This window comes from Taudactylus pleione, unplaced genomic scaffold (assembly GCF_031769625.1).
Source record: "Taudactylus pleione unplaced genomic scaffold, aTauple2 ptg000202l, whole genome shotgun sequence".
In the NCBI taxonomy this organism is placed as follows: Eukaryota; Metazoa; Chordata; class Amphibia; order Anura; family Myobatrachidae; genus Taudactylus; species Taudactylus pleione.
The window spans coordinates 1,909,616-2,486,331 of NW_028284604.1; the positions used below are offsets into that span (position 1 = coordinate 1,909,616).

Genomic DNA, 576,716 nt, shown 5'->3' on the forward strand with positions numbered 1-576,716 from the left:
GACAGGAGAAGCCGTTTGTGGGTGGTGAAAGGGGCTGGCCACTAGAAACAGGGGAGTGGAGGTGCATACGCAGGCGTGCCTGAGCATCTTAACGCCATTTCAGAGGCATGCATAATTAAGAGGCAGCATCATAGTACACGTCACTTGGTTGTGTTTCACACTGAAGCACTCGCAGTGCTTGCGGTAAGGAATGGTCAGCCACAAGCACTGCATTCGTACTCGATGTACTGATGGTTGCATACACATACACTGGAGATGACGTGCGCAAGTGGGCATCTTAAGACAGGCTGGTGGGCATCTGCATACACAATACAATCGCACGTTAAGACATAGTGGGCATGCTTATGCCTTGCGTGCGATCGCTTGCCTTACTGAAATTTGCATACGCATCTAGCATGCGAACGCATCTCGCGAGCGGTTCTGAATCAGGTCTATTTTTATGATGTCATGAAAATAATCCTCCACCATTCCTTGCATGGTAATCGTATCAGATGGAGTTACGGTAGAGGTGTCACTAATCTTGGGCAATTCTTTTAGACCCAACCAGATGTCAAAATGTTGGGTTGACTTATCTGCATCACCACTGGGTCTTTAGGGAAAGCCAATTTTTTTTCTGGCTGCTGCTGAAGAAATTGAAGGAGAAGATGTCGTAGTGCTTGTGACACTTGCCAACTTGCTCACCAGTAGCTCTTTGCATCTTTTAAGATCTGGGTCAGTTGGAAAGAAAGACACAGCATACGACTTAAACCTAGGATCAAGCACAGTTGCTAAAATGTAGTGATCAGATTTCAATCATGGCCACCTGTGGATGCTGTCAAAGCAAATAAAGGACTTGATCTGCAAGTCCAGCAAACTTTGCAGATTTGCTTGTTTAATTTCCTCCTTCAATTTCTCCAGCTGATTTTCCAAAAGCCTAATTAGGGGAATCACCTTACTCAAGCTAGCAGTGTCAGTACTCACTTCACATGTGGCTACTTCAAATGGTTTGAGCACCTTGCACAAGACAGAAAGTACTCTCCACTGTGTTGGGCTAAGGTACACTCCCCCTCCTCTCCCAATGTCATGGCTTGTTGTATAGCTATGGATTGCTTTTTGCTGTTCCTCCATCTGCTGAAGCATATAAAGGGTTCCACCTTGTTACCACCGCTTGCTTCAGTTGATGGCAGGGCAAATGAAACTGTTCTTGCAGGTGCTGCAATCTCCTGCATGCTGTTGCTGAATGCCGAAAATGTCCCAAAATTGTTTGGACTACAGACAGCATCTCCTGCATGCCCCTGTCATTTTTTTTAAAAACCCTGCAACATTAAGTTGATTGTGTATGCAAAACAGGGGATGTGTTGAAATTCACCCAGCTGTAATGCTTTCACAATATTTGAGGCGTTATCAGAAATCACAAATCCTGAGGCTAGTCCAAGTGGGGTAAGCTATGTTTCTATGACATCTCTTTTTCTAAAAGGTTGTCAGCGGTATGCCTTTTATTGAATCTGGTTATACAGTACACAGAGTAGCCTGCCTCAGAATGAGCTGGTGTTGTTTGTTAGATACTGCTTCTGCAACTGCTAAAGGCGATTCACCCACCCAGTGGGCTGTCACAGTCATGTGATCTTTAGTTTGCCCACTACTGCTTGTTCACATATCTGTGGTTAAGTGGACAGTTGTTAGAATGGCATTTTGTAGGGCAATAATTAGGTTCTTTTTAACATCCTGGTACAGCCGAGGAATGGCTTTTCGGTTAAAATGAAACCGAGATGGAATTTGGTACAGGGGACACAGGACCTCAATTAACTTTGTGAGACCCACTGCATTAATTGCGGATATTGGATGCAGATCTAATACCAGCATAGCTGTCATGGTGTCAGTGATCCGCTGTGCGACTGAGCTGTCATACTTGCTTCTCATTGCAAGAGATTCTTTAACAATAAATTGTTTTGTTAAACTACTACTAGTAGTCTTCTTGGTCCATTTCTGGGATGAAGATCCACCCCAAGCAGCAGCAGCAGGTCTAGAGCTCAAGAATTCTTCTGAGGAATCCTGGAAAGGGGATGAGTTACGTAGCAAATTGGATGCTGGACTACCTCTGATCATTACTGAGGATATTGTGGATGAGGGTGTTGGCGGTGAAGATTGCAGATGCTTGGATCTAATAAAGAGAAGGGAGCTAACTGATGCTGGACTGCTTTTTGTTATTTTTTTAGCACCAGTTTCTGAAGTTATGAAATACTTGTCATGAGCTCACTGCAGATGACTTAATAACGTGGAGATTTCTAGATGCTTAACGTCCCTACCTCTACTTACTGTGGTTCCACAATGGTTACAAATGGCTTGACAAATGTTGTCAGGATTTGGGTAAAAATAATTTCAGACATAAGAGGTGGATTTGTTGGCCCAGGCATGACAATGGACTTCTTCTTATCATGACTTACACAAACAACATCCTCATCCTCAATATACTCATTAGTGCCTGCGTCAGATACAGAAATATCCCCCTCATCCTTTTGCAATTCTGCGTTGGCATCCTCAATTTCTATGTCATCAGCAATACTTATGCTGCTCATCCCCACAAATACAGAGGGAGCAGAAACTGTGGAAGGCAGCTCCTTTGAAAGGTCACGCTCACACATAGCATTCATGCACACACTTAGACTCTACTCAGGGATTTCTGACATTTTTGATTCTGAATGCACAGTTTGATCTACTGCCTTAGTGGTTTTCAGTTTTTACACTTCTTCTAAAAAGTTCTTTTATTGTCATCATGGCAGAAGATGCCTCACTGACAGGTGCAGAACCACCACTAACAAATAAAGACCAAGACCTGAGCCTTTCCTTGCCACTGTGTGTGGTGAATGGTATATTGCCAATTTTCTGGTTTTCTGCACTAACTTTTAGAGGTGTTTTTTTTTGTGTTTATCCATGTGAAATCTTGATTTTTATTTTTCATTTCAGATACCCTACTTTTTTTAAAGCCTCTACACCCTTAAGCATCAGCTTTAGATGATAGTGAGTGACTAGTATCGTCATCATGACTGATTCCAGCAGCTGCACTGCTAGCATTTTCTTGCTGCTTCTGCTCTATACTTGGTTGGTTGTCATGATCCATATTGATGAAAGCTCACAGAGGGCTACTGCCCAAGTAGTCACAGTGCTTTTATTAACAGAGGGCTTATGCCCAAGAAGTCACAGTACTTGTATACAGAGGGATAAGGCCCATGCAGTCATGGAGCTTGTATACTCAGAGGGCTTATGCCCAAGAAGTCACAGTGCTTGTCTACAGAGGGCTAATGCCCAATTAGTCATGGTGCTTTTATACACAGAGGGCTTATGCCCAAGGAGTCACAGTGCTTGTATACAGAGGGCTAAGGACCAATCAGTCACGGAGCTTGTATACACAGAGCGCTTATGCCCAAGAAGTCATGGTGCTTTTTCTTTATTTTAAATTTATACACAGAGGGTTTATGGCCAAGAAGTCACAGTGCTTGTATATAGTGGGCTAAGGCCCAATTAGTCACGGTGCTTCTATACACAAAGGGCTTATACCAAAGAAGTCACTGTGCTTGTAAGCACATTAGAGTACAGCACAAAAAAAAAGGCCACTAAGTCCTCTGGATAGTACAGGGCCTGGCTAATACAGCAGAGTAAGTGCAGCATACATCACTGTGCTGTGTGTGCCTCCGATCAGCCCCGCCAGCCCCAACTCCCTCCCTCCGAAGTCCTAACTATGTAACATGCAGAGCTCAGCTCTGCGCAGCGTGAAGCTTGAAATGGTGCCAAGTCCCGGGCACCGAGCCTTTTATCGAGGCCAAATGTCACTTAAGTCTTGCGAGAATCCGACGTCGGCCGGGTGATGTTTATCCTCCAGGTGGAATCAGAGTCAGACGGGAACACCCGAGCTTGAGCTCAGGTGTACTCAGATTCCACCTGTTTGGAGCGGTTTCGATTCCTCCGAATCCGAACCGCTCATCTCTACTTTAAACATTCAGTCTTGGAAACCAGGTTGCTGTTTTTAGAAATTAATATCTGCTGTTTAGGTTGGTTTTTAACATATATGGGGATAGTGTATGTAACAAAACATGTATAGAAATAAAGTGGAGAGCAATAAAATACCAACCAGTCAGCTCCTAATTGTCATTTTACAGACTGTCTGAAAAATTAAAGTTAGATGCTGATTGGTTTGTACTTTGTCTGTTAACTTTATCTCTCTTCAAGACTTGACACATCTCCCCTATAATGCCTTAGGTTATCCAGTGGAAAAATACCTAAAACGTCAAAAGAATGTATGATCCAGGTACAACTCACTGGACCATTACAGGGCACAAATGTGCTTGTGAGCATGAACCAATCATCATATGCTTCCTTTTATGTGCTACATGCTGATTGTATTAAGGGATTGGTATGAATGACCGCCGGACCTATGCCCGGCGTTTCAAATCCCGACACCAGAAGACCGTCAGGAGTGAAAATGCTGATTGGTAAGTATAGTAACTACACCTAACCTATCCCCCCTAATCCTAACCCTCCCTTAGGGGTGCCTAACCCTAACCTACCCCCCTAGTACCTAACCCTAATCCCCCCTGACATGCTTTCCTGACTAACACATTTTATTGAACCCACTTTAGTCATGCTTTCATTCCCATACCTCCACAGAGACAGTACTGACTAAGGTGGTGAATGATCTGATCCCTGCTATGTCTACAGGCCATTACTCATTTATTATTCTCCTAGATCTCTCTGCTGCTTTTGACACTGTTGTCCACTCTCTTCCTATACAACCACTGCAATTCCTAGCTCTTCAGGGCACAGTCTTATCCTGGTTTTCACCCTACTTCTCAAATCACTCTTTCAGTGTTCATTTCTCTGGATTCATCTCTGCTTCAATTTATCTTCCATTCAGAGTACCGCAAGGCACAGTCCTATTTTCTCTGCTTTTATTCAATCTAAGCCACCTCTCCTGGCAAAATTATCAGCTCTTTTGGATTTAAGTATCATTTGTATGCAGATTATACTTAAATCTACCTATAATCTCTAGATTTCTTACCATATGTGTTGGCCTGCGTTACTTAATGTGTTTCATTTTGGATGTCATCTCACCATCTTAAACTTATATTTTCAAAAACAGAATTAATAATATTTCAATCGGCCAACTATAGTTACCTACATAACATATCCATTTCTGTTGATAACATGACAATCAATTCTACTCCTAAATCTTTCAGTCTGGGTGTAATCCTTAAATCACACAGCTGTGCTTTGTTGCCAACATACAGGCCCTCATTCATAGGCGGTCGTTAGTTGCAAGCGGTCGCACTGAATCAGGGTGGCTGCTTGCATCCTGAATGGCCGCCTCCTTGTCAATCGTTAAGCTATGGGTTACCACCCACAGCTTAATGACCGACCAGGTTGATGGTCTCGATGGTGATCACCATCACGACCATCAGGGGGTTACGACCAGACCATAAGGTTGAGTCTGGGCACTCGTAAGCCCCAGGGAGCTTTCTGCTCTGATGGAGCAGGAAGCTCCCCACTGACATCACTGATGATGTCAGTGCGGCCGCCCACAAAACGGTACACGTTCGTAAAGGAACACCTCCGTTTTGGAAACCACCCCCCCACCAAACGGGGGCAGCTGACAATCAACATTGACAGCCACCCCTTTGGTAGCGAGCTCCGGATTGACAGAGTTTCTTTTTCGCTCCGGGGCTTGCGCAATCGCAGTGCGGCCGCTGTGCGTGCGCAGGCATAACCATCGAGTCGGTTATGAGCGCATCTGCGCTCACGACCGACTCTGAATAAGGTCCACAGTACCATCTGTTCCACATCCTGTTACATACATCTATGAAACCATTCCAGAATATGCCCATATGTCACACAAGACACTGCATAAACTCTAATTCATGCACTCATTATCTCCCATACTGATTATTGCAAAAGTATCCTTAAAGGTCTTCCCCTAAACAGACTTTAACCCCTTCAATATATTTTAAATGATATGCTGATCAGCCATGCAAAACGTTCATGCTGCTCCTCTCTGTCAGTCCCTACATTGGTTACCTGTTTTTTTTTCTAAATTCATTATAGAATACTTCTACTTACACATAAGGCTGTCAAACAAACCACACCAACATACATCTCCTTGCTGATACCAAAATCTCTACCAGCTCGACCCCTCCACACAGTGCAGAGATCTCATCCACAGTCATTACCTTCTACCATTCTTGGTAACAGGACTTTGTTGGACCTTCTAGTTTCATAACCTTCAAGCATCTTCTGAAAATCATATTTTACTTATCAAATTCCAGAACCACCCACATAACCTCCATAAGTTATTCTACTATTTACATTTCCTCTCACAGACCACCCATAACTTTACATATTTTTTTCTCTTTCTACTCTCACACATCCCACTGACCATCGGCCAACATTGCTGTGTGACTAGATCATAGAGCCCACCATGACCTTCTGCAATCTGGCTGGACCATTATGCATTGTGTAGAACTTATCATTGTGTATCGAAAGCCTATTTTCAAAGAGATGTGCGGTTTGGTTCTCCATAAATCCGAATCCACCCAAATTTCGTGAATCCGGACAAATCCAAGTTGCAGTTCTGACCTTTTCCCAGTTTGGTATTCGGATTTTAAATCCGAATTTCCGGTTTTGAATTGCATAAATTATTAATGCATTTTAGCTGTTTTTATAAACTTTTTCTATATTTTTTTTTTTAAGTCCAGATCCAAAAACAACACACTTGAGGGTGGTTTTGCAAATCCAAAACCAAAACATGAAGATGAATCCAGACCCAAAACCAAAACACCGGGGTCAGCACACATTCAATTTCCCTATAGATTGTAAGCTTGCAAGCAGGGCCCTTTTACCTCTTTGTCTGTCAGCTATTATTATTATTAAATTCATGAAAGATGAAGTTTGTTCATGAAAGATGACGTTTTGCCTCTTTCTGATATCCAAAATTTGGTGGGAAAATCTGTACCGATCCGAGCATACACATCTCTAATTATTATTACCCAGTCTTGTTGTATTACTGTCCTATTACTGTTTTGTTCCCAATTGTAAAGTGCAACAGAATATGCTGCACTTTATAAGTAAATGTTAATGATTACAAAAACACTTCTAGCAACAAAAAACAAGATAAATGGGTCCCAACTTAAACACCTTTTTGGGTCCTACTGTGAGCTCCTTACACATTGCTCTATTGAACAAACAGTATGCCAGTTTGCATAGTATTTGCACTGTGAATTTCCACTGTGCATACTCAGAAAGTAAATGCATGAAAATCCAAGTAGTCACACTGACGCAATAACGGCCCATCCAGACCAGCGTGCAAGCATATTATTACAATCGTTCCTATTCAATATTACTTTACTTCACCTTTTTAACATGTAAAGAAACCATTCCCTAATGCAGTCATTCGTATAAAACAATAATCAAATAGTTGGTGACCCATAACATGTTTTTACTATTTTTTAATGTAAATAAAAAATATGTAAATATTTAATGTATATATTTAACATTTGGTGGACTGAACTTAAAACTGTCTGGAAACCGAAGGTACATGTAATAATGAATTAATTAACTTTGCCAAATGTTTAAAGTTCACCATTGATTGAATTCACAATTGATCAATACATAAAGCAAATTGAACCACTAATTTCACATTGAATTAGAATATACAGAATGTTGAAAAATCAGGCTGAATAAGCCTACAGAAAATGCATTCCTACTTTCACTAATTTTAGAGTCTCTAATCTTGTATATTAATACACCTTAAAGTCCACTTAATCTAAGGGGTATATTTACTAATGTTCGATTTTAGTGCGATTTAACTTTCGATTTTCAATTGATTTTGCATACGGAGATTTACTAAAGGCAAAATTGAATGTCAAATCGAACATTAAACTGAATTTCACTCCAATCCCACTCAAAATCGAACATCGGAAAAATATCGGTACTTTTACATAAACCAACACACAAATCCCTTATTTACTAATACAGGTTGAGTCTCCCATAACCAAGTATTCTGAAATACGGAATATTCCGAAATACGGAATATTTTTAGCATGACTGAGAAAGTGACACCTTTGTTTTCTGATGGTTCAATGTACACAAACTTTGTTTAAAGCACAAAATTATTAAAATACAGTATAAAATAACCTTCAGGCTGTAGGGTATAGGGTATATATGAAACATAAATGAATTTCATGTATGTACACAAACTTTTTTGGTGCACAAAAATATAAAAAATATTGTATAAAATGACCTGCAGGCTGTGTGTATAAGGTGTATATAGAACCTAAATGCATTGTATTTAGATTTGGGTCCCATTCCCAAGACATTTCAATATGGTATGCAAATATTCCAAACTACGGAATATTCCGATATCCAAAATACCCCTGGTCCCAAGTATTTTGGATATGGGAGACTCAACCTGTATTCGATTTAAAATCAAACTTCAAATACCCAAATGAATAGACCTGCTTCATGCTTTCGATTTTAGCATGATCAGGTCTGATTGACACAGATGCATGCAACATCAGTGAGATACATGCATGTAGCTTAGTGTAAAATGCCTGTTAAGTGTTAATTTTCTTAAAAAAATTACGTGGGGTCACGCCCTAAAAGCACAACCAGCCCCAGACTTTTCATAGCCAGTCCTTGTTGTGTAAATACATGGGGAAAAATGCATAGAGTTCCCCTGTACTTAGCGCAACCAGCACCAGACTCTGTGCTGGTCCTGGTTCTGGAAATACAGGGGAAAAATGCAATTTCCATCCAGCACTGGACATTTTCTAGCTTGGGGGTAATGCCACAGCCAGGGAAACCCTATTACCGTGTTCCCCGGCCAATGCATTACCCCTGATCACTAGTTATCCCAGGCCGGTGATCCTTGGGGAGTTGGGGACCCCCCAATAAAGGGGTCCCCACTCCAGGGCACCCCAGGCCTAGGCTGATAGCCCAGGGCTATCCCCAGGACGCCTGGGCGTTGGGTGCTAGGTTGATTGTGCAAAATGTGCGTAAAAATATAAGTGAAAACATTGTCTTTACCAGTAGAACTACAGGTACTGGTAGAACTCCCCCGCATGCTCGTACTTGGAGAACCACAAGTACCAGCATGCTGGGCAATAAGGGCCTGCTGGTACCTGTAGTTCACCTGTAAAGAAATGTAAAAAAAAGACAAGATCCACACACAGTGACATTATAAGTTGATTACACACATACACACTCACACATACTGACCTACAATACCTGGACCGATCCTTTTCTCCATGTAGGTATCCTCGGTCTTCAGAAATTTAAAAAATGAAAGGTCTCGACCCACGAACTCCGTCTCAGACCCGCTCGCTAGATGCGTTCCCACACTGCCAAAGTATGCAAATCCGCAATTACACAGCAAGGCATTAGCATGTCCACTATGTTTTGGCATGCGATTGCTGTGTGTATTTAGATGCCCACCAGCCAGGCTTAAGGTGCCCACTTATACACGTCATCTCCAGGATGTGTATGCAACAATCAGTAACATCGAGTACCATCGGTAGCGTACACAACACTTGTGGCTGACCATACCCTACCACAAGCACTGCGAGTGCTTCAGTGTGTAATTCAGCCATGTCATGTGTATTATGATGATGCTGCGTTTTAATTATGCATGCCTCTGAAAAGGCATTAAGATGCTCAGACATGCCTGTGTTCACACCACCACTCCTCCGTTTCCATCGACCAACCCGTCACCACCCACAAATGGTTCGTCCTGTCACTCAAGCTAGCGAGGCATCTATGCACAAGGGGCGATTGCATGGACTAGTTCGCGCACGCACACTGCGATGCGTACGCATGTGCAGAGTGCAAACATCATCAGGCTACGTGCGAACGCAGCCTAGCGAGTGGCTCTGAATCGGGCCATCAATACCATCCTCGAAGGAGGTTACCTCCCGAATGACGGGCTCAGCCGCGGCATTTCCTTTAGAAATGCCGGGGCAGAGCGTTCATTGGCTGAGAGAGTTCAGCCTCCGCCTCCCTCAGCCAATGAACGGCTTCCACCATTGACTTCAATGGTGAGCACCGCAGGCTAACCTTTAGTAACCTTGTGGTTCTCACCATTGAAGTCAATGGTGGGAGCCGTTCATTGGCTGAGAGAGGCGGGATGCCCAGGGGGATGAAAGTCCGGGGCTGGTTGTGCTTTTACGGGAGGACCCGTCATTTTTTTTTTTTAAATTAACACTTAAGCATTTTGCACTAAGCTACATGCATGCATCTCACTGATGTATGCATGCATCTGTGTCAATCAGACCTGCTAACGATAAAAATGAAAGCATCAAGCAGGTCTATTCATTTGGGGATTTGAAGTTCGATTTGGAGTTGGATTTGGTGTTCGATTTGTACATGAACATGCAAAATCGAACATCATATCACTGTTCAAAATTGAACCAAATCGAATTCGATTTATAAAAGGCTTCTAAAATCGAATTTTAGTAAATGTGGGATATGATGAAGGATTTGTACATTCGATTTAATTCGATTTGAAGGGAGCTAAATCAAACATCAAATCGAATGTAAAATCAAACTTTGATAAATCTACCCCTAAAACTCCAGTTACTTTACATAGTTTCATCATTTGCATGTGTCTGAGGGCAAACTATTGATCTACATTGTCAGTCATTCAGTGGGATTGATTTTGCTGAACTGGAAGTCTATTGTGAGCCTTTTCAACACTATGGGGACTATTCATGATGTTAATTATCAGGGTCCGAACGGACGCCGATAATTATTCTAACTCGCCGCAGCTGCCGGACCAATTCATCATTGCTCCCGTGCAGTGACAGCTGATATGAAATCAGTTGTCCCCGTGAGTGGCTTCACTGCTCCTTTCGGAGCAGTGACAGGAGTGCGCATGTGTGACTTACAGGTCACGCATGCGCACAAGAGCCCTGACATCCGGCGGAAGGAGCCAGACAGGGGCGGAGGGATCCGATAGGTTGCGAGCCCGGAGCAGGAGCCATCTGAAGATGGCGAATGCTACCGCACTCAAGCTCCGAAAATATTATATTTTCGGAGCTTGATGAATTCTGTCCCCATACTAGTGTATAAGCACAGTGGGCCATTCCGCAAGAGGAAGGTAAGTAGGAGATATCTGTGATATCTCCTGCTTTAACTTCTTGATGAATGGCCTGATAACTTAAGTTTTACAATTGCAGGTGAAAATATTTTACAGCCACATATAGGTGGCTGTAAAATATGGAGCCCTCTAAAAGCAAATCGAACAAGACTTAAATATAAACTTTTTTTTTTTTTTTTTTTTTACACTTCACACTTAAAAACATATCAGCAGCTTTCCCCTTCCCAATCAAAATCATGCTTATTTTATAAAGACCAATGTCCAATACATTGCAATCCCAAGCTATAGTGAGGGCAATGCAGCCGGTGTCACCACCCATTGTGTAATGCCCAGGGTGCTGCATGACCACTGTCTGCCCCAGCCCAGCCCATGACAGTCTTGTCAATCCAACCTGCAGATGAGCCTTATGAGGAACAGCAGCAGGAGCTGCAAAGAGGAATGCTGTGAGCCAGGGGCAAATCAATGCCCGAGGGGGTCCGTGTGCAGCAGACCCTCTCATCTGAGCAGTGGGCTTTCCCCAAACAGGCATCTTACCTCGCTCCCACAAGCAGGTCCCTCCTCTTTGATCCATATTCCCAGTGATATTTGGAAAGATGGAGAATGCACAAAGTTCCAGTGTCTTTGCTGTGACTGCACAGCACCATCTTCCTGAAGAGAAGGAAGGACCCGCATGCTGGAGCGAAGTAAGTATACTTTGTGTGCAGGGTGTGCGGTTCGGGGCCCTCCTGGACCCAGGGGCCTATGTGCACCCCACATCATGTACCCATTATAAACACATCTATGCTGTGATCCCTGCCCATCTAAACCAGAGATACAAAAAGAAGAAAAAAGAGCATTTAGTAAAAAAATAGTGACTAAATCATATATATAAATATATAGGGGTGGGGAGTGGTTGGGGTTGTACAAGTGACCCAATCATTAAATATATTATATAAGGGATGGGAAGAGGTTGGTGGGGACACAAGTGACCCTATAATTAAATATATAATATAAGGGGTGGCGCATGGTGGGGTGCCACTGGTTGAAAACAAAGTTCATGAGATTATGAGCATGTTCTTTGTTTAAATTAATAAGCAAGAATCAGTAGCAGACAAACAAGAGGGTAAAACGGTCTATGCCCTATTGCCTATTACTGAAAATTGTGATAAATTCTTGTATGGAGGTGCACCATACAATAAATATGGTAGACACAAAAGTAAGGTAATGTATTATCTTAATGGGCACTCAGTATTCTTTGACATTCTGGGGCCTATTCATCAACACTAAAATAACGTTTTTAAGGACATTTTCCTTAATTACCGTTATTTTAGTATAAATGAAGACACTTAACACAGGAGATAATTTCCGCCTGCGTTAATTTCCACATTCCCAATACTTCAGTATGGGGATATGGAAATTATGCTCTTCATCAAATTTCCGAAAATTGTTTATTTTCTGAATTTGATGGTGTTACTATTCGCCACTGGGAGGTGGCGTACAGCGGGTTACACTTACCAGCTGTCAGCTGGGCAGGTCCTCCTTGTCTCGCTCTGTCGCTCCCTGGTCCCTTCTCTGGCTCCGGTGGCTGCTCTGACACTGTGTTCTCTCGGCAGAACACAGCAAAGTTTAGAAATTTTTTTTTTTTCTAAACTTTACTGTGTTCTGCCAGGAGAACACAGTGTTAGAGCAACAGCCAGAACCGGAGGTGGCAGCAGCGGCCAGTTAAGGGGGGGGGGGGGGACAGGGAAGTGAGGGGGGAAATGATGAATAGGCCCTTCTATATCTTCTATAACATAAATGTTACAATAGTAAATGGGATAAATAATAAGTATTCAAAACAACAGCTTCTATGGGGGGGGGGGGGGGGGCTGTGCTCTCTCTCACCCAGGGTGCAAAAAAATATGTCTCTGTGTAATCTTGTTATTACATCACAGCCACAGCAGTTATGCTATATTTGAATAATTGGGTGTGCCTTAGATGTGCTGAGCATATCAGATGTGGCTAACAGCCATCAGCATCATCATTTTGCAACATGCACCGGGCGTCAACCATCTGCAAGTCTTGCCCCTCTAAACAGATGCATTTGTGCTATCTGCATGTTGCTATGCCATGCCTTTACTTTAGCCACGTTTACATGCCTCCTCAAACCCCAGTCATGGCCCTTGAGGTGCAGACAGCTGCCATTGCAAGTCACCGGGCAAAAGATATGCATTGTGAATTACAGGTCATGCATGCGCACAAGAGCCCTGACATCCGGCGGAAGGAGCCAGACAGGGGCGGAGGGATCCGATAGGTTGCGAGCCCGGAGCAGGAGCCATCTGAAGATGGCGAATGCTACCGCACTCAAAAACACTTAAAACAAGAGCAAGTTACAGGGGAAGAAAGTAGCAACTTAGATATAAGTCCAACTCTGAATGAGGTCCAATGTATCTTTGAAATTTACTAAATAGTGTTTAAAACCATATGAAATAATGGTTCTGTGTCATCCAGATCTCCAATGTCACAAATACACAGGGGACACACAAACAGACAGACATGAAACACAGACTGAGAATAAAATTCAGTATGCAGATATCTGGCTCTATAAGTAAAGTACCTGCAAGTGGCATTTTAGAAGTCCAGGTCTGTTCACTGTGCTGTGGAGAATAATGTTTTTTCCCAGAACATCAGTTTCAAATTAACTTCCGCCTTACCATGTGTCTCTCTAATATTGATTGACATATGGTGGCCCTTTTTCTGTAGACCAAAATGCTCTGAGATTTATATACTGTACACTGATCAGCAATTACATTAAAACCACTGACAGGTGAAGTGAATACCATTGATTATATCATTACAGTGGCACCTATCAATGGGTGGGATATATTAGGCAGCAAGTGAACAGTCAGTTCTTGAAGTTGGAAGCAGGTATAATGTGAAAGCATAATGATCTGAGTGACTTTTACAAGGGCCAAATTGTGATGTCTAGATGACTTGGTCAGAGTATTTCTTAGATGGAGGTCTTGTGGGGTCTTCAACCTGCACATTTCAAGCAGGGATCAAATAATAACAAGTAAAATGGCTCTTAACATGTGGATATATGTCTTTGTCCAGATCTACCTCATTCACATTTGAATGAACATGCCCTTACTGTACTTGGCCTATGTTAGCCCACTAGTAGGGACTTGTAAGCGTAAAATAAGACTCAAACTGCATAAGCATGCATGCCGAAGTTTTTGAGCATAAGAAATTGTGTATTTTACACAAAACCATGCATGCCCCCCACTCTGCATAAGCCCCTTCAGATTCAATTTTTAAACAAAGAAAAAACTTTTTGCAATGGGCAAAGCCAAATAAAGCAACGACAAGGGTAAATCACTTTTTTTATTTAAGTTTATTTGTACGGACACGTGTATATACAAATACAGTTTATGATTATTTTTTTTTTTTACATTTTCGCTTAAACTCATATAATGTAAGCATTTCAAAACAGCACTCAATGAATAGTAAGTGCAAAGTAGGGCAGTACAAGCACAGGACCACACTGAGCTGGACTTTCTTACCCAGATGCACAGACAATGAGTGGTTTCAATGAGATGTCAGGAGTAAGTATGAAAAGCAGAATTTGTAGTCTAATGGGGTAACCTTAAACATGCCAGCATCTATTAAACTGTACAGACAATGGCAGTAAGCGTATCATAGAGAGATTTGTCTCTGACAAAGTTGGGGGTAAATGCCTGGAAAAAAAAATCAATGATGCCAAAAAGTAGAACCAATCTGCTCATTAACTGCTGGAAGGGAGAAACACAGATAGAGCAGAAGTGACAGAAAAGGGTAGAAATGAAAACGGGTAGCCACGCAGTCACATGACAAGGTAACGGAACCAAGTACAACTCCTAAAAGATACTGGAAACACATTTAGTATTACAATGATACATGGGCCATGAAGACTGTGGTTTTGTCAGACAAGAATGTATTACATAAAGTTTTAATGGTTCACATATATTGAAGAGTTACTTTATAGATGTGTTTTTTTCTAATGATATCGTTTTCATAAAGTATGTGCCATGTCGTTGCCACATGGATAATAAGCCTGTAGAACAAAGGAGGATATTTTCAATATCAGACCTCTGAAAAATGACCAAAAAACCCCCAAGAAAATAGAATTCCCTATGTTCCCTTAACCCAACATGCCAAAAATACACAGGGCTCTAACATCCGACCTATAAACATTTAGTACAAAACATTGATCATTATGTGTTGCGTTGTTCTGAGTCATGACTGAGTGAGGACTTGTGAGTGATCATGTTTCACCGAAGAACTTTTCTCTGTTGGTTTCAAGCTCCGTCTGGTGACAAGCATGTTTTGTTTTGTTGTGGTCTGAAAGTCTAATGTATTCACTTACAAAAGACATAGGAATTGAATTAATACTTTATTATCAAACACTATATACAACATACTGTAGGTTGCTAATAATAATACAGAATTTAAAGAATGTACTTTTTTTTTCTTTATCTTATATTCTTTGCCATCCAAGAAGGTATAGTACAAAACAATAGTCTAATCTAACATGAAATGTTATCTTGTGTACTAAAGGATACACGGTATCCACCAAACAGACTGATGCTTACTCCTCCCTGCTTCAAGTTGCAAAGCCACTGGCAACCAGGAATATGGGTTAAAAGGGAACCCTACCTGGGCCAAAATTATATACGGGGAGAGGGAGAGGGGTGTAAGAGGAAAACACAGAGTGTGTAAGAAAAAGAGAGTAAAACCAAAAGAGACTTCAAGTGCAATGAGCAGCTTTACATTTTGCCCCAACCTCCTTCAAAAAATTTATATTTTAAACAATACAGAAAAGTCTTCCAGAATATCATTACTTATTGCAGTTTTTTATGTGACTGTAACCAGCCTCTGTCCAACTGGATAAACTTATTTGAATATTTGACAACATATAATAAGTTCATTATCTGTATTTAAAAAAAAAAAAAAAGAGAATAATATGTGATTCATTTTTTGTCAATCATTAAATGCTGTACCTGTTTATAATAGGGAAATACAACTTTTAAAAGGAAAAAAATAACCTGCTACTTCATGATAACAATTATTACAGTGATTATAATAATAATAACAACAAACCCCCCAAAAATGTCTAAAGCAATTTTAAGGCTGTTAAATACATTAACACCCATCAACACAAATGTACATAAGTAGCAGTGTTATTAACATGTTATTAAATCTCATATGTAATGCTGTTTAAAGCAACCTAACATATGTAGTCTCTTATTTTTGAATAGTTGTTACCAATTGTAGATGGCCGTTGCATCTGCATTAATAATTGCTCGTAATAGCAACATAAGACCTGGAACCCTAGTGAAGGTAGTTTTTTGTGCTAACACTGTAAAGTTGTGATACGACAAACTACAGTATATGAATGAATCACATTGCTGTCAAAGTAGCCTATGGCATAATATAATAATAATAATTTCTTAGGTTATTTCTCTGTGCTTTATTGTAGTTTATTGTATATATGATGTAAAAAAAAATTGCATAATACTATTGTTCTAGATTAAAGCAACCCAGGCCAGCACATTGGATTTTTTTAAAGGCTCTTGTTGCACCTCCCATTGCATTCTGATCTCTAGGAAATAGATAACTTAGTTAGAAAATGCTGTTGAATAACTATGACCATTTATATATGTATGTATGTATGTATTTTTTTTACAAATATATTAAAAGTATTATTGTACTTGTTTTTTTTTAAGATTTTATATTAAACATAATCACAGTTTGTTAAAGGCTTTATTACGTAAAGTACTTTTGGTGAATATGAAGTGTCTGAGTCACGTCCTTTGCTATACATCAATAATAATTAAACAAAAAACTCAAGGCACCCTGAAAAGTTATTAAGCGTCCATATTTGAATGTTCTTTCAAGACAATACGTAGCTGACCATTTACATAAATGTGGTTTGTTATACACTGCTGTAATCAAGTTTATCAACATCTAGTTTATGCAAAAAGGCATGTGGCCAACCTCAGCATAAATGTTCATCAGTAATGCATATACCAGTTGTTTGAAATGATTTCCTTTAAATCTTTGGGAGCCAATTTACTGTGGTTTACCCCTTCCATCAAAAGGAATTGCAAGTGCTCTTCCATATATACTGGGGATACACAACACAGCAAAGCAAACCACTGCATTCGCTCCACCGCTCAAAGGCATCAAACGAGGAAACATAATATCACTTCGCTGTTCCTTTCAATGAAAGATTAATTTTTCTTTAGGGCTTTTTATTCACCATGAATGTCCCTCTGCAAAATGGTGTCATGTGTTTGTTTCATAATGGTATAGTAAAGTTAATTCAAATTAAAACTAATGTTCAGTAATATGAAACACTTCCTGTTGTTGCAGATATTATCAGACTGTGGATAAAGGAAGTGCCATATGGCTGCCTCCAAGACAGTTTACCTTTGGGCATGGTCATTTTATATACAAAATGCATGTGAGTTGTAGAACAGCAAAAAAAGAATGTAGCACCTTGGCGATCTAGTTATGGTATTATCAGCCTATGTTTTTTTTAAATAGTAGAATTTTCTGCACTCTAGACGACTTAAAATATATTAAAAACAACAATAATAATCATATTAAAAAAATATCCCCAATCCCTTAGTGCAGGTAAGAGTGCTTAGGAGATTCATTGAGTATTGTCTTCTCAGATAAACATTTCCTCAGAAACCCACTGAAATTTCAGGATGTCTCCTCTTGAGTTCTTACATATTCCACCACACCTGTGACCATTTCTCTTAGGCGATCACCACAGCAGAAATTCCTTCCAGATTTTCTTTCCTTTAATCAAATATCCATTTTTAGTGGTTCTTTCCGCTTTCACCGTTCACACAGAAAAGAATGTGTACCAAAATAGGTGACTTCCTAAAATCGAATGCAAGGAAAACTTTAATTCACTAGTGTTACTATTAAAATTTGGCATTTTCCATTAGGCTTTTTTATTTTTTATTTTCTGGAAACAAAATAAAGTCTAAATTTTAGCATACTGTATGTGAAGTAAATAGTCTCCTGGAGCTCATATTTGCTTGAGAGTGGGAAAAATATATAAAAATAAAACCAAAAATTAAAAAAAAAATCTGGAAAAACAAAAGTAAAAAGTTATTTCTTGGGTGAAGCAGTTAGGTGGATCTATGATGTTCCAAGATCCTATTTTTTTCTGCAGCTGGTCTGTGAAGTTTACTGTGCTATAACGTCAAAAGTATTGTCAGGAGAAACAGTAGGGTTGTCAAGAGCCAGTTTGGTATCCTCGGTGTGGGTGCTGTATTTTCTCCACGGGATGGCTCAGCTGATTCATGAACGGTGTCATCTGTTCAAATACAAAGCATACATTCAATGGCTTAACTGAAAAACCCATGGGCATCAAGTTCTCATGTGATATAACATTTAAAAAATACAATACTTCCTTTTATTCAGATTAAACATGGTTTACGATAACAGTGCCACTAAATCCAACTCTACAGAAAATATCTTTACTACTTCACATGTGTCACTTCTTTTAGAAATGTCATGCAACTTTATACATTATTATTATTATAGTAGCAAATATATTAATAAATTACCACTGAATTATTTATTTTATAAAGCTAGTTTCGGACTAGTACATAAACTTTTATACATAAAAAAGCATAGTGGATTTTAGTATCTGCATGCAAAGTAAACAAATAACATTTTCCAGAAGAGTATCTGACACTTCAGGGAGGCTGGTTTATGCTTAGCAGAAGATCCCTACGCTACACTAAGGAGCCTCAAACAGAGGTTTGATTCTGTCTCATCTATGGTCTGTGCCAAGCTCAGAGAACCCAGAGGGCAAAGCATTTACTTAGAGAATTCCAATGGAAATGGTATTCACTGAAATTACAGCTTTTGTAACAAAGCTTATTTGCATTTGTGGGAAATGAGTATAAGCATTATAATTTCTGTTTAATAACGTGCAAAATGCACATGCAAATTATCAGTCACATAACTAGAATTTATTTACTGTATGTTAATGACAAGTTACAAATGCAAAAATGTATGACAATAACAGTTTTGTTTCCAAATATCAACACCTATATTGTTTTTAAAAAAAATATCTATCTATTTATCTATCTACCTATATTTATATAATCTCACGCCACCACTTTCTCAGAACACTAGTTGCGGTTGTTTAGCATCAAGGTAATGATTTACACTCCATGGGCCTATTTAACAAGATTTTGTTTAAATAAAATTATGTAGAAACTGCAGTTTTTGCATAATTTTATGAATCGAAGAAGCTTTTCGGAGTTTGGCTCTGTTAGTGTACACAGGTCTTCCCTCTTCTGCAGCATCTGGCCAGCTGAGTAAATTGACACTATGCGCATGTGCAGTGTCAGCTTCCCCCGGAGAAGTCTTTCCCAAATGCGAAAGACTTCAATAAATTGGCGAGGATATAACTTGCAGGGACAGTGGTTACCGCAACTGCTGTCCTTGCGAGTTCCCCTTTGTACATAACCGGGATATTATCATTAAAAATTAAAATATCCATCACAATACGGGTCCTTAACAATTGCGGCAGTTCCGTAATTATTAATACACAGACCCTAAAAGATATAACATTGATGAATGGGTCTGATTCATTGGCTAAATTTATACTCATCTAATGTGTGGGGAAAAGGTAGTGGTAAATGTAACAATCATAATATTGTAAATTATTTCCTTATTCGTAAAGCAATAACTCTCAAGAATTGCAGGCAATGATTTATATAACTAAATGTATCTCTGAAATTATCTGTTGTGCTGTAGCTCCTAAGTATAACTGAAAACCATAAAACAACATAAAGTTTGATAAATACAAAATATATATTCTTTAACTACTATCTATTCTTTGTATATGATATTGTATATTATATTATATTGTCCTACTATTTTAATTCATCTCCCACACTACTATGCATTTACTGTAAAAAAGATACACTAACTGTTTAAACAGCAATAATACTGTATAATAGCATAAGATTACTAAATAAACATAATAATTGGGGGCACCTATATAGAAATGCATCTTATACATTACCTGCTCTCTCTTTATACCGTAAGTTTACAACACAGGCATCATGGTGAGTGTGGTGTTATAAAGAGTGATATGAGTTAGTATATGATATGACATGAAAGTAATACATTTGAAGCATAAGAGAAAATTCATGGTGGTAAGCAGGAGTGGTGTTATAAAGGATGTGCGGTATAAAGAGGGAGCACTGTAATTACATTTAAAGCAGACCTGTCATTTTCCATCTAATATAATTATTACATGAGCAATATCACTAAATAAACAATGTCATAATTTATTTTAAATTTTTGTTCTACTTAAACTGCATAATGCTTGTCACAGTTATGTTTAGGTATGTGCCCCCAATTAGTCAGATCATCTGGTAAGCTTATTGTAGAACAATCCTCATTTTACCTTGTATTAAAAACATCATTGTATAAGATAAGTGCAAATAACTTTATATTTATTTATTCAAGAGCAAATTCTTCCACCATGCTTATTATTTGCAATTTCTTACATACAAAACCCTTGGGCAGCTGAAATTTTTGAAAAGCGCAAAGCTTGCACTGGTTGCCAGGACACTGCTGAATGAATGATATGCAGAATGCTGTCTCCAAGGAGTAGTTCATTGAGTCAGCTAAGTCTCACTGATCAGAGCAAGTTTGTATTTTTTCAAAGGTATGGCTGCCTGGAAAGCAGATCAAATGGGGCTTTGGTGGGCTAAGTAACTGCTATTAACTGCAGTTTGGTTATTGGGGAAAGGGAGTTATTAAAAAAAAACATAGTTTGACAAGTTATCCTATGAATCAAAGGTTTACAAAATCCACCATTACTGTCCAGGTTTTAAAGATATCCATGCTTGGGCCAAGATGATTAAATTGACTGAGGTGCCAACTAAGTCACCTGTGCTCAAGCATGGATATCCTTAAAACCTGCACTGTAAGGGCAAAGTTTGGGAACCTCTGCAGGTAATTATAAATGTAATATTGCAGCTGCAGTGACATTGTAGAAACGTTGTCATTATCAATAATGGATTGAACATGTTTGAGTTTATCAGTGGTTTGGCAGGGTGGAAGACAATGTCCATTTTTAATAATTTTTTTTATAATTTCATGGAATTGTATAAAGAAAACATTATATCCATTTCTTTAGTCATTCCTAGTCCCTCCCCATCTCACATTGTTTTAGAAAATTTTAATAAACCATGTTACAGCAAGACAGGCGGAATGGTGGAAGAAGCAGCAAAACACAGAGCTCCATGGTAAACCCAACTTCCTCCCCGATTCTAGCCCCACAAAATGCAAAGATTCATCTCACTGACTGGGTTCAGGGCTGGTCAGATTGGCAGGGTAACTTGGTGCTTCACTGAAATCGAAGCCTGCAGGGAAAAGAGAGGAGTACCACTTGGGAAGGAAGTATGCTGCAGTTGAGTACTATTAGGTGTAGTATACGTGGCAAAAGGATGTTGTATAGTAGAGTTGATGTTGAGTGTGTGGTGGTAGCAGGCACCAGAAGACCTTAAAGTTGTAATATTTCTGAACTATGCATTTTATGGACAATTATGGACCCACCTTTTCATTAGCTTTACAGTGTATTACTGAAAATGTATTGATTTGTGTGGTCCATCTTATGTTATGCTAGTTTGTGACCAGGCATCTTGCAAATTACATAATTGTAATTCAGAAAATAACTATATTCAATACGTTGAACTATATGGTATGAATATGTGCAAACAGTATGTGGGCAGTTAAGCACTGCTCCAATATTTATATTGTTGTGTACATGTGGTCCATGTCTAACATGTAGTTTATAAATGTTTATGCTCATTCAATCAGTAATTTGCCTTTGAGGACTCTTTGTGCGTTTTTGTCGGAATTTTATGACGTTATAAACACAACATAACACTTTGAGTATTGGCGATAAGTGCATCAATGCTCTTTAGGAATAAATGAATTGGCTGAGTGCAGTCAGGGAGGGATGTAATACTGTATATAATCACAATGACAAATGGAGGAATACTGGGTAGCTATTTTGATGATAGAAATTTGGGAGCCTTGATAAAAATGGATGGAAGCGAACATCACAAAATTTTGCTAATAAAAAAATGAATAGACAATGACATTAAAATAACGCATGACAAACTCAATATTCAGGTCATCTGTTATTCTAAAGAGTTTATTATTTTTTTTAAAATGCCTTCTGTAGAGACCAAAATAAGTATGACCAATTGAAGAACAGGGCTAATTAGCTTATGGCTCAGGGCCCAATAATTGAGTTACTATACTCTTCAAAATGGGTCACCAGGATCCTCTTTTTGAAAACTAACAGTGTTACAAAATAGTTATTACTATGTATGTTTTAGTAGATCCTGAAATTCTTACCAATCTCTCCCCTGTTTATTAGCCATGACTTAATGAAGGAATAGGAGGTGTGGCTTCACTGTGTGTACAAAAATGCTCAAAAGCACAGTACACAATTCACATACATTACAGCATATGACAAGAAAGTGTTGATAAGAAATAAGTACCCAAGTCACGTGGTGCCTGTGTAGTGCAAATTGAACTAGATGCACATTTAAAAATTTTGACTTTTTAAAGGCCACACTAAAAATGATATCAGCAGCCTTCCTCTTCCCAAACAAAGAAGGAAACATGCTTTATTTTTTTTTTAAAATGGGATTCTGAATACTATAATCCCACTATTAGATCACAGTCGCAGCAGATTTGCCTACATTTGCTTAAATGGGTGAGACTTAGATATGTTTAGCTTATGATACACTGTCAGCGGCTGTCATCATCATCAACTTGCACCAGGGTCTGAGTACTCGCAAGTCGCCTCCCTTCAAACAGGTGTATTGCCACTTTTTCGGGAGCTATCTTGGCCGTAATTCATGTCAGGGGTTTCCATATTTTTTATATATGTATATATATATATATAGGGAAAATTAAAAAGGTTTGTGCGCTAACCAGTCCTTTTTAAAATGAAATCCAGGAACAACTGTCCCAATAGCAGTTGCTTGTAAGAAAAAGGCGGTCTCATGGTATTCAAGACATTCATGCTGAACTTGCGGTATTTGATCACTGCCTGTGGTACGCAAGCTGTTTTATATAAATATATATATATATATATATATATATGTGTGTGTGTGTGAGAGACACACGCAGCACACACACATACACGCAGCATACATACTGTACTCACACAGCATAACAAAGGATATATGCAGTGCTCGAGAAATATAGTGTATATAAAATGTAATAATATGAATCACATAAGATAAATGTTAAAAATGAGCAATTTGTACAAAATAAATAATATACAGTACATATACTAAAACAGCAATGCATGAGTCCTGAAAAGACATACATGTATTACACCCTGTAGGCACTCTTGTGTAGCATATATTAAACCAAAGCACCAGACATAAATCAGTTCCTTTGGCACTTGTCACTTTATCAACAAGCACCTTGCTATCTTCTGGGACAACACCTGGACTCTGGATACTGTGCAGAATTTCCAGCTACCGGCTACTTACAATTACAAGGATTCGCTGTTTGCATTGGATTAAAGCCTCAGTGTGGGACCATCGCTAATTAAGGATACCCTTGAGACTGCATTACAAGCCAGTAATACCACAATTTTTTGTTTGCTGGACATTTACCATCAAAAGATTTATGTCCGGTGCTTTGGTTTAATCTATGCTACACAACAGTGCCTGCAGGGTGTAATACATAGGTATATGCCTTTTCAGGACTCATGCATTGCTGTTTGATTACATGTATATTATTTATTTTGTTCAAATTGCTCATTTTTAACATTTATCTTATGTGATTTATATTATTACATTTTATATACACTATATTTCTCGAGCGCTGCATATATCCTTTCTTCTACTTTTTAGGAGATTGACTACCTCTATTTAGCAGCTGCTTGGGGCAGTAACTCGTCACAGCGCCCTTCACTATATTTATTTATAGTTCTTTTTCCATACTCACACAGCATACACACATAACATACACACACAACATACTTACAAACACACACTCAGCATTTACATTTATGTTAATTTTTCTCTTACACTAAAGGGGGGTATCCACTAAACGATTAAGTTGAACAATTGAACGATAACGATTGTTCGAACGTTCAATCGTTTGCAAATAGTTTGCAAAAGTATCTAAAACGACCAGCGATGCCCGTGCCCGCTGGTCGTTTAGACATCTATCATCTTTCAAACATGCTGTTCAACCTGACGATATCGTCAGGTTGAGCATGTTTCCAGATGATTGATGACCCTGCACCGAACGTCTGCTCGTTCAGTGCAGGCTCATCACACGACTGAAAACAATGTCGTAATCGTGCAGTCGTTTTCAGATCTTGTAGTGGATACCCCCCTTTAGTGCCAGTGCTGAATGTTAGGCAGACAATAGGTCTCTCATTCAGTGAGAGCCATAACTACTTCTAGGAGTTGGGCTATGATGTCTCAGCTAAGTTCCACTTTCCCAATCTGGGAGTGCTGCCTGCCTGCCTGATAAACTAAGACGGGTGTGTGTGTGTGTGTAATGCCCGATTGTGTATTCCCAGTTGTGCAAAGAGATTACAATTGAAATTTAAGTTTAAAAAGCAAAATAATGTACAGCTTATTTTTTGTGCATTCACATTGGGAATCCCCAAATGTGCAAATTTAATTTCAATGGCATCACAAAAGTCAGACTTTGCATATCTCTGTGGCTGCACTGTCTATCATAGTTGAGATTCATTTATTGTCTTATATATGCCTTCCTGCATCTTTTACTAAATACTAAATATTGCTTAACCTATTTGCAGTCATTCCATGATTTTCAACCATGAAATGTAATCTTTGATTTTTATTATATTTTCATTGAACAAGACAAAGCTGTTTTCTTCATTTGAAACAAATATAGTATATTGTTAAACCATCCTTGTATGGTATGTCTCTTATCCAATGGCAATAAAAAAAAATTGTTTTATATGATTACATGACTATTTGTATATATAGGCCACTCAATTAGAGTAATCTGAAAGTAAAGTTGTCTTCAAACACAAAAAGCCATACAAGCATAAAAATAACTGTCCCCTGATGAAGCAGTAGCAAATTAAAGCTAATATTTTTTTGCACTTTTTAAATTTTAGCTTTTATTTAATTTTCAAAAATAAATGACAGGTAGGCGATGAGTAGTTTATATTTAGATATATAACAGCTGTATATGGTAACATGTGCTTTGCTTGCATGTGTGCTGTTTACAGAAATCTCAGCAATCTACTAATAATCTATACATGCTTGCTTGAAAATTTTTTTATTTCTATATGCCACATTTTTAGTAAGATATGTTTATTATATTCTGAAAATTAAGTATTTAAAAACATTACTTTAATTAGCTGCAGTAAGTTATATTCGCAATGGAAAAATAGTATATAAATATATGTGTGTTGATATGTTAACTAAAACACAAAGGGGACTATATTTATAAAGTGGAACCAATGAAGGGTTTTACACTTAATATTGGTGCCGCTTTAAATATTTATCTCAAATCCGCTGCATCGTAATATAGCCCATAATGTTATTTTGCGCAGTGTAAGACTGAAACATTTTATTAAAAAAAATGCATCTTTGTTTGAGTTGCTTTAGACCTCAATAGTTACATTATAATGTTTCAATAGCTTGATGTACTGAATTATTCTTTATCTATATATACATACTAAAATATTATACAAATATGCCTCTGGACATACAGTTCTACACTTGTGGGACACTGTGAAGTTTATAGGGATCCTTCACCTGCACTACCACTATAGTCAAATCATTATAGTTCTGTGATTAGAAGGAAGAAAAACCTTTTAAGAACCTCCCAAACAATACTTACATCAATCTATAACAATTTGTCTATAGTGAGTTTTGTTATGTTTTAATGGATTGTAATGCCAACAAAATGGCCAGCAATATTGTTTTTACTTATATTTTTACTCTAGTTTATTTTTAGTTATTTTTCTTATTACCATTTTGTATGTAATGTTTTTCTGGGATTTTAAGATAAAAAAAATTCTATGTGCTCTACAGTTGCTTGGCTGTTGGGAATAATGTGAGGCACTAGCTGAGTAACTATGGACCTGATTCAGTACGAATAGCAACTGCGATCGCAATAGTGATTACGCATGCAGTCTCACTGCGAAGATATGCTAATGTCTGCGATTACTATACCATATGCAGCCTAACATAAGGACGCCCACCTTACCATACACACATCTGTAATACTTAGCAAGACTGCAAAACCATCATGGAGTACCATCGCAGCCTCACGCACACTTGCACAAGGTCTGACCTTACTCAGGAATTGCTAAACCCAGTGAGTACACAAGCTGCATATGGCAATGGTGTTCAAACGTACTGGCATGCCAGCATTTCGCCGACCACCCCCCTGTTACCACCCCCAAATGGTACTTCCAGTCAATCACTCTGCGATGGGTCTGCGTAGTCACTGTGAACGCAGTCCTGATCACAGTGGAGTGTTTGCGCATGCGCACTGTGATATATTCACATGCGCAGAATGCAACAATCGGCCAACTGCATGTATAATCGCAGTTGCGCTCGCCGCTGAATCAGGCCCTATATCACTAATTTCATATTAGTCTTCTTTATACGATAGCATTGAAGAGCTGTACAAATTTACAAAGTATTTGGTAAGATAGTCAAATTGATTTTATGTAAAGAGGCTAACATTAATGTACAGCTAACTTTATGCCTCATTCTTTTTTCGCTTTTTTCTGTAACATACATTATTATATTTATATACAGTTCTTTTCTAATCCTATTATTACAGCAAGTTACATATTTTTATGCTTTGTTCAGAAATCAAATATTTGAAAATTTGTGTCTAAAATTCCTGGGTTTACACATGACATAAATAAGAAATATGTAAAAACTGCCAGTATTGGTTTAGTTTGTCATGATTTGTTTAATGACTTTGCAGTGTTACAGAGTAATGGAATTTTAAACAGGTAGTGAACCTTTAAGTGACTAATTTATTGCCATTTTTTTCTGAGTAAATCATTTTCCAGTTTCCTTCTATGTTTGTATCAATGTACTAGCTGTACAGTCTGACTTACCAGTCTTATTTTTATTTTTCTCTGTCTTTATAAAAAACCCTTTCTCCTTCTCCCCTGCTCTCCCTCTTTTTCTCTGTTACCCACCTCAACTTTTCCCTAGCTGAAGATAATTAAGCAGTAATATTTATTTATTTTTCCTGGGGATACAAACCAAAGCTTCTTTGTAGATATAACTGTTGTATCAGAGGGTAATGGAAATAGTGCTCATTGGATTTTTTTTTTTTAACTAGAAGTGTTGGTATTTGATTGCTCTTTGCCATAATTTGTTTCTAATTGACAATATTTACTGGTTACGTTGTTTTAATTCTGTACTTCCACTTGTTTTTTTATCCATTATTCATGTATGTAGATTATTTTAGGGAGTATTGTTTATTGTATACAAAGCTGCTGTGGATATAACTGTTGTAACTCAGGGCGATGCAAATATAGAACTTTCCCTACCTTTTACTCCTGCTGCTTCTATATGGAAGCCACTATCCTGGGACGCTTGTGACCAGCACCGTTTCATAAGCTCATTGAGCATTTTAGGTTTGCTGATTTCAGCTGTAATTGCACTAAACTGCAGTCAAGTGTAACTACCACTTGGACACCCCTACATCACATTGGATACTGTGGACAAGCTTTTCCTATTCATCCTGCACCAAGCTGCAGTTACCACACCTACCACTGTGGAATATTCCCGGATTGGATTATATGAATACGGGTAACTATATCTACAGCCATATTGTGGCAATTTGACTATCATTCACAAAAAAGCAGTTAAAAGGAACATTATGAGACACTAGCAACCATATGAGAAAATAATGGTTTTCCATACCACCAGTATCTTAAACATATATTGGTTCTTACGTCTATTTTTTAAGAATTTATAATGTATTATGCTGTCTTTTATGTTTGACTTGAATAATAAATATCAGAAAATTATTTTTATTTGAAAAAAATAATCACACTGCTCTGAGTATATTCTAATGTGTTATATCCCAAATACTTAATTGTTTTAAATTTGGTTTAACAAAAATTACAACTATAGCGCTGCTTTTTCTTTAGTAGATATAATGGAATTTTAAACAGGTAGTGAACCTTTAAGTGACTAATTTATTTACATTTTTTTCTGATGAAATTATTTTCCAGTTTCATTCTATGTTTGTATCCATGAACAAGCTTTATAGTCTGGCTTACCTGACTTTTATTTATTTTATCTCTCTGTCTCCACAACCCCCTTTTCTCCTTCTCTCCATCCCCTCCCCCTTTTTCTCTGATACCCACCTCAACTTTTCCCTCCCCTACTGTCTCTATCACGCCCTCTCCCCCTCTCCTGTGCATTTCTCATAAACAGATGGGAGTGGTTGAATTTCATATCATATTCTTCTATAGCTGAAGATAATTAAGCAGTAATATTTATTTATTTTGCCTGGGGATACAGGACTCGTTTCAGACCCACTCACTAGATGCGTATGCTCGCTAGATGCGTAAACTCGCTAGATGCGTATGTAAATACAGTAAGGCAGGCGATCGCATGGCAAGGCATTAGCATGCCCACTATGACTTGGCGTGCGATCGCTCTGTGTATGCAGACGCCCATCAGCCTGTCTTAAGATGCCCACTTATAACGTCATCTCCAGGAAAGGTATGCAACCATCGGGTATCATCGTAAGCGATGCAGCGTTTGTGGTTGGCCATACCCTACTGCAAGCACTGCAAGCACTTCACTGTAATATTCAGCCAGGTGACGTGTACAATGATGCTGCGTCTTAATTATGCACGCCTTTGAAACGGCATTGAGGCACTCAAGCATGCTTGCGTTCGCATCTCCACTCCCCCATTTTCAAGGACCAGCCCCTGTCACCACCCACAAATGGCTTCTCCTGTCACTCACTCAGCTGGGCAGTCTATGCGCAACAAGCAAACGCCTCCCGATCGCTCGGACTGGTTCCCGCACGAGCACTGCGAGACGTACGCATGCGCACAATGCAAACATTGGCAGCCTGCCTGCGAACGCTTCCTAGCAAGTGGGTCTGAATCAGGCCCACAAACCAAAGCTTCTTTGTTGATGTAATTGTTGTATCAGAGGTTAATGGAAATAGTGTGCATTGGAATTTTTTTTAAAAACTAGTAGTGTTGGTATTTGATTGCTCTTTGCCATGATTTGTTTCTAATTGACAATATTTACTGGTTACGTTGTTTTAATTCTGTACTTCCACCTGTTTTTTATCCATGCATGTAGATAATTTTAGGGAGTACTGTTTACTGTTTATTTTGCCTTGGGATACAAAGCTGCTGTGGATATAACTGTTGTAACTCAGGGCAATGCAAATATAGAACTTTACCTAATTATATAAATACATGACTTAAAAGAAAGCAGAAGGATATTAAAATTAATTTATTCTGCAAAAGTCACAGGAGGGTGTAATAATCAATTATCGTCATCTAAAGGTAGCTACGCCTGTATTGTGTGATCCAAATTAATTTAGAATTTTATTAGGCCAGAACTGAAAGTGTGTTGATTTTACATGCTAGCTTATACTTACTAACATAATTGCATGTAATTTAAAGTAAAAAAAGAACTGCTCCCTTTATTAAAACAATACTATATTACTTATTTTGAGCCCATACTCTGTACATCAGTGTGTTTAACTGTCATATAATGTATGAAAATGTTGTTACTAACAATCTCATACCCACTAACAATGTTACTTGCTCTGCCTGCTCTATTCAATATGAATAATACAAGTTAAAAATTTTTATGTCAATGGAGTCACCACCAATGACCTTGTGCTACTTGGCTTTAGGAGGTCATTGGAGGTGACTCCATTGACCTACCAAACATACTGTAATTAACACAACCACTTATCAAACACCTTAGTATTTGACAAGCAGTTCCACTGGCATTTAAACTTGCACTTTGAAACATAAACTGAACACCGGTGGGCACCTAGCCTTAAGTAGTACTAGTCATCTTCCTTAAACCTTGATGCATCTGGTTTTAAAAAAAAAGACACATAGAATCTCCACAATATGAAAAACATTGATGGCTATAAATAATTAAACAATGATGACTTCTTATATTAAAATGTTTAATATTGTTTTGCCTAATCAACTCAGGGTGTCTGTCTTGTGTAAAAGCTTGTACAGTGGGCAAGCTGACATACCAAAAAATGGTACATTTAAAGCGGAAAGTGTTATGTTGCTAGATTATTAATATGATGCATTACATACATGAACTACTACAGGTTATGGAGGAACAGAGGAGGGTGTGTTTTGTCATGCGTTAGTGTAACATAGATCAGTAAACATATGTAATCTAGACATGAAACACATAACCGAAAGAAGACATTTATCCAAACATTTGGAGGTCATTCACACAGACACATATTATTGAAAGGACTCTATCATCAAGCAAGACATACGACATCTACAATATTTTACATTGACACATTTAGAATTTATTTGAAAAAGAAAGACATGTACCACCACTAGCACAAACAAGACATGAAAAGCAGCAGAGTGTCTTCCATGCGTTGCATAAACACTCTAAAAGAATGAAGTTTAGCATGACATCATGCAAGACATGCAAGGCTTGAAATAGAAAGCGCCAAAGAGAAGAACACATTGGTTAAAAGAAATTCTCTAAGCATACTAACCTGCTGGTTCTAAAGAATTTTCTACTTTGTCGTTAACATCGAAAACACGGTCATGAACACCTATAGTTTTCATACAGCTGTCTATAATAAAAATAGAGATAACAGCCAAATATGTTAGTGAGATCTCTTAAATGCCACCACTTTGTTTTGTTTTTCTTTCTATTTTTTTTTTTTACTTATGTTGTGTTTTATTACTTTTGTTTTGTTCTATAGGGCATATCTCCTAATTCCAGATTGTAGTTTTTTTTTACATGAACTATACATGTACAACATTTGAGAAACAACAAGTTAGCAAGTCGCACAAATTTAATAGTGCTCAATGATGAATGATTACAAAAGAGAATGCAAAATAAACCACAAATGTTGATAACAAGTACCACACAAGGTTTTACATTAAATACTTGAATGATCTTGTTTGTAGCATAGAATAAAACATGCATCTGAAGGCCACCCTTTCAAGGCAGATGAAAGTCACTTACTTGCTGGCCGTACATAGACTCTGAGCTTTAAGCAGGACCTTCTTCCATTGTCTGGGATTGCTGAAGCTGAAGGAGAAAGAAGACACAATTTATTTTATTTAATGTAATATTTCTAGACCAGCTCTGACTGTGTATATATTAGGCTAACTAACACAACTGCAGGTATGTGAAAGGGATGGCAAGGGCAGCAGGAGGGGAATTACCCACAGGGCCACGGTCAGCACTGAAAGATTAACAAATGTTCCTTCAGTACTGTACTTACAGCATAGCCTTTCATCAGGGCAGTGACCCAGCTACCGACTCGTAATTGCTTGCTGTCTTAAAATATCTTGTTATTGTAAACCCTAGAAGAGTACTACATGATATAGATATATATATATATATATATATATATAAAATGGGATATAGGCAGCGCTCCAAGGTCTTGTAATGTTCAAGAATAGACGACAAGTTGCATCAGAATTCAGCGTTTCGGTCTTGTGACCTTTATCAAGAACTTCAAGTTCTTCATAAAGGTCGCAAGTATTAACCATTTAACTGTGGAGCGAGTGCTTAACTTGCGTGTATGTGTGTGTGTGTGTATATATGTGTATATATATATATATATATATATACACACAATCTTTTAAAGGTGGTTATAATGCATAAAACGGTCTATAAATATGTATATATTAATCTAAATACTTACAAGATAATAGGGATATATTCTCTAAAAATAATATTAATTAAAGCGATGTATTAATTGTACTGCACATTGTATCTAAACCATATTCCATTTTTAGATGTTAGTAGATAATCCAGATGAATTAAACAATTGCCTAGTGATTTTGAGAATATAGAGGAATGGAGTTTGAGATCTGACATATAATACTACAAAATGTAAACTAATACACATAACACACAACAATCTCACAGAAGAATATAGAATGAATATCTAAAGTTGCAGAGGATAGCAACTTTTTAGCTATAATTCTAAATGATATGTAGGTAAGCAAGTAATGGGAAAGCCATTGAACTTTGTGGACTACAGAAAAAGGTACTAGTAGCGGGAAGAGGGAGGTTATAATGCCATTGTATAGGCCACTCACTTCTAATGCAGTATGTAGGTTTTGAGGGTGAACAAAAGAAACTCATCAGAAAAAACTTTAACAACTTAACATATATAGCTTAGAACACTGGTTCCAGGCAAGTGACATCTTTGTAGGCTTTGCCAAGCATCGCCTGTATCCTTAGAGAGGCATATCACACTGGTTTTCATAGGCTGTACTGATTAGTGTGCACCTATGTGTTATATACTGTAGGTCCAATATGACATACCTGAATCATAGTGAATTAATAGGTTTGATGGATGGATGTACAATATGTAAATAGATTGCAATACTTATTTTAAGATCAATATTTACAGGTAACATAACCTAAGGAAACATGTTGATGGTGTTTGTATTTAGTGTTACAACTGTAACTGCTTTGGGTGACATTTGTCACTTAAGGAAAAATATTGGTAGCACCAATATCACCTATATCGGATCTAAGAGAAACTCATAATATATTTATGATATTTAAGATATATTAGAAAAATTCATTTATCATAATAGTAATCTTATAAATACATCTAAACTTGTTCTACATGCATAAAATAAAATACATAATACTGAAAATCATATATCTTATGCTGGGCATACACTACCAGATAAAATGTCTGTCAGACCGACAGACATTTTATCTGGCAGCCTGCCAGCCGCAGAAGTCGCCGGCATACACTGTGAGAGAAATCTCACAGTGTATAGCCCGACATCCGCGCTTCACCCCCGGGGGAGGAGACATTTCCCTGTTCCTTCCGTAGGATGGAACACAGGAAATGTCTGTCTGTCCGCTGCGCTGGGCATACACTGCCCGATGCGGCCGACAGTTTACCCGCTAAATATCGCATCGGACGGGCATGCTGGACAATCCAGCATGCCTGACCGAGCAATATTTAACCCTCGGTCGCCCCCCCACACGCTACAATTATCGCGGCGATCCGCCGATATCGGGCGGATCGTCCAGATAGTTGTAGCGTGTATGGCCAGCATTAGAAACCATCAACTGTATCCTCCAATAATCTGTGGTTTCAAGGTAAAATCAGATTGAACTGTACACTCAAGCCTCTAGAATTCTAGGTCACAGAGTAGCATAAGCACAAATTTTTGTATCACTGCATTAAGTAAGAATGCAATGTCCTGGATAGGACTCCAGTGTCTATCCTAGGGCTTTCTCAAAGTCTGTATAAAACTGCAGCCCCATAAAGATTCCACGTGTAAACTGCATTATGTAAAAAGTTCCAATGTAGCCCCTATGCACTTGAAATCCGTGTTTCCTGGACTACCTCTGAAGAAGTATTACATGGCTCGGTTTTTAAAAAAAATAAAATAAAAATAAAGATACGAATGACTATGTGGTTATTACTGTTAATATTGTTATTAATATTATTATTTTTGTTATATTTAAGTACGGTTATATTTATTTGTATTATGTTCATAATGTTTTGGATTTAGATATGATTCTAAAATAATATGGATATGATTATAGGTAAAAAATATATGTAATGTACTGTATTGTATACACACATTTATAATTGTATTATTTATGCACAAATAGTATCAGTTTTTATAGTGATAGATAAACAGTGGTTCTTATTATGTTTGACTCATTAGGCCTGACAGAGCCTTCTTGAATATATTTAATGTGCATGCTAAAACCAAAATGGGACAAGATAGATTGCAGGTGCTGAATATATTAATGAATGAAGTCGATTAGAGAGAAACTCCTTTAAATAAGACATCTTCCTGCTTACTGACATCTTTCTAAAGAAATTCTCATAGAGAAAGAAACGCATTAAGTGTGTCCCCATAGCAAGAATGCACATCTAATTTCCTGCTACAGACTCATAGAAGACTGGGCCTGATTCAGAGCCGGACGCTATTTGCGGACGCTCATTCAGAAAAAGGGGCTGGCTATTTAAATTGAGCGCTCGCTCTTTGCGGTCTGTTGACGTCTCTATGTCTGAGCGAGCGTCCGAAACATGCGCTCGCTATTTTGTAAAGACGCCCCTTGGCCGCTCGCATCATACGTCATCTCCGCTATTTATTAGATTAATTTAGTACATCGAAAGGCGTATGAACTGCTCGCTATTCTTGTGGTAGCATTTTCCTACCGCAATCATGCGAGCAGTTCAGGGTAAAAGACAACCAACTGACGTGGTCGATGACGCTGCTTTGTTAAGTATGCACACCCTTAAAACGCCTGTTTTGACCGTTTGGCATGCCTGCGTTCAAATCTCCACTCCCCGTTTTCAAGCACCTTCCCCTGTTACCACCCACAAACGCCTCATTCTGTCACTCAAATTAGCAGGCACTCGCTATTTTGCGAGCACACGATTTGCAACCGCACTGACTGGTTGGCGCATGCGCATTACAACCCATATGCATGCGCAGATGTGCGAACATCGCTCGGAGCGAACGAGCGGCCGCTTACGAGCGGCTCTGAATCAGGCCCACCGTGTGGACCAGTTACAAACTTTGATCTTTACCGATGATCACCACCAGTCACTGAGACTGCACATTGCGATCAGCCCCGAGAAAAATTACTTATCTGGGTGTCAGCTCCAAAAACCCGGAAATCAGCTGCTACCGGAGCGTGACATCATTCGCCGGTCACATGCACTAATTGAGCTGCAAATCTGTGCGTGTAGCAGTTCCCGGGCTGTACCACAGCAGCAGGATCCGGCTCGTATCTACCATCACGTGGACCAGGTGAGCTAACGAACCATATACTGCAGTTCCCCGGTCACAGCCAGCTATGGGGGACCAAAGTGGCGACTCACTGGCCGTTTTTCCCCGTCACGGATTTCAGGTGCATAGGGGCTACATTTGAGCTTTTTACATACTGCAGTTTACATGTAGAATCTTTATGGGGCTGCAGTTTTATACAGACTTTGAGAAAGCCCTAGGATAGACACTGGAGTCCTATGCAGGACATTAATAAGAATCAGCACGAGTGGATACATTCTTACATAATGCAGTGATACAAAGATTTGTGCTTATGCTACTCTGTGACCTAGAATTCTAGAGGCTTGAGAGTACAGTTCAATCTGATTTTACCTTGATGATTTCTAAGCAGGGCCGGCGCTACCACAAGGCAAACTTAGGCAGCTGCCCAAGAGCGCCGGCCACTGCAGGGCACCTCTGGAATAATGTGTAGTGCGTAACACACATAAGTGTAGCCCACACTACACTACTAGTAACAAACACACAGCCGCTGGCACCAGCAGCTGTGTGCTTGTTTTAGCAGCTGAAGAGAGTCAGACAGACTCTCATCGGCTGCTGCGCCCACTGCCAAAGCCGGGCTGGAGCTAATTCATGAGCTCCATTTTCTGGCTCCCGCAGTGGGTGATGGGAGAGACGTCATGACGTCTCTCCCATCATGCAGAGCGGGCCAGCTGGGGGACAGAGGAGCGGATGCCAGAGCAGGGATTAAGGTAAATGGAGTGTTTTTTATTACATGTGTGTCTGTCTGGCCCTGGGATCACTGCTGGGGGAGGGACTACTACTGGGGGCACTGCTGGGGGGGCACTACTATTGGGGGCACTGCTGGGGGGGACTACCACTGGAGGGCACTGCTGGGGGGGGACTACTACTGGAGGCACTGCTGGGGGGGACTACCACTGGGGCACTGCTGGGGGGACTACTACAGGAGGCACTGCACTGGTGGGAACACTACTGGAGCACTGCACTGGTGGGACCACTACTGAGGGCACTGCACAGGTGGGGATTACTGCTGGGGGAACTGCATAGGTGGGGACTATTACTGGGGGCATTGCTGGGGGAGGACTACTACTGGGGGCACTGCTGGGGGGGGACTACTCCTGGGGGCCCTGCATCAGGGGGACCACTACTGGGGCCACTGCACCGGGGGTTAGTACTGGGGGCACTATATAAGGGGGACTACTACTGGGGGCATTATATAAGGGGCACTGCATAAGGGGACCACTACCTGGGGCACTATATAAAGGGCACTGCATAGGGGAACCACTACTGGGGGCAGTGTATAAGGGGCACTACTGGGGGCACTGTATTAGAGGCACTACTTGAGGCAATGCATAAGGGCTTGTGTAGCTATCCGAGGGTGGGGGGCCGCAAGGTTGAAGAAATGCCTAGGGTGCCAAGAAACCTTGCACCAGCCCGGTTTCTAAGATATGTGATTTTTAGTATTATGTGTTTTATTTTATGCATGCATAACAAGTTTAGATGTATTTGTAAGATTACTATTATGATTAATTAATTTTTCTAATATATCTTAAATATAATAAATATATTACAAATTTGAGTGTCTCTTGGGTCCGATATAGATGATAATGGCACTACCAATATTTTAGCATAATCACTTTGAGGTTTGAGGTGGTGTTGGACCCCTAGGAGAGCTGCCAGTCATTATCCAGCAACCATAAGGAGGGCGCCCTTGTATTTCTATTTTGTCACTTAAGGCTTTACTTGTTCTTGTGTTCTGATGTTTCAGTTTTCATCTAGAAGTGTCTTTAGAGGTGAGATGACAAAAGGAATTACTTGGCATAATATAGTAATCAACACTTCCTATGTGTCAAGTCATTTTACACAGCGTTTTGTCAGCTTGACATAAGAAACAAAAATACCTTAAAATAACCAACTTACTCTACAGAAAACAAGTGATGGAGACAAATATATTTTTCATGTTGAGTCAACTGCTCCACAAACATTTCTAGTGTAAACTGTTTGTACACAATGTCTGCCGTTTCTGTGAAAGGTACAGTATGTGTACATCGTTCCTCTAAATTGTACTGATCTGCAGTAATGCTGTGCAATGAGCACTGCTGCCTGGGGGACCATCAGACCCTGGTACTAGCCTGTGGTGGCATAGCCATGCCTATTGTGAATTCTGGGGTCCACGGCAGAACCTGCGCACCATGGAAGGAGAGTGCCCAAACCATTTTGGGTCATGGTTATGCCTCTCTGGTAGGCTCGGGCCCCCAGAGAGAACCTGGGTACTTTCTTTATACCCACCACCCTCGGCACACTGACGCTGGATAGAGAGTACTAAGATGCCTGGTTACTTTCTGATCATGCAATCACAACATATTGTATTATGTCACTTAACACCATCCAACCAAAGGTTCTTCCAGGTTCAGGTAAAACCCCGGTGAGAGTAAAATTAGTTCCACATCATAAGACCTAGTTCAGCAGCCGGTTATTTATCTTTAAAAACTAATAACATGTAAGCTTATGCTTTTAACACATGGTCTTATATTAAAATCTATAAATGAAAAAAAAAAAAAAAAACATAGAACATACACACACAATAGGCTAGGTTCTGCAGGATGTGCCTCGGCCAATCAGCAGAGCAAGAGGAGGAGTGTGTGCTTTCTGGCTCTCCTCCCTGCTCCACTGAATACTGCGAGGGCTTGTCAGAAGAAAGTCCTATCAGCTCCCTGGCCTCCTGCAGCATCAGAGAGGAGCCTGGAGTAGGCAAACAGTCGCAGCAATGCAGATGTCTAAGCATCATGACGCCAATCATGGAGAGGAGCCAGGAGCAGGCAGCCTCAGACTCAGTAGGACAGGAGAATAAGAGGAAATGAAGAGGAATGGAGTCCAAAAGTAGGTAAATTACAATGGTTAAAGAAAACTGGGGTGGTGGGAGTTATTTGGTATGTAAAGAACCACTAGTGTGTGTTTCAGGTACAGTAAGGTTCATTTACATTTATTTTTATATCTTTAAAATGTTGTGTCATATATGTGGATGTCACTGTTTAGTGTGTCGCCTCAGAAAAAAGTCTAAGAACCACTGTATTAGAATATCAAAGCAAAAATATAAACAAGCATATTTTACCCTTTCATACTGAATATAAGCTGTTTTCTGTTCTTGGTTTGCATTGGATGTGAGCTAAATAGATTATATTGATTCAGTCTTATAGTATCATAAAACACAATAACAAGAAAGTACTTAAAGACATGTTTCTGTTTTGATTTAGTGTTCCTATGATTTATAGCATCTGGTGGCATTCCAGCAAATGTGTCATAAAACAAATTTGAGCAAATTAAGTATAACTAATATAATAAATACACGAGCCATCAATTCAAGTATGAATCCACAATATTTCTAATGTGAAATAACATAATGTTCTTGCAGATCACTCCTATGTGTCATCACTAATAAGATTTTGACCTTTAAGTTTGATGTCTCTCATTCTTTCCTGTTTGCTATGCAGATCAGAGCAAACATGCCTTGTACAGAACCAGTATGTGCAGAATTAAATATTCTAGCCGTGTTTCAATATAAATCATTGCTAGAACACTAGGTCATGGTAAGAGCTTTATAATTATTGTTTGTTACAAAACAAAAATATAGTTAATATTGATAAAGAACTTTATTGTAGGTTATGTTTTCAGGGCAACCCTGAAAATATACCAGACACTTAAAATTTCCCACGGCACCCTTAAAACATTTATATTTATTATTATTATTATTATTATCAATAATAATAATAATAATAATAATAATAATAATAAAATAAATCTTTAAACTGAAAATCAGAGAAAACATCACATTGAGGGCCTGATTCATAGATGTACGCTATGCCAATGCCACACACAAGATGCCGATGTTTTCAGTCTGCCCTTGCATCACAATGTTACCGCCAAAAGCCAGTGAATGAATTTGGATGCAGAGAGAAGCACTTTCAGTGGGCGATTCTGGGCGTTAACAGAGGGGTGGCAAGCTAGACACGGATCTGTTGCCGTCAAATACTTCATCTTTTGCCATAGTTGCAATGATTTCAGTGGCCATGTTCAGATGGAGATTCTGCGGGGTGTAGTTGCCGACTTCTAAAAGTTCCTCCCCGGGAGAAGCCCAGGGAGGAGAAGCAGGTGGGCGGCATTGGGGATGGGGCCAGATGATCAGCGTCATTAACCCCCGCTCCTCCCAGTAAAAATGCAGAGAATCTTGCATATTTGAATATGGGTGGGGCTAAATGACACGATTATAATAGAACCATGTCATTAGGCCCGCCCCCTACTCACGGACCCGCCGATCGGCATGAACACCCGGCTGAGGGGCTCATAGCACCCCCTCCCCAGCATGCGGCACCGCTATGCAATGCTGCAAAAGTATGTTTCTTTTTCCCAAGGGGGCGTGGACACGCCTCCCGTGACTAGGTCACACCCCCTCTTTAGAGGCGCTCTCTACGCCCCTGCACGTCAGTCAACAGAGGACCCAATTGAGAACAAGTTTAATTCATTCATTATGTAGACTAAACTAGAATGTAACCAAAATGTATACCAAAATACTTGGATAACACTAAAAGGTAATAAGATTTGCTAAAAAAAAAAAAAAGATTCGAAAAATATCCCATTGTGCCTCAATAATCAGGCAGCAGTAATACAAAAGTAGCATTGGATATATAAAATATGACATTTATGTAACACACACCAATCTTATAACACAGATAAATATGTAGCTAACAAACAGAAAATGTATTAGCTATTCTGTAGCTGTTGTATAATGCACCATCTCCATGACATTATATATTTCTCAATGAATCAATCAGTATTGGGTTTGACTGGTGCAAAATGAAATCTGATTATCTCTTTGTAATATATTTTGAAAAACAAAAATAGTTATGATAGAACACTAATAATACATGACAGTACATAGATAATCTGACATAAATATAATAAAACATGATAGAATGTCTACAAAGACAACAAACAATACATCTATATTGTACTTCTCCTAATCATTTTCTTTTACTACCCAAACACAAGACTTTTATTTCATCAAGACTTGTTACGTATGGTCATTGGGCCTGATTCATTATGGATGGCTATTGCGATCACTGCTGCGATTACGCACGCAGGTCTACTGCGAAAATATGCTAATGACTGTAATCACAAGGCTATTATAGAGACGCCCAAAGCCAGCATAGAGATGCCCACTACCACTTTTACATAACCGTAATGCCTTGCAATCTTGCGTATACATTGGGAACATTGGGGGAGATGTACGAAGCCCAGAAACGGTATCAGCGCACGTTATGTGCGCTGATACCGCTTCTCCCCGATGTATGATCGGGGGTCTGGGTCATTATTGGCACTGCTATCTATAAGATAGCAGCGCCGACGGCAGGGCCATGTACGAACGGTCATAACGCATGACCGTTCGGCCGGCTGTAGCTGTCGTTATCGACAGCTACAGCTTGGCGTTAGCCTATCCCCACAGCAGGGACAGCGCTGTCCCTGCTGCAGCAGCTGCCAGCTCCAGGGCTCCACGCGGGGATCTCGCGATACTTGCGAGATCCCGCGCATGCTCAGTGGAGCCGGCCGGGAGAGACACACAGCGCATCAGCACTAGGCTGATGCGCTGATGTCTCTAGCAGGTAGCGCCGGAGGGGGGAGTTAAGATGAGATGTTTATACATCTCATCGGTAGTGCTTCCTGCTTCGCCTCGGTAAAGAGGCGAAGCGGGAAGCATTATAATGGCACTTTAAGTGTCTCTATAATACATCTACCCCATTGAGTTACATCGGCCCCTCACGCACAATTACAACAGCCCTGACCTTACTCAGAAATTGCTAACCTCATCGCACGCAGTGAGCGCTCAACTGTGTATCCCATCGCAGTGGCTAATTTATGCACACCCCTGTAACGGCGTTCTAACGGACTGGCATGCCTGTGTTTCTCCTACCACTCCCCCGTCACCACCCCCAAATGCTGACGTCCTGTCCCTCTGTCTGCGATGGCTTTGTATCTGCATGAGTGATCGCAGAGCAATCGCAATGCTAACTCACGCACGCGCACTGTGAAGCATACGCATGCTCAGTACTCAACAATCGACCGTCTGCGTGCGTAATCGCAATAGCGATCCGTAATGAATCAGGCCCATTGTCCGCTAGAGTATCTGTGAGATGCTGGAGGTAGATTTAACTAAAAAATGTTAACACATAATAATTAGCAGAGCGTAGAGTGACAGCAGATATTAATAGCAGACTATATTGTCACAGATATGCGTAGCGGATTGTGATTGGTGCAGAAGTCCTCCAGATATGAGTTAAACACAGGTACATTTGTATTGGCCATTATGCTGAAGTACTGTGTGTGTCATGCAGCTGTTGGTGCTCGTGGCAGTTACACCACACGTGTTACATCTTAACCAGTTCTTAGAATTATTGTAATCTGGCAGATGAATAAGAAACATAAGACTCAGGGATATCACAGGTGTAACAGTGGTAGGCAATCAGTGTGGAATATAGCAGCCTGCACTTTAGGGTAATGCTGGGCATTGTAGTGCACCGTGTATGAGCTGGGCGAATGCACTGGCGGATGATAGCCCCAAAGTCCCTCTGTGTATTGCTGGTGGTATAGGGTACTTGTGGTTATTGTTACTGGCTGTATTGGTATTTATTCTGGTGGGAGCCTCTGGAGTACATCCTATCCTGATGGACACTGGGGTGTAAAGATGCGCTGAGCTGGTGCACATGCGCAGTAGCATATGTCAGAGGTCGGACTCCTCCTGACTGAGCTGTGCTTGGTCCTAGTGACCATTGGCTCAGTTCCACCTACAGGATGCTGGAGGTAGCTCACTCCTTCCAACAATATTAAGTCAAATAAATGATTCACTTAGGTGTGACACAGTATTTGCAAACAAGACATTTACTGTAGCTAAATGAAATGCACAAACAGTGAAGTAGACTTATTGCCATAAAAAGCCACTGTATCTTTTTTTATAATATACAGTAGGAGTAGAGCAAGTTTGGATTACTACAGCCTCATACTGCACCAAAAGAGGTGATAATGAAAGCAGGTCATGAGGTTTATTAAACTAAAACCCCATACAGCAACACTTTGTAATTGGTACAGTGCCTCAAAATTATGTTGGGAACTAGAGGAGTATGTTGCCCAACAGGGGAAAGAAAGTACGCTCTGTGTTGGGGACACTAGATCCTATATAGTAAAAATGTATTAAAACATAAAGTTTATTAGGAATGCATTAAAAGAAAGATTCTTATAATGGAATTTGAAAAATAAAAAAGCAAGTCTCATAAGGGTAGACTCCACCTTATATAGATGATAATTATCGGTGAATCAGTTAATGATGAAACTTTTTTTGCTATTTGCTGGAATAATAATTCCTGAGAAACTAATAATAATATAATAAAATTATCCTAAATTTGCACAACAATGTCATAAATATCCAATAGGAGTCAAAAGGTACACATTAAACTGCATCATATATGTCCAATAGAAGTCAAAAGGTACACATTACTATAGGTGAAGTTTGAAACAATCGGAAAATATGGCAGGTGATAAACTCCTTACAGAAATTGCACTTACCGTTCGTTTATAGTGATTAAATAAGTTCCTAAAGACCAACTGTAGTGTATGTCAGAAACACATCATTTAGACAGGTGAATACATAAACACAAAATATATATAATAACAGTGTCCAATGATAAATATTCAAGGATAGCTTTTTCACAGATATAATATTACAATAATGGTAAAAATATTGGTCACAATAAATAGATTTAGTAGATGAGACTCCAATACTGGTGTAAAATTGCAAAATCTACACATAATATGTTGACAATATTCTGTTTAGTGTATAAATAACAGTAAAGGATTAAATTAAGTAATTTATGCAAGACTATGCAAAATTCTAGTTAGATTTGAAATATAGGGCCTGATTCACTAGCGATCGCAACTGCGATTACGCACACAATCGGCCGATTGTTGCGTTCTGCGCATGCGTATGCATCGCAATGCACATGTGCGAAGAGCTCACTGTGATTGGAGTGTCTACGCAGACCCATAGCAGAGTGATTGACAGTGAGTGACCATTTGGGGGTGGAGACTGGGGAGGCGATCGGCGAAACGCAGGCGTATCAGTGCATTTGAACGCTGTTGCTTTGGCGTGCAGAAATTAGCCACTACGATGCCATATGCAACTTGGGCTTTCACTGCGTGTGATGAGGTTAGTAATTTCTGAGTACGGCTCCGATTGTACTCGATGTTACCGATGGTTTCGCAGACTTGCTAAGTATTACGGATGTGTGTAAGGTAAAGTGGGCGTCCTTATGTTTGGCTGCGATGGCATTGCAATTATTAGCATATTTTAGCAGTGAGACTGTGATCGCAATAGCGATCCATAATGAATCTTGCCCATAGTCACCCTCATATAGTGTGAGGGCGAGACGACTGCTACATGACATGTAGCTATGTAGTAAATGTAACGTGAGCGGGTCCTCTACTCACACATGGGGATTAGAAAAATAGTAAATTGACATCTGCTTTTTAATTACCAGATGAGCTGGACCTGATACAAGTAGCGCAGATGCATACTGATCAAGCCAAACAATGACAGTGGCAAGAAATCAAGGATATAGGATACAAAGATAGGGGAATGAATCAAGCATTCAATGCTGCTGCCTGTTGTGTATGTAAGTACATAGTGAACAACAAGTGAGCGATCCCCTGTCTGCCTCTCCCCTATAAAGTAAGGTAGTGGGAGTACTTAGATACTGCTTATCGTTGCTAAATCCACTGATGTAAATTAGGCAGTGCAGTGGAGCAGTCAGCAGTCTGCATGTACCATCATTGTCCCATAAAAAGAGAAAAATGTCCCTGACAATTGACACAAGTCAACAGATGACGTTTGTTGTGGAAGAAAGGGTCAGCCATGTTCACTGTACTAACCCTGGTGTGTCCAAGACGTGCACGTTTCGCCGTGCAATAGGTCATTGGACACATTTATTATATATATTTTGTGTTTATGTATTTACCTGTCTAAATTATGTGTTTCTGACATACACTACAGTTGGTCTTTAGGAACTTATTTAATCACTATATAAGTGCAATTTCTGTAAGGAATTTATCATCTGCCATATTTTCGGAATGTTTCAAACCTCACCTATAGTAATGTGCACTTTTTCACTCCTATTGGATATTTATGACGTTGTGCAAATTTAGGATAATTTCCTATTATTTGTTTCTCAGGGATTATTTATCCCACAAATAGCAAAAAAATGTGCCCGGAGTCTACTGCGCATGTGCAGAACACTGGAAAAATGGCCGTGGCAGCCATTTTCCAGTGTTCTGACCAGTGCTGACACCAGAAGCGGGACCACAGACAGGTGAGTTTAAACCAATATGGGTGCAGGGTGTGCGGTGCGGTGCCCCCTGGACTCGGGGGACCGTGTGCTCCGCACACACTGCACCTATTATAGATACGCCACTGGGTGTGGCCAGGGCCAGATTAACAATGGGGCGGATGGAGCTACAGCTCCAGGCCTCCACATAAAAATAGGCCCATTGTCATGACAATATTATGTTGACTGGACATCTGCTCTCCACACGGTCAGCCATAAATCATAAGTAGTAAAATTGTATTTCTTTTTACCTCACAAAATATATATATTTTTTTCCCTTTACGTATTTAGGGAGACATTGGAGCAGAGTATAGGGGGTACACACCCACATGGCACTGGTCACGCCTCCTCTGCTTCTCATAATAGGCCCTTGGTCATTTTCAGCTCCAGGCCCATGTGACCATCAATTCTGCCCTGAGTGTGGCCGGTGCTATGTGGGTTTGTACACCACTACACTATCAGCCCCAATGTCCCCCTAAATACGTAAAAGTAGAAAAATTGCATAATTTTGTAAAAAAAATAAAATACAATGTAATACTTATGATTTATGACTGACCATATGGCCAACTGGGTGGCTGATCAGCATCCTACTGTACTGTCATGATGATGGGCCTATTTTTATATGAAGGCCATCTGACCCTGGACCCAGGATTAGAAGTTCCCAAAATAAGATTTTTAATCAGTTAGATTATACTACAAAGACTGATACTTTCTAACAAATTTTCCATTAGTTAAAGATTAATTATAAGCCTTCTCTACAGCTGTTTGAGACTACCCCCTATTACACAAGTTCTCAAACTCGGTCCTCAGGATCCCAAACAGTGCATGTTTTCCAGGTCTCACAGAATCAAAAGTGAAATAATTAGCTCCACCTGTGGCTCTTTTAAAATGGGTTAGTGAGTAATGCACACACCTGTGCACCTGCTGGATGACCTGGAAAATGTGACGTGTTGGGTCCTGAGGAACGAGTTTGAGAACCGCTGCCCTATTAATAGGCTTTGGGTGATATACGTACAAATAAAATAAAAATACAAAAATATGCTTACCTTTGGCACAGCAGTACTCTGACAGACCAGGACTGGGCATTTGTGTTCTCTACTATGACTTGAGGGGCTCAGACACCCACTAAGCGTGTTTGAAACCTTAAGCTTGGTACACACTGAGCAGATATATCTGCAGATGATGGTCGTTCATACACACTGAGCGACCATGATCTGTCTCTGTCCACGGGTCCCATCCCCCTCCCGGTGGCCACTCCTGCATGTGTATGGTCAGTTGGCAGACTGCCCATACACACTGGCCGATAGACAGATATATCTGCCATCGGCCGTGCAGCGATATCGATGCGATATGTCTGTGAACAATGTCATTCACAGACATATCACTAGTACACACTGGGCGACTGGCACCCAATATAGTAGCCGATCAATTGATCGGCCAATATATCTGTCACTGTGTGCCCAGCATTAGAATGAGTAAAGTCTGCAGTTCTGGACTATTGTAAGCTTCAGTACCAGATTAAAAATGGGGCAGATTTAAGATTTTATTCAACAAGGTGTTTAGGCAATAAACTGCACTTTATATAAACTATTTTGTGACAATATTTTTACTCTTTTAAAGCTGCTAGAATGCCATCTTTCTCCACACTCAATTGCCTAGAATTCCCTTAGGGGCCTATCTTTATTAATCAAGACTGCCTGGGTTGGACTAACCCACAGGAGTACAGAGGGAATCCCTGATGGGCCCTCATTGCCTGAGGTTACACCCCCCCCTCTACACATCATCCAGACTGTAAACTTAAATGACAAATTGTTACTCTATTAGAGGGGTCAGTTACCTGGTGGAGCAGGAATATGGCTGAACATTGGTGCTTGGTTCACTTCTACAGAAACTACAACAAGACTCGCTCTCTTGCCAATCAAAATGTCCTCTCCTCTTGTTGGCTTTAGCATAATGAAAACAGTTCCTGCCAGGTATTGGATTGACATTGTAGCTCTGCATTCATTCACTAACCTACAATTAAGTCATCGCAGTGGAAAGAGCGTAGATAGTTGAATTAATTTTTACAATGGCATTTTGTTTTGCCTTTACTAGACCTAATGCAGTTTTCATTGAGTTATAGACACTGGATGGACAGTATTAGGGTCTCTTAGCACATGTAAAGGGCATTAATGTGGTATCACATTATCAGGCTCACCATCATGTGCTTAATTATTATAACATGTCACATTATACTGCATTCCCGGGCTACGGTGTATTCATTACCGTGCATTGCTGTTATCAACCTGGTGCATTATCATGCATGCATTATTAGTATTTATTATATACTGTATATTTATAAAGGGGCCCAGACCATGCACTCTCTAACGGTCGGACAAGTAACTGTAGTGGCTGGCCACACCCCTTTAGTTACTGTCCACATCCAATAAGCATAACACACTACCACTGCAATCTCCCAGTGGGCCCTTCATGCCCCATTCTGACAATGAATTCTGCCCTTAGGTATGCAGAAACTGCACATTTAATGGCATAATTAAGTGTCCCTGAAATGTATCAAAATAGAAAGCAGGAGATACCGGAGATATCTTACGATTTCCACCAGCATCAGCCATCCCCATTGTTTTTATGGGAATCAGAGATGTAACTAGACTTTTTTTGCCATGTGCCAGAAAGAGCATTGGTGTCCCCCCCTCTATATTTTCAAACAGGGACATAAGACACACACCCGAAAAAGGGCTAGGCATCATGGGGAAGGGAAAAGAAAGGGGAGGCCAGAGGATGCTGGGGATAAAAGAAGAGGAAGCTACAAGTGAGAATTATAATAAACACAAAATTGACAGGCCCGAAGAGCGCCCCCTGCTCTGCGGTGCCCTGTGCCATGGCACAGGTCGCACTACCCTAGTTATGGCCCTGATGGGAATGGTATTTAACAAGATCTGCAAAGCAAAGCATGACGATCCTGCATCTTCAGATGGCGGCAGCCCATTAGTTGCAAAGGGGCGGCCCCGCTGTAGAGGGAGCATTGGGCTGCAGAAGATGCCGATGCTCATTGTGGCTATTTCCACACTGTAAAGCTGAGTAGCCGCCCCGTGTCTGTAGATGGTATTAAAGTGATTGCGTACTTTCTTATCAGGACTGGTTCTTATAGGAGCCTGAAACCCGGCAATTTAAATAGACACTTTTCATCTGAAAAATAATCCTGATTGCCATGATAAGCGGCAATAAGGATTCTTAATACTTTGGGCACACCATACATTATAATAAATATGCCCCTTAGTTTTGCATAGTAAGTATCAGATTGAGGAAGAAATACACAAACCACCAATAACGTATCATTTGAAAGAATAGCAAATAATATTTGGCCTCAGTTAAAAATTGCAAGCAAGATCCAGATTACAAACTGCATAAAATACTGCTTAGTTGTAGCACAATTAAAGAGAGACACAACGGGGATAGCACTGAAACAAAAACCATTAGTTGTGTGCAATTACACATATAATAAGAGCTTATTTAATAGCTCCTTTAACAGTTTATAGAAGAAATTGTTGGAGCCGAGTCCTGTGTGAATGTGCTGTGCTTCATTTTTCAATTTATGGAAGGTACTCGGTCTAAGCATGCATTTTAATTTCCGTTCACCATGTACATATGGAGTAATCATAAAATTGGCATGGGCTATTGAAGCTTTCAGAAATTGCAGATTATAAAGGTAGAGATACGAAACAGAGCAGAATACAGAGAATTGTTTTATCGCCTAATAGTAAAGGGAGATGGGGCAGAAAAAAATAACTTTTGTGGGTTTGCCTTGAAAGCGACATTTAATTACACATCATTTTCCACATTTTAAAAGCTGCAATTCTGCAGCACTATACCAAATGCTGCTACAGAGAAAACAGCACATAAAGGGTTTTCAGCATGTCAAAAAAGTATGTGCTGATGCTGCAGGTGAAATTGGTACTGAAGTGCCCTCAGCACTTACTACTTTCTACATAGTTTAAGTGACCATGCGTGAGTCTTTTTATTGTGTGCTGAAAAGATCATTTCTATTCTACTCTAGGGAAGCCGTCCCTCCTGTAAGCTAGCTCCTTTGTTATGAATATGGAACAGATGGAGATGAATCTATCAGCTCTGCTGGAACAAAAACACTTACAACCAAGCTCTATTAAATACTCTGCTTAGCTCTTTGATACCAGAAGCTCCTTGTGAACCGCTGTGACGCTACAATTCTTGCAAAAAAAAATCTTATTAAAGCAAAATCACCTGCCTATCTCTGTCACGCTAACTATGCATAATTCATTCAATAATATAAGAGTTAAGATTTTGAATATTCTGTGCCTACTTTGATGTTGGTGGAAAATGAATTGTCATTGCATTTCCTAGAAATCAATGTTATATCTGAAGAATGTGTGCGCTAAAGGACCTCGGGCTTATACACAGGAATGGGTTTAGCAAGTCTGCTGCCGAAGCAACAATAGAAAATGTAATTGAGTAGGTTACACTATAAAACAACTATTCTACCAACAATAACATAATAGCATTAACTTAGAATTTGCATCACTGTGTATATGTATAATGATAGTGAGGGCAGGGCCATAGGGAGGGGTTTGTGAGCGGTGCTGCCTCCTAGGTGGGATGCAGTTGAAATACCGGCGCGTGGGATGCTGGCGCTCAGAATGTCGGCGCTGGAATCTCGACACCAGTCAGAATCCCGGCGCCGGCATCCCAATGGTAAGTAGTGGTGTTGGGTTAGGGGGATGGTTAAGCACTAGGGGGAGGGTTAGGTTTAGGTGCTAGGGAAGAGGTTAGGTTAGGGGTAAGGGTAGGATACTCCTAACCCTGTAGGGATGCCGACATCAGGACTCTGATCGGCGGGATGTCGAGCGCTGGCATCCCGTACCCAACTCCTCCTTGGGTGCTAGACTGCACCATTACTGTCACCTGTATTTGCTTGCAGGGTGTCTAGTACACAAAGTCTCCTGGTGCATCTTAAGGACACTCCATGTACTCCGCTTCTTTATAGTCCTGGCAGCCTCCTCTCCTGTTCGTTATGTCATTATGTAATGCTGGCAAAGGGTGGGGGCATCACAGTGCACATTTTTGCCTCATGGTTGGTTGAAAGTAAGTGTTTAAGGGTCTATTTACTAAGCAGTGTTAGGAGACAGAGTGAAAAGTGATAAGGTACCAGCCAATCAGCTCCCAACTGTCATCTCACAGGTTGTGTTTAAAAAATGACATTTGGGAGCTGATTGGCTGGCACCTTATCACTTTCTTATCACTTTTCACTCCGTCTCTTAACACTGCTTAGTACATAGACCCCTTAGTTTTTCTTGCACAAAATAGACACTTCCATATTGTACATGTGCAGTGCAGTTGCATAAGCATATGACCAGATGCAGATTTGGCCACATACTACACTTGCAACTCCTTACACTTAGATAGGCGGAATAAAGGAAGACAGGGGTGGGCACGTATAGGAAAGTACTGTAATGGAATGTTACCATAATTGCGGCACAATTAGAGATATACACATCTGCAGATTGGCTGGTGCACCCAGGCATATCCCTTGTGGGTGCATGACTCTGTTTTGATGATCATCATCACTTCTGTGGACCAATAAAGCTTTGCAGAATAAATAAGTCCCCCTCCCCCTTGGTTGTATAATGTGAATGATAGCTGACTCCACAAATAAAAATGAGAATGGGAACAAGGGTATATGGGTGAGTGCTCTCTCCTTCACTGATAAGAAAAGCAATTTTGTAATGAGCTATACAGAAAATGTGAGGGTCCTGCATAAATATAGTATTGTACTGGTGTATGACTATGATTAATAATAAATATTAAATTGCGTTTAAAAACTTCCCCCTGTTTTTCCCAACACTGCCTCTGGCATTTCCATCTTAATTACATTGTTTAGCAATGCTCCTAACAGTGACTGTAATAAGAAACACAATCTCTCTGTGCATGACATTATTACCAAACCACAGCTGACCTGCACCAGAGTAGACATAATGGAAAGATGAATAATTATTCATTATAATTTATTTTAATATAACCTGTTGTGCACCAATGCTCTTTCTTTCTCTCTGTGGAGTTTATATAAGAGTTAATCAATTGACTGAAATTCTTGGAACCTTCATAATTTAAAACTGTCTGGTTAATACTCTTCTACAGGGAGTTATTATCACTAATGTCATAACTCTTTCTAGAGATAATAATGATAATGATGTTTTTTTTTTTTTTACATGGACTATGTCTATTATACAGTTTGTAGTATTGTCTACTGTATGACTTTTATGACAAATTCTTTGCAACAAAAGTACTAATCTAGTGTGTCTAGTACCAGGTCAGAATTGTGGGGCACAGTACAGATGAAACATGCAGGATCCACACTCATCCTCCCCCACCTGCTTTTGACCCATTGGAGGTTTAACGTGCCCTGGTGCCCAGAACAAGCACATGATGTGATGCCCCTTCCCACACTTGTATTTTTTTAATGATCGGTGTTCTGCTTGGCCGGCATGCAGGGAGATGTCATGAGGACACTCCCCCATGACTTGTGAAACACCCCTAGAGCATACACATGCCCGCTCTTCCGGAAGTCATGGGAGGCTCTCGATTTTTTTGGGCAACCCCCTACACCACCGATAGAGTAGGCATCAGCCCTAGTGAAGTGGGCAGAATGGGGAGAATTTTCAAGAAGATCGGGGGTCCCTGAGTAGGGGGCAGGGCTTAATGGCACAATTCTAAAATAATTGTGTAAATTGGCCCCGCCCCTATTTAAATGTGCGCTATTTGCTGCAATTGACTGAGGGGCAGGGCTTAATGATGCAAAATGCCAGGTCCCACCCCCATTGTCGCCCACCTGCTTCTCCTTCCCGGGCTTCTCCGGGGGATGAAAAATGAAAAGTTAGCCAGTATGCCCTAGAGGCATGGCCACACCCCAGGAAGGTGTGACCATGCCCCTTTTTCGAGCCTATGATGTGTGTGCACAGAGGAATGCCGGTGCTGTTCTACAGCCCCAGTTCATCCCTGTTTGGAGAGATGGGGGAAGACGCACACATAGGAACCATCTGTGTGCCTCTTATTGTGGAAGTAGTGAGTATAGCAGGCACAGCATGGGGAGGAGGAGAATAGGGGAGGACAGTTGGGGGGTGGGGAATGGAAAAGGCGATAGTCAGGAGAGGAGGGAGGTTTCCAAACTGAAGCCTCTGCCTTCGTATGAGAAGGGGGCCGAGGCATGCATTTCCCATGCTCTGCCTCTGTCTGAATTCTGTTCTGCAGCTGGTGGCTTGCTGCTAGTCACAGTAATTGACACTGGCAGGGGGTCCGGCAGAGCGCTGATAATCCTGACTGCAAACTGATCTTAATCACAAACAGACACCTGCCTGTGAATAAGAAGCAGTTCACAGACAGGATCATTGGCGTAGTGCAAAATTAAGGGTAAGGTATGAAAGTACTGAACTCTCTACCCATGGCAGATCATCTAAGTTGCACCAAGCATCTAATGCCACATGGCGCAAGAACACTAGTTGAATGATGACACATCTGTAAAGTGCCAACATCTTCTGCAATATTCTAATATAAGGAAGTTAAATCAAACATATATTGCTAAGAATACATTCTTGCTAAGAATTATCCACCTTTGCAATGTAAAAAAAGGAATAAATCATTTTAAAATGTGATCTCTATAGCACATAGAGATCTCCCTGTCATACTGGGATACAACCATAGCCTGTACAGAATGGGACTGAATGCCCCATGGGAATCATTCCCATAAATAGATCCCCCTTCCCACAGAAAAGAGCTACAGTATTCTGTACTGATAGCACCAGGGCTCTTCCCACTACCCCTAAGCTGGAGTAATACTGTTTAAAAAGTAAAATAATGCCTTTTTCTATAGGTAGTACTTCTGGCCCCATTACGTCCTGTCAGCCATATGCTGCCTGAATGTCAGCACACCCATAGCTGCAATACGATGCTGGAGATTATAGAACTACAAGTGCCAGCTTGCCTACATTGAGACGCAATATGCTCACTAGAGCTTGCAGTATAAAAACGGCATATAATTTACTGTACAGTAGAATGTTATTGAGCATTAAATGACAGGTTAAATATGCTAATCCAATAATGAATTCTAACATACCAATGTCACAGTTCTATAAAATTTCAGTGGTTTCATACAGTAATGTTATCCTATCCCAAATGTATTCTGCCAGTGTTTGGGGTGATTCTTATCAGAAGCCAAGTGATAAAATAAACATGAACCGTTACAGTCCCTGGGAAATTAGGTTGTTTGTACATGTAGATAGAAACTCCAAGATTCTATTAAACTTGTATAAGAAACTTTAGCACACAGTGCACTGGCTGCATAAAGGTTTACAATCGCTGATCTATGTGGCATCTATTCATTGTTGAATCTAAAGTTACGTCATTTAGGTTCTGCGGATAAACTTCAGTAAAAAATATTGATGAAATGTCCATTGTTACAACTTGCTAATTCATTTTAAAGGAACAATTGTTCTCCATGGGCCTGATCCAGCAGCATACACAATAGCAAATACGGACACAGATCGAGCGGTTGTTTGCCATTGCGCATGCATATAAGTTGCGCTGCATGTGCGCAGTGATTGTATTGCTGTCAGCAGTTGAGGGTGCTGATGGGGTGGACGGAAGAACAAAGGCGTTTCTGTCCGTTTGATCGCTGTTTCATGGACGTGCATAAATTAGCCACTGTGATTCCTACGCAGCATGAGAGCTCTCTGCGTGGGAGAAGACTTGCAGTGTTTGCAACTGGTCAGAGTTGTTGTAAATGCTGCATGACTGCCTGATGTGTAACGATGGTACTGATGTTTATGTAGAAGAGCGTCATCGGGCGGATATGAAAAGACAGCAGTGGGCGTCTTTATGCTGGCTGAGCTTTGGCATGCATTAGCGTATTTTGTGCGAAATTACAGCTGCGATTACATTAGCGTCTGCTGCCGAATCAGGCCCTAAGTTAGCAGCACTGTAAAAAAAAAAAAGGGTTTCAAAAATGTATAATGTTAACTCTTTTTATAAGAATTAAAAGGTTTTATACTGTAAATAAAGATCATGATTGGTAAAGCTGGCTATACACTGAGACAATGTCGTTATGATTTGGTCAAATCGTAATGACATACTGTATCGTGCAGTGTGTATGCACGACATGTGCGCTCCCGCGGTCACATGCCATGTCGTCAGCACATTAAACCTGATGAAATCACTTGTTGCTCCATGCATGTTAACGAAGGACGGAACGAGGGATCGTTCATTACATCGCTCTAATGTGTACCCGCGGTACGATAAGTCGGCCCATCAGTCCGACATATCGTCCAGGTACGCATCGTCTAGTGTGTGCCCACCTTAAGGTTTCTACAGACCTTACAGTGTCACTTCTAGTTACTGTACTGTGCTTTGTTTGAAACACCACTCATACATTGTAATATTTATCTAATAACAGATACCGTACATGTCAGAAACGTTATTATGCTGTAGTTTGCTAGAAAGTCATATATACGAGGTATGTCTATTAAATAACGAGACTGATTTAATAACTCATCTTTATTTATTGGTATTACAAATTTAATGTTTGTCCCCATCAATATACTCCCAATTTGCACTAATACATCACTGTAGTCTTGTTTTCCATTGGTGGAAGGCATGGAGCAATTCAATTTCTGTTAGTTGTTTCAACATATCTGCTGTTTTCTTCTTTACAGCATCAACTGATTAAAAATGTGTCCCTTTAAGCACCGATTTAACTTTTGGGAAAAGATAAAAGTCACAAGGTGCTAAATCGGGCGAATATGGAGGATGTGCAAGTCTAGTAATGTGATTGTCCGTCAATAACTGCTTCACAGAAAGTGCTCTGTAAGAAGGTGCATTGTCCTGGTGAAGAATGAAACCATTTTTCCACAGTTATGGCCGTTTCTTTCTGACTCTCAGCTTTTTCAAAACTTCCTTATAATAATGCTGGTTAACTGTTGTGCCTCCTGTATAAAAGCTTGCATACATGTGCAAATGTGGTTAAACTAGCTCAAACAGGGCAAAACCATTTACATTTGGCTCGATTATCTATCAACCTAATTTTGAAATCTTTGTACAGAACCAACTAAACAATCCAGATCGAGAATCATTTTGTTAAGTCAGGTGAGCATCTATAGAATAGTAGGTATCTGCATTGTTTCTGATAACCGGGTAGACTTCTGGCTGGGCTAATCTCACACTCTAGATTGTACTAGAGAAATGAAAGTTAAAATTGAATTGGTTTCTATCAGCATCGCATCCACTTTTCCTTTTTAAAAGTTTTAGTAAATCTACCCTCTTAGCGTTTCTTGTGGTGGGGAAAAGGACTGGAGGAGAGGAGAGAGGAATTTAGTCTTCCTTCTTATACTTAAAACAATTGTGGGAAATAGACAAAATTATATGGGAGTGAGCTGAGAGCAAAAATGACAGCTATACACTGTACATAAACCAAATATAATGTACTTACAGATGTGTCCACATACATCTTATCTCCATGCTCTATAAGTCACGTTAAACATAATGCGCGAGCACCTTTTCCTATCACAAAGCGATGCAAATAGGACGCACAAGCAGCTTCTGCTGATTAAAATGATATGCGGCATGTCTATGTTCTGTGTGCGACTGCGGCTGTATCTGCATGCAAAATGCTTTGTTACTGTATCACAGCCATTAACATTGTAACGTAACATTTTGCATGCAGATATAACTGCAGTCACACACAGAATATAGTCATGCCAGATATCATTTTAATCAGCAGAAGCTGCTTGTTTAGAGGCGCACTCTAAGTCCCCCCTCCCCCCCCTGCATGCGGGGCCTACAATAAATGGGCGTTACCTCGTGGGAGCTCCCAATAGTGTCTCTCCGCAGACGTTCCCAGTATCCCCGGACATGCTGGGCTGTCACCGGAGACCATGCTAGCATTGCCAGCCCCTCCTCTGTGACAGGGAGAATGCCACATTGCAGCACCTTGCTCCTGTCACTGAGGAAGAGCTGGTATTTTTGTGTCACCCCCTCCGAGGGTGACACCCGGTACGGCCCGCACCCTATGCATTCCCATAGTGATGCCACTACTTGTGCTGCTATTCGCATTGCTTTGCAAATAAGATGCATTGGAATGTAAAAAGTCACACAAAAAGGTGCTTGGCACGACTGAACGACTGTTTAAAGTGCGAGGAAGTAAGATGTATGTGGACACATCTGTATGTACAATAAGTACACACAAATATGCAACATTGTTTGTAAACTACAGTAGCAATGGCCTGCTGCTTCCTTAGTATTAAGTTTACCCTATTGGCTAAATGTAGAAGTACTGTAGGCCTTTATCCAATTTCCCTTTTTAGTCCAACTAAACGTGAGAGCATATGTGCTGCCTAAAGCTTGAATGTGATATTTGAAGCAGTGTTATTTTCAAGAACAAGTAGTTGAGGCTAAGCCACATGCTGCAGAGAAGGCATACTATAGCTGTGCCACGTTCTGTGAGGAAGACACATCACAGCTTCTCAGAAGGATAGCTGCCACCTTGCTGGTTTATGAAATACAGTATAGTAATCTGGGCCACCAGTTAAAATTCAGGTTGGCTACTACATTGACAGCAGTTTTAAAAGCTTGGATGCCTGGCGAAGGCCCATTTTGCCCTATCCACTTAGGGGAGTATATGTGTTCCTGCTGCCATAATAATGAAGTGATACCCTCCCAGTCCAACTACTAGTTCTAAGCTTCTCCTAGTCCACTAAGTAGAGGAACTGTGTTTAATATCATGGCCCATAAGAGATTCCCAGGAGTTATTTGTGGGGATAATGCTTCAGCAGCTGTAATAAACAGTGTGTGATCTATAATCTTTTTTTTATTAAAATAAGGACATTAGACACATTCAGCTCCTGGCTGGACCTTAGTAAACGGACTCTAATATTAACTAAACCAATTGTACAGTGCTTCTGTCTGAATCCTGATATCCTGTGCATAACTCACAGCTCTAATATGCCTCAAAAGGGGGTGTATACACCTGAAAATATATGTACAGTAAAGTTATAGATCAGTCAAATGTTTTCTGCCCTAGTATATATCGTTAAAAAAGATTACATAGATATTAAAAATAAGATTTTATTTTATTTTTTTTCTGATAATGTCCTGGGCCAAATTGTGTTTTCCATAAAATAAGTTTTATTTTAAAGTCCCTTTTGAGAGCCTTCTTTTCGAAATACCATATATATGCACACACATATATATATATATATATATATATATATATATATATATGTATATATAATTCTTAACTATAGCTCCACCCACAGGTCCTGAACCTATTTTACAGAAAAATAGCCCTATTACACCCATTATTCAGACACTAGCCTCGCTTGAAAAATATATACTGTATATGTTATAATGAATAAACATTTTACATACGCTCTCTTTATACACAGACAGCCTGCATATGTCAGGAGGAAAGAGACCCAGCAGCTATTGCCATGCACGTCAATTGATATAGGCTTCATATATAATATAGGTGCAACAACCCAGAGTATATTTTCCGGAGGATGAACACATATGTACTGTATATTCAGTGTTAAGTGTCCAATAACATTCAGCTACAGTTACTAGGTACCTGATTAGTCGTCACATAGTACTTATATTAAATACTATGGGGCTGATGCTGCTGCATTGCTCACAATTGCACCCCAAATAACAGGAGTAAAATACATTCACTAAAATCATCACAACTGCATACATGCATAGGTCACAACCATCGTAAAATAAAAGCATTTTGGATATAGGAAACTCAACCTGTAATTATAGATTGTAAGCTTGCAAGCAAGGCCCTCTTACCTCTATGTCTGTCTGTTATTATCCTGTTTTGTACTATAAATGTTTCCAATTGTAAAGCGCAACGGAATGTGCTGCGCTATATAAGAAACTGTTTATAAATAAATAAAATAAAATAATTACCCGGGTCCGGCACCGCTCCCCCTCCCTCATAGGTCACAGCAGCCCAACGCATGCTGCTGTGTGCTGGGCTGCACTGGGAGACTGTACTAAAGCAGCAGCCGGAGAGTCTCCTATGCCAAAGAGGGGGGCGATCATGCTGATTGCAGCTCCCATTGGCTGTGCGCCGGGCTGAGGGGCACACAGCGCCCCCCTCCCCAGCGTGCAGCGCTGCGCGGCAAATGTGTTGTTTTTTTAAAAGGGGCGTGGCCATGAGTTCTGCGATTAGGCTGTGCCCCCTACCCGTCCCCAGGCCGGGCCAACCAGCTGCAGCATGCAGATGATGGTCGTACAGTGTATATAAACGACAATCATCTGCAGATATATCACTATAGTGTGTACCCACCTTTACACAAGTGTTTATAACCCTTTATTTTGCCTGCAAACACTTTAACTATTAGACTGCAATAAAATGTAAAAACCACTATACATCAAATAGAACTCTTCATCTCATGTATAAAAAAAATATGGCTAAACCACTCAAACTATGAACGAGCAATGAAGTAAGTGTCTATAAGCTCAGCGGTGCATTTGCAATCAGCAATCACAAGTTGTACTCTAATCCTGGTCACTGGGATCATCATCAGCAGCAGCTCCTACCTTTTACTGGTGGGGGATGCCCGTTATGGAGCCCGGCCAGCTCTTTCCTCATGTCTCTTCGACACCTGCCAGGTGCATTGTGCATGTGTAATGCCTCTGGCAGGGCCCGCGATCAGCGCATGTGCAGAAGCAGTGGCTTCTAGGGACTGCATCAGCTGCAACCCCTAGAAGCCAGTTAGGGCTCACAGCAAGGCAGGAGAGTGACTTCCCTTTGGAAGCGCTCTCTCTGCTAACTGCGGTCCTGACTGGCAGTCCCAGCCTGTCTGGCTGTGAGTAGCAGGAAGTGATTCTAATAGGAAGCCACTGTCTGCCAGTGCCAGGAGCACTCACTGGGGGTGGCAGATTTTACTGGGGGGAGGGGGGCTGTAGCCCTGCAGCCCCTATATAAAATTTGCCACTGATCATCATCATTGTGTTTGCACCTATACTCAAACACCCAGAAATAATACAGTTTATACTATGGCCGGAATGGCCATCTGGCAATTCTGGCAAATGCCAGAAAGTTGATGGTCTAAAGGGCTGGTCAGACCCTAAAGCCTGGCCAAGTAGCTCTACCTCCCAACACTAGGAAGGCATTCAGTGAGATGGGGATGTGCTACGAGGCCTTGCCCCTCTCACTTGCGGCATGTTCCCGTGAGGAGTGGTCACTGCCCATTATGTAAGGCCTTGCCCCTTCTCCATGAGTGCAAAGAGAGGTATTCCGGGACTATTCTACTGCCCCAGTCTGTCCCTGGTTTAGACCGACATATATGTGTGTCTCTGCCGGTCTGTATGTGTCCACAAGTTTGAGGTGATGATCACACCCTTACTGTACTCGACTACTAGTCTGGCTCTTCAGACCTTCTTTAGAGACTAATTCTTCCAAAATGATACAGGAGAAGCTCTCTCCATTAGATTTTAAATACAGATGTGTCCTCCTACATATGGCCTCAATATTCCATGCTCCGAGAGGTGTTGTGTTTTTTTCACTGGATTGTGTATCACAATTTGAGAAAATAGCTTTACGAGACTGCACTGATTAATTTGATATGCGACATTTGTATATCTGTGTGCGTCTGAGTCTGAATCTGTACAACGTCATTTGGCGTGAGAAAAAGCTGCGACCGCTGCATCGTAGCACTTCCTTTACAGATGCAGATTTAGTCTCACACAGATATACAAACGTCGCATATCAAATTAATCATGAACCAGTTTTGTCACATCGCATTGCGACTAAGATGCACATTCAGGTGAGAAAAACACTCAGCGCAAGGTGGGTCACATGGGCCCTGGCGCACTGAGAAGGGCTCTTTGGTGTGGCTATGGCAATAGTGTTTGGTGTGGCTATGGCAATAGTGTATCAGGACACATGTTTAAAAAGAGGAGTGACCAAGAGATATGCCCCTTAGTGCTTTGTAACTGGACAAGAGCTACAATAATGCACCACTGACATCACCCTTAGGATTTGGATAGAAGTTGTGTTATGATTTCAAGAGAGAAAGAAAGGTTATAAAACTAAAATGGATACAGTCCCTTTGTTTGTGGGACCAGATTTGCTATTCTTATATTTGGGAGAAATAGTTGGTTAAAATATTGGTGTAAATTTTAGGAGTTGCCCAAATTATCTAAACGGAACTTTTGGAAGAACCATGGCAAAGTATATTTTTACTAGTCTAGACAATTCACTTTTTGTGCCTCTCAAGCATAGTCATACAGCTATTCATATGAGCATATTATGTTTCGTCAACGTAAAACATCTTCTTTTTGAAATATACAAGTTCTAAGTAACTCTTCCATTTATGTTCCAGCAATTCCATTTATTGCAGTATATAATTTATCTGTCACGGTGAAAGAATATTATTAGAAAATACACAGCTTGCCACTCGCTTTTCTGTATCTAAAATAATCCTTTCACCAAACAAGAGCATTAAACCCTCTTGACATGTGTAAAATAACTTGACTTTTAGACAAGATACAGAAATGCACAGTACATAATAAGCGACATAGGTGCTTGAATGGCGAATATGCCACTGAAGGGAAAAACAGATTAGGCAGTCACTTTTAACAAGTATATGAAGTTATATTTCAGAAATTTACATATACATTACTTTTAAAAAGTTCCTGCTATCTAGTCTTTCACTGCCTGGAGTTCATAGAAACGATCATATTGCTGACAAAATTCCATCAATAAAAAATAATTTAATTGTTATTATTTTTCATAAATATTCACCTTCAAATTTTGCCTGTCCAGTAGAAGAATTTGGCCTTAAGTGCTCTTATTCCTGTACTCCAGCCATACCATACAACTGAATGAATTGACGGGATGTAGTCATAATGTTATGATGCCGACATTGCTAAAATGTTGACATAGAACATGTCAGCATCTGAAAAATGTTGACATGATCACAACGGGAGGGGTATGTTAGGGTTAGGCACTAGGGGGAGGGCTAAGTTAAGGGAGAGGAGGTTAGGTTTAGGCACCTGGGGAGGGTTGTGGGTCAGGATTAGTAATACTCACCGATAGAACTCGTGCAGGATCCACCGGAAGTCATACTGTACATCACCACTGAACACGGAAGACAATGCTGGAACATATGGATTTTGGAAGTTTTTATGGAACATATGGATTTTGGAAGTTTTTATGGAACATATGGATTTTGGAATCAAGCTCTGAGAGTAAAAAACGAGACTCTGTCATTATTATACTTTTTGTTTGGGAAAAAGAGGTTTTTATGTTTTTCCTTTCCTTGGTTCAAATAGAGGCGCCTATATTACCAATTTTTCTTGGGGCATAAAACCCGCAGAAACAACAGAAGAAGTTTATTTTATTGGAAAGAGATTGCATTTCTGGTGTTTTGTGTGTATCTTAGAATAAGAAGCTGAACTGTATATCAACAGCGCTCCAATTTTGCACATTAATTGTGTTTTAATAATGCTGGAGTTGTCGAACCCGGCTTACCAGGTCCCCCGAGGGACGTTTTATTGACATTTTAATCATGACAACATTTCAACTGTGTCGATACAATGAATGTCGACATGCTGTCAACATTAGGACCATGTTGACATTCTCATGACGACATTATGAATATCAATATGATTAAAATGTTGACAAAATATACCACACCCAAATTGACCATTGCTGCCCCATTTTTATAGTAGGCCTGTATTAAATGAGTGACAATGTGCAGTTGTGATGTGTCGCTGACTGTGTACATCACCGATTTAACTGTGCTAACAATGCATATTTTCCTATACGTCTCCATGGGAATCGAGGAAAAATCTGTGTTGTGGTGATCGCAATATGCCAACAAAATAATCATAATGCCTGTACCACGCAGGCTACGCCATTAAGTTCCCGCCATAGACTATAAATTATTTGTAATGTGTATTTATGTAGAATGACATAAATGAGGACTAAAAGGTTATATTGCATGTACTGCACCTCTGCAGAGCAGTGTTCTGCCATGAAACTCAATTTAGTTTGAAATTTAGGTGCTACTTTGCTCACATCAAAAGGCATCGATTCATGTTACTGACGCATCATACCAACGAAGGCCAGATATCGAGGTAGGCTGGTCCCGGCCATTCTTATTTACACTTAATGCCTTGCACTGAAGATTTGATTGGTCATATAACAACATTGCACTTTCTGCGCAGTAGCTGTATACTAAACCAAAATGGTTTTCAAAAGGGCTTACTGGATACTACTTGCAGATAATAATCATAAAGCAATCACAAAGCAGAGTCCTTTACAACGGTCCAAGAAAATAATCTAGCCATGACTGTCCAGATGAAGGAAATTGTTGTTGGCTTAATGTATCATGGTCACTAGTAAAAGCATGTAGGAAAGTATTGCAGTATAATCAATGTATCTCATTATGGGCTTGTCCTCGGAATTCAAGGTTTCAAGCCTTCCCTGCACCATGGGACACAAAGTTTACCAATAGTTGGAATACATACTTATTAACTTTTAAATATCTGTCTGGGAGAGTTCCTAAAGGAGAGATGCAGCTGATAACTGCAGGGTATGAAGCAGAGTTGCCTACCTTTGAAGATCTCTTCCTGGGAGAAGCCCGGGTAAGAGAAGCAGGAGGGAGGCAATGGGGGCGGAGCTTGACGATTAACGTCATTACGCCCCGCCCCCTCACTGTAAAATTGCCGTGATTGGCTAGAATATACATAGGGGGCGGGGCCAAATGACGTGATTCATGTAGAATCACGTTTTAAGCCCCGCCCCCTGCACGGAGACCCGCGATCACCGCGGGTATTCTCCTCATTCTGCCCACTTCACTAGGAAGTGGGCAGAATGCGGGAGAAATGCCTACCCTTCCGGGGGTGCGGGGGGTTACCCGTAAAATCGGGAGCCTCCCGCGAAAACCAGGAGGGTAGGCATGTATGGTATGAAGCTGTGCATTTCTCATCATTAGGCCCTGCCTATCCTCTAAGAATCGTATCATTGCACCCTGTCCAGCCCATTTCACTAGGAAGTGGAAGCGATGCAGGAGAGTGTCCTAATGTTCAAATATCCGGGAGACCCCAGATTTTCTTGGGGAGGAGGCAAGTAGGTCAGCATGAAATTAACATTAGCATTAAAAAAAACGTGTGTGTGTATATGTATGTATGTATGTACATATATATATATATATATATATATATAAAATGCACAAAACCATTGGTGTGTTTGTCAGATTGAGTCCAGTGAGTGCCGTTCATACTACTGTACTGTGCTTTTACCTGGTAACGAGCACCTTGGCATAAGCTTCAATTTGGGGAGTGCTGGTTATTAAGACTGAGTGTATATATATATATATATATTATAAATAGTATATCTATCTATCTATCTATCTATATATATATATATATATATACACCACACAAAATGATATTGGTAACTCTATATCATATGTATATCTGCATACTGTTGTTTGTTATACATTAATTGTTGTGTATGAATAATAGAACTCCTTGAAAACAATTTCAATAAAAAATGCTTTAATATGTGAATAGCTTCATGACCCAGACTAGATGATGTCTACTTTATGGACAATAGGAGCCATCTCAAATTTCTATAATGTATAATTTAAAATAATGTATAATGTATGGGTTTATACTATTATTTAATTAAGGATTATTTAGTGGCATCTAAGTGCCTTAAAATTTGCAGTATATATGTAAAAACAGTCCCAGTTTAAAATTCAGGACATAATATGCCACTATTCAATCCATACAGATCTCATCACAATAAGTCTAGTCATGACCAGAATTTATATTGGCTATGCCACCACATCCTTAGGGCACTCCCCTTTTGCCTCTGTAAGTTAAGCTACACTGAAAACACTGATTGAGCTGGACATATAGCAAGGAGTTCATTGTGCCAGGTAAAGTCTATACTAAGGGGTAAATTTACTAAAGTGAGAATTTTTAGAAGTGAGTTTTAAAAGTGATGTTGCCCATAGCAACCAATCAGCTTCTAGCTATTATCTTCTAGAAGGTGCTAGTTAAATGTTAAGTAGAATCTGATTGATTGCTATGGGCAACATCACTTTTAAAACTCACTTCTAAAAACTCTCACTTTAGTAAATTTACCTATAAGAGTCAGGGTCATTTTATACAAAAATTTTACTAATCATGTCAAGATTTCAGTGACCATTTGTGACATATAATTATTGCAATGTTACTTAAATTACATTATTTCTCAAGGAAATGTCCACTGCGGTGCACTAATCAAAAAATATGACATAAAACATAGCTTTTATTAGTTTATAAATAATATAAGGACTAAAAAGCGAAATATTTAAAAAGGGGATAATGATGTGTGTAATATGAATGAGTGTATTAATAAAAAAGCGTGCGCTCCTATTACACTATGTATCCTGATGTCAGTATCATTTGACTTGTTAGCATGTGTAATCCAGGATAGGTAATGACCTTATCATCTTGTTACTATGATCCATGCATGGGAGTATTATATAGTCTATATCAGTGTTTCCCAACCTCGGTCCTCAAGGCACACTAACAGTCCTGGTTTTAGTGATATCCATGCTTCAACACAGATGGTCAAATCAAAATAACTGCAGTAGTAATTAAGACACTTGTGCTCAAGTATGGCTATCCTTAAAACCTGAACTGTTGGTGTGCCTTGAGGATCGTGGTTGGGAACTCCTGGTCTATATCATATACAAATAAATTAAGGTTTGCGTGATATGTGGGACCTTGTTCCCATACAGATATATAATAGGTTATCTATATCCCAACGGAGGCTAAATCATTCCCACTACTATAGGTAGAATAATGCTGTCCTCTAATACCATAACCCACGCTACCTAAATTGTATCATAAATTGGAGCCTGTGAGGATTGAAATTTCACTGTTCCAAATGGTGATACTGGAGGATAACTCTCCTATTAGTATTTATTAATAAGTTATCACCCAATTCTTATACAGTGTTCGTGAGTCTTCCACTGTTTATAGTGTTACTCCACATATGTACATAAATGTGGTGTTCTTTTACTTCTAATATTAACGCTTGATTGTCTCTGCACATTAGTGATGTGATTCTTCTCTTTATCCTTCACTCTTACAGTGACAAGCTTCCATGCTTGTATCCTAAATATTCAGCCACATTTAGAGCCATATTCAATTAGAGGCGAAGTTTTCGCCTGTCCGACTGTTCGCTTCATTCGCCTGTTTCAGAGGCGAATTTATTCCGTGCTCGTCCCCGCTTTTCGCCTAATTCAATTGCAAAACAGGCGAACACGGAAATAGGCGAATGCGGAACAGGTGAAAAGTACTGAAAGAATTGGGGAAATCAGTCTGTACCCCAGAAAAAGATGCACTAACATAGGGAATCAATATAGATGTGTACTAATAGCCCTAATAAAACTATTTTGCGTACTTAAGTTGTGTAAATTGGCTGCAATTAGCGTCTTTATAAAAGTGGTGAAGAATGGCATAAAGCTGTATTTTTTGGTGAAAATAAGTAGTCCAGACAAATTTGGGGAGCTTGAAAATGGGTGCTAGCATATTCTTATGTCTCTAAAGTGAAGTTTTAAAAACCGTGAAAAATCCACCTGCTGCATGCACCTGCAATCCCAAAAACACCTTACCCATACTTGTGGACCCCCAAGAAGTATTTTTCGCTACTTTTAATGTTTATCCCCCCACTTTTTAAATTTACACCCCAAAAATGACATGTCTTTTTTGGGGTTCTTAGGTTTTAGTTTCTGTTTTTTTTTGCGTATTTGTCCTTTGGGGGCTGTCCCAAGGGGTCTGAGTTGTTTCCCCATGTTTGCACCCCAAAATAAAGATTTTGCATTTGTTTTCACCAGCTATTGATTGGAGAATCATTTTTGGAGAATTGTTTCCACTTAGGCGAAATTGTCCTGGAATTGAATTTGGCGAATTTATTTTAGGCGAATTTTTCACAAAAAAACAGGCGAATATGGCTTTTCGCCTCTAATTGAATTCCCCTCTTAGTATCTTTTGGCTCTTAATATAGATATATATCTACCACACAATTTCTAGCTTTATTCCGTGGGGGGTCCCTCCGTGACACAGCACCGCACCAAGCCAATGTGTCATCAGTATCAAGGTAAGCTACCTAGCGAAACACCGCGTCGGTTAGCGGCGCTCATTATATCACTATGTCCTATTGAGATACTCTGCTAGCGAACGCTGCAAGACTAGGAATGTGTATTTAACCAAGATATATGTGTACATGCGACAGCACAACCTGCATGAGACTGTTGTTAGCTAAGAGAGTTGTGTACATTACAGAATAGCAAGAGGGTATTGCTGTGGAATTTGTTGAGTCAGAGGCATAAAATAAAAAATGTACCTATATGATAAAATGCTCTGATTACTGATGACACATTGGCTTGGTGCGGTGCTGTGTCACGGAGGGACCCCCCGGACATGCACTCAAGCACAGAGTGATTTATGAACACAGCAGGACAGTGAGAATTAGATACTCACTATCTGCATAAACTATTTCCCAGCAACACTTGCATATAGGTTGATGGAAGTATGAATGATATGAAACATACGGAATAAAGCTAGAAATTGTGTGGGAGATATATATCTATATTAAGAGCCACAAGATACTAAATGTGGCTGAATATTTAGGATACAAGCATAGAAACTTGTCACTGTAAGAGTGAAGGATAAAGAGAAGAATCACATCACTAATGTGCAGAGACAATCAAGCGTTAATATTAGAAGTAAAAGAACACCACATTTATGTATATATGTGGAGTAACACTATAAACAGTAGAAGACTCACGAACACTGTATAAGAATTGGGTGATAACTTATTAATAAATACTAATAGGAGAGTTATCCTCCAGTATCACCTTTTGGAACAGTGAAACGGCAATCCTCACACGCTCCAATTTATGATACAATTTAGGTAGCGTGGGCTATGGTATTAGAGGACAGCATTATTCTACCTATAGTAGTGGGAATGATTTAGCCTCCGTTGGGATATAAATACCCTATTATATATCTGTAGGGGAACAAGGTCCCACATATCACGCAAACCTTAATTTATTTGTATATGATATAGACTATATAATACTCCCATGCATGGATCATAGTAACAAGATGATAAGGTCTTTACCTATCCTGGATTACACATGCTAACCAGTCAAATGATACTGACATCAGGATACATAGTGTAATAGGAGCGCACGCTTTTTTATTAATACACTCATTCATATTACACACATCATTATCCCCTTTTTAAATATTTCGCTTTTTAGTCCTTATATTATTTATAAACTAATAAAAGTTATGTTTTATGTCATATTTTTTGATTAGTGCACCGCAATGGACATTTCCTTCTTCTTTGTATTAGTCTGTGGTACTACATATTGTCCGTGGTAGCACACCCAGTTTTTCCGAACGAGAGATAGTGATCTTATGTGGGGTTAACGATATTGATACATATAGGCATATGTGGTATCTGGTGCAACAGGAAACCCTATTCGAAATTGTACATTATTTCTCACCCTTCATTATTTTACAGCTGAAACAGAATGTATGTTGCCTAATATTGAAGGATTGAATAAGAACCTTTTCTATGGTAAATGAAGAATGGGTCTATGCAGGGCCATATTAATCAAAGGAGGGGGCTTGTGTGCTATATACGTCTGTGCATGTACAATGTCTTCAGGAAAATGGCATCAGTGCCATTCTTCCTGTGATTTCTTCAGAAAAATAAAGGCCCCAAGCAGCCGCAACGTAGGTAAATTCAAACACTTCAGAGTGTGCACCCTGGACCGATTATAAACACGCCTGTATGTCTATGACGAAAAAAAAAACTTGCAGGACCTGATAGTTATTTTTAATTGAAGGAAACTGGCGTAGAAAGACATCACAGAGCAGATGTTTCTGCCAAATCAGAGTTCTGGTATGCCCCAGTTACCCTAAATAATACACTTTCAATAATTTCCCTCCTGTATGAAATATGAGCTTGATAACAAATGACTAGTGTGCTGTGCTGCTCTACAGGCCGATATGTGAAAACTACACATTGCCTGTTCAATATGTCTGTCTTCTAATGTTGCGCAAGCAGGGGAATGTCACTCAGGCAGCTTTATGGGACGGTAAAACAAGATTTGTAAAGATAACTTTGCATTATCCACATATGTGGTAACCAAACTGTTTTCCTTCCATCCAGGCAATTACAAAGTTTTCCCAATTTGTTCATTGATTGATTCCATAAGAGCCCCACCATGGGAACACAATACAATGAATAGATGAGAACTTAAGCCTGCTCGTCTACAGACGTGAGAGAGAAATAACCAACTGTCGTATTTAATTACTACAAACTATGTTGGTTTAATGTTTTGGCTGAAAAGAAGATTAGTGTTTGCAAAGATGGAACAAAAAAGTCTTTATATAGCTAATTGTAAAATAACGGCCTGATCTTAAAATCCATCTGTATTTACTAGCTGTTATTGCTCCTGGGCTCAGTTGTATAAATGACTGCGTGATTGTCAGCTTATTATTTGGATTAATAACAAGAGGAGAATTACAAAAAATAAGAAAAACAAAACCGGAGACGAATGTAAGAAAAACTGAGAGATCTGGAAATGATAAGAGATAAGATATGAGTTAAAAACAAATATTTAGGAAAAAAACATAGTGCACATTTGCATAAACAGCAGATTCTCAAAGAGGACATTCAGGGTGGAGTTCTCTGTAATAAAGTGCTAAGTAATTAGTAATAATTAAGTCCCCTAGTAATATTGGGTGTAACTCAGCATTGTACGCTGATGCAAAAATATGGTAATGCCGCAGGAGGCATCTGAAGTTAAAAGACGGCAACTGCTGGCTTTGCAAATTCCAGTGCTGCGTCTGAAGACACGGCATCAGCAGCCATCGGCCATCTGAGTAACCCTAAGCTTACTCAGAAAGGCTGCAGGAAATGCTCTGCCAGGAACAGGAAATATGCATCGGAAGATGCAGACCCTGGCTTTGGCACACCTACAAAATGAGGGCGACACAGCCCCATTTTGTAAAATGGTCCCTGTCGCCGCCCCCGTCCCCAAGCAGCCGCAGAAATTCAATCATGCTGCGGCTTAGGGGGAACTGCGAGCAATGATGCAGACACTGATCAGCACATGCGCAGTACAGATCATGTTCATGCGCCAATCAATAACCATCGGAGATGTATGCAGACCATAGGGTTAAAAATTAGTACAAAAAACAAACAAACCACTGCATACCCCAACATTTTAGTTTTAATGACAAACCTTCTTCAGGGATACAAACGCATATCATAAAAAGACCCTTCAGTCTGACACTAGGCCCCAGTGATGTGCGGCCAGGTGAGCCAGAGCCTTTCCTGTCATACTTAGGTATACTCCAAAGTTTTGACTATAAAAATTATAAGAAAAAAATGTAATAAAATATTATAAATATCTTCTTTGTATTATTCTAATCATATTTATAGTCAAAACTCTGGAGTAAATAGTGTATGGCAGGTGAGGCACTGCCTCCCCTGTCTTCCTTTTCCACTCATCCCTGATCAAACACACCAAATTTCCTGCACTATATACTGCTGCACCTTTGTATGATGCCCAAATGTACCCTCGGGTACATATATGTATGTGTAAATCTGGCTCTGATACTAGCCAGTGCCTCCCCAGCCATTTACTTCACCGCACGTCACTGCTAGACCCCTATCATTGTAAGCTTAACACAGTTTTGCGGTTTTTGGTCGTTATATTCTTTGATCACACTAGGCAGCATTCTGTAATTTGTGACCCCACTCATAGGTGTTAGAATTACTATTGATGGAATACTTTATCTGACATATATTTGTATCATGTTGTTCTTTATTATGATTTTACTTCTTTCGGGTGTATAGGTGCAGTGGAATCCATATGGTCAGTAATTATTTTTATATGGACATAGCTGGACTCTGGCAGTTGGTTACCATAGCCACCACTTTATAGTGTTAGGTAATGTGATGCACAGCTGAGCACTCTATTAATGTCTTGTCTTTTTTCTGCTGTCATTTATAGCTCCTAACCATTTGGCAAATGCTGACAGGGCACTCCCGCTTGTTTCTTTTTTGCAGCTCTGCCCTTGAGTGTTACTGTTATGGGCATGACGTTACCTCTGTGGTACCATGGGTAGGCTCCAGTGTGCGCTCAGTTGCACAGGAGAGCAGCGTAGTAAGTATGGCTTTTGATGTTAATGAGCACTTGGAGGGATTTAGGGTGAGGGTTTATAAGATAAACACTTTGGGTTATGCATTTGTATCCCTGTAGGTGGTATTTGAAGTCTATTGATACTACTTTGTATATCTAGTCCATGAGTGCCAACTCAACTAGTTGGTGTATCTCATTTGAAGTCCCCATCTTGGCTCAAAAGTACCACTGGAAAGGTTGTCAAGGTAAGATATATATGGCCCATGTTTTTAACTTCTGTCTGGTAGACAGAAGTTGATTAGCAGCCTTGATTGCCAGATCACCTGTGAGAGGATGATAAAGGGTGCGTCAGTCTATATAGTCGGGCTCTCACTGCCAGAGGAACAGGTCAGAGGCCTGTTGAGAGACACTGTGCTTACTGAATGTAAGTACTGTGCTAAAGACTTCTGTTTTGTGAGAGGGATGTGAGGTCCTTCTACTCTGAGAGAGGGAATCATTTTGTTTAGTTAGAGCCAGGCAGGCCAGGAATTACTTTTATTTTTTTCTTTTTAGCTGTGGATACTTATACCAAGACCCTGGACTGATGTACGGATACTTGGCTTCTGCATGACAAGTGCAACCATTTACCCCAGGAGATGGCACCCTTACCCTGATCTTGCCACAATATAATTTTGCTAAGTGCCTTTATAAGTGTACACATATGAGATGTGTAAGAATTTGGAGAACATGGGTTGCTCGTTATCTGTGGATAATAGTTTTCATTTGTGACTTTTTAAAAAAATGTTGATATTGAATAAAAGGAGAAGATAAAGATCTATATTGTATAATGATATCCTCTTTGTTTAAAAAAAAGCCACAAAGATATCATCATCAACTCAATTCTAACAGACATTGTCAATGATGCTTATCTATGCGATGGAGGTAGTTCAGCAGCTCTAACTCTAACCCCATGAAAGTTCATTATACTTTATTTAAAGTACTGTTTCTCAAAATTACATATTTTATTGAAAATGAAAATATCACCTTATGATAGGTTTTGGATTGTGACTTAGCATTTTAATCTTTAATGACTTCAAAAATAGATTATCTTTCCCTGATTCTCACTTTCTCCATTTTGTTGCATATGAAATCTAGCAGGGATTGGTAAGGCTGATGTGTAATTAATGATTCCTGGGGCGAACCTTATTAGACGAGTAGGTTTTGATTTTCGTTTTTATTCTTTTTTTTTTTTCTGAGGTTCATACAGTATATTGTAAGATAAAATGTAAGCCTAAATAAGTACAGAGGTATGGTCTTAAAATTGATTTTGTCTGTGTAACAACTCCAAAGTCACGTTAGCAATGTGCCCCGGTGTGCTCTAAAATCTCGTCTTGCTCACTGTGTCCAGATGATTGCAGTCAGCCTCACACACTCTCTCTGCACCATTATTCATGGTCATTTTATATCTTACTGTATTACTTACAGAATTGCAAATCCTGTCAACAAGCTTTATGCAACGCAGAAATATATTACAAGAGCTACACAGCAAATGTGAACTACCTGAAACACGCTAGTTTTTACACAATAGACTGTATGTTTTGTTTGATCTTAGACACTGACTGCTTTGTTGATTAACCTCTTAGCTTTTCTAGAAATGGATTACATTATCTCATGCCTCTGCTGTATAATTTTATCAGAGAGACAACAAATCTAATCCGCAGTGGTCCTCTGCACTCAATTGGAAAGCACCGTTAAATATGTTTTATTTTTCTCAAATTAATTGTTGAAACCGTTAATCTTTATCTAGGGGTCCATAATAACTGTTTTGTTCTCCATGACAGTTTGAAGGAAAAATGAATTCCAGAAAGTACTTTGGCAGCCACCCTACTTGTTATTAAACATGGAAAAACGGTTATGATTAATATAGATTACTAATTCCACTTTTAATGCAGAGACGTGACAGACACTAATTTATACTGTTTCGCTTCAGCTAGCACAGGCTATTGTAAAATAAGGTTCCGTGTCATATCATATAGCTGCATTCTTCTCAGGAAAGCTACCACAGGTGCAGTTTAACGCCCCAGTAATCCTATATATGAGTGCTTTGAAATATTAACATCTACAATACATTTAGAAGAAGTTGGGGTAATATAAAACTGAAGCTCATTTGTTGTCCTCTACTGGCTAGACATGGTGTGACGCGAACTTCTGAAAATATTTTAATCACTTTTGACTTTCCTAGTCTGAACACAGACATGCAAAACGAAAACAAACAGAAGACTGCACATTTCAACATTACGCATTTCATAAGGGGTTTGTCACAGTGTAATCTATCATATTATAGAGCATGTTCAAAGGTTTCACACAAACAGATCCAATATTCTTAAGGTAAAAATGTAAGCTTGAAGGAAAAAAAATCCCTGTACATCTGTGCTATATACATTTTTTTTTTCACTTTAATAAATAATCATGGCTGGATCCCAATGAATATTTGAAACATATTAGTATTGTGGGACAACAAAAACATTCTATTAAGGATGTATCTAGAGACGCTGAGCCATCTGTCAGACAGTTCTGAATGGGATACAGGTATTGCGAATGCTGGGTACACACTTGATGAGCGATATATCGCGAGTGCATGGGTGGGTGTACAGACATATCAGGTCGGCCCTACAGAACAGCTGATGCCGATGTCGGAGCCACCCGTACACTTGGAGGGAACGCCGACACTGACATCACAGCTGGGTGGCCAAATTTAAATGCCCGCCCAGTTGTGATGTCAGACTAGACACATCGAGCAGCTGATTGGTAAGTGTGTACAGCTTACCAATCGTTCACTCGGGCGGTGGATCAGTCTACTTACCGATACGTTGTGTAGGTGTGCACCCAGCATAAGCCCTTGGTACAAGTGGCCTGAGATCTAAGTCTTATGACCAGAGCTGCAGCTCATTTGAATATTCATTTAATATCTATAAAGGTAGCAATCATTTATATTGTGTCATACAAGAGGAAAACAGACTAAGGGGCCTATTCATCAACACTAAATGGCCCGGTAACCATGCAGAAACGCTAATTTCCACATATTTTAGTTACCGGGCCATTCATCATCAGGGGTCCGAAATGGACCACCTGATATTCCGCAAACTCCGGAGTTTGCTTCCGAGAACAAGCGCCATCTTCAGACGGTGCTTGTTCTCGGATACCCGCTCCTTCCTATGGAAAGGAGTTCCGGGAATGCGAAGGGGATCACTCCGCCGCCTCCTTGCTACCTCCCCGGTGGCTGTGCGCATGCGTGACCTCGGGTCATTTATCCATAGCCGGGACGACGGGGAGGAGGTAAGTAACGCAGCTACTTCTGTAGCAGCTGTCCCCGCACTGGTGCAATGATGAATTGCTCCGATGTAATCTATCCCCAGCTGCGAGTTGGATACTTAAGTATCCCTCGCAGCAAGTTCAATACTTCATCATCAGAGGTCATACGACCTCCAATGATGAATAGGCCACTAAGAGAGTAAACCAATACAAAAGGGTGACACATGCCCTGCTTGTAAGAAATAATTAAAAGTGACTGTAGCAAATCATGTGATACTGTAATGTAACCAAACTATTACATGACAGTATTACCAATACAGCGCTAAAAATCATAAGTTGGTGTCAACTTTATCATGTATGTGCAATTTATGATGGCATGTGACCTTATATTTTTACTTATTGTCATATTTATTGTATAAAACTTTACTCAAAGCAAATCTTTTTTGTACCGGTGCGGCACCTCACGACATCTCGCGCTCACTGAAGGGAGCGTGACCTTGTGCCTGCTGGCCACACCCCCTGATTTGTGCTTTTTACGGGACGTGACCACGTGTCACTCCCCTGTCCTTGTCATGATGAAGGTTTGCCCAGTGCTCTGGGAGCAGCTGGAAGGCCCCAGCCTCCTCACAGCATCAGAGAGTACTGGCGAGATAGACCTGGCCCGCTGAGGCAGCAAATGTGCCTGCAGCACACTGAGCTCAGGAGATGTGCCTATGACCTTAGTAGTACACTGTAGTGTAGTGTGGTGCCGCATAACTGCCGCATCCTCTACATCTACTGTATCTACACACTTGATTGTGCCCCTCACTATCTGGACAATAGGTGTACCTGAGTGTATCTATAATGAGTACATGGTGTGCGGTTGACATGGGCTCCTGGTTAAAACACATTGGAAACAGATTCAGTTTGGCAAATATACTAAGCGATTACTGTATATGGAAGCATGTATATGGAGTTTGTAATGCTGTCTAACCTGTTCTTTTCAGATTTAGAACACATTGTACTCATCAATGTATTTATTTTTTTTGTAAGAAAACGAGAAAGTGAATTTAATGCTATTACAGCTAATCCACAGCAACACATTTTATAGTTGATAAGCTCCAAAACCAATTTCTTTATATATGTATAACATTCTAAAATAATTTACTTTTTATATGGAAACAATTGCAATTGAAACATTTAACAGTTTTCTATGATTTAATGTGACTTTTGTACATGTTTGGATAGGCTGTAAGAGATTATAATTTAGCCAGAACACTTGGTGCAGCAGCTGCCTATATAGCATGCGTTTGTACAGTACGGGGTAGTATATTGTGATATGTTATGCGGTTCTGTTCCACACAGTAGATGTAAAATGTATTTATTTTTTCAGTGTCATGTTCGTATATATAAAGTATTCTTGAAGAGTTAGAGCTGCATAAAAAGAAAGCACATGGATGGCACTGCACCAATGGTCTACATCTAATTTATTCCAAATGCCTGTCGAAACCATTTTTTTTTTAACATTTGTTCAGTGTTCCATGTTGCACTGAATACATTTCGTATTGTAGAGCCAATAGTGAATGCCTCAACCGTACATGGGTTGACTCATCAGCATGAAGAAAATAATAACAAAAGCATGCATATTTCAGCATTTGCCATTATGAATAGCCAAAAATATATTCATGAAATAATTTTAGTTTAGCATTTGTTTTTTTAAGAAGTTTGATTCCAAATGAAAGGAAAATATAATGATGTCATAAATGATTCACACTTGAATAAAAACATATACATATACTGAATTCTGTGTGACTGTGTTACATTTAAACTAAGAGGTACATTTACTAAAGTGAGAGTTTTTAGAAGTGGAGATATTGCCCATAACCACCAATCAGATTCTAGAAGGTGCTAGTTAAATGTTAAGTAGAATCTGATTGGTTGCTATGGACAACATCTCCACTTCTAAAAACTTTTACTTTAGTAAATATACACCTAAGTTTCTTCCACTGACAGTTGTTTCTAATATGAGCTAATGTTGATATTTGAGGGTCTATTCATTATCACTTAAGTACTCCAAAAGCAGGTGAAAATGAACATTTAACCTGCTTTTGTAGAAATTAAGTGTCCATCAAAGAGGTAATTCACGAGATATCACAGATATCTCCTGCTTACCTTTCTCTCCCGATGTGGCGCACAGTCTCCTTACACTTAGGCGCGGCGACAGGGAGGGACTAGGGGTACAGCTGTACCGAGGTTCTAGGGGCCCCTGAGGGGCCGTCAGACAGTCCGAATTGTAATGAGTCAAACTGACTCATACAGTACAGTGGCGCAGTGCCGGGGGCCGTAGCAATGAAGGAGGAGGTGATCTGATCCTCCTCCCCTCTCATCTCCTCCCCAGTTTACCCCTCCCCTTACCTTCTTCTCCTAGACTGCAGATGCCGGGGGCCTAGCGTCACACTGTAGTGTCCGTCCCCTGTGCAGTCAACTTGATGTAGACAGCGTCTCCCGGCACAGGGAAGAGATAGATCCCCTTACGTACAGGCAGAAGAACTGGGTGAAAGGTGAGCGCTCTCTCTCTTGTTCCTTATCACTCTCTCTCTTATCTGTTCCTTATCTCTCTCAGTTCCTTCTCTCTCTCCTCCCACCGTTCCTTATCTCTCACTCATCCTCCTCCCTCCATTTTTCTCTCTCTCCCCCTCTCTCTCTCCCCCCCTTCCTTTCTCTTTCTCTCTCTTCCCCCACTACCAAGGATAGGGGGGGCCCTAAATGAATGTGTGTGTCGGGCCCCATAATTTCTGTTGCCGGCCCTGCATACACTAGAATGGGGACAAAAATTCATCAAGCTACGAAAATACTATATTTTCGGAGCTCGACTGCGGGAGCATTCCCCATCTTCAGATAGAGTTTGCTCCCGCCTGGAGGGCATATCCCGCTCCTTCCCTATGGAAAGGAGTCTGGGGTTGCGAAGAGGGATCCTTTCGGATCCTTCTGCCCCTGTTCGGTTCCTTCCGCTGGACGTCTGGGAGTTTGTGCGCCTGCGTGAACTCTAGGAAACACAGGCGCACTAGCACTGTCGAGTCAAAACCCTGCTAACTAAATACAGTGTCTGTGGGGCAGTATTGGTGCCGCCCTCAGAGCCCTGTGGTCTGTGCAATGACACCGCTCCTACAAACCTAGTTATGGTTCTGGTTCTATGAGTACAGTGCTTTGACATTAGATTTGAGATTTATGAAGTAGTAGTATAGGCTGGGGAAAGTTAATTGACCTGGATTTGCATACACTGGTGCAGCAGATGTGGAGCAGTGAAAGAGGAAGATCAATCTTAGTACAGTAGGTTGCAGCAGACAACTTCCGCCTGCTCATTTCCCACTAGATTGCAAGGTCTCATGCAGGACTCACACTAACCTTTATTTCCAGTTATACACTTGTTTTGTCTACCTTGTATCTCCATGTTTTAGGTTTCTACTGTTTGACCCACTGTCCAGCACTATACAACACTGTGGCACATTACAAATGAACACTATAAATAATAATATTGCTGCAGAATAGATATGGCTGTATGTGAGGACAGAATTAGCCTCTGTCGCCTCAGGCACTGTGTCGTGTTAGAATATGACAGTGCTCAATTGACCCTGACCAATACAAAAGCTATAGTGGCCACATAGGGAAAACATATTAGTAATATAATATATTTTTATTGAGATATATTCCCAATATATTTGCAGCAAGTTCAGAAGATCACAAACTGCGGATCTACAGGCGTTTACCTACCACTGATCACAATTTTAGTCTGATGCCTATTCTGTATGCAGTGACACACACTTGCTGGTACATCTTTCCTGAAGAAGTTAAAATCTGTCAAAGACCAGGGCACACCATTCGGTTGACTGCATGAGTCTGATATGCATAGAACACCTGTCAGTTAGAATATAGCACTTTCATTGTAAGTGGGAATACTCATAGTATATAAATAACAATTTTGCTTCATATACAAATACACACATTCCTGTCTCCGCATAACACTACTGCACTATCCATATACTAAACTGCTCCATTAAAATTATGTTATTTTATCAGGCTAAAACAGAATGTAGATAGAAAACTGCTACATTATTTAGTGCAAATCAGGCAAACAGCTAATAAGTAAAGTATTTATCTATTCACTCATCTTACTGGCCTGGACTAAGCTAATTATATTTTACAAATTGATTTAATTGAATTGGCTTACAAAGCTAGCCAAATTCAGGGATATTTATTTTATGCCAACTGAACACATTGAAACGTGAGGAAAAAATACATTCAATCAAGTTTACCCTGTTAATAATTTTATTCACTGTAAAACCTATTTTCTATGGGAGCTCAATGTGAATAGGTCTGTTTAAATATTGCAATGTTCTAATAACATTTGCTGAAGATTGCTGCGATTTGCAGATTATACACTAATATCGGCACTTATTCCACACAATTTATTTTACATGTGACATTTTGAAATGTTTTTAGACAACAGCTGTTGAGATGTAGCACTGTTGGTTCAATCATAGGGCCTGGTATAGCAGCGATTGCTAATGCGATCGCAGCTACGACTTCACATGGTACGCTGCTGCATAAAGACGCCCACTTCTGCTTACTCATATCCGACCACTGTTGCTCTTCTGCGTAAACTACAGTGCCATCGATAAACATTGGCCACTCACAAAGAGTTTACACTAGGTCTGACCTGCCACATACACTGCAAATCTCTTTGCATGCAGATTGACAGGCTGAGGCATTTAAGGGGTGGTGTGGTGGCAGCCAGCGTTCCCTGAAACAGGGACGTGTCCGCCCCATTTTCCAGGAGTGACAAGGCCAAGGACTGGTCGATGGATGCAGTTTACTGGCCTCACAAGCCAACCAGTCTGTGTAAGCTGAGGCTTACTCAGCTGGCTGGCGGGCGTCGCCCACCATCGCGACCGATGGTCATGATGGCGGTCACAGTGCTGGGATCGCAAATGCAGCAGGGTGTGTCATACACCTCCTGCTACATTTGCATATTTGCAAGGACGGAATTGCAAAGCTGCCTGTGTGCATACATCATATTTATAGCCTGTGTACAGCTCTGCAATTCCGTCCACTGCCGAATCACCCCCATTGTTCACAGTTATAAAGTTATTGGGCCAAATGTAATAGGGTGAGAGTTTAGAAAAGTGAGAGTTTCTGACACTTTTTAAACTTTGCCAATGTAATAGAGTCCAAAAACAAAGTAACAGAGCGAACTTGCATGTTTTTTTAGATTTAGAAAACTCTCATGATTTAAAATCTCATTCAGATGTTTTCCCATTTTGAAGATAAAACTCAACCAATGTGAGAGATTACTGCTAATCTCTCACATTTTCTAAATTCTCACCCTATTACATTTGGCCCATTATGTTTGAAAAAAGTTCAACAAGTAAAAAAAATAACCCGTTTCCTTTAAAAGAGTCAAATTTCTTTCACCCCCTCCCATATTAACAATCGGACAACTCCATGGATGTTCACATTTTTAAGATCTCCTATTCATTCTTAAATCTGTATATATTTTAACCAACTGTTGTTTTCGGGAAAGCACAGTCTACAGTTTCATTGCTCTTACTGCTCGTTTTAGCCATACATTATAGAGTCCCAGCTTCAGGGCCAGATTAAGAGGGGGGCGACAGGGGTGGTCGTCCCTGGGCCCCCACACACGGAGGGGCCTCCACACAGGGTCAGTGTAACCCTGCCGAGAACAGGTGTCCAATGACACTTGTTCCCAGATTGAGGCTCACTGCCGCGCTCTGGTGTTACTGTATAACTATGTAGCAGCACAGTCGGTGCTGCTGCATACAGCGCAGAGCAGCTCTCGTGTTCTCTCATCGTTGTCACGTGACACATTACGTCCGTGATGCTGATGAGAGGACTAGGAAGCAGCTCTGCCGGGAGGTCCCCTCCGCACGCTGTCACAGAGGTAAGTCAGTGGCGCCGGCGGAGCAATAGGCTCTGTGTGGTTTGGGTTGGGAGGCTCAGGGTGGCTAGGGGTAGGGAGAAGGGGGGGCTCCGTGTGGCTTGAAGGGGGCCACCGCAATTTAGATGCCCTGGGGCCCACCACAAGCCTTAATCCGGCCCTGCCCAGCTTCATTACAAATAAGGACTTTAGGTTAGTTATTTCTGGCAAGAATGTTCAGCCCAATTTGTGTGCCCCCATAACAGGTAGACATGTCTCAGGCTGTCAGGAGCAGCCCCAGAAAATCTGTTTGCCACAAGGCTACAATAATGTGCCAAATAAGGATAAAGGTGCAACACACATAAAAATATGACACAATTCATATCTACAACACAACTAATAGTGTGTCAGAAATTAATAAGGACAAAAGTTCATTTACAGCCTAAGTAATTTTGTAAGTAATTTTGCTCTGTGCATAATAATAATTCTGCAAAAGCTGCTATTCACACTACCAGGAAAGATTTATTTCAGGCATGGCTCCGATTTGACTCCTCAACCTTGTTTGGTTGCATATAAGTTAGTTATATAATGATATGGTTTTATCTCTTAACACTATTATACAAGCAAAATTAATTCTTCTCATTCTAGTTCTGTCAGAACACTGTTTGGTTTACAGATAAATCATGATAGGCGAGCAGGGAAGCAAGAACCTAATGAAGCATCAAGCCACAGTTCTCCGGCTTGGTAGCCTCTGCAGGTACTGGTTCCCATTTCAGTTTATTTACTGGCTACTCTCAATATAGAGATGTAACATTAAAAATGCATTAAAATAGCGGTTTCAAAACAGTAATAATATTTAGTTTAATTATCCTAAACCTCTACTACTAAAGGAAATAGATAACATGTGCTTTGTGCAGGTGGCAATAGAAATTCCATCTGGAGGACCACAAGGGGCTTTTATGAACTAAATGAAACCATATGCAAAGTTGCCAAATCTGTTCACACTTTAAGATATTAGTAATCATTTCAAAAAAGGATTTCAGTTAATATTTATTACTGGAAAAATATTTTTTTTCTTATCTTTCTTCTTCGTTTCTTTTCCCACTTGGGTCTAAGGGCCTGCCACGGACGCACGCTATGGGCGATTGTCGCCCGGCTGCGCATGCGTATGTGTCAAAATACGCATACGCATATGCGTCCGCTAAGCCGCGGACGAACGCTATGGGTGATTGTCGCCCGGCTGCACATGCGTCTGCGTCAAAATACGCATGCGCGAACCAGTCACTGCATCTGGGAATCGTGCGCTCGTAGTACACAGACTGGACGCTACTTTGAGTGACAGATAGTGCCGTTTGTGGGTGGTAACAGGGGAAGGTGCTTGTGAACGGGGGAGTGGTGCTGCGAACACAGGCGTGTCTGGGCGTCAAAACGTAGTTTTAAGGGTGTGCATAATTAGTATGGAAGCGTCATTGTACACGTCACTTGGTTGTATTTCAGCCTGCAGTGATTGCAGTGCTTGCAGCGGGGTAGGGTCTGCCTCAAGCGCTGCGCGCTGCTACAATGGCTCTCAATGGTTCTGATTGTTCCTACACTACCTGGAGATGACGTGTGCTAAGAAAGAAAAGTGGGCGTCTTTATTCCGACATGCGCTCAATCTGTCGTCGCTCTTTAAGACAGAGGGCGTCCTTACACTAGACAGTGCGATCGCGGTACTTGCATCCCCGGCCCCTTTTGGCAGCGAGAGAGCGCAGCTTAGCGTCCGGGTCTGAATCGACCCCCAAGCACCTATTGTGTCTGCCTGGTGGAATTGTAATAGCTTGTGAGATGCAGGCATCAGTGTGATTCCCACAAGTCTGCCCGATGTTTTAAAGCAGCAATAATTTAAAAGGGGAAACCAGGTTGGTTTTGCCTTTTATATTATTGCGGCTTGAAATCATTACATTTCCACATAAGTGACTGAAGTAGACAGGGCTAAACTCAACTTGTGGCCAGCCAGGGAAGTAGGAGTATATTTAATACAGTGCAAGTTTTTAGAAGTGGAGTTGTTGCCCATAGCAACCAATCAGATTCTAGCTATTATCTTCTAGAAGGTGCTAGATAAATGACAAGTAGAATCTAATTGGTTGCTATTGGCAACAACTCCACTTCCTGCACTGTAGTAACTATACCCCTTAGAGTGTTTGTACACAGAAATAATCTGTGATAGAAATAGTTACAACATCTTATCAATAGGGATGGCATAAGCAGGATCTACATAGCAAGATGATTGCTTTATGCAAGACATAGGTTATAGGGTCCCACATTCAAAACAGCTGTTATCCTGCTCATAGAATATATAAATTAACTATTTAACTATGTCCCCATTTGACAATGCTCAAAAATGGGCTTGAAAATACTTATGTGCTGACTGGTAAAATAACAGAATTTGTGGATACAAAGATCGATTCGTGACAAGCGGAATGAACTATCCTACATTAATGGTCTCCACAGGGCAGCCAGTCCTGGCCAGCTAAGCATATTAATTCAGCTATTCTATACCTTGACTTGATGTTGAAATGATCTACCCTTCACCACGTCTGACATTCTTCTAACAGGAATGAACTGAACACATGTCCCTCTTCTGTATAGTCCTTTCGGTCACAAGTGTCATGTCAGACAAGGAGATGAAAAGATCTGCAGCTTACTAATGAGAAGTAAGTTATCACTCAGGAAGTACCATATCGTTGCTGATGTCTTAGGTCAATATTAGAGGCCACAGTTTGCAGGGAAACAGGAACCTAGGTACATAAGGATTCTATTCCTCTGGCAGTCAGGAGAACTCTTACAAGCTGCTAATGTTGAATAAAACATAGTTCAGGCTCAAGTTTACAAAAAGTGTGGACAGTTCCTTCTGAGTTCAGAGTTAATTTATTTAATCAAGTAATCATTTAAGTTTAAATTACAGTATGCAAAATGTTCCAAGCAGTCTACATAAGGGAGAACAAAAACGTATGCATTGTTGGAAGTCCAAGCATCCAATCTAAAACATTGTTGTTAAAAAGTGTATTAAACTGATGCGCAAGAGTTTAATGAAGTATTCTATAACCTCAATCACATTAGATTATGTTTTTATAAAACTTGTTCATAACACACAAATTATATATTAAATAACCCAAAGCAACAATTTATGACTACAATTGCTGACATATAAATATATACTGTATAGGACTTAAAAATTAAAATACAATAGAAATATTTTTAGTTGTTTGGTGCAGATAATGGTCACTCTATTGTCTAATGTCAGTCTTTTTATAATGATGGGTTTATAACGGGCTAAGGCTGCGTCCATGAATATCCATATTTGCACATATCTTCACACAGCCATTGTTGACCTCTTAAACTACTTTTTATTTACAGCAGTGAAATCACATTCTCACAACTTGAATCATTTCTAGTTCTAAACTGGATGAGCAGCCAGTTGGTATAACTGTGTCTCCATGGTGAATTTTTTATTCTGCAGCCTTATTAATTGTTTATCTCTATGTGTAGGGAACAAAAAACTGAAAAATATGTTTGTTTGTTTTTTTAAAACATGTTTACCTGAAGTGTTTCATAGCTGAATAAGAAACCAATTCACAGTACTTTTGTGCAATTTTTAAATAGTGAGTGAGCAACGTAGCACTAGCTTACCTTCTAGTAGTACAAATTTCTAATTGTCAAAAAAGGTGCAAGCTGCTAAAAAAGATGCAGCCTCAGAATGTGGGAATTAGTACACAAGACATTGTACAGTAAATAAACACTATGTATGTGTAAAAAGCACAGCGTCCATCTGTCAAATATAGCTAAACTATAGTTTTCTCCTTTCCTTACCATGCCCTATTTGATGCTACACAGATTTCACATCTTTAAAGGACTCTATTTATAAATGTGCAGTGGAGAAGACAAGGCACACACTAATTAATAACTAACCTAACAAAACCTCACAAAACCCAAGTGCAATACTGTTTTTGAGTGTTCTCTGCCAATAATTACATGGATTACATGTACATTAGAAATGAGCGGTTCGGTTTTGGCTCAAATCTTTCCGTCAAGTTTGGATCTCTCAACAATGCAAAATGTCATCTTTAACGGGCATCTCGGTACAGATGTCCATGAAAGATGATGTTTTAACTTGTTTTGAGATCTGAACTTGGTTGGAAGATCCGAGGCAAAACTAAACCATTCATCTCTTATGTACATGTGACCCATGTTGCTCATTTATAATGGCAGAGAGTATGCACATCAGCAGAATGTAATGATATCTAAGATTGGATTTATCAAACACCACATTTCACAATGATATACTGATAAGCCTGCCCACCTCAGTCTATATATATATATATATTTTTTAAATGCATTCTAAAATGTATGCATTGTTCTTTTCCCCCCTTTCCCCGTCCCTCTGCCCCTTCAAATCTGCAGTCCTAAGCATGAGCCTAGGTTTTCCTTCCACAAATTTGGGACCAGGCCAAAAGTAAGGCAGCAATGTATGTTCAAGAACATCTGAATGAAAAGATAAGAACATATACTTACATATGTAGTAATACTCTCTTCCTGGTCTAAATTCAAATCCTAATGAGAAGGGAGTGAAGAGCTGGAATTTTTCTGAAAACTTTAGAGGTCCATTTGAGGAATGGGGTCGATTGCACTCCCATCTTTTGAAGCCTTTGGATGTATGATCACAGGAGCTGTAGCCATCAAAGTTCACCATGAATAAAACGTATCGTTCAGTCTTATCTTCCGGCACGGTGTCTTCATAATGAGGGCAGAATACGTCTAGATAATCATTGATACAGACATCAATGTGATAGTCACCTCTCATGAACCTGCCATTACAAAAGAAAGAAAAAGCCATGGTTAATATGGTTACTAAAGTAATGTTCCTGATGCATGTATACTGTATATAGCTATGAGCATAATACAATCTAAAGTCAATGGAATAAGACAGTTTCTAGCTCATTTATTAATCAGCACTCTATAGGGTATGTGGGAACAGCGAATACAACAGTTTTATTATTATTGTTGTTATTATTATTATTATTAATAATAATAATAATAATAATAATATTAATAAAAGTAGTAGTAGTAGTAGTAGTAGTAGTAGTAGTAGTAGTATAATTGCCAAGCATAGCATTTGGCATATGGAAATAAACACAATGCTAAGAAGGGCTTGTATAGAAAATATATATTCTTTAAAAGTTGTAACTAAACACTGTCAAGCATTATTGTTGTTAATAATTATAGCTATTATAATATTACATTTATTTTAACTTAAAGTATAACATATTGCTGCCTATATATTACATTGGTAGCTACAGTATGAATATCATAATATATTCACTGCAACAAGCCAGGGTTACTATGATTTATGGCATCAGGACAGCCATATTTATTTAGTTACACATTGCTGGCAGTGGTTTGTAATAAGACACATACAAAGCCCTGTACAGCATCTGCAAGAAAGGTAAAAGCAAAGCAGATCAGCTGCCAAATTACACAGGAAAGAATCTTTATGATAAAAGGATTTTAGGATACGAATGAATTGCGCTTGTGCTAACCTCACAGTCCTGGACTAGAGACAGACGATGGATGTAGCCTTAGGTGTCTAGCCCAAATGGGTTATCCCTTTAATTATTATAAAGTATTTTCAGACATGCCAAACTAGAGAATTTGGAAGTGTCCCTTTGTGACATTTGACACCGATGTGCAATGAATGACACAGTAGTATTGAAACTTAATGCCCATCCTTGGCTTCATGAAAAGCCAAATGACATGAAGGCTATTTGAGAGAAGACACATTGGCCAGTTGAAGAGAATGCATTTGGAAGATAAAGGTCACACTGATCATTTGAAATCTATATAATAATCCGCTATGGCCTATCCCTGCACTGCCATGCATAGTAGGAGCGGGTGTGTGGGCTCTGTAGATGCCCCCCATGCTAATGGCTCCCATTGCAGGGTATAGAGTGAAGAGACAAGCTAGGTCAGGAGCCCAGAATTGGCTGAATGAAGGCATGGTCGTGGTACCTGTAGGGGGAAGAGAGAGACCCGTGATCCAGGCAAACGGCAGATCTAATTGCTAACTTGGTTTTCCTTCTACATACTTTGTTACGTTCCTTAAATTCAAGTAATGATTTTTTCTAAGTTCAACATCTTAAATGCTCTCTCCTTTTTCTGTGTCACATATACTGCTGTCTTATACAGCCACATTAGTCCCATCTTTTCCACAACAGTGCTTTTTTTATCGAGAAAGTGGCCTATTTAGCTTCTGTGCATTTATTTTTTCCTTGGCCTTCAAAAGCTGCAAGTCTGATAATAATTTGAAATAAATCAATATATTTGTCATTAAATGGCCACTTATTGAGCTGTGTATTGTATATAGTCATCCTTCGACCATACTAATAAATCTCATTATATATTAGAAGTGATCGGCCAATTTCATCACTCAGGTGTGTAGCATAACTGAATAGTAATACTGTTTCTATATAATAAATAAATATTAAATGGTCAGGTAATAGGATCTTAAGTATTATGTTAGGGTTAGGGCACCAGTGTGGGTGACAAGGCAATGCCCATCCTCACGGCCCCGTTCACCCCCGCAAAATGCTGTGATGAGTGGCATTATAAGGCAGTAGGAGGAGATTAATGATGCAATTTGCTGCAAATTGTGCCATCATGCCCCCATCTGGCCTACTTTACTGGGTAATGGGCGGAATTCACGAGGGTGAGTTACTCTCCGATTGGGAGTCTCCCAGACATTGCGAGGAGAGTAGGTAAGTATGAGGTTAAGCACTATAGGGTTATTAGTTCAGCAACAGATGGGTTGTTAAAGCTTGATTATAGCTTTATTTTTGGTGGAAACAAGCAATCCAGTAATAGCAACTAAATGATATAAAGAGAACCCTTCACAATCAAAACACAATCTGTTATTTAACAGAACTTTTAATTATTACTAAACACTAATTAGCATGTTCTTTTTTTTTTAAATTCTGTATTTTTTTGTAAATAATATAGAAGTTTAACCCTGTTCCGACAAATCCCCAGCAAAAAACTAAGGCGAGCATATCTATTAGGTATGATATTATTGCAGCTCTCACTTTGGAGCTTCCTGACAGCACATTCAGAAGTACAAAATCTAAGGTAAGGTCTATCAAATGACATCATCCATAGCCAGTACTTAATTATGCAAATCATTTGCAGATAATCGTCCAGACTCTATTAAGGGAGCAATTACAAGTAATTTGCACTCATATTTGTGTTGCTGAATTAAAATGTCTTCACAGTAAACATATCATGTCAGGCTGTTTAGATGTTCATCAGTTTTTTCTTTCCTAAAAGGTCCACAATAAAGTTCAGAGTTTATGTTGCAGTGAGGCACACTTTGTGTTTGCCATACTCAAAACAATATAATGCGATCAAAGTTCAGCTTCAGATTAATGAAACATAAAGCTTATTGGAGGAACCTCTGAAACCCAGAATTATATATTATGTGTAATGCACGGTTCACAGCCGCTTCTCAATCTATCACATTATATTGATGATACAATAACCCTTGCTCAGTGACCTCCCTTGCTATCAGCTAATTGATCTTCTTGCTCAATGATGAAGCTGAAGTATAAACAAAGAGTGAAAAGGGGTCATGATATGCTTCAGTTTGAGAGTTGACATCTGGGAAAGTCTGTAATGAGTCTTCAGCGGTCAGTCTTTTTAGAGACATGCAGAGCAGCTATCACAAAGCCTTGATCACTGCTTTATAATAAACATGCTCTATTGGAATGTTAACATAATAGAATACATTTTGCTGATCAAAGAAGTGCCCACATACATAAAAAAATCACACTGGTGATATATTCTAAAACAAGCATTTTTCTCTGACTATTCTTGAACTACAACTCCCAGCATGATCAGCAAACAAATGATAAGAATTATTTTAACATTTGTCCTACTCAATAATTGTAAGAGACTATGGGGCTATCTATGAATATTAGTGTTGCCATACCAATAATTGCTACATAGCCGAACAATTTGGAATGTTCTAGGACTTATTTTGGTTCTAAAAAATTTAATTGTGGTACAAAACTTGCACTATGCCAGAGTAACAAATAGTTTTGTTAACTGATGATTACTAGACAGAAAAAAGATTATTTATTTCTGTGGTTCAGTGGACCTAATGAATACCAAAAAAAATTCTTTATTATATCTCAATAACATAATATAACATACAAACAAAATAGCAATTAGTAATCAAAATCCTGCATTATATAAATCCTGGTAGAGTAGCTCAATAAATAGGCAAAAATAGGCATTGAAGAATGAGAGGGATCTACATCACCCCCTGGTGGCCATACAATTGAATTTTTTTTTTATTGTATACTCAATCAAGAAAAAATCTGAAAGCATTTCATGCACTTATTTACAAAATACATTTTAACATAAAGAATCCAAAATGATTGCTGCAATAAATCCAAGCGGTCATTGCACAGTCTAAAATTTATTTTATCTTTCAACATTAGTTAAACGCTCTGGCTCAGGTCTCCAAATGTCAACCAGGCACTGACAATCATATTTCTGGCATCTAAAATGCTCTTTGTTGTACTAAATTTAGTATAATTTACTTATAATTTTCATTTACCAAACTAAGCATATAAATAGTTTAGCATTCCAAAATATGTTTGTATAATGAAGAACAATGAAACATTAATATTAGTGTTTTAGTTTATGTTGCTTTCGGGGTCATTCCTCAAAATCAATCTAATTGCATTGTTGCTTTCATATACTCCTTTCACAGCTTACTAAGATGATAGACTGGTGACGTTTTCAGCGTTTTGGATCCACAGGTGGAAGTTAGTAATACATAAATTTCCATTGTGTGACCTTTAATCCTACAGCTGCTAGAAGTGCAAGAAATGCAGACTTCCAAAATGTTAGCACATTGGAGGGACAAAACGGATCATTAATCAACTTCTCACTAAAGTATTTGCAACTTTCAGAGTTTTATTTGAGAATCGCATAATTATTTAGTAACAAGCAGAAAATAAATGTAAAAAGGGATTACAGAATGAGTTGTGATACTAAATGCAATAGAAAAAGTTATTATCATCTAATTTTTTAGTAATGTATATGAAAAAAATCCTATTCCCTTAACTCCACACACAAACCATTAGGCCTCACCATTCCATGTACCTCTGGACTATTCCTGCAGTAAGCAATAAACTATTATATATATATACGCTTGGAATAATTTGTCAATTCATATTTTCTAAGTTATGTATTTGGTATATAGGGAGTTAAATAAGCTTTTTTAAATAAAATGTTTTGGAGTCTGTCCTACTAGTTATTTACTGACCTGGAGCTGAATTTGGAGAAGGTGGGAGTGGGCACATGCAGCTATCTCCGATTAAGAAAGTGGAAAGTAAGGCAGGCTCCATGAAGTAATGAGACAATCATGAGGCTAGCACTAATACTCTACCTTTGTAAGCCATCTACTGTACCACACACTGCACACACACCTTATTACACACTATCAGTGGCATCACTAGGGGGGGTGACACCAAAACGACGAAAGCTGAGAGTGACTGCAGTGCGGGGAGAGTCTCTGGGGCAGACCAGCATCTCCAGGAGTGCTGTGCATGCACCCAGAGGGATGAAAATGGGTGAGTGTTGCAAGACCATTTCCCCTTAACCATGAGGCCACGCCCCTTCTCAGACTGGATGATACCAACTCTAGTGACGTAACTGCACACTGTTACATCTCACACATATGCCCAGTTAGGCTCCCGCTTATTTGGCATTACCTTTGCAAAGTTAGTAGGGTTACACTTACATACCAGAGGCTTGCCTCATAACTACACCCAGAGCCGTAACTAGACTTTTTGGTGCCCTGTGCCAGAGAGAGCATTGGCGCCCACTCCCTCCATTTTTTAAATTGGGGCATAAGATAGTGCACCTGAAAAAGGGCCATGGCCTCATGGGGAAGGGCCAGGAAAGAGATAGGGGCGGCCAGGAGATGCTGGGGATAAAAGAAGAGGAAGCTACAAGTGAGAATGATAATAAACAGGAAAACAGGAAAACTGACAGGCCCAAACAGCGCCCCCTGCCCTGTGGTGCCCTGTGCCATGGTACTGGTCGCACTACCCTAGTTATGGCCCTGACTACATCTAATTCTCACTCTCTCACTCATTAATACTTTCACACAGCAAATTTATACAATACTGTAATATTTAGTTGCATGGAATATTGTTTGCTACGTAAATGATCCTAACAGCAACATATAATGGATATTGTAAAAAGAAAAAGTTTTAACTCCCATTAAGTTTATAGATATATGACATAAGATTTATTTACAGTGATTTACCTCTGCACTCAATATTTCACCATAATACATAAAATGTTGGTTGTTTGTTATCTGATGCTTTTGGTGCTAACAGTGTGCTTATGTAATATTCTCATCTCTATATAGATTAGAAATATTGTTCATAAAGGATTCTCTTATATCATGGGCTGCTGTTGTTATGCACTTTATTCTGGTTTTGTTATATGTATCTAATGCTTGTTCCTCATATATTAAATTGTACACTGCTATGTAAAATATTGGAGGTTTTTAAATACTATATAATTAAGACACCATATATCAATCTGTAATAAGACTTGGTAAATATTTTAAAAGTAACTCTACCCTCTCACGGCTGAATCAGGAGACACATATGGGGGACATCAGTCAAAATTGAGCAAATTGAGTCACAATTGGTACATGCCACTTCTCTGTAATGTATTGTGGTATATATGTTACACCAAGCCTGACACAACACTTCCCAGATGATTCATGTTCTTAACCATTGCTCATTAGGCACAAGTGCCAGTTACAGCTGCTAGTGTAAAGATAGACTAATACCCAGTAGGCTAATGTATTGTATTAAATAAATCCTTATCACTGTTCAATTGTTTTTACTACAATGAATAATAATTACTGTTCTTACTGGATATACCAGCAGGGGTTGTTTGCTAACAAAGTGCAAAGACACACAGTAAGCCATAACAAACAATTAGACTGGTGCTTTCATTGTCTGCTGGGTTTCTATGGGTTACACTATTTTCTGTCTTTGTTAGTAAATATCCCCTGTTGATTGTGACTTTTATAGTGAACTATAAAGATTGAAAGCTGAATGCCGTCATTGACTTGGGGTGAGTTAGAATCTGAAGAAGTAGAAGTGTAGAATATGTTAATCATATGAATTGAACTAAAATAAATAATTGCAAACCAATTATGATTAATAAGAAGCTAAAACATTTAAATAGGATGATTAGTAAAATAGGCACATCCTCAAATAACACTTGGAACATCTTATTCTTTGCAAGATGATCTTTGTGCTTTTATCAGCATGATCTCAAGGTCAGAGTAATTCTATTTAACTTTCAGTCTCAGTTACAATACTCGTTATGACTTGGCAAATTAAAATCTGTATTCAGATCCATAGCATCTGTAGCATCTGGCTAGTGGGAAAGAGCATATCAAATTGTAGAACTTTCTGCATATCACTGCATACCTAAATAAAAGGTACTTTGCAAGTAACTGATAAAAGTAGGGTCGGCAAGCAGGGAGAACTCTGATCATAATGGACATGAAATGAAAAATCGCGATGGGCCTATTTTCCTGATTATTAAATATAACTTGTCAAGTGAATACAACATACATGAAATGTAAAATGCAATGACTATGTGTATCTATACCAGCTCCATACCTTAAATACAGTCACTGATGTATATATTTATTTATCACCAAATATTTAGATAGTGTACATATATTTTGCAGCAGGTGTGTCGAGGGAGGGGGGGAGTAGGTACTAATTATCTGTCAGTGGCAGTAACCTGTGTCTCCCCAGCCCAGCACATTCTGCTGTGTGCAGGGCTGTGGTAGGTCCAGGGAGACTGCTGCCGCTGATTAGCAGTCTCCTCTGGCTGTGTGGGGGGGAGCAACCACACTGATTACCCCCAATAGATTAGCCCCTGGCTGAGGGGCACATGGCGTCGACGGTGCAGGTCCATTTCACAAAAGAAAAGAGGAAACATTTTATAAAAAATAAATTTTTTTCAATATTCATTTTCTGAATCCAACAAACAAGGTCATAGATGCAGCAACATTAATCATAAATATAATATTGGTATCTCCATTATTAAGTAGAGAGAAAATTATGTAAAGTTAACATAAAGCTAAAGAAGATAATTTTGATAAGGGATGCAACTTAATGTTTGAATTTCCCACATTGCAAATGGGAGTTCCACAATTTATCACTGGGTGGTGTTACTATTAGTATAGGGTGGTTAACCAAATGTCTTCATGTGCAAGAGCAATCAGTGTCTGAAGCTGAATATTGAAGGTAAACATCAGTATAACTAACTTGTAATGCTAGTTACAAAACATGAATACGTTTCCTTCAGCTTTGTAAGATGTGTAATTTTTAGATACCATAATGTATATGAAGATTCTGGACATCTATCCAACACCTCAATGTTCAATGATGACCATTAAATAAAATAGCTCATCTTATAAATGGTAACTAACATTTTTTCTGTATAACTAATATTACTGTCTTCTGTCACTATTGTTACATGTGTATTTAAGTCAATATCATAGGCTACATAAATGTTATTATCACCTACTTTGTCCTCTTTTATAACCTACGAGGGGTAAAGCACATTGGGTGTGAAACTACAACGGGCTCTAGAAAACTGGAGTTAATTTGTTTTTTTATATTATGAAATTCTGAAATATTGAAATATACAAAAGGTGGAAGCATTGGTAGGATAATGATCAATTGGATCTTTTTTTGTGGTTTAATATTTTTTTGGTTTACACAATAGCAATGCTCACTAGCCAATTGCAGAACATTTCTATTTATTCATATAACAAACAGGCAAGCTTCAGAATTGAGGGCTCAAAAACAAAATATTGAAGAGGGTACAGTAATTTTATTGACTGACTTCTCTGAAAATTATGCTATTCAGTATTATAACTAAGTCATGGCAGTTCATTGGGCTCATCCTGATGATGCAACAGTAAAAATATACACTTGCCAATGCCGGCAGCGACGATGTGACGATGGGGGCCATGCTGTATTTGCTATTAGCCCTCGCTAACAATGTTGCTGATGATGTGCGGGAGCACCCATCATCGGCGACATAGTGGGTACACACTGTCCGATGTGCCCAATAAGTCACTCCGATACGCTGGATCGGGCGACACATCGTGTGTACCCGGCATTACTGTACAATACTTGAAAAGAAAAGGTGATCTGGGTTTACAGGAATATTATGTCTTTCCTGAGAAAAATGACATTGACATCATAAGCACAGATTTAGTGCTGTGTACTTTGGCAAAGCCACGTGAATTGTGTTGCAAACATTACTTCTCTGATTTGCCATGTAGTATTGAGTGTTGTTAAATGTTTATTGTTATACTGCACAGAATATACTAAGTATTAGGCATAAACATACAGATGTGTCCACATACATCTTACTTCCTTGCTCCTTAAACAGCCCTTCTAGTCTAGAAAAATAGATGACTCCATAGTGCAGAGCCTCTTTTCATGCGACTTTTTACCTTTAAATGCATATTATTTTTAAAGTGATGCAAATAGAATGCACAAGCAGCTTCTGCTCATTAAAATGATATGCAGCATGCCTATATTCTGTGTTCGATTGTGGCTGTATATGCATGCAAAATACTACATTACAGTGTCACAGCTACTGTAATCACTCATTACATGTAACGTTAGTTACAACAAGCTGGAGCAGAAGTTTTAATTAAATTTCAACCTACATTTTTCAGCAAAGAAAGTAAATAACACTTATAAAAGAACATTAAATTCCACTTATCTTGTTATACTATATTTTATATATCTTCTATATATTTGAAAGTAATGCAGCATTATTCATGTAATAGCCACTAGATATGTAATGTTAGTTACTTTGAAATGGACCTGCAGCAAATACTAAATTTTTTCACATTTTTTTGTAAGGAGGAGTGACCACGCCTAATTACATTAGGCCACAGCTCCTAAAGTACCATGACCCGACACAGCCTTTACGGCCCTGTTTTGCAGCACTTTACAGATATATTTAGCCATTCACATCAATACCTGCCCCAGTGGAGAAAACAATTAGAGATGAACGGTTTGGTTTTGATGCGGTTCTTTTCGCCAAATTAGCGCAAGTTCGGATTTATCTTATTGGCTATCCAAAATATGTTAGCGTCAGATAGCCAATAAGATGCCATTTTTGAGATCCAAACATAACTGTAAGTAAAGATGAGCAGTTTGGTTTTACTCAATCTATAGTCTGTTTGGAAGATAATATATACAACGATTCAGTAAATTCACTTTCACATTTGTACATATGTAGAATATATTCATTGTTATTTATAGATGTTATCAGTGCAATCTGGCTGGAACAATTTGCAATATGAAGCACTTATCCTCTTGTATTTCCCTATAGAGTGTAAGCCTGCAAGAAAGAACCTCTTACCTCTTTGTCTTTTTGCTATTAGTCTACTTTTCTTACTATTTTGTTCCCAATTGCAAAGCGCAACGGAATATGCTAGCGCTATATAAATAAATGTTAATAAACCAATCAATAAATAATAACTCTTCCTCTTGCATCGGCCTGACCCTGTATAACGCTCATAGGATTTCCTATGTGCTTAATCTGTCAATTCTGTTTAGTGATACCAGTTTTACTTTAAAAAACAAACTGTGCTCTAAATCCAGTTTGGACTGAATTAATTGTCTGTTTTTGAGCAATTAGTAACATGAGAGATAAAGTGGATGGCATGGTCTGATTACATAAAAAAACACCTAAAATTAATTTTAGTAGAGAAGTGCTTAAGCAGACTTTACACCACAGGGGCACATCATAGCAATGAGTTTCTTGAAATATTTCTGGTACCCTTTGATTATAAGACTAGAAGAAATTTGCAATATGCAAGTGGCATATAAAGATTATAAATAATTATCAGTTCACGTAAATAGAACTCGTCTAAATGTAAATTATTATCCAAGCACTTGCCTATTACCACAAAGAGAAGATCCCTATGCAGGTGGTAACTTTTTTAAAATATATTTTTAAATCATTATTTATATATTTTTATCAATATTATTGTTTTTTTTTTCCAATGAGTCATTTCTATCTATAAACATGTTGAATGCATGTAATAAACATGCTGACAATGTACAGTTATTTTAATTTATCGCATTTTTGTGCCCAAGTTATATATTATATAATATAATAATTATAGCAGATAAAGTGCATCCACAAATACAAATCCTTAATCAGATCAGTAAATAAACCTTACACCACAATGTCGTCAGTTATTATATTGACATTGTTAAAATGTCGACAATGTGTTGACATTCTGAGAATGTCAACAGGTGAAATGTCGACATTGTCAAAATGTCAACTCAAAAGCAACTTTGGCTGAAGATGGGCGGGTTAGGGTTAGGCTGCAGGGTGAGGTTGAGCTGCAAGGGGACAGAGGTTACATTAAGGCACTAGAGGGAGGGTTAAAGGTAGGTATTATGAAAGAAATACTCACCCGAACGCTGGAGGATCGGATCACCCGGAGGTGATGGTCTCATGAGCACCGGGTCTCGGTGAACACCACTGGAGCTGCTGCACCTGCCGGGAGCAGGTAAGTCATTGCTGGGCCACCAGAGATATGTCTGCATTCTAACATGTCGACATTTCATCACTGTCTATATGATGAATGCTGACATAATCAATGTCGACATTATGACCAGGTCGACATGATGCATATCTACATTATGACTGTTGAAATATCATAACCAACCCGATAGCAGAGCCGTCTCTTCCATTGGGCTTGTTGGGCAGTTGCCCAAGGGCCCGAAGCTTCAAAGGGCCTGCCAACCTGCCCCCCTGCAGCCGCGGGGCCTTGACCGCTGCGCTGATGCTCCTGGGTTGCCGCTGGATAGAACTCCGGACCCTGTTACCCTCCTCATCTCCACTCTGTGCTTCTCCTCCCCCTCACTTGACTACTGCTGCTCCTGGCTCCCGCGAGGTTGCGGGTTACTGATGGTCGGAACTCCGGCCCCTGCTCCCCATTCTGCTCCTCATCTCCAGACACAGAGTGGCTAGCTGACGGTCTCGCACTGTTACAGTGACACTCCAGCTGCAGTACAAGAGGAGTTGGTTGTGGATAGTAGTAGCTTTCTCCTATCCCACGACAGACAGTACAGGAGCCATCGCAAGTCTCATCATGGCACAGACCCTGGGGAAGATGGCGGAGGAGTTGACTTACTCCATCAGTCTGGGCATCTTCTCCGTCCCAGTCACCATGCTGTGTGGACACAACTTTTGCCACAGCTGCCTGGACCTCACCTGCAAGGAGTCCATTGTGTAAGTTTACAGCTGCCCCCAGTGCAGGTGCAGCATCCTGGCCAAGTCGGCTGAGGAAGAACACGCTGCTCCACAATCTGGTCAGTCAGGTGTTGGCAGCCCGGGATGAGAAGGAGAACTCCCTCTGTGCCTCCCCTCCACTTCTCCTCACTTGACTGTTGCTGTTCCTGGCTCACACAGTGTTGCAGTTTGCCGCTTGATGGAACTCCAGTCCCTGTTCCCCTTCTCATATCCGCTCCCTGTGCCTCCCCTCCCCTGCTCCTTCTGGCTCCTGTGGGGTTGTGGGTTACTGATTATTGGAACTCCGCTCCCTGCTCTCCTTCTATGACTTCCCTACACTGCCTCTGGATCCCTCTCTACTTGGCTACCTAGTCTCTGCAGCTCTGCTGACTGGTTGCAGAAGCACTTGTGAGTAATACCATCCACGGTGCCTGCGTGTGTTTTTCCTGTGGGGGCTTGTGTATGTGTGTTTTTCCTGTGGGGTGCTATGTGTGTGTGTTTATTCCAGTGGGGGGGGGCTATGTGTGTGTGTTTATTCCTGTGGGGTGCTATGTGTGTGTGTTTATTCCAGTGGGGGGTCTATGTATGTGTGTGTTTAATCCCGGGGGGGGAAGTGTGTGTGTGTTTTATTCTAGTGGGGGGAGGGCTATGTGTGTGTGTGTATCCAGTGGGGAGCTGTGTGTGTGTGTGTGTATTCCAGTGGGGGCCTGTTTCTGTGTGTTTTTCCTGTGGGGGCCTATGTGTTTGTTTTTTTCTTATCAGTGATAACATTTGTTTGCTTTTTCATGTGAATCCTGTGGGGGGAATTCAATGTGCATAATGTGTATGAGGCATTACTGTGTGTGGCATAACATGTAAGTAGCATTACTGTGTGGCATAAATTTTAAGGAACACTACTACTGCATGGCATAATGTGTATAAGGGGCACTACTATTGTGTAGCATAATGTGTATAAGGGGTACTACGGTTTGGTACACTACACTGATGAGAAGGAGACATGCCTTAAGGACACACCCTTTTGAGTGACCATGCCCCCTTTTCCAGCGTGCGCATAAATATTCCATACCCCCACTACAAAATTCCCATTTCGACCATAGTATGATATGGCATTTATTATTTTTCCCATGAATGGGTGGGTAGGGGTCCCAGTGCATTGCGTTGCCCTGGGCCCACACTGCTGTTAAGACAGCCCTCCACCCATAGGAGTTAGTAGGCATTATCTATCACAGTGCACATACAGATGCACCATTCATCTGTGATGGGCGCCATTCGCATACATTCAACACACACTGTGAATGCATCTGCAACTGCCCATGTTAATAACACCTATAGGGTCCAACATTTCTGTTGCCCATTCTCTCCCCTGGCATCTTAAATAAATAAAATTAAAATGTGTCCTTACTGGTATTCAAATGATACCTGCAGTTAGCAAATATAGACACATAGGCAGGTCCACTGAGATCATTGCACGCTGGACTACCAGTCCAGACTGCCATTAGCAGAAACACTTCCAATGGGAAGCCATGTCTGCATCTATTACACCAGCAGGTGATGCAGTCCTAACAAGGTGAAAGCAGCCACAGCAGAAGAAAGGAGTACGGAACAATGGAAGAACTGAATTGCACCCTGGGCAGCCCTCCTCTCTCTATAAGGTAGGAGACGCCACTGGTTACCGATCCCCTGCACTTCCAACAAACCCGGGCCCAGGTGATCTGTACCCCCTCCCCTTATTTGGGGGCATCTGTGAAGGTGGTCCATCGCAGAGCTAAAATGGGTTTATAAAATTCAAAAGAAGCATGCTGATTAAAAGGGGTGTTTCTGCACAAATGCAGAGCTGTATACTTCTCAGAATGCACACGCCTCCGTATCAGCAACATATGTGCCTGGTCTGCTGCTAATCATCATTAGTGTCTACTTACACCTGCCCTATACTAGGTGCAATAGATGCGCCTCCTCCCAGGCGTATGGGATGGGCTGTATTTACTTTCTGAGCATGTCCATTACAAATTCACGCCAAATATGTTACACTTACGGACGTATGTTCAACTCTGCATTAGCCCCATTATACCATAACACACAAAGGGGTCTATTTACTAAGCAGTGTTAGGAGACAGAGTGAAAAGTGATAATAAAGTGATAAGGTGCCAGCCAATCAGCTCCCAACTGTCATCTCACAGGCTGGCACCTTATCACTTTCTTATCACTTTTCACTCTGTCTCCTAACACTGCTTAGTAAATAGACCCCTTAGTTTTTCTTGCACAAAATAGGCATTTCCATATTGTACACGGAGACAGAGTGAAAAGTGATAAGAAAGTGATAAGGTGCAAGCCAATCAGCTCTCAACTGTCATTTTTCAAACACAACCTGTGAGATGACAGTTGGGAGCTGATTGGCTGGCACCTTATCACTTTCTTATCACTTTTCACTCTGTCTCCTAACACTGCTTAGTAAATAGAGCCCAAAGATACTTGGTTGCAAGATAAATCACATTTAAAAAGCACACACACATAGGGCCTGATTCAGACACGCTCACTATCTGCGTACGCTTGCTGGATGCGTATGCAAATTTGTCAAAGTGACGCCACGGGAAGCGAACGCTCGCCAAGGCATAAGCACGCCCACCATGTCTTAGCGAGCGGCCACTTTGTCTGAGCGTACACCAAATCGCACAGGCAGAGCCGCCCACCAGCACACGTCATCTCCAGGAAGTGTATTAAAACATTGAGCACCATCGGATGCTAACGCAGTGCTTGCGGTCGCTTTACCCTACCGCAAGCATTGCGAGGAAATCAGTGTAAAAAAAGGCAAGTGACATGTACTATGACGCTGCCTGTTAATTATGCATGTCTCTAAAGCAGCGATGAAACACTCAGGCACGCCTGTGTTCATATCTCCAACCCCCCGTTATTAGTGTCCTGCCCATGTCACCACCCACAAACGGCATCTCCTGTCACTCATTACCCTGAGCTGCCTTTGCTGGGCGAGCGAGAGGGTTGCGATCGAAGTGTGTAGTTCGCAAACACGCAGAACGAAGCGTGCACATGCACGTACGCCGAACATCGGGCCACTTGCAAACGCACAGCGTGAGCGAGCGGCTCTGAATCATGCCCATAGTACATTAACAATACATAAACAGATAGAACAGGGCTGTGATGTGAAGTTTTTAATAATGACATGAATATGAGGATTAGGACTAATAAAAAATGAAGACTCATAAATAAAGTGGACGGGAATATAATCATGAACTTGCATACTGCTTGGTACATTACCCTCATTACATGCAAATTTAAATCTGTTTGTTCTTCCTAGTTTGATTTGCACATATGCAACAACCTGAGCCATGTGAAGAAGCTCCTCTATCACTAGGATTACTCATCAAGGTCAAGCACTGATGATGACATCCTAATAGAATATAAAACAGGAGGAATGATAGGCAATAATCTGTTGTCTGCACAACACCACTGAACTGATGAGAGACTATGATGCAGTGATCCCACCTGAAGCAGACAGGAAAGTTTTTTTTTTTTGTAATTTTTTTCTTGTTGTTAAGTCCTCTGTTCAATTACAATTTATCAGGGTAATTAACCACAGTGAACGGATGCCATGCTAATTGTTAGATTATAATAATTACAAGCCATAGCTCTGCTAAAGCTGAATAAAATAAGATGTGGTTGCATGCACTTAGTTAAAGCTGCCTTGTAATCTTGGGCTGCAGCAATGATGTTAGGCCCATTTAGAACTAGTTCATTACAAATCAGCCAGAGAAGCTTATTATTTGTAACCTTCCTCCGTCACCCAGTCTAGTGGAACAAAATTCCAAAAAGGTTGTGCCCAAACTACTGCTTTGGATTGGCCCACTTCCATGGTAATTACACAGTCGAATAAAATGAGGTTAGTTCAGTAGAAAGAGATCAGACTTGGAATTACTGTGTCAAACAAGAGTTTGCAGCTCCAAGGTGAATCTCAGCCATTCTATTCATCAGGATTGTATGGACTGAAACAGAGGTGAAGTCTTAAACATGATTTCCGTATTAACGCCTTTGTTTACATTAGTTGTGTATCTGTATGTACAGAGTTTATGGCAATGGTATATGGCAGAGAATGATTTTAGGATTCTTTCATTAATTCTTAGCAACGTCGCATTGGTAACTGTCCCAATCTCCGGTCTGTCTGTATAATGTACATAAGCTAAGCAGACTAGTCCAGGACTCCCAGGGAAGCGTTATATATACAGTATATCCTACTGTCTCTTTATAGTTAAACAACCAGCTTAGTGGTGATATATAATTGATACTCATCATCGTGAATGTGTGTTAAAGGCAAACACTGAGAATTCACTGTAATACTTTTATGAAAATAAATAAATAATATATATATATATATTTGTCATTCATTTGTTTATTCGTGTGTTTTATCACAACTGCAGATGCAATGCTTTTGTAAAATGTTTTTTTTTTAAAAAAATACTTATTTTTACCCATATTTGCAGGAGCAGTGAGGAGTGTAAAAACATGGATCGCTAATCTTATATTCTATAGCACTGGCTGGCAACCTGTGGCACTTCATCTGCTGTGGAACTACACATCCCAGCATGCCCTGACACAGTTTTTCCATATCTTACCATCAAAACTGTGGCAGGGCATGCTGGGATGTGCAGTTCCACTGCAGCTGGAGCACCACAGTTTGCCTACCCCTGTTCTATAGGATGGTTTAGGGAGGAAATTTAAAAAAAAAATGTAGAGTTTGGAATAGATGCACTATTAGTGCATACATAAATGTAAAAACTGGCTCAGCCACAAGAGGTGTGGAATAGTCATCAGACCTCTGTCAGCAAAGTGTTAATATATGTTGTGAGAATTGCTATGTTTATTGCGCCCTATAAACTATGTACAGTGTAAATGAGTAAGATAAATCCATCACTGCAGGAGGGAACCACAGGTATCTGTATGTAAGTGTATAACTGAAATAGGGAAAATATTATATAAATTGTGTTTCAGCGTATTATTGATTGCAACATGTTTTCTAAACAGATACATGAGATAGGTATGTTTTGTGTTGAAAGGATAATTTACCAATAGTGAGGTCAATCAAGATGGGGCCCCCTGGTGCTTTCTTATAGATATGATATTTTTATGGTAAATATTAGATACTTGCAACTGTGCCACAACGAAATAAAGATAGTCAGCGGAAAGGCACAACCTATTGCCAGTGGCACCATTATTTATTTATAATCAGTTATTTATATAGTGCCATCATATTACGTAGTTCTATACAGAGCTTTTGGTCTAAATAATCTCACACACAAAGCACAAACACATGGATCCAATAGCAACCAATAAACCTACAAGTACTGTGTGTCTTTGAAGTGTAAGAGGAAACCAATGCAACCAGAGGAAAGCCCACACAATCACAGAGAGAACATATAAACTTCACACAGATAGGGGCATGTTTATATTGCATTTTTCGCATTTTGCAGAAGTACTTTCACCCATGTGTTTAGTTAGACAAGATATTTGTACAGTTATTTCTGCTGTGAAAGGGCAACTACAGCTAATTTATTGTTGAAGGGGCCTGGGTCCGCACCGATTGCCCCCTTACCTGTCGGCCACTGAGCAGCAGCAGTCTCTTCTGCCTGTGTGCTTTGGAGCACTGCAAAAGATTTAAAAAAAAATTCTACGTGGGGAGTGGTCACGCCTCCTGTGAATAGGCCATGCCCCCCAAAAGTACCAGGGCCCAGACCAGCTCTCTATGGGCTCATCATCTCTATCCGCCAATTGCCGTTTTTGAAAGCCGATTGACGTCGGCAGAATGGGAATTGATCCATAGATGTATGATCCTCATTAGAAGCTGATTGGTTAGTACTTTACCTATCTCCACTTTATCTCTCCCCAAGCTTTGATAAATCTCCCCACAGCCTTTGAAATGACAGAAGCCCATTGCTTGGTACTGTGGCCCTGATTCAGAGTGCTCGCTCTGAATCAAGGCGGCCGCTTTCTTTTTAAAACCGGCCTCCTGGCCGCTCGCTAAGCTGTGGGTAACCACCCACAGCTTTTGCGAGCGGCCAAGTGATGGTTGCGACCATCGGGCTTGCGAAGAGACCCTTTTGGTAGGGTCTCATCTGCCGCAAGCCCCAGTGAGCTTCTGGCTCTAATAGAGCGGGAAGCTCACTACTGACATTACTCGTGATGTCAGTAGGGCCACCCTCAAATGGCAGGCGTACCTTCAGGAACGCCTCCGTTTGGCCAGCCACCCTCCCTCCCCTCCTACAAAACGGGGCGAGCTGTCGATCAACATCGGCAGCCGCCGTTTGTAGCGAGCCCCGGAGCGAGTGAATTTCTCACTCGCTCCGAGGCTTGCGCAAGCGCATTGCGCACGCACAGTGCCCCAAGATTGACCCGCTTGCGAGCGCATAGCGCTTGCAAGTGGGTCTGAAACAGGCCCTGTATCTCCCTGCACTCTCTCTCTCTCCAAGGTTTGATAGATCTATCCCTAAATTAGTGCATTTGCTTCTTGTTAAAAACTTTGTAACAAGAAAAGTGGCGCCGCTTGTGGGTAGCATTGGTGCTTATCGTAGGAGGGAGGTGGCCTTTTGCTTACAAAAAAAAAAGTGTCTTAACCATATAATGTATATTTATAACTAGCTATTTTCACATACTGGAATCTTGTTTTCTAATATGATGTCTGTAAATGTAAAAACATAGAAATAGCGTTATTTAAATCTTATGTCACAACAGAAGCAAAGTACGAGTATAAACAACATTTTCATTTCACTTGTTACATTCATTATATTTTATGCTGCCCTCCATCTATTTTCCCAGACATCCTTATTTATGATGCCCCTTCCATAAGATGTTTGTCGGCTGCAGACAGAACAGAGTTTTACACAGCATTCTGCATTTTTTAAAAGAATGTTATTTCAAAGTAAACATGAATGACCCTTATCTTGATCTTTAAGGATCTTTGTTCTGTAACTGTCTCAGAAGTGCAGCACTTGTCTGGTCGGAAATGCTTCTCTAGGCAGAGTTGGGCCAGACGCGTGGATGATAAAGTGAGACAGTGAACTGAGGGGCACCTTCCTGCTGTGAGACATGGCAGTGCATTGATCCTCGGGTGGTTATACTGGTGTTCATCTTCCTCAGCGCCTATGGCTTTAATCCTTCCAATTGCTGTGTCTACCTGTATATTGATTGCATACTGCAGCGGAGATTTAACTAGCTGGGAAAGGATTGGAAAACATTTCTGCCTTTTTTGTAGCATAAACAGACTTACACATTGAAAATACCGTAGGTTATTGATGGGGACGCATTTCAGTGTGCTGTTTGGTGGCATATTTATCAAATAATATTTGTGCAATATCCCCCGATATACCATATTTCCAGAGGGGGGGAACCTACAAAAATGAAGGATCCCTTGGATGTACCATAGACGGATGCAGCAGATATATCCCATATCTGCCGTGGTCTCTCTATTTCCAACATTAGAAGTAACCTCCATAGGTTTTGTATGGGACCTGCTAGGCATTAGATTTACCAAGTTCCAGAATGCAGGTACCAGAGCGTAACTAGACTTTTTGGTGCCCTGTACCAGAAAGAGCATTGGTGCCCCCCCCATTTTTGGAATAGAGACATAACGTACCCAAAAAAGGGAAATGGTCTCATGGGGAAGGGCCAGGGAAGAGACTGGAGGAAGCTACAAGTGAGAATGTTAATAAACAGAAAATTGACAGGCCCGAACAGTGCCCCTCGTCCTGCAGTGCCCTGTGCCATGGCACAGGCCGCACTACCCTAGTTATGGCCCTGGCAGGTACATTCGCAAAATGTATTGGGAGAGGGATTCTTAGGACCCCTCCCCAATGCTGCCCACTCGCACATGCACCAACCAAATTTAGCACATGCGCAGAGCTGGCTGAAATATAAAGCATATAAAGTGATTGCAGTTGCGATCACTTTACTTCTACTGATCACTGGGACAGGTTCCTATTGGAGCCTCTGTCCCGCAACTCAGTAATAATACATTTAGGCGAATGAGAATTCCTTATTGCCACAAATTGCGGGGATAAGGAATCCTTATTATTGGGGACTGGGTGCATATATTAATATCAACCCATGGTGAGAAAAATAGTATTAAAAGAAAATGGGGGTATTCAATTAGCATCAATAACTGTGAGGTGTCGGTGGTATAACTGCCTCCGGCACCTTGCGACCACTAACACAGAGATGCACAGGAAAAGCTACAATGTTGGATTACCGTAATTTGCAGTTATGTGCGAATAATGAAGCAGTTTTCCTATGATAATAACCTATTGCTATAGACATCCTGAGATGACGATAAAAAGATTGCACCAATTCTGCTCTTGTCACTGTGCATGTACCAGAGACACACGGCAAATACATAGGGAGAAGAATGAGTGTTTTCGCCAGAGAAAGGGGGTAGCTTCCTTCTATAAATAGGCCCCTAAATATGGCCTATATTCAGTTTATGTACCCAGTAAATTCAGTAACCCTTGTTTAAGTCTAATGTACAAGGAACAGCAGTCTACAGATTAGATTGGCAGCAAAAGCTCAAATAGATTCAGTGTATTTGATGCTGCGAACTATTGCTGGACAAATGATCATGTGATTGTAAAATGACTGTAATTATGAACAGCAGGCATCTGATTTATCATGTCTTGTGACTGACTGAGCTATAAAGAATGAATTGAGAGACAGTGTAAGAAAAAGTATCTATGAAAGAAATCACACACAAGATACGGACTTGTTCATATCCCAAAATCTTTCATCTTCCAAAAACTTCAAATACAGTATTTACAGCAAATCAGGAGAAAACGGAAGGTCATTCAAGGAACTTTCTTCTTGTAATGTATTTTATTATTTCACAGTAAAATCCATTTCTACTTCTAAATTATGAACACTCTGGATACTATGGGATTTATTAATACTGCAGAATCATTGCCACATTATATTTATTGGATAGATGTGGACAGAATGATGATGGAACAGCTAAGTGCAGGGCTTCATTAAGAGAGACTACTGGAGACTATTTTCCTCTCCCCAGGCCCTTGGTGGCAATATATACTTATGCTCCCCACCATTGTCCTCTAATCCATACTTGCCTACACTCCTGGAATGGCCGGGAGGTTCCCAAAAATCATGTGGCGCTACCAGCTTTCCACAAAAGTACCTCCTTCCATCACTACCACCCGCCTCACTACATCTGCTCACACACCCCCACCCCACGGCCGCCCACTTATAGAGCAGTAAGAAAGGGGGCGGTCCGGTGGGCGGTGCGGGGTAACATGATTCTAAGTGAATTGTGTCATCGTAGCCCCACCCCCTGTACAATGCCCGTTTTCACTCCACTGTCTAGTTGGGGGGTGGGGCCACAATGATGTAATCATGCTGTCACACCTCCTGCACCGCCTACTTTCCTGGCCACCATGCCCCCTCTCTGTGGGCCTGGCTACTCCCTCCCAGAGGAGAGGGCAGCAAAGTAGGTAAGTATAGATAAAGCAGCTGGCACTCTTGTGCACTGTTCCTTCTTAGTGTACTGATCTTTGAGTTATAGAGGGTTATGTAATATGTTCCGTGATAATGTAATTGGCGTGATTTCGTCAAGTTCAATGCTAAATTTTAAAGTAGAAATTAGTAACAACAAGACTGGTTTTGCCATATAGCTGATTCCGCATAAATTTAGAACTCGCCAAAATAACGCTGACTCTGTAATCTTGGAACCCATTATATAACCACCGTAATGTTAATAATTTAAACACACCTCCCAACATTTTGGATTTGAAAATCTAGATCCTGTGTACCTAGAAAAGGGAGCATGACTTAACAGGAAGGGGGGGGGGGCATGGCTTTGCGGCATGTCCCCGTTTTCATCACTCTTTGGGCATATACAGTGCTCCTGGAGATGATGGGCTGCACCCAGGCTCTCCACACACTGTGAACAGATGCCATGTGGCATCTATTCATCCTGTGAGAGTGCTGACCCCCCCTCCCCCCCTGCGCATGACACTTCGACCCTCGAGTGGGGCGGCAGGACAAAGACTTGGGTAATTTATGTGTCCATACCTTTAAACCATCCCAATTTGGATGGGATAGTCCCAATTTGAGGGGACTGTCCTACGATCGGAGCAATAATCCTGATTTGTGGGGGTTGGAAGCTATTCTCCTGTGTTTTATTTGCATGCAACAATAAAATATATATATTTTTGCTAAAAATATGCACAATCTCCAAATTGTTTCCAATTCCGCACTGTTTGCAGGTATGTTGTGTCTAGGTCCTAGTATATTCAATAGTTATATTAATATTTGCTTTGACTCGGGAGTTCAGATACAGCTATCTAGCAATAATTCAAAGGAAGGTGGATAGAATTATGTAGAAATTACTGTCCAGATGTCTGCAGCTGTTTAGGCTAAAATTAAGCCATAAGGTAATATGACAGGAGAAATTAGTAGCCATTGCTTTTTACTTCACACTTGGACTACACGGTGACATGTGCTGACCATGTGTTTATCCTGGCAAACCCTATGTAAGTAATGGATGCTTCTAGGATTGCCTTTTTTACAGCAGGCAGTGGCAGACACTAAAATCCATCAATAGATAATGAGAACAATACCATATCTGTCAGAGATCTTGTTGGCGTAACATGCAGTTCACAGGACTAAGACATATGCTTGTTACATCAAAAGAGCATGATATTCTGCTATTGGTAGAGATTTTTAGGCACTGCAATGAACTTATACTGTATGTTCAATAGTGAAAGACATAATTCAAGGGGAACAACCGAACAGTACGATTTCTATTCTGAAAGTTTATTACAATATGAGGGTGCCATGAAGAGTGAAAGAACACAGCCATCAGGTTCCTAACACCATTCTATGACCAGAGCATAGCTGAAATATTCTCAGCAGGTGCTCAAAGTGTTTTATTCGGGGTAGAGTTTTAGTTCCATAGATCTGAAAATGTATTGAGTCACAGCTACAGCAATCTGTATGAAAGCAGTAGTTCATGTTCATTCACCTCTAAGTGAGTGTACTGCTGCACCAAGTCTCTTGAGAGAAGGCTACGTTCAATTTTTCTTTTCTCAAATCTTTTATTTACAGATAGAATTGGAAAAAAAATGTAATAATAAAAGAGAAACACGTTTATGATCCTTGCAGTGGAAGATTTTCAAAGTGGGAACGTGGAGCGGTCATATTGCAGATGCCCCCTTTGGTTAATGTACTGTTGAAATAACTAGAGAATTGATTTTAAACAAAAGTCCCTGATTTTTTTTTTAATGTCCTATTGGTCACGCAGAGCAGAAAGCTTTTGCAAATAAGACAAAATAAGACAAAACAAAAACAAAAATTAGACAACTTCCTTGCAACAGACTATAGAGTGTGCACAAGGCTGCATTAAAAGGTGAGTGTTAAAATGATGTGAGACATGAATAGACACAGCACGGCTAATTGCTTTCAAATTAGCTTATCTAGCAAAATGACCTATTTGCAAACATAACACTTGAACATTTTGTATATCTTGGCAGTCACTGCTCGGATAATGTTCTAGGAAAATCAACCAATGTCTGTTTGATTTTAGGTTAGCAACAGTTCACAGGCCAGATGTCTTTTTTTTAGGGAAGAAAAATGTAAAATGAAGGAAATAATTTAAATATATTCCTGCAGCATTTTAAAGGCAATGCCATAGCAGTTTTTTGTCCCCTAACATAAATCACTGTGGCAGGCTATAAGAAGATCTTTGGTATTTACCATTATCCTTGGTTTATTTCTTCTGGCTGCTATTAATGATTCATAATTCTGCACAGTGTTATGTGATTACAATGGTAATCACTGTCACATGGCCCAGAAAGCATTGAGCAGAGAGGCTTTGGAATGCCCCCTTTAGCTCTGTCTTCTCCGTGTACTCTAATATCCTCATTGCCTCTCTGTCTTTAAGTGATACTGGGGTAGATGTATGATAGCAGCACTTAACGTGCCGCTATAACGCTTCCTGCTTTGCCTCTTTACCGAGGCAAAGCAGGAAGCACTACCAATGAGATGTAAGAACATCTCATCGGCCGGAGAGAGGGAGCGTTAACTCCCCCCTCCGGCGCTACCCGCAAGAGACTACAGCGCATCAGCCTAGTGCTGATGCGCTGTGTCTCTGTGCCGGCTGGCTCCACTGAGCATGCGCGGGATCTCGCAAGTATTGCGAGATCCCCGCGTGCATCCTGGAGCCGGCAGCCGCCGCAGCAGGGACAGCGCTGTCCCTGCTGTGGAGATAGGGCAGCGCCAGGCTGTAGCTGTTCATAACAACAGCTATAGTGGGCCAAACGGTCAGGCGATCTGACCGTTTGTACATGGCCCAGGCTATCGGCGCTGCTATCTTGTAGATAGCAGCACTGATAATGACAGGGGCACAATCATACATCGGGAAGAAGCGGTATCAGCGCACATAACGTGCACTGATACCGCTTCTGGGCTTCATACATCTCCCCCACTGAGAGCTGTAGTCCCGTGTCTTTGTCACTAGCAGCCATATTTTGCAAACTCCAGAAAGATTTTGAAAGGAAGATAATGATTTTTGCAAGGATAGCTAAAAAATGCAAATGCATACTTAAAGGGTACATAACTTGCTATTTAAAGAAAAAAAACTATGTGGCAATGCTTCTTTTAAAAAAAGTGTGAAACTTAGTAAATTCCCAAATATTTTCCAGTTGAAGTCAATTGAACAAACAGACTATGTAAACTATTATGGGGAAAGTGTTGCACAATTCAGAGAATTGTATGCTTTTGCAGAAGATAGGTTTAAACATGCCTTATGATGGAGAGAGCTCAGACATTCAATATACCATACAGTCAATTCCAGTTTTCAAAGAGTTCATTTTATATCCTCTTTCTTCCCTTTGCTGTGGTTTTTAAAAAGTCCATTCCATGCTTCAAAATAGCTATATTTGACGTTATCTATGGACTTCCAATACCTGTGGTGAAAAGTTAACATTGGAGCAGATATAATCAAATTGTTTTACACCTGTTTGCAACCACAAAGACATTGCGTGCAACATCTGCAGATTCCTTTCTCAAATGATAAATCTTCTTCTATTGTAAATACTTTTTTTTTTTTTTTTTGAAGATAATTATCCTTCTCAAACTCCCAGGAGCAAAGGTAATTTGAAGCCTTGGTCTTTACCACAATTGTAGACAATATGTCGAGCATATGGAGGTCATTTTCTTCAGTTCCTAAGTTTTTGCTCTGTAGATTACAGGGAGAAATGAACAAGTGCTAGTTGTTATGTAAAGTGCAAGTACATAAGACCTGGTACTGAAGTTAAATGATTTGGGAGTCTATTTATCAAGCAGTGAAAAGTGTGGAGAAGTTGACCAGTGAAGAGTTGCCCACAGCAGCCAATCAGCTCCTACCTATTATTGTATAGACTGTACTTGATAAATGCTACTTGAAAGCTGATTGGTTGCTATGGGCAACTTCTCCACTGGTTCAATTCGCCACACTTTTTACTGCTTGATAAATAGACCCCTTAGTTCCAAATGACTCACCTTAAACACTATAGAGAGTAAAATCACAATCTGCATTTTTATCCTAAAGTGATATATCTGCATCAGCCCCGATTTCAGGAGGTGTGCAAGCAGTCAGGCAGCGAGATGATGCCCATATTTGTAAGAGGTAAGCTTTGGCAAAATTGGGGCACCAGTTATGGAATAGGGGATAAGAACCAGATTATATGGACATGTGCATAAATTAAAATTAAAGTGTGTGTGGAACAGAGCACTACAATTAGATAAAGGGAGTAGATATTGTCCATGTTTGTAGGTGTTCCCAAATTAGCAGGACACGTTTCTTTGGACAAAGCCACCAGATAAATACACCACCATGAATGGGACAAACAGATCCCGACAACAATACCATGCAGCTTAAAGTGTATATCTCCTAAGACAGTTCTAAATACAAGCTGTTTCTTCTAAAACAAAATGTATTTAATAAAAATTAGAGATTTTATAAATAATTGATGATAATAATAATAATAATAATAATAATAATAATAATAATAATAATAATAGATGTGCTGGTCCGGATTTCTGAAATTCGAACACACCCAAATTTAGGGGCTCCGAGTAGAACCGGGTCAAGGTTCGGATTTACTTTTGTGTCCTTGTTCGGAACTGTTGCCGGATCAGAATTCGGATTTAATAACCGAGCTCGGGTTTGGATTTGGACATTTTAGCTGTATTCGTCAAATTTTATTGCATTTTAATTGATTTTTATAAGTTTGTATCCAAAATCAAAACACGTGATGGTACGTTTTGCAAAACCAAAACCAAAACACGAAGATGAATCCAGATCCAAAACAAAAACACAGGGGGTCCGCGCACATCTCTAATAAAAAATACACAGCAGATAGCTAACCATGGCTACAACCTGTCAGTAAATTTTACTGCCAGTCAGCGCAAACTTGGATACATTTTTATCTTTGAGAAAGACAGAAACAGACATCAGCTTTCCCGATTACTGCATAATACAGTAAACACTATTAGTATTCATCAATAAAGTTGGATCTGATTAGAGTAGAGAGCTCCTTATATTCAATCCCTGATGCCGTTTGTCTTCTGAGTGATATACGTTTCAATTTCCAATAAATTGTATAATTAATTATATTAAATTATATTTTATTTAAAAATTGCTGATAAGTCAGCGTGTTTTTCTAAAGTCAGCAATAACAAATTAGAGGATTAGTAGCCCTGCAGGTAGTAGGACAACATGGTAAGCGCTCTCAAACTGTTCACTGTATTTCTTTGCTACTGTATATAAAATATGTTTAGTCAATATTTAGGACTTTTTTAATGTATGCTTTCTGCCTTCTTATGTTTTACATAAGTAACACTCAGACAGAGAAGTCTATCATTTGCAGCAATTCTGCAGGTGATCATGCACTCCAGATGGGAAATGTTCAAAGCCAATTTAATGACTGAATAAATTAAAAACTGTTATCTACTTCATGTAAATTATGTAGCTAAAGTTAATAAACACATTGGTGCAAATGAGTCAGACACTCTATAATGACTTTGACGGTTCAGTACAAATTCATTAAAACCAGCTGGAAATAAAAGATGACCACTTTAAGGGATCTGTTTATTAAAGGGCTTCACCTCATCTATCAAAAGGTAATCTCTGGAAATAACAAAGCATGGGGAATCTTATCTAACAAGTATCAGTGTTGTACAAAAACTGTTCTTCCCTGTTATCATCCTCTAAGGATGGCAAAAACAGAAGAAAATGCTTTATTATTTAAATACACCATTTTTAAAAAAAATGGGAATTCTTTAAAAAATATTTTTTAAATTTTTAATATTTTTGTAACTCTTGGGGGGGGGAATCCAATTAGCTGCAGTGTAAAGAGATTTAATCAGCGGGGTTTACCCCCCGCGTTAAACTACAGAGGAGGACTTTTCCTCCCAGCTTCAGGAGCTGCGAGGAAACATCAGCTAGAAAAGGCACCCTCTGGGGTTTAATGTACAGGAAAAATTTACTTTATGCAGAATCAGTGGGTTAGCAGATGTCAACAACTGGTTTATTGCATGAGGAAAATGCTGTTTAATTAAATACCCTTTCCCCGCATAGCACGGGTATTTAGGGGTCTATTTACTAAGCCTTGGATGGAGTTAAAATGAATGGAAATAAAGTCCCAACCAATCAGCTCCTAACTGCCATGTCACAGGCTGTGTTTGAAAAATGACATTTAGGATCTCTGTTCACTTTATCTCCATCCAAGGCTTAGTAAATAGCCCCTTGGTATGTCTTTATTTTTTTTTCAACAAGTGGAAGTGTAACAGATTATATATTGGGAAGGTCAGTGCATTAGTTGGAGCCACAAATACTTTGAAGAATGAGTATATGTCTAAAAAAATGGAATTGACACATACTAAATAAAGACTTGTGACTGATTTATTCTAGCAGCTGAATATTTTTTAAAGATCCAAAAATAATATGTGTATATTCTTAGTGAATTTTTTTTTAATTTTTATTTCAATGGTTTAATATGATCAATGATAAGAAATGTGATAATGCAAAAGGCTATACTTTCAGAGCATAATCACTATGAGTAGCATCAATAATTAGGAGGTTGCAGAGGTGAATTTCAGAGAGCTTGTTGGCATAGATCGTCATTAACTATACAGTAAAGAGTCTTACAGGGTATTCATTATTCTCTTATGAACTGTTATTAAGACACACTGGGAGCCTATCACTAGTAGAGTTGACAGCTACACAATTTTGAATCCCATGTTCTGAGTTCAAAAATAAAAAGCATGTCATTGAATAACATCTGGATAATATGTTAGCATTTTTTCCTTTATCATGATTATGTTTTAAATAAGAAAAAAAATAAAACAAACGGTTTGATTTTCACAGGTTCAATGATATGATTAATTTTCCAACCTAACCCGCTGGATGTGCGCTTATAATTGATTATTTGAAAAGTAAAATTGTGGAAATTTTTTGTAGTTTAAAATGTTAAAATTGAACAATATATTGAAAAGAAAAAGGCCTAAAGAACACATTTTACTCCAATTTACTTTGAAGTCACCCAACTTAATCCTCAATATGTCTCATAAAATTATGTGATTTTAGTTTTAGTTTTTTCAAAATAGGGATGATATATTTGTAAATAAAGCCACTCCGGGTCACATGAGCCTTGCCCCATATGATCAGACCAATTGCCACATTCGCCAAAAATAACTATGTACATATAATAATTTTAGCTTAGATATCAGTGACATTTACGCATCTATACTAAACTGAGAACATGTTCACACATGCTGTAATAGTACTGTAATAGTCTGGAGTTGCTCCTTGGGTATTGTTAGACCCATGGTCTCCAAATCCCCTCCAAGTACCTCAGTGATGACCTTGCTGATGTTACTGGAAGTGGCAGAGGGGAGAGCAATAGTTTCTGTATTGAACACAGTGCAGATGTGACCTAACTGTGGAATCTAATTGCTGAAAGCCTGACCCCTGGTGTGCAAGAGGTTAATTAATAAAAACATTAAATATTGGCTTAAGTGGATAGGAAAACACTGGTTGCACCAAAACATTTAGTGTAATTCAACAAGGGGACTAGATAGCATAAGGATGTGCCTGGTAGAACATCTTCAGCCAGGTATATTCAGCTGCTGAGAAAATACATAGACAGGTTGTTGTCGCATATATACTGTGGAATTATGGATATGTAAAAGATCCTTTAGTTTTGACATAGCTCAGTATCTGTATACTAGAGATAAGCAAAATGATCCACTTCAAGGACTGCATGGGCAGCCTCCAACTTTCAAAGGGCCTTACATTAATCTTAATATTAGTAATAAAATAAAAGCTCCAAAATAACCACATGATCATCTCATCTCTCATCCCAAAATATCCCCACATGCCCTTTAGATTTTCCTCATCGGTCGGGATGAACATCGACAGTGGCATCCTGACAGTCAGATTCCCGATGCCTGAAGGTAAGTAGCCTAACCCTAACCCACCTTTCCCACAGCCTAGCCCTAACCCTCCCTCCACAGCCTAACCCCCCCCCCCTGCAACCTAGTGCCTAACCCCTAACCTAACCCTCCCCCTAACTCTAATTCTTACCGTTGGTATGCCGATTGTCGGGATTCTGGAACCAGGATTTGATTCTAGCGCTGGTATTTTGAGCGCTGGCATTCCGACTGCAGAAATAGTGACTACATTCCCATTTAGACACCCCACTTGCTCCAAAAATTCCCAACATGCCACTCAAACCTCACACTTACAATCAGATCCCCACATGCCACAAAATTCTGCCAAATGTTATTTGCATAGTCACTGAGCATGATGTCTGCAGTGAGAAATGGACTGAACTGTAATCCCTCCTCCCCTTATTAGATGTACTGCTATCTCTCTGTATGTTATGAGGGCATAGCAGTATCATAGTGGGCATGGTCACATCCACCAATGGGTGTGCTTAGCATTTGTGTAGTGCTAGGTGACCTCCACTTTCCATCTCCACCAGCTAAAGCAATCTTGAATTGCCACATAAATCGGAGGCACTATGGACATGCTGACCATGACATGGCGGGACAGTCTTATCAAATCGGAATTGTCATACAAAAGATAACGGTATGGTTAGGTATGGTATGGTTCGTAAATATATGAGTATTTGCTTCTTGGGAGGGATCTTCCTTCCAACAATATCCATAGCATCACAAAGTAAATGTACTGAAACCAATCCAATTTCATTATTTTTCTAATAAAGCTGAAAAAATCTGCCCACCACCCAATGACACAGGTTCCGCTAATGGAAGACAGTTAGCACCGAAGTCTGGGGGACGGGCTGATCCACTGCTGCTGTCCTGTGAGTGTCGCACCAAGCTGGTCCCCGGTGGCTTCCCGCTACTCCCGGCCAGTGATGTTGGGTAGGCTGGGCATCGTTTGGGGGTGTGGTTAGTGTGGCTCCCCTCTTTTAGTTTTGGACTGCGCTGCAGCCACAGCTTCAGAACCGCCACTGATTCTGAGACTAATTACCTGAGAGATAGTGTGTTGCAAACACTTCACAATTGTAACTAAATAGATTTTAGAACATGTGGCCCTTTTTACCGCAGATGGTGGCAGACTACTGGGTTATAGATTCAGACCAAGAAGGGTGTATTGGGTAATTGGCGGAGTGATAAAATATTGTTTGTAGGTATAATATAATTGCTAAATGGGAACTTGGGGATCTGTGTGACCGCAGTCCTAACCTATGTAGTACCATTAAGGAGGATTCAGTTATTGTCCCGACAATGTATTTAATTACTCAACTTTTATTCGCCAGTTATCTTTTTCTCCCATGATTGTTTTTTTTGCAAATTCCCTTCTGCTTTTTAAAGTTTATATTTAATGAATCCTAAACACATTTTGTAATATTCATGGCACGGTTTGCAGGAAAAAAAAATTCCAGCTACACTACATTTAGCTTCCTTCCATTTAAATTAGGTGCACAAATATCTATTGAAGTTCTCCAGCAAACAGCAAATTATAGATTTACACCTCAGTAGAAGTCAAATTGTTTTTCCAGAGCTCATTAAAGAAATATGTCACTGTCTTGACTAACTTCCAAAATGTTAAATGCCGCAGGTGTCCCACGAAAAGTTTTGTGCTTTAGCTGCTGCAATAGGATGACGCTTTGAAATGTGACCTTAGTGAAAATACTACATCCCAAGTGATAAAGACTGTAGCAATTCTTCTGTAACCCAACTCATTATATTGCTAAAACCACATGTACGAAGCTGAATTGCAAATGTCCAGTCAAAATGCTCTTGCCTCAATAGGATAGCAGTAAGCCTTATTTTCATGCTATAGGGTAAAGGTGTCCAATTAGAACATGCTCTTGTTATGCTGTGTACTGAGTGCTTGTGAGAGAAAATATGGCCACAAGTAAATGTAATCTAATCAGGTTTAAAAAAAAAAATAAATAAATAAAAGAATGGAATACAGATAAACTAAATAGTTATACATAAATGTTGTGTAAACTGCTAAAATAAAATAGGCATATAATGTAATGCCTAAATTTATCTATTTGTTACCAATTTGTGGGATGCAGAGCTCACTGTGATAGCTGTCGAATTGAATTCAGGGTATTAATTGGTAGAACACCAGCGCACCCTTTCTTTCCCGTTTCTATATAATGTAACAGAGTAGTAAAGATATCTTTTAACTTGTGTCCATTTCAATACACACAGTGAGGAGCTTATGTAATAGGGAGTGACTTGCAGCCGCTGCAGGAACTCCCGCGAGTCTTCCCATATTTTTAAACCGGCAACCATTTTTAAACCAAGCTGGTTTTGCCATTAAAATGATTGCCGCTTTAAAGATACGGGAAGATACGCAGCGGCTGCAAGTCGCTCCCTATTACATAAGCCCAAGTGACTGATTCATAGGTGGACACTGAAGCGCCCGTAGCTGCATCTATTGGTGGTTGCCCATCTGCAACTTTATGCAAATGTCGCTATAAAGTACTTCCCTTGTGTACATCCGTGCATCAGAATGCGTAAGATGCCCACTGCCAACAGTAATAACGATTGGTGCTTCCTTAGACGCCACCATTAATCGCACCATCAAAACTGGCAACAGCCCTATTGCAGGTGAAGTTTCTCCATCCAAGTATGGCCTCCTATGTGATCAGTTGTGCGTCTGTGTATGCAACCACTTTTACCAACATGCCAGCTACACTCATATCACACCCATAAGACGGACCATCTTCCGCTAAGACACCTCCCTAGGGGTGGGGCCACAATGCAACGCAATTCAGCACCAACTTCGTCATAAAAGAAACACCTGGTCTGCCTATTTTACTCAGAAAGTGGAGACTTGCCTACTCCTCCCAGAGTCTCGATATTTGGGAGACTAGTTAAGTATGACAACAGTGGCTTTTGGACTCTACATGCTCAATTTACTTGTATGCACTGAAGTGAATGCAGTTGTTCTGCAGATCTCCACTTGTGTCTGAAGGGGCAAACCTGAGCTGTAACATGTTCACGCATGTAGGATAAGTTCAATCAGAGAGTATTTGTGATGGAATTGTGGGCTATGCAGAGTTAGCAGGAAGCATAAATGCACCTGTTTTCAGACATACCTTCTGCCCCAAGGTTAGGGCTTGTGAAAATGCGTCCAGATGAGAAGTATCAAACCACATGAATACATAGGGGCTGTCCACTTGTAGGGATGCATACAGTTCCCCATATGGACAGGGGCATATTTATAATGGGTGCAGGGTGTGTAATACTTACCTCTCCGGAGTCCCACGTCGGCGCCGGTGTCTGCGCTGTAAAAAAATGGCTGGAAAATGGCCATCATGGCCATTTTCCCATCGTTTGTGCATACACAGTACAGGGAAAATGGCCGCTGTGGCCATTTTCCCGGTGACCTGCGCATGCACTATAGACTCTGGGCACACTCTAGTGCGCTGCCGGCCGCCGGACGGAGTGGAGGGGGCCCATGATGGAGATAGCACACGGGCCCCCTCCTCTCTAGATACGCCCCTGCATATGGGCAATTATATGCCTCTTACCATTTCCAGTGTGGGAGCAATTATGTGTGACTTGCATTCAAACTCTGGGTATGTGAGAATTGGGAGTATTTTGAGATGCTTATTGTTTCTGTTTGGATTTCTATAACATGCTGCAGGTACACATCTGAAGCCATAAAACAGTCCTAGGAGTAGATTTACTAAAGTGAGAGTTTTTAGAAGTGGAGATGTTGCCCATAGCAACCAATCAGATTCTACTTAACATTTAGCTAACACCTTCTAGAAGACAATAGCTAGAATCTGATGGGCAACATCTCCACTTCTAAAACTCTGCACTTTAGTAAATGTACCCCTAGTCTCAGAAATGTAAGAGAATACAGACTACCTAAGTGCTATAAGAGAATAAAGTTAGCAGAGACAGAAGCCTATGGAATTAATCCTACACAGACAACATACCGTAAAAAAAATGTCATAGAGATGAAAGGAAAGAGTAGATAGATAGTTGCTGCACTCCAGCACTCAGTTCTGCAAATACATTTCAAATCAATTCTTCAGGAGATAAGAAAGCCACTGGGAAATTTCATTTGTAATTAGGATTAAAACAGACAATTAAAGTCCATTTGTACCAGGAGATATTTTTTGAACCCTTTGAAACATGTGCTTTATGCATAGATACTAGCTGTGCAAGTTTAGCCTTTGCCAGTGTGTACATTAAATCATTTAGTTGGTTTCCCTAGTGTACTATAGTTAATAGGGACTTTAATGCTTTACCGCCTTTAATTTTGCAATCACAAGCACTGCCGTGACACTTATTACATATCTCCAGCTATTGTGAGTGAATGAAATTGCTCATTTGTAATACAATCTCCCTTACAGTTAAAACTAGTGGCATTTAAAGTGAATTATGAAGCATATATATTTACAACAAACTCCTGCTTAGGTCGATAACGAAGGCAATAATGCTGATATGTTATTATGAAGTCCAAATATTGTTATTTATATTGGTAGCAAATAGTATTAAACAGGGGTTGGGCTGCTTCCTAACAATAAAATCTGATTGCTATATGGGCAGGACCCTGAGATCAACTGGCTGCTTCTGGACTAATGCCCTTTACCCCCCCCCCCCCCCTCCACTCAAGACTGCACACACAGCAAAAGAGGGTGTACCTGTTGCAGTCACTTACACTCACCCATAGTTCAGCTCATTTGGAGCAATAAATGGGCAAATGTTTGCACCAAGAGGCCGCTTAGCACTATCTCTGCCACCAGGGCACCTTTTGTTTCCATATCTCTATTTTCCACACTAGTGACTTTGGGCCCAATTCAGACCAGCTCGCTAGATGCATTTGCACACAGCCAAAGTATGCAAATCCCACGATCGCACGGCAAGGCATTAGCATGCCCACTATGTCTTATCGTGCGATCGCGGTTTGTATTTAGACGCCCACCAGCCTGTCATAAAACGCCCTCTGTCACACGTCATCTCCAAAAAGTGTATGCAACAATCGGTACCATCGATTACAGTCGGAAGCGAACGCAGCACTTGTGGTTGACCATACCCTACCGCAAGCACTGCGAGTGCTTCAGTGTGTAAAACAACCATGTGACATGTACTATGACACTGCGTCTTAATTATGTACGCCTCTGAAACGGCGTTAAGATGCTCAGACACGCCTGCGTTCGCATCACAACACCCCCGTTTTCAACGACCATCCCCTGTCACCACCCATAAACGGCTTGTCCTGTCACTCATTCTAGCGAGGTGGCTATATGCAGCGAGTGAATGCTTCCCGATCGTATGGAACAGTCTGCGCACGCGCACTGCAATGCATACGCATTGCGAAACATCGGCAGCTACATGTGAATGGAGCCTAGCGAGTGGGTCTGATTCCGGCCGTTTGATCCTATCCATTTGCCCACTTGCAGGTATGGGCTTATTGAGTGCTATTTTGCTTCTTCACAACTCATCTTTATTTACTTCTACAAACCATATTGAGTAACTCTACTTACTATTTCCCCTTACCCTTTTACTCTAATGTGTTTATAGTTATCGTGCTTATCACTGTACAATGCTGCGCAGTGGCGTCACTACGGAGGTGCGGACTGCACCGGGTGACACCACCCGAGGGGATGACACCAAAATAGCAGAACTGCACTGCTTTTTTGGTGTCACCCCCCTCAGGTAGTGTCACTGAGCAGAGCTGCAGCTTGTGCGTGCGTCATCCACACTGTGCTGGGAGAGCCTGGTGGTTTCCCTGCAGCTCCCGGAGTGCTGGGCAAGCCCCCAGTGTGACCAGCAGGGGGTCTGACATGTGGTCATGCCTCCTAAACAACACACATCAGGGGCCGTGGCCTCGCAGGTTAAGTAAGTGCCACACTGGGTGTTACCCCGCAGGTGACTCCTCTGGTTCTACGGATACCTTGTTGCATCCTTTAAATAAAAGCTAGGGCTAATTATAATAAAAAGATATGGCCAAGCCAATCAGTTATCTCATTCATTACTCGCTTCTTGTCCATATAACAAAATACTATTATCAGCTGTAGTCCACCAGCACTAAAAGTACTTTACTGCACCTTCTGACAGCAATTAGGTAGTGACGGGTTTCCTGGTAGAGCACATCTTGGATCAAAGGTTATGGAGAGATAAGGGGTTGTCTAAAAGCGGATAATGCATATTTATAACGACTCCAATGTGATATCTGCATTCCCAAAAAGTTATATCATCTGCTAAAAAGATTGTGTTCTGGTGCCTAAAAAACGTCTTTTCTACGCTACTCATTCCTCCTTTCTAAATAGGCTGCAGGATAAAAGTTTAGATAAGTTTGTCTTGTACATGGAATGAATATTGTATATGTACAGCTTATCTTTTCCAATATTTAAATTATATAAAAGGTCAAAGACTAATTGCATCAGACAGAGTGTCTGCATAGAAATGATCACTCAATCAGTAGCAGCATACAGTAGTGTTGCTTTATTTTGTCTTCTGAACTTGCTGAACATAATGACTTCAACCTACTGTCAGCTATTTTGCCAGCAGCAAATGATTAGTGTAATTTTGAATGAGCAGTAATGTGCAAAAGCAATTATGTTTGTAGGCTAGTTATTTAGAAAAGATGATATTTTTCCATCATCCCAAAGAGAGGGATTAGTTTAGGCAGTCCCTAAAATATAGAATAAAAATGGAAACTACGTGCAGACATGTTCTTAGAATAAGGGCAATCTAATCATTCAATAACATTTCAACAGCAAGGAAATAAACATGGAATGAGAGTGTCTGGTTATATTGCCATTCCTTTCACAAAATACCTTTAAAGTATTAAGCACGGCAATCTATATGCTTCTGCATATAACCCTATAATGCATAAGTAAAGTTAATATGATAAAAATTATACAGGCATAGTTGAGAGTCTTTTTATCATTACGTATAATCAGAAAATTCTGACATCACCATCACTATTGGGTTATGTACTACAGCAGCACTTATCGCTAAGGTTGTATCTTATGCTGTAATGCTATATATGATACAGTATATACTATACTATTAGAGGGGACCACAATGTAAGAATAGTTAAATCAAGATTTTCACATTATGGTGTATATGTATCATGGGGAAAAAAGCTTCTGCTCTCTAACAATATCCTATGGTGAAACCTCCAAAAGTATATTTGATAATGACCATGTTGGTACAAGTACTATCACAATCCTCCTTTTGCTACAGCCATCTCAGAATGGCGGCAGCCAGAGAAAATGATACGAAAAGTGCTTTGCTTCATGATTATAAACTGGGTCACACATGTGCAGATTCTCTCATACTGACCCGGCAAAGTGGCAAATGAACTCTTAGCCAGTATTGCTGGGCAGCTTAGTATCACCCAGCTGCCTTAGTGAGGTTTCATTGATAAATGAAGGCGTTAGGAGGTTTTCTCTTGTGGCGATAAGCAGTGATAGAAATCCTGTACTACTGCATTAGTTTATTATTTATAATTGCTACTACAATTTTATGGACTTTTCAAGTAAATAATTATTATTATTCTAAAGGCATAAAGCTGCAAATAATATAGAGGGCATATAATTTGCCATAAAATAATTATAATTATTATTAATAAATTAAGGTAGAGCAAGAGGAAAAAAATCTATTCTGAAAGAACTTGGAATATAAATAGCTTTAGAAAATGCTTTGATCACTGAGGTACAAAACGTCTTTAATCATTAGTGGATTAAGTTAACTACAAATTTAAATAATTTCATTGGATGTAATTTTATAATGACGTCTTTTGTCTCTACTATTACTGATACTATCATTTTAAGGCCTACAGATGTCACTGTTGCCATTGTATGTCTATAATTAACTTGAGACACACCCCAAAGATCACAACATGAAAAACAATAAATTATTTTAACAAATAGATGAATATATTTCTTACAGAATATAAAGCCAATTATATTCAGTCATAGGTAATATTTAAAAGATTATATATATTTAATAACAGAATTGTTTTAGCAGTAAATAAAATATAACCTATATTAGTTTGCTAATGTTTATTTTTAATTAAAAAAAATTAAACAATATAATTTTAGCAATTTGTCCTAGAAATCCTATGGATATTTGTACTGTTATACCTTGATAAATATATAAAGATATTGCTAGAAAAATGAACATTTTCTAAAGCAGCCACACATTTTCTTGGGCAGTTGAGCAGTCTGATATACCTTGTCCTATGCAGCTGAGGAAGATTAAGTAAAAGGAATATGTCAACCTGTCTATTAGCCAGACAGAGGAAATATCCATTAAACACATCTATATTTTAGCCTTTGACCGAATGTGAGCTGGCAAATTTTTTACATTCTTCTTGCTAGAATAAATGGTGACCAAAAATATCTGCCCAGACACTTTCCTGCTCCTAATGGATTTAATGTTGAGTGAGATTAAAGTGTCTTTGCATTAATACATCTATTTATGTGAAGAGGTGAAATAATAAAGTGAGGACTTTTCCTGTTTTCAAGCCAGAAGAGAAGATATGTTCTACTTATAAATAAAATTTATTGTATATTAAATATGCAGTACAAAGTAAGCATGGAATGAACTATTCTGCTACCAAAGACAAAAAGTTAAATCATTCCATCATCTTCCTGAATTTATGATGCTAAAAAAATTGTATTCTTTATTTATTAGTTCATCAGAGTCCATTAACTAAGACTATGGTAGCATTAAATATACATATTTAATTGTGCAGTTACATTTTTTTGCATTTCAATATACTTCATACTGCTTCATCATAGTCCATTAGAATAGTGATTTGTGTGCCTTTTGTTGGAGTCATGCTAAGAAATTAATAGTACAAATGTAAAGCACATTTATCCAGTCCCGTATCAGTGCACTTCAGCATCTTGGGCAGGCCCCCATAACCGCCCAGCACATGCAACATAATGATATTATGTATAGTGCTAACAGGAAGTCAGGGAGGGAATCTGGGCACCAGGCACACCCCTAGCACAAGAAGTCGGGTACCTGCCAAGATGGACACATGTGCCATCATGAGAGCAATCACTTGGTCCTGCATCCTGAGTGGCTGCACTGATCCCTCCACCCTCACTTTTGGCAGCCATTTTGATTCTTATGTTCTTCCTCTGCACATGTTCCAGAACTAAGCTTATGCAACAACTGATGAGCCGGACGCAATACAGTTGCATCTACACTGGTGACTGAATGTGGATAACTGGCATGTTGCCTGAATAGTTTACTATGTAGATTTGCACTTAAGCATAATAATGGCTGTTTGCAGACTGAACTTTTACACCTACTATAGAGTGATGCAAGTGTGCACCGATGGCGATGATGATGATGGGTATTAAACGAAGCATAAAGATAGGGGCAATCTGGCTGCAGAGATACGTACAACTCATCATACAGTATGTGTGACTATATGCTAATATTCTTTGTGTCTCTTTAAAAAAAATGTATTAATGAGCAATACGAAAAAAATATTTATTTTACAAATAATCCTTGCATATATAATACAAAAGTAAAAATCAGTAAAAAGTATACATTAATATGACCATTGGGGGTTGTACAGTATAATGTTATGAAGGCCACTACAATTACAGATTCTACAGCATAGGTTCTGGCATGAAACCTCTGAGTAGGGAGCTGGAAATGTATGAACACTGCTCACAGAAATAAATCAAAAAGTGTCATTATTTACTTATTGTGAAAGAAACCTGTTTCTATAAACTATGGTAGGACATCAGTGCGCAGAATACAACACTCCATCAACACCGCTGCAGGGACCCAGGTCTTAGCTTTCTTTTAGAAAGGGCCAGAAAAAATAGCCTTGTGTGTCATCATGTGTCTGAAACAGAATTACCTCCAGTGAGCAATTACATGCAGGCCAGGTTCTTTTCTTCCAATCAGACCTTTCTGTACCCTCACTTAACACCGTGCCTATTACAATGTAAAAGGATTGATGTGTAAAGAGTTAGAGTCTATCTGCTTTTGACTTGGCTGCTGCTTTGTACATATTGATAAAGGAGTAGACACCTTAAAAAAGAATCCTTGACCATAGAACAATCAAATCTCTACCCCATCTATTTCTGCTCGAAGTCTTTCATTATTGCCTGCTGACTATGGCTGCTCATGAGGGAGCATGAACTATCCATGAGTGTAAAACAGATACTGCACAAATTGATTCAGTAACACCACACAGACATGTATGAATAATGAGACTCCACAGTCGCTTGTCAGAAAGCAAGTAAATCAGTGTATCTGATTTATCGACATTTTGACTGTAAAATCAAATCTGTAAAAGGGAAGATCTTGACGAAATACAAGTATTTTCTTTTTTTCTTTTCGGTGCTTTATGTTCTAGAAGTATCCCTCCTAAATCATATGCTGAATGTCTGAAAGGAGATGTTTACTAATGTGTAGGGATAATCCCTCTTGCTTACTGAAAGTTTTGAGTCAAGAGCTCATATTGGATGGTTTTAACAAGCTCATATTGTATGGCTGTAACAAGCGTCCAATCAGCTCGTTCAAACATTCCAGCAGCACTGATATTCTTAAACCTTCTATCAGATGTGTCATGCATACAATTCACTTAACATCTGTAAGAGAACGATAAATAAAAACACTGAAACGTGGATTTGGCAGAAAAAACTGTTAGCTATGAATTAAATTCAATTCATATTAATTTTAGGGAAAGTATAGCAGCAAAGAAAGGACCACCAAAATCAGCCCAATCTACAATGCACAAACATAATTATAAAAGTCCCTGTAAACAACAAAGATATCCACTCGACTTCTAAAATGGCCTATACACCTATGCGATCAGCACCTGATCTGATTCACATCGGATTACCCTGCAGTCCCGGCGTCACCATTTCTTTTTTTTCTTTGCACAGGATCTGTCGTATGATCGATTCTGTGCCTCACGCGCTCATTAGGGAATAGGGACAAACAGTCATTGAAATGACTGTATTGAAGCACGATGGATTGCATGAAAAAAAAAATGAACACGATACGATGGAACATATGTGCTGCACATATGATCATAAGATACGAATGAAGGACCCACGGGAGCACACATCGGATGAGAAAATGCATGATTTCAACAAGACTGAACGTATGTCGAGTCGAAAATTGTGTGATCATCTAGAAATCGCGTAGGTGTATGGGGGCCTTAACTTTACTACCCACCTGTTTGGCTAATGATGCTGCCCCTGTTAGGTTGGCACTGCTAACTACCAGTCAACAAAGGGATCACACCTAAATTAAATAATTGCACCTAGATTGGTGACCTTCCCTTCTTTCCTGCCACAAAATAACCAATGATAAACATGCTCAAAAAGGTTTAGAGAGGGTGGGAAGACTGGAACATAGAGACATTAAACCACCTAATTTTAAGTCAATCATTCAGTTTCTCAAACAATTCTATCTCTGGTGGGAGGAGAATGACCTGTCACAAACAAACATCAGGAATGCCCAGATACAGGACCACTGCCATTTTGATGAATACATTAGTGGACATCTTTTTTAACTTCTAGAAAAGTTAAAGCAACATTTCCCATCCAGGGTAGCAGATAATGTCTATGCTACTTTACATCATTTTTAAATTACACATTGTATTGTAAAACAGTTATGGAAAATAGAAGTCAAGAAAATAGTCCTAAAGATCTAATGTTCAACAGTACTGACCTATTCTTGTACTGTCAAGGCCTATATAGATACAGGCAAGTAATTTACCTGTCAACAGAGGAGGTATGACAAATTTCCCACTCAGTAGCATCTAATCAATCTCTCTCTCTCTCTCCATATATATATATATATATATATATATATCTATATATATATATATATATATATGTATAATGCTGCTCCTCACCTCTATGTGAGAAATTCAAGTGTGTTGTGCTCTGGTGGCCACTAGATGGCGCCTGATGGAGCAATTCAATTGATGCTTCGTTTGACCGTTGACAGCCACCGGCGCTGACATTTGTACTCGCGATCCCCTGAGTTGGCAAGCAGAAATGACCAAAAAGTGACCCCTTTCAGTGCTGAAACTGGACTTTTCACATTTTTGCAGGCTGCTACCTAGTCTAATTATAAAAATTTAAATAACTCCTGTACTCTACGCCGTTGGTGACAATGAAAAAAGTATCCTTCGGTATTAATCTTTTCTTTTTTATCAACTATATATACCGATTATGTGTGCCAGGTGAAGACACTTTGTACTTTTAATAAAGATAGGCACAGCTGGTTCAGAAATACTCAATAACCACTTGAGAATAACCTGGGTTCTCTCAGCAGAATCAGCTCAGCTGCTGTGAACCTGCAACTAATTAGCTTCCTTTAATAAGAACTGGATGAAACAAGTAGGAAACACATGGGACACACAGGAGACTCTGGGATTGTGCACAGGGCACTCATTTGTGTAACTGAAATGAAAGGGCAGTTGTGTTGGTCTTACATTCTAGACAATATTAAGTATGTGTTAGCTTGAAATCGTTTACAAATGAATCTAATAACTAATGTAATAACTTGCTATTGAAGAGGACTTGTGCACCATAACTCCTTACATTCCTGATTTGTGTGATAGGAGCCATGTCATTATGGAGGTGTGGCCATGCCCCATGGGAGTGCCTGATGCTTTTCAAATGCTAGGGTGCCCCACACTTCCATCCAAATAACAGTGGCAGGTGCGCAGAGCACTGGTGAATGGAAGATACTTTCCAACTTTCCCATTGTGGGACAAACATGTCCATGGGAGGGATGGTACAACAGAACCCTCCATTATGCTTGGGACCATTGGGAGGTATGTGTCATCTACGCAGACATTTGTGGTTTGAATTAAACTTCAGGACGAGGTAGTGACGTCAATGAAGAAAGAGGCAAAATGACGCATAGGATTGGTGTGTGGGAGAGTGGCCCCTTTTGTATCCTTGACATAGGCTGGGTAGATCAGGGGTGTGGCCAACTATATATCACTCAACATCCCATAATAATAAAATTGGTCAGTTAGAACAAAGTACTGAAATTAAATCAAAAGGTGAACATGGTGTAATAGGAAATAAAAATAAAGGGTGATACATTTGTTTATGTAGGGCAGGGGTGGGGAACCTTTTTTCTGCCATGGGCCATTTTGATATATATAACATTATTCACGGGCCTGGTATAGGCCACTCCCCCTCCATGTGACATCACACGGGGGCAGGGTCACAATCGCCGGTGATTATAGCATAGCCCGGAGCACCCTAAAGATGCTCCGAGGAGCTGTAAGGGCAGCAATGTGACTGTCTGAAGCGTCCTAAGGACTCTCCAGGTCGCACTGCAGCATATATTCTGGCTGCAGGGTGCCATTATTGGCACCCTGCTAGCCAGATGAGCCTAGCAGAAAAAAGCTCAGAGGGCCAGACCAAATGATTCTGCAGGCCTTATACAGCCACCGGGCCCGAGGTTCCCCATCCCTGATGTAGGGCATCACAATATATGACTGATAATCTAACTCACATTACTACCTGATGCTGTTGGAGGACTGTTGTCTCTCTACTATCTGTCAGTTTGTTATGTCTCACTTATTTTCATTGTGACATTGCCTGTCCTAAAGTCACACAAGTGGACAGGTCACTGCCTCCCCCTACATTAGTCCACTCTCAAACTGTACTGCAGTGAGAATTCTGATAATCAATGTGCCTACACGGATTGTCCTGTCCTCACCCACATAACTGGACACTAAGAAAAGCAGGGATTGGAGATTTATTTTGTTTGTAAGTGCTCTGACCATAGTAAAAGGCACCTTAAAAATTCAATACAAACACTTACGCTATACAGACTGTTACATATAAATAATCATGCCTATCACTTTGTTTTACATCACTAACAATGTGTTTAAAGTGGAGTTAATGACATTATTATTGGACAAGGCCACTTAACTCAGCCCCAGCTGTTCAGTAGGTTATAATGTTGCCTGCTAACTCCGGTAACACAGCCACGCTCACAATGCTAGATATGCATTTGTTATAGGTAGGGATGTGCAGGCTCGGATAGGTTCGAGTTTGCACGTGGAGTTCGGATTTTTCCCTCCAAAAAAACGGAACTCAGAACGAGGCAAAACGTCATCTTACATGGACGAACATCATCATTCCTGGACAAAAGTCCAGGAATGATTATGTTCGTCCATGTAAGATGACGTTTTGCCTCGTTCTGAGTTCCGTTTTTTTGGAGGGAAAAATCCGAACTCCACGTGCAAACTCGAACCTATCCGAGCCTGCACATCCCTAGTTATAGGTATACTGTACATCCAGGACAGGCATGTTCTGACATTGCCATTAAGCCCTTGAGATGAGCCATGTGGTCAGGCTTGGCAGCCTTCAGAGGTTAGTATTCAGGGTCACAAAGCAGGACCGCCATACTTATTTTACAAGCTATCAAGGATTATAATTACATTTAAATGCTGTCTTCTTTTACGTTTATAATATAGTTCTGTGCAGTACTAAATCTACATGCACGTGCTGATTGCTTAATGAACAATAAGTATCTGACAAATATTATTTACCCACTATAAGTTGCTGCATAAACAGTTGTATTCAAGAAATATAACAGGAAGAGGTCAGTAAGTCTAACAAACTTTCATACTCAGATAACTACCCATACACTGTTAGACCCTAAACTTACTGACACCAACATGGGTAGTCAATTAGCTGTAGGGTTAACCCCGCAGCCAATTGCAGCGCTGGAGCTAAGCAATTAGCAGGGATTACCCCGTGTGGGAGTCCCCGCAGTATGATTGAACCTCGCAGCTCATGAAGCTGCGAGATTAAATCCATGGAAACGCACCAAATCGGGCTCGCCCACGGGGAAAAAATAACATTGATTCCGCATTCCGTGTGTGAGTCACATTTGTCGGGGCGGGAAAAAGGCTATTAAATTGAATAGCCTTTCCCCACACCACAGGGATTTTGGCCGTCAAACCCTGCGGATATTTGAATACTCCCCCATGTATAAGTACTGTTCTAGGTATATATACATCATCTTTGGATCAAGGAACATTATGGGGGTGATTCAGAGGTGGATGCAGTTGCAGTAGCTGCTGTGACCTTGGTTACATACACTACTGTGTCTTTATGATAATTGCGCAAATGAACACTGTCCGATTGAGCGAATCCACCAATGTGCACACAAAGATGCACTATCGGCGGACCATCGGCCGCACCGTCAGAATGTCAGAGGGGCCATGGTCATCTGTGTCAGTGGAAGTGCGTCTGTATAAGCAGTCGCTGGCACCGACAACCCCGCAACATGCCCCCACCTGTTAGCCACCCCATCGCCAGTTACCACCCAGAAACGCACATACAAATTGCATAATTCTCCATACAATATCGATTATTGATCTGCATGCCCATGTGGTAACCATCGGAACACATGCACCGAGGAAAAGCATTTGGCGCTTGACTCAGAATCACCCCCTATATGTATAAATACAAACATATATGCACACACAGTATGTATATATAACTGATTTTCCCTGTTTCTTTCTCACTACTGCAGATGCTCATGTATAACAAAATAATATCTAAACCTGCAGTAATGTGACTATCTCACATATTACAATAAGAATATCCTATTAAACTTCAATTATACAAATGCCTGCTAGCAAATAATTTCATGATTAATTACCCTAATTTCTCTTTTAATTTAGAGTGGTTTGTTTTATTAACAAGAATTTACACATGGGAACTGCTATTAGGAAGCTCTCTCCAGCACTAAGCTTGTGTACAGTGGAATGTTTGCAAACAAGGTACCAAAAAAATCTAAATTATAAGCACAGTATTGTGCAGATAAGTTACTTTGGATAGTATTTAGTTGTAGTGCTATTTGCTCTGGGCACCATTGTTTTTTGTTTTGCTAGTACTGAAGGGGTCATCAAGGGGAAGCAACTCAATGAGCCATAACATGTTCTTAATAAGTCAATGGTATTCTGAAATGTAGACATTATGTGGTCTATTTACTAAGCTTTGAATGGAGATAAAGTGAACGGAGAGAAGGTACCAACCAATCAGCTCCTAACGGTCATTTTTCAAACACAGCCTGTGACATGGCAGTTAGGAGCTGATTGGCTGGTACCTTATCACTGTTCACTTTATCTCCATCCAAAGCTTAGTAAATAGACCCCTATATTTATTATTATTATTATTATTATTATTATTATTATTATTATTATCATCTCATCTTTTATTTTATTTAAATCCAACCTATTATGCATCACTTCATAGATAAGTTTTAATTATTCACATTAGCTCCTGCACCAGTGAAGCCTAGTCTAAATTCTCTACTCTACACAAAAACACAGACAATGTAATTCCTTCCAAAACTAATTGAACTGCTGTTATAGTTTAAGGACTGTGAAAGGAAATCAAAGCACCCAGATAAAATTCACATGTACAAACAACAATTCTAACCACTATGCCACAGTGCCGCCCATGTTTATATCCTCATGTAAAGTGGCCTGAATCTTGTATATTTAGATTAAAATTGGATCAGGTATTAACCACTTGGCAGACTATGTTTCATCAGTTGTTCAGTGGGAAGACTGAATGACCAGATCACATGGGGCATTGTACAGTATTTCCAAACGGGATGTAGTTATGAGACCAGCGGCCGCGATGCCGCCGATCTCAATACCGACTGTTAGATCCAGATAAGGGACTTAAGATAGGCATCGAAATACCGACACCTATCTCAATTCTGACGCCGGAATGCCGAAGGATGCCATCCCGAACGAGGTAAGTCCGGGGCGCCCTTAGCATTAGTCGCGGGGGGAGGGTTAGGTTTACGGAGTGTAGCAGGGCTAAGGTTAGGTTTTGGAGGGGAAAGTTAGGGTTAGGCACCCCTAGGGGAGGAGGGTTAGGCACCACTGGGGGGGAGGGTTAGGCACTAAGGGGGGAGGGTTAGGTTAGGAGCAAAGGCAGGGTTAAGTTTAGGGTTAGGGTGCGGGGTGGGGAAGGTTAGAGTTAGGCTACAAGAAGGGAGGGTTACGGGGGAAGGGTAAGTATACTTATCCGACCCCTGTCGAGATACCAACCATCAGGATGCCGCTGTCGGTATTCTGACAGGAGGCATCCCGACAGCTGGCATTACATACCTAATCCTTTCCAAACACATATGCCAAAAACTGTCATTGGCCCACAGGTTATTCCATTTGTTAAAGATTGGATTTTGATTGGACCAGACAAGTGTTATAATGCACCATGTTGGGTAATAAAAATGCCATGTATATGGCCATCTTATAATGTTCCCCATCATTGGGTGTTCAATACTTGAATGAACTATCATTAGAATTGTAAATAGTCGCCATTGCATTTAATAAAATATTACACAATGTTATAGAAATACTATTTTCTGGTTTTATAGTTTGTCATACTATACAGAAAGCTTTTTATTTTTACTTTTTCAATACATTTTTACATTTAAATGAACCACATCTCTGCTCACGTAGGAATAATATAATATATCTGTCTAAATGTTTCCAGATATAAGACTCATTATATATAAGCGAGGAAAATATTCAAATGGAAAAGATAAGAATACATTATCAATTGCTAAATTTTAATAACAAATGTAAGTTCTTTATTAACCTCTACTTAAATGTTTGTACGGCATTAGTTTAGTGATGTTATGTACAGTACAAGCCAGCTGATAGGAAAGCCACATACGTGACTATTCATCCTAGTGATGGAATATGACATATTTACTAAATCGTGTTTACTAAGTAAATGATCTTTGAGTTGTTTACAGAAATAGACTTGACATGACTGTATCTTATGGTTTAAGTTTATCTCTATATAATTCACTAGTCATGCATATGTCTGTAGACAGTAAGTTGTCATCACTTCAGTGTACATTATAAAAATGTGACTATTATAAGGAATAATACTTCCCTCCCCCATAAGTGATTATGCATACAGTATTATAAATCTGACAGCCGTAATCTGTATATATTAAAAACATATAAAAGCTCCTTTAAATGGTCACAGATATACTGAGTGACTGCTAATATCAATAGAATTTACAGATGGGTGAAAATTATCCCATGTAACAAATGCAGTTTTAATATTAATCCCTCTTTCTCTCTAGTGTGAGAACAGCAGGGGTTTATTGACCCCTGCCGTTAGGGAGATACTTACTATCCTAGTTATTCTACAGCAGTAGACCAGTTAGTACTCTTGATACATTAATAATGTTAGATGACCCTTATGGAGCGTACACACGGTCAGATTTGTCAGACTTGTCAGATTTGTCAGATGAACGACTATACGATTAAACGATTTGAACGATTTGACCAAAGTTTTGAACGATTTGAACGATTGAACGATATTTGACTGCATTAAAATGAATGGAATCGTCCAAGTCTGACTGCAAACCCATCAGATGTCAGAAATCGTTATCTGACCATCGGGAACGCGCATCGTTGATCGTCCATCGTTCAGGCATGTCAGATATGAACGATTTTCCTTCAGATATGAACGACTGAACGATTTTTAAATCGTTATCGTTCATATCTGAAGGAAAAATCTGATCGTGTGTATGCACCAATAGGCTACGGAGACTTACAATTTTCCACTGCCAAAGAGTTGACAGAAACATATATTAAAGCAAATATTTGGGGAAAAAAACAGTTTTGGGGCACAATTATGTGTTTGCTCCTCTAGACCTCATTCATAAATATTATTAAAGTGCCAGAGCTATACAGAGTGCATCTGGGATGGCAATGATATTAATTATTTATTTTACTATTTATTTAATGTCCTAGAAGGAACAGATCTTCTTTTGGGATCTCTCCAGCCCTTTTTATTTGACATGACCACTTATGGAACGTGTCCTGGCTCAGAAAGTGCAGAAAGAATAAAAACATGTTGTGTCGGATGTACAATTTGCATTATGAATTAACATTCTTAGTACACTATACTGAAGTAATGTTATGCTTTTTTATTCTATTTTACTAGTATATTTTTTTACTGAAATTAAACAATATGTTTTGATTTAAATAAGTTCCTGATTTTTTTATTCTATACATGCATTAACTAAAATTATTATTATTGTTTAAAAAAATAAATAAAAAATTCTGAAATTTATTCATTTGCCCTAGAGGGTATTGTCAGAATCAAAGAAGGTCTGAGCTCCTCTCAAAATACTTTTATACCTTACTGGAAAAAAAGATTTAAGAGTGGTAACTACTTCTTTGCCGCAGGCGATATCGTAACTAAATTCTACTTGTCCCTGAGTGACATAACCCTTTTTATTGATTCTGTTGTATGTTAAAACATTACTACTATTGGAGGCTGATAAAACTATGTGCACTATGAACTCTATAAGATGAAAATATATTTTGAAATTAAATACTTGAATAAATATATTAAAGCAAGGAGGCTGAAATAAATACCCCATGTTGAGTAAAGAAGATGGGAGGTAAATAAATGACTATTCCGCAAAGCTGTAGTAATGACATGTAACACTCGCCCTGCAGACTGCATATTTCAGTCTACTCCATCTGTAGTTCCCTTTTACCAGACATATCCGCCACAGAGCCTTTTCCCGATAGGCACAGGGCAACTAGGGGAATGTGTCTGCTTTTCTTGTTGCATCCCTATAATTGAATGTATATAGTGTTCATCATTACAGCACAATCCAGTGTGCAATACTTAGTTTTATCCCTGAGCATTGAGTCAGAGACAAGAACAGATTATATTACTGTTTACAACAACAGAAGAAATATGTATTTGGTGATGAAAACTATAAAGTTGCTTATCTTTCCTCGCAGGTTTCTTAGTAAATGGAGCATGCATTTTTTCACTTGTCAGGTAGATAGTGTGCTAAATGTTAAGCACATATTTTTCCAATGATAATTCCAATATGCAAGGCGCAGGCAGGAGAAATTATTTCCTCTCTCTCATATTTATTTATTTTTTCGCTCCATCAATACTGTAATCCCCTCGAGTCTAGAGCTAGAACATTAACATTCCCTCATTTATTAGCAGCCAATTTTTACATCCGTAACCTTGAAATTGCTGGTAAACTAATGCTAATTAGTGAACAGAAATGACACAAAGCATTGACTGATTCCAACCCCGAATAGGCAATATTCTTTTAATTTGTTTCAGCTACTTAAAGGAAATCTGATCGCGAAGATCATGTTTAAATATGCTGCTCTACAAGATCCTATAGTGTTAACATCAGACAGCTGCTTTTGTCCAGCAGTTTAGTACGGCTTCCTTTTATTCATTCAGTGAAACATCAGCAGATTTGTACCTCAATCCAGTTTTTCTTAAGAGCAGAATTAAAAATGCCTCTGCTTGCAGGCTGGCATATTTGCATGCATGGATAACCTGTTGAGATGTGCTGGTCATTTCCCAAGCTTCTCCTAAAGAATTGAATTTTCAAGAAGCCTGATAACATTCAAAGGGAGCTACTTAGTAGCATATCTAAGTGGTTAGCTCAGTCAAAGCCCATGTTTCAAATAACTTTGATACAGTGGAAAAACAAAGTAAGTCAGTGAACCCATGTAGTCCATTGTAGATAGCCTGACCTTGCAAAGCCGATATCTCTTTGTGCCTGTGAATGTGCATATCATCACTCAGGACAGTATCTTTCCCAGGTGCAAGTTCTTGCTGTATGGAGAAGTTATACTGCTGCACTGTGCAAGAATCTCAAGTTGCTTAAATCCAGGGGTTGTAAATTGTCCATGGAAATCTATATTGGTTAATAATTAAGGTATGTGAGAAGAAACTGAGCATTTTTAACTTACATGCAACACTCTGTTCTGAAGCATAAAACTGTTGTCTTGATGCTAAATTTAATTCTAAATAAACAAAATCTTGTGCAGCACCACCCATAGCGTAATGACAGGGGATGTGCTGCTACCGACCCTGGAAGTAAAGGGGGGTCCTGCAATATTGGTCCACCCCTCACTCTGCACGTTAGAAATAAAATTGAGGCCACAATCTCCTGTTTTGTGCACTGTTATGGCTGACCTTCGCTGTCAGTTTTGACTGGGGAAACAGTTTTTGCTTTTATATTAATTACATTGACTCAGTTGCACTATAGATTACACTTTGATATAATTTGCAGATAGAGTTACCCTAATTATTATTTTATCATTGGTAACATACACTAAAGCTTCTGCTTAAATATTTTTCACGGTACCTTATAGCCTACAGGAGTCACTGTTGCTTATCCATCCTTCTGAGGCTCCCGCTTGTCAGATCATGCACAGTGCTGATGCAAGCACTGTAAGATTCCAAACAGACTTCACCGAAGTTTTCTGCATGCATTTATTATTGCTGGGGTCCCGGGAAGAGCTTAAAAAAAATCGGTGTCACGGCAAATGCCTAGAAGCAAAGTGATAGTTGCCGCTATCACATTACTTCCAGGATTGGACAAGATGCGCATACTGCACAAGTGCGGCCTTTGGCCTATGCATGCATTGGTGTGGGCTGATGGAGAGGTATCTGAAGTATCCTTCTCCGAAAACAAATGCGTTTGAGTAGCCCATGGGCTATTATGGGCTAATGCCATCTGGAGCTTGGTACATCTGACAGTTTAGTAGCCTCCATAGAAACCTATGGGGATTGCTTTTGTGGTCGGAAATGGAGGGACTGTATGAGAGAAATCTGCTGTGATCCCTCCTGGTAACATCCCAGGGAGTTCTCACAATATAACACAAAACATAAATATGCACCTATAAGCTTAGAATTAAAATGAAGACTTTCTAGTTATTGTGTATAGTGAAATCACTCATACAGTAGGGGTCAATTAAAATACATGGAATGTAAAATCACATGCTGTGGCACGATGTACTGGAAATGTACAGTGCGCACGTTAACCATGCATACAGTAGACTAAAAGCGTACATTTCCCTGGGCACCCCTATGGGTGTACTAGCAAAGTGGAGGTGATTTAGGGTGCTGTTGTTAGGGTTCTCACACCATCCCAAAGGCATTTTGCATACATTGCTCCCAAATCGCAAGTTATGGCCAGGGCCGCCAACAGCCGCGATGGGCTTATTTGACAGGGGGCGTGGCCTAATCACGGGAGGCGTGCCCACTCCCCCTTAGACAAAAAAAATATTTAAAAAAATAATTTTTGCGGCTCTGTTTGCTCCTGAGCCCGGTGCACAGCCAATTGGGGGTGTGATCAGCGTGATCGCTCCCCCCATAGGCATTGTAGACTGCTCCGGCTGCTGCTTTAGCAGCTGCGAGCGGTCTCCTAGTGCAGCCCAGCACACAGCAGTGGGCTGCTGCGAAGTAAGAGGGAGGGGGAGCGGTGCTGGACACGGGCCCCCAATGGGCCCCCACCGAGCCCCTCCAGCAAGCCCAGGCCCGGGTAATTAGTAACCGCTCCCCTCCCCCTCTCAGCGCCCATGGTTATGGCCTCCATACATAGAAATTAATTCTTCTGCTAAAAGATTAGCCAACAATTTGTAGTGGGAGCTGACTCAATGGACCATAAAGATAGTACACTTTGAAAAGCCTTCAGCTGACGGCGTGTATGTCAGTGACTGCTTGTCATGTTGATAAAGAAACGTACGTGAAAAGTACACAATGTTAAATGTTTCAAAATATATGTGTTATGGGGAACATTCTACAAGCTGGAACAAAGAAAAACAAGTAAATGTCATCTCAAATGAGAAATACAGTTCAGATGATGAACATAATCAAAAGATTTTCACTACAAAGCCAGAAGTGGTAGATGCTTGTCAGAATAAACAACAATACAGGAATGTAATGCATTTTTTATTCTGATGCTTGTAAGAAGCAATTGGCTACTTAGCTCAGTAGTGGCTCAATTTCCTTCTGTTTAATATCATGCAAATAAAGGTAATTATGTCATTACAGTTTGAGACAAAGCCAATGATAATTTTCTGGTTGCACTGGCGCATCTTCATAAATAGTTCAGAGGTAAATTACTAGGACTCAGGTTTTAATAACTTGCTTAAGTAAATTGAAGTCTTTAGGCATGAATCAGTCCCGTATAATTTTGTTTTCCAATCTAAATATATCTAATAGTTAAAAGGGAACAGTGTGTTCTGCTAAACTCAGATAGACCATAGGAAAAGAGTATTATAATCATGCTCTCCAGCAGGAGAACAGGCGTTTGGTTTCTATGAGTATGGTGCTAAATCTCTACAAATCCATGAAAAACAAAACTCTGGGCATCCCTGACGTCTGGCCAGAAAACAGACACCGAATCTTTCACAAGCTGTAAATTCTGATGTTTTTTTGCCAGATGTTCACTTTCAATATTAAACAAATTGACTATACTGTACTTTGCTCTCTGCCAAAGGGTTACTGGTACATAGAATAGGTCTGGTGACATGGCATGCACATCAAGGACTGAATGACCTGTCAGCTATAAAGACTGAGGGGTCTATTTACTAAGCAGTGTTAGGAGACAGAGTGAAAAGTGATAAGAAAGTGATAAGGTGCCAGCCAGTCAGCTCCCAACTGTCATCTCACAGGCTGTGTTTGAAAAATGACAGTTGGGAGCTGATTCACTCTCTTATTACTTTTCACTCTGTCTCCTAACACTGCTTAGGAAATAGACCCCTTAGGAGTCTATTTATCAAGCAGTGAAAAGTGTGGAGAAGTGGACCAGTGGAGAAGTTGCCCATAGCAACCAACCAACTCCTACAGTCTATTATTTTAAAGACTGTACTTGATAAATGCTACTTGAAAGCTGATTGGTTGCTATGGGCGACTTCTCCACTGGTTCACTTCTCCACACTTTTCACTGCTTGATAAATAGACCCCTTAAACTGTAGACCTTACAAAGTTAGATTGTTTTTTTTCAATCCAAAAAAACAATCTGAGTTCAACCTCTCATTCTCAATAAACAGCAGCGGATAGAATAAAAAACACAGCCTTATAAATCGTATTGAACAAATCCTCAAATTAAAATAATTTTGCCAGTAAGACCTGTCTGCCAACACCTATGAAATTAAGAGGGGAATTCAATTAGCCCCGATCATTTTTGGGGGGGCGTCTGTTTGTTTGTGCGTGTTTTCAATCATTTTGATTATGTGCTGCATTATTTGTATTTATAGGACTAGACTAGGCAAATGAATGCTCTTTGCTTCTACTACTTTGCCATGAAAGTGGATTAGGTAATTGTCTTTTTGTCCCCTAAATGTAATATAAATAAACAAGCTGAGTTTTGGGCACAACTCCCAGCAATTAATCAGTATAAATTTAGAGGTGTTAACTAAGCAACATGTGGATCTGGAATAAATTTAAATCACTTATCATGCTATGTAAAAATAAAGTTTTAATTATTCTACTTTTCTTAGTTCCCGCATTATAATGGAAAATGATAGAATCAACAAAATAAAGCGAACGAAAAAAAATTAATCGACATCGCATAGGAAATTATTTTGGAAGGAACAATTTGACAATCAAAAATTATTCATATAAGTGTGCAATACGTATATTATGCAGAATACTTGAGGTGTGGATCTTACTCATAAGATATGTAAGAGCTATATTTCCATTATTTGGAGCATGATGAATAACATATGCTAATTTACATATACAAATTATTCTTGTTGTGCCTATGACATCCCCCTCCCATTATCACATTATTTAGCAATGTTCCCAGCTGTGATTACAGGGGGATGCAGAAGGTGACATCATTCTCTCTCTAAGTGCAGCTCATGATTTGTAGAAAAAGCTTTAACAGCAACAGCCTGAAGTAATCTTTTTCTACTGTATGTCAGTTTATCAGTTACTGTACTTACCTCACATATAAGCACTTTTGGTCCACTCTTCCTTACAACAGTTTTTTAGTTCATTGATATTTGAGGTTATTTATTTACGTACAACTCTCTTAAAGGCCCAACATCTCATTGGGGTGGAGACCCCAGACTTTAAATTGGCCATTCCAAAACCTTGATTCCTTTCTTTTTCAGATATAGTTATATTATTGTTCAGTTACAGTACATGATATAATTTTCAATTGTCAGACAGATGGACACACAATTTTCTTTAGAATTCTCTGGTATGAGGATGAGTTCATGGTGTACTCAAGGTTTGTGAGAAGACTGGATCTTGTGGCTGCAAAACAAGCCTAAACGATCAACCCTCCACCATCATGCTTGACGGTTGTATGAAGTTCTTAGAATGAAATGCTGTGTTTGGCATTAAGATCAAGCACTATGGTTTTATCTGTCTGAGGGGGATGCAGTTATTGTACCTACAGCCGGCATGCCGGCTGACGAAATCCCAGCACTGGAATGACACTTCACGGGCAGAAGAACAGCGCTGGAATACCGACATTAGTGAAGATGCCGATGCCAGAATCCCAACAGCCGGGATTCCAATCGTAAGTATAGCAGGGCTGGTTAGGTCTTAGCCACATTGTGGGAGGGTTAGGTTTAGGCGTCATGGGGTAATTAGGGTTTGGCTAGGGAAGGGAAGGTTAGGGTTAGGTACCGCCAGGGATGGGTTAGGGTTAGGCACCACTCAGGGGGTTACACAATAAGGGGGAGGGTTATGTTTAGGCACCAAGGGGTAAGGGTTAGGTTTAGGCACTAATGGGGTGGGTTAGGGTGGTGGGGTGGGTTAGTGTTAGAATGCAGGAACAGAGGGTTAGAGTTAGGTGGAAAAGGGGGATGGTTACCATACTTACCAGACCCTTGTTGGGATCTGAGCATCGGGATACCACTGTCGGTTTATTGACAGCAGGCATCTCGACTGCCGGGATTTCATACCGATTCCATCAGAGGCATGTTGTAATTTTCTGCGGGATTTCTCCTGGCCACCCTTCCATGAAAGCCATTGCCTGTTCAGTCTTTATTTTGTAGACATTAATTCTCCACCTTCTCCCAGCAACAAATGTAAATTCAGCTTCCCATTGGCCAAAAGCATTATGTCCAGTATATTCATGCAAAAGTAGGTGCTCGATGTTCCAAAAAAGTTTGCGTTCTTTAATTTTGCATTTGTAAATGAGCCCTATGGTGTTGTTGACATGCAAAGATGTGATAAGCAGCATAAAGCCAGGTACAAAGAAACAAACAATACAAACAATACAGTAGTATCACCCACTCTTAGGTAAAGCAACATTGCTTCTTACAGCAATACTGAGATTGCACACATTTAAAAGGAGCAAGGTTTGAGTAAGCAGGAACGAATATAAGCACCCTCAGTGTAGGCTTCTGAAGTTTTAGCACTTGTCAAGTTGGATTGAAAGGAGTTATTTGTTAATGTTCGGATTAGTCCATTCAGGGTATTTAAGGGGTGGGATTTATGTTAGTTTATATTCCTTGCACACAGGAAGTCAGCCTCTTTTCCATTCTGATTCCCTACCTTCCCTCCCATTTTCTTATTTGTGTGATCCTGTCTTGTGTTCGTGTTGTTAGAATTGGCGATGAAACTTCTCAACCGGCACCAGGAAGTCTGCATCGGAAGATACAGACTGTGGCCTCGGCACTCCAGCTCTCTGTTTTGGGGAACAGTCCCCATTGCCATTGGGTTTGCATAAAACTATGAATCAGGCCCGTAGTGAACTTATCTCTTCTCTACAAAATTAAAAGCGTATAACTAGCAGAAATGTTGTATATATTGTAATATTAGTAATGAATGTCCACATGCCTATATTTGAATTGTACACGTTAAAAAACATTCATCACCATTTCTTGAAAATACCTCCAACCAACCCAGTGATTTTGTGTTACCTATTTTCACGAGCCAAATGTTGAAGGGTCTGCCATCAAATAAAGGAAAGAATACACAAAGGATTCTCATAGCTATCTGAGATTATCATAAAATCCTAGTAATTGCTCGCTAGCACTAATTAACCCCTCCTCTACTGGAAAAAAAAGTCTCCCATTGATCTGCTCAGCTAATGCTGCATAATGAGCAGTAACAAAGTCTAATAAGGATTTCATTCCAGGGGTCAGCCAGTGGGATTAGCCATAAAAGGTTTTGTAAATTTCAGAAGATATCTACACAGATGTCCGGGAAAGGTATACGACATCCTAGAATAACACATACAGCCAGGACTGCTAACAAGCATCACATATGTGAGGCTCTACAATACATGTACAATAATAAAAAAGAAATACAATTGAGATTAAAATAAATATAGCACAAAAGGTTGTGAAGTTCCATGTAACTTGTAAAAATGTTAATGTATAAGTAGATTGTAAATACATTAACAAGAGCTGGTTTTTTATGAATTACATGGGTTTCCTTATAATATCTATAAAGGTCCCTCAGCAGCTAATTATTTTTTTCTGAAAGGAAAGAAGTTGCATTTCTCCATTCCTTTGCTTTTGTCAGTAGATTGCCTCATACTTCATTAGTATGCTTTTTCTGTAATGAAATATAATGGCATATAAAGTTTGAGGTTTTATTGACATGATTTGTGAAAGCTTTATCATATATCACACGGCATTGCTGAGATTGCCATCAGATATGCCCCAATATAATGTGCCTAATTCTTAAGTTAAACTACACTACAGTAGGTGCGAGCTCGTCATTTTTATTATTTTTTTTACCATTATGTTATTATTTTTTATTACATTTTTTGCAGTGCTCCAATAGGCAGACATAAAACGTATAATACCGTCGTTCTAAATCACAGGCAAAAAAAAAATAAAAAAAATGTTGAAACGGAGTTGCAGTAAATTCTAAACCAATATGATGAAAAGAAGGTACAATGGCCAAGTATTTTACAGCGCAGCTTCAGAAATTTTCAAATAAAGGGGACAGGTGAAAATTTATACCAAAATCAATCCAATAAAATCCAGTATATACTAAAAGACAACAACTACACACAATACATAAAATAAGAACAATCAGCAGTTTCATGAATAACATTAAACTATGAAACATGGCAATTCCCAATTTATATTAGAGGACTCATGCTGAATGTGATATTTATGTAACAACATTTTAAATGTTTATATTTTCCAGTGTTTCCCCCATCTAGGTATAATAACCAAGCTCATTACAACACAAACCGAAATACCAAGTAATGCGTTTGCCTTTTGTATTGGGTTCATGAACTATATATTAGCTGTTGAAAGTGAAGTTTGTCGCTACAACTGCTAAATTATTTGAAACAAAACACCAAAAGCACAGTATAATCATCCACCATGAAGATTAAAAGCCATAGTTTTCAGTGTGTACTGTAAGCAGAATTAGCATAAATGGTTCCCTTTCAGGTTTACAATATGTTTGTTATAGTTTGTTGTTTACCATCAGAGGCTTATGGCAATATAGCTGTAGTAATATACACCACACCCCATAAATTACTATGACTTATGGTATGCTTAATATTTCTACATGGTTTATGACATTGTATGTCTTACTGCAGCTATATATTAAAAGGACTGCTCATTGTATATTTCATACATAATAATAACTTTCTTTATTGCGTTATACAGTTGCAAGCAGCAAAATATAGATGACCTGTGGAAGTTACATTACAGAATAGGATTGTATTCTTCTGTACATGTGTCATTATTAGGGGTCAGTATTTTAAGCATATTGTAGATTATCTATGCTTTTAATTGTTTTATATCGCTATAAAGAAGATGTGCCTTTCTGATCGCTGATTTCATTGGGTAGATAACAGATCGCATGACCACCACACATATAGGCAGGGGTTAAAGTGGTCCATAACGGGGCAGAATTGCGTTCCGTCACTTCTATTTGGAGACGGAAACAGTACCACCTCCGACGACCCACCTTAGCTCGGCGCTTGAGCTCCGGCTTCCAGCTCCGCTCCCCCCATGGGCTCTATGGGAGAGACGTCATAGTAACTTCAGAGGACTCGGAGCAGCCAGGTGGACCAGAGGCACGCAGGAACGGGGCTTAAGTAATATACACCATATTACGTATATAAATATTTTTTTGTGTTTCTGTAAGCGGCACTATAGGGGGCATAACTACTGGGGGCATTACACAGGGGGCATTACTACTGGGGACATTACACTAGGTGCACTACTACTGGGGGCATTACTATTGGGAGCATTACTATAAGGGGCATTACTACAAGGGGCACTATCACTACTAGTGGCACTGCATAAGGGGCATCACTCCTGGGGGCACTGCATAAGGGGCATCACTCCTGGGGGCACTGCATAAGGGGCACTACCACTACTGTGGGCACTGCATAAAGGGCACCAATACTGAGGACACTGCATAAGGGGCACCACTATTGGGGGCACTGAATAAGGGGAACTATCACTGTGGGCACTGCATAAGGAGCACAACCACTGTGGGCATTGCATAAGGGACACTACCACTGTGGGCACTGCATAAGGGGCACTACCACTACTGAGGGAACCACATAAGGGGCACCACTACTGAGGGCACTACATAAGGGGCACCACTACTGAGGGCACTACATAAGGGGCACTACCACTACTGGGGGCACTGCATAAGGGGCACTACCACTACTGGGGGTACTGCATAAGGAGCACTACCATTACTGGGGGCACTGCATAAGGAGTACTACCATTACTGGGGGCACTGCATAAGGGGCACCACTACTGAGGGCACTGTATAAGGGGCACTACCACTACTGGGGCCACTGCATAAGGGGCACTACCACTACTGGGGCCACTGCATAAGGGGCACTACCACTACTGGGGCGATTGCATAAGGGGCACTACCACTATGGGAGGCACTCCATAAGGGGCACCACTACTGGGGGATCTGCATAAGGGGCACCACTACTGGGGGCACTGCATCAGCGGCACCACAACAATGGGCATTGCATTTGCATAAGGGGCACTACTGCTTTGGGCATTATATGTAAGGGGCACTACTGCTGTGGGCATTGTATAAGGGGCACTACTACTGTGGGCTTTGTCTATAAGGGACACAAATGTGGGGATTGTGTAAAAGGGGCACTGCTGTGTGTCATACATGAATAAGGGACACTACTATGTGGTGTAATGTGAATCAGGGGTGAATCAAGATTGTGCTACTGTGTAGTGTAATTTGAATTGTGTGACCATGCCCTTTCTTTTAAGACCACGCCCTTTTTCCCGGTATGCACTGTTTCTTTTTTTCACAAAGTGCCGAGGGGGAGGGTGGGTGAGTTCCACCACTTCTCTAGGACCACTTTAAGCACTGCATATAGAGATCAATTATATTAGCCACAAGCTGCAACAGGCAGCTTGCCCTGCTTGCATATGTATCAGCCCATTACAGGAGCAGATATCTTTTTGCACCTCCATATGCAGAAATCAGACTATGAAGAAATATCCCAGGAAGCAGACAGAAGTCATTTTGGTGGTTCTCACGGCTAATTGATTCAGCCCCACAGCAGCTGCCATGCAGCTTCAGATTCTCTATGGCAGTAAATGTACATGCATTGTATTAAACACAGATGCTGAACACAGAGTTATATTCTGTAAAGCGATCAGGGACACCTGTATTCCTAATGATCATGGATATCTGTAGTCTTAATTAACATTGTAGAGCATCCAGAACAGTAGATACATACATTAGGTTCACTAGATTCTTAGTAACATTGCTGGGTGGAGACCACCCAGGGAAATTATGTGGTCCCTCACCTTGAACACCTGCCATTAACTGAATTCAACAAGACGACTTTTCTTGCATTTGTTTGGTTGCAATCTCAACTGACTGGCCCATGTAATAATCATTAGCCAAGCAAAGATCTGAAGCACACATAGAAGTGATACTGTAGCTGGCTTCTTATAGACTGGCTGCGGGTCTCTTCCAATAAGGAAACAACTGTCAATTCTAGTTATGTAACAAATGTCTTATTCCTCCATTTGTCAGACCTCTTTAGGATGAGAAAGGATAGAAAGTTTAAAAATATGGTGGGAAGGTCAAACATAACTGCTTTTGCTTAGGACTTCTGGGAAGGTCCAAGTGGGGCATCATGGCCCCTACCTCACAATGTAATGATGAGGTTTGTAGCATTTCATCACAGGGGACGGAACCAAGAGGATGCCATTCACAACAAATGGCATCACATTCCAGCCACTTCAGTGGATATGTGCACGGGATGCCGGAGGAATTCTCCAGGAAATTCCAGTAGCGTAGGTAAGTATGTATGAAGAAGGTTGAAAATCTCTTGGATACATTTTGACAGAAAAGATCTGTTTATCACCGGATAAAGTGGCAAAACCAGAAAAAAACTACTGAATGTTATGATTCATGTCTAAATAACCAACACCCTCCTAATGAGTCTACAAACCCCAGCATATAAATGTAAAACCAAAACATACTATAATGTGGTGAGAGGCTGGAAGGAAAAAATACATTGACTTAATTATTTGAATATAATATCATAGATGTTGTGTTGCTTGCCAAACAATTATAAACAAGTGTGTAAGAAATTCTTAGTGGCAAACAATCAGATATACTGCCCACTTGAGATAGCCACACTAAAAGGTACCTGTCAATGCACAGACGTGGAAAGGCGGAGTCTGATATGGAAGCTGACACTGAACCTCCAGCGGATTTGGAATTCTTTATGAAATGCTAGTTAGGTACATAGACCAAATGCAATCTTGAAGGCAGACACACTAATTAGATGTATATGTATACACTTGTGGCTCCGCCGGCTGCCAGCAGCCATCATTATTCAAGCATCATCAGCGTTATCTTTGAGTGAGCCAGAAATTGACTTACACAATGTACAGCTGAATAATGTAAAGCTATAGTCCATTCAGAGGTATCAGGAGAAGATTTGTATTAGGCTGGAGATGACAATGTGTCGTACCCAGCGAGGACGCAGAATTTTGGCCTCCTTCTTTAACGTCTTTTCATTTTGACTACTCTCTTTCATGTGCAGGCGACAGTAACACAAAAATAAATTGAAAAGAGCAGTGAGGCAGAGTGTATTTCACGCACTAATGCCAATATTTCATATCTCATGATCCTCGGGAAAACAATTCATTGGACTAATTAGTTTACAGTGTTTAAGCAGCTTGTTTCCCGTCTTTAATCTCCTTTATGCAATACTGTGAACAAAGCCATATTATCTACTGATTTTTTTCTCTACAGTTTGACAAATATAATCTTTCCTTTCCTTGTGGAGATTACTTCATATAGACATCAGACTTGGTTGGTATTTTCTTTTCAGCCATTCTTCTTTAGTGGGGTGTGGGGGTTATAAACAGCTTAGTGTCCTTTCACTTGTTTTTCAATAGTTGCAAATATTAAACCATAATCTGCTTTGGCTGCCAAAGAGTCCACCTGCTGCAATTATTATTCAAGCATTCTGGAACCCAACACTTGCTTCTACTTCTATGGTTATAATCAAAAAAATAAGTGTTAATGTTGTCAAGCTAATTGAATTGTCATCATTATAAATGCTTGCTGAATGCTACTTTGGACTACATTTTATAATATTTCACTAGGGATCCATCTTCTACGTTATATTATAGCAAGGTCTCTAGGTTAATTGAAATACACCATTTCCCAGGGTATAGCCATTTCAATCTTGAATGGATCTGATCAGCCCGTCTAATTGATCCACCACATGTTATAACAATTTAACCCAGGCTACGACATCCGTATGTACTTATAGTGGTGCTTCTAGATGCAAGCAGCTGTGTAAATTCCTGGAAGGGGGTGTTTAGTTTTATATAATTTATATATGCGTTAAGCAAGTGTTAGGAACAGTATCTTTGTAGATAGCTGGTTTCTTCTTGAGATAATGTGGCTCTCTTTTCATCATGCATTTTGTTCTTGTCAGTCAATAGTCCTGACCTGATCAAGGCTTGTAAACTGCCCCGAGGGGTGTAATTTTGCTAATCAGTGTCAGTATTAAATGAAAGGCAATATACCTGGGACATATTAGTAGTTGTGACATTACGACATATAATATAATAAAATATATAATATAATATATATAATAACTGCAAGTATCTTCCCCAATTTTATCAAGGAAAATGTTGTGCTACAGTACCACTGTAGTAAGTTGTTTGGTTCCTATCAGCCAGTTAGAATTATGGAGAGGCTTCTCCTAAAGTAGTGGTAGATTGGAATTTAAATGAGCCGTGGGTCTACAAACCAGTAAAAGAAGGTGCTCTCTCCTTTTATAGGTGTTTTCAAAGACTGGTGTGTACCATGAAATGTGCTGGACAACGGATTACGCAAACTCTCAAAATGTCTGGATTTTTCTGCTCTTTATAGTTAACACTTACAGTTTGATTTAAGCCACCTCTTCGGTGACATTGAAATATTATTGAAGCTTTAAATTTCTATTTCAAACCTCCCGGGAAGCCTTTGATTGCAAAAAACGCTGCTTGGGAAATAAAGCCCCTACCGTGTTTAGGCGGCAGGTGTTTATTAACCTGTGAATATCTCTGTAATTAAATTGCCCTGTATAATTTCTCACAAGTAAAGGATTTATTGATCATTTTAAGTGTAAAAATAATTATTTCATTATGGGATCAAATCGCTTTTCTTAATGTGACATGGGTATGATGACTTTTCAACTTTTTGAATTGAAATGTAGTAGCTCAATGTATGGGTCACAGCTAGATTATAGATAATATACATTCTCTATAATCACAGATTGATTTCCCTCATAGGATCGGGTAAAGTTATTAATTTTCTTTACAGCACATATAAAAAAGTGGGGAAAAAAAATCACAATCTCAGCAGTATTCCTCCCGTCTTGCTTCAGACATGCTCATTTTCCCAAGATGTTAATCTGCATCTGAAGTTCATTCTTTTTAATTGTCAGATAGATTCATCATAAACGTAATTACCACCAAGACAATATACAGTAACAGCTGTATGTGTCTGTCCTCACGAGCACCTTTAGGATTCAGAGACAGAAGCATTTAGGTTAATAGAATCATGCTGAGTTGTTTCTTTTTTTAATCATCTACTTAAAAGTCCCACCAATAAATAAATGGTAAATACACGTTCCAATGAAAACAATTAAGCATGAACAATTTTTTATATGTTCAATAATGTGTATATTTATGTGCTGTATATAAATTGTCTGTTCTGGTTGCTTTATTGAGAAAAACAGAAGAAAAGTATCAGGCCTGGCTCTGTTAGATACGCTTGTAATTTTATTCCAATAATTTAAAGTTTGAGGTTAAATGGTAATATAGGATGTGGTGTAGTTTACAAGAGATTGACTAACAATAAGGACTGTTTTGTGCTAAATATAAAACAATGTAAACATAAAATGTGACAGCACATGCTATGTTATATTAACAATAATAAAGTGGCTTTTTCTGGTTCAGTTTGTGAGTCTTTATTGTTTTAGTAGTCCAAACTCATAACTTCTCAGCATGGTTCCATTCCATCTTCTATATATGAGCTATATCAATATGTTGTTTAATCTTGTTTTTATTACTACATATAAATATCTATGTTCCAACAGCCACATTCAAACAGCTGATGGTTTTGAAATCTATATCTATTCCAAATCCTAAATATGTGAGGTCGCCAAGCACTTATTCCTAACAGCATACTGTACCACCCAACACACTTGTCTCTTTACCTGTGGCTAGTTGTACTTTATTTATCTTATCTACTGTATTTAATGTATAATAATTTATGTGTATAGATATATACAGTATATACATATAATTTATTTTTATTTTTTTCCAAGTATTAGGGACCTATGAATCAAGCTGTTTTTTACATAAAATTTTGCAGAAACTGTAGTTTCCACATAATTTTATGTAGTGTACCTATGTACTAAAAGCATAATGCAGTAGATTTCACAGAAAACTCCAGCAAAGTGGTAATTAGCGCTGCAGATCGAAATCCCCCTTATTATCAATGGGGGCTCCGATCTGACCCCTATATATTAAACCTAAAAAAGCAGAGCTTTTTGGAGTTTAACCACGGTAGCTTACACCATCTTCAGATAATGTAAACTACTGTAAGCCTATGGGGGCTCCAGGGGCAGGAGAGAGATTTTTTTAACTCTCTTTCGCAGCCCCTGGCCAGTTCCAAAAGCCGACACTGTGCGCTTTCGCAGTGTCAGCTTCCCGCGGGGAAGTCTTTCACTTCTGTGAAAGACCTCCACAATTTGCCAGGGATATAACTTGCCGGGACAGCAGTTACAGCAACCGATGTCCCTGCAGCTTCCCCTTGGTACATAGCGGGGATATTTTCATGTAAAATTAAAATATCCCCTGCGAGTTGGACCGATAATCGCAGTAGTACCGTCATTATTAGTACATAGACGCCTAAGTGATTTACACAAAATTCCAGTATTTTATTTGTTACATTTTAGCAGTCCATACATACTATAGATATACATATATAACACTAATTTACAGCATGTGGTAAACATTCTAATTACAGTACCACACATGTAAATTGAGTTGCCCTGCCTTGTTATATGCACATGCTTTCTTAAATCATCCACCTGTTACGTGCCAGGGTAGTTACAGCAGCCATCAAGTAAAGGTTAAGCTGGAGCTTTCTTCCTAATACTATACGCATTCTGAATAATGATGAGACATAAGCTATCAACTCTAGATGGAGCACTACCATTCCTCTATCAATTCTGAATTTTCAAGTCAGCTCTGAAGCTTTTCACCTGTTTTATTAATGTCTGTAGCTCCAAATACTTTAAGATGGGCAGAAAGCATCAGTTGCATGTACCTTTGTGGTTGATGGTTGATTGATTTTTTTTTTGTACATAAAATGAATGCATTGAGAATTTGACCTGGATTGGAAATAACACTGCTTATGATTTTTGGAGAATTCCTGAGCAAGGTCCCATTACCGTTCAGTTTTACACTTGATTGAAACAGGATATGAGAATCACACTACTAAATTAAATTTACTCAAGGTTTCCCATGCAAAAAAAAAAAAAAGATTACAGACTGCATTGACCTGTGCAGCAGCCAAAATGAAAATTGGATCATCTGAGGGAAATGAATACGAGGGGGAAAATTAGATAAATCCTAAATGTAGCCTCAGAAAGTATGAAAATATGTGCACTAAGTTGATGGATATTTATCTAATTCAATCTTATATTACTTTTTTCTTTAAAGCTGCACATCCACCTTAGGTAAAACATTTCATTAGGGTGCCCCTCCACCTAGTCGGAGCCCCAGGAACTATAGCCAGCCATTTTCCCAGAGTTTTGCTGGTTCTGTAATACACTCTAGCAAATCAATTTTGTTCACAAAGTTTAAATGGCAGCGGAGGGCGGGTATGAGTAGCAGGACCAATCCAGGGTTCCGGCTGAGGGAAAAATATTTTGCTAGGTTGTAGTGCATCATTAACCCATTGTGTCTCTGAAAGCTATTTAATAACATTGATTAGAGCTTCAAATTTGCTCTAAAACTAAACAATCACCAATTAGCTTTTATATGTCTAATGCAAATTCTGCAATCAAAACAAATATCTGATTGGTTTATATTTACACAGTACAACATCCTAAAATTAGAGCAGTTATCTGCCCTGGGATGTATAAAGTTTTGCCCCAATTTGATCTTTGTTTGCACTTAGTTATTACATGTTATATGGAATATAACAATTTTCTACACATAACATATTTCAAAAACAGCTTTCCTGCCCTGTCAAGCCTCATAATTAAAAATGATTCCCTAAGGAAATATTCTATACATTTTCTAAAGCTATTTCCATCAATTTGATACTTTTTGTAATTTTCTGCTATAAATGTATTTACTAATGAGGTGCAGATGACATCACTCATGAAGATATGGCTTCACCTTTCATTTGCCCAGAGAGTTTAACATTCATACAAAAGACAGTATAAATAAAGGTTTCCTTATGGACTGGCTCACTCACTTTCTCTCCTCAGACCTTCCCTCTATTATCCTCGGTGACTTCAATAATCCTATTGATATCCCCACAGAATCTGCTGCCTCCAAACTACTCACCATCACTTCCTCATTTGGACTCTTCCAATGGACCTCTTCACCCTCCCATGCGAGTGGGCATTTGCTTGATCTGGTATTCACTCACTGTTGTGATATTTCTGCCTACTCCAATTCCCCATTTCCCCTTTCTGACCATCACCTCCTCTCTTTTAACCTATCCCTCTCTCCTTCCCCTCCACTACCTCCGAAAGCCACCATCACTAAGCATACCATTGAAGCTATCGACACTGCTTTCTTTTCTTCCCTACTTGACTCACTTCTCTCCCCTATCCTCTCTTTCTCCTGCGCTGAACAAGCTGCTTCCCTATACAATGCCTCCCTTACTTCTGCTCTTGACTCTGTTGCTCCGGCGATCACTACTCACCCTCGCAAATCCACACCTTAACCATGGCATTCCAAATGCACCAGATACCTGCAAAAATGTTCATGAACTGCCTAGCGACAGTGGAGAAGATCACGCTCTCAGGCAGATTTTCTCCATTTCAAATTCATGCTGTCATCCTACAGTGCTGCCCTTTCCCTCTCTAAACAGTCATATTTCAAGAATCTCATCTCCTCCCTGTCCTCAAATCCCCAGCGTCTCTTTTCCACCTTCAACTCCCTCCTCTGCCCACCCCCTCCTCATCTCCCCTCCTTGCTCTCTGCCACTGACTTTGCTACCTATTTCACATCTAAAATTTATTCCATACGTCAGGACATCATATCCAACCAGCCCCCAGCTCTCCACCTCCTCCTTTCCCAGATCACCCCTCCCCATCCATTTTACCGACTCTGACATCCTTCTCCCCTGTGACTGGAGAGGAAGTTAAGGCCCTTATCCAGTCCTCCCCCCCTTCCACCTCTCCCCTCGACCCTATCCCCTCCCACCTTCTCTGCTACCTCTCTCCTTCTGCCTGCTCCCATCTTGCCCACCTCCTTAATCTCTCCCTGTCTTCTGGCACTGTTCCTTCTGCATTCAAGCATGCCCGTGTCTCCCCCATTCTTAAAAAACCTAACCCAGATCCTAACATTCTCTCTAACTACCGACCAATCTCTCTCCTCCCTTTTGCCTCCAAACTCCTTGAGCGTATTATTTACAACCGCCTCACCACATTTCTTTCCTCCCACTCCCTCCTTGACCCTTTTCAGTCTGGCTTTCATTCTCTCCACTCCACTGAAACTGCCCTCACAAAAGTCAGCAACGACCTCCTTGATGCCAAATCCAAGGGCCACTACTCCCTGCTCATTCTCCTTGACCTCTCTGCTGCTTTTGACACTGTGGCCCACCCTCTACTGCTGCATATCCTTCACTCCCTTGGTCTACGTGACACTGCTCTCTTCTGGCTGTCCTCCTACCTCTCTGACCGTTCCTTCTCTGTTTCCTCTCATGGCGACTCCTCCCCCCCACAGCCTCTTACAGTAGGTGTTTCCCAAGGTTCTGTTCTTGGACCTCTCCTATTCTCTCTCTATACGTCTTCTCTAGGTAAACTCATCGGCTCTTTTGACCTCCATTATCATCTCTATGCTGATGATACTCAGATCTACCTTTCCTCACCTGATCTTTCCCCCTCTCTACTGACTCATATCTCTGTCTCTCTGCTATCTCTTCCTGGATGTCCCAGCGATTTCTCAAACTTAATATGTCTAAGACTGAACTGATAGTCTTCCCACCCTCCCACATAACATCATGTCCCACTATTTCTTTATTAATAGATGGCATTACTATCTCATCTAGTCCCAAAGTGCATTGACTTGGAGTCATCCTGGACTCTTCCCTCTCCTTCAAACCACACATTCATAACCTCTCGCAGTCCTGTCGTTTTCATCTCAAGAATATTTCCAAGATCAGACCCTTTCTCACCCAGGATGCAACCAAAACCCTTGTACATTCACTGGTCATGTCCAGATTGGACTACTGTAACCTTCTCCTAGCTGGCCTCCCCAAATCCCAACTCTCTCCTCTCCAGTCTGTGCTCAATGCTGCTGCCTGGCTCATCTTCCTCTCCAAATGCTCTGCATCTGCCTCCCCTCTTTTGCAAGCCCTCCACTTGCTCCCATTCCCTTTCAGAACCCAGTTCAAGGCTCTCACACTCACTTACAAAGCCCTCACCCATTCCTCTCCCATTTACATCTCTGATCTCATCTCTCTTCACTCTTCTGTCCGCCCTCTTCGTTCACTTAATACACGCCGCCTTTCATGCCAATTGATTACTTCCTCCCACTCCCGCCTCCAAGACTTTGCCCGTGCTGCTCCTCACCTTTGGAATTCCCTCCCTCTCCCTATCAGACTCTGCACCTCTCTACCATCTTTCAAACGAGCTCTTAAGACCCACTACTTCATTAAAGCCTTCCAGCTCTCATCCTAACTTGCTGCTACATCTTCCTTTCTCCCTGCCCACCCCATTCTGTATCACTCCTGTTTGTCTTCCCCTCCCTTAAAGAATGTAAGCTCTTTTGAGCAGGGCCCTCTACCCTCTTCTCCCTACTGTAATTTAATTTATCTCTTACTCCCCACTAGGGCAACTAACACTTGGCTGCCTATGCGGGCGTTAAGGTCGCTAATATAGCAATGTTTATCCATGTCCTGTATTGTATTGTAGTGTATTGTACTGTAAGTCAATGGTTACTTTTTTGTCTATGTACTTTGTAAGGCGCTGCAGAACACTTGTGGCGCCATATAAATAAATGATAATAATAATAATAATTGTATCTGCTCCCTCCATGCATTTGTGATAGCCATTTTGAGGGCTCTATCAACATTCATTAGAATCCAACTCATAAGGAGACAGTGACATCACTCTTTGATGTCACTAGTTACTCAACATACAGTATGGCATGGATGCATATCACTTTATGGGGGAGCTGTACTAAGCCTTGGAGAGAGACGAAGTGGAGAGTGATAAAGTACCAACCAATCAGCTAGTAACTGTCACTTTACAAGCTGTGTTTAAAAAAATGACAGTTAGGAGCTGATTGGTTTGTACTTTATCTCTCTCCACACCATAGTACATACTGTGGATACCTTTATCTCATTCCACTTTATCTATCTCCAAGGCTTCGTATATCTATCCCTATGACTTGTATGCTCAGATCTCCTGAGACCTTCTGTAGCTAGGATCTGGTCCAAAGTAAAATACTTTCACAGTCTTTTTGTAAGATACAATTCTTAACATCATTGCTTTACTTTGTTATGGTTTAAGATTTATGTAAATCATGCAATAACGTATAAGTTGTTTCAAGAATGAATACCTTTCCCAGTCTTATTTGCATTGTTATCTATTGTATTTGTTAAATGCACTAGGTTACTACGCACTAATTATTGGAAGCAATTTGTGTACTTACATTATGACTAACTATGCTATGATGATTTGATTAAAATTCAATAAAATCTTAAACGTGAGGACAATTATAAATATGAAGAACACAATTCGGTATAAATGGTTTGTGATGTGTAACAATCAACATCATTTCTATTATACTTTATGTAAAGTGTGAATAGTGTCATATCTTCCTATAATGGAACAATCTGACTCCTTGCAAAATTCCATTGTGAAAGAGAGCATAAAGACTTACATTGTTTATTGAAACAATACAAACATTACTCATGCTTGAGTTAATGCCATATACGATGGAAATGCTTGGCTTTATGCAAGAAAAACACAATTATCTATTAGAAGTATAATGTGTAGGTGTGTCTGTTTAAGGTGTAACAACACATTTTAACATAAAAGAAACAGTAGAAAAACAAATACATCAATCGAAAAGTTCTTTAAAGCATGGAAAAAACATATCAGCAAGTTATTTTTATGATTTCTTATTTAGATTCTTGTTACAGCACATACTGTAACCTCCACCGCGTTGTGGTATCTTTCTGTATTTTTGATCATCCATACATAATGTGTAGAGAATTAAATTATGTACATATTTTTAAAACTATAATTTGCTTCATTTTACTGGAAGCATAGCAGTTAGTTTGTAGATACACTTTAGTAATCATTTGTAGTTATGTTGGGATAGATTTAAGGGATTACTGCACTATGCATTATATGTTCTAAATGTCATTTAACTTTGTAAGTCAATAGAAACTTTACATCATACTTAATATTTTAGTTACCTTTAGTCAAATCCCATATGCTCAATAATACCTCTATTTCATTGCCCAAACAACTGGGTTCTTGCCGTGTCCTTCTAAAAAAATAACCTGGGTTTAGTGACCCATGAATCCGACCCTGATCGCTACCAGCATCAAACCCGGGAAGGACGAAGTTAATGATGCAGTATAAACAGCATGACCCGAACCATGATGACCTGAGTCATGCCTCAAACGAGCGGATTGGCTGGCCTCAGTAGCGCTGGAGAATGACATCATCTCCACTGTCCAATGTAACGCTGGAAACCCAGGTCCGGTGTGATCGGCTGGACCCTGGAATAACCCAGGTCCAGCCGCCGATGTGAAGGGGTAAAACCTGTCTCCGACACATGCTCAGCCCCTGCTCAGAGTCCTGGGTTGGAGATGGGTTTTTGGTGGAAAAGGGCTATAAGCCAGGCAAACATGTGTGCCTCCATTGCTGTCTTAAATGATAAATACAGATATCAATTAAGGACAAATATATATTATACTGTATCTGTAGCTAATTTGATCTAAGTGAGATTCTGTACAGCCTTAGTCTAATCTACTTTAGAACATGTATTATTTGCATGTGTCAGAATTTAGCAGGATAGTTTGAACACTGTGGCCAAGGGTTTATGAGTAGGGAACCACTTATAGTGAGGTGTGGTCTTCTAGTGCACCACTCATGGAAAGAACATATATATTTTATATCTTGTGCAGTGGCATCACTGGGGTTGGTGTCATAACACAGTGTGTCAAATAGACATAAAAAGGGCCATGGTATCACAACACACCCCCATTTCCATCACTCTGGGGGTGTGCCCAGCACTACCAGAGACTTTGAGCTGCCCCCAGAGTCTCTCCTAACACTGCCAGTACCTCCTCAGTGACAATAATGTCAAAGTGCAGCACCCAGCTCCCATACACTTAGGAGCAGTGCCATTTTGGTGTCACCCCCTCAGTTGGAGACACCCGGTGGAGACAGCATGCTGCTAGTGATGCCACTGATCTCGTGCACACTATACAAGATATGCAATTTGGGGTCATCACTAGAGATATGCATGCTTTGTTAATTTTAGTTATTCCTCACTGATGGGGAGCAGGGGAGGTTATAACACTTTATTGATGTCATTGTATCATTCTGTGATGATGTTACTCTACCACTACCAATAACAAATCTTAAGTGCAGGGGATGGGGGAAGCTAAAAGTTCATTCTCTCCCTCATTCTGACATATACAGACTTGGGGGTACCCTTGTTTGAAAGAGGGTAGTCCGCCTTCAAAAACTGTTAGTGCCCTGATAATTTAGTCTGGTGATCAGTGCGATTACCAGATAATAACTCCTATACTGCAGAAGAATAGAAGTCTAGAGATGGGTGAAGAACTTCTGGATTCCACTACTTCAGTGGCACACTCATTTGAAAGAGAGGAGTCCCTTCTATAAAACAAATTGTTCCCTTAGTACAAAAGAAAACTTTCTCCCATCCTGGTTGCCATTAATTAAGGAGAACACTTATTTGAAAATGGTGAGTCCTCTCAATAAAATTATGTACCCCATTAGTAGCTATTATCTGGTGGTCACTAGACAATGACAAACTATCAGGGCCGGATTAAGTCTTGTGGGGACCCTGGGGCAACCTTGTTGTGGGGTGCCCCACAAGCCACACGGACCCTCAGCAGGGTCACACTGACCCTATGTGGGCAGGGGCAAATACAGAATTTTCTGAGGGATACTAATATATATATATACAGTCAGGTCCATAAATATTGGGACATTGACAGAATTTTCAGATTTTGGCCTCTATTCACCACCACAATGGTTTTGAAATGAAACAAACAAGATGTGCTTTAACTGCAGACTTTCAGATTTAATTTGAGGGTAATTACATCCAAATCGGGTGAACGGTATAGGAATTACAACAGTTTCAATATGTGCCTCCCACTTTTTAAGGGGCCAAAAGTAATGGGACTATCAACTCAAAAACTATTTCATGGACAGGTGTGGGCTACTCCCTTGTCATTTCATTATCAATTAAGCAGGTAAAATGTTTGGAGTTGATTCTAGGTGTGACATTTGCATTTGGAATCAATTGCTGTCAACTCTCAATATGAGATCCAAAGAGCTGTCACCATCAGTGAAGCAAGCCATCATTAGGCTGAAAAATCAAAACAAACCCATCAGAGAGTTAGCAAAAACATTAGGTGTGGCCAAATCAACTGTTTGGAACATTCTTAAAAAGAAAGAACGCACCAGAGAGCTCAGCAACACCAAAAGACCTGGAAGACCAAGGAAAACAACTGTGGTGGATGACAAAAGAATTATTTCCCTGGTGAAGAAAAACCCCTTCACAACAGTTGGCCAAATCAAGAACACTCTCCAGGAGGTAGATGTATATGTGTCAAAGTGAACAATCAAGAGCAGACTTCACAAGAGAGAATATAGAGGGTTCACCACAAGATGCAAACCATTGGTGAGCCACAAAAACAGGAAGACCAGATTACAGTTTGCCAAACAACATCTAAAAAAGCCATTGCAGTTCTGGAACAACATCCTATGGACAGATGAGACAAAGATCAACTTGTACCAGAGTGATGGGAAGAGAAGAGAAGGAAAGGAACTGCTCATGATCCAAAACATACCACCTCATCAGTGAAGCATGGTGGTGGTAGTGTCATGGCGTGGGCATGTATGGCTGCCAATGGAACTGGTTCCCTTGTATTTATTGATGATGTGACTGCTGACAAAAGCAGCAGAATGAATTCTGAAGTGTTTCGGGCAATATTATATGCTCATATTCAGTCAAATGCTTCAGAACTCATTGGACGGCGCTTCACAGTGCAGATGGACAATGACCCGAAGCATACTGCAAAAGCAACCAAACAGTTTTTTAAGGCTTAAAAGTGGAATGTTATGCAATGGCCAAGTCAATCCCCTGACCATTAATCCGATTGAGCATGCATTTCACTTGATGAAGACAAAACTGAAGGGAAAATGCCCCAAGAACAAGCAGGAACTGAAAACATTTGCAGTAGAGGCCTGGCAGAGCATCACCAGGGATGAAACCCAGCGTCTGGTGATGTCTATGCGTTCCAGACTTCAGGCTGTAATTGCCTGCAAAGGATTTGCAACAAAGTATTAAAAAGTGAAAGTTAGATTTAGGATTGTTTAGTTTGTCCCATTACTTTTGGCCCCTTAAAAAGTGGGAGGCACATATAGAAACCGTTGTAATTCCTACACCGTTCACCTGATTTGGATGTAATTACCCTCAAATTAAATCTGAAAGTCTGCAGTTAAATCACATCTTGTTTGTTTCATTTAAAAGCCATTGTGGTGGTGAATAGAGGCCAAAATATGAAAATTCTGTCAATGTCCCAATATTTATGGACCTGACTGTATATATATTAGGGGTGAGCGGGTTCGGATTTCTGAAATCCGAACCCCCCCGAGCCCCCCCGATCAGAGTCCGATCCGAGTCAGGCTCGACTTTTCCCGCCTGACTCGGATCTGACATCGAGGCAAAACGTCATCATCCCGCCTTCCGAGTCTCGCGGGTTTTGGATCCTATATAAGGTACCCGCGTCGGCGCCATTTTCTCACTCGGCTGTGGACAGTGAAGAGGGAGGGTGGGAGTTAGTGCTGTGTAGTGTAGTGTAGTGTAGTGCTGCTGTTGTCCACTACTTCAAAGTCCATAGGGGCTGGCTGTGTTGTGCTGTGCTGCTGTTGTTAATAGGGGCTGTGTCCACTACTTCAAAGTCCATAGGGGCTGGCTGGACTGTGTTGTGCAGTCAGTTCCAAAGTCCTGTGCAGTGTCCCAGTCCTAAAGGGGTGCTGTAGTGTTGTCCAGGGGGTGCTCTGTCCATCAGGGGTGCTCCCCCCAAGTGCTAAAAAAATAATATATTTTCTGTGTTTGTGAATTGTGTGCGCAGTAGCCGCACGTGCATCAACAAAGTAGTGCCAAGCGTGCGCCTGTGTCATAAGTAAAGGGCCGGCTGGCTTGACCGTTAAGGGTGCTGTAACCCCCGAAAGTACACTCCAGTCCAAACCAAAAAAAAAATTATTTTCTGTGTTTGTGAATTGTGTGCGCAGTAGCCGCACGTGCATCAACAAAGTAGTGCCAAGCGTGCGCCTGTGTCATAAGTAAAGGGCCGGCTGGCTTGACCGTTAAGGGTGCTGTAACCCCCGAAAGTACACTCCAGTCCAAACCTAAAAAAAAATTATTTTCTGTGTTTGTGAATTGTGTGCGCAGTAGCCGCACGTGCATCAACAAAGTAGTGCCAAGCGTGCGCCTGTGTCATAAGTAAAGGGCCGGCTGGCTTGACCGTTAAAGGGTGCTGTAACCCCCGAAAGTACACTCCAGTCCAAACCAAAAAAAAATTATTTTCTGTGTTTGTTAATTGTGTGCGCAGTAGCCGCACGTGCATCAACAAAGTAGTGCCAAGCGTGCGCCTGTGTCATAAGTAAAGGGCCGGCTGGCTTGACCGTTAAGGGTGCTGTAACCCCCGAAAGTACACTCCAGTCCAAACCTAAAAAAAAATTATTTTCTGTGTTTGTGAATTGTGTGCGCAGTAGCCGCACGTGCATCAACAAAGTAGTGCCAAGAGTGCCCCTGTGTCATAAGTAAAGGGCCGGCTGGCTTGACCGTTAAGGGTGCTGTAACCCCCGAAAGTACACTCCAGTCCAAACCTAAAAAAAAATTATTTTCTGTGTTTGTGAATTGTGTGCGCAGTAGCCGCACGTGCATCAACAAAGTAGTGCCAAGCGTGCGCCTGTGTCATAAGTAAAGGGCCGGCTGGCTTGACCGTTAAGGGTGCTGTAACCCCCGAAAGTACACTCCAGTCCAAACCAAAAAAAAAATTATTTTCTGTGTTTGTGAATTGTGTGCGCAGTAGCCGCACGTGCATCAACAAAGTAGTGCCAAGCGTGCGCCTGTGTCATAAGTAAAGGGCCGGCTGGCTTGACCGTTAAAGGGTGCTGTAACCCCCGAAAGTACACTCCAGTCCAAACCAAAAAAAAATTATTTTCTGTGGTTGTGAATTGTGTGCGCAGTAGCCGCACGTGCATCAACAAAGTAGTGCCAAGCGTGCGCCTGTGTCATAAGTAAAGGGCCGGCTGGCTTGACCGTTAAGGGTGCTGTAACCCCCGAAAGTACACTCCAGTCCAAACCAAAAAAAAAATTATTTTCTGTGTTTGTGAATTGTGTGCGCAGTAGCCGCACGTGCATCAACAAAGTAGTGCCAAGAGTGCGCCTGTGTCATAAGTAAAGGGCCGGCTGGCTTGACCGTTAAAGGGTGCTGTAACCCCCGAAAGTACACTCCAGTCCAAACCAAAAAAAAATTATTTTCTGTGTTTGTGAATTGTGTGCGCAGTAGCCGCACGTGCATCAACAAAGTAGTGCCAAGCGTGCGCCTGTGTCATAAGTAAAGGGCCGGCTGGCTTGACCGTTAAAGGGTGCTGTAACCCCTGAAAGTACACTCCAGTCCAAACCAAAAAAAAATTATTTTCTGTGTTTGTGAATTGTGTGCGCAGTAGCCGCACGTGCATCAACAAAGTAGTGCCAAGCGTGCGCCTGTGTCATAAGTAAAGGGCCGGCTGGCTTGACCGTTAAGGGTGCTGTAACTCCCGAAAGTACACTCCAGTCCAAACCAAAAAAAAAATTATTTTCTGTGTTTGTGAATTGTGTGCGCAGTAGCCGCACGTGCATCAACAAAGTAGTGCCAAGCGTGCGCCTGTGTCATAAGTAAAGGGCCGGCTGGCTTGACCGTTAAGGGTGCTGTAACCCCCGAAAGTACACTCCAGTCCAAACCAAAAAAAAAATTATTTTCTGTGTTTGTGAATTGTGTGCGCAGTAGCCGCACGTGCATCAACAAAGTAGTGCCAAGCGTGCGCCTGTGTCATAAGTAAAGGGCCGGCTGGCTTGACCGTTAAGGGTGCTGTAACCCCCGAAAGTACACTCCAGTCCAAACCTAAAAAAAAATTATTTTCTGTGTTTGTGAATTGTGTGCGCAGTAGCCGCACGTGCATCAACAAAGTAGTGCCAAGCGTGCGCCTGTGTCATAAGTAAAGGGCCGGCTGGCTTGACCGTTAAAGGGTGCTGTAACCCCCGAAAGTACACTCCAGTCCAAACCAAAAAAAAATTATTTTCTGTGTTTGTGAATTGTGTGCGCAGTAGCCGCACGTGCATCAACAAAGTAGTGCCAAGCGTGCGCCTGTGTCATAAGTAAAGGGCCGGCTGGCTTGACCGTTAAAGGGTGCTGTAACCCCCAAAGTACACTCCAGTCCAAACCAAAAAAAAATTATTTTCTGTGTTTGTGAATTGTGTGCGCAGTAGCCGCACGTGCATCAATAAAAGTAGTGCCAAGAGTGCGCCTGTGTCATAAGTAAAGGGCCGGCTGGCTTGACCGTTAAAGGGTGCTGTAACCCACAAAGTACACTCCAGTCCGAACCAAAAAAAAATTTATTTTCTGTGTTTAGCCGCACGTATATATCAAATCGATATAACATAAATGGAGGACCAAACTTTCTCCGATAAAAATAAAATAGAGAAAGATCAAGAACCACTTCCTCCTAGTGCTGAAGCTGCTGCCACTAGTCATGACATAGACGATAACATGCCATCAACGTCGTCTGCCAAGGCCGATGCCCAATGTCATAGTAGAGGGCACATACAATCCCAAATGGCAAAGTTCAGGAAAATGACCTTGAAAAAGACATTTAAATCAGCTGAAGAGAAACGTAAACTTGCCAATATGCCATTTACGACACGGAGTGGCAAGGAACGGCTAAGGTCGATCCCTAGTATGTTCATGACTAGTGGTTCAGCTTCACATGACGATGGAAGCACTCCTCCCACTAAAAAAATCAAAAGAGTTAAGCTGGCAAAAGCACAGCGAAGAACTGTGCTTTCTAAGAAGATATCACAAATCCCCAAAGAGAGTCCAAGTGTGGTGGTGGTTGCGATGCCTGACCTTCCCAGCACTGGACGGGAAGAGGTGGCTCTTTCCACCATTTGCACGCCCCCTGCAAGTGCTGAAAGGAGCACCCACAGTCCACTTGCTGATATGCAAATTGAAGATGTCACTGTTGAAGTACAACAGGATGAGGATACTGGTGTAGCTGGCGCTGAGGAGGAAGTTGGCGAGGAGGATTCTGATGGTGATGTGGTTTGTTTAAATCAGGCTCCGGGGGAGACAGTTGTTGTCCGTGGGATGAAAAAGCCCATCACGGTCATGCCTGGGCAGAAGACCAAACATTCCACCTCTTTGGTCTGGCAATATTTCTATCCAAATCCGGACAACAACTGTCTTGCCATATGTACCATATGTAAAGGTGAAATAAGTAGGGGTAGGGACGTCAACCACCTAGGAACATCCTCCCTTATACGGCACCTGCAGCGCGTTCATAAAAAGTTACTGTCAAGTTCAGAAACTTTGGCTCAGACCGTAAGCAGTCCAGGGACACCTAAATCCCGTTGTCCTGTTGTATCCAAGCGCCTGCAAACCACACCGTCAACTCCCTCCTCGTCAATTTCCTCCTTAGTCAGGATCGGAAGTAGTCCTGCAGGCCATATCACTGGCATGACTGACTCTCCTATCCGGGATTCCTCCGGAGGATCCTGCATTGCTACGCCTACTGCTGCCGCTGCTGCTGTTGCTGCTGCTGCTGGGAGTCGTTCATCATCCCAGAGAGGAAGTAGGAACACCACTACTTTTACTAAACAATTGACCCTCCAACAGTCCTTAGCGAGGAGGATGAAGTACGACAGCAGTCATCCTGAAGCAAAACGTATAACTGAGGCCTTGACTGCTATGTTGGTGTTAGACGTGCGTCCGGTATCCGCCATTAGTGCAGTGGGATTTAGACAATTGATGGAGGTAGTGTGTCCCCGGTTCCAAATCCCGTCTAGATTCCACTTCACTAGGCAGGCGATACCGAGACTGTACAGAAACGTCAGAAAAAGTGTCCTCAGTGTCCTGAAAAATGCCGTTGTACACAATGTCCACTTAACCACGGACATGTGGACAAGTGGAACAGGGCAGACTAAGGACTATATGACTGTGACAGCCCACTGGGTAGATGTATCACCTTACGCAGCAACAGCAGCAGCGTCACCAGTAGCAGCATCTCAGAAACGCCAGCTCGTTACAAGGCAGGCTACGCTGTGTATCACCGGTTTCAGTAAGAGGCACACCGCCGACAACCTCTTAGAGAAACTGAGGGAAATCATCGCCCAGTGGCTTACCCCACTTAGACTCTCCTGGGGATTTGTGATATCTGACAACGCCACCAATATTGTGCGGGCATTACATCTGGGCAAATTCCAGCACGTCCCATGTTTTGCTCACACAATAAACTTGGTGGTGCAGAATTTTCTGAAAAGCGACAGGGGCGTGCAGGAGACGCTTTGGGTGGCCCGAAAAATTTCTGGCCACTTTCGCCATTCAGCGACTGCGTGCCGAAGACTGGAGCGCCAGCAAACACTCTTGAACCTGCCCCGCCATCACCTGAAGCAAGAGGTTGTGACGCGGTGGAACTCAACCCTCTATATGCTTCAGAGGATGGAGGAGCAGCAAAAGGCCATACAAGCCTATACATCCACCTATGACATAGGCAAAGGAGGGGGTATGCACCTGACTCAAGCGCAGTGGAGAATGATTTCCGTGTTGTGCAAGGTTCTTCAGCCCTTCGAACTTGCCACACGTGAAGTCAGTTCAGACACTGCCAGCTTGAGTCAGGTCATTCCCCTCATCAGGCTTTTGCAGAAGCAGCTGGAGAAAGTGAAGGAGGAGCTAAGACGGAGCGATTCCGCTCGGCATGTGGGACTTGTGGATGAAGCCCTTCATTCGCTTTGCCAGGATTCCAGGGTGGTCAATCTGTTGAAATCAGACCACTACATTTTGGCCACCGTGCTCGATCCTAGGTTTAAAGCCTATGTGGTGTCTCTCTTTCCGGCCGACACAAGCCTGCAGAGGTGCAAAGACCTGCTGGTGAACACACTGTCAGCTGAAGCGGAACGTGACACGTCAACGGCTCCTTCTTCATTTTCTCCCGCAACTGGGGCTGCCAGGAAAAAACTTAGGTATCCTAAGCAACCCGCTGGCGGTGATGCAGGGCAGGCAGGACCAAGTTTGGACATCTGGTCCGGACTGAAGGACCTGGCAACAATTTCTGACATGTCTACTGTCACTGCATATGATACTGTCACCATTGACAGAATGGTGGAGGATTACATCGGTGACAGCATCCAAGTAGGCATGTCAGACAGTCCATACCTGTACTGGCAGGAAAAAGAGGCAATTTGGAGGCCCCTGTACAAACTGGCTCTATTTTACCTGAGTTGCCCCCCCTCCAGTGTGTACTCCGAAAGAGTGTTTAGTGCAGCCGGGAACCTTGTCAGCGAAAGGCGTAGGAGGTTGCTTCCACAGAATGTGGAGAAGATGATGTTCATCAAAATGAATTATCAGCTCTTCCAGGGAGACCAGCCTCCAGAAGGTACAGAGGGACCTGTGGTGGTGGATTCAAGTGGGGACGAGTTAATACTTTGTGAGGATGAGGATGTACACACTGAAGAGGGTGAGGAATCGGTGGATGAGGAGGATGAGGATGACATCTTGCCTCCGTAGAGCCAGTTTGTGCAGGGACACATTAATTGCCAGCTTGTTTTGTGGGGGCCCAAACGAACCAATCATTTCAGCCACAGTTGTGTGGCAGACCCTGGCGCTGAAATGATTGATTTGTTAAAGTGTGCATGTCCTGTTTATACAACATAAGGGTGGGTGGGAGGGCCCAAGGACAATTCCATCTTGCACCTCTTTTTTTCTTTGCATTATGTACAGTTTGGGGCCTAGTTTTTCTAACTGCCATCCTGCCTGCCACTGCAGTGTCACTCCTAGATGGGTCACGTGTTTGTGCCGCCCACTCGTGTCGCTTAGCATAGTCATCCAGCTACCTCGGTGCAACCTTTTGGACATAAAAACACTATTGTGAGGTGTGAGGTGTTCAGAATAGACTGGAAATGAGTGGAAATTAAGGTTATTGAGGTTAATAATAGCATAGGAGCAGAAAAACCTACAAATTCTGTGATTTTAGCTGTTTTTATGCTTTTTTTCAAAAAAATACAGATCCAAAACACAAAACCCAGAACCCAAAACACGGAAGGGTGGTTTTGGCAAAACCAATCCAGATCCAAAACACGAAGAAAGATCCAGATCCAAAACCAAAACACAAAACACGAAAAGTGGCCGGTGCACACCCCTAATATATATTAAACATGCACTAGTTGTGGGGGCCCCTCTATGTGTGGGGGTCCCAGGTCAACCTCCCCTGTTGCCCCCCCTTAATCCAGCCCTGCACACTATAGTCTGTAAAGTTCTGCAGAATAGTGGGGGGTTCTAATACCCAGATCTCACCAAGTTTTGCTCAAATAAAAACAGGGAACCCCTCATTTGATTTGATAGGTTTTTGAACTTGTACAAATGGTATAGAATGGTGTGCATTTTAATCAAGACAGAAAACGCTTAGGAAAAAATGCAATATAATGTGCAAGCGCACATATTATTATAAAAATCACCTGGCGGTGGTTAGGAAACAAACAAAACACATTTGCTTTTTGTTGACTTTCTTTGAATTACAAAAATATTCTTTTGGGCCATTTTTAGCAGATTTTATTTGCCTTCTCAAAAGGAATATACTTTTCTTAGCAGTATTAACCATGATTCTAAAGTGAATTACTGATACAAAAAATTATGTAGCCTGTTTGCTGAAAGTATAAACTTGCAGGGGGAATGTTCCAATGGAATATTAATGGTGATCTAGAAATGGTAGTAATATTTTTATCTTTGAATGAATGTATAGATATGTTCTTAAAATTAATGTACTAAAAAATGTTGCTTTGATGAAAGATAAAAAAAAAAGAGGAAGCCCGGGGATTTTGTCATTCTGCTCAGTGAATAGACTCCGTTAATATTTATATTATTACATATTTAACAAATCAATGGATTATATCGTAGTTTCTGTATCCTGTAAACAGTAGTAAACAGAGCTAGCAACAGTGAGTAGTGTACGTGTACCCCCTTTACAAGTAAAAAAGTGCAAGAATAATATTATTTCAACCATACAGTCCTTCTAACATATAGAGACGTTTTATCCCACATGTCCATATTATGGCAAATTATGAACACACACCCCTAAATCATTAAGCCACACTCCTTTCAATTGCAGTGATAGGTAACCTAATCCGCTTTGGTGACAGCATTGGATGGCCCTCTAACCTTTAAAAGGGCCACACAATTCCACTTCAAATCACAGTAAGTTATATAAAAACATGTTATCAATAAAAGAGACCCTTCCAGTAATAACATATCAGCAGGCCTTTTAAACAAACGTTACAAGGTATAACAAACAAATATGACAAAGCAGGAGAGGCTCCATGTAAAGACTTAGAGGGCTGCATACCACCCCAGAACCACTTGTTGTCAATCAGTGCTTTAAGGGGTAGATCTACTGTATATACACCACTAATTGGGTCCGATTCTGAGTGGCAAACAAGGCCGATGTTCATAGAGTTAAACAATTTTTGATACTGTGCATGCGCGAAGATCCCTAACAATTCATATCATATAGAATGTGCATCCCTTGGTGTGTATGCACAGAGGTGTAGTTGAGATGGAGGTGCAATGTATAAAAAATGTATTGGAAGTGTGCTGGGTTGTGGCTATTCAGACACAAGAAAATGTCTCTGTCGCGGGATTGTCGTTGTATTGTTGCGGGATTGTCGTTGTACTGTTGCGGGATTGTCGTTGTTCTGGTTGCGAGCTCAGGAGCATAATCTAAAATATTGGAGGCCATAATCTGACAAAGAATTTGCACCTAGCATGGGGCTGGTGCAAGATTCGATGGTGCGACTGATGGTTGCGTCACACCAGGTGGTATTTCAGCTGACCACCCCCAGTCACCACCCACAAATGGTACTTCCTGTCAATCACTCTGCGATGGGTCTGTGTAGTCTCTGCGATTGCAGTCCTGATCGCCATGTCTAGCTCGCACACGCGCACTTCGATGCATACGCATGCGCAGAATGCAACAATCAGCTGATTCCGTGCGTAATCGCAGTTACGATGCGTAATTAATCAGGCCCTCAGTCCTTGCAAAGTCAGACGCATGGCTGTATATCAGGGAAAGAGCTGATACTAGCGTTAGCATAAAGTCACACACAGTGGGCATCTCAGTCCTTGCACAGTCAGATGCATAGTTGTACACCAGGGAAAGAGCTGATCAGGGCCGGATTATTGGAGGGGCAACAGAGGCGGTCGTCCCGGGGGCCCCACACATAGAGGGCCTCCACAACCAGCGCAAAAAAACAGCACAGAGTTTAGATGTCTGCGCTCTCCAGTCCCTTTCTCCTCGGTGGCTGCTGATCTGTTCCCTAACAGCAGCCACCGAGGATCTTCAGTGTTGTACAGTCTCGCGAGACTTTGACTGCAGAAGCACCAGAGCAGCAGCCGGCGGCCGCGGTTTGAGAGAGAGGCGCTGTCAGCTGAGCAGACTCTGACGTCTCACTCAGCTCTAAGGCACCATTTTTACTCTGCTCCTCGGCTTCCCGTGGTGTGGTTGTGAGCTGACAAGATCTCCTTAATCAAGGTAAAGTTTGTTGTGTGTATGCATTATACATATATATATATATATACTGTATGTATATATGTACTTCACCAAACTGATAACTTTATTCCAAAAGGCCACAAATTCATGGCAATGTTACATTACCCCACCGATACTGTCAGCAGGTAATATGCATACTGTATATAAATTATGTATATGTGTAGATAGATATATTTGAATTTTAAATTCCAGTTTGTTACAACAATTGGTTTAAATTTTAATAAACTGGAGTTTCAAGTTCAAATATATCTATCTACACACATATATATATATATATATATAAAGAGAGAGCGAGAGCTATTCATATACTGTGTGCGTGGTGTGTGTATATATATATATATATATATATATATATACACACAGTTTAGAACATTGGTACAGTCAGCATGTGCTGAGTAGTTAATTTCTTGCCGCCCATGTCTGATATATATATATATATATATATATATACACACACACCTTGTAAGCGATGGGACCAGATGGGATGTCGGCATCGGCAAGTGCATACACACTTGCTGATGTCGCCAGCGACGAAGCGACGGCAGGGGCCATGCTGCAGAATTCAGCATGGCCTTCGCTAACAATGTCACCCATTGGACAAGCATGCATCGGAGCGCTCATCGTCAGCGGGTAAACACTGGCCGGTGTGCCTGATATGTTGCTCCAATACGCCTGATCGGACAACATATCACTTAGTATGTACCTGGCATAACTCTTTTATAACATTGTCAATATATCACTTTAATAATGTTATTGATAAGTTTGTTGCCCAGGGGCCCCCACAGACCTTAATCCGGCCCTGGAGCTGATACTAGCATAAAGTCACCCAAAGTGGGCATCTCAGTCCTTGCACAGTCAGACGCATGGCTGTACACCAGGGAAAGAGCTGATACTAGCATAAAGTCACCCAAAGTGGGCATCTCAGTCCTTGCACAGTCAGACGCATGGCTGTACACCAGGGAAAGAGCTGATACTAGCATAAAGTCACCCAAAGTGGGCATCTTATTCCTTGCACAGTCAGACGCAGAGTTGTACACCAGTAAAGAGCTGATACTAGCATAAAGTCACCCAAAGTGGGCATCTCAGTCCTTGCACAGTCAGACGCATAGATGTACACCAGTAAAGAGCTGATACTAGCATAAAGTCACCCAAAGTGGGCATCTCAGTCCTTGAACAGTCAGACGCATGGCTGTACACCAGGAGAAGGGCTTATAATAGCATTAGCATAAAGTCACAGATAGGACTATGGCAAAAGATGCTGAAGTGATCACAGCAGCATGCATCTCTAAATCAGGCCCATTGTGAGCTATAGTCCTACATGATATCAGATAATATCACTATTGTATGAAATGGTTTGAATATATATTGAAGGTCTTAACAAACAAAGTGCTTCACTTTTATTTTAGAAACTGCAGTAGAAAAATGACAGAGAATGCATCTGGTTGCTTTTGGTTACAGGTCCATTTCATTAAACTTAGCCCAAGTACTGTGTAAGTACTTCAGTAAGATGTTGTTACAGACATAGACGAAATTGGAAAACATATTACAATGTGAGCACAGCCTAGCAGACAATTTACTGTACAACAATAGCATTCCACATTTATTGTATAATTATATTTTGTATAGAAGAACCTTGCCTACTCTCCCAGAATGTCTATGGGAATCCTGAATATCGCTGAGTCTATTCTGACTCCAATGAGAGAGGATCACCCTCCCACAGTCCACCTCTCTTTTATGTATAGTGGGTGTGTGTCGTGATGACGTAAGTCATTCATCATGCAGTGTGTGTCTGTGTGTGTGCGCGCGTGGGTGTTGGCGTTGGCTATTGATGCAAATGGCATCATCATGGTCTGACCTCCTAGAACGTGTCACTGCTATTTTGTATAGCAGAGCAACAGTGAGTGTGCAGCAGTACAAGGGTGTTTAATGAGGGATGGAACTGGTTTAGGGGTGGCCTAGATGGACATGCATCCATCGTTTTGTCACCATTTCCCCTCATGATGCAGCCACATCTCACTGTGATTGGCCACGTCCCATCCCCATTACAAACACTCTGGAATGCTTTGTATGATACTGTTGTATTCACATAACAAAGCTGCATACACACGCAGTGATCAGACAACGATAACGATGTCCTGCGCCCTCCCTGTTGTGCTGGATGATCGATATCGATATCGATCATCCAGCACACCACCAACAAGCCAACGACTATAACGACCCGCGATCAATGATCGCGTGTCCCTATAGTAAACCGGTCGATATCGACCAAGTTGACCTGCATGCACGGGCGATGGACTATATCGCTATCATTGGTGGGTTGGAAGGGGATATCGTTATCATTCAAATCGTCCAGTTTTATCGTACTGTGTGTATGCACCATTAGAAATCAGAACAGACCCCAAACTACACCCCCTTGCTTGTACACTACTTTCCAGCCCAGTGTATATAGAGACTTTTTATTGAAGAATACAAAATTCTTTATCTGTGTTTGATGTGGCAAATTCCTTCATTTAGTATAAAACCTTCAGTTTTCCATTTGTGAGGCAATACCATTTTTATAGCAGGTAATATGTAACGATCTTCCATATTATTTTACAATAGTCTATCTAGAGTGCAGGGATTATACTTATACATTTAGCCTACCTCATCCTAACATCACTGGTTGCTAAAATGAGTACAATCTTCTCTACAAGCCGTGCTCTATAGCCAGGAGCGCCAAGGTGGCACCCTAGGAGTTTAACCGAGAAGTAATCGTGACTCTTGATGTCCACATCGCCACCATAGAAATCTACACCATGACAGGGTGTAGCCCCACCACTTCCTGTGGCCATGCCCATCAGTGTCTTGGTGGCCCCGACTGTACCATCCATGTTTCCATATCTTGCACTAATGACATCTAATACAACAGAAACAGTTGTTTCCAAGATGGACTTATGGCACTTCATATCTGTGAATATTTGTGTTCTTAAATCGTGATCTGTGTGCATATAGCAGTTATCCAATGGGACATAAAAAGAGATATTTGTGTTTTGGGTTCTTTGTAAGACAACTCACATTTATTTTATTACATTGAGCACATGAATCCCTTCTGCTCCAAAATCCAATTTTATTTTATTTATAAAAGTGAGGTTTCTCTTTTTAACTCTCTTCACCCTAACCTTATTGCTTTCTCCATTTAAGTAAGTAAAAAAAATGTTTATTGCTATCTATGAAAATGATGAAATTATCCCATTACTATGTGCTAACCTCATACATGTCAGCATAATATAGAAAATAGTTCAAAAGGTCTAATTTCCACAGACTTATGGCACATAGTGCATTATATAAATGCAGAAAGCAGCATTCATTGTAATCTACAAAAGGAACACATATCCAGTGCACAAGCTTTGTAAATGCTATCAGATGCATAGTATTATTTGCTCAGGGAAATAAATGTGTGAAACCTTACAAAGCCTTGACCACTTGAATGAAGCCAGGTGTTTGATAATTGTTTAAAATGGATTATAATATATTTTTTAAAGTTTTCTATGAATAAGAAACATGAAGGCCTTCTAAACACGTCTTCCACAACTGAATGCCTTTCACCATGTAAAATATTTACAATGAGAATAGGTACCAGGTAAAGAGAGAGAATTATCCTTTGCCAAGTTGAAACGTTATCCTTCACTCTATTGTATGAGCGGTTAATTGAGCTCTCACTACACGATTCTTTTCCACACCACTTAATTTTTTCTGATTGATTACTTCTAAAAGTGGGCGTACATGAAAGGAATAATGATTTTCTACTTGGTGAGACATGTCTAAAATGGCATTTTTTCATTGCATAAGTATACTGTAATTTGCTCCAGTGCCAATATATATATATATATATATATATATATATATTTATTTATTTTTGTTATTTTTTTTATTATTATTATTTTTTTAATTGACAAATACTTTTTGTATCAACTTGTTTTTAGATGTTTGACAAACGTCCTTTTGAGGATACAGTATATGTTGTAGATATATTTGCTATATTCCCTTTCTACTGCAGTAAAGTGTCCGGATTGTTACAAGTTAAACATATATCCAGATTTACCATGCAGGGAAAATATACCAAAAATGAATAATGGTTCCCAATGGCCCTACTAGGAGGAGGTTTTGATGCAGTGGCATAATAATCAATCATCTTTATGGTTACCTGTATTTGCAATACTTTTAACAGTAGTTTACTGTAAATGGTAAATCTACAAAGTAAATCAATATATGTCACTCCCTAGTAATGAAGCCTACATTCCAAATGAGAATTTGGCCACTAGGTGGCATAGTTCAGTTGTAGTAATTTTTTCTATTGACCTTAATGTCTCTTATTAATAAATTTGCATTATGTATGTAGACAATTGAAATACTCTGCACAGGAGAGTGACCACAAGCACACAAACACTCACACACATCATAGACAATCTGGGAGGGAGATGTGGGGGGCACAATGGTTCATGTAACTGCAGCTTCGATTCACAGTGAATGGCATCACCGCACCCATAGCACCCTGGTTGAAATGAAAACCATGGTCTAGCACTGCAAGACATCATTATCAGCACAGCATCTAATTTCACAAAGTGTTCCGCAATGACCCTATCATAATAATAAATAATAATAATAATATATTAAATGTTTATTGTGAAGACAACGGTTTATTTTATTGGAGTAATTTTAAAATGCACAAGACACGTTTACTTTTAAACAAAGCTTCTGTTTTACATAACGTCTGGCACAGGAATACATTTCCCAACAATGAGCAATATTAAAGTGTGCATGAAAAATCTTTGTTCGTGTTTATATGTTTGGTTAGACTTTCCTGTACAAGTACTTTGTCCAGGGACTGCAAATCAGATCGATAGCTAAAAGTAAGCTGTAACTTGGCACTGTACAAAGCTATTGACTGCGGCCTCATTTTTTTTATACGAATGCTCCTCTAGTGTGGCCTAACCCATCTTGTAAAATTTCCTAGCAGATGCTGCAATTAACTTCTTCAATTTCCTGTAGCTCATCACACGAGCATCCTGATTGTCAGAGTCTTTGTGATTTTCTCTTTCACTGGTGGAGGTTTCACGATAGGTAAGCAGAGAAGAACAAATCAAGGCATTACATTAACATTAATCTTGCTGTGCACTCACTGCCTGATTTGTAGATTTCTTTACTGGTTTACAGAGCCAATGAATCATTTTTGAGTACTGTACATACTAAGATGAATTTCCTTATGTTTATTAATAACTAGAGAAAAATGATTCGGTTCCAAACTCAAAGAGATTCACTTGAGAATTCTTCAAAGATTTTTTTCTTTTTCTTATTTGCTACTTGTGAAATGTATTGGAATTGATTCTACTTTTTGGAAAGACTGCATAGGCCTGTGTATTGTGTGGCAGAAGAGGAGTAACATAGGTACTTTCCACTGTTAGTTTGTAATACAGTGGGGTAAGTGTAATGAGCTGCAGATTTGCAAAATCTCAGATCTCTGCAATTTTGCTGTCTGATTTTAAAGGCTCTAGTATGTTATGTCGACTTACATAAGGCTGACATGCTTAGCATGTCGATAGTAATAATGTCGATGTCGACATTCATGTCTACACATATGACATGTCGACATAATAGACATAACAGATGGTCGACAAACTGTCTCTGCTGGTCTAGTGGCAATGGCACCGCCAGCAACGTCTTCTGGGTCCTGGCGGTCACATCAGGAGCAGTTCCGGCAGATACGTCTGATTAGTGGCATTCCATGAGTATTCTTCCCACTATCCCTAACCCTAAACTGTGCCTCTATCCCTCCCCTAAGTGCCTACATCTAACCTTCCTTCCCACATCCTATCCTAAACCTCCCCCCGCAGCCTGACCTCAACCTCCCAAGCAGCCTAACCCTTACCTCCCCCTACAACCTAACCCTAACCTCCCCCTGCAACCTTACCCCCACGGTGGCACCTAACCCTAACCACTGGCATTCTGAGAATGTCGATATTTCACATGGCAACATTTCAGATATCAACATAGTGAAACATGTCAACATTACAAGGATGCCGACATGGTACCTGTCGACATGTTGTACCATGTCAACATGTTAACTGTTGACCATGTGACCGGATCCCATTTTTAATGGAAATATTATTACAGACAAAAAAACAATATATAGGTTTTGCCTTTAATAATATTACATTTAGCAAAATATCTTATTTTAGATGTATCTTTTGGAAGAGAGAAACTTTTAATCATGGTATTTCTAACATTTTGGTAACTTGAGGCCTGATTCACTACAGAACGCAACTGCAAATGCAATAGCAAATACGCACACAGTTCAACTGCGATAGTATGCTAATCCATTGCGATCGCAATGCTATAGGCAGCACTACATAAGGACGCCCACCTTACCTTACACATCCGTAATGTTTAGCAAGACTGTGAAACCATTGGTAACATCGAGTACCATCGCAGCCTCATGCACACTTGCACAAGCCCTGACCTTACTCAGAAATTGCTAACTTCTACTCACGCTATCGGCCTCAGGCTGCATAAGCCATCGCAGTGGGTCTACGTAGTCATTTCGATCGCAATCCCGATGTGCACATGTGCACTGCATACGCAGTACGCAACAATTGTGTGCATAATCGCAGTTGTGTACGGTAATGAATCAGGCCCTTGATCATTGGTTATGAAGCACCCTTTAGTAATAATAGAGACAGAAAAAGATGTATTAGTGAAGAGAAGACTGAAAACCATGCTTGCCGACATTGAGCTCCCTCCTTCCGGGAGGGAGCTGTCGGGCTTACAGGGCTGGAGGCGTGACGCGGCCAAAGGGGGCGAGGCCGGCACATGATGCGGCATTGGGGGCGGAGCATGGGACGTGACAGCGCGATCGTGTCATCGTGGCTCCTCCCCCTCTTCACAATGCCGTGATTAATGGCATTGTGCAGCTGGGGGTGGAGCCACGATGACGCGATTCAGCGCGAATCGCATCACCGACCCCCTGCTGCTGGGGTTTTTACTTAAAAGCGCGCGGGGGGGGGGTGCGGACACATCGACAGGGCCGGGAGGATTGCTTGCCTTCCCTGGAGGTCGGGAGCGGCACCCGATTTTCAAGTATGAGGTAAAATGGTCCAGACATTCACAACGGTGACAATTCTGATCCTATGAGTATTACATGAGGTTTTGGTGGCGAGTAGAACAAACTCACGACACCTTTCATTTTTATACATACAGCTGCTATATTTGTATCAAATCTTTTGGTTTGGTGCAGGCGGTTTGTCATGAAATATGACATACATATCCCCCTTAAAAGTACTATATATGCCTGACTTATTTCAGGTAGCACAATAATTGCTTACAGGCCTGTCAGCTACATCTTTGATATATCTAGTGTACTCTGTGCAAATTGCACAATCATGGTTGGAATATTAAACTATGGGAACATAACAGTATGTGCATCTAAACTATAATGGGACAAGGTTATTTCTCTACTAATCAGAAAATGTGTTTATTATGCCGTTGAATTACAACAAGTGGCGTATCTATTATGGGTGCAGTGTGTACAGTGAACACGGGCCCCTGGGTCCAGAGGAGCCCATACCACAAACAAATTTAGTATAGCTACCTCTCCGGGGTCCCGCATCTTCCTCATTTTCCCAGAGATTTGCGCAGAGCAGAAATCACTAGGAACCTTGTGCAAATGTCATATTCCCGGAGACTCGCACACAGTTCTGGAGTTTACTGACAACTGCCCCCTGGAGAGATGATCGGGGCTGCACACAGGCTCTCTCCTCTTCTCCTGCCCCTAGATAATATTACTGGTTGGATCCTTTGATTAGGCCTGTGAGTTGTGTGTTCAGCCACTCAGTGAGTCACTTACTTATGAAGATTAGCACACAATTATCTGATTTTAATGAAATATTTTTAGGTCAGTAATCAACATGTATAAATTTGAATAATAATATGTGCAATATTTTACAATAATAAATGCTGAGTGCTCAATTATCACTGATTAATGTTTATTTTTTGGCCGTAGAGAATCACATTGAATAATGGTTAGCTAATTATTATTAGGTAAAATTTGCATACATCATAGTGGTCACAATTTCATATTATTGTTTAATATACAACAGTTATTGGTACGAATTATTATTTAGTATACACTATTAAAGCATAGTCATTCTGTGCATAGTGAATAATCGAATCTAAATAATTTCTTAGAGATAAGTAACAGATTTCCTCTACATTGAAAGCGACTACAAGTGTAAAGGACATTCAAAATGAATATTGTTAAGAGACTAGAGAAATAAATAACAACTAGTACTCTTAAAATAAAAGTACATAAACATACTGTACATACACCATTGCATGCCATACATATTTTGTAAACATTTGTATTAAAATGTCAGTTTTTTTCTGGATAACTATAATATTAATTATTTTCCGAGGATTGTAATGCCCGTCTTTACCACCATGTACTAAAGTTATTTTGATGTATAATCAATTATTTATATAGCCCACACATATTAAGCAGCGCTTTACAGAGAATATTTCATTCACATCAGTCCTTACCCCATTGGAGTATACAATCTATGGGCCTGATTCACTAGGGATCGCTATTGCGATTGCAGCTGCAATTATGCATGCAGGTCTGCTGCGAAAATATGCTAATGAATGCAATCCCATAGCCATTGCACAGCCATAGAGATGCCCACTATCGCTATATCACATCCGTAATACCTTGCAGTCGTGGGTATACATCGGTAACATCGAATAACATCGGCCCCTCATGCACAATTACAGCAGGTCTGACCTTACTCAGAGATTGCCAACCTCATCGCACGCTGTGAGTACTCAACTGCATATGCCATCGCAGTGGCTAAGTTATGCACGCCCAAGTAACCGCGTTCAATAGGACAGGCATGTCCCCCGTCACCATCCCATCACTCACACTGCGATGGCTTTGTATCTGCGTAAGTGATCGCAGTGCTACTGAAATGTTAACTCATGCACGAGCACTGAGATGCATATGCATGCGCAGAATGCACCATCGGTCGAACTGCGTACGCCGTTGCAATCTGTGATGAATCAGGCCTTATGTTCCTACACACTAGGGTTAATTTTTTTTTGTCATAAGCCAACTAAATGATCAGTATGTTATTGGAGTAATGGAGAAAACCGCATAACATGGAGGAAACCCACTTGTACACAAGGAGAACATACAAACTTCACACAGATGGTGCCTTGATCAATATTTTAATGGTGACATGGAACTTGTCAACATCTGCAGAATGTTGACATGTTCAAATTTCCAACATCTCAAATGCCAACATAATGCTGCCAGGGTTTGGCTGTGGGAGTGATGGTTAGGGATAAGCATCAGGGGGAGGGTAAGGGTTAGGGGTTAGTGATACTGCTGAAAACGCTGCAGGAACAGCCGGAAGTAACTGTCAGTTGACCGCTGGACCCGGAAGACTCCACTGGAGCCACCTAACCTGCCTAAGCAGGAAAGTCACCAATGTACCGCCAGGCACTTTTTGTTGACATTCTAATCATGTCAGCTTTTCATCAGTGTCAACGAGACGAATGTCAATGTGGTCAGTATCGACATGCCAAGCATTATTACATTATTACAATCATGTCAACATTCTCGTTTTGACATTATGAATGTCGGCAAAATATAAAGAACCCAAGGTGACATGACATGCTGTAGAAGAATCAGAATTAGATAAGAATTAACGTATTTAATTGTGACCACTATAAAATGATCCTTCTGTTTTAATTACTTCTTCTCATCAAATTCTAAAATGTCCCCACCCTATTCCTAAGCTAAAGTTACAATATATCCATCCTGGAGATGTGGAAGGAAGGGCTTTCTAAAATGGTTTACTGATGATTGCAGCACAGATGATTAGAAAGTTGTCCTATATAATTTAACCTGACTTGACGATGGTGTGAGAAAGGTGAAAATAGAGGCTGTGCCTAGATATAATGTTATACACACTCATTTTATATGAAAGCAATATTCACACAGATGGCATATTAGGCTGCTGCGTTATAAAGACAGAGATGTGAAAGCAGGAAACAAGAAGGACGTTTACACAGAGCATTTTGCTAATGCCATGGAAACGCTGAAAGCAAGGATAAGAACGTCCGAAAAATACTATATGAGCTACATAATTGTGCAGAAATATGAAATTGTGCTGTTTGAAGTATTTACTTTGTAAAAAGATGGGTAGATATTTAATGCTCTGATTTTGGAATGTCCATTGTATTTAATAAATAAGTATTGTAGTCAAAATTTTAAGTTGAATAATGCTTGTGTAAAGAATGGGGTCAAAGCAACTCAACATATAATTCATTGTCATCTGCTAATAGGTCAAGAACACATTGAAAGTTTGAATGGTTCTTAATTACATATCAGACTAGTTCAAAGGAAATTGTGCCCATTGTATTTTTCATTAAAGGAACACAAAACCTACAGTACAAGTCATATAAAAGAGCTACTAATAACATACTCATAATGTACATAATAACATACTATATACTGTAAACAATAAAGATATGAATGTATAAAAGCACAAGGCTGAGCACTTTATAAAGGTTACTGAACTCCTCAGAAACATTTACTATTCATGTTATAATAAGTAGGAAGTACCTTGATCCATTATTACAAATCTTAATTAAAAAAAAAATCATTTTTAATGCACAGTAATGCACAGTTTAATAGACTGACGCAAGCTTACATTTTCACAGACTCACAACAGACTCACGACTGACATGCATTGACTCACCCCGGTCAGAGCATCAGAGAGAGGGTGAAGTGGGACACCATAGAACATTGCAACAGACCTATGGTGGCGCAGACCTTTGGAGGGTCAACATGACCGCCAAAATCAGTGCCACTGCAGCAAAAGACACAGTTGCTGACCGTGACACGCCCGTGTCTGGCTAGCTACCCCACCTGTTACCACCCAAAAATGCCCATTGAAATTGCCTCTCTCTGCATCCAAATTTGTGCCTTTCGGCAGTAAGCATCCCGCATGCGCATTGCGGCTTGGACACATGCACAGACTTAAAGCATCGACTAAGTGTGCACCTTTGAATCAGACTCTTAGGGGTATATTCACAAAAGGTCGATTTTAATCGATTTAAAATTGATCAAAATCGATTAACATCGATGTTGTGGTTCTGTTGCTAAATCACACATTTTCTAACAGACAAATTTTGATTTAGTTTTCTAACTATTAATAAATGTGTGATTTAGACCCAGAAACAAAACATCAATGTTGATCGACCTTTAGTAAATATACCCCTTATTGTTAATTTTGCACAACCTGAACTTAGGTGAACTGTGTTTGTCTGTGTATCACATTTGGGGGGAGATGAACTAAGCTCTGGAAAGTGATAACTTAGAGGGTGATAAACTACCAACTAACTGTCATGTTACAGACTGTGTTGGAAAAATGACAGTTAGGAGCTGATTGGTTGGTAGTTTATCATTCTCTAGTTAATCACTTTCCAGAGATTAGTACATATGCCCCTTGTTCTGATACAGTGATTGTTGTTCAGTAGAGGGCGCTGCAGGAGAATCAGACTGAAGGTTGCTTTCAGTCTTGTGGGTGCTCAGTCTCATTAATATTATTACAGGTAAGTGAAACACATAAATAAGCTATAAAAACATGACATGCTGCCTTCAAATATTAAGCTTTATTTAAGCAAGGAAAACAAATAGTTTTACTGTATGTGCAAACTTAGTAAAAAAATATATAATTGTGTTATTGCTAAAATACTGAGATACTGTATTGTTGATTGAGTTTTTTTTGTGTAGTTATCATTATCCTGCAAGGTATCATGGGAACAGGGATAATACTTTGCAAGTTGGGAAATTCCACAATTCCACCCCCTCCCCGCCCCCCCCCCCCCAAAAAAAATAATTCAAAATATCTCTAGCCAAGCCTCTCTGACAGCTGTAGATCTGTAGATATGCAAAGTAATCTCTAATGAGCAGGGTCCTCTTCCCTCATGTGCTTCTCCTTCCCTTACTCATATGATCATCTACTCCAAACTTATCACACGGGCACCTAGCACTTGGTAGCTGACGACCTGCTGCTTATTTTTGTGTGTTATGATCGCTATTGCAGCAATGTATATAAACTATATTCTTGTCCTGCATTGTTTTGTACTGTAAAGCTGCATACACACGGTCAGATAAAGTGGACGATTTCAACAATAACGATCCTATCATTATCGTTCAAATCGTCCAGTTTCTGGCCCCTGCAAATGACCAAACAATGGTCGATGCGCAGGCACGAATGATCGTTATCGACCATCTTCCGTCACCCGGGCAAGCCGTCATACATAGTCGGTATCGACCATGTTAGCCTGTTTACTATAGGGACCCGTGATCGTTAATCGGTTAATGCATGTGTTGGATGTTCGATAATGATCATCCAACACATGCAGAATGATCAGATAATGATCGTTATCGTTATCTGGTCATCGTGCAGTCGTCCCGTGTGTATGCACCTTAAGTCACTGTTTTTGTGTTTCCTCATTTGTTAATGTACTTTGTGAGGTGTTGCCGGACTCTTGTGGCGCCATATACTGTAAATAATAATAATAATAATAATAATAAAATATTTCAGCTTCTGTTAAGGATTGGCAGTTGACTTATATCAAGTAAGCTTGAAAAGTTTGGGCTTAGACATCTTTGAGTCTTTCTCTGTACTTAATTAACTACTATTGACCACAGATTTCTAACAACAGAGCTGTATAATACAGTTTGATACATTTTAGAAGCAATCTTTAGTAATGCAGAGAAGCTTCCATTTAATTGCTATTTTATAACATAGGTCCCTGTACATATGAGTGGCACTTAATTATCTTTAAACACCACATTCAAGCATATGTTAATAAAGTACAACAGTGTATGGCTGAAACTACAAAACACTTTTAAATTGTTGTCTCCGGGAGTTCCAGATGGGCAGGGGAGAGGTGCCAGGCCCACAGAATCAAATCATTGCAGTCTCACCGCCACCCTTCCCATTGTGGAATGCCGCAATATACAATGGGGTACAGGTCAATTACATACTTGCCTACTTCTAGTCTCCTGAATCTCTCCCGGATGCCCGGAAAAGTAGGCAAGTGTCCTGGAGCCCCCACGCAGTCCCCCGCTGCCATCATCAGGCTGTCTGGTCAACTTGATAATGGCTTTATGCTGAAACTCGTCCCAAATGGGGAAGCCAGAAACTCAGCATTTATTGGCCATTACAATGTTCATCAATTCTTCAAGCCACTGGACCACCCACTTCACCTAGGAGATGTGGCACCCAGGAGGATGGTCTACTGTTCTTGGAGTCCAGGAGAGCTCCCTAAAATTGATGACATTTTGGAAGGGTAGGCAAGTTTGTACTACAGCAATTGCAAAAGCCTACAGTAGGGGGTTGACAACTAATATGATGGACGTAGCTCTGTTCTTCTGTATATATGTTTTTACACGACAGATTAATGGAGTAAAGCTGCCCATCCACTAGGCGATTAAACCTAGCGATGGAGTGATAACAACGGTCGTTATCGCTCCATCGCTTGGTAATCGCCCGCAAATCGTGCTGCAAAAGGTTAAAAACGACCAGTGATGCGCGCGCCCGCTAGCCGTTTTTAACATCAATCATCGTCCGAACATGACGGTCAACCTGACGACCGACGTCAGGTTGCCATGTTCGGGGATGATTGATCTGCATACACTGAACATCTGAACGTTCAGTGTATGCAGTTAACCCCGCGGGAGACGACGGCGTCGTAATTGTGCCGTCGTCTCCCGCATCGTTAAGTGGATGGGCAGCTTAAGATACACAACTTTTGATCCTTCGTACACTTTCTTAAAACAATGCGCTGTTCATTCAATACAGACATCAGCAATTCTTATGTTGGAATAAATAGATCATTTACAAGCCTACTAAATTGTCTTTCAGTGCCCATGGCCCATGGCAGCACAGAACTGCTAACTAGTTCTAAATAATGGTATGATCCATTTTGGGATATCAGTTAAAATGAATGGGTGGAGTTCCCGTTTAAATCATCTTAGCTAGTGGATTACCACTCATTCATTTGTTTCTTTACATGTACAGAATATTGAAGACAAGCTCATTATTTTGGCCATATGCAAACCTATTCCCTAAGGGATGCATTTATATTTCTCATTGCAGCTGGGATGAAAAACAAAAAGTATGTGAAAAAATGAGTTAAAAGAGAAAGAAATCCCTTTTTTGTGTTGTGAGGTTAGGATGCATAACCATATACAGCTGTAAGCTGTGTTCCAAATCAAGTCACATGACACTGAAAATACATGACTAAGACTCATGTGCTTCATACAAACATTCATACATAACAGGGCAATGCGAGGCATTCTAGCAACTGCATGAAACAGCGCATCACAGATTCCACGCCATCAGCTGACATAAGAAATATTTGATTAATGGGTCCTGGGAGAGCACTTTATACTGCCTTAGGATGGAATGGCTCGCAGGCATATGACACTCCATCAGTATGGAGAGATGGCAGATTGAAAGGAGGCTCACTGATATCATGCATCTGCCTACTAATAGCACTCATGCTCCAATCCCTTTCCCACTCATTGCCTACAGTAACTGCTCTGCTGAGAGTCTGCACCATCAACAGATGGCCCATGCAAAAGGTGTAATCAGGAGCAGCTTGCAAAATTTACCCAAAACAAATAGAATTACAGACTCTTTTCCTGATTCCGGCTTAGCAATAGAAAGCCAGCAGGTCATAAACGTAGTATGGAGACGCTTAATACAATATATAATATATGTGTGTGCGTGTCTGTTTGCATGTTTGGGCATTTGTTTTTAGTGCAATAAATATGGTCAATCATTATCTTGAAACAAAATTGCTCATGTATTTTAGGACACCTCCCATTTGCATCCCTAACGCTCCCAGCACCTCTGCAGCTGTCCCTAAATTCTTAAATGGCAACGTTCTCTTTAGCAACACATTCTAAAATTGCATTAAGGAAAAATGACACAGAAACACTATGAAAGATTTTTTTTTCTGTGCAATTTATTTAAATTATGTACCATCATTGCAAAACCTTATGCTTTAATTACAGCAGCAAGTCACACTATAATAGCAAGTTCCCTTTACAGTAGTATTTCACTTGTATGCTAGCTTAGGGACATCATTTAGCCAATGGAATTTAATTCTCTTGCTCTTTACAAATTCCATTTAAAATGAATATTGTTAAAGTTGTTTGCAGAATTTTAGTGGAACTGTGCAACTATGAAGGTCAGGTAAGGTCATTCCTGTTCACATACGCATAGTAGTCAACTTTAGAATTCAATTGGCAGAATAATTAACTAACATTTAAGTGCATCAGTATATAGTGGTACATCTTAAGGGGAAACTGGCTTCGGAATGATTGTGCTAATTTTAAAATGAGGTACATACACTATTCTGCCTAATCATCTATATTTACTTTGTAAGCCCAAAAACCAGATTGCTTCACACATATAATAAACATACTGTAATATTCACACTTTAATCAGTTTGAATCCAAATTGGTTTATAAGGAAATTTTCCCACCAATAATCATTGGATTATAACTGGATTTCACCATCTTCATTTCTGTATATTGGACCTGATACCGAGTAGAACAACAAAATTCCATACGCCAGCTGTGACCGGAAGTCTAATATGTGTTTCCACCCGGAATTCTGATCTCAGTACATCCCAGAGCCTTCCATCTGCTAGTGCAGCTGTCATCACTATTATCGGCGCCTACACCTACCCATAGTTGCCGACATTCTTGCTGCCCCCTCCAGAAGAGTGCAGCCAAGTTGGCATAGCGGGAGGGGTGGCATAGGAAGGGGCCTGGCTAGGACATGACGCAGCATTTGGGTGGAGTGGTGGGCATGACCGCACGATCGCATCATCATGGCCCCGCCCCATGCTCCACAATGCTGTGATTACCGGCATTGTGAAGCATGGGGTAGAGGCTATGATGATGCGATTCAGAGCAACTTGCATCATTGGCCCCCTGGATCACCCTTAAGTGTGAGGGGTGGTGACCCAGCCGTATGACTTGCCCACTCTTCCGGGTGGCCGGGAGTGCCACCCAATTTTTAGGAGACTCACGGCTATTCCAGAAGAGTTGGCATGTATGGACCTACCCCATGCTAAATGCAAGAGATATGACTGAAATAGGCATCCCCTTGGCATACACACAACTCAGAAAATTATGCAACTCCTGCTACATGCCCATGAGATGGTTCTATTATGTGCATATGTGTAGTTGCTGCCCAGTTGATCCCCAGTTTTTCCCATTACATGAATAGAGAGAGATGGTCAAGATGCGTGTGACTCAGAATCTCTATCATACAGTATATAAGCATAAGTGAGTATGTTCACTACAGGGTAACCAATCACATGGTCCACATTTACATAGTCGACACAATAATGTTCACATGGTTCAAAATGTCAACATGCACCAGGTCGACATATTCATAATGTCGATATCTGAAAATGTCGCCATGTGAAATGTCGACATTCTGAAAATGCTGACAGTTAGGTGCAGCTGGGATGGTTAAGGTTAAGTTGTGGGGGGAGGTTAGGGTTAGACTGCGGGGGTGAGGAGGAGGTTTGGGTTACACTGCAAGGGTGGGGGTGGAGGTTAGTGTTAGGCATTAATGGAAGGGTTAGGGATTAGGGATAAGGTAGGTATACTTTTGGGAACACCAGTGCATCACATCACTCTGTAAGAATTGACAGTCACATGACTGCCATTACCCAGAAGAAGACGCTGGAGACGCAGCTACCACAGGGACAAGTAGAGTAACCTCTGGGCCACCAGGGACATTAGATCAACATTCTATCATGTCCACATGTAATTCGTGTAGACATGATGAATGGCGGCATGGTCACTCTTGACTTGATAAGGCTCATGTTGACCTAATGCAAGTCTACATTAGAACTGTCAACCTAATGTACCACACTCCACTGCAGCGCATACGCTTTCTGCAAAAACAACTAGATGAGGCTGCATTCGGTCTTGCGTGCAACTCAGAATCAGGCCCATTCTCTAGAGCAAAGGGGGAGGGGACTTGGACTGCACACCCTAATTTTAAATATAAGAGGTGCTACCATGCTGAGACTTGTAGTACAATGCAGGGGACAGAGAATGCAGGTGCACACTCTCAGTATATCAAAATACTCCTAATAAACTCTACAATTAACATGGATTATAAGTGAGGTTCTTAGTACATATTTGTATCCAAAAATGTTTGCCCATCCACCGTGTCAAGGTGAACCCCATAATATGGGTTCCTAACATCTCTAATACTAACATATTGACATGTATTATGCCAGATGTTCTCAAACCTAGGCCCTCATTCAGAGCCGTACGCTCTGAGCAGAGCGCACGCTCTGAATGAGGGCCGGGCTCCATGAAAATGGAGCGTCCTCCTGGACGCTCGTATAGCTGTGGGTCACCACCCACAGGCTATACGAGCGTGCATTGTGATGGCCGCGATGGTCGTGACCATCGCGACCATCGAAATTGCGAGCCGGAGCCTGCGGTTGAGGTTTTCAACCGCAAGCTCCGGAGTGATTTTGGCTCTATCAGAGCCAAAATCACTCCCACTGACATCACTAGTGATGTCAGTGGGCCGGCTTTTGACGGGAGGCGTTCCCGTGGGAACGCCCCCGTCAGGGAGGCACGCCCCGGCACGCCCACCAAAGGGGGCGTGCTGTCAATCAACATTGACAGCACGCCCCCTTTGATCGGACACAACGAGCGAAGGACTTTCCTTCGCTCGTCGCGTCTGGCGCATGCGCACGACGGAGCTCCCTCCGTCGTGCGCATGCTCAGTCCATAACATCGACCCACTTGCGAGCGGACAGCCGCTCGCGAGTGGGTCTGAATCAGGCCCCTAGTCCTCAGTACCCCAAACGAGTCACATTTTCCAGGTGACCCAGCAGATGCACAGGTGTAGTCATTACTCACTGACACATTTTAAAAGATCCACAGGTGGAAATAATTATTTCACTTGTGATTCTGTAAGGAGACCTGGAAAACATGCACTGTTTGGGGTCCTGAGGACCGAGTTTGAGAACCTGTGTATTATACAGATGATTATGCACAAACACATGAGAATCGCATTCAGTACACACAAAAGAGAAGTTGTGCTGATCAATACTAACAAGATTTGTCAGGGGTGGGTGGTTCCAAATATACAAGACACAGAGTTGAAAGATCTAAGGGTCTATATACTAAGCCTTGGATAGAGATAAAGTGGACGGAGTTAAAGTACCAACCAATAAGCTCCAAAACTGTCATTCACATACAGCCTGTAAAGTGACCAATAGGAGCTGATTGGTTGGTACTTTATCTCCGTTCACTTTCTCTCTCCCCCTAGGCTTAGTACATAGACCCCATAGAATGAAAATAATAAATCTGCTTATTATGTAGGGTAGATAATGATTCCCAAAAGGAGAAAAAACAGCACACAACACTAAGTATACCACACACCGGATACAGTTACATTTTTAAAGGACTAAAAGAGTTCTTGATAAATAATTCAGACATATATTACAGGAGATTTTGCCACTCTCATATGTCTGTTTGATATAAAAGAATGGGAAATGTAAGCATGCCCGGTAGCATACAAATTGTACTGAAAAGCTGGAGATATGTGTCTGGCTGCAGGGGAAAGAACACACACTGCCGGGGAGAGGCCTGTGTGTGTGGGCCTTATATTGAATGCATTTATACTGCATCTTTAAGTGATTAATTTGTACACTCTGTTCCCAATACAATCATGAAGAATCCAGCTGCAAGATAAAAATCTTACTCTAAAGTGCTTTCTTTTAGGTTTTTTTTCACTCAATAAGCAATTTTTTCCTCTACACAATAACATGTCAACATAAAAAATGACACCCTACATCAGTGCCTAATATTCAGGATCAGAATACAAGGAACAAACAAATGTTGCCAATTACTGTCATAGAAGTACTAGCTGGTACGCAAGGGTGGCTGGTGACAGAGGCGGCAGCACTTCCCGTATTTCACACTTCTTTTGTTTATGTTTGATTTACAATTCTCACAGAGGGGTGAACTGAGTTCATTACTCCCAGAGACAGAAAGGTGAGCACATGAAACTGCACCGTCCTTCATGCCATGTAGTAACACTGTTTTGTCACATCAGGGTGAGCTGACCACCTCTACACCCAAACACATTTACACTTATATACAGAGCTTAAGGCTGTTATTAAAGACATATAAACAGCAAACATAATACAAATGTAACTCAAATATAAATTTTGATTCAAGTGAGTCTGTATTAAATTAGGACAGCAGGATCAATAGGTCACTCTCTCTGCACATATAATTGGGGGGAAAAAAATTGTCATGTATATGTGTATGTATGTAGTGTAGTGTGTTTGTGTTTAAGGTCATTATGGCTTGTTGTGACAGAGGCTGGGGAAGTAGGAGATCTGTGTACAACCAATTGCTTTTCCATTACATTAATGGGCCCATACATCAGCAATCAGAAAAATAATGTTCAACGATATGATTTCACAATTCCCCAATCCACCAATATGCACCCTTACATTACAGATAGTATTCAGCGATTTGCAGTTCATTTGTAGCAATAACAGATCTGCTAATCGTGAAAGACTCACCATTTTACTAGTAACCATTGGCAAATTGGCTGATCGTTACCATAGACTAGCAATTTACAGACTTGATTGGTTGGCGAAATCTAACATGTTTGGCAACCTGATTTACCGATACCGAACGCAAACGGTCACAATCTGCAATCGGTGAACCCCATACATTGCAGATATTTTTGCACAATCATCTGTAAAATGGGGAATTGTCCCAATTGATGGCAGATAAATGGGCCCCATTATGCAACCAATTGCAGAACTGCTTCCAAAAGAGCCCATGTGGTTGCTAATGGGCCCGACCATAATTGCCTACGCTCCATGAATGTCTGGAAGATTACGCAAGTCTCCTGCAAGCCGCTCGCTACCACCCATGGTAAACCATGTTATCGTGGCCCCGCCCTTTGCTTTACAATGCTGGGAATCATGGCTTAGGCCACAATGATGTGATCGCAGCACCTCCCACCTGGCTAAACCATACCCCCAGCACCTCTCATCTGGCTGTAAATATGGGCATGACTGTAGTACCCAGCATTGCTCTACTATGGAGACTTTCCATTATGGAAACCCGCACTCAGCCATTCTGATCATGCTCAGAAGTCAAAGTAACAGCCCAATTGCGTTTTCCAGACATTAAAGCCCAAGTAATGCTACACTGCATATACGCAGGACTCCCGCACGTGTTCAAAAGTACTGAGAGGGAAATTTTGCAATGGGGCACAATTGCACCAAACTGCAGCAAATTTGCTATGGGGCACAATTATTGAGTTACACTCCTTTATGGCTTTCTACTGAAGTAAGTCTCTGTATAGCTCCATAGACTTAGGCTGGGTACACATTAGGTGATATATTGGATATATGTAATTTTAAGGTAAATTGGAAAGACATATAGTTTACATGGCATAGTGTGTATGCTCAACCACATCTGAGATGCTGTATGTGAAATGGGAAGATATCGTGATCAATGTGGTGCACACCGAGCAGTGTGTATGCTCAACTAGAAGACCACAATATACATATATATGTATATGTATTGGTCCAATCTTTCCACTGAAACATCACCTGAGCTGATAGTGATCTACACAATGATTGCATAGTGTGTACAGGAGAAAGGATTCATTGGATACAATATTCTGACATGATATATTGTGCCGTCGTTCTGAAGATTGCATAGTGTGTACGCTTTATATCGGTTGTTCTGGGATGAAGGAAATTTGGAATGACTATCGAGTATTCTGTACGTCATTCTCCCCACTATCACTGGCTGCCTGAGGACTATGATATGTAAGATAAAATTCTCTGCTGATCAGCTGCAACATCCTCTAATAAAGTAATTGTCAAACTGTGAAAGAATAGTGCACAGTAAAATTGTCTGCAACCTGGACATTCATTTCTTTAAAAAATCTTTTTTTTTTTGTCAGTTCCAAGTGCAACAATTTAAGACTTCCTCTAACAGAGATCTCCCGGGCTCAGTTACAGAAACCGTAGGTCGGTCCGAAACATAGATGGTTTCAAATTCAAGTAGATTGAATATACAGCAGAGAAGATGGCTTTACTGCTAATGATCTCTATCCTTCTTCCTCTTATCTGTTCTGCATGGGAACATGCTTAACCTCAGTAAGCGAATGGAATACAGAGTACAAAAGTAACATAAAAAGCATAATTGAAATGATGTCGTCATGTAGTTAGAAACCAAAGAATTCTAATTCTAGTTCTTTACATATTAATAAAATAATAAAAAGTTGAGGTCTGGGAAATTACGTTACATTCAGAACCCTGAATCACTATAAATGCAAACACTGATGCCCAAGACAGAAATTGCATTTTGTGACATCTGTATGTATTATTAGCAAATGAACCCATTTATGTGTGCAATCTCAAACATTAGCAGGACAACAACACTTTCCGAGCTGAATACAGGATAGGAACCATAGTCATCCTGTATTGCTCACACAAGATTTTAGTGTGCAGTATAAGTAAATGAAATGAATAAAGACACTGAATATAAGGGAAGATTACCTGGATAAGAGTGGGTCACAAAACTTTCCTATCCACACAAAAGGACAACATTGCCTACATTCCCGATTCGGCTGGGAGACTCCTGAAAATCGTGTGCCGACCCTGGACCCCCGGAAAGGCAGGCAAGCCTTTCGGCTGCTGCCGGCCCCTCCAACCCCTTCCCCGCGGTTACAAAAAACACCCTCAATCCCCCATGTCATTTTGGCCCCGCCCTCTGCTTCATAATCTTGGGAATTGAGTAGCAGGGGCGGGGCCAAAATGATGTGATGGCGTGGTCACGCCCCCTGCTCTTCCCACAGATGCCGGGTAATATGTCCGACCGCGCCCCCCTATGTCAGCCATGCCCCCCTGCTATGCCGATCTGGCTGCTCCCTCCCAGAAGGGGCAGTCAGAATGTCGGCAAGCATGGCTTAGAGGTGGTGTAGATCAGGCCTATCACACCTTCTAGGAAACTTTATGCAGCAAGGCACATTTATAGACGCCAATCAATATAATAATAATAACTAAAATATAATATGGTGACACCTGAAACATCTCAATGACTCCTCACTCTTATTAAGACATAAATTAAGCCTGACTGAGCAGTATTTTAGAAGAAATATATAGAAATGGTGGGGTTTCTCAAAGATAAAGCAAACCAGATATTGAGTGGACTTTTTATTCCTTACAGCAGTGGTTCCCAAACTTTATTGCGTTTCTTGAACCCTAGATTATGAGCATTTTCTTCACAGCACTCCTAGGCCAAAGTATCTTATTGAAAAATTCAGAAAAAAACTTTGAAATTAAGTGAATTGTGCTTACTTGACATCCTGCAGGTATGTGGTGGTGGACAGCATTTTACTTCTTTTTGTACACATATCTTATGATTGACAGCCACTATCGCTGGTTTTGCCTATCAGATTGACCGTAAATAATTTGATTTGGTCCTGGACAGCCAAACCTGCAAATGACCTGCGGCACCCAATTTGTTGAACTGGGGTGTTGGCCCTCGGGCAATGCGGCCCACCGGGGGTTTTCCCTGTACACCTGTGGGCCAGTCTGCCCCTGCTTACAGCATACACAAAGTGAGTCTGCAATTCTGCATAAATAAAAAAAAGCAGATGCACACATTGTATTGGTGCACAATGAAATGCAATGAGGGTCCCAGTTTTTCTGGGATATAAATTACCCCACTATAGTGTTACAATGCAAACATACTGTACAGTATGTGTCCAGATACTGATGAAAGGAAACCAAAGCTATAGTGATGTAAACAATCTGAAAAATGTTTAGACTTATGTAGCTAATGGGCACGGGATTGACACTTACTTTTTTTCAGCTACAGTCTGTAAATGTTCCTATTCTTATAATATGGCCAGAAATACACATCTGCATTTCTCAAAGAAACACCATTCCTATCAATAATTACTTACAGAAATTGAGCCCACACACCTCATTCTCTCCACCTCATTCTACCTGCAACACTGGGGGTAAGTTCTTGCCACACCCAAATGCTCCACCTGCAAACACTCCTTCCTTTGTGAGCCATACACTGTAGTGAGTTTACTGTACAGTTATTTAACAGATTGAGGGAGATGCACTAAGCCTTAGAGAGTGCTAAAGTACCAACCAATCAGCTCCTAACAGGAGCTGATTGGTTGATATATTATCAGTCTCCACTTTATCACTCTCCAAGGCTTAGTGCATCTCCCCCATTATTGTCTGAAAGCCAGGGGGCGTTTCTAGAGAGGAGGGGGCCTGTGTGCAGTCTCCGTCATGGGCCCCCTCCTCTCTGTGGCCGGCAGCGCTCTGAACGCAGCACGGCCAGCGCCACACTGATAGACTCTGGGCATTACAGTGTACCCAGAGTCTATAGCGCATGCACAGGTCACCGGGAAAATGGCCACGGTGGTCATTTTCCCTGTACTGCGCATGCGCAAAACAATGGGAAAATGGCCGTGGTGGCCATTTTCCAGACGTTTTTACAGCACTGATACCGGCGCCATCGTGGGACTCTGGAGATGTAAGTATAATATGGGCACAAGGTGTGCAGTGCAGGCCCCCCCCTGGACCCAGGGGCCCGTGTGCACAGCACACCCCGCATCCATTATAAATACGGCCCTGATGAAAGCGTAATCCTTACTGTACTGACAAACATTACAGAGAATTCAGCCACAGTAGACAGGGTTCAATAATTTAACATCCCCATTAGAGAAGATGGATTCTCCTTTAAGAGCATGGTCAAACAAAACTGCACGGAAAGACATTGCTCCAATCAATGAAGATTTTTGTTCTACTCCTTTAACCTAAATACAGCTGGTAATATTCACCTGGGAACTTCTCTTTGGATTCATCTTCAGGAAATGTCTACACAGATGAACATTATATGTGAGTTGGTGTTTTCTTTGCCCACGGATATGTCTCCATAAGGAGGGGGAAAAAAAAGAATCTTTGTTTTGTCTGGAATAAAATGTATTTTTCTATTCTTCTCATCGTGTTGAGCTGAGAAACTACCAATTCTTCCTCTGCTGTGTTTCTTCCCCCCTCACTGTGTCATGTTGCTGCAAGCATTAATAATGGTGTTCTGAAAAATCAGTTGTCAGGAGATGTTAAAGTTTGAACAATTTGCCATAGTCTGTGAACATCACAGCTTACTCGGTGTGGTTATAGTGTAATATGTATCTTTTCCATTACTTTTTATCTTTTTAAATTGGATCTTTCCGAATGTCCTGATGCCTCAACGATGCACTACGGTGCTACTGAAAGCTTACACTGCACTTTAGTCTGGACGACGTGAGTAGCTTGCAAACAATGTGTGACAATGCCAGATGTATTAATATTGTAAAAGCTAGCATTCTGATCATGTAAGGCAAAATGGGATAATACATAAAAGACCTACAGTAACTGTTTGCAATGCTTCATGCATTTGAATGTGCAGGAGGACACTGTCCTGTTATTAATGTTGCTGATATAATATAAAGTTAAAATTTTTCTTTCTGTCACACTGATTTATAACCACAGCGTGCATGACTATGGTGTTTCTACAAGAGACGTGGGGGGAGGTGTTTCAAATATATAGAAGACAAGTGGATAAGTTATTCGTAGCAAGTTCTAGCAATCATTTATCAAGGACATTCTAAAAAATAATAGCTAGAAGCTTATTGGTTGCTGTGGGAAAGTTCTCCACCTGACCTCTTTAGAAGGTTTGATACATCTCACCCGTGAACTGCAGCCAGGTCTCACTTTAGGATACCTTTGGCTCTAGTCAGTCATGTACAGTAGCCTGGCTATAGACCAGTGAGACCCAACATGGGTGCAGGGTGTGCGGTGCACATGGGCCCCTGCACGCTTAGTATATTTACCTCTCTGGAGTCCCGCGTTGGCGCCGGTGTCTGCACTGTAAAAACGGCAGGAAAATGGCCCCCGCTCCATTTTGCCATCATTTGCGTATGTGGAGTACAGGGAAAATTGCCGCCGCGCCCATATTCCTGGTGACCTGCGCGTGTTACTTATGATGAGCTCATATCATTAGTATGTTTTGTTCATATAGCAGTAAAATAGGTTGCTATATAAACATATAAGATATCAGAGAAGAGAAATGAAGAAGAAAATGTCGACATTTTCAAAATGTCAACGCTATGTCAGTGTAGACATTGTGGATGTCGACATGTTTTCTGTAGACATTCTAAACATGTCGACATCCAGAATGTCAAAATTCAGAACATCGCCATTATGGTGTTGACATAATGAATGTTGACATTCTGACTGGAACTTGTATGCTGCATAATGCAACTTTGTAGTATGTTAGTAAATAACTCCTACTGAGTAATAATTCTCATTCTCATGCAGATATCTTGCATTATTTAAATGAGGTCCCATGGCACTGACAGTATCAGCACCATAAGAATAATGGTGAAAGTTAGTTGAAGCATTACCATGTTACAATATAAGGAAATACAGTATGATCAATGTATTTATTAGTTGAAGTTACTCAGCAAAGCTTTATATCCTCTTGCCACTGCCAGACATGTTCATTTCGATTCTTTGAAACAAACAGGTAGTTTATACCTAGTCAATTTCAGAGTATAAAATCTGTTTATATTTTTTTTAAACATTTGATGCAGTAGAAGTTGCTTTATAATAATGAGGAAACTAGGCTTGGGGGAAAACATGGCACATTGATTAAATGTTAAGGAAAGAAAGGAAAAAACATTTTCAAAATGAAGTTTCTGTGCTTAATTTACTATGACTTTATTATATTTTACAGATTTGGTCATATATAAAGTATGTATGTGTGCGTGTGTCATATTTGCTTACTCTCCCAGACAATTTGGGGGACTACCAACTTTTTGGGAGGTCCCATGAACTCCCGGAAGTGTAGGTCACCCTCCCGCATCCCGCCCACTTCTGAGGGAGGAATAATATGAATAACTGAATACAAAATACAGTAGAAGCATTTAATTTTAATGGTGCTTTAAAGGCACACGGCAAGATATTGCTACTGATCCGACACATCGGAATGAGAAATCAGCAATATCGTTCTGTGTATGCACTATATCGTGAATTGCGCACTCCCATGGAGTCGTCAGCCGCATCGCCTGATCTTTTGAACATGCAGAAAGATCAGGCGATGTGGCTGACAATCCCATGCAGCGCTATGCGATGGGGGCCGGCATATCGGGCGATCGGATCACCCTGTGTGGAGGGACCACCCGATACAAGATATGCCCAGCTATATTGTTGCCAATGGCATGGCGAATTGCGCCACGCATAGCGCAAGACACTTGTACGCGTGCAGATATATGCACATGCATACGCATCTTCATAGGAATGCATGGTGCGATCGCAGTGCATGCCAAAGCGTAGCGTCGTGTATTCAGTCGCGGGGATTCGTATGACGCGATGTGCGCGTACGTTTGTGACGCGATCAGCCACAATGTAACTGGGCCCATCTGTATGTCGGCCCTGGGATCGTGGGTTGCATCGGCAGGTACACATCGTACCTGCCGATGCAACCCACGATAACACTGAAATCTATTACCGGATAGACACTATGGAATATGTTGTTCGTACAGCTGATAAACGCATAGTACATCAGTGGGTGTGTACTCCCGATATGTCTCTGAACGATGTCATTCACAAACATATCAGGCCAGCCCTGGAGCACAGCTGATGCCGATATATCATGCAGATCTATCGGCACAATGCCTGTGTGTAAGGGCAACCCGCCGACCACCCGTACACTGGCCGCAGAAACCTCCAACACTGACGACACAACTGGGTGGGCAAATTTAAATGCCCTCCCTGTTGTGATGTCTGGCAAGACATATCGAGCAGTAATTGATGTGTATAGCTTACCAAATCGGACGCTCGGTGTGCAGGACAGCCAGTCACAGCTGGGTCGCTTAAGTGTGTACCCAGCTTTAGTTTGCTCAAGTGTTGTATTTTTTTATTACTTTGTATAAATATATTTGGAAACAAACACCAGCCGGAAGTGAATTATAGGAATATTATACTTTGTGGTTGGGAGCTTTCAGAAGAAACTTACTGTGTGGAAGATTTTTTGTATTGTCATCATAATCATGAGATTGGGTGACTGCCATGAGGAATGTATATTAGAAACTTTGATTAACATATGTTTTAAACAATTTAGTATATAAGGCTGATGAATTGTATGACAATTAGAGTGCATGTCTGATTTGCTTGCTCTGCATGGACAAGCACAAAAAACCTTAGGAAGTCTCCATTGTGTTCCATTATTCTTACATATGAAATGTGGGGAGGGGGGACATGATGGAGCGACCCTCAGAAAATAACGTTACATCCTGGCGATGGCCGCTTTTAACAGAGCAGCGATTCAGGGACATCCACTTTGGTTAAAAATGGCAAATATTGCAATGCAAGACTGTCACCCCCTTTCATTTATGAAAATAATATTTCTATAACAACATGTTAAAAGAAAAGCCTATGAAATGGAATATTCAATAAAGTGAAGCATAACTTAGTATACTATCTTATAGCTCTTTCATTTCCCTTTTGCTTTGTTGTGCTTTTAACAGTTTCTTAATTTTAATCATTCATAATAATATATTTGATGTGCTTAGATACTCATTATTCAAGCAACTTAATTATCTAAACAAGAAAACAATTCATGATTAACTGATTGTAATGCTGTAGCTAGGCACAACTATTGTGACAATATAAATTTAGGATGAATTCAACTCAGTCTGTTAACCCTCCATACTTTAACCAGTGACCTATCAGCCTGGATTCTTAGGGTTTTGTTGTTTGATGAGAGAAGCTTAGCTTCTTTGTAAGGCTGAATATAGCACACATCTATGCAGACAGAAAAGAATTTAGCCATAATAGCAGAGGCCCCACTTAATTCTCCTTATATTCTTTCAGTGTTTGCATACTCTTGTGAATAATTAGAGAATTCCTGTACTAAAACACATTAAAAAGGGCCCTTTTTTAGACTTGATTCTCTTGTTTGCTTGGTTTGTTAAGGGCTATGGCAGGTCATGCTGATTGACAAGGAGGTGTGTGTGTTTGTGTGTCTGTGTGTGTGTGTGTGTGTGTGTGTGTGCGTGCGTGCGTGTGTACTGCATATACATCCTTTGAGAGATTTTGGAGAACTAACTTTTAATTGTTAGCTACCTTTGAATTCTATGAGATCACTGCTGTCCGCATCAGAACTAGAGTTAATGACAGTGCATGTAGCTTTCACATCAACTCAGAAGGAGAAAGAAGTGGATTGCAATTTATACTCCGTTAATTAGTGCCAGTAGGAAAATTGGACGACTATCGCCACACATAAAGAGCACAGTACAATAACGTTCTATTCACCTTATTCCCGCTTTTATACTTAATAGTACATTGCTTATACCAACAAAATGCATTACATCCACAGAGGGCTTCCTTTCAACTAAACTTTGGGGGTAAATAATTATATCTGTCGAGAAATCTCATATTTCAAGAGTAAAGTCTTACTGGAAACGTATAAAATATATTAGGAATTAAATGTAATGAGATACCCAAAGACTTGGAGTCATTCCAGAGGGAAGAGAAGGCATAATTACAATGATGTTACCGGTTTAAAAATAATATATATTCATTTGGTTGTATTATAATGACTATATATTCATTTAGTCTCAAACCCTTAGATTTAATCAGAGCCGGATATTTGTTTAATCCAAGGAGATTAGAGAGTGAATTTAAATGTGTCAATTCTCTATCTGGAAAGAAATAAAACTTTGCCCTTACAGCTAATTGGAACTAACAGTTTTCATTGATATGCTAATATATTTAATGTGACACAATGTAATAAATCTGTCTCTTATTTATGGACATTGAGCTGCTCATGTTCTTAGACTTCCTGCAAGCACTGGCATATGTTGCCATGTACTAAGGTCACACAATGCACAGAGACTGAGAAAACTTATATCTCAACAGATCTCTTGTAAAGCAGTTAGGTAGCCTTCATTAAAAGACAGACAGGAAGCAACAGGTCAGTGAACATAAAAAAGTAATTTACTATTTAATCATGAACCACACAACCTGGTACAAAACTAACTAAAGCAGACCTGAAAGATAACACCCATACTCAGGTGACGAATTACAAATACTCTTCATCCTTCTTTCTGTATCTGTATAATTACTGAGTGGTCACTTGTTCCCGCAAGTGTTATTATTATGCTTAATTCATAAGCTGGGTACACACTGACAGATATATTGGCCAATCAATTGATCGGCCAATATACCTGCTGCCTGTCGATCAGTGTGTACCCGCGATATGTCGGTGAACGTTGTCGTTCGCAGACATATCGCATTAGCTCTGCCGCACAGCTGATGGACAGATATGTCTGCACACTGCCCGTACACACACAGCGGCAGCCGTGGTTAGGGGGGACGGGACACGCCCCCCGGCCGCCGGAACCCGTGGGCAGAAGCAGATGATGGCCGTTCAGTGTGAATGAACGATCATCATCTGCAGATATAACTGTAGATCACTCGATCTGCAGATATAGCTATATAGTGTGTACCCACCAATAGGGCTAGAAATGCAATACCACGCTGGTACATATAAAAATATATAATCAATTTATTCTAATTAGCAGTGAAGTATATAAACAATAAAATATAAAAATGAAAAGTAACAGAATATTAGTCAATGATAATAATAACACAATGAGACAATATAATAAATAAATATAAAATAAATGATTAATATTCACAGACAATTAATGAAATAAATTAGATATCATTAATAAACTAAATGTTATTAATAAGTTTGAGAAAACGATACATCCCGAATTCATGTAGATTAGTATTTTGCTTGAGGCAATAAAGTGCAATTTTCTTTCGATAAGTCAATAATACCTATAGAGCAAGAAACATTGACCCTGATTCTCGCTGCTACTGGCAACTCGCTGGGTTTGTGGGCGAGACCACCCACAGCTTGTGCGAGCGGCAAGGAGACCATCGCGATAATCGCGACCATTGGCCTTGCGATGAGACCCGGCGCATGAGCAGTGCCCAAATATCGGGCTGCTTGCGAGCGCTGTGCGCTCGCAACCGCCTCTGAATCAGGGCCCTTATGTCCACCACTTGCTCGAAAAATTGGATAAATCCGTGTTGTTATCTGGAACAGCGGACAGCAGGGAAAGTCTAGTATTCAGCATATACACACTGCTGGTAGAAGATATAGCAGGCATGAGCCGACGAGCCGCCAGATGAAAGGCTTGTCGGCTCATGCCCTCCACGTGATCACCCCACTGAGTGAGGTATTACAGCTGACTAAGTTATCCGTACAGCCTGGCGGGGCATCACACTGCCGTATCTTCTATCAGCAGTGTGTATATGCAGAATACTAGACTTTCCCGGCTCTCCGCTGTTCCAGATAACAACACGGATTTATCCAATTTTTCTAGCAAGTGGTGGACACAATGGGCCTGATTCAGACCCACTCGCAAGCGCACAGCGCTCGCAAGAGGGTCGATGTTCCCCGGCTGAGCATGCGCCACCACCGGCGTGCGCATGCATGAGACCCGTACTGCGACAGCAGTTCCGTCGCAACGGGTCTCGCTACAAGACGAGGAGGCTGTCGATGTTGATTGACAGCTCGCCCCGTTTTGTAGGCGGGGAGGGGGGGAGGCTGCACAAATGCAGGCGTTCCCTTAGGAACTCGTGATGTCAGTAGTGGACTTCCTACTCTATTAGTGCAGGAAGTCCACCCGGGCTTGCGAGAGCTGAGACCCTACCACAGGGTCTCTTCGCAAGCCCGATGGTCGTGATAATCGCGACCATCTCCAGGCCGCTCGCAAAAGGTGTGGGTGGTCACCCACAGCTTAACGAGTGGCCCGGAGGCCGAAAAAAAATAAAAATCCCCGCCCTGATTCAGAGTTTCTTGCTCTATAGATATTATTGACTTATCAAAAGACAATTGCACTTTATTGCCTCAAACAAAATACTATTCTACATGAATTAGGGATATAGCATTTTCTCAAACTTATTAAGAACATTTAGTTTAGTTATGATATCTAATTGAATTAATTGTCTGTGCATATATTCATTTGTTTTATTTTTATTTATTATATTGTCTCATTGTGTTATTATCATTGACTATTATTCTGTTACTTGTCATTTTTATATTTTTTTGTTTATATACTTAATTGATAAATAGAATAAATTGATTATATATTTTTATATGTACCAGTGCGGTATTGCATATCTATTTCTTTTATGTGCTTTGTGGGGTTGCAGTTTTTTCCCCTTTTACTCTCTACCGCTTCAAGTCAACTATAAAGTACAAGTGTGATTATTTGAGCGCTGAGGTTTTTTTCTATTCTAGAAGGGAGTGGTTACCGCGCTCAACCCCTGGATGGTGTATTTGATGCTTGTGTGTCTATAGATCAAACTGGTATGTGGATTATAATGTAATTTATTAATACAATACGATATGGACTTTTATGTGTAAAAGAATAAAGTCACAGTGTTACACACAAATATACAAACATACAAGTGAATACATTCTGAATGGTACAGTTGCAGTAGGTCAGAATAAAGTATTAACACAAGAATATAAATGCCTGACCGGCAGTAGACGGCAGAGTGCGGCGTCCTGCAGTGCTGTTATAGTTAGTTGGCATGCGTATAGAATAATGAAGTCAGTGGTTAGTGGTGAAAAACAAGGGATATGCACGATCCAGTAAGGTGCACAGATCGGATATAGAAAAAAATTGTTAAAAGGTTGAAGAAACGTGGCCAGGAATAGTTACTGTAGATGATTGTAGTGGCTGTTAATGCACAATAATTTGGATAGCTTGGAGAGTGAGGTAGAAACAGAACAGGGGGGAGGACAGAGTGTGAATCAGTCTCGGCAGAAGTGGATCAAGTACCTTTGCAGATAGCCTCAGTTCCGGTACGCCTTATTCGGATGGGGCGCTGGATGGTTGTCAGCTGGGGTGGTATGCCGGCTTCCCTGCAGTGTGGGCTGCAAACGACGTGCCTGATGCGGCCGGATCGTTGGGCACACTGGGCTGCCTGGATGTTGGCTGGTTCAGTCTGGCCACGGCTTTCCTTCTGTGGGTTAGTCGCGGGGGGGGGACCATTCCTTCCTCCTAGCTGGTGGTGCTGGGGACCGCTGGCCTGCGTTCCTCCTTCGCTTCCGGTTAGGCGTCCAGAAATCCCGGTCATGTGACGCCGGGAGCTGGGGCTGCTAGATGGTACTAGTCGTATCCTGCTCGTATGATCGGAGATTGTGGGTGTGTCCCAATGCGTTTCGGCCGGGTTGGCTTTCCTCTGGGGGTGTGTCCAGTGTGCCCAACGATCCGGCCACATCAGGCACGTCGTTTGCAGCCCACACTGCAGGGAAGCCGGCATACCACCCCAGCTGACAACCATCCAGCGCCCCATCCGAATAAGGAGTACCGGAGCTGAGGCTATCTGCAAAGGTACTTGATCCACTTCTGCCGAGACTGATTCACACTCTGTCCTCCCCCCTGTTCTGTTTCTACCTCACTCTCCAAGCTATCCAAATTATTGTGCATTAACAGCCACTACCATCACCTACAGTAAATATTCCTGGCCACGTTTCTTCAACCTTTTAACAATTTTTTTCTATATCCGATCTGTGCACCTTATTGGATCGTGCATATCCCGTGTTTTTCACCACTAACCACTGACTTCATTATTCTATACGCATGCCAACTAACTATAACAGCACTGCGGGACGCCGCACTCTGCCGTCTGCTGCCGGTCAGGCATTTATATTCTTGTGCTAATACTTTATTCTGACCTACTGCAACTGTACCATTCAGAACGTATTCACTTGTATGTTTGTATATTTGTGTGTAACACTGTGGCTTTATTCTTTGACACATAAAAGTCCATATCGTATTGTATTAATAAATTACATTATAACCCACATACCAGTTTGATCTATAGACACACAAGCATCAAATACACCATCCAGGGGTTGAGCGCGGTAACCACTCTCTTCTATTTGCAAACCTAAGAGGACGAGGCACCTCTGCTCTACTCGCAGCACACCCCGCAACAACTAGTGTCAGTTATCCAGTGCGCAAGGGACCCATTACTCGTTTCTACTTTTTTCTATTCTACCCACCAATAGGGTGCCACAAGGAGACCACAGTGCAATAAAGAGTATTTACAAAAGTACAGTGCAAACATAACAGGATATAAAGTCGCTATAAAAGTACAATTTCTTCTTCCTTTAATACATGCACAAATATGACCTTTGTTACGTGTGAACGTCATATGGGATGTAGTCAGCAACCCCTCGTGCGGGATGCTGACAGTCAAATACCGGGACTGGAATCCCGACAGTGTCGGGATCCTGGCTCCAGAATCCAGACCGCCGGCATCCCAAAGGTAAGTATCAGGGGTTAGGGGGAGGGTTAAGTTTAGGGGTTAGGCACTAGGGGGAGGCTTAGGTTTTGGGTGCAGGGAGTGGAAGGTTAGGTTTAGGCATTAGGGGGGAGGTTAGGTTCAGGCACAGGGGAGGGAGGGATGGGGTAGGGGTAATAGTTAGTGGTAGGATACTTACCTAATGGTGTCAGGATTCTGACTGTCGGGATGCCACTGTCTGTATTTTGACCGGCGGCACCCAACTGCCGGGATCCCATACCCAACTCGGTCATATGGCATTCAAAAGCTTAAACTTAAACTATTAGTTTTCATAGATATAAAATGCTAACAGTTTGTGAGAGTCATAGAAGTTTTGTCTCTGAAAAATGCAACTTAACATCCGTTACTACAGTCATTACAGAAAATAAAATTCCATTCTGGCCCATCTATAAAATTTACTTTTCCATTTACATTATAAGTGAATATGCCCTAATTTAGTAAATGTTAATATACTCTGTTCAATGATACTTCATGTATAGTTGTTATTGGGTAATAAGCAACTAGTGAAGATTAATTAACTTAAAATATTTACTTCTTCAGCCCCCCACGCACAGTCATAGTTTATCTATATGGTCATCTCTACAACTAACCGACATACTTCAGCAACAGATTGACACAATGGGCCTGATTCAGAGTGGTTTGAGTTTGCAAACTACTGCTCATGCACAGGATCTGTACTGCGCATGTGGTAGGTCTCCCCCTGCGAGATCGCTCGCAGTTCCCCCATCAGCAGTATGATTGACATGATGCTGCATTTGGGGGACGATGATTGGGACTGTTCTACAAAATGGCTGTGTGTTGTCCCCCTTTTGTACGCATGGTTAGTCCAGGGTTTGCGTCTTCCGACACATACTTCCTGGCCTCGGCATCGGAGCTGCTAGGGGCAATCTGAGTAACCTCAGGGTTGTCTGGCAGAAGATCTGATGCTGCGTCTTAGGATGCAGCACTAGGATGTGCACTTCAGTCATGATGCTGTTGTTTACACCAGACGCCTCCTACTGCATTAGCATATTAGTTGTATTGTACAGCAGCTTCCCTACGGCTGTGCAATACTGTATAATTCCGAATCAGGCCCAATATTAGGTAAGTAAGTGTAAGGTTTGCTAGTATAAAATCCATGCAAAAAAACACGCCTAATTGAGGAACATCTATCATATTATTTTTAGTATTTACTATACTCTACTATGTTGTTATTTTTTTAGCTGTAGAATGTATTGGTGTGGTTTGGCAAGACTTTTTGATGCATATTATTTGCCTTGTGCATTAGTTTTTCTAAGGTTTCCTAGGTAGAACATTTCCTTTCTGGCTAATTAGAACTGTTTTCATTGATATGCTAATATATCTAACATGACACCATGTAATAAATCTGTCTTTTCTGTATTGACACAGGAGCGCTCGTGTTCTAAGGCTTCCTGCAACTAATAGTGTTCATTTCAGTGTAGTTTGTAAGGTCATACAATGTACCTAGGAAAACATATATCTCAACAACTGTCTTGTGTAGAATAAGCATGTCTCCTTCTATTTAGAAGCAGAGAGGAAACAAGATGTCATTGAGCTAAAATGTGTAACTCAATTTTTTATGATAAACTGCATCATTGAAGCAATATTACCCAAGGAGTAGGATGGTTTTAATCCACATGGTATCTTACATCTGCTCAAAGAAAATAAAATAATAAATAAGCTCAATTCTAAAACCAGGTCGAATTCTAGGATAGATATTAAATAACAATTGTTTAATCTAGTTTGCAGAGTCAAGATCATCAATATGCACAGATCTGTGACAGTGGCATGTTTGTTTCTGTTGTTTGTTATTATTGTTATAATTTTTTGTTTTTACATCTTTATATCTTATATTCATTTATAATATACTTTATAGTAGAATAATGTACTTTTGGAAGGAATACATAAAGTTTTGGAAAGATATTTACTCATTAATATTTCATAAAATGGTATGTGTACGTAATTTACAGTCTGTAACAGTGAATATTGTGTTTAGAACACAGGGTTTCTATTTAATTTTTTTACTTTTCATGTAGAAAAACTCCTCCATTTCCCTCATTTACCGATAACTACAGGAAGTGAGTGTATCCATACACATCTACTATTCAAACCTAATTTCCCCCATTAGTTAACTAATTTCTGTGTTAGAACATTACTCAGTTTTATTATAGCTTTACAGACATACTTACCAACTTCCTGGCTGCCCCATTCGGGAGGGGGCAGCCACAGTGGTGCAAGTGGGTGGTATGGGTGTGTTGCACCACGATTACATCATCGCGGCCCCGGCCAATATTACTGGCATTGTAAAGCAGGAGTTGGGCTACAATGATGCAATCAAGGCGAATCGCACGATAAGTGAGTGCGAGCGCGAGGGGCAGCTTTAAATTGCAACCAATCCCACCCCCAAGTATTGTGCTCATACTGCTGGATGCCCACGTGGAACAATGGCGCCCTAGACTTTCATCTATATGGCCTATATGCCCAGGTCCGGCTCTGTGACTCTGTATATTGAATTCTGATAGTAATAAAAAACAAAAACAAACTGGCATATAACTTCTGACAAAGTATGTATTTGTATTCTCCTTAAAACGCACAAAGGAACACCTAAAGATATTCAGATTATAAAACAAATGAACTTAAGACATTCTGCACAGAAAATCTACTTGTACTTCACTAAAATCATTGTGAACTGCTGTTTTCTTTGCTTGGATACAATTAAGTACAGTATCTTCAATATCCAACAATAGAATACCACCCTTAGTGGTCAAAACATTCCAGAAATGGTTGAACACATGTTTGTCATTAAAAAGCACTTACTTGTGAGCACAGCATCATGTAGGCATGTGAGTATTATTAGTTTACCCAACAGAAACATCTGCAAAGCATACATTATTTGCAAATGCAAATATGCTTTTTCTACATATTGTTCCTACAACCCCCAGGGAGTAAGTTTTTGAGAAAAGAAAAAAAAGATTGGTCTTGTATTAGCATAACGTTCATGAGCAAAATTGTTACACATATGATAATTGTTACACATATGATCGTTGAACTGTTTTGGGTAAAGTTGTAATCATTAAAATTCTGCTAAAAAATAATAACCATAATTATTTCATAGTACTACAGTATACTACAGTATTTATAATACAGATGCAAAGCTAGTTTATATATATTTGAATAAACAGAGAATTCTGATATCAGTTCTGATTGGTGAATTCTAATGTCAGTGTTCATTAGGAAAACTCATGCATTACAAAGCAATAATACAACCACTACTATAAATTATTATGGATAGTTAAAGTCACCTTGTATTTCTGTGACCAGTATAAAATAACTCAGCTAACAGCTTTGTGCTTTTATAAGGTCACATTACTTCTTGGTGGCTTCCAATATCACTATCATTTTCAGTAGGGAGTTAATGATGCCATATGTAATGGATTAGCTTAGTTTATATTTTAAATGAGCATGAGCCTTAGCATGAGGAGATACCGGGCCGATTTTTAACACAAGTATCACTTTTGTGTACGTGAAGATTTTTTATATTTTTTTTATAGGATCCCAATTGTAATGCTACGGAGTATGCTCTCACTATTATTTTTATTAGTATCCTTTACTTACAAGGCACTATGAGGGATCCGCAGCACCTTACATAGGACATACAAAAATACAATACATACTGTACTGTGATAGAAATACTGGGGAAGATGGACGCTATACTGTACAGTATATGTTCCAGGCGTCTGACCTATGTGTTCTAACAATCCAGGGAAATTGTTTTTGGTTTGGAAAAGACAGAGTACCTGATTCAGACCCACTCGCTAGATGAGTACGCTCGCACCCAGCGTATGGAAATCCGGCCAACCTACAGTAGGGCAGGCGATCGCACGGCAAGGCATTAGCACGCCCACTATGTCTTGGCATGCGATCACGTTGTGTATGTAGACGCCCACCAGCCTGTCTAAAAACGCCCACTTGCGCACGTCATCTCCAGGAAGTGTATGCAACCATCGGTACATCAAGGACCATCGGAAGCGAATGCAGCGCTTGTGGTTGACTATACCCTATCGCAAGCCCTGCGATCACTTCAGTGTGAAATACAACCAAGTGACGTGTACTATGACGCTGCCTGTTAATTATGCACGCCTCTCTGAAATGGCGTTAAGATGCTCAGGCACGCCTGCGTTCGCACTTCTACTCCCCCGTTGTTAATGGCCAGCCCCTGTCACCACCCACAAACGGCTTCTCCTGTCACTCACTCTGCTGCGCTGTCTGTGCGCAGCGAGTGAACACTTCCCGATCTCTCGCACTGGTTCATGCACGCGCACTGCAATGCTAACGCACACGCAGAATGTGAAAATCGGCCAGCTACGAGCAAACGCATCCTAGTGAGCGGGTCTGAATCAGGTCCAGATTTCCAACAAGCTCAAGTTCAAATAAGAACTGGATTAAGCATTCCATTCATTAGGTTAATTTTAGGTCTTCTGACTTATCAGTCAGACTGCAGCCTGTTTAGCAGTGCAGCTGTGAGGTGTGTCTGTATCAAACCTTTTAAAGAGGATAGGTGGAGAAGTTTCCCATAGCAATCAGCTTCTAGATATTTTATAGAATGTTCTTGATAAATGATAGCTAGAAGCTGATAATTGTACAATGGGCAGCTTCTCCACTTGTCCACATTTTAAGGTTTCATACATCTTCCTATTCGTCCTTCAGCATTCAGAGAGGGATGATTTATGTTGGTGCCGGACAGGCTAAGATTTAGTTTGATGTGTTATTATACTGAGTAATAAAACTAGCTGAGGCTAGTTGTGTTAAAGCACTAGAGTGTTGTATATTGACTGCCTGCTGTACTGTCTACCCCAGGGGATGGTATTTGTAGCCTGATCTCACAACAAGACAGAATATTACAAAAACAACAATATATACATGGTACTTTCTAGAAAACCATCTCTAAATGAATCAGTACCTTAGCTGATGGGCACAGCAGACAGGTTAGCAAAAGAATACCATGATGGAAGAGCAGATGGAGTTGGTAAGGATAGGAAGACTACACAAGGGAAGAGGGCCCTACTAGTGAGAGCTTGCAATCTATATGAGATGGGTAGTCAAGCATGGGTGACACAGATGGATTGAGTCAACGTATGGGGACAAAAGGGGTGGGTTAGGAGAAGAGCTGTAATGGTGTGTACACATGGTACGATTAAACTGGACGATTTGATCGATAATGATATCGTTCATATCGTTATCATTCAAATCGTCCAGTTTTTGGCCCCTTCCAACCCACCAACGATCAATGATGCGCGGGCATGTATGTACGATATCGATATCATCCATCACTCGTGCATGCAGGTCAACTTGGTCGATATCGATCAAGTTACTGTAGGGACCCACAATCATTGATCGTGGGTCATTATAGTCATTAGTGAGTTAGTGGTGTGCTGGATGATCAATATCGATCATCCAGAACATCGGGAGGTTGCTGATCGTCGGGAGGATGATCAGACAATGATATCATTATCGTTGTCTGATCGCTCCATGTGTACGGAGCTGTAGGCTTTGATAAAGAGATGGGTTTTGAGAGGATGTTTGAATCTTTGGAGAGAGGTGAAGTCTAGCTTGCACCAGATCTAAGCAGACAGAAAAGTTAGGCTGTTTTGGGAAGAATAAATGCTGTGTTTACATGCTTGTAACTCTTAAAATCCTCATTTTTCACCCATCCCACAAAATAGAATTTTGATTTTCCATTGTAAAACGAAGCACATACATGTGCTTCAACTCATACTTGGTACAACATGCCCCAGTCTGCCCAACTCCTCTTTTTTGGCAACTGCAAACTTTTTTTCTGCAGGATATTTTTACCATTGCGCACAGCGGCGGATCTTACCCGGGGCCTGCAGATCCCCCACTAAAATTCACCACTCCCCTGAAAGCCCCCAGTCCCGGCCAGTACGTGAATTAGCAGTGGTTTTCTTTGGAAGCGCTTTCTGCTAATTACATGTCAGACAGGCAGTCCCGGGGAAGGAGTTCTCCCTTCCTTGGACTATCAGTCCAGACTGCCATTAGCAGAGAAAGCGCTGCCAATGTGAAGCCTCTTCTGCATTTATTATGGCAGCGTTATACGGCTTCTAGTGGCTGCAGCTGATGCAGCCCATAGCCGGGGCGGTTTTATCTGCTCATGTGCAAGATTTGTGTGGTTTTTTTTTTCCACATTCTTTTTTCGCACATGCTCAATGGATAGGAGCTGGACCGCGGGCAAAGTGAGTGGCTGCTACATCCGGTCAGGCCCTCCACAGAAGCAAGGTAGGAATCGCCGCTGGTTGCACAACATTGACCAGACTTTGGCAGTATCATTTTAATTTTAGAAACCATTTGTGCTTACTGCTCCACAAAAAGTTGTGTGTAATAAAATAGGATTGGGAGTTAAATATTATTATAGAGGAAATGAATTTAAAATGAACAAATAATGCAGTAAATTAGATTCGACAGACAAATGTATTATAGAATTATTTAACCCGAAACTGTATATAATAATGTGAGCACTTGAACTACCTATATAAGATAATGGTATCATTTCCTATGTCTACATTATTCTCCAGCTGTTCAGACTGTAACTGTAACTCTATAGATTTAGATTTTCTTGACTTCAGTGAAAACGACAAAACTTGTAACAATGAACGGGTTTCTCTTGCTCTCCAGAGGATAGTCTACGTATGTATCTACTACATAAATGATGAGGTATTTTTTACAACAGTTATTGAGAGAGGTACTACATGAATAAAAGTATTAGTTTACATATTATTCAGTCCTTATTTTCAGTTGTATAAACTCTCTCCATAAATTCTAGAATATTTAAGGATGTATCCGGAAGGTTCAATTACAGGCAGGGAGTCCTACTCTCCTACCGAATATGAGGTTTTGCACAGAATCCCACAGTTCTCCAACAGCCAACTCGCAAATAATTTATGTTCAGTGCTCCAAGAGCATTCCTGTTTTCCTTTCACATTGGACAGAGAGTCATATATTAAAATATAATCCAAGGAAATAAAAGAAATGTGTTACTTATTTTCATATAGTGGTACAGTCTCATTTTAGGACGTGGCAATACAGATGGAGAATCAGTTACAGATGGAACATAATTTCTTAAATACATTAAATCTAATACTTTTAAGTCTGGGTATTACAGACATCTGGACATTACCAAAAATGTCTTCCCCTGCTAAGTATTACTGAATTAATAAAGACAAATACAAATAGCACGATCATGGCTGCAGAAATGATTGTTTAATTTGCTGAATCTATACTAACGGAAAATTTGAAACCAGGGCAGACCTATATAAATCACATCAGCTGGTGCACTAATGAAGTTAATTTGATTTACTCTACAAATTGAAGAACTAATAGAGTTTATTATTTATACAATACTGTTAAGACATATATCTTTTTTTTTTAGTTTTTTTATAGGCAGTTCACAAAACTAATAATGCAGAGCAAATACCAATATAATTTCTCCTCGTTGTATGGTACGTAAAAGAGGGGAACCCAAAACTACTTTTGTCTTCCCATTTGTTGTCTCTTTCTTGACTGATTTACTTTGAAACAGCTGTAGGGCACTAGCAACATCACAGTACTAAAATTAAAACTATTATCCATAATTTAGTTGATTTGAATGACATTCATAATACGGTTGATAAACAATAATGTTCTATGGGAGATGTAATCATCCCAGCATCATCAAAATGTCAACATTCTCAGAATGTCAACATGGAGAGCATGTGAACGTCAACAAAAGGGTTAGGCTGCGGGTGAGAAAGTTGGGGTTAGGCACCAGGGGAAGGTTAGGGTTAGGCTGCAGGGATGGGGAAGTTTAAGGTTAGGCACTAGAGGGATGGTTGAGGGGTAGAGATTAGAGTTATGGAATACTTACTAGAGTGCTGGAGGATCAGAGGTCTGACCGCCAGGACCCAGAAGCCACTGCAGCCACCAGGAGCAGGCATGTGACCGCTAAGCCACCAAGGACAATATGTCGACAGTCTAACATGACGACATTTCATCAGTGTCTACATGATGAATGTCGACATGGTCAATGGTAAAATTATGACCATGTCGACATTTTCATCTCGACATATCATACCACACCTGTCCTATGCAAGTGTTTGTGCTACAGTGACTTGCAGCAATGTTTATAAATCATGTCCTTGCCTGCATTGTTTTGTACTACTATTACTGTTTTTTCTTGTGTGCTCATTTATGTACTGTGTAAGGCGCTGCGGAACCTTCGTGGCGCCATATAAAAAAAGGATAATTATAATAATAATAATAATTATTAGTAACATTATTTATTTATTCATTATTTCTATTTCGCGACAAATATACAACAGTTCTGGTAAATATAGATGTATCTAATAAAGGATGAAAGGAATGGCTCCCTCTAGTGTAGTAATTAAAGTAGAAAATGATAATAATGAGACAACACAATACCTTGTGCTTACTAGGAATAAAAACAATATTCACTTATCTGTGTTTATTCTTTCCAATCAATGGGAACAGGCATGTGATTCTACACTTCCTCCCAGTGTTTAATGTGAAAATAGAATGGCAGCTCATTGTGTAGGATGTTATCACATTTAAAGTGCATAAAACTGCATGTGCTCTTTTAACACAATAGGGATGGTATGGTTCTTTGCTGTTACGTAACACCCCCTTTGTTTTTGGGATTAATAATTACAAAAAGTGCATGCCATTCAAAGTGTAGTGTTTTAATATTTAATCAAATGTACAATATAAAACAATATAAATGTATTATTATTATTATATTATTATTATTATTACCAGTTATTTATGTAGTTCACACATTCCGCAGCACTTTACAGAGAATGTTTGGCCATTCATATCAGTCTCTACCCCAGTGGAGAGTATAATCTATGTTCTCTACCACATGCACACACACATACACACTAGGGTTATTTGTTGGGAGCCAATTAACCTACCAGTAAATTTTTTAATTGTGGGAGAAAACCGGAAGAAATCCATGCAAGCACAGGGAGAATATACAAACTCCACACAGTTAGGGCCATAGTGTAAATAGAACCCACGACCTTAGTGCTGTGAGGCAGGAACACTAATCATTACACTGGCTGTGCTTCCACACAGCCCTATAAAGCTTATCTGAGTTTGTACCTTTCTGCCTGGAAATACTGGATAAAGTTTAGCCAGTTCAGTAAGTAAGTCTTAAAGCCCTTTAGAAAACAGCAAGAGTCCCAACCCATTTTGCTGGGATGCGGTGAGCATCTCAACAAGCAGGATGCCGTCTGCCGTAACCCCGGCACCGGCGCCAAAATCCTGACATGACTCGGGATGTCGACGTTGGGATCCCAGCAGACGGCATCCCAATCGTAAGGACACAGAGGAATGGTGAGCAGCAGCAGCGGGGACAACGACTTAGGTTTAGGCTCCCCGAGGGGTGTTAGCGTTAGGCTGCGGGAGGGGGAAGGTTAGGGTTAGGCTCCAGGCAGGGAGGGTTAGGTTCAGGCACCACCTGGGGGGTTTAGGGTTAGGCATTAAGGGGGGAGGGTTAGGTTTAGGCACTTACGGGGGGGTTAGGGTGCAGGGTAGGGAGGATTAGTATTAGGGTACAGGAAAGGAGGGTTAGGGGGTATATAGGACAGGGGAACAGTACTCACTGTTCCCCTGTCAGGATTTGAACCTTCAGGATGCCTCTGTCAGTGTACTGACAGCCGGTATTTCATACCAATTCCATCTTGCTTTATATCAAGCCTTCATCAGGGAATATGGACATCTATAATTATATAGTACCTATGAAGGGTAAATGTTAATAAATACATAATAATTTAAAAAAAGAATGATTAACACTGATTGTAGTGAATGGCTCTCATTCCATCTAATTATTATTAACTTTTATTGATAAGGTGCCACAAAGTGTATGCAGCACCATACAGGGTACATATAGTGTACAGTAACAGGGTTACAGAGCATAAATAACATACACAATGGGAGACCAAAGCATAAAAACATAGTATAAGTACCAAACATTAATGTCACACCACAGACTAAGTAGGATAAATACCGCTGGTAAGGGTAGGTCAGCCACTGCAGCTAGCAGGATCATCCAGTGATAAGTTATGGCAGGGAATCGATTCAGTACTCTGTGATGTTATACCCAACATATGGGCGAGCAAACACAGTCAGAGTCACTGAAAGAGAAAAGGAGACAAGGGAGCAGAGGATGGAGGGCCCTGCCTGATGGAACTTACATATTAAGGGGAAGGGGTAAACTGTTGGTTGAACTGGGAAGGATATATACAATTTTATGAAATTACTTACAAGGAGTTCATTCAGGTTGGATATGATCAAGCAAGATAAAAAAAAATCAGATTGGCCCATGCCAACTATCAGTGAGACCTTCAACCAACACATTTGTTGTTATAAACGCTTGAGGGAGAAATTTTCTTATCAGGTACCATGTACAGTATATTTCATAGAAATCTATTAATTACAATCAAATGGGGTATATCAGGGTGCATACCACACATTCAATAATACATAACATTGATTTCAATAGCAAATATTTTCAACATTTATTGGGAATAACATGAAGACAGCTTGGCTGTCAAATCAATAAATGTGTGTGTTTGAATGTATCTTATTATTTTTATAATACCACTTAAGGGCCAAATTCAATTAGCTGCGAAAAGTGCCGATTGGAGAAAAGTTTTCGCCGTTTTGCAGTTTTCACCTGTTATCTCCATATTCAATTCCCTAGAGTTTTCACCTAGGCAAAACTGCATAGGCAAAAACAGGCAAAAAATTTTCTCCAGCAAAAGGCAGGAGAAAAGAAGTCCATATTTTGAGGTACAAATGTGGGGACTTGGTTCAGAACCCTTTGGACAGCCCCTAATGACTAATTAGGCAAAAAAAATTAACTTACTTCACCCCAAAGAAGATATGTTATTGTTGGGGTAAAAATTAAAAAAGTTGGGGGCCTGGTACTTTAGGGGGCTATATGGTTGGGACAGGTGTTTTTGGGATTGCAGGAGGTTGCAGCTTGTGTATTTTTGCGATTTTTTTAAATCTTCATTTTAAAGACATCAAAATATATTAGTACCCATTTTCAGGTACCCCAAATTTGACCTTGGTACTTATGTGTCCGAAAAAACATTGCTTTCTATCATTTTTTCCCACATATGCAAATATGCATATAACAGCCCTTTGCAACAAAATAAGTTCACTAAATACTTTTATTAGGGCTACTAGTACTATTATATATTGATTCCCAGAGTCACTGAAGCTTTTTATGGGGTACAGACTGATTTCCCCCAAAAAATATGTCCTTTTCGCTAGTTTCGCTTTGTAAAACATTCGTCTCTCTGCGTTTTTGCCTGTTTTACAATTGAAGAGGGCGAAAAGCGGGGACGCGCATGGAGAAAACATTGCGTCAAAACAAGCGAATAAGGTGAATTCAATCCGCTTGTCGCCAGACGGAACGTTTTGCGGCTAACTGAATTCGGCCCTTAATCTTAATCTTATGTTATGCCTTTTTGTGCTCTCTTTATGATCAATGCACCCTTCTAGCCCGGTTTTTGTCAGCACAATTATAATTCATGTCACAGGCATTTGTTTGTATCACTTCTTGCCATGAGATTTTACAATGAGGTAAAGATACCCAAGACAAAGTGAATCTATAATTTTTTTCCCATAACTACAACTGCCATGCAGATCAGTTAACTTTTGAAAATATGAATTGAAAACAAAAACTATAAAAACTTACTTAACACTGTTTTTAAAGTACATCAGATCCTAAAATAGTTTGTAATAGATTTCCATTAATAACTCATATGTGTACTTTTGTCATTAGCCTACTGTGGTCCCAAGCCCCAAAGTTAAAGAAGCGTATTACAAGACACAAACAAGATACCATAGAATATTTAAAGTGCATGTTAATTAACGGAAATTTGCAAGTGAGTGAGAGAGAAGGGAGAGTATGACTGACAGCTGAATGCTTTCCTTACCACCAGACTCCTGGATGCGTGTAAATCTTTAATGAATTCTACCACTAATCTCCCTTAACAGTCAGATGCTAGTGATATCATCGCGAGTTAACATAATAAATGGGCATGCTTTAAGAGTAGGAAAGGGGGTGTGCATAATTGATCTTGTGATTGCTGGCAGAGACTGTATGTATAAACACAAACTACCCATCCATGAACTATGTTTATATTGAATCCTGCATAGCGTGCTTAAGTGAAATGTTTTAAATCCGCACTGTACCAAGGCTATGGGGGATTTTTCCACTTTATTAATGACTTGGTCTTTTTGTCTCGAGTCCAATTTTTCATATATCAAGGTGTGTTATTCCTGATAGATCTGACGGAATGTATATCCATATCAATGCCTTATGTTCCATGGTGTTGAATCGCAGCAAGGTCCAGTTTTCTCACAATGGTCTCTGGCCGAAACAGCCATCCAGTGTACAGATAATGTAAGCCATAACTTTCTCTTTGAGGCAACAGTGTGTTTAAATTACATGAAAGATGATGCCAAATAGAAAATCTACAGTCTGTTTTTCAGAGGAGGAAATGTAGTCGGGCTTAGTCGAAGTTTATTGTTGGCAGATTCGAGGCATTCTTTTTAAAGCATGTAAGGCATGGAGACATATAGTATCAGTGTCTCCTAACAGAGGAAATAGGCACTGAAAAGTCACTATACTTATTTAACAGACCTCTAATAACCAAGCCGAGCCAAAAGAAACCCCAAATACTACTTAAACAACTTAATTTAAATAGGCTCTTTAAAATAAAGTCACGTCGGGAAGCATTTTTCTATTGACAGTCTAAAACCTAGGGCTAAATGATACCAGGAAAAAGACTGTTTTTTCCCTTTGAACTGCAAGTACTGTTAAGCCGGTGTCAGGTGTGATGAAGTGAGTGTAACGGTGACAAAGCCCAGCGTTTTACTCTCCCATTCCCCCCTGATTTCTCATTCATAGGCTTTGTCATAAGTCTTCATAGAAAGGGGGAAAAATATTAAGGAGGGGGAAGGAGGTAACAAGTACTTTCATCAGGACCACAAAACTATTCCAAGGGCCTTTGGGGACATTATGTCGCCAAGACAACAGAAAAAAAAAATCACAAAAGACAGATGTAAAGACAGAACCTTTTCAAAGCCAAGCCATTTTGGCGGTTCATAAATCACTAGTGTCACTTAGCTATAACAATAACTGTTCTCATGTACTGTACTCTGGCTATCCTCCTTTGTATGGCCTAGATGATATGGCACACAGACTACAGCTGGTCTATCACTTAGAACACTATAAATGGAACAACAGTACATATGCTTTAACAAGAGGTCTCTGTATTCGAGATAGGCTGCTGCAGGAACAAAGCAATCAGTACGACTATATATAGCATTCAAGTGCAAACCGCAAATACATAGGTTGTCTGTGTAAGATAAATCTATTCAGACATCATAGAAATATCAGCCAACGTGAAAACTTGCTTGGCTGTAATTCTCAAATCAATAAATGTTTGTGTGAATTTATCTTATTATTTTTGCAATACCATTTAAATCTGCCTAATCCTTTTCGGATTAACTGTGATGATGGATTGGAATGAATCCTTGTTTGCCTCTTATTATAATTTAACGTTACAGCATGAAGGAGAGTGATTGCAATTTCTAATGGTAATATATCATGTTGTCACTTTGTACCATTGTTTAACAGAGTCCGCAAAGTAAACACATGCATTACAATTCAAGATCCTTTATTTTCTAAAGGACATAATGACATTAGTGTCACTAGCGCAGTGGATGTTTTCATTTTTACTAAAATATTTGTAGTCATATCCTTGACAGAGGTCTCTGGATTTCACCTTTAATACCTATTATATATGTACTGTATATTCATTATCTAGGTTTTAAGGCAGTGTTGAGAACAACTTGTCCAGTGGAATTAACAGAAGGTTTATATGGAGATGAGCGGTTCGGTTCTAGTTAGTTTTTTCCCATCAGGTTTGGATTCAAGCACGTGGCCGGATCTCATCTTCCTGGGTCAAAATCATCATTGTGGGACCCCCGGCTCTGCAGTAAAGACGTTTTGGCCGATAAAGATAACATTCGGCCACGTGTTTGAATCAAACCCTGGCGGAAAAAACTATAAATAGAACCACACCGGTCATCTCTAGTTTATACATTTGTGGGGTTTTTTCGATTTCCAGGAAAAGGAGTCCTTTTCTGAAACAGGTAGGATGGTGGATATAGGAGTGATGTTTGTAGATGCTACCTTGATGAGAGGGCAGTAGTCACTTAGAACAGGATGTAGTCAGCATCCCGGCAGATGGGATGGCGATGGTCTCAATACTGGCGCCAGAATCCCGACAGTGTCAGCATCCTGAAGGTAAGTATTGGGGGTTAGGGGAGGGTTAGGTTTAGGGTTAGGGGTCAGGGTTAGGCACTAGGGGAGGGTTAGGGTCAGGCACTAAGGGGGAGGGTTAGGTTTAGGGTGCGGGGAGGGGAAGGCTAGGGTCAGGCACTGGAGAGGGATGGTTAGGTGTAGGGATAAGGAATAGGTGTAGGGAACTTACCTTTCAGTGTTGGGATTGTGACTGTCGAGATGCCTCATCTGTATTCTGACAGACGGCATCCTGACAGCCGCTATCCCATACCCAACTTCTTAGAACAGAATTATAACAGACTAGGATAAACTTAGGTCTATACAACATGGAAACAAGTTTTAAAATGTTAATCACTAGATAGATAACCTATATGGTATTTTAGTCTACTATTCAATATATATTTCTATTATGTCCTCATGATGCAAATGAAAACTACAGTAAACTCAACTGACTTTTACCTGATAAACAGTTTATTTTCAAATTTTGTAGGATTCTAATGAGTGTAAAATGTTACATGCTTAATACCAGCCTTTGTTTTCCCATGGAAAAAGTGGTACCAGTAATCACCTATAGTTACAAGTTAATACAATATTTAGGGGCATATTTATTGATTATCATGGTCCTAGACCCGATAATTATACATTTTTACAAACATATTTTCTGGCAATAGGAAATTATGATTCAAAAGAGTGTATTAAAATACACCTACAGGAACAGGGGCTCTAAAAGGAGCTCAACCCTGCGACGTGTTAGAAGTGAAGTGATTGAATTAGCGATTACTTCATGTCTGTATTTGCCGACAACCGTGAATGTTTCCTAGGCTGTCTATAAAACTGACAGCCTAGCAGCCCCCATAGATAGAAATCTATTGGGGATTGTTCTGCTGTCAGACCATGACAGATATCAGATATCCGCTGCGGTCCCTTTTTCTTACATCCTGGAAATCCTTAATATTTGCGAGTACATTTTATTAGTAATGTTTGCTTCCTCCTTCATACCTTTTAAATAAGATTATGTTTTGAGGTTAAAAATATCTCACAAAATATCTCCAAGTCAGACCCTTTCTCACTCTGGAGGAAACGTAGACTCTTATCCACTCATTGGTCATCTCCAGATTGGACTTCTGAAAGCTACAGTACTCTTATCTGACCTTTCTGTCTCCTCTCTCTCTCCACTCCACACTGTCCCCAATGCTGCTGACCAGCTCATCTTCCTTTACAACATACTACATCTCCCTCCCCTCTCCTACAAGCCCTACACTGGCTCCCCTTCCTATTCAGACCCTAATTCAAAGTCCTCATGCTTGCTTCCAAAGCCCTCACCCAGTACCTTCCTATTTACCTCTCTAACCTAATCTCTCTTCACACTGCCAACCAATTTTCTCCACAAACGCCACCTTTCATCCCACTCCTGTCTCCAAAACTTTGCCTGTGCTGCTCCTTACCACTGGAACTCTCTCCCTATCAAACTTTCCACCTCTCTATAGGCTCTCAAGACCAGATTCTTTATAAAAGCCTTCCATTTCTCATCCCAGCTCACTACTCTATGCTCCTTGCTCACTGTGTCTCCTCTCTTTGTCACCCCTGATTGTCTGGACCTCCATGTTAGACTATAAGCTCTCATGAGCAAGGCCCTCATCTCTAACTTATACCAACTTTCCTCTCCACTGTCTATAATAGCACTGCTTATTTTGGTATTATGACTGCTGATGCAGTAACCTTGTCCATGTTCTTCAATGTTCTGTACTGTAAGTAACTTTTCCTTGTTTTGTTCATACTGTTTATGTACTTTGTAATGCACTGTAGACCCTTTGTGGCACCATATAAATAAAGGATTATAAAATAGTAAATAATAACAATAATAATTATTATTATCATTTATTTATATGGCGACATAAGTGTTCCGCAGCGCCTTAAAAAGTACATAACAAAAAAAGTTACTAACAGTATAATACAATGCAGGACAAGAACATGTATAATATACATTGCTACATTGGTGACCATGACACTCAAATAAGCAACAGAGCATAAGCAATCAAGTGTTAGGTGCCCTAGTGGAGAGTAAGAAGTAGATGAATATAAAGAAAGGAGAAGCACAAGAGGGTCCTGCTCGCAAGAGCTTACATTCTAAAGGGGAGGGCCAGACAAACAGGCATTACAGATGGAGTAGACAGGGAGGATGGAGCATGTATCAGAAAGTAAGGATGAGAGCTGGAAGGCTGTGATGAAGTAATGGGTCTTAAGAGCCCATTTGAAGGATTATAGAGCGGTGGAGAGTCTGATGGGGAGAGGGAGAGAGTTCCAAAGGGAGCAGCATGGGCAAAATCTTGGAAACGGGAGTCGGAGGAAGTAATTAGTTGGCATGAGAGGCGGTGTGCATTTGTTGAATGAAGGAGTGAAGGGAGATGAGGTCAGACATGTAAATGGGAGAGGAAAGTGTGAGGGCTTTGAAAGTGAGTGTGAGAACTTTGAATTGGGTTCTGAAGGGAATCCAGTGGAGGGCTTGTAGGAGAGGGGAGGCAGATGTAGAGTGTTTGGAGAGAAAGATGAGTCAAGCGGCAGCATTGAGGACAGACTGGAGAGGAGAGAGATGGGAGTTGGGGAGTCCAGAAAGGAGGAGGTTACAGTAGTTCAGTGAGTGTATTAGGGGCTTCATAGCATCCTGGGTGAGAAAGGGTCTGATCCTAGAAATATTTTTGAGATGGAAATGACAGGACTGTGAGAAGTTCTGGATATGTGGTTTGAAGGAGAGGGAGGGGTTCAGAATAACTCCAAAACAATGCGCTTTGGGGCTAGAGGAGATAGTTGTGCCATCAACTGATAAAGAAATAGTGGGAAGTGAGGTTATGTGGGATGGTGGGAAGATGATTATCTCAGTGTTCGACATATTAAGTTTAAGAAATCGCTGGGACATCCAGGAAGATAAAGCAGAGAGACACTTGGAGATATGAATGAGGAGATACGGGGAGAGGTCAGGGGAGAAAAGGTAGATCTGAGTATCATCAGCATAGAGATGATAATGGAGGTCAAAAGAGCTGATGAATTCACCTAGAGAGGATGTATAGAGGGAGAATAGGAGTGGTCCAAGAACAGAAACTTGAGGTACACCTACTGTAAGAGGATGTGTTGGAGAAGAGGAGTCATGAGAGAAGACAGAGAAGGATCGGTCAGAGAGGTTGGAGGACAGTCAGGAGAGGGCATGTAGACCAAGGGAGTGAGGAATTGCAGCAGGAGAGGGTGGTTAACAGTGTTTGCAGCAGCAGAGAGGTCAAAGAGAATGAGCAGAGAGTAGTGGCCTTTGGATTTGGCAGTAAGGAGGTTGTTGCTGACTTTTTTGAGGGCCGTTTCAGTGGAGTGGAGAGAACGGAAGCCAGATTGAAAAGGGAGGGAGTGGGAGGAAAGAAAGGTGGTTATAAACAATACACTCAAGGAGTTTGGAGGCAAAAGGGAGGAGGAAGATGGGTCAGTAGTTGGAGACAGTGTTAGGATCAAGGGTAGTTTTTTTAAGAAAAGGGGAGAGAATGCATGTTTGAATGCAGAAGGGACAGTGCCAGATGAGAGGGAGACATTGAGGAGGTGGGCAAGGTGGGAATAGACACATGGAGAGAGGTAGCGGAGGAGATGTGAAGGGATAGGGTCAAGAGGGAAGGACCGCTGGATGAGGGCCATGACCTCCTCTCCAGATACAGGGGAGAAGGATGTCAGAGTAGGTGAAATGTAAGGGGAGGGATGATCCAGGAAAGGAGGAGGTGTAATGCTGGGGGACTAGTGGGATATGATGTCCTGACATATGTAGGCAATTTTAGATGTAAAGTAGCTAGCAAAGTCAAGAGAGCAAGGAGGGAAGGCAAGGAGTGGGTGGGCAGAGGAGGGAGTTCAAGGTGGTGAAGAGACACTGGGGATTTGAGGACTGGAAGGAGATGAGTTGCTTGAAATATGACTGCTTAGAGATGGAAAGGGCAGCACTGTGGGACGAGAGCATAAATTTGAAATTGAGAAAATCTGCCTTAGAGCGTGACCTTCTCCACTATTGCTCGGCGGTTTGAGAACACTTTTGCAGGTGTCTGGTGCATCTAGAATGCCAGGGTTGAGGTGTGGATCTGCGAGGGTGAGTAGTGATTGCCGGAGCAACAGAGTCAAGAGCAGAAGTAAGGGAGGCATTGTTAAGGAAGCAGCTTGTTCAGGGCAGGAGAGAGAAGTGAGTCAAGCAGGGAAAAAAAGAAACTGTGTTGATAGCCTAGATTGATAGATTTATTATTATTAATAATAATAATATTAAACATTTTCTAGTTGTACTTTACCCCTTGCATATTTTGACATCAATTTGTTTTCCTGTAGAACGCTATGCACTGCTATAAATTCTTTGTTAACAGAGTGTAGAAAGTTGTTAGCAGCTCTGTCAGGAACTGGGTCTTACAAACTTAGAGTGGAAATTTATTAGTGAGAAAAATATATTACTACGGAAAAGATTATCTAGTGTTTCCAGAACTGTAGCAACCAAGAGAAGAGTAATATACTGAAGTCAACTGCTTGACAGACATCTTATTTACAGTATTTTTATGCTCTCCATTTCAGATTCTAGAGCTGAGCTAAACAGGGTTATTAGCACTAGAAGCAAATAATCTATTAAACGAAGCCCACACAGAATTCACTGTTTGTAACCAATTCTAATTTTAGCATACAGCATTACCTTTTTTAAAAAAAAAAAAAAATTTACATTCAGTTAAATAACAAATGACGTGTAAAAAAATAACTATCTCTATTTTCACACCAGCATTGTAACATCTAATACTAGAGAGAAGCCATTCCATCTTATATGCCATTCCCTATACATAGATGTGACAGCAAGTTTAACCTCACATTGACCCTGTACTTCCCCAGGCTGAGGAAGCATCTCCTGTCAGTATTATAAAACTTCCATCTTGACTACTCTGTAGCTTCTCCACCCACCAAGTCAAAGACAGGCAATTTTACTAGTGAAGAATCACAATAGAAGAATACATATCGTACAGTACACTATAACAAACATATCAAAAGTCATCCATTTACTGTACAATAAGTACACATGTGGCCTCTCTTTATGTATTTGTATATTTAACAATAATATCCAAGCAATTAAATAAGATTTTTGCTTCTATGATAATTTGCTGCTTTTTATAACTTTAATAACACTTGTATCATAGTGTATTAAATTTTATCACATTTAAACATATGTAAACATTCACATGTCACAGTGGTGAGGGCTCCTTGTGCATTTACATAAAGAATATAGTACAAATGTGAAATGAGACTCCAATTAGGAAGAGAATGTAGAACTTATCATATCCACTATTTGCATTTTACAAGACTGTTGAGCTGAGAAGTTTTAAGGGTGCTTATCTGCCATCCGTCTGCTTTATTTCTCTATTAAAATTAATCCCTTGTAATAACAAATGAGGTTTAAATGCTTATTATGTATGTAAATTGAACAGAAATAAAAGTTTCTCATGTTGTAGCGAGTGCAAAGAAATGTGTTTATAGCCCAGAGTGGTAACAGCAGCAGATTAAAACTTACAGTCAAATATAAAACAAAAAATGGTGTTCTCTATGTAATGGTTAACTTTGCGCATTTACGGACACTGTATAATATTCTGTTTTTACTTTTCAATCTAGACATATTTGCTGTGAATAATTATATTTGTTTGGAGACAACAATGCTTTTCTTACAAGAATTTGCATCTTCATTATTATTGTTTATTTGTTATATAGACTTTGTTGTTAAAAATACAGCAATTTGAAAGACAAATATTCAGTCTTACCACAGTAAAATACAGATATCCTAAAAAATTGAAACATATTGTGAAATGTTTTTCCAATTTGTATTATTATTATTATTATTATTATTAATAATAATAATAATAAAGTTCACATTTTACATCACAAAATATGTTCATAGTATTCAAAATTTGATTTTACAGGCATCCCAAATATAATAAAAAAAAAATATTTATATATTTGGGATGCCTGTAAAGTGAAATTATGAATACTATTTTAGTTTTTCAAAACATGTTGTAGATGAGAACTGCAATAATTACATAAACAAATGTTAATAAAGTAATATTAAATTTAAGTTTATACAGCATAAGGGTTTTCCTGCTCAAATTGCAGATTTGACAGTTACCCTAGCAACTAATATATTATGTGATGATGAGGTTTGCCAACCTGTTAGCAAAGAAAGACTTGTACAAAAATCCATGAAAGTGGTGAAAAAGCCTTTTAAGAGATTAGTATAAGCTGTAGAAATAGCCTGAGGTTAACGTTTCTAACCTAACAAAGAGCAATGACTTAGTGGTGTTTCTAACTTATAGGGTATGTGAAAACAAATGTAGGTTCATTTAAACTTGACATAATAACCAATTAATACCTTCATAATGACATATGTATGAGAAAATATTCTGATAGGTTATATAAAAAATAAAGTATACTGAAAACCTCAGTTATGTACAGACATTTATAATGAGTTTGGTTTTGGGATTACAAAATATGCATTTTTTTCAGGAATTGAGTTGAGGGTAACTTCAATAATGTTCAATGAACATTTCAGGCCATCTGGGCAAAGATTATTTTTTGGTAAGATTTGAGATCAAATTTAGGATTAAAGAAAGGACACACAAAATTTGGATTCAACTAGGAAAATTTGAATGGCTGCAACATTTTTGAGGAGCAGCTCTTTTGAGTTTGATAGTACTTCTAAGGCCCAAATATAACAACATATGATTTGTGAGCATTGTTGCGATTTCAGCGAGATCACCGCTATATTAAGTGCCAATATGTTTTAAGGCAAAACCAACCTGGTAAATAATATATACAATGTATGCATTTAACAGTAATACAAAAACAATATTTCTGTTTTGAAAAATATAAATTCTCACAGTAATGTAGTGCTCTAGTGCAACAGGGACCACTAAGGAATCTATTTATCAATATTGTAATTAATACCCTCAAACATTTTGTTCTTTATTCCTCATCTTTTATACACTCTTTCGCCAAGCCAGACATTTTTAAAAAACTTCTTTACTAAAGCCTCACTCCCTTCTCCTACCCACCTTTTCTCCTTCCCAGTTCTCCCTGCATACCCCATTCCCTGTAGGATGTAAGTTCTCAGACATGGCCCTCTTTTTCTTCTATTTCCCTTGCACTATATTTACCACCAGTGCTCCTTGTCTTTTTCATCTACACCTTCCTTTCAGTGACTCTGGCACTGTCTGCACACCCATGTGATGGGTATAGGAGAGTTGTGCCTTCCCCTGTGACTCCTTACTGCCTGCTGAGCTGACTGTACTTACAAGAAGTTGTCCTACCCTTTCCCTGTACCTGTCACTCCCTGTCAGTGGTTTTACTGCAAAGTTTGTAAGTGCGCTTAATATTCTCGCGAAGGTTCACAGTTGTGTATTGTATTTTTGTTATTTATTGAATTGTTTATATGTAAACCTCTTGTACAGAGCTGCTTACACCTTGTTTGTCCTAAAAAATAAAATAAAATAATAATAATTTTTTGAAGCAATTTATTGCCCCAGTTCCTGGAAAGCTACTCCAATAAGCAGCTTTCCTGCTGAAACCTAATAGCTACTCTTTAGCTGCTAATAGTAGCAGTGAAAATGTACACTGCTGGGTTCCATCTTATACAGTAACTAGGGGTGTGCGAGTGGTGTCGCTTAGTGCACAGGGACTTTGGGTTTCACTATCACTGCCCAATGGCACTTGCATTTGGCTTGCAGGATGCCTGAAATGGGGTTGGGTCTGGTAAGTATCCTAACCCTACCCCTAAACCTCCCCACACCCTAAACCTAATCTCCCCCCTAGTGTTTAACCCTCCCCCTAGTGCCTAGCCCTCCCACTAGTGTCTAACCCTGCCCCCTAGTGCCTAACACTAATCATCCCACTAGTGTCTATCCCTCCCCCCCTAGTGCCTAACACTATCCCTCCCACTAGTGTCTAACCCTGGCCCCTAGTTCCTAACACTAACCCTCCCACTAGTGTCTAACCCTGCCCCCTAGTGCCTAACACTAACCCTCCCACTAGTGTCTAACCCTGCCCCCTAGTGCCTAACACTAACCCCCCTACTAGTGTCTAACCCTCCCCCCTAGTGACTAACCCTAACCCTCCCCCCTAGTGCCTAATCCTCCCACTTGTGTCTAACCCTCCCCCCTAGTGCCTAACCCTAACCCTCCCACTAGTGTCTAACCCTGCCCTCTAGTGCCTAACACTAACCCTCCCGCTAGTGTCTAACCCTCACCCCTAGTGCCTAACACTAACGTCCCACTAGTGTCTAACCCTCCCCTCTAGTGCCTAATCATCCCGCTAGTGTCTAACCCTCCCCCCTAGTGCCTAACACTAACTGTCCCACTAGTGTCTAACCCTCCCCCCTAGTGCCTAACACTAACCGTCCCACTAGTGTCTAACCCTCCCCTCTAGTGCCTAATCCTCCCGCTAGTGTCTAACCCTCCCCCCTAGTGCCTAACACTAACTGTCCCACTAGTGTCTAACCCTGCCCCCTAGTGCCTGACACTAACCCTCCCCACTAACCCCAATACTTACAGTCAGGATGCTGGTGTCGGTATTCTGTCTGGTGTCGAGATTCCGAAGCAAGCATTCTGAGCGCCGGCATCCTGACATTCGGGATTTCAACTACCTCCCCTGAAATGGTACTCTGCAGCCAGTAGCACTGCTGCAGAGCTGCCCAAAGCATGCAAGAGGCTTTGGCAGGCACCCTTCAGCCAGTAGAGCTGCAAGGATGCCTGGGCAGTCACGGGTTTGGGGATGGGGCCAGCACAAGACATCATAGAGCCCTGCTCCGGCCCCTGATCATGTCCATGCTCATGCACACTATGAGGGCCACAGGAGGCGGAGAAATGCATAAGGACCCCTCTTTACACTCCAGACTATATTACAATAGGTACTGTACAGTAGTCTTCAGAGCTTGATAAATAGCACAAGCACAACATACCTATACATTGCATTGGGAACTGCAGTGTGCCCTGGAACTCTTAGTAACACAATAAATGTATAAAACTTTATAAAAGTCTGATTTAATTAAACACGGAAGCTGCCAGAATGATGATTCTGCTCGCAGCATGTGGAGGTGTGAGTAGAATCAGCCTACCGTAACTAGCTAATAAAAGCGCTACGCGAGCTGTCATTAGCCAGTTATGGAATGGCTTCCAGCGGCTTCAATGACTGCTGGAGTGATAACAGGCTTCAGGTAGACAGCAATATCTTTAGAATCTACAGTAGGTTTATGTATTGTTTGTAATATGCAGATGCCTTATGGACTACACACCCTTTGAATAAACGTCTATCACAAGTTAACTTTACTCTTTTAAATAAAATAAAATTACTATTAAAAATCAAGACATATTTGCAATAGTTAATTTGTAGATGATGACGTATATTATCTCAGTAACCAATAGTCTCTAATAGTCTCTGGAGTATCATAAAATGATCATTAGACATGGTCAAAATCTTAGACTACTGCATTCTTAGACTTTTGTATTCCTGTAGTGGCTGCTATAGGAATATACGATATTAATGTATGACCACATTTTGGCAGAGGTGCAATGTGTTGTCCATGGTTCCTGACTGTGAAACTACATTTTGTTTTTGTGGTTATGAAGACAGGAGCTATCCATTACTTATGTCATTAATCACGCCCTCTTCTATACGTTCAATGTATAGGCACAGGCTTCATTTGCTTACTCAGTTTTATTGAAATCTTTTTCACATGGTTATAAGATCCTCTGTTGGACTGGATGAAGTATAAATGTTTTCTTTCCTTTTGTTGAATATTAATATACTGTATATCAGAGTAACATCTTGAAATAATGTCTGTAAAATTTGGTTAATCCAATGATTCTTTAAGAAAAGAAAAAAGTGAATACTAGATTATTAGCATACCGTAATTGAACTTGCTACCACTAGCTAATTAGATTAATAGCCTGGCTGGCAGGGAAGATTAGTGAATTGTGATGCAAGTGCTTGGTGTACTAAAAAGGGAAATTACTAAACTGGCCTTGAAAAAAAATAAATAGGATAAATGGTTTTATTTTGGAAAAATTTAGAAAAGCATGTACACCAGCATTTCAGATTGCAAAGATATGAAGCATTGTATGCTTGCCTCATAGACATACTGTACGTACATACCTGACAGTGACCAAGCTACAATGAAAAGAACATAAAACCTCTGCTTACTATATAATCACAAACTCAACTAAACTCATAATAAATCGCTGAGAACAAATAGTTCAGTTTGACAACCAGACAGTAAAGTGTACAACTGTACAAACTAGAAATGAGCCATTTGGATTCAGGTTAATCCGACAAAAGATGAGTTTTACATATCCGAGTTTAGCCTTGGATTCATGAGAATCCCCAGAGATCGGTTGCGAGATTTAGAGTTCTGAATACAATATCGAGACAAGACCTTTTGTACTTGTACATCTAAAGTGCAGGCACCACAAGTGGAGAGAGGTCTAAATATTATGTGTTTTTAACATTTTTATCATTTTTTTTTTTTTTTACTAAATCTAAAGAGCAAATCCAAGACCAAGACACAGGGAAGCTTTTGGAAACAAAATAAAAACAAGTAATATTTTGCTTATTTCTACAGAAAACAGAAAAAGAAATAGGCACAGGGAAATGTATGTTTTATAAAGGGGCTGTTCCACCAAAAAGAGGACAGCTGTGGAAACATGAGTACATGTTGGTTAGGACATTTCCTAAATGCTCTACAACATGTCATTAAATACCTTGTTCTTAGAAGGTAGAAGAGTAAAGGTAACCTTTTAAAGGTAATTAACTATATCCTTCAGCTGGATACTAATTAGCAAGCTGATACATCCGTCAAACAAAGAGCTTGTCCACATATACAAGCACAGCAATATGGAAAGCTGTGACATCACTTCACAAAACTCACTGTTACAAAGAAAAGGATATAAAGTGTTCTGTGGCTGTACAATAACTATGTACAGCAATAATGAGTCCATCTTCTTCTGTGCAGCTATCTAATTTAACTGTAATCAACAACATGTACACTTCAGAGTGGCCCTCTAGCCTTTAACAGGGTCACACATTAGACTGAGATTAATACATTTAATTAATGAAGACACACCTATGTGTAATACCATATTAGCAGGCATATTAAACAAACTATACAAGTTGTATAATATAAATATGACAACAAAGCAGGAGGGAGTGTGAGTCCTCAATTGAAGGTTTAGATGGTCTCATGCAGCCCTAGGGCAGTCTGTTACCCATCACTGTGCTATAATTTGCAATGCTGTGTAAGTTATACCCCTTTCAGAAATATATTCAAATTACCGGGTTAAACATTTCAACCCGAAAGTTTGGTGATTTACACGGGACCTTTTTCTGTCTGAAAGGGTCATCCCAGGTCTAAATTCCCGGGACTTCGACCCAGGAATTTACCAGGGTCGGAGACACAGGAATGTAGTCCCGGGTTGACCCTTTCAGACAGAAGAAATACCTGTGTAAATCAGCAAATTACCAGGTTGAAATTTTTGACCCGGTACTTTGCTCTTCTATCTGAAGGGGGGTACAGACAGAAAATGGCAAAATAACCCGGTACGCAAAAGTCGGGAAAAATCCATTTTTTTTGCCATTTTCTGTCTGAAAGTGGTTTTAGTGTGCAGTAACGCTTCTCACTGTATATTGATGCCATGCTATGTTAAAAGTACAGGTCTTAGTGTTCATTCTAGCACCCTGCACGTGTCACAACCTGTGCAGTTCCTCTTTCCTGCCTGGGATGTCTCTGCTCTGGTGCTTCTTGCACACTTAGCTGATGCAACAAACTGCTGAGATAAACACCATAGTGTGCTAGAAGCATCAGAGTAGAGAGCGGCACCCCAGGCAGGAAAAAGGAACTGCACTGGTTGTGACATGAGCAGAGTGCTAGAATGAACAGTTAAGGTCTGCTGTACACTCAAACCACATCATATGACTAATTTATTTCCCATATATAGTTGAATTTCAAAGTCCTTATTAGATAACTATTGGTGGTGTGGCTACAAGTGCATATATGATGCAGTAGAAGGCTGGGAAAATAATGAGATATACTTAGCACTGAGCCTATTGGGTCCTCATTTGCAGATCCTGAGTACGGTATAATTAAGTGTCTGACATCACATAAGACGTGGATCCCATAAGTGACATAACCGTGCAAGTAAGTGAACCTGGCGTTTTCAAAAGCACATTTTCACTTTTGCAAGTATATTTCTTAATCTAATGCTTCGAAATGACCTTTTCATGGTACGTTTTAAAAAAAATGCACATCTACTTTAGTTGTATGTAAGCTAAATCTATGAATGGATAAAATAGCCTATAAATATTATGATATTGGAAGGGTTTGTTAGGGGCTGTCAATAAATCAATTAACTGATGAAGTTCATCAGAGCTGACAAGTATAAATCTTGAATTGGGATGTGCAATTTAAATGTTTGTGTCATCTGGTCTGAATGAATTACAGTCTAAGGTATGCTATTGCTTTCATCAGAGAAGTAACACAGGAAAAATCATATTTATAGTCACAGCTGTAAACATCTCCAGTATAGCCAAATCAATGTACTCATGACATCCAGTGATCGAATATTTATCTGGATCATGTGAAAAATATGTATCTCAGGTGTCACCTACTCCAGCTTATTTTGGGAACACATTTCAATCAATGATGCCAACCAACGTGACACAGGTAAGCAATAAGCTAACCATCCAAAAGCAGAGATACTGTAGCTATAATCAATATTTACTTTTCTAAGTCTGCTTATTGCATTTTAAGCTATTTCCTTCAAACATACGATGTCACTCATTCTTTAAATAGTAATTAGAATATCCTGACGATTCAGCAGAGATAAAAAGGTGTATTGATCAACTCTTTATTGTGATATGGGTCACAATAAGGATATGAATGATGAGCATTACCATCCATTATTTAACACATTTACTAAGATCATTTGGATACCTATACCCAGAATTCCTAGAGTGAGGCTTAATGCTTTGCTATTTGGTCTGTGGGATAATGCTGATTGTTACAAATGAGCTCTGAGAACGTGAATACTTTTTGTTATAAGAAGGCTCTTACTGCATTATTTATAGGGGAGGGTTTTTAGGCTCCTTAAAATTCCCCTCTTTATAAACCTAATGGGTGTACTGTTACAATGACTGTACTAGTGTTATGAAGCAAGCTTAATATGTAGCACAAAGTATTATAGTATAATACCAGACTGTATCCATAGGCCAGCAGCCAGCCACAAATGTTCTATATTTATAGAATACTAATTTGCAAATCCAATTTTGGCGGTAGAATCGCAATTCGTAGACCAATTTCAAAACTGGGCATTTCTGGGTGGATCAGGGCACAGTTTGACCAGACCAGGGTGGGGTTTGGGTAAATAAGTGGCAGAGCTTATTTTCTCAGGTCTAAATGTTGGGAGGTATGCAGATATAATTGCTACATGCAGACGAAAATGCCGGAAATGTGGCACCAGCGTGGATCACAGCAAAACAATATTAGTGACTAGTTATTTTAAATTTATTTAAAACTTAAAAGAGAAAAGAGGCACAGTGACTGCTGTGGTACCCGTGTCAGCCTCGTGCTATCATTGGGTAGTGGGAGGGGCTATCTGGCAATGAGGCTAAAAAGAATATCCCTGGAAATCCTGGTGCTCCAGTCTGACACTGCTATAGTCATAGAAGTCAAAGTACAGATGTGTCTTCATATAACTTTCCTTTTTTGCTTCATTTGGCTCGAGATTCCAGCACGGCTACGATGCACTATGACGAGTAACAATTAGATAGATCCCTTTTTTTTCCCTGCAAAAGTATTTGTAATAAGTATCCGATTAAAGTAGCAAATTTTAAGAAAAATCACAAGGTGTGGCTAATTTGCAGATTTAAAGGCACAGCACATTTGGCCATATGGCTAGATTTTAGGAAAGGTCTATGTGGACACATCTGTAGTGTCATTTTATGAAAATCACAGTCACATTTTTGTATACAACCTTCCTAGCATCAATGGCTAAGAAAACCACCTTTGTTCTAATGTCTTCGAGTAAATATAAGTAAATGAACTCATCTATATTTTATTCCCAGAATGGATTAACCAGTTATTTAGCAATAATAGGTCACATTACAAGAACTTCCTCCTCGCAGGATGATCTGTGGTTTTAATCGATTTCAGTCTTGACAGGTTAACTCCAAACACCACAACACATGCCACAAAGATTTCAATTTATAGCCATTTTGTTTATCTATTACATAGCTACCAGATCACTGTGAGCACTGACACACAAGGTCCACATTGTGTTAATATTGCTCATTAATGTACTGTCTCACTGCTAATGTCTTCTATAATCATGAAATAAGAGGAAAAAAGCATTCATAAAGCTTGCACACATAAAGATTGTATAATTGCTAATTGTGTCGATCCAAAGGAGCAGCAATCCAATGATAAATTAACTTATTTGTAATATGTTATTAAATATTCTTATTTGCTTATTGAGTGCTTTAATTACCAGTCAATGATTTCTGGCGGTTTTGCTGCAGTATTTGTTTTTGTTTTAAAGGCAATACAAAGTAATACCCCGCTAAAGCGGCAATTGGTAAGTAAACCCCTGCATCTCATAAAGATTACTATATTAATGTGGCAGCCAACAATAGTTTAAAATGTGTAGACATAAGGATTAAATTCAATAGGAGGACATAGAAAACAAACCTTGGTTGCCCCTGGTCATATAAATATTGTATTTATTCGTACTCCTTTTTGCTTATGTTAAGTTTCAACCTCTTGAAGTCAAACTAACTCAGAAGATCAGGTCAGTAACAAAATACATTGGCCTTTCTACCTACAAAAGGTCCCTAGGCTATTTAGCCCGTGGGCCAAAATCACATTTGAAATGAGATAGCTTTCCTAGTGTAATGTAAATATATGTCATTAAGAGTTGTGGCCTCATGCTGTGATATGCTTGCATGATAAGGCCTGGGAAGAGGAGCACATTTATAAACAGATATTATTAGACCCTGGGGAAAGAAAAGGTATGGAAATGCATTCTCGTTCACAATGTCTAATATTTGGATGCAGAGCCACTGCTCCCACTGAATAAAGGAAGCACATACAAAACCAAAAAAATACAAATAATATGGAAATGTAATTTGTTGTATATAAATGTTCTATTTTAATTTTAGAATAAAAACTTAAAAATTACAAAGCTGAAAGAAAAGCATTTCCCTTCCATAATGTAACCTGATTGCTTTGAGCAGTTCAATATGTGAAATATTCAAATGCACAAATACCAATCACGGGTGTATAGTAATGTTACATGTAGGGGTTGATTTCTGCCTTATAGACGCATAGGGACCCATCACTTTAGAATACTTTAACAGCTGATATGACAAAGATGTCCATTACCTAAATGGACAGCACTCTCTATTGATCAGTGCTCCACTTAGCAATCCCATTTGTCTTCATACAGTCTGTTCCGTCATCTTTGCTGGTTAGCAGAATAAAGGGACGGAGTTAGGTGTCATGAGATGGTCAAAGCATACACTAGGTACAAGTGATAGACATGTAATGAGCTGAGCTTGCTAAACCACAGAAAGTCACGTCCTTGTAGATTTCATGTGCTTTATAAGTGTCAAAACTCATGATGCAGACATATTAAAGTCTCCAGGGGTATGTTTACTAAAGTGCAGGTTTTTAGAAGTGGAGTTGTTGCCCATAGCAACCAATCAGATTCTACTTCTTCTAGAAGATAAAAGCTAGAATCTGATTGGTTGCTATGGGCAACAACTTCACTTTTAAAAACCTGAACTTTAGTAACTATGCCTCTTCTACGGAGGTCACAAAAAGGTTTTGAATCTGTCTGGGTCCAACCAGCCAGTAACCTATTCTAAGCAAATGTTTTATTCACAGTTTAAAGATACCAGTTTTATATGACAGCGGCATACCTATAAAACAATGGGAAGAGTAATGAAAAAAATGTGGCAATAGCTAAGAGTTCCAGGGACACAACTTCATAAGTTGTCTAGTACACAATTGGTAACGTCAATCGCTATACACTATTTCTGGGTCAAAATGGGGTCATATCGGTATAATTGAATATAATATTAGGCTATTGTCAAAATATTTAAGTGGTACTTTTAGAACCTCTTGTCAGAAGGAGTTAAGTGTTTTCCTTTGCTATTTTTTGCCTGGATGACATATTCATTATACAACGAGCATTGATTCTGACCATAACAGAGTGCATTTTATTTCTAGGCATTTCCAATCGGAAAAAAAACATCCATACCCAGATTTCCTCTGAGACTCATTTTATGAAGCTATAAAGACTGTCAACCAGAGACGGGAACTCTTCGGCACCTGAGCTGCAGACTCAACTATCAAATAACATTTAATTGCTGGATGACATTATGTGGCTGGACTTGAATTCCAATCTCAAAATATTATCCATATTACTGTCTGTACAGAATAGATTGTTATGGCATTGGCAGATAAAACCAATTAAATGGGGAAATGGACATTCTAAGATCTTAATTATCAATAGCATTTCATTATATCTTATATCAAAGACTATATCAAGAATGAAATGAGTGACTTGGAAGGTAGTACAAGATAGTTAATTGCCCTTGAAGCGTACTTCTATCCCTTGCTGGATTTTTTGGGTGGTATCAGGGTTTTTTTTTGCATTTAACTTTGCATAACTTTGGCTAGAATATTGCATGAGCTAGTCATCTTTGAAGGTTGTGGAGGATGTTGTTCTAATAATGCTGTATTTCAATGTGAGTAAAAATAAACAAATACAACTTCAGTAACACAGGCTATTTGAATACGTCCCAACTTTTCTATTTCAGACAAAAACTTTTCTGCCCTTTTCTTTTTATGTCTTCACTGTTCTGTGTCTGTGAAAGACATCTGTGTGTTTGTGGCCATTCACTGCAAGGGCTGTAAAATTTTACACTGTGTTAAAAAAACAACAACAATGTGAAGTGTTTATTTTTGTCTAAAAGCCTATAGAGGTGGGTGTGTGTAACTGTATCTATGTATAAGAATATAAGCTTTAATGGTGTATGGTAAAGTGCAGCCCAAACAATTCTACCTACAGTACTCAGTACTACACAGTGGCGTATCTATAATGGGTGCAGTGTGTGCGGGACACATGGGCCCCCAGGTCCAGGGGGCCCCGCACTGCACACCCTGCACCCTTATTATTTTAAACTTACCTGTCTGTAGTCCTGCGGCGTGTGTCAGCGCTGCTAAGAACACCGGAAAATGGCCACCACGGCCATTTTTCCGGTGTTCTGCGCATGCGCAGTAGACTCCGGGCACACTATAGTGCCCGGAGTTTACTAATGCTCCGGTGGCTGGCCAGCCGCATAAGTCGGCTGCCGGCCACTGGGAAAAGAGGAGGGGGCCCCGCACGGTGAGTGCACACAGCCCCTTCCTCTCTTAGGAAGCCCCTGGTACTACAGAAGAGTATTCCACCACCAAGGGATGTAATATACAGGCTTATGCTGGGTACACACCACACAATATATATCATTCCGACGCAGATCAGAGTGATATATTGAATGGATTGTGCAGTGTGTACGCCCGATAGTGTATTCATTAGGGTCGTTCATCACATCATCCCATCTGTTGTGCTGCACATCGCGCCATTCTGTCGCTGGGTATACATATCGTATAGAGAGTACCCAGCTTTAAAGGGCTTTTTACACCTTTGGGAAGTTTAAAACCACTTCTGATTCTACAGGCAAGTACATGGGAGCTAACCCCTACCATGGAATTTTAGCAATATGCATGTACAGCTGTCCCCCTTACTCATTTGCACTGGTGACCTGTGAGGAGGGCGGCATGAGTGCTGGTAAGTGAAACTATCTTACAGTCAGCAACCAGCTATTATTTCTTCCAGGGTGAGGCTTGGACAATGATATATTAGGTACAGTTCTATTATGCACATTGTAGTGCTCTTAAAGAGATGTATTCACTGATGTAAGATTCTTTAGGATGGTGGGATTGTGTAGCCCGAACCTGGAAGGCCCCCATTTAATATACATACACAAGTGTACAATACAATGCATGTTATAGACTTAATCTGTGCTGTAACTTGATTACTTATCCAGAACTTTAAACAACCTGAATTGGATTTATTCCAAAAATATAAAAGACGTGTCTTTAAAATCATTTCTGCTACGGCTTGTCTCCAATACCCACTCCTGTGATATCAGGTGCCTACAGTACATGAATTAGCAAAATGTGACAATTCTCATATCACACAGTGGAGCAAAGCTCGTGGTCGTCACAAACCAATATTTTGCTCAGGCAGGCACCAGAGGGCTAATTGAAAACCAAAGAACTGTCAGAATTGCTATGGATGTTACTACCAGACTTTAACTAATTATTGATACCCTGAAGCATGATGAAATGGGATTGTCTCCTTAGTAGGGATGTCCATTTAATTAAAAATTATTATGGAGATAATTTAGCATATATCATCCATAAGCATTTTTTTCTCATAGATAGTCATTCCTTTTGTATGAAATGAAAATATATTTATCACTGATTTACGGGTATTACCTGGTGCTTTTCTTGTTATAGGTCACCTACCTACAGGGCTGCTTGTTTTAAGCTTACACTCATCTTTATAGCATGAACACGAGAATGGTTCACATATCAAAGACATTAAGGATTATAACCATTACCAATAAGATTACATTTTTTAATTCTTCTCAACCCAGGCTGGATTTTTGTCATTCTCTCACTATCTAATTAAAAATGTACTATCCCAAGGGGCATTGACATAAAGAAAACTAATATAATTTCATGGTGGTCAAATCATATTCAACGTCTGTAATCTGCTTCAATAAAAGAACTTTAGATGTGTTAAAACTTTAGTAGTTATTAAAATTTTACCGCATGAAAAAATGATCATCTTCATCTATTGGACATAATGAGCTACACACTGTTAGTACCGCAATAGATCCCAGCATTTACTTGTTTTCGCATTGCTTGCGGCACTTCAAACAACTTATATTATTACACGTACATTGATTAATAAACCCCCACTCCAGGCAAAATCATACCTTCACTTGGTATTTGCATATGTTTTACAACACCTACAGTGTAACTAAATTATTTTTCTCCTTATCGTTCTTTCATTGTGTGTCTTTGACATGATACCAACATTTGTATTTGTTGCTATCTCCACTAACCCCAAAGTGATCATCAAAATACTCTGGACCATCCAATTTTGAGGAAAATCCTTCAGAAAATTCTTGCCAAGAATGGCAGCTCAGCACAATACGATATTAATAACTATAAAGTTGCTGAAAACTCTCCTGAGACTTGTCTGATTTATTATATTTAATTTTAATGTAATATATTGCTTTTGACATATAACATTTTAGTGCAGTTTTTAAATTAATGAACAACATGATCTTTCAGTTCATAAAATAGTAATATAATCACCAATATTTCTAGCAATATATATTATTTTGTATGGTTGTTTGATATTATATTTGATAGCATTCCCCTTTTCTATCGCTTCATTCAATCATATTATTGTAATTTGTGTTATTATTTTATTATTTTTGTTTCTATGTCAATAATGGGTCTTTTTTTTTTTTACATTTACACTTTATTTTTACAATTAATTTGTTCAAATTGCAAATCACTGCATAGAACAATACGGGATGGTACAATGGCTGCAGTTCCAAAGACATCTGTAGCTGAGAAAGTGAGACAAGAACACAGTGGGGCATTAATGAAAAAAAAAGAGTTTAAACCTCATTAATGCCACAAGGGTCACACTACATTGAGATATCCTTGGGAGACTTTTAGGAAGAGAGATAGTATAGTTCAGTGGTTTCATGAACATTTTGGGCAGCAGAAAAATTCACTAGAGACTATTGTGTCACGTTGGGAAATTAAATATTTATATGAATTCAGTATGGTAAATTAAATGCAGATATTCTACTTACATGTTCCATATCTGTCTTTAAATACTATTCTCTATATAGGGCTTGCTGACATCTATCTACCTGTTTGTGATTTACATGTTTTGTACATGTTGATAAATGCATGTTGAAAAAACAATAAAATTTAGAACAACTATTTCCAATGTGTTAGCCCGGGCTAGTTTTTATTGGTACTGAAAATGGTATACTTATATATTGGTCTAAAGCATACATCATTTTTATATTTTTAAACAAATTTGTAAAGAGCATAAGTGTGAGTGAGCCCCACAAATACTGTGCATTACCCTAGTGCAGGGGTGGGGAACCTTTTTTCTGCTGAGGGCCATTTTGATTTATAAAATATTATTTGCGGGGCCGGTGTAGGCCACGACCCCTCTGTGTGATGTCACATGGGGACGGGGCCACAATCACCGGTGATTACAGCAATGTCCGGAGCATCCTGAGGATGCTCCGTGGAGCTGTAAGGTCAGTGGTGTGACCACCTGAAGCTTCCTAAGGATGCTCCAAGGGGCATTGCTGCATAGATTCTGGCTGCAGGGTGCCATTCTAGGCACCCTGCTAGCCAGATGAGGCTAGCAGAATTAAGTTCTGAGGGCCTGACCAAATGAGTTTGGGGGCCGTATAAGGCCCCTGGGCCTGAGGTTTCCCATCCCTGCCCTAGTGGGTCAAAAGAGGATGTCTGTGTTGTTTAGATGCACAATGTAATGGATAAGTAGCATAATGCATAAAAACATTTGGTTGCTTGATATACAGCCTACAGTATCTATACTGAAATAACACCCACACTAAAAATGGTTAGATTACAAACAGAAATACAGTTTATTTTTTTATTTTATAAAATAGCAGCCATTAACTATTATTGAGTTTATTTACAAAAAAAAGAACAAAGTCTCACAGTTCATCCCTTGAATAATTTGATATATGTATAAATATATTCATAAAATGGTATTCCAATGTTAATAGACTATAATAATGAAATCCACAGGTGAAACCCGTACAGAAATCTTCAGTAAGTGTAAGGAGGATTTAGAATATATAAATGTCACAGCTGACACCAGCTCGCTGCAATTTAACCTAATTGTAAATCACTGCAACAGCTGTCAGCAAACTTCCAGACCTACAGTTGTAATGGCGCCCGTTACTGACCCAAGTGATAACTACAGGAAGTCCTGGTCAAAGGTTCTTCCCAACACATTCCAACACAGTTCCACCTTCTCTATTATATGACACGAAGTATGTCGGGTGTTTGAAGGTCAGCGCTGCTGTCAAAATATGTGTTTTGAAAGTATCAAATCAGATTAGAGCTATTTCCTGTGACCACGTACAAACTACAAGTTATTTTCCCTTTTAAGTATTTATATAAATCAGAAATAAAAACGAGGAATTAGCACACAATGATCCTAAGGAGCATAACTATGCTGACCTACTCTATAAGTGTATATAGATTTAAACTATGCAACATAATAGCTACAAATTGGGCACAAAATGATATAGGGCCTCATTCAGCCCTGGACGCAGTGGCATTTCGAACGCAAACGACTGATTCAGTCGCATGCGCCAGAGTCACAGTGTGCATGTGCTGTGACTCCGGTTGCAGTGTGGGTTAGCAGCAGCCTGACTGACAGGCTGCAAGCATTTGGGGGTGGGAACGGGGCTCATTTTTAAAAATGTAAGCATGTTGCCTCTGTTTTGGGGGAATCCTGAAGCCAGAGACTGTGTCTTCTGAGACAAGTTCACTGGCCTTGGACCTTAGTTATGGTTGACAGTCTGTCTGATGGTACTCCGATGGTTGCGATGTTGATCCAATGCTAAATCTTCAAACACAGGCATCGGATCAGAGAAGCCAGAGGTGGGCATCTCATTGCACAAGATGCCACTTTCATCATTACCATAACTGCACTGCTTCGCTGTGACGGCACCGACCCGGACTTCGTCCCATAGCGTGCCTGATTCAGAAGTGGGCTCACTGTGGTCCTGATTCAAAGGTGGGCACACTGTGGTCCTGATTCAGAAGTGACTCACTATGACTCAAACCTGCTGATTGTCCTTAAATGCGTAAAGTTTGAGTTTTTTTTTCATTTTCATATAGCTTGCACTTACTGGTTGTACATGACATTTGGTGTGAGATCCCGGCGTGATTCAGATGCAGCATACCGTATTTTTCTTTAATTTTACATCTTAGTTTCATCGCAGACACAGCAAAAAGCCACTCACAGTGTACAAGAGACATTCCAGGAGAGGAGGTAAGTTTGTTAATTTATGCTATAATAGTAGAGTTGAAGGGAATCACTTGAACATTGTGTTCACAAATTATTTGAGCCACTAATAAAAAAACAAAACACAAGATGAAAGTAAAAATGTGTAAATAACATAGTTAGATCCGTTTTGTTTTAATTGGTTGAGTAAGGGGATGGCAGCCCTTGGGATCCCCACAGTCAGAATCCTGATGCAGGCATCCAGACAGGGTTAGGATAGGCAGTATCCTAACCCTCCCTCTCTCCCTACCCCTAACCCTCCCTCCCTGTTGCCTAAACCTAACCACCACCCTTGCACCTAAATAAAACCCCTGTGCACCCTAAATCTAACCCTCCCCCTTAGTGCCTAATCCTAACCCTCCCCCTAGTGCCTATCCCTAACCCCTAACCCTAACCTTCCCCCTAATGCCTATCCCTAACCCCTAACCCTAACCTTCTCCCTAACCACAGTACTTACCATGAGGATGCTGGCAGTTGGGATGCCGGCACCAGGATTCTGACAGATGTCGGGATTCCAGTGCCGGCATTCTAAGCACTGGCATCCTGACAGTTGGGACTTTGACCAGATCCCGTTGTAACACATCATAATTAGAATCGCAAGGGTGTACCAGCATGTATTTCTTTCCCAGCCCAAAAGTGTTATAAAGGAGGAAGGATCCATGAAGACCCCTAGGTGGCTAAGGTTAGAGGACTTCACCAGTTTTCCGCCAGTAATTGGAAACAATGTTTGCACTTTACCTTTATCAAAGCTTTGAAGAGTTCTGATGAATATTAAATAAAACCTATCCCTTTTCCACCAGCAATTCACAGCAAATTTATTAACCCTGTGCTCAAATATGTCATACAAAACTTAAGTAGTGGAGATATTCTTTCCCACTTAAAACTGTAATTGACTCTTTTATTGCTACCCTGTCAAAGGAATTATTCCAAAACATAAATTCAATGGGTAAGATTAAATTGAAATACAACTGCAGGTAAGGATGTAATGGCAATCTTTCACAGCACTGCTGAAATGCATAGATATTGCGCTGGACTTTTGTGTTTTCGGACCATAAATTGTGCTGTTCATATTTATAATTTTCTTTTTTTAAATTATAATAGAAAAGGTATATATATATGTATATATATATATATATATATATATATATATGTGTCAATCCAGCTTTCCCTTGTAGATAATATGTATATTTTCCAATAACACAAATAACAGCACAAAAATGACATTGAGCAAGTAAGCATGAAGGTGGGTTTGGGAATGGACGGCGAGTGATAAAGATATAAAAAGCTGAAAGAGTCGATGTTTTATTGTTTGAATGCTGCTGAACAAGTTGAATAAGGCACTGGGTTGAATAAAAATGAATACTATAGAGGATGTATTCACAAGAGGTCTTTTTATGTTATGAGAGTTGAAGTAAGCTACACACAGCTTCTGTAACCAAGTGTCCACGGCAACCCTAAGCACCTGACAACCAGAGAGAACAAGGAAGAGCGGTCCCAGGGGAACGCAAGGAGGGAGCAAATCCCAAGCGCACCTCTGACACGACTGCACACATACTAGTTCCTAGGAGACTGCCACTCTCTGATGAATACATGGGAATATTTGTACTTTGAAGTGCACTAGTAGAAAGGCAAAGGGATTGAATAAAAGAGTACTATAAACTTTTTTCAAATGTTTTTTTTTTTTTTGCTAAATGCTGCAACTCAGCCTTAAAATTCCAGAAATGTAACAATTCACAACCCACAAAAGACAAGACAAGCATTATCATGGGAACAATTGAGAAAAGAAGTAAGAATCCATCTGTTTTTTGCCAGTTTAAATATTCATTGCTAATTGTTTCATTCTTTATAGATGTTCTACCTGATGCACAAAAAAACAAACAAAAAAAACCCCCATTGTGAATAAAATGTTTAGTAGGCTGGATTTATGATAGCGCTGTTTTTAACTCAAAGGATGACATTTTAAGATGAAACAACACTGCATATGATAAAATATATGCACCTAAACTTATCACAGGCTTGCTGAAGGTCATGTGACCAGGTAAGTGCCTCCCCAGTCTATAAAGTAGCTGGTATGGAGGAGTCTGGTGATCCAGGGAGGAGTATTAAAATATTCCAGTGATGATGGTACAGGTTGAGTCTCCCATATCCAAATATTCAAAAATATGGAATATTCCGAATTACGGAATATTTTTAGTATGACTGAAAAAGTGAAACCATTGCTTTCTGATGGTTGAATGTACACAAACTTTTTTCAAAGCACAAAATCATTATACAGTATACAACATCATTCAAGCTGTGTGTATAAAGTGTATATGAAACATAAATGAATTTCATGTATATACACAAACTTTTTTTGATGCTCAAAATTATTAAAAATATTGTATAAAATTACCTGCAGGCTGTGTGTATACGGTGTATATAGAATATAAATGCATTCTGTGTTTAGATTTGGGTCCCATACCCAAGATATTTCATTATGCTATGCAAATATTCCAATCTACGGAATATTCCGATATCCAAAATACCCCTGGTCCCAAGCATTTTGGATATGGGAGACTCAACCTGTAATATAACTTCTTCCTTCTGGAAAAAAGATTTTCCAGTAGATAAGGATTCTACATAAGATGACCTGGGGAAGGAAACTGACTGAGAACCCCCATATTCATTTTAGGCTGTAAAATTATTTGGGCAGGACTGTTTATACATTCTATGTAATTCTATGCCAATATAGCAAACTGAACAAATTGTCCACACAAGCCAGGCACACTGAACCTCTCAACCACACCACATTTGTAATGGCACTTCCCAAATGATATACTGTAAGCCTTACCCATTTCTACAGCAGGAAACTTGTGTACTTTTTGGTTGTTATAAGTTTCTATTTTATATGTTAGCGCCACTAAAATATAAATTATTTTATTACATTTGTATATTAACCCGGAGTAGGGTCATCTGCTAATGAACTACAATTTTCAGCATGCTCTGTAGCACTTACCACAATAAAGTTGAAATTAAATCTAAACACAAATTGTCAGATTCTGTAATTCACTGAAATGAGACCAGGTACTGTACTTTCACATTAGTGATATGTCAAGAATTAATCCTCTGGCAAAGATAAACTCTTCCCCCCGTGGGACTGCTTGGCATTTTCTATTTCATTTCATCTCCAAACTATCCAAGCACATACAGGACAGATCAGTGCTCATAATATTTACTTAGGACACAAAGTATTACTGTAATACTGACTGTTCATCAGGAGTCCAAATACTGTTAGAGTTGAAATAAATAAAAGTGGTAAGATGTTGTACTTTACTGTATCCACGTAGCATTTTTATAGTAGGACTCCAAGATTTTTTTTTTATAACAGAGTAAATACTCTGGTAACACAGTTTAATAATAGTCTCCAAATGAATGATTTTGTATGCCTAAGTTCGCATGGTAATAATAAAATGTCAATAACAATACTAATGCCAGTTTATTAACTTTAGCAAAATAAATATTTTCAGAGTACTGTATATACTATAGCCAGGGACGGACGGGGGCTGTACATCAGCCCTGGCAGTCCGCCCTGTGCACACATGCTCGCGAAGGGGGCATGTATTGGTTTCAAGGGGGGCATGCTGCGAGTCACAGGAGCCTGGCCTCACGACACATCCCCCTCTCTTCCCGGCCCACTGCTGCCACCCCTTTCCTCCCCCGGAGCTAACAACATGTAGCCGGCGGCGTGGGGTGGAGGGCGGGGGTACTTCCACGCTCCTCAAACCAGCCCTGAGACCATCGGCCCTTCTGGCAAATGCCAGAAGTGCCAGATGGCCAATCCGGCCCTGACTGTAGCTATACTATATACATATACCGTTTAATCGCGTAGTGGATACGCACCTTTAGTGTAGTTTTAACAAAAGGTAAACAGACCGAGAAGAAAACAAGAAGCCTTTTTAATGTACAGTATGTGGTGCATGCTAAAAATACAGTCAATAAAGAAAGTAAGAGTGATCTGTTTCTAACAGTCTACAATCTACAAGCTGCAATCAGAATCTGCAGTTGTACTGCAAGAAAAGGTGCCACAGTCACATGTAAAATAAATCTTGGTTGTGAGATCTGCTGGGTACACATTGCGGCCGGCAGTCACACCAACTGAGCGGCCAATTGGGTAAGATATTTACACTTACCAATCGGCCGCCTGATATGTCTGGCCTGACATCACAATTGGGTGGACATTTCAATTTTACATGCCCAGTTGTGATGTCAGTGTCGGCGGGTCCCTGCAGCCAGTGTACGGGTGGTCTGCGGGTCGCCCGTACAAACAACCAGACGTACCGACTACAGATATATCTGCAAGATATATCGGCATTGGCTGTGCTGCACGGCCAATCTGATATGTCTGTGACGTTGTTCACAGACATATCGGGTGTACACATCCTGTCGATATATATCGTTTGTATATCGATATATTATGTATACCCAGCTTAAGTGAAATATTTTCTGTGCTCACTGTTCTAGGAAAATGTACTGTAGGATACATAGGATCCTTGTTGAAGTTCCTAAACTATTTTAATCTTTAAAAGAAAAACTTCTTAATGCACGTACTCCCAGCTAGGAATAATATGTCATGACTTTGCCAGCAGTTGTTTACTTTTGCCTGAATCCCAGAGGAGACGCCAAAGTTATCAGAACAATGTTGACAAATGTAAATATATAAGTCAAATAAATTCTTTATTTTCTCGGTTTTAGACTGCATTGCTTAAACTTCTGGTACACTATGTCCTCCTTGTTACTTTTTCAGGAACTTCTGAAATAGCTGGCAGGCAGGGAAAATTGTGTTCCTCTCAATCACACACATATAGGGGGTAAAATATGAATAAATCAGCATTACTTTTAGGGAGAAAGGCTCTTTATTTGAATATTTTTGTATTGTGTTGCACTACTCCCAGACTGTTAATTACAGAAAGCATAGGTCAGGATCCTGTGGTTTAAAAGCTTCATTTAGCTAGTCAGCTTCACACATTAAACAATCCATCGACTGGCATCAAACCAGAGGTGGTTGTAAGGCACAAGAAGTTCATAATTGCTCATAGTACAAAGCTGTCCGGCATGAGGGCAATTAACTGTACTTATTTTCTTGTTATATGTTGTTTTTGGTTATCTGGTATAGTATGCTCATTTTAATTCATATATTAATTAAATTATATTTGGAATTGCAATTTGTATCTAACATTGTTACACCTAGGATGAATGTAAGGCTCTTTCCTAATTTTAATTATATTTATATGGTCTTCATATATACATATATTACGTAAAGTAGATTTGGATAGCCTGTGGCACTTCTGGTGTTGTGGAACTACAAGTCCAGCCACAAGACTCATTGGGGTAAATTTACTAAAGTGAGAGTTTTTAGAAGTAGAGATGTTGTCTATAGCAACCAATCAGATTCTAGCTAATATCTTCTAGAAGGTGCTAGTTGAATGTTAAGTAGAACCTGATTGCTATGGGCAACAGCTCCACCTATAAAAACTCTCACTTTAGTAAATTTACCCCATAATTTCATAACAAGATGGCTTGTAATACAGTTTCATCTGAACTGGAGGGCTGTAGTTTGCCTACTGAACCTCTTCTATCTACAGCATGAACTAAAACAACATGACAAAATTTGGCTTTAAGCCATATTTGCTGAGTTTCTTCACCTCCCATCCACAAGGGGAGGTCCAGGTTGCAGTTGCTGGGGGTTTGGTACTACGATCCACGACAAATTGCTTAATCAAGGCCCTGGGTCAATATCCAGGAAGCTAGTCTTCTCTGGAATACTGGATAGAGTCCTGAAATTTGTAAGTCTCATGGATATGCCGGAAAAGTAGGTCCATGTAGGAGACAAAAGCATCATCAGCCCAGCTTTAAATTAGAGTAAATCATGGCATTGTGCCTCGGGAACCACAATGATGCAATCCACCACACGTCATGTCATCATACTACTCTATGTAGTCCAGGGGAGCATCCTGAAGATTGCCAGTCCCCCGGACATTCCGGGAGAATAGGCAAGTATGACTTTACTTAGAACTTTCTATAGCAGTGGTTCTCAAACTTTCTTGAGCCTCGGCACCCTAGTATTTCAGAAATGTTTTCACGCCACCCTAATTGCAAATGTTTCTTATTCAGAAAAGATTATAAAATTAAGTAAATTGAACTAGCCTGTCATCTAGATGTGTGGTGGTGGAAAGGTTGCTCTTCTGTTTGTCTACATATTTTATGATTGGCAAAACCAGTGCTATTGGCTGCCTATCACATTGACCATAAATTTGATTGTTTCTGAACCACCAACCCATGACACCCCTGCAAGTGCCTCATGGCACCAAGTTGGGAACCACTGTTATATAGCATTCCATAGATGAGAATCCTGCATTAATACTGTAAGTCATTTATAGCACATATCTCTCAATGCATGAGTAGTTAAACACAGCATTTCCTTGTTTTTATGGAGGAATGTATTCATAGATCCACAGCAGTACAGCAGACAGGTGTTACTGTGTGCATACTCTGTAATCTGGTGTATCACTATTTTGGAGAATATGCCTCATCACTCATTACATAAGAAAAACATTTTCCTTCTCTGTATCTGTATGCATTTGTTCTAAAATAGCATCAAAAAAGAAAATGTTATTATAAAAATGACAAGGAGATTTGCATTACTTTCTAGGCCTTGAGTCCTATTGGAGAAAAGTACTATATAAATAAAATGTATTATTATTATTATTATTATTCTCTGATTAAGGTGTTCATTCATTTATTGTAACTAACATAATAACCAATCTTTTAACTAATTTATCAATGCTAAAATAACAACACAGACACAGCTGTATTGGATTAAGGTCACCACTTTTATTAATTAAATGACCAGGTTTTATTACTTAAAGGGTGGCCAAGAAGACACTATAAAATAGTCTAGCCAAAATATTTTACACCCTTTATAGGCGCAACCCTCGCTGTGCAGGATTCACCGCCCTTTACTATGGCATACTATGGGCACCTCTGGAAATGAAAAGCACTCAATGCCCCCATATACATAGGTAGGACATACCAGCTGTCCTTCAAAAGGGTAAGTGCCCCACAACAGTCACTTACACCACATGTGGCCACTGGTTTGTAGCGCAAACAAAAAACATGAGCTAGGTTTTGGCTGGAGGGAGGGATTTTCACAACTGAAAAGAGGCAGAGCCAGATTCAAATGGACCTTATATACTAACATTCCTATAGGATAAAAGGAAACAATCAAAATCCTAACTAAAGAGCTAATCTTACTACATTAGTAACCAGTGACTATTACTAGCCAATCACACAAAAAAATAATAAGCTTTATATAGCCTCAAGCATATGCAGCTCTAATCTAATACAAAAAAAAAATAAAAAATGTATTCATAACGGATTGTTCAACTATTTTGACCTCCAATTTCATGATAAATATTAGAAAATTATGCTAAATTAAAAACACTGAGCCTGAAAGCACAAGTATTTTATATATTTTTTTGGTTCATTACTGCTATAATCTTGTCTAATTTTGTTCTTTTTCCCCTGGTTTACTCTGGGTTTCTGGTTGTTTTTATGTTTTTGCTCTTAATTCTCAGATTCAAATGAAAAGAAACAGAAAGTTAGAAAGAGAAGGAAAGAAATGGATAGAATGATACTGCTTATAGATACAAAGTGTCCTTAAATAAAAAAGGAAACAGTGTGAATATAAAAGTCAACATTCCCTAATTTTAGGTTATAGAGCATGCAATCCAGGTAAATCAAGTCACACCCTTTTCCACATTTAATCTGACCTTCAAACCAACATCAAGTGCAAAAAGGTCATTTACCCCTTCAAGGTCGCATTAAAGTCGGAGAAAGGTCTAAAATCACTTATCAGGCTTTACGTCATGAAAACTGCAATTTCAATAAGGGTGTGGGGGTTTTATATCCACTGTACGTTTTGATTTCCTCTTGGAGTGATAGCGAACTTTAAGGATGCTAATTTCTTAGCATTTTGTTTTTAATTAAGTTGTCATGTAAAGTTGACACATGATGAATTTCAGCTTGGAATCCAGTGGGCTGGTAAACAGCAGTGGCTGATTAGTTGTACACACCTTTCATAAGTAAGACAAATTACTAATTTTCACTGAATATTTTAAATAGGAGCATTAATGGCAAATATATTTTCAGTACTTGCATACTCTTACAAAGTTACTAAGAGCATGATATTTTTTACTACAGTTGTTGCTGACTCATTTTAATTAGGTATTATACATTTAAATTTTGTGAGCAATTACAAAAACAAGATGTCAAAAATCAAATTTTTACTGGATGTAATTGCACAATTATTTTTTTTGTGTAGTAAAGTCAGTATTATAACATTAAATAGACTATAAAGCAGCAATCCTATGAAAAAAAAAATAGGTGTGTTTTTCTAACATGTGCAGAGATATAAGAAGAATCTTGTTAATAACCATTTTCTTTGATTTGTGTTCAGGCTGCTATAACTGATTAATAGTCCTACACAGCTGCCAGAGTGTCATGTGGCATCCATGGCACCTGATTTAATGAGCAGGGTGACTTTGGAACACATCTCTGAGCTCAATTTATACAAAAGTCACAAATGCGATTTGAGAGTCTGTGAGAGTGACTGTTAGCCCTCCAGGACATTTTTGAAAAGGAAATAATAAGAATAACAGGCAAGCTAAGAAAAATGACTAACAAATGCAAATGTGAAAATTATTTAACTTGCTACTAAAAATAAAATAAAAAAGTGATGTTGGACTGCTGCTGTAAATGAATGACTGTTTTCATCCCTTCATCTGTTGTGTTTCAGTCATGGGACAGGGTGTGTCAGCAGGGATCACTGTTTAACTCTCATGCCAATAAACAGTCTCTTTAAAGTCAAGGATGGTGACAAATTGCTATTTGCTAAGGACTAAGCTAGCACAAACCATTAGTCTTACTGTATATTTCCAGCTTGTGCTTTGTATTGCAAGATGGATGGAACAGTGGAGCAGAAAGGAGTTCACAATCGAGCACACTCCAATTATGGTGTACAGCTACAATAATAATATTGAGTTACCGTTACATAAGTGGTTATGACTGTGACTTAACATTAACTATTGTGTACACGTTAGCATTCAATAGCTTTTAAAGGGAAACTTACATTAATAAAATTTTAAGACTTATTAACTGAGCAATCCTGCTTTTGGATGCACTTTTATTAATAGTAGCATTATCCTATGGTTTTAAATCCCCATCAGAGATAGGTGACTAGTTAAGAGATTTGTTGAATAATTCATGTCTACTGGAGAAACAGGCCAATCACTGTGCATCAACAACCCTCTCATGTCTATAGCCTCGTAAAAGAAGCTTACAGCCCCTCGGACACTCATTCCCCTGGCACAATGTTCCTGGTTTGTGTCAGGGGAAACCATATGTGGTTGTGACAATCAGCAGCCCGGTTTGCTGTATGCTTGTGTACCTACTGCATTTGCCTGAAATGTCTTTTCTCATTTTAGTTTTTTCACATTGTACACTAAAGTATAACTCATTCAACGATGCAAGACACAATTGTTTTATGTACTTCACATTACTGCTATTAGCCTAGGTGTAGAAAGGCAAAGCATTGTGATCAATGGCATTCTCCCCCTTAGTAGCGCAGCTGAGTGAGAAAAATATCCATCTGTGCTGCTGCCCCCCTTGCGACCATTGGTGCCTCCCCTGTATGGCCGTCGGCACCACCTCTGGCAAACAGTTTTTTTCCTTTTTTTTGAGGTGTAGCCACACCTCCCTTGCAATTGGCTATGCCCCCTTAGTTCCTGGCTGCCTTGATTGTGATCTCAGCCAGGGGCAGAACTATGGGAGACAATGGGGGCGCCTGCCGCTGGGCTCCAGCTCTGAAGGGGCATCTCCTTCATTCACCCCACTTAGGGCTGTAACTATGTACCTGAAGTCTACCATCACGGCCGCCCAATACATGACACCCCTTCCCGGCACCTGAGAAGCCACCATACACTAGTGGAGAGCTCCAGGTTAGACCATCAGCTGCTGCCTTCATCCGTCTATAGCCTGCCTGCATGAAAATTGCTACATTACAATGTCAGCGGCTGATATGAGGGAGCACCAAGTTATAACTTGCCTCCGGGCGTCTGGGATGAACTTACGCCACTGATCTCAGCTGGTGAATTATTCCCTCCAGCACCACAATACACATGTTCAATCCCTCAAATCTATTAAGTTTTATCTTACAATCAGATATCTAACCAAATTGTGCTAACTTAGAAAATAGATTCAGAAGGGGGGGTCATGGGTTTAATAACAAAAAATGGAGTCCAAATTATTTTATTATGTCTACAATTTTGTAAACCAAGGTAGAGGGGCCTGGCACTGGATCTTCAATTTTTCTTTCATAGAAAAAAGGTATTAATATACCAACAATATAAATTACATATAGGCTTATATTAATTGCAACTCTCATGAGTTAGTGTTACGTGACTATGGCAGAAAAAAGAACAAGACTCCTTTTTTGTTGGCGCACTCTTGTAAGAATGCTTCAACAATAAAGAGACTTCTGTGTAAAATGTCTGTAATATTCTCTGTGAAAATCCTGTAGCACAGAAAAATTCATAAGGGAAGGAGTTTTAAACTGAAAATGTGCAGGAGTAACCCCAAAGTCATCTTTGTTAGATTAGATGCCACCAAATGGGCCTTATCTGCGGCCACTGACACATTCACTTCTGTTATAGTCAATGCTTGCAACATGAAGTGAATTGGTTAATTAGTCAACAGCAAGAACAGTAGGACACTTTCCAAACTGCTACTGACTTGCAAGGAGTCCATGACACTATTTGCTCCAAACCTTGTCTGCAGCACTGGGTCTGAAAATCCTTAAGCCTGTCCATTGCTATGTGACTGAATGCAACCTCAGACAGCATAACAGCAGATACTGAAGCTGTTGCTAGAGGCATCAACAGACCCTGCTGGCACCCCAGCTGCTTCACCTACTTCCCTGAGGTCATCAGTAAACAAGGGCTAGAGTAGTATCTAGCCTAAGGCCAAGGCTGTTCCTATTCAGCCTCCTCTTTATTCATTTTTTTTAAATACACTTATATACAATACTAAATAATAGTATTAAATAAAAAAAGAGATAATAATGAACATGAAACACAATTTAAATAAAAATTGATAAAGCGCAATGGAATATGCTGCGCTGTATAAGAAACTTTTAATAAATATATAAATAAATAAAGGAAAAAATAAGATACTGATAAAAAAAAAATCAGTAAAAGTACAAAAAATTTTAACATTTTGCGCCAACTTTCAAAATATGAGCCCGAAATCTGCCAAAACATTCACTAGTACATTACAGATGGGGCCTGATTCAGAGCTGAACGCAAACCCGATGATGAATCTGTACTACACATGTGCCATTCAGTGACTGCAAAATCAATCGCAGGGCCCCTAAACTATTTGGGGGCAAAGACATGGTTCATTTTACAAAATGGGGGCATGTCACTTCTGTTTTGTAGGTGTGCCAAGGCTTACTCAGATGGGCAATGGCTGCCACCATGGCCATGATGATGGTGTTTCGATGCTGTTTCTTCGGATGCAGCACTCGGAACTGCGATGCCGGCAGGAGGCGTCTTTTGTCCTTAGACGCCTCATGCAGCATTAGCGGCTGTACAATACATTACTACTATGAATTAGGCACATTGCTGCGCAAGAGAAGAATTGCCCTGCATAAATTTACTTTTGATGTCATTGCTAGAAATCACCATGTTACTAATAAGTTTGTATGTTTTGATTAAAGTCAATCCATTGGGTTTTTCTTTTATAATTGTTTCTATGTTGTTGTTGCCAATATTCTTGTTTTGCAGCCAAGTCTGTCTCTTTGTGCTTCTATCGATTACCGTGTACATTGTATTATATTATTAATCTTGCTTATCTGTTGTAGGTTTTTGAAGGATTATCCGGCCACACATCTTCTGTAGCTGCCCCGTCAAATAAAGGTCATCTGTCTCATGGATCTTGAACTCACAACAGTAAACTTGGTTTTGAGAAAATGTTTCCTTTTGTTCTCAACCAAGAAAGACAAAGCTGTACATATGTTTTGGAGACTGCACAGTTTACATAGAGTTTATGATTATATGTTGGTATTTATTTACATTGTTGAGAACATGAACAGTATGGTTTACTTCCCTGAAGAAAAAAAAAAGCAGGGGCGTTTCAAGAAAGGATGGGGCCTAAGTTAATTAGGATGAAGGTAGGATATTAGGGGTTTAATTTACATAAATTATGTAGTTATTAATTATATTAAATTGGATGGTTACTACGGAGCTTAAGTAATTATTAATTTTGAGGAGGGGTAAATTATTGATGAGGGACAAGTCAATAAAAAATACTCTCTGTATTGTATGGAGGTCGCTTATACTGTCTGTATTATATGGCGGTCACTGATACTGTCTGTATTGTATGGAGGTCGCTGATATTGTCTGTTTTGTATGGCGGTCACTGATGCTTCTGCATTATATAATGCAGAGACCATCAATAGCTGCCATATATGTCACCACTGTTCTCTGCATTATATGACGAGCAAAGATGTAAAGGGTAACTACTATCTACGGGGTCGCTGAGCTAAATCTTTGCCCTGGGTAACAGAAAGCCTAGCTTCCCCCTGTGTTGATCTATAAATATAAATTAATAAATATTGGGTTTATATGTTAAAGTGTATTCAAACTATGTTTACATATAGTCAATCCAAGCGACTGGCGTGTTGACAAAAAACAAACCATAGGTAATATATATCAATTGTTTAGTGAAATATAGTGCAAAAATATGCAATATATATATATACGTTGCTACATTAATAAATAAATATATAGTACATAATTTTCAAAATATACAGATTGTTAAGTGAATTATGTCATTTATGATATCTGTTTGCTAGACAGTACAATTAGTTGTATTTACATTCGTGCTGCAATAATCCCTACATGTATTTTCACCACCTGCATTTTACTTAAATAATAATTGAGTGATGTATTAAATAAAATCTTCTGCTGAAAAGTAACTGTATTCATGTTACCTTATCTGCACTCAGTAAGGAAACCCCCCAATCCACCCCCCTGTTCCCATTAGGGGATGTAGAAACCATACCGGCACAAACAATGCCGGCGGACAGAATCCCGGTGCTGGAATCCTGACGGCTGCGATCCCGCCGATGAGGATGAGTGTTAGGGTTAGTTTTAGAATTAAAGGTTTAGGCTGTGGGGGGAGGGGGTGCGGTTAGGGTTAGGTTGCAGGAGGGGAGAGTTAGGGTCAGGCTGCAGGAAAGGTGTGTTATGGCTAGGGTTAGAATACTTACCTGCCTGCGTCAGGATTTACACCATCGGGATTACGCTGCCGACATTACCAGCATCGGGATAGCGTACCTAACCCCCTATTAGATAGACATATGCACTTAACTTTAAACACGGATACATATCTGGTAAAGAGGTGACATATGCACTGCGCTTTTGCATGTTGACAAATTATACTTTGTTGTTGTTTAAATGTTAGAAAAGGTCTATAACATCTTACAATGGAAGGAGTGAGACATACAGCAGCCAAATGAAATATGAAAGTGATTGTGTAGTAATGATCTGTAAAGATGACCTTTACAAGTGGCTTTTAAAATGGGTTTTGAAACAAACTGACTGTGTCTGGGAACTGCAACTACCAGCATGTGCTCTTATTCTGCGTAGCACAGGGAGCACTGGTGGTTGTTTGTTAACAACAGCTGGAAATACACTGATGTCTTAACCCTATTAATACAGGTTAAAAAAAAAAAGCCTCCTAGGTCCTAGCCCGTTTTTCTTCACCATAAACCAAGGGTCACCTGCAGCCCTGAGGTCAGAAGTGTCAGGGCATGGTTACATTATCAACTGCTGTTTCCTTGCTATAACATCTGGGATTCTTTTAGTGTAGAAAGAGTAAGTATTTAAATGAAATACTTGTAAAACTGAGTTCTCATTCACAGAGGAGCAATATTACGCTGTTAGGAGGCAGTAAGAGGGAAGTAACTCTGAATGGCAGAAGCAGTTTTATGGTAGCCCCACTCAAAATTAATTTGCTTAATTAAAATAATGATATGGATCCTATACTGTCAAATTCTCATAAATGTGTCATAACTCCTGACACTAGAAGTAGGATTGTTTTCTTTAAATTATCTTGTCAATACCAAGAGCATATTGTTGCTGCCATTAGACAAGTAGGTTGTGAAAAAAATTAACTTTCTTAAATATATCTATAACAATGCAAAAAAAATGTGGATGATATTAATTATTTCCATGGCTACAGATGTTACTAAGGAAAATTACATAGGGCTAGATATCGCTGAGGTGTTGATGCAGCATACTGGCGCACATTAAAACAAGTAAGTACGCAATGATGGATATTTGTGATCACATATTAAATGCTATAATTACTATATCTTTGCCCTTTATTCACAATGTATCTGTCAGATGGCAGCAATCAGTTTCAGTAGGCAATTTCACACAGGAGTCCAATGACAAGCATCATGAGTTATTTCAGGAAGCTGTTTTATCAAGTATAGTTAGTATTTTAGTTTGGTAAAAATACATTATTAGGTGGAATTTCCATTAAACTGCTTCCTAGCAGAGGTGGGATATGCAATACAAGATTAGTACGCATTCTTTTTAGCATATAGTTTTTTTATTATTATATTGTGATTTTGGTCCTAAAATCTGTCAGTGAGGTCATGTCTACACATATATTATTGCTAGGCACAGTATAACGGTTGAGTGCTTCTCTGTGTAATTGTCATTTTATGTCCTTATGTTTATGTAATGAGGAGTATGCACAGGTTCTTCACATACAAATAACTTAGCTTTATTTAAAAAAACAAAATAAAAAAACACATGATGAATATGGCCCATACACATGTAGCATAAACATCCATCGTAATAAAAATGTGCGCTATGACCTGACCTAAGTTCTATTCTGTAGATATGAGTAGAGCGAAACAATTTACATATTTATAGCATAACAAGTAGAAAATATGCTTACTATTATTGGGCCTACATTGAATTTATACTGTGCTGATCTATTTGCATCTCAAGCACGCAGGACCTCTGAAGTGGAAATTGATCAGCATTGCGGTTATGGATGGAGAACAGTATTATTATTTTTTTACTATAAAATATGCTCTCAGTTGTATTTTCTTTGATTTATAATTGTGATAGGCTAAAGCCTCTTCCAGCTGTTCCTGTAATATAGCTCATAATCAAGGTCGGGGGCCTAGATCTGAAAAGTGACAGGAGTAATGTTAATACAACATAATTCATACAGGGATAAATGTCAGCTTAGAATCAAGTGGCATATAGAAAACTTATAAACCATCTCATACTGGCCAATATCCTGCAAATCTCCAGGGCATCCACTTTCAGACAAGGTTAAGTAGGTAAAGAAGAGCTTATACTCACATTCCTGACTGCTTTCCAGGCAAAATAAAATCACGTTTTTGGTACTGTTATAGGCTTGAAAGGACAAAGAGGTAAAATTGTTGGAAGGTACAATGGAAAGAAAGTACAATTTAAAAATGTTAAGTGTCAGTCTTGCTATACCTCAGGAAACAGAGGAAATAGTAAAAACCTCAACACAATATCAATTTATTTTGTAAGGATGTTACCAAAGCTACAATAAAAATACCATCCAAAAAGCAGGGCTGCTGCATTAGAGGATGCAGTGGAGTCATAGCTTTAAAAAAGTCACTACATGGGATAAAAAGTTCTGAAACTGGGACAAAACTCAGCATTACTGGACCCCAGACCAAAATTTATATGAGACCATGACACCCTGTCATTCATATGGCCCCTGCTCCCCTGAGAGCAGATTGGGACCTCAAAAGGGTTACCCGGCATTGCCAGTCAAAATAAAATAAAATTTTTGATACTGTAATAGGCATGAAATGACAAAGAGGTAAAATAGTTAGATATGTTCAGTATACTGTATCAAAAGTACAATTTAAGAATCTTATTTATCAGTCTTGGTACAGTATACCTCAGGAAACAGGAAATAGCACATCAATCATTCATAATGGCCTCACTTCACTTCAGAGTTTCAGCCACTGTGATGGAAGTATTAGCAGCCACTGCAGTAACTTCCTTTTATTATCACCTATTAAGGTGTACTTGTTCTCTATTTACAATATAGACAGCCATTTTGTTGCTTGAATCAGTACTCATTGGTTCAGACCATAAAATTGTAACTTCTAAAGTCTGTAGATATTGGACACACTTGAATGTAGCCTGTGGTTTAGGCTTATCTCAATTCACACAATACTTTCTTTAGCAGTGACTTGATTTATCTAATTTTGCATTATATTACACTAACCAGAAAATTAACAATGGGCATAATTTGCTTCGTTTATCTAAAATAAATATATATATTGGTATACAGCAGGGGTGGGCCATAAGCGGCTCCACAGCTGTTGTAGAACTACACATCCCAGCATGCCCTGCACAGTTTTGCTTTTTGGCCAAGCTAAAACGATTGCAAAGCATGCTGGGATTTGTAGTTTAACAACAGCTGGAGGGCCGCTTATTGTCCACCCCTGGTATAAAGAATATCTAGTTCCTACTTCTATTAAATATGGCAAAAGAAGTAAATTGCACAAGGCCATTTATAGTAGACAGTCTGGTGGTTCCAAATGAATAATTAGCACTCTGATTTGCTGCCAGACTGTCACATACTGATTGCCCTTTTTGTCAGACATAGGCCCTGATTCAGAGCCGGATGCTCTGACCAGAGCGCTCGCTCTGAATCAGGGCCCACCTCCATAATTATGGAGCGTCCTCCTGGACGCTCGTATAGCTGTGAGTCACCACCCACAGCATATACGAGCGTGCAGGATGATGGTCGCGATGGTCTTGACCATCGCGACCATCGCCACTGCGAGCCGAAGCCTGCGGTTGAGTTTCTCAACCGCAAGGCCCGAAGTGATTTTGGCTCTATCAGAGCCAAAATCACTCCCACTGACATCACTAGTGATGTCAGTGAGCCGTCTTCTGACGGTAGGCGTTCCCTTTGGAACGCCTCCGTCTGGCAGACACGCCCCCGGCACGCCCACCAAAGGGGGCGTGCTGTCAATCAACATCGACAGCACGCCCCCTTTGATCAGACACAACGAGCGAAGGAAAGTCCTTCGCTCGTTGCGTCTCGCGTATGCGCACGACAGAGCACCATCGACCCACTTGCAAGCGGACAGCCGCTCGCGAGTGGGTCTGAATCAGGCCCATTGTTCATACTTTGGGGCCTCACATTCTCCACTACTGAAAACAATTGAAAACAGTTTTAGCAGCGTTATCAATGGGCGTGTAGGGAGCATTACACTTGTGACAGTTAACACTCCAAAGAGTTAAAGCGTCAACATTATTTTGGATTTTTACATTTGAAAGGTTCTATATTATCAAAGACCTGGGGCCAAATGTAATACGGTGAGAATTTAGAAAATGTGAAAGAAAACTCACATTTTTTAACTCAGCCAATGTTATAATGTCACAGAACATGCAAACTTGCATATTTTTCAGACTCATAAAAACTCTCAACATTTAGGGGCTTATGTATCAAAGCTTGAGCGATAAAATTGTGAGAGAAAAAGTATTAATAAAATCAGCTCCTAATTGTCATTTTTCAAATACAGCCTATAAAATGTAAGTTAGAAGCTGATTGGTTGGTGATTTATATCTCACAAATGTATCTATCATCAAGCTTTGATACATAGGTCCCTATAACTCTCGTCCAGGTGTTTCCTGATTTGAAAATACAACTCGTTCAATGTATTAGTGTGAGAATTTTACTGCAAAACTCTCACATTTTCTAAACGCTCACCCTTATTACATTTGGCCCCTGGTGTGTCACATCTCACAAGCCTGCATGCCATAGGTGGCACTTGGATAAATTACAATTATGCTGCACTAGCCATAGCGCTTGGGGGACATTCATAAATTAGCTTTAAACAAGAGTTTCATCAGACCTATACTGACCTCCACCTTAGAGTCTTTGATGTTTGAACCACGAATGAATGCCCAAAGGCAGTAAAGGGGTTAAGTAGTAGATGCTTTTACTTTCAGCTGCTGAAGTGACTGAACTGGAGATAATTATTCTGCAACTGTGAAAATCTCCAGTCTTCTGTATAGCTCGGTTGTAGACGAATTCAATGCTAAGTATACATTTCACCATCAACATCATGCAGAGAGAATACCATTAAGTTGGACAGCAAGAAAAATAGGATGATTTTATATTATATATATATATATATATATATGTATATATACCTTATATGTGTGTGTGTACATATAAAATCCAAATGACAGACGGAAGTATTACTAAGCCCTTAACGTATACAATCGCCAGCAGTGCACACAGGCATGTTGCATTAGCATAAAAGGTTTCTTGCAATATTCCCACTGGGAAAACAAAGAATACCAGATCAATATACGTCTACATATTACACAACTCATTTGCTCTTCCTGGGAACTAGTACTACATATTTTCCCTGATTATATTTAGCAAATCACCCACACTGAGTTCTGCCCATAAGACGACAGGGCCACCTTTCTAAATCCTCAGCTTCCATTAAGCCCCTGCAAAAATTTTTTTTTTTAATCAATTCTGTTTTATTACAAAGTCTGCTGCCCATGCATTTCCTAATCATCCGCTATTTATGAGAGGTCAATATTTCTCTGAACTGCTTTATATCAAGTATAAGGCATCTTTCTTCAAAACAGATAAAAATGTGTGCGCTGTCATGCATGAGAAATTCAGTGTGTAATCTAGCAGTACAGAATAAACAAACCACAGTGGCGAAGAGGAGAGACAAAAGGCATGGCATAACAAAATAATAACACTCTTTACCAGAGCTCTGCAGCCTGATGGCTGTCATATTTAACCATTATGCTGCTTGGCTTACTGGAGAATTGTAGCCATGAATGTTTCTATTCTAATATACAAGCTAATTAACCCATACATTGCACTCCGCCAAAAACAAATTAAAGGGCTGAACCACCTCTTTGAACAAAAAAAAGACTGATAGTGGTAAATTTACTAAGATTCGAGTTTGGTCGAGATGTCAATCTCGGGTGAGTTAAGGAATGTTTTTCATCTCACAAATTTACTAAAGACAAATCCGGGTGAGTTTGGGAGAGAGTTCTCATTTTTCACTGTAAAACTCAGGTGAGATTGCAAACGCGAATAAACTCATCATCGGCCAAACTCAGAAGTACTTTCATGAAAAAGTTGCGATGTGGGAATTTACCAAGAATCAAGATTACAATCTCGGGTGAGATTGTAGCAAACTCTCTGATAAATTGAAGTTTCAAACACTCCACCTCCTGAGCTGCTAGTTTGGCAGAAACATACACAGGTCAGTGTGATTTGTGTATGTTTCTGCCTGTATACCTAATGTAAAGTGTTTATTTAAAAAAAAAATGATGTAGGCTCCCCCCCCCCCCCAAAATACATAACCAGCCACGGGCTGCTCAGACAGTCCTGGTTCCTAAAATTACAGGAGGGAAGACGGGTAGGGTTCCCCTGTAATTTAGAAACCAGCACTTGGCTGCAAGGCTAGTCCTGGTTTTAACTATAGGGGGAAAATGTGTAGGGGTCCCCCTAAATTTAAAACAAACACCGGACCCAAACTGACCGGGGTGTAATGCCACAGCCAGGAGAGACCCTATCAAAGGGTCTCCACGGCCAAAGCATTAACACCCCAATCTGGTTGGCCCAAGCCGGGGATCTCAGGGGAGATGGGGACCCCCCAAGAAGGAGTCTCCCCTCTCCCGAAACTCTAGGCTTAGTCTGAAGCCCGGGGCTCTTCCCCGCACCCCTGGGCTGTGGGTACGGGGGTAATAATGGTGGAAATAGTTAAAAACTTTTGTATTTTATAGTGGAACTACAGGTGCCAGCTGCCTGCCCTTTGGCACTTGTGGAACTACAAGTGTCAGAGGGCGGCCGGCACCCATACCCCCACTGTTAAATAAATAGTTAAATAACCACAGTACACATACAATGTATACAGTATAACTTTAATACATACACCTATCCCACTCACACATACTTACCTGCTGCCAGCTGTTCACGTCCACTTCTCCATGTAGAATCCAAAGGGGGTACCTGGAATAAAGATCCCATAGTCACCATCATCCTGGCGCCGCTCTCCGTAGCATCCCCTTACTTGGCAAAATATCAAAACGAGTGAACCGATCCAAGCTGGACAGGTGTAAGTATATGTTGTCACTATGCAAAATGACAGATGTTCGATATCATCTGTATTTCCCACGGACTGCTAGCCAATCAGTGGCCGCTTTACATGTAGCGGCCGCTCATTGGCTGGTTACACATGGGTCCCAGCCAATGAATGGCCGCTACATGTCAAGTGGCCGCTGAATGGCTGGTGGGTCCGGCTTCTGACAGTTCACACATGGGATGTCTCGTCAGAAGCCGGGTAGCCATCTATGTGATAACACATAGGTGACTACAGTCTGCTGTGCTCGGGACTTACCGGGGATGCTATGGAGACCAGAAGAGGGGAGCATATGATCTTCGTTCACAGGTACTCATTGGAATTCTACTGGAGAAAGGGACAGAACAGCTGGTAGCAGGTAAGTATGTGTGAGTGAGGTCGGTGTATCGCATAGCCTTATACTTTAGATGGTGTGTGTACTGTGTTTTTTTAAACTATTTATTTTACAGTGGGGGTACGGGTACCGGCCGCCTGCTGGCACTTGCAGTTCCACAAGTGCCAAAGGGCAGACATGCTGGTAACTGTAGTTCCACGGTAAAATACAATAGCTTCTCTATTTTTGCAATACTATTAGCCCCGCACCCACCGCTCCAGGGGTGTGGGGAAGAGCCCCGGGCTTCAGCCTAACCCTGGAGTGTTGGGAGAGGGGGGACCCCTTCTTGGGGAGGTCCCCACATCCCCTGAGATCCCCGGCTTGGGCCGACTGTCTTGGGGTGTGAATGCTTTGGCTGGGGAGACCTGGTGATAGGGTCTCCTGGCTGTGTCATTACACTCAGGTCGGTATGGATCCAGTGCTGGTTTTAAATGTAGGGGGACCCCTTTGCATTTTTTTCCCATATATTTAAAACCAGAACAGGCCCTGCAGCAGGTGCTGGTTCCTAAATTACAGGGGAACCCTACACGTTTTTTCCCCATAATTTTAGGAACCAGGACTGGCTGAGCAGCCCGGGGCTGGTTATGCTTTTGGGGGGGTCCCTATGTAATTTTTTTGAAAGATTTAACCCTTGTTTTACATGTAGACCACACAAGCAGCCTTCAAATATCTCACTGATATGTGCAGGCTGCTTGTTTGGGAGAGATAGGCAGAGAGAAGACACTGCAATCTCTGGTGAGTAATCTCCTTCGAAACTTGTTACTCAGGGGAGATATCTTGATCTGCTTCACCACCGGCCAACTTACTTTCAGCTAAACTCACTTCTTAGTAAATTTGAGAAAATCACTTCGGGAAAATCACCCGAGTTTCGGCAATGCTAATCCAGTTTAAAAAAGAACAAACTCCATCAGACTCGAATCTTAGTAAATTTACCCCATAGTGTCTGAAACCAGAACGGGTTCCAGGTTGAAGAGGGTGGTGCATGAGTGAGTGTGAGACAATTTTGTGATGCACATTCCAGAATACATTCAATTATACTGTATGCTGATTGGATTGTTATCTCATCCCTTTAATAAGGGTTATATATGATATCTGGCTAATTGTTACCAGGTGACATGACTGCCTCAACTATGCATCACAACATCTCAGCTGGTTCCGATCAGCCAGCCACAGAACATGTGTAATCCAAAAGTATCGCATATTAGAGGGATAAGATAACAACTGTACATTTGCAAGAAAATATGCATAAAAGTCTAAACAGAATGGCTGTAGGAGAAACACATTTTACAAAGATTCAAAAACACAAGACAGGAAAGTAGATGAAGTATGTGTGTGGGGTGGGGGCTGATTCCACAGCCATCTAGTGGTGGATTTCCTGTGCCACTTCACTAATAATAATATAGTCTGCAAAATAGCACTGTAGATGGATCAGAGCAATGTCTTCTTTTTCATAAAATAAAATACTGCTACCTAGATGTACCTTGCACATATGTCCTTACACATCTTTGCTGCAGTCGCGTCAAACAGCCCCTCTCAGCGCGCCATATCCCATGAGACTCTGCTAGTGCCCGGCGTGATTCTTTCTTTGCCGAAAATGCGTCATATGTTGCAATGGGATGTGACTAGGACGCACCAATAGACTGTGCTGATTAATTATATATTTGACACTTGTATATCTGTGTGCGACTGAGGCAAGTACTCAATTAGCCGTGGGGTTTACTCCGCGACTAATTCCCGGCCAATAAAGTAGCCTTTTTCCCGCACTGAAAAAATCGGGTGTTTACGCGGATTTTACCTCGCACCTCCATGAGCTGCGAGGTAAAGTCCGACTGCAGGGACTCGGGTGTGGGGTCTCAGGGACTCGCGTGCGAGGGATCCCCGCTAATTGAATAGATCCGGCGCGGCAATTAGAATATGCCCCTGAGTCTCTGAATCTGTCTTAAACAAATTTTCAGCAAAAAAGACACCAGACACTAGCAGAGCTGCACGAACCTGGTGGCTCATTCACACCAGGCATGTCGCAGTGTGTGGCGCATTGAGGCTAGATGTATGAGGACACACCTGTAGATCATAACTTGTTACAATGCCCGGCTTTGTGGGTCACTTGCTGATAAAGGTGAGGGAGAAGCATTTCAATTACATGAAGAACTTATGAAATGCCAAAAAGAATGTTCCGGTTTGTTCTGTATTCGGAATTCATCATGAGAAAATGAGATCTAATGAAAATTGGGCATGGTTTATTGCCTAGCTCCACAGAGGAGAGCCATGCAGCGATATAAAGTGAAAAGCAAATTGGCTAGATAAAAAAATCTGACAGTTTTGTTTCAGTATAGAATATTGGCTACTAAAGATGTCCTGATAGCAAAGCTGGTGTCATAAGCCCTCCTGGAGAGCGTCGTTATTGCTGGGAAGAGAGAAGATACATTCTGAAACTCTCAATAGAAGTAGATCTAATTACATTTCAGTCATATGTTAAACAAATTTAACACTAATCTATTTCGACATGTTGTAATGAAGCTTAAAAAAATAAGCAAAAATGTGCATATACTTCCAAAAGGAATGTATCTACTATATGCCCAGCATAACTGTAGCTCCCTAGTTATCTAGATACTGTTAGGGAAGGATAGAGGGAAATAAAAGACACAGGTCTGTCTGTGTAACAGAGTTAGAAGCAGCAATTAGAGATAGTTGAAACTGTCACTATGTCATGTAGGCTGAGGGGGTGTGTGTGTGTGGGGAGGGGGGGGGGGGGGAGTATAGTAATCATCTTCTTTTCTTTTACCGTTTGACCTATAGGATAAAAACTCGCCCTGGGGGTTAGTAAAGTGGAGTTGTTCTCGTCAGTTATGAGGCCTAAGACATCTCGCAGTGATTACAGCAGGGAGCCACAATAAAGTCCACACTGGAACTAATTGTTGCTGTAGTGGAAATGTAATGCAATACTTGGCTTTTCACAAAAAAAAAATATGTGTGTGGTTTTGGCACGAGAAAAAACAAAATGGGTGTAAAAATCAAGAACCATTGTGTAGATTCAAATAATAAACCAGACAAAGCCAGTATCTGAATCCAGTATCATGTCTCAGGAAGTTATGTCAGGAATGCATGTCAACTAGCTACTCAAGACAAAGAAATTCATATGGGTCATACATTGAAATCTTTTCCAGTGAAAGCTCAATATACCTTTGTGCTCATAACTGTCATATAGGTTCCCTGCTAGTATTCAGTCAGAATGTTCGGTAGCACTTTATCACTTGTTTAAGTTTGACCAGAGGTCCTATGTGCTCTGAGGGTTGTAACAGGCTTGAAATGTCAAATTGAATGTTAATATCTGATGACCAGATATCCAAATTTGAAATGTCCACACAAGATCTATAGGGCCCTATAACACTGCCTTGAGGAAGGGAGAAGCTCCCGAAACGCGTTGCTAGTGTGACAGAACTACTGGTGTAGTGGGTGATTCCAGAGGATCCTAATATAGATGCAGTTAGAGGTAATCCGGAATACCTCCATCATTAACATCTACATGCCCTATATATATGGATTTCTGGTAATTTCCCATTTTGTTTTAATTGTTGGATACGTTTAGAACACATTGGAAGGTGTGTGCACCTGATTTTTAAAAATATATAAATAAATGTTATGAATTTTTAAGAAAATACTACACCATGATGGTGGTATAATTTTCTTGTTTTTTCATGGTATGAATATTGAGCAAGAGAAGATTTAACAGCAAAATGAAGAATTGGATACTACAAAGGGAAGTACTCAGAATATCTTAAAAAGATACAAGCGCAATTTATCTTTCAAGTTTTATTAAGTCCCTTATGATATTACGGTTCTAGGGGTAGAACCATTTTTGATTGATTTTTGCTGCTCTATAGGTATCTGGGCGCCAGGGGGTGCAACTATTATATTTTTGTGTACCTTATAAGTTTGGTTGGCAAATTACTCTCGTACATATCAATAGTGGTCCCTGGCCGACTGCATTGTCAGCTGGGAGCGATTATAATCCAGATTGTGTTTAATTCCTAGACTTTTTTGGTGGTTCCCAGAGATCTACATATGTACCATTTGTACTCCAGTTTTGTCCAAAGTGGCCAAATTGGCAGATGAAATTGATTTAATTTTTTTATATACTTACATCACATAACCCACAACACTGCTAACTAGAATAATGTGACTAATACAATTGGAGTCAGCACAAACATAATCTTGCTCTGTGTCCAGTCTTTCTGTACTAAGGGATAGTTAATCACTCCTGCTACCAAATATTTACACCAACCAAATGCTGTTAGCATGAACCACACAATACAGCCCTGTTGTACGTTTATATAAGCAGTATTTTTCATCTTTGACATTACACCATTTTTTGTTTCATATAAATCTGGTTTCACACTGATGTGTTTTCTTTAGAGATTATTCATATGGTTCATATCCAACAAAGGTGATAGTCATTCATCAGAACCAATATTTATCTCTCATCTGCTGTCTCTATAACTCGAAGGGGCCTATTCATCAAGCCTTAAATATTTGACACTTTCATGAATCATCAATGCTGAATAAAAGAGAAACATTTGAAATAAATACCTGATAAATACAGTATATAAATGTACAGAATGATGTGGGAATCATTAGCACTCTACCACTCAGTTCTCAAATATAAATATATTAAATCTGAAGCAACATGTCACAAAGCTCCTTTAAGACTTCAGCATAAATGTGTATGCATATTGTATTAGCATAAGCTCATACTTGTCTACTTTCCTGGAAGGTGTGGTAGGCTTCTGATTTTTTGGGTAGTCCCCCGCACTCCCAGAAGATCTCTCACATCTAGCCCACTTCCTAGTGAAGTGGCCAGGATGGGAAGATAATACTTGGAAATGCCAGTCCGTAAAGAGGGGGCGGGGCTATAGGAAGGTGTCTCAAGTTGCGAAGAGGGATCCTTTTGGATCCCTCCGCCCCTGACCGGCTCCTTCCGCAGGTCACGCATGCGCATTAGCATCTCTGCTCCTTAAGGTGCAGTGATACACTTTGGGGGGGGGGGCAGCTGATTTTCGGATCAGCTGTCTCCGCACTGGAGCAATGATGAATTGTTCCGGCGCTCGCATTGAATTAGAATGTTACTTATCGGGTCCGATAAATAACATCATAAATAGACCCCTAAGAAAGTTAATTGTCTTTCATTTTTATAAAAAAACATTGACTATCATGGAAATGATCAAATGTTTGTTTGTGTTTAGAAAGCATTAAAGTCTCATTAAAGCATATTTTAGATATGTGACTATATTTTTCTTATTCCATAAGAGAACTTTGAAATCCTTAAATAAACCCACTTCCTATTAATGTCTGTTATTACTCCAGCATTTGTGGGCTTATCAAACACCCACAGAGAGTGAAAGTATTGCTGTTATTTTGTTGGAGGCTAGTACAATTTATGTTCTCCTGATTTATGGTCTGTGCTGTTACTGTACTGTGGTTGGATGTCAGTATGGAGCCTGGTGGGTCATAGGCAGTGAGTCACTGTTTGGTTAGGATAAAATTTTGCATGTTTTATAAACTATGCAATACAAAACAATACAGTTAAAATGAAGCTTCCCTCAGACATTTCAGTATTACTGGATAATAATAATAATAATAATAATAATAATAATAATAATATTGTGTAGGATCTTAGAGAACCTATGAGACTCATGGATAACACTAAAAAGGTCACGTTTTCAAATACCAAATAGAATATAACAGTTCAAAAGCCATAAAGACTTATTTTTCCTGAAAATGTGCATATACTGTACAGGTATATCTCCTTCAATGTGAGAGCATTACCTATATCATCCCATGGAACTGATCACATCACAAATATATGCCTGTGCTGAGACAAGCTAGTGAGTTGTGACGTTTAAACAGCAACCTACAGAGTCAGTTTATAATCTGAATAACCGCCTACACTCTACTCACTTCTCAGTCTAATAATGACTGCTAATTTGTTCCTCTCTCAGTATTATGAGGCTACAGGTTGAATATTTTAGTGTAAATGAAATTGTACTTAACAACTAATACTGTAAGAAGAACAGGAAAAATGTCCAATCATGTAATCAAATACTTTATTACATTTGAGGCTATATAGTTAAGGGGTCAAATTAATGGGGAAGGTAGTTCAAGGATTAGTATTATTGACAGGGCAGCTAGCCTCTAAGAGCAAGGTGCGAGGTTACCTGTTAGATTAGATATGAAGGGAAGAAGCAGGTGCATTTCTAGAGAGGAGGGGGCCCGTGTGCAGTCTCCGACATGGGCCCCCTCCTCTCCACCCGGCGGCTGGCAGTGCACTGAGCTGTGCGTGGCCAGCGCTGGAGTTATAGACTCTGGGCACTAGAGTGTGCCCAGAGTCTATAATGAATGCACAGGTCACCGGGAAAATGGCTGCGGCGGCCATTTTCCCTGTACCGCGCATGCACAAACGACGGGAAAATGGCCGCCGTGGCCATTTTCCAGTCGTTTTACAGCGCCAGACCCCCGCACCAACGTGGGACTCCGGAGAGGTAAGTAATATTATGGGTGCAGGGTGTGCGGTGCGGGGCCCCCCTGGACTCAGCGGCCCGTGTTCCCCGCACCCATTATAGATACGCCCCTGGGAAGAAGAGCGGCCATCTTCCTCATGTTCCAGTTGTGATCCCCACCCATCCATCCAACTGAATATATATTTTGCTTTCTATGCATTTTTATTTTTATTAGAATGTTTCTTCTTGTGTTTTCTTCCAACAGGAGGGGTGCAGCCCGGTGGAAAGCAGTGCTCCCTGGCAGCCTTTAGTAGCGCAATAGAAGTTGGATGGCATTCCCCATTTTGAGAACAGCAAGATTGTCTCTACCTCAGGGGAGGAACTTGCCTCCATGTCAGAGAGAGGCAGCTGGTAGGCTAATGTAGAGGCATTAGTTCTGCTTAATCCTGTTTGTGCCTGGTTGTTTTTTCTCCACCACATTTATTTAAATATTATTATTGGGCCGTTGCCGAGGTCAGCACTGCTTTTCTTGCCACCATTAATTACCAATTCTAATTTGATCCATAAATTTGGCTGTGACCTCTTTAATCACATTTCAGTTGTCCGTGTTATAGTTAGTTGACTTAACAATAACGGATTCATTTAGAGACTTGTTTCATAAACTAAGGTTTAAAACTTTAAATAGGGTTTGAGGTTACCATGAGGTTAAAAAAGGGGCAGACTAGATGGGCCAAGTAGTTGTTATCTGCCATCATATTCGATGTTTCGATATTTCTATGCAGGCATACTAATAACATTCCCAAAAGATAAAAATCACATTCTAAAGCTTAGCAATTAACAATTATGGTTCCTTCAGCTGCAATTGTTGAAAGTAATGGGCAGGACGGGACATTTCGGACCCAGCATGTATATATAATTTTTTCACTAGTATTTTCTAAAACGATTGCCTAAGGAAAAAATCAAGTTCAAATCGTATACAAAATGGAGTATATGCTTTATTACCAGGCTTTACCTGGTAATAAAGCATATGCAGCACTTCCTATCACATTTTCTCCACAGAATTTTGCATCATGTGCTTTAATCTAAAATAAACTTGTTCCATTTATGACCTGATAAGCAAATAATTTCATCCATGGATGCTAAGAAAAGGAGTGCCAGATATAGCTTTGTCCACCCTCTTCCAATCCAGTAATCTAATTCAGGAGGTATTGTGATAGGTAAGATGACACCCTAGGTGTCACATAGGGGTGCGAACAGCACCACGTATCACCCTCTGAGAGGGTGACACCAAAATGGCAGCTCCTCAGTGATAGGGAGCCGGGCACAGCACACTATCACCACAATGCAGCGCCCAGCTGCGGTCGCTGAGGAGGAAAGTCTCTGGGGGCAGCCTGGCATCTCCATCAGTGTTCAGCACACCCCCAGAGTGATGAATAAGGGGGTTGCCACGAGGCTACTCCCCCATTTTGGATGCGCAGGGGACTTACTGGCTTGGTGTTACTGACCCCTGTGCCACCACTGGTGCTACCATCTGATGGGGGATATTGTTCTTCAAAGTACCTTTGCGTTTGTGACACTTTTGGGTTCATCTAAAGACTTCAAGCTCTCACAAGCAGGGCCATCTTCCATCTTACCTCCTGTGCTCTTTCTTCCCTCACTTTACCATCATCTCCTACCAGGGGCTTTTTAAGAGAGGAGGGGGCCTGTGTGCAGTCTCCATTTGGTACCCCCTCCTCTCTACCCAGCGGCCAGCAGCGCACTGAGCCAGGCAGTAGACTCTGAGTACTAGTAGACTCTAGCGCTGAGCTAGAGTCTACTGCACATGCACAGATCACCAGGGAAATGGCGCGGAAGCCATTTTCCTGGCGATTTTCCTACAGCGCATGTCGACGTCAACATTTTGATGGTGATTTGTACAGTGTGGCCACCGCTGATGCAGGACTCTAGAGAGGGAAGTACTGAATAAATGGGTGCAGGGTGTGGGATGTGGGCCCCCATGGCCCCATGTGCACTCTGCACTTTATAGGTACGTCCTTGTCTCCTACATATTTCCAACATCAGCAACAAACCTTTGAGTTCAGACGATGCTGCTTTTGTGAGTATTATGACTGCATATGTAGAAATGTTTATGTAGTTTGCATCCTACAGTATGTTCTACAGTGTTTCTGTTTATGCACTTTTTAAGGCATTGCAGACCCATTATGGTGCCATATAAATAAAGAATAATCCTTGCCTACATCCGGGAGGAAGCAGTCAGGTGGGCCTTTCAAAGGGAGATGATGCACAATGATGCAATTCAGCGCAAACCACGCCATCAAGTCACCCGGACCACTCACTTCACTAGGAAAGTAGGTGGCAGCGGGCAGTGGTGAGGGGCGGCAAGGGTCCAGCATGCCTATTTTTTTAGGCAAAGTAGGCAAGTATGGTAATACTAATAATAATAATAAATAATATCAATCACCCTGCTATTAGTACCTTTTCTCTGGTAGTAAATTAAAGTTTACTAACTTTGAATGTATATAGTAAAAAGTAATAGCAATGGAGAGTTACTCCATGTACCTACAGCATTGATAGAGGAAAAGAGAAAGTAATGTAAGATGACAAATCACAGGATGTAGAGCGCTACAGGAAATTCTAATAAAGATACCTTTAACCAGCAAACAGGAAATGGGTAAACTGTGGCGCATATGCAAGGGAAATCCTAGTAGCAAGGTTAATTTCATGAGATACCATAAAAATCCTGTTCAGAAGAACTGTCACATTAGCTTAAAAAAAGATTAGCGGGAGCCCAATACAACATTATGCTGGAATGTCCCTTTCCTCAATGTAGAAGGATGCATCATTGTTCTATGGCAGGCCGGGCAGCTGGCACTACACTTTGACCTTCAACCTTGTGTCAGCGAGGAACTCATTTACAACCTCCCTAGCATGAATCAATGAAAGAACGTTACAGAAAAATAATAATAAAAAAAAAAAGCAGTCCGGTTCCTTCATCAATGGCAGCACGCAGGTCCAGTCAAGCTGCACAATTTCCTGGCTCTTATAAACCTCTATTTTCAATTCACTTGCGACAGTCTCTTTTGGAGACGCTTTCACAGGCTTCCAACTTAGTGAGATTTTTCTATTCTTGCCTGAAATTTGATTAATTTGAGGCATTTAGATGTCTGGAATGAACAATACAAATAGACTTCACAAGACCTTATCAACAAGCAACTGATGTTCTTCCCAAACGTGAAAAAGATTTGTCAGTGGCAGCAGAATCCACATTGTAAGTCACCACGCTAAGTAAACATCAACACCGAAGATGAGAACAGTCTATTAATAATGACACGCACGTTTCTAAAGAACGCTACTCTCTATGCACACTCCAACGTCTCTAGCAGTTACATTATGAATTTTCTGCTTTTGTTAACATTGTTGTAACAAGGACTTCAGGTTTATTTTCCATTAAGACCCTTCTCTCACATTTGTAGGGAAAATAAAAATCTATACAAGATTCCATTTCAGGGCCACAGCTATTCATAATTGCAAAAGGCCATCCAGACTAAGTTAATACCGTCTACAATATTAGTAATCACATTTTTCTTTTTCTTTTTTTTATAATACACATTTCCAGACATGCCCCTCTGAAATGACAGTCTTTATGACAATCTGTAAAAAATCTTTGCTCAGCAGGATCATGATTCACTAAGAAAAAAAAAAAAAAAAAGAGGAAAAAAAATAGCAATAGGTCCACTGAAACAGCAATCAACACCCCTGGGGAATACCTACACTTCTTTCATTCCAGTTTTTTTTTTTTGTCACCGCACTTAAGTGCTGGTTGTTGATCACTACTAGCAATCACTCTTGGCTTCCTATCTTATGACCACTTGTTTCATCTTTGACAAATAGGCAGAGACGGGACTGGAAGGCCAGGGAGATATTATTTGTCTGATTCAAGAGGCAAGCATCAGTGTTTCTGTGATGAGTTCTATTAAAAAAATAATAAATCCCCAGCTCAGTGATTTCAGTGTAATTATTTCAAATTGACAGGCACATTATAATACGGTGGAACCGGCTCCCTGTTTGTCTCTCTGCCCTCCCCTCAGCACACAAAAATGAGGTGAAAAAAAGAAAGAAAATCTGCATATCAAACAGCCTTGGGCTAGATCATCTACAGAAGTAATATGCTTCAGTCAATATGTCAGCATTAAGATCAGATGAAACGTATGTTAACAATGAGAAATCTTTTACTGTAGAGCTCATATCGTTTTGATTATAAATCCCTGGTAATAGTTACATGAAACTAGCATTTTGATGTAATACATAGAACGATTGCTCGCACGAGGCCAGGTGAGCAACAGTTCTTAGGTTGTACCATACTTGGGGGGGCACTGACTGGGTTCTCATCTCACCCCTTGACCTCCAGTGTGCAACCCACCTTCTCCACTAGTCTATTGAGGGGCATATTAAGTGAGGAGGGGGCCCGTGTGCATTCTCCATCCGGGCCCACTCCCGGGTCTACTGCACATGTGCAGGTCTCCGGGAAAATGGCAGCCGCTCCATTTCTTTGGTGATTTGTGAAGTGCTGCTGACGTGTGACTTCAGAGAGATAAGTATTACAGAAAATGGGTGCAATGCAGAGGTAATGGATGACATCATCTATAGATGGCGTAAGCAGTACAGTGACAAACAGAGGTAAGTTAAGCTCACTGCTGTTTGCTATTTGCAGTACGGTGGACATAACCCCTTTAGGGAGTGCTAAAACAACATGTACAGTATTTTGTGTCAATAATAAATTTTGCTCTTGTGTTGCATCAATGAAGTGGATTATTGGCATGGATACTCAAAGAGCACCCATAAGCCATATGCAGTGGAAACAGTACTGAATCAAGATTCATGGGAATGCGATATATCGGATCACTATAACCAAGGACATCACAATTATACATTTGTCTGATAAAGAGATAAATGTCTGCCTATTGGCAGAGCAAATATTGTACGATGTCACGCAATTAATGCTCTGTAACTGTGCCAGCACAAGTACATGCAATGCAAAGTTGTATGCATTTCAATTGCATCTACATTTGTGACTGATGAGAGGTAACAGAGCAGCAATAGTGCATTCTCATGTAAGCAAAGCTCAGTGAGGGCATGTGCGGCTTTACAGTGTTGGCTGTAAGCATAAATGGGCAGCAGGACGGTGTAGTGGTTAGCATTACTGCCTCACAGCACTGAGGTCATGGGTTCGATTCCCACCATGGCACTAACTGTGTGGAGTTTGTATATTCACCCAGTGCTTGCGTGGGTTTCCTCCAGGTACTCCGGTTTCCTCCCACACTTCAAAAATATACTGGTAGGTTAATTGGCTCTCAACAAAAATTAAGCCTAGTGTGTATGTGTGTGAGCATGTCGTAGGGAATATAGATTGTAAGCTCCACTTGTGCAGGGACTGATGTGAATGGCCAAATATTCTCTGTAAAGAGTTGTGGAATATGTGTGCATTATATAAATAACTGGTAATAAATGTGATGGTGCCCAGACATATCTTTTCCACCTAGCAAGCCTGCACTGGTGATGATGACTAATAGCAAACCAAACGTGCTGATAAGGGGGGGACGAACCATATGGGTGAATATAGCCATATTTGACATGTGGTTCGGGAGAACATAGGCTCAATTGCCATCCAACTCTACATCAGACCCTCTGTATTTTAGTGGTGTCATTGGTTTCTAGGGGATTGGATACATTTTTATGACCCTTAGTCAAGACCACTGTGTGTTGTGTGCTCTTTAACAACATTGGGGAAATAGCACAAACAACTGTCACCTTTGATCATTTTATTGTAACTTAAATATCGGTACTGTAACTTAAATTCTTAATCTAAATGGCTGTTCCTGTAATTTGCAGTATTTGCACTAGTGGTAAAACTCCTAACTAATGGAGTTTAGGACTTGTAGACCAATTTACAGGCAAGTGCTAACTGTCATTAAAAAAAGTCCCTCCTCTGAATAAGTCCATTAGTAGTTGGAAGAACTAGCATACAAGTGTTATGGCACAGCCTAGTACTGTTATATGCACACTGGGTGGTATGTACAATAAATCTTCCCTGATTAAAGGTCAGAAATTGCTCTTCAGGCTTCCAGTGGCAATGACAGATATGCCTCAAGACATTTTATACACTGGTACCATTGGTTGCATTGTCAAAACTACCAGAACATAATTTATGACATTTATATGCATACTATACACAGGACTGATAGATCTCTTCATTATGTATTGTGGAATTTCTCCCATGTAAAGGTCTGAATGTAAAAAGTGTCTATGATGTGTGCGTCAATGGATTTTAGTTCAGCCTACCATGGGTGGGACTGGAGAGGTACACTTTCTAAATGGCCACACACTAAGTTTAAGGATGTCATCTGCTTTCTTTTTATCACTTCTAGCTACATTCCATAATATATATAAAATAAATGTGATATTGATACTGTACAGCACTACACATTACAAACATTATTTTAGACAACATCATCAAAGTAATCAAAATAACCAAACCAAACCATGAAATAAATGTAACATCCTGCCTTAGCTAGGGTTGGAAGAAGGAATTTAAGCAAATATGTTGTGGCTTTAGCATACAATATGTGTGGTCAGTGTTAAGCAACAACAAAAAAGTCACATGAAAAAATCTATATAAGAAAAAAAGATAATGCACAAAAGTAGATGACTCCCAACTCACATACGGTTATAGATTTTTTTTTATAGTGTAGTGTTTATTTTATCATGTTTCTGGTTTATTTATACACTGTACATTAAAACACAGTGCTGTTTTAAATAAGTAATAATTGCAAACTAAAATTGTTATTGCACAATAGGAGTCTTATTCGCAGTTGCACACTCTTCAGTACACTATGCACTATATAGGTGACAGGGGAATCACAAAGTTAAATGATCTTTTGTTATGTAACTGGTGCTATAGTGGGGTGTCAGCCCCATCACCCTATCTGCTGTTCTGACAAACCATTCCCAGCTCTGCCATGACTCTGTGTCCAGAACCCTAAAGCAATAGGCACCTTGCGCTGCGACGGCTGATCCGACGGCCGACATATCGGGCGGTCCCCACACACGGTGCGATCGGTTGGCCGACTGCCCGATATGCCGACACCCCACTCCCCCACCCTCATGGGATCGTACATCGCATCTCCAGATAAAGTAAACATGCAGTAAGATCTGGGAGGTGCGATGTACAATCCCACAGGAGTACGCACTGGCCGATATCATGTCCACACATGGTACGATATAGCAGTGATATCATTCCAATCCATCGGATTGGCTGCTATATCGCACCGTGTATGGGCAGATTAACGCTCCCCTCACCCCCCTGACTCCCATACTTACCCTGTTACTGGCAGCCAGTCTGACCCCCTTCTAGGTCTGTCCCATTTCCCTTGCAGTGGGAGCCTATATATATATATATATATATATATATATATATATATATATATATTTATATATATATATATATATATATATATATATAATATATATTTGCAATACTAGATTGCAATAACATCATAATACAATTATCAATCCGTCGAGTAAGAGTTTATTTTGCATATTACCAGCAAAATGTTTGTAAAATTTGTTTGGTTTGTCAGTTTGATCAGCAAAAATGAAGCTTACTAAGATACCGATGTGATTGACCAAATATTCTCTGTTACGCACTGCGGAATATATGTGCGCTATATAAATAACTGGCAATAATAATATACAGAAAAGTAATTAATTTTGAAATTCAATCAAACATTATTTGCACCCTCTGAATCCACAACGAAATATAAAAGTGATATTTATAAACCTTTATTTGTGCAGCACCACATATTAATCTGTACTTTACAGAAAATGTATAACTATTTACATCATTTCCTAACCCCACCCACACACTAACATTAACTTTCCATTATGCTTTTGTACTGTGGGAAGAAATTAGACCACCTAAAGGAAACCCTCATAGAGGCTGGAATGACAAACAACCTCCACACAGATAGTGCCCTTATCAAAATAGGTTCCCCATGATACTTCCTTTTAAAGTGTGTAATACTAGTTCATTTACCAAAAGCAAATACATGTATATTGGCAAGAGAATAGCAAAGTATTGCAGTGACTAAGTATGTGACTATAGTTGTACAGAGACCCTTACGTTTGCTATTACATAACCTGATGTGGCTGATTTGAGTTTATGGGCCATATTCAATTGCCGGCGAAAAGCTATTCTCGGCGAAAAGTTCTGACCGCTAACGTCATTTCACCAGGTGAGAACTTTTCCCTGTATTCAATACCTTCCGCCAGTGTAAAAAGTCTGCGCCTTGTAACCAGCGGACAAGATACACATCTGAAAAGAGGCGGAAAAAAGTGCAGAATTGGGGGTTTGGGGTGCAAAGTTGCGGCAACACCCCTGCAGCCTTGGGACAGTCCCTCAAAGGTAAACTGTCAAAAAAAGTTTTAAAAAAACTTTAGATCACCCCAAAAAAGTACTTTTGTTTTGGGGGCGAAAAAAGAACAAAGTTGGGGGACAAACTTAAAAACTAGCGAAATAGTCTCAGGGTGGTCCCCCTAGTATGCCCCAGGTGTTTCTTTTATTGCAGGTGTTTTCTGAAGGTGCATTTTTATGTTTTTTAAAAAAGCATTTTACGGATTTTTAACCATGCTTGCACCTATTTTCATGTACCCTAAATTTGCTGGGACTACTTATTTTTGCTTAAAAAAACTGCTAAATGCTATTCTTCACCACTTGTGCAAAGACGCTAAATATCACCTATTGAGACCATTCAAGTACCCCAAATACCTTCAGCAGGGCTATTCAGGGGTATCCATAGTGATCCCCCATGACAGTGCATTGTTTGGGGGGTGTCAGACTCATTTCCCCAAATCTGACAGCACTTTCCGCCTGTTTGAGTTTCCCTGGGACGCGTTTTCGCGTCCTATGCAATTGAATAGGGCGAATAGCGGGGATGAGTGCGATACTTTTCCGGAGTTAAAACAAGCCATGACGGCAGAAAGTGTATAATTGAATCAGGGGCGGATTGGGTTGGAAAACCAGCCCGGGAAATTTCTGGAAGCAGCCCTATTTGTGGCGTGGTCTAATGACGGGGCGGGTACTATCGAGGGGGGCGGGATTCTTCCTCAGACAGCCTGATTCTGAGTTGGACGCAAGTATTATATATTCTAAAATCAAAGCACAAGAAGTAGCAACTAGTATAGTAGATTCTTACATGTGGGATGTAGTTGACATCCCGGGGGTCAGGATGCCGGGGCTCCACAATACCAGCCCCACAATCCAGATGGTAAGTATTAGGTTTAGGGGTTAGGTTTAAGGTTTAGGCACTAGGGGGAGGGTTAGGCTGCAGGGGGAGGGCTAGGGTTATGCTACTGGGGGAGGGGGGCTACGTAGGGTTAGGTTTAGGCTGTGGGAAACGTGTGTTAGTGGGAGGGTTAGGGGTCAGGGTTAGGCAACCAGAGATACCACCGTCAAATCAACAGGCTTCTCTGGGCAAATACATCACAGGATCGTCACAACAACGCCAAGCCACGCTTGGAGCAGTGACGTTCCTGTGAAGCGATTGAATTCGGATAAAATACTGGGAAAGATGGCAACCACAAAATTCTTTGGTCCATGCTAGGACTGATACGGTGGTTTCAACTGAAGTAGAGAGTTGTTCACACTTAAAGCAATCAATTCTGGCAGCTGTTCAATTTTGACATTTTAAGGATCTAAATAAGCGCACTATTTGTTTGGCAGAGATAGATAAATAGATAGATAGATAGATAGATAGATAGATAGATAGATAAATATGAGATAGATAGATAGATAGATAGATAGATATGAGATGGATAGATAGATAGATAGATAGATAGATAGATATGAGATAGATAGATAGATAGATATGAGATAGATAGATATGAGATAGATAGATAGATAGATAGATAGATAGATAGATAGATAGATAGATATGAGATAGATAGATATGAGATAGATAGATAGATAGATATGAAATAGATAGATAGATAGATATGAGATAGATAGATAGTTAGATAGATAGATATGAGATAGATAGATAGATAGATAGATATGAGATAGATAGATAGATATGAGACAGATAGATAGATAGATAGATAGATAGATACGAGATAGATATATAGATACGAGATAGATATATAGATAGATAGATAGATACGAGATAGATAGATAGATATCTATACACAGTTACACACACATTTTCTATAAATAGCATAATCACCTCTAAATAACTAATTACTAACTACATGTGCAACCTACATAAATGTCAGTGCATGATATTGAAGTAACACAAACACACAGGACACCTTAAATATATATATATATATATATATTATATATAGTGCAAACAATAGGCGTCTCTCCAAGTCTTGCAAAGATAATAAATGTGTCTTTAATTCATATCGACGTTTCGGGGACTGCTACACCATCATCGGGGGTTGTCTGTCCTGATGACAGGGGTAGCAGTCCCCGAAATGTTGAAATTAATTAAAGACCATTTATTATCTTTCCAAGCCTTGGAGAGACGCCTATTGTTTGCACTATTTGGAGGTGGAATTATACACTTTCTTAGGAAGGCACCCAAGCAATTCTACAAGAGGCGTGCAGCTGCCTAGAGTGCCGGATACAGCGTTATATTTCACATTCCAACAAACAAGTTATGATAGTTATTTAGGTGATGCCTGGGATGTTGTGATCATAATATTATAATCACATCACATCCCAGGCATCACCTAAATAACTATCATAACTTGTGGGTTGGGATGTGAAAAATATGTATATATATATATATATATATATTTAAGGAGTCATATGTCACATCACATCATGTGAATACAGTGTGACTCGCAGTATCACTGCCAGTAGCGGCCGCTCGCTCTAGTCCATACAGCCCTGCCACTCCTGCAGCCTGCCCCTTCTACTCTTCCTGGTTCCTGCGCAAGTGGCTGCTGGAGGCGGAGCCGTGAGGTGTCACTCACGTGCTCCGCAATGCCCCACGGGAGGAGCTGCTGCGGCTCGGCGTACACAGTAGCCCTCCCTCTACCATCTCACTAATGAATGAGCTTCTGCGCATGCGCAGAAGCTCATTCATGACTGCTGCGCTTTCGGAGCTGAGCCCCGATCGCGGTAGCGGCAGTTAGAGCCACCGCCGGCCAGTCAGTGTGTGTAAAGCGGCCCAGCAGGGGGGAGAGGGGACCGGCCCAGCGGGAACTTTCCCGCAGTCCCGGTGGCCCAATCCGCCCCTGAATTGAATACAGGCAGAAATTCAGTGGGACAGATATGGCAGTTTTTGCACTTGTTTGTATGGGTTTCCTTCAGGTAGAATTTCATTCCAAAAATCTACTCATAGGTTTAATGTCATTTCATAACGCCCATTTCTAGTGAGAGAATTGGGAGAGGGGGTATGTCTGCATCATGTAGGGGAACATGCCCTCGGGAGAAAGCATAGTGCAACTGCCCCTTTATCCCTCTCCACTCTCCTTAGTCTACATTATCACTGACATAGCAGAGCAGTAGTGCGGTAGCCATGGGGCACTGGTATAAAGTACCAGGGCCTGTCTGGGGACTTGGGCACAGTGGAGCCTGTCATGTAAAGAACTTCTGGAGTTCCTGCCTGTACCGATTAGGCAATGCAGTCCCTATGAGGAAGGTGGGACAGAATTCCCAAATCGGGACAGTTCTGTCAAAATCGGATGTACGGTTAATTGGCTCTGACTTGTGTGTTGGTTTGTGTGCTTATAGTGAATTAGACCATGCAGCTCAGTGGGACAGGGACAGATGTAAATGAATAAGCTTACTCTAAGGGGTTGAGTCAGAAGTGGATGCAGACATGGGGCGTCTTTTGGTGGTCGTCCATCTGTGACCTTATGTAAATGTGTCGTTTCCTGGGGTGCATCTGTGCATGAGACACCCACTGCCAGCATACATACATGCTGTAATACTGACATTGGTTTTACTATAGAAACTTGCACCAGTCCTATGGCAGGTGCAGATTTACGGTCATTTGCATATGCAAACACTTCAGCGACACTCCCGTAACACGCCCATTAGCTGGACCATCTCCTTGCATCTATTTAGCCACCTCCCAGTCACCGGCCGACACTTTTCCAAGAAATCTCTGATAAAGAGCGTCTCAATCACAACAGTGCCTTTGTATGTACACCCTGTGTAACACATGTGCCGTAAGAGTTTTTAAGGTTTTTGCGCACGCACGGAAGCTCAACGTAAGCATTTTGTGCAGCTCTAAATCAAACCCCCTAAAGTGCGTTTATAGAAATGGAGGTGTTGCCCATACTGTAGCAACTAATCAGATTTAGGTTTATAGAAATGGAGGTGTTGCCCATACTGTAGCAACTAATCAGATTTAGGTTTATAGAATTGGAGGTGTTGCCAATAGCAACCAATTAGATTCTAGCCATTATCTTCTAGAAGGTGCTAGATAAATGATAAATAGAATCTGATTGGTTGCTATTGGCAACACTACCACTTTATAAACCCACACAGCTACCAATAAACCAGGGAGATACTTACCTGGCACAGGATCTTCAGCAGCGTAGGTAAGTATTGGTGACTTTTTCCACAGTACTGGCTCTTTTATTCATAACAAATCACTGATATTACAAAATATTCAAAAGAATTACATTACTAAAGAATAATATTGATAACATACAGGTAGAAGAGCAGTAAATCTGGTAAGCAAAGAAAAGCTAGAGTTACAGTCTATTTATAATACGGCACATAAAAATACAGTTTTATTCAGAGAACTACAAAGCAAGCAGGCCTAATCCTCAGGTCATCAGAGTGTGGATTTATCTGCTGTAAAGGATTCACTCTTATAGCGCTGTCATTTTAAAGGCAGATACCATCATAAGACCTAAAAAGAAAGGAAATCTCACTGCTTGATAATTCAGCCCTATATAATAACTGCAGTTAGAATGATTTTCTGATATGGGGTAAAATTACAGCTTCGATAGCACTAATCCATAGTAGGCCAGTCACCTAGCAGTCACAGTAAATCATCTCTATATGACATTATTATATTGGTGCTGCAAGACAGAAATAGGGTGTTTCCAGGAACTGTCCAGAATACCCTGGAGGGACATGTGTACTAAATTGAAGTATTTTATCAGATTCCTTGCAGCAAGAGACTTTGGCCTAAATTGCTTTCTAGTGTCAGTTGTGGTTGTTATACAGGTACCGCAAGGGTTACAATTGCCTACATACTTTGACAAGATGAAGGAAAATGATACCTTCTTCTAATGCAAACAGCAGGAGCTTGGTAATGTGTATCACAATTCATTTTATTAGTAGGAGTGAACGTACAATAGCACAATGATACATTAGCCTGCTGAGCAGTAATAGGATGGGTTGTAAATAACTAGGACGCAGTACAGTATGAGTGAACACTCCCACTAGTGTGAACTTTAAACAGGATGCTACATGTTAGTTTTCCCACAAAGAACAGATAGCATTCAGCTCTCCGAAAACAAGGATTGAAAGTGTTTTAATCATAATACTACGCTGCCAGCAGTGCGTTCATGATTTTTTAATATATTCTCGCTGGTTAATTGTTCAGCTTCCTAATTAACTCCCTAAATTTCTAAAAATGACACAAAATCCATTATCTCTTTGTAAGTTTACCATTTTAAGCCCTCAGAGCAGCGCCAGTGCACCCACTGAAGATTCCCTTCTGTCAAGATCTTAGATATTCATTGCTTAAAAAAGAAGAATGGTTGTGTAACATCTAACGGTACCAGCGCTGTTTTTCGCCATCTACACTAAGCCTGTGTTTGCTATGTTGGCCAGATAGACATGTGTCTAGGGGCTGCACTGTTCAGGGATGAGGACAGCCATAGAAATATTATTTATGGTGATTTTATTTTATTTGTTTCTTTTCTTAATTTGTTTTTCATTACTTAGGTATTACCTATGAATATAACCCAGAAAAATATTAAAGTAGTTGGCATGCCCTATTGATGTATTATAGCTCCTACTGGATCTCTGTGGATTGGAATGCAGAGGAGTTAATTCAATTACTATAGCAGCAACGAGCAATAAATACTGCCAGAATGACGGCTATTTGCAAACACCAATGTCGGCAATTTTCCTTTGCACCTCACAGAGATGCCTAGGAAAATTGGCAATTTTGAGTTAATATATTTCTGCTGCAACTTGCACTCAGACATTGCGGAGAACTGAATATGGACCAGAATGAGTCGCCTGTTTACTAGGGCTCTGTAAGGTTTAAGGGGTCTATTTACTAAGCAGTGTTAGGAAACAGAGTGAAAAGTGATAAGAAAGTGATAAGGTGCCAGCCAATCAGCTCCCAGCTGTCATTTTTCAAACACAGCCTGTGAGATGACAGTTGGGAGCTGATTGGCTAGCACCTCATCACTTTTCACTCTGTCTCCTAACACTGCTTAGTAAATAGACCCCTAAGTCACCAGGGCAGTGTAATTTAATATTATGAGAGAGGGTGAAGATAAATAAAGCGACTAGCTTGGTCTGGTTCCAATTGTTCAACAGGGCCCAGGAACCTCTAATTACAACATTAAAATTGTATGCTCAGACATTGGGCTGAGGCCCTTAAACAAAACACAACCAGATAAATTATAGTTACTTTACTTGCTTATCTGCATCCATACCACTGGCTTGGAGCACTAATTGAATGTTCTAAAGCAGAGATTCTATAAACAAAATGCCCTTAAATTTACAGTAATTATACTGGTACTAAAAGTCACTAATTACAGAGCAGAACTTGCTCCTCTCTGACCCTTTGTGTTTCATCGTAAGTGCCAACAATTAGTCTTGATTAATATTCTACTTTTCACATGCACAGTCATTTTTAAGCTTAGCGATCACTGTCACATAAAACTTATGCGGTTTGCCTTAGTAGCATATCAGAGCTTTCCCCTACAAGAAATCAGAGGAGTTCTGGCATAAACACTGATTTACCTAATAGCAGAGAAGCTGCAATGTCATCTTTGTAATCACATTTAATCCTTTGCATCAAATAATGAATATACGGGCAAAGCTTTTACTTGCATGTGAGCAATTATAACAAGTTCTTGGTAGTTCTCCAAATGCATTCCTGACGTTAATTTGTGAACAATGCGACTTTCAGTAATAGGATTCTTTGACAGGTGACTTTTTAGCAAAGAAAAGTTGATTCATCTAAGTGGGCTGAGAAACAACTTTAACATCTAGCAGTAAACCTTAATAAGCGATTTCTATCTGTTTTCAGATGAGGTGGAAAGAGAAACAAACCAGGGCCGGATTTACTGCCACACAACCTAGGGCCTGATAGGTCCCACGGGGCCCGTGGATGGACTCCCCGAAATCTGTCCCCGACCATCACAAAGGCAGGTTCGGTGGCAGAAATATCGGTGGTGCAGCCGGTACACCGCACCAGGACCCGTGGCAATGAAGGGACCCAAGCGGCATTGATAATGAGTACTAATAATGAGTCACGCTGACTAATTACAAGTCACACTGACTCATTACAGTACACTGCAGCAGGCCATAACAAAGAAGGAGGACACGGTCCGGCCTGCCTCCTCTCCTCCCCTCCTCTTACCTCCTCCTCTCTGACACGGCTGTTACCGGGGGTCCGACATCACAACCTAGTGACCAGTCCTGGTGTGAAAACCAGAGGAGAGTAGCTGCAGTTAGACATGCTGGTCCAGATCTCCTCCGTCACTCTTTGGGCTAGTGCTGCGTTGGCCAGGGGAAAATACTTACCTGCTGTAGCTTCTCTGCACAAGGGCAGCATAAAAGGTCAGTTCTTCATGCACAGTAAGCTCCTGACTTGCTCGCTCTCTCTCTCTCTCTCTCTCTCTCTCTCTCTCTCTGAGGCAGGTGTAGCAGAGCCTTTCATCATTTTTGCAGTCAAACCTCTGGAGTAAAAAGTGTATGGCAGTTGAGGCACTGCCTCCCCTGTCTGCCTTTTCCGAACATCCCTAATCAAAAGACACCATATTTCCAGCACTATATACTGCTGCACCTTTGTATAATGCTCACATGAACCGTCAGGTTCATATATGTATCTGTAAATCTTGCTCTAATACTACCAAGTGCCTCCCCAGCCATTTACCTCACCGCATGTCACTACAGTGTACCCTTTCAACTCAGTTTACCCCCCTTTACTCCCTTCTTCAGAAATCTAACATACCCTTTGCCTATACCCTTCACCCTTTGCCTGTCTGTCACTGCTTCTCCTTGTCACCCTTTCCCCATCACCCTCTGTCTCTCCCTGTTACCCTCTCCCCATTACCCATTCTCTTCCCGACACCCTCTACCTCTCAGTGTCACCCACCGCAGTGTGGCATATTGTGAAATATATATTATCTTTTACTTATATGGCTCCACAAGGGTTCCACAGAGCTAACTAAAATGAGTACGCATTTGGACTTACATGTGGCTCAGAATTAGGAACTGTGTAAGATTAGACATGGGATTTGCCACACTGGGAATAGTTCTGGGCACTACTAGCTTTGTTTTTACCATGCAATTTTGATTGGAGTTCAGACACACTCTTCAAAAATGTAAATGTCTGCACATTATAATTCTGCCCACCTGCAGTGCAGCATGGTTTTACCAAGGTACAAAGTTTTTTGCTCTTTTTTCTTTGCCCCCAACTCAGAATCAGTCACTTGATGTCTACGTTATACAGACCACCTGTAGAAAGTACAGAAGGTCTGTATGGCTAGACAGGGGCACTGAGAGGTGGGTGGGGGGTACTGGTGTTTACAGGGGCATAGGCTCGTCTGGGGTGCCCAGGCCAGCCATGGCTGAGGTGGAAAGACCTGATTCTATTCGTATGCCCCTCCAAACACAGTATTTTAAATAAAACATCGAATGACATGCGGGGGCCACAACCCTTTGTTTAACCACGCTTTAACTATGCTCCTGAGACTGCCATATGTCTCCATGGCCCTGTGGCTAGTATATAAAGCAGATACACACTTTAATTCAGGCAACAGCAATTCAAGGTAAGAACTATATGTATATGGATATTAGAGTATACTTGTCTACCTTTTTTTTTCTCTTACCGGGAGAAGCCCGGGTAAGAGAAGCAGGAGGGTGGTGGCTGGGGGCGGGGCCTGATGAGTTGCATAATTAAGCCCCGCCCCTCACTACAAAGTGCCACGCTTGGCTCAAATTTAAATAGGAAGCTGGGCCAAATGATGCGAATCATGGATAATCGCGTCATTAAGCCCCGCCCCTGCACGGAGACCCACGATCGCCACAGAAATTCTCCCCATTCTGCCCACTTCACTAGGAAGTGGGCAGAATGCGGGAGAAGTGCCTACCCTTCCGGAGGTGCGGGGGGTTACCCGAAAAATCGGGAGCCTCCCGCGAGTTCCGAGAGGGTAGGCATGTATGTATTAAAGATGTACTGGTCTGGTTCTCAGAGAAGCGACAACAACCCAAATTTAGGGGTTGAGCGTCGAACCAAGTCCAAGTTCGGAATTACTTCAGGTTCAAATCTTCCCGCGGTTCGGAACTCGGATTTAAAAACCGAACTGAAGTTTTTGATTGCTTGATTGCTAACAGGTCATAATAATGTAATTTTAGCTTGGTTTTGTTTTCTAAACACAGATCTAAAACCAAAATCTAAACACTTGAGGGTGGTTTTGCAAAACCAAAATACGTATCCAAAACTAAAACACGGGGGTCGGCATGCATCTCTAGTGGATATATATATTCTATATAGATAACCTATCTGTCTTAGTATAGCCATGGTATAGTACACAACTTAATAATTGTGTTGTTTCCAGAACTGCAATGTCATGCAAAATAAACTAAACACATAATATACGGCATAAACTTCTTAGCAATGACAATGAAGAGTATAAAAGTGAAACAAGTGGAATTATCAGCTACTCAAATTTCTTGAAGCCTTTAACACCTCCATCTAAACAGCAGACATTACTGTGCAATAGTGTCAGATAAATAAGGGCCTTGCTACCAGATAGCTGAACAGGTTTTTCCCATTTTGAAGGGATGAAAGATTTGACATTCTTGTGTGGCTATGTCATGGCTTAAAAAGCTATTAATGACTTGAAATGATCATGATTCCCCACATGTGTTCTGTGCGTTTCTGATTCTCTTACACACGGACAGAATTTTCTCTATTCATTGTCAGCATCTGCAACAAATGATTTCGCCCAAGAAGATATGTGAATGTATTTGCCAAAACTTATATCAGCAATAATAAATTCAGATTGCAAACCTGCAAGATTCCATATAGTTCACGTATGAAATAAATTTGAAATTCCACAATTTCAGATTCTCTCATCTCCTCAGACACAATTCAATTTAGTTTTTATTATGCAATGCTGTGTTATAAATTCTATTAATTTGACTTAGTTATCTGATGACAGTACCCCTTACCTAAGTAAAATATTTTATTACTATAGGGTTTGTACTAAAAGATAACATACATTTTAAACTCCTGCAGAGGAGATACTTATTTGATTTCCAATGTAAAAAATATTAACTCTACACATGATTTTTTTATCTTCTGTAGATGGGCAAATTGTATACTCTGTCATGCATGCCAAACTCTATAAGCCTGATATCTGAAAGTGCACACTTGGGTGTGTGTTCTTACAAACTTTTTTATTGAGCAAACCAGCAGATACTGTTTATATATAGGCCAGACTTTTAAAAGAAAGGTATTTACTAACATAAGATCTCAGTATTGCAAGAATGGTGCAGATAGGATCAGACACACAGGAAAACAATACAGGTAGTAAGTTCCTTTAACAAGTTGTAAAATACTGAATCAATAGGCTTAAAAGCTGAAAGCTCACATATAGGGCCAAATGTAATAACAATAAACTCTAACAATAAATGTTTAACAAAAAACTCTCACACTTTTTAAATGCGGCCAATGCAAACTCGCTTGTTTTTAGAAAAAAAAAAACTCATGATTTAAACTCTCATCCAGATGTTTTCCCATTTTGAAGATAAAAAATTACATTTGGCCCATTAAGACAATATTGATATTGTGGTTAGTGTCATACATATTAGCCAATACTTACATATTACTGTGAAACAATGTGTTGATTGATTGTTGAGCATGCAGAATGGAATGACTGCTAGAAAATTTTAAGGTAACAAAAGGTTGCCTTAGCATGATGGCACATAAGTAGTAGTTTGGGGAGGAGAGGTGTTAAATCGCTTGTTTATTTAGGGGTAAAAGAAGTCACTTTCTTTTTCTAGAGGTTCATCAGTAACCCTGCCCAATTATTTGTATAACTTTGTAGTTCTTCTACTGTTACTTTTTTTATGTATATTTTTTTCTTTGCAGACTACTATGTCAATAAAGGGAGGGTGTAGCCTTTATAGCTCAGGTGACGTTGGGACGCCCCAATTTTTTAATTCTATTTTGGGTACAGCTGGGAGGCTACATGCTTTTTTGGCCACCCATTCTTTTACATATTTAATAAATAAAAACAGTGACTTTATAATCCCACTCACTGTGTCAGTGCATTTTTTGCAGGCTTAAGATCTAAGGGTTTAATTTTGGACATTTCTCAAGTCCATCAAGAAATAGGCAATTTGTTATATATTCATAACACAGACAGATATACAGGAGCGCCGGGAGGGGGGGTACTAATTACCCGGGCCCCGGTCTGTTGGAGGGGCGCGGTTACAATAAGCTAGTATGGGTATTCAGCCAGTAATATACTGTTAGCAAGCACATTGATTTAAACAAAATAATTATAGTGGAAAATAATAACAAGAACAGGCTAATTTATGCATGACCAAGATAGGTATTGAACAATAATAAAAATACACACATGGTGGCAGGGGCGCCTTAAGAGAGGAGGGGGCCCGTGTGCACTCCCTGTGCGGGGCCCCCTCCTCTCTCCCTGGTGGCTGGGAGCCGACTGACACAGCTGGACAGCCACCGGAGCATTAGTAGACTTGGGCACTAGAGTGTGCCTGGAGTCTACTGCGCATGAGCCACGGCGGCCGACTGGTGAGTTTAAAATAATATGGGTGCATGGTGTGTGGTGTCCAGGGGGGCCCGTGTGCTCTGCACACACTGCACCCATTATAGGTACGCCACTGCATGGTGGTTGAGAAACAAATTGTTTAATACTATTTTAATTCACATTTCTTTATTTTCATTTTCACTTTCTTTTTGGATTTTATTATATTTCGAGAATCAAGAATTACAACACTATACTAGTTATTTTTATAAATTAAATAATAATAAGGGTTATATATTAAACAATACAACAGACTATATGATTTCATAATACAACAGTTTCAATATTACTCCTAGGGGTAAATTTACTAAAGTGAGAGTTTTTAGAAGTGAGTTTTAAAAGTGATGTTGCCCATAGCAACCAATCAGCTTCTAGCTATTATCTTCTAGAAGGTGCTAGTTAAATGTTAAGTAGAATCTGATTGGTTGCTATGAGCAACATCACCTTTAAAACTCACTTCTAAAAACTCTCCCTTTAGTAAATTTACCCCCTAGAGTGCACCAGGGAATCTCATTCTTTTCTTTTTTTTTCCTTGCACATCAAACAGCCTTTCTAGTTGCGCCATGACGTGACGTGAAACGATAGCACAGAGCGTCTTTTTGTGCAACTTTGTACCTTCAAATGCATGCGAAATGCTACGTTACAGTATCAGTGGCTGTGACACTGTAACATAGCACTTCACATGCAGATACACAAGCAGACGCACACAGAATATAGGCATGCTGCATATCATTTTAATCAGCAGAAGCTGCTTATGTATTGCATTGCTTTGCAAATAAGATGCATTAGAAGGTAAAAAAGTTGCACGAAAAGACACTCAGCTCAGCGCTACCTATTTGCCCTGTCACGTTATGTTTAACGCAACTTGTAGCGCATGGAGGTAAGATGTATGTGGACACATCTGTAAATAGGACTGCAGAGTTCATGTAATAGTTCTCACTTCAGTACCCTAACTTCAAGCATGAAAAGCAAGTTGACCAGCTAATGCAGAACCTACTGTCTCCAGAGACCTAGACCTTCTGTCTTTTCTCAACTCGCCACTTCAAACAGAGGGCAGCGAATACAATCAATCCAATCAGACCAGAAAATATAATGGAAAAAAAACAAACATAAGTAAGTCCCTTTGGGTCGTCTGTTATCATTTTATCTCTTACTTTAGATAACAGCTGCAACACAAAAATATATTACAATGTGTCTTTTATCTTAAAATGCACAATGCTTGAAAACAACTATACAGCATTTTTTTTATTATTTTTATTATTACTACTCTTTAGTTCCATCATATTATCCAGCTCTGTACAATGGCAAGATGTTTATTCAGCACCAAAATTCTCAAATATTCACAAAACTGTTCATACTATAGAAAGTGGAAAAGAGTTTTGTGTAGTGTAATGTTGTAGAAGACATTACACAGATGAAGTTGTTGTATCATTATATATTATATACGGATTTCTTTATTTTAGCTGTAGTGAAATATTTGTTTAACTCAAATTAGAATAAATTACTTTTGTGTTTTCTAAAATTCTGTCCCCAGCTGTCTTTGAAGAAGGCAGGCAAGACAAAAAAAAGTATTGTAATTAAACTCCATTTGGGAATCATTTCGGTAAGCCTGCTCTCTTGATAAAAAAAAAAAAGTCAAACTTGTTAAATGATCTGTAAGAGTCCACTTTCAAACATAGCAGAATGAATTATTATTACCAGAATATATCGCCTACACATTCATTATATCATGCACACTTTCAAGGCGCTTAAAATTCCTATTATTTGATTTATAGAATACTATGTTTTTACATGTGTTTATGGAATAGCATGATTTAACTAGCTGTTGATGCACAGTTCAGCATGTTCAGTTCTGCTGGGCATTGAAAATGTTTGTGACACAGCATTTTGTACAAACTAATGATGAACTTGTCACTTGCGAATAAAGTAGTCCTGTACACACATGAGAGCAGCCATTTTGTGGGCTAAACCAATATTCATGACACTGCAGTCTATCAATTTTCTAAGAACTGGGATAGCAGGCTTCCACCATTTTGAAAATAAAAATCCGGTACAACCCATGAGACCCATAATTCAGTTCGGTCCAAAACAAGGTTAAAGAACTATAGAAACCAAATCCTACTGTTAATTTGGCAGTTTAAGTGATAAAAAATAAAATCGTATAAAAAGCATAGACAGATTTTCGGTTGTAAAAAAGGAAACGTCTTGGGAATACCAAGATGCCCTACTCAATATTGTTTCAGCTCTCAAAATGGCTGCTCTCATTGTGTGTACAGGACTACTTTAATCAGCATCATAATACAATTCACTATTTACAGTAGCTAATTTCTTAGTAATCAGCGCTCTAAAGGAGATCTTTAACTCATACATAAGACTGTAACCTTCTGTGCTTTGATAAGCCTAAATTAGTCCCTTATGTGATATCAGTTGTAGTACAGTCCCTATCATTTTACAAATATAGCAGATGGGGTTCCTAAGGGAAACAATATATTTAATATAGATCTAAAGGTTCTAATATGCATTGATAACTTCCTGAAAACTTCCAGATTGCAGAGTACTGGTGTGTCTAGTATATGCAACATGATGTTCTCAATTATCTAATTTATTTTTCTTACAAGATAATAAGGTATTATATTAACATGAAACCAATACACAGTTCCAAAAATGTATCTTTATAGACACTAATTATTTGCATGTAAGCTGTAATTAAATTACTAAATTAAAAAAGTACTCTGAAGCAATAATCTGACTGTTTCAGTGCTTATATAAAGATTAATTTGTGGATAAAATATTTCTAAGCCTTTATATTCACATTTGGCCATCTTGAAATGTTTTTGACAGCTTACAATTGGGATACAACCCCGTGCCAACAACCTCTAGCTTCCCTATTTAAAAGATAGAGAGAGATTAGTCCACAGTCTTTTTTTTCTTCTAAGAAGACTTTTTCCCCCCCATGGAAAAAATATAAAAGGCAATTCTGTACCAAACGTCAAGTAGGCTTCACAAATGTCTTCTCAATTTTTGGGCCTAACTAATGCCTATTAAAGAACCCCTTGGCCATGACGCTGTGAAAGAGGCTCAGGGAAACGTAACTTCTAATCTGATCTTTTGAAAAACCATGTGGAGAACTTGGACCAACAAAAAAAAATCTGGTGATATTCAATGATGTGAACGGCAGCTTAGGTTTGGTCTTCATGGATTTAAGCCTCTAGAGTTAAGCCTTCTTGCATATTAAAAAAATGGTGTAATTTTGAACTCACAATGTACTATGGCTGAAACTTTGATTTATACCAACATTTCACAAAGACTTAAAGGACATCACTGTCTCATAGGGAAAAAGTCTTAGGGGAGAGCAACTTCTTGTTTTGCAACTGTTAACATGAAAAACTATCTTGTGACAAAGCATGACTTTTTCCCATTAATCCTCGAAATACAGGAACAGAAAAACTGAAGTCTTTCATAGTTTCTCTTCCAAAAGAAGACACGGGTGGTTAATCAAAGCAGACTAAAAGGTGAAAAAACGCATACCGTGTGAATCGAGCCGTTCTCTGAAAAGAAGTCATAACTGATTAATCAGATTAAAGTTGAGATATATTAAAAAGATAGATTTCCATTACTATGTACCACTTCATAAAAGACCATCTCCATCACTGCTCCGTTTCCTTTCAAAGAAAGTTACCTCATGACTGATTCCTCACCATAGAGACATTCCTAAAGAGTGATACGTTAGGTTTCACATGTCAGACATGGTAGACGGGAATTTAAAAAAAAAAAAAAAATCAAATTTTAAAAAGATTTTGATAGAAATGTGTTTTTGAAATAAATAATCACTATTAGTTAATATAGTGCCGCATGTTTTTATTCACACACGCTAGACATTGTGCAAGCTTTTCAAGCAATTGCTACGTTAGAGAGTACACTGCAGCTAATAGGGGACATTTATGGAAACGGGTGCAAAGGAAAAGTGTGCTGTGATCCAGAGCAACCAATAACAGTTCTTCATTAACCTTTTTATAAGAGTTTAGGAGATTAATACAATTTTGATGGTTTACAGCACATTTCTGCACATACCCATGTTTTCAAAAATGTCTTAGAATTTATTTCAGATTTTTGTTGAAAGTATATATGATTAAAACTCTGCTGAATAAATCTTGTTTAACTATTGCCTTTGGTGTTAGATTGCTTCCTGACATTTTTCATTGTAACATGGCCAGTAGGTGTCACTGTTTGCTCACTATTGTAAGCTTGATTTGCAAGGGACACATTAGGTGTACAGGTCTACATAATTATTCTACTGTATAGTACTATATCCAAAAGAGAGATTGCGTTTAAAATATTTTTTTTTATTGATAAATGTTTTTTTTTTAAACTAGTATAATGTAATTTCAAATAATTGTTGCAAAAAGCAGGCAGTAGTTAATCCTATTGTGTAAAGTAGAACTGATAACTATGGTAATATTGGAGCTGAGGCTAAATTGCCTGCATGTGTTTCCACAAATTAAGCTATAAAGAAAAAAGCATGTAAAAATACTGTAGCATTTTTACATCAGGCAAGCATAAGCACAAGAAGAGTATTTTAACATTAGTCTTGAAAGTGAAAACTGCATTCACTGTTTGGTTTGATTTAAATAATATCCTCAAATCCCCTCTTTAGTACAGTAACTATATTATGCCATATTGGGATGGGCATGGGATGCCGGCGCTCGGGATCCAGTCGGTCAGAATTCTGACGCCGGCAACCTGACAGGGCTAGGATACTGACACCTGTCGGTCGGTATCCTAACCCTCCCCTTCTCCCTACCCTAACCCTACCTCCCCGGTGCCTAAACCTGACCTCCCCCCTAGTGCCTAAACCTAACACTCCCCTTTAGTCCCTAAACCTCCCCCTAGTGCCTAACCCTAACACCTAACCCTCCCCCCAACTCCTTCGGGTTTCTGGCGGTCGGCATGCCGATACCATGATCCTGACAGGTGTCAAAATTCCGGCGCCGGCATTCTGACTACCAGAATCCCTGCAGTCGGGATATTGACCACCTCCCGCCATATTGCATATGAATGTACAGTAAGTAGCAAAAAAAAAATGTTAAATATTATGCCCACAACAATCTATAATCTTTGCACGAGCAGTGAAGATAGAGGTGAATTTGAAATCAGCCAATCAGAAGTATCTCGCTAGTGCAGTAATAGTCATCATGATCAGTGTGCATTTCTACAAGCCCCCAGGCAATTGATATAGCTAATGACAGTAGTATATGCATCATACTTGTCTACTCTCCTGGAATGGCTGGGAGGCCTCTGAAAATCGGGTGTGCTCACAGTTGCCCAAATAGTGGGGAAGTCTCCCAGGCTGGCCACCACCCCCTACACCCCTTGCACCCCTCGCCAGTGTCCACATTCCCCCCCCACAGCCGCCCACTTATGCAATACAAGTGGGCGGTTTGGAGGCTTACGATGCGCTTCGCACTGAATCACGTTAATGTGGCCCCACCCCCTGCCGCACAATGCCGATAATCTCAGCATCATGTAGCGGGGGCAGCCTGCGATTACACAGTTACGCCCCCGGTACGCCAACAAATTTATGTCAGGACCCTCGCCACGCCCCTTGCTGTGCCAACCTAGCTGCACTTACTATACTTGGCCTATGTTAAACTGCACCTTCCCTCCCCATCTGCCTCTCCAGGGGAGTGATATATGTTGTCAACATTCTAGTCATGTCAACATGGCTATAATGTCAACATGCTCACAATGTTGACATTCATCATGTCGACACTACTTAAATATTGACATGACTAGAATGTTGAAAAAATGTCCCTGGTGGTCTAGCGATGACTTGTCTGGTACGGCAGGTCCAGATGACTTCTGGTGTATCCTAACCCCTAACCCTCCCCTTAGTGTGTGTTAATTCACAGTCTCATATTATTTCTGCATTTGTTTCCAATTGCAAAAGTGCATAATAATATGCAGGGGCTATATAAATATTTGTTAATATCACCCATTTATAATTTTCTTGATTATTTATGGGGTATTGGCAAAACATACGCAGTATTCATTAAGGCTGTGCCTGCAGGGTACACCCTCTATATCTTGAATGTAAAGTCACTTTAGCAAATTTTTTAGGCTACCATCTATTCTTTTTGAAGTTTTGTGGTCCCTTAAGAGATGACCAGCTATTACTTGGAGGGATTTTTCAAGGTAGAAGTAGGTCAAGGTTACAGCCAAATGGATCAATTACAGATTTAACAACTCTCACACCAATTCTTTCTCTATTTCTATGTACCTCTCTCTACAAGCCTTAAGGCACAACATTATACATATGCTAAAAAAAGGCCCAAAGAACTGAAGGCTGTGAAAAGAATAAAAGCATTATATGAACACATACAGACAAAAATAAATAAATAGAAAAATATAGTAAAATGGTGAAATAACAGCAATCAGACTAGTTCAGGAAATTATTGTAGAACATGAGATAATTGTGTTCCAACATGCCAGCAGATTGGCTGTGATTGCCTCGCAGATTGCTATTTTGTTTAATCATCTTAGATCTGTTTAGGAAAAGGGGCCCAACAATTTTAAATTGTAATTCTTCTCTTTTTATTTTATTACTATTATATTTAATCAGTTATAATGCTTTGAATGTGTTACAAGGACTAAAGCAATATATGGGATTGTAGGAAAGTCTGAAGTCATATGGGAATGCATCTGAAAGAGAAAGTGTAGTGTGTTGTTTTGTGTAGACTGTAAAGAATGCTATTCCTTCCTACAATGTTCAAAACACACGTCTGTATAACATAATGAATCCAGCAATCCTGCCCCGGACGGCTACACATCTGGAGAAGCTGCTTCAACACTTTAAAGTGATAATTACATGGAGGTGGCTGTGCTTGTATCTCAAATTATGTCTGAAAGGATATCATATCAAAACGTCAAAATCAAACATATTGTGATACATGAAAGCCGGCTTGGATCTTATTCTTTGACAATATAAATGATGGTGCTGGTGGGAAGAACAATACGGGGAATTGTTTGTGGGAATTGTTATGAGTTAAAACTCTAGTCTCTGCAAATGGAGCTGCCGAATTACAGGTTTATACACTGAAAAATGAAACTATCCACTCTTCATAAGGTACTCAAAGTTTAAATGATTTCCATCATTAACTTTGTAGTTTTACAACCAGTGGAATAGTTCTCCTGTAATTTTAAATAAAATAATTAGAGGGTATGCTCCATTAGAAACAGCTACTCGGCTCCTGTTCCTGCTATGCCTTATATGTCATTGCCTGGGGAAAAGAGCAGGCACAGGAAGACTTACTTTCATTAAAGAAGGGCTCTGCTATCTATATCAGCACCGTTCTGGGGAGATTTATCTTAGAGAAGTCAGCAACCAGGGATTGTCATGTATAATGTAATATATTAATGAACTCGCTGATACAGATAACATGGAATATGTATGTGACTGCCTAATGGTCATGCAAAGCAATACTGACAGCTGAGGGAACTTATCCAAGGAAGATTAAACATATTTAGTAAATATTTAAATAAAGTCAGAAGACCAAAGTGTTTATATGAGGTGATTCTCAATTCTCGACCTGCCTAACGTTATGTATTCTTCTACAGATTTCCCCACAGAACGATCTGTGTAGTATAGGCAAGGTGTGGGCAATGTTACTTCTAGAGGACTGATCTGGGATTGAAGATTAAAAAACATACTACCGTAATAATGATACTCTGGATACTAAGAATCTGCTGTTCTGTGAAACCCTGAACAATGCTTTTATATTGCTAAAAAGCTCATCCAGATGTTTTATTTATGCAACATGGAGGTGGGGGCTAATTATTAAGTAGATATCAGAGGAATGTTTCTTTTGTATTAATTCCTATGGGAGATGATGGATCCTGATGATGATGCTATAATAGCAGAACCAGTTTTCTTTTTGCTCTATATTTTAACATAGAAATGCTCGATGGAACACATAGGTAGACTAGGGGTGGCAGAGCCCCTCCAGCAAAGATAGAATCACAGCCAAATACAAGGGATTTTCACTTTAGTGTGAGAGGCTAAAGCTGGGTACATACTAGACGATATATTGGATGATTGCCGTTTTGGAACAACAAATCATCCCCATCATCCAGTGTGTATGCACTATTGCGCACTCCCGTGTGTTGTCCATCAGATCGTCTAATGTGTACCTAGCATTAGTTATACTACTGCTACACAAGTTTTACCAGACCAGCCTTGAAAGTCTACCTGCTATTTCCCTTCATCCAGATTAGTTCCCAATATTGAAGTTACCTAAAACTCTCTTCCTGTTACTTCTGTTAGTAAAATGTTTATAAAGTGACCTTTGCACCTACTTCTTTTACACTAGCAGCTCTTTTCTATACCCAGGTCCCCTCACATCAGAGAACCCCTGGGCGGGAAGGCAGGATTTTCTACATACTTATAGACTGCACATAAGGCAGCATTCCCCAGTGACTTTGAAATGACAGTCCTTTAGTAATCTAATTGATTATAGTGTCAGGATAGTCATTCATTAATCTATAAGTAAAAAGACTGATAGTTGCACTTTCTTGTCTTATCACTGACTGTGCCACAGATTCTACAAAGAACATTGAAGCATTGACACTTCAGATAACAGCCGTTTGGCCTACCAAGTCGCACCATTTTTTATTCTTACTGTCAAGCAAACTTTTAGTTCCTTTGCCTGCTGCTGCCAGTGTTCGTAAATTGCAAACACATTCACTCTTTTCTTAAAATATATAATATAAATCAGAAAGATTCTAAAAACAAATACTTTTCAAGTTGCATTTTCAATTTAAAGGGCATTTCCATCTCAGGAAGACTTAAAATGATTGACGTAAAACTGCCCTTCTTCCATTTTTACTTTTCCTCTATCATCTTCTCTTGTTTACTGTCCTTTTAGCCTTGTATTTATATCATCAGACAGACTTGTTTATTTGAAGTTCCCTTAGATACGACACATACTCTGCTGTGATCTCTGCACTGAACACAAGTGAGAGCACCTTGTGTTATATATCAATGTATAAAAAATAAGTGAGTTTGATAAAGAAATTCCATTACACATAAGCAAAGAGCGAAATTGGAAAAGAAAAAGCAAATGATTTAGTTAAATGTACAGGAGATTTCGTATAAAACGAAATTAAAGATAAAAAAATTAACTCTACGGACCTGATTTACTATGGATCACTATTGTGATCGCAGCTGCGATTACGCACGCAGGTATGGTGCGAAAATATGCTAATAACTGCAATCACAGATCCAGCATAGAGACGCTCACGTCCACTTTCGCACATGGCTGTAATACCTTGCAATCCTGCGTATACATCGGCCCCTCACACACAATTACAACAGGTCTGACCTTACTCAGGAATTGCTAACCTCGTCGCATGCAGTAAGTACACAAGCTGTGTATGCCATCGCAGTGGCTAATTTATGCACGCCCAAGTAATGGCGTTCAAACGGACTGGCACGCCTGCGTTTCTCTGACCACTCCCATGTCACCACCTCCAAACGCTGTCCTGACATCACTCACTCTGAGATAACTTTGTATCTGTGTAGGTGATCGCAGAGCGATCGTAATGCTAACTCACGCACGGGCACTGCGGTGCATACGGAGCACGCACCAACGACCGATCTGCGTACGCGGTTGCAATTGCAATCCATGCCCTAAGCTCGCAGTTTACTGCAATAAACTGTACAACACACTACAGTAAATAGATTATTTGGATATATTTATTTTTAATCTATGACAGCAGCAGTGTGGATCATGGTAATATATTACAAGGATATAAATGTTTATCTAAATACACCTGAATAATTATACTAAAATCATGCTCATGATTTGCTATTATCTTACAACTTCTTGTATAACTGTAAATACACTTTAAACTTAAACTTAATTATTTCCATGTTTGGCAAATGATAGTCTTATTAAAACATAACATATTGAAGTGTCTGCTATTTATGTTAATGTTAATATCACAGACAATAATCAGTCATAGTTCCACCTCCAGAGAAGTAACTGCTGTAGTATGTGGACAGGAGCACCTGCAGTGTGGCTAATGCTACTGAAATGCAGACAAACCAGAATAACATAAGACACATTATCTCTGATACAAATCAATAGATACTACCTAAAAGTAAATAACTGACTTTAGGAGGTCATTTAGAAAGCACACAGGTAGAAATTCTGTAAGTGCAGCTTTTTGTCCTACTAACGTATTTCACATGTGTAAAACATTTATTAAAAAAAATAATAATTGTTGCATGCAGGCCAGCACCAGTAACATGTGCCAGGGTAACGTAAGGTATAAATCACATACACCAGTTTTTAACCATTTGTTTTGCGTGTGAAGTACACATTCGCTGTCAGGCTTTAAAAAGTTTTAAAAAAACCTCACATACTACTTTCCATTTTATCTAAGAAAAATGCTAAAGCACACAAACAAACACTCTGTGCCCGAGCAATGAGGTAAGCACCTAACAGTGTTAGTGGTGCGCTAAGCCAACCACAAGCGGCTAGTGCTGGTGACTGTTCTGATCATCCTGTGCCCGCAATTGAAATTGCTTGGACAAGCGTATAAGCATTTTTGTGCTAGTCTGCGTCTGTTCACAATTACATGAACACGCAAACACACCATTACTGTGCTTCACCAACATTAGTATGCCCCTTCCCTCCCCTGCAATGTCCCTCCAGGCACAAGTAACCCACTGCACCCCCAGAATAGTAGGCAGATCTCCTGCATCCCGCCCACTTCCTAGTGAAGTGGGCAGGATGAGGAAATTGTCCATGAAATTTGTGGGTCTGTAGGAAGGGGGCGGGGCTAAATGACGCAAATTGTGTCATTTAACCCTGCCCCCTCAGCACGCACCCACGAATCGCGGGGGGGCTTCCTGTAAGGGGAGCTGGCCGAATGTCGGCAATAGACTGGCCCCACCCCCCGAAGCAGAGAGAAGATGGTCCTTTCCGGCTGCTCCCGGAATGGAGTGACAGAAAGTCGGTAAGTATGATCCTATGTATGCATTACCACAAACACTAAATATCATTTGTTAATTTTTTATCACTAAACTTGTTTGTGCCGTTCTACAGATGGGAAACGTGCTTTGTGACAAACCTGGTCATGGTTTTAAATAAAATGATGATTGCAAACAGCACAGTGCCTGTGGAAGTCCAGCATTGGTACAGAAGTTTTGTTTTCTATACCACAATATTCAGAATATTTTTGTAGTTTAAGATTTCCTAAGTGGCAGCTGTGAAGCATCATAACTGTCTATCAATCATATTTCAAATAAGCCTATATGGTATGTAGTTATGAGAGCGGCGGACGCATGGCCGCCGGTCTCAATACGACAGTGTAATCCCGGCAAAGGATCTAACATAGGTGTCGAAATACCAACGCCTATGTTAATCCCGATGCCGTAACTCCAATAGGACGCCAGACCGATCGTCCAACGCCAGGGATAAGTATCCACGTAGCCGGGGATGGGGTGGTTAGGTTTAGGGACCCCCCAGGGGGACAGGGTTAGGCACACCCCCTGGGAGGGTTAGGGTTAGGCTAGGGGAAGGTGGGGTTAGTTTTAGGCTCTAAGTGGAGAGGTTTGGATTAGGGAGGGAGAGGTTTAGGAATAGTAAACTTACCTCCGCTGTCGGAATCTTCTCCATCGGGCTGCCGGCATCGGGATTTGAACCGCCGGGCTCACGTCCGGCAGTCAAACATACTGATTCTGCCTATGTATTCAGTCAGCCTGCTGCCATGCATGTGTACTAGAACTGTTACTGTATATAAGAAATTAGAAACATTAAGAACTTTTGCCATTATTACACCTTCCCAGCATGAGCTCCATTCACTATATCTCATGTCATAACATTGCAGGTGCAATGGGAATGATCAAAGCCATGACTAGCCAATACCATGCCATTGCAGCCATTGCACACAACATGCCTGCTCTGATATCCTCTATGGCCCAATAGCTCTCAAATACAGAAATCAGAGTTTATGCTGGCAGACTGCAGAAACCATTGATGCCAACTTTTTAAAATCATTTCCAGGGACACTTTGCTCCTGAGCAAAGCAGTACTGTTTTGGCGGACCTTAGAGCACTGTAATACCCATTATGTCATGTTTAATTAATTTGATCATAATGTACTTTTGAATTTTAAATACTCCTATTCAATAAATATGAACTTATTAAGCCTAGAGTGCTACAAGAGATGGTGAGGATTGTTTCTAACAAGCAGACAAAAGTAGGATTATATTTATATTTTTATTTAAGTAACGTTTTTAGACTTGGGACTGTACTTGGATATTAGGGACAGTTTTAATCCAAAGCACAGTCTAAAATACTGAATTCTCTCAGTTTAAAGAAAAGTGTAATCATCCGCTTGCCATTCAGTTGCTGCTTAATACCATCTGGTGATCGCCTTCACCAGTAAAAGATCAGGGGGTCTATGTACTAAGCCTTGGAGAGAGATAAAGTGGATATAGATGAAGTACCAACCAATCTGCTCCTAACCATCATTTTTCAAATACTGCCTGTAAATTCACAGTTAGGAGCTGATTGGTTGGTACTTTATCTCCATCCACTTTCTCTCTCTCCAAGGCTTAGTACATAGACCCCATAGTCACAAAATACAATCTGGTAAAGTGCTACTTTTTGTGTTTTATAATGAAATCTCTGTTGCATCACAAACGACCTCCAATTTAAAAACGTGTATAATATAAAATGTAAAAGTTTAGATTATGTATTCCATGTACACCTGTACATGATTTTTTTCTTTTTGATTGATGTGAAATAATATATCTCAGCTACCATTCTGTTTTGTTTTTTTAAAGTTCAGATGTTGTAGCCTAACGTAGACATGACTAAACTGATGGCTTCAGACTATCTGGTGTGTAATTTCCCCTAAGGGTACAATGACTCAACTATTTCTAGTTAATCCCAGCTACTTTCCAGTACTACATTTTACCAAAGGCCATATTGAGTAGACTTTTAAATGTTGCTTAAGACATATTGTCAGATTATAAATCAGTGTACAGTATGAAATGTAAACTCTCTGGAATTTTGACCACATTTAACATCTATCTTAATGAGTAAATAATTTACAGTCTATTCTTTCTGCATGGAGTCTTGTTTCACATCCCCTATTACAGAAACATTTCTAAAATATCATGCGCTGTAATTGACATTTTTAAAATTTAGCTTTCTCCATGCGAGACATTTTTTACATTCTTAGTGTTGTCACAATTAGACCTTGCCTGGCGTGTGTTAAACGTAAAAGCTGTTTAATAATTACACACAAGGCAAAGTGTTTTCCTGTTTCAGGAAATTATTGCTCAAAGCACATAATAATGCTAAAATGCAGATGTAAAAGTAATGGATTTTAAAGTTCTCCAAAATGCACCGAGTCTAAGGTACAGTGATAAAATGATCCAGCTATTATACAATTCTGAAAAGCTTCATTTTACAAAAATCAGTCGATCAATTAAGCTGACAGATATCAAAGACTGGTAAGTAGTGTGTTTTATTGATGCTATTCCTGGCGTATATGAAACTTCCTACACAACTACAGTATGAAGAACTAGTTGTGAAGTTGTGAGTGCTCTGTACTGAATATAATATACTTAGAGCTGATCAGCAATGTAAAATAACCAACTATAGTGTCTGTATTCTAAACAATTAACCTTTCTAAAACCACACATCTTGATTAGTTTACTAAACCCCATCTATGACAGTTTGATATCACTACAGCAGATTTAAAAATGGGCTCTGAAGTTTTAGTAAGCAGAAGACCGCATAGGCCTGATGGTACCTAAGGGCCTTAGCTCCGGGGCACCTCCCTTACATAAGTTGAGTTGTATCTGCTGCAATGAGAGAGCAAAATGGCTGCTGAAAGCCATGTTTTGTATCCGCCCTAAAGGGGGGACCTGGGCTTCTTCCTTGAGGTTGGGCCCAGTAGTAATAAGCTAATAAATGGGGGTGGGTGTCGTTGTAAATCAGTGTGCATTGTGGGATATGTCCACACCCCTCTACCCATCCCGCACCATTTGATAAATTCATCATGGCTAGAGCTGGGTGTGCAATGCTTTCACTGACACAAATTTCATTCAAATATCTTATATTTAATAAAAGCTGTAACATTTTAACTCCATCTCTGATGTCGTTATCTTTATTTTAGGTAGTTAAGTGGTAGTTGTTTCCTGATCATTCTCAGGCTGCGTACAAAAGAAATGAAAGCCTTTAATTTGTGTTGACTGTAACAGCAATGCATTTTGGTAAGCACATTGTACTGTACCACACAGCTTGAATTACAAAAACTAAACTTTAGACATTAGTTCAGCCACCAAGTTTACTGTTTGCCTGTTGCTTAATCTCAGGCGTCCCATGAACAATAACCTTTTTACCTCTGCTATTAGAAACTTCTCTCTGCTCTCAAGCAACAATACACATGACAGTGGAGGAAGCTAAATTTGGGACATCTCCAGCAGTCTAAACTCATAACTACAGTGTTGGTGACAGCAATTGCATGGCATCTTAATCAAAATCAATCATAACCATGTGATTATGAAGTAATCAAATGTGCGGATTTATTTCTCCTGACTAGCTTACATTGCTGATAGTCTTAAGTTTGAAACAGTCATTGAAGAAAAAAAATATATATAATAGTGCCAAGTGGGATACTTTGCAAGAGTTATGTTAGATGGCAGCATATCATGGAAAATAGTATCTTGAAGTTTATAGTGTGTTTTAATGACTGGCAGACTGAGCTTTAATTCAATTTAAAAAGTGTGATTCCCTAGGTGCAAGAGACTAGCATGATCTGCATTACCGCACTGGCACGGGATGGGTTATACTGTGGTAGAGTACGTTCTCCAAAACCACAAATATTTTAAAGGCCAATGCAAGTAGTGACCTCATCCTGGTGTTTTCTCAGCTGATACTTGGCTTGGTTTTAATTAACTTTTTCCTTATCAATTTTTTTAAATAAATTCCAGATAGTCTATGTTGGCACTGGTAACCTTCAAACAAACAATATATTCCAGAATACAGCTTTACAAATAGTATCAGAGGCTATCGGCAGAATACTGCATAAAGGATCACTTTAAGCTGAGATAGAACTCAAGTTAAGAAGTAATAAGAGCCATCTTTGAAAATGAGTTCTAATTTTTGTTTATTAAAATGCTGGGTGAATGCATATGGTTAATGACTAGAGATGTGTGCGCTGACCCCCATGTTTTGGTTTTGGACTTGGATTCATCTTCATGTTTTGGGTTTGGTTCTGGTTTTACAAAATCACCCTCAAGTGATTTGGTTTTTGTTTTGGATCTCGTTTTTACAAACCGCTAAAATTATGTAATTTTTGTAATCCAAAACCCGAAAATTCAGATTTAAAACCTGAATTCTGAACTGTAGGAAGTTAGAACCGTGACTCGGATCTTTCTAGAACTCCTCAGTAGATCAGAACCGTGACTCGGATCTGTCCGGCTCTCCTCAGGACATCAGAACTGCGACTCTGATCTGTCTGGATCTTCTCAGGAGATCAGAACCGTGACTCTGATCTGTCTTGATCTCCTCAGGAGATCAGAACTGCGACTCTGATCTGTCTGGATCTTCTCAGGAGATCAGAACCGTGACTCAGATCTGTCCGGATTCACGAAATTTGTGTGGATTCTGATTTCTAAAGAACCAAACTGCACATCTCTTATAATGACTCTGAAAAACTAACATTAAAGGCACTCTTTATTAAATGGCTCCATATATTGATAAGTACACCTATAAATGAGCCACACATCATTCGGATTGGATGTTTCCCATTTTGTACTATGCTGTTGTATAATTTTTCCTCTTTGAAAAGTCATTGTAGGGTTGGAAGTAGCACAAGAGGTGATTATTGTCTTCAAGGTGGGTGATGTGCAAATCAAACTAAAATAAATAGTAAAATAATACTAATCCGCGGTGGACGCAGTGTCGATGTCCCAAGCAGTTGTCCAATGTTTTAAGTCTGCGTAAGCATCTGAGTTGCACTACACATGTGTCCTGATGGTTACTGCCGGGTCACAATGCAAGAGTCTTGGATTTCAGTGAGCGTTCTACAAAGGTAACAGGGGGGTGGTTAGGCAGATACGGGCACGTTGCTGACAGCGTCTGCATCTATAGCAGTAGTGCTGACACAGGATACCATGTTTAGACAGAGAAATTGCACCCACCCTAGGGATGGCGCAAACATTGGTGGTGCATCTAAAGAAGCACAGAGATGGATTAGTGCGGCATTAGCATAAAGATGCGGCGGGCAGCAAGAGATACAACCGCGTGTATGTGCACCTCTAAACTAGGTCCAGAGTTTCAAATTACCACTCAGCTATTGTCGACTAATATCATTCTTACAGTGGGCCCACTAATAAAGCAAAGCAACCCTTGTCACAAAGATTAAACTGTACTACCTCAATTACTCATCATTTGCACTGTAACACAATAGAAAGAAGATGTAGTTATCACACCAGCAGGTGGCATGCCGCTGGTCTAAGACCTAAAGCTGAAAGTCTGTCAGGGGACTTAAGATAGGCGTCGAAACAAAGACACCTATCTTAATACCGATGCCAGAATACAGACAGACGCCATCCCAAGCCAGGTAAGTCCGGGGCTATTAGCTGCGGGGGGGAGGGTTAGGTTTAGGTAGCATAGTGGGATTAGTTTTGGGGGGGGAGGTTAGAATTATGCAACCCTAGGGGGAGATTAGGGGGTTGAGGTTAGGCACCAATGAGGGGGTTTAGGGTTAAGCACTAACGGGGAGGGTTAGGGTGCGGGTGGGGAGGGTTAGGGTTAGGCTTCAAGAAGGTAGGGTTAGGGGGAGAAGGGGAAGGGGAAGTATACCAACCATCGGGATGCGCTGTCTGTATTTTGACAGGAGGCATCCCGACTGCAGGCATTACATACTAATTCCATAGAAAGGGTTGGGCTAATACTGCATGACTGAGTGCAGGATTGTGCTCAGTTGCGCCACATGTGTCATCAGTAGGTAATTCAATTGCATCGCACAGAAATACATGTGTACAAATGTTTTTAAAGGGTGCTAAATTGATAACATTACCAAACACCATTTAGACCTGATGACTGAGTACTATTTACATAATTTGCAGGATTCCATCTCTGTATTCTATATGTGCTAGGCATAAATAGATCACAAAACATATACTGTACTTTTCATATTGCTGCTTTTCCAGCTTAGATAGAATCTTCTATCAGATTATATTATGCTAGCCATCCTCTTTTATGGCTTCTATGTTTTTGTAATCAATGCACAACTTTTTCTGCATTTTAATTTTGTATTCATTTGTTTATACTGTGAAGTGCTCTCCACATCTTTATTAAAATTCAATTTCCAATATACCAAAATTCACTATGGATATAACAGTAATAACAACTTCAAAACATGGTTTATAATTATACCACAGAGTGTGTTTAGCCAGATAAAAAGATGTTTTCCAATGCAAAGAAAAGAAATAAGAATATATATGCAGATCTCATTCAGAGTAGCATATTTAACATTACCATAAGTAATGTAAACCACTTTCCTTACTGAGCATTTCTGCTGATACTTCTTGCAGAACAGATGCTTTAGCTGAAGCCTATCAGCTCCCACCATTCCTTCTCCCATAAAAGGAATATGTGCCAGGCTGACCCTCTTTTTGTCAGCTGTTTTTTCTTCATGGCTAAAGGCATACAATTTTATCTAAGATAAACATTACAAACATATGTAATAACTGGAAAAGTAACACCACTCAGTGTAATCTGTCCATTCTAAGAAGGTACATCTAACAAATAATGCTACTGTGTCAATTTATAACGAAAACCTACCTTAAAAAAAGTAAACAATGCAAAAAAAAAAAAAAAACACTGGAATGGAGAATTGTTCCTTCTCTTAAGTCACGTTCTATGTGTTTTTCATTTTTTTTTCCATCAGTGGTGTCATACTTAATGACCAAGGCCATCTTACGCTTTATGGCGACCCCAGAGCAACTAACTTGTGGGGGACTCTACCAATAAAATTGTCAATATGATATTCTGGTGATGTTATTAAAAAAGTATAATAAGTAAATACTCCCAGAACCACAAGAGTTTTATGCACACTGTAGTGCCCCCAGTTCGCATTATGCCACACAGAAACGCCAGTTCACATATTCCACAGTGCCTCACATGCTGATGATCAGTGCTGTATTTTTAAGTTACAGTGCCTAGTGCTGGCCACGCATCCTCAGCTCATGAAATCATGCCACGGGGACGGGCCACCAGCAACTGGAACAACAGCGCTGCCTGGGGAGGCTGCTATGGCTGCAGCCTGCCTTTTGGAGAATCCAGAAGATGCTCCAGGCGGCACTGCAGCTGCTATTCTGGCTGCAGGGTGCCATTCCAATCACCCTGCTAGGCAGATACAGGGCGTGGGTGAGGGCAGTGCCGCACAAAGAGCTCTACGCTTTGTGAGATGGCACCAGTTGCCCATAGCTAGTTACGGCCCTACTGGTGATATACTACCAATAGGGCGACTGACCCTTCACGCCCTATTGGTAATTCGACACTGTTGATGTCCCAGAAAGGTACAGTAAGTGATCTCCTGGATTACTGAAATAATCCAACAATCTTTCTGAATCTGGGTCAGACAGAAGTAGTGGCTGGATACCAGGATGATGACGCCATTTACATCATCATGCATGCGGTGGACGAGGCATCATAATGATGCTGAATTAATTTGTAGGCCTTATACAGAAAACGCATAGAGTTATGTATTGTGGAGACATTTTTAGGCACAATATAAATATATATAAAGCAGCAACAACTGTTTATTAACCAATTTGAATTACGTGAATTGTTGAGGCCATTTCTAATGTCTTGTAATATTGCATAAACATCTGCCAATGGAAAGAACTATTTCTATTGCTTTGTACACTAGATACAGTACATTCTGGTCTTATTCTCATAACCACATTCATATTTATTAAAAGACTTTGGGCCACATGTAATAGGGTGAGAGTTTAGAAAATGTGAGTTTAGCAGTAATCTCTTACATTGGTGGAGTTTTATCTTCAAAATGGGGAAACATCTGGATGAGAGTTAAAATCGTGAGAGTTTTTGAGTCTAAAAACATTCGAGTTTCATGTTCTCGGATGCTATTAAAAAAAATTTTTTGACCGTTTACTGCTAAACTATGAAATTTTCTAAACTCTCACCATTTCATCTGGCCCTCTATTCCAAATCACATTAAATTGCATTGTGATTTCTTGCTGTAGTCATGCCTATGGTTAATGCTTCTAGGAGCTATATTTTCACATAACAGTCCATACAAATGAGAATTAACATTTTTATATAGAAGTTGGATCCTGGGGTAATCTTAAAATATATGAGATGACCAACACCTGGTAGATATTCCAGGGAAGTTGTTATATAATATCATAGGTGTGTTTGTATTTATATTCCTCTGCCTTATTATGCACATTTTTCTCTTTTGTTTAGTGCATGGATATTTATGTAGATCCGTTTCAAAGCACCATATGTTTCAAAGATTTGACCTTGTTTCAAAAGCAGAAATGAACATAATTCTGTTCTTTATTAATGTATAATATGTATTAGACAGCGGGATCGGTATGAAATACCGCTGGACCTATGTCGGCTGTTCAAATCCCTACGCCATAAGACCGGCAGCAATGAAGTTCCCGACAGCTGCAAAGGTAAGTATTTACTAACCCTACTCCCCCCCCTAACCCTAACCCTCCTTTAGGGGTGCCTAACCCTAACCTCCCTCCCCAGTGCCTAACCCCAACCCCCTCTAAGTGCCTAAACCTAACCCCCCCCTTCCCCACAGCCTAAAACCTAACCTCCCCCGAGGGTGCCTAACCCTAACCCCTCTTCCCCTAGTCTAAAAGTAACCCTCCCGGTGGGGTGCATGACCATAAGCCCCCCCGGGAGCCCTAAAACCTAACCCTCCCCCCTCCCCTGCAGCTGTCCGCGCCCGGCTTAACTTCGTTCGGTATGCCGGGCGTCGGGCTCCCAGCGTAGGTCTAATGACAGGTGTCGGGATTTAGACGCCAGTCATTAGTACCTTTCCGGGTTTTGACAGTCGGGAAGCCGGCAGTCAGCATTTCGACCGTCGTCTTCCTGACTGCATCCCTATACAGCATAGCAAAATAGGGCTATGCTATAAAATAGTGTGTTCATACTGTTTACTATCTGACTATTTAACTTACTGTAACATTATTTAAAGTACCACCTTTGCTGGAAAGATAATACTTTTTAAACTGTTCAATTACTAAATGAAGGCTGCGAATTTCATTTAGCATTATCTATACCATTATCATTCCTGGGCTTAATGTATCAAATGATAACCTCTCAAACAATCTAAGGAGAGCTAAGCTTGGGTAACTATGAAGACATCCATTAAGAGGATTTAATATAAATCACTTAGAAAAGAAAGAAACAATTGGCCACCCACCTTAACCACACAGTCACAGAAACAATGAAATGTCACATTTTTCTTCACATTTAATACATGACATGTTTAACTCTCTCATTTGTATTTTATATTATCCACAGTTCACTATGTTCAAATAAAGTTCTCCCCTAGCATAGTGTTTACTTAGGTTTATTTTTACTCTGTTCCTTTTCTTTGGACTGCAGAGTATATATTTGCATTCTACTTTACAGCTTGTTAGTTAAAGTCGTTTTTTTTTATTTGTCATTATTTAAACTTCTGTCTTCAGTAAGTCACCAGGAGAGAATTAGTGAGGGATGGTCAGACCAGGACGCACCTCTGTGACTCATTATAAAATGACACAGAAATGTGAGTTCCTTTTCTTGCCAACAACCCTCAATCACAGTATTATTTCCACAAGCACATTATGTTAACTGAAACAGATGTAAATTATAACTCCACTGTTAGAGTAGATATATTGAAAAGTAACCCATCAATCCCCTTAGCTCTTCCATAATCGTGCTTTGGGGCTGGTATGAGCCATGTTTTCTCTGCCTTCTCATCTCATCAATTTCACATAGATGATGCTGGAGTTCCAAAAGAAATTGGGAGAGAGAAGGAAAAAGAGGGAAGAGAGTGAGAGAGGAGTTTAGAGAGAGAGAGAGAGAGAGAGAGAGAGAGAGAGAGACTACGGTGCTAACTGTGAGCTGTAGAACTCCACAATGGAAATCAGGCTTCAAGGGAAACTGGAGGTGGCATAATATACGTTCACACAATCCTGGACACTCATGGATCCACATGCAAGAGACTGTCTTAGCACAGGTTTTGGAATATACATATATATAGTTCCGGAAATGGGAAGCACTCCCTCAATGATCAGTTTCAATGCCGGGTGCCCTCCTTAGTAACCCAATGGCATGGGTACAATATACAACCTGTAGATAGGCGGCACTCCGGTCAATAAAAACTCCACACACGGCTGTAATATTCAACGTTTCGAGGGTACTTTATTCCCTAGTCATCAGGATAATAACAACTACATACAAAGACTCACCTTAAATACCTGCCACCATCACCATGTGCAGCACCGGCCCATGGGGAAACAGGAAGTCGCACCTTAGTGACGCCATCCGTCATCACCCGTTGCCAAGGCAACCGCTGTGTGCAAATAAAACAAAGTGTATTGACAAAACCTGTATAGCCAGACTATGCAGTATAGTGAAACAACAATCAACAAAACGGTCATCAACATAAGACAATACAGAATCAATGACAGAGAGCTAATACACAGACATGAGTATAAATATAAATACACTCACTGACGTCACAACATGTTATAGCAACATGACCTCTTCAATGAAACACTCCGTATTGTTGATTATTTTTCTATAGTTTATCTTATTAGTACAACAAAGTCGCTTGTAACAAACAATTAGTCCCTAAGCATATACGATTATGGTAAATAAATCGATGATACTGACTAGGTAAGGCAATGAAGGCCCAAATTCTCATTGAGGCCACGGGGGGACAAGGGCCCTCATTCAGAGCCACTCGCTAGCGGCAGTACGCTCGTTCCGAGCGATGTTCGCACATCTGCGCATGCGTACGGATCGTTATACGCATGCGCGAACCAGTCAGTGCGGCCGAAATTCATGTGCTCGCAATATAGCGAATGCCTGCTATTTTGAGTGACAGAATGAGGCGTTTGTGGGTGGTAACAGGGGAAGGTGCTTGAAAATGGGGAGTGGAGATCCGAACGCAGGCGTGCTTAAAGGTCAAAAAGGGCGTTTTATGGGTGTGCATAATTAATACAGCAGCGTCATTGACCACGTCACTGGGTTATTTTCTAGCCAGAACTGCTCGCAAGTTTGTGGTAGCAAAAACCAACCACAAGAATAGCGAGCAGTTCATACGCTGGTCGATGTACTCGATTAATCTAATAAATAGCGGACATGACGTATGGTGCGTGCGGCCAGGGGGCGTTTTTAACAAATAAACGAGCGTATGTTTTGCTCGCTCATTCAGACTTAGAGGTGTGAACAGACTGCAATTTGCGAACTGATCATTTGAATAGCCACCCCTTGTTTTAGAACGAACGACCGCAAATAGCGAACGGCTCTGAATCAGGCCCAAAGTCCCTAACTTGTATATCCAGCGGGTCTCACACCGTAATAATCTACCTGCACAATCACCCTTGCGCATAGTTTCAGGGACATGATCAATTAGAATGAATTTAAGTGTAGCCAGACCATGACCGGCAGCCAAAAAATGTTCTCTACTTTTATTCATAATCACGGCCTTAATCGCAGGTCAATGTAAGGCCATTCTCTCGCGGATAGTACGCTCCGTTTTACCCACACAACTCAGTCCACAAGGACAGGTTATGAGGTAACTTGTAAGTCGCTTGTAACAAACTAATTGTTTGTTACAAGCGACTTTGTTATACTAATAAGATAAACTATAGAAAAATAATCAACAGTACGGAGTGTTTCATTGAAGAGGTCATGTTGCTATAACATGTTGTGACGTCAGTGAGTGTATTTATATTTATACTCATATCTGTGTATTAGCTCTCTGTCATTGATTCTGTATTGTCTTATGTTGATGACCATTTTGTTGATTGTTGTTTCATTATACTGCATAGTCTGGCTATACAGGTTTTGTCAATACACTATGTTTTATGTGCACACAGAGCGGTTGCCTTGGCAACGGGTGATGACGGATGACGTCACTAGGGTGCAACTTCCTGTTTCCCCATGGGCCGGCGCTGCACATGGTGATGGTGGTGGGTATTTTTGGTGAATCTTTGTATGTATTTGTTATTATCCTGAAGATGAGGGAATAAAGTACCCTCGAAACGTTGAATATTACAGCCGTGTGTGGAGTTTTTATTGGGGCTTCTTATAGTGCAAATAGATTCTTTATAGCATAAACCTTGAATTTCTTTTGCCATGACAAAGTTGAATATATTGAGAACATAAAAGTAAACTGCTGATTTTATGTATATTTTTATACTCATTGGTGGGCCACACTCTATTGACTTGACTAGATGTGCTCAAAGATATCGACAGCTTTCATGTCTAATTAATAATATTATGTCTTCTATAAATTGTATCCATGTACTGTAAATTTTATAGACATTAAATAGATTAATCATTGATATGATAGCTTTATCTGTATTCAGATGTGGTTTTCAGTCCTAATTAAACATTAAAATGTTTTAAAAATGTTGGTAAATAGGATGCTTAACCGGAACTTGTTCTAAAATATTCTTTATAAAATATCAACTTTTACTTACCTAAGAGCTGCCTCCTGTGTGAATGACAAAAATGAAGCAATACCAGTTTCTAACATCATTTGTCTCCAATATCCAAAAAGATATTCTTGAAATGTCAAATTAAAAATTGTGGCAGATCGAATTACGGCCAACATCACATTTCAGACTTAAAAAAAAAAGTGTCACCCGAGCTGTCTGTCATGCGGAGAAGCCAGCGGGAGTTGTTCTCACTTAGATAGGGATTAGGTAATCTTTAGGTAAAGATTTTCTTTTCTTTTTTACATTCAGAAGCTGGCAATGTCTCAGCTGGTCTAAACATCATGAGCTGACATGAACTACTGCTATAATAAAGATGATCTAACACCAGGTCTTGTATTTTTCGCACAGAAAACCTGGTAGTCTTCCAAGATTCATCAGCTCTCTATTATTCTTGCAGCTGAATCCAAATATATCTACATCTATGTTTCGGTCAATATGATTTATAAATGTAATACCATTATAATAAAATAATCTACATTTTTTTTTCCACGATATGACAGCTTGCGAGTTCTGAAGCGACATTTCAGATATATATAAAATTATTTTATGAATAATGACAATAAATTGATATCAGGATGCAGTAAAACATTATATCTTAGCCAATAAAAGCAGTCTCATTCCAATTGAGCATATTATTTAAAAAAGATGAATAAAACAACTAATTAAAATGAGTTTGCTACTGTAAATTAAAGTACATTGGATTTTGCCATTTTCAAAATCCCACGTACTGCAGTTTTGAGTCTTATAACTCTATTTTTAAAGATATCTCACTAACATCATCTGTAAAGTATAGAGCATCAATCTACTTCCAGGTAAGTATGGGAATTTAACCACTATTCAACCACTTTAGGTAAGACCCACATGCCTGGATCATTTTTCACATTTTCTCCTTAAATTTCCATCACCAGGAATAACCGTATTATTTTGTAGACTACCAAAGTCAGATTTTGTTTGTGTTTTTTTTTTCTTACAGGGTGAGCTGCATTTTCTTTTGGTAGCATATTGGGATATACCGTATAGGTTGGACAATGGGCTTAATTAAAACTTCCCATAGTCAGAGCCGTCTGTGCCATGGAACGTCACCAAATTTGGTAAGGAGACTAATTAGGAAATGAAAAGCAGGATTCTGTGAACAAAATTTCTAGTACAAAAAGTCACCATAGTGTGAATATGGTGGTGTACAATGTGAAAACACTATGAAAATGGACAGACAAATGTGTTATTGCTGTGTTATCATTAGTGTACCACAACAAAGGTATTCTTACAGTTTAGACTTGTTATCCATTTGTTTGTCCATTTTCACGCTGTTTTCACATTGTACAGCACCATATTGGTGACTTCTTGCACTAAAAACTTTTTTTCACAGAATCCTGCTTCCCATGTCATAGTTAACACCACTACCAAATTTGGTGACATTCTGATTGTTATATCAAGCTACAGATGGCTCTGCATTGGCATAACTACCATAGGTGCAAGGGGTGCAGCTGTCATGGGACCCGAGCTTAGGGGGCTCATTTTCCTTGTCAAAGATACATGTGTTATATACAATTTTCACCATTGGGTTGTACATAGGGGCCCTTACACACATTTGATATTGGACTTTCCATACCTAGTTACGCCCCTGTGGCTCTGAATAGGGGAAGTTTACTTATGGTCACCCTTTATATAAAAATATTTAATTTAGATATACCACGGCATAAGAAAAAAGCACTGAGTTATGGTTTCAACCCATTTTATTTTTAGACACTTAGGTAATACCATAAAGAAAAGATTGTTATTTTTATTCTATACGTTATATATAAAAGGTTATGTTGGTGCACCCTTCCTCTCTTTACCATGGTACTATTTTATTAATTCCTTAGGGGTAGACTGAACCAATCAGATTAGGCACAGTGCATTGGGGCATACAGTTAGACACTGTTGCATAAAGGGGTTAATTTAACCAGTGACAGTGGTATGAAGGACCTTCCCATAATTCTAGTTACATGTTGCTCACTGTAAAGGTAACATGTAACTGGATTTAAGGCAAAATACATTTTGTATCATACATTTGTACTGTACATTTGTAAATATAAAGGAAATTGGATTTTTGCCATGCTTCCATGTATTAAAAATTAGCTAGGCATCCAGATAGACTTTTGCCCACCAAAGAACCCACGCTGATAACCACAACAGCATTGTACATTAGCCAGATTGATATTTGCAGTGTGGTTTTTCAGAACTTTCAAATGATTCACCTTACTTTATCACATAAATTATCAGATCTGGAAGGATGTACAGATATTTTAGGGTAAAGTTAAAATTCCCTATGTATCTACATATATTCCATAGACCATAAAATAATATTTGTTTTATGGGAAGTAAGAATGCAAAATGTAGAATGGCTGCCTTACAATCTTAAATTGCATCATTAATCATAATAATGTTTCCAGTCCAGAAACACAACATGACTCTACAGACTTAGAGCTGTTCTGTGGAACACTACACATGACTACTTACATACAGTATTCTGCATATTTTACGGCAATTTCATACTACTTTGAAAAAAGAATTGTGCATTAATTATGTAGTTTTTTAAGTCTTGATACCTGCACGTTGGCAGCTTAAACTGACTAAAATAACTAAGAGTTTTTTGTATTATGTTGGATCAGATGAAAATGGCATCAAAATGCAGTAGGCAACTATTCAGATAGCAAATCCATGCTGCATAAATCACTGCTTGAAGAGGGAGATGGTAAAATAATGATAAAAAGTAAGATGTCATTACTTTATAAGCTGCCTCTCAATTTGCCTATCATGACACCTTAGTGTGTCTCTGCTGTGTCGCGTTAAATGTGACATTGACTACTCGCATTGACAGAAGAGGGCTTCAAAATAAATCTGTGTCCCACAGTTGGCAGGACACAGTCAGCAGTGCTGTTCTCAGTTGGCAAACATGAGCAAAGAAAGAGGAGACTCAGGAGACTGTGCTCCTCTGTCATCCCCTTTGCTGTATGGGATGCACTACAGGCTGCTGCAGTCAGGGTCAGATTAACAATGGGGTGGATGGAGCTACAGCACCAGGCCTCCACATAAAAATAGGCCCATTATCATGGCAGCATGATGATGCCCTGCTTCCCAGCTGACCGCACAGTTGGCCATAAATCATAAGTATTAAAATTATATTTCTATTGTTTTTTCATAAAATTCTGCAATTTTTTAAAACTTTTTATGTATTTAGGGTGACGGTGGGGCTGATAGTGTAGTTGATGTACATGTCACGTGGCTCTGGCTACCCCCACACAGCAAGGGTCACAGCTCCTCCCCTTCTCAGTATAGGTTCTTGATAATTTTCAGCCTTAGGATTATGTGGCCCTTACAGCCCTTTAACACAGTGGCAGTGCAATATGTGTTGCCACCACCACACCTCCTGAGTGCATATCATCATAAAGTCATGCTTCAGGGGGTGGGCGGTGCCTCCATCAGTGGGCACCTACGGAACTCCCAGGAGCTTCCTTTAGGACACTCCAAGCAGTTGTATAGGTCCCACAGCACTATGGGAGACGTCATGACATTTCTCACCACACAGTGCAGGATCTGTGAGACTGAGGAGGATCTGCTGCAGTGATGGGTGAGCATAGTGAGTTCTGTCCCCAGGGCATCCTGCCCTGTACAACAGCATCGATCACACCACCTTCCTTATGGCCCTGGATCTTTAATGCGGCCCTGCCTGCAGTAACCATTACATCTGCAACAAATGTCAGTTCTTTTAGCCAAATGAGGTTTGATACCATATAAAGACTTGTGGGAGTATTTGCTGGGCATTATTAGGGGCATGTTGGGAGATCTGATATGATGGGCTTTATAAAAACACAATGGAAGGTGTGAGTGAATGTGGGGGTCTGATGTGTATAATAATTGACATGTTAGAAGGTCAGAGGGCATGTGGGGGTGGCATATAAAAGACATGTGGGACTAACTTAGGGCATGTGCAACAAGTCTGATGGGCAAATAAATGTTATGTTGGGAAGTCTAAAGACATGTGGGCAGTTTGATGGATCTATAAATACCATATGGGTATTTCTGAGAGCTTGTGAGGAGGTCTGATTGGCTATATAAGGAGTACTTGAGAACATCTGAGGACATGCAGAGAGTTCTGATAGGCATATAAAGTACTTTTGTGGAGGTCTGAAGGCATGTGTCACGTATGTTTCCATGGCCAATGTTTTTGTTTGTCATGGCTTTCTCCCAAGTGGCAGGATCTTGGACCTATATTGCATTCATTTCTAACACATAAAGTATGTTTGCACGCCAGGCTACTTTGTAACCAGCAGCATAGGAGCCATGGTCACCAATAAAGATATGTTAGTGATAAGTAATTTCTCTCAGAGGATTAAATGTTTGTTGTCTTTACTGTAAGCCAACTCTCCTGACAGAACAGACATCCATAGAGATCTTTAACTGGGCATTAATTGGCAATGTGTTTTACTTGTTGACCTGTGGATGTTATTTAGGGCTACTCATTAATTTAAGGATTTGAATAAATCTATAGCAATGAAACAAGCATGCTGTTGCAATGCTAATATGGCTATCAACAGAAATAGATGTCTGGATAGATACTTAGATAGAGGTATTGTTCTTATAGTCTGATTTAGCAGATAGCCTAGTACATAATACAACAAGGTTGAGTACTTTGTAAAGATGAAATACAACATATTGGCTCATTTACTAGAGGTGTACAGTTTTCCCCAGCATGTTAATAATAATAATGTCAGTGTTAATATCCAACAGTCAAATTAGCAAAAAGAAGTTAATATTTCATGGGGATAAAATGGTCACCTTTAGTAAATGACGACCCCCATAGACACACTACAATTTTTTTTACCCATAACACTGTATTTATGACACAAATATTAATATTATTTGGTCTGTAGAAATTTATTTCTAATCATTAATGAATCCATGTATCAACTTTAAAGGGCAATGTGTAATGATCTGTCAATGAATTTACATGATATATTAGGGCTATGATAGGCAGCATATAATCATGGTAATCAACCCATGAAAACCTTTTACTTACAATTTTAATCAAACTTACCGATAACTCTCCCAGATATTATTTATGCAGTATGAATACGTTAAAAAATAATTATTAGCAATCTAAAGAACAAACAACTAATACTAATGTACAGTAGTATTATATACACAAGGTTAGTACAGTAAAGGCATGTTTGAATAATTGAGTGATAAAGCTATATATTATTTAAATTTGTGGGTGTATTTATTTATTTTTTGAAAGTAATAACTGCATACCTGTATTCAACAGTTTTTTACATCATTTTATTCAAACCTAATGGTGATTGCATAGTTGCATATTTTGCTATCAAAGTAAGGGGACTCTTGAGTTGAGAGCAAATACATTTATTTGTTTTGCATGCATGGTAAATACTGGCTACTTTTGCATTAAGCCTACAAATACTGGTCAGCTTTACTGTATTTTCAAATTTAGCTTTCAGCCTGGACACAACTGCCCCTACCAGCAGTGCAGTAAGGTTTTATAGCATGCTTTTGCCAATGTGCACAGTTACGTTCTCTTATTTGCTTTGCTCCCAACTCAGAATCAGCCCCTAAATGTTTAATAAATTGGGTGTAAGTGACATAAGCCTAATATTGGGTATGCAGTCGGGATGCCGACGGTCTTAATGCCAACCGTCGGTATCCCAACTGTCTAATCCTGGCAAGTATCTAATGACAGGCGTCGAAATCCTGACGCCTGTCATTAGACCTACGCCGGGAGCCCGACACCTGGTTTACCGATCGAAGGTAAGCCGGGGCGCCGGGCGTGGACAGCCGCAGGGGGGAGGGTTAGGTTAGGGTAAATCATACTGATTCCTAATACACAGTAAACCTGAAACATATGCTAACTATTCAACTAGCTGCCACCCACCCCTATTTTCCTAATTGGCCATTAGGGGAGTTACTTTAACAGGAAATGTGACGTACTGCCCAGAGTCAATGGAACTATTTACCCTCATGCTCCACATGCCGAGAGGGTAGAAGGGAAGGTATTGTCACTGGAGCCTACAGCCTAGGGAGCCCAGCATTTGTAGTCTGGGAACTGCCCTGCATTAGAGCCATGCACGGCCATTTACACTGTTCATCACAGCAGCACTTTATGTGAACTAGGGAGGAAGGGCGGTGCAGCGACTTGATGGGAATGGGGTGTGGCATGAAAGTATGGAAGAGACCTTGCTGGTGGTGCACTTCTGGCACTGAGAAGGAAGACTGTCTCCCAGTTGGGGTACTCTTATTATTTAATTAGTGCACATAGTGTGCTTTCTCACACTAAAGTTGCCTGGGGCAGTTTTATCTTGGAACTCATATATGCATGAATGGTGCTATTGTAATGGTATTCTATGTGTTTCACATGAACAAGTATACAGGGTCCATCTCGGGATGCAGTCAAAAGGTCGACAATGATGTCGAAATTTGTAATGCCAACACCACAATGTTGACAGTTATGATGTAAGCATTGTTAAAATGTTGACAGGCAATGTGTTGACATTTTCTGTATGTTGACAGATGAAATGTCGACATTGTCAACATTAATCTTTGGCTGCGGGTGAGAGGGTTAGGGTTAGACTGTCAGGAGAGGTTAGGGGTAGGCTGTGGAGGTGGGGGAAGTTAGGGTTAGGCACTAGTGGGAGAGTTATGGTTCAGGGTAGGGTTTAGGGTTAGGAGTACAGGAGAAATAATCAAATGCTGGAGGATCGGAGGACTGACCTGGAAGTCACATTCATATCATCGCCAAGACCCAGAAGACGCCTCTGCAGTCATTGGGAGCTGGTAACTATGGATGCTATAACATGTCAACATTTCATCACTGTCTACATGATGAATGTTGACATATCATACCTATACATATTTTGTTACTATGCTGTCTAAATTAGAGCAGTTGGGAGATATGTTTAAAAAAATGCAAATCTCACATCCATATATTTACATATTAGCTTTAGTACATTTCATTCTAGTTGGCAAAATAATGTATGGTACATGTAAGGAAAACTTGCAGTCGACAAAAATGAAATAAGGATTTACTCCTTGAAGAATTTGAAATGACTATCTGAATCATTGCTAATCTGTATATAAAGCCATTTAGGCAGCTGTTGGCACCACCCCCATTGGCTGCCCTGACAAGTAAGGGGAGGTGAGATTATACTCCCAAAAAAAGAAATAAAAATTCAAAAGACTGTTCTTTATTAATGAATATTTTTACCCACTGTGAATAACATTTGAATTATATATATATATATATTTATTCAGGCATTGTACTTATAAGAATGTATAAGTGCATACTACAAATAGACAGAGACAATCATAGACTTCCTACAGTAGCATGAGAATGAAAACGAAAATAAATTAGCACTCGACTTCATAATAGCCATCAATAATTCTCCTATTTCCTAACTCACCTACTCTGAATTTGCCAAGTGGTGCTTCATATTTAAGTATTTTGTTTATTTTCAAAAAATTATATGAATTATATAGACCATCTTAAAGGTCTGGTATGAATTTACAGAAAATTGAACGCTATATAAAATGTAAAAAAAAATATATATAATCTAAAATGAACAGACGGTGCATTGTTCTATGGGAGATTTCCTATTCCCTCACTTTTCCTTCTCTTCCCAGTTCTTATTTTCTTTTGAAGGACAAGCAAGGAATGATTTGACTACATTTTATTTTGCTAATAAGAGTGGGAAGCTCTGTCGCTCTGAAGAAAGGTCCCCTCCTTTTTAATCAATGGCTTCCTCAATGTGACAAGGCATCAGCATAGGTCAGCTCAGGGCGGGATAAAAATCACAGACACAGATAATAAAAGAGGCGTTGAATGGGTTGAGTGATACATGGTTCTGTCTACTAATTTCAATTCACTACATATCTGATAACTGCCACTGAGTGACTGCCCGCAAGATCTTTCTAAAAAAGGCCAGTGAAATAGTTTACATAGGAACATTTTGCAAGCACAGCATACTGTATATGAATTATGGCTCTATCTCAGGCTCAACGCATTTTCAGTTATATTTTAAGTGCATTTACGGTTTATTATAGCATTTCAAAGCATGTCCATTGAAATGATACTTTGTACACAATAGTCAATCATACAGTATGAAAATGTATCAACACATATATATATATATATATATATATATATATATATATGTGTGTGCAAGGGCAGCGTGGCTAGATGTGATGTTCTAATTGATACGCCGAATGACTGGCATTTGGTCACGCCATTTGACACAAAGCAACATGCTTGTGTGTGTGTAAGTATGTGCGTGTTTTAAAATTGATATTTTAATGCTCCATGGTTTCATTACACAGTGTAGCTTCACTGAACTGTTTAATGTTACTGTACAGTACACGTCGCTGACATATTTTGTACGGAATTTGCATTATTAGTCATTTTTGTGGTAGCAGCTGACAAAGAATCAATGGCATCTGTCGGATGCACGCAGAGATGTACATTACATTTGTAGGTTAATAAATCCTGTCTGATGTGCTTCACTATAAATATGTTTTCCTTGTACATGACCTGCTTTCTTCTCCATCAGAATGAAAAGGAACATTAACTTACTTCTCAGTGCGTTCCAACCTTTCGGTTTACTTGGCAATCACACAAGATTATTAGCGGTCAAAAAGTTCATACAATATGAAGCAGCTGTCCGAAAGCAGACTTAGCTATGATTTGTCATTGTCTGCCTCAAGAATTTATCTAATCAAAATGGGATTTTCGCAGTCATTAGAGGTTTGTTCATAAGTTACAGAACTGAATTACTGATATACTGGTTAGATCAATAACAGATAAAGAAGGGTACAGTTGAAAGGCTGGTTTTTGGACTTACTTAGCCTTTTATATCATTGAAACAAAAAGTCTGGCATAATTGCTATTCTTTTAAGCCGTAACAAAAATGCTGTACCGAATGTCGCTCTTTCCTGTCTTGTGGCGTATGCTGCAGACATAAAAAATTCCCGACACCATCCTGTGGATTTTTCCTTTGATCTGCCCCTCCATGTTATTACCATTAACTGCAGGAGAGGTAGGCCCAACTGAAAAGTAGCAAATAATTTTTCACTCGAGCGATGCTGAGACTCAGCAAGTGCTCCATGTCTCGGGGCAGAAAAATATTATGCTTTGCTGGTATGCATGAGAACATGTTGGCTGATACATTCAGTGCACAAAACCAAACAGAATGTTGGGGCACACCTAAACAGTAATATTCTAATATAATACATGGGGATACCAGATAGAATGGCCAATGCAATTCAAGTATACAATACTAACGTACTCTTTATACAAAAGCAAATATTCTGAATTTCATACAAAAGCAATGAAAAATGAAAAATTTTATTATAATAAAATGTACAGCAAAATAAAATAATAGAAAATCACAGTATAGTTATAATGCTCAAATGGTAGGTCATTTCAATTAGCACAGTACGTTCTGTCTTTCTGTAAAAGCAGATTCAGTACATATTGTATGATTTCATCTTTTGGCTGGTTGAGACATTCCACAAATGTAAATAATTTGCTGTTGTTGCCTAAGCTAGCGCCAAAGTTTAAAGCACTAGTGAAGCATCCACATACATCTTCTTCATATACCTAATATATCTAATTTGGCAGTTAATTATGCCTTTCTTTTTTGCCATCATGATAAAAATATCAGAAGCCTATTCTGGCCTTCATTTGTTTCAAGTCCTTTGAGTTGTTTTAGAAATGTTCGGAATGATGCAACATTCTTTTAACGTTCTATTATTTGCCTATCCCTGCTTATAAATGCAAGAAAATTCCCATACACATTATAGCATCAAGGACAAGTCCAAACAGGAATGAATAAAAAAAATGCAGTATGTAGCATACAAATAAACAAACAAAATTGTAGTAATATACATATATTATTAACAATAGAAATAAGACATAGTGGTGTATGTCCTAAAGAAATTCATGATGCAATATATATATATATATATATATACATATACCCACTCCAAGATACTGTAAGCCTAAACACTGTATAAAAAACAAGACATTATTATTTTCACAGTTAGCTCAAATGATAAAATAATTAAAATTAGCTACTTATGGTTGATGAATAAAAAACATTCATATTTAACCATTCATAAAATACATGAAAAAAGTTATAAACTAATCACAGAAACATAGTCACAACATCTGAAAAAGTCATTGAAATGAGGTCACCTTTCATCAGTTGAAACGCTTAAAATGCTCTGCAGGAGTCTCATATATAGACGGGTCAATGAAATATTGGCCTGTATTGCTATCTGCTCGCCATCACAATACAAACTATACTGTTTATACAGCTGTCATATCTTTTTCTTTATTTATAATTATTTGAAAAAATATATACATGGCAGCCTGTTAAACACATTTGGACAATCAAATTCTTCCTTCTATACAGAGGAACGTAATATAACCAGGCGTAAATGATGCCATTATCCTTTGTGAATATCTTTTGTTAAAACATCTGTGTTATCGCGAGTCTGTATTTTTTTGACTCCTAAAATATTTGGTCTGCTACCACAGTGTTTGTTGATACGTGGAGGGCAAATGAAAAATGGGGTTTGTTAAAAGGTATAGTAGATTATAAGGCACAAGTCCAAGAATTTGAAGTAGAGCATTTGATTAAGCAAAGAGCCCCTTGTTGAATCATTACTAAATAAACAACCTAGGTATTTTAACTGCAGTATTTCCTCCCAGTATATACCTTTCACCTAAGCAAGTCCCCAGTGGAGTGACAAACTGTGACTTTCCAAATCTCTTGTATACTACTGTAGGTTAGGAATTAAAGTTTGAAGAAAAAAAAAATAACAGTCCCGTCTAAAATTTGTGCAGCTGCCGAGATAAAGTCCAGAAAAAAACAAGTAGATGGGAATATTCACTATAAGCATACAAAGGGAATGCACTGAATGAAAATCTTACAAAGGACTAAGACATCTAAAAGAATATGCTTCATTGTCTGGGACACAGACTGTAAATGTAATTTCCGAATAAAGTTGTTAAAAAAAGCAACAAACAGCTAAAAAAAAAATTAAATTTCAAAGTAAATATAAAAATCTGCACACTTACAACAGTAAGCATCAGGAAAGAGATTGCAGATACTAAAATACACCATTCATACAGTAGCAGGACACAGTGGACTGTGGATAAGTAGAAGGTTCTTTATCTATGATGCAATGCTGTACACAATTCTCCATGCAATAAAAAAATAAATTAAAAATAAACAGTAATATAGGAAAGTCCTGTGCAAAGCATGCGTTATTAGTTTTATTTACTCTACGGTATAAACCTCAATTATCTGCATTTGATGGTTCCTCATTTTACAGTGGCCGCCTGTGTTCATGCAGACAGTAGATTCTCAAGTGTTCCATAAAGGATTGTAAATAGCAGAAAAGATGCATCTATATCTTCCTATAAGTCAACTCTGCTTCTTTTTAATTAACGTAAATGTTGTCTGAGGTAGATATGTTAAAGTCTTTTTTTATTTTATTTTATAGATAATGATTTCATTATATCTATTTGATTGGAAATAGAATAGCAAACAGGACAGTGAATAAACTGTGACAGCAAACTACACAAAAGCTATTGAGAGAGCTGTTTTAACTTAAAGTACCTATTTTGCAACTTTAATTTTTCCCCCTTTTTCCTAACTAAGCTGCGCTTTAGGCTACTCTCAGATTGTAAACCTATTGATCTGCAACTTTTTTTCAAGGACATTTTTAGAGTTAGAGTTAAGCAAAAAAAAAAATTAAAAATCAAAGTAATCTCCCGAAGGCTAAGATTAATGAATAACAGATTAAAACAGTAAAAATAAAATAAGACTAACAGGCATTTTCCACAAAATGATACTATACAGATTAAATCTTTTTAGAAGAAAGCTTGCCTCATGGAACACAAAGAATTGTCTTTTTCCTTGTCTTTGTTTTAATGCATAGCAGTGACTGACCACTATATATATATATATATATATATATATATATATTTTATTTATTTATTTTTTTGTAAATGTTTAATATGTTATATGTCAGTTTATATTAAAGCAGAAATACAGAGGTTTGTCTGTGATGTAATGAAAAATGTACAGCAATATCCATAATGTTTGATAAACTGTCTCCTGTGGCTTAATAATAATTCAATTGGCAAGCAACTACTGTGCTGTTTAATTTCTGTGACATTTTAACCTCCTAAACACAAGGGAGAGACCAGCCTCTCTTACTTGTCTTTAGTCACTGTTGAATAATCTTTACGAGAAACATTATCTTGAAGACATGCAACTCATATCTAAGTCATGTCTATCTAATATTTATCTTTCATATATATTTATCTGTTTCACACTTATATATCAGTTGCATATCAAAATATCCATTGCATATCTATATGTCCATCGCATATCTCTATCTATCTATCCATCTACATGCACTATTGTAAATAGTTTGAAACATTATAAATGACAATGAAGTGTGATTATTTGTTTGTAATTGGTAACCATTGCTCAGATAATGTCTTACTATACTTTTTTTTACAATGAAGAATAATTATGTAGCTTTTTTGTATGTAATGCTTCATAAATTCTCCTGCTAGATTTGTCAGGTCTATCAACCCTTTGAAAAGAGCTTGGTTGATAGACAATATTGTCAGTTATTCTTGATGTCAGTCAAGAGAAATCAGAAAAATCTTTTCAGCCATGTGGAACTCATTCAAATTTTGGCAGGACAAAAAAGATGTTATCTTAGTAAAAATGACATGTAAGAAGAGAATTCAGTAGACTAAAAAAATCTCTTTTGTTCTATGTTCTTTTTAAACCCATTTTTCCTTTTAAAAAAACCTAGCATGATATTAAAACAATTATTCATAAATGATATAAGACAGAAAATTAAAAAAACAAATATGACAGTGACAAGAATGCAATATTTCTTTGCATTACCATTTATCTAATTTACCTCATAACGTTGACTGCACAACATCTATGCAAATATATTTACTAATATTAGATTAAAATTAAAGTAACGTACGAGGGCTGATTGAAATGTGTTGAGCCTGCCTCTGTTTTTCTGTCCCATAGATAGATGTGGCAATGCTATGCTGGTTATTGTAAAGCTCATACATTGATGTGTCTGAACCTGCGATTGGACTGCCATAGTCTTCTTTTTTTGGTCACAGCGAGTGGAAGATCTTCACACGTTTCTTTATGGCTGATGAGGAAGACATGACAGATTATGTCAAAGATGTGTGATTGAATTTTGTGTTAAACTTGGATAAAGCGGAAATGAAACTCATGAAATGTTACGGCAAGCATACGGTGGAGAAACAGTTAGCCGTGCTGCAGTATTTCGGTGGTGGAAGCACTTCAAAGAGGGTAATACGCGAGTGACTGACAAAGCGCATTCTGGGAGCCCATCTACCTCGGTTACAGATGTCAACATTGTCAAAGCTGCGGAGATGTTGCAAAATGACAGAAGGTTAACCCTACGCAAACTTTTGGCTTCACTTGGCATTTAATTAGAACGGGTTCAGCATATTGCGACAAAGGAACTGAAAATGCATCGTGTGTGTGCCAGGTGGGTACCCAGAAATCTCACAGAAGAGCAGATGCCACAACGAATTGAATTGTGCAAGAACACTGTTCGCATGTCGGAGAGGATACCAGATATCCTGGCATTAACAGTGACGTGTGACAAATCATAGAATCATCATTATGATCCGGAATACAAACAACAGTCCAGTGTATGGAAACACGCAAATTTGACTACGCCCAAAAAAATATGCGTGGTTCCTTGGGCGTGTAATGTCATGCTTCTGCTGTTCTTTGATGTATACGGTATGATCCTACATCACTGTATTCACTGTGGACAGACAATTAATGGTGACTATTATGCAAACATCCTGAAAACCTATTTGTATGGAGCCATGAGGTAGAAAAGACCACATTTGATGAAGAAACAGTGGTTTTTGCTCCAAGACAATGCCCGACCACATGTTACTGCTGTTGCATTGCCAGCACTGACTGAAATTAATGGGTCAGCACTGGAACACCCTCCATATAGCCCAGACTTAGCGCCCTGTGATTTCTGGGTATTCCCAACCCTAAAAAAACAACTGCATGGAAAGAAGTTCTCAACGGGTGATGAAGTGAAAAATGCCACAACTGCAAACTTTGAATCGCTGTTGAAACGCTGAAAAAAAATGCATTGAATGTGAAGGACGCTACAGTGTACTTTGAAAAAGAAAAATGTTCAGATCCTGTGGAGTCATCTGATTCTGAATAAAAAAATAAGTCTCATTACTTTTCAATCAGTCCTCGTAGGAATATATTTGTTTCTATGAAGAGAGTGTCCTGTGTGTTTGGGGCCTGAAGAGTTGGGAAGTTACAACCTAATTATTACTGTACTAACTGTTAAATGCTCTTTATAATAAAACCTTGCTTCTTTTTACAACAGAACAATGATTGCATAAACAATAATAAACAGCACAATAGTCTAAACATACATGCCTTACAGGTTCCGAAAAAATAAAATTAAAGTTAATTTGCTATTCCTTATGTAATTGGATGTTCAGTGCATATTATGTTCTTTCTACTAATTAATCCACATAATTATCGATATAACAAAGAAATGGCAGGGGATCAATTTACAGATTTTTCAATTTAAAACACATTGGACAGTGTGCCCAAAATGATGTGGTTGGTTTTCTTGTGTCTAACAAAATGGAATTCCAATTGAAGGTACTTAAAAACAACACCAAAAGAGTCATCCTAATGTTCCACTTTGCCCTCTGTCCACTGTCTGTAGCTCATTTTAATATACTGTATGTAGAACACCCAAATCCTCCCCAATTCACTCATTATCTATAACAGAAAATTACTCCTTCTCAAAATGTGCCAACTTTGTAATCAAATCTGTGCACAGCCTCATAATACTCAATTCAAAGGGGGAAAATGATTATTATTCTGCACCATTTTATTTTAAGTAGTATAAATTGCTTTCTTAAACTAATTTGTAAAATTTTCCAATTTTCCGTAAGGGACACATTTTTTTCTCATGTGAAATAGCATTCAAATTGTGGATGTGTATCTAATTACCATGCTTCACTCAAAACCACGATTTACATATCAACATTGCAGAAGATGCTACAGTAGAAACTGCTGAAGACAAACAGTCTGTATCATTTAACATGTGGTGTGTTTAAATCAGTCATATACTCCAGATTTGTTTATAATATAAGACAGCAGGGGTTATTTATCAATGTCTACCATATAAGTGAACACAAATTGTAGTAGGTACAATAAGTAAGAAAAATATTTTTTTTCACTGAAACAAAAGCAACAAAGACATAACTCAGAAAAATGGTGCAAAGGTGGTGTGCAGTACATTAAGACAGGGTAGTTTCATAGATTCATAATTCCATTACACTGATTTTCATTATTGTTTACACATATAGAGCTGCATCCAAGATTAGAGTGAAATGAGATCTTGTACTGGTTAGTAATAAGACTGAATGAACTGTCAGAAACTTGTATATTTGACTCTATACAGTAACTACTCTGTTAAACAAACAGTTCCATACCTCCCAAGCATCGCTGATTTTGGCTGTAGTGTCCCGCGGTTGGGGGGAGGTTGGGAATACCCCTCTCTAACTAACTGTGCTGCTTAGAAGAGCAAGCTGTGAATAGATGCCGTGCACATGCGTGTCGCATCTATTCATTGAAGAGAGGTACAGGGGGCATGTCCAGCAGCTCCCAGGATGCTGAGCATGTCCACAGGAGGATGAAAATCCACACCCCCTTTTTGGACATGCGCCGATGGCACGTGAGAAGGTCCCAATCTGCTTTATGAAAAAGTTGGGAGTTATGAAGTTCTAGATGCATAGCTACTAAAAAGGACATATAAAGAGCTATTTGAATACTAGCCTATAATTCCTGAAGGGAGAATTAAATGCCAATTTTGGAGGTTTTTTATGGGGCAGTACTACTTAAAAATATAGATGTATGTTTTACATTCACAATGTAGCAGTTTTTCCTATACTTTGCAAACTGGAATCTAAATTATTGTTCACCGTAGAATTGGGATGATTGATAAACCTAAAATATAAAAGATGCCAAAATTTGAATGTAAAAAAAAGAGCTGTGATGATGTCTATTTTCTAGCTAAATGCTCCTCAACAGACTTTGGTTTAACACTGTTGCCTCTTTCAGGCCAGGAGTCATTTAGTTGGAGTCAATCAGGCGTATGATTAGAAATAATAACTCAATGAAGCAATGAATTCAAAAAGGTTAGATATTCTCTGAACTGAAAGTGCAGGTTATCCCATTATATATCTTTTACCAAAGACTTCAAAAGAAATCACAGAATATTTCTGTGGAACTAAAAGATGATGGTTACTCAATCTCTTTTTTCAGAAAGCTCAAGTCCAAACCATCATTCAAGCACCATTTATCCCCCAACCACATAAATAGTGTATGCAACTTTATACTTAAACTCAGAATAAAACAGAACTCAAATCCCTTACCTCCGAATAAAAGTGTATAACCATTATGGGGTTCACTATTTTATATAACTCTTTCACTCTAATGTCAGATGAAGTTGGCTCAAAATAACTCAATAAACCCTTGATGGAGAAACACAAATGGCAAGAAATATAGATGTAATTAATGCTTACATCTAATTCATATGTTTTTTTACACTATAATAAAGACATTGTGTATGTTTGTATTTGACAGATAAATAATGACATCATCTTATAATGTTGCTTTTAGTAATCTCATATGTTAAGGCATTTCTCTCTGTTACTGTGAAAATTATACTTTACTTACTAAATACCATATTTTCTGCTTATGAGACTGGTGGAATGAAACATAATTCTATTTTTAGTGAACATTTATACAATAAGCCTGGATTTTTCTGTTGCTATGTAAACTGTATGAGCGTGACAACAATAAACAGTTACCATCACTTTCATTGGTCTAGGGCAAGTCAGACTAATGCAAGCAAATGTTTGATTGAAAGTCTTGCAATGTCTTTTGAAAGAATAGTGGAGGTAATTAGGCAAATCTTGTGTGATGCAATTAAGCAGATTTCTATTATTAATTAAATCATTAACAAGTATCTTTATACAAACTTGAATATCATTCTTATTATTTAGGTATTAATTGTGAAGGTTGTCAACAGAAAATAATTTTCTATATTGTAAAGATGAAAACATTGAATGCTCACTGTCGGAAACTGCAGAAGTTTGTTATTTGTGATATGTTTATATAAGTTTCTCTTCTAGGATAAAATATGGAAATAGCATATTTCAGTGCTGCTCTCTAATTAAATTCTTGTGTAAAGAAAGTATCTATCATTTTGAAAATAGTTTTTTTTGTAAAATCCTCCATGTGTATTTACCCAAAATAAAAAATGGCTCAAACACACACATACAGTATGCTCTCAACACATTTTTTTTCTTTTTAGAAATAACTATTAGATATTCATATTTTCAACTCAGTCATGCTTTAGATGTTGCAGCTGATCATAGATAGGACTGGGGTTCTTAACCGGCAGTCACCTTCCAGCTGCTCCACAGCTCACCAAACGCTTGCTGTGTGATATCATGACATCACATACTTTCCGGTTGGGGAGTGTCTAACTAGAGAGCATAGAGATCCTACTATGGCACTGGCTATAATTAATTATGTTTTATAATCATTATTCTAATTTCCTATTCACTGTATTATAGACTACAATACACTTATATTACAGACAATAGTTGGGCAAAAATATATGGATCTAGCAGTAGATCATACATTGTAAGTGCATAACTCCCAACATCTTGTACAGTGGCATCACGGAAGGGGCATGGCCTTGTGACATGCCCCTGTTGACATCATTTGGGGATGTGACCGGCACTCCTGGATATGCTAGGCTGCCCCCAGGCTCTCCCCACGCTGTGAACAGGTGACAGGCCTCCCCAAAACTTTTTTCCCCTATGGCCCGTGGATGGGATGGCGGGACAGTTCCTGAAAAGTGGGACTGTAATGATGAAAGAGGGACAGTTGGGAGATATGTAAGTTTGTGTTCAGGTTCCGTAGTAAGAGGCTAGTCCCACTTAAGCATTTTGCTTTTCATGTATTGACCTGGTCTGTATTCAGGTGTGGTATGAAATGTCGATATTCAGAGTGTCAACATGGAGTTACGTTACCATGTGACATATCAATATTCACAATATCGACAGTATGGAGGACACATGGGAGGAAACTAGGGCAACCAGAGGAAACCTATGCAACTATGGCGAGGACTGGGGAGAACATACAAACTCCAAACTGGTAAGGTCATAACCAAAATCAAACCCATGACCATAGCACTGTGTTGTAATGATACTAGCTACTGTGCCAGCATGTATTATTCTTTCATCCTCTCTTCAAAACACATTTTAAACAAATAAAAAAAAAATGTGTGAATAGAGCAATCCGGCTTCCTGAAATATTTCAATGTCAAATATTGTGTATTCTATTTGAAATAAAAATATCATCTGTGGTTTTTAATGTATAAGTGTAACTTGGTTTAATATGGTACAAATATATCACCAAACTTAAGTTATCCAGAAGTATAGTACTTTTCTACTGTAGAACTTGTGTTTCTAAAGACCTTCATAAATCATAAAGTGGTGTACAGAACTGCTTTCTCCATCTTTCTCCTAATCTTTATTGGGAATTTATGGTAGAAGGACTTTTGTAAATTTAAGAGCCCATCAAAGTATCTGAAAGCGCACCAGTCCTAAGTACTCATTAAGTGACATTAAACATAACTTTTCATAAAGTACAGAATGGACGGGCTGGCCAGCTTGCAACTACTAAGACAATAATTTATAGTTTGTAATATTGCCTTATTACTTCCAAAAACATAAAAAGGAGCATTTGGCAGCTGTGAAAAGTGTGGTCAGTGCTATGAATCATTAAGGGAGGCATAAAAAAAATCCTTTTATGTTCTTGCAGAAAGTGTAAGCTATTTTGGTATAGGAAGCATAACATAAAAAAAGTTCCAGGCGCTCATTCAGTCTGTCTCTTCTGCAGTGGCTGCAAAACAGCTTCTTAGACACAAATCATAGTTCACTTTAAATTCACAGTTATGCATGTAGTATGAGAGACGATTGAACTCAACAAACTTCAAGATACAGGACTATGCAAAGTGCAATCCATCCGGGATTCCAGTCTCAAGCTTCAAGCTTATGACATCATCAAGTTGGCAAGACCTTTACATAGTAATCGCTCACCATGAATTACAGCACATTATGGGGGGTGGGCAGCAAAATGTAGACAGAGGCTAATAGCTGAAGCTTAGGTTGTAAGCTAATTGGTATACATGGGAGCAATATACTAACATATGCAAGAAAAATAATGACTAATGCCAATTGTTATCAGTTAACTATTGAATTTTCATATCTTAATGCAAGTTTACCCAACATGCCTACGAGCCAGACACAATCCAATATTCCCTAATTGTATGCCTTATAATGTTACACATTTGTAGCAAACTATTTCTGCAGCCATTCACATTAACTATGTATGAGGGGTATCTATTAAGAGGGTATCTGAGATATCTGCTGCAGTCCCTCAGGTATTGATCACAAATACAGTCCTTTTTATGGCGACTGGCAAATGTATCAAGCCTTGAAAGCATAGCTTTTGATGGGGTTAGCCATTGTGGCCCATAGGCTACGAGAATGCAATACTTTTAGAGAAGGATCACTGGCTCTTATGAGCCCATGTCACTGCAAGACAATTAATTAAATAATTGGCTTTTGCAATATGTGGTGATAACACACTATGCTTATCGGGAGCTTATCGGGAGTAAAATGCGGCCAGTAATTAATTGAGCTTTTGTAACATAAAGTCAGTACTGGTACACTGTAAGCAGAGTTATTTTGTCCCACTTGAAATATTATAATAAATATATGTGCATATGTTAATATAAAAAATATTCTGAAATGTATATAAAATCTATAAACATAAGATATATTTCTAAAATATTATTCCTTCCCCATAAAGGTTAGGCTATTATGCTATACATTAGGTCATATTTATCCCAAAAATATACCTGTAATTTTAGATTTACAGTATTTTAGTTTCATGATAAAAGTGGCTGCATATATACATTTCACAAAAACGTCAAATAAAATTTGTTAATATGATTTTAGTAGCCAAAAATTTTGTATAAATATATTCCAAAGGACAGAGACACTTAATTCTGTACCTATTTGTAGTCTTAGATTTTGGAGCTGATTTTAACTTTAGTCATGGTAAGTATCACTTATCATTTTAAATGAGACGCAAACAATACATTATAATATTATTGTTAAAAAGTTGAAGTTACTTACATTGTTTTTGATCTAACTTCTCTACATGAATTGAGATAAATATGTACCTGCTGCACATACATATTAAATTGTAGATTTTGATACAAAATCATGTAACTTTGCAAGCCAATATACAGCATTCTAGCTATGCAGAAAATTGTAGGAATGCAAAATAAAAGTCCAGTGTTCAGCAGATAATATAAAGTAAAGTGCACACTAAAATGATTGTTGCCCAATTTTATATATATAGATCAGGGAAACCTAAGAGAGTTAAACAGAGACACTATTTTCCTGTACACTTGTAAAACAAAGATCAGAATGCTCCCATTAAACCACATGATGAGTTTGTGATTATCTTTTCATACTGTCAGTGAATAAAATCAGATCTAAAAATGATATTGTAAAACAAATATAGCATTTTTTAGGTCTATTTTCTGTAACTTGGAACATTCGCCGTAAATCAATCTGATGTTAGACATCTATAAATGTATTTTGATTGACAACTGTCTGCGTTGAATATTGTAAGTATAGTATGTTGAATGCAATACAGTATTCAGAAAACAAAAATGATGTTTCTAATATAGATGATGCCACTGTATGATTCACCTTAGTAGAGAGCAAATAAAAGATTAGCTCATAGCGCAGGTCAGGGCTGCAATTGAATCCAGCACTGAAACGGTTGTTTATTTCGTTGCGTGCCAGCAAAGAGGTCTCATCGCACCGATAGCGTGCAGAGGGCTGACCATATGATCACGAAAAGATTTGATGCTCGAGTGAGTCGGAACTGTTGATGTAAAAGTAGTGTGTTAAAGTGCATTCTCTCAAGGAAGACCATCTAATTCGTTGTGATGGATCAGTGGTTTGAGGATCTTGTCACTATTTCATGTGGGCAGGGCAGCATTGCTCTTATCATCAGTGTGTGTCATATACATATTCTGCATTAACACTTTGCCACCTTTCTCCATTATTCACGATAACAGCTGTTTTTACCTAATCATCCAGAATAGACCCTTATTTCCCCATCTTTATTTGGAATACCATTATAGTACAAAGTAAATAATCCATCACTATAATTTTGATAATAACTATATAAATTATGATATAGGTTAATAATGTAATATCTATCTATCTATTTACAGTATCTATCTACATCAATTTACAGTATTTATCTATAGTATCTATTTACAGTATCTACCTATTTACAGTATCTATCTATCTACAGTATCTATTTACAGTATCTATCTGTCTATCTATCTATCTGGTTGTGTACATCTAAAACAACCTTGTCTGCTTCATCTGTAGTATAAATAACTGAAAATAAAATGACCTATGTAGTGCAAACATTATTACACAGCACATAAGATAGCTTCAGGCTTTAAAATGACTCTTGTACCTGAAACAACTTTAAGCTACTTAAGCCGTAATTCATTTTTTCATCAATTCTTTAATGTAATTTAGCTAGCTATCAATCACCAGAATCATAAAACACAGCTTTCTGTGACACATAGCGTCTGAGTTTGACAAATCGTCTATAGAAAAGATTGCAATAAAATGTCTTATTTCAAACAGAAGCCAGAAAAAGGTTACATCCTGAAACAGATTTGTTTTTTAATGAAAAAGTGGCATTTGATGTAGTCCTTATGCACCGTCATGTTTACACAGCTGCATTTGTTTACCTGTTTTTGTTAAATATAAATGCCAATGTACCATAGGGATTATCTCTAACCAATGGAGTACAGCAAAACAACAATTTATTTAGTAAATGAAACACCATCGGTAAGACCATATCTCCCTGCTTTTTAATGCCAAGGGTGAACCGTGCGGAGAATTGTTTGTCCCTTAAGTATGATTAAAATGTTAATTTCCCCCATCACCTCACAAAGAACAAAAATACAATTGAGGCAGTAGAACTTTATCTTAAAAACACAAAGTGCATGCTATAAAATCAGTTACACTTCTTTAACTGCTACACAAGGCCACCAAACAAGTCTTAAAGAGAAGTGTATGCATTAGATGTGTGCGTACGACTGTACATATGGCTGGTTGAGGCCTACAAAACTCTATAAACCTTCCATTCTGTGTTTCAACCACAAAAATGTTTTCCGTTGATTACTGTATGTCAAATATCTTTCCAGAATCTGCCAGTGCTAACAATAACATGTAGAGCAATAATATATGTTGCTTAATCGGTGCTCCTTTGGGCCTAGCCTCCAAGGAACATTCCCTAGAGGTATAAAATGATACAAGAGAACATGAAAGAACCCATGGGAGATTTAAGGCCTGAGATAATGAAAAGTTGCTAGGGCATATCTCTTTTGTGCCTAATTATTATTACCTCTTTGTTCTGTTATTATCTTATTGTTGTAACACTTCAGTTACTTAATGTACTGTAGTTTACCTCCTGCAATACAATAGTTTTTTTAGTTTGACCAGATACTTTGTAGCATACAGAAGCTCTAAGTATATGGATTGGTTCATTAAGGGTTTCAAGGGTCCTTTCTTTACTTTAAAAAAAAAAAGACAGTCTTAATGATCTACGTATGTGTCATTTCAATTGTTTTGCTGTTTTCATTTCCTGCTCTCTTTGTTGTGCGACTAAGCTTGCTTTTTCTTGTTTACAAGATTAATATCCAAAATTGAGCAGGGACTTCCTTAAAAATTTGAATCTCCTAGTGCAGATTAAAAAGGAAGGATATATTTATATTCTTTACAGAGGAATAATAATACAAGTTATTAGCTACTTTATCACCTGAAGCAATGCCACCGAGGAAGCATTTAGCATGCAAATACAGGAATTAGTCCTTCCTCAGCTTTGAGCGATATGGAGATTGCAGTTATACAACAAGTAGACAAGTACAAATAAATACAAACAGTAAGCACATTATTTAGCATAGAAGACGTGACAGTAAAAAAAAAGAAATAATGTTATTTAACCAGTTTAACGTATTTGGAATGAGATTGAATACTTTGTAAAGCATACTATAATCTTAATATTTATTTTGCTTTTTAATTAAATGTATTTGTGATAGATGCATTAAAAGGATTAAATATCAGGAAGAAGGGGGCACAGCATGCCAAAAGTCACCTTCTCATGTGTTATATAAAGAAATGATCAGTTTATTCTAATAAGCAAACCAAATTGCTACAAAACTCTTGCAGAAATTGCAGTCCTTTGCTATCACTTGTTACATATAATTCTGCAAATACCTAATGGTAACAAATACAAATTCAGGGGGAAGTAGTCAGCATCTAGGCGCAGACAGTGCTGGCGGGCAGAATCCCATCTCCAGAATCCTGACAGCTGTGATCCTGGTGAGTATTATGGGCAGGGTTATTTTTAGGGTTAGACTGTGGGAGGGGATAGTTAGGATTAGGCTGTGTGGGAGGTTAGTGTCAGGCTGCTGAAGGGAAAGGTTAGGGTTAGACTGTGGGAGGGGATAGTTAGGGTTATGCTGTAGGGGAGGTTAGTGTCAGGCTGCTGAAGGGAAAGGTTAGGGTTAGACTGTGGGAGGGGATAGTTAGGGTTATGCTGTAGGGGAGGTTAGTGTCAGGCTGCTGAAGGGAAAGGTTAGGGTTAGACTGTGGGAGGGGATAGTTAGGGTTATGCTGTAGGGGAGGTTAGTTTCAGGCTGCTGAAGGGAAAGGTTAGGGTTAGACTGCAGGAGGGGACGGTTAGGGTTATGCTGTGGGGGAGGTTAGTGTCAGGCTGCTGAAGGGAAAGGTTAGGGTTAGACTGCGGGAGGGGATGGTTAGGGTTATGCTGTGGGGGAGGTTAGTGTTAGGCTGCTGAAGGGAAAGGTTAGGGTTAGACTGCGGGAGGGGACGGTTAGGGTTATGCTGTGGGGGAGGTTAGTGTTAGGCTGCTGAAGGGAAAGGTTAGGGTTAGACTGCGGATAAAGGTGGGTTAGGGTTAGAATACTTACCTGCATGCATCGGGATTTCACCGTCAGTATTACGCTGCTGGGATTCTGGCCGCCACCATTATCAGAGCACGCTATACACAATAAGAGCATGCCAGCTTGTTATTATGTCAGATCTTTATTTATTATCAGTTACTTATGCAGCACCAGCATATTCCAGTGCACTTTACAATTGGAAACTAACAGTAATAAAACAAGACTGGGTAGTAACAGACAGACATGGAGGTAAGAGGGCCCTGCTCTGTAACAGTTGATGCACATAGAGCGAAACCTTCTAGATGTTTAATAGATAAGGAACAAATGTAGCTTTTCACATTTTGTCTCACTTAGGGCTTAATTCAATTAGGAGTGAGGGGGATTAGTTGCCATTGCAAAGGCAACAGCAGTGGATCTTGCCCCCCTCACAGCCCGATCTCACCACGGACTTGTGGAATTATGTATGCAACTCTACAGGGCTGCAAACAATAATCCCTGAGTTCAGTGGTACTGTAAGTGTGGCATATAGTCGCACTTACTCGCGGGTGTAACTATGTCGCTCCTACCTAAATTGATCCCTTAGATTGTGAGCTCTGGTGAAGACAACATTATCTTCTTCTGCATAATTGATTACTGTACTAGTATTCATGATATTTTATAATTGTTCCTTCTGATTGCAGAGAGCAGCAGAATCATTTGTCATCACATAAATAAGAGTTAATAATTATACTTTTTATTTTCCAACCCTACAGATTAAAAAAAAAAAGTATTTATATATAGATGGTAGATGAAGACCATAACCCGCTACCACTATTGATATTATATTTAAATCTCTTTGCTAATATGTTTATGTTTGCAGCAACTACCACAAAGTCAGTAAAATGTTTAGTAAAGAGTATTGCACACATTAAAACTATGTATTTGACTGGCTCACACTACACAAGCAGTACAGTAACCGTATGTACACACAGCAGCTAAGGTAGGCATGGAGAGGACAGTTTATATAACTCCAGCATCAGATGGCTATGTGTATAATCTATGGCAAGAGCCCTTTCCATTACACTGATTTATACTGAGTACAGTTAGGGTGAAAAAAATTAAAATGGAAAAAAAAAATTCTAATATCATTGGAGTTTAGTGTTTAGGTATGTTTAGTAGGGCCTATGTTTATATCTCAGATGCAGGTTTCCTAACTCTAGCCCCCTGCAATAATAAGATGTCCAGCAGAAATGTGAGTATGTACATTCCCGGCCTCTGGGTTTCCTACAATTTCCTTCCTTCCTATTCTTTTTCACACAAAGACGTGTGAGAAATAACTTATGAAGCCAATGTAGGAAGAGTCTGTAATTCCAGTTAGAACAAAGTAAAACAAATAGAAAGAGAGACGAGAATACACTCCCCCGTGAACATTGTCTAGATTCATTAGATTATGTTTAACCATGCTAGCTTGTATAATATAATGAATTACTCTTATATATTCCTTTTAATAAAGTGTGCGATGACAAAGGTCTTTTATTGTATTCCTTTGTACTATTTTATGTGTTTTATGAGGAAAACACGCACCTAATACTTAATAGATCTCATTATTTTGTTTTATTGCACCCTGCAAGTCAGAACAAGACTAGCCCATCCTTCATGTCTGCCTTTGCTAGCATAGCACCAGGAATTAAGCAATACAGTTACAGCTGTTAATGTAACTATATTATTATTTTGTCTATATGTAGTGTTTCAATTATTTTGCAATACTGCAGTGTTACCCCAGACATTCTGCTATCTTGGTAGGTTTACAAAAAAAACAAGATAAGACATTTTGATATAATATGAGTAATACCAATGAGAAAAAATTATTTGTTGGCTTAGTAAAATGATGAGATTTCTAATTTCATTATTATTTTTTATTTTTTTAGCTTTAGTGCTGATTCTATCGCCACTTTCTCTCCCCTTACTACAAAGCCCTGACAGCATGCCAAGTCAAGACATGTTACTTCTGATGTCTTCTCCTCAGTGGGCGTGCACACGCGATCCTCCACTTTCTCGGACCGCTCAATCCGACGCGACTATGCCAGCTGGAGCTGCCTCACTGAACATTCGCATCACATTAATTCTGCTTTTCTAACTTTTCCACTTCTGAGCACCATCAATTATGCACTAGAATAACAGAGGCCTAGCTCGGCAATGTAACATAAAGGCCGATTATGAGTGTAAATAATTTAAACACCTGCGTGCCATGTTCCTTTTACCAGTGATATGAGGTTGGCAAGATGTAATGTACTGTTAGGGTAGGTTCAGATTTTTTAATGCTTTTGAGTCTCCCTACAATGGAAAGGCAAGTGAAAGACAAAGGCCCATATGACAAAGAAATGGTCCGAAGTACTTAATGTTATTGTATAAATGTTAAATTTTTTTATACGGTGTTAATACACCATATGCCATAATAAAACAAAACTTTGTGCTATTAGTACATTTTCAAGGCTCCTTGATTTTAAATTCACAGAGTTTTATTGCTATACTGTAGCTTTACATTATGTTGAGTGAATGAGGTTTATGCCAATATAAACATATATTTTTATTTTGAAACTGTATATACTTACAACATAAACTGTAATTAATGGTTAATTATGAAAAATGATCTAAAAAGCAAATATTGCATTGGTTCAGTATAAATGTAGGGTTTTTTTGTACCATTTTTATATCCCTGTGTAAAAATATTTACAAACTTCAAGCTTCTTTTTAATGTTTTCTTTTATGTAGCTATTCTCTTTCAACAAGTCCAATGATTTTGTTATTTATTTTTTTTTGAAAGTTCCACAAAAAATTCTCAATTTGTTTTTTTTTCTCTTCTTTCTAATTTGCTGACTAGAAAAACATACCACAGAGACTAAATAAATAAGATCTGTCCCATTTCAGGAACACAGCATTTGACCTACGGCCATATTGCTCTTTCTGTTTGGAGGAGGTATACAATGAATTGTGCTGACATTATATGTGCTTAAAATGCTGTGTTAAACCATTAGTCTGAGCACGCCATATGCTATGGTGGCAGAATCTAGAAATCCCATCTACGCACATAATATGGCTAATGTCACTGCATCCCAGATGACTGTTGATGTTATCTAATGAAAATGAAGCACTAGATGACCATAAATTCTTTCTAATGGCAACCAAGCAGCTGTTGTAAGTAACTCCCCAAATGTGATTGACAGGAAATCATATAGTCAACTCAACATGACATGCTTGAAATACTGTTAGGAATTATTTAAGATTTAAGTTTTTAATAGATAGGCAATTAGATAGATAGATAGATAGATAGATAGATAGATAGATAGATAGATAGATAGATAGATAGATAGATAGACAGGCAGCTAGATTGATAGATTCAGACAGATGGCAGACAGACTGACTGATATAACAAAAAAAAAAGAGGGAATGATCCTGCACCAGATTTAGGACATGTATAGGAGTATATATAATTTAATCAATAAGAAAAAAATTAGATTGGATTAATATTACCCAGCAGTATGACGTGTTGGTGTTGCTCCCCGGGGTGTCTTTTTATTTTGCTGGATAAAAAGGTAAGTTTTGACAATAGAGCAAGACCTGGAGAGAAAAACCTATTTTGGGGATGCCCTTATTGGTAATAGTTTTATTAAAATATAGTTGTTATTAGATATGCATTCAAAATATTGTTATTGCCTATTTTGGGAAAGAAAACACCCTATAATAGCCTTATTAGTATCCTCCTTAAAACTTAAATGAAATTTATAAGTATAGATAATTATGAACAGAATTGTCCATCAAAAATATATGCAGGTGTTTTGGTGATAGGCAAATAGAATATGAATATTAATTAGTATGTGTTATCCTTAATTAATGGATTTACAAATAATTCATCAAGTGAATTTAATAGTCTTAAATCAGATTAACCAAAAATGTCTACACAATATATTCTCACAGGTAGCCAGATTCTATCCAGAGAGACATAGATAGATAGATAGATAGATAGATAGATAGATAGATAGATAGATAGATAGATAGATAGATAGATAGATAGATAGATGTAACACCCCTCTTTCTCAGTCTCTTAAGAGGTGGTGTTAACCTAAGAATTTATCCTCTGTTCCACTTTCTCCTCCTGAGTCTGTGGATCATCTTGCAGGCCAAGCATGGGCGTAACTTCCATAGGTGCAAGGGGTGCAGATGCTATGGGGCACAGAGCATCATACCCCTCTGTTGCCAGGCCTGTTTGCATAGGGGCTACAGATAGATAGATATGCACAGATAGTATACCCAAATATTCTATGTGCATTGAAAGCAATGAAGTATGGGTCATATAAATATTTTAGATGTAGTCATGTCAATTTTAGGAAGGGGAAATATATTTTACATAGTAATCTCTTTTAATCACATCCATATGATTAAGTAGACTGATGTAGCCAAAATCTCTAAAACTTTATAACAGTTATTTTCTAAAATGAGTTCATTATTTTCTTTAGGTCAAGGTTATGTAACTGAAGTACAACATGGAAAGTTAGATGCAAATCTGACATTTCTTCACCTTTGTAAATCAACCCCTCTAAAAACCATTTTTCTCCATAAATGTGCCATGCTCATTATCATATATAGTTCAAAGCTACTACTTCTTGACAGCCTGTTTTTCTTGGAATGATCCAACTTCTCAATGGGAACATGCAGTCTCAGAATAGGGATTAGCTGTTTAACAATGTTCCTTAAGAAGTATATTCCTATATTCCAATATTAAGGTACAGACATTTTAAAATAGTTTAAAAATATACATTATTTAGACAAGAAAAGAAACAATGAAACTTTATATGCAAAAACAATCATTTCCAATACAACCCCATCAGCCCTGATGGGCTAAGATTTGTCATACTATGCCTTAGTCCAGTGGTTCCCAAACTCAGTCCTCAAGGCACCCAAATGGTTGATTATATCATCTGTACACAAGCATGGATATCTTTAAATCCTGGACTGTTAGGGTGCCTTGAGGACCGAGTTTGGAAAACCCTGCCTTAATCTGTAGTTATATACTGTAAATAGTGGCATGCTCCCATACTAACAGTCACAAGGCATGGTCGCATGACATTGACTAGGATATAGGAACAGAGGTTCCCAGATGGTGCTTACTGTCAACTGAAAAATTCTAGCTTCTCTTTTTAATGCCAGGCACTGCACTAAAACTATAATACCAAATGAGCACTTTCAGACTAATCAAATCACAAAAATACAAGCTCAGGCCCATGATAGAGCACTTGAGTCTCTATTACATTGTGAAGGCCAGCTTATGTTCAGCATAAACATTCCAACAAAAAGCATATGACTTTAAAATCTACAAACTGTGCAAACGCAAATCATGATACACCAGTGGCTCCCAAACTGGGTGCTGTGAGCACCATGGGGCACCAGAATGTACTCTCAAGTCAAATGATTTAAGCTAGGATGTTTGTAGGCTGGGCTGCATGCTACCTGTTAGCCATTTACACAGGGCTGCTGGCTGCTGATCAGAAGTGACATGGACAAACAAAAGCACAACTGTTTCCAACACCATACAACTAAATCTAAAGATGGCAGGCTAGCACAATTTTTTGACTTAAATAATTTTTGCGGTGTATCTCAATAGAATTCTTTGGGTTGTCAGCACACACAGCAGGTTATTATGGTAAAAAAAAACCTAGCTTGTTTTTACCCACACCTAGATGGGGTCACCCCATTGGGGTGCAAGCAGAAATGAGTAATGTTTCCTTGCTGGATGAGCTGCATTGAATTAGTGTGCTAGGTTTCAATGGAAACTAAATTAAACTCCCACTTGGCCTATGGGTGCCATTAAAAAATTTCTGAAGTCCTTAGGGACCCGTGAATTAAGAAAGTTTGGGGACCACTGGAATACACTAAAATATGTAACATTTATTAGGCAAATAATAATGAATAAACACTAGGCATTTGTGCAAAATTATTCAATGCTGAACAAGGGCTTCCAATTTTTATAAGGATAATCATAACAATTACACTGCCTCCTGCAATGCCTGTTCAGCAAACATACTTTGGCATGTGGCATTATATGTAGCAATCAGAAAAGGAACCCCAAATATATGTGATCATTTGCTAGGAAAAAGTAGACCTTGTACTATATTTATTCTGTTAGCATTTTAATACTTAGAGCAAAATTATAATAAATCTGAGACACATAATTATTACTTAAATGACTTTTACATTTTGTGTTTTTTTTCTCCAAGGCCGTTAAAGTATGGAAGCTAAAAATATAATCTGGCCAATTGGAATCAAAATCCTCACCCTTGTTCCTGGTTCCAACAAAATGCTCAAACACTACATATATGTAGTCAGTCTATCACCAGACATATTATAGTTTGATATTATATTTCTATGTCATGTATAACCCCTCTCTCCCCTCTCTAAATTGCAGCATTATAAAATAAACATATATTTTTTATGTCCAGATACATAATTACAATTGTTCTCAGCAGGCATCAGGTTTATTGTTTAGAACACAGATGTCACTGACATGACATTATAGGAAATCTGAGAGAGTATCGATATTGTACCTATCACGTAGAGGATAATCCTCCCTACGAGATAAGTAAAAGAAAAGTAAACAATAGGAGATTAATAAGAGATAGAAGATCAAGAGCTTTGCCAATCAACAACAGGCTGTCAGATTAAATCCAATGTTCATAAAAATATTGCTGTTTATGGACCTGCATAAATAATCCGGAGAGTGCCAATTTATTTATTTATTATTTATTAACAGTTATTTATATAGTGCACACATATTCCATAGCAGTTTACAGAGATTATAAACATGTAAAAAAATAATATATAGAAAATGCCTGGAGTAAAAAAAAAAATAAAAAATCTTCCTTTACTAATTTATTTTTTTCTAAACCCATTTTGATACACACAGTCATTGATCTAATTCTACTTTACAATTTGGAGCTGACAGGCATATTAATGTGCCCTTTTCAGCACCTTATACATTATAATGCATATCATTTACAGCACAGTTGTTGCAAAGATGTAAAACTTACAGTCTGTACAATTTAAAGTCAATTTTAATGCCGGATTTTTATCCTGATAACTAAGAAATCCCTGTAAAGCTGTCCTCATTGTGCCCAACTCTTTGTTTGATAAAACGGGGTGGGGGGGATTTTATAGACCGGCATGATTATCCAGCATTAAACCTTCAATAACAGGCTTGGTAGCCAATAAAAGTTTATTGCAGATAAAAAGTTTTTTTCTTTTTATCAATAGATGTGCTAGTTAAATACACAATCAGATAGGTAGGCGAAGCTGGTAACAACTGGATCACAGACAGCGAAGATTAAAGACCCTGGCAGTAAGTCCCCATTTAACAAATAACTTTAATTAACAAGGAATTATAAAAACTCTATGCGATGGGAAGGCTTTTGTATTAATACAATATCAGAGGGATTATCTGAAAATAATGCTAAAAAAATAATAATAATTTCCTATAACTTGCGCTGTATCTGATTTTCATAGACCTGTGTAGATGGAACAGCAAGCTGGTTTCTTTTCAGTGTTAAGCATCATGCAAGCTCCACTCGGAGCAGGTGGTCCAAACTACAATAAAAAGGCTGTGCTAATATATTTCTTCCACTTCCCATGGATACCAAAATAACGTTAAAGCATTGTGAACAATCACCTGCATTTACAAAATTATGTCTGAGAAGCCTCCTTTCATATCTGTATTGTGCATGTGAAAGTTTGCCAGCTTGGCTCTACAGTGAGATCACAAACAGCCTTTAATATTTCATCTGACCCAAACCACAAAGCGTGAACAAATTCAATACATGGAAATGCTTTATCTTGCCCTTCACAAGCTAATAATTCAGCACAACCTCCAAAACAAGAGACTTGTAGCGATGGTAGAGGAAATTATGTCATGGTGATTTGGGGTACAGTATTTCACACTATCATTTCACTTACTTCCCACCAGAATATTATTCATGCTTAACCACTCCCATGCCAACTTATACTAAGAATGTTTTCCCATGCTTAATGGGCACAGTTCCTATTATTAGATAGATAGATAGATAGATAGATAGATAGATAGATAGATAGATAGATAGATAGATAGATATTGTGTGGCAAGATCAGGGTAAGGGTGCCATCTCCTGGGATAACCAGTTGCACTTGTTATGCATCAGTCAAGTAGTAGTAGACCAGTCCCGGGCCATAGTACAAATTTCTGCAGCTAGTTTGATTAGCAGCACAAATATAAATAAAACATAAAAGTAAATCCTGGCCTGTCTGGCTCTAACTAAACAAAATACCCCCTATCTCAGAGTGGAGGGACCCAACGTTCCCCTCACCAAACAGAAGTCTTTAGCACATCACTTACATTCATTAATCACAGTGTCTCTAAAAAGGCATCTGACCTGTGAAAGCATGACTACAGAGACTGACACACCCTTTATCAGCCTCTCACAGGTGGTCTGGCAATCAAGGCTGCTAATCAGCTTCTGAAGCTAAACAAACACCAGAGGCAATGATGTCTCTCCCATCCCAATAGATGCGGGTTGGGACTTGAAGTTGCTGGGACATGGGAGGTTGAGTCACATGAACAGGAGAGGTTGCCAGCTTCTGTCCTTTCAGAACACTAAAACACAAAATCGGTGAGGAATGGACTGCGCACACTAGCGGCAGCAGTGAAGCAGTGCTAAAAAGAGACCATCCACCTCCCAAGGGAAACAATAAAACAAGAATCAAGCAACCCTATACCTGCGCACAACTAATTAACAATGTTACACAATTTAGTGTAATCTAAAATTAGTATTGTAGTGAGTCAACCTCAAAAAACATATATATTTGTATCACAGTCACTTGTTTCCATTTGGCTTCAGACAGTATCGTGAATAGGTATTGAACTTCCATTCTGTCAATCATATAGTGTTCCGATCTTCAAAGTGATGAAGTGAATCACAGATATTCCTCAGGAGAGGGAACAAGAGAAGAAGGGACCAATGGTGTAGTACTTCTTAAGTATGCATGAGGATTTAACAGTTCTCTATTTCGGATATGTATAAACCACCCAAAAAGGTTTCTTTATATTCTATACCAAACAATGAGAGTGTATAAACAGTAGTAGGTAGAAAGGTGGGCGTACCCCAACTCACAGTGAAGTATGCTGTGATAGTCGTATCAAGGTTTCTTTTACGTTGTCCCTTTAAATTCTCTCCGTCCACATACTTTCTTATTCACCTCATTTACGAAATATTGGTATTAGGAGCAAAGTAGGTTTCAAAATAGGTTTATTATACTAAAATCCAATAAAAGTGCCAAATACTATATACACAGGAGTAGATGGAACAGATGATAATCACCTAGAACGTGAACAGACCTGGACTGCCCCGCTAACAGAGAATGTCACTCCAAGTGTACATGGGTTCTCTAACACATCCACCTTTTGTCCTTTCAGAGCTGGGTGCCACATTGCGCTGTAAGCAGTGGGCACCCTGTGGAAAGATTGTGGTGGGTGGCCGGTGATTCGCCCTCAGGCCTGTTGCGTTCTGTGCGGTGGCATCGGCTACACCACTCTAGTTACAGCCCTGAGTATTGTAGTACAGGTTGAGTCTCCCATATCCAAAATGCTTGGGACCAGGGGTATTTTGGATAACGGAATATTCCGTATTTTGGAATAATTGCATATCACAATGAAATATCTTGGGAATGGGACCCCAATATACACACAGAATGCATTTATGTGTTATATACACCTTATACACACAGCCTGCAGGTCATTTTATACAATATTTTCAATAATTTTGTGGCTCAAGCCAAGTTTGTGTACATACATGAAATTCATTTATGTTTCATATACACCTTATACACACAGTCTGAAGGTTATTTTGTACAATATTGTTAATAATTTGTGCCTTAGACAAAGTTTGTGTACATTGAACCATCAAAAATCATAGGTTTCATTATCTCAGTCATGCCAAAATTATTCCGTATTTCGGAATATTCCGTATTTCGGAATATTTGGATATGGGAGACTCAACCTGTATTGTCATTAATTCTCATTTTGTCACATATGCTTCATTGTTATGCTAGTATCTTTAGATTACTAGTTTTTCATTGGGAAAAAAAGAGACATACTGTAAAATAATCAAGTATATTTCGATCATTGCGCTGAATTGAGCGATAGTGCAATTTGTGAAACTCTACAACTTTGCCAATTAAAACCTTCAGTTGTAGCATTGGTCACCTTTGGTTTATACCAAAACTTGCTTTTAAATATTAATATTATTATATTAATATTTAAATATTCCTTTATTGTTCTGTTAGGTATACAGTAGTAATAAAGCAGAAACATCTAGATAATGTTAGAGTGTATGCTTTAATTCTCAACCCTGCCAATTAGTTAGGGACATTACATGGCAAAGTGACATCCATAACGTCATCTTGCTCTAACCAAATGGAATACTGGGAGAAGTTCAAATAATAATAATAATAATAATAATAACAATTAAATTTCATTTAATTTTTTTTTTAATTTCACTTTGTTACCTAGTTTTTAAATAATACATTTTTCAAAGATTATTACCAATATGTACACGAACATTTACAAAGATGATTTGCAAGTAAAATCTATCATCAAAGATACAACTGGACAATTGAAATACTGTAAAGTGTTAGGTTTAAATTATTGAGATATATAAACAAACACTAAAGCTGCATACACACACAACGATTTTGTTACCAACAATTTTATGAACGATCTTCTGTCTGATTATCTGTCAGATTTTTTTAAAGTGTAATGAATAATTTTTTGAACTACAATTTCTGTAACTTCCCTTAATGAAAATCGTTCAGTTGGTCAGTCAGAATGAACTACAAACTACAAACGGGAACGCGCATGAACGATAATCGTTCATCGTTATAACTCAGAAACTGAACGATTTTTTCAACGATTGAACGATAACGACATCGTTATAGTTAAATCGTTCAAATAATGGTTACGTGTGTATGCACCTTTAGGTCCTTTGTGTTTTTTTACTAAATATGTATAAGTATCTGTTAGAAGAGTGGATTCAATTTAAAAATGAATTTGTTGTATTAAAATCTGTAGAGTTCTGTGCTGATTAAGTGACACAAAATTATGCTCCCTTCCCCCCCTTCTTTGCTTCACTTGTTAAAAAACTTTTCAAAAAAACAGTTCTTTAAAATATATATATATTTTAGGGCTTCATCTGTAGTGAGCTCAAACACAGGATTATGTGCAGGCCCAAGAACCTACCACAGACCAACTTACCTGCCCTTTAGTAAGACTGCTCTCCTACGAGTAGTGAGGGGACTTTTTTCCCATTGTAAAATACCCTTGATAAAGTCTGACAGTCAAATTAATATGCTCAGAGAAAATCTAGCGATATGGATCAGCAACGTTTAGCAAATGTCTTTTTTTTTTAAATGGAAAGGTTATGAAATGGAACAAATCAGGCACAAATATTAATTTCAATCAAAAGGGTAAACTAAATCGGCAAACCAAGCAGAGGAGTTCTCATCTCAATTATGTTGTTATATACAAACTCTAGAGTCAGTTTTTTCTTTTCTTGTTTCTTTGCATTTTCATGATTATTATTTCTCTGCTCTAAATGAGGCCTTCAGGGAGAATCCTTAGTCTACATGACCTGTGACTGGAATGTAGAAAATAAACTTGATCATTATTGTTTTGTCTCGTCAAAGACATACACTGAGACAGACAAGATGGTAAAATAGAAAAAAAAAGTCTAATTAAACTATAGGTTGGTAGCTGTCTGCATGGCAGCATAACAGTGATTTTGCTACAATTAAATTATACAAACACAAATCTCGTCCAGATTCAAACAAAAGAGACTGCATAGGTTGACAAGTTCCAATTTGTGTGCCAGCTACTTTCAGTTCACCTATGGATCTATGGATTGGTCTATTTTTAATTAGCTTTAACCTGTATAGACACAGGACTTCTCTTTGTTTCCTGGGGCAACCATCTTTCGAGGTCACAGAAAATAATAGAATACAGGGCATAGGACAGAAATGTTCACCAAGTTGGTTGCTCGATACTTAAAGTATTAATTAGAACATGAGTATAGTGCCATCAAATAATAAGATGTGATCTTTACTCATTATGGATTGAAAAAGCTGGCTAAAAGATGATGTCTGGCTGCTATAAGTTATTGCCACACCCTAAAATTGTTCCCCTTTGAGCAGGACAGTCCCACTCTTCAGGGATTGGTCCTCCATTCTATCTGTGGGCTGCAGTGTCCCACAGATGGGAAAAGTTGAAAAGAGCACTCTTCCCCCAACTTGCTGTGCTCATGTGCACGGCATCTTCACAGTGCAGGGAGAGCCTAGGGGCAGCACAGCATCTCTGGGAGTGCTGGGCATGCCTTCAGAGTAATGGAAATAGGGCTGTTCCACAAGGCCACACCCCCTTCTTGCAGGGTTATGCCCCTTTTTGGGATCCCATATGTTGGGAGGTATGTTACTGCACATGATTGTTTTTTGCACTATTGCTAATAAAGACCATTTTCATTTTTTGCCATGAATGAGATTTGTATAAGGAACTAAGGGCCCGATTCAGACCCATTCACTAGATGCGTTCGCACGCAGCCAAAGAATGCAAATCCCGCGATTGCATGGCAAGGCATTAGCATGCCCACTATGTCTTGGCGTGCGATCACTCTTGTGTATTTAGACGCCCACCAACCTGTCTTAAGATGCCCACTTTCCCTTAGTGATACACGTCATCTCCAGGAAGTGTATGCAACAATTGGTAACATCGGACCCATACGCAGCACTTGTGGCTGACCATACCCTACCGCAAGCATTGTGAGTGCTTCAGTGTGTAATGCAGCCATGTGACGTGTATTATGACGCTGCATCTTAATTATGCACACCTCTGAAACAGCATTAAGACGCTCAGGCATGCCTGTGTTCGCACCACCACATCCCCGTTTCCATCGACCATACCCTGTCACCACCCACAAACTGCTCATTCTGTCACTCATTCTAACGAGAGGTCTATGTGCAGGGTGCAAACGCTTCCCGATCGCATGGACTAGTTCACGCACTGCGTCTTATACGCATGCGCAGATTGCAAACATTGGCAGGCTACGTGTGAATGCAGCCTAGTGAGCGGGTCTGAATCGGGCTTTGATTAGAATCCAAACATGCTAACCAATACTGTTGAATATTCAATTTATTGGTTAGCCAAACATACTAACCAATACTGTTGAATATTCAATTTATTAAAGTAGGATAATAATAATGTCATTTGGATCCCGGTTTTCAGTTTTAACCCAGAAAAAACCTTTTGACTTTTTGCTGAGTCTATAAGACAGTTTATTGAGTCTGCTGTGTGGTGTGGTTGGGGTAACACTGTAAACACTTAAGGCCAAATTCCCCCTTGCAGAGGACCAATTTATTTTGGTTTGCATTATGTACTCTCACCATTATTGCACCCTACTTTTGATTTAATGGTTGTGGTGAGCACCATATATCCTTATTTTTGCATTTTATTCGTGTTATTACTTATCAACAATACATTGGAGACAATATTGCACTCCAATCTAGTAAGTGGATTGACTAATAAGCTTATTGCATGGTGGTAGAATGCTTTCCTGCTAAATATGGCGACCCATACTACATGACAGGGTGATCAATGTTTTGAGTCTCAACCTATAAGTTAAGATTTTACGAGACGTAAAGATAATGGGTGACTGTTATCCATCTAAGCTCTCTTTTACAAGCTCTGGTCCATTAATTCTCATAAAAAGTGAGAGCATGGTAAGTTAGGCTGAACGGTCAACAGCACCTTGCAGCCATCTTCTGGTCTGCTTCTACAGCAGCATGGCAGAGCCAAAATGTTACTGAATAATACATAGCACAAAATACTGAATCAGTAGGTTGAATAAAAGTCAATTTTTTGTAATAATTTTAAATTTAATCACCTAGTCATCTGAAAGCACGTGTTTAACTATGTTATCATACTATCGCGCTGATTTCAAGCCTAAATAGCTTTTAATAAGCACTACTGCTCAATTAATAATATGGTCCATTTATAAGGAAAACTGCCATTCTGTGAGTCTATTTTTGTCTCTTTGTCAAAAGGTCGCCCAGCTCATGTGCCCTTTATCTCAAATAGTTCTGGTTATTTTTTATATTCTGCATATTTAAATATCCTTTTCTTTTATTATTTAGTCAGTCATTTATACTGTTCCAAAAGGCCACAATCAATGTTCTGAGTATACTTTATTTAATTTATGTTAATTAAATACAGTAGCATACGTGTCATAAAATTGTGATAGATACTGAATATGAAAACAAACAGTTTTTAACTTCTTAATTACACTGCCTGTTTGATAATTGAATGGAAAGATAAAGGGATGATCAATAGTGAACAATTAAATAAAGTTGCACAGTGAGGAGTACAATAAAAGGTGAGTAGCCTCATACCAGAATATAATAATATAGGAGACTGAGAGTGTTTGGACTTTCTCTTGGAATTAAGTCAGGTTACACATATAGTAAACTATAACAACATTGAACCTCGAAAGAGATATGTGCACACCATACATAATACAGTTTGAATCATTTCAATGATTATAATATATAGTACTTAAGTAATTAGCAGCTCATGTGGCCCAAATAATATTTTTGGATGAATATGTATAGTCATATTGCTACGCATAGGGGGCGGGACCCCGTCGGCACCCGGAACTCCAGCAGCACTGCACATAGAGTCTTCAAGACTCTCAGGGGGGAGTGCTTGTCTGTAGTGTCCAATGGACGCTATGGGTAGCACTACTGCATTAATTATGGCTGCAGGTTGGCCATTCCAGACACCCTGCAAGCCAGAAGCAAGGGCCGTGGTGCGGTGACAGCACTGGCCACAGAGCCTCTGTTCTCTGTGCGGCGGCACCGGTCGCCCATAGCTAGTTAAGGCATAGCTAGTTATGGCCCTGATTGGCTCACAAATACTGGTGGATTCGGGACAGGAATAAAAAAAAATATTTTTAGAGCACACAATAAAACTTTATTGTTAGCAGGCAACTACAATTTCCATAATTAAACACAAACAAAAATGTCTTTGTCTCAACAAGTATTAATAATTTGATTATTTTGTATTCTAGATCCAGGCCATCTTCTCAGCCTTCACAGGGAGCCATGAGTATAACTTATCTATGCATTTGTATAATACTTTTCTATATGTTTCTCATGCTTGTTGTTGCAAAGTCTCAGTCTATATTGTTGAGCATATAATAGACATACACAGTAAAAATTATTAACCTACTAAACAAAAAAGAAATAGCACTCAATATTTTAATATTATGATGGTACAAATATCCTCCATTAGTTCCATTAGGAGACTATTTATTAATATTCACAGAAAATACCCATTGACCATCAGCTGTCACAGCAATGATAGATGAAGTACAGGGGCTATTTAAGAAGAAATTCTTGCCAGCACATCAGCTCCGATAAGAGGTAATAAGGACAAGTGTTTTATAAATAGGCCCCTTTAAATCATAATGACAGTATATTTTTACCAATGCACTTTTCTGAAGGTGCATCACAGCACGGATGTCATAAACTGGCTGAGAATAGCAGACGTGTTAACACAGAGATGTATAAATGCTCACTTCAAAACATAGCATAAGGATTATAATAAAGTAACAGATGAAAAGTGAATATATGAGTCAATTTGCAAATAAAATATTGAGTATGCTGAATATTCGCGGCATCAAACAATTTAATTCTAGATCTTCTATTTGCTGAAGTAGCATCAGGTATATGACCTACTCTCCAATTATTTTAAAGTGTTTTTCTTCTTGTAGATCAGGTGCTTTGTTATTGCTGTAATGCCACTTCTTTCATATACAGAATCCTAGCAAAGCTTTGAAAAAAAAAAGAGGAAGAAAGAATTAAAGGAAGAAACCGTTGGCAATTTTATTTTTAATTTCCCAGTATACTGCAGTACAGGGAGACACCCTCTTTTGAAGTCAATTTGATTTCAATCACCTGGGAATATACCAGTCATTAGTGGTCAAGCAGCATGGTCACTAGTGATTGATCTACCAACGAGGAATTTGCCGAGAGCCAAGATTACTTATTGCATTGACCTTGAATAGGTCATATGAAATTGGCTTTGGTAAGGATAATGTTGTCATACCCCAGGAGATCCCCATACTAAAATGGGTGGATTAAACTAAAAGAATGTCATTCTGAAAATAGTCCCTCTCTACTTGTTCGGTCGGATTGCTTCAGTAGTAAGGGACGCAGCTGAATTAGTTTTATACAAAACATCCCCATTCTCACTGCACCAAGAGAATACAAATAGAGGAAAAAATCAAACGTAGTCCACCTCACAGTCTGCAAGTTCCCTGCTACATTATCCATTATTGTCAGCTGTCCTTGGTTTCAAGGTACTCTTCCAGCTTTTAAAGATTTGTTCCTGGAATATGTTGTCTCTGCTTTTAAGATTGACTACATGCACAGTACGACTTCTCTTGTTCTGAGCTGAAATTAGTCTGTCTGGCTTGACTGGTAATTTTATGCGATTACAAGACAATTATTCAGAAAAGTTGTTCACATTACTTTTATACTACTGTAGCTTTATTTCTTTACATACATATCATGTATTTACATGTACCCATGTACCGAATGAGAAAATAAAATAGTGCTTCAGTCTGAGATGAAATGGAAATGCAATGAGAAAACAATTATATCTGCAGCTAAACATAAGTACAGTAAATATACTGTAGATCATGGCACCTGACCATTCCAAAATCTACACTGAGTTACCAGAGCAGTACCATTGGAGCTGGATTAACAACAAGACAGCCGGGGGCCCCACACACTGGGGCACCCCCTCAGATAGCTACACCATCAACGTGGAGGGTACTGTCACATATGTGGACTGGGGTTTTTGTGTGGTGCTGAGAATATTGATACATTATACTTTTTAACAGTGGTTCCCAAACCGGGTGCTGCAGCGCACTTGCAGGGGTGTCACGGGTTCAGTGCCGAAACAGGGCAGCAATGTGTCCTTTGCTGGCCACGCCCCCTGACCAGATAATATTCATTATGGCATGGGGATGGAGCAGGGCTGCCAGCGGAGAGAAGTACAGCTTTGCCTGAGAGGCAGTACAGACTGCAGTGTGCATGTCTGGAGCTATACTGACTGCAGAGTGCGGTTATTGGCATAAGATGTGGTTAAATTACCAATGGAGGGGATTCTGGTGGTCAGAATGCCAACGCCAATATCTCCACAAATGTTAGAATCCCGGTGACGGGATCCCGACTGCCGGAATCCCAAAGGTAAGTAGCTGGGTTAGGGGGAGGGTTAGCATTAGGGTTAAAAGGTAGGGTTAGGCACTAGGGGGAGGGTTAGGCACTAAGGGGCAGGGTTAGGTTTATGGCGCAGAAAGGGGGCGGTTAGGTTTAGGCACTAGGGGGGAGGGTTAGGGTTAGGCACCGGGGAGGGAGGGTTAGGGCTAGGGTAGAGACAGGGAGAGGGTTAGCATAATGACCAACTGACAAAGTGTCGATACTCTAACCCTGTCGGGATGCCGGCGTCGGGATTCTGACCGCCGGGATCCCGAATACCAACATCCCATACCCATTCCATTTACATAATGCTAGCCAAAAGCAAAGGCCATGGTGCATCGACAGAGTCACACACAGAGCCCTGCACTCTGTATGGTGGCACCACTTGCACACCCCTAATTGCACCCATGGCACAATGCCGTAAAAAGAAAAAAACTCAAACAAAATCTCAACAAAAAGTCACAGCAATTATAGGTTTGCTATTTTTTTTAACCAGTCCTGTGCCAGTTGAACAGTAAACAAATTCATTACTCTAGGTGTCAAAAAGGATTTATTCCAAGGACAAGCAATCTTCAGCAGTCCAGTTGCTGCTAAACTTTCTGTCTGTCGCCGGGAGGTGTACTTCTACAGCAGCTTGTGATCTAAGATGTTCAACCTCTTATATATCTGTATATACTCATGATTGTGGAACTTTAAAGAGCCGCTTATTTGAAGCACTAGCTGTATTTATGTGTCATATGATGGCTTATGGTTGCCTTGCTATCATTGATTGTATTGACCAGTTCTCACTATTATCAAACTAATTAGGGCCGTCACATCCAACAAGTTGTTATACTACAGAAACATACTACAAATACAGAAAGAAATATACAATCACTTCATAAAATGGAATGGCAAACTTGATTCCTATTTCAGAAATACAATACAAGAAAAATTAAGCGTATTAAATAACATAAATCCACCAGGTAAATGAAAGCAAACGTCTGATTGGTTGGTAATTTTTACATGACCCATTTGTGCAAATTTCACAATTATTTGATTATTTTTAAACCACAATTAACAAATGTTTAGCAATTTATCCGAGAGATTCAAACAACTAGAAAAAAATGACAAAAGTTAATTAATACCCATTAATAGTACAAATATTTCATATAATCCAACCATTATAATTTACTATCTACAGTAGTTTTAATGTTTGAGATGTAAAGTCCAGGAATATCAACATACAATTAAGGAATGATGGCAGAAGTATTCATTTTTCAATGCGCTCTACGGATGTCTTCTTGATAACAGAAAAACATGACTGTAATTGATTTGTTCAGCAGAGGCCAATATATTGTTTAAAGAAAATTATCACCTAATTACAAGTTATGTTAAACAAACCATGACATGGTAAGGAATCGACCATGATATGTGCATGTATAATGGTAGTGTACACAGTGCATATTAATCACTTTGCATAAAAGATCATACATAAAAGAGTTAGAGCAGAATTTACTAAGGGGTAACAAAGAATGAACCTTGGGTGGCTTAGATAATCATATTGCTCTAGGCTAGATATATGGTACATGGGCAGCTTGCCATGCTCCCGTGTTTCAGAATGAAAGAAGTGAAAGAAATGTGTCAATTTGTAAGAGCCCTTGTAACTGAAAAAACAAATGACCGAAGCCTATAATCATAGAAGCTTTTCACTGTTTAAATAACTTACATTAATCCTTGTGCATATTTAATTGCATAACTTTCCCTGGAAAATCACTGTTCACCACCTTTTGCGGAAGTGTAAACCAAATATGTATGACTGACAGTTGGAAATGTTTCTTCAAAGGCCTGTCATTATAGAATCATCACCAGAAGTTAACGTTTGGGTGCATATTTATCAAATAAAATTTGTGGGGTATCTACAAATATTAAGGGGGGAATTTAAATAGCCACGGTACTTTACTGCCAGCTAATTGATCCCCCGGGCAAATTCAATTAGCCCTGAAGACCGCACTTATGAGGGGTGTGGCCTAATTGCGGGAGGCATGGCCACTCCACCTTAGAAAAAAAACACCAGCGCTGTGCGGGCTGAGGAGGGGGGAGCAATCGGGGTGATAGCTCTCCCACACCCCAGCACAGGAAAAGGAGACTGCTGCTGCGCAGTGGCAGCAGTCTCCCTGGTCCCACTGCAGCCCAGCACACAGCAGCTAAAATACCAAATTGATCAAACTCTGGAATGCAAAACATTCCTCAATAGGTATTAGCCATTGTAGCCTATGGGCTACACATCGCAAAACTTTCTGGGAGAGGTATTCGCAGAACCCCTCCCCGGTAATCTCTGCTAGAAAATACACAGTCAGCAGACATCGCATGTGCAGGACCCGAAAGTAAAGTGATCACTTTACTTCTTACACTTCGCAGGAACTGGTGATTCTTAATATTTTATTGGCGTGATAACCAGCAATTAGAAATTCTAATTATTGAGACCAGTATCTGACAAATGATAAATATGCTACTTAACCACTTATTTGACAATTTTTGTTTTGAAAAACATTATCAGGACTTGTCAAAAATTTTTTAAAGCAAATTAGGTCAATAACATTCATTTTAAAACATATTTAAATATTTTAAAGGGTAAGTATAAATTGTGGGGGTGTCTAACACCACTATAGGGATGTGTCTAGCAGAATAATATAGCATTATACCCCACCACCCCATGTCAATAGGTCCTTCTTGTGGCATTGCCCACAGTAGCATTATCCGTTCCTACATGCCCATACTGTAGGTGTCCTTGTAGTATTAACCCACCAACCTCTCAGAGTCCGTATGTCTCAATTTTAATATTACCCACGCCTCCCAGTGGCAAATGTCACACTGGCAATAAATCCCCCAGTGACAATACATCTCACCACCAGAGGCATTACCCCTCCCCAGTGCCATTGGCCCCTCCCCTTAATGCAGACTGAAATGGAACTTGTCAGCAGAGCTCAACATAACAGAATGCACATGCGACATATGTGCATTCTGGGGTGCAAAATCTACACTAATGTTAGCGGTCAGAGACTACATTTCAGCCGGGGCCAGATGAGCAGAAAGAGATCTGTGGGTCTTTGAAATCAAGCAGATTAAGAGGAAGGCACAGTCGCATTGCGTATCATACGTGACCTTGCCTCTTAACTATTTAATCTATTCCACATTGTCTTCTAAAACACAGCTTGGTTAAGTAAAAAAATATATATATATCTGAGAGACTAGGGAAATCAAGATGGTATTTTTCCAATTGTTTTTATTACATTTGTCACAGTAAATCTAGAATGGTAATTTCCGATGTAAGGTATTCCATTGACAGTTTAGGATGACTCTTGATTATGTCATGATTCTTTGTAATTTAATAAATAATAAATCCTTTTGCAGGTAGGAAAATGCTATGCAGCACCCACCTCCTCTGATCAGGTAACGCCTGTCTAACTGAGCTTCACCCACTCCTTGGATCACATTTAAAAATCTCCTGCAGAGCTAAACCTTATTTCTGTATGTGGGTGCATAATTAGATGTCTAGTCCGCACATAAAAATAGGCATATGACATCACAAGACAAAATCATACTTTTGCACTTTAGCAAATAACCTTTAATGTATCCTTTAAACTGAAGAATCTGTAAATTACAGTTAAAAGCTTAATACAATATGATTTTTCCAATGAAGGGTCGCTTAGAGTGTTCAGTGCAGTCCTATGCAATAGGTTCTCATTACCATTTTAGCTATTAACTGTATTTTGAGAAAATCGTAGCAACATTAGCCGGCTGCAGAAATATTGGATTCCTATCAATACCTGTGTATCTTACCAATACTTTCAAATCATAACCATGAACAACTGAGTAAATAAAAAAAAAATTTGAATTGTAAACTAATTCACTGTCATTCACCGATTTGAGGCTACTGAAGGCATTTGACAAATATATCAAACACACTAGAAATCCCATCTAATCTTGTTTCAGACAAATCAATTCACTCATCTCTATAGCTGCTATGTGAGCTCATAATCTAGCAAAAAGCAATACGATTGAGGAGTTCTCTAGTGCACCCAAATTATTATACAGTATCCTGCCAGGCGAAAGCTTTCAGAATTTGCACATAAACTAGTATAATAACACATCCCAACTGCTCTAAAGTCTATGTAGTAGAAAGTAAAAAAAAAAAGCTTTCTGTGGTTATATGTTTTTAACAACTTTTGGTGACGAATGTATCAATTGTTATGTTTTGCAAAAAAACTAAATAAAAAACTATATTGCGGAAAAGCTGTTTTCTGTATTTTCTATGCATTACTTAATTACCGCTACATGTATTAATGCTGAAATGTAGGAGATATCGCATGTATCTACTATATTATATTAACATCGGCAAATGATCACATAATATTGGCGGAACCATAGAACACAATGGTTCTTGTAATATTCAAATGTATCAAACTCCAAAAAATAATAAGTTTGAATGCGATAGATCCCGGCATCTTGATCTATATTTTTGCAAAAGAGGGCCTGATTCAGACCCGCTCGCAAGCGCTTGAGCACTCACAAGCGGGTCGATGGTGGGCTCTGTGCACGCGAATCAGGCCCAGAGTCCATCTCTGAATCAGGCCCAGAGTCCAGTATGAGCGTGATCTTTTCAGATCACTCCACTGTCTCTGTCCTCCCCTGTCTTCGTACCTTGCTCTCTCTCAAGGTATCTGCAACATAGCAGATACCCAAATTTAAGAATTAAAAAAAAAATGTAAGAAAAAAAATGTGTCTAATTGAAATGATTAGCTCTGTACACAAGCTCATTCCCAGCGCTATTCAATTTGAGTTGAATTGAATTAAGCCCATTGGGACTTTATTGGGACAGCCATTTTCACAGCAGCTCTTCCGGTTGTACATTTTAATACATGTTACCGAAAAAAAATGTCCTTATTGTCACAAATTGCAATAATAAGAGATGATACTTTATGGGCTAAAAGACGGATAATTGATATACTGGCCCCTTTTATCATTAGTGGCTCAGTGGCTTTATTCTTTATCACTGCATATTGCAACAATACAGAAAACATATCAGCTGTAACTCCTCTTAGAGCCATGTAAAAAATTCCTGCTGATATACTGAAGATATTCCCCCGCCACCACCGGTAGCCTAATGCTGGCGGCAAGGGGTTCCAGCAGCTGCATATGCCGTGACCATGTACCGTAAGGGGCTTCATAGAGAGGCTTTGCATGTCCCCCATTGTTGGAAAAAGGTAAAACCACCTCAAAGTGACCCTACCTAGTGGTAGAAAGCGCATTTTGGCGTTGCTTGATAAATCGTGCCATTCTCAGCTCTTCTATGGGGATGGCAGTAACAGGCAAAATTAGGGGGGCCACAGGAGACATCTGTGATTTCTGTGCGGTAGCCATCTTGTTAAATATAAGCAGTAGTATCCTCCTTCCTTTTACATAAATAGACCCCTCAGTTTTAATTGTTTGTAATATACAGTAGTTAAGAACACAAGGACATTGGTATGTAATATTAGTTCAGGTTTTGTACATTTTGTCTGGATTATCTAATAGAGCTACATGGAATAAAAATACCAGAACAGTAGAACAATTAGACCTTTTTCCTGTCTATGTCACCAGACTAATACAGTGCATCTAATATATTTCTGCAATGTTTGTAGCAATCCCCATATTAAAACCCAAGGCCCTTAGTAACATATATTCAATTCACTGTTGGGGGAAATAACTGTGAAATGTAACATTTTAGCAATTGATTTTGTATTTGGTTAATTGACATTAACTGTATAATAGCCTTGCAGATTATTGGGTATATTTATTGAAGCAAAAAAAGCCCTAAAAACAAGCGCCCTTGGCTGACACTAGCTATTATGAGGTATGGCGATGACAGACTTCCGGTGAGAGCTACCCCTATACTCATGACGGTACACATACCAAAGCATTGCTCTTATCACTGTCGCCAGGATGGTGATAGAAGTGATAGACAGTGGAAAATATTAGGTTTAATTAAAGCTATTTTATTTTTTCAAGAGGAAAAATATATTTTTTCCCTTTTTTTCTATTTATTCTTACAAAAGTGGATCTGCAAGCTCATCCGAGTCATTCATGCGCATAGGGATCCTGATTGGACAGCTTACCACTGCCAGCCAGTATAGACAGAGAGCTTAGATGTCACTCAGCTGGCCAGACAACATGTTCTTAGTAATAGCAAATGCTTTTCTGCCACAATAAGTGCCAAAATCAAACTATCCTTATTGACACAGATTAAAAATTTACCTCTAAGGGGCCTATTTATGATGTTAATTGACCCCGATGATTAACATTCTAACTTGCCGCAGATTCTAAAGCAATGCATTATTGCTCCGTGCGGTGATAGCTGATCCTTAAATCAGCTGTCCTGCGAGCAGCTTCACTGCTCCTTTTTGGAGCAGTGAATCTTTTCACTGCTCGTTTCGGAGCAGTTATGAGAGTACCCATGCACAATCCACAGGTCACGCATGCACACAAGAGCTCCGACGTCCGGCGGAAGGAACCGGACTGTGGTGGAGGGATCCTAAAGGATCCCTCTTCCCATAGGGAAGGAGCGGGTATAGGGAGCATACGCCATCTGAAGATAGCGAATGCTCCTGCAATCAAGCTCCAAAAATATTATATTTTCGGAGCTTGATGAATTCTGCCCCCACACTAGTCTATGGGGACAGCGGGCCATTCCGCAAGAGGAAGGTAAGCAGGGGATATTTGTGATATCGCCTACTTTAACTTGTGATGCATGGTATGAATACTTTATTTTTACAATTGCAGGTGAAAATTTTCATTTTTACCTGATTTTGTAAAAATTAAGTGATGATGAATAGGCCCCTAAATGTGAGTTACAGTATATAAGATGTATTATGCCATGTCCCATATTTGAACAGAATAGAATGGAGCAGAACACACATACAGGGGGAGATGTATCGAACACTAAATGATAGGTAGAAGCTGATTAGTTCTATGGGCAATGTCTCCACCGGTCCTCTTAGAAGGTCCTTATATAATAAGGCTTGATACTGCGTGTATTAACACTTACATGTGACTAATGAGATTGCTGAATTGTAAAAGCAACTTTCAGTCCATTCCAAATTCTACATTTATTTAAAGAAAAGAGTTGAAATATTACATACATGTATTTATGAAAAAACACGTCTGTGACCAACAGCCAGTCTTGGAGACATATTGAATTTAAGCCTCGCCACGATACTTTTCCGCCTCCCGGACTTTTCGCCTACTTCGCCTGTTTTGCAGGCGGAAAAGTATCGCTGCTCGTGCCCGCTTATCCCCGTATTCAATTTGAAAGTACGCGAAAACGGGACCCAGACAAATTTACACAGGTGAAAAGTACTGTCAGAAACAGGGAAATCAGCCTGACACCCCCCAAATGATGCTCTGACATGGGGGTTCACTATGGTACCCCCCGATTTGGCTTACTGAAGGTATTTGGTGTTTTTAAATGGGCTCAATAGCTGCTAAATAGCGTTTTTCTATACATGGTGCAGAATAGTAATCTGGAGTATTTTTTCCAGAAATAACATCCCAGCAAATTTGGGTACTTGAAAATGGGGTTAGCATATTTAATAGTTGCTAAAGTGAAGTTGGAAAAATCACGAAAAATCCACCTGCCGCAAGCACCTGCAATCAAAAAAACACTTGGGGCATACTTGGGGACCCCCCCAGAGTCAAGTTCGCTAGTTTTTAACTTTGTCCACCAACTTTTTTTTTTTCACCCCCTTTTTCAAAGTCATTTTTTGGGGTGTCCTAAAGTGTCCTATTTTGACACAGTTTACCTTTGGGGGACTGTCTGAAGGCTGCAGGTAAAAGCAAAACAGGCGAAAATTATGTAATCGGCAACAAAGTATTGAGGATCCTGACTTTTCACCTCAAATTGAATATGGGCCTTGATGTTAAATAGCTGAATTCAGCTGTATTTTAACATCGGATGGCCATCATTTACATGCCAATCGATGGCGGTAGCCATAGGAACGCTATCATGGAATGGTAAAAACAAGAACATCAGAAGGAAAACATTGATGGTGTTAAACTATCAAGCATCAATATCTATTCCTAGCCTATAGTTGTGGTTGGTGCAGAGCAAGTGTCCGATTGGCTGCCGGTCGCTTCATTGCACCTATGTCGTTAAATGATCCATTTACACATTCTGTAACTTCACTTTAGGACATATAATGAATGGGTTTAGGGGGCCTGCACATGCACAGTGAAGTCATGTTTTTGAGTATAGCCCAAAGGGTGGCTGCACAGCACATGTGCTGACCTGTCTGATTGTCAATGCAGAGCGAGGATCCCCTGGATCGAATCCAACCCACCCCCTTACATTTTTCCATGGGTCTGGCACTTAAATGGTACACTCTCGGATATCAGTATTATGGGAATGAAAGGGTTATCACGATGTGGTGATATTTGGTAAATAGGAAGCGGCAACAGGTGAGCAGCCAACAGAATGAGGACACAATTATTCATATTTTAAAGGAAAAACACCACGTAATGTATGGTAAAGATGAGTTATGCCTGGAGGGATGTAAGGGAAGAGCAGAGACATATTCATCGTGAATTTAAGTGAGAGCAGAAATTCTGTTATTGTTTTCACACGGTATTCAAGCAATATCATTTTCTAAAATTAAGGGGTGACAATGTCTGCAATTAAATTTGCATTAACTTGTTGCAAATTCACAATTTCTAGACTTGAGTGCTAATATTACATCATCTTGTCTCACAAGTGAAAGGCTGTCACTGAAAAGTATAGCATTTAAATCCTAATCACATCAATTATTATTCTATGCATATAATTGCATACAAGCTAAGTGATTTTTATTTGTATCTAAATCACAAGGCGCATTTTGCTTAGCTAATAGAGCTCGCCGAATATGGAAGATGCATCCAGCTCGGCAATGGTACCATATGCTCCTCCTTTACTAATGGAGAGAACAGTGGTATATGCGCCTGGCCAGGACATATGGCTTTGACAGGGGAAGTAGCAAGTGCTAAAATTACAGTACACAATTCATACATAGGGGGAATTCAATTAGGTGCAGTTATCTAGCACCTGCACATGAGGAGGATGAGCTGCCACTGCGATGGCGTGTAAACTCCGGCAACGGCATCAGTACTCGCCCCCCTTGCAGCTTGGACTTGCACCAGACTTTATTATTTTGGCGAGTCTGGAGGTACCATAAGCGCAATATAGCCGCACTTACTTACGGGTGTAAGATAATTGATTTCCCCCATAATGTTGTACATGACAGTGTCATTTTTGACTAATAAAATCCCATTTACCATACATTGTAAATTAGACCAATACACAAAGACAAAACTAAAGTTTTAATTAAGTTCAAATCAATACACACATACTGTACCTCACCCTCCCCTCAAATCGAAGTATGCTCTATTGCTGCAGAACGATTGTTAATATCACAGTAATAATGCAAATAGATGGCAGTACAGACACTAGTATAGTAATAACATAAATGGGAGGGATTAAGACAATCACAAGCAGGCGCCAAAGCCAATCATCATCAGTTTTCATTTTGAGAGTTTGTCCATGTTTACATGCTCCTAACAAACCCCTGTTCCATCGCACTTACAGCCTCATTCAGCAAGGATCGCCATTGCTAAAGTGTACATAGACAGCCGATTGTTGCATGCATCGCAATGTGCATGCGCGAAGGCACCACTGCGATCGTAGTGTGATCACGGAGACAATGTAGAGCCATCGTAGAATGATGGACAGGCAGTGAGCGTTTGGGGGTGGTGACGGGGCAGTGGGCGGAGAAACGCAAACGTGCCTGTCCGTTTGAACGCCGTTGCATGGGCATGCATAAATTAGCCTCTGCGATTGCATACACAGCTTGAGTACTCACTGCGGCAATGAGGTCAGCAATTTAGAGGTAAGGTCAGGGCTGCTGCAATTCTGCATGAGGAGTCGATGGTACTCGATGTTTCCGATGTTTGAGGATGTTTGCAAGGTATTACGGATGTGAGAGAGGGGAAGGGGGCGTCTGCATGTTGTCCGTGTGAGCGCTTTGCCATTGCATGCATTAGCATACTTTCACAACAGACCTGCGTGGACGATTGCAGCCGTGATCAAATCAGCGATCCTTGCTGAATGAGGCCCTTAGTGCAAAGAGTCGTTAACAAAAGCTGCATATCAGCTGGCATTGGTAATGATGCGTAGGAGTTTCTGGTGCCTTGTGAAGTTGAAATTTGCAGAAAAAGGTCCAAATTTCAGTGAAATTCCTGAAGAAAATGTAGTAATATTTAGTAGACTTAACCTTGGGTCTGGAGGCAGTTAGAGCGCTTTGAGCTCTATAATATACTGCTTGCGGCATTCACAGTTTAAAAGCATTGTATTTTTCTGTCGCAGCTTGTGAGGTACAACACTCCTTACCTCAGCAGTACTGGAACAGGAGAACTTTGATATATCACCCCAGACATCTATGTTAGCTCTCAGTGTTCAAGACTTTACTGCTGTTTCACAAAAATTGCAGAGGTTGATGTAAAATTTTACCTGACAATTCAGTGTCATAGGCAATCTCTCAGCGGCAGACATGTCTGTGTTTCTATTATTCCTGCTATTGTGTTTCTCTGAGCTAGATAGCACAATAATTTAAGATAAAGAAACAATACTCTGTCAGCAGAAATAAAAATATACTGAATCTGTGTTTCTGTAATGTCTAAACCTTTGGGTACTTATTAAAATATGTAATATATGAACGCAGGATTTTCGTGAAATATATCTATATATGACAAATAAAAAATTATATTTACATATGTGCCTACAAATAGCTTCAGAAATAATAATAATAATAAATTATAAATATTATTAGAACCATCAGCAAACTAATAACAATATTAATACTCAGATAATGCTTCTTTTCATATTGTTAGCATAGTTTATGTGAAGCTAAAATATCCATCAAAATGCATTATTTTTCACATAATCCAAGGATATCTGGCTAATCTTAACATTATCCAGGTTATCTTCAGACCTCAGTATTAGCCTTGAAATAAATGTTTTCAACCTTTGTTGTTATTCAAAACGTAAGTGGCAAGTGGATTGTTTCTGTAGATTTTCTGAAGCTCTTAGCGAAAAGCTTTAGTCTAAATAACAAACCACTTGAAATAAAGTATAGCAGATAAGAGACCTTTGCATTCTTAATAGCAGTAATTTCCGTAATAATAACCTTTACCATATGAGCAACATGTTGTACTCTCTGGCCTTTTGTAACCATGGAAACCATAACCAAAGGTTTTTTTTTTTTTCATTACGACATATGATGTATGTAATTTGATGTAATCCATTCTCTATCTTTTTTGGTAGAACCCTCTCCTCATTCCACTTGCAGTTCACAAAACCCTCTCTGCTGCAGTAACTATTGCTGGGACAGTGCCTGCCAGACTTCTGCGGTCTGGCCACCTGGGCTACTGAAGGGTCATCAATCCCTCTATGGTGAATGCTTATTGTCTTGCAGAGTACCCTAACAGGAATTTCAAGCAGCAGGGCTTATTAAAATGCTAAAGGGCAGTAATCTCTGAGGACTTCCAGCTGTTTCAGTTTATGAACTCAGCTTGACAAGAGAGTGAAACATAGGAACTGATGGTTGAGAACTTTGCGGAAGGTCTGCAGAAAGATAATTAGATGTGAAGCAATGTTGTCATATTTCAGATTACTTATCTTCAATATTGCCACTGTTTATTTATATAACACATGAAGTAATGGAGAGCTTTGTACTGGCAGAATTAACCCTGAAAGGGAAGATTAAGCCACCAATAGACACCAATGTAAATAATGAAATTAAAAAAAAATACAGGCATCATTATGTTGACAATCATAAAAACTATTGTTATATTTATGTTCTGTTATTTAGCAATGGTTGTCATCAAGACCAAGCAAGCTGACAGTAAACAGCACAACAAAGTACTACTCACATGGTATGCAAGGGGCACACAGTTCTGCTAGGTGCAATGAATGTGCAAATGCACCATAAATGTGAGTGGGCACAACTAAAAATATGGCATGATGTGCACATTTACACCACAATATCACCATAATCTCCCAATATTGTGCGCGCACCTTAGGAAGAAAAGGGTGTGCGGGGGGGGGATCCATACACTCCCAGGGCTGCTGGGCTGACCCCAGCCTCTCTGCAGTGTATGGATGCAGCATGCACCGATGCTACGCAGAGCACCACTGAGAGAGCTCCCTCCCAATTGGTCCGCAGTTAGGACAGCGCCCACAAAGTACTATTTCGCCAAAATGACAGCGATTGAGATGTATGCCATCATGCACCTTGTCACCATCAGTGTGTGTACTTCTCAGTGCATTCAGAATAAAAGCAGTGACTGTTTGATATGGGACAGTACGCCACATATATTGCTGCACAAACAAGAGAGTCAGTTACAAGTATGTTATCTGCTAGAACTCTTTTGCAAAAACGTTGACACTAAACTAAATGCCTAAAGGATGTCTGTTATAACATTAGTGAATTTATATAAGATGTCGTAATAATGAGCAATGCTGGGCATACACTATACCATTATCTGTCAGACATCTGTCCAATCTGGCTGGTTGGAATGAAAACCTGGTAATGTATGTGAGCAAATTACATTTGACCATATGTTCACAAACAATGGAAAATTATCAAAATCGATTGTTCAAATAGGTTAAATTCATCTGATATAACCAATTTGTCTGAACGACCATTTTTGTCTGTTTTGTAGTGTTTGTGAGCAAAAGGTTGACTGTCATTTGCACCCATACATTACCAGGTTTTCATTCCAACCAGCCAGATTGGACAGATATCTGACAGATAATTGTATAGTGTATGCCCAGCATAAGAAGCAGACTCAGATTTGAAATGTTTCTGTGCAGATGATCTTGATGCCTCTGGTCTAAACAAGATGAGCTAAAATAAAATAAGCCAGATTAATGGAGGGTGGAAAACATAGGAGCATTGTTTAAAATTCACATACTCCAGGATCCATGGTGGATTGCCCTACAGTGTATTCAGCAGATCATGTCAGCCTGACAGCTTGTACAAATCATCATCAGTACTGTATATCACTTTGATGAATACCGGCGGCCATACGTCCGCCGGTCTCATAACTGCATACCGATGAATACTTCAAGTATGCTCCCTGCACTTCTTGTAAATGCCAGACAGGCTAAATATACAGCAAGGGGTGTTCATGGTCCATCCAGCAATTACTAAATCTACAGATCCATCTGGTTCTGCACAGAAATCAGCGAGCACCAGGAACATTAAAGGACATTCATGTAAAAAGAAAGAAAAAAAGCAGTTATGGGTGAAGTTGTTCCATAAGCAAAACTACGGAATGTTCCAATAACTTCACCTTGTACTCCAACTTTTCTTTCTAAAATATTTTTATAAATGTCCCCCAGTATATTTTTACAGTATATATAAACCACAGGCCTTAGAAATGTGGCCTCAGAGCTATACTATAGCAACATGAATACTTCTGTAAGGCAGTGGGCAGAAAGCTTACAATTAGAAATATTATAATTTAAAAGATCACCAACATATTATTCAGCGCTGTACATCATGGGGATCATAATACAACAAAAAACATACCTTTACATGAAACAGAAGTTAATATAAACAATTTGAGATAGAGCTGGGCATTTATTTATACTGCAGCATAGGAAAATTAACTTTTACCAATAGCAACCAATGAGATTAACCATACATCTAATGGGGTAGTCAATTAGTGGAAATGGGAGTGCATTGCCAACGTTGTGACCGTTTCACTGGCATCTCGTAACCACCATCACAGGCTTTTCCTTGATCACCACAGTGGTGCGATCTTAGGTTACCATAATGAGCCACTAATACTGCTTTTGCACCTAAATCCTGGGTCTGACCCGAGATTTGGAACACAGTTCCAAAACGGGTCAGATCCAGGACAGACCTTTTCTACTGCGGCGCCGATCCGGATTATTCCCGGAACGACGCCGTTCACACTGCACACGGGTGCAGTGGGACACTTCTCCCGGCGCATGGAGATGGCATCATCTCCAAGTGCCAAGAAACCCGGAAGTCCTCATGCTGTAAACAGGACCCGGGTCTAATGACCCAGGTTCCTGTTTACACTGCAGGGTTTCACCGGTTGTTCCCGTGTAAAACCCTGCAAGCTACCTGGGTTGAATTGCCGGGTCACTCGACCCAGGAATCCAACCCAGGCCCCTTTTACACCTGGTAGCAACCCGGGTTAACCCTGCAATAACCCGAGTTTTAGCTCTGGTGTAAAAGGGGTATAACTGAAAGCCCCCATGAATGTTCGGTATGAGCTATAGAACTATGCTGTGTGTCGGTTTTCATAAACCTTCACCATATTCGGTGCAGCTTATTATACGCTATAACTTTATAAATTGTCTGTACATTTAATTTGTTCTTTTTAAAATTATATTTTTTCAATACAGCTACAAGGGTGGTGGGGGGGAAGGGTGTCAACAGGGTGAATAAGCATATGGATATTTATCAACATTAAACTTCAGCCTAACTGCAATATTTACAAATTAACAAATGAATGAATGGCTTGAAGGAATTCACAGTTGATTCTCTTGGCAGCCCAGAATCTTTTTAAACCCAGGCCAAACTCTCCACACCTCATGAAAAGATCTTTTCATCTCATTAGCTTAAGCAGATTAATAAAACACAAACGGCACCTTGCCCATGGGTCTCTTAGAAGTAGTAAAGGAAGCTAGAGGATGTTAGCGGAAGGTTTTTGTATTCCGGACAATGAAGTGGATTCCTTTATTTTTTGAATCTTTTCTTGTCTTCCTCCATTAGCAATAGACACCTTGGCTCAAATTCCTTAGACAAACACTGCAGTACTATGTATGCAGTTAGTGGAACCAGGCCTTGCTGGATGCTCTCATTATTAATCAATGTGTTGCACTGCATACTATTCACAAATCCTACATTGCTCACCGGATATTGCCACATTTCTGGTTGTCCCTACTCCTAGTCTAAATTTTGCCGTGTTATTGTTCATAACCTATTTTTAAAGTTGTAGTATACAGTGCACAGCCTTTAAAATAAATAAATCAGAACAGAGCAATACCAGATTCTCTGTCATGGTCTACATATACAAAACAGTGCTGCCTAATATACAATTGCATTTTTTAACTGTTTTAAGCTCTTGTATATTACTCTTGTCTGCCTACACTTCGGGGACATCCGGTAGGCTCCCGATTTTTAGCAAGTCCAATGGAGACACCCTTCCACTTCCCACCCACCTTCTAGTAAAATTGGTGAGATCGGGGGATGTGATGAAACTAATTTAAGAAAATTATGACCACACCTCCTCAGTGTGATGCCTCAGTTTGCTGCATTGCGCCACAGGGGAGTAGCTATAATGATACGATTCCCCGCGCACTATGGTTACCTGCATCTCCCCTCTGAGAACTCTCCATACAGGTAGCAAAAATATAAAAATAGGTATGTTGAGAATTATCGATTTAGAGGGTTATCCTCAGGCATAAGGTCCCATGAGGTGGGTCTCTGGTCTTACACCACCCCAACTTTCATACATCCCTCTACCAAGTCTCTCCCCCTATATGTAATATTCCGCAGTGTACAGGTGTTACTATGACAACCACTCCACGAGGCCAGCAATAGTAGGATGAGAAGAAACACACTTCATATGAAACACATTTGCTGCCTGAGGCAAGATTTCAAAGGCTAGATAGATGATTCTTACACTGTTACATAGATATCGCACACTCTTATGATAAACATTTTCATTCTTAGTATTGATCTTTACTTGTACTACTTAGCATACATACATTGCAGATGTGCAAGCAAATAAATGAAACATAATGATTTTCTTTCATCTCCAAAAATAATATTTGCGGTGTAAGATTTTTTTTTTTCCTTTCAGGCACAAAAAAAATCCTTTGTATAATAAAGACGTAAGTATAGCATGCAGCCGCTGTATATACTCCATTATATATGCCAATAATCATTCATGTGAAAATGACCGCAGAGCATAGGTAAATGAGAGACTTTAACACTGATGAATGATGAATGTTGTCAGGAGAGCAGACAAGTCCAGCGAATTCCTGAAGAGCCCAGCTGTGACAGGTTTTCACTAGCAGACAATGGCCTAAATCTAGCAACTGGAGCAATGGTAATGTTTAACACCAGAGTCTATGGTCCATCCTTTGCACAACAGCCATTAGCTGATAAATATACTAACACAAGGTAATAATTATTTTAATTTAAAACATATAAAGAGTATGATATCCGTATGCTATATTATGTGATTATACCAAAATGCAAAGGTCCTAATAACTAGCAATAACTCAAAATGGTCACTTTCATTAAATAGTTGCAGCATTGTCACAGAGTAATAAAAGCTATCTTCAGCATTACCAAATTCAAGTTACTGTGTGATCCTCCTTCACCACAAATAAAAACATTCATAAGAAAATAATAGATCTTCCTCAACCCTGATTTTTTGAGAAATACTGGCATACACTAGAAATGGATTTTTCCTAAATCTCCTTCAGAGTATGATATGATCAAGACTCTAATCTGGATGATGCTAATTGAGAAATTGGACACAGAATGGGGAATAAAAGTAAATATTGGGGAATGGTGTTTGCTGTTCTGTTCTTCAGATTGTTACATTTATTTATTTTTTATTAACAGTTATTTATATAGCGCACACATATTACGCAGTGCTTTACAGAGAATATTTCAGTCATTCACATCATTCCCTATACAGCGCACACATATTACGCATTGCTTTTTTCACATCATTCTCTGTCCCAGTATAGCTTGCAATCTATATTCAATACAAGGGTTAATGTTATGTCATAAATAAGTTAATCTACCCATATATTTTTGATGTGTGGGAGGAACAGGATGAGGAAACCAACACAAACATAGAAAGAACATACAAACTCCAGACAGATAGTCATTTCATTATGTATATGAATATAGCCCTACCAAAAAATATACCGGCTGTCAGAATCCCGACACCTCCATCCCGACAGGGCTAGCATACTGACACTTGTTGTTCGGTATGCTAACCCTCCCCCTCTCCCTACCCTAACCCTCTCTCTTTGGTGCCTAACCCTAACCTCCCCCCTAGTGCCTGAACCTAATCTCCCTGCACCCTAAACCTAACACTCTCCGCTTAGTGCCTAACCCTAACCCTACCCCCCACCAGCTACTTACCTTCGGTATCCTGGCGGTCGGGATCTCAGCACTATAATTGTGATAGGCATCGGGATTCCGGCGCCAGTAATATCAGCATCGCGGCCGCTGGGATATTGACTGTATCCCGATTTCTATGTATGGCCACCTCTCAAGACCCACCTATTCATCAAAGCTATCGGGCTCTCATCCTAACCCACTGCTCTTTCCCACGTCTCACTGTCTCCCCCTGTGTCACACCTGCCTGTCTGCCCCTTCCCTTTAGTAAGCTCTCATGAGCAGGGCCCTCTTCCCTTACTTATGCTATCACCCATTCATTACTACCTATAACGGCACCTAACCCTTGGTTTTTGTCGCCCTGCTGCTTATTTGAGTATTAACCGCTGTTGCATAAATGTTTATAAACCACTTCCTTGTCCTTCAATGTTTTGTACTGTAATGGTGCATACACACGGTCAGATTTTTCTTCAGATCTGAACGATAATGATTTAAAAAATCGTTCAATCGTTCATATCTAAAGGAAAATCTGACATATCTGACATGCCTGAACGATGAACGATGTGCGTTTCCGATGGTCACATAACGATATCTGACATCTGATGTGTTTGCAGTCAGACTTGGACGATTCCATTAATTTTAATGCAGTCAAAAATCTATCAATCGTTCAAATCTTTGGTAAAATCGTTCAAATCATTCATCTGACAGATCTGACAAATCTGACCATGTGTATGCTCCATTAGTCACTGTTTTCTAATTACTTTGTAAGGCACTGCGGAACCCTTGTTGTACCATATAAATGTAGGATGGACTCTGCAGCTTGTACAGCCGGAATAGGTATTTAATGCCGGCAGCTGAATAGCCACCAGATCAAATACCGACAGCGGAACCCCAATGGACCTAATTCCCGACTGGGGCTGGTAAGTAACCTAACCTTCCCCTCTCCCCCCCTAGTGGTGCCTAACCCTAATCCCCCCTTTCCCTACCCTAACCCTCCCGGGGGGTGCCTAACCTTAAGTCCCCCTGGGGGTCCCTAAACCTAACCCCCCCCCTCTACGGCTAGATGCTAAGACACCTGGCTTACCTTCGTTCGGTATGCCGGGTGTCTGTATTTTGTAGTGGGGCTAATGATAGGCATCAGGATTTCGACGCCAATGTTTAGTCCCTTGTTGGGCTGTCAGTGTAGGGATATAAGCGGGCGGGATAGCGCCAGCCGGTAGGTATCCTGACTGCATCCCGTACAGCCATCCGTAATATTTAGCTTTCTAATGACTAAACGCATTATACAAATATGTTCATAAAACACATGAAGGACGAGCACTACAAACTCACCAAATGCAAAGGAACTGCAATTTACTAAGAAAACATGTCACCAGTCTTGGATTGATCTGTACATATGGGACCTAACATTTGTTTGGGAAATGAAAATCTTATTTTAAAAATATGTTCTATTTAAATAAGTAAAAGTTTTTCTCAATGAATATCCTGAGATGGTGATTGGGAAAGGAAGTCTATTAAATAGACTTCCCCTTGATGTGCATGGTAGCCTTTGATACAGTAGGTTGTGGGAAACTTTTCTCCCTAATAATAGTTTGAAAAAATTGGAGGAAAAACTGACCAAAAGGGAAAGCAACTACAAGTATACTGGCATGCGATGCTAGCATAGTAACAATTAGTAGACAACATTCCACAATTACTCATGTAAACAAGCCCATTAAGCTTGGAATATCTGTAAAAGGAACAACAGATTTTATGTTGGTTTGGTCAATGAAGATAAACATTATCTTTGTGGGATATTTCTAAGTCTGGCTATGTGCAAAGCGGATATCTGCACCTGGCCTGAATTATATGCTCCACTGGTGTGAACACATACACTAGACTAAAAATATATGTGTGTATATACATTTCTTAAGATAAATGTTTATACTCATAAATCCGATAATTCTAAATGATGAAATGACTACTGATGTATTGTAAATTGTATATAACCATTATAGTTGTGGTTCTCAAACTAGACCATAGCAAAAGACAAATCCTTGTGACACAGTTGTATCTGCCTAAAACATAGGTAAAGTAAGCAAAATTAGACTGGTTCAACTTTGTTTTCAAGGGTCGATTTACACTCTACAGGACTAATATTTAATTATTGAATTATATTTTTATTACTATTTGAATTTTATAGCCCTATTTATCATTCTTTTTTTTTACCAAACTAAAACTACTCCAAGCCCTTCAATTCACATATTTTTAGTAAGCAGATCACATTAACAATATTTGTAATAGGAGATGTGATCTGCTCAGATTTACTATAAATGAATTGTAAAAAAACACAGAGGAAAGCCCTGTGATAATAACGCCATCTTCAGATGGCATTATTAGGGCTTTCTCCCATTTCATCGACTCCTGCTCTGCTCTAGCAGGCGGAGCAGCAGGGGCGTATCTACCAATTGACCAGGATGGCACTCACCAGGGGCGCCGTCCAAAGGGGGGGGGGCGTCGTCCAAAGGGGGGGGCGCCGTCCGGCAGTGCCACCAGTAGCCAAGGGGTGGACAAGTCCCCCGGCCCCACAAGTGTAGGGCAGACCGCAGTGATAGCGGTCTGCCCTACACAGTTTACAAACACACAGCCACCAGCAGCGGCTGTGTGTTTGTAATAGCAGCCAGCTAATGAGAGTCAGACAGACTCATTTGCTGCTGCGTCATCCGCGGAAGGAGCAGGCTGGAGCTCACTAATGAGCTCCGTGTGCCGGCTCCCCCCGCAACATGTGATGGGAGAGACGTCATACGTCATGACGTCTCTCCCATGCAGGAGAAGAGCAGCCGGGGCTCAGAGCAGACAGCGGCGGTCACGTCAGGAGCGGGGATCAGGTAAGTTGTATTATTTTTTTGTCCTTTGTGTGTGTGTTTGTGTGTGTAAGCCTGGCACTACAGCGGGGGCACTGAAATAGGGGGTGGCCGTTACTGGAGGCACTTTATGGGGGGGTGCCCGCTACTGCGGAGCACTGTATAGGAGTGGCCACTACTGGGGGCAATTTATGGGGGTGGCCACTACTGGGAGCACTGTATAGGAGTGGCCACTACTGGGGGCAATTTAGGGGTGGGTGGCCACTTCTGGGGCCACTGTATAGGGGTGGCCAATACTGGGAGCAATTTAGGGGGGTGGCCACTACTGGGGGCACTGTATAGGGGGGACTACTACTGGGGACACTGGATAGAAGGGGACTACTACTGAGGTCCACTACTGGGGGGCACTGTAGGGGGGGGACTACTACTGGGGGCACTGTATAGGGGGGGCTACTACTTGGGGCACTGTATAGGGGGGCTACTACTGGGGGCAATGCAGCATGGGGGGATTACTACTTGGGGATTACTATAGGGGGCACTGCATAGGGGGGGGGGCACCAGTCCATTACATTGCCTGGGGTGCTTGGATCACTAGATACACCTCTGCAGAGCAGAGACAGGAGCTATCCCCTGTGATCAGCTTTGTGGTCTAAATAGTTCAGAAGCTGATCACTTTAAAAACACTTACCTGCATCTAGGAGCCGGTAATCAGTGTCCCGGTGAGGTCCTCTGGGACTGCGGTCAGCTGGTCTCCAGGCTCCTGAACTGTGATCCCAGTCAGCTGCTCTATGCTGGCATCTCAGTTTACAGCATAGAGTAGATGACCGGGGTCACAGTGCAGGAGCCTGGAGACCAGCTGACCAGAGTCCCAGAGGACCTCACTGGAGCACCAATCACCAGGCAGGTAAATGTAAGCTGACCGGGGGGGGGGGGGGATCACGCAGGGGTTGACAGTTGCAGGGGGGTTGCCGGGTCAGGTTTTTTTTTTTGCGAAAAATACCCTAAAAAGTGTGTGGAGACGATTTGCAGGGACAGAGCTTTCTTGCAAGCTCTGTCCCTGCATGCAATATTTGATACATCCTTGTAATGTATTCAAATATCACAATGCGGTTTTGGGTGATTATATTACATCCCATCTGCATCTCAGATACAGATTGTGATAAATAGAGGCCTTAGTGACTTGTCAGTTGCCATATTGAGTATGTGCTTGTAGTAAGTAATATAAAATAATTACCATAAAATATATTATTATTATTATTATTAATAATAGCTCTAAATGCAATATACAGTATCATAATAGTATAACCTATTGTAAATTATAAAGAAATTATAAATCACAGCAGAGTTTTGTGACCATATAAATTGAATGCAACCACAGAATATATATATTATGTATTTAGTATGATGATCAAAGTGACATTATTATTATTATTACTATTATTAATATTGCTATTATTATTATTATTATTATTATTATTATTATTATTATCCATATGGAAACTGGCATGATAATGTTAGCAATTTGAGATTATACTTGGTATATATTAGAATTAAAGAACATTGAAAACATCTAGTGATATCAACTAAGGTAAAATGCTCTCTAACAAGATTCAGTGTTGTCTGTAGATAAAGATAACAACTGGCTGGCTGAGAAAGTGACAAGTAAACATCCGTTGTAGAAAGCCCCATTCAATCTGTGCTTGTCTTCCAGAGAGTTTTCTGCAAGCAGTGGGTCAGGATGGAGAACAGAAGAAATTTATAGATGCATTTAACTACTTTGATTTGTTCACTCAAAGCTGCCACAGGAAGCGTTGTTGAATCATTTCCAATCATGCAGGAAACAGATTTAAATGAATCTAAATTGGAAATTGTGTAAAGAACGGATGTTGAAATCTGGTTGTCAGGTCAATAAATAAATTTAATTTTATCCCCTGTGAATTAATATTCTTCTATTCGATACTGTATCTTGAGGTTTTTGTGCTTTCATATTTTTTGCTGTACTGTCCATATAAAGATTATTGACACTTGGAATATCAGTGTAAAACATCAATATTATGTTTGAAGAACAGTAGAATAGAAGTAATCTTTTTTCACCTATTTGAATCACATCTGTAGTGATATTATGTTCTTTGCAAGGGTGCTCTAGACATTTGTGCTCTAGGTCTGTAAATTAGTACTATGATGTAGCAATATGCAAGAGTCATTTTTTAGAACGATGTCATGGTAGATACCATGGATAGACTGGGGCTGTAGAACTCCCCCGGCATCCATATGTGTGGAGCATGCACAGAAAAGGGTTGTGGCCACATGTAATTGTGATGTGTTGCTAGTCACTGGGGGGTGTGGTCCTGCAACACGCCCCAATCTCTGCATGCCAACCGAGCAGAGCGCCGGGAGGTGGACCTGCTCATCAAGCTTTTGGGCTGAACCAGCCCATTAAACCATCGGCCCTTCTGGCATTAGCCAGAAGTGCCAGTCAAGCCCTAGTAGATACACACACTGGGCAGCGTTTAGGGGTGTGTTAGTGGGGCTCCCCTCTTTTAGTTTTGGACTGCACTGCAGCCCCAGACTCACAGCAGCCACTGATTATATTGCAGAGGCAGGGTCAGGAAGAAGCAATTCACCATGAGCTGGATCATCACACCCATCTACTTCACTAAAGAAGTGACAGGGATCCGGGAGGGCTTTCTACTCTTTTAGGAGTAGAGGAGAACTCTACTAAATTCAGCAACTCCAGACATTCCAGGAGAGCAGGTAAGTATGCTGTAGTGTACTGAGATGAACGTATACAGACTTAAGTGGAGCAGTCGAAGAGCAGCTACATATTTTAGGAAAGCAATAAAATAAGTGTTCAGTAAGTAGTGCCAAAGCAAGGCTATGTGGTGCCCTGTGCCACAGGGTGTGTGCCCAGAGCATCCAAAGGACTCTCCGGACATCTCTCAAGCAGAGCTACTGACTGCAGAATGCCTTTCTAGGAAGCCAACTGCAGCTTCCATGGGTAGTGACAATAATGTCTCCTGGACCCCGCACCCTGGGTGATGGTACTACTCACACACCCCTAGTTATGGCCCTGTTAGTAAGCAATGAGATTTCAGCCAGTCATTTAATCAACAATGTACGGAAACATACTAATAAAGGACATTATTATTCACAAGCACTCAGGACAATATAATATATATGGCATTAAAAACATACTATAACTAGTGACAGCATTGCTGCAGCAGAATGCAAACTTTATACCCTACTACTATAAAATCTCTAGGCTCCTTTGTTGACTTACTGAATTTTAAAAACACAGGAGTAAAAAGGAATAAGTGCTTTCAGGTTTCCTACAACTAATGGGCATAGGAAGAAGAGCAATGTGTCTCATAGGAACCGCACACAGCGGTTTAAAATCAATCCCTGAACAGTTGGTCTCATAGTCACATTTTTTCACTTTCTCTATTTACCAAATGGTTCAGGATGTTTTCTTTATTCTGCTAAAGTGTATGAGTGTTCATGCCACAGCCTTCAGGGACTGAACATAAAGCTATCCTGACACTATGAAACTGTACATGCATTTGCACACAGATGGAACACATAATGTAAACACTCTGATTAACCTAATGTGGTTGAATGACTAGGCACACAGAAATTCTAACAAAGAACTCACACTTTACCCAAGTTAGTGTGCGATGAGTGAGAAGTAGCAGCTACTTATGTTGATCCATTCCCAGACAGTAGCCTGTATGTTCTTTGTTTCATTATTTCTTTCCAGCCATTGAGGTCTGTCAGTGAAACGGTTAAGGCCATCAGGTCTTCAACACATGACATGGAAATGTGTCTCTGGGTTTTCCACTAATTAAGTTTTACACTATTTAGCATATTATGATTCTATTGCTGTTTTTGGTACAGTTTTCCTTATCCTCAACATTGAACATCTACAAGTTCATTTGTACGCCCTGTTTAACTCCCTCAGCTGCCTTTCTTCTCTCAGTAACTCAATGCATATTTTGGTCTTGGCTATGGAATGCTGACTAACAGGGAACAATAGACGCCTTTCAAGAAACCAGTGTCTGGCCCTAAAAAAGGGTTCAGATCCGACACAGTCAATATTTACAGCAATGTGGAGTAATGGCATCAGGGCTAGTTCTAAACTTCAAATGACACTGATTATTATAATTTTATTAAAACATGCCAGTTATGTCTTACAATAATAATGCAAGCCACAGGGTATGGAGATTCATTCTAGCTCCTACAATTGTGACGCAATTTATTGAGGTTTGCATACATAAAAATTCAGATGCTTTTAAATAAGGACATGCAATTATATTCCTATAGTCTGAAGTTTGGAATACAGTGTAACTTGTATAACTGTAAGTTTCTGTAAGTACCTGAAAGCAATATTATAGTATACAGTATAGTATATTTAGTAAGTAATAAATGATTGTTATTCAAGGATGTGCTTTGCCTGAAGCCGGCACTCACTAATAAATATTTCTATATGTAATGTGTGTATTTTGAAACACATATATACTACTATTTCTTATCAGATCAACCAACAGGGCAAATACCACTAATATAGAGTTTTGCCTCAAACAATTTGGCATTTTTAAATTCCCTACAGTTTGCTGATGCCAAGATTTGCAGCCTGAGACAGCTGCTTTATAGACATACCCCTGTTGTTTTTACAATTACTTTTATTAATATCGAACCCAGTCTTGTTACTTCCGCCTTTGAAATATCTCCAGGATCAGATACTTTGTCAACCAAGAAGCAACAAAGACCTTCATCCACTCACTGGTTTTATCTAGACTGGATTACTATAACTTCCTCTTATATGGCCTCCCTGACTCCGGCCTCTCTCCACTCCACTATGTCCTCAGTGCTGCTGCTCAGTTCATCTTCCTCTCCAAACATACTGCTTCTGCCTCCCCTCTCCATCAGGCTCACAATTTCCTTCAGAATCAAGTTCAAACTCTCACCTATAAAACCATCAGCCAATCTTCTGCCCCCTAAAAATCCAATCTCATCTCCCTCCACACTCTCACTCACCAACTTCGCTCAGCCGATGACTACTGTCTCTCCACCCTAACTGATTACCTCCTTTCATTCCTGCTGCTCCCCACCACAGGAACTCTCTTCCTCTCCTATCAGATACTCCACCTCTCCAAACTTTAAACAGCCTCTCAAAATAGACGTCATTATTAAAGCCTTCCAGCTCTCATCCTAACCAACTGCTCTGTCCTCTATGCTTACTGTCTCTTCCCTCTGGGTCACCCCGGCCTCTCTGCACTTGTTGTATAGATTGTAAGCTCTCAGGAGCAAATCCTTGTGGCACCATATAAATAAAAAAATAATAATAATAGTAGTTATGCGTTTGGGTAACAGATGATCAGATCTGATCAATGACATCATAATGGAAATCTAGTCTTCTGACGTCAACATCATCATTTGCTTGGGGTCATTGGAACTTGTGAGGTCAGCTTCATCGGTTACTCCACTACAATTCCCGAGATTATCTCTCACTTGCTAGTTGGCCAGTGGTTATACAGAAATATGGGACATTTTGGTATAAGCTGGTTGAACACACCTGTGGTATTGAGTTGTTCATCTACAATGCCACATTTGGAATAAATGCACACTGATTATATTAATTACATTGATGAATGTGGAGTACAGGATAAAATAAGCTTCAGCGAAGTTCTGAGCATGAGTCCATGCCTATGGATTGCTTGCTAATCAGCTACTGCCAAATGGCTGAAAACACGTAACCAAAGTGAGTATATACTCACGTACCAGACATCTTTCAGTGTATATTTCCAGCACTGACATGGCTACAAAAATGAGTGATAATACAGAGAAGATCAAAGCTTCTTTGTGTGGCCAAGTCTGGATGCTTCGAAAGATTTGGCATAATGCCTATCCATGGACCTCAGCTATCACAGCCTGACTTGGAGGAAGACAGTGACTCATGCAGTCCTACGGCAAATACCACAATCGCTGCCAGAAGAAATAGGTCTACAATAAATATGATATCTCTCAGACAATATTTCCTGCGAACTGATGATCAAAAACTATCATATGGGTTTGCCTACTTACAGATTATAAAAATAATGATATTCAATGGTCAGACCATTGCCCAACATCTATTTGCTATCATCTCAATTGCCAAAGTTCCAGCTCCATGGAGATTGCTAGAATATCTATTATGCTCTCCTACTGTAAATCATACTTCTTAATGAACAAATCTGAGGACATCAGTTCCAGCATGATAAGGTGTTGACCTTTGTGGGCACTTTAGAAAGTTAGCTACTTAGCAACTACAACAAAACATTACTATATACGCCATTGAACAGTCAAATACATGCATTTAACACTCTTAATGAAAAATAAATAATAATTTTACAATCTCTAAACAACTAGGGTATCTAAAATAGGCACTATTTTACCTTAATAAATTAATAGTTAATAAAACTAACATATTATTAGTCAGTAAACTAGGTCAGTATATCTTAGATCCCTCTGTACATAAAACGATCAATGCTAATTAAATAGCACATGCTTTTGGCGAGTATTATGAACAATTGTGTAATGTCTAAAGTAATGGAAATACTCTGCAGTGCAAACTATCCCAGACCTCAGTTCAACCTTTTTAGATCCCCTTAGAGTTAAGATGATCTTGAAGATAGGCAGAGAAGCCCTGATTGCCCCATGGGGCACTTAAGAGATAAATGGAGCCATTGGGAGGCTTACACTTGAAAAAGCAAAAGGATAAGATGATTACAGTAACCTGTATTATAAATCCTTTTCAGCTATATTGTAGAACATCTTCGAAAGGTTGTAATCTTCTAAATGTATCTCACAGTGAAATGCTAGAAGCATGTATAATAACCATACCCAATCAAGCTAAAGACACATCTTCTTGTTCCAACGACACTCATTTTGTTATTAAACACAGATCTACAAATATGTTTTTATAGGCTAGCTGTTTGACTGATCCTACTCTAATATCATTGAACCAAACTTGAGCACAAATACTATATGCACAAGTTACACATTATGCATAGAACAGAAGCAATCAGTGTCGGACTTGGGCATGAAGGGTCCATCCGGGCAATGTAGTGGTTGGAACGCATGCTTAAGGGGTGTGGCCAACCATTAGTGAGTGCATAACCTTCAGACACCATGGATACTACAGTGCATGGTGCCCCATTATAAATATATATAGAAAATACTGATAGTTCATGCAGTACAATCTACTAGATGATACAGTGTAGTAAATACACCATACTCCTGGAAATGCAGTACAATGTAACATATGTATAATAATAAAGTACATGATGGTGAAATTCTCCATATATACCACATTAAAGTACATTTTATAGGGGTCCACCGTACACACCAGCCTGTGTGTAGCAAATTCTGCAATCCACACACACCCGAATTTAGGGGTTCCAAGTACAACCAGGTCAAGGTTCGGATTCCCTCTTGTATCCCGGTTCGGGGTTGTTGCCAGTTCAAAACTCGGATTTAAAAACCGAACTCGGATTTTGGATTCGGATATTTTATCGATTTTTATCCAAATCCAAAACCAAAACACTTGAGGGTGATTTTGCAAAACAAAAACACAAAGATGAATCCAGATTCAAAATCAAAACACGGGGGTCCACGCACATCTCTAATTATTACCACTAGGATGACATATGTATTGGTTACTTTTTTATTTTTTACAACTACATTCTTAGTTTGCAATATGACAGATTTTAAATGTCATTTTCACACAAGAAAACATTGGATCCTAAACCCAACAGCTAATTTTGATTGTCAGGAAGGAGATATTTTTTTTAGTTTATATAGAAAGAAGCCAGGCACCCATATTCCTGGTCTACCAGATAGCTTACCCCCTAATAGAGTAACAATGTATAATTTGAGTGCACTGTCTGGAACCTGACATTAGAGGAAGGTGTAGGGACTTCAGGCAGTGGGACCCAACGAGAGTTTCCCCCGTAGCCGTGTGGGCCAGTCGGACCTTGGAAGCTATGACCATTTGGACAATCAGAATTCACAGCCTTTTAGTAGATGATGGTCTCTATTTTTACCGTTGGTATGTGGTGTCAGTTAAAATGCATAAGATTTGCCGCATCACAAATGTTTTTTCTGAAGGAGGCGTGGCCATGCCTTCCATGATTAGGCCACACCCCCTACCCACGCCCAGTCCGCCCCGACCTACTGCAGCATACAGATGATGGTCGTTCAGTGTGTATGAATGGCTATCATCTACAGATATTTGCAGGTCACTCGATCTGCAGATATATCGCTATAGTGTGTATCCACCTTTACCTGCCTCTTCTTTACTGTGGGAACATGTTCCTGGCCTATTTGCATGACGGTCAATAAAATCTTGCTTTTTCAATGTATTTTATGTGGCTCTCGATTTCAAAATGTATTTTATGTGGATGTGGTTTTTAAAACATATTTTATGTTGCTCTGGCTTTTTCAATTAAGTGGCTTGTTGCGGTGTATTTTATGCTGAAGTAGCTTTTTCAGTGTCTTTTATGTGTATCTGGTCTGTTTCAGTGTATTGTATGTCGATCTGGCTTGTTTCAGTATATTTTATGTGGATCTGGCTTGTATTTTCAGTGTGCTGGGCTCACTCCCAGCATGACTAAAAACGGGGGTGTGACACAAGGTGACTCCTGCAAATGTAATACCAAAGGCATGCACACAAAAATGGGGCGTGCCCTTGTGACAGCTATGCCACATCCCATTTTTGAGCATCGCATGCATGCTGTTGACTCTTTAACTTGACTACAGATATTTTTTGCCTCTGACTGGGTAGCCACCCCTGGGCTCAGCAGTTACAGCAGCTGATATCCTGTGGTGTTTTTATTTGAGACCACACCCCCGTACTGTGAGACCATGCCCCTTACAATGAGGCCACTCCCCCTTCATGGGGGGAGGGGGGGGGGCATTTTGACTGTTCACACTGGGAGCCCCAGACCCTACAAATGGCCCTGGCTGCGTAACTGGTGCAGCTTTATAAAGGCTAATAATATTAACTATTGTATAACCATTATGGGCATTTATACTTCACAGTAAATATTTTTAAGCTAAAATAAACATCAATAAGATGAACAGCACAGTACAGCATTCAATTTCCTAAAACCATAATACAATTCAGACTGATACCACCAAAGAGCTTAAACCAAAAGAACCTGTTTTACTGCTGCACGTCATTCCTACAAGATATACTGTACGCCACTATTTCCATGCAACAGACAGATATTCATACATTCCTGCAGACATGTACAAACACCTTTACACTGTCTTCTCCTGCAATAACCTAAAAGGGGGTAAATTATAGCTTATACGTTAAACATGTCAGAACACAATATAAATGGTAGTTGCTGATAATTTGTAAGTTAAGTGTCATTCACGCTTTACTTAAAGCTACTAGCAGCACACTTTGTCATAGGCTATTGCAGTAGAGCTATTACACACAAAAGGTATGTATTTACCTATCAGGCATTTAGATTAAAAAAAAAAAACAAATAAAGATGGGAGGGGGAGATATAGTTTCCTCCTGTCTTCCACATCAGATAAAAAAAGGCAGTTGGAAAAGATTAGTACAATTGAACCATAGATTAAAGAGCAAACATGGTTCTGACAGTGATGGGATTCTTGGGAGTAGGAGATGATGCCCTGGCTTTACCTGCCTGTCAGTAAGAGCCGTCAAAGTGCTGTATCACTAGAAAAACTCACTGACAAAAAGAAATACCAATTCTCCGCTAGACCTGGCTACACTATCCTGCCACCGATTCATCATTGCTTCGTGTACACTTAAAGTATCTTTCGTTAAAGGTGCATACTAGAGCAAATGGACTAATGGCATTGATTATATATATATATATATATATATATATATATATATATATATATATAAAATTATTCAGCTAAAAACAACAGGATTCGAGAACACAGTAGTCATCAAACAAAAAAGTGCTGTTTGCTCCTTGGCTTAAGGTAGGTTGCTGCCTCTGCAAAGACATCAGCCAATGACTAACCCTCTTCATGGACAGATACGATCACACTTGCCGGGTATAAAAAAATTATTATTCTAAACATCCTACTAAACATAGGGAATGACATGACAGGAAAACACAAATTATAAAGCAAAATTCCATTGAAACATTTTTTCCTAATCAATCCATTTATTGTGTATTGGCTAACATGACTACCCTGTAGTAACGAGCAGCTGAATCCACTTGTGTGTGTAATAAAAACACTGCAATGGCTACTTATTAATATCCTGGCTACAGTTGTGTTCCGACTTACAAGACGCATAACATGATACTTTTGTATATCACAGAGTACCTGTTATTTCTGACAGGGATTTGCTGGACTGAACACAGGGCAATCATTACCTTCTTAAGACCAGCACTATTATTTCATTAATGTACTAATTATTATGTCTGAGTCACAAAGTAACAGTAGATAAGAGCAGTATCTATGTTTGGAGGCCAAACATACAATTACTTTAAAACAGCAAGGAAGTCCTTTCCTTGCAGTGCTTTGTTAGAAATCTACTTATAGTGTACATTATAAACATATACATTTTAAATATTTTCAGCAAATTAAATCGATCGAGACCGATCATCACTGAATTATTTTATGCTCTATATTCATGTCTCAAGAAAGATTGTTAATGTATAATGGGGTAGATGTATGAAGCCCAGAAGCGGTATCGGCGCACGTTATGTGCGCCGATACCGCTTCTCCCTGATGTATGATCGGGGGTCTGGGCGGTAAATGATAGAGGCGCTATGCGCACCTGTCATTATCGGCGCTGCTATTTACAAGATAGCAGCGCTGAGCGGCAAGGCCATGTACGAACGGTCATACCGCATGACCGTTTGGCTGGCTGTTGCGCTGCTGTCTCTAGCGAGTAGTGCAGGAGGGGGGAGTTATCGCTCCCCCTCTCCAACCGATGAGATGTTCTTACATCTCATCGGTAGTGCTTCCTGCTGCGCCTCGGTAAAGAGGCGAAGCAGGAAACGTTATAGCGCACTTCACGTGCCGCTTTCATACATCTACCCCAATATATTTAAGCTGTGTGTATGTTGAAGAAATCATTGTGCATGGCCCCCACCACCACTTCATTGTAAAAGGAAGGTACCAAGCGCCAAGAGGGATCAAGTGCAGTAAATGTAATAGAAGTGTGTATACAGCTGCCCACCACCTGGGAGTATGCCAACACCCCAAAAGGGCACAATGAATACCGTGATAGAAAGTGGACAAATAGGTGGATCGGCGTTAGATACACATGCTATACCAGATGGTGTAAAATATTTAATAAAGAGTGACAAAAATATAAAGATAAATTGAATAACAATGTCCAATGCAAATGATTAGTACTCTGACCATAAGCTGAAAATGATGAACATGGGTGCTATGTGTTCAACCTCCGCATTGATACAATAAACCAAATTATACAACAAATGTATCATGAGTATAAGAATGAAGTCTCACTGCAGCGTGTACTGGAATCACAAAGATAAAAAGTCACATGGAGTGCAAGACACTGTGTTGATGTGGTCGCTGATGTATGAACGGTATCAATACCCAGATAGCAAAGTTCCAATCAATGGTATGGGCTGATTGTGTAGTGATGTGGAACTGGCTAATGAGGTCCCTAATGCTGTTGCTAATGCAGTCACTAATGCAGTCCCTAATGCAGTCGCTAATGCTGTCCCTAATGCTGTCCCTAATGCAGTCGCTAATGCAGTCGCTAATGCAGTCCCTAATGCAGTCGCTAACGCTGTTGCTAATGCAGTCCCTAATGCAATCGGTAATGCAGTCCCTAATGCTGTCACCAATACTGTCGCCAATACAGTCGCTAATGCAGTCGCCAATACAGTCGCTAATGCAGTCGCTAATGCAGTCCCTAATGCAGTCACTAATGCAGTCCCTAATGCGGTCCCTAATGCTATCACTAATGCTGTCCCTAATGCAGTCGCTAATGCATTCCCTAATGCAGTCGCTAATGCTGTCACTAATGTAGTCGCTAATGCAGTCCCTAATGCTGTCGCCCAATCAATGGTATGGGCTGATTGTGTAGTGATGTGGCACTGGCTAATGCAGTCCCTAATGCTGTCGCTAATGCAGTCCCTAATGCAGTCGCTAATGCTGTCCCTAATGCTGTCGCTAATGCAGTCGCTAATGCAGTCCCTAATGCAGTCCCTAATGCAGTCGCTAATGCTGTTCCTAATTCTGTCGTTAATGCTGTCCCTAATGCAGTCGGTAATGCTGTCCCTAATGCTGTCCCTAATGCAGTCCCTAATGCAGTCGCTAACGCTGTTGCTAATGCTGTCCCTAATTCTCTTGTTAATGCAGTCCCTAATGCAGTCAGTAATGCAGTCCCTAATGCTGTCACCAATACTGTCGCCAATACAGTCGCTAATGCAGTCCCTAATGCAGGCCCTAATGCAGTCAGTAATGCAGTCAGTAATGCTGTCGCCAATACAGTCGCTAATGCTGTCACTAATGCAGTCCCTAATGCAGTCGCTAATGCAGTCCCTAATGCTGTCCCTAATGCTATCGCTAATGCTGTCCCTAATGCAGTCACTAATGCAGTCCCTAATGCTGTCCCTAATGCAGTCGCTAATGCTATCGCTAATGCTGTCCCTAATGCAGTCGCTAATGCAGTCCCTAATGCTGTCGCCCAATCAATGGTATGGGCTGATTGTGTAGTGATGTGGCACTGGCTAATGCAGTCCCTAATGCTGTCGCTAATGCAGTCCCTAATGCTGTCCCTAATGCAGTCGCTAATGCTGCTGCTAATGCAGTCCCTAATGCTGTCACTAATGCTGTCCCTAATGCAGTCCCTAATGCTGTCCCTAATGCTGCTGCTAATGCAGTCCCTAATGCTGTCACTAATGCAGTCCCTAATGCTGTCACTAATGCTGTCACTAATGCTGTCGCTAATGCAGTCCCTAATGCAGTCGCTAATGCAGTCACTAATGCAGTCACTAATGCAGTCACTAATGCAGTCACTAATGCAGTCCCTAATGCAGTCCCTAATGCAGTCCCTAATGCTGTCATCGAATCAATGGTATGGGCTGATTGTGTAGTGATGTGGCACTGGCTAATGCAGTCCCTAATGCTGTCGCTAATGCCGTCGCTAATGCCGTCGCTAATGCCGTCGCTAATGCAGTCCCTAATGCAGTCGCTAATGCTGTCGCTAATGCTGTCCCTAATGCATTCGCTAATGCTGCTGCTAAAGCTGTCACTAATGCAGTCCCTAATGCAGTCCCTAATGCTGTCACTAATGCAGTCGCTAATGCAGTCCCTAATGCTGTTGCCCAATCAATGGTATGGGCTGATTGTGTAGTGATGTGGTACTGGCTAATGCAGTCCCTAATGCTGTAGCTAATGCAGTCCCTAATGCAGTCACTAATGCAGTCACTAAAGCAGTCGCTAATGCAGTCCCTAATGCAGTCCCTAATGCTGTCGCCCAATCAATGGTATGGGCTGATTGTGTAGTGATGTGGCACTGGCTAATGCAGTCCCTAATGCAGTCGCTAATGCAGTCCCTAATGCAGTCCCTAATGCAGTCGCTAATGCTGTCGCTAATGCTGTCCCTAATGCAGTCGCTAATGCTGCTGCTAATGCTGTCCCTAATGCTGTCACTAATGCTGTCCCTAATGCTGCTGCTAATGCAGTCACTAATGCAGTCACTAATGCAGTCCCTAATGCAGTCCCTAATGCAGTCCCTAATGCTGTCATCGAATCAATGGTATGGGCTGATTGTGTAGTGATGTGGCACTGGCTAATGCAGTCCCTAATGCTGTCGCTAATGCCGTCGCTAATGCCGTCGCTAATGCCGTCGCTAATGCAGTCCCTAATGCAGTCGCTAATGCTGTCGCTAATGCTGTCCCTAATGCATTCGCTAATGCTGCTGCTAAAGCTGTCACTAATGCAGTCCCTAATGCAGTCCCTAATGCTGTCACTAATGCAGTCGCTAATGCAGTCCCTAATGCTGTTGCCCAATCAATGGTATGGGCTGATTGTGTAGTGATGTGGTACTGGCTAATGCAGTCCCTAATGCTGTAGCTAATGCAGTCCCTAATGCAGTCACTAATGCAGTCACTAAAGCAGTCGCTAATGCAGTCCCTAATGCAGTCCCTAATGCTGTCGCCCAATCAATGGTATGGGCTGATTGTGTAGTGATGTGGCACTGGCTAATGCAGTCCCTAATGCAGTCGCTAATGCAGTCCCTAATGCAGTCCCTAATGCAGTCGCTAATGCTGTCGCTAATGCTGTCCCTAATGCAGTCGCTAATGCTGCTGCTAATGCTGTCCCTAATGCTGTCACTAATGCTGTCCCTAATGCTGCTGCTAATGCAGTCCCTAATGCTGTCACTAATGCAGTCCCTAATGCAGTCCCTAATGCTGTCACTAATGCAGTCGCTAATGCAGTCCCTAATGCAGTCGCTAATGCAGTCGCTAAAGCAGTCGCTAATGCAGTCCCTAATGCAGTCCCTAATGCAGTCCCTAATGCAGTCCCTAATGCTGTCGCCCAATCAATGGTATGGGCTGATTGTGTAGTGATGTGGCACTGGCTAATGCAGTACCTAATGCTGTCGCTAATGCAGTCCCTAATGCAGTCGCTAATGCAGTCCCTAATGCAGTCGCTAATGCTGTCCCTAATGCTGTCCCTAATGCAGTCGCTAATGCTGTCACTAATGCAGTCACTAATGCAGTCACTAAAGCAGTCACTAAAGCAGTCGCTAATGCTGTCACTAATGCAGTCCCTAATGCAGTCGCTAATGCAGTCGCTAATTCTGTCCCTAATGCAGTCCCTAATGAGACGTCCACCTGCGTCTTTTAAAATCTGAGCATCTGTGTAAAATGACGCAGATCATTTCATTGTTACAGTCCAGAGCGAGTCTATGGTCCTGCAGAATGGACGTGGGAATTGAGATGTCGGAGCCATATTCCGTGCGTACAGGATCACACATATTTGCGTGCTGAGCTATTTTTAAATCATGCACTAGAAATGGCAGAAGCAAATGGTTTAATCATTATATGAATTGCCCACTGTGTCAGTGAAATACTAATATATCATATTTCAAACTAAATTAACATATTCAAACGTCCAAAGTCCTTTTGTAGTGTACAATTTTCACGCTTATCTCCCGTGGATTTGCACCTACTCTGAAGAGATTGAATTCAATATCCTTTTACTTCTCTCTGATTGTCAGAGCACAAAGAAATTCAAATCTTGGAAATGGTGATGATATGTATGTATGAACAGGTGTCTGACAAAGGAAGATACCGTCAAGCAGGCAAATCATAGTGCTCTCTTTAATTGTTTAAGCAAAGTTATACTGAATGGATGTGTATAATACTGCTTTACAGAAAACATATACATCCCTGAATTACCCTGTCATTTATGCAATGTATTATCTGTGAGCATTCTGAAAGTTGAATTTCACGCTATAGGATATATTTGTTTTAGTATGTTGTAATAGAAATTTATTGGAAATATGAAAAATATCACCTACTGTACATGTATCTCAGGTTATAAAATCAAATCCACATTTCTATACAGACATTGGTTGGCACAGAAAACATTACCTTGCATATCACATTGGCTATTTTATAAAGAGCAGCGTTAATATTTATTAATTAAGAGGACATTGTGTAAGTTACCAATTAAACATAATGACACCATTTGTCAATAAAGCAACAGTTTCGTACATATAAAAATGGAAAGTTCCTTCATTGTGTGCAGACCATATCGCTGTAATGCGAGTCATGATTCTGTTCATTCTCTAGCTAGCAATGAGCAGATTTTATTCATGCAGGTAATACAAACGCTGGCTCACGCTGCCTGATCAATAGCTTTATATTAGATACATCCCCTGTTCCAAACACAAAGTGCTAATGGAACTCATATCAACATTAGCTTCAAAACACCCATTCACTTATTGTTAATCACTATCAATGGCTTGAAAAGTAGTCAAAGCCAATTGCAGGCATTGGAAATCAGTTGCAAGCTTTGGTAACGTAACATGCGAGTTATTAGGAAATGGTCAATTTATCTCAAATGATGCTAAAAAGTTAACACTTGTGACACTTAAATGAACTTTACTTTCTTAGAGCTAAGCAGTGTTAGGAGACAGAGTGAAAAGTGATAAGAAAGTGATAAGGTGCCAGCCAATCAGCTCCCAACTGTCATCTCACAGGCTGTGTTTGAAGAATGACAGTTGAGAGCTGATTGGCTGGCACCTTATCACTTATCACTCTGTCTCCTAACACTGCTTAGTAACTAGACCCCTTTATTACAAAACTGTAACAAAAAATCTGGTTAGTTAGACTGGAGGCAGCCACATGTGTATATGGCAAGCTTAGCCAACCTGTCTGCATGTGTTTACGGAAATGAAATAGCTACATAAGATATAATTAGTGAGGGTGAATAAAGACACAGGACATCAAATTTAACCTTGCTAATGGATATAGGTTTGGTCCAGCTAACGGCAATGAAACCCCTAATGTGTCAATTGCCTGTTTAACCTAACAAAGGGAATCAAACTAATGTACTAGACCAGTGAGTTTTACAACATGTAACAGCTACTTGTGGTAAATAAGGAAAGCAAACGAAGGCATAATTGTGTTCTCAGTTTATTGCCCTTTTGTGGTGCTGACTGATGAGGATAGAGCGGGATCTACACAATTAGAGTACATGCTCATGCAAAAACTATTTTCTACCTAAACAAAAATATTTGGGGGACATTTATAAAACCTGGTGCAAAGAAAAAAGGTAGAACAGTATTCTATAATAACCCAGCAGCCATTTGCCTTCTTTTTTTGAAGCAGAGTAGCACAACTTTTGAAACAGAATCCTAGGAGGGAATTCGATTGTTTTTGACAACATTTCTGCTCGCACCCTCCTTTTGGGCACCTAAACTGCGGTTTGGACCCCCTAACTAGGACTTTAGATTTATGTGGCTAAACCCGGTCCAATTGGGCTTGACAAACATGATAACTAATGGGCGCCCAATAACAAACGAATAGCAACATTGGGTGCCCATTAATTACCACGGCTTAAAGAAATATTGATTCCCCTCCCCCCAGAATTTGTTTTGGGACCGTCTATTTTTCAGACATGCAATACATTTTACACAAATTGCTGTGTTACCATTGTGTAATTTCAATGTGAGCTGTTGTTTGTGTTTATATTTACCCAAGTGACATTCACTGGGTCCAGGAGGGCATCGGGGACAATTTACTACAAAGGAAAGTGCCGTTGGGGTCTGCATATATATATATATAAACCTTTTCCTTAGTTTGTTTCTTCAACATGATCTTAATGATTTATAGTTCAGAGCACGGTTTGCACTGTGTCACATCCAGTCACATGATCTTTTGAACAGAAACAATATGAAACACCTTGTGAGTGCATTCTGCTTGTACACTGTAATATCCTCACCCTACTTCTACACCCCTGCCATCACGTGACTACAGAGGCTTCCTACACAATATACAATTAGATATGTAAAATCCTTTCAGGTTGATAGTCTGTGAGTATGACTGGCAGCCATACTTGTTTCCCCTCCAGAGAGATTTTGAAAATTATATTATGATTTGTAGGACAGCTAAAAAATAGGAGATCAGATGTATTCTTATAGTACTGAACTTGCTATTTAAAGGGAAACAAAATTATTTGTGGGATTGCTTATTTACATTAAATAAGCACACAGATGGATACTTCCCAGTTGTATAGCTAAAGACAAACATATGCACATATAACACACACACACACACACACACACACACACACACACACTATTGTTACACTTCATGGCTTTCCCTGGCATAGCAGAGTGTGGAATTAGTATTACTTTCATTGTTCCCCTAAACGACGTAATATATCTCTCAAATGATTTTGTTTACATGGTGAGGAGACCGTAAAATACATTTCCAGCAAGTAGAAACACAGTGGCCATAATGGGAGATGTTAGTGAAAAGATGCATGGATGTGAAAATGTGTTTATTACAATTATTTTACTTATACAGACCATTGTATCCCAGAACACCTTAATGCGTGTGTTACGGATTTGAAATGGATCCCGTCACACAAAGAATATCACTGTGCTGACATCGTGCTCTAATAGTTCAGTTAGCATTCATTGCTTGGTTCTAATTAACTACAAGGCAATGAAACCTTTAAGTATTGCTAAATTAGCACTCATCTGGATGAAACAAAAATGGGTTGTTTCTGAGAAGCAGCATCTACCTCAGAGTATTTCATTTTCTCTTTACAAAAATGGAACAGAGAAAAGTGGTCAATGTGCTGAAGTACGTTTTTACTAGTAGCAGACCAGGCACTCCATTTTTCATAAAGTCATTTAAAAGCAAATCATTTCTGTAGGTTTTGAAGCTTTCTTTTATCTATACTATGTTAATAAATACGGTGTAACATAATACAGGCGGTGAGCTTCTGACTGATTACTCTCTTTTTTTTTGTTAAAAATACATTGTGGGGATAACATTAACACAAATAATACATAACTATTATTTATCACTGTATAGATCATTTTAACCTTGTCTAAGTAAATCAATGACACTACCACTTGGGAGTATCCTGTTAGAAAATAATCTGTATGATGTCATCTATTCGCCTCCTTCAGGTCGAGTTATCATGTGTTGATGCAGCTTGAATAAAGTCTACAGGCTTAACTTGTAATTCCACCTTCATGATATACACCATATTCTCCCCAACTGTCTAGAGCGTTGGGGCCCAGAAGGGGAAGAGATAAGCAAATGGGCTTTAGTTTTGAAATTAATATACAGGTAATACAGTCTTAGATGATTCCTATGGAATTATACCACCATATACAGCCATATACCGCCATACCATTATACCGCCGGCCGCACGGTTCAAATCCCTGCAGCGCCAGCCCGACATGGATGGAAATCCCCATCGTCTACATGGCAAGTATCAACTAACCTAATCTACCCCCTGACCCTAACTCTCCCTTAGGGGTGTTAACCTTAACCTCCTCCCCCTGTGCCTAACCCTAATCCCCCCTCTAAGTGCCTAAACCCCCCTTTCCCCACTGCCTAACCCTAAGTTCCCCCCAGGGGTGCCTAACCCTAACCCTCCCTCCCCCTAGCCTAAACCTAACCTCCGGGGGGGGTGCCTAACCCTAAGTCCCCCCTGGAACCCTAAACCTAACCCTCCCACCCCGCGGCTGTCTGCGCTCAGTGCCCGGCATCCCTTCGATCGGGATGCCGGGCACCGGTCTCCTGGCATAGGTTAATTAACCCTCGCCGGGATTCTGTAGTGGAGATGCCGGCGACCGCCGGCATCATAAACGCATCCCGATTCCTACATGCTCTGTTAATTGTGGTTCATGAAGGGATAAAAATAAGTGAGTTTGAGTTAAAAACTTTGGGTGGCAATAAGGTTAACTGTCCTGGGAAAGCAAAGACACATTTAAACCCTTCTTACGGCATTGTTAAACATGGTTTGGTTGGGCCTGATTGTGATGTAGTTTGGCCAAATTAGGTCGTGGCCCATTTTGTCGAGGATTTTGGCCCAGGAATGTTGGGCGGTATGCACACGGATTATACGTGGTCACATTGGCCATACTGTATACACCTAAATGGAAGAACCCATCTGTGGTATTATTAATGGTTTAATAACAGAGAAATCATTAAAATGTGTTTTAAGTTTTTAACTATCCTTTTCAGCAGTTTAATTCAATCAAGATATTTAAAAACATAAATAAATTGATGCAAGTGACTGGTGATATTAATTTTATTTTTCAGCCTGCTGACACCTTTAATGGTTAGTACATACTGTACTGCACCTTCTAATTAGAGATGTGCCGTTCAATTTTGCTGATAACTGAACACACCCCAGTTGAATCAAGTCCTGGTTCGGGTCACTATTGGGGTTCTGAGTAGAACCAAATCCCAGCTCGGGCCTGCTGTAAATTCAGAACTTGGATTAAAAAAATTAATCTTGGGTTTTGGATTGCATGTAAACAGGTACAAGTTACATGATTATAGCTATTTTTTTATCAATTTTAAAGAAATAAACAGAAAAGAACCAAAACACCTGAGGGTGGTTTTGCCAAACTAAAACCAAAATACGGTGGTCCGCGTACATCTCTACTTCTAATAAATGCATGACTGGTTACAAGACTACAGATCTGTTCAGTATCAGTAAAAGATTATTATCTGGGATAAAGGGGATCTCAGTGGTTGAATACGTACATTGACAAAAATGAAGATAAATGCTACAGACTCAAATTTGAATCTGTGTCAATACCTTATAACCTTGGATGGGTCACTTTATGTACCTGTGCCAAATCTAGATTACAAGCTTGATGGTCAAACAAAATAAAGAATTCTGCGGCACAAATGTCTGCTTAAGTAACATTTCAAAAACATGTAAGCAAATAGTAAAACAATAATGAGGGCAGTATCTATGTTTCAGGCAGTATAATGTTGAGAGTATTTTAATGTAATACTGATTAAATAAAAATAAAAATTGTCACTTGCCTTTCCTGAATGATAGTATTATTTACTATAAATATTTAAAAGGTATAAACAAAAATGTTAAAAGGTGTTCTATTAGGTGTTCTATTGGGTGTTCTCCAAAACATTTAAATTTCAGGGTTTACGGAAAGGCAGTGTGCATCATGATGTCAGCTAATAGACCAGCGACCCCCTCTGAGAATCATTTAATTAGTTTTTTTTTTTTTTTTTACAGTATTTCAAATAAAATATCCCAGAGAGGCTGTCAGCGCTGACATTGGTTCTGTCAGTGAGGTGCCTTTTTGCCTGATTAATTAGTAATAAAGAGACACACTTTTTGGCAGCTCTTATTTCTTCACTATTTTCCCAGAACAGCAGGGAATACTTTGGGGACCAACAAAAACAGTATTAACGTTTTAGTACAGAGGTGTAATAAATTTTTTTCATATATTTAATCAATAGTAACCACTAAGAGAATTAAAAAATACCTACAGTAATAGGTTACCCGTTACCAGACTTATTCAAAGCATATTGTGGTTCATAAGCCATTTTGTGTCATAAGATTAATTGTATTTCTTACTCTTGTCTCACAAGTCACAACAATGGCCAAAAAGAAGTAACATTTACTGTTTGCTTCATTATACAAATTCATATAAAATACAAGTAAAAAAAATAAAAAAACTGTTTACCTATAAAAGTGTAAAAACGTCAACTGCCACTGCTAAAATCCATGTATGTTATAAAAAATGTATAATATATAATTACATATGTATAATGTAGGATAAGGCAAAAACTACACACACACATTTATATATATATATATATATATAAAACTGATGCATAGACACTTATCTGTTGAGAGTGCCTATAGTATATATTGCATACGTGATAGTTACTTATTCTGTTAGGTACTTTGTCCATGTCATAACTAGGTGTATATATATATATATATATATATATATATAATTACTGTATATATAGATATATAGGTATATGTATACTGTATATAATACATACACTCGGGTGTGTGTGTATATATATATATATATATATATATATATAGAGTTATGTTGATCATGTATACACATCAAGTACATGTACACATGAAGGAGAGATGCATTTATGAAAGTTTTGGGATATGATTTCAACTCATTTATAAGTTTAATTGTGAGCCAATCACATAGGCGTGACTTAATGCCAGCTTTATGGTGGCAAGAAATTTTCACGCAGCATTGCAAGCGGGCACAAGGATTTCATAAATCTGCACTATTAAACTTAAAAAGATCATCAGAGCGCAATCTGGAACACGGCAATGAATATTGTACAAACAAAATTTACATACCATAATGAGCGCCAGCCCGCTTGTAACCGGGCCGGCAAGTCACCCTAATATATTACACACAAAGAAAGGGAATACATGAATAAAGTAAATAAATAGGCTGCCAGCACATAGGAGGTTGCAATTATCATAGGTTTACCTAATGCCCCAGATTTTAAACCAATCATGCATATGGTCATCCTAAATCTTAGCATTATTTGGAAATTGTTATGAGCAAAAAATTAATTTGCGGGTTTGAGACATGTCGGTAGGAGTCTCCAGATCAGTCTAAAAAATCATAAATTTCTACATTAATAGTGGACTAAAGGATCTATTTTATAATAAAGACAGAATACAAATTTGTATATTTGCCCACAAAACATCTTCTCATCTCTTGTGAATCAGATGTTTGAGTCCAGCCTCTGTAAATCCCTATACTACGTGATGCCATATTTTATATACACAGTATAGCCAGACAAAATATACATTTACTAAGTCTTCTTAATTAACTATAAATACATTGAGATGCCCAATTTCATTTTGTAAAATATATAAAATATATATACATATAAACTAATCTCAAGAACAGTTTTTCCTTCATGCACTTATATGTGTTTACAACTTTATATAGAGGGTAAACTCTTCAGGTATGGAAAGATCCACAGCACAGTCAATAGCTTGTAAAATATAATTAATGTACTTATTCTACAATCTCTAAATGAGATTTGACAATATATACCGAGTCACTCACTATACTGTACAATACTCAATGATATAAAAATTTTAAAAACTGAAATAAAATTTAAAACAGAAAGCGATAAGGCAAATCCCAAAAACAAAGCCTTGTGTGGCTAGTCTACTTGCAATGTATTGCTGTAGTTTAGTTGTTCTGTAAGTAACACACAAGTGCATTCTACACTGCTATACAAAGTAAAGATACATCATCATTCAGATGGTAGACTCACACTTCATTGTGTCTGGCGTTTTGTATTTATATATAATCTGAAGCCTTTTTAATTAATTTTCAGTGTCACATGATATGTTAGCACTATATAATAATGACCAAATGATCATTTCAAAATAGTAATAAAAAAATACAAGAAAACAGTGAATTACAATTCTCCATTTGGAGGGATTCAATAATACAATATAAAATTATGCAAAACACAATAACAAGAGATACAGCTAAGTCAAAGAGGTGCACAGTGCTCTCCTAACATAATAAAAAATGCCTTTCTCATCTACTTTCTCACTTGCTGTATTTCTCGTACTGGGAGCAAGGAACTAGCGGCAATTATGGGTTTGACAGACACTAATAACTTCCAGGACAGTTGGAAATAGAAACCTCAAGGGCACTGAGCAATATGAGAAAACAAAAATATTTTTTAGATATATTTTCGGTTCACACAATTAGGCAGAAAAATGGTAGAACTTAAACTCAATGCATGTCTCATCTGCTGAACTGAGTGGAAGTCATACAGTATGTATTCAAAATGCCAGCATTAAAGACACACAGACACACACACTTCATTGTATTTAGGCAATGTGTGGTTCTAGCTGGGCATGCTGGGATGTGTAGTTCAACAACTGCTGAAGAGACTACAGGTTGGCTCACTGATGTAGATGACAATGTCAATGTATGGTATATTCTGATTAAATGTGGCTTTCCTGTACTCGGAAAGTGATTTCATTACAATTGAAATACTGACATTTACAGAATAATCTGCCACATACTATATGTTCTGAAAAATCGGCCAGCCAATAAAAACTAAAATTGGCTCTCCAGTCGTAAAAGAACGCCAGAGTAACCCATGGTAAGAGTAACTTGCATTTTCTAAGGCACCAGCCAAAATATCAAAGATCGTGAATATAAACAGTCGATTTGTAATGGGTAATATTATCTTATATGGGAATTTTATTATGCTTGAGCATTTAGGTGAGAACACTTCACTTCACTGCTTCAATCATATATCTCCCAATTTGCTACATTGTTATTATCTACCTTATCCATGTAAAATGGAGAAATGGATGTATATGAAACAGAAGCAATTTTTTTAAGCTCTATAACAGTTCATTTTAAGCAGAAAACACGATATAGTGCATGTATGTATAGAGAATGACCCTATGTTAATATTGTCATGAAACAAAAGGTAAAAATAATTTAAGACTGAAATAATTCCATGTTCTAGCAATGTAACAATTCACATTCTGTGTAAATTATTTTATTCACACATTATCGGAAATGGAACATTTAGACATTTTGCTGGAAACATGCCAAATGCGCAGTATTAGCAATATTTGTTTACAGTGATTAAAAAGCTGTACTGGTAATAAATTATTTCAACTCCTCAGGTCAATAGTGTAGAATGTAGAACCTGGATTATGTGTTCACAAGTTGTCATTAGGAATAGACATATGTCTTTCCAGTCAATACAATTATTGCATAGTTAGCTGTAACTATACCTGGCTCTAAGTAAAATGTATTTAATTTATTCTTCCTGTACTTGAGAACATTTATTGGAGACATACAATTCACTTTATATCAGATTTCATGCAGTGTGTGTTTATTTGGTACAATACTTCCATAATCCAGGGAGAGAATCTTGAGATACCTCCTTCCTACCTTCCTGTGTTCTCAGGAGGATCTATGAAATCTAATCCCTAAAACGTAAACCTGGATACAGTGTACATCTATTGTTCTTTTTAACAAGGATGGAAATAAACGTTGGGAATAACTACCATAAAACCTTCAAACCTGCTGCAATAATCTTGTTTGGAACCATCTACCAAGTTTATGTTGCCAAAAAAGTATTCTTCAGTCCATTCAGACTGCAAATCTTCAGTTGGATGTAAAGGATTTCTGGGAGTGAACACAGTTCGCATACCTAGCAGTATTATGCTTTGTAAGGCTCGCTTTCATGTCCAGTCACTTTAGTCTAATATGTATTCTCCATTTATGGAACGCCTAAGAGAGCAGTCGGCCATTTTTGAAAAAAAAAATATCCATGGAAGCCATTTTGTACAGCACAGAGAACCGTGTACTTATACATTTTTGTCTGTTACTGCAGCTTAAAACATGAGATGCTAACTAGATTTTCCTGGAAATCGTTTAAAATGCACATTGGCAGTTATAGGTTTACAGTGAACTCAAATAATGATAGATACTGGAGAGTTGGTTAGACAACAGATTAAATGTATTTATCAGTTTTATTAGCTAATATCATGAGGAAATATACTCAATAAATTTGGAATGTAGACCTTGAGAAACTAGGTGCCTGTCCACAAAACACAAACATATACATGGCTATATACATGACTGTGAATGCATGTATGTTTACGAAGTGTAAATAAATGACGAAAAAATTAAAGCGTAGTTCTAGAGATTACCCAATATCTCCATTTTGAGAATGTTTATACCAAAGTACAAACTGAAAGTGATATTTCAAGTAAAAAAATATATTTCAATTTTACACTGTCTCTAGATGCTAACCTAATTGCACTTAACCACCTCTCTTACAATAAATAATGCATAGTGCTAATTAGAAATAGAAAATAAGTAAAAATCAGTATGTTGTGAAAAATAGGATCAGTAATGTTCATTTTTCATAAATTTCGAAAAATTATTTGCTGCAGTTTTCTAAAAAAGTCTTATATAATTTAATGCAAAAATCATAAAAATTAAGATTATGTATAACCTTCACAACTTTTTGTCACCTTAAAACCTCAATTTGTTGAGTCTGTCACTTAATTATACAATGCATATTTCACTGAGCAGACAATGTGTGAGTTCATGTCCCAGCTTCCTGTAAGATACAGATATTGCTATTAAGTTCTTTCGGCTGTTTCGAGCTTATTTATACTGAATGGCGACTGTACGACCATAACATAAGACTGCTGTTTTAGTATGTATTAAGGTATTACATATCTCCATGGAGAGCGTAACATGGGACAATGTAACATAATGATAGTGAGCATGAGCTTTTAATTGTCATAATTAACATTAGTTTACACATTTTCCAGGAATAGTATTACTAATATATATCATAACTTTATATGCACGCCGATTAAAATATTTACTTTTCAACTGTTAATTTTAAAAAAGTTTCACTTTCAAAAGTCTGTGTAAGTAAAAAAAAGAACATAACTACGACTGATAATCAATACGAGACCTACTGAGCAGACACCTAACTTTGGTAACTGCGTAAGTGATGTGTAAACCCTTCTGAAAATGAATTGAGGGTGGAATTTTTAACCGAGGTAGAGTGAGTGAGAAAGAAAAATCTATGGAAGTGCATATGGGTGATTGTCTATGGATGTTCCTAAAACAGAACAAGCCAACTTTCCTTAAGCACTAATTGTATTCATTCATTTTCTCAGCCCAGCATGAAGCTGGTAGATTGCTGGGTCCATAGCAACAGGGGACAGAAAGAAAGACTCATCTTTATCTATCCCTCTACAACAGGAAACGGGGCCATTGGGTGGAATGTAGTGCTTTCATTATGGGCATTTGCAAAAGATTAAATGGAAAGAATTACAAGAGGGTAATTTTCCCTTAACTAGGTGCCCTTCCTTCAAAGGATGAGGTCTGTAAAACTACTGTTGATTGCATGGGATTCACAAGGGGAAAATACAAGTCTGCTAAAGGAACCCATTTGAAATAACCAAGGTATTCTTTCAAAGCTATAACAGGCTAAAGTAACACTATTAAAGCCAGCAAGCTGCACATAATGAACTACTGAGAACACTACTGCTACACTTTTAATCATGAAAAATTTATTGGACTACAGGTCTCTTTGTCCCTTAAATAGAAATTGCCAAATCAAAAATCCCTTTGGAAATTGGAAGCAGGAACCAATGTATCAGGAACGTGACTATTTATTTTATTTTGCTGCCCCCCAATGATTTTCAAATCTTGAAAAGAAGCCCAGAGCAAGTATAGACCTGGTTTTGCAGTATAGAAAGACATAGTTAAAAGAATTTAGCTGAAACAAAGCTATTTCACAATGCAGCCATGCAAAGAGTGGTAGTCAAACTCCTCTTTATGCTCGCATTAGTTAATTGAGCATATGGAAACCTTTGCATCCATTATTGCGTCAATTAGTCTTTTTTATCAAAAACACTAAGATAATTAATTTTCCCAAGGCACGTGATATATTTTATAGATTATAAAGTAAAAGTTGCTGATCATGGGCCAGTCACATTACGAGTGTTCCAGATACCAAGAATTAATTTGCAAAGGTCTATTTGGTAAGGAAAGCGAACAATGTTATGATGAGTGTTGTGTCTAATTGTTAGAGTAACCTAAGGCAAAAAATAAAGTAAAAACAAAAACTTTTAAGTTGTTCTTTTTTTTCTATAGAACTTTAAATGACTAAGACATCTGTCAGGTAACCCAACCTCATAGTCTACTTTTGTAGCACTTAAAAAAGTGCTTCCAGTCTAGATAATAAATTACCGGTGGTGTTAGTGCCTGGTTACATAATGACTATATCGGAATTCTGGAATACATACAGTAGTTAGGGAGAGCATTTACATTAAGCTAAAAAACTAGGTTATGAGGTTAAGGCAGAGCTGAAACATATTCATTCAGGCATTGTATAAAAATACTGTTTTGTGGTGTCAAACATGAGATAAACGCCACTGCTATTGTATTATGCTAATTGAATAGCCTGACTTATATTAATGATTTGTTATGAATGCAATATATCAAAATTTCAGGCAGGCACATTTTGGACCAGACACTTTTAATTATTCCAGCAGCTTTTTGGCGAAAAGTCAAAACAAGTTCATTACTTGTTCTTCAAACACATTTTCTGCATACAGAGGATGTTGGAATGAAAATCTCCTTACAGAATCCACCAGGTTGTTAATATAACTTATAGTAGATGCCAGAACTTATTGCACCTCAGAGCATGTGGCATATATCTCAGGATTATCTCTAGAGTAAAATAATTTTGCAACTTCAGGAATACCAGCAGCCAGTTATTTTGCTAAAGTAGTATTTTGCCTTGTGCATGTTTCAGTATAGCTGACTGTGGGAAGGCATCATTGCTCTTAACAAGTTAAGCTAACTATATATCAAATAAATCATGGCAGTCACAGTCGCATTCTGCTATTTAGGCTTTCACTACCACTGTTTTATTACACAGGGCTCTATATAGAAAAGGAAAGCAACTGCACCCATTAATTTGTATCTTGAAGTTAAAGAACAAAAGAAATGGTCTTATCAGTTGTTTGCATGTTTTACAGTGCAATTAATGAACTATGAAAAGCATTTAATGGGATCCAGATTCTACCTGGCATTTAAAATAAAAAATGAAGCACATTTTGGCCTTGCTTTCAAACTTTCTGCCAGAATTCTGCTCCACATGCCCCAGCTAAACTGAGCACTCAATGACCATTCACATTTCGAGTGGTGCCACATTAAAAAGATAAAAAGTTAGGTGATGCAAAGATCATCTTGCATGTTAGATTGAAAGTGATAGGTTTATGTGTGCTCTAGCTATATAGTACAGTTTTGTTGCTGTGTTATTTTCCTTTTTTGTCTGCTGCATGAGTCACGATTTCCAGATGTTCTGCTTGAATTCAGATGTATATTTTTGGTCGACATTTTTGAAAAATTCTTTTTGCATACTTCTATATAATATGCCAATTAGAATGCTGCAAGCTCATAAAAAAATCTATTCATATAAGAATACGGTAACTTGTAACTTGGTTTTAGCAGTCACTATTTTTTTTTTTGTATCAACTGCAAACACTGTTAACTTGGAGATTATTCCGCTGTTCCCTCTTGAGCGAGAGAGTTTTCTGCAGGCTATTCTGATCTATTAAAAAACATGACCTGTGACAAAAATCAATGTACTAATCTCAAACTAAACAGCAGTATCACAGGCATATAGCGTAGATAACCCATGATAAAATGTCCTCAGCCTAGCTGCAAGGTAAAGAAAGATTTGGTGCACATCTGTTTTAACAAGACAAAAATATAGAACCCAGGTGACTTTGTCAAACATATGGTCACCATTTATAAAAGGGAATGTGATTTTATGATAGTGCTGCAAAGCAGTTAGAGGGGAAAAAAACACACACACACAAAACAATAAAAAGTGCTGCTTCTAACACCAACCCCCATAACTCAGGAAAGTTATGACTACTCTCAATGAAACTTTTATTCACAGCACTAAACCAAAACACAAATGCTCTTTAATCACATTGATGGGTATTATTTCCAAGTTAATTTGTCCTAGACTTCCAAATCTATTCCTATTCTCGTATTTCATTGTTGTAATCATCATTAACCAAAGCAGCTGCAGACACATTTTTAAAGGAGATCTAACCTCCAGAAAAAAACATGTTTATGTAAAGTTAATTAGTAACTGAGTAGTTGTCTGAGATATTTTGGTTCAAAGCTTCATTATGTTTCAAAGAAACATGCTTCCTACATGGGGACGAGGCTAGTAAAAGGGATGGAAGCACTAGTGGAATTTGACAGATAGATATGTTTGTTCATTTAGGGTGATATTGCTTAACCCTTACCGAGGAAGTCATCAGAAACAAAACTGAGACCACAGGTGGGGGGCAGAGAAAGAAACCTAAAACTTTGACTCCCCAAACCGTTATAAACAGAAACGGATGAGTCTATGCTTGAGTTAGAATTTTTGTCAGTGACTAAGGATCTGGACAAGGATGAAATTAAAAGCCTAGAGATAGAAGTGGGAAGAACTAGTAAGCATGGACTTGACTTATGCAAATGTGCTTGCTGCATGATCACACATCGCCCTATTGTACACAAGATGATGGTAATGCAAGGAGTGATGATAACCGGTACAGTTTATGTTTAACATAGTTAGACATAACGGTTTATACAGCACATGAAGAACATTCCCACTGTTATTACTGATGAGTCATGATTCATAATGCTCAGTTCTCTCCTATGGATTACAAAGCTTTAATAAAAGGTACTCTTTTCTTTGTACGCTATAGAGCACAATATTTGTAAACACCTTTATAGAGATTTATGTAAATGCTAGCTTATATTACTAGAGTCTACGATTTCTTAACCACAGCTAAATACAAGAAGAGATAAAAATATTTAAATTGAGTATATTACAGGGAAAGTGAGCTGCTACTCCTGTATTGCAAGTGCTCCACGGCCACTCGTACACGATATCTGCTACCTGGGTACAGCACTTAGATCATTACATCCTACGTGTGGCTGCAGCTGAATTTGGACAGTGTGTTTTTTAGTACAAAGCAGCATCTCAGTTCTCAACCTCCCCCCTCCTTACCTGGGGTTGGTGCTGTTCCAGTACACCGCATAACGATCAGCAACCACCTTGGAGCCAGGATCCTGGCTGCAAACACACATCCAGAGTAGCAGAGACAGAAGCGTCAACATCTCCACGTGCAACATCACTCCCGGCCAAAAAGAGGGGGCGCGAGAGTAGCGAATAGAGACGAACTAGAGAAGCGGAGCAGGAGATGACTGTGATTATGCAGGGACAGGGCTGCTGCTTTTTTTTTTTCTTAGAGTTAATAGGAAAGGGTGCGTGAATGTGTCTCTGGGACACTACAGCAGCAGAGGGAGAGACAGCCTGGATCAGGGAGGTGCTGGAGGCCGTAAGGCAGCTGTGGCTGCTACTGAGAGCTGGGCGGTGCACATTCACACAGAGCTCCCTGCACACAGAGCAGGGCTGGGAAACAAGGGACACATTCCCTGGACGCACCTCAGGCTCACTACGGTCCAGATGCCAATCCTAGTACCAAACTCAGTGAATAGTATGATTTAATTCAGTGGCTTATGAAGAGGTCTCACGGCTCCTGCGCAGTCTAGAATGTATATTTACGTGCCGCCTCTGTAAAAAGTTACGATGTATGCAAGAATTTGTGTTTGTGGCACTTGCTGGGTAAACGGTTTGTACAATGTCAAGGAAAACAAGCTTCAGAAAAAAGCTGTTGCTGATGCACAAGTGAGAGGGATACAGAGTACGAGAGCTTCTCTTTTAAACCTCTATGGAAACAAAAATTAATTGCTGTCTCCAAAGGTACTACAGTAAAGTAGACCTGGTACTGTCTGTCTGAGCAGTCTGTGTCTTTGGGGTACTTTATGTATCCTCGCCCCCCGCCTCTGTCCTTGTCCTTCCTTTGAGCGGGGTGATGCTTGAGAAGAAATCGAACAATCCTAGGAGCTATGTGATGTCTTACATCCAAACTCAATGCACGGGATGCAAATTAAATTGCTTTATATTGGAGGAAAAAAATAACAAAAAACAACAAACTCCTGGAAATGCATCCAAGTCTTCTGCATAAAACAGCCACATACATAAAGATGAGGTCCAGATATTGCCGCAGGCATCAACAGGAGGGAAAAAGTCACTGTTTTTTTTTTCTTTTTCTTGCAAAGCTGTCCAGTCCCCAGGAGATCAACTTGTAAGAGCAGGAAACAGTTTGAAATAAATAAAATGAGCCACGATATCCAACATCAGACACATGAAAAGCCGTTTTCTACATCAGCTTCACAGTAACTGCAGCTGCTCCTGTACTTGGTAAGGTACACAGGGAAGCAAACACAGAGACAATCATACATCAGCAATCAGGATAGTGTGCACACTGGATAAAGGGTTAAAGAAAAAACAAATTGTAGGATGGAGTAAAATGCCCCAAAAAGTCCCACCCCTCCTAAAGCGAAAGACTCACTGCTTATACTGTAGATCTTGCATGGAGCAGGCAGAATGCGAGTGCTTTTCAATCTGTGCAGTCCGTGCTGTTTATACGAATTCAATACACATGCAGAGGCACTCTGTGTATATATATAGATCTATATAAAAAAGGTGGGTGCTGACACCCGCAGCGGGTGTGCAGGTACGAGCAATAATCTTGCAGATGATGTATTCATGAGAGGCTTACACAGCCGCCGGGTGATCATGTGAGATCTCATGCACTTTACTAGGCAGAAGGGGGGGTCTGAGAGAGCCCAGAGCAGCCACTCAAGGCAAGAGCTGCTGTTTGCTTAGACATTTCCATGGTCTCTCTCTCTTTTTCCTCACTGCAACAGGATTGGTGTGCAACACGAGAAAGAGGCGTCGCTTACCAGCCAATAAACAAATGTCCCCACCTTCCCTAAAGCTGGACTAATTGAATTACATTGAAATCTGGATGCTCAAAAGGCACTAGTGAAACAAGCAAAATGCAGCCAGGGAAGTGCAGCCTCTGGCACTGCAGATTAACCCTTACAAAGCTGCAGTCTTCAGCATCTCAAGCTACTGAATGATTTCATAATTTACCCTACAGGGCATTTCCTCAGCAATACTGCAGCTGTCCACAGATGTAACATTTGTACTAAGACGGCTATCCTTTACTTATACAGTACCAGCATATCATGCAGCACTTACAGAGCATGTATTATGCATTCTCATCAGTCCCTGTTACAGAGGAGCTTACAGTCTAAATTCTGTACCACACAAATACACATATATACTGACATTAATCTACCAGTATAATGGATTGCTGATGTTTCTAGATAGATTGATTAGATTGATAGAATAGATAGACAGATAGATAGATAGATAGATAGATAGATAGATAGATAGATAGATAGACAGACAGATAGATTAACTTTTTGCTTCTTCATAAAGATAGAGAGAGCGAGATGATATATATATATATATATATATATATATATATCATCTAGCTCTCTCTCTCTCTCTCTCTCTATCTCTATATATACACTGTATATATTAATATTGAACAAATCCAGCAAGGACAGAATCCAGCACACCATTTCACAAAAGTTAATGCATTTAGTGAAAGATACCGTTATGATACTCAGCACATAATGTTCAGTCTAAGTAGCCTCCCATGGGCTCGGGGAGCCAAGCTCAAAACCCGATTGGTCCCGACAGCTGTTTTGTGCCTCCTTCATCTGTGGAAGGAGGCACGAAACAGCTGTCAGGACCAATCAGGTTTTGAGCATGGCTCCCCAAGCCCATGGGAGGCTACTTGCACTGGACAATATGTGCTGAGTATCATAACTTAATTTTTTTGATGCTATTAAACCCTGATGGTATCTTTCATTAAATGCATTAACTTTTGTCAAATGGTGTGCTGGATTCTGTCCTTGCTGGACTTTTTTGCAGTAACAAGTAATGATCCTAGTGATCCTAGCATCTGGAACCTGGATATTTTTTGTGATGTGTGCGACCTAATTTGTTCTGTGTTATATATATAGCACCATTTAATCTAATGTACACAATATTTAATTGACACTTATTTTTTTTATGGCTTCAAATTAAAATTAGAGTTGAATTATTTGTAAAGGTTTGCATTTACTGTAGATCAAATTTATGCCCAGTACTAATATATCTCAGGATGCTTCATGTTGCAATTCATAGCTAAAGGTCATTTACCATTGAGGTCTCAGCCCCAAGGTTATGGCTATGGCATTAGCGTCAAAGGGGTATATGTAATCGGTGGCGAGTTCTGTGAAGAGGCGCAATTTCAACAATTTAAAGTAGCAGGGATTTAACATGCAAGACAAATATGGTTTTGTCTTTTAAATCATTGCTGCTTTAAATCTATAGCTGAGATCTCCGAAATCTTACTGCTTCACAGAACCCCCAACCTATTGCATATACACCAAGGAGTTTGTTTCATAGAATATCTGGCGTAGAGATCAATTTAATGCAGAATACATTTGAATTGTTAAATATTTGCAGTGTAAGTAACAGCTCTGGAAGATTTTGACAATATTACTTACTTTTGTTCAGTGATAAGGCCCTCAGACCAGGCATAGACTGTTTTTCTTGAGTGCATGGTCTGTATAGTAATTATAAAGCTCAAACAGATGAGCAGATATTCTTGAACTCAGCAGACCTAGGGAAAGAGCAAAGCATATTCAATGTTAACCTCATGCAGATAGAAAAGCTGTGATTTCCTTTTTATGGGTAATTGAATCTTTGTAGGAAAGCCGATTAGACTGACGTTTGGCTAAAAGTAATACTAATTTTTATTCTAAGCGTGTAGATTTTGTTGCATGTCAGTACAAAAATAATCAAACAATATTTTCCAATACATATGGTTTCTATTAGCTTGTGTTAGTGCCATTTCGATGGTAAGGGTTTTCTAAAAGATTATGATCTACGTCTAAAATCCTGGCAAATCCTTTGTAACCACTGGGAGTGGAGTTAACCCCTTACATGCTGCAGGGTAGAGTTGATTATATAGCAAATCTAGGCAGTAAATGGATTCATTAAAACATCATGTCTTTTTCCTATTAGGGGCTAATCTTAAATCTGATATTGAACTCATAATGAAGGCAGTTTTGTCTGGATAAGAGGGGTATAATTGAAAGACAATGTATTTATGTTAAACTCTGTGGGTGACACTAATGCAGCTACTGATCAATGGAATTTGTTTGCAAATTAGAGAACAGGGCTGATGAAGAGCATAGTTACTCAGATCCATCTTTAATATATACATCAGGCACTTTCTGCTTTGGTTGTCTTATTTAATTTTTTTCATTATGATAGGGGGAGGAGGGGAAAGTTTCCATCTCTAACTATAATGAAAAATCGATACCCAGTGTCTGTTGCTAATGTAGACATACAGTCATTTTATTCTCTCGGATTTTTTGCATAATTATCTTGCATATAAAAGTGCCAAACCTGTCATGCTTCAGTGAAGATAACCTCACTGGCAGCAGCCCAGCAGTGCATTATAGTGCTACAAGTCGCTGGTCTTCCTAATAAAGAGAGGGTTAAAGAGCAGCGTGATCAATCCCACCATTAATGCACAACCTTTTCTAGTTCTCACTTCACTGGGTAGCAGTTTATATTAAACCCCTTTCCTTAAAGTAAAAAGTTAAATGTTTTTTTTTTAAATGCTGCAGTTTAACGTTTCATAAGGGAATATTACTTTTTTAATGGTGCGTACACACGGTACTATAAAAATTAACGATATGAACGATAACGATATCATTCATAACATTATCGTTTTTGGTTCCTTCCAACCCTCAAAGGACCAGCGATGCGCGGGCACGTATGGACGATAATGATATCGTCCATCGGCCATGCATACAGGCCAACCTGGTCGATATCGATCATCCAGAACACCGGGAAGATGCAAGGAGATCAGTCAGCAATATCATTAGCGCTGACTGATCGTACCGCGTGTACGCACCATAACCTCTCAATGGACATGTGTATTTTTCCTTCTGAGAACATATGCTGTAGTTTGCAATCCATTCGTATGGATATCCCATGCAATCACTATCTCAATTAACTAAATCTGGACTTCATAATATTTAGTAAAACGATAGTTCATCGGCTTGTATCAATTAATTTTCATAGACTAAGTGCTATTTAAGTAATAGCATATATATCTAAGAAAACAAATCTACATTTGTTCCCATTGTCTATCTACTTCTAAATTGGAACCTAGCAGCTTACGTTATCCTGGCTGGCTCTTTCTTATAGTTTAAAAGCTCCCAGGCTCCATCTGCTGGTTAATTTTTGCTCAGCAATTACTGACAGTAAAATTAGACAAAGAAAATAAACAGTGGTGATAGCATCTATGCCCATCCTCCGGCAGAACATTAACAATACCATAAAACACATAGGTCAGCCCAAACCTCAGTGTGCCAAGCTGGACGCAAGAAAAACATGAGAAAATTATTTTGTTTTTCTATTAGACATTACTGTAGCAAAACATTTGAACGTTTATTTGTTACATTATTGTGTAATTAAAGCAGTCTTTGGCAGGTTTACTCTCTAGAAAAAACTGGCCTAACATGCTTGTGCTTGTACAGATGCGCCTAGTTACATTGTGGCTGATCGCCCCACAAACGTGCACACGCATTGCACCATGTGATTCCCCGTACCTGCATATGCTACGATAAGCTATGGCGCTCACTGCGATCGCATCATGCATTCCTATGGAGGCGCGGTCATGTCAGCAGTGCGCGTATCCGCTCGCGGGCACACGTCTCGCACTATTTGCCGCGCCAGCGGCAAGGATATACCTGGGCATATCTGGAGTTCAACGAATGCAGAGCAACTAGTAGCCTGAGCTTAATTCAAAAGTAAAATTTAAAATTAGTAATCTCCATGTAAATTATTGAAGACTAATCAATTGGACATATCAACTGGACTTAATGTGTCTTCTGTTTGCATATCTCAGTCCAACACTATATTATATAGAGTATAGTAATGTGCAAAACTGCAGGAAAACAAAAAAGGCACAAGTTCTAAAACAAGCAAAACACTTACTTCAGCAGTGTGTAAAGACCTAAACTCTGTACTTTGAAAAAATAATCTTTGATAAACACATTCACCTTTTTGTTTTCCTTTTAACACATTTTTTCTGCATTTCCAATGCAGCATTACTACCTTCAATAAATATTATGTTCAGTTTATCTTTTTTTTACTTTAGTATTTTACTATATTTTTCCTAATGTAAAATCAATATTATCTATATTGTTGGCGTCATTGCTTCTACCTCCAACGATTCCAGCAACATCGCTTGCCAAAGGGGGTGTCTGCATGTCATATGTAAGCCTTTTTAGGATACATTCCGCCTACAACCACATGTCATTATGGACACTCTGCAGACTGGCCTAAAACCTATGGCTGCCATTGGCACACACATTACCATCACAGACTAAATAGTTGGCTGTGTTAAGGCACATACACAGTAGATGATGTGCTGTGTGAACGATATTGGTGAAAGATTTCCCTTGAACTTACTGTAGTGCATGACAAACAATATTAGGTGTACACACTAATAGATATCTTTAAAGATATCTTTCAGTGAAGTCATCCTGCCACATATCTGAACAGGCAATTCTTGGCGATATCATAAGATTGGCCTGCATATATACGGATGACAAAAGACATCGTTAATGACACGCAGGAGCGAGCATCGTTGGTCGTTCACTGCATACACACTGAACGATATGAACAATGTATCGTTGAACGATATCATAAAAATCGTCTAGTGTGTATGCGGCTTTACATTTTTGTGTTTATGGGTCTTTCTAGACCAGAGCGGCAGGAATGTCTTAGACTGCTTTCCTGTTACCATTAGGAAAAAATAAATTCATTTATCGAAATCGGAAGCATTCCCATATTACCAATATACAGATTATGGGGTATATTTACTAATGTTCGATTTAGAGTTTTGAGTGATTTGACATTCGATTTGCATTGGGTTTTCATTTGATTTTGCCTTTGGAGATTTACTAAAGACAAAATTGAATGTCAAATTGAACATAAAACCAAATCCCATCAAATCCCACTCAATATCGAACATCAGCAAAACATCTGTACTTTCTTCTTCAGGGTCCATAGGGATCCACAGGGATACCATGGGGTGTAGGTGATGGATAAGGACCGGACACCAAACAGTAAAGGTTTCAACTGCCAGGATGCAACGGTCCCTCCCCCCTAAATCCCGCCCCTGAGCCTGAGGCAAATCAATTTGCTTGGTGTCCGGCAGGAGCTCGAATCAACTTTATAACAATGGGCTGCCTTATGCAGCCCAAAGCTTTATTTTTATAATCTCTAATTTTATTTATCTTTATTAGTGAGTGTGAAGCATCAGACTGTCCTTAGGACGTCTGTGCTGCCACTCCATCACCCCTCCGAGCGTCGCAATTCCATAGCATTGCTTGGTACTTTCGGCGGGGCTCCTGGGGACCTTGCCAGCCAGCCCCGCAGAGGACCACAGACTGCAACTCGGACGCAGGGGACAGGTAAGGTGGGTTACAGCTTGCGGTAGCCCGCGGTTGGGCAGTCTTACCTCCGGTCTCAGAAGACAGACCGAAGGTGCTGAAAGTGAACACTGTCCTCGACCACGTAACCCACTAGACCACCAGGGTACATATGGTGCGTGAATCCAGCATCCTGAAATCAAAAATCAACCAGGGAAGGTCAGCTTTCCCTATTACAGCAGCCCCTCCCCCTTTCCCATTCCACCGCGGTTTGGACGCAATGAGCTGCGCTCCTCCTCGGACCCTGGCCCCTCAGAGGTCTCAGGTGGCTATTTTCTGCAGGCTAAGCCACAGCTCTCTCTGGAAAACGCTGGGTCCTGGTTCCGGTCCCCCTACATACCTCTCCCAGGAGTCAGGTTATGTAGCGTTATAGCCTACCAGACATTGCGTCTGAGTAGTTGAATGTAGCGTCCTTTCACAGTTAGTGTTTTTCTGTTAGCGCTGTCTGTCTGTATGATTTTTCTAATCTGTCAGCCTATGCCTTTCCCTTCTATATCCCCATCATACAGGTGTATTCAGGGTCTACTATACTTCACTTTATAAATGTGAAGGCTGTCAGTGTTTGGTTGCACTTTACACAGTACCATATTCTGTGCTGTGCTCTCCTGCAGCTTATTTAAGCATAGGCAGGATCACTATACTGCATACCCATTTGTATACACTGTCGCATAATAACATCTGCATACCCATTTGTATTTGGTGTATTCTGTCGCATATTAGTGTATACACTGCGACTATGTCTAACAAAGGCAAAATTAGCAAGCAAGTGACTGCACCTACATTGCTCCCATGCAAATCCTGTGCAGCAAGCTTGAATGAGGAGGATGTTGTCCAGGACGGACTGTGTACAACGTGTTATATTACACCAGGTACTTGTTCTGCCCTTGCCCAGCAGCCTCCTTGGGCATCCCAGACTCAGGTGCTAGCTACTATTGCAGACTGCCTGATAGTCCCGGCAGTAATTCCTCCTATAGGGTTGCCTTAACAGGCACAGGCAGTACCAGTACCTCCATTGGTAGATGTCCTCTCTACTTTGGTACAGAGTCTAGCAACTTCCTCTACAGCCTTTCAAAATATGTTGCAAGATGAGAAGACCCTACTCAGTAAACCTACCAAGTGTACTGTGTTGTCTCCACAGTGTACGCAACTTTCAGAATCTGAGATATCATCTGAGGCAGAAGACGCTGACAATCTCTCTGAATCTCTCTCAGGGGAAGGAGAGTATCAATCTAAAATGAATATACCTGCTTTGGTGCGAGCTGTCAGATGTATCCTCCTAATAGAAGACGATGAGCACGCTCCCATCAAAGCACCCACTATTTAAACAACAAAAAGTGGCTTCAGCAGAGTTTCCTCACTCTGATCAGCTAGCCGAACGCATGGCAGCAGCTTGGCAGATGCCTGGTAAAGGGTTTCAGCTGCAAAAATGCCTGACCTCATGTTGCCCTTTTCCTACAGCTCATTGCGCAAAATGAGAGGCTCCCCCAGCAGTAGATTCCCATGCTACGTGATTGATTAAACGCTCCACATTACCTATACCTACAGCTTCCTCATTAAAGGACCCTATGGATAGAAAGATTGAAACTGGCTTTAATTCTGTGTATTCCATTTCAGGAGCCATTGCTCGCCCAACCATGGCCTGGGTGGCGAAAGCAATTGAGAGCTGGGCCGATGCCCTAGAAGAGTCTTTCTGCCTAGAGGCCTCAAGGGATCAGCTGTCTTATGTAGCTCACATAAGAGATGCAGCTTCCTATATCAGAGAAGCAACCTTGGATGCTAGTCTCCTGGCCTCTAGAGCATCGACTACATCAGTGTCTGCCTGCCCCACTCTTTGGCTACAGTCATGGATGGTGGATTCAGACTCTAAGAAGGCCTTAGAATCATTACCTTGCACTGGTGAGATCCTGTTTGGCCCAGATCTAGACAAGATTGTAACCACATTGGCAGCATCAATAACCGCTTTTCTGCCCTCAGCAACTATTGCAAAGCCTCGGACAACATCCTTCAGGTCCTTTCATCCCCAGGGAAAGCCTAAGGGCTTTCACAAGGGCCACCAAGCAGGCCTGGGGCTGGGGTGCAGTGATTGGTCAACACTTCTTGCAGGGTCGTTGGACATCGGTCGAGTCGACCATGCCAATTAATGTATTGGAACTCTGAGCCATCTACAGAGCCCTCACTCTGGCACAGGACATTCTTCAGGGCAAGCTTGTACAAGGGTAGTCCAACAATGCCACAGCAGTGGCCTACATCAATCACCAAGTAGGCACTCGAAGTCAGTCAGCAATGGCAGAAGTGTCACACATTCTCGCATGGGCTATCTCCGCGGTGTTCATTCCGGGAGTTCTCAACTGGGAAATGGACTCCTCAGCCATCACAACATGCATGCTGGGGAATGGTCTCTTCACCCAGAGGTCTTTCAACAAGTGGGGTCTGCCAGAGGTGGACCTCATGGCCTCCCAACACAATCGCAAGTTGCCAGTGTACGGGTCCAGAACAAGGGACGCCGTAGCAGCCTTCATAGATGCCTTGTCAGTGAAGTGGTCCTTCCATCAGGCGTACCTTTTCCCTCTAGTCTCCCTTCATCCTTGAGTCCTTCAGAAGTTCAAGCAAGACGGAGGCACTATCCTGCTGGTGGCTCCAGGCCTGGCCCAGATGACATTGGTACGCCAATCTTCACTGCCTCTCCATAGATGCTCCTCTCCTACTTCCTCAATGTCAGGACCTGTTGTCTCAAGATCCATGTCTACATCCGGACCTGGCCCATCTGTCTTTGACAGCGTGGCTCTTGAGACATCCCTCCTCAGGTCCAAAGGGTTTTCTAGCTCGGTGGTCCATATTATGCTCAATGCGCTTAAGCCGACCGGATCTATCACAGAGTGTGGCACACATACTTCCAGTGGTTTGCTACCAGAAGTTTTGGCCCTCAAGTTTTTAGGGTCTCTAGAGTACTGGCCTTCCTTCAAGCAGGATTGGACCTTGGACTCCACCTGGCCTCACTCAAAGTGCATGTCTCTGCTCTGTCCATCTGGTTCCAGAGCAGAATTGCTCCAATGCCAGATGTTCACACCTTCCTTCAGGGTGTCCTCCATATTCAACTTCCCTTTGTCCCTCCAGTGGTGCCATGGGATTTGTCAGTGGTTCTCCAGGCCCTTCAGGGCCCTCCGTTTGGACCCCTGGAATCTGTGGAACTCAAGTGGCTTACAGCAAAGACTCTCTTCTGGCTCTTGCGTCCACACGTAGCATGTCAGATTTAGGGGCACTTTCCTGTCGATCCCCATTTCTGATATTTCATCAGGACAGGGCTGTTCTTCGAACTTGCCCTGACTTCCTTCCCAATGTTGTTTCTCATTTCCATATTAATGAGGACATAGTAGTCCTGGATTTCCAATCACCAGACCTCTCGGCAGGTGAGGCCTCCTTTGATGTAGTCCATGCTCTCAGGATCTACGTGGATCGTAAAAGTTATCTTCGGAAAACAGATTCCCTATTTGCCCTCTATGGATTCCACAAGAAGGGCTGGCCAGCTAACAAACAGACTCTGGCCAGATGGCTTCACATGACTTTCTCACAGGAATACACACAGACGGGCCTTCCTGTGCTGGCTACCATCTCTGCTCTTTCCACCTGCTCTGTGGGACCCTCATGGGCAGCGTGCCATGGCACACCTTACAGCTTTGTAAGGCATCTATGTGGTCTTCTGTCCACACCTTTCTTAGGTTTTATGCCTTCAATATCTTTGCCTCTCAGGATGCTTCATTTGGATACAGGATACTCTTCTCAGCTCAGGAGTGTCCCCACCCTTGAATACTGCTATGGAACATCCCCATGGTATCATTGTGGATCCCTATGGACCTTGAAGAAGAAAAAGAGAGTTATGTTAAAACTTAGCTATGTCAACTCTCTTTCTTTGAAGCCCATAGGGTCCACAGGGTGCCAGTCCTGACGCCCTGGTTTCTCTGGGTTGGATTTCATGGTCACTAGATTCCCGTCTCTTTATGTGAGAGTGGGATTCCTCTGTGTACCAGTCTTTCTTCTCTCCTGTCCTCCTCCTGCCTTGGGCTTGTTAACAAACTGATTTGCCTCAGTCTTGGGGAGGGGATTTAGGGGGGAGGGACCATTGCATCCTGGCAATTGAAAGCTTAACTTTTTGGTGTCCGGTCCTTATCTACCATCTACACCCCCCATGGTATCCCTGTGGACCCTATGGACTTTGAAGAAAGAGAGTTAACATAGGTAAGTTTTACCGTAACTCTCATTTTTACCTAGACCAAAATACAAATCCCTAATTTACTATTATTCGATTTGAAAAGGAACATCAAATAGAACTTAAAATCCCCAAAATAATAGACCTGCGATGGTCCTGGCTGTGAAAATACGGGAAACAAAAGATGTAGGGTTCCCCCGAATTTTGCACAACCAGCACTGTGTTCAGTGAGCCGATCCTGATTTTGGAAATATGGGGGACAAAACATGTAGGGTTTACCTGTGTTTCCAAAACCAGGACTAGCTCACTGAAACCAGTGCTGGTTGTGCAAAATACGGGGAACCCCTACATCTTTTATTCCCCTTCATTTCAAAACCAGGACCGGCTCAGAAAAGCCTGGTGCTGGTTGTGCTTTTAGGGGGGACCCCATGTAATTTTTTATTTTTATTTTAACACTTTACAACAACCTTTATACATACAGAAGCATGCACAGATCTCAGTGATCTGTGCATTCATCTGTGTAATTCACACCTATTCCTGCATGAAGCAGGTCTATTAGTTTGGAGATTTGAAGTTCGATTTTGTGTTTCATTTGGACATGGGCATGCAAAATCGAACAAGAAATCATTGCTGAAACTTGAACCAAATAGAATTCGATTTAGAAAAGGCTTCCAAAATCGAATTTTAGTAAATATGGGATTTTTACAGGGATTTCTAAATTTGATTTGAATAGATTTCAGGTGAGCTAAATCCAACATAAAAAACCCCTATATGTGATTTATCTCTCCAACTACAGAGCCTTTGCCAAATGAGTGCATGCAAATTACTTCTTTGTGGTGATGCAATCAGCCATGTAGCATAAACTAGCACGAAGGCTAAGGGGAGATGAATGACTCTTACGTAATATTTTTGTTTGAAATTAATGTTATATACAATACTGTTGCCATGTTAGCATTATTAGCATCTAAATGTTGCAAAATCATGTTATTTGCTTCATTATTTTATATTAATGTCCCTGGCCTGTGTATCTTTTAGGAGACAGAGCGTACCCTTTCCGTCCTTGGCTTCTTACTCCTCTACATCCACTACTATACCTCCACCAGGCCAGTTATTGAATGGATCTTAGCAATAGTTTAAACTTGGTTGTCTTGGCCAGTCTGGTGTGTGCCGGATGTTGTGTGCGACATTATTTGTGTGTGTGCCATTTTTGATAATATCACTATTAGGATTGGGGTGCTTTTGGAGGAGGAGGAGAAGGATGTTGTGGTTATTGACCATGGGGAAGATCATGGCTACATAGAACCTGGGGATTGTTAGTCTGAGATTATGTGACAGATGTATAAACATGTATTATCTGTATTTCTGGGAACTGTGCATGTTATGTGCTGCAGTTACTGCTTCCCTACATGTATTAATGCAGGGAAGTAATTAGAATGACAGAGGCGCCCCATGTCATTATTGGTGCCATTATATCTAGATAGGGTGGAGATCTGTATTTGAAGTTTACAATATGAATGGTCAGTGGCACTGACCGTTCCGATGAGTGCAGCTATCAATTTTGACAGGTCCAGCTGTCGCTGACTCACATGCAGCACTGTACCTGGCTGTCAAAATCTGCTGCCAGAAATTGTGTTTACAAAAAGTAATGTTTTTCTTTTCAATATTAGTCTGTCAGCCGCAGGTGCTACTGGGAGGTTTAGACCGGCACATGCGCAGATTCTCTGCAAGCACCTGGCACAGACGCCGAAATAGGGAAAGTGCGATTTGCTGGAGAGGTGGGTTAATACTCTCCCTCTTCAACAAATGCATTTATATGTAGTAATAATAATAATAATAGTAATAATAAAACTACAAATAATTATTATTATTATTATTTTTACATTTATTATTGTTCTTATTATAGTATGTTATTAAAATATTAAAATCCGGCACTTCCTCATCTTTGCGGCCCCCTGCTGGAGGCGCTGGTTACACTACTTACGTATCTTCACTAGTCAGTGAAGATACGTAAGTAGCGTAAAGATCAGCCAGTGTGCAACGTCATTCCCTACCATCCAAGTGGGCATGGAGGGGAAATATATCCTTGTGGCGAGCGAAGCTATGTGAAGATATGTAAGTAGCGTAACCAGCCAGGGGCCGCAAAGATGAGGAAGTACCTAAAATCCTTGTTATAGAAGTGTTAGGTTAAAAACTTATACAAAATACAGTGTTAACTTAGCATGGTGCAGCATAGTCCTAGCAGCTGGCAACATTTCTGCTAATGAGAACAGCAAACTTCTTATTAGATTATTTTGATTAAGGAACATATTGATGGCCCAATCTTTCTCATTTGAATTTTATGGACAAATATAGACATCGGATATCAGGACAAGCTTACAATTACATAATATTTGAAAACAATATTATAACTTAATTGTGTCATTTTGTTAGGGCTAATAATTATTATTATTATTTACAATTTATGTCAAGTTCTTTCTCTCTCCATACTAATTTGTTCATTATATTTTCTCTCTAAAATATACCTATTTGTAAAATTATATTTGACAATAATGTTAAACATGTTTATATACTTAAATGCAAGAGGAATTCGGTGATATATTACACAGTGCATTTTCACAGGCTTCCTAGTGTTATTATAGTGTCTACTGTATATTCTATCAGAGGAATAATTACCTGAGGGCACATGGCGCAGCTATAAAGGAGAAGCCTTGGACTTTCTATATGTCACCACGGGGCAACGCAGTCTGCTCTAGAGGACACAGGTCCACAGAGGTCATTGGCTCACCACCGGTGCCCCTCCCATGACAGTGGTAATCTGGTGGCCGGTATTATAGTTAGCATTTGAGGTCCTGTGACATGTGATCAGAAAAAAAACCTCACAGCCATGGAGAGAGAGAGAGAGAGAGAGAGAGAGAGAGAGAATATGAAACTTTAGAGGTTGTCTCTCAGTGTCACTGATATTATATGTACATATCAAAATTTCAAAATGCTCTCTCTCTCTATCTCCATATGCATATAGGGCCTGATTAGGAGGTGGACGTGTTATCAATGTCGGACGTAGTGAAGACATTTTTGGCTACTGCGCATGTGCTAAGGCCGCACTGCGCATGTTTGACGATGGGTTTGAGTCGGTAGAAGCACCAAGGATTTTTTCACAAAGTGAGTAACAGGTAGTCAGTATTTGGGGGAGGTAACAGGGGGTGGCATTACATGCATTACCGTTTTCTGGCCGTGTGCAGCTGCAGAGGCCCCAGCGTCTTTAGTGAAACGAACATTCTGGCATAGGATAGGGTTGCTCAGATGTTCGATGTGTGACCGATGTGTGACCAATGTTCCGATGTTTCATCTTTTGTATGCAAACGGCGGATGTGAGACGCTGGAGCTGGACGTCACTGTGCACAGGACATCAGCTAAATCATTAGCATATTTTTGCAGAGCCGCTGTGTATGGAATCACAGTCACAATGGGATTTGCATGCACCTCTGAATCCGGCCCATAGATACTGTATGTGTATATCCCCCTGTCACTGTGCACATGTTGTGACTTGTGAGGTGCCTGTGTAGGTAGTACAGCTCTTCTGTATCACTTTCCTCTGCCCATCCAAGCTTATGAGTGTGAGCGAGTCACAAGATGTAATGTGGACACAGGTGTTGGTACAGGTAAGTGATGAATGCAGCACAATGAGTTGTTGGGCGCATCTCTTAATATCAAACATTTCAAACCTAATTTACACTTGTGTACTGTATTCTCACTCCAGCACATGACTTAGGCTGCAATGTGTAAATAACTACAGTATGTACATTCTCGCACACTGCCTCTCATTGCCCCTCAGTGGACAAAGCCTGTCCCGCCAGCCTGTCTCTCTGTACATCCCATCTTCTTTACATGGAATTGCACTGGATATACCACATACTGTAGTAAAGCTTATACCCCTTTTACACCAGAACTAAAACCCGGGTTATTGCAGGGTTAACCCGGGTAGCTCCTTGATGTAAAAGGGAAAAGGGTTGGATTGCCAGGTCGAGTGACTCGGCAATCCAACCCAGGTAACTTGCAGGGTTTAACATGGGAATAACCCGGGAAACCCTGCTGTGTAAACGGGGTGATCCGGGTCACAGTGACCTGGAGCGCGCCGCACGCCTGCCAATTGGCCGGCTTCAGTGGCGTTTGGAGATGACGTCATCTCCAAGCATCCACTTCAACGCCGGAAAAGCCAGGTCTATGCAGGCCCGGCTCCGGTGTGAAGGGCGCCAGCTTGGGAAAATCCTGGGTCGGCGCCGGCTAAATTCCGGGTCTGATCCGGATTGGAACCCTGTTCCAACCTCCGAGTCAGACCCGGAATTTAGGTGTAAAAGCAGGATTATTCACACACAAGGAGTATACAGTGTGTAAAAGCCTGTGGACTGCAGGAATCAGCGTTTCCCGGGCAGGTCTGGCCAATGTTTTAAAGTAGAAGTTATTTTTAAAGGCAAAATCAACCTGGTTTTGCCTTTTAAATGACAGATACTTTAAAACATCAGGCATTAGCGAGTCTATAACGAGACTCGCTAATGCCTGCAGTCCACAGGCTTATACTCAGACAGTCCATTGCAGCTTTACTTGTAACTGCTATCACCCTTTACTTCTGAATCACATTCCTCTTACGATTTTCTGTAGCCACATTGCCTCACAGTGACCCCCCCCCTTTAATAATTGCTGGGGGCTATTTAGATAAGGAGTGCACACGAGCTTTCTCTCAGATCCCCAGATCTGAGATTAATCCTAATCCTAAAGGTACCCACACACATACCGACTTTTCATCCAATTTGGCCGATTTCGATGAATCGTGACGACAGAGCATGTAAAAAATGGCCAAATCATGAGTTTCTACTCTTGATCACGATACCGATGCGTGTCCCTGCTCGTCGTACCTCGCATCTTCAGATCTGTTGTGCTGTTGGGCAGATTAGCCAATCTGGGATACAATGCACTGGCTGCAAGGTAGATCTTAAGTCAGATTGGACATTTTTAACTCCAAATCGTGACCACGACTGCCGGGGAGAGTTCAGGGGAAAACGTGTACATCGGCTGATTGGGAGCAAGTCGGTATGTGTGTGGGCACCTTAACTGTCATTTACTGGCTTCCTGGCTCTAACTGCTACCAACTGTTACAGCGTAACCACGCTCCCTGGTGATTATCATTCTGTCTTGTCAAAAACACAAATCCACTCTGCCACTATTTTATAATCTGGAGTCTGGCAGAAATGAAGGCATCATGCACATTTGTGAAATGACCTAATCATGTCAGTGGTGCGCACACAGCATCCCTAACTTGCACAGGAAATGAGAGCACTGGACTGGGAACCATGTGGCTAAGTATAAGGGACTGGAAGAGACAGGGAAGGGAGATTTGTTGTCACCCCCTCAGATGGTGTCACCAAGCAGAGCCACAGTGGTGATGGATGACGTGCACATGTGCACTAGGGGCCTGATTCAGAGCCACTTGCAAGCGCATAGCGCTCGCGAGCGGCTTGATGTTTGGCCACTGCGCATGCGCTGCATCCAACGCGCGCATGCCCTTGTACCACCGACCGACTGAACTTCAGTCGCTACAGGGCTCGCTACAAGACGGGGCGGCTGTCGATGGTGATTGACAGCTCGTCCCGTTTTGTAGGCGGGTGGGGGGGGTAGCTGCACAAACTCATGCGTTCTCTTAGGAACGCCTGGCGTTTGTGGGAGACCTACTGACATCACTAGTGATGTCAGTAGTGGACTTCCTGCTCTATTAGAGCAGGAAGTCCACTCGGGCTTGTGGCAGCTGAGACTGTACCCCAGGGCCTCGTCGCAAGCACGATTGTCGCGATAATCACGACGGTGTCCAGCCCGCTCGCGCAAGCTGTGGACACCCACAGCTTTGCAAGTGGCCTGGAGACAAAAAGAAAAAAAAACACCCACTGACCCTACGAGCTGCCTGCGGCAGCGAGAAGGTCTGAATCAGGGCCTAGGTGTAGATGAGTGCCACACGGGTGTCAGCATATCCAGTGACGCCACTGGGTACTAGGGAAAAGAGGATATGTGCCCCCTTTAGTCTAAAAAATGGTATCTGTGCCTCTTTTAGTGTAATGGTAATAATGTGTGGCCACTTTAGTAGATGTAATCTATGCCACCTTAAGGGGTTGATGTATCAAGCAGTGAAAATAGTTGAGAAATTGACCAGTGGAGGTTGCCCATAGCAACCAATCAGCTTCTACCTATTATTTTATAGACTGCACTTGATAAATGCTACTTCAAAGCTGATTGGTTGCTATGGGCAACTTCACCACTGGTTCACTTCTCCACAATTTTCACTTCTTGATACATCAACGCCTTAGTGTAATAATTTACAAATATTATCAGTTTCACTTTATTCTAATAAAAACCTTTGTCCTACTTAGTAGAGTAAAAATAATCTGTACCAACTTTATTCGGAATAGGTATGATATCCCGGCTGCCACATGGCCGGGAGTTCGAATCCCAGCAGCGGCAGCCCGACAAACCAGCAGAGCCCGGCAGCGGAAGCCCGACATCGCTGGAAATCCCGATCGTCCTAAGGTAAGTATCTACTAACCTAACTTAACCCCCCTAACCCTTCTTAGGGGTGCCTAACCCTAACCTCCACCCCTGTGGCTAACCCTAATCCCCCCTTCCACGCTGCCTAAACCTAAATCCCCCGGGGGGGTGCCTAACCCTAACCCTCCCTCCCCCTAGCCTAACCCTAACCCTCCCCGGGAGGTGCCTAACCCTAAATCCCCCCCGGGGGTGCCTAACCCTAACCCTCCCTCCCCCTAGCCTAACCCTAACCCTCCCCTGGGGGTGCCTAACCCTAAGTCCCCCCGGGTGCCCTAAACCTAACCATCCCCCCCGCGGCTGTCTGCTCGCGGTGCCCGGCATCCCTTCGATCGGAATGCCAGGTGCCTGTCTCCCGGCATCGGGGAAATGACAGACGTCTAGATATAGACGCCCGGCATTTCACCCTCGCCGGGATATGACAGTCGGGAAGCCGGCTGCCGTTATTAAGGCAGCTGGCTTCCCGATTGTATACCCTTTACGCTTGTGGTTGCCTTACCTTACCGCAAGCACTGAGAGGACTTCAGTGTAAAAGACAGGCAGGTGACGTGTACTATGACGCTGCCTGTTAATTATGCACGCCTCTAAAACGACGTTGAAACACTCAGGCACACCTGCGTTCGCATCTCCAACCCCCCCCCCCCCCCATTATTAGTGTCTTGCCCCTGTTACCACCCACAAACAGCCTCTCCTGTCACTGATTACACTGGGCTGTCTTTGCTGGGCGAGAGAGTGGATTCCGATTCCTCCGAGTAGTTTGCGCATGTGCATAATGAAGCGTGCGCATGCACGGTCGCTTACCATCGGCCGCGAACGAGCGATCGGCCGCTTGCGAATGAGTCTGAATGAGGTCCTATATCCCTTACTATATTTAGCAATATAGGCCCTCATTCAGAGCCGTACGCTCTGAGCAGAGCGCACGCTCTGAATGAGGGCCGGGCTCCATTTTCATGGAGCGTCCTCCTGGACGCTCGTATAGCTGTGGGTCACCACCCACAGGCTCTACGAGCGTGCATTTTGATGGCCGCGATGGTCGTGACCATCGCGACCATCGAAATTGCGAGCCGGAGCCTGCGGTTGAGGTTTTCAACCGCAAACTCCGGAGTGATTTTGGCTCTATCAGAGCCAAAATCACTCCCACTGACATCACTAGTGATGTCAGTGGGCCGGCTTCTGACGGGAGGCGTTCGCTCGTCGTGTCTGGCGCATGCGCACGACGGAGCTCCCTCCGTCGTGCGCATGCTCAGTGCAGACCATCGACCCACTTGCGAGCGGACAGCCGCTCGCGAGTGGGTCTGAATCAGGCCCATAATCTGTATTTTTTTGTGTTGCCAACTTTATTATGATAATCCCCCAAAAAATATTTTAAAAGACTTCTTGAATTAAAGTCTAAAAGGGGTATTAATAATAAAAAATAATTATACCAGAGAGTCGGCAAGGAATGGAGACATGGAGAGTCATTGTGATAGAGCACAGGTTTTCAAACTCGGTCCTCAGGACCCCAAAGTGCATGTTTTCCAGGTCTCCTCACAGAATCACAAGTGAAATAATTATCTCCACCTGTGGATCTTTTAAAATGTGTCAATGAATAATGAATACACCTGTGCACCTGCTGGGTGACCTGGAAAACTTGAACTGTGTGGGGTCCTGAGGACCAAGCTTGAGAACCAGTCCACTGTGATAGAGGAATAAAGTTACAAACGCAGGGGGTGATTAATTTTAGGATGGAATTGCAAAGCTGCACACAAGCAGCTTTGCAATTCCATCCTTGATAATATGCAAATGCACCCCTGGCTGCATTTGCGATCCCAGCACTGCGATGATGGATGACGGACATGCCCCCGTTTCCGGGAATGCCGGCCCCACTCCTGCACACTGCATAGAAGAGGCTGCGTGCGTTCATGCAGGACCCTTTTTGCACATTCGCAGAACGGGTCCTGCGCATGTGCAGATTCCCAATACTCGGGAATCTACGTTCAGCATTGCACTTGCGTGCAATGCTATATTAGCCCCACAGTACGTAAGAGTTGTGCCTGACTATCATACTGCAGATGGTGACAATGGAATTAACAAGTAATCTGAATTCTGTGTACTCCCACCCCCTGCTGTTCTCTTGACCCTCTACAGTATCTCTACAGCGTTTAGGGCCTGATTCAGATTTGTACGTGTTGTATGTGTACACAGCTGCTATGCAAAAATATGCAAATGATGTAGATGCCGTAAGATGTATTGAGCCGCCCACTGGTGGCTTTGCAAAGTTAAATTGAGATACCGGAGCCATATTTCTTGCGCACTAAACCGCAGATGCAAGGTTTGACATACCCACAAAATCATCGCAACTCACCAGCGTTCTTTGCCGCCACTCCCTGTTACCTCCCCCACACTCCAAACAAATACTCGTTGTGAGTGAATATGGTAATGTACCTTGATGCATGCACTGTGCAAGTCAGACGCCTTTCGCAATTTGCCGATTATCACTCAACTGCAAAAACACTGGCATAGCGTACAACTCTGAATCAGGCCCTTAGTTACTTTGGCGCGGTTCCTCCTGAGTCTTTTACGCGTCTCGCCTGTTGCGGGCTCCTTCTTGGCAATGCAGTGCAGGACTGCAGTCTGCATTTTTGCACCAGGCCCCTGACACTGCTTTTACACCTAAATCCTGGAACCAGCCCGGGACACTGAACATAGGTTTCAAGCCATGTCACAGTGGCTTGATCCCCGTTTGCACCACAGGATGGACCTGAGATATTGCCGAGGCTTACCTCTGTCTGGCACATGGAGATTACATCATTTCCAAGCGTCGGGAGTGTGGCTCTATCCATGCAGTGAACGGGTTCCTGGTCGGATCCAGGGTTACCAGTTCACACTGGCCTTCTCTGACCAACCCTGGTAGCTAGCCAGGTTGGTTCCCGGGTCACTGGACCTGGATTAACCCTTTTACACCAAGCCGCGACCCGTGTTAACCCTGCAATAACACTTTTTTTGCGCCATTGATAGGCAATACTGATGTACGGTAGAAGTGGTTGATAGCACCAACTGGAGCACATCTTGCACTCTTTGAGGCATTATTTGCCCCCCTCCCATGATAATAGGTGGAACTCTGAGGAAGGGGGGCCTACCAGGGATTTATCCGGCCCCCTGCCAAGCCAGTCCAACCCTGATGATAATACTTTAATATGAGTGTAGTTTAATTACTACTTAAAATGCATGTAAGTAAGGCTAACATATAAGTGGTTAATGAGGGTTAAATTAATAGATAATGTGTCGTAAAAAATAATAGTGCATATGTGACTAAAAATATTTCCCACATGAGAGCAGTATTTGTGCTTGAAACCTTTATTTTTTTTAATAAGTAAGCACATGTGAGGTGGTTGTAAAGCATAATACAGTGGTAATGGGGATGTTATTATTAGTTAATTGGTAATCGTCAGATGTTTAATGAACCTAATAGAGGCTATACATTCTGAAAAAACAGACGCCAGCAGGAGCCCTGGTGTGTATACTATAGTACCTATGATATCCAGACAGGTAATCGACATTCAGAAGGTCGACATCCAGATTTTTGGCACCAGAATGTCGACAGGTTCTGAAGTTGCCAGTCAGACTGTCGACATGGATAATAGGACGGCAACCAATATGTTGACAGACAAATAGGTCGACATGGTTAAATATCAATACCTTCAGAATGTCAAGATATAATTGTCGACACCATAATGTCAACAATTTTTTGTTGAATTTTAGGCTTAGGATCAGATTTAGGTTTAGGGTTAAATTTAGGTTTAGGGTTAGGCTAAGGTTTAGTGGTTAGGTTTAGTCTAAAATAAGCAAAACAACATATGTTGACATTCTAGAATTGACATGTTAATTGTCGACATTCCTAACTTGCCAACATTTTAACCATGTCAACCTAACTCTATGTCGGCATATTGGTTGTCGACATATTGTACATGTTGACATTCTGACTGTCAACATTCAGAACCTGATGACATTCTTAACACCCACTAGTCATACTACACCCACTACCAATTCCTATTTCCACCTGTATGGGCATGCTCTGAATATGACTGCCCTGCCAGCCTGCCCCTTGAGCCGCTCCTGACAGTCAATGCCAGATTAAGAGAGGAGGCATAGGGGGAAGGTGCCTGGTCCCATAAGTGTATTTATAGTGCAGGGTGTGCAGTGCACACAGGCCCCTGGATCCAGAGGGGCCTCACACCGCACAGCTTGCATCCATATTATACTTACCTTGTGCCAGCAAGCAGGCCCCCTCCTCTGCAGCACCATCTTCCCAGTGACAGCAAAGACTCTGACACTGTGCCAGAGCCTTTACTCTCCTATACACATGCTTTATCTTCCTGAACATGTCTCTGGGAAGATAGCGCCATGGAGGAGGGGAACCGACTTGCCGGAGCAAGGTAAGCTGCGGGGATTGGGGGCCCACTGCTCAAAGGAGGGGACCCGCTACACAACGCTTCTTTCGGGCCGTCTCTTCAATTGGGCTTGAAGGGCCCAAAGCTTTGAGGGGCTTGCCAACCCACTCCCCTGCAGCCGCAGCCAGTTAGTAAATTAGGGATATTTTTCAAAGCTAGCCGTCGGGTCACTGTTGTCCTCTGCTCCTCCGTGATGAGTACTCACCTCCGTCCATGAGCATGGCGTTTGGCTCCGCCCCCACCAGTTAGTCGAAAGTCTGTCACTTTCTCCAGGCTCTGGCTGGCTTGCCTGTGGCTCCACCCCCTGCTTCCCACAGTCTGTCACTCACTCTGTCTGCAGGCTCCGATTGGCCAATGTTTATCCCCGCCTCCTGCAGTCTGCCGGTATTTGGATCCACCCCTGCCTCCAACAGTCTGTCTGCACTCTGCTGCACTGATCCACGCATAGGAGGTGAGGTGAAGTGAGGTGAGTATGGATTTTTTTTTTACAGGTACTCGTGGATTATTTATTTGGAGAGGGGGACGTGATTGGCTTCAGGGATACATAGGTGAGTAAGGGCTCTATTTACTACAATCCGCATTTGTAATGCAGATTGTAGTGTGATATTACCGTCTGAATTCGCATTGCGAATTCAGGCACTATCACAGGGATTTACTACAAATCCCTTGCGGGAAAGCTCTGTCCGTGCGAATCCAATCCACACACTAGACACGGTATTTTCGGAAAAAAATACCATTACTAGTGCTCCCCACATGCGCCGACCGGCGGCCGCTGCTACCCCCCCGGCGCTGAGCCCTGCCCCCGTTGTTAAACCCTACACTCTGTGATCACGGACCCCCCCATGACCGCCCCTCCCTCCCCCCCGTGAACCCTTCTCTCCCTTAATTACACTTAGCTGCATGATCCGGGCTCCGGTGATGTCCTCCGGTCAAGTGATATCCCATACTGCACTGGAACCCGATCACCTGATGATCGGGTCGCAGTGCAGCATGGGAGACCAGCTGACCAGAGGGGAGACATCAGCGGAGCCCCGGCCATCGGTCCCTGGAGTCTGTTAAGTTCATTTTTTTTTTTACTTTTTTTTACACTGTATCAGTGTGTGGTCTGTTTAGACCACACAGCTGATCACTGGGGCCGGCACCCAGCTCTGCTCTCCCTGTTAGAGCAGGGCAGAGGTCCGGTAACCGGGGGAGACCCTGGATAATGCCACCTCCAGGTGGCGTTATTATCTCAGGGATTTCTCTGGTATTTTTTTACAATTTGTTTTTAGTAACTTTGGTCAGATAACATTTCCAATTACAATTATGCGAAATGCGATCTGCTTACTAAAAATAAGTGATACTTAGGAGTTGGAGTAAAATTTTTCGAATTCTACTCCAATTGCCCTTTAGTAACTGTAGGTGATACTAAAATAATGTGAAAAGGGTGTGAAAACACCCTTTTTCACTTTATTTTAGTAAAAATAATGTTAATAAATAGAGCCCTAAGTGAGATAGTGAGGGTGCATGTGTGTGTGCATGTATGTTTTTTCACTTTGTTTACATTTGGATGGATGGTGCATCTCACTAATCTGTCCATCAACTGTGTCTTTTATCACAGGTGCTTGACCGCACGGATCTCACTGGTCTGTGCGGACATCTGTATCTTGATGCATCTATCACAGATATCCCTGATCCATGCATGCAGCATCATGCAGATCCGAACTACATATAATTCAGGCATACACACTGAACGATATGCCGCTAGATCGTGGACGGTACCGACAGATTTTTCCTGCAGCAGGAAAGATCTGACGAGACAATGAATGACCCGCGGCCGCCCAGCCTCTGCCGCGTAGACTCCTGGACCCGGAGGACCCATCCCTGTCTCTGTCTCCTCAGAGAAGACTCCTCTGCCACTGCCTCTGTCCCAACTCGGACTCCCAACCCAGCCTTAGGCGCAAGCACCCACCCGTACCGCAAAGGTAAGGGCTGTGCTGCGGCTGAGCAATAAACCCCGGGGCAGTGTGAGAGACACAACTGCTCATACACAGCAGCTTATCTCCATTGCTGCTGTGGGATATTTATTTACTTGTGGGGACAAAAAAGTTGCAGGTACTTGATTTGACTGCAAGGGACGGCTTCTCAGTTCCAACTCCACTCCCCTGGTTACCAGGAGCAACCACCAGTGCTCCAGCGCCTATGTTTTAAATATAATTAATTTTGGAAAGATTGCACAACTTTTCTTTTTTGGGCAACTGCAGCCTATCAATTATCCAGACACAGTATACATAGTGAGCGCCAGGCTCAGCCAAACCTTTCTATTTTTTTAATCAAATGTCTGACTGATTTTGTTGAAAGTACTACTAAATCTAAATGTTTAATTTTATTGACTATTTACATTTTTTTGTCCCGTGAATGGGTGGGTAGGGGCCCCAGTGCATTGCTTTGCCAAGGGCCCACACTGCTGTTAAGACAGCCCTGGCCACCCCCCCTCTCTCAAGAGCCACTTGGCCAATGGCCACAGCTGCGAAGCAAGACTGCACTGCAAGCAGGAGAGGAGACACAGGAAAAGGAGGGTGTGTAGTCTGAGCAGGGGGGAGAGGGGTACATGCTACTGTACAGTAAGTGCAAGCACTATGGGTATAGGATCTGCTGAAAATAGTCCCCAGTGATATCTATCTAGCCTGAAAGGTAAGAGGGGTTGGGGGCACGCTAATTGTGTGTCTGTAATATGTGTGTGACTGCATGTAATATATGTCATTCTTTTTATAGTATGTAAATACAAACAATAGGGAAATCAAATTTTTTTAAATAAAACTATATCTATGCAGGGCTATTTCACATGTGAGGTCACAATTAGTAGAGGTCACAATTAGCTAGACTAGTGACCATAGGTTCAACTACATTGTAAACAACATAATGACTTCCTTATGGGGTTGGTGTGTTATTTATATCCAGGATCAGACTGTCTGAGGGCACACCGACCTCCTCTAATGTCAGGTTCCAGACAGTGCAATTGAAGGAAGTTGTCACTAACGTGGAGGATGTACTATGTATTTGTGTCTGACCTAGGAACCAAACTAATTGCCAAGTGTTATTGAGAGAAGAGGATACAGAGCCAAGTTTACCAAGGGTTGGTGCATTGTGTACAACCTAAGAGAAACTGTTATTGCCGCAGCTACTCTGTACTAACAACTATATAGTATATACCATAGACACTGTGGAGTGCCATGCAATGGTCCCTGAGGAATCCATCCAATAAATTAAATTGTGGCACAGGCAGTTGGGGCATCTAGGCTATGACAATGTACAGAAGCATCAGAGTGGTATGGTGAGTTAGTGCATACTGATGTGTGTGGACCAATGGAGGTTGAATACATGAGTGGAAGGCGTTACTTCATGTCAATCACTGACAATGCTACATGGATGACACATGTTTATTTCTTGAGAAACAAAAATTAAGAAACAAGTAAGATCAAACTGTATAAGAAACTTGGTGAAAACCTAACAGGTCAGAAGCTGAATGATCTAATATCTGATAACAGTGGAGAATACAAGAACAGCTGTTTACCTTAAAAATCGATCACCTACAGTGGCAGTCAAGGAAATGACACCATTGGAAGCCTGGGCAGGTAAAAAGCCAAATATCAGCCATCTATATGTGTTTGGAAGTATAGTTAATGCTCACGGACCCAAGCAGTGGAGACACTAACTTGATTTCAAGTTCATAGGATGCATTATACTTGAATACTGTAATGAGAACAAAGGTTACTGTCTTTGGGACCATATAAACAGAAAACTATATTGAGACATTGTGTTTAATGAGATTACTCCAGTTAGTGCTAATAGGAATATCATACAGACACAAGGACCTATTTTGCTGGATATGCCTGCAGCTGAAAGCGTGTCTATAAGACAGGAATGGGGAACCTCAGGCCCGAAGGCTGTATAAGGCCCCTGGAATAATTTGGTCTGGCCCACTAACTTTTTTCTGCTAGCCTCATCTGGATAGCAGGATGCCTATAATGGCACCCTGCAACCAGAATCTATGCAGCAGTGTCACCTGGAGCATCCTTAGGATGCTACAGATGGTCACACCGTTGCCCTTACAGCTCCCCGGAGCATCCTCAGGATGCTCCAGGCATTGTTGTAACCTCTGGCAATTGTGGCTCAGTCCCTGTGTGACATCACATGGAGGGGGCATGGCCTGCATCGGGCTATTGAATAATGTTATATATATCAAAATGGCTCTCGGCAGAAAAAAGGTTCCCCGCCCCTGCTGTAAGAAATTAAATAACAAAAGTAAACAACCATTCGGTGGACAGGAGTTTCATGAGGAGAAAGAAGGGGAACTTCCAAGAAAATTTAGTGAGGAGTTTGCTGGACTTCACTGTATACCTCAAAGTTTTCATGATCCTACAGCTAGCAATGATTGCCAAGATTGGAAGTCTACTATTGATCTCAAATTCAAGACAAGTGCCTGAAGAGTGTGAAAGTGTCAAGTATTGTGTATCCAAATGCAAAGAGAGAAAGTGCAGTTGCTTTTCTTACTTCTGGGACTAATGGTGCATACACACGGTCAGATTTTCCTTCAGCTCTGTACAATAACGATTTTAAAAATCGTTCAATTGTTCATATCTGAAGGAAAATCTGACATATCTGACATATTTGTTAGATGAACGATGAACGATGCGCGTTCCCACTTGTCAGATAACGATATCTGACATCTGATGTGTTTGCAGGTAGATTTGGACTATTCCATTAATTTTATTGCAGTCAGAAATCGTTCAATCTTTCCAATTGTTGGTCAAATCGTTCAAATCTTTCATCTGACACATCTGACCGTGTGTATGCACCTTTACAGGTCTATGTACTAACACTCCACTTACCGTGGAGTTAATTCCGCTCCTGCTTCACCCGTTATCAGCGTGAGGTGGATACCATGCTGTTTACTAAATATAAACTCACTAAGGAGAGAGAACGTTGAATCACCCCTTGCAGGGTCAGGTAGCTGAGCAGAGACTGTGGAATTTCACCTCTCATGTTGAGCTGCAGCAACTTATTTTTTAAAACAAACTTATTGAAATTGGCAAAAGTGACAGGTCATTTCCTGCTTCTACGCTGAGGAGAATGAGCTATCAGCAGCTAGAGGTGACAGAGCTGGTGCTGGAGAAGACAGCCAAAGGTAAGTGACATTTCTGTTTAGTAACAGCTGGAACACTTTGCTCTGCCATAAGTTCCTATTGGGTCTATTTACTAAGCTGTGTTAGCAGATAAAGAGAATGGTGATAAGGTACCAGCCAATCAGCTCCTAACTGACATGTCACAGGCTGTGTTTGATAAATGGCAGTTAGAAGGTGATTGGCTGGTACCTTATCACCGTTCACTTTATCTCCTAACACAGCTTAGTAAATAGACCCCTATGTCAAAAAGCATAATCAAAAAACTTCTATCATAGCTCTCTAAATACAAATTAGCCAATAAGCAATAGATAAGAAAAAAAGTATAACAATTTAATATAGATGGTAGTGATTACTGTACAATAGCAACAAAACACATATAATAAAACACATCGAATTATCACCTGTCCCACACTATTAGTATTTCAGCTCAAGGCGGTTATTGTCTATACTGAGCCAGTTTCTCAATATGTCCTCAATGTAAGACACATATCCTGGTCTTGTGTTAAAACAATGCCCAACAAAATGGGTATATTACCAAGTCCATGTGTGATGTACGGGGTCTCTTTAGTGATGATAATGCCCACTGTTGTTGAAATCCCCTGAAGCACGGTCCAAGTGAGCTGGAGAAAGATGCAGAGGTTGTTGCCAGGTGGAGAGAGGTAGAAAAGGCTCTTGCTGAGGTGAAAATGGTGGTAGGTGAACAAGTAGCCAGTCTCTAACGTGTTTTGCTGTATGGAATCAAAGCTTTATTGAGAAATGATATATACAGAGATTTTCTCTGTCTTTTTGTTTTAGTCCCTTATCTCCATTTATTAAATGGACCCCTAAATGTGATTTAAATTTGTCTACTTCAGAGAGGCCCATCAACATTACTGCAGTAGCACTTTGTCAGTGATCTAATGAAGAATGCTTTAGTCAGTGCAGCTTATGTTTCCAGTGAAATGTTGAGCAAATGTCTGATTTCCTGTTCTCAAAGTTTTCTTTTGCAGAAATGTGTGCTGGAACATATTAAAAATGTTGATGCTTTATTCTGCCAAATGTCTTTGCCTAAACCTCCATATCTTCCATTGCAGAAAGAGACATCAAATGTAGTTTTGATGCTCATGTTTGGTTGGTTGTGGCTGTGATGGATAGCAGTCTTGAGCGAGGGAGAGTGTTGGAAGAACTACGCTTTGGCGCTGCCTCCCTCTAGCATCTGACAGGTAGGACGGAGATCAGTTGACCTCCGACATGCGCTACTATGCATGCGTAGTGCCTCCGCGCATCTTTACTCCATGGTGTTTCATGAGGATGGATGGACCCTGGAGACTCTTACAGAATAGAACCACCCAGAGTCACATAGCTGGACTGCAAGTATACTATACAGTACCATGACCATTATAGTACAGGGCATCACCACTACCATCTGCCAGTTTATTAGCCACTACCGAGCCTGGACTAACCGCCACCAGCACCAACAACCGCGTTACATACTTAACACCACATCTTTCACCTTAGCCAAGTACATTATACCTTGGTTTAACTATTGTCTGGAGTACTACTGCTCCCAGCACAATCCTCTTGGGCATTAAGTGACAGTCTACTCTGTTATCAGGTGATACCCAACCTGCTGTCACCCCAATACTCTGCTAATAGATGTAACGGGATGTTCACATGTAGTCTAAGTAGAGAGAGAGCATGTGGATAGAATTGGCGGCTATGCAGAGTTGTGTGTACATGTAATCATGCATATATTCAGATGGATCTTTTGCAGCAGGAATAAGGTTGGTGCAAGTGCAAAATGATAATAATGATGGCTATGAAATCAAGCAAATAGATAGGGACAGTCTATTTGCAGAAATACATTTAGCTCTGCATATGGGCAATTAATAAGAATAAAGTTCTGTGCGCACACTGTGAGAGAAATGAGGTCTGACTTGTGCTCAACTCTGCATGAGAGAGAGAGAGAGAGAGAGAGAGAGAGAGAGAGAGAGAGATTCCGATAATTGAGAGAACTTTACTGGAAGCAACCGAGGGAGATGTAATTCTAACTCACTAATCTGGCAGTAAATTAAGTAGAGCAATTGAAACCTTCCAGTGCCAGATTAAGGTCAACATGGGCCTGGAGCTAAAATTTATGAAGGGCCTTTTGTGTGCTGCCGCAGTAGGTGTGAGGGGGTGTGGTCTGCACATTGGGGAGCTGTCCATGGGGTATGGCTAGCACTTTAATCTCCTTCCCCTCATCAATTAAATGAGATGTGGGCACATACATAAATCAAACATACATATAAATATATAAATATCCCCTCCATACCCCACATACAGTATCAATTATAAAAAGACCTGACTAGAATTCAGATACATTCTCTCCATCAATCATGACTCTCTCAGCACTGGAGAAAGTAGAGGGATCGCCATAATGGGCCTCATGGACGCTAATCACAGAGCGACTGCATCTTTTTATGCAGTGTAATTGCGATTCTATGCTAATGCCTCATCCGAAGGAATACATACAGAGATGGTTGGTAATGCAGCCGCATTCACAACCGCTCTCACAAAAGCAGTATGCAAATGCTAATCTAAGCTTTCCCTTTGTGCGGGGCAATGCGATGGATTGTACGTGCATTGAGATGCCCATCTTCAGGCTGTGTGGTCTGTGCATTTGCGATGGAGATTGTAAAGACTCCAACATCGATGCATCATCTGTCGCACCATTGACATTTGTGGTAGCCTAGGGTCTACACTAACTATTCTCCGCATATCCAACTAATCATGGCCCCTGAAGCTGTGGATTTGCCATTGGAAATGTAGCAGCGTTCTCAGACACGCACATGGCAATCCCATGTTTTCAGTTAGATAGGATTCCCGGTGTAATCCTATCTAGCTGAGCGCTCGCAACCGGGTCAATGTTTAGGCCCTGCGCCCGCGCAGCTGCCACACTGCGTGTGCGCAAGCCCCGGAGCGAGACAGAAATTCTCTCTCCAGAGCTCACTACGAAAGGGCCGGCTGTCGATGTTGATCGACAGCTCGGCCCGTTTTGTAGGTTGAGGCGGAGGGGCTGGTTTCACAAACGGAGGCGTTCCTTAAGGAACGCCTGCCGTTTTGTGGGCGGCCGCACTGACATCAGCAGTGATGTCAGTGGGGAACTTCCTGCTCAATCAGAGCAGGAAGCTCCCTGGGGCTTGCGGTTGCCGAGACCCAACCTTAGGGTCTCGTCGTAAGCCCCGATGGTTGCGATGGTCTTGACCATCACGACCATCAACCTGGTCGGTCGCTAAAGCTGTGGGTGGTAGCCTACAGCTTAGCTAGTGACCAGGAGGCCACACTTGATTAGACAAGTGCCTGCCCTCATTCAGAGCGAGCGCTATCTCGCTCTGAATGTAAAGTGCATGAAACAGATTATACCGCTGCTTACCAGCTCTGATGCAGATGATTGATGATCTCCGTGGGGAAGCTCCATCTTGCTAGGTCCATGGCCTGCTCTGTATTGAGAGGCAGAGTGTGCCCGTCTGTCATACAAGTGTGCATCACTCCCAGGGACACCCCATTTAGGCTAGGGCCAGTCTCTGGTAAGTTAGAATAGCCCCAGCATTGCAGCACATCCCCATACCATGCCAACATCCCTCCCCCTTTAGCTGAGCAGCCAGGTTATTTAAAAAAAAGTAGTGGAGAAAAAATACCCTGCCAATAATTGGCCCGATCAGGCCATCAACCCACCAATGAGCTCTATGGCCATGCCGAACCTGAAAAGAACTCACACAACAGATCTCCATAGGAGGCAATATACTGTATACAGTGGGGAAAGTTGTAGGTCATGGCTTATTTTTACTATAAATGACAAATTGTACAGTACCTTGGATAAGCCTGTAGCAGCATCCGGACCCTGACACTGCACCTTTTTTCCAGGGCATCTTCTTGACACATACCTTTCCACTACAGTTTGCAAAATACTTTGTTATTTACACGACTCTAATGGATTATCAGCGGTACCTTAACCAGTATGTAATCACATCTGGCTGCTATCTCCATCACAAATGGCTTTGAGAGGGCGGATAAACAAAAGGAACCAAGCAACCTTTCATATGGCACCTATTATTTGGATATCACCATGGTAACCACAGCTGCTCTCCAGAGAGGACCACTAGAACAGCAAATAAATCTGGGCATAAGATTTTATTCCATATTACTATTGGAAAAGTAACACTGTTTTAGACAGTACTTATTAATTCCTTGGTCTTGGAATCTATTTGGGAAGCCTGTCCTAATACTGACTGCTCCTATATTGAGTTGAATATTAATTTGTTTGTAACATCTACCATTGATACAATTGAAAACCAACTAGTTCTCTAGTGCTGGGTCATGTGGACTGAATACAAATCACTTTATTTTATTTAAGTGTAACTGATGGTTGCAAGCATCCTTTTATTACTCTTACATTTATTTTTTTGTGTATTTAATATCTTCTATTTATTTTAGGTTTTAACACCGAATTGTCCTTTTTCTCCTCATATATATATATATATATATATATATATATATATATATATATATATATACAGTATATATATATATATATATATATATATATATATATATTGTGATACTTGGGGTTAATTAGCTCGGTAGACTGGGGTCAGTGGTGCAGTGAGCAGGTGCAGAATTAGAGTCCACATGTAGCATTCCAGTTAAATAAACATAAGTGATACTTTACTTCCAGCATGTGAAATCAGGAAGCAGAAAAATAATAAACAAACCTAGCAATTGTTTAGGGCACTAGCTCACTTCTTGAACCCTCTCTGCAGAAGCAGCTAATCTGCATGAAAGTCTCTCATGGTCTCTGAGATTTGTGGTCCTTCCTGCCACATGCAGGACTGGACACTGGCCTCCTGGCCTGGTATAGCTTTCCCAGCTTGTTGGCTGCTGCCTCTCACAAGGACAGTGTCAGAGGTATAGGGATCTCCCTGCCTCCTTGCAGGTATGATCCTGACCACCTGGTCTGCTTCACTCACACTGCAGCCCCACCTGGACTGTCTGGCTGTGTCCACCAGCAGCCTCACCTGGGCTCTGGTCATACGGCAGCCATTATACATCTTCCCACAATGCTTGTCTAGTCTGTGTTGGCAGATCTCCCCGCCCCACACAGAATCTGCTGCTCACCAGTGCCACCTCTCATGATCCTGCCACAATATATATATGGGTCCCCTTTTCTTTATTCATAACCTGTGTTTTTACCTATAATGTCCTCCAATTTTGTACAATTTACAATCTAATTAATAACTAACTTAATGAAATTGCCTAGTCTATTCTGCCACTTTTTTTTACCAGCATCACATTACTGACAGCAATGGGGCAAGACCCCGACACACAATAAAGCAGTTCAAATACACTGAAGGTCCGTCTGTCACTGAGGGGTGGAGTCACAGGACTAGAAGCAGAGATGAAGAGCAGGGAGGAGGAGAGTCGTTCTTCCCTGAACTGATCCGTGCACTTCTATAGAGAGGTGACCTGCCCTTTGGGAGGAGGGGCCAGCCAACCGGGAGTCAATCACTTTCTTGGGGATATCCACCGAAAGGAGAGGGTTTGTGGCTGGCCTTGTTGAAAAAAAAAATCACAGAAAAAAGAGCTTCTCTAAAGAATGACTTCAATGGCTCCATATATGACATATTTTGAATGGTAGGAGCTTCTAACAGCCACTGGTGGTTTCTAGTAATAAAAAACATCCTGTCCCTGTGTCCCAGTGGATCCTTGTTCTGTAGGCTTATTTTCATGGGGAACCTGGAACTGCAGCTCCACCTGCCCATTGTTAATCCGGTATACAACAAGGAAAAGGGTATGGGGATAACCTCGCACAGGCAAAAATTATGGTGATAGTAATAATTTTGATTTATGTATAAAAGCCGCTATTCCCTTACTATAGTATCTCTAAGGGGAAAACAAATATTAATTATAAGTATATTGGGTAGTGGCGGTGCTCACTAGAGGAAGGACGGGTGCCCGTGACTGCGCAGCACAGGACACTCCAACATTAAGTTTGTACCCCACTGTGGGGTTTATGTACTTGTCATGCAGATTAATGGTGCTGACCGGGACTCCTGAGGTGGCTAGAGCCAATTACTTTACTGAAGGTGACTTCCAAGGTTTGCTTAACTGATCATTATCATGTTATGCGTTGATGTAAACCAATACACAGGTCACAGGTTTATATAAACTATGTATGTATCAGCGTACACCACACTGACCTTTTACTATATGGTGCCTGATTGGCATAATAGTGTCTAAAATAAATGCAGATTAGTGTGGCTACTCTTTATGTTTTTGCACTTCCTATAAAATTATAGTAACTGACAAGGATAGGATGCTCCTGAGAAGGGCACAAGGCACTTTATCTATTTATTTATTCTGCTACAAATTAAGCGAATCATGAAATGATAGACTGTTACTAAGAGTAGATTGATACTTTTTCACTCTGGAATGAATTCATGAGTGGCAAGAATAGAAGTTTGAGAATACATGCAGGCATAACTGTATATTTCTGCTCATATGGTGATCAAAAATGATTACAAATATATGTGTATATTGTTTACATCCCTTACAGCTGACATTGGCAGCTAGCATGTGTGTTCATTACTTACATATTGTATACCTCTGCACCTCGTAGCCTTTTGTAAAAGATGACGTAAAAGAAATTAAGTGTGATATCTTTGATTTAGCATTTTTATAAATACTATAGTGGTTACCTAGTGCTAACAGGTTATACACTTCTGCTGTGTGTAGTTGATAGCAGAAAATGCACTATTTACAGGTATAACATACTCCAGGTTTTGTATTGGAGTCAATATTATTATTATGCATATCTATTCAATACCTCTACTTACTGCAGTTTATCTCAATCAGTAGTTCTCTCATCAGGTGTCCAATGCACTCAGTAAGACACCTGACAGCAGAAACAAAAATGTGAGTAACGTCCCGGCCAGACTGTTTTTTTCTAAGGGCAAACTGCTCTCCAGCAATCACTCACTCCTCACAGATAGCTTTGGCACAGGTGGGGAGCAGCAGATTTAGGAGTAGCAGCCCTTTACCCTGACCTTCCTGATTCTGCATAATACTATATCTAATAGGCACTAAAGACAAATACAAACTTGATATACAATGATGTTACTATTTGAAGTCTGATATAAAGAAGTGAATGTGACCTAATATTTCACCTTCAACGGAGGAGATAGATATACCTCCATACTCACGGTTCAGTGAATTGTGACCAGTCCAAACCATTCGCTGACACTAGAGATTACGGTCCCGATAGGGAACAAACTGCTATAGTTTATTGTGTATCTCCTACACAGTTCAGATTGATGTTTTGTTTGTCTATATTAATATTTTTGTGTGTGTGATACTGTTTTTATCTGATACCATGGGGGCATTTATTTTATTTGGGGAATTAATAAAAGTTCAATTTTAATACTCTTAAAAAACAAAGAGTGCTCACCAAACAGAGTTTTTCCTTTTTTCTCCCTTTGTTTCCACTGTTAATCCTAACCCGCTCTCAGAACCTTCTGTAATCATTGGGGCCACAAATATCACAGCAAGATTACCACAACACATAGTAAAATTGTGAGTTTATAGAACTAGCTTTGCCTGAGGTAACCCATTAACCATGAAATATCTTCTTTGACCAAGTTGAAGGGTTCCAACTATTATGGGTGCTAACACCCTTTTCTTGTGCAACAATTTTTATAATGTCTCCTAATAAAGTAATAACTATTATGTTAGGCACATAACAAGACATCTGCAAATATGGGGTACATGGCTTTATTTTGAAAAATAAGCTCTACATAAACATACTTTAATACAGAGGTACCCAAAGTCCGCCATTACAGTCCACGTTTTAGGGATATCCAAGCTTGAGTCCAGATGGTTAAATCAAATGGATTGAGGTACCATTTAAGTCACCTATGCTCAAGCATGGATATCCCTAAAACGTGGACTGTAATGGCGGACTTTGGGAACCTGTGCTTTAATATGTTTCAATATGAAAACATTTTAACATTCTGCCATACATTTCAGGTGTCATTAAATCCAGAGAATTGTTTTCAGATCCTGCCCCTGAGCAAGTGTCCTAAAATAGGAATAAATCCAACTGACAAATTAAAGTGCTTACACAAATTTGTAATGAACATCATATTATATTTATCTTGTCGGAAGAAAATTCATTATTTTATATGGGTTGTGATTTAGGAATCAGTGTATTTATCTGGTTGCTACACCAAAAGACTCAATCAAATTGTTTTTATTGGATTTCAGCAAATATCCTGTCATAATTCTTCCTTCTGGCAAAAAGCAGAGTCATTTAGGAAGTGGAAGGCTTGATGTCACAAGGTAGAACAATCTGATATCTGGATTTAAAAGCTAACCCCTGAAGCCTTGCATCTAGAACTTTTCTGTACATTTGTTAAACAGAAGCTAAGCTAATTGTTATGGCACAATGTCACTCGTTATAAGTTTCTACATAAATACTTTGCTTTACTCAGGGCCGCAACTAGGGGGGGGCTGGAGGTGCACGTGCACCGGGTGAGCCACTGTACCTGGTGCCAGTGACCTCCAGCCCGGCGCTGCAGAGAGGCTCCAAGCCGGACGTCCGCTGGTAATATTTATTACCAGCGGGCGCTCGGCTCCTTCTCTGCAGCGACGCGGTGTAGCCGGAGCCGGAGGCTGGAGTTCTCTCCCGAACTCCAGCTTCCGGCTCTCCCCACGGGCACTATGGGGGAGACGTCATGACATCTCCCCCATAGTTCCAAGGAGCAGCCGCCGGACCGGACGCGACGCTGGATGCAGGAGCGGGGATCAAGGTAAGTATTTTTTTTTTTTAATAAGCTGCACTACAGGGGCATTATTATGGGGGCAGGGGCATTACTATGGGGGCATAGGCAATAAGGGGCATTAATAATGGGGCATGAGCACTACAGAGGCATTACTATTGGGGCATGGGCACTACAGGGGCATTACCACAGGGGCATTACTGTGGGGGCATGAGCACTACAGGGGCATTACTGTAAGGGCACTACAGGGATATTACTATGGGGGCATGGGCAATACAGGGGCATTACTATGAGAGCATGGGCACTACAGGGGCATTACTATGAAAGCATGGGCACTACAGGGGCATTAATATGGGAGCATGGGCACTACAGGGGCATTACTGTATGGTGGGCACTACAGGGGCATTACTACATTACTATGGGGGTATTAACATATGGGCATTACTATGGGGGCATTACAATATGGGCACTACTGCAGGGGGAATTACATGGGGGGCGCCAAATTACTGTCTTGCCCCTGGTGACAAAAATCCTAGTTTCGGCCCTGCTTTACTGGATAATTTAAACATACTGCACTCCAATATATCTGTAAATAATATATATAGTACCTGCATTTACTTGCTCATTCCTTCTGGTTTCTATAAACTTAGGGGTTCATGTGTTGAACATACATCTGTTTGCAGAATGTATCTTGCGTGTTGCTTCTTGCGTGTTTTTTGCATTTCCACTTGTGACTAAGGGGGGTGTAATACACATTTTGCTCTTAAATAAATATCTTCATGCAAATTTATGTTCTGATGAAGAGCTGAAAGCTGAAAGCTTATAGCATAACGTTATCACACTGTTTCTTGGTTCGGCCCCTGGTGCATATTGCACATGCATTACTGTTGGCTGGTCCATGCGTCACAGGGGGGGCTTGGGGCAATGGAGAGGGTGATAGAGTCGCCCTCTCCAAAAAGTTTTTAGAACAGAGCGCTGCAGCTTTTTTGCCAAGTACCCTGGATGCCTATTTGGAACGTACAGAACATATCCCATTGATTGATTGCTTGATAAATGGGTAAATAAGTGGTGTGGGGGATTATTTATTTAATAACGGACTTTTTTCTACAATGTGTGTCTCCAGCTTAATTTAAAACATTTTTTTTACAGGTGGAATATAGGTGCCAGTGAGTGCTTGATGCTCAGGCTTGCTAGCAGTTGTGGTTCTTCGAGAGCCATCATGCCCTGGCAGTCTTGTTGGGACCAGTGGTTCACCTGTAAAGATCAAAACATTTTTTATTATAATTAGTTAGTAATTATCTCCATGAAAATAAGGGGGCCTCATGACGTGTTCCCCCCTTATTTAATGCCGATAGAGGTCTAGATGGGTTGTCAATTGGGGGGACCCCATCACCATTATTTTTTATTATTATTATTAATAATTTTTTTAAAGATATAATACAAGCCTGCCCAGATCTTATTAATCTGTGCAGGCTTTTAGAAGATGGTGGGTTTGCAACATTATTTCATAATTTTTGCGTGGGATTGATGTCGCATTCTATTTAGAAGGTCAAAACAACCTTTAGTAAATGCTTTAGAACCTGCTGTCAGTCTGCAGTGGATTCAGGGCCTCATTCAGAGTTGTACGCAATCCCGATGGTTTCTGATTTTTCCATAATGCAGGCTTCTTACATACAAGAATTTGCAGGATAAGGGGGAAAGGTTGCGACAACCTTATTTGGAACTCAAAAGAAATTGCAGGATAATCTTATGGCCTGAACAGTTTCCAGGTCATAGATGTGCTACGTTTTATTATATCAAATTGATAGGATCCTTACTTTGCCTCTCTGTGTACATTTCAGTTATGTTAACATTAAATACCAGAAATACATTGCTTTGTAAGTCTCTGAGAGAGAGAGAGAGAGAGAGAGAGAGAGAGAGAGAGAGAGAGAGAGAGAGAGAGAGAGAGAGAGAGAGAGAGAGAGAGAGAGAGAGAGAGGGATAGAGAACTTATGTCGTTACTTGCTATTCAGGGCTTCATGGAGCAAATCAACCAATCAGCTTCTAGCTAGCATTTATTATGTACATTCTATAAAATGATAGGTTGAAGCTGATCAGTTGCTATTGCCAATTTCTCCACTTGTCCACACTTTGATACAGCTGCCCCTTAGTACTGTACCTGAAGCATGCTTAACACTGTTCATTTTTTCTATCGCCACACACACAATCCTTAAACTTTCTACAACAAGGTACTGCTGTTAACACACATATTAAATTAATTATTTACAGAAATATATGTGGGGTTGAATCACCATGACATCAGTGAAAAACACTCCCATAGTTGATGAGTGACAGACAACTTAATTTAGCCATCTGAGACACAAGAGAAAAACACACGTTACACAAGTTTAGTTTCCAGGGAGAAGTCTGAAAAAATCAGTTTAAATGAAAGAAAAAGTCTGCAAGAGAAAGAAAGATCTTTGCCTATGAAGATTATAATGTAATAGAATGGGTGGCTGTGTATTTGATGAATTAATGGTCTATCTCCTTTAAGTTATTATTATTATTATTATTATTATTATTATTATTATTAGCTCATGTTCTCATGTTCTTTTTATGTAGACAATCATGTTTTGAGATGTCAAAACAATATTCTAGACTTACTGAACATGTAAATTACACACACTTCTACCTGAAAGAACAAAAATTAGCCTCACAATCTTAGTACAGTTTGTACGTTCCTGAGCATAAGTGTATTTACTAGTCAGATATAGTTTCAGTAGGGTTAAACTCTACATATTTATCACAGTGGGAGAATGGACTCCACACAGAATACAGTTCACAATGTGTGTAGCTATGAAATTGGAAGAAGCTGTGAGTATGGTTTGCCTATTATGAGTTTGTTGTTAAGCTAGGTACACACTATAAGATTATCTGTCCAATCTGGCTGGTTGGAACAACAATCTGGTAATGTATGGGAGTAAATGACAAGCGATCATTTGTTCCCAAACACTGGAAAACAGAAAAATTTGTCATTCATACAAATTTGCTAAATTAGTTTATCCAAATGACCATTTTTGACCGTTTTCCAGCAATTGGGATCAAATAGTGGTTTGTCATTTGCTCCCATATATTACCAGATTTTCCTTCCCACCATACAGATTTGATAGATATATCTATAGGTGTGTACACATTATAGTGTGTACCTCACTTTACACAGTATTTGGAAATGGCAATTTCAAAGAATTGCAATCAATTTAAAACACATTAAAATGTAAACCTACATTGTTAAATATTCCAATTTACCTTTGAAATGCCAGTATTATCTATTATTAAAATGACAACGATCACAGCAATACTGTGCTTTCATTCAGATAGCAAATAAAAATTAGCAAATTCCCTGAAAAGTAATTTTACTTTTTCGGAATGAGATATTTAAATGAGTTTACAGGGGTGGAGATTACAAGGCTTTAAGGTCCTGAATAAAAACCTATACTACCCCAGGGATGGAGGAAGGCTGTACTTTTCAAGAATTTTTCAGAATAACTATTTCACCTTAGAAGTTTAAGTATTCTAATACCTGTACTAAAGCAAAATATTCAGAGCTATGGGAACATAAACCAGCATGTTTATGAAAAGAAAAGAAACATACTTGAAATAAAGTAATCTCTAAAGGCACCTCAAACAAGTAGTATATTGGGCCAAACATGTAGTGTTAATTATTGATAAGGGGCAATGTGGTAACCCGCTGAGGGGCCTATTCATCAACACTAAAATAAAATTTTTAAGGACATTTTCCTTAATTAACGTTATTTTAGTATTCATGAACACACTTAGCACAGGAGATATCACTGATATCTCCTGGTTAAGTCCCCCTGCGTTAATTTCCACACTCCCAATACATTAGTATGGGGATATGGAAATTATGGTATTCATCAAATTCCGAAAATTATGTATTTTCGGAATTTGATGGAGTTACTATTCGCCACTGTGAGGTGGCGAATAGCAGGTGACACTACCTGCATCCAGCTGGTGAGGTCCCCCGGCATCTTCCTCCGGCACTCTGGTCTGTCTTCTGGCTCCTGGGGCTGTGCAGACACATGTTCTCCCAGCAGAACACAATAAAGTTTAGAAAAAAAATGTTGTTGTTTTTTTATTTCTAAACTGTATTGTGGACTGCTGGAAGAACACGTGACAGCACAGCCACCGGAGCCGGAGGCACTGCAGCGGGCAGGTAAGTACGGGGTCGGGGGGAGGTGAGCCGGGGGGGAGGGTGTTGGGGGGGACACGAACTTACCGCCGCTGTAGGCAGTGCTGCACATGCGCTGGCTTTATGAATGTAACAGTGCATGCGCAGAACGGATTCCAGCTGTGGTAAGTTAGTGTAGATTGAGATAACTATATCCCGAACAGCTGTCATCGCAAAAATGACAGCTTTTCTAAATAGATAGTTACGGGGAGGAGGAATGATGAATTCCTCCGGTAATTAGGAAGAACTCCATGTGAGTTCTATAGCTAATTACCTCCAGAGAGTTTTAAGGTAAGATGAATAGGCCCTTGAGGGAGATGTATTATAATTAGTAGTAGTAGTAGTAGTAGTAGTAGTAGTAGTAATAGTATCCTTAAAACAGTGTGAACAAAACCAGGGATGAAAGTGACAAACTATAAAACATTGCAGAACATGAACTTTGTTTATAAACATTGCTGCATCAGCAGTCATAATGCTCAAATAAGCAGCAGGGCAGCAGGACCGATAGGTTGGGTGCCATTTTAAGCAGTGGAAGGATATGGTGGTAGAAGCAAGGAAAGGAAAAGCACATGACGGAAGAAGGCCCTGCTTACAGTCTAAAAGGTGAGGGGCACACAGACAGGGGTGACACAGAGTGGTAAGACCGTGAGGAAGGAGCGTGGGGCAGTGGGTTAGGATGAGTTCTCGAGGTTTTGCCTCAAGCGGCCATTTTACAAAGTCCCATTGAATTCAATGGGCTTAACACTTATTGGCTGAGAGAGCCATCTATCATGGCTTTCAGCCAATAAGCGCTTGCCCATAGACTTCAATGGGCAAAATGGAAGATAGATACCGCCCATCCCCTGCGCTGACACTGCTGCCCTCCCCCTGCTGCCGACAATGACAACACCTCTGCGCCGCTGACACTGCCGGCACCCCCACACTGAGGACACTTCCAGCACCCCTGCACTGCTGACACTGCCGGCACCCCCACACTGAGGACACCACCAGCACCCCTGCCCTGCCGATACCACCAGAACCCCCACACTGACAGTACCCCAGCACTGCTGACACCCTGCACTGAGAACATTGCTAGTACCCCTGCACTGCAGGCACCCCCGCACTGAGGACAGAGCCAGCACCCTCACACTGCCAACACTGCCAGCACCCACTCACTGAGGACACCGCTGGCACCCCCACACTGCCGAAACTGCTGGCATCCTTGCACTGAGGATACCACTGGCACTCCCGCTCTGCCAACACCACTCGCACCCCCGCACTGAGGACACTGCCAGCACCCTCATTCTGCCAACACTGCCGGCACCCACACACTGAGAACACTGCCAGCACCCCCGCTCTGAGGATACTGCTGGCACCCCCACTCTGCCGACACCGCTGGCACCCTGCACTGAGGACACTACCACCCCTTGTACTGAGGACACAGTTAGCACCCCCACACTGCTGGCATTGCCGGTACCCCCACACTGAGGTCACCACTGGCACCCCACACTGAAGACACCACTGCCACCCCAGTCTGCTGACACTGCCAGCACCCTGCACTGAAGACACTGCCAGCACTCCCGCACTGCCACACCCAATACTGAGGACACCATCAGCTCCTTTGCACTGCCAGCACTCCCACACTGAGGACACCTCCGACACCCCCACACTGCCAACACCACCAGCACCTGAACACTGAGGATGCTACTGACATTCTTGCACTGAGGACAATGCCAGCATCCCCGCTCTGCCAACACCGCTGTCACAGTAAGTGCACTATTGGTATATCTAACCCACACTGTATCTGACCTGCACTGTAACCTGCACTGTATCCGACCTGCACTGTATCCAACCCACACTGTATACCGCACTGTTTCCAACCCACACTGTATACCGCACTGTATCCGACCTGCACTGCATCCAACCCACACTGTATATCACATTGTATCTGGCCTGCACTGTATCCCGCACTATATCAGACCCGCACTGTATCCCACACTGTATCCGACCTGCACTGTATCCAACCCATACTGTATACCATACTGTGGGCCTGATTCAGACCCACTTGCAAGCGCTATGCACTCGCAAGCGGGTCAATGGCCAGGCAGTGCGCAAGCGCGAGCCCTGGAGGGAGCGAGAAATCACTCGCTACGGTGCTCACATCCAAAAGGGGCGGCTGTCGATGCTGATTGACAGCTCGCCCCGTTTGGTAGGCGAGTCGGAGGGGGTGGCTGGCCAAACGGAGGCGTTCCCGAAGGAATGCCTGCTGTTTGGGGGCGGCCCCACTGACATCACGAGTGATGTCAGTGGTGAGCTTCCGGCTCTATTAGAGCCAGGAGCTCACTGGGGCTTGCAGGAACGAGACCCTGCCACAAGGGTCTCGTCACAAGGCCAATGGTCGCGATGGTCGCAACCATCGCGACCATCACCTAGTCGCTCGCAAAAGCTGTGGGTGGTCACCCACAGCTATGTGAGCGACCAGGAGGCCGGTTTTTAAAAAACATGCGGCTGCCCTGATTCAGAGCGAGCGCTTGCTTTTTACGAGTGGCTCTGAATCAGGCCCTGTATACGGCCTGCACTGTATCCAACCCACACTGTATCCTGCACTGTATCTGACCCGCACTGTATCCGACCCACACTGTGGGCCTGATTCAGCAAGGAACGCTAGTGTGCACACGCACGCACTCGGCTGCTGCGTGTATATGCTAATCAATGCATGCGCGCGGCAATCGCAGCATAAGATGCAGATGCCCAGCGCTACACAATGCTGCCCATTTTCCTTTACAAAAAAGCCTGAGTAGCCCGCAAGAAAGCGAAAATATTGGTAACATCGAGAACCATCGGAACCATACGCACAGTCATGGTTGACCTGATCTTGTGCATGATTTTGCCCACTTCCCACGTGCATTGAGTCTACTGGCTGTGTAAACCGCCACACTGTCTTAATTATGCACGTCGCTATAATTGCGTCTCAATGCACAGGCACGCCTGCGTTCGCCCAACCACCCCCCTCACCACCCACAACCGGCACTTCCTGTCAATCACTATCGGAAGGATCTGCGTACACACTGTGTGTAGTCTACGTACCCTTACCTGATCACACTGGATAGTTTGCGCACACACAATGCGATGCATATGCATGCGCAGTGCGAAAACATCGGCAGAGTGCATGTGTTCTCTCCCTTGCACTCCTTGGTGAATCAGGCTCTGTATGTGACCCACACTGTATTTAATCCACATTGTATCTAACCTGCACTGTTTCTGACCCGCTGGTATGGAATGCTGTTTTTATGGTTGGGGAGATTTTGGGGAACTGCACAACAAAAAGTCTGATTGAACGGGGCTTTACATGGGCACAGAGTGCCAGTCATCAGTGGTCCAGCACCCCGAGGAGGGAAACATAGATTGGGCTCTGAGAATAGGCATGTGCTGGGAGCATGTGCCCTTGTGTAGGGGGCATTCATGTCTGCTGTTGCTATATACACATGGTTTAGGGTTTTTTTCTTTGCTGCTTGTTATTATATTCTATGCACGATTCATAGTAAATTTCTGTGTTGTATTGTTTTCTGTTGAGCGTACTTGTGAGTTCGTTATTGCTAATACATTACTAATTTGTGAAACATTTGTAAACAGAAATAACTGCTGTGTGTTTGTGCCGCTGCTCTGTTGGTTGCTTAGTTTAGCCAGCCAGCCTGTGGCCTATGTTGGTGAACAATATTATGAGCTGTGCAGTGGTCAAAATTGACTGGAAATTAGAGATGAGCGGGTTCGGATCTCAGAGATCCCAACACACCTGAATTTAGAGATCCGGGGCAAGAACCCAATGTGCGTTCGTTTCCCCGCCGGCACCGGATCTCGAACCGAGGCAAAACCTCAGAGACTAAATCTCGTGGCTTGCAAGCTTTCGTCTCTGCTATATAAGGAGTCCCTGCGGCGGCGCCAGTTCATTCCGGCTGTGGAGAGTAAACAGGGAGGGTGTGTAGTGTAGGGCTGGTGCTGTCTGCTGTGTCCATCTGGGCTGGTGATGTCTGCTGTGTGCATCTGGGCTGGTGCTGTCTGCTGTGTCCATCTGGGCTGGTGCTGTCTGCTGTGGCCATCTGAGCTGGTACTGTCTGCTGTGTCCATCTGGACTGCTGTGTCCATCTGGGCTGGTAGTGTGCTGCCTGTCTCATCAATCACTGCTGCCTCTGTCAGGGGTGCTCCGGGCCCCAAGTTCTCGACAAAAAAAATATATGATAAAAAGTGTATTTTTTTTTCTGTGTGCATGTGCGTTAGCCGCACTTATTATCAGACTGCAACCTAATGCTGCCTGTGTTGTCAATCGCTGCTGCCTCGGTCAGGGGTGCTTCGGCCCAAAGTTCTGGAAAAGAATAAAAATAAAAAATAATAGAAATTGTAATGGCCACACTCAGCTACTCCTGTATGTCCCTTTCATTTTTTAAAAATGGCCACATGTTAGTGCCGCCCACTGCTGTCACTTAGTTTAGTCAGCCAGCTAGCTGGATGCAACATTTTGGCCTAGATGAAAAAATCTATATTGTGAGCTTTGAGGTGGTCAAGATTGACTGCAAATGACTGGGAATAAATGTTATTAAGGTTAATAATACTGTAGATCCAAAAACAAAACACGGGGGTAGGCTCACATCACTACTGGAAATGACTAGAAAATAATGTTATTGAGGTTAATAATAATGTAGGAACAAAAAAGGCCCAAATTATGTAATTTTGGCTGTTTTTATAAATTTTTGAAGAAAATACAGATCCTAAACCAAAACACGCAAGGGCAGTTTTGCAAAACCAAATCTAGATCCAAAACCTCGAAGGTGATACAGATCCAAAACCAAAACACGGGGGTTGGCGCACATCCCTAGTCTACACACACCCTAGGCGCAGTTATATATGCTGCCGCTAGGAAACTCACACTTTAAAAAAAAAATCCTATTTTAATTGCATCTTTATAAAAACCTTGAAATGTTTTTATTTTTTTTGCAATTATTATTTTCTAATAGCAGGATATTATATACTGTATATATTATACTGCAGTGCAGATATCTGAGATACTGATATACTTTACATAAAGCACACACAACAGCCTGTTTGCTTTGCAGCACTAGATTGCAGGTGCTACTATGTCTGACAAACACACAATAGCCTGTTTGTTTGTACTGCAGTGAACTGAATTGCAGTTGTTGTTGCTACTGTAGCTATTGTGTCTGACACATACACTGTGAGAAAGATGCCTGTAGTCAGTCACCCTGCCCTTCTACTCTACATTTACCTACTACTACAACTCTCTCTGGCCCTGATTCAGAGCCAGTCGCTCTGACAGAGCGCTCGCTCTGAATCAGGGCCGGTCTTTTTTTTTTTTTTAGAACAGCCTCCTGGCCGCTCGCTATAGCTGTGACCACCCACAGCTATAGCGAGCGGCCAGGAAGATGGTCGCGGGTCAAGACCATCACGACCATCGGGCTTGCGACGAGACCCTTGTGGTAGGGTCTCGTTGCCGCAAGCCCCAGAGAGCTTTCGGCTCTAACAGTTCTCATGGGAACGCCTCTGTCTGGGCAGCCACCCCCCCCGGCCTGCCCACCAAAGGGGGCGTGCTGTCACGCAACATCGACAGCACGCCCCCTTTGGCGCGAGACCCGGAGCGACGGCTTGCCCGTCGCTATCCGGGTCTCGCGTATGCACACAACGGAGCCGGGTCCGTCGTGCGCATGCGCTCTGGGCCACCATCGACCCGGCTGCGAGCGCTCAGCGCTTACGACCGGGTATGAATCAGGCCCTCTGTCCTACCAAAGGGCTTCTTAATGGAGTTTTTTTTAGAGCAACTAAGAGCCCACACCCTCTCACTACAGTCTCCTTGTGAAATGGTGCCTGATCACAAGGGAGGGTTTGTTATATGCAATCCAAAACATGTGAGATCTGACATTTTCAGGAAAATTACGGTTTGCCTTGTTCTGAGATCTGAGCTTGGCAGGAAGACTTGAGCAGGGACTCGGATTCTCTCAGATCATCTTTGTTCTGTTACTGTATGTTTGGTTTTCTGAAAAACTGAACTGCTCATCTCTAGTTAATATATCTCATTATTGCTTCCTGCTTTACCCAAATAAGAGACAAAGCAGGAAGAGCTTTAGCAGCATCAGAAGTGCCATAATTATAATATATCTCGCCCATTCTCACTCTTACAAGACATGTTTTTTAGCCCCGTCTTCACCACAATGATTCTGAAATTTGGATATGCTGATGGATAATTATTATGCTCAAAGCAGTTGTGAACAAATATATATTCTGAACTATAAAAGTAGCTGGAATTGTGATGAGACATGTACTGTAAGTATTGCACTTCGTAAAAAACAAGATGTTGAAGTATCTGGTCACTGTGGTAGAAAGTCAACTAGCTAACTTGCACGACACTGATGTGAATGAGCAATCTGTAAAGCGCTGCAGAAGTTGTGTGCATTATATAAAGAACTGTTAATACACGATAATAATAATAAAGATAATGATAATGATAATAATAATAAACAACTGACTCATATAGGGAATAACTCTTTTAGATTCCTCGGTGTACAGTAAGAGTCATCCTTCTGTACAGCATTCTTCAAAACAGACCTCTCTCAGGGGCATATTTATTAAATTATATATGTGGGATATCCCCCTAAAACCCCCAGGGGTACACGCAAATATTATGGAACCCCAGGATGTAAGATGGAGAGACTGTTGTGTTTTGGGCCGTTTTCATCTTGCCAGGAAAAACACTGCCTGAAAAGCTCCATGTAAGTGCAGGAGAAGGAATATAAACTTCTATGAAACACCAGTTTGCTTCAGCTGCTTTCAGGCTGACACTAAATGCTGTTTGCAGCTTTATAAACATCTTCTAGAGAAATAAATCTGCTCATGTGGCACCATCTAAACAAAAAATAATAATAATTTACTGTAGTGGGGGAGGGGCAGGGGCCATGAGGACACAATCATGGAGTCATGCCCCCACACTACCCACTTGACTACTCCACAACCTATCCCACCCGAATGTCCCCTTCCGAAGAGGGCGTCAGGTTACCAGTAACTGTTACTGATTGGAAGTGCTCACAGGAGGACATCTCCTTTATTCCTAGCCCTAAAATAGCTTTGGCCCTGGCTGCTCAAATTAAAAAAATAAATGAAATACTTTTCTATTAAAAATATAAAGGGAAAATGAATCTTATTGTTTTATATTGCTGTCTGGGGAAAGCTAAATACACTCTACTTTTGTCATGTTTCAGGAACTCTGCATGATGTCAGACCTGATTTCCCCAATAACAGTAGCCAAGGTAGAGTGACAGGCCAATCACTAGCTGACATAGTAAATTGTGCAAGGTTTGGATATCTCTCATGGACTCACCATATTAGATGAACTGCAGTATTCTATAGAAAGAGTTTAACCAAAAGCATGCAGAATTGTAGTTCCTATAGACTTCTGCTAGACCTTATTAGAATCTCTTATGCTAATGTACCTTAATGTGAGAATACAGGAATATTCAATAAACATTAATTTATGTAATAGAAAAGTTAATTTCTGAATTGCAAAAGGGCAAAACTTTAGCACAAATGCTCTTTCTTGATGTCATGTGACAATTTTAGTGCAATGGCACTTTGTTGTATTTGGAATTTCATGGGTTCATCCGTCAAAAAGCCAGCGTAGTCTAATGGGAAATACAATTTTCTTTGTATTTGTTGTCCACTATAGTCCAATGGGGAAATATTTTTTCTACCTCATGTTCTTTTCTAGTCAGGAGAGAAAACTGAGAAACAAAATATGCATCAGAACACTGAGACTGGCTGTCACTATATCATTAAGGCAGGAAGTCCTCAGGACTCCACTTTATCACCAGTCAATCACAAGCAGTACCCCACACAGACAACTTATGATTGGCTAGTGGTGAAGAAGAATCCCAGGGATCCTTGCTTTCATACAAAATAAAATAGCCATGAAGCTTCAGTCATTTCAATGAACTCATTCAATATTCCATTTAATTTCATCTGTCCATTGGTTTCAATGGGATTTGTACATAGACATAGAAACATACAAACTTATTTAAAAATGAGAAAATAAAAATTATTTTTTACTACTTTCCCTTAGGGCCTGATTCAGAGCCGAACGCTCTGACCAGAGCGCTCGCTCTGAATCAGTGCCCTCCTACCTGAAAATGGAGCTGCCTCCTGGCCCCTCGCATAGCTGTGGGTGACCACAGACAGCATATGCGAGCGGCCAAAAAGATGGTCGCGATGGTCAAGACCATCGCGACCATCGGGCTTGCGACGAGACCCTGCGGTAGGGTCTCGCTGCTGCAAGCCCAGGAGTGATTTTGGCTCTATCAGAGCCAAAATCACTCCCACTGACATCATTACTGATGTCAGTGGGGCCGGCTTCAGACGGTAGGCGTTCCCATGGGAACGCCTCCGTCTAGCAGCCACGCCCCCGGCACGCCTACCAAAAGGGGCGTGCTGTCACTCACCATCGACAGCACGCCCCCTTTGGTGCGAGACCCCCAGCGACGGGGGTCTCGCGCATTCGCACAACATCGACCCGCTTGCGAGCGTCCTTTGCTCGCGAGCGGGTTCGAATGGCCCCCTTAGTTCCTTAGTTCAGTGAGCGTCTACTTGAAAACTTGTGGCTTACTGCATTATTCACAAGCCTTCATGCAATATGTGTACATTAATGCAGAATGTCTGTGTTTCAGTGTGCCACGTGCGGCTCTTTGTACGTCCATATTTCTCTCACAGTAAAATTTAATTTGAAGGAATTTGAAAGAATTCAAAGAAGACTGTTACTCTACTTACAGTAAAATCACATTCATTCTACGCCTGTTACAATTTCTTTCTTTCTGGCGAAGTTTTCCTAAAGTGAAGTAACAGTTTCTACAAAAGTATTAAATGAAAAATTGTAGACATCACATCCCTAAGGCGAAGAGCAGGCTGATGCTTTAGGGGAAGAACCATTCTTCAAAGCAAAACAGTTTGTTTTAACTTAAGAGTGATGAAAATATGTCTGTCTGCAGCAATGGTCCTGAAATCTTCAATACCGTTAGTCTGTTAACATGGTTGAAATAAATGAGAACATTTGAAAAGAGTTTTCAGCTGTTGTACAGTTTTTTTGATTTTAACAGCAGGACCAATGTGGAAGCAATTTTTTCATTGCAGAGCATGTACAGAAAAAATAAAGTTTACATGGAGTGATTGTAATTACGTTGCTTCTTTAAAACAATGGAGTTTTTATTCAAGATGACTGATGTATCTATGGGCACATCAACAGCTAAATATCATATTTGAACACTTTTCCGCAATTTATTTTTCTATGGTGATTGACATCATCTTTTGCCTTATTTTGCCCTCAGCTGCATTATGTTTTCATCATGTGGCTACAATAATGAAAATACTTCAAGCAGCAATCCCACACAACCTCTGAAAATAACAGCAATTATACCATTATGTGCATCTTACATAATCATACTAAATTGCTAAGCCCCCTATTTGATTTCAAAACAACTGACTCTCCATTCTCAGAGCAATTTGGAGCAAAGGAAGGAAAGCTGTGTCATTGCCCAGTAAGTCACTACTTACCACTGGTCTTTGTTTTTTTTTTATGAATATATTTCTTAAGGTTCACTTACCGTAAATGTAAGTAAAAAAATAGTTTTGTTGAACTAACGCTAGACTGTTTTCTGTGTTCCATTCATAAGTGCATTAAACCTTAGGAAGGTCAACTAGCTTAAGTCTTTTTTTTTTTGTGATTGGTGTAATTTGAAGTCAGTTGTAGATCTCTGGATTTTCTCAAACGAAAAATATTCTAACTAGGATAAATTATGAAAATATTTTGACATCTGTAAGGATATGTGAGCGTATATAAGATAGGATCACAGTTTTCATTAGTCGTGAACTGCTTATAAGTGCAAAATGTGGGTTTTCCAATGTTTGTTTGCTGAAGGAATGGCACAGGAATGTGAGACGCAGGCGTCAGTACTTATTCCTGAGAGAGGACGGAAAGAACGACTTGGAACAATAGAGGACCTGTTTCGGATGTGGACGCAATGCGGATATTCAGGCAGTTAAGCGATTATCGGCAGACTGCGCTTGCGTCACCGTCGCACTGTGGACGCGCCAAGCTATCTTAGCGATGCTGCTCACAGTGAGAATTTTTTTGCAAAGTGGTTGACATTCAAGGACTGTTGGGGGCAGTTACCAGGAGTGGCGGCAAAAACGCTGGCTTGTCATGAACGTTTAAAGGGCATGTACAACTGCAATCCCGTACGCAGAAAATATGGCGCCAGCGTCTTAGTTCCCTCGGTGGTTGTGCACAACCTTAGGGTTACTCAGTCAGTTATTGAAGGATCTGCTACCACAGCTGCATGTTTGTATGCACTTGTTTGGATCTGCAATACACTTCTATATGGCTACAGCATTAGCATATTTCACATAGCAGCTGCGTACAGGATCGCAGCTGCAATTTCATCAGTATCCACATCTGAATCAGGCCCAGAGATAGAACACATGAGGAGGGGAATAGCAGTGGTCAGTTTTCTTTTAATAGCTATTCTAAACACTAAGGAGGTAACAAGGGAAAGTAAAAGAAACATGTCCACGATTACTGCTTATAAAGGGAATGTAAATACGTGGGTTTCAGAGATGTTGGAAGAAATGGTTCTGAAAAAAAGTAAAAATGTGGGGGAATATTGCAAACAATGGGCCTGATTCAGCAGTGCAAGCTAGGCACATTCTCCTTATGTTCAGTGAGCTCTACTCCTCTGTACAGTCTCTACAGTTCCAGATCCATTTGCTATTTTTAAACATGCCACCAAACACTCAGGCCGGAATGTAGAGTCCAGATTATAATAGTAATAATCCGCGATTGGAGGCGACCAGCTGCCGGCATAGTGCAGCGGGTTATGAATCCATAAATCACCTGCCTTCTGGTGTCTTTTCAGCATTGTTTTTAATAAATAAATAAAAGAACCCCCACCCCCAAAGTATAAGCAGCACTAGAACTTCAGCCTAGGCTGGTATACAAAAAAACGGGTGACAAGTTCTCCCACAGGATTGCCCCCAAGAAGGTTTTTTTTAAAGTTACTGTTTTATCAGGGGCAGCACTAGTGGTGGGGCTGCAGCAGAGTCCAAAATTCAAATAGTAGGGTCATTCCAACTGCCAGTGAGTGCCGGCCAGCGTCTGGGGTGGCAGTTGGTGTGGCTCCCCTATTTGAATTTTAGACTGCGATGCAGCCCCACCTCTGGAGCCGCCCCTGGTTGTCAAGTATTATTTAGTGGTTGAAGAATAATGCCTGTACAGTGTGCAAAGGGCATTGTACCACTAATAATATTAACTTTATATTGAACACAGGTTTCTCCAAAGTAAAGTTGAATTTCACTTTTTCAGTTTAGACTCTTAAGCTGGCCACACACTAGACCAACTTTCATCCAACCAGCCAACTTGTTGATTGGTTGGAATGGTTGGAATGAAAATCTGGTAACGTATGGGAGTAAATGATGATCAGCAATTTGCTCCTAAATGCCAGAAAACAGATGAAAATGTCAGACAAGTTTGTTAAATGTTTGATCAAAACAATTTGTTCAAACAACATTCTTTAGTCCATTTTCTGGCGTTTGGGAGCAAATTGCTGATTGTCATTTGCTTTCATCCCTTACCAGGTTTTCATTCCAACCAATCAACTAGTTGGATGGTTGGATGCAAGTTGGTCTAGTGTGTGGCCAGCTTTACAATCAAGATCATTTCTATTATGCATTAAATAGTTATATTGACCTGTATTTGCTACTTATGTTGAGGAGGTACTAAGAGATACATTGATTTCCAGGCCTATAATTATATAGATATAAATAGCTGAGCTACATTGTTTAATGGCATGGCTTTCAGCTTAGAAATGCAGTGAATGCTAGACTGAAAGCCTTGTGGCTGCATAGTGTTTTCTTCCTCTATTGTTTGATCAACGTGTAATCAGGTTTTTAGATTTTTATACCATAATCCAGAGTTATCCTGGAGTTGAAATGATCTATTCTACACCAGGTGTAGAAGGTCTGTGAAGTGACTGCTTTTTCTTCTGCTCCAATACTGCCTGGACCTTTAAGCTGTTAGTAGATCTGAAGTGCTTTATTGATAACTATTTTTCGTAAATGGTCCTTATTCATATGAGTAGCTTATAGTATGTATTAAAACAGGACCTTATTTTAAATACTAAAGGCATGGTATGCTGCTATTGCACTGTGTTTTAGTATTTTATTTCCTGTCTTTGTAGTGGGAGGGTATTGGGGTGGTTTGTAATCAATGATAACATAAGCTTGTTAACCATACATAAGCAGTGTATGTTAGGCTGCAAGCCTTATGGCTGTATAGTGTTTTAATTCTAAGTGTTTTTGCTCAAAGTGTAATTAGATTTTTATGCCATTAATAAGGATCGGTATGGACGACCGCCAGACCTATGCCCGGCAGTTCAAATCACGATGCTAGAAGACCGACATGAGTGAAAATGCAGATCGTAAGTATCTAACTATCCCTAACCCTCTCCCCCCCTTAACCATACCCCCCCTGTGAGTGCCTAACCCTAACCCCCCTGTAAGTGCCTAAACCTAACCCCCCTGTCCTCGCACTAAACCTTAGTCTCCCGGGGGGTTGCCTAACCCTAACCTCCCCCCGGGGGTGCCTAACCCCCTTCTTCCCCTAGCCTAACCATAACCCTCCTGGGGAGGTGCCTAACCCTAAGTCCCCCCCAGGAGCCCCTAACCTAACCCTCCACCCCCCCTGTCCGCGCCCGCTGCCTGGCTTACCTTTGTTCATTATGCCGGGTGTTGGGCTCCTGGTGTAGGGATAATGATAGGCGTTGGGATTTCAATGCCTATCATTAGTCCCCTGTCGGGATTACACAGTCGGGAAGCCAGCGGTCGGCATTTCTACCCTCGGCATCCCGACTGCAAACCATTCAAAGTTATACCAGAGTTTAGCAGAAGGATACCATTTAACCAGAAATCTTTGCTACTGAGTGGACACTTTTAACAACCTGCTGTGCATTTGACCTTCTCTCCCTCTTCTTCTGTGTCTTCAATATCCCTATCCATGTCCCCACTGACCCCTCTGCCTCTAAATTCTCTACCCTCACATCTTCATTTGGTCTCTCTCAATTTATCTTCTCACCCTCCCATGTGAGTGGACACTCACTTAATCTGGTCTTCACTTACCATTGCGATATCTCTGACTTTACCAATTTCCCATTCTCTCTCTCTGACATAATTTTCTTTCTTTTAACAAATCCCTCACTCCTTTTCTACCTCAGCCTCCCAAGGCTACAATCACCAAGCATAACCTTGAGGCTTTTGACACCTAGGGCTCTATTTACTACAATCCGCACTAAAATGCAGATTGTAGTGTGATATTACCGACTGAATTCACATTGCAAATTCAGGCAATATCACAGGGATTTATTAAGAATCCCTTGCAGGGACAGAGCTTGCAATAAAGCTCTGTCCCTGCGAATCCCCTCCGCAGCCTTATCACTGTATTTTTCGGAAAAAATACAGTGACAAGGTGCCGACTGGCCGCCGCTACCCCCCTGCTGACCGGGTCACAGTGCAGTATGGGAGACCAGCTGACCGGAGCCACGGAGGACATCACCGGAGCCCCAATATCCGGTCTCTGGATGCAGTTAAGTTTTCTTTTAGCAGTGATCAGCTTGTGGTCTGTTTAGACCACACAGCTGATCACTGGGGCCGGCTCCGGGCTCTGCTCTGCCTGTTAGAGCAGAGCAGGAGTCCGGTAACCGTGGGAGACCCTGGAAAACGCCACCTCCAAGTAGAGTTATTATCACAGGGCCTCCCCCGGTATGTTTCACATTTTATTTTTAGTAACTTTGGTTAGATCACATTTCCCATTACAATTATGGGAAATACAATCTGCTTACTAAATATGTGATAATTAGGGATTGGAGTAGAATTTTATGAATTCTACTCCAATTGCCCTTTAGTAAATATAGGCGATATTAAAATAATGTGAAAAGGGTGTGAAAACACCCTTTTTCACTTTATTTTAGTAAAAATAATATTAATAAATAGAGCTCTATATCCTTATGCTCCCTGTTTAACTCACTTTTCTCCCCAATTGTCTTTCTCTCCTGTCCTGACCAAGCTTTTTTCCTATACAATGTCTCTCTCATATCTGCCCTAGATTCTACTCACTTTCGTCAATTCATGCCTCAACTGTGGCATTCTAAATGCACCAGATACCTGCAATAGTGTTCATCAACTGATGAGCGACAGTGGGAAAAATCAGACTCCAATGCAGACTTCCTTCATTTAAAATTTATGATCTCAACCTACAGTGCTGACCTTTCCCTCTCTAAACAGTCTTATTTCAAGAACCTTATTTCTTCCCAGTCCTCCAACCCCCGTTGTCTATTCACCATTTTCAACTCCCTTCTCACTCTCTGCGCTTGACTTCACTGCACACTTCACACCTAAAACTGAATGCATACAGCATGTCAGTACATCACATCCCAACAGAAAATAATCATCCCATCCTCTTCTTTTTCACCCTGCCTCACAGCAACTTTCCCATCCATTTTTCCAACTACAGTATGACTTCATTCTCCCCAGTGTCTAGAGATGAAGTCATGGCCATAGCTTGATCCTACCATCTTCCACCTCACCCCCTTAATGCTATACCCTCCCATCTCCTCTGCTCCCTCTCTCCCATTGCCTGTTACCATCTTGCTCAGCACTTCAATCTTTCTCCCCTTCAAACCACACATTCAGTACCTTTTGCAGTCCTGCCATTTCAATCTGAAAAATATCTACAGGATCAGACCCTTTCTCACCCTGGAGGCAACTAAGACTCTCATCCACTTACTGGTCATCTCTAGACTGGACTACTGTAACCTCCACTTATCTGCCCTCTCTGTTTCCCACCTCTCTCCACTCTAGTCTGTCCTCAATGCTACTACTCAGCTCATCTTTCATCTCTCTGAACACACTACTCCTTGCCTCCCCTGTCCTACAAGCCATACACTAGCTCACCTTACCCTTCAGAACCCAATTCAAACTTCTCACACTCACTTACAAACCCTTCACCCAATACTCTCCTATTAATATCTCTGACCTTATTTTTCTTCACATTTCCACCTATCCACTTCACTCCACAAATAAATGCTGCCCAACTGATTACTTACACTTACTCCCACCTTCAAGATTTTGCCCGTGCTACTCCATACCACTGGAAAACACTCTCCCTCTCCCTATCAGACTCTCCGCCTCTCTACAAAACATGAAACTGGCTTCAAGATCCACTTCTTTATCAGAGCCTTCCAGCTCCCATCCTAAACCACTGCTCCATGCTCCTCTCACTCTCTACCTATCCCCTCTGTCTCACCCATGTCTGTCTGCTCCCTTTTAGATTGTATGCTCTCACAAGCAGAGCCCTCTTCCCTCAAATGCTTTACCTTTGCTTATCATCTCCTTCCCAATGCCTACAACAGCACCAAACATCTGGGTTCTGCTGCCCTGCTGCTTATTTGGGTATTGTGACTGCTGATGCAGCAATGTTTATAAAACTTGTCTATGTTCTGCTATGTTTTGTACTGTGAGTCACTTTTTTGGTTACCTGTGCAACATGCAGTAATGTACATTAGAGATGCATGTCTTCAGTAGCAATTTATTGGACCTTTACTTATGTATTTAATACTCACTCTGTAGTTTTTGAAGACAATGACATGCAGTGCAACTAAAAGCTCTAAAAGAAAGTTGTTCCAGAGACTAGTGAAAAATTACATGTTTTCCAGAAAGACTGTAATATACTTTTAATAAATGAAATAATCAAAAACAAAAACATTGCAAATTAACATTCTCTCTAATTTAATTATCACTTTGTGCACAGCTTCTTATAGATTTCAATGTAAGATTGATCTGTTATGTATTGAAGGTAACTTTAATTTGAAATTGTTTTCTGGTCTTCCATTATAAACTCAACCAGAGGGATGACAACCATGGCTGACATGAATATATCTGATGTACCTGACTGGAATCTATGTCTTGTAAACATGACTGCTCTTGACAGTTACACGCCTTCCATTTCTTGAATAAAATTAAAGTCACACTTCATTGCATCATTCTGCAACTTATCTGTAAGTAACTCTACAAGCCCAGAAAAATATGTCACATACTGATAGTACAAAATAAATATCAGCCACCATGCAGCCGAAAAAGAAAACACCATGAACACATATTAAAACGGTATTTTCTGTTTATAAAGCCACAGAAATTCGAACTTGTTTTTTTTTAAGTTTGTTATTATAATAACCAACACCAAATACAGAGTAGTAGTAGTAATAATAATAATAGTAATAATAATAATAATAATAATAGTAATAATAATTGTATCATATCTCTAGTGCTTTTTACGCTTGGAATAAATTTACTAAGCAGCAGTTTTGCTGGGGTTTTATATTAGTAGGAATATTTTTGTTTATTTTTATTAAGAGAGCAATATTATTTATTAATTATATTAAAGGGGCAATATTAATTGTTAATTGGTGTTTAAAAATTATTTTTTTTAAGATGTGGGCAACATTTATTTTTTATGGCTATATAAATGAAGCCCACATCATAAAATAATAAATATAGTATATTAAACAATCACTTTTCCACAAATATATAATAAAATAGAATTTCCCCCAGAAGAGAATTACCAGAGTTCTCTGCTTCTTTTCTTAATACATAATGATTTCCCTCATAGGTGTATTCTGATTCCTCTCCTTCTGATGGACCAAATAGCTCAAACAACATGCATGGTGAAATAAAATGCAGTTTAAAGATCCGAGTAAATCCGAGTAAAACCGAACCCGCTCACCCCTACTTCATTTGTTAGACAAGTTTTGATTATAGTATTTGAGGGCCTAGGTGAAGCAGTGTGGGGGGAGATCTAAATCTGGGGGATTCCAGAGATCCCCCTAAGGAGGATCAATAGCTGGGATCCTACAGAGGAAGTGAGCAAGTTTTGGTTTTGCATGTGATCTATCTACAGCCTCTTTTTCTCTCTCTCTCTCTCTCTCTCTCTCTGAGGGGTTTCTACATCTCCGCCATTTAGGCCTCAAGGTCCTTGCAAGGGCAGCAAGGCCCCTTGGACCTTGTTGGATGTTGCCCTATTGTTGATGATTGCAAAGGGGCCCCCATAACAGTTTAAGCTTCAGGGCCACAAAAATGTAGATCTGCCACTGGTTGCAGGAGCAGTTATTAAACAGGTGAATCAGTAGGATTCAATGCTTTAAGTTCTTGACTAGTTTCTGCATCAAAGACACTTTTCTCAAAGGATCAGCAAGAAATTAGCCCTACTGTGCTTTCTTGTATTTTATGGAATTTAGGGGGTAAGTTTCAATAGGGCAGGGACTGCATAATATGAGTTAGTGACTTATTAATATCCAATGTAATTGTTGTTTTGTCACTAAATTTGTAAACACATCTTACTCCTCAGAACTTGATGACACTAGGCTTATTTTAACAAACTATAAGAGCATCAATCTTCTTGTCAACGACTTTCAAATCTTACTTCTGATGAGTTCTCCAATTGATCATAAAGTGAATTGTTGGCTCAGCATTATTGTGATGTATGATAATGTTTTGTCAGTTATGCTTCCCTATCAATCTATAACATACAATTATTGAAACACTAATGAAAGACTGATCACTTTATTTGCTTTAAAGTAAAGGATTCTACAAAGTCGCTCAATCCCATTTGTTATGTAAATTCTGGCATGAAATAAATGAGAAATATATATGGTATTTATAAATCATATCACAGTTCTGTTATCATAATGAAAGTGTAGAGTTGGATGTCCTAACTCATATGAAATAGAGCCGGATAGATGAGTAATGAATTCTGCATAAAGTAGATGTGTCATGTTTTACATAAAGCAGGGCTTTTAAAGAAGGCTCCATTAATGAGTTATAGGGGCTCAGTAAATCAGGAACAAACCATTATTTTTTTTACATAAAAATAATTTGATTGATCAAATATAATGTTATTGAGCTTTTGCCAATCTGCTCCATGGGAGGTTTGTATTCTCCCTGAGCTTGCCTTAGGACACCTGTATTGTACCGCACCGGTCAAACTCCCCACCTGCCACTCTAATAGGATAGTGCACAGAGTCAGGAATTGTTTTAATATTTCTGCCATGTTGTTATGTGTAGGAAAAGGAAGGCACTTATGGCCTGATGCAGAAGCGGACAATGGGGGACACAGAGTGAATTTGGAAGCAGATAGGTCCAATTTCCATGGTTGCTTCTTGAAGGTAACAGGGGGGTGGCTGGCCAGATGCTGGCGTCATGGTTGTGTCACGGTCAGCAACTGCAAGTTTTTCTGCAGTTACTCAAATTCCAGTGGCCATGTGCAGATGGACATTCTGCACTTCCGAAGGTGGTGCAGACTTATGTGCGCCCGGTGGTGCGACTTTTTATGAAAAGTGGTGGATTAGCACCACAGTCGATGGGCATCTCTTTATGAATTCCATCAGCTGTGGCATTACAATAAAGATGCAGTCATTGTTTCAGATGTATTAAATGAAGACAGGCACAGCATGTTAGTTCAAAGTAGCCATGTTGTTCATAACCAGCACATAACATAAAAGCCACACCCACATCACAAGTAGCTGCACCTTATAAAAGTCTACATAGCACCACTAGGTGGTGCCAAATACAGAAGTTTAACATTACACTAACATTTCCCTTTTTTAACATATGCTATAACATAACTATAAATTAAGTTTGTCAGGTGGCCGTGACTGATGTCCACTACGAGTATAGATAGGATTTCATTGAGTTGGAGTTGAACTTCGTTGGGCAGGAGTCTGTATAACTCTAGCGGGTGCTAATGATGAACTGCCATCCGGTATACTTGCAAGTTCCATATTCTAATTTTCTCAATTTTCTTCTGGTATAACAATCTGGGGCCTTTCAAATTCCTGACTTGCCATTGGCGCAACCGGCTCCATAATTAGACCAGGAGTGGAATGCTCAACATTTTCATGTAGAATTGGCCGCTCAGCTACTCGCAAATTCACACGATTACGTCTGTAAACAGTTCAGTCCACATCCACAAGATATGAGCATGGTGCAATCTTTCACAGACAGAAACCAAGTCTCCAACGGCCAGTGAGATGGTTCACCAATAATAAGTTCAGGCAACTCCTTGGCGAATTTATTATACCCCAACTTAGAAATTTGCTTCCTCTGCTGTATCATCTCTGGTACACCTTGTACTACGCTTGGATAAAGTAAAGTACTGGCTACTGGCAAAGATGTCTTAAGTCTCCTCGACATTAGACGCTGTGCAGGACTAGTCCCCAAGCCCTCGGTTGGTGTATTCCGCCAATGTAATATGGCCTTCCATGGGTCTGTATAATCACTGCTAGCTTTTTTGCACTAAGTCTTCACTATATTAACTGCTGATTCAGCTTTACCATTTGATTTTGGCTACCGTGGGGATGAGGTAACATGCTCAAACTCCCATTCAGAGGCAAATCATCTAAATTGTTCACATGCAAACTGTGTTCCGTTGTCTGAGATCACTCTTTCAGGCTGGCCACAACAGGCAAATTGCGCTTTACTTAATGGTCCAGACAAATCATGTTCCAAGTTATGCAGTTCAGCAGGAATAGTAAATTGCATCAACCCCAAACGTTCACAAGTGGAACCTGACAATAATGGTTTCTGATGGATCTCCACAATTTCAAAAGTTAGCATGTGGGTATGTCCACTAATGATGCATTCTGTTCTGAACCGTCACAATGACTTCATCAGCTCCCCAGAATACAGCTTCAGTTTAGTGTCACTTGGCAATAACCGGACTATAGGAGCCAAATTCATCTTATCGCTCAGACTCCTCACGACATGTTGCACCTTAGTCTAATTGACCTGGTTGCCTCTTATTATTCAAAATCAGATGTGCAAACCACTTTTGGCCTTCTGATCTCACAGTCCCAATACATTCTGTTGTATAAATCACTTCTGCATTATGGGTATCTGTTTCAGCTATTTCTTCTACTGTGTGTACTTCCCCTGCTGAATTCCATCTCTTGCTTGACATGAACACTTTAGCAAAATGATTGGTAATGCCACATGATTTACAGATTTTCCTAAATGCTGGGCACTGCCCTCCCTCGCCTGTGCATTTTACCACAGTATTTGCAGACTGTATATTTGGCTGCTTGTGAGCTCTGCTGCTGATTTTTATATTTTGGGCCACCCATCAAATCATCCCGGCTGTGTTGTTGTCTCTCTGCAGCATTAACATTAACAATCTGTCTGTCCATGGCTCTGATTCTTTGGTCAGTGAGCTCTGCTGTGCGACACATTTCAATAGCTGCTGACAGATCTAAATTCTGCTCTCTTAAGAGACGGTGACGTGTGCTCTCACAATTTATGCCCAATACTAATTTATCTCATATAAGTTCATCTTTTAATGTGCCATACTCACACATTGCTGCCTTTTCTCTCAGCCGGGTAACAAAATTATCAATGGATTCACCTTCCTCTTGTTTACTGCAGCCAAAAATATACGTCTCAAATATCACGTTTTTTGCAGGCTTATAATATGTCTCCAATGCATCCAGGATGACTGTTACATCTTTTTATTGGTCCTCACAAAGATTCAGGTTGTGCTTATAAACATGACGGCAATCACTGCCCATCACTCTCCTCAGTGTGGCTGCCTGCACCTCAGCAGATTTATCATTAGGGCCTGTGGCTATAGAAAAAGCTTCAAACTAAGCTGTAAAGTGCTCCCAGTTACTGCATACATTGCCACTCATCTACACCCCATCAGGTGGAGGAATATTGTAGGTAGTTGCCATGTTGGTGCGCTCCCACTCCAGCAGAAAAGTGTATATAATGTTGTTTCAATCCACTTGATATCTATGCACTCCTTATCCTTTTCTTGTCACTGCAAGTTTTCTCATAATCTTGAGCTCTTGCACCATCAATAACAAGCATCGTTTGTGGGCTCAGGCACTTCTGTCACCATGTTTCAGATGTATTGAATGAAGACAGACACTGCATGTTAGCTCCAAGTAGCCATGTTGTTCATAACCAGCACATAACATAAAAGCCACACCCACATCACACGTAGCTGCACCTTATAAAAGTCTACAAAGCACCACTAGGTGGTGCCAAATACAGAAGATTAACATTACACTAACAGTTATGCTGCATAAAAGTCACAGTGGAGGAGGCATTAGTATCCATCTCTAAATCAGGCCTTTAGACTTTTTGCCAGAGTCTTTGCCCTCAGTGTCGGCGCCATATTTCCAGCACTCTCCAAATACGGTGGAGCTTAATTTAATTTGGACAGTATTCTGGTGTCTGTATAAGGCATACCTGTCTACCCTCTACAATCTATCTTTAACGCTGCCGCTTGTCTCATCTATCCTTAACACTTTCCTCTTTTGACACACAGCATCTATCTCCTCCCACTGTAACTTGCTGCACTAACCACCTATCTCCCTCAGAATCCAGCTCAAACTTCTCACCTTGGAGTAGATGTAATAAGCCTTGGAGAGAGATAGGGGTCTATTTACTAAGCTTTGTTAGGAGATAAAGTGAACGGTGATAAGGTACCAGCCAATCAGCTCCCAACTGCCACTTGTCAAACACAGCCTGTGGCATCACAGTTAGGAGCTGATTGGTTGGTACCTTACCTCCGTTCACTTTATGTCCTGACAAAGCTTAGTAAATAGACCCCATAGAGATAAAGTACAAATCAATCAGCTCCTAACTGTCACTTTACAGACTGTGTTTGAAAAATGGCATTTAGGAGCTGATTGGTATATTTCTATCCACTGTATTACTCTCAAAGGCTTAGTATATCTATCCCCCTGACTTATAAAGCCCATAATCACTCCGCCCAGTCTACATCTGCAACCTCATCCCTGTCCACATACTTACTTCAATCCTCTCCTCTCATTCTCTGACTCCCCACCTATACTCTGGTTAATACCTCCCATGTTCGCCTCCAAGATTCCTCCTCCTCCGCTTCCTACCCTGGAATACTCGCCCTTGCCATGTCTGGCTTTTTTCCTCTCTCCCTAGCCCTCCTCTTAACTCCTCTCTCACTCCCTTGTTCTAAGAATGTAAGCTCTCAGGCACGGCGTCCTACCCTCATGTTCCTTCCCCCGCACTATCATTACCACCAGTGTTCCTTGTCTTGTTCTCCTCTCCTCAGGGACTCTGACATACTCACCCATATTATGGGTACAGAATCATTGAGAGCTCACCTTGCAGCTTACCACTACCTGATAACTCTAACTACAGCAAGTTGCCCTACACTATCCCTGTATCCGGAAATCTGTCACTGTCGATTTGTTGCAATACTTGTATTTATGCTTCATATTGTTTATTATGCATTGTATTTATTGCTTTGTGTATTATTGATTTTATGTTAACCCCTATACTGTGCTTTGTACACCTTTTAGTGCCTACCAAATAACAGATAATAATAATAGTACTTTTTAATTACTCTGATTTAGGCATGACTATCCTGAATTGGGGGTTCTGTCCTACTGCCTTGTCTGAGGAGGCAATGGTTACAAATGAAAAATGGCAGATATTTAAAGGGCCACTAAAATAAAATGCAAGTTGCCCTAATATTACAAGGTGTACAGAAATACTCTGAAATACAAATGCATAAAAAAAATTAAACTTGGTTGTCTGAATGCCCATTAGGCCATTACTGTATTTCTCCATCACGTCGGCTGCTGCAGCTATGGGTGCATGCACATGTGGCTTGGACGTGTTTCTGACTCAGTGTTTGGTCACATAACTCCCTTAGGTTTTGTGATTGGTGAGTTGTGCTAATGGAAATTGCTATTATGGCAATAAATGTTTTGTAGCAGCAGAAAAATGTAGGCTTCCAAAACTGCACTGGTAGATGTAAGATATGCTAAGAAGCAGCAGGCATGCCCCAATGAAGGTTGCTGAGTTACAGGTAGATGTATCAGTCCTTGAATACTAGGAGCTGCTAACAATATCAGTGCAGCATGCTCTCACAAGGGTCGGTAATAGAAGACGTGTCCCTACAGGCTGGGGGGCGGATAACGGTAGCTGAGCGGCAAGTTCCAGGAGTTATGAATACAACCAGTAGTCCCTATAACATGAGTGTAGACCACTAGCTGGTAGAAACTGTAGCTTCAGTAATGAATATACTGTAATACCATTTATAATGCTGAAATCAGTCTCTTGTGGAATTAATCATAGCCATGAAATTAAGCCAGCAGCTGGTTTACTAAATTAGAGACAGAACCTGAAGTGCTAGTCACAGGCAAGGAATCAGTCATCAAGAGTCAGACATACAAAGAGCAAGTAATTCAAATGTTCAAATTTACATAAACATGATCTGTGCAGGCTTCTTAGGGTTAAAAGAACAGAAATAGTTAAAAATGAAAAAAAAAATGGCGTGGAGTCTCATCCTAAATCCATTATCAGCCCTGGACCTTTTAGCCTGGCCTGAAAATTAGCGAGGAAAATCGGCGTGGGGTTCCCCCTATTTTCCTATAACCAGCACCGGGCTGAACTAGCCTGGGTGTTAATGCCATAACAGACAGACAGCGTGGGGTTCCCATGCCATAAGATTAACCAGCTCCAAACTGGTCAGCCAAAAGCTGGAAATCCTCAGAAATTGGGCACCCCAAAAATAAAATGGGGTCACCCCCTCCTGAGAATCTACAAGCCCTGGTCTGAAAGCCCAGTGCTCTTCCAGTGCTCTTCCCCACACCCCTGGAGGCATTAGGTGCTGGGGTAAAGATGCCCAATGTGGGCTTCTTAGTTCTTGCACATGCATATGCACATATGTGCACTAGGGAAGGGCTTGTAGCTATTGGCATGTAGTTGCACATTGTACACCAGCAAAATATGAACACATGTAGCCTATGTTCCAGATTTGGGATCCCTTTATGCTATATCAAACATGTTTTGATTCCACTGACATAGTAGCCTCTATCACTTCTACAATAAAAGCTACTACATTTAGGGCTCCATTTAACATGGATACTTATATATCAGCATATTTTGTTCAGTATTACAGTGATACTAACGAATATTGTGCTGGTATTTAACATACTGTACTTACCTATGTGACGAGGTCCAGCGACATGCGTCTCCTCATTGGCATCCTGTGTTGTCATCTGGGCAATTGACTAATGATGAATGCATATCCATGCTGTAAATCTGAAGAACTTTTTCTGGGTCCCTATTGCCAGCAATGGGATTTACTACTCAACAAAACAACTTTTAGCAAATGCTAAAGTCACAAGTAATTCCTTTTGTTGGGGCACTCTTTAAACAAAAATAACATATTGAATAGTTAAATCAGATAAAATATTGTAACAATTGTAACAATTAAAACATATTTTTTATTAACCTCTTATTAAAATAATAGGGTAATCAGACTCTATTGTAAGCACACTGGCATTATGAGTATTTATAGATGCCACTGTATCGACCACTAAATGCTACTATTATTTTCTATGCTATTTCAACAGGGGATAGGTATATGCTGATGTACTGTATGTATTATTAATAACAACTGTTTGATATGGAATACTAGTGCATAAATGTGATGTTGAAAGCCTTGAAATAAGAAAGTATATATTCAAGGTTTAAAAATTATGTTTGCATGAAATTTTATGTTCAGTTACGAATATAATAATACTGAATGATCTGTGCTTTATAAAGTGACGATGACAATATGAGATTATAAGAAATTTCACCACAATATACTGCTGATATTAAGTCCATATGTTTACAGATGTTTTGAATTTGGCAGGGGCAAAATAATAGTAGCATTTAGTGGTCAACACAGTGGCATCTATAAATCCTCAATTGGAGTGTCATAATGCCAGTATGCTTACAATATTGTTACAATATTCTATCTGATTTAACTACTCAATATATTATTTTTGTTTAAAGAGTGCCCCAATAAAAAGAATTACTGTGTCTCTCTCTCTCTCTCTCTCTCTCTCTCTCTCTCTCTCTCTTCTCTCTTCTCTTATCTTCTGTATCTCTCTCTCTCTCTCTCTCTCTCCCTCTCTTTTTCTCCTGTACAGGATCACTTTATACCAGCAATGGGAATTGTCAGGGGTGATTTCTATCACTCAAGGCAAAGCCTAATCTCAGCACCCCCCATCCCAATAGACAGAAGTCAACCTTTAAATATACCTCAATAATACAGACAGCATTAATGACTGCCATATAATACAGATAGCATTAGTGACTACCATATAATACAGACAGAATTAGCAACCTCCTTATAATACCCATCAGGTAGTGGCATGATTAGCCATTGGCTTGTACCGTGTGTCTTTCCAGCCTTCTCCCCTTGTCTCTCCAGCCTCTTCCACCCTCTTTGTCTCTGTGTCTCTCAGCTTCATGTCCCCAGGTCCCTTAGCCCCATCCCCTTATGTCTCTCATCCCCATCCCCCATGTCTCCCCACCTCACATCCCTCTGTCTCTCCAGCACATCTCCCTATGTCTTTCCAGAATATTCTGCTCTGTGTCTCTAACACAACCCCATGTGTCTCCCCAGCCCCATGGGTTTAGTATCACCCCCCCCCCGTGTCTCTAAAACTCCAGCCTAATCTACCGCCGTGCTTCTGCATTTCCAGGCTGCTGCCATACAATACAGAGAGCATTTCCTCTTCAATAATAAACCCTTCATCAAAATCATTAACTATTTTGGCTTCATATTAGCAGCCCCATTTAATATCATTATGTGTGTGCTGTATAAATAACTGGTAATAAATAAATAATCTGTTCCTCTCCTGTAGCAGCCATGCATCAGTGCAGGAAGCAACTGTCATTGAGGTGGAGGCAGGGCCATGCTCAGACAGAAAGGGAAGACAGGGGCTGCAGAGTATTTTTCCCTGGAAGGGGTTAACTGTTTACTGGTCCCATCCTTCCCTGCTTTCCCTAATCTGACTCTGTGATTGCAGTTGCTGAAGCTGCAACTGCAGCTCCCACATAGGCACCCCCTTCCCTCTGTCATCCAGGGCAAATGCCCCCCTAACTGCACCCCTGGGGACTGTGTCATTACTGCTGTTTGTTAAATACTAAATGGAGTATTTCATAAACTTTCTAACGGGTACCAAAGGAGTTATAACTTGTTCTTAAATGGAGCCCTAAGTACATTTACTAAAGTGATTATTTTCAAATTTCACTTCCAGTTTTAGTGCATGCCCTCCTGTTCTGTTACTTCTATTCAGGAATTAACTACAGAGGGTGCAGGGGATGCCATTGCTACAGTATGGCATAGGCCATCTCTATGGCTGCATCCAGCTCACACAGCCTAATGCTGCTAGGAGAGATTGTGATGCTGCTTCCAGTATTCCCTTAGGTCATGGCTATGCCAGCTAGCAAGAGCCCACCAATGTGAACTATAGACACTGTGGTATAATATGAACTGGGAGTACTGTGTGTCATAATGTGAACTGGGGGCACTGTGTGGCATAATATGTCCTGGGGCACTACAACATATCACAATGTGAATTGAAGACACTACAATATGGCATATGGGGAACAAAGGGCACTAAAATGTGGCATAAACTGTGCTGTGTGGCATAATGTGAGCTGGGAGCACTACAATGTGGCATAATGTGATCTGTAAACACTACAATGTGGCATAATGTGAAGTGGAGGCACTACAATGCAGCATAATATGAACTGGGAATACTACAATGTGGCATAATGTGATCTGCAAGCACTACAATGTGGCTTAATGCGATCTTTGGGGCACTACACTGTGGCATAGAGTAAACTGTGCCAGTACACTATGGTATAAACTGGAAACAATGTGTGGCATAATGTGAATTAGAGGCACTGTGTGGCATAATGAAAACTGGGAACACTACAATTTGACATAATGTGAACAAGAGCATAAGCATGTGGCATATTGTGAACTGGGGCACTACAATGTGACAATATGTGAAATGTGTTATGAACTATACAGTAGGGCAATACTATGGTGCATAAAATGAAAAACTGCTGTTGAGAGAGGAGTCTCTCTAGGAGCATTGGTACGGGGGCCACTTCAAAAGGTGCCTAAACCTAACCTCCCCTGTCCGTAGCCTAACCCTATCCTCCCCCCCAGAGCCTATCCCTAACCCACCCATGAGGCCTAAAACTAACCCTCCCCCCAGCGGCTAACACCTAACCCGGCCCACTATACTTACATTCATGATTCCGACTGTCGGGATTCCGGTGTCGGTATCTAAACTGGCGTTGGGATTTAGAAGCCTATGTTTAGTCCCGGGTCGGGATTTGAACAGCTGACATCCTGTCCATTGGCAAAGTAACTACATCCCTCTTTCTGTACCTTATGAAATCCCTTGCTATATTTGGACGCATCTATTATAAACCCTCTCTCTCTCTCTATTCCAAACTATTCATAATCTTCTAATATAATCTTTCCCGATAAGATTTGTGATATATAATAGACCAGTGAACAGTAAAGATATGGCTTCCAGAACTGAACACAGTGTTCTAGATGTGGTCTCACTAATGATAAATATAGTGGCATCACCAACCCTCTTTTTCTGCTTCTAGTTCCTCTTCATAGGTAACCTACAGTATTACTGGACTAGAAATTCACCATGCTATACTACTGTCTATTTTACATCCCCTAAAATAGTGTCTCATAGATCGCTTTACTCCTCAGTAGTTGACCATACTTATATTATTAATACTACATTTAAACCCAAAGGTACGATTATGCATGTTTTATCTGTAGCTGCGACATGCGCTCGGTTTTTTAATGTACAGTAATAAGTTCATCAATCTTTTTGATCACCACTGTCTCTTCTTACCAATCGCCGGCCGAAAGATATCTTCAAGAGTACTGGGCTCATCACCAGAGAGGCCATGCACCCTTTTCCGGTTTTAAAATCTGTCTTTACAGGCTTCAACAGATTTTCCTCGCACTAACTGGCCTCCCTCTTTACCTTTTTCTGTAGCAGTGTTGTTTATGTAATTCTGTATATATTCTACCTTCTGCTACTGAATGAATATTGGCCCTGATTCAGAGCCGGACGCTCTGACCAGAGCGCTCGCTCTGAATCAGGGCCCACCTCCATTAATATGGAGCGTCCTCCTGGACGCTCGTATAGCTGTGGGTCACCACCCACAGCATATACGAGCGTGCAGGATGATGGTCGCGATGGTCGTGACCATCGCGACCATCGAAACTGCGAGCAAAAGCCTGCGGTTGAGTTTTTCAACCGCAAGGCCAGGAGTGATTTTGGCTCTATCAGAGCCAAAATCACTCCCACTGACATCACTAGTGATGTCAGTGGGGCCGGCTTCAGACGGTAGGCATTCCCTTGGGAACGCCTCTGTCTGGCAGGCACGCCCACCAAAGGGGGCGTGCTGTCAGTCTCCATCGACAGCACGCCCCCTTTGATGAGACACTCCGAGCGAAGGAAAGTCCTTCGCTCGTTGGGTCTCGCGCATGCGCACGACTGAACTCCCACCGTCGTGCGCATGCGCAGTGGGGACCATCGACCTACTTGCGAGCGGACAGCCGCTCGCGAGTGGGTCTGAATGAGGGCCATTGTTTGAATTTACAGTTTTAAGTAACTCTTGGCAATCCAATAGTAATAATACAACAGGGCAAGATGCAGGATAAGGAGGAAATGCAGTGCATGGGGAAAGAATGGGGTCTAACATGAGGATGGGGGAACAGGATGCAGCAAAAATTGTATTGGTTAAGAGTTGAGACAGTTGAGTGCATAGGGCAGAAAAGGAAGTTGGGCAGTGCATGGGCCATCAAAAGAGGGCTAGTAATGTAATGGGTAGCATGTTTAGCCATGTTTAATTATTTGTATAAATAATTATTTGTATAAATAATTATTTCTAGAAATCCCCATCTTAAGAAATATGATTCAAGTAACCGTTTATATGTAGAAAATAAGTAATTGTAAAGGTGTGACTTACATTTTTGTGAAACTTGTTTTTGTGACCTCAAAATAAATAAAGTTGTGCAGTCCTGCTCTAGAAATAGTGGCAGCATTGTATATACTAAGAGGCAGATTCAATTAGCTGTGAAGTTGACACAATGCTCATTGCTCTGCCCTGAGCTGTCCAATTGAGTGCTGCTACTCTGTACATTAAGCCTCAGTGGGTGCACTTAACGCAGATTTTTCCCCGGCTGCATCAGATGCTGCGAGGAAAAATCTGCATCAAATGCACCCTCTGGGGCTTTACACACGGGGTAACCAATAGATTCCAGGCATTTAACTCTGATCTAGGGGTTAACATGCTTTAGCCGTTGGTTTTCTGCATGGGGAAAATGCATAATAAACCCGGAGCTTTACTTGCGCGGTAAACACTGCGGCTGTTTGAATCTGCCCCTAAAAGACATAATTAGATATTCAAGTATTGTCTGGAAATGGATGAGGTTATGTTATATGCAAATACAATTAAAGCCATGCTAACCCCATTTTCCAAATATTTCCCATTATGATTTCTCTAATGAAGTTACAAAGCAATATAGAAACATTTCTGTGACAGTGGCCCTGATTTAGAGGTGCATGCAGAGGCCCTGATTCAGAGGTGCACACAGCAGCCCAGATTCAGAGGTGCACACAGAGGCCCTGATTCAGAGGTGCATGCAGTGGCCCTGAATCAGAGTGCACTCAGTGGCCGCTGCATCTTTTTGCGGTGTAGCTGCTACAATAATATGCAGATGATAGATTCAGCTCTCCCCTGTTCAAGCATGCCCATTGTGTAGTACCTTGCTGGAATGTGCAAGCCCTGATACGTCCACTTTCAATGCCAGTGCATGCTGCAACACTGCCGGAGTTTCTGAACAATCCACCATTTTGTGCACCATCAACAGGTGCACCAGCCTCATGGCAGATGCAGTGTCTCCATCTGAACATGGCCTCTGTAGCTGCGTCTGTGCATCTGGGAATGCAGCAGCTGTCAGTGACATGGCACAGAAATTTTTGACATGACACAGATTTTTTTGCATTGTCTTCAGGCCACCCTTCAGTTACCACCCAAGAATGCCCATGGTTTTCCCTCAACACTGTAGAGGTCCCGTAAAAAACAGAGCTTTTGGGCATACACACAGGGTAATGTATGCGTCATAGGCGTTTCTAGATTATTTAGCATTTTCTCACCTATTTGTACAAAACATTGTTACTCTATTAGAGGGTCAGTTACCTGGTAGAGAAGGAACATGAATGAACATGGGTGCTTGGTTTGTTTCTATAGTAATGACACCAAGATTCACTCTCCTGCCAATCAAAATTAGCGATTAGGTTAACCAATCTGTATATGTAATAGGACACACAAAAGGAAGGAAAATGTTTTTTTCTTCTGTGGTTCACAGGAGATTTGGTTATGAAACAATAACTTTTATTTGGTCTATTTAATAATAAAAAAAAATTTAAATCTGGAAATGTGATTTTAGAAAAAAAAATCTGCGTAAGGAGTGTCTGTACAGTATTATTTGTAATAAATACAATTTTAGCGCAGAGATGTTTTTATTTTCTTTGCGGTACTTGTGTGATTTTACAATCGATTCAGAAGTATAACATTACTTGAGCTGTGACACACTATGGACCTCATTCAGAGTCTCTCACTAGATGCGATCGCTCACCCCCAGCGTATGCAAATTTGTCAAAGTGACGCCACGGGAAGCGATCGCTCGCCAAGGCATAAGCAAGCCCACCATGTCTTAGCGAGCGGCCAGCGTATGCCCAATCGCACAGGCAGAGCCGCCCACCAGCACACGTCATCTCCAGGAAGTGTATTAAAACATTGGTACATCGAGCACCATCGGATGTGATCGCAGCACTTGTGGTTGCCTTATCCTACCGCAAGCACTGCAAGGACTTCAGTGTAAAAAAGTCATGTGACATGTACTATGACGCTGCGTGTTAATTATGCACGCCTCTAAAATGGCGTTGAAACACTCAGGCACGCCTTCGTTCGCACCTCCACTCCCCCGTTATTAGTGTCCTGCCCCTGTTACCACCCACAAACGGCCTCTCCTGTCACTCATTTCACTGGGCTGTCTTTGCTGGGCGAGCGAGCGGCCTGTGATCGCACAGAGTAGTTCGCGCACGTGCAGAACGAAGCGTGCGCATGCGCGTACGCAAACCATCGGGCCGCTTGCGAGCACACATCGCTAGCGATTATATAATACCAATAAGTGATCACATTTGAAGTGATATACAAGTAACACAATATTGCAACAATGTTGCTCCCTTGCATAAGTGGTTCAAACGGAATACTGTTTCTCATTTACTTGTATGTTGGTTCACTTACTGTGTACTCCAATTTAACCAAAGAACCACTATTAATATAGGGTCATCATGATTTAGGTTCAGTCTTCTATTAGTACTTTAGTGACTGTAATCTCCATCTCATGTGTGCTATAAATATTAACACTGTAGCATTATATTGTTCACTTAAATTTGTAGTGAATATCATGGCATCCACATTCATAGATTCCCTTTCGGGTGAACAACAATTCATTAATAGTGCTTATAATTCATTATTAATGAGACAATTGGGTCCCTCCGTACGAAGCTTAACAGCCGACATACATTTCACAGTCTTGTTTTGTTGAATTTCTTTGTCAGTGGTATCACCCCTTTATCAACTAATATGGATTCATTATTAGGGGCAGATCTGTATAATCATTATGCTTTTCCATACACATATCTTGGGTGACTGGTTTAACATGAATATTCGGTATGTGAAATAGACTGTGAACTTCAAGCATTGGCAAGTCCCGTGCAAGACTACCAGATGTGTGAAAGTAGCTGTCATTAAAAGGTAAAACCAAGTTGACTTTGTCTGCTACTTTAAACCATTGGGCAGTCTTGTTTGAGATTCACAGTCTATTACATATAACCCCTAATGTTTCTTGTGTAAAACTAACATTTCAATTATAGCATATCACAAGCTAAGAATGTAGTTGTAAGAAAAACTACAAAAATAAAGAAGTATCCAAAACTTCAGTCGTTTTTATACTGTGGCCTTTATTTAGCCTTTACTAGACCTAATGCAGTTCCCATTTAGTTTTAGACACTGGCTGATGTGTATGAGGGTCTGCTATCATATGTAATGTGCACTAATGTGGTATATATGGAGAACATCACCATTATGTGCTTTATTGTCATACATATGTTACATTGTACTTCATTCCCAGGACTATTGTGTATTTACTAGAATTCATAATCTGGTAGATTGTACTGCAGGAAAGCAGTTATAATCCCGACAGTCAGGATGCCGGTGCCAGAATCCCGACACCTGTCAGAACCCCAGCTCCAGCATCCTGACGGTAAGTACTGGGGGTAATGGGAGGGTTAGGGTAAGGGATTAGGCACTAGGGGGAGAGTCAGGTTTAGGCACTAAGAGGGAGGGTTAGGGTTAGGCACTTGGAGGGAAGGTTAGGTTTAGGTACTGGGGGGTGGGTTATGTTTAGGCAGTGGAGAGGGGGGGTTAGTGTTAGGGGTAGGGAGGGGAAGGGTTAGGATACTGATGGACAATGTTGGTAACCTAGCCCTGCCAGGATTCTGACTGCCGGGATTCTGAGCGCTGGCATCCCATACCCAACCCATAGTATTTACTATTTATAAGGGTTGGATACGGGACGCTAGTGGTCGAGATGCCAGCGGTCAGAATAACGTCAGCAGTATCCCGACAGTCAGCATCCAGACTCAAGCCGGTAAGTGCCCTAACCCCTACTCCTTCCCCTAACCCAAACCCACCTTTCCCGCAGCCTAATCCCCCCCCGCAGCCTTACCCTAACCCTCTCTCCTGCAGCCTAACTCTAACCCTGCACCTAGCAGCCTAACCCTCCCCTAGTGCCTAACCCTAAACATAACCCTCCCCCTAACCCTCATACTTACTATCAGGATGTCAGCGGTTGGGTTTCTGGATTCCGGCTGCTGTCGGGATTCCGGCGCTGCTAATCTGAACACTGGCTGTGATCGTATCTACATCCATTTATAAGGGGGCCCAGACCATGCACTGTAGTATTCATGTTGTCTGCAGGCTATGCCCTCACTAATGGTTTGCCACACCCCTTATGCATGGGCACCTACCACTGCATTCCCCTGGTGGGCCCTTAACGCCCCAGTCCAACACTGAATACTGCAGTATCTAAGATGTTACTTTTAAAAGAATCTGTGCTTCTGTCATGGAGCATTTCATTTAATAGGGCCCAGACAATAGATTTAAATGTTGCTTGGTGCTAAGTAATGTCTTATTGAGAACTACTAGAAGGCATGTTATGGACGATCTTTTCACTTCTGTATCAAACATCTAGATAATCGTACTAAGGTATCATTGGTGAGTGAGGGTTCTATTTAATTAGTAGTGATAAGACAAAACTCTTGCATACATTTATATTTTTACCAGACAAAGGCTATTTTACTGCTTCACTAAACCCATGAAGTGCTATACTCTCAATGGGGACCAGCAGAGTCGGGTTACACATAATTATGCACATGTATGGATGCCGGATCTTTGCTGAGCAAAATACCTATGAACATGCATGGATATTAGCTGTGTGTGTGCATATCAGTACTCACATTCATTGGCAAGGAGTTGAGTTTTCAGCCGGGGCATGGTAAATTGCTGCTGTACAATATTACTGTTGCTGCAATAATAGTAGTTGCCGCATCCCACTGCCACCAATGACAAATAGATCCCATAGGCCCTTTTCAGTTCCATATGCTTATATTAGAGGTAGTCTTTGAGGTGTTAATGTCACTGTAGGGTGCTTGAATGAAAAAACATGGATTGTACAGTGTAAATCAATCCAGGAAAGCTCCTTGTGCTACCGCCTATTTGCATTGCCCCCTGTGACCACTTTTTTAAAAGCTCTCGGGTCTAAATCATTCTGTAAGATATTTCCAGGCTTCTTCTGTTGCACTCTGAAAACATTTTTTTTCCTTTTAAAAGTTTGTTGTAATTGGGTTTTCAACAAAGTAACAATTTCTAGGTGACTTTCAACAGAACATAATATAAAAATACAGGGTTTGAATCCCAACGCTGACCTAACAGCAGGAGTTTTACAGACTAGCAGTCATTTATTTATTTGTAAACAAAGAACTAAACACCAATCATCTAGATCGTTACTATTACCTGAATCCTACCATAGGACACTGAATATTTCACTCAGAGCTGCCAATTGCCTACCCTGGCTATCACATATATTGGTGACCAAAATTGAAAATTTAGTAATTTGAGAACTGCAAATCTCTGACTAGTATATTATATTTTTTTAAATATATTTTTAACATTTTACCTCTGTCTCAGTTTACAGTACAAGTCAGATGCCGGGGTCACAGTGCAGGATCAGCTGAAAGGAGACACAGAGGTGTTCATCAGATCACCAATTACCATGCAGTAAATGTTAGATTAGTGAGGAGGGGTATCGCAGTGGCGCATGCAATGACACACATTCAGGGTATTTATTTAAAATAAAATACCCTGAGAAGTATGTGAAGAGGATTTGCCGGGACAGAGCTTTCTCGCAAGCTCTGTCACTGAATGCAATATTTGGTATATCCTTGCCATGTATTCAAATATTGCATTGTGAATGCTGGCGATTTTATCACATCACATCAACATCTGAGATACGGATTGTGATAAACAGAACCCATTGTGAGAATTGCTTGATTTACCCATTAGATGTGATTGTACAGTACCTGATGTAAATGCTAGATATTTTTTTTTCTGTCATGATTTTAGAACCTTGCTGCTAATTATTAATATAAAGCCTAATGATATATTCTTAACTCTTATGTGCATTGCTGATTTGTATGAGAGCTTTAATGTAATGTGGATTTGAATGTAACATTGGCTGGTGCTGATGATAAATATAGAAATGTTCCGCTGACACAAAAATGACCATCTCCTTCACATACAACAGTATGAGGATTAGGTAAGGGAACATAGGTGATTGCTTGTATTTTTATAACAATGATTTAATGTACTTTGTCTTGCATGGTGAGAGTTTAATATACAGTAATGCTAACTCTTTCGCCTGATAAAAGATTTATTGGAATCAACCCTACTCAGTTATTGTCCCTCTTGTTTATATACCTCCCTCCTCCTCTCACTATTTGTAGGTGCCTTCCTTTTTTCCAATTTACAGTATTTATTTTTAATTTATTTGTCTTTTCGTATATATTTTTATTTATTTTCCTTTTTTATTTCTTACTTCAATCTTTGCATTGTCTAAATCTATTGGCTTTAATGATACATTTTCATGAGTATGTTGTTTCAAGAGGTCATTTGCAAGTTGTTATGGTTACTTGTTCCTAATGTTTAAATTAGCAGCTCTGTATGTGTTATTTTATTTTCTATATGTGACAGCAACTTGAGAGTGTAGCATCTTGCACCTTCTGATGTATCTTCCCTGTGCCTATGTTTGTATATACATTTTTAATTGCACTTTATACTCAATAAATGTTTTCACCCCTACTTTTTTACACATACTCTGTATAATTCTTTTTTTTTTTTACAGAGTGTTGCTCTCTGCTCTTTAGATAGTATACACAATTAATATGTTATTTCATCTGCAAGAGACAATTACTGAGGGAAATGGAAAAATCAACTTATAGGGTTTAACTGTATTTGGGAAATTTTAAATGAACTCACCGGTAGATAACCATAAAGGCACTAGGATAATGATTCCATGCTGTGCTCTGTGATTGTACTAGCGATTACTATGGAACAGTGGCGAAACATCTGCCTTAGTAGCCCATGTGGCTACTATAGGTCCCAGAAGTAAAGTACAGTAGACCCAATATAATACTAGTCCATCTGCTCAGGGGCCAAACGGGTCTCACTACTCATGCTCTGGCCCTGCACATGTTCAGAATAGGAAACATGTCGCCGCCCCCATGCAGTTTGTTGATTCTATGCCTACAGTAATATTAATCAGACACCACTTGTTTCTTGCTTTCATTGCACTGGAGGAAATCCAGACAAAATATGTATATCCACAGATGCAATTCAAACATCTTAAAGTAGTCAGCAAGATGACAGGTCTTCTCATGGGCTTTTGTTCCCCATGATGTGATACGTCCCTATGACTACCATTCTTAAAATGTTTTACACTATTAACAATAAGCTGTCTACTTTCCTTTATAATATGTTCCACTTCCACTAGAGACCATATTGACACTCTATTCTTTCATTCCCTTGTCTGCTGTACAACAGCCTACAATACTTTTTTTTTTCTTTACAAACTGTCATGAGGGAGGAAAGACACATCACTAGCAGATTTTTCTGCACATATTCACTGTCCAACAGCACCATTAAAACAATGCTCACGCCACAGAAGAATTGGAGCATAAAATAAAAAAGTTCATATTTTAATTAGCAAAACCAAATCAAGTTCAGTTTATATGACAAAGTTTTTGAATACAGATGACACAATATGTCAGCATATCATCCAGGGACCTCAATAGCATGTTTGTTTGTTTTTATTATTATTATTATTATTATTATTATTATTATTACTATTATTATTATTACTATAATTGATTAAGCAAAAATATTTAGTCCTAGCCAAAGTCATTCCATGCTAGATAATGGATAGAAATTGTTTAAAAAATCCTCTACCATTGGATATCAGAGAGTAGACTGAAAACACTTACATAGCACATTCCTCCTGAGTCATAGTGCCTCTCCCTTGAAAAACGATTTGTTTTTACATTAAAATAATAGAGATATTATTTACCTAAACATTTAATGATTTGAGTCTGCAAGAGATGACCCAAGAAAATGTGGCTTACAAGAACATTCCCAATGACTGCAGATGGGCAGCCCAACTGATCGTAGTGAGACATTTATCAAAGTTACCAAAGTTGATAAATGGTAATGCTCCCAAACTCAGAGTCTCTGCTAAATGTTGGATCACCTCTTATGAACCAAAGTGAAAGGCTGAACATATCGAGAGATATGATACACAGAATGGAAGCTGCTCAAATAAATTTATAGGGGCATAAGTTCATATAATTGAGATTTGGTCCCAATAATTAATAATCAATATTTCTGATCACCACTTATCATGGCAATACGAACTTAAGTCAACCGAATGTACCAATATTCACATGCAGGCTAATGCCAACACTTTATTTACGGGTTCAATCCTCGCCCACACTACTGCTCGGGATCGGTATGATTTAGTGGCGGTTCAAATCCCGACAGCAACAGCCCGACAGAGGAGGAAATTCAGATCGTCCATTAAGGTAAGCATGCTAACCTCATTCCCCCCCCTAACCCTCCCTTAATGGTGCCTAACCCTAACCTCCCCCCCAAGTGCCTAACCCTAACCCCCTCCAAGTGCCTAAACTTAACCCCCCCTTCCCCGCAGCCTAACCCTAAGTCTCCCGGGGGTGGGTGCCTAACCCTAAAGTTCCTCCGGGGGTGCCTAACCCTAACCCCCCTTCCCCTAGCCTAAACCTAACCTCCCGGGGGGTGCCTAACCCTAAGTTCCCCCCGGGAGCCCCTAACCTAACTGCCCCCCCCCTCGCAGCTGTCCGCGCCCAGCGCCCGGCTTACTTTTGAACGGTAAGCCGGGTGTCGGGCTCCCGGCGTAGGTCTAATGATAGGATTTCGATGCCTGTCATAGACACTTGCCGAAATTAGACGGTCGGGAAGCCGGCAGTCGGGAATCCATCCATCCGCTTCCCGACTGCTTCCCCTACTGCTCATGCCCGGTCATAAGACTGTGTATGTACATGTCTGCATCCCATAAACTTTGCATTCTGGAGCTTGGTCATCATAGAAACCTACTGTATGGGGGCTCTATTTGCAAATTAAAATTGGGGGAACATAGCAGATTTATCTCTCAGCTTGTTGTGGCCTCTTCTTAGTCTGCCTCCAGGTTGTTCACAAGACTATAACATTTTAGTTTTGTGAATTCTCAGAATGGGAACCTGGTGAGCGAATTTCTTCTTGTTTAGCTTATAATTTATGAATTCTGGAGATAGAAAATTGCAGCATTTATTGTGAACCTAAACAGGCCCAAGTGTATTAATATGTACTGTACTGTCTCATATAAATATAATATTTTGAAGCGGTTAAACACCTTTAGATAAAATAAATAAGCGTTACAGTTGTTAGGTCCTGAAATCTCACAGTAGCTTTTTGAGTGCTGTAAATCAATTTTTAAAAGCTTAAGAGAAACCTTAGTAGTTATTGAAAGTGTCCATTGCATTCACTAAAGGCAGTATTACACTCTACTTCAGTAGGATCTAAGAGATGTACCCGAGGCATAGTTGAATGCATGTCAGTTTGCTGAGCATATTTTATGTGAACATACTGTATGCGAGTACGGGAGATGCACAGTCATACACATTTGAAATACATCTATACTTATGACTTATGAGGCATAACTGAGCTACAGTAAAGGAGCATCAATGGGACGGCAGACTATGAGGAGTTGGCAGTGTCGGACTGGGATAAGAAGGGCCCACCAGAGGAATGCAGTTCTAGGGGCCCATGCTTAAGGGGAGTGGTCTTTCACCAGTGGGGGTGAGGCCAGCCACCGCAGATTAATGGATCACCATTTGACAAATATTGTTGTAGTTTCTATTGAAGGGAACCAAGACCCCATGTTGACCAGTGGTCCTGCTCCACCACGTGACTGAGCATCTAGTAGTAGTAACAATCTATAATTTTAGGTCTTAAACCAGACACCTAGAGGAGGGGGGTGGGCCCACAGGCAGTGGGGCCCACCAGGGATTTCCCCTGTACCCCTGTGGGCCAGTCCAACTCTGGGAGTTGGACATAATCACAGATAGACCTGATCACAGCTGCATTTTCTGCACCTAGTATAGGGCAGGTGAAACTGTGCACTGATGACTGATGATGACTAGTAGCAAACCAAGTCTGACAAGTGTACTGCAAGGTGTATGCCGACCCTGTCTCTACAGTTGCTGTGTCTATATATATATATATATATATATATATTAATATATATATATATATCTATATATATATATATAATTCATTTGAAGGTTGAAACCTCCTTTAACATATACAATTATTTTACTTATAATTGGTTGTGTCGTGTAATCTCTCTAGACTAACACTTGGGTCACTTGGATTTTCCCTTTTTTCCATTTTAAAGGCTGAAATATTTCTAACAAGCTATAAAATTCACATTTGGAAAAACAAATATGATTGCATCCATAGAAATACAACCTTAAGTAAATAAGTCTTAAATTTGTCACGCTCTCATAACAACACATTAGCTCTATTGAAAAATGGAACTATCTTGTCTCTATGCGGATGAAATACCTGCACACACTACATATTTTACAAGAGCTCAGCTATGTTTACTTGCTGCATGATTTACATAATTGTGCAACAATTCATCTACATTAGTTGAAGCAATTTGTAGAGATTGTCAGGAAACCATGACATTTGTTTGAAGCTCATTTACCAGCTGTCTATGAGCGGCCAGGAGGAGTTTTGTTCATGACTTTAAAAAGAACAAGGGACTGTTTACAGACATATACAGTATGGTTTGATTTCTATCTGGCTGGCAGCCTGGAAATCTGATGTAAAGAGTTTCATTAAATAGCCTTCAAGAACAAAATAGTATGTTCTCTAACTTAAGAAATGTGTCTAAATAATTCTGTTTGTTAATTTCTCTTTTAGCACATGGCTGTAATTCGCTGTATATACCATACTTCCTTGTTGAAATGTTATTTGCAAAGTGGAGAGGAAATCTGTGACAATGATTTGCTCGTTAACATTTTTAATGGCTAAATATGTCATTACTACAGCTCGTAATAATCATAAATATATGTATAATATTTGCAGCATTGTCCTCATAAACTTCATCATGACCTAATAAAATATGCTAATCTGTCTGATATATGTACAATAAATATGCTGGTAAATATCTTGCAGACAGCGAGGTATATAAGGCATATGAGCAGTATATAGGTAAGCGCTCATGAGCAAGGCTAATTTTACCCTCTCTTTGGTTGTACAGTACTTACAGTATATTGCAATAATGTAATGCTTTACTTTGCATTGTAAAATAACTATCAGATAAACCATATATAGATATGATTTGTATATGTATACAGTCAGGTGCATAAATATTGGGACATTGACAATATTTTCATATTTTGGCCTCTATTCACCACCACAATGGCTTTGAAATGAAACAAACAAGATGTGCTTTTACTGCAGACTTTCAGATTTAACGGTGTAGGAATTACAACAGTTTCTATATGTGCCTCCCACTTTTTAAGGGGCCAAAAGTAATGGGACTATCAACTCAAAAGCTATTTCATGGACAAGTATGTGCTATTCCTTCGTTATTTCATTATCAATTAAGCAGGTAAAAGGTCTGGAGTTGATTCTAGGTGTGACATTTGCATTTGGAATCAGTTGCTGTCGACTCTCAATATGAGATCCAAAGAGCTGTCACTATCAGTGAAGCAAGCCATCATTAGGCTGAAAAATCAAAACAAACCCATCAGAGAGATAGTATAAACATTAGGTGTGGCCAAATCAACTGTTTGGAACATTCTTAAAAAGAAAGAACGCATCGGAGAGCTCAGCAACACAAAAAGACCCGGAAGACCACGGAAAACAACTGTGGCAGATGACAGAAGAATTATTTCCCTGGTGAAGAAAAACCCCTTCATAACAGTTGGCCAAATCAAGAACACTCTCCAGGAGGTAGGTGTATATGTGTCAAAGTCAACAATCAAGAGAAGACTTCACAAGAGTGAATATAGAGGGTTCACCACAAGATGTAAACCATTGGTGAGCCACAAAAACAGGAAGACCAGATTAGAGTTTGCCAAACAACATCTAAAAAAGCCATTACAGTTCTGGAACAACATCCTATGGACAGATGAGACAAAGCTCAACTTGTAGCAGAGTGATGGGAAGAGAAGAGTATGGAGAAGGAAAGGAACTGCTCATGATCCAAAACATACCACCTCATCAGTGAAGCATGGTGGTGGTAGTATCATGGTGTGGGCATGTATGGCTGCCAATGGAACTGGTTCTCTTGTATTTATTGATGATGTGACTGCTGACAAAAGCAGCAGAACGAATTCTGAAGTGTTTCGGGCAATATTATATGCTCATATTCAGTCAAATGCTTCAGAACTCATTGGACGGCGCTTCACAGTGCAGATGGACAATGACCCGAAGCATACTGCAAAAGCAACCAAAGAGTTTTTTAAGGCTAAAAAGGAATGTTATGCAATGGCCAAGTCAATCCCCTGACCTGAATCCGATTGAGCATGTATTTCACTTGATGAAGATAAAACTGAAGGGAAAATGCCCCAAGAACAAGCAGGAACTGAAGACATTTGCAGTAGAGGCCTGGCAGAGCATCATCAGGGATGAAACCCAGCATCTGGTGATGTCTATGTGTTCCAGACTTCAGGCTGTAATTGTCTGCAAAGGATTTGCAACAAACTATTAAAAAGTGAAAGTTAGATTTAGGATTGTTTAGTTTGTCCCATTACTTTTGGCCCCTTAAAAAGTGGGAGGCACATATATAAACCATTGTAATTCCTACACCGTTCACCTGATTTGGATGTAATTACCCTCAAATTAAATCTAAAAGTCTGCAGTTAAAGCACATCTTGTTTGTTTCATTTCAAAGCCATTGTGGTGGTGAATGACAGGACTTTTCAGGGAGCACAATGTGTGAAGAAGATAATATTACATGTAGTAGGAAATGTAATCAGACAAATAAAATTTGTAGAATAGATGCTCAATATTTGCAAGGACATGGTCCTGGCTAGCAAAATGGTAGATGGGTGCATGCTGGTTTGGTCCAAAATGATGGCTCAGTAACCAGCCACTTGTACTAAGACACTCAATAGAGGATTTAAAAGAGTGAATAAATAAGTGTCTGATTACGTTGGAATGGTGAGTAATTTTCAATCAGATTTTGGAAATAAGATGATCACACACCTAGTCTATATAACTAGGGAGCATGGATATCTTTAATATACTGTATATATACACAGAGAACAATATAGAGGGCCAGTTATATGATCAGGAACATAGGTTAATTTAGGGTGTGAAATTAAGACTCTGGCAGTAAAGGAGAGGAGCCTTATTGGTTGTCTCTGGAAAATTGTGAGACTGAATGGTTACATTTGGGGGATCTCCATGACCCAGACCTTGTAGACTTCTGGCGTCTCTGAGCTTGGCTTTTCTTGGACTCTGGTACACAGTGTCAGACTGTGGCATGAAGGGCCCACAGGGGAATGCAATGGTAGGGGCCCATACTTAAGGGGTATAGTCATCTTCCAGAGGGGGTGTGGCGAACCACCAGAGATGCTTGGCTAACCATTAGACAAATCTTGGTGCAGCTTCTATAGAAGGGAACCAAGCCTCCATGTCGATCAGTGGTCCTGTAGTGTACCACTAGGTAACTGATGTCTAATAGAGTAACAATCTATAATTTGAAGTTTTGAGCCTAACATCTAGAAGTGGGGGTGGGCCCACAAGCAGTGGGGCCCACCAGGGATTTCTCCTGTACCCCTGTGGGCTAGTCCATCCCTGATGCTACATGAGTGCAAGCCAGTTATTTGAGGCTTGTCAGTATATACAGCTTCCCTTCAGTGCTGTTACAGTACCTGCACAGCTTATTTACAAGCATTTTCAATATATCCACCTACTTCAATCCTCTGTTCCTCAAAGCTTTATTATATGCATTTCCATATCACCAGCTCTTTCAGTCATGTTAATTGCACAGCTTATTTACAAGATTTTCAGTAATTCCAGTTCTTACATGTACAACATTATTACAACATTTACCAGTATATCTAGCTACCTGTACTTTAGTCATGTCACCTGCACATCTTCATTACCTGTATTATCTGTCCTGTCTGTCTTCTAGACACTGAAGTCCAGCCTTTTAAGAGTTTTTGCTAGAAGCTGCCACTCCTCTTACTGACATCTAGTATAGATGCATAGCTAAAGTATAAGATTACTTCAGCCTATTAAGGAGTAGTTGCAGTGACAGGTAGATACATTAGTTGGTGACTAACCTAGGTCTTATTCATCTCTTAGTCTTATTCATCTCTTAATACAATTCCTTGGGAGAGAGGTCAATTGGTAAGAGTTGTTCTAACATATTACAACATCATTGGAAGGACAGTCTTATACTGTGTGTATCAGTCTGTTCATATAGCTTGTCAAGAAGGAATAGCCTAAAATATGTCTATCTTATGCCTTCCCTATACTAGACACAATTACACAAAGAATATATTGAAGTTAGAGAACCTATAAGGTATAATTTTAGCACATAAATCTGAATATAATATTAGAGCTACATTAATTTAATAAGATAAGACAACAAACTTTTTTTACTCAATGTTTTTACAAATGCCCACCAATGTGTTGTTCAATAAGCTAAGAGGTAGCTTTGGGAAAAAACGGTTTTAAAGTTTGCTTCCCATTCAGTTCAGAAAAGTCTAATATTAATACTACAGTCTGAGTAGAGCCTAATTGCATTTTATAGTTATTCACACATAACATATATAAGAAATATTAGTTATAAAGATCATTGCTGGTCTTTCACCTCCCCCAGGCTATTGCAATATATAAAACAGTACATCAGTGTCATAAGTAGTAAATCTTTAAGAAAGACAATGCTATTTATGTGGAATATTTCCCATTTCAATTTGTCGATTCATGTTCAATGTAAATGTTTACGTATGTGATTTAAATAATGAAATTGTACTCTGTTTAGAACACATTTTATACATGTATCCAATGCGAACCTTGCATACATAATGACAGTGTATAATTTGTTACAGCACAGGAAATTGCAAAACAAATATAAAACTTTGGATGTATAAAGTTATTTTTGGAGCTTATTTCTTCTCTATTTTACACCTTTTGCAATAAGTGTTATTTTGAGAGCAATGGGTGATGCTCTAAGTAGGATTATTATATAGATTTTACTCAGAGTGCTGATTATTTAACAAGTCTACATTATCACATTCTAAAGCTTAGGCTGTAAATATGACCTTGCTCAAAGTGCTGCTGATTACATGGAGTACAGTAGATGTTGGGAGAGGGAGGGCTAAGTGGTTTGCTGGAAAAGAAGACAGCAGAGGAAGGCAATAAGTGTCCACATGTTATGTAAAGAATGGCTTGTTGAGTACTGACTGCTGATCTTTATTTTTAATACAGGTCATGTTAGCAACAGGCAGGCTGCTGCTGAATTGTATTTATGTCATTTTGCATAGCTAAAACTATGGAAAATAGTTCTTCCCATGACCAGAAGTCAGGCTGTGCGTATACACTGTATATATGTGCATATTTTAATTTTTCAAATTATTTTAAATTTTTGGAATACGCCTGCACCATGATATGTCTTATATGTCATCAGAGCTGGCCCTAGCCAATTTGGTGCCCTAGGTAAAATTTTAGCATACAATCCCACCACAAATCTTAGGGGTCCGTTCATAGAGCAGTGAAAAGTCCTATTTATCTGAAAACAGGACTTTTCACTGATTTTGGCGATTCATACAGGGGGTTACCGTGAAGAAGGGTATTTCTTCTCCAGTGGCACCCCTTCTTCATGTATGAATCAACATACTTTTGTATGGTGAGTGCAATTCGTAGAGGATAGGGTAATCTGTTCCGCAAGCCGAACAGAGCAGGGAAGTTGCATACTTCCCTTCTGTTTGCCCGGCACCTGGTGCTGGCTCCGACCCCTTTTGCCCAGCATCCTTTGCAGCAAGTATGATCTGACCTCCTGCTCTAGGACACCTGCACATGCGCAGTCAGAATACAGACATATCGGGCTCCCGACATGTCTGTATTCTCACTGCGTCCAGGATTGCAGAGGGACCGGATACCGCAGGAAGATGTTGGACAGGTAAGTCTACATGAATGGCTACTAAACATCAGTATATATCGCATCAATGCGATGCGATATATAGTGATATTATTTAGCAGCCACTTCATGTTCTACATTATTCCAATGAGCACACAATTCTGTGAATTAGCAGCTCCACCATTTTGTGAGTGACAGCAATCTCACTCTGTGAGGGTGCTAAATCTGAAATTTACCACAGGGTATGATGGCATACCATACCGTATTGCCCAAGGAACTCATCCAGTAAGACGTCAGCCTTAATGATTGGAATTTCATTGCTTTTTTAAGTTTGAGTGGCAGAAATTCAGTAGGTTTTTTTAAAATTTAGATCATGTCTAAGAAGCCTTAATGGGACATGTGAAACCGTAAGGTTTTTTGTCTATGGAATTTCATTGCTTAATTAAAATGTAATAACTATCAGGGTTTGGAGGAGCAAACCGGGCCTGCAGAAGAGAAAGGCAAAAAATGGTACTCTAGCACAGGTGGAGGAGGGGCTAGCACACAGGAAGTGGTTTGGGGAGGTGCAGAGTGAGAGATGGCTGCAAAGGTGGGCTGCAGGCGTGTGGGGCAGTGGCAGCAGTGGGGCAGTGCACAGGGGTATCAGCGGGCAACAGAGAGCTGACTGGCGCTGGGCATGCATCTGAGAAAATAAAATCAATTTAGTCACAGATGCATGGACGTTTCAGTGAGATCCATCTATACATCTATGTTAAAAATGTAATATGTGTAAAATTAAAAAAAGATGTGGCATAGGGGACCCCCGTATTTAGCACAACCAGCACCAGGCTTTTCAGAGCCAGTCCTTGTTGTTAAAATACAGGGGACAAAAAACATAGGGGTCCCCTGTATTTAGAGCAACCAGCACTAGGCTCTGAGCCAGTTCTGGTTTTGGAAATACAGGGGAAAAAATGAGTAGTGTTCCACTGTAATTGCCAAAATTAGCACCGGACCCCTTCTAGCAGGGGGTTAATGCCACAGCCAGGGGAGCCCTTTCACTGGGTCCCCTGGCCAAAGCTTTACCCCTGACTGCTAGTCAACCCAGACCAGGGATCCCTGGGGAACACCCCACAAAAGGGTTCCCCTCTCCAGGACACCCCAGGCCTAGGCTGATAGCCTGGGGCTATCCCCGGCACCCCTGGGCTGTGGGTGCCAGGTTGATTGTGTAAGTGTTGTGTTATACAGGTCTCAGCAAGCCTCCCATACCTGCTGGTACTTGGAGAACCACAAAAACCAGCATGCAGGGCCCACTGGCACCTGTAGTCCACCTGTAAAGAAAATATTAAAATAAACACAATACATGTAATATTTTATTTCACTGTGTCTTCAACTGGGGGGCCGGTGGCCTTTAAGCTCTTTTGCATGGCTGCTACCACCCAAGGGCTTCATCGGCTTTGCCTGGCAGGCACCAACCCACCAGGGCTTCGGCGTCTTCACCTAGCAGTCGCCAACCCGCCATGGTTCGGCATCTTCACCTGGTAGATGGCAGCCTTTAAGATCTTTTGCATGGCCGCCAAAACCCCAGGGCTTCAGTGTCTATGCCTGGTGGCGCCTACTCGCCAGGGCTTTTGGCATCTTCGCCTGGAAGATGCCAACCCACCAGGGCTTCTGGTGTCTTTACCTGGGGGGTGGTAGCCAATTAGCTCTTTTGTACAGCTGCCACCTCCCCAGGGCTTCTGGTGTCCTCTTCACCTAGTGGGTGGCAGCCTGTAAACTCTTTTGCATGGCTACCACCAACTAGGACTTAGGCATCTTTTTTTTTTTTCAGGAGCTCTTCACTGCTCCCTCCTGGTCATTGGACTGGCATGCAGCCTTCTTGCACTGGCTTATATAAGCCAGTCGAGGGGGCAGGGTGATGACGCCACGAGCCATGATGGGCTTGCAATGGCCATCTTTGAAATTCAGAAATTTTTGAAATGGGCTCCGCTGCTGAATTCTGCAGAATGATTAGCTGGGACTGGATCCTCTCGGATCCAGGCTCACTGCCAATGCTCGCACTGCTGCTGGTTTCCCCCATTGCTGTTGGGTCCCACTAAAGCCCGCACTGCTGATGCCCACACCACTGCCGCTGACGTCCGCACCACCACTGATGGCCAAACCGCTGCAAGGTCCCCTTCTGGGTAACTCTCCGCCGCCGCTACCGCCTGCTACCATTGGTCCCATTGCCACTACCGTCCGCAAAGAACAGCCATCTTGGTGCACCCAGGTGAAGCTACAGTGAGTACACTTCCCTGCTGGAGGCACCTACTGAGGCTGTGCAACAAGTTGAAGCTCCCTATCTGTATAATGGCGCATTTGTGAGGTAATAGTTTAAAAACTGTAACTTTCTAACTTATCTGAACCCCAAAAGCACCCACCCTGGAACAATAGCTACCTAATAAAACAAACCCCAAGTCTAAATTTGCCCTGTACCCTGACTTATGCCTTCTCCAAAAATCCCCCATAGAGAACAGCAAAAAAGTGGTCCTAACTGAGAGTGTCAGAAAAAACTGACAGTTGGTATATTACTCCCAAAACCTCATTTTTATGTTTTTGCTCTAAAATTTGGCATGCAGCACCAAGCAACAATTCTACCTGCCCATGCCAAATTTTATCTCGGTACCTCCAATAGCTTTTGAGGTGTAGCCCCTTAAACACCATGCCCCCCGGAATTCTCTATGGGAGAACTCCATTTTTTCCGATTCAGCCTTAATATAAGGGCATGACTGTGCCCTTATAACATCTATATACCTATATCTATATACCGTATATGCCATCCTGATGAAGGGGCATGTGGTCCCAAAACATTGATGAAATAATGATTTAATAAACCACAGCACATTGTTATCTTCTATGAAATGACTGAGTGCCGCCTCTTGAGTATGTATATGGTGGGGACGCCGTTCCCTGTAAGGAGGGCACCAGAGCAAGAATTTTCTGTATGTTTGCCAGTGAGTGCTGGATTATTGTTGGATTATATATATATATATAATTATATATATATATATATATATATATATATATGAATGCAGAACAACATCTCTCCTGAGTATATTAAAACACCAGAGTGTTTATTAAAAATCCATACAATGTACAGTGACATTTTGGGCAGCTGTGTGCCCTTTCTCAAGCTACATACTGTCCAGTACTCGGTGCCACCCCTCTCCCAGCATGAGCTAACTTACTGTGAGACTCACTCTTGTCTGGGGATCTCTGGTCTTAGGTTAGCCAGGCTGCAGTGGTAGTCACCGGGGCCCAGGGCCGCTTGCCTTCTTGCTTCTTCTGATGCCTGCCTGATCTGATGGAAGCGGGGCACTGGCTAATATGGAGGCAGAGGCAGAGCTGTGACTTGTCACTCACGACTCTGGTCCACAAAGGACCATGGGAGGAGTGGCCGTCTCATGTAGCCGGAATGAGCTGATGAGTCACATGATGCTGAATTCAGAACACAGAACCGTGGCAGCTCAGCCCCCATCTGGGAACGGTGCCAATGGACACCTGTTCTCGGCAGGGTCACACCAACCCTATGTGGGCAGGGGTAAATATAGGATTTTCTGGGTTGGAGTGTTATATATACAGTATATATATATCTATATATATATATATATATATATACTGTATATATGAATATATATAATATATCTGTAGCAAACGTATATATTATATATAACATACACACTAACACACACATATACAGTATACACACGTTAACACATACATACACATACACAGTATACACACACTAACACATACTGTACTGTATATACAATAACACATACACATAAATACACATTAACACATACATACACAATAAATTAGTACACATACACTTACATTTGAATGCAGAAGCACCAGGATGATAATCGCGGGCACCTCACCCCTTTGTGCGTGGGGACCCCAGACCCTCCCCCTCTTAATCCAGATCGGAGCTGAGTTCCGATCACAGCAGCAGTGAGGGGGAACTACAGAGCCATGGAATGCCCCTAGGCATTCCATATGCCCTAGGCATTTGCTTAGAAGTCCTATGCCTAGGGTCAGCTCTGTATGTCATGCTCAGCACTTATCCTCATTTATCAAATTCCTATTTTCTCATAGATTTTAAGATTTGAAGCATGGTCCTGTTACCTCTTTCTCTGTCTGTTATTATTACCCAGTCTCATTTTATTGTTGTTTTATTCCCAATTATAAAGCGCAATGTAATATGCTGCTGCTATATTAGTAACTGTTAATAAATGAAATCAGATCATATATTGTTAAGACCAATTTTACTGTGCATAGGGAATGGTCCCAAAATGCAGAGAGGGGGTGGGAATTTCTTAAAATTACTCTTCAACAAATGTAAATACCTTTATTGTCCTCTAGGAACCCTATATAGCAATTGTTTGAACCCCACAGATTACATTGTGGTTGGTCATTTTAAGGTAATCATGGTTTCTACTATTACCAACAAAATTAGCAAACTGACAGTTATAGTATAAAAATTACAATTTTATTGCTATAAAATAAAATAAAAAGTATAATAAGTAAATCTGCCTGATTTGAAGTGGTGATAGAGACCTTTTTCCAAACACCTCTAATATAGAATTCAAAATATTTTCAGTCAAAATTAAATATCCAATATATATAAATGAAAGATAAGCTCCAAAATGTGATCACAGAAATACTTCAGCTACAATCACTTCACTTTCATTCACTAGTGTAATATCAGGCTTCCAGACTCCTAAGCACTATTACTGACAGAATTATGTAGAAAATCTCCCACTGCTTTATGTGCTGTCAGTGTTCAGTAAGTAGAAGCCTTTGTAATTGGTACATAACAAATGGATATGTTTTGTAATATAGAAATCTATGACATACATTCAATTTTTAATGCAATGCACAAATCATTTTTATTAAGCCATTGGCAATTCAATAAACGGCTGACAAAAGAAAAGTTAAATAGAAAAAATATATATGAAATATTTTTAGCTTTTCAAAATCTCCCATTGAAGAGTAGTTATTATTAGTATTATCATTCTATATAAAGCCACCATTTTCCACAGTGATGTACATAGGATTTACCGGTATTCTAAAAAAGAAAGTAGAAAACCACAGTGTGTCGGAGCACTTCAAGCTGACACACAGTTGTAACACCAAAGGTTTGAAATTCACAGGGTTCGATAAGGTTGTCTATAACTGGAGGGGAGGCAACAAATTAGATGTCATAAATCAGAGAGAGAGCAGATGGATTTACGATCTACAAACCCTATATCCTGAAGGACTTAATTTAGATCCCTAAATTAACATAATTATTGATATCATTAAGACAAGTGATATCCATCTAATAATGGATTAATATATTTCCCTTTGGATATTTCCTTTTTGATATACAGTAGAAACATCTATATTCATATCGGACGTATCCCCGATGTGTCTATCACGCATTAATGTAATTTTGTGATATCCCTAGTCGTTTGAACTTTATATTCATATTTATAGTATTTGACAATTTGCATTCATTCATTATTTTTGTACTTAATATCGGGACATTTTATGGTAAATAATCAATACATAAGTCATATGTCTCAAACCACATTTATTTAATTCATTTAAGATGTCATTAGGGACAATTTTAGTAGTTCACTCGAATCAACGAGTGAACAATAGTCACAAACATCTAACCCAAAATGGCCACCGCCAGGAGTGAGGACATATAAGGAAACAGGCTCCGGCAACTCTAGCGCTGTGTAAACGGAGGGCGGTGACGTAACCACACTAAGGCCTCCTGGGTGCATGGTCATCTGATAGGGAGGGCGGATGCTAGGAGACACAATGTACCCAAACCCACTCGCATATACAGGGCGCACGCAACCCGGAAGTAAACACCCGGAAGTGCGGCGCTGTAACACATGGAGCATAACGAATGAGGAGTTTGCCTATAAAAGATGGTTTGAACACTACAAACATTAATTGCCCTTGACAAAGTCTCGTGATGAGATGAAATGCGTTGGGACATGCTGACACTATCTGATTAATTTTAAATCTAATCCCTGTTTGAAGGGTATTTCTGTTCTTTTGTTACTATACTGTTAAATAAACAGTTGTCATATTAATTGGTACCTAGTTATCATTTGGCACCATAGCCTCCCCTCTCACACCCATATACAGATATTGTGGACACAGACTGATACAGGACCAGCAGACTTCATGGTCAGGTAAGTGATCAATCCTACCTAAAGTTACTGCATTATGGTGCACCTGTCACTGACAATACGTTCCTCTCCTGAGGTGGTGAGAGAAGTGGAGGCGAAGCAAGCCAAGTTTACAATTAATCTGGTTACGGCTGCGTAATCCAATCACCTGCCCACAGTTATTGCCTACCTGGTTCAACATCCAGTAGGTTATGTGAATACCCTGCCTACAGTTTTTGCCCTCGGGAGCTGCGACCCACCTCTTTATAGCAGTTCTGAAATCCTGCCCATTTGGGCAATATAACATCTGGGGCTTATTCACCCTGAACATCCAGCCCCAAGTTTTTGCCCACCAGTTGTTTAAAAGATTGCAATATAGCTATATATAACTTTCTGGGACATTCACGGCACCAGGAAGCTTCACTTCATGACCAGACTATTCCCAATTAAGGACTTTGGACCCGAACACCCAGCCTAAAGTTTTCGCCTACCAGCATATACTTAAGACTCATTACATAATAATACAATTATCAGCCATACTATTTCATTACACTTTCCAATTGACATTCAAACATTAGATTCCAACACCGCAGAGCGCTTTTTCTTTTTTGTTTATTTGATGAAGGAATTTTTGGGATATTTCCTGAAAGAGCAGCTAGTGGTGAAATATCTTGTCTTCCCCCTATGAGCGCCAACGGCTATTATCTGTTTTGATAACTCAATTATTGGCACCCTTTGAAAAATTTGAATCAATAAAAAAAAAACACCTAGCTGAAGTGTGATAAATTAGAATCACCAGTGATACATTTTTCAGCACTCAGATGACTTAAATTAACCAATGCATGATAGCTTCAATGTTTAAAAAGAACATGTTTTATTGTCTGTTACTTTGTCACAATGTTGAAGACAAGAGAGCATCAGAAGTGCTATTATCACCAAACACAAAATATCCAAAGACCTTGGCATCACTGTTTTATCAGTGCACTATTTTACTAAGAAGTTTGTTACTCACAGAACTGTGAAGAACCTCTCTTGATGTGGGGGGGGAAGAGGAAATTTGATGAGAGAAGTCTTCAAAGGTTGGTATGAAAAAACACCACATAAAACCTCCGAAGAGCTGAAGGCTGACCTGGAGTGCTTGTTTCAATGGGAGAAGGTCAAGGAGGACCCCACTGCTGGCAAAAAAAGACATAAAAAGAAATGACTGATCTTTGCCAAAACTGACCTAGACAAACCACAATTATTCTGGACAAATGTTCTGTAGGCAGATCAAAATATAAGTATTTAGCAATGCAGACCAGCAATTTGTTTAAAGGTGAAAACATTAAGTTTTAAGGGAGAAGAACCCCCCTACCTACACTTAAACATGGTGGAGTATCCATAATGTTGTGGGGCTGCTTTGTTACCTTGTGTACTGGAAGCTTTAACTGTATTGAAGGAACCATGAAATCATAGAATTACCAAGGCATTTTGGAGTGAAATGTGATACCCAGTGTAAGTAAACTAGGTCTAGGTCAAGCATCATGGCTCCTCCAGCATGATAAAATTCCAAAACACACAAACAGAAGCACAGAAGAATGATTGAAAAGTATAAAATTAGTCCTGATCTCAATCCAATAGAAATTCTTTGAAGGGAGATGACATACGCCATTGGGAAAAAAAATCCTAAAAAAATATTCAAGAGCTTCAACAAATTGCAATGGGAGAGTGGGAAACACTACTAGCAGACAGGTAGAAAAAACCAATAGATAGCTACAAGAAATGTTTGGAGGCAATCAAGGAAGGGTGCCTTTAATACTCTCTAGGTTATATTTAGGACATCCTATGCAAATATCCTAATGATATGAAATAAATAAATAAATACAATTTCAACATCTTTGTGGAGATTTTGTACACGTTGCAGTTAAAATTCAAGGTTGACAATAATGCTGAACAGAACTGTGTGTGTGTATATACTGTATATACAATGAAGTGCCAAAAATCATGGGATAAATGCCTATCATGTTGGATCCCCTCTAGCCTGGTGAAGTGCAGCAACTTGACGTGGCATCGAAGTGGATGGAAGATCTCTGTAGAGATGTTGACCCATGCCATCTGGATAGCTTCTCACAGCTCCCTGATATTTGTAGGTGCAGGATCTAGGGTGCGAATGGACCTTTCCACCACATCCCATAAATGTTCAGTTGGGTTCATGTCGAAAGAATGTGGTGGCCACACCATTCATCTGAACCCTCCAGAATGCTCCTCAAACCAATTCTGAACAACTTGGGACTGATGACATGGTGCATTATACTGCTGGAATATTCCATCATTGCATGGGTACACGAAGCTCATGAAAGGCTGCAAATGGTCATCAAGCAATGAACTGCGAGGATTCAGCCTGGGATCAGCTGTTACTTACCGCAGAGCCGGCTTCCCCTCATTAGCGAGCGCAGTGAGACTCCAGGTGCGGTGGTTGGTGATCTGCTGAACATTCTTCCCAGGGCCCAGGTGACTTCCATTCCATTCTCCATATCGGAGTTTCTGTGGCGGTGGTCATGGGCGCAGCCGTCTTGGCTGTATCACCTGATATATCCTCATCCAATGGTAACAGTGTCAGTTCTCAACTGACTTCTTCATCCAATGGACAGCTACCTGGAGGTATAAACAGGACTCCATGTAAACAGGAAGTTGCCTATTCAACTTCACTATTTCCTTGATGGTTGCTGTTGCTTCATTCCAGGCTTCATGTGCAATCTTCCAGTGATTCTTCCCAGCATTATTTCCCACAGTGCACTCAGTACATTAAGTGAGTACTAAGTCCTAGTGTTTCAGTCAAGTATTCAGTTTAACTCCTATGTTCAAGTATTCAGTTCATCTCCTGTGTTCAAGTATTCAGTTTGTCTCCTGTGTTCTGCACCTTTTGTCAGGTCTCATCAACATCTGGTACTCGTGGACAAGGAGGACTTACATCCAGGCCCTTCGCCTCTGATTCCTTACTCAACCCGGGACCTCAGCTTTCAGCTCCTCAGTAGGAGATCCATATTGTGATAGAAACATAATGGTTACTGAGCAATGATGTGATCAGGTGGACCAGCAGTCTCAATTAATGCCATTAAGGACCTCATGGGGCCTGTGCCACACCCGAACCCTACCATCAGTCTGAAAACAACTGGAACCATGACTGATTGGACCATGCTACATGTTGCCAGTCCTCTAGGGAGCAATTTGTGACATCATGGGCCCAGGTAAGCTGCGGTGTCCAGTGTTGTAGCCTTAACACTGGTGGGTCTTCTGCTCCCATATCCCATTAGAGCTAAAGAATGCTGCACTGACCTGCTGGATATGTGTCTGGTACCTCCTTCATTGAATGGGGATGTGATTTGAGCCAGTATCACTTGTCTGTTACAAGTTAGGCCAGACACCGCTGGTCACAATCAAAACCCACGGTCAGCCACTGGACTGTCCCTGGTGGGAGTTAATGCCTTCCATGAGGTATTCCCACTACAGAACTATATTTTCTAGAAAAAAATTGTTCAGGAATGCCTGGGGGAGGTGGGTGGAGTTGTGTGTGATGTGGGCTAAGCTACAGTGGAGTGGGTCATCAATTGATGTGTAAATATTTTTTTTTTAAATTGGCAAAGTTTGGGCTTTGGGGGTGGGTGTTATTATAACATGTCTGTGGGTGTTATTATAACATGTCTGTGTTGTAACACATTCGATATTCCCCTCCCTCAATTGTGTAGAAATGAAATCCCTCCCTCACACCTGTAGTAACACATTACCCTCACTCACACCAGTAGTAACTTATTTCCCTCCCTCACCCCTGTAGTAACACATTACCCTCCCTCACTATTCAAATAGGGGAGCGACACCAACTGCCAGTGATGTTTTGCAGCACTTGGGATGACAACTGGTGCTACAGCCAGGATGAGACAGTCTGGCAGGGGGAGGAAAGATTTATCCCTTTTCAACCTCTTAGGAGTCAAATTGAAAAAAATCCCTTCTTAGTGGGCACCTACGTCATGGAAGGAATATACAGTACTCCCCGATTTTCATGTTTCTAAGTCCAGGGGTTTGGGTTGGGCGTTGATGAGTCAGTCAGTCAGTAAATCAGTCAGAATATTTGATTTTATATATATATCTACAGTATAGTAGGGATGAGCGGGTTCGGATTTCCGAAATCCGAACCCTTCCCTCCCACGCCCCCCCCCCCCATCTGAGCCGGTAACCGACTCCGGCTCAGGTTTTCTTTCCAGACTTTCCAGAGTTAGGGAGCTGGGAGCTGTTGGCTACTGTTGTCACTCAGTATGGTAATGGTAGTCAGGTGCGCTCTTCGGGTATGTGTGATGTGGGGGAGTGGGAAGGAATGATGTTGTGTAGTGTAGTAGGTGGTGTATCTAATTATGTGAGGAATGAAGACAAACAATGAGATGGGGACCAAACCATTTATTTGAGTAGTCACAACGCTGCTCCGGGTTGGTGGGGAGTCGGCAGGGATGGGTGTGGGGAGGGGGATAAATGGTGTCTTGGATGAGGGGCTGTGGGCCCGGGTGGAGGGGGTGTAGTACCTCGACTGGCTGTGGGTGGGACTGTCGGTGGACCCTTTCAGGGGGCTTCTTTCCGTGCGGTTCTTGACCAGCATGTATTCCCGGCTGGACCTTTGGTCTACAGACTTGTGCACAGTCGGTGTTGGCATGTGAAAGATGGTGGGGGGCTGTGGTGAGGTCTGCAAATAAAGTCTCGAATACAGTATCGGGTGTGATGGCGTCCCACACGGTGGTTCTGCAGAGTTCTTACCTACCAGCAGGGATTTTGTAGAATGGAGCTGCGGTTGACCATTTACTTGCTGTGTTGTGATGGGGAACCGCAGCATGGGGGAAGTCTGCGCTGTCCTGGGCCCAGATGTTGCCAACAGCTGGTGGTGTTGTTGGTTGGCCATTGGATGGCGTCAGACCTTCCCCTCTATGTAAGTGTGGTGGGTTGTCCACTGCCTTGCAGAGTCTGTGTGGGCTGGTGCGGAGAGAAGTGCCAATAGTTGATGCTGTGCACAGTTTGCTGAGATGACTCAGCATCAGGTGGGCACCTGGAGGGTGCTTAGGGGTGTCCTCACCGCTTGTGGATCTGTATTGGTGGTGTTTGCAGGTAGGGTGGGGGAGGAGGATAGGGCATGGGGAGCACTGGATCTGGGTGCCTGTGTGTGCTCACCCACAATGGGGTTGGTGGTTTTGAAGGTGTGTCTCTCCAACACATTTCTGCTTGTACGCCTTTTACAAGGAGTGTTGTGTGTTATATTATAAATAATAAAGTACTGCTGGCTGGCTACTGTGAAGAGTAAGGGAGCTGGGAGCTGTTGCTGATGCTGACCATAGGGGCTGGATGGCTGGCTACTGTTGTCCTTATACATAGGGGCTGGCTGGCTACTGTTGTCCTTGTCCATATAGCGGCTGGCTCTTGTCATGCTCATAGGGGCATGCTGGCTGGCTGTAGTGCTGTGTTGTCCAGGGGGTGCTCTGTCCTTCAGGGGTGCTCTCTTCACCCATCCACAGTGTGAAAATCTGCTCTTCATCAAAATAATTTTTACAGGGTCTGTCCTGTGTGTTGTACACTGCCTTTCTTCAAAATAATTTTTACAGGGGCTGTCCTGTGGTGTACGCTGCCCTTCATCAATATAATTGTTACAGGGGCTGTCCTGTGTGGTGTATGGGAATTTGAGGCTGAGATTTTCATTTTCATTGTTCATTGTTGACTGACAGATCAGATAATCAAAGGAAAGCATTTGTGGATATTTTCTAACTGTTTTATCGGTGAAACGCTGAAACGATCATTCATACACACTATGCAGTAAATCAGGTCGATCACACGATTATTCACAAATCGGCCCAATAATTGTATAGTGTGTAGGTATCTTTAGTCAGGCACCAGTGGAAGCAGCTCTTGGCCATGATAAGAGTAAGGCCATTGTCATGCCTGGGCATAGGACTAACAAATGCACCTCTTATGTGTGGAATTATTTTTACCCAAATCCTGACAACAATTGTCAAGCCATCTGTAGCGTTTGTAAAACCACAGCAAGCAGTGGTAGGGATGTTCATTATCTAGGAACCTCCTCCCTGTTACGTCATTTGCAGCAAACTCATGAAAAATTTTTTACAACATCAGAAACAGGTGCTAAAAAAATAACAACAAGCAGTCCAGAATCAGCTAACTCCCAGATTTATACCAAAAAGTCTACTATTTAAAAAAAACAATTGACTGTGGAACAATCCTATAGCAAGGGGAAGTATGACAGCTCTCACCCAGTCGCAAAATTGAATATTGAAAACAATATTGTGAGCTGTGAGGTGGTCAAAATTGACTGGAAATGAGTGGAGATTAATGTTATTGAGGTTAATAATACTCGAGGAAAAAAAAGGCTAAAATTATGTGATTTTAGATTCTTTTGACAATTTTTGGAAAAAAATACAAAACCAAAACCACTCACGGCGGTTTGGCAAAACCAAAACCGGCTGACGAATTAGAAACAAAACAAGCACAAATGGTCCGGTGCACATCTCTACTTCAGCGTATATACTGTATATCCCTGTACATTTTATATATTTTGGGCCAGATTCAGAGATTGATGCTAACGCCACCGCTGCTGTGAAGTTGTACGCTGCAGCTGTACATAAATATGCAAATGTAATAGATGCAGCTATTTGTATTGAGGTGCCCACCAGCGGCTTTGCAAATCCAAGCAAAATTGTGTACAAAGATGTAGCATCGGTCGCAGATCAGTCGATTATTGAAGTTCTGAGTAACCCTATGTTTATTCAGAATGGGCATGGGAACTGAGACACCGGAGCATTTGCATATGGAACCATAGTCACAGTTCGCAACAAGCCCCCCAAACAGTCGCCTTTTTATCATTACAACTCCCCTTTTACCTCCCACAAATGCTCCTTGACTGACAATTACATTACAGCCAATCCTTGTTGCGATCGCCACCGGTAATAAAACGAAGCATGCACAATGCGACTCAGAATCATGTGCATAGGATCATACAGAGTGATGCAGGGCCTGTGTAATGTACGGGGCATGGCGCTCTAAATGTGGGAGGTGTACGCCGCGTTACCATGCTCCCTACACCATTTTTTTTCAAACCCGCCTCACTCCCCTCTTGGTGCCCCTGTATGCGCAGATCACTGGTAATTGCTCAACTGCGTATACATTGGCATTACGTCCATCTCTGAATCAGCCCCATTGTAAGATAATTGCATTTTAATTAGGGATTTGCGCCGACCCCCGTGGATTTGGTTTTGCAAACCACCCTCAAGTGTTTTGGATCTGGATTTTTTAAAATAAAAAATAGATAAAAAGTTTTAAAAACAGCTAATATCATGTAATTTATGCAATCCAAAACCCGAAACTCGGATTTAAAAAAACGAATTCCGAACCACAAAAAGATCAGAACCGCGACCCAAATTTACCCGGATTCAAGAAATTCTGGTGGATTCGGATTTCTGGAGAACCGAACCGCACATCTCTAATTTTAATACAGTCTTTGTTTCATAAAAATACAATAGTAATGAGAATTGCTGGATTTTAAGACATTACATTTATTAGTTAATTAAAAATCTATATTATGTTACAAGCTTATAAAGTGTGATTCCTAAATAAAGCTTTTCGGACTACAAACAAGAACATAGCGAACAAATAATACAAAAAAAAGTACAAAACAAATTAGTTTTGCAAGGGCAATAGACAATTAGATGGCAATGTTTTATTGTGGACAGCTTGGCTATGTCCCATTGAAAATGCTCCTTCATGTCGAGCAGCAAATTAGTAACAGGAACAAGTATATTTTGTGTTATTATTTTATACAGTATTATATAACCAAGCGCATGTAGACATCAGGTGCAAACAAAATAAATTGCCAGGAAGACTAAAAATTGAAATTTGCTCATGGGGAAAATTCACAAGTGAGATCCTGTAATGAGTGAAAAGTGAAGATTAATAATCTCCATTCAATTTGAATCACAGTATTCAGTTTGAATGAGTGAAATAATAAAAAAAAAAATCAGAATTGTTTAGTATTTCTAAACTCCACACTAGTTAGGCTACAAAGCAAGCAGCTGGAAGAAAAATAATGTCAATATACAAAGCCAAGATTATAATATTTAGGAAGTTATTTAATGTGATTGATTTTTATTTTTCATGTTAAGTGACACTTGTTAAATCCACTACCAGAACAAGTAATTTGACCTTAATAAGCTTAAACTGGTAAATGATTTGATCCTTTTGTTCGGCCTTCGTGTCATAGAACAGTTTCAATTTTCAATTGAGCCACATGCAAGCATTTGGAAATCATACATATCTGGTCATTTGGTACTTATTACAAGTGAACATAGAGCCCGATTCAGACTTGTACGCAAACCTGATGGCTTGTATACAAGTCCAATGATGGGTGGACTGTGCATGTGCAGAATGGGTCAAGCGCCATCGCACACAGGGCCTGATTCAGAATCGCTCGCTGCTGGCGAGCGCTTGCTCTGAATCAGGGCGTGTTTTTTTTTTCTCCAGGCTGCTCGCAAAGCTGTGGGTGACCACCCACAGCTTGTGCAAGCGGCCTGGAGTCCATCACAATTATTGCGACCATCGGGCTTGCGACGAGACCCTGTGGTAGGGTCTCGGCTCCCGCAAGCCCAAGTGGACTTCCTCCTCTATTAGAGCAGGAAGTCCACTACTGACATCACTAGTGATGTCAGTAGGTCCACCTTCAAATGCCAGGCGTTCCTACAGTAACGCCTGCATTTGCCTAACCACCCCCTACACGCCTACAAAACGGGGTGAGCTGTCACTCACCATCGACAGCCGCCCCATCTTATAGCGAGCTCTGGAGCAACTGAACTTCAGTCGCTCGTGGGGGCTCTCGCATGCGCACGCCGGAGCTGTGCGCTTGTGAGCGGGTCTGAATCAGGCACACAGTCCCATTTGGGGGTGGGGATGAGCTGCATTCCTGAAAATGGTGGCATGTCCTCCCCATTTTCTGGGAGTACCGCAGCTAGTGTCTGCATCTTCCAATACAGATTTACTGTCATAGAACAGTTTCAATTTTCAATTGAGCCACATGCAAGCATTTGGAAATCATACATATCTGGTCATTTGGTACTTATTACAAGTGAACATAGAGCCCGATTCAGACTTGTACGCAAACCTGATGGCTTGTATACAAGTCCAATGATGGGTGGACTGTGCATGTGCAGAATGGGTCAAGCGCCATCGCACACAGGGCCTGATTCAGAATCGCTCGCTGCTGGCGAGCGCTTGCTCTGAATCAGGGCGTGTTTTTTTTTTCCTCCAGGCTGCTCGCAAAGCTGTGGGTGACCACCCACAGCTTGTGCAAGCGGCCTGGAGTCCATCACAATTATTGCGACCATCGGGCTTGCGACGAGACCCTGTGGTAGGGTCTCGGCTCCCGCAAGCCCAAGTGGACTTCCTCCTCTATTAGAGCAGGAAGTCCACTACTGACATCACTAGTGATGTCAGTAGGTCCACCTTCAAATGCCAGGCGTTCCTACAGTAACGCCTGCATTTGCCTAACCACCCCCTACACGCCTACAAAACGGGGTGAGCTGTCACTCACCATCGACAGCCGCCCCATCTTATAGCGAGCTCTGGAGCAACTGAACTTCAGTCGCTCGTGGGGGCTCTCGCATGCGCACGCCGGAGCTGTGCGCTTGTGAGCGGGTCTGAATCAGGCACACAGTCCCATTTGGGGGTGGGGATGAGCTGCATTCCTGAAAATGGTGGCATGTCCTCCCCATTTTCTGGGAGTACCGCAGCTAGTGTCTGCATCTTCCAATACAGATTTACTGACCTCGGCAGTGCAGATGAGGAAGCCGATTTGATTAGCCTTAGGCTTACTCAGATGGCCGATGCTTGTTAGAAAGCAGTGCGCTCTTGCACTCTCCTCACTGTGCAAACTAGCTGGGAACTAGGACCCAAAGTCTACAGGAAAGTCCAACCTCCAACCTGATGTGTTAGTGTACATGTGACTGCAGTCATTATGTCTGTATTGAGTAGTGTGAGATAGTGACATGGAGGGAGACAAAAGTTTGCTACATACCTCCTAAAGAGAACCCGGTTAATACCTGCATATAACACTGTTCCAGCATCCTGCACTGCTACCCGAAAGCAACATACACTCACTGGCTGGTGAGCTCTATGAAACCCTGCTCTGCTCAAGCCCCAGTCCATCACCAGTGTGCATGTAATAGTGAGTACGTCTGTACCTGCACAGATGGTGTAATAATTAGCATTACTGCCTCAAAGCACTGAGGTCGTCGGTTCAATGCCTACTATGGCCCTAACCGTTGCGTGGGTTTCCTCTGGATACTCCCACACTACAAAAATATACTGGTAGGTAAATTGTCTCCTAACAAAATTAACCCTAGTGTGTATGTGTGTGAGAATGTGATAGGGAATACAGATTGTAAGCTCCACTGGAGAAGGGACTGATGCGAATGGCCAAATATTCTCTGCAAAGCACTGCGGAATTTGTGTGCGCTATATAAATAACTGGTCATAAATAAATAAAACAAGTAATCTATCAATAAACACCACTGGGATGTTCATAGTTTGAGTCATATGCTGGTGTGTGCCTATATAATTCTGCAACATCAACACCTGCACACACATCATTTCCAGCACTGCTGCAATGGTGATCCAATAATGCCTCTTTGGACACAATGCTAGGATCTGCGATGCCGGCAAGACGCGTCTTTTATCCTCAGATGCCTCCTGCAACATTAGCATATTTGAACAGAGCAGCTGCATCCAAAGTTGTATGCACAGTGTACAACTCTAAATCAAGCCCATTGGCCTGTTAATGTAGTCAGTGGACTGTATTTACATGCATGTGCAAATGGGAGATCCAGTCACTCTAATTGACCTCAATTATATAATTTCCAAGTAGCCATTTTGATGGCATACATGTAGCAAAATAAAGTCATTATGACAGGAGATACAGTGTCACTGCGTAATAGATCATATCAATACTTTGTGGTGTTCTTGTATCTCTGAGTGAACTTCAGTGGCTGAAAGACTAGGCACCCTGCTAGCCAGATGAGGCTAGCAGTATAAAGCTCCGAGAGCCTGACCAAATGATTCCATGGGCCTTATACAGCTCCCGGGCCTGAGGTTCCCCATCCCTGCTGTAGGCAGTTAAGGCATCCAAGTCGCAATTAGTCACATCTTCAGGGAACATGAAAAATAGAGTATTTTCCCCCATATGCAGAGCCGTTCATTATAATTCATCATTGCAACATGTACAATGTTTGTACTGTACCTGCTCTATTGTAGGTGCAACAGATTTGCCTGCTAACAGATTACATGGTTCTGCAGGTCTGCATTTGCGTGAACATGTACTTGGCCTACATTAGAACACCACTACATTAACCTGTCCATGTCTCATCAGGTGTGCATGGGTTGGGTATGATATGTCCACAGTCATAATGTTGACATTCATCATGTCGACATGAGAATGTGGACATAGTCATAATGTTGACGTTGATCATGTCAAAATTCATCATGTAGATAATGATGTAATATCGACATGTTAGAATGTCAACATATCGTCCCTGGTAGCCCAGCCACTTACCTGCTCTTGATCAGGGGGGGGCTAGAGGTGCACATGCACCGGGTCCCGGAATGCAGGGGGTGAAAAAGGGATGACTCACTGTGGCTTGGGGGCTGGAGAGTCAGAAAACGGCCATCCAAAAATGGCCGCTGCCAAGGAGGAGACAGATGCTAGAGGTCCTTACTGGACCTCTAGTGTCTGTTAGGCCAGCGCAAGTGCCAGGAGAAGATGCTGAAAGCTGAATCTTCTCCCGTGAAACCCCCTGGCAATGAGCATAAACCCCATGGCAACGAGCATGTAACCCCTGGCAATGAGCATTAACCCCATAGCAACGAGCATGAATCCCCCTGGCAACTAGCATGGAACCCCCTGGCAATGAGCATAAAACACCTCTGACAATGATCAGGTAATTTTAAGTAATTAGAAGCCTTACTGTGGGGCATAAAATGGTGTCAGGCAAATATGTAAGTGGTACTTTGGTAATTAGGCATTACAGTGTGTGGCATAATGTGTAATGAGCATTATGGTATGTGGATAATGTAAGTCACTATTTCAGGGATGTTTGACTAGTGCACTGCCTTATGGAGGAGCAAGGACAAAATCCAGGTATGGGAAGGGAGGGGGCGCAAAATTGCTACCTTGCACCGGGTGACAGATATCCTAGTTTCGGCCCTGTCTTGATAGCTGAAGCAGCTCTAGTGGCATCTTCCGGGTCCCGGCTGACATATGACTTTGACTTTCGGGGCAGACCTCCGATCCCCTGGCTTTCAGGTGAGTTTTTCTTCTCTATCCCTAACCCCCACCCCTAACCCTCCCTAGTGCCTAACCTTAACCTCAACCCATTTCACCTGAGAATATTGAAACGTTGTCTGTCGACATTTTAACAAATGCAATCTGGCCAAGTAGTCAATCTGCTTGAGCCCCCAACTGTTTCATATTTTTCTTCTACAATTCATCACAGGGATAATCATATGCATCTAAATTTCTACCAGCACACGTTACATCCCTGTTATCATTTCCCACCATTGTGGCCATTCCTGTTTTAAATTTTACAATTATAACTATATCTTTGTACAGTTGCTGTTTTGATACTCTAACTAGTAAAGTGTATCTAACAACACTTGATCTGAGCTTAATGCAGTATAAATCGAATCTGCTGACCTTGGCCGACTGGCAGGGACTGGGTGTTTTGCACCTGTCATATCCATTCAGTACACAACCCCAGAAAGAGCAGTTTTGATCGACCCTGTAATCTTAGACAAACTTTACTAGATAATGTATTTAAACAACAGTTTTAGATAGGTAGTGAGTATAAATTGAAAAACAAAAACCATTAAAAAAATATATATATTTTACAATGTAAATAAAAAAGACCACAGAGGTGGTCCAAGGCTCTCTCATACATTGCAAAACTGTTTCCTTTCTGTGCCAACATCAACAACTTCCATACTTAAACATGTCTCTCTGATTGCCCTTAACCTCTGGAATTTAATCCATCCTGACCTGTGTCAAACTCTGTCGCCATCTGTCATCAAATTGAAACTGGGTTTTTTTGTAGCACTTATACTGACCTATCTGTCTTTATATGTCTACCTAATTAAATTGTAATCTCTTAGGGGCATAGACCTATTTCCAACTGCATTATAAATCTTGAATTTCTTGCACCAATTGTGTTTGCCATACATAGTATAACGTGCTGCGAACCTTGCCTGGTACCGTATAAATAACATTAAACATACCTACATACATTACAAAATCATTTGTTCCTTTCAAAAAAGACAATTGGTCTAATTGAGAGGACAAATACAGTAAAGTTTAGGTTTTTCTGAAATAAATGTTGTATAGTCTTATTTTCAGTGTACTGTAGCTTGTGGAAATGTTGTAGTAAAACATGCAAACCAATGGATACAATGGTTTTAATTGTATAATGACCATCTAAAGGACACATTATTAATAGTCCCTGTTTGTAAACCTTAATCCCTTAGTGCCATTATAATGGTCAATAAAGTCATCCTCACCTCTTTTTAATGTTTGTCTCACTTAGTCCATGAATGTTTTATAAGAATTCCATTCCCCTGTGATTTCTAGAGGAGAATGCCATATGTGGAGAAGCAATGATCACTTTCTCTCTGCATGCACAAACATGTGGTTATATATTTCTCTAATATAAGTATTTATTATTTGCTTCTGAACTAATGTGAAACATTAACTACTTAGAAAACCTCTCAACTACAGTACTTCCATAGCAGTAAGTGTCCATAAGAAATGGAAGTAAAAAATTACGTCTCTAAAGCATTGAACTTTGTTCAACCCCATTATTGAATCAGGACACAGAAAATGTCAACTGCCGTTCACTTATAAGGTCCAAAGCAAGCAGGTGAAGGTAATGAGGATATATTCCCATTAATTTAATGAATTAATCTGTAATAATAATAATAATAATAATAATAATAATAATGAGATGTACACATACACAAGGAGTATCTATCCTCAACTTCCATCTTACAAAACTGTCCATACAAAAAAAATTAAATTAATAATAGGGGTGGTGAATAGAGCTTTCTGGGACTCAGTACAAGTTTGTAATTGCATCTTTTACACCATTACAGCTTGCAGTACAGTATGATATCACCATTTATAGAATTTATTTCCGTGAATGAATCAGCCCGTCTAAGGATGATTAATTTTGTTGTGAATAATTTATGGCTACTTGATCTAATTACACAAGACAAATCCCAAACAAATCATTCTAGGACACATGTATCAATAATTAGAGATGAGTGGTTAGGTTTTGCAAAAAAACTGCACACTCCTGTCAAGTTTGGTACTCACAATGAGGCAAAACTTAATTTTCTCAGAAATATCGGATCTCATGTGTTTTGGATTGCATATAAAAGTCCTGTCCTTGGGATTAGGCACCACTTCACACAAGAGAGTGTATGGAGAGTTTGTGGGCTTTAGTTGTGCTATAAATAGATGCCCTTAGGATATCATTAGAGAGAGTTGTGGGTAAATGGAGTTGGAGGGAGCAGAGGTGTAGCCAGAGCTTTGTAGGCCCCATAGCAACATTTTAAAGGGGCTTCTGCTTCATTGCTTCTAGAGAGACATCACTCTCCACAGCTGTTGTTCATTTTATGTAACATACAGTAATAGTGCCCTAGTTCATTTTAGCCCCATAGTAATGCCCTGGTTAATTTTATGCACAATAGTAGTGACCTAGTATATATTATACAACACACTGCAACCAGTTCATATTATGCTACTTTGTAATGTCCCCAATTCACCCTCCATCGCATTGTAGTGCTGCCAGTACACATTATGCTACACATTCCATCCAGGTACTATTATTGACCTCTTATTTTTACATTATTTGCCAATGGCAATGCTTCTATTGCTCCATGCCAATCAGCAGATTTTGAATCTTACACGGCAGCCCAACATCTGCAGGGACTGCATAGAAGATTGCACTTTATAATGAGTGCAAAGGCAGGAGAGGAGGGGGCAGGTACCAACCAGCTCTTACTTTCTAATGCAGAAAAATCCACTTTAGTTGGAGATCTTAATTTCAGGACAAAGTCCCTTTCTGTGACAATCCTAATCTCGGAGTTCAATTCCTGCCCCCCATCTCACTTCACAAAGACTGTAATCAGGATTGGACTGGAGGCAGAGGAAACCTCCAGTGGGCCCCGCTTCCTGGGAGCCTCTCCTCCCTTATGGGTCTGGTTCAAGATTGCGCACTTAAATAATACATTATTACTCTACTAGTGGGTCATTTATTTGGCAGATCAGGTCCATGAACTGGTGGCTGGCATGGCTCCTTACTACTGCAGTATATTTTGTCACTTGTGTATGAGGGTACAAACTGTGTGATCTGAAGCTTAGCTGTCCAAAAAATACTGTACTGTGTGTGAGCAAGTTGCGCCCCACAGAAGACATTTTTCTCTTTTTTTAAAGCTCATTAGACTTTAATTTAAATAATTTTTCAAGGGATTATTGTGTGTTTGAGAGGCAGCATATATTATTGTACTTACTGTGGAGTGGTGTTCTTGTCGGCTCTGCAATTCTACAATTGTAAGTGCAAGAACATTGTTTTTCTGGTGTCTAAAATAATCTAAAATATTGAAATCACATTTCAGGAGAATAATGTGTTTTTGAGAGGCAGCATATATTACTGTACTTACTGGGTGTGGTGTCCCTGTCAGTTGCACCCCAAAAATGAAAAGTGCAAAATTATTTTTTTTTCTGGTATCAAAACAAATCTCAAGTCTTTTAATAAAACTGCATGGTAAAGGTAACAATCTCTCATTTCCCTATCTCATTGTACTTTTACTTGGTGAAAGGATAATTGTAAAATAATAACAAGCAGTCCATCATCAGCTACTAGCAGCATGGATAGATCCCAACAAATGCAATGTCCACCACCAACACCTTCATCATCAACTTCCTCATTAATGATCAGAGGTAGCCCTGCATCCAAGTTGCATAGGCTAACTCCTCCCCAATCCAGGATTCCCAAGAAGAATCCTAGCATGCTAGAGTTGTTGCTGCTGCTGGGGGTGAAACTTCATCACATAAGGGGAACAATAAGAAAAATGGTAGTCTCACACAATTGTCTGTGAAACAATATTTTTCAAGATGAACCAAGTATGACAACCTTCGTCCTGTTGCACAGTGGACAACTGAAGCCATTACATCTATTTTACAGTTCAGGTCATGTACCCACACTACCAAATTCCATAGCAATTCCATTTTATAAGAATAGCAATTCCTCACTTATACAGGACATTAAACAAAAAGTTATTCTTGGCCTTGAAAATGCCAGTCTACCAGAAACTTTACTATAGATATGTGGAAAAGCGGTACTGGTCAAAATAAAGATTGCATTATAATGGCAGCAGTATATAACACACAAAGCCACCTCATTCACAGCCAGGCTATTCTCTGTATAGTGTTATCCATAATCTAAAACTTATAGAATACACATAGTATGAAAGGGAGGAAGGGTAGAAGAAAACCATAAATGATACATATATATGAACAGTAAACTAAAAAGACTTAGAAGGCCTTCTAATGTAAAAAAAATTGTAGCAAATTGAAAGCTAAAAAAAAAAGAAATCAATCCAAGATGTTGCAATATGTAGCAGTCAATTCTAATTGAAAAAACTTTCTGTTTAAAAGTATCAATGTGATCCCAACAATGAAGGATTCACTGTAGAAATATAGCAGTCAGCACATAAAGTCATAGAGTGTAACCCGGGTAATCCTGAAAACATGCAGTTTATGCCAAAAAATGGATTATGCAAGCAGGACTTAACTGAATCGTTGTTTAATAGGGAATTCCCAACAGTCAGTACCAAGGACTTGGATATCCAATATGAGTATGCCAGCATGCATATATATAGTTCCTCTTACGCAGGGGAGTAGCGAGGGTGGTTCCAGTGGAGCATGAGCACCGGGCGCCAAAATGGACAGAGGGCACCATCCATGGTCCCGGAATTCATGGGGCACTGCACAGTATGACAGCCGCCTGTAAGTTTTATCTCGGTTTGTTTTCTCTATATCCTAAACAAGTTATGGATCTGAGATCCGTTTCTACATTTCATGCTCCTCAAGCTGCCCAGATTGCCTCCCCTCCGGCCCCCCCTCCTCTGTGATCATCTTCTGTCACCTCCCCTTTCCTGTCAGATTGCTTACATTCACTTCTCACCTCTTTAATTCCCTCCCCTATCTACCATGGGATCTGCTATTTGCCCCTGTCCACTCCTTTCTTATTGGCCTCTGTCACCTCCCCTCTCTGGTGGCACTTTACTCTCCCCTCTCCTCTTTGCTCCCCTCCATCTGTCTCTCCTCATTCTGTGCTTCAATGGACTTAATAGTTACACATCTGAGGTAAAATCCTAAATTTCAATTATAAGGTATGAGTTTAAATAAAGTCACTGCTTCGCTATTTAATGTAAAGAGGTGTTCCCAGGTATGACCACACAGTGTAATTTGAAAGGTCTTTTAAAAAATATTAGGAGACCTAAAATAATAATAATGGTGGTAGACAGAACATGATTAGTAGTACTCACATTAATATAGGTGCAATGTATATTTGTGAAGTAGGAGCATAGCTGAGAAGGGAGCTTCCCATAAGTGTTCCCACTTCAGTGAAAGCTGTTTGGGGCAGTAATTGCTGTAATAAGCTGTGCACCCTGTGGATTCTCACTCTAGCACACAGGTTCTCAAACTCGGTCCTCAGGACCCCAAACAGTGCATGTTTTCCATGTCTCCTCACAGAATCGCAAGTGAAATAATTAGCTCCACCTGTGGATCTTTTAGAATGTGTCAGTGAGTATTGAATACACCTGTGTACCTGCTGGGTGACCTGGAAAAAGTGACCTGTGTGGGGTCCTGAGGACCGAGTTTGAGAACCACTGTTCTAGCACATGTATCCTGTCAATTTAAGTTAAATGATCAAAATATATAATACAATCTGCTCTATTGACTAATAACAATGATTCAAAGGAGCAAAAGTCAGATCCTAGGAGCTATACATAAATAAAGCAGTGCCAAAGGAGCTACCCCTTAATGTCAGATAATGCATCACTGAAGCATTCTAGTCCCCCAATGGGACCTCAATGCTCAGCATGATACTGCCACTGTTTGATATTTTTCTCTTCACTTCAGTATTCCCCCACAGGCTGGCCATACCCCACTGGCACAGTTCAGTAAAGGGAGGGGGGCGCTATGACATGCACTTTCTCTGGGCACCATAGTTCCACTCTACTCCTCTGCTCTTACGGTATAAACAGCTTGGTAAATGTGCCTGCTTCTAATGAAAATAAGGTAAGCATGCACCACCTGGCATTAGCCGTGTGCCAAATGTCTGGACCCTCTATCAGAGCATCCTCGGAATCTGCAATAGAGGTCCACCTGATGGATGGTTACTAGTCCCCAGCCGGGGGATGGTTGCTAGCTGCCTACACTTCAATGTGTACTCAAAAAGAGTGTTAGCACAGCAAGGAATCTTGTGATCGAATGATGTAGGAGGCTACTGCACTTCCAGAATTTTTTGAAAAACTGATGTTCATCAAAATGAACTACAAGTTCTATGAGGAAGACCTTTGCCACCAATTACAACAAAGTACAGATTCTTCTGTAATGTGGAATTCAGTGGGGATGAGCTAATATTGTGTGATGAAGATATTAATAACAGTGATGAGGGTGATGATAAGGATGATGACATCTTCCAACTGTGAAAATTATTAACAACACTGTTAGCCTTAAGCCAATTGGTATGTTGGTTTAACCAAACCACAAAGATGTCTTTATTTGTAGGGGCACAAACAAACCAAGCACTTCAGCCACAAAAGTTGCAGTCTCTGTCGCTGAAGTGCTTGATTTGTTAAATTGTTCATGTCCTTTTTAATACACAACATAATCCCAAGAACAATTCCATTATGCACCACTTTTAATTATGGGCTTTGCCAAGATTGTGTGTGTTTGACAGGCAGTGTATATTATGATACTTTACTGGGGGTTTTGGCCCTGAATCAAAATTATATTAATACAAAGCAAAATTCTGACTGCATGAAGACAAGGTTTACAAGTCTTCATGTGATTATCACCACTATGCTCCCATACAATTAATGTGAATAATGATGATGGCAGTATGAATACATGTAACTAATATGGAAAATAAAGAACTCAGCAGATTATCTCAGCCAAATCAAATTCATGAAAATACATATGTGCACTGTGGTATTGATACTCTCTTTTTTTATTCCCCCTAATTGATTCATAATTAATTCCCTCCACCTCAAATCAGCTGTATTGTTCCAAGGCCTGTGATTTGCTGGTTGGAGAAGTTTGTTATTAATTAATTAACTTATTTTTTTATTATCCTTTGTGCTAGGGGCTGGCACTCTGGAATATATAGCCTATATTAGCCTGAGGCCTGTGATTTGCTGTTTGGAGAGGTGTGCTGGTAATACATCATATTTTCTTCTAGGCTTTTAGTTTTAGTCTATTAGTTTTTGATTAATGAAAACATTCTAGAGGGTTGTATCATTTAAATCAAACTGTGATTCTGTCTGCCACTGCAGTGCCACTATGCTTCCTACAGTAGATGTGCTACATTCTTTTAAACTGTCATGTGTTTGTGCCACTGTTCTTTTGCTTTTTAAGCCAGCCAGCTCACAGCAGCTTTTTTATATGTGTTGTTTAGTGAACATCAGACCCCCTTATTATTTTATTCTTTTATTATTTTATAATAAATAGAGTCTTATTAGCACAAATAGACCTTTTCTCTTTGTATTTCACTGCAGCTTTTGGCTAATATTGGTGAAAACAATATTGTGAGCTGGGTCATTATATGGTAACTCACATTACAAAGTGACATAGCAAGTATATGCATAGCTATCAACCGCAAAAGGAATTTATGTGAAATAAATTTTATATACTGAGAAAATAATAAGACAGGTCATGCTTTAAAAAACTGCATACAGGAATTGCTCATTGTTTTCTATGTCACTTTGTAACGTGACTTACCATGGAATAACCCAGTTGTGAGGTGGTCAAAATTGACTGGAAATGAATGTCATTGATGTTAATAATACTGTAGGAACAAAAACAGACAAACTACATGATTTTAACTGTTTTTAACAATTTTTAAAGATATCAAAAACAAAACACTCGAGGGTGGTTTTGCCAAAACTGAATCCAAAGCACGACAATGTTTTAGAATAAAAAATCAGGGTCTGTGCACATTTCTTTCAATAATTGCTGTTACATACAGGCTGATATCACTGCTTATTATGATTAAGATATCACAAATAAGATCTCTGGAATGTATCAATGTGGCTGACCTGGGACAGCTCCTTCACTAACTTTCTGTACTGCCGATGTAGTGGTATACGAAATCCATCACTTCTGTTGGCCCCCAGTGCATGAGATTTCATGTTTTGATAGTAAAAATGTACTTGTTGAATCAAGGCCACGGAATCTAGATTTTTAATTTATTTTTTTCTCATGTTTAATTTATTATACTGATCACTTGTCAGTGGCATTTACTTTAGGATTTTATTTTGTATGTCAAAAGTTAATGATTATTAAACAGTTTTTGGGGGACTCTGTAATGCAATATGTATATTTATGTCAACTAGGTATCATTATTTCAATTCTTATTTGATATTATTATTATTACTTTTGACTAATTGGCAAATAATTCCATTTATATTTTCAAATTGTAATGTCCCGTGCTTATGTAATACTTTTAGTACTGTGCTTCATAAAGACCTTGGTTCAGCATCTGCAGCATCTGAACAGACAGACTCCCTGACGAAGACCCTGGAGGGCTGATACACGTAGGAGCACTTTTCTATCCACCCACAGCATTTATTCTCTATCATCCAATTCAGCAGAGGGAATCCACATCCTACGAGGCCAGAACACTGTGACCAGCCACAGCCATAGACGCGTCTCAGAGTGACACTACAGCAGTAGTCACGTGAGCGCAGCTACGGGACCCGCTTGTTGTGAAGACGGATACAAGACGAGGTTGGGACACTGCCGTGAGAGGAAGGTAAGACTCTGTAGGTGGACGGTGCCTGGTCACAAGTCCGTCAAGGCTCAAGACGAATAACATCCCCCCCCAAGACTGACACTGCATTTTTGGTGGCTTGGAGTCAGGAGTGCACTGTCTCTGACTGGCGCATCCCGGACTACCTAACATCCAGACAGACAGCTAGTCCGGAGTCTATTACTTTCAAGTCTCCACATGGTAGTCACACTCATTTATGTACAACTCTACCATCTATATTTAAGGGGTACCCCCACCAGGAGCATTAAACTGTATGGAGGAACACCTTTTATAGTAGACACCTCTGACAAACTTTGGATACAACATAATCTGTATTAGAGCAATGGGACGCCACACTCTAACAGAAAAACCTGAACCTGATTTATTTCATATATCAATATTAAGTTTTTTGTGCTTTAAGCAAAAACACCCAGTTAGAAGTAATTCAATCTATATATTGATCTTTTTCTTTTTATTTGTCACTTTTTATTTATTATTTTTCCTATTTACATTTTTCTCCCTCATTATATTATTGAGAACATATTGTTATATACTTATATATTGAGTACTATTTTATGACCTTGAGTAAATACAATTTGCCTTTACCTTTACCTTATCCTGACTTTTTGAAACAGACAGGGTCACTGATATATAAGTTCTAGAGACGCATTATTTGCAACCCCCCTCTCTCTAGTATAATTTACAAAGGACTTTGGGGTTCCTTTGCCTGCATTGTTGCTGCCTATCCTATACCCATTTTTAGTGAGCGTAAGGTAACAATTTCTATTCATCTGAACAGAACCCTCTTCCCTGAGCTGTATCCTATCAAATAACCGTTAACACCATTTTTTCCGGAGCTTGATGAATATCACAGAATAGACTTTCCCATTGAGGTTAGGGAACAACGCATCTCTATTGTTACTTAAGTAACACATCAGGTCATTGTGAGATCACCTGCATTACCTCTGTAATAAATTTGTCCGATAATTATAATAAATAAAATAACATTCAGAAAGTGATGTTTCCATGCAGCTTTCATTTGAAATACATTGATACATACTCCTCTTTATATTATATCAAGACACTAACTGCAATAAACTCTGCTCCATCTGTATAGGGAAAACTGCTGTGCATGCACAGGTCTTCAGAAACATGGCGCCCGCACTGTGTTCCTGAAGACATCTCTAGTGCGCATGCCGCCGCAACATTTTCCAAGTGATTTCAGTCTGCAGAACCATCCGACGTGGGACTATGGAGTAAGTATGAATATGTATGTATGTTCTGGCTTCAGGCACTTGACACTGATTTCTTCTATGGCGGGATAGATGCCTTGGTGTACTGTTGGGACAACTGCTTAGACAAATATGTGGAAAGATAATCTGTACCAAGGCCATACTATTGTACTATTATATGTACAAGTTTGTACAAGTTTAATAAATTTACGCAATGAGAGACCTTGTTACATCATTTATTAAACCACCCATGTATAATAGGGGCCCTTGTGCACCCCACACCGTGCTCCGATTATATATATGCCAGTGTATCTACTATTCATCAACTATTGCTTCCAAGCAACACTTAGGGCCTGATTCAGCAAGGATCGCAATTGCAAAGCTGCACGCAGGTAGCATTGCAATTCTTGCAGATATGGTAATGCAGCAGGAGGCATCACACCTCCTGTGCATTACTTATCCGAGCTACGTTGTCCAACATAGCATCGGATAATCTGCGTAACAACGGCCGGCTAAGGTGACTCATGGGATCACGCAGCCGGCTTGTGCAGTTGAGAGGAAGAAGCCAGGAAATCCTGGCCTCTTCCCTCCCCTTCAACGGTGGGGACACGCCTCCATTTCTGGAAACGGAGGCCATTGCCGCTCCCTCTCCACCCACAAACGGTAGTAGACTGTCAATCACTGCCAGTCTGCTGCCAGTCTGCGAGTGGGATCGCATTCCTGTTCTGCACATGCGCAGATTCCTGAACATCAGGAATCTGCGTTCAGCAGTGCACTAGCCTGTACTGCTGAATCAGGCCCGTAGTCTGTAGCTGTTGCTATACCCTAGCAGCATTTTCCAAAGCATACATCAGCCAACAAAATCAGATATAGAATGATTTATGGGGTGAAGGGGGATGGGTGTTTCAATGCTGTGAAGTGGATTTGCACCTTGATATAGGCTTAGCATATAAGTAGGTGATTGCACAAATAATAAAGTATTGTTGGACTATACATTTTAAGGTTCATATATTACCCTCACTAACTTACATATAACAAAGTGAAGATCACAGAGAATCTTGTTTACAATTAACAAGTATAGAAAACTAGAACACTTTAACTTTGAGCAGCCTAAATAACTTTTCTCTCTTGACACCTTATTTACACCAGTTTAACACTTTTTTTTATAGTCATCCACCATGGGCCACTAACCCCTTTCACTCAAAGTTTCAATTCTTAAGTATATTAACTAAAAAAAAAATGCATAACTATGGAAGTCAGGTAGGAGAACCAATATATTTAAAATTGTATTATTATTTCTGTCTGCGGTACGTGACATTAAATAGTTTTTTTTACAGGTGGTCAAGATGTTATTGAAGCAGTTCCTTTAGGAAGTAACATTTTACACATGACTAGCTGTGCGTTACAATTAAATCATTGGTCGCTCCAGGTGTGTTCGTTAGCTACGTCTTCTGGGCAGGAAGGCAACTAAGCTTAATGTACATCATGTTGTGTTTGTAAAGAAGGAAAAGAAAGAGCAAAATACATCTCAATAGGCAGCGCATAAACACAAAAACATTTAATGTGCTCAGTGTCAGTGATATAGAGGCTTCCTGCCCTAGCAATGACATGCTTTCTGGACCAAACCTATATTTAGAAACACATCTATCTGTTACTGATCAAAGAGTTGCACGAAAGCATTTGAAATAAACTTTAAACAAGTGTCAACCTAATTTATTAAAATATGTTTATATAAAGTAGCCTACTATATGGCAAAATATATGATATTTGATATTTAATGCAGTTGTAACCTATTTAACTTTACATTCAGAATACAGCTGCACCAAATTTCTAGATGCTCTATTTATGCTGAGTTGCCCAAATTCAGATATATATTGCCCGGTTTTCCAAACTTAATTTTTTTTTTTAATTAATTGGCTTGTGTGGGGATGCGGTTGGTAAAAGCAAAGAGGGAGGGGACTTTGTTTGCTGAATGCAGATTCCAGATTATCGGGAATCTGCATGTGCACAGGTCCCATTCTGTGAGTGTGCAGAATGGGTACTGCGTAATCGCACGCAGACCCTTCTATGCCTCTGCCTGATTGACGGGCAATTAAGGGGCGATGTGGGGGCGGGGTCAGCTGGCATTCTGGGAGTGGCAAGGCAAGGCCAGGGACTGCATCGACGGATGCAGTTTCCTGGCCTCACAAACCGGCCAGCCTGTGTAAGCTGAGGCTTACTCAGCTGACTGGCAGCCCATCTCCATCCACAATACACCTCGGTCGCACTGCTAGGGTGGCAAATGCAGCAGGGGGTGTCAAACACCATCTGCTGCATTTGCATATTAGCAAGGACGGAATTGCAAAGCTGTCTGCGTGCAGCTTTGCATTTCCCTTCAAATCTGAATCAACCCGTAGCTCCATCGGCAACACTGAACAATAGAAAATACACATGAACAGGGTCAAGAAAGGGCTTCAGAGAAAAATTTCTATTCTGTTGGTCACTTGTTAAGCTTTTCCTGCCAGTATTCCTGCAGCACATAATGCAGTGGAAGCACTATAATCCACCTCAGAAATGCCTTCAATGGTTTCTGCCTTTAAGTTACATAACTGAGTGACTCCTTCTGAGCGAGTCTGCATCATTCCAGTCATAATGGGGCTTACTTTGTTTAGTAATAGATTTTCAGTATCCCTAACAGGGAATTTCTATGCTAGTTTACTGAATTTCATTACTAGATTTATTACCACTGACATGAGTGTGTTGTGAATGCATTTACTCAATTTTTTTTACCTTTTTCCTTTAAAGAATTTGTGTAAAGATTTCTGAGCAATGTGCAACTTGTAGCATTTTAACAAATACACTGTTTGAGATCACAATTAATTGCCTGTGCATTTCTACACCTGTATAGCAAATGACACTGTGATGGTAAGGGATTGAGATAGAACTCTGGAGACAGGTTTGTTCCAAACATTACTATAATTAAGTCCACAGTGCAGGAACAGCAACACAGTTAATCAGTGTCATAGCAAATCAGCATCACAGCAAAGCAGGAATCAGGAAGGTCAAGCTCAGCTGACAGCACTGCCTGAGATAGGATTAACAGAGAGTAGTTTGGGAGAACGCATTCTTTCCTCCAGGACTGACAACCTTACACTAAGAGTGCTAGACCATACAAAGTGCATAATATTGTCCCAGTGTGAGGAAGGGGTGTAGTTATCACAAAACACCTTCCCCACTTATGGCAGCTCTCCACTGTTTCCCATGCCTTTACTGTTAGTAGGTGGTTTTGGTCAAGCCAAGTTGGACAATGAATCTGCATTGATGTGTAGGATCCATGGGCAAAAGAACACAAAAGAGAAGGGTTAAAGGGCTAGGATAAAAGAGTATTATTTGTAAGGACAGATGTCAATACTATATAAGAAGCTGTTAATAAATAAATAAATAAATAAATACTCTAAGAAAAAAACAATTAACTATGGTCTTTACTTTTCGAAGACTACTTTACCATAGAGCAAAAGATACTCACCCGCACTATGTTGCCCTCAGGCATTCAGTACATACTGATATTGGCTAATATAGGAGCCACAAATCAAGTGTAATGTACTGTGCAGGGATCTGGGTGCTCCCACAAATCTGATGCCAAGACCTGCTCCTCACCAAAGAAAAGTCTGAACTTGAAGTAGTTCCACTGAACATAGTCCAGGAAAAGAGTTGGAGTTAGGATGGTTGTGATCAGAGTAGTCATTATCCAAAGCAAATGGTCGAGGAAGGCTACAGTCAAAGAGTAGTCAAAATTAGAAGCAGAGATCGGTACCAGAAGCAAGGTAAGAATATAATAAGCAAATTCAGCAACAGCATGTCTATGTCTATAATCAAAAGCAAGTCCATTAGCATGCTGCATATCACGACCATCTGTATGGAATCCCCTACTGTGGGGTGCAAGCAGAAGTTCAGGACTGAAGGGGGAATCTGAGACGTGGGGCCTGTACACAAGATCTCCTCATCCACGAATAAGAGTCATTGACGAGACCAGTTCAAAGGTGCGGAGTCTAACCAGCTGGGAGGTGTTCACCAGTGACCCCTCCAAGCGGGATATGGACTTAGCTGCACCCAGCTGGCAGGTCGCGGTCCTTTGCACTGGTGACTGATACCGTGGGAGATGGAGAATCTTGTTACAGTGTCCCTAGGGAATATTTCTACAAGAAATATGCTATACCTTTGTATAGCTCCCAATATATACCGAAGGGTCTAGGAGGCACAATAGCACAGAGGATTAGATGCTGTAGTGACTGAGGCTGGATGCAGTAGTAACTGGAGAACTGAGTCAGAATACTGTGGTGACAGTGTTATTTGAGGCTGGATGCAGTAGTGACTGCAGAACTGAGGTTGGATGTTGTGGTGACAGCTTTATTGAGGCTGGATGCTGTAATGACAGCGAACTGTAACTGAATGCAGTAGTGGCTGCAGAACTGTGACTGGTAATTGCTGCAAGCACTGGAGAGATATTCTGAACACACTGAGCACTGTGGTTAGGTAATTGCTGCAAGCACAGGAGAGATATACTGAACACACTGAGCACTATGATTAGGTAATTGCTGCAAGCACTGGAGAGATCTTCTGAACACACTGAGCACAATGATTAGGTAATTGCTGCAAGCACAGGAGAGATATTCTGAACACTGAGCACTATGATTAGGTATTTGCTGCGAGCACAGGAGAGATATACTAAACTCACTGAGCACAATGATTAGGTATTTGCTGCAAGCACAGGAGAGACATTCAGAACACACTGAAGCACAAGAGTCGGTACTGGTAATCACAGAAGTAACACAAGGGCAGAACGAAGTAGCATCAGCAGACACTGGAAAATGACAAGGCAACTTCCTGGAGCTCTGGAGCCAGATATATACCCAGGGGTAGCAGATGATTAGAGCACAGCATCAGCTGACCGAGATCATGCTACCATTGGTTGGGATACTGTCACATGATAGGAACTGTCATAGCGGCACCCATGCTAGGAACTCCGATCCCCAACACACACAGCCGACCATGGAAGTTTGCAAGCACCTAAGGCAGAATGCTCAGCACCTCGCCAATCACTGCACCAGACGTCTGACCAAATGAGAAGTCAGGGGAAGCTGGCACAGAGGTGAGAGATAGGCGATCCTAGGCTGAACCCTGACACCTTTATACAACTATTTACAAAATTGTAGCTTATTTTATTTCCTTACTAAAATATGGGGAGTTGTAAAGACTTTATGCAACCTATTCAAATGTGCCTCACAATGGTCATTGTCATACTATGTTATCCATATAGGCTGCAGTATATTTTTGATAATGGTAGAGTAACTAATCCACGTGACTGGAGGGAAACAGGGATGCCATGGAAGGCCTAATTACAAATTGCCATAGCCAAATAGGGGGCACTTAAACCATCATGATTTCACTATATCTCTTTGTGAGAACCAGAGAAGACATATACATTATCAGAAAGGTCCAAGAAAGTCAAGGAGCTCATCTAACTATGGAGATGGAAACACTCTTGATTTTAAGAAAATGGGTATACTCCCATCAGGATTTGGATGAGAACAATACGACTTGAGGCCTCCTCCATAACACTTAGCTTAGTATGAGTATTTTCAATATATTTGTTACTAGTTGTTTTACTTTTGTCAGCCTATAGGTATACCACGAGCCTTGGTGGTTCTTCATGGAGCATGAACAGAACATATCTCAAAACTAAATAAGCAAAGCATCCATGGACTCCTGGTCATAAAAAATTATTCATAAGAGGTTTACAACTGCTTAATGCTTAAATAAATTTCATTTTTCTATTTTGGTGTAAGGAAGGATAAACCAATATCGTAAATGAGTAAAGCTCAAAAGCCTTAAGATTCCTTGTATTAGTCAAGACATTAAGTTTGTGCCTTGGTCAATAAGGACAACTTTGGCAGATCTACTCAGGAAAAAAAGTTCTATTAACCTACCTTCAACTTTTCTGAGTGTGACATTGAGGAAGACTTCTGAATACTAGATGGCATGGCTATCAACCATGGAAATTAATTTATACATTTTAGACAAAAGACTATTAGGTCTACCAAGTCTCTGTATATTAAACAGAAGCCTGAAAATTGTAAGGGATTATGGGCCTGATTCAGACCCGGTCGCAAGAGCTGAGCGCTCGCAACCGGGTCGATGGTGGCCCAGAGCGCATGTGCATGACGGAGCCGTACCAAAGGGGGCGTGCTGTCAATGTTGAGTGACAGCACGCCCCCTTTGGTGGGCGGGCCAGGGGAGTGGCTGCCCAAACGGAGGCGTTCCCATGTGAACACCTCCGTTTGGGGCTGGCCCCACTGACATCACGAGTTATGTCAGTGGGAGAGATTTCGGCTCAGTTAGAGCCGAAATCTCCCTGGGGCTTGCGGCAACGAGACCCTACCACAAGGGTCTCGTCACAAGCGTGATGGTTGCAATGGTCTTGACCATCGCGACCATCTTCCTGGCCGATCGCTATAGCTGTGAGTGGTCACCCACAGCTATGCGAGCAGCCAGGAGGTCGTTCTAAAAAAATATAGCCCGGCTCTAATTCAGAGCGAGCGCTCTGTCAGAGCGTCCGGCTCTGAATCAGGGCCTAAGAGTGGACTAGTGGCTTCTCTCTGGGAGTTGACAAATAACATTAATGACAGGTGTTAGAAAATCCAGCCTACTGTAAGTGGGGGAATGGATCTCAACTTATCACAAAGTGCTATGCTGATATACCGTTGAATAAAAATTTATGTGGAATAGCTTATGTTAAAGAAAAGGCCCATGTTAATAAGTATGTATGATTTTAATTTGCAAGCAGATTAAACAATTATAAAATTCAGTAAATAAATGCTTGTAATCTTAAGGCAATTATTATAGCAATGTATATATTTACACATGTAGCAAAGGGGACTATTAATCCATTCAAAAGTATAGGAGCAATGATTTTCATGTCCTTCAGTGTAGTATGGAACTTAAATTTATGAAAGCGTGATAAATCAGGAATAAGTAAAAAAGATACAGTATAAGGTAGTAAGTCCCTCAGTTAGAAAATACTGTATATATCCAACACATACTGTTTCGGCTGACAGGACAAGCAGAGAATGGAGTATGTAATTATTCCACAGAGCTGAGCCCTTCTGTAAGTGAATCTGTAGAAGCTGGAACTTGTATCATTTGATTCTGTCTGGCAAGTGATCAACTCATCAATGGCTTTATGATATTCACACAATAAATCAAATTTGTTCCTTTATGCTTTGTGTGCAATCTGTACTCCGTCTGTTATATGTGGTATCACCCACTGATGCATTTTGCTGTATAATTCTCAGATTTTTTCAAAACTGCCATTTTCAGTCCAGACTGAACTTAAATAGTCTGCATGGACACCATTTCCCTGTATTTAATTAGTACATGTGATGTACGTGTGTGCAGTACATGCCAAAATAATGTAAGCATTACAGTATTAGTATAAATACAGTATATAACCAAAGTATGCAGTACTGTAGATCAAAAAATAAATAGATAAAGGGCGCCCTCCAAGCTTGCGGCCGAAATGGTCAGGCTGCTCGTCTAGGGGTCCAATGGCACCCTAATAGCTATGGAAATATAATGGTACAGTAATAGCGCCGATCATCTATCCCGGACCAAATGAGATACACAACTAATGGTGAAAATTTGTTTAATAAAATGACATAGTATACTTATTCATATAAGCAAATCCTGGACAAATATCCAGGGTAAAAACCGTAAATGATTCAATAAAACCCAATGGTTAACCAAACATCACACACATATAGACTGGGTGGTAATAATGTCTAGAGAAGAGAGATGGGAGACAGAGAGAGTGTATCGATTACTACCTATCTATACACTGTAATAATTTCGCTATTTAGCGTTATGAGTCGCACAATAAATAATTGCTTTCAGCCTTTGATTGTGGTTCCAAAGTACAAAAAGATATTATTCAACATAAAGCAGATGGTTACACGCTGTAATCTAAATACAATTAGTGCAAACAAATTATACAGTCACAAGGTACAGTCGTTACATACGCATGCGCTCTGGATCCAGATACCGGCATCAAAGATGAAACCTCCGTCAACAGCAAAGAAAGGATGACTGGCATCTAGTTTCAGAGAACCTGCATATATACCCTTACAGAGATAGGCAATACAATAGAACAGGTTGGCATGATTCCATTGGTTCTTCTTCCTGGTTCTTCTGTTACAGTACAGTTCATAGGTCAGTTCGTGTGATCACAATCCAGCCTCCAGCAGCTCTTTGTGTCCATTTACCAGCTGCATAACAAATCTAGACTGGCTGCATTACAGGGTACATTTTAATGCCTAACTCTCTATTATCCATTATTTGCACATGTTGTGATTTCTTAACCGATGGAACCGGAAATCTGCAAAGACACAGTGGTTTAGAATGACACCAAACACGGTATTATGCTACGGGCCTACTGGCATCACCATGTTTTTGTGTGAGGACACCTGCTGCACAACCATTAGCTTCCATACAATACAAATCAAAAGGTTTTTCATAATCTGATATTCCCAATGCAGGTGCTCTTGTCAGACTATCCTTAAGGTTAAGGAAAGCCTGCTCTGTTTCCTCTGTGTGCATGATACGATCAGGCTTTGAGGAAGAGACTAAGTCCTGTAATGGCAAGGCCAAAATAGAAAAACCTGGGATCCACATTCTGCAGTGTCCACACATTCCCAAGAAGCTACAAATTTACTGTTGGTTCTGTGGCAGTGTCATGGTCTGTATAGCTTGAATTCTGTCATTTGTCAGATGTCGTAACCCCTCAGTTAGGCAATGTCCCAAGTATTTAACCCTGGACTGGCATGGCTGTAGTTTGTCCTTAGCAACCTTGTGTCCTGTTTGCGAGAGATGGAGCAACAAAAGTTTAGTATCATTTAAACATGACACAAACAAATCAGAACATAACAATAAATTGTCCACATATTGTATTAGAACAGATCCATTGGCAGGTTGAAAAGATTGTAAACAATCGTGTAAGGCCTGGGAGAAGATACTGGGGCTGTCTATGAAACCCTGGGGCAATTGTGTCCATGTGTATTGTACACCCCTGTATGTAAAAGTGAATAGGTAATGACAGTCAGGATGAAGAGGTACAGAGAAGAAAGCAGAACAGAGGTCAATGACAGTAAAATGGGTTGCATTTGGTGGGATCTGCATAAGAATGACAGCTGGATTTGGCACTACGGGAAATTGGCTCTCTACTACCTTATTAACCCCTCTAAGGTCTTGTACCAGCCTATAACCTCTCCCACCATTTTTCTTCACAGGAAAGTTGGGACTGTTGGGTATGCTCGCTGTACAAACTAAAATTCCCTGTTGTAATAATCACTTAATTATGGGATAAACCCCTATCTCTACCTCCTGTTTTGATGGGTACTGGGAAATTTTTGCAGCTTGCCTACCGCTTTTTAGATTTACCATTATGGGAGCTACATTTGCCATTAATCCAGTGTCCTGTCCATCCTTGGTCCAAAGTGAATCTGGAATTTGAGATAACATTAGATCTACCTGAGATGTATTTTTACCTGAACCAGTAGAGTTATACATTAACCTTTGGGGAGTGTTCAGTATATCCCTCACCTCATGTGCTACTCTCTCTGATATATCGAAGAATATACCATCAGGGGTAAAATATATGACACATCACATCTTACATAACAAATCCCTTCCCAGTAAGTTAGTAGGAGCTGCTGCTGCCAGGAAAAAAGAATGCCTGGTATGCAATGGCCCGATAGTAACCTCTGTGGATTTGGTTAAAGGATAATGTTGCACTTTACCCGTTACACCCATTACTGGTACTGTCTCGCTGGTCACCTGTAAATTAGCTGGAGATTTTATCACTGATCTGGTCACCCCTGTTTCTACAAGAAAAGGATGTTTAGTACCAGCTACATCAACCATCATCACTGGTTCTTCCCTAGTACTTCCAGTTAACCTGACTATCTGTAGACTACAGGTATGACCTAACCCCTAGCGTTGACTCTCACAGTCCAATACAGCATTTAAGGCCACAATTGGAGCTGGTGACTGGGAAATTTCCTGCACTCTGTATATATCCCTTATGTGGATATCCAGGTACTCCCTGGTTAGGGGGTCCTACCTTCTTCACCTTACAGTTCCTACTTACATTTTCCCACTTGGTTGCAGTTAAAGCACCTTCGTCAGTGGGGTGGGTGAAAAGGTTGGTGTGTGGGTTGAGCAGTAGAGAAAGATTGTGGGTGTGGATAGGGATTTTGAGGGTAATATGGTGGCTGTGGATAGTATGGGGTTTGTGGCTGTGTGTGATAAGTGGGGTAGGGCTGTGTTTGTGGCTGAACAGGATTTGTGAGGGCATTTAGCTGTGCAGGTGTATATGTTTCTGGTGGCTGTGATGTTACATTCATCCCTTCTAGAGCTTTTATACTAACAGCCATTAGCTTCTCGCTCAGGGTCTCTCTCTTCTTGTGGATGTTTTTATCATGCTCAATAGCAGACTGCCTGAGTGTGTCTACAGTAACTCCCCTCCAGCCAGGTAGAGAGGTCTGGACTTGGGTCTTTAGATTGTCTTTAAGACCATCCATAAGTACCGTGATGACCATTTCCCTATGATGGGTGCTATCTTTAATATCCTCTATCCCAGTGTACTGGGTTATAGCCTGAAGAGCTCGGATACAATAATCCTTGGCAGATTCACTCTCTTTTTGTTTTATGGTGAAAATTTTACTCCAGTTAACTACTACTGGAAAATATACACCCAATTGAGTCATTATGTGGGTAATGTTACCTTGGTTATCCTCGTCTGTTGAGGGACCATCTCCCTCCAATACGCAATCCGTGATAAACTTTTTCACATTGGTATTGTGTGGAAGACACGCTCTTAACACCACTCGCCAATCCTTATTGGTTGGCTCGTGAGCATTACCCAAATTTTTCAAAAATCTTTGGCATTTTGCTAACTCAGGGAAATCATTCATTATGGAATTTAGCTCAGCTCTTGTCCAAGGATAATGCATTGCTACATCCCTTGTGGGCATTACACCATTTGCCTCCAGATTCCCATTGGGAACAGTTATTGTCCGGATGAGATGGATACCAGCCACACTGTTACCTTTGACCTTGTTACCTGGCTGGGAATTTAGTCTATTACTGCTATGTATAGGGTTAACAAATTCTTCTACAGGTGCAGTGGATGTTAACACTTCCTGTACTACCACTGATGAAGATGGGGCCACCACCCTTGCTCATTGTGGTGGAGCATCTAACATTTGTATGGCATGGGAAATGGCAGCCATAACAACAGGTTCATCATCCGCATCATAAACATTTTCCTTATTATTACTCAAGAGAGAGTACAGGTTATATGTTACATTTTATGAGTTTTTACATCGACTGTACCTCCAACCCCATCTGCATAGGGCGGTGGTGGTGCGCGTGAACCACTGGCAGTACCTTCCACAATGCTACCTTGCTGTGCATGCAAGCTATTTTGCGGCATGCACGCAACGCTGCTTAGCACTGTGTGCACTCTCCTGCATCGTGCTCGCGACGCTAGTTTGTGTCGCGTGCACACCCTTAAGCCACGTATCCCCCTCGTGCTGCTACAACTTTAAACAATCGTTATACTTTATCTTTTTCATTCGAGAGTGCACCATACAGATGCTGTCTCGGACATTGTTCAATACCTCCTTATGAAAGCTGCCAATTCTGGGAAACAGTTTCACACACTTCCTCGTCATTTTAAACCATGCATCACAGTACCTAGTATGCATAATATGCCGTGCCGACCCAAGCGGTGCTTCCAAACGCAGCACATCATCTAACATCTCTACCGTTTGCTTGGCTCCCATCTTGGAAAATCACTAAACTTTTCAATAGAGATTTAAATCGGTGAATGAACATCAAGGCTACTTTCACTTACCTGTGGATGATATTAACGATGTGCCCACACACCTATGGAAGAATAACCAGGCTGCTTCCATGCACCTAAGCCCTTTTTGAGTACTTTCCACTGCTAGCATGTAGGCATGCCAATAACACCTACCCTTTTCAGTGATTTCGTCCACCCTCTGCTCAGTTCACAATCACAATTTGCCACAACTGTGCGGTTCAATCACAATGCCCAATAACCCTAACTGATCACTAGATGCTGCAATCACACTGAGAGCCGATACCTACAACAAGACAACAACTACACCTGCAATGTGTATAGACTTCGGTATCTACTACCGAGCCACTAGGCCGACACCAGGTGCCTAGCACCACGTTCACTGTTACACACCATTTTACTGCGCAGAAAAATAAACGTTTTCCCAGATTATGGTAACACCGACTACGATATTTACAACAATGTTATCACGCTATCAATATAACAATGCAATCTCAATGGCTTTGTTTAAACATGTGGCAGCAATACAAGAAATACGTATATGCTATTGTGCGACTAGTCGCATACAAAATAATGTGACTACTACACAAAACGTATTATTACCCTTACGCTATTGTGCGACTTCCCCTTTTAACAAAAAATTCTATCAACGAAGGAAAACAAACTTTTTCCTTCCTTGTCCCTGGATTCTAATCAGCGCTCCTTAAACTTACACAATAACAGGTACCAGCCTCTCAGCAACACAGTGGTAGCAGGTATTCGAAGGCAAAATGCATTCTTTCCTGTGTATGGCGCCTCCACCCTTTTGCTGAGAGATCGATGACCATGTGTTACTGTGTGACCGGTAGCGTGAATTCACTCTGCGAGCCCCTAACTATCGATTCCTACCTATCTATACACTCTAAAAATGTCGCTATTTAGCGTTATGAGTTGCACAAGAAATAATTGCTTTCAGACTTTGATAGTGGTTCCAAAGCACAAAAAGATATTATTCAACAAAAAGCAGATGGTTACACGCTGTGATAATAATACAATTAGTGCAAACAAATTATACAGTCACAAGGTACAGTCGAAACATACGCATGCGCTCTGGATGCAGATCCTGGCATCAAAGATGAAACCTCCGTCAACAGCAATGAGAGGATGACTGGCATCTAGTTTCAGAGAGCCTGTATATCTACCCTTACAGAGATAGGCAATACAATAGAACAGGTTGGCATGATTCCATTGGTTCTTCTTCCTGGTTCTTCTGTTACAGTACAGTTCATAGGTCAGTTCGTATGGTCACAATCCAGCCTCCAACAGCTCTTTGTGTCCATTTTCCCGCTGCATAACAAATCTATACTGGCTGCATTACAGGGTACATTTTAATGCCTAACTCTCTATGATCCATAATTTGCAGACACATGTTGCGATTTCTTCACCGATGGAACCGGAAATCTGCAAAGACATAGTGGTTTAGAATGACACCAAACACGGTCTGCTTATCATGCACTAAACCTTAGATATCAAATAACATGTATTTCACAACATTACTGATAATGAATAAATCCTTAAATATTAACCTTATTGCTAGGGAATCTTTTTATGTAAGTGTGCAGTGTGTAAGTATTGGGGTATTAAGAAAGGACGCTAGTTAACGTTGTGCGTCTACGTGTTTGTGAAGTACACCGTGGTATGTGTTTTGCAGGGTTGATCATATTATATGTTTATATCAATGTATGCATTTATATAATGGAGACTTTTAACATTGTTCTATTGTGTGGGAATCGCACAACGCTAAATAATAGCATCGCCATATGTACATAAAATGTGTGAGATTCGCTAAAATGGCGCTGGACAGCCAGTCGCAAAATGGCGTCTTGCGGCCATTCGCAAAATGGCGTCGTGCAGATTTTAATTTTAACAGATTCTATCTCAGCCAATTATCCAGCTTCGACAAGTGTAATATGAATAACAGTGGATGGAGAAAATAATTACAGGGGGAAGGAACTGGGTGATGGTGAAGAAATAAGATAGAAGGGAATGTCCAAAGTGAAGAAGTGTATTGAGGCTTATGGTGGATGGAAAAATAAATTACATACGTACGTGCCGAAATATGTTAATTTAAGCGCTCGCACGTAATTTCGAACGCAGCTAAACTTCCTCCCCAAAGTCTACCGAACCCTCCTCTAGCTAACGAGCGAGCCAAATAGCGAGCGTACATCCCCAATGTGGCTTGCAGTGAACGCACGCACAAGTACAAACCGGAAGTGGGCCTTTCTTGTTTGGCCTGTTTATTATTTGCACTCATATCTGCGTGTACATGTTTTCTTGTTTGGCCTGTTTATTATTTGCACTCATATCTGTGTGTGCATGTTTTCCTTTTTTTGGGTTAAACAATTAGCGTTTAGCAAGGTGATGTTCTAAACTAACCTCAATTTGTTTCCCATCATTTAGGGGCCGAGCGAAGACTACGGCGTCATCGCCGGCAAAGACGGCGCTCTCGTCCCCTCTCCCCAACCCCCAGCCAAACCTCCTCTCCCCAAAATTCCCCCTCCTCCCCAGCCTGCCCAGACCCTGTTGCCCATCCCTCTTTGCAACTTCCCCTCCATCCCAATTCCCCCTCCCCTCAACCCACCCCTCTCTTGACCACCCCATCTCCCGAATCTGTTATAACCCCTCCCACCTCCTTGGGAAATGTGACCACCTCCAAGGAGGACAATGGAGTGGTTTCGGGGCCAGCCGTCATTCACAACGGTATGTTTCCCTTTTATCCTTTTTTGTTAAGGAAAATGTGTTGATGTAATCCTTTGTCTTTGCCTTTTCCTTTTTTTTATTTTTTAAAGTTTGGTTATATATCTGTTTGTATTTACATTTCACAGCTGATTTCCCCATACACATATCCCACGTCAAAACAGTCAAACTTGTATCTCTGGTTTACGGTTGCTATTTTTTTATGGTTTTTTGTTTTTACATTTTTTTTATTGTTCAAGGTTTTTTTTTAATGTGATTTTTGCAACACTATTGTCACTTTTTGCTAAGTCTATTTTGCTTGAGTATTTTTTTAGATTCATAAATTATGGATTCATTTTAGTAAGCACCACAATTTTCTAACCCACAGAGGACCAGAGGCGTTTGGCGGACCTAGCCGGGTGCATCCAACTTATGCGGGGGCACGTGATCGGCCTGCTGGTGGTCCTGGATAGGATGGCGGGGATCCTGCGGCCCTAAATTTTTTGTTTTTCAACCAAATTATAGTTCTACAATAAAAAGTTAAATTTTGAATACAGTCTCATTCCTTGTCTCAAAATCTTAGATTGTTTAAACTGACATAAGTAGACTCTTGCAGCAAGTATTTGAAACTAATGTCACTAAGATTGTGTTATGATGTTTTTTTAAAGCAGGCACATGAAACAGCTAACACTAACAATAGGTTTTGAGAGTTACCAGATGTTTTTTTGTGTTTTTTTTTAATTTCCATGTACAAAATGTGAGGTAAACCTGCTTAGGCCGAGATTCCAAAGCATAGTGATTCTACATAATACCTTTTGGTGTTGGTTTTTACCCCCAAAGCATAGTTAAATAATGAGCAAATTGACACATTACAGGATTAGCCATTAAGCAAATTTTCCTTGGGTGAACCTGCTTACACTTGCTTGTAATGTTTGAAAAAATTGATTGGATTCACAAAAATCAAAAATTTATTCACCACAAAATAAAAACACAAAGTGTTGGTTCACAAACAATACACACAGTGATAACAAAATGGGCAAACCAGCAAACACCATAATAAAAAATAAACTAAAAATCAAGAACTGGTTGACGAATGAGCATGCCAACATGATTCCACAAATGTTGCGTTTCCAAATTGGGTCCAGAATATATATCCAATGTGGCCCCATGAAGTCATTTTTTGGGAGCAGGAAGCAGTCATCGTTTCATTCCAAAAGATTATGAAATAAAGCACAAGATGGGAAATAAAAAAACGATTAATTTGCTGGTAAAAAAAAATCCTTTCCACATTGTGTCAAATAACTTATTTTGTGCCAATAATTACCTAAAGAATCTGGCCACCACATCATCGCGTATGGCCCCCACACATGCTGACCTCTGACCAACCTCAGGGGGGCCATCCTCAGGCAAGGCATCCTCTGGCTGCATTGGGACACCACTCCTTATGGCGATGTTGTGAAATATCCCACACAGGACCACAATTTTCGAAACCATATACGGCAAATACATGAGTTCGCCACCAGAGCGGTGGAGGCATCTGAATCGGCCTTTTAAAAGGCCGATACAGTGCTCCACCACTTGCCTGGTGGCTGTAAGTGCGGAATTAAAATTACTTTGTGGGCCTGGTGTGGGAGCAAAATAAGGAGTGAGCAGCCAGGGCGTGCAAGGGTAGCCACTGTCTCCTGTGAAAAAGAAGTGACAACATTAGGAACACTGTGTATCAAGCTTTGCATTGGTATGTACTAAAGGTCTCCACTTACCCAGAAGCCACGCATCGCCAGCTTGTAGGTTGTCTAATTTTTGCCATATTCCTGATTGCCGGATGACGAATGAGTCATGTGCACTCCCGGGTAATTTTGCATTCAGGGACAGGATCTGGAGGGAGGCATCACATACCACCATTACATTCAGTGAGTGATAGTGTTTTCGGTTCCTAAAAATGGCCTCCAGCCCTGCTAGAGGCTGAAGTGGTATGTGAGTACCATCCACAACCCCTATGATGTGTGGGAAGCCAGCTATTTGGTAAAAATTTGCCTTGGCCACACTAAGGGCACCCATATCCAAAGGCATTTTAATAAAATGATGGAGGTGCTTGAAAAGGGCCTCCATCACTGCCCTCAGGATCCTTGAAAAGGAGGATTGGGATATTCCCGCAACTATTCCCACCGTGGTTTGAAAGGATCCTGAGGCACAGAAATGTAACACCGCCATAAATTGCGCAAGTGGTGGTATTGCTGTAGGACTGTCAATTTGCCGCTCAAGATCACTCTCTATTAATGAGAGAGTGTCTATGATGATTTGGGGCGGAAGACGGTAGCGCCTTAACACCTCATCATTGGGCATTCCAAAAAGGGTGACACGTGTTCTATATATGTGGGGCCTTGCACGCCTACGATGCCTACGCCTGGGATGAGATTGAGGTTGGCCGGCTTCCGGGAGCATGGCCACAACAATCCGACCAAGATCAACCTGAAATGGCAAAAATTGAAGTTAAGGTTTGTTTCCCCAAAAAAAGATCGAAAAATACTTATCTTTACGATACAATCCAAAGATGCTTACATGCCGGGGTATTGTCATGATTTCCCAAACCTAAAAATCAAAAGACCAGAACAAGGACAAAATTTGTGTTGTCCATTTAGTATTCTTAATTTTGTAAAAGACAAAACATAAAAGGGGATAAACACACATTTCTCCAAAGAGCAAACCGACATTGCGCAGACTTCCACAATTTGGGCCCCAAACAACAACCAAGATTGTGAACGGTAAATATCACCCAATTTAACTAGAGAAAATAAGCCGACAAAAATGCGCTAATTAGTTCGCAATTTAACTAGAGAAAATAAGCCGACAAAAATGCGCTAATTAGTTCGCAATTTAACTAGAGAAAATAAGCCGACAAAAATGCACTAATTAGTTCGCAATTTAACTAGAGAAAATAAGCCGACAAAAATGCGCTAATTAGTTCGCAATTTAACTAGAGAAAATAAGCTGACAAAAATGTGCTAATTAGTTCGCAATTTAACTAGAGAAAATAAGCCGACAAAAATGCGCTAATTAGTTCGCAATTTAACTAGAGAAAATAAGCAGACAAAAATACGCTAATTAGTTCGCAATTTTACTAGAGAAAATAAGCCGACAAAAATGCGCTAATTAGTTCGCACATTTATGATCCACAAAAACAAAGAAAAAAACAGTAATGTCCACAAAAGATGCGTAAAAAAAGACATGAACATTTAACAAACAAGTGAAAATCCAAACTTACCAATACAGGATATAGAAGTCACCGAACAAAAAGGTCGTTGGGGCAGAGCCAAAAGAAACCTACAAAAGGAGAAAATAAAAAAAAATTTGGTACCCCAAAAAAAAAAAAGGATAGCCAAATTTAACAAAAGGAAGACGGTAAAAAACTTACCAAAAAAATACACCACAACTAAAAGAACCACACCAAAAAAGCGAATGGAAAGATAAACACAAAAAAAAAACGCACAGAAAAAATCACCAAACACCGCCAAATACAATTCCCGCCAACAATCCACTCCGACCAACGTAACCTCCAACAAACAACACCCGCCACCTAGACTCGAGTCGGCCAAAGCCATAAATAGTGTTTCTTTTCCCGCTCAAATTAAGGACGGATCTTAGGAACGCACAATCAATGATGCGGACGAATAATAAGGACGCATGTATAAATACGTCACGACCATAAAAAAAACGGTCTGGTGTATTTCTTGTTTTGTAATGAGAAATGGCTACAGACCAGCCAAACAATGGCCAAGAGGCGGCCGGTAAGTATTTCTGGCATTTCTAATCAAGGATTATTTTGAGGCAGAATATAGTGAAGGTTGGGCAGCTAAAATTTAACAATTGTATTGAAAATAGGTGTTGAGGATAACATGGAAGAGGCTGCAGTATTCCGGGCAAAGCTGGGAAAAAGAAAAGGCAGCCACAATTTACAAGAAAGGAGATGGAGGTTTTGGTTCAGAAGTGTGTGGACATCCTGCCACAGGCAGACAGGAATATGGGTGCAAGCCAGAAGTGGAGAATGTGGGAGGAGATAGCCAGTGCTGTCAATAAGGTGGGTGATTATGTCCGTCTACCCGGGATGTCAAACGGCGGTAAGTAAAAACTTGACCACCCAAAAAAAACAGGGTCAAATAATGCAGGAATAATGCCTACTTTTTCACCCACAGATGGCAAGACTTCAAATATCGCCAAAAGCAAAAAATGGCTGACAGGGCTAGGCATGCAAGGGGGACAGGTGGGGGTCCCACCCCTGTGTCATTGGAGTTTAATGATTTTGAAGAGCTGGCACAGGGATGTGTGCAGGATGTGGAGGTGTTTGGCATGTCCAACATGGTTACGGACATGCCAGACTTTGCGGCTCCTCATGTTGTCCCAGGTAAATGTTGTGATGTAACCAACTCTGAAATGTGAATGTGACAATATGTAGATTGTAATGTTCCTCTTTTCTCTTTTTTCTCACAGAGACACAGGCGGATGAGTCTGCTCCAGAGGGGAGCCTTGGCCGCAGAATTTCTGCTGGCTCTACAGGGGAGGAACCAGTACATCCGGCTGAGGACCCTGCGGAAGCCAGTCCTGGGCAATCCCCCTCGCAGGCAGTGGCACTCCTCACAGAACTCAATTTTAAATCGGATTCCCATACGGAGATTCTGCAGAGGATGGACGCCAGTCTGCTACAGGTGGCTGAGGCCCTGGAGCAAAATGCTGCGGCCAACGTGACCATTGGTCAGGCCCTGGCTGAAAATACCAGGGCCAACATCCAAATCGCCAATGCCCTGGAGCAGCTCATTCGCCAGCACATGGTGGAGCCGACCTCCCTTCCTGCCGGAAAATCAGGATCCTCCACCTCTGGCACAACAACAGCCATTCCTCCAAATGTGCCTAGCCCTGTGCCTAGTCCAGAGGCCACAACATCTGCCTCTGGACAGGCCAGCCAGAGGACATCCCGGAGCCGGTCTGGCGCCCACCCTACCCCAGCCAAACGGGGAAAGAAACGATGACAGCACTGGCTACTTTGCCCACACTCCTTCTGTGCTTGCCCCATATTCCTTTCTAGCCAAAACTTCCCTCTCCTTTCTTGTGAATTGTTTTTTTTATTTTTTTATTTTTTGTACCAAAAATATAATTTGAAAAAAACAAATGTACCAAAGATTAGTGGGTAACAATGACCCCAAAATTGTACGTGAAAATGCACATGATTTGTTTTAAAATGTGTTTTGAAAATAAAACCTACAAATGGTTCTCAACTGTATTGTGACATTAATTTCAAATTGGTTTCTAGTTAATCATGTCCCACAAGGAAAAAACGAAATCTTAGCTTTGGAGTTCCAAAAAATCAAGGGTTAAAACACAATGTTACTTTAAGGAACACTTTGGTAAAAAAAAAAAAAAAACTCCAGCCCAATGCAAAAGGTTACAATGCACACAAACATGATGACAATATTGTTACAATATCCAAAAACACTAAGAAAATTGTAAAATACATTCCTACAAAAAAACGCTAATTGATTGTGTAATCCTGAAATTAGCAGCCGAGATTTTCAGCTGCGTACGGTTTTGTGCTATTCCAAAGAAAAAAAAAAAAAACACATTACAAGCTGGTTTTCAATACAAAGTTGATTGTTTATCTGACAAGCTGTGAAAAATCGATGAAACATCGAGGAGGCCCGGGCCAAAGGACAAGGCCATCGCCATTGTGGTCAAGTAATCCAGACCCCAAGCTGTGCGAGCAGTTTGAACGGAAAGAGGATCAGCCAGTGACGTATGAGTTGGTACGAACACATTGGACATTCGCATGAGCTAATTTATGTACGCCCCAAAAACGCCTCGCCACGCCTGCGTTTTTCCATCTCCACCCCCGTCAACGTCCAAAAACGGCCTGTTCTGTCAATCACATTTGACATGTCACTTCCTGTTCGCAATTTGCCGAACGTGTGAAAAAAAGCCCGCAATCTGCCGTACGCACATGCGCAGTGTTACACCGACGCATGCGCGGTTTCTCAACATCGGAAAGCAACGAGCGTACTGCTGTTAACGAGCGGCTCTGAATGAGGGCCATGGTGTGTTGAGTAGGCTTAGACAGAAGCATTGCCTAGTACCTTAAAGCCAACCCTGTCTAAAAAGTGGTAGCAGTTTGGATCATGATGTAACATTACAGGGTTTCACAGAGAGCCCCTGGAGATTTTCCAACTCTTCACACTCCTAGACACACTTGCAGATTGAGGATAGATTTGGGTCATCAAATGTCTTTGCGATACAATTGTGATTTTAGGGCTGGTATACTTCGGTTTCTACTTTCAGGGATGCCCTCAGACTGGGAAAGATTTAAATGTATTTGTTACTAGCGTTTGCCTGCAGCTTTGCTCACGTGGATGTCTGTTATTGATCAGGGGAACTCATTTTACAAAAGACAGCAGTGGCAACTAATATTGTGATGTATACTTTATATTGTAGACATTGATCACAAAATGTATTTGTAAACAACATGTGCAGTTTTGCCTTCATTGATTAACAAAAAAAGATGCTTGTGGCTATTATCTCATAAGTAAACCAGGTAGGACTGCCCATGGGAGGGTATTCAATTGGGAAACCGGCTGACGTAAGCCCGACAGCTGGCTTCCCGAATGCTTTATCCCGGCGAGGGTTAAATGACAGGCATCTAAATCTAGACGCCTGTCATTTTTCTGATGCTGGGAGACGGGCACCCGGCATCCCGATCGAAGGGATGCTGGGCACCGCAAGTGGACAGCTGCAAGGGGGGGAGGGTTAGGTTTAGGGCACCCTGGGGGGACTTAGGGTTAGGCCCCCCCGGGAGGGCTAGGCTAGGGAAAGGGGGGGTTAGGGATAGGCACCCCCGGGGGGGAGGTTAGGGTTAGGCACCCCCCTGGGGGTCTTAGGTTTAGGCAGCGGGGAATGGGGGGTAGGTTTAGGCAGGAGGATTAGGGTTTGGCACGGGGGGTTAGGGTTAGGCACCCCTAAGGAGGGTTAGGGGGTTAGTTTAGGTTAGTTTGTACTTACCTAGGGACTATGGGGATTTTCAGCACTGTGGGCTGCCACTGCCGGGATCTCTGCATCTATCGGACTTACGCTGCCAGGAATCGAACTGCCGGCAATGTGTCAGCCGGTATTTCATATCGATTCCCATGGGAGAAGCAGCTGGTCCTGAGATCTATGTCTGCAGACCTCAGCATTTGTCCCTGCAACCTGTGGATCGTCATAGTGAAGCAGATGCTCACAGGAAACTGCAGGCACTTGAATCGAAAAGGAAAATTGTTGAGAATAAGGGGTATACGTAGTATAAACACAGCCTCACCTGCACCAGATCCAATTAGAATCTGTAGCTCAATATGGTTCCTCTTTAGTGAAGTGACTTTAAGTCGAGTTCCGTTGCATAACTTGAGCAGAATCAAGTTCCGCAGACGCATTATCGGAACACCTGAGCAATTGTCTCTACAACTTGTTGATTGTCATTGTGAAACGAACACAGGAAACTGCAGGTGCTTGAACTGAAAAGAAAAATTGTTCAGAATAAAAGGTATACGTGGTATAAATACTTAGTCTTATCTGCGCCATGTACCGTTGGAATCAGTTAGGTTACTCTATAGAGCAGTGACTTTAAGTCGGGTTCCACTGCTTAACTTGGGCAGAGTCAAGTTCTGCAGAAGCATGATTGGAACACCAACTTTCAATGCAATGCTGTGCGCCGGAAGTCAAGTTGCACTATCTTGTAGATCTCAAATCCATTGCTACTTAACCTACAGTAAAACTGAAAGGTTGCAAGTAACATGAGCAGCAACTCTAATATGTAGCATTTGTCATGGTGCGCCTTCTACTGGATTGACATGTACACTGCAAGTTCACGAGTCAAGATAACCTGCCTGATTAGTGCTTATTATATACAGTAGTTGGATCTTCCTATGAAATAGATCTTTATATATATAAATATAAATATATATATATATATATTACTGTTTGCGTTTGGGTGTGCAATATTTATATATATATATATATATATATATATATATATATATATATTAGGGGTGTGCACCGGCCACTTTTCATGTTTTGTGTTTTGGTTTTGGATCTGGATCTTTCTTCGTGTTTTGGATCTGGATTGGTTTTGCCAAAACCACCCTTCCGTGTTTTGGGTTCTGGGTTTTGTGTTTTGGATCTGTATTTTTTTTAAAAAAAGCATAAAAACAGCTAAAATCACAGAATTTGTAGGTTTTTCTGCTCCTATGCTATTATAAACCTCAATAACCTTAATTTCCACTCATTTCCAGTCTATTCTGAACACCTCACACCTCACAATAGTGTTTTTATGTCCAAAAGGTTGCACCGAGGTAGCTGGATGACTATGCTAAGCGACACGAGTGGGCGGCACTAACACATGACCCATCTAGGAGTGACACTGCAGTGGCAGACAGGATGGCAGTTAGAAAAACTAGGCCCCAAACTGTACATAATGCAAAGAAAAAAAAGAAGTGCAAGATGGAATTGTCCTTGGGCCCTCCCACCCACCCTTATGTTGTATAAACAGGACATGCACACTTTAACAAATCAATCATTTCAGCGCCAGGGTCTGCCACACAACTGTGGCTGAAATGATTGGTTCGTTTGGGCCCCCACAAAACAAGCTGGCAATTAATGTGTCCCTGCACAAACTGGCTCTACGGAGGCAAGATGTCATCCTCATCCTCCTCATCCACCGATTCCTCACCCTCTTCAGTGTGTACATCCTCATCCTCACAAAGTATTAACTCGTCCCCACTTGAATCCACCACCACAGGTCCCTCTGTACCTTCTGGAGGCTGGTCTCCCTGGAAGAGCTGATAATTCATTTTGATGAACATCATCTTCTCCACATTCTGTGGAAGCAACCTCCTACGCCTTTCGCTGACAAGGTTCCCGGCTGCACTAAACAATCTTTCGGAGTACACACTGGAGGGGGGCAACTCAGGTAAAATAGAGCCAGTTTGTACAGGGGCCTCCAAATTGCCTCTTTTTCCTGCCAGTACAGGTATGGACTGTCTGACATGCCTACTTGGATGCTGTCACCGATGTAATCCTCCACCATTCTGTCAATGGTGACAGTATCATATGCAGTGACAGTAGACATGTCAGAAATTGTTGCCAGGTCCTTCAGTCCGGACCAGATGTCCAAACTTGGTCCTGCCTGCCCTGCATCACCGCCAGCGGGTTGCTTAGGATACATAAGTTTTTTCCTGGCAGCCCCAGTTGCGGGAGAAAATGAAGAAGGAGCTGTTGACGTGTCACGTTCCGCTTCAGCTGACAGTGTGTTCACCAGCAGGTCTTTGCACCTCTGCAGGCTTGTGTCGGCCGGAAAGAGAGACACCACAGGCTTTAAACCTAGGATCAAACACGGTGGCCAAAATGTAGTGGTCTGATTTCAACAGATTGACCACCCTGGAATCCTGGCAAAGCGAATGAAGGGCTTCATCCACAAGTCCCACATGCCGAGCGGAATCGCTCCATCTTAGCTCCTCCTTCACTTTCTCCAGCTGCTTCTGCAAAAGCCTGATGAGGGGAATGACCTGACTCAAGCTGGCTGTGTCTGAACTGACTTCACGTGTGGCAAGTTCGAAGGGCTGGAGAACCTTGCACAACACGGAAATCATTCTCCACTGCGCTTGAGTCAGGTGCATACCCCCTCCTTTGCCTATGTCATAGGTGGATGTATAGGCTTGTATGGCCTTTTGCTGCTCCTCCATCCTCTGAAGCATATAGAGGGTTGAGTTCCACCGCGTCACAACCTCTTGCTTCAGGTGATGGCGGGGCAGGTTCAAGAGTGTTTGCTGGCGCTCCAGTCTTCGGCACGCAGTCGCTGAATGGCGAAAGTGGCCAGAAATTTTCCGGGCCACCCAAAGCGTCTCCTGCACGCCCCTGTCGCTTTTCAGAAAATTCTGCACCACCAAGTTTATTGTGTGAGCAAAACATGGGACGTGCTGGAATTTGCCCAGATGTAATGCCCGCACAATATTGGTGGTGTTGTCAGATATCACAAATCCCCAGGAGAGTCTAAGTGGGGTAAGCCACTGGGCGATGATTTCCCTCAGTTTCTCTAAGAGGTTGTCGGCGGTGTGCCTCTTACTGAAACCAGTGATACACAGCGTAGCCTGCCTTGTAACGAGCTGGCGTTTCTGAGATGCTGCTACTGGTGACGCTGCTGCTGTTGCTGCGTAAGGTGATACATCTACCCAGTGGGCTGTCACAGTCATATAGTCCTTAGTCTGCCCTGTTCCACTTGTCCACATGTCCGTGGTTAAGTGGACATTGTGTACAACGGCATTTTTCAGGACACTGAGGACACTTTTTCTGACGTTTCTGTACAGTCTCGGTATCGCCTGCCTAGTGAAGTGGAATCTAGACGGGATTTGGAACCGGGGACTCACTACCTCCATCAATTGTCTAAGTCCCACTGCACTAATGGCGGATACCGGACGCACGTCTAACACCAACATAGCAGTCAAGGCCTCAGTTATACGTTTTGCTTCAGGATGACTGCTGTCGTACTTCATCCTCCTCGCTAAGGACTGTTGGAGGGTCAATTGTTTAGTAAAAGTAGTGGTGTTCCTACTTCCTCTCTGGGATGATGAACGACTCCCAGCAGCAGCAACAGCAGCAGCGGCAGCAGTAGGCGTAGCAATGCAGGATCCTCCGGAGGAATCCCGGATAGGAGAGTCAGTCATGCCAGTGACATGGCCTGCAGGACTACTTCCGATCCTGACTAAGGAGGAAATTGACGAGGAGGGAGTTGACGGTGTGGTTTGCAGGCGCTTGGATACAACAGGACAACGGGATTTAGGTGTCCCTGGACTGCTTACGGTCTTAGCCAAAGTTTCTGAACTTGACAGTAACTTTTTATGAACGCGCTGCAGGTGCCGTATAAGGGAGGATGTTCCTAGGTGGTTGATGTCCCTACCCCTACTTATTTCACCTTTACATATGGTACATATGGCAAGACAGTTGTTGTCCGGATATGGATAGAAATATTGCCAGACCAAAGAGGTGGAATGTTTGGTCTTCTGCCCAGGCATGACCGTGATGGGCTTTTTCATCCCACGGACAACAACTGTCTCCCCCGGAGCCTGATTTAAACAAACCACATCACCAACAGAATCCTCCTCGCCAACTTCCTCCTCAGCGCCAGCTACACCAGTATCCTCATCCTGTTGTACTTCAACAGTGACATCTTCAATTTGCATATCAGCAAGTGGACTGTGGGTGCTCCTTTCAGCACTTGCAGGGGGCGTGCAAATGGTGGAAAGAGCCACCTCTTCCCGTCCAGTGCTGGGAAGGTCAGGCATCGCAACCACCACCACACTTGGACTCTCCTTGGGGATTTGTGATATCTTCTTAGAAAGCACAGTTCTTCGCTGTGCTTTTGCCAGCTTAACTCTTTTGATTTTTTTAGTGGGAGGAGGGCTTCCATCGTCATGTGAAGCTGAACCACTAGTCATGAACATACTAGGGATCGACCTTAGCCGTTCCTTGCCACTCCGTGTCGTAAATGGCATATTGGCAAGTTTACGTTTCTCTTCAGCTGATTTAAATGTCTTTTTCAATGTCATTTTCCTGAACTTTGCCATTTGGGATTGTATGTGCCCTCTACTATGACATTGGGCATCGGCCTTGGCAGACGACGTTGATGGCATGTTATCGTCTATGTCATGACTAGTGGCAGCAGCTTCAGCACTAGGAGGAAGTGGTTCTTGATCTTTCTCTATTTTATTTTTATCGGAGAAAGTTTGGTCCTCCATTTATGTTATATCGATTTGATATATACGTGCGGCTAAACACAGAAAATATTTTTTTTTTGGTTTGGACTGGAGTGTACTTTGGGGGTTACAGCACCCTTTAACGGTCAAGCCAGCCGGCCCTTTACTTATGACACAGGCGCACGCTTGGCACTACTTTGTTGATGCACGTGCGGCTACTGCGCGCACAATTCACAAACACAGAAAAAAAATATTTTTTTGGTTTGTACTGGAGTGTACTTTCGGGGGTTACAGCACCCTTAATGGTCAAGCCAGCCGGCCCTTTACTTATGACATAGGCGCATGCTTGGCACTACTTTGTTGATGCACTTGTGGCTACTGCGCACAATTCACAAACACAGAAAATAATTTTTTTTTGGTTTGGACTGGAGTGTACTTTCGGGGGTTACAGCACCCTTAACAGTCAAGCCAGCCAGCCCTTTACTTATGACACAGGCGCACGCTTGGCACTACTTTGTTGATGCACGTGCGGCTACTGCGCACACAATTCACAAACACAGAAAATAATTTTTTTTTTGGTTTGTACTGGAGTGTACTTTCGGGGGTTACAGCACTCTTAACGGTCAAGCCAGCCGGTCCTTTACTTATGACACAGGCGCACGCTTGGCACTACTTTGTTGATGCATGTGCGGCTACTGCGCACACAATTCACAAACACAGAAAATAATTTTTTTTTTGGTTTGGACTGGAGTGTACTTTGGGGGTGACAGCACCCTTTAACGGTCAAGCCAGCCGGCCCTTTACTTATGACACAGGCGCACGCTTGGCACTACTTTGTTGATGCACGTGCGGCTACTGCGCACACAATTCACAAACACAGAAAATAATTTTTTTTGGGTTTGGACTGGAGTGTACTTTGGGGGTGACAGCACACTTTAACGGTCAAGCCAGCCGGCCCTTTACTTATGACACAGGCGCACGCTTGGCACTACTTTGTTGATGCACGTGCGGCTACTGCGCACACAATTCACAAACACAGAAAATATATTATTTTTTTAGCACTTGGGGGGAGCACCCCTGATGGACAGAGCACCCCCTGGACAACACTACAGCACCCCTTTAGGACTGGGACACTGCACAGGACTTTGGAGTGGACACAGCCCCTATGGAGTTCTGACTGCACAACACAGTCCAGCCAGCCCCTATGGACTTTGAAGTAGTGGACACAGCCCCTATTAACAACAGCAGCACAGCACAACACAGCCAGCCCCTATGGACTTTGAAGTAGTGGACAACAGCAGCACTACACTACACTACGCTTCACAGCCCTAACTCCCACCCTCCCTCTTCACTGTCCACAGCCGAGTGAGAAAATGGCACCGACGCGGGTACCTTATATAGGATCCAAAACCCGCGAGACTCGGTAGGCGGGATGATGACGTTTTGCCTCGATTTCAGATCCGAGTCAGGCGGGAAAAGTCGAGCCTGACTCGGATCGGACTCGGTTCGGGGGGGCTCGGGGGGGTTCGGATTTCAGAAATCCGAACCCGCTCACCCCTAATATATATACACATATACATATAGTCATTTTGGACTTGAGGAGCCTTTGAGCATTCTGTTAAAACTGTTTTTGTCTCCACAGTTCATAAACAGTTGCTAAAAGTATATTTGTCCCAAAAACATTATTTATATACATCTAGTAATTTTTGGCTTGAGGAACAATGCACATGCCAAGTTTCAAGCGTTTGAGTTTTCCTTTATTGCTCCTCTCCTGGATGTCACTTTGAGATAGTACATACCTCAGTTTCTGTCTTGGTGATGTGACACAGTTAGGTTAGGGGGTCCCTCTCCTGGGTAGAGGACTCCTTCCTTACACACACAGCAGCAGGGAAGCAGCACACCAGTCTGGATGCAAGTACAAGCTGGTCGGCGCCAGTCTTTATTGTACAATGTCAGAAATAACATAAAGAAAACATAAACATAAATCCTAGCCCTGTCAGGGTACTAACTTCACAGGTAGTTCCCTCACTACCAGAACCTGGCAGGGCCTAATGCCCTCACCAGCAACAAAGGCACAACACTCACAGTTAGGTTTTCAAGTGTCTCTGAGCAAACTCCCTGTCTGCTCTCCCAGGTGAGACAATCAGCCCTCAACACACTAGGCTTATATTGGCCACTCTCAGGTGGAAACCCTAACAAGCCTGTTACCAGGCTAAGAGAACCAAAACCTGGAGTGGCCGTGGGTGGAGCCCTCCCTCTCCTCTCACCCACAACCCCCAGGTTCCAAACCGGCTTTTCAAAAAGCCGAGACTCAAGCCTGCTACACTGCAGACTTTCTCCTGGGGATTTAAACACATAAGACAGGAATCTGGGATAAATGTACCTGCCACAGACCACTTTACCAGTGATCCTATCACATATCCCCCCCTTTGTTTCGATCTATGGGGCGGAACAACTGAAGCCCCCAAATAATGAACGCGTGACAACGCGTCTGCATTAAACAACAGGCCCCCTGGCCTGTGTTCCACTGAAAATTTAAAAGTTTGTAACGCCAAGAACCATCTCCTAATTCTCGCACTACTGTCCTTATTTTCAGACATCCACTTCAAAGGGCATGGACAGTGATCAATTTGAACTTTCTACCAACCAAGTAGTACCTGAGAGCCTCTAATGCCCACTTTATGGCCAACGCCTCCTTCTCCACTGTGGCACCGGGTAGGCATCAAATTTTGAAACACTGTTCAACTTTCGGAAGTCATTGCAGAAACGCACACTCCCGTCGGGCTTTGGAATCAACACAATGGGACTTGGCCATTCACTATGTGATACTTCAATAACCCCTAACTCTAGCATATTTTTAATTTCTTTCGACACCGATTCTTTTGGTGCTTCTGGTAACCTATAGGGCTTTAGATTAACTTTAACCCCTGGGTCAGTGATGATGTCATGTTTAACGACCGAGGTTTTCCCAGGTACGTCAGAGAACAGCACCCTATTTCTGACCAGAAACTCCTTGACCTCTCGTTGTTGAATTGCCGACAGGGCAACTGGAGGGGCTCGGACGGCCGACAGTACCATTCTATCTTTCCAGGGCTTTAACAGATTTATATGGTATATCTGTTCCGGCTTTCTTTTCCCCGGCTGGTAAACTTTGTAATTGACCTGTCCCACTCTTTCTAAGATTTCAAAGGGCCCTTGCCATTTAGTCAAAAGTTTATTTTCCACAGTGGGAACCAACACTAACACTCTGTCCCCAGGAGCAAAGCTGCGTAACCGAGCATTGCGGTTGTGTACCCTCTGCCGTGCCTGTTGAGCCGGTTCCAGGTGCTCTCTTACTATCGGCATCTCTATAATAGGCAATGGAACTGGTGGACCCTTAAAATGTGGCCTGGGAGCATGATACTGACACTCAGGGCAGGATGCACAAAAGTCAGATACCTCTTTATGAAGCCCAGGCCAGAAAAACCTCTGCATTATTCGCTCAGTGGCTTTCTCTACCCCTAGATGGCCTGCCGTTATATGACCATGGGCCAGATCCAACACTGTTCTTCTGTAGGCTTTGGGAACTATTAGTTGTTCCACAATATCTTCCCCCTTCTTAGTCACCTGATATAACAATTCCTGACACATTACCATGTGGGGATAGGACAAAGGACTATCAGGGTCTACGGGTTTACCATCAACTACTTTTACATTCTCCCTGGCTTTTACCAAAGTAGGGTCATTCAACTGCTCCATGGCAAAGACCTCTTTTCTGACCTCTAAATCAGGCAGATGATCACCTGGCCCAACAACACTTCCCACCTCAATGGGAGGCACATCAGTTGGTGGGCCACCATCACGCTCCGCATTCTCTAGTTCGCCAATCATAGTAGAAAAAGGGAATAACTCTGACTCAGAAGAAACTCCCTCCTCCACTACATCGACAACCTTCTCAAATTTATCGGGGTTGTTCACCTCTGGAACAAAACGGCTTTCCCACAACTTCCAGAAGTGAGCAAAGTCTCTCCCCAATATTGCATCGTACATCAGACCATGCACCAAACCCACAGAAACTATAGCAGAACCAGATGGTGTCTCGATGTTCACCTTGGCAGTAACATAATATCGAGTATCCCCATGTATGCAGGTCACACCAACAGTTTTCCCCTTATCCCGAAAGGGGTTCACCAGCTCAGCTTTTATAAGTGTCACCAAGCTACCAGAGTCTAACAGTGCCTCTACTCGGTTGCCATCTACAGAGAGTACACACATGTGCTTATCAGTCTCAGCCTGCCGGTCAGCCGTACAGGCTGTCTGTGCAAAGAAAGACCCCCTGCGGTAGACATGAGCAGTATCACATTGCATAGGTTCAGTTGTAAGTGAACAATTAGCCGAAATATGGCCGAAGTCACCACACCGGAAACACTGAATCATATTAATATCTGGTCGTTTACGGGGCAAGAACCTTCCTGGCCTGGCAGGCCTGTCTCCAGGTTCTACACCCTCAGTCTTAGGTACATCCCCCCTCCCAGCACCCTTCTCCCCTGGAACAGTCTTACCAGTGTCTGTGGGAGTTCGCCGGTGCGCCATCGGGGCTCGGTGGAGCATACTCATCAGCTCCTCAGCCGCCACATACCTCTCCACCAGTTCTACCAACTGGTCCGCGGACTTAGGGTCTGCATGGCTCACCACCTTGCACAGAGTCACAGGTAACGATCGCAGGTACCGGTCCATCACGACCCTTTCCACGATCTATGGCCCCGTCATCGTCTTGGACTGTAGCAATTTTGAGGACAGATGGATGAGGTCATGCATCTATGAACGTGGAGGCTTGTCCATATGGAACTCCCAGTGGTGGACACGTTGGGCACGAACAAAGGTGGTGACTCCCAAGCGAGTTAGGATCTCCTGTTTTAGTTTTTTATGTCCTTGGCATCAGCCAGGCATAAGTCGAAATAGGCCTTTTGTGGCTCCCCAGACAAAAAAGGTGCCACCAGACTTGCCCACTTCTCTTGGGCCAACTCTCCCTTTCGGCCGTTCTTTCAAATGCGGCGAGATAGGCCTCCACATCATCGCCCGAAGTCATCTTTTGGAGGAAGTGACTGGCTCGTACGGAGTGAGTGGTGGTGGGAGGACCAGTATTAACATCTCTGGGCCGGGCGACCAGGTGCTGTACCACCTCTTTTATGGCCTGGCTGTTTTCCGCGATGGCGACCTGTTGTTGCTTCTGGGCTGTCTCCAAGGCCAACAGTTGCACCCTGGTGGCTTCCTGCTGAGCCCTGGTAGATTCCTGCTGAGCCCTGGTAGATTCCTGCTGAAGTTTGTTCGTCTCCTGCTGAGCTCCTGTAGCTTCCTGCTGAGCCCTGGTAGATTCCTGCTGAGCTGCTGTAGCTTGGAGCAAGGCCTTAATAATGTCCTCCATTTTTGTGTAGGTTGGAAGCTGAACCTTGCCTCTCTGAGCATTGGCCGATGCCTCCTCTATGGGACTCCAAGGACACAGCGTTATTTCCACACTCACAAATTGGGGTGTCTGTCCCTTTAATTTTTAAATGGAAAGTTTTCCTCTTGCTGCAACTTCAGTGTGTGTGAGTGCCCGCGTTCTCCACCATATTGTGACACAGTTAGGTTAGGGGGTCCCTCTCCTGGGTAGAGGACTCCTTCCTTACACACACACACAGCAGCAGGGAAGCAGCACACCAGTCTGGATGCAAGTACAAGCTGGTCGGCGCCGGTCTTTATAGTACAATGTCAGAAATAACATAAAGAAAACATAAACATAAATCCTAGCCCTGTCGGGGCACTAACTTCACAGGTAGTTCCCTCACTACCAGAACCTGGCAGGGCCTAATGCCCTCACCAGCAACAAAGGCACAACACTCACAGTTAGGTTTTCAAGTGTCTCTGAGCAAACTCCCTGTCTGTTCTCCCAGGTGAGACAATCAGCCCTCAACACACTAGGCTTATATTGGCCACTCTCAGGTGGAAACCCTAACAAGCCTGTTACCAGGCTAAGAGAACCAAAACCTGGAGTGGCCGTGGGTGGAGCCCTCCCTCTCCTCTCACCCACAACCCCCAGGTCCCAAACCGGCTTTTCAAAAAGCCGAGACTCAAGCCTGCTACACTGCAGACTTTCTCCTGGGGATTTAAACACATAAGACAGGAATCTGGGATAAATGTACCTGCCACAGACCACTTTACCAGTGATCCTATCACAGTGACTACGCTATACAATATTGAAAACGCAATCCAAATTCATCCCGTAGTTTTTGCGTGATGCCGGAACGAACAGACAAAAATTCAGGAAAAAAAAAATTGTCTCCATAATTCATACACAGTCCCATTACAAGTAAATTACATCTAGTATAAGTATAGATTTAAAGTATGAGTTCACATTAAAACAAATCATGTTAAAATAAACCATAAAACGTTACTCATTTGATTGTAAATTTTAACTTTGTATCATTCAAACAGAGTATTACTATATTTGAGTTTCAACATAATCCCATGTTGCTAAAAATAAAACAGTGAGTTTGTGAGATAGCCCCTACTGTATATCCAAATTCAATGAGAGCAGGCAGGACTTGCACTTCTATTAAAGATTTGCTATCCCACAAGCCCTGGAAGAAAATAAAATTATAAAATTTACCATAAATGTAATTAGTAGCCCTTTCATGTAAACTAGGGGCCCTATGTATCAAGCCATTTTTTATGTAAACTTATTCAGAAACTTTTTTATGTACCAATCCTATGTACTAATGGCACATTGCAGGATATTTCACAGAAATCTCCTGCAAAGTGCTAGTTAGCACTTCAGAAAGCACTTCAGAAAGCAGTCCCCATTATTATCAATGGGGACTATGATCTGACCCCTATGTACTAAACCCGGGTAGTTTACACCATCTTCATATGGTCTAAACTACTATTTGCCTATGGGCGCTCCAGGGGCAGGAGAGATATCTTGCGATCTCTACCCTTGCAGCTCCCGGCCAGTCCAGGAAGCTGATGCTGTGTACATGAACAGTATCAGCCTCCCCCGGGTAAGTCTGTGAAAGACTTCTTCGAAATGCTGGGGATATAACTCGCTGGGACAGTGATTGCTGCAACCGCTGTCCCCGCAAGTCCCGGTAGTACATACTGTAGCCGGGATGTTTTCAGTGCCGCGATTATTAATACATAGAACCCTAGATGTAATAAATATAGCTGTTTGTAGGTGTGTATGGTGCATATAAAACATTTATCTCACAAAAAAAAAAAAAAAAAAAATATATATATATATATATACACAGTGTATATATATATACATATATATATATATATTTTATTTATTTTTTTATTATTTTTTTTCTTTTTTTTTCTTTTAGTCAAGCAGAATGTTTCACCTTCCAGTGAAGAAATCACCAAATTACGCTTAAAAAAGAAAGAAATCCTAAACAAGACAGGCTAACTTCCAACAGAAAAATTACAAGACTGTGCAGCTCCCAAGGGAAAATCATACTTTAATCATAAAACATTTGTGGCAGGAACCTTGCACAGCCTATACTGTAGGTGATGATCTAGAGATAGTGACAGCCACAATTTCTACACTGACAGTACTGTGTTTATCAAAATAACTACAATTCTCAAAAATAAAAGATAGCTTAATTTTGACAATTATGGCTCTTCTAGCTGGTACATTCAATAAATATCAAGTTTTAAAACTTTTTTTTTATACTTACAGTGTATCACATGTATTCAGCTAAGTAACCACAAATTAATATTTTCCATTACATTCTGAAAAATTCTATTCTGTTAACAATGGAGGGATAGATAGAAATATATATTGGACTGCAAATCTACGGAAACAAAGAGAAAATTGCTAAAGACAAACCAATTTGAAGAGAGGAATATTTCACCTGTGGGTTTGTAATGATAATGTGCTTTTTATATACTGTATTCAACTTTGCATTCAGTTTAAAATGATTTTAGGAGTGTTTGCATTAGAATTATAGGATGAAGTAACTGAGAAAGGGACTTCATAGACAGAAATTAATTTTTTATATTTGAAAAAAATATTGCAGTGGTTGAGAATATGCATATTTTGTATGGAAGTATGAGAAGTATCATTCTTAAAATATACTGAAGGGGGGCCATGGCTTGACAGGCCAAGATGGTGCCTAACGCTGACTGCATCGGAGTGCCCAGGCCTCCTGCTGTTCGCACCACCACCCGTTGTGAAACTGTGCCCTACCAGGACAGAGGTCCCGCCACTGTTGTGCCATCCGCCAGCGCCATCTTAGATTCTGGACCTCGCCTACAGCCTTCTCCTGCTCGGTGCCTTCCTCAGATATGATCAGCCTGTGCCCCTCTCCATTTGACTGAGCTTGGGGTAGTGTGAGGTGGTAAGTGGTGTGGTGGGGCTTTGAGAAGCTGCGGGTGCCATCTTGGAGGAATTGCTGTTAGGGATAGAGCTTACACTCCAGGCTTACTCACTACTGGAACTACTATACTGCCTCTTTATATGTTTGCCTCTTCCTGGAAGTTAATATCAGTGTGTTCACAGCTTTTATGTCCTAGTTGAAGCCTGCCTGCTCTACAAAGCTCTGACTGTACACCTAGGTTGCTTAGCATCCATTACATACAACTTGTTTTCCTTCCTCCTATTACAGGAGTTTACATTTTGAGGCTCTTTCAGGTGGACATTATTGTTGTATTTTTAATTTTTTCTGCACTTCAGTTATTACTGGACTTGCTCATTTTTGCTCTAACTCTGACATTTAGTGGTGATTATGGATTACTGCTGTGCTTAACGCCTGGTTAATACCATGCTGTCTTGAAAAAGATGCACCTCCCACCTCTAAGTCAAATTATGATTTTTTTTCTCCAGCACACACTCTACATCACAGGTTCTCAAACTTGGTCCTCAGGACCCAAACAGTGCATGTTTTCCAGGTATCCTCACAGATAAATAAGTGAAATAATTAGCTCCACCTATGGATCTTTTAAAATATGTCAGTGAGTAATGACCACACCTGTGCAACCGCTGGGTGACCTGGAAAAGGTGATCTGTGTGGGGTCCTGAAGACCGAGTTTGAGAACCACTACACTACATAAATTATTTAATCATGGCCCCGAAAAGACTCAAAGTGGCTATATTGGTCCCTCTGGTCCACTTCTTCAGTACATCCTCCTCTGCATCTAATAGGGGTCAGTAGCAAAAGTCTCCTCCAGTGACCACTTCAACCTCTACTGCCCCACCTGCTTTAACTCAGAGAACTACATCACCTTCTCTGGAGGTCCCTGATGCCCTTGATGGTCTGTTACTCTACAGTCAATTCACCTTATGCTATTCTCATTTGAGATAACTTCAGAATTGAAGTCCACTATTAAGGAATTACGCTCTGATATTTGTTAAAATGGTTAATGCATGGACCATTTGGAAACCAAGTTGGAAGAACGTGTATCCTCTCACAATGATCTAATATTGGCAAATGATACCCTCCTGGAAGAGGTGGTGGCCACAAGAGCTAAAGATGCTGCACTGGAGGATCGCTTTAGATGCAATAATATTAAAATCAGAGGAATTACAGATTCTGCTACAAACACAAAGCCTTATGAATATGCTACAACTCTCTTTCAGAAGCTCTTGCCCTCAGCCTCTACTTCCGACTTCCTTATCGACAGGATACACAGGCTTCCGAAATCCAAACAGGCTCAGGCTCCAGAGATCTCCTTAGAGTCCATTCTTTCCTAAGAGCTACTTTCCCCTCAAATTCGGCAGCAGAATGTTTGGGGGACCTCCAATTATTCTCGGACATCTTTGCTGTGACTCTTGTTAAGTGATGCCTATTTTGCCTGCTCACCTTGGCTCTCCAGAAGACAAAAGTTCAGTATAGATGGGGCTTCCCTACTAAGCTGATGAATGTAAGAAATGGTGCATACATGACAATCAAATCTTCGTAAGAATTGGGACTTTCCTGTTGAAAGCCTTCCCACTGAGGGCCGTAGTGAGGGCGGCACCTGCTCTGACTAAGGCGACAGAGCTGTAGTCACCCAACAGCAAGCAGGCACTAGATCTCGATGGGCTATAGATCCCGGCATGACCACCCACATGCACCTTCTGCACATGCGCGACTCACCCACCATCACTTCTCTCTCCACCCTGCACTGAGGAGCAGGAAGAGGAGCATGAATGTTGAAGAGATTGTAAGTCAGTGGGGGTTGGGGAAGGGGTTGGCTGGAGTGATGGGGATTAAGTGAAAGGGGGCTGGTGTGGCAGGGGGTGGTGTGACAGGGGGCTGGTGTGACAGGGGTGGTGTGACGGGGCTGGTGTGACAGAGGGGTGGTGTAACAGGGCTTGTGTGACAGGGGGTGGTGTAACAGGGCTGGTGTGATTGGGGGCTGGTGTGACAGGGTTGGTGTTACAGGGATGGTGCGACAGAGGGCTGGTGTTACAAGGGTGGTGTGACAGAGGGGTGGTGTGACAAGGGTGGTGTGATGGGGTTGGTGTGACAGGGGTGTGGTGTAACAAGGGTGGTGTGACAGAGGGCTGGTGTTACAGGGGTGGTGTGATGGGTTGGTGTGACAGAGGGCTGGTGTGACAGGAGTGGTGTGGCAGAGGGGTGGTGTGACAGAGCTGGTGTGACAGGTTTGGTGTGACAGGGCTGGTGTTACAGGGGTGGTGTGACAGAGGGGTTGTGTGAAAGGGCTAGTGTGAAAGAGGGCTGGTGTGATGGGGCTGGTGTGACAGAGGGGTGGTGTGCCCAGAGCCGCCATCAGGGGGGACTGCTGGTACTGCAGTCCCGGGCCCGGACATTGCAGAAAGGGGGGGGCTGCTCACTCCTACAGCGCCCCCCACTTTAACCACCCACACTACTCCCAGCCTCAAAGGGGGCATCTCCTCCACTGTCCCCTGTTCCTACTGAGCAGCCAAGCGGAGCGCTGATTAGTATCAGCGGTGCTCCTCTTCTGTGCTCTGCTACTTTTACTGGCTGCGGACTGCCATCACATACAGTAGCAGTTGGCCATGACCCTGACCAGCCGGAAGTGCAGGTAGGAGGTCAACACGGCGTCAGTCATTGTATGGACTATGGAGCGGAGCGGAGCTGGGAGAGCAGCAACAGCAGTCGCAGGGGCACCTGTAATCCCTATGAGAGGGAGCAAGTACTGGGGAGGGGGCACTGAGTGGTACATTTAGAGAACCAGATAGTGTATTAATTACTTTAATATAGATTAGGTACACCTCCAATTCTATATATGTATATATATATATATATTTATATATATATATATATATATATATATACAAATATATATATATATATATATATATGTGGGGGGAGTCTGCCTAATTTGACAGTCCCAGGTCCCACAACTAGTAATGGCAGCCCTGGGTGCGACAGAGGGGTGATGTGACAGGGGGCTGCTGTGACAAATGAGTGGTGTGACAGGGGTAGTGTGACAGAGGGGTGGTGTGACAAGGGTGGTATGATGGGGCTGGTGAAACGGGTGGTGTGACAGGGGGCTGGTGTGACACAGAGGTGGTGTGACAATAGGGTGGAGTTACAGGGGCCTGGTGTGACAGAGGGGTGGTGTGACCGGGCTGGTGTGACAGGGGCCTGGTGTGACAGAGGGGTGGTGTGACCGGGCTGGTGTGACAGGGAGCTGGTGTGACAGAGGGGTGGTGTGACAAGGGTGGTGTGACAGGGGGCTGGTGTGACAGGTAAGTGGTGTGACAAGGGGGTGGTGTGCCAGAGGGGTGGTGTGACAGTGGACTGGTGTGACAAAATGGTGGTGTGACAGGGGGCTGTAGAAAAAAGGGGCTGGTGTGACAGGGGGCTGGTATGACAGGGGAATGGTGTGACAGAGGGGTGGTGTGACAGGGGGCTGGTGTGACAGATAGGTGGTGTGACAGGGGGCTGGTGTTCCTGAGAAACCACCATATAGGTGTATTTTTATTGCGTACACACAAAACTGGATTTTATTAGTGGAATTGGAATATATATCTAGCCCTCTATACCCCAATTCGATACTACCCCTAATGTTTATTTTTATTTCCTTTTAATTTAACCTCACGTGCTGGACACACCTCCTCGCTGGCACACTGCGGGGTGGGGGGCGCCGTTGCACATATGTGCTCTGGGCAACCCTGGTCACATGCTATATCTCTGTTCTCAATACCACTCTGAAACCATTCCTTGGAGAATGGTCTCTGACTTCAACCTGAACTTGTAGAGTTATGTGATTAAGTTCACTATATTTCTCTTATAGTGCTGTCTTTCCTTTGCTTCAGGCCCATAGACTGTTTTTTGCCTATCTAGCCTCTGTATGATCTACACCTATACGATCATGCCCTGTTACACTCGGCAATGCGACTAGGCTTGAGTTTATTTGTCCTACTTCATTATGGACTTATCTCAAGTGTTAATTAAATTGAGCAAGCCCATTCTATGTTTTCTTTTTTATATATATATATATATATATATATATATAATATATATACTGCCTTATCATTTGAGCATTCAGATTACTCTCACTTGACTACATATCTGTACATGCCATTTAAACTTTTTAAGCTGAGCTGCTGATTGAGTTTGCTACAGTTTTGCTATACCCATTATATTTTCAGTCTGGAATCTGTCAGGGCTAACTATGTTGGTGGAAGTGGTGTTATTTCATGGTTATTGTTTTCAGTGGTCACATCATGGTATGTTTTTATTTTACAAACATTATTATGTTGCTGTTTTGTGTTATTTGTTACATTAACATGAATTTTTCTTTACGGGGTGGATAGATGGACCTTTGCAGTCTTTTTGTCAAGATCTCCAAGTGACAGAACTTCCCACTCCTGTATGGATGCTATTTCAGTTTATTCCCGGTTTGTATCTTCCCTTCCTCTCCACCTTTTTGTTTATCTATTTCTGAATATGCTATGCACACCTTGGGGAGTTCACTCCCATTTAGTTGGATTAGTCTTATCACTGTCTGCATTATCTTTAACATAATAACCCTATGGTCAATTTTTTGAGCATTAATGTGATAGGTCTCAATTCACCTAATAAAATACCACTTGCCCTAAAATACTTTTATACCCAGAAAGCTGATGTTGTGGCAGTGCAGCAGTCCCATTTCCCACTACATTCTCCTCCCCAATTTTCAAATCATAACTACCCACTATGCTACACCTCCAGTGGTCCCTTTAAGAAAAATGGGGTGGCCATTCTCTTTAGTAAGAATTGTCCTTTTCAGCTTGAAAAAAACATTTAGGGACTGCAGTGGTAGATATTTGATTTTTGTTGGGTAGATTGGCACTAAGTATGCTACCTTTACCTCTCCATATGCCCTAACTCTAGGCAACCTAAATTTCTCAAATCTCTCTTTCAGAAAATTCAGGACTGCACTGGGTGCACTGTTCTTCATGGGTGACTTTACTCTTGCGACTGACCCCCAGTTAGACAAATCTTCCCCTATTAGTAAGCAGGCTCTCCATACAGCCCATACTCGAGTCTTTACCTTTTCCCATTTACTGGCAGAATTTGACTATACTTACTACTCATTTGTGCATAAATCTTATTAGCAGAGTTCCGGATTTCAAACGCTTCTGAGGAAGAACCCAATAGGGTTTGAAATGCGTTAAGCGGTGTGGCTGCATGAAACTACCGGCTGATGTGGGGGACTCATTTATCTGGACTGACTAAGCATTTGAGGAGTATCCAGAACTCTGTGAACAATCCTAATTAAGATCTGGTCCGATAACTATATGATGTATTCATACACATGCTGATGTGTTATATGCATTAATTTAAGCTATGACTGTGAGTGCATTTTAAATACAATTACATTCTTTAACCTTGTAAAAGTTGTTTGCAGTATTGTTTCTTTTTTTCTCTTGTTTTGTGCATCCTACATATATGAATATATCTGGATGAGTTCATATGTCAGAATATCTTCCTACTGCATCTTACTTTTGTTTGGATATGATGAACAGCATTTACTGAACTACAGTACACATGTAAAAACTATGGAGAAGAGGATTTGCACATATAAAAAAAACCTCTGGACTTTAAGAGTGATTATACTCTTATGACTTCATGAATACAGGTTTTTGAGCAATAATTGCATTATATCATTCTCGTCTATTGTTGTTTATGGAGTTTAATGTTAACCTCCTTTTAATGCATATGCTGCATACAGTATAACCTGTTTCCTCGCATAATCACAGAATCCTTTGTTTTTATCTCAAACTGTATCAACAAGCATGTTTTCTGGATCAGTTGAGGGATTGGCTTTCTCCTTTCAATACTAAACCATGAGTGGACATAGAAAAATACATATGAGTCCTTTCCCTTACAGGATCTTCTCTGGACTAGGCCTAATAGCAGACCCCTTTTTAAGACTAAAGACTGTACCTTACTCTTTACTGGTGTGGGATAAACTGATTAGATTATTAGGCAAATTTTCACTTCCCTCACCTTATATTTTCATTTTAACAGTCTCAAAGCTAATCCCTAGCCTGTCCTTCTGAAATTGGCATGATCGAGTTATTCTAACAATTAGAGACCTGTACGATAATAGTCACCTTAAATTGTTCTGACAGCTTCAGGAACAATACTCCATTCCCATGAGAGATTTTTATAAATATCTACAAATCAGACATTGGGTACTCTCCAACTCTACCACTTACAACCTCTCTTCCCCCATCTCCTTATATAACCTCCAAATTTTCCTCTCCAGCCCATAAAGGAGATATTTCAATGTGATATAATTCTTGTAATTCAAACTAAATGGGAAGCATACCTTCAAATTGCCCTGACAAATGAGGATTGGAATTTGTTAAAATAATTAAACTACTAGAAAAACAGCTCGAGAAGAAGCAGGAGTTGAAACTATGCAATTCTGTTAGACTTGTAGATCAAGTTTATTGGCAACCATGCTTGATCCTAGGTTTAAGTTCTACACCTAAGATCCTAGGTTAGGCCAATGATAAGGGATACTTATATTCCCTTTAATTCCTTATACTGTTCCTTGCTTTATAAATCCTAGCCCCCAATATATAAGTCCTATCACCACATGAAATAACGTAAAACACCCACTGTTCTCTGTATAATATTAGTTTATCAAAGCAGGATTATACAGTACATATATATCCCTGCAACAATTAACTACAAAAGAATATATTTCATTTATGCACATAAAAACAGTATAATATAAGGAGATGAAACTTATGTTCCTGGAGATCACAGACCTAGCTTAGATGTTGTTCAGCCAGCAGCCTAAATACATGTGTTCTCACAGCCTTTGTTCATCACATATAAGAGTCTGGCTGTAACTTGAGCCAGGAAAAGGGAGAAGCAATCTCTATTCTTTGATCAAGTGTGTGTGTGTGAGACTTGGTATTTACTGGTTCTGCAGTTGGCAGAGCAGAGAAAGGAGGGGGGAGAGATAAGTTTCATGACAGGAGACATCTTTGGGAAATTTTCCTATAACAAGTCCCCCTGATGGCAGTTACCTGTTCTCAACAGATAAACTGACATATGTATATTATGTCACCATTTTACTATTTATATGAACATATGATCAAAGAAAGTGAATTATGTCAATGTACTTTTTACAGTTCAAAATAAGAAGTAATGAAAGAGTTGAGAATCAGCGTTTCTCTCCTACAACATAGGTAGATTGAAAAAAAACTTTGTTTTTTGTATTTATGCATGGACAAAAAAAATCTTCCAACTGACATGGATCTTAAGAGTTGCAAAGAGCTCATGGTGAGCAAGTATTCAGCTCAAGTGGCACATGACATGGCAATATTTCCTGCAAATGCTGCTGCCCAGAAAAAAACTGACCTTGGTGATGATAATGGGTCAACTCACATTATCACATCTGGTCAGACTTAAAAGAATTGCCAACAATTATTGACACCTCTATGGTAACTCAATCTAATACAGTAAGCATTATCAGAATGTGAAGAACTATATCAATGATAATGTACAAATTGGCATGTCACACAGTCACTTTGAACACTGGGAGGGCAAAAGGCAATTTAGAGCCCCTTTGTACAAACTTGCTTTGGTTTACTTAAACTACCCACCCTCCAGTGTGTACTTGAAAAGAGTGTTCAGCATCAGTGGTTCTCACTTTCTTCCTGTGGAGGGGCTGCCCAGGCTGTAGCATCCCCTTGGCTGTGGTCTCTATCAATTGCGCAGAACAAGAACTGGGGAAAAAAACACAATCAAGACTTGCTAATGCACAGTAAAAAAAAAATAGCATCAGCGCTAGGGGCTGCATCAGCTGCAGCAACTAGAAGCCAAATAGGCTGCTATAATAAATGTAGAAGTTGCTCCCCATTTGAAGAGCTCTATCTGCTATTGGAGGGAAAACTCCTTTCCCTGGGGTTGCCTATCTGAAGTTTGATTAGCAAAAAGTGTTTCCAATGTAAAGCCACTTCTGCTTTTATTATAGGAGGAAGGTAGGGACCGCAGCTGTGTAGTGGGGAACTGGGGGGAGCTCATTGAAAAATGGTGGACTTTACAGGATAAAATATGTCACTAGGTAAAATCTGCCACTGGTATTTAGCACAGCTGGGAACCATGTGAGCGAATGACATTGTAGGCTACTTCCAAAAAATTTGGAAAAACTGCTGTTCATAAAAATGAAGTACAAATTCTATAAGGTAGACCTTTGCTTAAATTACAACAAAATACAGAGCCATTTGTAGTGGGATTGAGCTAATATTGTATGATGATGATATTAACAGTGATAAGGGTGATGATATGGATGATAATGACATCTTCCAACTGTGACAATGATTAACAAAACTGTTAGCTGCCTTAAGCTCATTGGTAGCTTAGTTTGTGGGGGCCCAAACAAACCAAGCACCAAAAAGGTGGCAGTCCCTGTCACTAAAGTGCTTGGTTGTTAAACTGTACATGTCCTTTTTAACATACAACATAAGAGTGGATGGGAGGGCCTAAGGACAATTCCATCATGCACCACTTTTCCATATAGACAAAGCCAGGGAAGGAAATATGAGGTTTCCTGTAGGAAATATACCTACCTGACAATTTGATGTCACCTCAGAGACATTATTTCTCAGATTCTGAGGTAAAGTTAACTTGGAGTGTTTATATAGAATTACTGTTCTTCTTTTCTTTAGCAATGAATTTATGATGAAGTAATTGAAGCAGTAATGGATGCCCGTCCATAATATGGCTTCTTGTATTGAATTAAATCATTAAATGGAGAAAAATACAGTGTGTTTGTCACAGCTACTGACACTGTTTGAGCCATCATCCAGCGCTGACAGAAAAAAATAGAAAAAATAAGTAGTGATAAATATACTTAAATCCCTTCCCTTAAAAATCTCATGTGTATTATCTCCACATAGTAAAGAGATATATTCACTTGATGCTTCAATTAATATCTTGTTGTGCTGTATCTTTTGAATAATCCTCAGTCAGATGTTCATGTCATAGAGGAGTGCAGATGGAATATTGATGGAGGCTCCGGGACTTCTACCACCGCTTCTGGGACATCCAAGATCTGGATCTGGCACCACCAATCCAAAATAACACATTTCTTCTGTCACCACCCTCCAACGTATTTGAGCATTTACTTTTTATTAAGGTAGACTGCCTTCACTCATCATCAAGGCAGACACATTTTGAGGTTTCACTCGTTATCAAGGCTGATAAAATATATATACCCTAGTAAAGGGACACAGCAAAATACCTTCTGTCTGCCCAAGCTCTCCCCCACCCCACCCCTTGCTTCCCTTTTCTACCTCAGGCTCTGGCTGCTACTGATCCTATTCCTCCATCCACACCCTTGCTCTATCCCACTTCCATATTTACCCTGTCCGCATTCATCTTCTGCAGTGCCACTGAAGGGGCAGCACTGACTTCCACTGTGCGCACATTGAGGAGATGAGATAGACCATAGAAAATGATTCTACACATACACATGAGATATATATATATATTAGGGATGTGCAGGCTCGGTTCTACTCGGTTCCGTTCGGTTCTTTTTACCGGATCTTATTGGGTTTCAGCTGTCACGAGTTTTGGATAGCCAATAAGATTCGGTAAAAAGAACCGAACGGAACCGAGTAGAACCGAGCCTGCACATCCCTAATATATATATATATATATATACACACAGTATATATATATATATATATATATATATATACACACACACACAACGTGTGTGTGTGTGTGTGTGTGTGTGTGTGTGTGTGTGTGTGTGTGTGTGTGTGTGTGTGTGTGTGTGTGTGTGTGTTTTTGTCCTCTGCATCCAAAAGGCTGGCAGGGGCCCTGTTGTTTGAGGAGGTGCTAATTCCCAATCTCATTTTATTAATGTGTACCAAACTGTAAAGTGCAATGGAATATGCAAGAGTTCTATAAATATATGTTAATAATAAAGAAATAAGGAAAATGTTTAGTGGAAACATTTCGGAATATATATAAAATTGTTCTTAACTGATTAGAATGTTCTAAAAATCAGTCACTATAACAGATAATTACAAAACAATCTTAAATGAACATCAGGTAAAGCAAAATGTTGCAATTCATCTCATTGGGTAACAGTTACATTCTGTTATTTACAGAGCCGTAACTAGACTTTTTGGTGCCCTGTGCCAGAAAGAGCATGGGTGCCCCCCTCAAAGGGACATAAAGCACCCAAAAAAGGGCCATGGCTTCATGGGGAAGGGCCAGGGAAGAGATAGGGGAGGCCAGGAGATGCTGGGGATGAAATAAGAGGAAGCTACAAGATAGAATGATAATAAACAATGGCACCGGCCACACTACTGTAGCTACGGCCCTGGTTATTTAAACCACAGATACTACAATAGTCCATTACTGCCAGAAACAGAGAAACCCCTTTTATTTGTTCTAAAACTGTGACATTCCTATATACAGTATGTGATTCCACTTTTACATCTATATTCTGGCATGACATCAGAATTTAACCATTACTTATGGGAGAGATTAGAGCTTTAAAAAAATACAACAGATAGTAAATACAGAGCAAAAACAAAATACTTAATAGAACTATAAACATTTCCATTTATCTAATTGTCTTTTTATTAGTCCAGATAACAAAAAATGTTGTACTTTAGTTTTATACCATGCCGTACACTTATTCCAATATCCTCTTCTACAGAGGTATTCAACAAGCGACCCTCTAGCTGCTTTGGAACTGTACATCCCACATGCCCTGTCACAGTTTTAACATGCATTAATAGCAAAACTGTGCCATGGCATGCTGGGACATGTAGTTACACAGCAGCTAGTAATGCATGTTTAATACCTCTGCTCCACTGGCTATTAATCTGTTCATGTTTTCTGTTTGTGCAGCTCATGAAAATGTTTTTTATATTAAAGATAAATTAGGTACTAATTGTTACAAATAAACAGAAAAAACTGTTAATTTGTTTTGTTGTATGTGTTCACAATTTGAAACTATAAAGTTGAAAATGTAAAGTGTAAAAAGTGTGGTGACACTAATCAAAAATCAAAAATAATAGATAGCAATAATAAATCAATATTTTGATTGTGGATTTCCAAAAGGTCAACATTTTTGGGCAAATGATGGGCTCTATATTAAAATAGTGGCATACAGTACATTTGTATATTTAAATCTATTTATACACAAATGTTCCCATAACAAATTAGCACATCAACCAATCACATGAAACTATGCTATTTTTTTAGGAATATAAACAATTACAATTATTAAAAATAATATATAAATGTTTACAACAATATAAACTATTCATATAACACATTCACTTATATATATCCAATGTGTAAATCTAGAACCCTGAACCACATTTTATATGATCAATAATATAATCCTAGCCCAGAGAATAAATCCCTTTAATGGATGAAAATCTTTCAAATCATCTTCTTTTCAGTTAATAATATTGATGACGGTTAAAAAAATTTTTTTTATTAGTTTTGCTAAATAGTTATTATTTGGATCCAATGACGTAACTACCATAGGTGCAAGGGGTGCAGCTGAGGGGGCCCATCTTCCTTGTCAAAGTCACATGTGTTATTTTCATTTTTCACCATTGGGAGGTACATAGGGGCCCTTACAAACCTTTGCTATGGGGCCTTTAAATACCAAGTTGTACCCCTGTTTAGATCTCAATACTGGAATTATAATATTTGGTTGGTTGGTGTAAATTACGTGATTACAATGTTTACCCTATTACAGTGGCTCTGAGACTTTTTGTACTCTATATCACATATTGCACTTGTTTTGTGTTGGTAACAAAAGGTTTAAGTGTGCACAGTCTTGATAAAGGGTCCTACATTTCACACGAAGATTGACTTAGTGAAATCTGCACTCTTCATTATGGGCAAGACAACAATACTTAACATTTATATCTACATTTGAGGAAAAAATGTTTTATTATTGCTGTCAATCTTTACATTATTTTCCTATTGTTTATATACTGTATTAGCTGTGATTGGGGTGGTGACCACCCTTAAATATAATTTAATAATCTCTAATCACACTCAGTGCAACATTTATTTGAATTGAAAACGTTGACTGTATAAGAAAGGTGATTTTCTGGTTCTATATGGATAGGGTATATTCCGATCATTTGGAATCACTTCCTACTGTGGTTTTGATATTAGTAGAAAAAACAAGCATTTATGATACAGGCAATTTTCTGACACTATAAGCATACATATTATTTAAAATTCATGAAAAACATGTTATTTACAAAAACAAAATAGTTAACTGTAATGTAATATAACATACAACATTATTCAATTCAATAGACCAGCAATATATGAGAGTGTAACAGTGAAACTGGTTAATAGGCTGAACTGTGCGGTAAGATTCACTTAAGGCCCCCATACACGGGGCGATTTGTATCAAATCCGATGGTACATACGATTTCCCTTGAAAATTCTACCCTTGGCATTCTGTACGATTTGTATTTAGAAAAGGTACGATTATGATATATTATATATATAATATATCGATTATGACATATTGTATGCAGCAAATACACAGTAAAATGTCAGTAGGGGAGGGCTTAGCTAGGGGGTATAAAAGGCAGCATCCATTTTAGAACTGTGCACACTTTGCTCAGTGACTATTGAGGCTTGGTTTTATACCCTGCTGAACGTTGTACTTTGCTAGTGTGTTCTGCTTTGTTTTAAGGCTTGCCTTGACAAAGTGTGATTATTCTGCTTTCTGATGGATTCCCATCGCAACTACCTGCGTATGGATGACCCCACCTTCCAGGAGTTGTTGCATCTGGTGACTCTGGTTATAGGGCAGGATACCAATATAAGGAGGGCTATCCCACCTGAAGGGAGGCTCATTGCGTTTGAATACCTGAAGTTTAAAACCCTCATTTCCCCCCAGGCTTTGGGGCGCATTATCCTGGAGACCTGTGATGCCATTGTCAATGTCCTGCAGTTCCACTATTTCAAGTAAGTAAAACATTACACATGTTTTTCTTGTGAAAGAATTTATTTTATTTTTTTTAAACACACAGGGGTTTTATAAAACAACCAACATGGCTGTATATATCTATACAGTTTGTGGGTACATAAATGCATAGTCAAGATGGCTTATTTATTTTGTTTTAACAAACCAACATGGTATATTAACTATATAAAAAGTGCTATATCCACAAGTAACACTGGATGATAGTTAAAATGCAAAAACATTCTGCAAACTGTTCATTTATGGAAAGAAACATATTCTTAGCAGTGTATAAAAATTGCTATCTCCTCAAGTTTTATGTCTCCCAATAGTTATTCAGCTGCATAGTATATGGCATGTCAGATGACGGATTGAACAGGCCAAGAAGCACATGGCACAAGTCCAGATTGAGGCCCCGGCAAACAACAATCTGTCCTGTGTCATACGTTTAGTGACCTCGTCCAACCCGCATCATCAACACCGTATACCATGCAGTGCCTATTGGGAGACATAAATCTGGATGATAGTTGTAAGTAATTTACAATTTAAAATTAAAAAATTGAGGGGGGTCCTGATCCTCTGCCAACATGGCACTATACACAACTTCAGAGGATGTAGAGGTTTTGGTGGTTTGAGGAGTAGGATAACTGGGATGGGGTGATGCGGTTTGCCCCATTATTGGTGTGGCCTGGTAGGTTGGTGGAGGGTAACTACAGATGTAGATGGGCCATAGTTAAATGGCTGCAGCATTGTCTGGGGGACAGGGTCATTCGTGAGCCTTGTAGTGGTTGCCAGCTTCTTCATTCTCCCCCGGATGACTGTATCATACATAAAGAGTTGGTCATGGATTTACTGACTTTTGTCCATTTCCCTCAGACTGCTAGGTATGTGCGTGCCCAGTTAGTCGAACATGTCCACGGGTTTAGTTAATGCCTGCTTTACCTGGTTTAAGAGATCATCTGGTTGATCCTGAGTTTTACGCTGGTATCACTGGCGTTTAGGGGCAGGTTGTGGTGTTTCTGCCTCGCTACCACTTTGGAAGGCAATTTTAGGCTGACCGTTAGGTACAGGTTTTGCGTTTTGATGGCTGAGGAGAGAGATTTTTTTTTATGCTAATAACATGTTTTTCAAATGTTTTATTTGATACTTTTTTTATTCTAGTTCCCAACAATGGTGGAGGAGTGGCAGACCATTGTTGAGGAGTTTGAATGGAGATGGAACTTCCCAAACTGCGGTGGAGCAATAGACAGCAAATATGTCCTGATTACCCCACCTGCGCACAGCAGATCCTTTTATTATAACTATAAAGGATTTTTCAGCATAGTTATAATGGCGGTGGGGAACGCCAATTATGAGTTAAGTTTTGTTGATGTGGGCAAAAATGGCCGTGCTTCTGATGGGGGGGGGTCATTTAAGCAAACACTCATCTATGAGAGACTTAGGAGCTCATTCAGACCCGCTCGCTAGATGCGTTCGCTCACACACTGCGTATGCAAATCCAGTGCACGCCCAGCAAGGCAGGCGATTGCAAGGCATTAGCACGCCCACTATGTCTTGACGTGTGTACACTTTGTGTATGCAGACGCCCACCAGCCATTCATAAGATGCCCACTAGCGCATCTTATGAATGGCATGAAAACATTGGTACATCGAGCACCATTGTATGCAATCACAGCGCTTGAGGTTGACTATACCCTGCTGCAAGCACTGCGATCACTTCAGTGTGAAATACAACCAAGTGACATGTCCTATGACACTGCCTTTTAATTATGCACGCCTCTGAAATGGCGTTGAGACACTCAGGCACGCCTGCGTTCCCACTTCCACTTCCCCGTTTCTAGTGGACTGCTCCTATCACCACCCAGAATTGGCTTCTCCTGTCACTCACTCTATTGGGCTGTCTATGCTGGGCGAGCGAATGCTTCCCGATCTCTCGCCGTGGTTCACGCATGCGCATTGCGATGCGTAAGCATGCGCAGAAAGCGACAATCGGCCAGCTACGAGCAATCGCATCCTAGCGAGTGGGTCTGAATCAGCTCCTTAGCTCCAATTGCCTGGATTTGCCACCAATAACGGAAACGAAGCATGGCCTAAACTATGTTTTTGTGGCTGATGAGGTGTTTGCTCTCCATGAGCAATTACTGAAGTCATATGCGCAACGGGGCCTTACAAAAGAAAAGTACATCTTCAATTACCGTCTATCCAGGGCACAGAGAATAGTTGAGAACACATTTGGCATTCTATGTAACCGCTTCCAGGTTTTACATACATCAATAAATTTACGTATGGACAATATTGATTCAGTTTGTTTTGGCCTACTGTGTACTCCACAATTTCCTCTGGGAAAAAAAGTACTATCCAACAGAGGACATCACACACAGCTGTGCTGGATGACCCAGAACATACAGAGGAAACAGTCCCAATGCTTTCTGTGGCCCCATCTTCAGTCTCATTAGCAACAGGGACTGTGCGGGCTAAAGAAGTCAGGGAGCACTATATGGCCTACTTCAACGGAGGGGGGCAGTACCGTGGCAGGAGGACAGTATCCACTAATGGACTATAGTGGACATGTGAACTGTAAAAAAACATTCTATATAGTGTGTAATTAATATGTTTTATACTTACTACTTCACAAGAGGACACTTGTTTCATGTCTGGGTTGTCCACTACAGGGTCCTCTGGAAGACTCTCCACCATTAAGGCATGTGATGTTTACTGCGGCTCCTGCTCATGCAGGAATTTCAGAAGGTCAAAGTACCACAGCATACTTGTATATGTGTCATCTGCCCCCCACTCCAGATGCCCGGGATGCTTCTTTTTATCCACATATACAGTCCTTAGATTTTGGATTTTGGCCAAGACCCAAACTGGAGACGCCTCATCATGAAAAGGTTTGCTAAACTCAACAAGCTCCTGGATTGCAGCAGCTCACTTAATTTTATTTCGGTACTCCAGACTTTTAACTCACCACAAACACTTATGAGCGTGGAAGAGCTCAATAATCCAGACACAAACTGCCTTTCTTTGGCACTTGTCATTCCTGTTGGGAAAACAGATTGTAAAAATGTAAAAGTTAGAATGTTGTGTTTTAAAAATGTAAATTAGTTTTAATGTTTTAAATGTGTATATAATTTATTTTGAAACATGTCTAATAAGTTTGAATGTCTTACCGTTTAACTAAATACATGAAGTTTCCTTTTTTTTAGTAATTTTTTCAGAAAAGGGGATAACAAGCTTGCAAGGCCAGGGGGTACAATGCCTGTGTTGTGGATTTGACACATTGATGGGTTTCGACGTTGGGGGTCTAGGTTCATTGGTGGTGCAGGGGTATGCATTGGTGGTGCAGCAGGGTTTCATACACTTTTGAGGTGCAGGGGTATGCATTGGTGGCACAGCAGGGGTTAATACACTTTTGAGGTGCAGGGGTATGCATTGGTGGCACAGCAGGGGTTAATACACTTTGGAGGTGCAGGGGTATACATTGGTGGTGCAGCAGGGGTTTAATACACATTGGTGGGGCAGGGGTATGCATTGGTGGTGCAGGGGTTTATACACATTGGTAGAATAGGGATGTATATATATATATATATATATATATATATATTCACGTCTCAATCAAAACTTCCAGAAACACGATGCTGTGCTGAATCCTGCTATCTTCTCCACTGTCGTCTGTCACAAAATAGAGGAGGGGAGTGTCCAGGGACATCGTACATCACATCGTACTTCAGCAAAAGTGTGTACCATGTGTGTCAAATCATACACGATAGGTCGAAATCTTTCTGCAAAACCATTTGATCTACGATGCTGATACACGATGCCGGGGAAAAGGTATATTTACTAAAGTGTGAGCTTATAAAAGTGGAGGTCAGATTCTAGCTTTTATCTTCTAGAAGGTGTTAGATAAATGAAAGTAGAATCTGATTGGTTGCTATAAGCATCAACTCCACTGCTAAAAATCCTCACTTTAGTTAATATGCCCCTTAGAGACATTTTTCGTTTTATACAATCTGAAAGAATGATATCTTTATTATTTATGGTCATGTGATGTTGACTGTTGTAAAGTGACTTACAGAACCTTATCTACCAGCATTGTGGATATGTCTATAAATTGATGAGTGACATTTTATGGGACTTAATTATTCTGTGTGTGACATTCTGGTGCTAATTCAGGTTCTTAAGTCCAGATCTGGCACACTACTTTGCCTGTTTCAAACACTGATCTATTTTCCTTGTATCCTGACTATGACTGGCTGTTTTGACCGAAGGCTGCTATAAATATATTTTAAGACTATGCTTTTGCATTGGTCTTTTGAAGCTATACCACAGATATACACAACCAAGTTTGTGTGGTGATGAGTTAAAAGATAGGTTGTATGAAGTTTGTGTAAAGTATGGCTATGTAATAACATGTTAAATAATTTTTTTTTTTAAAGTTGAACTTTCCATTTAACTTTAGAAATATTGTTGGCAAAATAAAATATGTATGTTTAAAGATAATTAAAGCCTCATTTTAATATTCCACTACACATAATGTTCTTTAAAATAAAAATAAAAAAAGAGAGAAAAAAAATTAAAACAAGAGAATGTTTTACTGACTTCACTTATCAACAAGGTGTGTTGTAAAATCCATAAAGTCCATATCTTCCATGTAATAATGAAACATTTAATTCAGGCTTACAAATGTCCTTGACCTTCTCCTACTGCAGACATCCTAACTTTGAAAAAAATATTAAACTTAAGCCAAAAGAATGCAAATGATACCTATGTGTATATTTTATTCACACCCTCCGTGCTGATCTGAAGGTTTTGTCTTTCTAAATAAATAATAAAAGCTATGTTAATTAAAGAGATATTTTCTTTTAACAGTGAAATTCATTTATTTCTAAATGTAGCAGGGTGTATGAAGGATTTACAAAATTTGCAGAATATACAGATTGGTATATGAAACTCATTTTGCTCTATGAAAATGTCTTCCAGCTGGCATACATTTATTTAGGCACATGTCTCCGTTCTAAAAAGAATGGTATATAATATATTTTTACCTTTTTGAAACCTATTAAGTTAAATGTGGTAATGTTTCCAGTATTGCTTCCATCTGTTCTTATAAGTGCCATCTGAACTGAATATACTGGAAACTCATTGTTCCACACATCCAATCCACAAATTATGCTGTCAAATTAATTTTCTCAATATCATCCATTAGACATTTTCTTTATGACCTCTTTGTTTCCTTAAACTTTTGGGGAAATAATTTTTCAGGCCTGTTAAGGTATTTTTTAACTTGAGTGTTTTGCCAGTATACTTTTCCTCTACCAAGACATTTTGAAATATGTAAGAAAAAGATTATTTCAATAGTACAGTAACTCACTTGACATACAGTGGTGGGTTCTGAGCTGTAGCTACAAGCTGCTCCTAATCTATGCTATATGAATGGTCAGTAATTCATTTAATACTACTGCACAGCCAATACAGAAGCATATATCCCAGTTTTAAATGGCCACTGATTCATTATTTGATTTTTCTTAATTTTAGTTATGATTTATTTATTAACATTGTTTATATAGCACTAGCATATTTAGTTGTGTTTAACTATTGGGAACACAGTGATATAACAAGACAGGGTACTGATACACAGAGAGGCCCTGCTCCCAAGTTTATAATCTATAGGAAAATAGGAATTTGATCCATGAGGATAAGTGCTACATATAAAAAGTGCTTAGTGGGCTGCAGTAAAGCAGCAGTATTTTTGGCCTGCCATCAGAGGGTTGTTTGAGCATGGGAAGAACACATGTACATTTTGTTTGAACTGTGTAGAGGTAACTATAGTGGTTTAGCGAGATTAACTGGGTGGCTCTGAAATTTGATAAGCTTGTCTGAGAGGTGAGTTTTAATGGAATGCTTGAAAGGTTTGGAAGCTAGAGAAAACTCTTGTTGTGCAAGAAAGGGTGTGTGCAGCCTGGAAAAAGAGTGTATGCAGCCTGGAAAAAAATCCTGTACCCAGGAATGTGAGCAGGTAATAAGTGTGGGTGACACGAAGCGGAGGTGAGTTGGTTGATATTTAGGGAAAACTGATTGATACCACTAGTGGCTGCTTCAGGAAGTGTCCCAACTTCCTCAAATAGTAGAAGGAAAGTAGAATAATCTGAGAGGGAGTGCTTTGTGGTATAAAAAAATTTGTCTAAATAGAGTATATAAATGGATGGAGTCAAGTCGGTGATGTCACTGATATTAACCGTGCATCAATGTCCAAATCTATATGTATCCAACCATATGGTTAATGAGTAATAGCCATTAATAGTAGTATATTAAATCCCCATGGGGAACATCAGTCCCATATGTTGAATAAATGGCTCGGGAAAAACTTATGGCAGTATTTGATAAACATATACTGCAGTCCTTCCTTAATGAGGAATGAGGTAGCCACCTCCATCTCGGCTCACGTCACCTCAGAAACAAGGAACGCAGTATCAGGATATTATTAAATTCAGAGTTACCTCTGGTTACACAGTTCACATAGTGGGGTGGCAATCCACATGGTGGAGAAGATTATATGCAGGAGATGCTAAAAACTTGTGCATTGAACAAAACTGAAATACAAGTCTCAGTGAGATTTCTCACATATTGGGCCCCACACTCACATACACTCACATATACATGACAGAAAAGGACGCAGTAAGGAGGTGGACCAGCAGACACTACGCTTTGGTAAGTAAATTTTCCTTACCTAACACTGCCACATTGTGTCCATAATATACTGCACTCCTTGTTTCTGAGGTGATGGGAGCCGAGACGGAGGTGGCTACCTCATTCCTCATTAAGGAAGGACTGCAGTATATCTTTATCAAAACACTGCCATAAGTTTTTGCCAAGCCGTTTATTCAACATATGGGACTGACGTTCCCCATGGGGATTTAATACACTACTATTAATGACTATTACTCATTAACCATATGGTTGGATACATATAGATTTGGACATTGATGCACAACACCCAGCCTGAAGTTTTAGCCTACCTGTAATAATTACTGGACATCATTCATTGACTGTCTGTTTGCACATAGCTCTTGAACATCGACCCACAACACCCAGCCTCAAGTTTTTGCCTACCTGTATTTTTGTTTCCTGTTTTTGATGTAACATATTAGGACAGTTCTTCTGAACTTTACATATCCCTAATCATTGACTCCGGTTAATATCAGTGACATCACCGACTCGACTCCATCCATTTATATACTCAGAATTATTTAACTATTTAGACAAATTTTTAATACCACAGAGCGCTCCCTCTCAGATTATTCTACTTTCCTTCTACTGGTTGATATTTTGAGACAAGAGAAGAGATATACTGTATGTTGGTGTAATGTTGGTTATGGCCTTGTACTGGTTGTTAGTAGAAGCATTCTATATTGGATCTAATAAGATACAGACAGCCATGGCAAGGAATGACAAGCAACATTAGAAGAATGTATTGCAATGAGTATCAGTCTAGCTGCAGCATTCAAAATAGATTGTAGGGGTGAAAGTTATTTTATAGAAGAAATCAAACCAAATCTGTTTTACTTATCAAACTTTCTAGCCTCAAATGATAGAAGCGTGGAATTCCTATATCTGAGACCCATGTAGATCTCAAGAAACATGTCATACATTGGCCTGTACTGGTCAATTATCCTTGGGAACTTTTAACATATCCTCCACATAGTGCACATGCATTGAAAATACTGATTGGATCACCCAGCAGTGATACAGTTAGCAGTAATGTAGGATATCTGCACTGGGCATTGGATTCACTGAAAGTTACATGAACAACACAAGAGAGTAAGACCAGAAAGACAAACCACTGTTGACAAACTGAGTTCCTTGTCTCAGTGTACATATGAGCATCTGCCTTTCTCTCTAAGACAAGCCTTCAAGTATACACATGCCTCTAGAACTTGGCTGTACAGTATGAGGAACTAAGGGGTCTATTCACTAAGCCTTTGAGAAATAAAGTGGAGAAAGATAAGTCCCAGCCAATCAGCTCCTAAATGTCAGTTTACAGGCTGTTTGAAAAATGACAATTAGGAGCTGATTGGCTGGGACTTCTTTCCCCACTTTATCTCTCTCCAAGGCTTAGTGAATACACCCCTAAAACTGGAGAAAAAAAAGAGTTAACAGGATACACAAAAGAGGCATAGATAAGAATATAAACAAGAATACCTATAAATCCGATGGCGCTAAAAAATTCCAATGTATCACATATAATTAGATCAAAATCACCCACAGATTGCAGCAATAAAAGAGGTATCTGCAACCTCCAAAAAAAAAGGGGGGGAAACCAAATATACAAATTAATGCGCTATACTTGAGGGTGTTAATGATCAAAAATTGCGGTCTGGTTTATCAACAATTTATTGGAAACATACACAAAATAATAACTAAACATTTAAATACACATAAAGAATATAACTAAAAATAAGTAGTTAAAATTAAAATGAATAAAATAAATAGAATATACTCAGCAAAGGTATTTAGCTTCAATGAGTATTAGAAAAACACACCTGCTCTGTTTATATCAATTGTTGCGCAGAGCTTGTGAATCATGTCCACTCTGTAAAATTGTATCACCTTAGCTGTTATTTGGTAATCACATCAGCAGCTGAAGAATTAAAAAAGCTTATTATGTAGTATGTTGTTGAAATGTTACAAAAAGACGGGGATAATTAATCAGTCTTGCTTCCCCGATAAGTAATTGTAGCGTTTATCACTGGCTGTGCACAAGCACAGTGATCATCACAATACAGTCAATTAATAGCCACCAGAATAAGCTGCGTTGATTAAATAAGGTGGTTACTAATCGGGGGGCGAATCTCAGCCCTCAGTCCAACAGTGCAGATCACTGAAAAGCAGATAAAGTCTAGCAATCCACAGTGAGTAATAAACTTACTGCGTCCTAACCGGACATGCCGTTTGTTCCAGCCTGATAGCGTGACGGAGAGTATATTCCCTACAGCGGGGATATTTTACTTTGCCTCAGCAAAATCCCTTTGAATAGGCATCTAGATGTGTCAGTGCCTGTAGTGTGTCTGACCTGACAGTCAGTGTGCCGTGAGGGAGCAAGGGCTGGCGTGTCCAATCACGTCTCCATAAGTCCCGTCAGTGCCGGAATATGCGGCTAGTAGTTACCGGTGGTAATACCCGTCAGTGCTGGAATATGCGGCTGATGATTGCCAACAGTCATGCAGAGCAGGTAGATAAGTAGAGCCCAGGTCCTTGATAACAATATGACTAAATGCACCTGGCCACATACAAAAATAGTATCGAGCACAGATCAATAAAGCGAAGAACATACTGAGATGGACAAACAAAATAATGCACCAGATGCACCTAATGCACCAGCAGGCTTATAACAGGCAAGAGGTTTTTTGGAATTGGCTACAGCTGATCTTGTTAACAAAGTAGACAGACACACAATAAATAACATATGTACATAACTTGTACATAGGGGGTTCCCCTTAAAAAAAAGACATTTGGCTAAATCCCATACAATTATCAGTTCTTGGTGGTATTTACTTCCCCCTCCACTCACTGTATTTAGCAAAGACACAAATGGTACATATACAGTAGCTGGAACCTCTGCCATTTACCATTGGTCTCTTATACAGGACAGATCAGTAGCTCTATGATTTTCAAATGCAGCTGATGTGTCAAGTCTCCCTTGTTTTGTGGTGATAAATGTGTGAGCTCCAGGGTCTATGTATGTGCCAAGCCAGTGCTAAATACAGCAAATCATTGGAGGCCTCGGCAGAGGGCACTTATTTGGTAAACATTTAGACTTTTCCGCAGTGATAGCTTAGGCATTAATAATACAAACAAGAAATAGATAAATATGCTTGGGTAGTTTCAGAAATACATTAGAAGGATATAAGAACATTTAGAAAAATTACATCTTCCTTAAATATGCTTATAGTAAAAAGAAAACAAAGTACAAGGAAACACCACAATTATCTACACTCAGTAGTAAAAATAAAAAATATTCAATGACTACCAGCTGAGTACTCTATTAGCCACTTAGAATAATTAGCATTACTTAGTGTCTGCTAACTGCTGAGAAGTTTTTAAGACAAGAGATCTGTTTAGCATTTGCTTTTATGTCCGTCTACCCAATTTCCAATGTCAGCTTTTCGTCTCGGGGCCTGTCTAACTGCCCCGTGTTGGTTTAATGTCCCCATCTTTCACAATGCCTAAAAATGGATATGACAGTAACTTTACCTAGATATAGTGCACCTGCAGTACATTTTCAACAATTAGAAAATTCTAAAAAAAAAAAACACATTTCACACACAGAAATATTTTTCTGTCTGTTAGAAGAAAATATTTGTCATTTATTGAAAAATAAAAATAATGTATTGATAGTATTGAAATATTAAGACTACAGAAAAGATGGCACTATGAGCATAAGCTGTACATAGCGATAATATTCCCTGTTGCGCACATTGAAAACCAGTGACGTGAAAATCTGACATGAAAAGCCAGCTTTGGCGGACATTTCTGAAAACTCGTGCATAACAAGTGCCTTATGCACTTGTTATGCACCCTTAGTGCACCCTATTTGACACTTTAATTTTATTTTCTAAGCAGAAGTAGAATTATTTTTTATTTATTGCCAGTTTATTTATATAGTACACCCATATTCTGCAGCTCTTTACAGAGAATATTTAGTCATTCACATCAGTCCCTTCCTGAGTGGAGCATGCAATCTGTATTCCCAACTACATGTACTCACACATATACACTATGGTTAATTTATTTGTATATATCTCAAGACTGAGCTGTCTTGAGTAAGTGGATGTTGACAAATATCTCAGATTTCTGCTGGAACAGGTACCCTAATTGAGCATACATTTACATCATAAAAGTAAATACATAGGACCAAATGTAATAGGCTGCAAGTGTACAGGCAAAAACCAACTCGCACCTTCTTGCGGTTTTTGAAGGTGTGATTTGGTGCCAAGACTCGCAAATGTGATAGTCCGCAAACTTTTGAGCCTCAGGCTACTAAACTATGCAAATCTGTGCAAGTATTTACCTATGTAAACTCACACCTTTTAATGCAACTTACATTAAAAGGTGAGAGTTATACAGAAGCCTTCAAAGATCAGTGAGAACCCTGAAGGCTTCTGTTTGTGTGTTAAAAAAAAAATTATGTGCTTCCCTTCCCCAGAAGCATAACCAGCTCCTGACTCTGTACAGCCTGTGCTGGTTTTTAAAATACAGGGGACAAAATGCATACAGGTCCCCTGTCTTTTAAGAACCAGCTCAGGCTGTACAGAGCCCGGGGCTGGTTATGCTTCAGGGGAGAGGTTGCACATCTTCTTTTAAAAGTATTTTCATATGTACACACAGTAACATGCACGTATCTCATGGATATGTGCATGTTTCTGTGTTATTCTGACCTACTCGGGATAAACTCACTATCCTGAAGCATGTCTATTGTTTTTTTGATTACTTAGGCAGTAATATGTGTTAGTGAAGCACTCAGACTCTATTACATTGCCCGGGTTCTATCTAGAGAATGGGAAAACATCTGGATGCGAGCTGCTTTTTTGCGAGTAACAGTAAAGCCCGAAAAATTTGAGTTTTACTATAGTCGCACCCTATTACATTTGCAAGAGAGTAAAAAATGCGAGTTTAGCATTAAACTCACATTTTTACAAAATCACAACCTATTACATTTGGATCATAGAGTCTGAAAATATACAGATAGGAATATTGTTACCCGTCTAAATACATTATTGCTAAAGAAAAAATAGACACATAGGGCCAAATGTAATAGGTTCCAAGGCTTTTTGTGAGTTCAAACTCGGGGGGATGTAGTCAAAATACCAACGGCCAAGATGCCGTTTGTTGAAATCCCAGTGTCGGAATCCTGACCCAGGACTAAGCATAAGCGGCTAAAACCTGAAGCCAGCCTACACACCGACGGCGGAATCCTGACAGACGGCATCCCGATCGAAGGAAAGTCGGGTGCCCTTAGCGGTTAGCCACAAGTGGGGGGGTTAGCATTAGGGGCCACAGGAGGGTTTGGTTTTGGGAGGGAGGTTAGGGTTAGGCACTGGGGGGGTTAGGGGCCACTGGGGGTTAGAGTTATGCACTAACGGGAGACAGTTAGGTTTAGGCACCAAGGGGGGAGGGTTAGGGGGTGGGTGCGGGATGGGGAGGGTTTCGGTTAGGGTCCAAAAAGGGAGCATTAGGAAGAGAAGGGGGAGGGATGTCGCTGTGGGCATTTTGACAGCAGGCATCCCAACTGCCGGGATATCATACCCAACCCCAAACTTGGACCTTCTCGCACATTTACAAGGTCAGAGTTTGTCCCACAACTTGCAAATGTAATAGCCTGCGAATTTGAGAGATCAAGGCAATTACATTGTGCTAATCCATGTTTGTTTTCTCATATGAAAACAGAACTTGTTATGAGACTTTCATTCAAGGTCAGAGTTATACAGAAGTATTTACAGATCAGTGAGATATGTGAAGGCTTCTGTGTTAAAAAATAGTAAAATGTTAAAAATCACAAAAAAACATGGGGTCCCCCCTAAAAGCACAACCAGCACCAAGCCTTTCTTAGCTGGTCCTGTTGTAAAACTAGAGGGGAAAGAAGTAAGGTTCCCCTGTATTTTCATTGGAATGGGATATGATATACTGATGGCTGTTTAGCCGCCGGCTCAAATCCCGACTATGGCAGCCCAACAGGAGGACATCCCAATTCTGGCTGGTAAGGACACTAACCCTCCCTTATCTCCCCCTAACCCTAACCCCCCTTCTCTCCCCCTAACCCTAACCCCCCTTCTCCCCCCCTAACCTCCCCTTCCCTTAGTCTAACCCTAAACTTTCCTGGGGGCTGCCCAACCCTAAGTTCCCCCAGGGGTTCCTACACCTAACTCACCCCATCCCCAGGCTAAGTATTATACTTACCTGGCCCTTGACGATTGGGTTGGCAGGGGTCGGGCATCCGGCACCAGGATTAAGATAGGCATCAGCATTTGGACCCCTATCTTAAATCCCATGTTGGGCATGTATAGTCAGGATTTAGACCTGCTGCATCATATCCGCTGGCCTATTAACTACATCCCTTTTCATAAACCAGCTCTGGGTTCATTAAGCCAGTCCTGCTTGTGGATATACAGGGGACAAAATGAGTAGAGGACCCTTTCACCAGTTCCCTTGGCCAAGGCATTCAGCAACTGACGCTAGTCAGCCCAGGCTGGTGATCCCTGGGGAGGTGGAGACCCCCCCAATAAAAGGGTTCCACCTCTCTAGGGCACCACAGGCCTTGGCTAATACCCCGGGGCTATACCTGGCACCCCTGGGTGGTGGGTGTCGGGTTGATTGTGTAAAAAATAGATAATATTGTCTTTTACAGTAGAACTAGAAGAAGTAAAATAGAAGGAAAAGAATGGGCAATAAAAATAGGGGTGCAACTAATATAAATGCACAAGTGTATACACCCAAAGTAATACTCAATAACATAAATGGACACGGATTGTGCAAGAATCTAAAAGCGCTTCCCACTTAACATATATGCAAATCACCAGTGTGTGTTCACACAAGGATGTAGACAGTAACCACTATATAAGGTTTAACTTTGTAGATCATTCAAATGAGTCCCAGGCAGTTCAGAAATGAGGAAGTCCAATTTCTATATTCCACTGATATGACTCTATAGAGAACTTATGCCCATCTACCCTAATGCACTGGTCAACACCATGTGCATAGGGGGACACACAAAGAGAAAATAGAATAATACTGCAGAATGCCTTAAAAAACAATAATTTTAATCACATATTTGCACTTACAATGTACAAGTGGATAAAAAGCATGTAACACAATCCAATGACATGTACTGCAGCCAGCAACAGTCAGCGTGTAGTTCCAGATGTTCCAAAGGAATAATTAGATCGTCACTCCGGATGTTCAGATCCATTTAAGGGGAATACACATAACTATGCTGTAAAAGCTGCAACAAGTCCAATTTGGTGAGCCCCGCTTAACACGTTTCGGACAGCGATGGTCCTTCGTCAGATGAAGGACCATCGCTGTCCGAACATCTGGAACTGAGGTCTACACGCTGAGTGTTGCTGGCTGCAGTACCTGTCATTGGATTGTGTTACATGCTTTTTATCAACTTGTACATTGTAAGTGCAAATTTGTGATTAAAATTATCGTTTTTTAAGGGCAATGCACCTGGACCACAGCCCCAGGAATAAACAATTAAATAACAATTGGCAGTGGAATTTCCACCCCATGTGCAGAATTAACTTGAGCAGAACAACCTCCCCTTAATTATCCCAGTACCGGTCCCTCCCTGAGACCTAGCCCCCCCCCCTTTAAGGTAGTGACTGACTCTCTGCTCCCATAGAGGAAATGCCTGTCAAGCCCTGTTGGGCAAAAATTTAGCTGCTGAGGAGCACAGCCTTCTGCCACATACGGGTCAAAGACCAAGTAACGTCCCCATAAGCTGCCAAACCACTCCATCTAACGAAATGAGGTAAGAGCTGTGACAAATAATTCCAAACCCTCTCCAGTTAAATGCACCCCATTTGGCAAGTAAAAAGCAAACTCCTCTTAATGTAGTCGGGAGTGCTTGATAACACGCCCTCCCAAGCTCACAGCAAGACTAGATACTGCTTCCTCCAAACTCTATCCAAAGCAGGACCTCCTTGTTAATTCCTCCAGACTCAATGCAGAACCATTTACAACCAAACAAATAAAACTTGAGACCAGCGATTCA

At 40.5% G+C, this 576,716-nt stretch overlaps 1 protein-coding gene across 4 annotated transcripts; it reads right to left on the reverse strand.

The window, feature by feature from the left end:
* Positions 1 to 14,463: 14,463 nt before the first annotated feature.
* On the reverse strand, positions 14,464 to 403,346 carry EFNA5 (ephrin A5). 4 transcript variants are annotated; one of them, XM_088477666.1, is made up of 6 exons: positions 403,277 to 403,346; positions 83,621 to 83,913; positions 31,396 to 31,461; positions 30,917 to 30,997; positions 21,475 to 21,531; positions 14,464 to 18,452 (listed from the first exon to the last, which is right to left on the reverse strand). In XM_088477666.1, exons 1-6 carry the CDS (start codon positions 403,330 to 403,332, stop codon positions 18,331 to 18,333), a joined length of 675 nt encoding a protein of 224 aa, XP_088333792.1. In that variant the 5' UTR covers positions 403,333 to 403,346; the 3' UTR covers positions 14,464 to 18,330. The 4 variants fall into 4 exon arrangements, with proteins under 4 accessions (XP_088333792.1, XP_088333790.1, XP_088333791.1 ...); XM_088477664.1 differs by lacking the exon at positions 403,277 to 403,346 and adding an exon at positions 399,810 to 401,450; XM_088477665.1 differs by lacking the exons at positions 21,475 to 21,531; positions 403,277 to 403,346 and adding an exon at positions 399,810 to 401,450.
* Positions 403,347 to 576,716: the final 173,370 nt, after the last annotated feature.

Coding starts and splice junctions, on each gene's coding strand:
- EFNA5 (XM_088477664.1), bottom strand. CDS start 399,934: ATGTTGCACGTGGAGATGTTGACGCTTCTGTCTCTGCTACTCTGGATG. Junction 21,532..30,916: donor AAATTCTTTAGAACCAGCAG/GTTAGTATGCTT, acceptor TTTTCCCTGCAG/GCTTCGATTTCAGTGAAGCA. Junction 18,453..21,474: donor TCTGACCAGCCCTGAACCCA/GTCAGTGAGATG, acceptor GTATTTGAACAG/ATGACACCGTTCATGAATCA.